Source organism: Schistocerca nitens, chromosome 3 (assembly GCF_023898315.1).
Source record: "Schistocerca nitens isolate TAMUIC-IGC-003100 chromosome 3, iqSchNite1.1, whole genome shotgun sequence".
NCBI classification, from domain to species: Eukaryota; Metazoa; Arthropoda; class Insecta; order Orthoptera; family Acrididae; genus Schistocerca; species Schistocerca nitens.
In genome coordinates, this window is record NC_064616.1 from 758,043,941 (window position 1) to 758,620,656 (window position 576,716).

The 576,716-nt window shown below is 42.2% G+C and overlaps 1 protein-coding gene and 1 pseudogene across 1 annotated transcript; one reads left to right on the forward strand and one right to left on the reverse strand.

Moving 5' to 3' along the window:
* Positions 1-116,424: 116,424 nt before the first annotated feature.
* Positions 116,425-467,888, forward strand: LOC126248757 (homeobox protein engrailed-1-B-like; the record flags this gene model as incomplete). The annotated part of the gene is made up of 2 exons (XM_049950107.1): positions 116,425-116,896; positions 465,474-467,888. Coding segments are annotated over 2 exons (804 nt in total), but the record flags the coding sequence as incomplete, so codon positions are not given.
* LOC126250329 (5S ribosomal RNA) lies at positions 448,030-448,147 on the reverse strand (annotated as a pseudogene).
* Positions 467,889-576,716: the final 108,828 nt, after the last annotated feature.

The following is a 576,716-nucleotide window of genomic DNA, read 5'->3' on the forward strand; positions in this document are numbered from 1 at the left end:
CGAAATAAAAGATGATATTTGCATTTTTGATAAGGTATGACACCCAATGGGTGCCGGAACCTCCAGCAACGTCCAAATTTAAAATACCACATTCACCAGTTTTCCACATAGTCTTCTGTAATGTATCCCGCATAAACACACCGTGGAATCTTGGAATGTTGAATTTTTTTTCCAACAAACATAAGTAGATAAGTATTTGTGAGAGCCCAGTCTGATAGGACTACTAATGGGCTTTTTTTATTTATGAATAGACCAAGCCCTCTCGTGTAGGGTTTCAAGTATAGTCCTTTTCCGATGGCTTCGGCTTCCGTCATCCTGTTCCACTTGGCTCATTCGAACACGACGCATAGACAGACACAGGCTTCAATAAGTCGTTAACCATGTCTCTATGTTACCGGCCAAACCCGATTTTAGGTTGAACTAATTTCGTCTTGCTCAAACTCGTTCATCCTGTTGCTGATAGGATAAAACAGTTCAGCCTAGGTCGAATAGGTTTATCCTAGTTAGAATTAACATGCTTTAGGATTAACTGGTACGTCCTAGTCTGAACTAATTTTGCCTAGTCGGAACGCATGTCGCTGCCTGTACGAACGGGGAATCCCCGAACCATCTCTGGCTCGCCCCTCGCGCCTCTCATCCGCTCTTCGCTCGCACTCTTCTTTTTTTTGACGGTATTTTGCATCGACGAGTGCGCGTGTTCAGTTTCTGGTTGCGTTTAAAAGATTTTATTATAGTCCTAGTAGGTATAATCAATGCAGGGCGTTTCATCATGGATGAGCTTTCGTGTAGTAGACAAACCAATGAAAAGCTGTGGAGACAAAAGTTTCTGGAGGGAATTTTGCAGAGTGAAAAGTCAGTATAATGTCTTATCAGTAGACGAATTTGCGGATTTGGTTAAACAAGTAGAAGACGCGGAAAAGTTGGAAAAAGGAACATCATTACAGAAAAGAAGACTGAAACGATTTGCTGTTTTGAAAATTGGTGATGTGAAAAAACTTACTGCGCGGTGTGAAGGGAATATAAAATACTTTGTTCCAGCTGATGAACTTTACGATGTGATTGACGTAGCTCATGTAGCTGTGGGTCACGGTGGTCGCGATAGGATGTTAGCCGAGACATCAAAAAATATGCCACTATCATAAAGGAAATGATATGCCTCTATTTATCGATGTGTGATGTATGTCAACAAAAGAAGACAAAAAAGAAAAGAGGGCTAGTTTCAAAGCCAATTCTCCATTCGGAAATGAACAGCAGATGCCAAGTCGATTTAATTGATTTCCAAACACAACCAGACAGGAATTTAAAACTCATTCTGGTTTACGAAGACTATCTCACAAAATTTGTTCTCCTTCTTGCTTTAACATCAAATAGGGCTGAATAAGTGGCTTATCATTTGAATGACATATTCCTAACTGTAGGGGCGCCATGCATTCTTCAATCTGATAATGGCAGAGAATTTGTCAATAATGTTATAATCGAACTCGCAAAGCTTTGGTCAGAACTGAAAATTGTGCATGGGAAACCAAGACACAGCCAAAGTCAGGGTTCTGTTGAACGTGCCAACCAAGACATTGAAAATATGATAACTTCTTGGTTAAAGGAAAATAATTCGACGAAGGATTAAGGTATGTCCAATTCATGAAAAATCGAGATTACCACTCTGGTATAAAACAATCACCTCACAGAGCATTTTCGGAATCGAACCTAGAGTTGGACTCTCCACTTCCTCGTTGCCTCAAGAAGTCATAAATGATATTCAGAATGAAGATGACCTAAAGAAGGCACTCGAAGATGACAGCAGTACTGAACAGTACGAAGACAGTGAGGATGGTAACATCGTGAAAACTGACACAAACGACTTTCAAATTGCTAGAAAAATTGCGACAGAATATTTAAAAAAACAAGCTAAAAGGATGAAAGCTTCCTCTGGCAAATCCCATCCACCAGCTGGGAGACAACGTAGCCATACGTATTTCAGACGTAGATAAAGGCAGAGGTGACCTTCGAAACATAATTGGAGCAATGCTTCAAAAGACTGATGAGGGCCTCTACAAAGTGGGCACCAAACATGGCGTACTTCAAAAATATTATTGCAGGTATAATTTTATTAAAATTTTCCATAATTTCTGTAATAAAACATTAACAAATATTTGTTTTAACTTCTTTTTTTTTTTAGAACTGATTTCGACGTCTGCGTTCAGACGTTTTTAGATGTGGGTGATATTAACCAGGATATTGAAATATCTGTAAGGGCTGTAGCCATAAAGCATTCTGTTGGATCAGGGCAAGGCTCCGTGAAATGCAGTAGCATCAAAAACTGTACAACAAACAAATGCAACTGTAAGAAAAACAAAGTACTCTGCAGTTCTAAGTGCCACCAAAGCAAACCTCGCAAAAATAAGTAAATAAGCAAATTGCAGATAAGGTGACTTCTGTGGATGGATATATGTAAGTTGATTTAGTGATAGACGTGACGTTACTGATTAGTTAGTAAATAACTTTAATGAATCATATTGACTATTTTATTTATATTCCTTTATTCAGTTTACTTTGGAGACCTCATAGAAGATATAAACTAGGTGAAATTAGTTCAGACTAGGACGTACCAGTTTATCCTAAAGCATGTAAATTCTAACTAGGATAAACCGATTCGACCTAGGCTAAACTGTTTTATCCTATTGGTAACAGGATAAACGATTTTGACCTAGGTGAAACTATCTCATCCTAAAATGGGTTTTGGCCGGTAACATCTACAGCCCGTGCTCGTACATCCATTATGTGGGCTATATTCCCGTGCAGGGGAGACATTTTACTTAAAAGTCGCTTGCACAGAGCCGGCGGATAAATACAATATTTCAGTGCCTGTGTCATTCCTAATTACGATGCAATGTTCCTTCGGACATGCATGCAGATATTGCATCGTAATTCGGAATAACACAGGCACTGGAATATGGTATCGTACGGATAACAAATTTACAGGTCGCAGCCTTATACAAACGTATCAGTGTTTGCATTTCTCTCTCTTGTCACTCACATAGCAGTCACGTAGCGTACTAATGTGTCCCCTATTCGGTTCACCCTATTTGATCCGCTTTACGCGTTTTACGGTTTTGGATTAAATCATAAGAAAAGTTCCAAGATTTCTTTAGGATATTTTGCGAAAACAGTCTGCCTCTACTGCCCCTGAAACCTTCCGTGGTCTGCACTTAGTATAGATGAACACTTTTCAGCTTATGTATGTCTATAGATAGTCCGTAGATCTTGAACAATACACTTGCCCTTCTGCATTCAGTATCCGCTTCTTTCAGCGCACGACGAAATTCGCGATGTAACTACAAGAAAATCTGTTACCATCTGTTATTTTTCCTACTAATTTTACCACTTAAGATAGGTCCGTAAGTTTTCATTTGTCCAAACTGCTTTATAGTGATTAAAGTTTATCATAAAACTGAGACACAAGTACAGTACATTGTTATGTCGGTCCAAAGTAGTGTTCTGCTACTGGGATAACAGCAGCTGGACTTCTGTGGCCTCTTCAGGCAGAATTAAGAACTACGTCGTCTCAGTTCTCCCAGTCCCCACAAGATGGCACTGGTAGCAGCATTGGTAGCTCACTCGAAGAGTGCTACAAACTTATGTAGGCAGATTTGCGAACTACGTCGTCTTAGTTTTCCCAGTCCCCACAAGATGGCACAGGCAGCAGTATTTGAAATTCACTAGAGCAGTGCCGCAAATGTATGGCAATTTCGAACGCAAACGACAATGTGAACGAAGAAAATAACAGAGGAGGGTCTTTATATTGAAGTTCGTCGTTATAATACATATTCGAATAACTAGTATAATCGGTTGCGGAGTGAAACGGGGTCAATCTTCCTAATGTGGAACGTGGAGTAACGCACGTATGTCAACGTACGTAACTGAAAAATTCCGAGATTCGCCAGATTGGGAACGATTCATAAAACTCGAACTTCTGATCTTGAAAATGGATTTTTGTCTGTGGACAGTGAAACACAAGTGTGATCTATGCGCTCCAGCAATGGCTTACTGCTTTTGCATACGTTCAATTTGTGATCTTTAGTTCACTCTCCATTTGAAGCTGAAGCTCATTGACGATTTACCAGAGCGTTCAACAGGCCTATAGTAAGTTCAGTTAATAACTGGACACGACTTTAATTGGGGTATAAAAATTATAACATAGAGACGCCATAATGTACTTTAATATAACGTGTCGGTGGCAGATACAGACTAATCTGGAAGATTCGAGTTTAGATATTTTTCGTATCACATCCACTAGTACAACGCCAACAAAGAATCACGTTCTTCAGAAAAATTCCGAGATGAGACAGTCGCCAAATTTCCTGTAACTTCCAGTGAAAATTCATCCCTCAAACCAAATCCAAATCTCCACGAAATTTGTCCGTCACTAAAGACTTGTGCGTTAACCGGACGTTGAATACCTCAACAGATGACTGTGTTGTGTGCAGTGTCCAGTGACGGAATAATTGGTGCGATATTCCTTGATGGCACAGTGGCTACCGAACGGTGTTTGAAGGTTTTGGAAAATAATTTCATCCCCATTACCCAAAGTGACCGTGATTTCGACAAAATGTGGCTCATGCAAGACGGAGCTCGACCTCATCGAAGCAGGAGAGAGTTTATGTCCTAGAGGAGATTGGCCGCCATACTCTCCGGACCTGAACACATGCGACTCTTTTTTGTGAGGCTATATTAAAGACAAGGTTTACAGCAATAATCCCGAAACCACTGCTGTGCTGAAAACAGCCATTCAAGAGGTAATCGACAGCATCGATATTCCGTCACATCAGCGGGTCATGCAGAATTTCGCTGTTCGTCTGCGCCACATCATCGCCAACGATGGCAGGCATATCAAACATGTCATAACCTAAATCCGAATACCTGTACTGACGTTTACATGTTGAATAAAAAGTGCGCACGCCATAGTTTGTAACTAATTTACGTTTTTTTCATGTAGTTCAATAACTATAATCCTGTATCTCTTCGTATTGTGGAATTTATAATATCAAACGTGTATCAGTAGCGTACAGTTTAGGTCGTGTTCGAACATTTGAGTTTCAAGAGTCGAACGTACAAATGCAAATCTACCATTGCAGTCTTTCAGTTACCAAAGGAAAGTTTGTATCAGAATAGCTTCTGTCCACAGATCAGCACCGATTTAGCAAGCACCTCTCGTGCGAAACTCAGCTTGCTGTTTTCTCACACCATATCCTGCGATGGATGGAAGACAACAGATAGACTTCATATTCCTAAATTTAGGAAAAGCGTTTGGCTCAGTTCCACACTGCAGGCTGTTAACCAAGGTCTGAGCGTACGGAACAGGCTTTTAGATAGGTGACTGGTTCGAAGACTTTTTAAGTAACAGAAGCCAGTAAGTTATCCGGAACGGCGTGTATTCATCAGAGACAAGGATATCATCTATATACAGTACATAAATAATGTGACGGACAGGGCGAGCAGCAATTTGCTGTGTTTGCTGATGCAGCCGTGATGTACGGGAAGTTGTCATTGACTGACTGTGGGAGGATACTACATAACTTCGACAAAATTTCTAGTTGCCATGATGAATGACAAATAGCTGTAAATGTAGAAAAATGTAAAGTAATACAGATGAGTAGGAAAAACAATCCCGTAGTGTTCGAATATAGCATTAGTAGTTTGATAATTGACACAGTTACGTCGATTGAATATCCAGTCGTAACGTTGCAAAGCGATGTAGAATGAAACGAGCGTATAAGTATGGAAGGGGAGTGGCTGATTTCGGTTTATTGGGAGAGTTTGGGAAGTTGTGGTTCATCTGTAAGGGAGACCGCGTATAGAACGCTGGTACGACCCATTTTCGATTTAAGTGTCCTTTAATTTACGTCTATGGTCACAAACTCTTTGTTAACAGATTACCGGTTTCGGTCTATAATGACCATCATCAGATCTGCAGCAAAAATGAAAAAAAGACCATAAATACACTCACAGATTGTCTACAGCTTAAAAACAATAAATACACCATAATAGCCGGCCGCGGTGGTCTAGCGGTTCTAGGCGCTCAGTCCGGAACCGCAGGACTGCTACGGTCGCAGGTTCGAATCCTGCCTCGGGCATGGATGTGTGTGATGTCCTTAGGTTAGTTAGGTTTAAGTAGTTCTAAGTTCTAGGGGACTGATGACCACAGATGTTAAGTCCCATAGTGCTCAGAGCCATTTGAACCATACACCATAATGAAAAATACTACTGACAAATTATGCATTTTTGTGCGCTTTAAGTATGAAGAGGCAGACCTGTTTATAAAAACAAAGTCCTAATGTACTGCAGCCATAGTGGCATCGTCAAATGTCAAATGCAAAATCAGCACCAGCATCGTCAAATATATATAAATAACATCATATGCACGAGTCATGTTGTCAGTAGCACTACTGTTTAAAACAAGCTGCCGTACAGTAGCCACAACATGTTTGTGTTGTAAGTTCACCAGATGTCGCTATGTCGGCATACACTAGTTTTCAATAATTAATTGTACAGCGTTAAATAAAGAGGGATACAATAGTTGAAGTCTGTAATGAGCTTATAACGTATAAAAGTCACTACAATAATAAAAAGCGATGAAATAGAACACGACAAAAGTCAGATTGTTAAAAAAGAGGAAGAGTTAAGAGACATATGCTCTACCGCTAATATTCTAGATAATGACATAAGTAATCAACACGTTTGATAATATTAAAAACCATAAAACAAAACGCTAAAGAAGCCTCAATGAAAGAAAACATAATGCTGCACAAAATCAGCGCCCTCTGTCATCGCTAACGCCAGAATTTTTTGATTACTTCTTGGGTGTTTGAAATCCCCAGCACGTTGGATTAAAGGAAGACATCGAAGCTGCTAGATTTGTTATCGGTAGGTTCGATCAATACGCATGTGTTACGGAGGTACTCAATTGGAAATTCCTGAAGGAAGACGACGTTCTTTTTGCGAAACACTATTGAGTAAATTTAGAGAATTGCAGAACGATTCCACTGCCACCGACGCACTGCTCTCGTAAGGACTGAGAAGACAAGGTAAGAGAAATGAGGGCTCGTACGTAAGCATATAAACAGTCGTTTTCCCTCGCTCTATTTGCGAGTAGCACAGGAACTCTAAAGACAAGCAGTCGTAAAAGGTACCCTTGAGGAGAATGTCTGAAAAAAAAAAAGTGAAGCATCCAGAAGGGAGGAGAAAATGAAATTAAATTTCAGGTGTTGAGAAGATATAATACACTACTGGCCATTAAAATTGCTACACCTCGAAGATGACGTGCTACAGACGCGAAATTTAACCGACAGGAAGAAGATGCTGTGATACGAAAATGATTAGCTTTTCAGAGCATTCACACAAGGTTGTCTCCGGTGGCGACACGTACAACGTGTTGACATGAGGAAAGTTTACAACCGATTTCTCATGCACAAACAGCAGTTGACCGGCGTTGCCTTTGATAAAGGTCGGATTGTAGCCAATCGCGAATGCGGTTTATCGTATCGCGACATTGCCGCTCGCGTTGGTCGAGATCCAATGACTGTTAGCAGAATATGGAATCGGTGGGTTCAGGAGGGTAATACGGAACGCCGTGCTGGATCCCAACGGCCTCGTATCACTAGCAGTCGAGATGACAGGCATCTTATCCGCATGGCTGTAACGGATCGTGCAGCCACGTCTCGATCCCTGAGTCAACAGATGGGGACGTTTGCAAGACAACAACCATCTGCACGAACAGTTCGACGATGTTTGCAGCAGCATGGACTATCAACTCGGAGACCATGGCAGCGGTTACCCTTGACGCGGCATCACAGACAGGAGCGCCTGCGACGGTGTACTCAACGACGAACCTGGGTGCACGAATGGCAAAACGTCATTTTTTCGGATGAATCCAGGTTCTGTTTACAGCATCATGATGGTCATAACCGTGTTTGGCGACATCTCGGTGAACGCACATTGGAGGCGTGTGTTCGTCGTCGCCATACTAGCGTATCACCCGGCGTGACGGTATGGGGTGCCATTGGTTACACGTCTCGTTCACCTCTTGTTCACATTGACGGCACTTTGAACAGTGGACGTTACCTTTCAGATGTGTTACGACCCGTGGATCTACCCTTCATTCGATCCCTGCGGCCGGCCAGTGTGGCCGAGCGGTTCTAGGCTCTTCAGTCTGGAACCGCGCGACCGCTACGGTCGCAGGTTCGAATCCTGCCTCGGGCATGGATGTGTGTGATGTCCTTAGGTTAGTTAGGCTTAAGTAGTTCTAAGCTCTGCGGGACTGATGACCTCAGATGTTAAGTCCCATAGTGCTCAGAGCCAATTGAACCATTTGAACCGATCCCTGCGAAACCATACATTTCAGCAGGATAATACACGACCACATGTTGCAGCTCCTGTACAGGGCTTTCTGGATACAGAAAATGTTCAACTGCTGCCCTGGCCAGCACATTCTCCAGATCTCACACCAATTGAAAAGGTCTGGTCAATGGTGGCCGAGCAACTGGCTCGTCGCAATACGCCAGTCACTACTCTTGATGAACTGTGGTATCGTGTTGAAGCTGCATGGGCAGCTGTACGTGCACACGCCATCCAAGTTCTGTTTGACTCAATGCCCAGGCGTATCAAGGCCGTTATTACGGCCAGAGGTGGTTGGTCTGGGTACTGATTTCTCAGGATCTATGCACCCAAATTGCGTGAAAATGTTATCAGATGTCAGCTCTAGTATAATATATTTGTCCAATGAATACCCATTTATCATATGCATTTCTTCTTGGTGTAGCAATTTTAATCGCCAGTAGTGTATTTCACTGGTTATAAAATAGGAGTGAAATTTTCAAAGAACATGGCAGTATGACGTTGTACCTCCTCCGGCCTGGACGCATGCACTGATTCATTTGGGAAGGGGTTGCCATACAGCCGTTGTATACTCTCCTGAGACATCTTGTCCACAACTGTTATAAATGATCCTTCATATCATCGATACTGGCACTGGCACTGAGTTGTTGTCCGAGATGTTCCATTAGTAACAGATCTGGTGGTCTTGCTGGCCACGGGAGTGGGTCAACATCACGCAGACGGTTCATAGAAACACATGCTATGGTGGAGGAGCATTGTCCTGATGAAAAATGTCTCCACGATACTGTGGCATGAGTGGTAACACAGGACTCAGTGAGTCCGTGCCGTATCTTTGTGCCTTCGTAGCTCCGTCAGTCACTTCCAGTCGTGACCTGAAGTCATACTCGATAGCACTCCACACCATGACGCCAGCAATAACAGTGGTTGTATAACACTCCCCTGGGGTACGCCCGAAGTTACTTTTACTTCTGACGACTTCTCCCCATTCAAAAGACATGTTGTGTTGTGTTTGTCAGAAAAACTTCAGTCCAGTCACACAGTTAGTTCCTTCAGAACTCTCATAAGTCACAAATGGTAATATAAGCTGACTGTAAACGTTTCTTTTCAGATACATTAGATACATAGCTCCGAAGCCCTTCTTTAGTTTACCAGAAGCACTCCCGGCAATTTTTTCATTTCAGTTGCTGTGCATCTAATTGTTTTCAATTGCCTAGGATACTAAAACATACCAGTCTCATATAACGTGTGACATCAACGTTAATTTGCGCTATTTTCTTTTCTATTTGTTTGTATTGTATTATTTTGCTCTTATTGTAACTGATTTTCACGCATACTTCCAAAATAATTAGTCGTTCTGTTCGTTGTAGAAATTTATATGACTAGAGGCAAACAGCAGGCTACAGTGTCGTCAGCAAAACCTAGTAGCTACAGATATTAGTTTTTTTAATAAGCGACTTTCCTGCTGCACGGAACCAAAATCCACTTGCAGATTCCCTATCTAACGGCTTGCTGGGGCAACAAGAGTTTGATTTTCAACATTCCATAGAAAGACTAGCCGAACTTAAAAATTTAAAATGCTGACGTAATATATCCATTGAGAGTTATAATCTTACGTGGAAGATTAAACACAGTAAGACAAGTATCGCAGTTATGAATTGTGTATATGTCTTGAGGCAGAGCTACTCACGGCGAGAAAACACCCAGGCTACATTCATCCAGTATTTGGGAATGGGGGCACTTGGTGACCTGCGACCATCTTTGCACATAATTTCAAACCTTTCCAAAAGTTTTTCTCGCGCACACCCCCAACGAAACGATGAAAGGAAAAAAGTTTATCGCTTAAACACATTCGTTGTTCATTCAGTAGAACTGCCGCATCAGTCGTTACAATTTAATTTATTACTTCTATAGCACTAACTGTATTCCTAACGCAGTTTGCAGACAGTACCCAGAAATACCACAGAATGTCTGTGCAAAATTACATCACTCTACAACACACAATTTAATAGCATCTCATCCATCCTTGCTAGGAGAGACGTTAGAATGACAGTCGATATAGCCTATATACACTACTGGCCATTAAAATTGCTACACCATGAAGATGACGTGCTACAGACACGAAATTTAAACGACAGGAAGAAGATGCTGTGATAGGCAAATGATTAACTTTTCAGAGCATTCACACAAGATTGGCGCCGGTGGCGACACCTACAATGTCCTGACATGAGGAAAGTTTACAACCGATTTCTCATACACAAACAGCAGTTGACCTGCGTTGACTGGCGAAACGTTATTTTGATGCCTCGTGTAAGGAGGAGAAATGCATACCATCACGTTTCCGACTTTGATAAAGGTCGGATTGTAGCGTATCGTGATTGCGGTTTGCCGTATCGTGACATGGCTGCTCGCGTTGGTCGAGATCCAATGACTGTTAGCAGAATATGGAATCGGTGGGTTCAGGAGGGCAATACGGAACGCCGTGCTGGATCCCAACGGCCTCGTATCACTAGCAGTCGAGATGACAGGCATCTTATCCGCATGGCTGTAACGGATCATGCAGCCACGTCTCGATCCCTGAGTCAACAGATGGGGACGTTTGCAAGACAACAACCATCTGCTCGAACAGTTCGACGATGTTTGCAGCAGCATGGACTATCAACTCGGAGACCATGGCTGCGGTTACCCTTGACGCTGAATCACAGACACGAGCGCTTGCGATTGTGTACTCAACGACGAACCTGGGTGCACGAATGGCAAAACGTCATTTTTTCGGATTAATCCAGGTTCTGTTTACAGCATCATGATGGTCACAACCGTGTTTGGCGACATCTCGGTGAACGCACATTGGAAGCGTGTGTTCGTCGTCGCCATACTGATGCATCACCCGGCGTGATGGTATGGGGTGCCATTGGTTACATGTCTCGTTCACCTCTTGTTCACAGTGACGGCACTTTGAACAGTTGATGTTACGTTTCAGATGTGTTACGACCCGTGGCTCTACCCTTCATTCGATCCCTGCGAAACCCTACATTTCAGCAGGATAACGCACCACCGCATGTTGCAGGTCCTGTACGGGCCTTTCTGGATACAGAAAATGTTCGACTGCTGCTCTGGCCAGCACATTCTCCTAATCTCTCACCAATTGAAAACGTCTGGTCAATGGTGGCCGAGCAACTGGCTCGTCACAAAACGCCAATCACTACTATTGATGAACTGTGGTATCGTGTTGAAGCTGCATGGGCAGCTGTACCTGTACACGCCATCCAAGCTCTGTTTGACTCAATGCCCAGTCGTATCAAGGCCGTTATTGCGGCCAGAGGTGGTTGTTCTGGGTACTGATTTCTCTGGATCTATGCGCCCAAATTGCGTGAAAATGTAATCACATGTCAGTTCTAGTATAATATATTTGTCCAATGAATACCCGTTTATCATCTGCATTTCTTCTTGGTGTAGCAATTTTAATGGCCACTAGCGTACATAAAACCAGCAGCGTCTGCCACCAGATTTGGCTGAGAATCTCAGTGATGCTTTCGTGCTTACTAAATGAATCTGTAACGAAAGTTTCTTATCTTCTTTGGGTATTCTCCATTTTGCTCTATTAATCCTATCTGGTACTGACCTCATACTGTCTAGCAATATCAAATGGTTTATTTATTGCTGCTTATACACATAGTTTAGGAGATATGACGACATTAACACTGAGATGTGTGAAAAACTAGCTTTCATAGTTAGGCACTGACTTGAGGCTAATATCCATACTATGTTAATCCATTATTTGAGAATGAGAGCACTTACTGACTTGCAACAAATTTTAAAAGTAATTTCAAAACTTCACCAAAATTTTCCTCGCTGACATCGCTAACAAACTGATAAAAAGAAAGAAGTTTATCCCATACTACATTTTCGCTGTTCATTCAGTAAAACTGCCGCATGAGGCATAACGTTTTTGTTTATTATTTCTTTACTACTAACTGTATCCATTATACATTTTGCAGAGGTCATACGTAGCACTGTATGTATCTGCAAAATTACGTCTTTGTACGACACATTTTTCATGAAATAAGACGAAATAAATGTTGAGATGCATGAAAAACTAGCTTCTGCTTAAAACGGAGCGTAAAATTATTCAGGGTATACTCACCCAGTGTTTGATAATGAGAACACTTGAAGATTTCCACTAAGCTTTAAACATAATTTCAAACGTTTCCTAAAATTTTTCTCTCTTACTTGCTAAATGTCAATAATTTAACATATTCACTCATTTGTAAAGTAACCTTTAGTATGAAGCTGTTTTGTACATGGAAGTTCGATTCTTTAAAAAATCGGGGGTTTAGTGGTGTTCTACCATCACCTATTACTGCTTCGTTTTTCCAGTTTAAGGATCTGAAAACTTCCCCTGCGACTGTTCAGTATACTTTAAATAATGTGGAATCGACTTGCCGGACTCCTCTTCAAACTTTGTCAAACGGTAGCTGTAACACTGGTGTGTATACACTTCAGTACACTAACATAGGTCGATCTGTGCCTTGTTTCTCGACTACTGTTAGCTTCCTCTGTGAGTCTTTTGGATATTTTATGTCTCATTTTGACTGGTTTCAGTAACACTGAAAGTCTTGTACTCCTATCGGAATTGTTGGTCCTTATTAACGAAATAATAATTAGTACAAAATGTAGACTTTCTCACTCTGTATCTTCTTGTGAACGAATCGAGAATCTTAACTTGGTTCTACATAATGTGGTAAGAAGAAGGCAACACTTCCTTCAGTTTCCAAATTGACGTCATTACGTATTATCGTGTTGGAAATGTTGTAATTGAATGTTACTATTATTTCAGTCCAAATATGCCCGATAGCAAAAAACATAATTACTACTGTTGTTCACTGAAATATGACAGAGTGCATGCTATAATAGTTGAATACTTGCTTGACAGGGCAACACTAGAGCAGAAATGTCACAACACAGTAATACATAACTAATAACATTTATTAAGAGTTATGATACAAAATGGTACTTAGCTTTGGTGCAGTTTGATGCGTGGCGCTTGGTTTCCTGTAGCTAATACAACGGTATCTGAATAACTTTGCTGGCTCTTGGCAGTTTATAATATTGTCACCATGACTGGAAGTAATATTGCAGACACTTGTGACTGCCCTGTCACTCCGTAAATAGCGTCTCTCAACTGAACTCGTGGAACTATACTCCGTGAAATAAGTTTAGGACATATACTGAGCTGGTTGCAGCCACTTATCTGGCTAACTGCTGGTTAGAATTGTCTGCAGACTATCGTGTTTTGAAGCTGTCAGAGGAAGGATTTCCATCTCCGCCAGTACAAGGTAAAGGCAATGTAGTCCACGTTCGGCAGCGTTCCCTTTGGCTTCTGGCAACAGCATTGCAGACAAGTATGATGTGCAGATGGACGTGGCGTGGAAGTAGAAAGTTGTCCCAATTTGTGCAAGTAACCGAGAGGCGCCAGCCGAGTGGTTGTGGCTGTGTGGTAGCAGCCTCTCGTGGTATTTGTTGTGCATCTTAAGCCTGGTACACAACGTAAGTTCCTTGAGGAAGTGGGGAGGGGGGGCAGGAGGGAAAGCTGATGAAGGTGGCTGGCTGCATTAGCCTTTTGCTTCCTTGCTTGCCGAGGTGCGTATTGCGTATTTGGTGGGTGCATGTACGTTTCTCCCCCTGGCATTCGCCCGCGGCACCGTGGTAAATCTATTCAAAACCACAGTGAGAGGGTGCTCGGTCAAACATTTGCCATTTATACGTCTGTAGGCTGGTCTGAAGTGTGAGGTGCGATGTTCACTTCCATCGGTTGTTTACTGACTGGATGCAGCTGGGGTCCCCTGCTGGAGGTGCCGCCAGGGATGGCTGCTGGCTGCACCAGAAGGTCCCTCAGAGAGCTGGCTGCACTGAGGTCTTCTGATTCTGTAAAGGAAAACGGCCTAACAGTTCTGTCTATATGGATGTGAGCACGGTGCGTCACCATTTGATTTTTATGTAGTGCTGCGACTCCATTTGGGCACTTAATTTTAAACTTGAAATTGCCGAGCTGCTCTGCGACTATGACTGGTACTTATGCCTGTTACCACGCTTGTAAACTGAAACGAGTACCGGATCATTCGGTTTGAAAAAAATTGTTTCTACTGTTGACGAAGCTCTGCTTTTGGATGCTCGAGTGCCCTTAAAACTGACGTTAACGTACGATGCAGTCTTCCATGGAGTTTCTCCACTGGAGATTGTGCGTCGTGTGGAGTGGCTCTGTACTGAGAGGGACGATAATTATCACTGTCATTGTCATTGTCTTTACTGTGCTGTAGAACCAGCTTTGTCATGTGCAACATGAAATTTCGTAGGAATCGATCAGTGAGTCCATTGGCCTCCAGAAGAAATAGTGCATTCTTTAAGAGTGAAATGCTCTTGGTTTCACAAAATAGTTTAAATTCCTGGGAAGAAAATTGTGCACCGTGCTCAGTGACAAGAGGTTGCGGCTATCATTAAATAGAGAACACCTTCAACAAAGCCTGAATAGTCTCTGAGGATGATATCGATGACATTTGTATCACAAATGGAAATTTGGAAAAAGCATCGATGGGGATGAGCCATTAGCTTCTGCAAAATAATTATGCAGACGTGTCCAGGTTTCTGATGGCTGTAGCCACGGAATATATTGTCGGGGTGGAGATGACTGGTATTTCGAACGTAAGTGGTATTTATACAATATCATGTCGTTATCTTTGTCAATATTTTTCGGTAGCATTGTTCTCTGGTAGTGTGTATGGTACGAACTGTGTCCCAGTGGCGTTGATGCAGCGTCTGTAGTACCTTAGATAAACACGAGGTCTTGCCTGATTCTGATATCTATTGAAAAACAAACATCAGCTCATCAGTCAAACTTTTTGTCGTGCCCAATTGGGAGACGATGAAAGCAGATCTGCGTTTCCGTGTTGTGCAGTGGACCTGAATATAATTTCATAGCCATAATTCGAAGGAAGTAGCGCCCAGTACTGCAAACGTTGAGCGGTACGTGTAGGAACAGTACTGTTCGGTGTGCAAATATAATTGCGAGAGCCTCCTTCTTTGTCTGATTGTATTTCTATGAGTCACCGTTAGAGTATTTGAAGCGAACGCAATTGGTCTTTCAGAACCATGATGTCCATGGGACAGAATGGGGCCTATTCCATAGTTTGAAGCATCCACAGCACTTATGAGCCTTCTTATCATATCATATGTGTTATGGCATTTGGCATAACATTGTCTCAGTTTGTTAAATACACGTTGACGTTCACTGTTTCAGCCCATTTGAGCCCTTATATAAAAACTTGTGCAGTTGTTCACTGATTGAAGCTGCATGACAAAGAAACTTTCAATAATAATTTATTTTTCCTAATGCAGAACGTAATTGCCTGCCGTCCTTGGGAGCCGGCATGTCTCTAATGGCGTCAGTATGGTGCAGTGTTGGTTTGATGCCGCGTTCAGAGAGAATGTGATCCAAATACACTGATTAGCCAGATCATTATGACCACCGATCTATTATCGATATAAGCCCGTCCAGGCGATGACAGCGTCACCTGGCGTGGAATGACTGCTAGTCAGACTCACGCACGGTGCACTCGTATGTAGTTTCAGTGAGCGTGCTATTTGTGTGTAGAATCGGGAGGGTGCACGATCTATCTGAGTTTCACCGGGGGCAGATTGTGACGGCCCGGAAGCTCGCAACGAGCATTTCGGAAACTGCGCGGCTTGTCGGGTGTTCGAGGAGTGCCGTGGTGAGTGTCTTCAACAAGCGGCGAAACCACGTGAAAACACGTCCACACGTCATGGGGTTGGACGGCCACACTCATTACAGATGTCGGACGACGTAGGCTGGACAGTCACGCAGGCGGTGAACTATGGCGGAGCTAACAGCAGACATTGATGCTGGTCAGAGTACAAGTGTGTCTGAATACACAGTGAACCAAACACTCCTAACGATGGGCTTCCGGTTCTGGCGGAGGTTCGAGTCCTCCCTCGGGCATGGGTGTGGGTGTTATCCTTAGGATAATTTAGGTTAAGTAGTGTGTAAGCTCAGTGTGACCTTAGCAGTTAAGTCCCATAAGATTTCACACACACATTTTGATGGGCTTCCGCAGCCGACGACCTGTGCAGATGCCAATGTTAACCCCACTTCATCGGCAACTACGACTGAAATGGACATGTGACGGTCTTCACTAGACGTTGGCCCAGTGGCAGAACGTTGGTCTGATGAATCCCGATACCTTCTTGGCCATGCCGATGGGAGGGCGCGAATACGTCGGCTCCCAGGTGAACAGCTCTCGACACCTGTACTGCAGGACGGAGACAAGTTGGCGGCGGCTCCATTATGCTCTGGGGAACATCCATGTGGGTATCCATGGATCCAGTGGAGCTCGTGCAAGGCACCAAGACGGCGAAGCAGTATCGTACACTGGTTGCAGACCACGTACACTCCTTCATGACGATCATGTTTCCTGACGGCAGGGGCAGTTTTCGGCAAAATAATGCGCCATGTCGCAAGACCAGGAGTGCGATGGAGTGGTTCGAAGAACACAGTGGCGAGTTCCAGTTGATGTGCTGGACCCCCAACTCACCAGATCTGAATCCGATCGAACACATCTGGGATGTGATTGAATGTGACGTCTGGGCTCATCGCCTCCCCCTCCGAAATTTAGCCGGCCGCTGTGGCCGCGCGGTTCTAGGCGCTTCAGTCTGGAACCGCCCTGCTGCTAAGGTCGCAGGTTTGAACCCTGCCTCGGGCATGGATGTGTGTGATGCCCTTAGGTTAGTTAGGTTTAAGTAGTTCGAAGTCTAGGGGACTGGTGGCCTCAGATGTTAAGTCCCATAGTCCTTAGAGCCATTTGAACCGAGATTTACGGGAATTAGGTGACTTTTATGTGCAGATGTGGTGCCACCTCCCTCCAGCGACCTACCAAGGCCTCAGTGCGTCCATGCCGTGTCGCTTTGCCATTGTTATTCGTGCCAAAGGCGGACATACCGGCTATTAGGTAGGAGGTCGTAATGTTCTGGCTGATCAGTGTAATGCACTATGCGTTGAAAGAAGATGCACTTGTCTTCGTTGCATTTTAAATTTGCTTCCTGTTTAGTTTTGAAAACAGATTCCAAATTCTGTAAGAGTTCCCTAAGATAATTACATCGCGAAGGTGGTTTACAGCATTCGCAGCTTTCCGAATGAATTTCTGTGAATACAGCCGGAACAAACTCGTTGTGCTGCTATTCCGAAGGGTAACCTTTCGTAACGGTACATACCAAATGGAGTATTTATAACCTTCAATCTCTGTATGTCTTCGTCCAAAGGGATATGCAAATATACTTCTTAAGATCCAGATTGGCAAAGTTCTCACACAAGGTAATTCTGACGTCAGTCTTTCCAGCTTTGTAATAGAATATGAATCAGTAATAATTCAGAACTAACAGTCACTTTGAAATCTCCACTACGAAAGGAGCCGTTCGGTTTCTGTATAACTACACTCCTGGAAATTGAAATAAGAACACCGTGAATTCATTGTCCCAGGAAGGGGAAACTTTATTGACACATTCCTGGGGTCAGATACATCACATGATCACACTGACAGAACCACAGGCACATAGACACAGGCAACAGAGCATGCACAATGTCGGCACTAGTACAGTGTATATCCACCTTTCGCAGCAATGCAGGCTGCTATTCTCCCATGGAGACGATCGTAGAGATGCTGGATGTAGTCCTGTGGAACGGCTTGCCATGCCATTTCCACCTGGCGCCTCAGTTGGACCAGCGTTCGTGCTGGACGTGCAGACCGCGTGAGACGACGCTTCATCCAGTCCCAAACATGCTCAATGGGGGACAGATCCGGAGATCTTGCTGGCCAGGGTAGTTGACGTACACCTTCTAGAGCACGTTGGGTGGCACGGGATACATGCGGACGTGCATTGTCCTGTTGGAACAGCAAGTTCCCTTGCCGGTCTAGGAATGGTAGAACGATGGGTTCGATGACGGTTTGGATGTACCGTGCACTATTCAGTGTCCCCTCGACGATCACCAGTGCTGTACGGCCAGTGTAGGAGATCGCTCCCCACACCATGATGCCGGGTGTTGGCCCTGTGTGCCTCGGTCGTATGCAGTCCTGATTGTGGCGCTCACCTGCACGGCGCCAAACACGCATACGACCATCATTGGCACCAAGGCAGAAGCGACTCTCATCGCTGAAGACGACACGTCTCCATTCGTCCCTCCATTCACGCCTGTCGCGACACCACTGGAGGCGGGCTGCACGATGTTGGGGCGTGAGGGGAAGACGGCCTAACGGTGTGCGGGACCGTAGCCCAGCTTCATGGAGACGGTTGCGAATGGTCCTCGCCGATACCCCAGGAGCAACAGTGTCCCTAATTTGCTGGGAAGTGGCGGTGCGGTCCCCTACGGCACTGCGTAGGATCCTACGGTCTTGGCGTGCATCCGTGCGTCGCTGCGGTCCGGTCCCAGGTCGACGGGCACATGCACCTTCCGCCGACCACTGGCGACAACATCGATGTACTGTGGAGACCTCACGCCCCACGTGTTGAGCAATTCGGCGGTACGTCCACCCGGCCTCCCGCATGCCCACTATACGCCCTCGCTCAAAGTCCGTCAACTGCACATACGGTTCACGTCCACGCTGTCGCGGCATGGTACCAGTGTTAAAGACTGCGATGGAGCTCCGTATGCCACGGCAAACTGGCTGACACTGACGGCGGCGGTGCACAAATGCTGCGCAGCTAGCGCCATTCGACGGCCAACACCGCGGTTCCTGGTGTGTCCGCTGTGCCGTGCGTGTGATCATTGCTTGTACAGCCCTCTCGCAGTGTCCGGAGCAAGTATGGTGGGTCTGACACACCGGTGTCAATGTGTTCTTTTTTCCATTTCCAGGAGTGTACTATCGGTATTAACCACTGGCTATAGGTTATGGCTTCAGTAATCTCATTCTGTTCGAGACGGTCAAGTTCCTGCTTCACTTTACATTTTAACTGCAAAAGGAATGTTGCGTGCTTTGCAAAATTTCGGCACCACATTTGGCTTCATCATAATGGTTGCTTTGCAACCTTTGATACTGCTTGCTGTTTCGGAAAAAAATTCATCATAATTTTGTAGCACCAGATTTAAGTCTCCAGTCAGAATATCAGTTTGAATTTGATTCGCTCCCTCATGAATGGTGAAACACAAAGTACTGAAGACATCCAATCCTAGTAAATTCGCTGCTTTATTTCAATTTACAACTGTGAATGTAGTCCGTTACATGAGTTATTTATACGTCACATCCGTTGAAAATTGTCCTTTTTCATGGTAGTGCTATGAAACATTATCGGAGTTGCCAACATATGTTAAGGAAAGACACCAACTCCTCCACCCTGCAGGAATGGATCTGATTACTGTAGTGACCGAAACTGCTATTTAATTAGCACTATCTTACTGCGTACACTGATCACTTTCTTCGCTGACATATAGTTAGAACTTTCACAACCCTGAGCAGCGAGTTCCGCAGCGCACGTGATATATGAATGAGTTGATGTGTGTTAGGCGTTCTTTGTGTCTGGTGAGATGTTTGACTTGTCAAATTTGAAATTTGTGGTAAGTTCCTATGGAACGAAACTGCTGAGGTTGTCGGTCCCTAGTCTTACACATTACTTAATCTAACTTAAACGAACTTACACTAAGGACAAAACACACACACCCATGCCCGAGGGAGGACTCGATACTCCTACGGTGGGAGCTGCGCGAACTGTCGCAAGACGCCCAAGACCGCTCGGCTACCCCGCGCGGCTTTGACTTAGCAGTATATCTTTTCAGTGGAGAAATTAACTTCGTTGACAAACAGATATGAGCGTACGATGAACGATGACAATGTATGAAGGAAACCGATTCTGTAATCTAGGTTTTATCTTACGTAGACACAGGTCTAAGTAGTACAGTTCCGACCTAAAGAAATGGCTTAGTTAAGACGAATGGTTAACAGTGCTGTATAATTTTCGCCTGCTTATTAAAATCGCATGGTAATAAACGTTATAGCCTCAAACTCTCATTCTTCCACAAAATTCAGCGTTCTTTCTATGCAAAAATTGTGCCAGACACGTCTTCTGGTATTTGTCTAATTTCATACAAACTCATAGTCCAGACAAAGATAGATGATGAAAAGAGAATATGCAGACGTGTTTGCCGCGGGTGCTTATTGTACGAAGGGACTTAAAAAAGGAAATTTTACATATTGATAAATTGCCTATTGGCTTCTGTTTCAGATTCTCCGGTCGACGTTTGTTTGGTAATTTTTCTGACATTTCGTCAGCATGAATGATTGGCACTGTCAAAGTTTTATCCTCCAGTCCACCACCAGCACTGAGGGGTGAAGCTTTGGAAATGGCAGCCACTCGTGCGGGCGAAACGTCAGAAAAATTGTCAAACAAACGTCGGCCGAAGAACCCGAGGCACAAGCCAACAGGCCATTTGCCAACAAGTGGGCAGAAAAGCCTTAACAATTCTGAAGTTACACATCATTGTAACAGGCCAAGAAACCTTTATTGAACGCTGCCTAGTGTCACTTAAACATCGATAAACTATCTATTAATCGATAGTATCTGCACCACCATCACCATTGGTAGTCTGGTTTAACTATCGGTAGTCCTATCTTTTACAATGTAATTCATTTTGAATGGAGCGTGAAAAATTGTCGGTTTCTATTACCTCCATGGCGTTTGGCGTGCAGACTGAAAGTAGATTGTGTGCAGGTATTTAATCAACAACAAATATGGTGGCACCTTAGGCAGTCTGTTTATATCTAAGTTGTAAATAGGTTGGTCGCTGTGGAGGAACTGTCGTGAAAGAGGGAATTTTCTTGTTTGTCTTTCAGTGATGACAACTCACGGTGGAGAGCATCTCGTACCAATCAGATGCGTATGGTAAAAAGTAGGCACTTAAATAACATTGATTCGTGAATGTGCATTATACTGATTTTCATCTTCAAATGTGTGAGCTTACTTACTTGTAGCGAGGGATACAAATGTAAATAAGGCTGTTGTAATACAGCGCAGTTAGTTGAGGAAAAATGACATTTGAAAGATTTGTTAAGTGTTTCTGATTGTACTATACAACGCGTTTTAAAATAAATACAATTATTGTCGTTATTAATTAAACACACCTACTACTGTCCTCCTCTGTTTCTGAGTCCTCATTGTACTTACAAGTGTTTTCACATGTGCATGTTAATGTGTAAAGTGATTCAGAAACACAAAACACTGATGCAGTCCTAATGCCCATGCGTCACTTCTGGTTGTGCAGAAGCACAAATATCATTCATATGTTGGTTGTCCATGTTGTGGTCGATTAGTGGAACTTATTCCTTCAAAGATATACCAGCTCCCACAAAACTGAATATAGTAAAAGTACAACACGTCTAGTGTCAAGTATGTTATTTGTATAATGGCTGTACATAATCATTAAAATATACAGCTGTATTTACATACAATCTGTTTTCACAGCATTGGAGTGTATATTCATAAGTAGTTCGGGCGACATGTGAATGTTTCAGTTGATGTGAGACAAAACTGATCTCTTCTGGCCAATAGCTGACTCTGAATGCCCAGGAATGTTTTTGCAAAACTTCAAATCCTGTAGATATTTCTTAAGTTCTTGCCCATTAATGCTGAAACCCCTTGTTTGAAACTTGTGCAGTGAGTGAATAAGCTCACCATATTTTTTCGTTTTTTCGAGTTTGCATCGTTTTGCAATATGATTAATAATTTTTCGAGCATCACGAGGAGGAATTCTGCCTCCAAAGCTTCTAGGTCTACGGGGTATCATAGGAAGTGACCTCAGTGTGCCAGCAATGAATGGCTTATCCTTCACTTATTTCGCTATTTAAACTCCACATAAAAACAGGATTATTCTTCATCACGCAACTATAGTGCCACAACTGTTGAATCGCTGTCGTTAGCAGCAGTGAGGCAAACAGCACAGTAGCGAAGAAGTGTTAAGAATGGTGTCGACATGAAACGATCAGTACTTTTCGCACGCTGGCTGAGGAAATTCCGCGCTTCCAAGATTATTCTGTTTATGGAAGCAGTGCGTAAACAGAGTTTTTTGTTATTGTTTTGAAAATGAACCAAAAAATCAATCATCTGTGTGGGATCTTTTCAAGAAAGTGGAGGATAATAGTCAGTTTGTAAAGTGTACCATATGCATTAAAGATTTTACACATGATCAGGTAATACGACTAACTTAAGAGATCACTAAAAAGAAAGCATGGTGAAAAACTAGAAACCCCAAATTAGTTGAAAGGTGAGGGATCAACTTATGAACTAGATCAAGCGCAAGAGATACAACCAAAAGAATCGAATAGCTCTATAAAAATTATTTTAACAGAATTCAGTTGAACGATGCCAGTTTGAAAGTAAAAAAGAACTTGATTCTTTTCATGCAAAAATGATTGCTATCAGTATGCTACCATACAGAACTTCCGACCATCAAGGTTTGAAAAAAATTGTTTATGCCTTAGACAGCAGATATGAGTTGCCAGATAAAACCACATTGTAATGTTTACTGACTTCAAAACTATAGCGAGAAAAGATAAATTAGAGAAAGCCCTCAACAAATGTAATATTTTTAGTGTTACAGCGGACATGTGGAAAAGCAACGCGAATGAAGGCATACTGATATCGACTTGCCACTTGATTATAGAGGAAAAATTAGCTCCACCCATAATAAAAGTGATAAAAACTGCAGGTCATCACAACGCAGAATCTATGCACATGTAACTAACGATTTTAAAATGTTTCTTTCTTTAACTCGGCAGTGCCATGCTGAGTTCCGTTTTGTTCTTGTGATCGTTACATGTCGGTGTAAGGCAATTCTTGGCAGTTTCACCCGTCCCCTCCCCGGCCTCACTTCCCCTCACCACTCTTGTCGATAGAAATCCGAAGCCTTTGTGTCACTTGTGTTCTGTTTACGACACTACCAGCCGTAATATATCACTGAATATTTGCGTTACAACAGGCTTAATATATTATCTTACTCATTACTACAAACAAGCAACACATTTGAACATAGATGTCTCTATAAGGTGCTTTCTCAAAACATTGTTACTTCCACGCCCAAAGTTTTCACTTGAGATTTTGTGCGATGGGGGACTAACAAGTGAGAAACGAACGCGAACCCCAACACCACCTGAACCTAAGTACAGTATATCAAAATCAGCTGGAAATGGCGTTATAATTACTGTCTTGCTGTCTTCAGAGTGTATAAACAACTTGCTTTTGTGGCGATTTATGCTGAAGTGCTTCCATTATGTTAGCGAATGGGAACAGAATTAAAACGTTCGGTGCGTATAAAACAGCGTCAATATTAAGGCATATATTTGCCAAAAAAGACTAACCATAGTAAGTTGTAAATATAGGCCTTACTAACCGAATCGAACCTTTCCAGTGGAAGTGGAAAACTCTCAGCTATTGTGTAATGGAAGCTGTTGTATCGCCGCTACAGTGAGGCCGACGAAACGCTATCTATCGGATTCCGTAAAGTGTAAACTTTGAGCGGCGCAGGTATATTATAGGAATCGAAATGATGGATGAAGATGCCAGCACTGCTGTCTCTCGCCGCACCTTTCCTTATCCTTTGTTAATACTGTATTGTACTTTTTATACCGCTCTGTGCACATTCCCCGACGAAAGGCGAAACACCCAACAAAACTTCTACAAGCTACACACTTTATGTCGACTGCACTAAGATCACAAGTGCTGCGACGTAGCAGCTGTAGCACTGCAGTAGAGTGATGGCCCTTTTGCTTTGTACTGAGTGTCAACTCAAATGAGAAAAAAATAATGGGTGAAGAAGCCACCCTCGATCTCTTCAACGCAGTTTCAATCTTGTTATTCCCATGTGCAGTTTATACTGTGTCTACTGCAGTTCATCAGCAAGCATGCACACCTAAGGTAGCATCATTGGGTGGCAGACCAATAAACACTTCCCCTCTCGCATCCACATTCCTTACAGTGACCTTCCTCTTCTTCTGCTTCCCCTTTCTCTTGCTGCTTTCCCTGTGCTCCCAAGACGCTGAAGCTCAACATAACATCGACAAGTAATATATTTGACCAATTTTTATGGGAATTATTTTTATGTATAGGAAATTAATTTTTTAGATAACAAGACGCTAAAAAAGAAATTTTTTGATAATATTATGCAAAATTTCGGACATACTGGCAGGTTACTTTAACATTACATTTTTTCAGGTCATCAATCAAATTTTACTAGAATATAATATCCGTGATAAGGCAGTGGTAGTGGTTACACACAACGCTGCAGTTACAAAAATGCTGCCTAAATCTTAAGGATTCGACATTCACCCTGCTTTGCCCACTGCATCAACTTAACAGTGCAAGATTGTTTCAAAGAAAAGACATTTTCCAAAATTTTATTGAAAACAAAGGCTTTTGTGACTTACTTTCGTAACTCTACACTAGCCAGTGATAAACTGCGCAATGCTCAGAAAACAGCAAACAAAAAAGAACTTAGACTGATACAAGAGGTGTTGACTCGATCGAACAGCTCATGCCAACACGCTCAAAAGATTTTTGGAAGTACGAAGTGAGCTTGGGAATGTGATCAATGGAAGTTCAAATGCACTGCCTACCCTCACAGCAGGAAATTACTTAGCTATACAAGAGATCTTCTTGAACCTTTTGAAGTAGCAACAACAACATTACTGCTTCCTTAATTATACCTCTTATATGAGGTATTTCTGCAAAGTTTTCAGACTTGCAAAGCACCATAACAAATAATGAAGTACAAAGTGTCCTGGATTCCTTGATTAAATCAGTCAATGAAAGAGTGAAACCATTTAACACATTGACTATTAATGTGCTTGTGACATTATTAGATCCTAGGTTTAAAAAACTTGGTTTCAGGATATTTCAAAAGGCAGACAATGGTGCACAATTACTTCATCAAGAGTATGCTGCTATCATCACATCAACATCAAGAACAATACCTGAAACAGAAGCATCCATAAACAGTGCTAATATGTCTACTGATAGTCTAACAGTTTCAAATCGGATGATCTACATTTTTTGCCCAATTAGCAAAAGCGAGACGTCGATGTCTTTACAGCAGTTAGTGATTCCATAATGGACCTGCGTCAATATTTTGAAAAATCTGTAATAGACAAGTATGCTTGTGTATTAGTATATTGTGCAAAATCTAACAGTGTGTCACTTGTAATGGTCTGTAAATTTTTGTGATGTCCAGTGACTTCAGTGCCTGCAGAGAGGGTTTTCTCCAAGATAAGATGAATAATTACTTGAAAATGCAACAGACTAAAGGAGAAGAATTTAAACACCTTACATGTATATTTTATTGTTGTATTTTAAACAATAAACTAAAGGACAAGAATTTAAATACTGTACTTTATATAAAACAAAATTTGCACACCTTGTAGTGTTGTATTTCGATCAATAAAACTTGTTATAAAGCTATTTTCCATATGAAATAACTGCCAAAAACAATTGTAGTTAACCAATAGCTTACAAAAGTGCTATCGATAATATTGGATGAGTCAACTAACGATGTTTAAGTAACACTGACGCTGCTCTACACTTGAAACTGATATGGATACATGACACTATTTTTCAACATAGTCACCAAGTCTCTGTGAATAACGACAGAATGTTTTTCAATCGTTTAGCTGCATGATGACAGAAATCCGCAGGTTGATCGCGGAGCCGTTGTGTGGACGTCCTCATTGTTGGAAAATTTCTTCCTCCCAAGATTTTCTTTCAGTTTGCTGAAAAGATGATACTCGCATGGTGCCAGTTCTGTACTTCCATATCGGCATCATACACGTTTGTGTGGCTTCAGTCGAATTTTTGGCACCATTGCACTACTGCTGGATGTGACACTGCATTTGGTCCATATACCACCAGAACTTCACTGTGAATCTGTGTCCAATTTAAACGTTTGCTCTCGAGAATCGTACTGTCCCACCTACTTTAACTCCAGAGTTTTCAGTTGCCGCACCGTTTCAGTCGCATTCTGTGTATTGCAGCAGAACTATGTCTTCAGAAAACATGTACCCTCTTCAGCCACTGTGTCGATCTTGTTGCACAATAAATAACGGATTTAGCCAGGGACGACATGGGAAAATCTCTACATAACAGGACTAATGCACCAGAGATTTCAGACTGAGAAGATTTACAGTTTTTGCTTTTATTACTTTTTCGTATATTGAAAGAAAGAGAAAAGAAAGTATTCAAATGACAATTAAGCATTCACATTCCTACTTGTAATCTAACTGTCTAGTGTGTGACTGTCAACACAACTTCTACGCTTTTTCAGCCAGTGCCTAACTGACTCAGGGAAAACGATCATCTGTACATTTACTGATTGCTCCTATATTATAGATATATTCATCACCTGAAATGTCTGTCTGAAAGTTTCCCAGAATTTTCCTGGTAGCTTTTACTTGAGAAAATGTCGGTTGTTCCACTTGCTCAGTTTTAAAGGATTCTGATTGTAGTATTAGTACTGTGAGTTGAATTTAAGAACCATAATACAAATTTCTTCCTCAAAATTGATTTTTAAGAAAAACTGGATTTTTGCGAAAAACGTTGATCTATTGATGTACAATGAATGTACGTGGAAGTGGGAGGAATTAAATGTTTTTTCACAACTCTATAACAGAACTTTTATTAGCTCATAGAATAATTGGCTCTCACATTGTGGCCAGGATAGAGAGTAAAATGTTGTACCTGGAGGATAGTGTAATTAGGAAAAAAATGATGCTTCCTGGTTGGTGTTTCAATCTATTTATCAGATTTTGAGTTCACCAAGGACCACTTTCTAGAAACCACCTTAAGCAGTTTTGGGGATTTTCTACTGTGTTTGTTGTTCTGAGATATAGAGTTGTATTTTGTACAGAATTTGTAAATGTTACGAGTTTTGTATACTATGTTAAAGATAATTTTAATATGCTTGTAATTCTTCAGTTGCAGAGGTAGATAAAATACTAAAAATTTTAAAAACTAATTACATAATGTGGGGATGGTTAAGCCATACTTTGTCAGTGATGCACCATCTTGTTCCTTCAAATGGGGGTCTTTTTATAACATGGAACCCATGACATTTGGAAAAGAACTGAGTTTCCCACTCGGTGTTAGTTGCCAATAGCTTCTGTTTCGAAATATTTTTAACTTTTAAAACGGCTTTTGATAATGCTTTTGCATTTGATTTCAGTTACTAATTATTGGTATACAGTAGAGTAATAATGTAACACATAGACCATTAAATACAGCACTGTCAAGAGTTTCACAACTGCAGTATTTTTAAATCTCAGCAGAATATTTTTTCCTAGGTACAGGTCTATCTTGTACTTTGGAACAGTTTCCACATTTGGAAAACTATTACATTTGCAGAGTAATTTTGTAATTGCGGATCACATAAAGGAAATGCTACACCCTCAAAATGAAATAAGAAAATTTATTAAATTTATTAAATTTCGATTACAGGGTGGTCAGAGGGGATAGTTTTAAAAGTGTTCTAAGGTACAACACTCTCCAATACTAAAGGTAAATATCTGCATTCAGTGCCACAATATGCTGCTCCATCTGCACTATTTGCCAACACTTCAAAATATAATATAATGCTGTCAGCAACATTACTTTCACAGGAAGATGTTCTTGCCCTCTCCCCTCCCCTCCACACCTCTCAGCCTAACTTATAACAAGTCAAGGGGGCCAAAGATTTTAAATGTGATGTTAATGTAAATAGTATATGTATGCCAATTCTGGAGCAAAGGGCAATTTATTTAGTTAATACTAAATATTGAACAAGCTAAACCGATTCAGCTTGCATCAAGTTAAACATTTAAAAAATACAAAAGTTCTAAAATTTGTTCAAATTCAATAACATGAACTGAATGATTTTCATTTTGTTTTTACCTTTATATATAAAATTAAACCAGACAATTTTCTCTTTCTTATCATCATCTCCTGAAGACATTTTGGCATAATGACCTGGAAGAATAATTTCATATCTATCATTTAAAAGTAATGAAACTTTTTGACCATATTTACTTACCAAAATTTCGGCTTTGAAAATATTGTAAGACTTATTTTTTCAGTTCTGTTAATTTAGTGAACACTTCTACATAGCCATTATTGTAAATGTTAAGTTCAATTAGTAGTTCTTCAAAACTGACATTCATTTTCATTTTGAATTGCTTTTAATTCTTTATATTTAAAAAATAAAATATTTAAGTTTTGAAAATCTAAATTTTTCACTTTTTATTTCCTCTATCTTTCTGTAAACTAGAATTTAACACTTCCATATCTTTTTCTAATTTACTATTCATTTATGTAATAAAAAATTTCAGTAAGTATTGTATGTTGTAAATCATAAGTTTAAATGTTTTTACCATACATAATTATATAGCTAGGAGTAACATTTGATATGTTTTCATTAAAAAGCACACATAATTTCATCATTGTTTTTCCCATACTTAACACATTTGTTATTCTAGACATATTTATTGCATAGATAGGACAATTTTGAATAAAACTGAAATGACTTACATGTACAATGTTATTTTATTGTGTTATTCTTTTAAACTCTTTAAAGGCCTCGTAAGCTTTTAAAAAATTATTCAGTAGATCAAGATTCCATAATCCTTAAGGAAAAATTTCATTTCTTCCATTTTTGCAGATATCTTGTAATTTAAGATAGTTCAGTAAAGAAAAATCATTTTACTTGTTATTTTTTTTGATTAATTTGGAAAACAACGAAAATGAAGGAGTTCATATTAAATTCAGCAGAATTGTGACAATTAGTAGTATCTGATTTCAACTTCTTTTCCATTTAATCTAGATAATTCAGTTGTTTGTAGTTATAAAAAAGGAATTTTTGGATTTTTCAGTCATTTTTGTTCTAGTTGTAGTGAGTATTGTGGTTCATATTTCACAACAGGAGCACGAATTTCCTCACTTTTAACAACAATTTTACATTCCTTTGAAAGCGTACTATTATCATTATTACTAACCCATATAAGAACAGAATCTTCTTAATCTTATCTTGAACTCAAAGTGACAATTACTGCTGAGTCGCCTTTCCAAATTATTTCTTTAAAATCCTCAAAAATCTTCTGAATAATTCTTATGGATAGTGTTCAATTTCGTTTATTTTCAGGTTTTCTTCTGTTAAGAATGACCTTCTATAGTTATTCCATTTGAGAAAGATGAAGTTAATCGAATAATAGTTGATGAAGAAACAAATGGATCCTCCATTCTAGACAAAATATTGTTTCGTATTTTAATTCCAATAATGTTTTTGATTTACTATCATGTGCTGAAAGATCTTTTCCATCTTTGTAAATAACATAAAATGTCATGCAAAACTGTAAATATTAGGATGAATCCAAAGATCACCAATATTAATATTAATTTCTGTTTCATTGTTTGGACTACTTAAATTATTTTTTGTTTTCTCATTAACAGGAAATGAGTAAAATTCCTAACTCTCGATTTTCTTCATGATTCATTATGGAAAAAATTAATAGGAAATTTTTAAATTTTCTTTTGGGTAAGTATTAATTACTCAACTAAATTATCATTTTTATCTGTTTAGTTATGTCTTAATTCTGAATAGTCTCAAAAATTAGAATATATAATCCTAAAACGTGTCCAATGCAGTTTTCTGTATCCATATATAATTTAATATCGCTGTTGGTAACAACTGTATTTAAAATTTTCTCTTCTTTAATGGATACATTAGGTTCTTTGATTGAATAAATTTGTCCTAATTTTTCGAATTATTTTGGCAAACAGGAATTTCTATTGTTTGTCAATCACAGTAAAGTTTATGATTTTTCGATGTAATATTTGAAGTTAAAACACTTGAATGAAAACCAACTAATGAAATATTTTTATACGTTTATCTTATTGCAATAGTTACGTTTTTTTTAGAACAGGTGAATTGTCAATCAGTTAAAATAATCTAGTCATTTATGATAATAAAATTCATGTACATAAAGGACAGATGTGGAAACAAATATGAGAAATCTATAAAAAATTAATAAACAAGTAATAGGAAGAAGCGGTTGTTGACAAAGAACACTAATTATTTATAATTATATTCTAGCTCCTGGATGGTTAAATTCGAAAAAAAATTATCATTTGTACATTTATTCTAAAGGTTTAAGTCAACAAAAATATCACGAATTTATAAAAAAATTATGAAAAATCAAGAGAGAAAATTAATGAAATATTACTACTTTTATGGAAAATAGCGATGGAATTATTCTGTTAAATGAATGTGAAACTAATTCACATGTAGTTTTTGATGATTACATTATTGAAAAACAAGATATAGTAAATGAATATGTTACTAGAGGTCGACACAGAGTAATAGATTGATTTTATTTATCTCAGCTATATTCACAAACACTGACACATATAGTTAGACACAAGTTAAATTTTTTAATATTTTTTGTGCATGTTGATACTGATTTAATTAATATTTATCATGAATTTGTTGGTGTTGATTTAAAATTTGATAATTTTTAGGGTACGTTTAAATGTTGGAATGAACATTAATTTTCTTTTGTTATGGTAGATATGACAAGACTAAATAATACTGGTAAGTAAAGAGAAAATATAAAGAATTTTTTTGACATTGAATGTTAATGATAAACATAAACATTGACTATAAATGATGAATGTAAAATGAAAATGATCATTTTTTTTGTCTTTAGTACAAATTTTCATAACATGGCCCAGAGGTTGTTAAAAATTCTACACAAAATAGAAAAGTATATGTACAATTAAATGAACAAGTGAAAAAAATGGAAAAATCAACCAAGAACAGAATATGAAAAATTTTGAAAAGACGATCGACCAATTATGCAATTGAAGAAGTTAACCAGGAACCAAGGATTAAGTGATAATGTTTTGAGAGTTACAGAAGCAGAAAGAGAAACTGAAAACGAAATAGTTTATTAAAATCAACATAATTAGGAACAATTTATCAATATTCCACCAATTAAACAATTTGATTGTTAGATAATATGATTCAAAAATAAATAATTTGTTAGAAATATTAAAAATGAAAGAAAATATTACAAGACATAAATCTCAAAAGAAATTAATATAAGTGAAAGAAATTTATATTTCATCAAACATAGTAAGGAAACTGTTTTGGATTAATACCTGTTGGTACCTTTAGATATGTTAGTAAATATCCAGTTGACTTCAATAGTGATGAATTAAAATTGGTGAAAATGGATATGGTGGTATTAATGGATTAATAAATCTGCTAATTAAAAGATTGTTATTATGGATGATTTAGGTGTCAAATTAAATTCCATTGATTTATAAAATTATTCTAGAATTTTATTCCACTCTAATGCCATATATAATTAAAGTAATCCAAATAAAACAAAATGAAGGAAAGTAAATATAAGAACTTGATAAAAACTACTTTCCTAGTTTTTCATACAAATCTTAACGATTCATTTCAATAAGTTGTTGAAAGTTCAGCTGCAAAAACTGAATATGTTTGGATCAATGATGTGCTACAATTAATTGATAGATCAGCGGTAATTCATTGAGATGAATTTTTCTGTGAAAACTATCATTATGAAAAAGTAGAATAACTCGAAAGTTAACAAAAGAATTTAGTGATTTTTATTGTTAATAATCGAAAGTAATTCCATATTTAATTAGATTTTTTATTAATTTACCAGACATATTTTGGAAAAGTGATAAATTTAGTAAAGGACTAGAAAATACATTAATTATTAAACTCCCATTTGAAATTGATTTTCCTGGTTATAATTTATGTGGCTCTGGAACAAAATTGGAAAAAGATGAGCTAGAGGACATCGAGGAGCTAATGCACTAGAGTTGCACATAAAGGAAACATGATACTGTTTATAGACATGATAAAGGTTTTGAAAAAAGAAATGAATTTCATAAAGAACATCCATTAATTGCAAAAGAAAGAATGTATGCTAATGAGTTATTTGGTGGAAGCTTAGCAACAACAGCAGTTAGTGAAAAAATATATTGAAACTAAAATTAGGAATGGGGTTAAATGATGATGACTAAGGTAGTGATTCATAAAAAAGTCTGTAATGATATTTAATCTATATTAATGAAAACTTTCAAATGGTTAAGTTAAATGAACCTTTTAACGTTAAATTAAATAATGAACAATTGAATAGTAGTGATAATTTTGTAACTGACGTACAAAAAAGAAAAAGAGTTAAAAACTGGTGGCAATTTGCTTATTAGATTTGGTGTTCCTGCTGTAAACCATATTGTTGAAGATTTAATGAAAAAGAAATAAAACATGAAGGTGGCTTTGTTACCAGTTTTGCTTGCTGCATTAGGTGTAATTGGTTCATTAGCTGCTGCTGCAACATCAATAGCAAAATCAGTTCATGATAAACAAAAAACTGATAATGAATTTGGAGAACAAAAAACAAATAGTTTCTAGTAATGGAAAATTAAGAAAAAAATTAGAAATTGTAAATAAATTTCAAACAAATAATCAAAATATCTAATATATCTTCATCTAGTTTTAAACTAGAAGAATTAGTTAAACAATTCAAACTAAAAATCGTCATATTATTATCAGAATTAATGAATTAACTAATAAACAAAAAATTTGGAATGTGGAATAATACATATAAATATATCTCACCATGTTGGTACTCACAGCGTTTTTTATGATAAGAATAAAGATTGAAAATTTGTTTTTGATTCATTTGCAGGAAATATTTCAAAACAACTACTTAACTATTTGGGAAAAAATATTTATGCTACAATCTTGAAGCATGCTAATTTTGAATGATGTAATACATGGACATTTATGTATATAGGTGTTAAACTATTAACAGACAATCATAAGCATAATAATGTTTTAAAATCAATGAACATTCATTTTTGGAAGTAAGTTATATGCTAAACCCATGGCGATTTAGCAAAAATCTGTAGTTTTCAATCATTAGAACCAAAAGTAAAAAATGAATTAACTTCTAAATTTGACGATGTGCAATCAAAAATTATAGATTTTTAATTAAAAGTAAATTATTTTCAATAACCAGTACCTGGAAACATAAAATCATTGTAGTCACATTAATAATTTTTTAGATATCCAATTTTTTCAGTCCTCAGTAAATCCAAAGACAGTCTAATTAATCATATCAGACAAAAATAGCTAACATTTTTAAGCAAGAAAAGGTTATATTAGTTTTGAAAGCAGAAGACTTATTGATGTAAAAGATGGAACAAGTGGTTATGAGGCATTTACCATAGAATTACTACAACAACAATTAACTAATCTTGTTCCAAAAACTGAATACACAAGTATCCTAACACAGTTGAGTATTATTAACGGTAAAGTATATGAAATCTAAATAATTAATTCATAATTATGACTGGAGATTAACAAAAAATGCGCATTATCGGTGAGTATGATTTCATTCTAAAAATTTGTTGTTGGTAAAACTATAAACAGAGAATTAGCTATTAATAATTATGATGCTGCAATGAGTGTTTTTGACAGATTTTACAAAATAACTAATTCTATCCAAACAATAAAATTAGTACACATCACATGTTCTGACTGTGAGATTACAAGACTCAGTTAAATTTGTTCCTGATGATGTAAACTTAAGTATACTTTCTGAATAGATTAGTATCATATAATTTTTATACAATAACAACAAACGAAGGAAGACAAAGAGCTGAAGGCGTTTCTTCAATTGTTTTGTAAAAGTGGTAAATTTCTTAAAACACTATATAAGTAATTTTTTAGAATCTAACATTCATGAAGAAGTATTTGATGAATTACACATACCAATGGAAAAATTTCTAAAAGGAAAACATTTTTTTGGAAAAGGTTATTTATGGAAAGCTGAATGGATTCAGTGAATTTGATAGGATTATCAAAAATATTTAAATAATAAATTTGCTTGGGCGATTCCAGTTTTAGGTATACAGATAAAAATATACTTTTGAAGTATATATATATATATATATATATATATATATATATATATATATATATATATATATAAATATATTTTTGAAGTGAAATTTGAGTAGAAAAAAACGAATTTTGTAAACAGGTGCAGGTAAGGATTTTCATAGTAAAGAATTTCAAGAACTAGTAAACTATATAATATTAATCATTATTTAACATTTTCTGAATGTTGAATGATTAATACAATACTGTAAAAAATGTGGGAAAAATTTGTCTTACAAGGAAATTATAAACGAATTGATTTAGTTAAAATTTTGTTAATGTCTATTACAACAAAAACCACACAACAATCAGAATGAAATAAAAAATGGAAACAAAGAAAATGAAAAAAATTATTATATAATAATGCTAAATATGAAACAAGTTTCAAATTAAGGATAAGGAAATTAAAAAAAATTGATCAACTGAAATTTTTGAGGTTGAAGATGTTAGTAATTCTAGAAATTTAAATTATAAGATTTAATCAGTGATGGAAGAAATGGAAATAATTATGCACAAAACCATTGAAAACTAAATTTCCAGGATTTCATGTTAATGAAAAAGTTTAGAAGAATTAAAATTGTAAACTGTATGTTCATTGTTTAGAATTTGATAATTTACATAGTAGTTGGATTAGAAGTGTATTAACTTAATAAATTTTTATATGTAAATGGAGGGTCTAACAGCTAGAGCGGAAGAACATGGAATAAAAGGTTGTGCCAGTCTAAAAATGGAAAATTGTAAGTTTGAAAATTAGTGTTTTGATAAACTTCATCAATTACATTCATCATGTAACTGATACATACTGAAATAAAAGCATTAATTATATAAAAAGAATAATCATTTAATATTAAAAATCGGCACTTTAAATCATGTAATCGAAATTTATCTGAAGACTTTATTTGAGGCTCGCAAGAAAAATATTGTTATAATGTATCAAGTTATAAAAAATAATATGGAAATTTTAGCAGATATATCCAAGCTAAATTAGACTGGGAATTATTTCAAACAAGCAAAATTTATCTGAAGATTTTATTTGTAAAATTAAACATCAAGTGGGTTAGGAATGAGTTTCTTATTTTCAAGAATTATCAATATGATTTCTTCGACAATTACTCGTTAAATGAAACTTGAAATTCATTTCCGTAGGTCAAGAGTAATATGAAGATTTTAAGATGGCAATTTCAAGGTAAAGATGATTATTTTGTAATCTACTGTAATGTAAAATTGTGTGAAGATTATATAAGAGGATTAAAGGTTAATTTAGATTGATGAAAATAACATTGTCTTATAAAATGTGTTGTTATAAATTTTTTATATAACAGAGGTAGTTAATGAAAATTTACACCCCTTTACTGCTGAATATTATATACATTTTGCTTATTGTTTTATTAAAGATTGATTTTGTTTTAAAATAAATGTTAATAAGAATGATCTTACATCAGAAATTTTTGTGTGTTTTTATTTTGAATTATTTGAATCAAGCGATTTTTATAATTTTACGTTATTAGATGTATATCAAATTTTGTATGAATGTTATTGGATATTTTATCAAGAAGAAAGTACTTAGTAATTAAGTTCTATTTCCTAAGGAATTTTGACTACATTAATTACATCATCATTCAATTGTTCTCTTGAATAATTATTCAATATATTGAAATAATTTCGAGAACAAACAATATCCGATCGTTCATTCCTTCTTTGGAATAAATTTATTGAATTCGGTTCATAATTTATTATAAAAAAATTCTTCACAATCTAATTGTGACAATATGTTTACTGAATAGTTTTAAATAGTCTTCGAGTAACGTAGTAACCACCATTAGAATAGTTTAATTTCAAAGTAACTAAAGTAGACATAAGGTTTTCATCAATTACTTGATGAATAACAATTGGTAATAAACTACTTATGTGCCCATTTCCTTCATGCAAAATTTCTGTAGTTCTATCATGTATTTCATCTGACCTTCACAGGGCTTTTACATTAAAAATTATTTTATATTCACCATGTTTTCGAATTGATGGTAAAACTCCATAAATCCATTGTCAAAAAATTTCTGCAAAGGCGTTTTGGATCTCATAATTAAAGCATATAATTCTGGTACATTTAAAAAAATTGTACCTGAATGTAAGAATAACTTATGATGAGAGTCCCTAAATTTTTTTCTCTATTTAGTTTTAACATTATTACTGAAAACTGTATATATATATATATATATATATATATATATATATATATATATATATATATATACGAGGTGTTACAAAAAGATATTGCCAAACTTTCAGGAAACATTCTTCACACACAAAGAAAGAAAATATGTTATGTGGACATGTGTCTGGAAACGCTTACTTTCCATGTTAGAGCTCATTTTATTACTTCTCTTCAAATCACATTAATCATGGAATGGAAATACACAGCAACAGAACGTACCAGCCTGAGTTCAAACACTTTAACACAGGAAATGTGCAAAATGTATATATACATTAATTTTTGAAATTATTCATGTGTTTATAATTACAAAGTTATATGGAATTTGATTAATCATTCATATATGTCTAGTACAAGGTTATATAAATTTTATTTTTAATTAAATTAATTGTATATATAAATTTTCACAACAAAGTTTTAAGAATTTTAATTTTAGTTTGTGAAGATTTATTTCAATTATTTTAAAATGTCCATTTTTGTAAAGTATTTATTCCTTCTTGTAATATAGTACATTAAACAGATGAGCACTTGAAACAATTTTTTAACTTCAGCTGTACACAGTAAATGTTCTAATCAAATCACTTTTATATATTGTTGTATTTTGTGGTTAAACCCTGTTTATAGTTATCAAAAGTAATTTCACCTTTTACAACAGATTTTTAAGGTCTAAAGTTTATATATTCATTTTCATCTATCCCTATAACTTACATTTTCGATCATAAACTTATGTCCTCTAAAATAATATTTCCACAATTTTCATCCTCCATTTTTCACAAAACTTTCTTGTTTACTTGGGGAATTTTATAAATTTATCTTTTGAATAATCACTTGTGTCAAATTAGTTTATCATAAAACTTATATCTTCATAAAAAATCTTCATTCTTATATTTTAAATAAATGAATTTGTAGCCATATAATACTAATAAATATTTTCAGAATATTTTCGTTTCATTACATTATAATGAAAATCATTCATAGTCATTTTTGAAATATCTAGAATACTCACTCCAATGTATACTGCTTTCACGAATTTAGTATTTTTCTTCAGATGTACTGGTACTAAATATTCTGAAAACATGGAGGTATGTTCATAATTTACTTTTGAAATATATTTCACATATTCATCTACATCTACATGATTGCTCTTCAATTCACATTTAAGTGCTTGGCAGTGGGTTCATCGAACCACAATCATACTATCTCCCTACCATTCACTCCCGAACAGCGTGAGGGAAAAACGAACACCTAAACCTTTCTGTTCGAGCTCGGATTTCTCTTATTTTATTTTGATGATCATTCCTGCCTATGTAGGTTGGGCTCAACAAAATATTTTCACATTCGGAAGAGAGGGTTGGTGACTGAAATTTCGTAAATAGATCTCGTCGAAAGGAAAAACGTCTTTGCTTTAATGACTTCCATCCCAACTCGCGTATCATATCTGCCACACTCTCTCCCCTATTACGTGATAATACAAAACGAGCTGCCCTTTTTTGCACCCTTTTGATGTCCTCTGTCAATCCCACCTGGTAAGAATCCCACACCGCACAGCAATATTGTATCAGAGGACGAACAAGTCTAGTGTAAGCTGTCTCTTTAGTAGACTTGTAGCATCTTCTAAGGGTCCTGCCAATGAAAAGCAACCTTTGGCTTGCCTTCCCCAGAATATTATCTATGTGGTCTTTCCATCCGAAGTTGTTCGTAATTTTAACACCCAGGTACTTAGTTGAATTGACAGCCTTGAGAATTGTACTATTTATCGAGTAATCGAATTCCAACGGAATTCTTTTGGAACTCATGTGGATCACCTCACACTTTTCGTTATTTATCGTCAACTGCCACCTGCCACACCATACAGCAACCTTTTCTAAATCGCTTTGCATCTGATACTGGTCTTCGGATGACCTTACTAGATGGTAAATTACAGCATCACCTTCGAACAACCTAAGAGAACTGCTCATACTGTCACTCAGGTCATTTATATAGATCAGGAACAGCAGAGGTTTCAGGACGCTTCCCTGGGGAACACCTGATATCACTTCAATTTTACTCGATTATTTGCCGTCTGTTACTACGAACTGTGACCTTCCTGACAGTAAATCACAAATCCAGTTGCACAACTGAGACGAGACCCTATAGGCCCACAGCTTGATTAGAAGTCACTAGTGAGGAACGGTGTCAAAAGCTTTCTGGAAATCTAGAAATACGGAATCAACTTGAGATCTCCTGTCGTCAGCAGCCATTACTTCGTGAGAATAAAGAGCTAGCTGCGTTGCACGAGCATGATGTTTTCTGAAACCATGCTGATTACGTATCAATAGATCGTCCCTTCGAGGTGATTCATAATGTTTGAATACAGTATATGCTCCAAAACCATACTCCAAATCGATGGCAATGATATAGGTCTGTAGTTCGATGGATTACTCCTACTACCCTTCTTAAACAATGGTGCGACCTGCACTGTTTTCCAGTCTACAACTACAGATCTATCGGTGAGCGAGCGGTTGTATATGATTGCTAAGTAGGGAGCCATTGTATCAGTGTAATCTGAAAGGAACCTGATCTGTTATTATTTTGATATTCTGTCTATATCTAATATTTTCCATCATGTTACCAAAACCAGCGTTATACATTAGTTAATGAAAATCTTTTTCAGATTCCTTAGTGGTAATTTTTCTTTTTTCAGTATGAAAATCAATTCTTTTTCAATCAAATTTATTGTTCAAATAATATTATTCTCTGAATTTTCGTTAATTTTACCAGTAAACATTCATTAAGATTTCTATGATTTAATACATATTTTTCTTTATTGTTTAACGTTGTTAATAATTTATTCCTTCCAGCTGGTAATAATGGTTAATCCTTGTGTAAATCATGCAATGTTTTTGGATATTCTAAATCAACTTCTAAAATATAACCATATTAATTGACATATAGTATTTCAATTTTTTTCCAGATAACATATTTTGGAACTAACCATTCAGAATTATAAAATAGTAAAAATTGAGACATAGCCTAACTGTATAAATTATTTTCTTCTAAATATGCCATACAACTTGATATATTTTCTGGTGCAAAATTTTTCATATAGTTATTATTTGAGGTATCATATCTTTTAATACTTTGAGAAATTCCACCTCAAATTTCTATTTCAAGAAATAAAGTCATGTCATAATCATTTAATAAAACAAATCCCATTTTGTCATTTTTCACATACAGCCTAAAGTAATGCTGGGGCAGTAATTGGATTATATTTATAAGATGTCATACATATATTTCTAAAATTTGCAAAGTTATCTGCTAGTGTTCAGATGTCAGATTTATTATATAGTCTTGCATAATCATCTAAATTTTAATGTTGATTTTTTCCAAATTAGTTTTGCACGATTACAATCTTCATCAGAAATATTGGATTTATAAAGACAGTAATAAAAACATTCTTCTTAGGTAATTATGTTCCTTCGTATTTCTGTTTGGAATCATTATATTTGTTAGCAGAAGTCCCTTCTTAATTATCAGATGTAAGTGTTTAAAATATTTTGCTGTATCTCTAAATTGTTCTTTTGTGAGATTAGAAGATAATTAATGGCTACTTGATTCCATAAACTTAAAAATATCCAAAACGTTTTATTGAAAGATATAGATTTCTGTTTATTATTTGGAATGGCATTAATATCTTCCTCATTTACTGTTAATTTGTTAATAACAAGAGAACATTTTAATTGGTTAAATTGAGAATATAAAGTGGAATAAATTTAGGACCTTGATAATTCAAATTACATTCATCATATGCAGCTCCCTGATATTTTCCTGTTAAATAACAATGATCTCTTACTTTTTCCCCCTAAGTAATTTATTTCTCACAAGTAAAATAAGCTTTTGAATTTTAAAAGTTACTTTAATTTCATTTGCCATTTTAATTGTAACATTTCGATTACGTATTTCTTAGGTTTCTCTAGATTTTTGTTTTATCATTTCAACGAATTTTTCTTCTTCATCTTTGTTGGCATATGTTACAGGTTATTTATAATCATCATTGGAATATTTGACATAATAACTTAATGAAATTGGTTATGTTATAGCTATTTATTAATGCAATCTTATCCAAGAGTTGGAGGACAAGTTTTAACATCTCTTAATCGATATTTGGGATCTGCATAAATTACCAAAGATACCATTAATGATTGTTTATAATTCTCTAATTTAATTTTTTCATCTCCTATGTCTATATTTACTTCTTTATTTTCTTTACACTTGTTTTTATGATTGTATAATGTAATTGTAAAAAATATTAATCATCTACTACAAGGATAAATCTGATGTCAATTTTTAGTTGATTTTGATGTAATTAGGGTAGTTGAATTTTTCATTCAACAATAATGAGAATTATTTTCATCGCAAATTAGAAGATTCTCCTTGTTTATTTTCTATATAATATAGTTGATATACAATAAATTTTTCATCATATGTATAAACATTATGGAAAATATTTGATTTCTTTTCAGATTTTGGAATATTTGGTAACTGAACAGGAAACTTGATTTTTGTTCTTCATCTAATGCTAAACCAGTATTTTTATAATTATTAAACCTTTCCACACTTCTATTTTCTGGATAAAATTCTGATTTTTTTGAATGAAGAAAACATTTTTGATCTTTACTTCAAACATTGACTACAGCTTTTTTGTCTTTAATTTCTTTTCCTGAATCGATATACGATGAACTAGAAATTAATTTGTGACTAGTAACATTTTATTCCATATTATTTATAAAAATCAAAAACCAACCAGAGTATTTCCTTTGCATTCCTTCTATTTCATTTAAAAGTTCAGTGATTAATTTTTGATAATAACCTTCTGTAGTAGTTGGAGTTAATGAAACTTTCTTACTTGTTTCAAAATTGGATTAATGTATTTCATATTGTTTTTTAAAATTATAATAAAAATTCGTGTCAGCTTTAATCACTCTTTTAATATCAAAATATTTCCAAATTTAAGGAAAACTTCTCTTTAATTTGATAAAAAGGTTCTTGCAGTTCTACAATAGAAACATATTGTTAATTTCATAAGTTACTATTCTAATTTAAAAGGTAAAGTTTTTCTCTTTTATTGTTTAGGCGTTTTAAAAAAATTCGTTATCATTTATAAAACCGTAACCAGAAAATATTTCTGATAGTTTTATGTTTAATTTCTTGATATGTGTCTACTAGAAGTTTTTGAAAATAATTGTCATTATCAGTATGACTAATATTACCTTCAGATCTTCTGATAAGACCGATTAATTTTTGTTTATTATGATTAGAATAATTTTTCATTTTTTTCGTTATACATGGCCTTGTAAGTATTTTTTACTCTGTTCACTATCATATTAATAATAATAATGCTGTCCTCAGAGTTTTCATAAAATCGATTAAATTTGTGTATTAAATTTAGAATGTTTTTTTTGGTTTTTTCATTTTAGGAATTTCACTAAGTTCTTTTTCAGATTCTTTATTGAATTGACTATCTTTGCGATTAATATTGTCAACAGAATTTAAAATGAGAATGATTTAATTTTTGCTTATTAAGTTTGGAATATTTTTTTTAAAATTTCTCATTTTAAAGATTGTTCGATGTTCTTTTATATTTTTATATCTTAGTACTATCATCTGCTTTTCTTTCATATTAAATTGAATTATGTCTTGTCTACTTATATTTGAATAATTTTTTTCTTTCCAATAATTTTCTAAATCTGTATATCTAAATTCACATATTTCTTTGCAACAATTTTCAAAGTCTTGAAATAGGTCAGCTTTGGAGTACATTTATTTACTTTCTATTTATACAGAAGAAAATTAGATCTTCTAAAAGTTAAAAAGTTAAAGGCTGTAATGTACCTTTGAGTGTTTAAATGAAAATTTCATTTATTTCTATGGATAGACGGGGAGCTGTAAAACTTATTTATAAAGAAAACTTTACTCCATTTGTTATTTTTAAATAAGCTGCTAATATCGTTTGGAGGTGTAGATAAACATAATCTAAGAGAATTTAATTACAGTGAAAATATATTATTATTTTTTTTTGTTTTTTAAATAGAATGGAAATTTCTTTTGTGCATATAGATAAATTTCTAAATGGGGGACACAGTAAAACGAAGATATCAGGCAATTTAAAAAAAAATATTCTCTTTGGTCCAGTATCAGCATACATATACTACTAATATAATATTACTGTTGTTTTGTTAAAATATTTTATACACTTTATAAATTGCTTCAGCATAACTTTCAAGACATTGCATTTTAGATGAATATGTTATCTGAATAGTGTTTACCCAAAAGTTTGAGAATTACCTGTATCATGCAATCGTTTAAAGTAGATTGAGATGTAAAAGTCACAGGATAGCGGTATAAACATATACAGATGGAGGTGGTATTGCATTCAAAAGATATTCGTGCAAAATGGTTTCCGATGTGATTATGGCCGCAAGATGGCTATTAACAGACTTTGAATGCGAGATGGTAGTTGGAGCTAGATACATGGGTGATACTATTTCCGAAGTCTCGTTAGGGGAATCAATATTCCGATATCCACAGTGTCAACAGTGCCCTGAGAATATCAAATCTGATGCAGTACCTCCCATCACAGACAATGCAGTGCCCGACGGTCTTCACTTAACAACCGAGAACAACAGCGTTTGCGTAGAGTTGTCAGTGCTGACATACAGGCAACACTGGGTGAAATAACTTCAGAAATCAATGCAGGACGTACGATGAAGGTATCCGTTCGGATAGTGCAGCGAAATGTGGTGTTCTTGGGTTATATTAGCAGACGACCGACGCACTTTCCTTAGCTAACAGCACGACGTCGCCTGCACCGCCAGTTCTGGGCCCTTGAATATATCGGTTGGACCCTAGCCGAAAGGAAAACTGCGCTGGGTCAGATTAGTCACGATTTCTTGTGGTAAGTGCTGGTGGTAGTGTTCGAATATGGTGCAATCCCTACAAAGCCATGGACTCAAGTTGTCAATGAGGCACTGTGCAAGCTGGTGGCGGCTGCATAATGGTTTGGACTATATTTACATGCAACGGATTGGGTCCTGTTGTCGAACTGAAACCATCAATGACTGGAAATAGTGATGGTCAGCTATTTGGAGACCATTTCAGCCATTTATGGACGTCATTTTCCAAACGACGATGCAATTTTTATGAATGGCGATTGGTTTGGAGGACATTGTGGACAATTCAAGCAGATGATTTAGCCACCCAGATTGCTGACATGAAACCCATCGAACATTTATCAGACATTATCGAGTGGCCAGTTCGTGCACAAAAACCTACACCGGCAATACTTTCGGAATTATGGAAGGCCATAGTGGCAGCATGGCTCACTATTTCTGCTGGAACTTCCAACGACTTGTTAAGTCCATGCCACGTGGAGTTGCTGCACTACACCAGGGAAAGGGTGGTCCAATACGATATTAGGAGGTACCTCATGACTTTTGGGCCTCAGTGTGTACAAGCAGTAAACTTTCGTGGTATGTGTAGGATATAAAACAAAAGTATGCACTCACCATTATCAGTATTTCACTTAGTTTTAAAACTGTGTCTACAAATGGCTCAAATGGCTCTGAGCACTATGGGACTTAACATCTATGGTCATCAATCCCCTAGAACTTAGAACTACTTAAACCTAACTAACCTAAGGACATCACACACATCCATGCCCAAGGCAGGATTCGAACCTGCGACCATAGCAGTCGCGCGGCTCCAGACTGAGCACCTAGAACCGCTAGACCACCGCGGCCGGCACTGTGTCTACAGGTCTGCAGGCTACGGTTGTGCTAGCAAGTGGAATGCTGTATCTTTCTGTCTTTTCTACATAATTTTTCTTTGTGTAGCACCTTTCCCCTTCAGTTTTGCCTCCCCTCAAATTCCTGTATTTTGTCATGTCCACGTCTTTTACAGCCAGGCAAGCCACGTTCCAGTCCACATGGCCTAACTATCAGGAAACCAACTGAAAAGCATCCAGTGATAAACGAAGTTTGTATTTTTTTAATTTATTGCTATTTTCGAGACGCCTGGTTCTCACGTTATTGTGTCTACAAAAGTTAACTGAAAAATTTGGAAATTAATATGAATGTTTTTTGTAAAATATTGTTGGTTGGGGTAGGGCGGCCACAACCCTCATGGCCTTTCCTTGGATCCGCGCCTGCAAGAGACAAGAGAACACAGAAACGACAACATAATGGAAGATAATTAACTGACATTAGAAAATATGCAGTGACGAGACGGTTGCGGACATCTGAAGACTAATGTGTGGAAAAGTGTAGTGGAGGCCTTTATGGAGCTGTGGAAATCAAATAGATGATGATGATGAATAACTGGATGATGATGATAATGTGAAATCAGGAATACATTGATAGGCCGACAGGTTTCTTGATGGGCTACGTGCTATCGAACATATCGCAGGAAGTTGTGGTCTGCAGTTAGCTGGAAATATGAAATGATAAATATATTCTCGACATGTTACTATAGACATGAATAGTAACTGGGTACTAATTCTATCACTATCAGTTCGCCACTTTGAGCTGAGAATGTAAAGCTTCGGGAAGCGTACTAAGAATACGATTGCACAGTAAACTCCTAGTCTATCTAAAGTTTTGACAAATCTTTTCGAAATGAACCGAAAAAACTGCACTGAGCTAAGATTCAAAGCCTTCTCTGTTATATTAGTCAGCTGATATTTAATATACAGAGGAGATAACGATTGGACTTGTAAGACGTGTATATTTCTATTGTTTATTGTCAAATCACAATTTATGAAAGATGTTTATATTTTATTAATAGGATTAAGCAGGAATAAATAATATTTGTCATATTGGAAATAACTGTGGTAGCAGGGAATGTCTGCACCAAAGTATTATTGACAAGAGAGACCGCAAATTGATACAATTTTAAAAAGGCGGGAGAGACCGCGTATGGATACATTTTAAGAAAAGAGCGGGAAAGACCGCGCATTGATACATTTTGTAATGGTAGCAGGGATTGTCTGCACCAGAAAGCATTGTTGGCAGGAGAGACCGCACTTTAGCGTTCGTAGGAAGTCAGTAGTAAGCGAGAAGTGGAGCGAGTCGGTAGCAGGTCTGAAGCGAGAGGTTGAGAGGAGCGGTGTACCTTACAGCCACTAGCTATGATTTACAAGAGATTATAAACGGATGTACAGAGACATCAGGTAACTACTATAATAAGAGGAACTAATATTATTGAATTAATTTTTTTGAGAAACTCAAGACTACTGAAGGTATGTTTGCGCATTGCTAGTTATTATTGTAAAAAGTAAGTCCCATTTGAACGTTTGTAAAATCATTTCATTCAGTATATAATTAACTTTTGCCAGCAATATTGAATTTCTAATATTAATCCATCCCAAAAACAATCAACGTAAAACTTTGCAAAATTTTGTTGTTGGCAAGAAAAAGTTTAACTATGAATTACGTAATTTCAGTCAAATTAATTATAGATTAACGTCAGCTTTGCTATTAAAGAATAACGTCAGCTTTGGTAATAAATACAGCCACTTATTATGAAAGCCCACCAGCAGCTAATAGAGTATAGTAAAACAGAGTAAGTATATTCATGTCGCAGTTCGATGTAGCAGTCAGATGGCGATCCAGTAACAGTAAAAAAGGTAAGGAACAGTTTTGGGTTATTGCAGATAACTAGTGAGGGCCACGTCGACGACACATTCTATGTTTCGTCGAAATAACGAGAAAATAACTTTTAATAAGCAACAATTAAATTTGTATGCGAAGATAGAGAAAGAGAATAAATTTCAAAAGGAAGCTTTCATTTTTTATTATTAAGCAAGAGATAGAAATCCTAAGGAAAGGTTTCATAGTTTATTGTAAAAGGGAAGGTTCTGCACTGAGCTAAGATTCAAAGCCTTCTCTATTATATTAGTCAGCTGATATTTAATATACAGAGGAGATAACGACGTGACTCATGAAGTATTTTTTCTGGATGATCTAACAATTAACTTTCCCTTCCTTCAGAGAAAGTTGATCGTTGTTATCCATATTGTTGAATAAAGCACATTTTTAGGGTGCAAAGCTTCATCTTAAGAGGAAGTGACTCAACATTACGAAGAATCTGGAAGGAATTACTTTTGGCTCGTTTGATGGAATTGTCATGGCACTCACAGGAAGTGTCTCAGAAAAACAGCAGAATGTCTAGACTGCAACGTCCGAGCGGGATTGGAACAGGACTCCTCCAGAATGTGAATGCAGCCATTTCTTTCAATGAAACGAGAATGGCAAAACAAGCTATCAGCTATCCGAAGCAAAATATGCGTGTGCAGAATCTCAAAATAGCAGTTTATGATTACTGCGGTAACTCGACAGCTGAAGGGTAAAATCTTAATGCGAGTGTGCCGTTTAAACTCACTCAAAATTGAAAACATCTGTGTTACGTTTTCTGAGATATTGTAAACAAGTTGGGGTTCCTAATAAAGATACTCTATTTTTACACTAAGGACAAACAGTTTCCGTCACACTGAGCATGGTAGTAGTAGACACGTTATGTCGGAAGACTCGGGTATACATTTTACAGGAGCTTTAGAAATTTTAATCTAATTGTGTCAGTTTACCTAATTCTACCACAGGTACACCACTGACAAGCATACGTAGCACTACGCGGAGAGATTTTGTTTTTCTCTCACTTTAAACAGAAATGTAAATAATAGGCATGAGACCCTTCAAGCAAGTGTGTCATGGCTCATGTAGAAGATGTATAAGCAACATCACAGCGTGTTCTGGAACGCTTTCCGACTTATCTTGTAAGATGCAATACGAAGCAGTAAGGAATAAGCTCGTAATATCCGCATGTGATAACTTGTTCCAGTGTCTCGAATGCTTCCGCTATCTGCCGCTGCGCACTGGTCAAGTGAGTTTGTGGCGCTGCTCAACACTGAGTATTCAATGTGGGTTTAGGGTTCGGTCTATAGCATGTATAGGTACAAGGTGTACAACTTTGCTTCCGCCGTTTGCCCATAGGTGGCGACAAAGGTACGTAGCGGTCGAAAGAAACAGATCGCAGACGTCAGGCAGTTAGCTTGGACCTCGGTCAACATAACCTGATTCAAACATTAGTCGATTTGTGTCTTCATCATAAAGTTATTCTTGATTGAAAATGTCAGTTTACGAGCCTAACTCTCGTCATTTGCGGGAGGTGTTACTGTTTTGTTTCAATATGAAGAAAACAGCGGCTGAGTCTCATCGAATGCTCTCAAGTACGTATGGTAAGGACGCTATTAGTGGAAGACCGTGTCGTGAGTGGTTTCAGCGCTTCAAGAACGGTGATTTTAACGTCGTAGACCGACATAGTGGTGGAAGAGAGAATGTTTTCGAAGATGCAGAATTGGAGACATTGCTGAGTGAAGACTCCCGTCAATCCCAAGAAGAATTTGGACGATTAGCGAGAGTGACACAGCAAGCCACTTCAAAACGTCTCAAGGCTGTGTGCATGATTCAGAAAGAAGGAACTTGAGTCCCGTGTGAGACGTTGAACGGCGTTTGTGTGTTTGTGAACAGTTGCTTCAGAGGCAAAAACGGAAGGGATTTCTGCATCGCATTGTGACTGGGGATGAAAAGTGTTCATTACGATAACCCTAAACGCAAAAAATCATGGGGATATCACGGCCATTCTTCCACGTCGACGGCCAATCCGAATATTCACGGCTCCAAGATCATGCTCAGCATTTGGTGGGGGCAGCTCGGCGTCGTGTACTATGAGGTGTTAAAACCAAGTGAAACAATCACAGGTGTTCGTTATCGAAAGCAATTAATGCGTTTGAGCAGACCATTAAAAGACAAACGGCTGGAATACAGCGAGAGGCACGATAAAGTGATTTTGCGGCACGATAACGCTCGACCCCACGTTGGAAAAGAGGTCAAAACGTACTTGGAAACGTTAAAATGGGAAGTCCTACCCCACCCGCCGTATTATCCAGACATTGCTCCCTCTGACTATCATTTGTTGGGATCAATGGCGCATGGCCTTGCTGACCAACACTTCCGATCTCATGAAGAAGTCACAAACTGGATCGGTTGGTGGATCGTTTCAAAAGATGAACAATTTTTTCGACTCGGGACTCGTACACTGCCCGAAAGATGGGAGAAAGTAGTGGCCAGCAATGGAAAATACTTTGAATGATACATGTGTAACCAATTTGTTTTATTAAAACCTTAAATATTGGGGAAAACGGCGGAAGCAAAGTTGTACACCTTATATATCGATACAAAACATTAAGCTTGGTGTGAATATTACAGTGATTTACGAGACACAAGATAGTATTCTATTGCCACCCCGAAATCTGAGCTCTGGCTCAAACAGTTTATTACTGTGCGACGTCCACTCTAACGTGGAATCCAAACTGTGTTGTATTATTCACAAGCACGAAGAGTTTGCAGAGTTAAAAACAACAGTAAAAGTAAGGAAGAAAGAGACCACCAACTGCATATCGAACGCCAAACCTTTGCTTTTTTTGTCTGACGCTTACCCGTGTAGCCACCGAACTACAGAATTTTCATTAGCACCAAGCCGAAGCATGCTAAACGTTTGGAGGAGATGCTTATTTGGAAAACGCTGAAATGCTATTAACATGAACATTCAGAAGCCCAGAAAGGGTGTGACACTGTTTGAAGGTGTTACTCACAGAACTGAGATGAAAACCTCGCTGTTAGTAAATTTTCTCTGTAGATGGTGATATTCACAGCACTTCACACCAGTAAGACAAATCGTAATGTTAGAATAAACGTTTCATTTTAAAGGTCTTTTGATGTAGTACAACCAAAACTACAGCGCTTTTTAAGACTGAGGTTGGATGTGTTACCAATAAGTACTTTAAATATGAAAGTAATAAAAGAAAATATTCCCAAACTGAGGCCTACTGTTATGCGTAATGAAATTAACGGCGAGAACGCCCCAGCCGTGTACAGCACTGGTTGGCGGAGCATCGAGTGTACCCACCGCAGGCCAAGGGCAAGTTTGAACAGGGCTGCGTCCAGTTCCGAGCAGCTTTTCACTCCGTGGAACGGGAATGTAGGGGACAGACCGGAATGTCGAATGTCTCTACCGCCGCAAGGGAATTCCGTTAATTATCCTCTGTTGTGGTTTCAAGGTGAGGAAGCCGTAACACTGGGGGAAGAGTTGGAGCCTACGACACCGTGGACGTGGTAAGCCTCACAGAGAATAATTCGAAATGTTCGTACGAATAATGTGACGTTGCTCGCATAGTAAAAGTAGCAGTTGTCCGAGGAATTTCAGTCTCTGTCGAGCTATTTGTATGACACATTTCGACGAAGAATTTGGTTCAGTAGCAGCCGCTCACGTTACTTTTACGTACAGACATTTGACTGATGACCATTCGAGCAACAAAAATCGCCTTGAAAGTGATTCTGGTCACTGGCCTTGCATTTATTTCTGCAAATTGATTCCTGTTTCCTTAGATATTCTTACTGTTAGCGAAGCTGCTGCGAAATAGACGGTTTTAACTTTCTTTTCCTAAATAAAGTACTTAAATTATATTATTTCTTTCTTGGACCGTAATCAGCTAAATGAGTAAATCTCAGATAACAAGATCTTGTAATTAAACATGGAATTAGAATTCCTGACCACAGCCATCTTGCATGACGTTGATTTAAGATCTTAATGTTTAGGTACGAGTACCAGCTGGCACAACAGTTTGACATGTATACAGATGCGATTCACATACTATAAATTATCGACCTGTCAGTCCGTGTTTACTATAATCACGCGCAGTATGTACATTTTTGGACATTTCATGGCACTATGCTTCTATGAAGAAGATACTGACATCTGCTAAATCACTCCTAAGGATCTGAAGATGACAAATTAATTTGTCGAAACAGGTAAAGTGAAATAAAAATAAATTTGCAACTGAAGACTGAATTTTATTCTGAAAGAAAAGAAAATAACAACTGAAGACGAAGTCTGTAAATGAGTCTGCTATAATGAGGGGTGGAAGGCACAAGGTTAGCATATTTATGGAAACGACGGCTACTGGCCCTATTATAAATGCGAAATCCTGTCATTCTAAAAAGCATCAGTGGCCATAGTTCAGAGCCCTGATTTAAACTACCACGCATCCCTAACGATAATGTGTAAGAATTAAATGTGATTAAATAAATAGCCAGGGCGAAGGAGTATAAGTATTGTGATGTAATGAACCTTTATTATAAACTTAAGTCAAAAATACGTGACAAGTCGGAGACAGAAGATCAAGAGGGCAAGAAGTTTGTTGCTATGTCACGCAATTGTGCATTTTCTGACACGATTGCACAAGCTTGCAGGAAAACGAAAGTAGGAATTGGATTTCAAACGAATGGTGCAATTGCTTCTAGGCTACACCACAAAGTTGGCAACAACAGCAATAAATATTTAAAATTTGGTTGACTACAAGATCAATTGCCAAGACTGTGAAAAGTTTTGCAGTGGTCAGACGGGAAGGAATTTCAAGGCTCACTCTGGAGAGCATAATATTGCCAACGAAAGAGCGCTTTCGATACGCATTTGGATGAAGAAAAACACGTTGCAGGAAACATAGAGAACAACATGGAAGTGTTGCATAAGGCACCAAAAGGAGAATTACTGAACCTATTCGAAGAAACGAGAATTTACGTACATGGAAAATGGCAACCAAAATTACTGCTGAAGGAAAATAATGAGTTTAACTTGAATGCTTATTCTGATGTATTGAGAAACCTACTAGTTTGAGCAGCGTCGAGCCTCACTCACAGCAGCTGGGCGTGCTGTCGTCTGCTGCGGCCACAGGCGGAGAGCAGATGGTCTCCCTCCGCAAGAGCCGGCCGGTGTGGCCGTGCGTTCTAGGCGCTTCAGTCTGGAACCGCGTGACCACTACGGTCGCAGGTTCGAATCCTGCCTCGGGCATGGATGTGTGTGATGTCCTTAGGTTAGTTAGGTTTAAGTAGTTCTAAGTTCTGGGGGACTGATGAGCACAGATGTTAAGTCCCATAGTGCTCAGAGCCATTTGAACCATTTTTCCCTCCGCAAGCTTCTCTACAGGAAAACGGGAACTTCACACAGAGAAGCCAAAAGGCGCCGCCACTGAGATGCCACTCCGAATGGATCATCGATTATCGTGATTATAATTAATAGTCACAGTTTTGTCCATTACCTTACACTTTGTTGTGTCTATTTCATACAGCATAGACACAATGAGGTAGCTAGGTGCACGCTAAACTAACGCAGACGGGCTTGAAGTTCTGGAACATGAGACTTATTAATGAATAAGAGGAAAAGTACGTAGATGCGTTTAATACTTATCTTTATTCTCTTGTTGGAATACATCTCTCTTGAATATTAGTACGCTATTAGCACTGATACAATTGGCGCCTTGCTAGGTAGTAGCTATGGACTATACTGAAGGCTATTCTATCTGTCTCTCGGCAAATGAGAGGAAAGCTTCGTACGTCTGGTCGCAAGCTATGTCTTCCGTACAACTGGGGCGAGGTCTATTCCGTGTCTTGTGACCTGCCATGTGGTGGCGCTAGGTTTGCGATTACACAGTGGCGACACGCGGGTCCGACATGTACTACAGGACCGCGGCCGATTTAAGTTACCACCTAGCAAGTGTGGTGTCTGGCGGTGACACCACACACTTTCGGTTATGTTTAATGTTTTGTTATGCTGAAAGGATTCGATTTACAGATATGATGTTACTTTTAAACTTTTTAATCTGGCTTTTACACAACCAACTGAGTGTTATTTACTCATCGAGGTTAGGAGATTCCCATTATTACTCTTTACACGTTTTATGTGGATTTAAGTATAGATACAGGCCGGCCAGTGTGGCCGAGCGTTTCTAGGCGCTTCATTCTGGAACCGCGCGACCGCTACGGTCGCAGACTCGAATCCTGCCTCGGTCATGGATGTGTGTGATGTCCTTAGGTTAGTTAGGTTTAAGTAGTTCTAAGTTCTAGGGGACTGATGACCTCAGATGTTAAGTCCCATAGTGCTCAGAGCCATTTGAACAATTTTTTAAGTATAGATATATTCCACGCACTCTATGTCAGTTTATGTTTTATTGTCAAACGCTCATTTTTCCATATGAAGTAATTTTTTATTAATGACTACGTATGCTACATTTTAACTATTAATCCTAGGATACAGGTTACGCATGTAATCTAGCTATAATGCACTCTGCTGGCCTCAGTTATTTATATAAATACTGAACGTTTCCAGGCCATTACCAGTACTTACTGTGTCCCTACAGACATAAGAGTTTTACGTTGATACCTACATCAGAGTATTTTATGGTATGTATGGCTAGTATGCATGACTGTTAAAATTGTAAATACTTTTTTTTTCTTATGTATCATTAGATATATTATAGATTTTGCTTCAGCTACTTGAGCTTAACTGGTTAGACCACTGTTTCTCTATTTGTAACAGATCAGAAGAAAGGCAGTAACCGAGATCGGTAATTGTGAGTTGTAAAATCTGTGTGATCAAGACGGACCTTTACAAATAAGGAAAATACCAAACGAAGCAGAACTGATGACAAAAAGACGTATTTCAACTTTTCGATGCATTGAATGCAGAGATTTGAATCAGCGATCACTTGTTGCTGTAACATCACTGAGCTTTAGTGTTTAAATAAATATTAGTAATGGTTAAATTATATTTTTGCTTAGCAAGGAAAAAAATAAAATGATTAGAAAAGATCTCAGGCGCAAACGGCAAACACAACTCTGGAAAAGAAAATAAGAATGATCCAATGGATAAATTCAGACATATTATAGACCACGTGCTACCCTACTGGCACCAACATTACAATACTAGGAGGACAGCAAGTAACGAAATTTTACTTGTTTTGTGTATAGTTGCAAGAATACTAGATTAAATGTATAAAAATGGCTCTGAGAACTATGGGACTTAACATCCGAGGTCATCAGTCCCCTAGAACTTAGAACTACTTAAACTTAACTAACCTAAGGACATCACACACATCCATGCCCGAGGCAGGATTAGAACCTGCGACCGTAGCAGTCGCGCGGTTCCGGACTGAAGCGCCTAGAACCGCTCGGCCACCACAGCCGGCGATTAAATGTATAGATGACCCGGGGCTGTACAGGATGTGAAATTTAGTACACAGGGCTGCCACCTCTGACAGCAACAATGGCTCTAACCCAGGTGGGCATAGAATCGAGTTGAAAATTGATGATTGATATGGGAGAGTCGTGCAGTATCGGACAGCTTACACTACAGGCCACTGCTGCGATTTCCCTTTCCGCCTCCAAATGGCAGAAGAGTATAATAAGCAGGAGAAAGGTTGTGTACCCATGTGCACTGGAGTCGGACATCTTCTTCCTCTCTTCAGTACTTTATCTTCTCTGAGTGCTTGATGGTGCTGCTGTAACTCTTAGCGCACGGAATATGTTTTGAGACCTGTGGTGCTCGCTTTTAGGGTAAGTGATTAATTTCGTTGCTGTATCTCGGTTATCTATGTTATGTGAGTAATGACATCTAACAAACATTTCATGATAATTTCCGTAAAAGAACGTGTAGTATGACTAGAACCAATTGCGTCTTTGTCGTGCAGTAACAGCCACCCGATTGTCTTTCTGTACCGGATGCAGGTAATTTCAATTTTTAAATTGTATTTCCTTCTTCCTTCATCTTTTCATACTGAAACAGCTGAAAACGAGAAAAAACCAGACGGAAAATGGAATGAAGAGTGCATGAAAATGGCAGTGAGCCAGGTTATGTCTAATAAAATGACGCCGAGGGAGTCAGCTGAAGCGTTTTCAAGAATTAGAAAGGAAAAAGATCACCAACGACGACAGTAGATTAAAAGCAGGAAAAATGAAGTCTGAAAGAGGGTTGAAGAAAGCTGAACTTTTATCCGGAGTTCCAAAATAAACGAAACACACACAGGCTGGCCATGGAAAGCCAATTACAATTCGACGAAGAAAACTGGAATTTACTGGAAATAATGGGTCAGCAGAAGAGACTGAAAAGTGCATTATGTGTTTATAGTCATTTGAAGAAGACTAGGTGCTGTGTGCTAAATGTGGAGGATGGGCACATGGTGGATGTGTGGATCAGGAGAATATTTTATATTTCATTTGTGACGTCTGTAAAACAATGAGCTAATCAATGATGAACTGAGCTGAAATGATAACAATAAGTTCCAATGCCTATTTATTGTATTATTATTCAATAAGTATCATTGCAGTGTATAATTAGCAAACGATATTGTCGCAGAAAAGACAATGGCTGCGACTGCAAGACACTTTCTACAAGCCTTGTAACTGCATCTCTTTTACTTTCGAAGTAATTAAGAACTATAAATAAAACATAAAAATCATTACACTGTGCTATTCATAGAACATGTCTTGAGATAAGAGAGAGGTCTAGTACCGGGTGATCAAAAAGTCAGATTAAATTTGAAAACTTAATAAACCACGGAATAATATAGATAGAGAGGTAAAAATTGACACACATGCTTGGAATGACAAGGGGTTTTATTAGATCAAAAAAAAGTATTGCTAGACGCGTGAAAGATCTCTTTCGCGCGTCGTTTGGTGATGATCGTGTGCTCAGCCGCCACTTTCGTCATGCTTGGCCTCCCAGGTCCCCAGAGCTCAGCCCGTGCGATTATTGGTTTTGGGGTAACCTGAAGTCGCAAGTGTATCGTGATCGACAAACATCTCTAGGAATGCTGAAAGACAACATCCGACGCCAATGCCTCACCATAACTCCGGACATGCTTTACAGTGCTGTTCACAACATTATTCCTCGACTACAGCTATTGTTGAGGAATGATGGTGGACATATTGAGCATTTCCTGTAAAGAACATCATCTTTGCTTTGTCGTACTTTGTTATGCTAATTACTGCTATTCTGATCAGATGAAGCATCATCTGTCGGACATTTTTTGAACGTTTGTACTTTTTTGGTTCTGATAAAACGCCATCTTTGCTTTGTCGTACTTTGTTATGCTAATTACTGCTATTCTGATCAGATGAAGCACCATCTGTCGGACATTTTTTGAACGTTTGTACTTTTTTGGTTCTGATAAAACCCCATGTCATTCCAAGTATGTGTGTCAATTTGTACCTCTGTATCTACATTATTCCGTGATTTATTCAGTTTTCAAATTTATACTGACTTTTTGATCACTCGGTATATTAATATTACGATTAACCACTGACCGATACTGCAGGACTCTCCCACACGTATGTCATAGGCCAGTATGCACTGAAAGGAAGAGAGGAGAAACTAGATCTATATTGTAGCATAGCGACCATATATGCTAACTGAAGAAAGCTTCACAAGCCAAGATCGCTAAACAAGCATTTTATTGGATGACCAGTTTCGACAGAGCTATGCTGTCATCATCGGATAGTGACAGCAATGTTTTAAAATACGTGACTGGTGGTGGCATACATTCATATGAAGTGAGATGCTGCGAACCATAAGTACTGGTCATTTTTGTAATAGAATTATTCTGAGTCTCGCATCCCAGTCAGGATGACGGGACTGTGCCTGACGAGGACACCACATGGATCTACCAGCAGAGGTCCCTGGTTCAAGGCCACGATAGGGCAACCGCTCTGTGCAGTGTGTTCATCCCTGGACCTGGCGTCATGGAGTGGCTGGCCGTACCAAGTTATCTCCAGCAGCATGGCCAACTGCTGCCCAGAAGACAGTGGGTCGCTTTCATGCACACCGGCCACCAACTATGGACGGGCGTCTCAGTGCGGTGGGCATCCCCCGCCGTGACGTCGCTGGACGGGACGAGGCGCTTCAGCAGCCACACAGCAGTATCGAGTTTGCACACTGCTGGCATGGGGTCCGCTCAGCTAGCTCAAGTAACGAGGCTGCCGGTGTCGTGTAGTACCGAGTCAGCAACACAGGATGTGTGGGCAGCCAGCGCAGCAGAAATGGAAATGAGCGTGTGGCATCGTTGGCCGGGAGGCCCCATCCAGGGAAGTCGGCCGCCAAGTGCATGTCTTATTTCAGTCGACGCCACATTGGGCGACTTGTGCGGCGGTTATGAGGATGAAATGGTGAGGAGAACAACACAACACCCAGTCCCCGAGCGGAGGAAATCTCCAACCCAGCCGGGAAACGAACCCGGGTGCACTTGCATGGGAGGCGAGCACGTTACTACCCAGCTAAGCAGGTGGACAGCTTAGCAGAATTCATCGGCTAGCAGGCTACTTACTCAGTGTATCAAGGAGTGCAGAAGCACCAATAAAAGAACATGTTGCATTTGTAATGGCCTTTCTCTGGAGCCACTTGGGCTCCTACTCGCCTCCACCACACCCTTGCACCATCCTTGCTCCTAGCCGCCCCATCCTGTACCAGGTAGCACTATAACATCTACATGTACACTGCCTAACAAAAAGAATGAAGCACTCATGTAGGGAGGAGATAACGTAATGAAACATCATGGGCTGAGAGGGTATGTGACGTTATTTAAATGGTTACAAGCTCGGTTCAAATTTACAAGGAACGTGGCAGTATTAGCCCATTCACCAGTATGACCTTGAAACCTCTCTGGTCTGGATGTATGCACTGGTTGGGCTGGGAAGGGTGTCATGTAGCCATAATATACTCTCCTGTGACAAGCTGGCCCACAACCATGGTCACTGGGATGGAGTTGATGTCTGAGCTAGTCCCATCCATATCCTGTTGGGGACAGATCTGGGGTCCTTGCAGGCCACGGGAGTACCTCAGCACCAAGCAGACAATTCATGTAGACACATGCTACGTGGAGACGAGCATTGTCCTGTTGATAAATGGCACCAAGATACTGTAGCATAAGAGGCCACACCTGAGGATGCAGGAGGTCCATGACGTACCATTGTGCTGTCAGAGTTGCCTACCAGCAGTGACCAGAAGTCATACTCCGTGGGTCCATATGCTCTGATGTGCTGCCATAATAGTTGACAATGGTTATTCGTGGTAGTGCAGCACTGCAATTCATCACTGAACACAATGTGACGCCATTCATCAGCAGTCGACGCTTCCTGGTCATTCCACCTCTCCAGACCCAATCGTTTGTTTTTAAATTTTAATGGCAGCCTACACACAGGTCTCAAGTCTCTAGTCTGGCTGTTGCTGATCTACAAATTATGGTATGTGATGACACAGAATGTTGCAAGTATTCTATTACTTAGTCTCATACAGCAGTCGCATATTTGTGGTGGTTACCATGTGCTTGGTGCGCAATACGGCGAGCCTCCCCCTTGGCAGTCAGACATAATCGAATGGGACAATGAGTAAGCCTGCTCTCACGTTCCCACTGAAAGGTGCAGTTCGTATGATCGTTGCTGTGTGAGCATGACATGCTGGGGCTTGGCAGTGGAAAATGCTATCTGCCTGCCACACTTACGTGCTCATCACACAAATGATGTTCAAATTGGCATAAGCCTTATATTTTCTTAACCCAGAAAATTGCTAATCATAGAAATTGAAAGTGCTCTGTGATTCCAACGAGAGCAATTCTCATCAAACGTCTGTCATGTAAATGTTTCAAATATCCTGTCATACACATATTCCTCCAATATAGAGGCATCTGCTTAACCCACCAGGTTAGCCGAGAGCGCTAATGCGCCACTTCCTGGAGTCGGGTAGGCACGCCGGCCCTGGATCTAATCAGCCTGGCGGATTAACGACGAGGGCCAGTGTGCCGGCCAGCCTGGATGTGGTTTTAGGCGGTTTTCCACATCCCACTAGTTGAATACTGGGCTGGTCCCCACATCCCGCTTCAGTTACACGACTTGCAGACATTTGAAACATGTTTGTACTGTTTTACAATTTACACTAGACACAGACAGCTGATTCTGACCCGGGAGGTACGCGGAGGTGGCAGGAAGGGCATCTGGCCACCCCTTCAAATTAACCTTGCCACATCCGATTGTAACCAGGCCGACCCTGCGAACTGTGGGACAAAGGCATAAGCAAAAGAACAAAGAAGAGTAGATGCAACCGCTTTACAATGGAAAGCCTTAACAATAAGAGCACTGTTCAGTTATGTAGAGTAAATTGTGGGTCGCCTGACCTTATTTGTTATGTCAGTAAGAAAGGAGGAAAAGAAATTAATCCTGTTTTAAATGCAAGATCTATTTTCCCTAAACTGAATATTTTATCGAAAACTAATTTGTGACCAGTTTATTATTTACTACTCAGATGAGACAAACTGTCTCTGCAAAAAATCTAACAAAATCATTTTGCGTGATGGATAAGACGTTAATGTACCGAAAATTACAATAAATGATCGTTGGAGGAAAGCTCACTTGGGGAAGACTGTGCTTCTAGCAAGTGGTGGAAACCTGTAATTGAACAGAAGATTGCTATGGAACCGCGACTGGCTTTCCAAACTCGGTGCAGCTCGCAACTGCACGTTAAAACCGGATACAAAATTCAAACAAGTAAAGACACTGAAAAAGTAACACAAGTTGCGGAATATACCTCTCAAAATGTGAACTACTCAGAGCAAAAGCCGCGCTCGCGCTAAAAAGGCGACACATACCCGATCAATTCAGCGTATACTGCTGGGCTGCGACCAAGCGCCTTCATCTCTCAATGTGACCTCTCGGTCACGCATCCATGTACAGACTCCACGACTGACTAAAGTTCCTCTCTGCTCCCAGAAAAATACCACCTCAAGGGGAGAATTTATAACTTTCGCCACAGTGAACGACCAAAAATTGCCCTCAACACACTGAAACACTGGGAAAGCCTGCACAAGTTTCCTACTATCACTTACAGTACGCCCATTAAGTGCCCAGAGATTGGTAGGCTGTATATTTTCTCAGACATTTGCACTACAGCGCCTATGGCAATGTCCCTTATGATTGGCTGACATTACCCAGATAGTTAGATTCTAGAATTTTTCCACACATAAAAATGTCATAATGTCATTATCACATACTTGCAGCCACCGATAGGAAATGCAGATTCGTCACACCAGAAATGCTCAGTGGATCTGGGGTCTCCTAGCTATCTTCCGAGACCATGCCGCCGTGTGGACACCGGAAATCGGGCAGCATATCGCCACAATATTTCTGCGAACCAGCAGCCCAGCAGGGGAGAACTAAAGCCGTTCTGTTTTCATAGTGTAGCGACCAACCAAGTCCGTCACTGTACCCTCACAGGACTGCCTCAGCGAAGGAGAATTCACAAATCTTACATCATAAGCCACCTGCGATGTATTTCTCTCCAGCACACTCAAGGTTCTTAAGCTGCCGATTTTACTCATTATTGCAAAACGGTATATGTGATAGTACTGTGATATCACCCCATCACCTCCTGTTTTTGAAAGAATAAAGTCCCCTTGATGGCGATCCTGATGGTCATTGATTAATGGTCTCACAAGACAAAAGAATTCCATTCCACATAAGTCACAGGAAATCAAAAAGTCTCTGAACTCCCAGCAAATCTTCCATCCAACGATAAGAAAAAACGTAAAAATTTAAATTACTTGAAACTTTCTCCCTGGAACAACGAAAAGTTAATACAATTACATTTTAAGCCTGGATTTTACATGACAGAATTGTAATGAGGCGTAAAAATAGTTAATAACATTATCTAACTGTATTCGCCAAAATGGTCTTTCACAATTAATTGAATAATTGGACTCCTATAAAAAATGAAATTATCGATGTAGCTGTTAATGTAATAAGCTTGTAGTGGCTGCCTTATTCAGCCAGATACGTGCATGAAATCATAGGTAACATTTAATTGTTAAATTACTTTAGCATGATCAGCTCAAAAAGAATGTTGGTTTGAGCCATACTTATTATTCTAATGTCTCAAAGCGTAATGTCGTGCCTGTCCAGTGGATAATCTAATAATAACAACATGTATGTATGGATAAGTTTTTGTATGGGCTAGTTTTATGTAACTAGGTAGTTCAGTGTGGCTACATCATTCGTCCAAAGTGAGAATGCATGAATAGCATTACAAATGGCGCGAAGTCCTTGTTTATGAAGCGTTCTCAGCTATCCGATGCACACCGAGACAGGAAGCACGCGACCTGCCTTGTTTTGAGGGATTAGTGTCAGGCAAGCGGTGCACTCGTCCCGTCTCTTCATTCTCCTGGACGCCACCGTCCAACTGTTGGCCTCATGACCGGCAGTACCGCCGTCTCTGAAACAGTCGGAGACTCCTGTGAGCACAACAAATCTGGTTTTTCTTGTCCTTTATAACACCGCCAGTCAATCATAGTTTTTAAGCTTAAGTGTAAGCGGAAACGTTGTGTTACTTTTACTATTTGAAATGATCTCTGTTCAAAACAAATAAGCACGGTTTCCACTACCAAAACAAAGTAAAAAAGAAAGGCAATCGATACTCTCATTCTACAATTAGTCCGCGTAATAGACAATTATGAGCTGATGTTTCTGTGTGGTTGGTTCGGAGAAGATTACTACATTTATTTGCTACATTTACGAAACAGTCCGTTACGGTTACGGCGAGAGGCTAAACACACGTTACCTCAACATAAATATCTCAACTGGCTCGCTCAGTGCTCTCGTGGCTTCAACTGGCGCCTGACAAGAAACATTAAACAAATGGTTCAAATGGCTCTGAGCACTATGGGACTCAACTGCTGTGGTCATAAGTCCCCTAGACTTAGAACTACTTAAACCTAACTAACCTAAGGACATCACACACATCCATGCCCGAGGCAGGATTCGAACCTGCGACCGTAGCGGTCGTGCGGTTCCAGACTGTAGCGCCTTTAACCGCTCGGCCACTCTGGCCGGCAAACATTAAACAGACGACTACCTTTCTGAGACCACACTTGCACCTGCCGAAAGCCCAAAAATGCTTTCACAACACCACGTCAAAGAGCCCTCTCCCGTCAATAAATGCATAAAGTTCCTTCCGAACTTTATTAATCAGTGGTAGAGATCAATAGTCTCCCACCAACAGAATACTTCCGAACTATCATAATAACAAAATACTGCGTTTAATAATCGGAACTGACAATCAAACAACAATGAATGAGTCACCGTACAAGATAATGTAGAGGATGTGGCAGAACGATACTCGATATTTTATTGCCTCTCACATTTGAAACTTCTGAAACAAAATACAAGTGACACCTCTCAAAAAAGAATTACCGTCGATACTTGAAGCTCGCCGCTACAGTACTTCATATTTAACAGCCCGAAACATGTATTAGCTTTCAGACAATAAAAGGATCTCCATCAAACGGTCATAAGGATTAAAGCAACAGTGCATGTACACTCCTGGAAATTGCATCCGTGCGTCGCTGCGGTCCGGTCCCAGGTCGACGGGCACGTGCACCTTCCGCCGACCACTGGCGACAACATCGATGTACTGTGGAGACCTCACGCCCCACGTGTTGAGCAATTCGGCGGTACGTCCACCCGGCCTCCCGCATGCCCACTATACGCCCTCGCTCAAAGTCCGTCAACTGCACATACGGTTCACGTCCACGCTGTCGCGGCATGCTACCAGTGTTAAAGACTGATGGAGCTCCGTATGCCACGGCAAACTGGCTGACACTGACGGCGGCGGTGCACAAATGCTGCGCAGCTAGCGCCATTCGACGGCCAACACCGCGGTTCCTGGTGTGTCCGCTGTGCCGTGCGTGTGATCATTGCTTGTACAGCCCTCTCGCAGTGTCTGGAGCAAGTATGGTGGGTCTGACACACAGATGTCAATGTGTTCTTTTTTCCATTTCCAGGAGTGTATACACAGACCTGCACAAACTATCGCAAAACATCAACGAAGCGCGCAAAACATACCCCCAGCAAAGTAACTAAATGCATAGAAAAAAAAGTGCATAGAAGGAAAAAAATGAAAAGAAACGACGTACAGGACATACTACGCTTATTTCTATGTTTGGGTACACCAGCTCTTCATTTCTGATTTCAATATGTTTCGGATACAAACCCGGCACTTGTTTACCTTCTTTATCTGCTCGGCTATAAAATCAGAATTGCGCGGTGCGGCCTGGAAAAGGATCTCGTAATTCTATCATCCCAGTAGCTCCGTTTCCTCGCTCCCTCGGTGGCACTGATATTCCGTGATTTTTAGGCGTCTCTTCCTTAAACTGCCGAGATTTTCAGTTACGCCAATTCAGCTTTGAAGCATGCTTCTATTTCCTTTGCTATGTCCCTCTACGTTCGTGTTCCAACGCTCGCTACTCCAACCGCTTTCGCATTGGCCTGAGTCGTACGGAACACTCTCTCTTCTTATCATGCTTGGAACCACCCAGGTCAACCAGAATTAATCCGAAGACCTCAAATTCGTTACTTTGCAGGGCAATGTGCGTTCGTTTTTACTCTTTTGGCATCGAGTACAACAATAATAACAATAATAATAATTGGGTCTGCTCACCACTGTCATGAGGATGATCCAGTCGTCGATTCTTTGTCAGAATTTTGTCGAAGTAGGCCTATATGTCGCTCTACTGGAAACGCGTCACTGCAGAGTCGGAGGTTTAATAATGCTCAACCGTACCCCGTTCTGCTCCGCCGGCGACTCATACGACTTCATTGTTTCGGACTCAAAGCCCACGCTTCTTGGGCAGTTTTGTATTACTGTTGACACCCGACCAATAACTTCGTCACTCAAGTGGCCACTAATAAATTTTAGTTGCACTCGGATAAGCCTGTAGCTTGTTAGGCCATTTTAAATTTAGGCTGTCCAAGTTTCGAAACGCAGGTTCCCGCCTACAGTGTACAATAAATCATTCGATAAGGAGACGAAGTGTCTTTTGTCAAATGACCTCTCGTATTTAAACACGCCCCCGATGCCGTACTAGCTTCTCTGATACAGCATCTCTCCGTACCGGTTAGTGCCATGTTACTAGACTGTGCATTCTCGTGCACAATATTCACCCTCTGAGATACTTATAAAAGCGGTTCCGCCACTTGCGGTCGCTCAGTTCCTGTCTACAAAATGTTCAAAACTGCATTTCTTTGAAACTACTTCCTCATTTTCAAGCAGGTGCACCGGCTCTGTCGCTTCTGAGACTGGCCGTTCCTTAAGAATTTGCACTCCTTGTGCAAGTTCTTCATTCGTCTCATCAGTTGTTTGCACCCCTTTTGTCTCGGCCTGGCGTAGCCTATCTTGGGGAATCTTGAGACGAGATTCGCTTCTCCTTTCTAACTCTGCAATATTCTCCCACAACTGCTTTCTTTCTTCTTTGCATCGGGTCTTGCTCTATCTGCTTCAGTCGTTGCTCTGTCTGCTTCAGCCTTACACCAATCTGCCTCAGCTCTTGCGTCACTTTCCTCCATTCTCTTTAACCATTTTTTAGCTCATAGTGACATGTCTCCCATACCTCCAGAAATCGAACTGCTCAGTGCAATGTTCGTTTCACTATCGTCAAGCATACCACTTCAACTTTGCTCATAAACCTGTTCGCTTCCCTTGGTTTCAGGTATGGTAACACTTGTCGCTGCCTCCCCCTCAGGAAATTCAACACTAATTTGTCTCGTCGTTACTGGATTTTAGTCTCGCATAGTTTTTCTAGTCTATCTCAAACTAGCGTGATTTGCCCTTTCCATACTCTAGGAGGACACAAATCTAATTTATTGTTCATCGAACAAAAAAAAAAAAAAAAAAAAAAAAAAAAAGGTTCAAATGGCTCTGAGCACTATGCGACTTAACATCTGAGGTCATCAGTCGCCTAGAACTTAGAACTAATTAAACCTAACTAACCTAAGGACATCACACACATCCACGCCCGAGGCAGGATTCGAACCTGCAACCGTAGCGGTCGCTCGGCTCCAGACTGTAGCGCCTAGAACCGCACGGCCACTCCGGCCGGCGTTCATCGAACAGAAAATATAAAAATATAATAAACAAATATGCCCCCTATACACACAAAAATTTTCACTCGCACCGTTATCTGTCTGCACACGCATCATCATTAAGGAAAACAAAAAAAACCACTATACAAATAAAACACACAAATTTCTCGCTAGCAAGACTGCCGCTGCTAAGAAAGAAGGCAAGCGAGCGAACTTACGAGCGCAAAATGGTCGCTAAAACAATAATCTGCACTCTAAATTACGTCTCACCGTTCCGAATCTAACTGAGATTGCCAGACCATTCCAGAGGTAGGAATCCTGGATCAACGTCGGCATGAAATGTGCAGCTCGTATGATCGTTGCTGTGTGAGCGCGATGTGCTGGGGTTCGGCAGTACAAAATGCTATCTGCCTGTCACACTTACGTGCTCCTCACACAAACGATATGCAAACTGGTGTAAGCCTTATATTGCTAATCACAAAAACTGCAAGCGCTCTGTGATTACAGAACTGTTAAACATGAATGAGGGCAATTTTCATCAGTTGTTTGTCATGTAAACTAATCAAATTTCCTACCACACATATATTCTTCCATGCAGAGGCATCTGCTTTACAATGGAACGTCTTCACAATAAGAGCACAATTCAGTTAGGCAGAATAAATTGTGAATCGCATTACCTAATTTGTAATAGCACTAAGGAAAAGGAGGAAAACAAATCAATTCTTTTTTAAATGGAAGACCTACTTTCCATAAATGAGTTCGCAAGTAGAGTGAATATTTTCTTGAAAATGAATCTACGAACAGTTTCTTATTTGAAACTTCCTGGCAGATTAAAACTGTGTGCCGGACCGAGACTCGAACTCGGGACCTTTGCCTTTCGCGGGCAAGTGCTGTGCCAACTGAGCTACCCAAGCACGACTCACAACCCGTCCTCACGGCTTTACTTCTGGCAGTATCTCGTCTCCTACCTTCCAAACTTTACAGAAGCTCTCCTGCGAACCATGCAGAAATAGCACTCCTGAAAGAAAGAAGTTTCATATCAGCGCACACTCCGCTGCAGAGTGAAAATCTCATTCTGGAGTTTCTTATTTAATGATCAGATAAGAGAGAGACTGTCTCTGCAAAAAAAAAAAAAAAAAAAAAAAAAAAAAAAAAAAAAAAAAAAAATCCCCTGTGGAATGTACGACCGGCCGGTAGGCTTCAGTCGGGAACCGCGCGACCGCTACGGTCGCAAGTTCGAATCCTGCCTCAGGCATGGATGTGTGTGGTGTCCTTACGTTAGTTAGGTTTAAGTAGTCCTAAGTTCTAGGGGCCTGATGACCTCAGAAGTTTAGTCCCATAGTGCTCAGAGCCATTTGAATGGATTGGATTGGATTGTTTGGGGGAAGAGACCTAACAGCGAGTCATCGGTCTCATCGGATTAGGGAAGGATGGGGCAAGGAAGTCGGCCGTGCCCTTTCAAAGGAACCATCCCGGCATTTGCCGATTTAGGGAAATCACGGAAAAATTAAATCAGGATGGCCGGACGCGGGATTGAACCGTCGTCCTCCCGAATGCGACATTTGAATGGAATGTACGTTTGTGTGCCCAAAATGACAATAAGATAGTTGGAGCAAAGATCACTTGGGTCAGACTGTTCTGCCAGCAAGTGGTGGGAACCTCTAATTGAAGGCAAGATTGCTATGGAACCGCAATTGGCTTTTCCAACTCAGTGCAGCTCGCAACGGCAAGTTAAAATCGGATCCAAAATCCAAACAACTAAAGACACTTGAAAAACAACGCAACTGGCGGTCATTACGTTGCAAATTGTGAGCTGTTCAGAGCAAAAGTCACGCTAGCGCCGTAAAAGCGACATTTGCTCGATGAATTCAGCGTAAATTCCCAGGTTGCGATCAGGCGCCTCCCTTTCTCGATGTGACCTCTCGGCCACGCATCCTCGCTCAGACTTCACGACTGACGAACGTTCCTCTCCTCTCTCAGAAAACTACAGCCTGGAGGGGAGGATTTACAACTTTCACCACAGTGACGGCCAAGAATTACTCTCAACATGCTGAAACGCCTGGGAAACCGATTTTAGAATTTTCCCTTACTGAACACGGCAAAATGTAGGGGTCGCATATCTGCAACCACCGACAGGAAATGCAGATTCGTCACACCAGAAATGCGCAGGGGATTTGGCGTCGCACAGATATCTTCCAAGACCATGCCGCCTCGCGGACAGCGGAAATCGGCTAGCATGTTGCAACGAAGATCTAGTGCCCCAGCAGGGGAGAACTTAAGCCGTCCTGTATTCATAGCGATGGGACCTTGCAGGTCCGTCCCTGTACCATCACAGTTCTGCCTCAACCAAGGGAAATTAACGAATCTTACACCAGAAGCCACTAACAATGCAATTCCCTCCAGCACAATTACGGATCTTCAGATACCAGTTTTACTCATTATCGCAAAGCGATATACACTCCTGGAAATTGAAATAAGAACACCGTGAATTCATTGTCCCAGGAAGGGGAAACTTTATTGACACATTCCTGGGGTCAGATACATCACATGATCACACTGACAGAACCACAGGCACATAGACACAGGCAACAGAGCATGCACAATGTCGGCACTAGTACAGTGTATATCCACCTTTCGCAGCAATGCAGGCTGCTATTCTCCCATGGAGACGATCGTAGAGATGCTGGATGGAGTCCTGTGGAACGGCTTGCCATGCCATTTCCACCTGGCGCCTCAGTTGGACCAGCGTTCGTGCTGGACGTGCAGACCGCGTGAGACGACGCTTCATCCAGTCCCAAACATACTCAGTGGGGGACAGATCCGGAGATCTTCCTGGCCAGGGTAGTTGACTTACACCTTCTAGAGCACGTTGGGTGGCACGGGATACATGCGGACGTGCATTGTCCTGTTGGAACAGCAAGTTCCCTTGCCGGTCTAGGAATGGTAGAACGATGGGTTAGATGACGGTTTGGATGTACTGTGCACTATTCAGTGTCCCCTCGACGATCACCAGTGGTGTACGGCCAGTGTAGGAGATCGCTCCCCACACCATGATGCCGGGTGTTGGCCCTGTGTGCCTCGGTCGTATGCAGTCCTGATTGTGGCGCTCACCTGCACGGCGCCAAACACGCATACGACCATCATTGGCACCAAGGCAGAAGCGACTCTCATCGCTGAAGACGACACGTCTCCATTCGTCCCTCCATTCACGCCTGTCGCGACACCACTGGAGGCGGGCTGCACGATGTTGGGGCGTGAGCGGAAGACGGCCTAACGGTGTGCGGGACCGTAGCCCAGCTTCATGGAGACGGTTGCGAATGGTCCTCGCCGATACCCCAGGAGCAACAGTGTCCCTAATTTGCTGGGAAGTGGCGGTGCGGTCCCCTACGGCACTGCGTAGAATCCTACGGTCTTGGCGTGCATCCGTGCGTCGCTGCGGTCCGGTCCCAGGTCGACGGGCACGTGCACCTTCCGCCGACCACTGGCGACAACATCGATGTACTGTGGAGACCTCACGCCCCACGTGTTGAGCAATTCGGCGGTACGTCCACCCGGCCTCCCGCATGCCCACTATACGCCCTCGCTCAAAGTCCGTCAACTGCACATACGGTTCACGTCCACGCTGTCGCGGCATGCTACCAGTGTTAAAGACTGCGATGGAGCTCCGTATGCCACGGCAAACTGGCTGACACTGACGGCGGCGGTGCACAAATGCTGCGCAGCTAGCGCCATTCGACGGCCAACACCGCGGTTCCTGGTGTGTCCGCTGTGCCGTGCGTGTGATCATTGCTTGTACAGCCCTCTCGCAGTGTCCGGAGCAAGTATGGTGGGTCTGACACACCGGTGTCAATGTGTTCTTTTTTCCATTTCCAGGAGTGTATTTGATGGTACTATCACACCATGCTGTCCAGCAGCGGGCGGGTCACTGTCGTATCCGAATGAAAATCTGGAGACTGCATAGTTCGACCAGTCGGCCAATTGGAAATCCACAATGATGACCCTTCAAACTCCGCCAGATGCTTATAACGCTGCCTCACACGAGTACGCGGCATCTCCATGTTCTTCATTGTGGTCGTTCAACATTGACATGTTCATGCCCCTTATATACCCTCAAGGCGTGGTATCAACACTTAACACGAACAACAATAATGTACTGTGGTGACAGTTTCACTTGTGATAAAAAATTGCACCTGGCCGTGCGGTTCTAGGCACTACAGTCTGGAACCGAGCGACCACTACGGTCGCAGGTTCGAATCCTGCCTCGGGCATGAATGTGTGTGATGTCCTTAGGTTAGTTAGGTTTAATTAGTTCTAAGTTCTAGGCGACTGATGACCTCAGAAGTTAAGTCACATAGTGCTCAGAGCCATTTGAGCCAAAAATTGCACCGAGCGGTCTAAGGTGCTGCAGTCATGGACTGGGCGGCTGGTCCCGGCGGAGGTTCGAGTCCTCCCTCGGGCGTGGGTGTGTCTGTGTTTGTCCTTAGGATAATTTAGGTTAAGTAGTGTGTAAGCTTAGGGACTGATGACCTTAGCAGTTAAGTCCCATAAGACTTCACACAAAAAAATTGCAACTTTAATCATTTACATACCCGCCGTTGGTGTGTACATATACGAATTTACGCTATCATTCGGCCATGTGTTCTGGATGCATCACCTTTTCTGTCAGGAAGTGTAACTCCACGGACACTTCGAAGAGGGGTATCACCACCGGCCTTAATGTGTCAGGAATGTAATGTCCGCAGTCCAAATTACCGGCCAGGTGATCAGATTGTGTACCCAACGTCCGTCCCGGGCAAGCATGACATGGACGAATGCAATCTGGCAACTATCGTTCTCCCCGTAGCCTCCACACACCGATACATCTATCGGAAACAGGAACACATCTGAAAAAACGACGTGGCTCCAGTTCTGTGTCGATTGTTGTTGGGCGAACTATCGTCCGTACACCTCTTTCAACTGCCGCGTGACGGGAAACCGCAATAATAGTTGCCCTGTTGACAGTTCGTGGTGATCTAGATTAGAATGCCTCAACGCTCTGTATTTGATTTGACGGGTTACGACTCGCCCGCTGAAGGGGTGACAGAGCCACTAGCGACCGGTCCACATGACTCTGTTTGGTTACGTACTCACGCTATGTCTGCTGTCCGAACTCCGGACATGCGAATAACCGAGCATGACCAGTCTCCGCTGACGTCTCACTTGGATTCGCCTCGCTGCACTGCACAAACATAACGCCTCTCTCGCTCTCTCATAATACAAATGCAACGATTCCAACAACGCTTACGTGACTTGGTTAACTTCACACATCAGACGAAAGATAATTTGATGTTTCAGTACAACAACAGAAAAAGATAAAACTTAATTTCAAGCAGAAGCTTTATCCTACTTGTCAGTGATAGGAAACTATGTACACATTAAATGAATACTAGCCCCGAAATTCAGGAGACGACAGTCTTATTTTCAAGAACATAATGTATTTAAAGCTGTATCTTTACGCTTTTTCCTTTACTTGCAAGAGAAGAAAATTTACAGTTACTTTTGATCAACAGTAGATCACTCACGCGTTCTGGATTTAACTGGCTGCGGTAATTTGTTAATAGCTTGACAGCTTTACTAAAGCACCATTCACTAGTTGCACTTGTTGCTAGAATACATAAGAGACGTCTTTCAACTCCAACTAGCCGTGGTAGGTCCTTTAAGGATCTGCTGCACTACTTTAAGATGTCATCATCATCGCCGGTGTCCATTAAATGTATTTACTTAAACTGCTGCGTAGCGTTTTTTCCCAGTTCTTGAAACGATACTTGTTTCTGGGTGGTGGTGAAGACACTGCATTAATTAACAAGAAAGCTAGAAGTAATACAGAACTGACGTGGAAGGCGTAGTAGGAAAAATACACTCCTGGAAATTGAAATAAGAACACCGTGAATTCATTGTCCCAGGAAGGGGAAACTTTATTGACACATTCCTGGGGTCAGATACATCACATGATCACACTGACAGAACCACAGGCACATAGACACAGGCAACAGAGCATGCACAATGTCGGCACTAGTACAGTGTATATCCACCTTTCGCAGCAATGCAGGCTGCTATTTTCCCATGGAGACGATCGTAGAGATGCTGGATGTAGTCCTGTGGAACGGCTTGCCATGCCATTTCCACCTGGCGCCTCAGTTGGACCAGCGTTCGTGCTGGACGTGCAGACCGCGTGAGACGACGCTTCATCCAGTCCCAAACATGCTCAATGGGGGACAGATCCGGAGATCTTGCTGGCCAGGGTAGTTGACTTACACCTTCTAGAGCACGTTGGGTGGCACGGGATACATGCGGACGTGCATTGTCCTGTTGGAACAGCAAGTTCCCTTGCCGGTCTAGGAATGGTAGAACGATGGGTTCGATGACGGTTTGGATGTACCGTGCACTATTCAGTGTCCCCTCGACGATCACCAGTGGTGTACGGCCAGTGTAGGAGATCGCTCCCCACACCATGATGCCAGGTGTTGGCCCTGTGTGCCTCGGTCGTATGCAGTCCTGATTGTGGCGCTCACCTGCACGGCGCCAAACACGCATACGACCATCATTGGCACCAAGGCAGAAGCGACTCTCATCGCTGAAGACGACACGTCTCCATTCGTCCCTCCATTCACGCCTGTCGCGACACCACTGGAGGCGGGCTGCACGATGTTGGGGCGTGAGCGGAAGACGGCCTAACGGTGTGCGGGACCGTAGCCCAGCTTCATGGAGACGGTTGCGAATGGTCCTCGCCGATACCCCAGGAGCAACAGTGTCCCTAATTTGCTGGGAAGTGGCGGTGCGGTCCCCTACGGCACTGCGTAGGATCCTACGGTCTTGGCGTGCATCCGTGCGTCGCTGCGGTCCGGTCCCAGGTCGACGGGCACGTGCACCTCCCGCCGACCACTGGCGACAACATCGATGTACTGTGGAGACCTCACGCCCCACGTGTTGAGCAATTCGGCGGTACGTCCACCCGGCCTCCCGCATGCCCACTATACGCCCTCGCTCAAAGTCCGTCAACTGCACATACGGTTCACGTCCACGCTGTCGCGGCATGCTACCAGTGTTAAAGACTGCGATGGAGCTCCGTATGCCACGGCAAACTGGCTGACACTGACGGCGGCGGTGCACAAATGCTGCGCAGCTAGCGCCATTCGACGGCCAACACCGCGGTTCCTGGTGTGTCCGCTGTACCGTGCGTGTGATCATTGCTTGTACAGCCCTCTCGCAGTGTCCGGAGCAAGTATGGTGGGTCTGACACACCGGTGTCAATGTGTTCTTTTTTCCATTTCCAGGAGTGTATGTGTTACGCGAGGAAATATTGTACGAAATACAATACTTCCGTTTGGCTATAAGACATAAAATGGTTGCTATAAAGATTGCATGTTTTACACGTTTGTCGCACATAGCTGAAAATTCCCTGCTTTTAATTTATGTTAGTCATAGTGAAGTCACGGAAAGAGGATCAAAGGAATTAATTACAACCTTCTCACAAACAAAACTCGGAGCTCGATTTTTAATCCCTTGTACCTCCTGTTAAAGATTCATGTCTGTTAATATAAATCAATTACGCTGGTTACAAATCTATCCTTTCCTGGTATCATAATCAGATAGTACTTGTAACTTCAGTAATTAATTTCACCTCACACTGATTTCGTTGGCATTGCAGATCTGTTGCAGTTTGTAAAACCAAAGAAGGCCTAACTGGATTGCACGGTCTTTTTCGTCTTTCAGTTCACCTGTGGCCTCTTTAAATGGTTTCAGGTTCAAAATGTTCAAGTGTGTGAATTCATAAGGGACCAAACTGCTGAGGTCATCGGTCCCTAGACTTACACACTACTTAAACTTACTTAAACTACCTTACGCTAAGAACAACACACACACTCATGCCCGAGGGAGGACTCGTACCTCCGGCGGGAGAGGCCGCGCAGTCCGTGCATGGCTTCCAAACCACGCGGCCACTACGTGCAGCAATGGTTTCAGGAAATCCACTATTCTTCCTTCAAGCTCATTAACATATTCCTGCAACCTGTAATCGGCATTCCTTTCCGTCAGTAAAGCAGCGAATCCGTTATACTGAGTGTATGAGGACTGTAGCATAGTGTACAAGCTGTCCCGGTGTGTTGTTTCGAAGATGATTTCAAAGATGTGTCTAAGCCACTTTTATTCATGTACAATGCAATACATTTTGCAGTAATTATTGCTGCTGCGGTGATCTGGGGCATGATTTAAAAGAGGCTGTCTTCATAGAAAGTATGGTTAAACGCGGCTTTTATACAATGAGCCGCTCACAGAATCCTATCGGAATGTTCTTAAGCTTTTACGAGAGGCGTTCAGTAAGCAAGGAAATACATTTTTTATTCAGGGTTCCAATACACCATATTACTCCCCACTCTTTTGGCTAAAAATCCTATTTTTGAACGTAATCTCCGTTCAATGTCATGGCCTTACACTACCTTACTGGAAGGGCATATATGCTCACATTGTACCACTCTACAGGTCGACATCGGAGCCAACGTCTTGCCGCATCAGTAACCTCCCTATCATCCACGTACTGCTTTCCGTGGAGTGCATCCTTTATTGGGCTAAACAAATGGATGTCGGAAGGTGCGAGATCCAGGCTGTAGGGTGGATGTGGGAGAACAGTCCAACGAAATTTCATGTACTTCTCTCTGGTGCGCAGACTTGGGTGAGGCCTTGCGTTGTCATGGACAAGAAGTTCGTTTGCATTTTTGTGACGACGAACGTGCTGAAGTCATTTCTTCAGTTTCTTGACGGTAGCACAATACACTTCAGAGCTGATCATTGCACCCTGGAGGAGGATATCAAATATACTAACACCTTCAGGGTCTCAGAAGACCATCACCACGACTTAACGGCTTTGAACTTTTTCTGTGGAGGAGAAATGATGTGGTGCCACTCCACAGCAAGATGTGCTAAAGATCTCAGACCTTTTAATGCTGTTTCTGGTGAAGGTTTCAAAGAACTAGGTCACGAATTAATAAAGCTAGATGCACATTAAGGAAAAGTCAACGTTTCACATGTCATGCCACATCCCTCTACTGTAAGTAGACAAGTCAAAGAAGGGGTCAGTGCAATTGGAATCAACATAATGACTTATTTGATTATGGAAATTATTAATAAATATCCGGTTCGAAGTGATGAACCCACGTTTCGTCACCTGTGACTATGTTCAACAAAAAATTGTCCGCACAGATGGTCTTTACGGTTTTCTGTTAGGCATCGAGGAACCCGGAGGGCACATACCTTCGAGCACCTCAGTTGGTGGACGGGAGTGTCGGCACTACCAACAGACGCGTCCAGTCGTGCCGCTAAGTCTTTGATTGTGATCCGTCGATCACCTCGAATGAGAGTGTCCATACGTCCCAACATTGCTGGAGTCACAGCTGCGTGTGCCCGGCCGACACGCGGGAGGTCGGACAGGTTTACGCGGCCTTGTTGTGACAATGACAGAGGCCTCGCCCAAAGACTCCCCGAGCTTTTGTTCACTGCCAAGTGTCCGTAGATATTCTGCAAGTACCTATGAGTATCTGCGATTCTCTGATATTCCACTAAAAGAAAGACAATGACAGGTTTTTGGTAGGAATGAACCTCCGTTGTAGGCCCCTTTTTGAAGGCTACGTATAGCGCCGCCATCTATCGGAACTTCATGAAACTATAGGGGATGAAGCGGGAATATTCCAAGACGTCTCACGACGATTTCCGCATTTGTTCAAGGGAACTGGCCGAGAAAAAAATGTATTGCATTGCTTACTGAACGCCCTAGTATTATATTGGCACCCTGGTCACAGGCAAAAACAACATTATACAGCATGTCCAGTGAAATGTTTCAATTAACAATAATCTCCTCAGTTTCATTCTTAGCATTCACTCCTGTCTTCTTAACGTCCGGGATTTTAGTTATGGATAAAACGTTATTCATAACAGACCAGTTGGTGTTTATGTAATGTACTGTAAGTGTCAAATAATGTATCCGATTGTGAGAATCAGTCAACATATCAGCTGTCGCAGCATATGTTTTATTAATAATTTCCATAATCAAATAAATCATTATGTTGGTTCCAATTGTACTGACCTTTTCTTTGACTTGTCTACTTACAGTAGAGGGATGTTCAAAATGGTTCAAATGGCTCTGAGCACTATGGGACTTAACATCTGAGGGCATCAGTCCCCTAGAACTTAGAAGTACTTAAACCTAACTAACCCAAGGGCATCACACACATCCATGCCCGAGGCAGGATTCGAACCTGCGACCGTAGCAGTCTCGCGGTTCCGGACTGAAGCGTCTAGAACCGCTCGGGCACCACGGCCGGCAGAGGGATGTGGCATGACATGAGAAACGCTGACTTTTTCTTAATGTGCATCTAGCTTTATTAATTCCTGTCCTAGTTCTTTGAAACCTTCACCGGAAACAGCATTAAAAGGTCATATATTTAGCATTCATTGCAGCCCATCTTGCTGTTACACAGTCTTTTGTATTGCTGGTGTCTCTAAAGGAGCTGTGTTGTGTGGGATTTATTACAACTGAATCTTTAAATGTAAAAATAATAATTTAGACCAGCTTATGCATGATACGTACCGAGTAGACTTGCTGTTTTCTTGCCTTTTAGATTCATCCGGTTCAATCTTCTTACCACACTGGCTTCCTCACTCTGTGTGATTACAGACAGACATACCACGAATGAGAAACCTGCCGGCCGAAGTGGCCGCGCGGTTCTGGCGCTGCAGTCTGGAACCGCGAGACCGCTACGGTCGCAGGTTCGAATCCTGCCTCGGGCATGGATGTGTGTGACGTCCTTAGGTTAGTTAGGTTTACCTAGTTCTAAGTTCTAGGGGACTAATGACCTTAGCAGTTGAGTCCCATAGTGCTCAGAGCCATTTGAACCATTTGAGAAACCTGTGCTGGATGTAATCTCGTACGCATGAAGAAACGTTTAGCTAATACGGAGTCTAACGTTGCCTAAGATTCAGTCATGACTTCTATACTCGGTGATGATAACTGGTGCGCGCAACCTATCCAGTAAGGCTGCGGTCGCCCTTACTTTGCGTTTTGTGCGCGCATAGTCGTTCATGCAGGGCTCTAGTCCAGATGTCGTATCAGTTCTCATTTGATTACTTGTATGTACGTGTCTGTGCGATCCTGCAGAGCGGAGCCAACGATATGACTGTGTTTTGCAACAACCGCGTGAGGCCGTTAAGATCCTGCTTGGCGTTGAGCATAGCCCTCCTGAACCCGTCTATTCCATGCTTGCATGAGTCATGGGATCCTGAAAAACGCGAGCCACAGTGTCACGGAAAGCGGAAAAACTAAATTCTGTTTTCCGAATTAACTTCCCCGAATATCACTCCACAGTTTTTACTATCGAACATCGCGCAGATACGGAAATGACAGATGCTGAGATTGCTAAACTGAATTAAAGTGAAAGACAGTTGACACACAACAGATTTGCGCGCTGGATGTAGTAACCGTGAAAATGTACATTTACATCTATTCTCCGTAAACTACTTTACGGTTTCTGGTAGAGGATACGTCTAAACTGCCCTGCAAAAATTGACGAGGAGATAGATAAATTAATATAACATAGAAACAACTAGGTGGAAATGAATGAAAGTGAGGGACCATGTTGCCAGAGGTCTCACAGTACTGCACAGAAAGCTAAAGGTCAGATGGCGTGAGATCGAACAAAGCGACTATGGCGCAAAATACTGCTGGTCCCGCGACACGAGGCAGTTTATTTATTTATCTATTATCGTGTCAGAAGTACAAAGTATATAATCAAAGAAGGAAATAGATCTTTGACATAGTTTATTCATTGGTTGACCAGAAAATGGCCATTCGTGTCGCCCTCATAATGTCTGTCGTGGTGCATGTGACTGCATGTGACTCGAGATGAAGAACACTGTAGAAAATACTTGTTAGTCTGCACAAAAACACACTCGCAAAAAACCGGCTCCACTGGAAGGTCCCACGGTCCCCACGGTTGGTCTTGCATCTCGTGGTAGTGGTGGCTCTGAGCACGATGGGACCTAACTGCTGAGGTCATCAGTCCCCTAGAACTTAGAACTACTTAAACCTAACTAACCTAATGACATCACACACATCCATGTCCGAGACAGGATTCGAACCTGCGACCGTAGCGGTTGCGCGGTTCCTGACTGTAGCGCCTATAACCGCTCTGTCACCCCGGCCGGCTCGTAGTAGTAGAGTATAGTCTGGTGAGAGCGTTCCTTCCATGCTGTCCACTTCTCTGAATGCCCAGGAGGGAGTTCTTTCATCGGAACCATACATTTCTCCAAATGTTGACATTTCCCCTGCCGCTTTGAGATCCTTGCTTGCTGTGATGTCCCTGTAAGAGCTTCCGTAGTAGCCAAGAAGCTGTTTCTTGATTTCAGCCGAGAATGTGCTGGCTGACGGCCATATAAAGGATGGCCTTCCGCAGTCATAGTCTTGCATTTCAAGCATCTAGTAACTATCTCGCGTCTAATTTCAGGAGGGGCTATGAACCAAGACAGCGGAGGTCTTAAACAGCTCGTGACAATGCAGCAGTTCTCATTAAGCCCCACATCTGTGTGCCTGGCACGAGTGGACTTGTATCATGTGGTATTCGACCCTGGAGTAACACAGCGCTAGCGCATTAGTTCTCACGTTGCGTGGGTGAGCTCCCCATATACACTACTGGTCATTAAAATTGCTACACTAAGAAGAATTGCAAATGATAAACGGGTGTTCATTGTACAAATAAATTATACTAGAAATGACATGTGATTACATTTTCACGCAATTTGCGTGCATAGATCCTGAGAAATTAGTACCCAGAACAACCACCTCTGGCCGTAATAACGGTCTTGATACGCCTAGGCATTGAGTGAAACAGAGCTTGAATGACGTGTACAGGTACAGCTGCCCATGCAGCTTCAACACGATACAACAGCTGGTCAAGAGTAGTGACTGGCGTATTGTGACGAGCCAGTTACTCGGCCACCATTGACCAGGCGTTTTCATTTGGTGAGAGATTAGGAGAATGTGCTGGCCAGGGCAGCAGTCGAACATTTTCTGTATCCAGAAAGGACCATACATGACCTGAAACATGCGGTCGTGCGTTATCCTGCTGAAATGTAGGGTTTCGCAGGGATCGAGTGGAGGGTAGAGCCACGGGTCCTAATACATCTGAAATGTAACGTCCACTGTTCAAAGTGCCGTCAATTCGAACAAGAGGTGACCCTGACGTGTAACCAATGGCACCCCATACCATCACGGCGGGTAATACGCCTGTATGGCGATGACAAATACACGCTTCCAATGTGCGTTCACCGCGATGTCGCCAAATACGGATGCGACCATCATGATGCTGTAAACAGAACCTGGATTCATTCGAAAAAATGACGTTTTGCTATTCGTGCACCCAGGTTCGTCATTGAGTACACCACCGCAGGCGCTCCTGTCTGTGTTGCATAGTCAAGGGTAACCACAGCCATGGTCTCCGAGCTGATAGCCCATGCTGCTGCAAACGTCGTCGAACTGTTCGTGCAGACGCTTGTTGTCTTGCAGACGTCCCCATCTGTTGACTCAGGGATCGAGACGTGGCTGCACGATCCGTTACAGCCATGCGGATAAGATGCCTGTCATCTCGACTGCTAGTGATACGAGGTCGTTGGGATCCAGCACGGCGTTCCGTATTACCCTCCTGAACCCACCGATTCCATATTCTGCTAACAGTCATTGGATCTCGACCAACGCGAGCAGCAATGTCGCGATACGATAAACCGCAATCGTGATAGGCTTCAGTCCGACCTTTATCAAAGTCGGAAACGTGATGGTACGCATTTCTCCTCCTTACACGAGGCATGACAACAACGTTTCACCAGGCAACGCCGGTCAACTGCTGATTGTGTATGAGAAATCGGTTGGAAACTTTCCTCATGTCAGCACGAATAGGTGTCGCTACCGGCGCCAACCTTGTGTGAATGCTCTGAATAGCTAATCATTTGCATATCACAGCATCTTCTTCGTGTCGGTTAAATTTCGCGTCTGTAACACGTCATCTTCGTGGTGTAGCAATTTTAATGGCCAGTAGTGTAGTACCTGTCAGTTTCCGCACTATGTTGTTTCTGACAGACACTTACTGTTTTATGCTTAGGCAGTGTTTCTTGTATGTAAGTGTACGGTCCAGAGTCACCCTCAGATATTTCGGAATCGGACAGTATTCAAGAGCAATGGCTTCCCAGATGAGTTGAAGGGTTTTAGCTACTTGTTTGTTCCTGAGGTGAAATACGGGTCTGAGTTTACGCTGTATTCGGCTTGAGGTGCTTCTCAGTGTGTGGTAGCACTTTCTTCTAATACGACTATTATCCCCCCCCCTTTCCCTTTCCTGTTCCAATCGCGAATGGTGCTGGGGAAGAACGACTGTCGATAATTCTCCGTATGAGCGCCAGTCCTCTGATGTTCTCATCGCGATCATGTCGCAAGACTTGTATCAGAGGAAGTAATTTCTTGGCCATTTTTTCTTGAAACTTACTTCGCCTATAATATATTTGGTAAGCCATTTTCACTTGACTGGCGACTCCTTGGAGTGTTGTGTGTATCACAACCAAATAGTGGATAGAATTAGAATGCTGATTTTCCTTCCATTTTCACTTGTTTTCCTCGCTAGTTAAACTGTTGCATACCATTCCCGATCCTATCGAGGTCAGGGTTCGGAGGAGCAATTATCAGATTCTGATTTTAGTTGGAGAATTAATTTAATGTTTGGTAAACATGATCAGACAGACATTGCCTTGTAACATCATCTTAACTGTCAGCGAAGCAAAAGCCGGTAGCTATCGAAGTTTCCACGTGAGACATTGCCAGGCCGCGCAAATTATTTACCCGCTTTGCAGGCAGGATCTGATGAGTTGTTTGTCGCAATCTGTCTAAAGTGAACTTATGGGCTGATTCACAGTGGTTACTGAGTGGTGTGTTCTGAGACTGCTGTCATGGTGTACGATTTAGAGACTTTCCTATCAAGTCAGGTATTCTGACAGTACCATTAAAACGTAAATAATAATGACTGACATTTGGCGAGGAGGCAGCACTGTCAAGGGAAGTGCTGTTAGTGAGAGAATGCAATGGTAAATGAGAATTGTTCGCATAGGAATCAGAAGTCAACAGTTGTACAGCTAAGACCGGATTGGCTGAATGGGTTGAAGGTGTAAACAGTTTCAAGATTTGCTTGCAGCTCATGAAATGTAGGAGTCTGCCAGAAATCCTATTCGGTTGTAAAAGGCAAGTCCTGGACTGTAATGGGGAAGGGGGCAGAGGTGATGTTTAAAAGTGCTTCATATTTCTGAAATCAGGAACTAGTGATCGATAAAATTATTCTGGCAGAATGGAAAGCTTACAATAATTCGCAAGAGCTTTCCCTTGGATGGCTGTGGGTGTCCCCGTGATTTGCAGGAAGAGACCCTGTAATAGACTATGGAACTGTTAGCTAGTTGGAGGTAGTATTTGATGGAAGAGACGGACTTGCCGTAGTTTACTTAAACCTGGTAAACTACGTTTGTTTCCGTAGAAGCTTGAAGTATTTTGATTTTTTGTGTGACTCTGGATCTACGTGGTTTTGTATCGGTACCCAGTTATATCTTTGTGGTGATTACAGGTAACTAGTTGGAGACAGTGTAGTGAGTATTTACGATGTAGGTTTTCCAATTTAGTGATCGGATCTTCAAATGATTTAAAATGCAGTTAGATTGCTACAGGTATTTATCATCGGTATTGGAACTGTGCCTATTTTAAACCTTGTCTCGTAGGTCAAAGCGAAACTGACGAGCCTTTTTACGTCTGTTTTAAAAATATATCAATGACGAATGGTGCAGTAATTCGGGTAATTTGCATTCCTCATAAAAGGCAAAATCTGGCGGACAGTTTCATCCATGAAAAAGTTTTAAATTCCTATTTATGGGCAATGTAATCGAGCTTATAACTCGACACTCTGCCTTCATTCGCTGAATTAAATACGGCAGCAAATAAATGGCACCTTCTTTCAGTGGAAACTTCAATATTTGTAGAAATGTTGATAGTGTAACATATTTTTTCTCCAAGTATCAAATGGTTCAAATGGCTCTGAGCACTATGGGACTTAACATCTATGGTCATCAGTCCCCTAGAACTTAGAACTACTTAAACATAACTAACCTAAGGACATCACACAACACCCAGCCATCAGGAGGCAGAGAAAATCCCTGACCCCGCCGGGAATCGAACCCGGGAACCCGGGCGTGGGAAGCGAGAACGCTACCGCACGACCACGAGATGCGGGCTTTCTCCAAGTATCCATGAGACTTATGTTGAGATGAAAGTGGTGTTCGCCGTGGCGGGTGAGGAAAACTGGATACAATCCACCCTCGACCTGACTTATACTTCAATGAGAAGGGAGCTTGAACTGACTCATGGTGTAATTCTATTGCCTCAGAACGTTATTGGTTAACGCGAAACTAAGTCCAGGCTGTGTAGCAAAGGTTAAAGAAATTAAAACCTTTTTTTTTTTAAATAGGCTGATTCATCTGCAACATCAAGCTCACATACGTACCTTTCAGTTGCTACCTGCTAGAAAGGAACATTATCTGATATATCGAAGTAGCTTCGTTCGGAATTCGTTCAGTTATTCCACTGCTCTAGTGTAGGATGGCTTCTGTGGAAGGCTGAAGTCAGGAGTCTGTATTCCGATGAAATGCAACGCGTGTGGACTCTTGGTTCCGAGTGGTTTTTCAGCAGACAGAAAGCCATGTAGTCTACAGAAGTGGCAATAACCAGTACACAGTAGGCGGCGATGAGTTCCATGCAGTGTCCTATGAAGTGTCTGGCCGGGATATTGTGCGATGTGTGTGGAGCCAATGCTATGCCTTTTGAGGAGCTCACGACCGCTGATCAGTGACTAGTGTATCATGGCAAACAGACGGTGCACTCCTTGTGGTTCAACTCCTTAACAGTCGTCCAGTGATTAACAGGGATAACACTGTCATACGGCAAGTCATGAACACCGTCACATCGCATCCATTCCACTATGGAAGAATAGCACAAATGTACAGAGAGCATTGAATGTCAAAGCGTGGCACAAGCGATTCAAGGAAGGAGAGACGTCATTGGTCAATTACGCAAGATCTGAAACGCCACACCGCATTACCGATATCACTGACAAGCAGCAGGATGCCCTCATTATTGAAGACCGAAGAGTTATGATGGCAGCCTTTGCCCCAGAGATCGGATTGAGCGGCGGAACTGCAACAGACTTGCAATTCTCTCCGTACACTTGAGCCATTCTTCGCTGTTTTTTCCGTTCCCCGCACTCACTCCGCTGTAAGCAAACGCACTATACCCATTATTTCTTCTTTCGAAGCGTTCATTTCTCTGTTTTCAGCACTGCTGTATGCAGTGGACGGTGGACGTGTGCCCGTCCTTGACCTGTGGTCACTTGTTTGTGAGCACACGTGCCTCTAGCGGCGATTTTGGGATCTCAGCGTTCCTATGGGGATCACACCTTCTTCCGTAGGTAATGGTATTACGATCACTGCCGGAGTTTTCATTTCACCGCCTCTGGCTCGTTTCTTTTGTGATGTCCATTATATGTGCGGTGGCGTTAAAACTGAAGATCGTTATCTCTCGTCTGCTGCAGTGTTCATATCCCTGTCAGTAGTGAAAACGTGAAGAGAAATGAAACATTGGTATTGCAAATCAGCAGAGTGTTGCCAAAGGACACTACTCGTTTCATCATTTTTAGCCTCCCTCTCCAATAGAAGAATTACCAGAAATACACTATCCGATAAAAAGTATTCGGACTGTCCTATGTAATGCAGAATTGATTACTATTTGTCTCGAGAGGTGGACCCGCCAGTATAAAAGGAGGCGGGGAGTGCTGTGTTGTCAACAGAGAATCAGTAACAGCAGAATGGATCTGTCAGGGGAGCACAATGACTTCGAACGTGGAGTAGCCATTGGATTTCACTCGAATAACAAATCCATCAGGGACATTTAAACCCTTCTAAAGCTGCCCAAGTCGATTTAACTTTGAATCGGGAACGCGAAGGAACAACTAAACCAAGACAGGCAGACCTCACGTACTGACATACAGGTATCGTCGTCCATTGCGGAGGGTGGTTGTAAGAAAAAAACTGCATGGAATTAGCGGAAGGAATCACTCGTGAGTTCCAAAGTGGTACCAGCAGTCCAGCTAGTACAATGATTGTACATATGGAATTAAGAACAATGTGGTATAATGGCTGAGCAGCTCCTCATAAGCCACGCATTTCTGTAGTCAATGTTAAGCTACGCTTGAGTGTGAAGAGCTATGCAGCTGGACAGAAAATGACCATAGGCAAGTGATTTTGAATGATGAAGTACGCTTTACCCTGTGGCAATCCAAGGGAAGGGTTTGAGTTTTGGCTAATGTGTGGAGGATGTTACCTGCTATCATGTGCGGTGACAACAGTAAAGTGGAGGGGGGGGGGGGGGGGGAATGGTGTTACCGCATGGAGGTATTTTTTTTTTAATATGTTGTGGACTCCTTACAGCGTTTAAGAAACCGCTAAGTTCTGAAAGATATGGACACATTTTATAGGATTGTTTATTGCTTACAGCAGAGGAACAGTTCAGAGACGATGACTGTTTGTATCAACGTGACAACGCATCCAGTCATAAAGTTTCTTCGAACAGCCCCATAAAATCTTCTGCTACAAGTCATTTCACATTGACACTCGTCATGTATCTGTAACTGGAATAATTCCACTTGACTCCAACATAATAACTAGCGTAGGTTACATAAGAATAAAAGGGGTAATGTAGTAGAAAGCAACAATGTTTTAATTAGAAATCCGTTAACATCATACGCGGTTACACAAGCAAGTACTCACAGACCTATCGTGAACCTCCTCCCATTTTCTCTTCACACACACGCGCGCGCCCACACACACACACACACACACACACACACAGAGAGAGAGAGAGAGAGAGACAGAGAGAGAGAGAGAGAGAGACAGACAGAGAGAGAGAGAGAGAGAACAAATAACTCTCAAACTGCGCAAATCGTATATTAAGTACTTACAGAGGGTGAAGGTTATCGTGCGGTCTGAAACAGCAGTAGCTAGAATGCGGCTTCTGACACAAACAACACCTTATAGATCGCCTTGCCTTCCCAGATGACATAATAAGAACTTCTCGCTCTGAGCTCTGAAAACCCCTAGCGGCGACTGTTTTTACAAACGCAATACCTATGTTTGATCGCCTTGGTTTCTATTGTTGGCTACGAACGGCACCTCATAATGGTATTGTTATTCACCTTTCCAATTCTTCATTATGAAGGGAAACATCTAAAAGAGGCGCATGTCTCAGTAATACTACAGAGGCGTCTCACGACTGTAAGAGGCACGAAGCTGTTCTAGTTCGCGACTGTTTTTTCTTCTGTTTGCGATGCCCGCTCGCTGTATCACCCAGTTAGGTTTTAGATTTTACAGCGATAAAACTACTAATAACTCACGTGTGAATCTGAGAACATAATTAAAATTTTGTTACGTTAGAACTGAGAAACACTTCTGGTACTTGGTTAAGTACCCGCAGGGACGTATACTACTGGCCATTAAAATTGCTACACCAAGAAGAAATGCATATGATAAACGGGTATTCATTGGACAAATATATTATACTAGAACTGACACGTGAATACATTTTCGCGCAATTTGGGTGCATAGATCCTGAGAAATCAGTACCCAGAACAACCACCTCTGGCCGTAATAACGGCCTTGATACGCCTGGGCATTGAGTCAAACGGAGCTTGAATGGCGTGTACAGGTACAGCTGCCCATGCAGCTTCCATACGATACCACAGTTCATCAAGAGTAGTGACTGGCGTATTCTGGCGAGCCAGCTGCTCGGCCACCATTGACCAGACGTTTTCAATTGGTGAGAGATCTCGAGAATGTGCTGGTCAGGGCAGCAGTCGAACATTTTCTGTATCCAGAAAGGCCCGTACAGGACCTGCAACATGCGGTCGTGCGTTATCCTGCTGAAATATAGGGTTTCGCAGGGATCGAATGAAGGGTAGAGCCACGGGTCGTAACATATCTGAAATGTAACGTCCACTGTTCAAAGTGCCGTCAATGTGAACAAGAGGTGACCGAGACGTGTAACCAATGGCACCCCATACCATCACGCCGGGTGATACGCCAGTATGGCGATGACGAATACACGCTTCCAACGTGCGCTCACCGCGATGTCACCAAACACGGATGCGACCATCATGATACTGTAAACAGAACCTGGATTCATTCGAAAAAAAAAGACGATTTGCCATTCGTGCACCCAGGTTCGTCATTGAGTACACCATCGCAGGCGCTCTTGTCTGTGATGCAGCGTCAAGAGTACCCGCAGCCATGGTCTTCGAGCTGACAGTCCATGCTGCTGCAAACGTCGTCGTACTGTTCGTGCAGATGGTTGTTGTCTTGCAAACGTCCCCACCTGTTGACTCAGGGATCGAGACGTGGCTGCACGATCCGTTACAGCCATGCGGATAAGGTGCCTGTCATCTCGACTGCTGGTGATAAGAGGCCGTTGGGATCCAGCACGGCGTTCCGTATTAACCTCCTGAACCCACCGATTCCATATTCTGCTAACAGTCATTGGATGTCGATCAACGCGAACAGCAGTGTGGCGATACAGTAAACCGCAATCGCGATAGGCTACAATCCGATCTTTATCAAAGTCGGAAACGTGACGGTACGCATTTCTCCTCCTTACACGAGGCATCACAACAACGTTTCACCAGGCACGCCGGTCAACTGCTGTTTGTGTATGAGAAATCGTTTGGAAACTTTCCTCATGTCAGCACGTTGTAGGTGTCGCCACCGGCGCCAACGTTGTGTGAATGCTCGGAAAAGCTAATCATCTGCATATCACAGCATCTTCTTCCTGTCTGTAGCACGTCATCTTCGTGGTGTAGCAATTTTAATGGCCAGTAGTGTAACTCTCAACAAATGAACTCAGGACATTTTATTGAAAACAAATCGGTACAAACTCCAAGAAAAGCTTGCTTTACTACCAGTCAATAAAGACGTCGAAATAGAATGGAATAATCTCAAAACCTTGATCAATGAAGCAGCCTTAGCAGCACTTGGCAAAAGGAAGAAAACAGATGGGAAATACGACTCGGAATTTAGAATATAGACATTGAAGGAGCCATTAAAGGAAAACAAACAGCTTTTCTGAAGTTTCTACAGACAAAGACATCAGTGAGTTGGGAAACCTACAAAATAAAAAGGAATGCTGCGAAACAAATTGTGAGCAAAGCACACCAAGAGGCGTGGGACTCTTTCACAAGTGTCTTAGAACACTACGTGTACAGTAGACAGCAATGTGTATACAGGTCGTGAAAGCCCTCAAAAAGGAAGAAAAAGACACTGCCTCACTAAACATTATACCCAATGAACAATGAATAAATCATTATACAGACTTGTGGTATACACAGAAAACCGAAGATGGCACTGGAGAAAGCATGTACCATGACACAGTAGATCTATTTACTATGGAGCACCTACAAGAAGCTTTGAAAGACGTTATGAACAGAAAATCTATTGGAATAAATGGAATAAATGCGGAACTAATTAAATATGGGGGGTTACCACTGGATAAAATACTTTTACAATTAATAAATGAATGTTGGACGAACTGCAAGATGCGAGACCCTTGTTGTACAGCAGAAGTAGTCTCTTTTTTCAAAAAACGGAAACGTTATGTCTGTAAAAACTATCGTAAGATCAGTCTCTGGCTACAAACTATACTCAAAGATAATCAATAACCGCATGAAGAATATCACAAAAGATATTATTTCTGATGAACAAAATGGGTTTAGATCAGGTCGTTCATGCACAGACAATGTATTTGTAATTTAAAACATTACAGAAAAGCACAGAGAATTCAATATAGAAACCCATATGCCCTTTACAGACTTTGAGAAGGTTTTTGATTATGTGGGCCGGGATAGTGTATGGAAGATTATGTCTGAATGTGGATATCATTATCATGTAACAGAGGTAGTGAAAAATGTTTACAAAACTATTTGCATTCTAGTAAATAGAGGTAGTAATCGATTAGAAGAAATAATTACTAAACAAGGGTTAGACAAGAGCGTGGACTATCACCCACCCTTATTAATATTTACTTTGACTTCATCCATCATAAATAGAAATGTAAGCAAACAAAGGAATTAAGATTAGAAATGAGAAATACCTGAATATACCTTTGTTTGCTGATGACATCGATATTATTGAAAAGAATGAATATGACCTGCAAAGACCAGTATACCACCTGAACGAAATTTGCAAGAAGTACAAATTTAAAATTTCCGGTAGAAAAAAAAAGCATTCCGAGGAGATTCTCTATTGAGGTAAAAAATCGTTTTGGATACTTCAGTTTTAGAAGTGTCTCTGTTCTCTTATTTGGGCTGTGCTGCAAGTTTTGATTTTGACTCTGATACTGAAAATAAAATATACAAATTCTAAGCTGCCTCGGGTACCATTCGCAGAACATCGGGCCATAAAGCACAAAAAGAGACCATCATGAAGTTCTGTAAAGTAATGGCGGTTCTTTTGTTATCCTATGGAAGCGAAAACTGGGTTACCACAAAAAAATATCAACAGCAGAGATACTTTTCCTATGATAGACGAAGGGCTGCATAAGAAGATATATGATTAGAAACGAAGATGTTAGAAAGGAATTCAATATTTTCAGCCTGAAAGGAAAAATACAAAAATATCGTGACGATTGGAGACAACAGCTCATGATAATGCCAGGTCACAGAAATGCCCAGAAGACCCTGAACTACAAGCCGAATTGGAAATGAAATATTGCAAGAGCTCGAAAAGATGGTAATGAGTTTGTTTTTGAGTTCGGAACAGGCAACAGTCAAATCCTTGAAAGGAAGTTGATAATGATGATGACGAAACATGAGTGTACCATAACATGTCGAGTAGGAAGATTTCCAGCTATAGGAGAGAAAAGAATAGTTGTACTACTCCCTTTGCTGCTACAGAGCTCGCTCTTTTACATTTATGAAGTTCCATATAAACAAATACTACTTTGTACAAATGTAGCTTTTTCGATTTCTGCATTTGTTCGTGGTAAACTAAAGTTCGCGAGTGAGTTACTGGTTCGATTTTCACAGCAGTGAGCATAGTGACAACAACATCTATAAGCCACGGTGATCTAATAGCAATCTCTATATGTCACATGCACTGACGGCATTTTCATGCGCTTGGTGCCTACTTGTAATATGTTTGTCTTGTCCTTAATCCGATGTACTCTCACTAGCTAGAATTCAATCAGCTGCTATGCCGGGTCTTATAGATTAACGATGAAGTACTACGCCGGCCGCGGTGGCCGTGCGGTTCTAGGCGCTGCAGTCCGGAACAGTGGGACTGCTACGGTCGCAGGTTCGAATCCTGCCTCGGGCATGGATGTGTGTGATGTCCTTAGGTTAGTTAGGTTTGGGTAGTTCTAAGTTCTAGGGGACTGATGACCTAAGATGTTAAGTCCCATAGTGCTCAGAGCCATTTGAACCATTTTTTGAAGTACTACGGAGCAGCTGAAACAAGTTAAATAACCAGACAATTTTAGAACGAAAGTTTAAATCACAAGCATTTTAAAACCAAATATTCGCACTGTTTCAATCGGCAGCGCTGTCCTTACTTAACTAGATAACTGCTTCTGTCGGTGGATTTTGTTTTCAGTTAAAATGTTAAATAGTAGGTATTACATCGTGCCTCTTTTTGCAACCGTAGAGCCATTATAAACCACTCAATAAGGATGTAGCAATTGAATTTAACTACTAGTTCGTAACATAAAATTGTGTCCTTTCTCATCGGTGTTCCTGGATCGGTATTGTCTTGTGTTGTGTTGTGTTGTCTTGTCTTCCCTGCGTGTGTTGTCAGAAGTGTATCTATGCAGTATGCGTTCTGTGATAAATGTACGAGCAGTGTAATTTGTGTTGCTGTTGTTGATATGGAAATGAAAGGGAGAGACAGGGCGGAACCCGGTGACAGCTCGTAGGTTACTCTTTCGAGTACTTCCAAGGAGGCCATCAAACTTTACGCCCCACCTTACTGGCGGACTCACCATCAACAGTGATGCATGCCTACACTACACGAAGCACTGTAGATTATTTCAGAATTTAACTCAGGACGTTGGAGCATAGACAGGTGAGCAGGATTTTCAGTCCAGATGCCAGCCATAGTGATGCTGCTGGGATAGGATACATGGGTCGTCATCTATAACTGAATACATATCCCTGAGTGCAGTCTTTGTCGTATACAGAAGCTTCACAAGATGATATCTTGCGCACTAACGAAGTCTCAAGTTGGGAGACCAGAATTTTCGCCACACGGCTCACGAAGTACCGGTAGTTTAAGAATAGCATCAGATGATATTTGTAACTTAGGATGCGCCTTGGTGTGCTCTAGTTGCATACATTATGTATAGGGTGAATCCCAACTTAAGAGACAAAATTCAGGCTTTTTGCAGGGATAGTTTATGAATATTCTGGAATAAGAAAGGCGTTGTTTATGGTGGATCGCTGCAGAGAAATAATGTAATTTTCATTTATTCGGTTTTTTACCCGAATAACTTTTGTGTCTCAGACTCGTTCAGGTAAATGTTGGGCTGGACACCAAATTCCGCTTCAGAGAATGCGATACACAAAGGGTTAAAATAAAATAACACGCAGAACAAAGTTTACACGACTCCAGAGAAATGGCAAACATTAACTCCGTCCCTTATGTTCCCTTGACAGTGGCGTCAGAAAGGGCATCCGTGCACAGATTCAAACAAATAAAATTTGCCAAATCCTGAAAATACGGACACCGTACTGGACTTAATAAACGCCAGCGGAAAGTCAGTTACCGCAGTAACCTCTGTGTCTACGAACATACTTTCACAACAGTGAATAAGCCTTTGCCCGCATCTCGTGGTCGTGCGGTAGCGTTCTCGCTTCCCACGCCCGGGTTCCCGGGTTCGATTCCCGGCGGGGTCAGGGATTTTCTCTGCCTCGTGATGGCTGGGTGTTGTGTGATGTCCTTAGGTTAGTTAGGTTTAAGTAGTTCTAAGTTCTAGGGGACTGATGACCATAGATGTTAAGTCCCATAGTGCTCAGAGCCATTTGGAGCCAATAAGCCTTTAATACGTATTGACTATAACACCGACGAATCCGGCGTCATAAGCGCCTACATATAGATGAAACAGTACTGTGTTGTGCTTACCGTTATTGCGGGAACAATTCAGCGTAGCGCCGTTGTGAACCCATACACGAGGTCCAACTTGTCGTCAGCAAACCTATGCAAACTGCTGTGTATCATTGTTGACGTACGGAAAATGCTGCTGGAAAAACGAACCTGAGACTGAACCGAGAAGCTTGAGGGGGAAGAGTTATCTGGGCATGGCTGTCTTGAGTGAATGGACCAAGTCTGTTCTAAATCAGAGACGCAGCCCATACCGTCGATATTTGCACTGTTTTGCAGGTATTTTCAACGCTACACAGATACAAAGATAAGTGTGGGAAAGAAACTAAACGAAGTGCAATTATTCTGTAAAGAGTAACGGAGACGCGTGCCTATTACTGAAGAACCTCCGAAATTTTTGTCCATGGATATCGGTTTCGCCCTTTGAACAGGGTTTTCGATAAGAGCGTGAAAAAGTTTAAGAAGACATAGAGGGTGCTCCAGTGAATAATTTGAGGTAGGTAACCTACTGCAAAGAAGCCAGCTTAAGAAGATAATAGGAATAAAATCACATTACTGTGTACCTGTTTTTTCATTAGTTTCAGTTAACTGCAAAAAATGTTCAAATGTGTGTGAAATCTTATGGGACTTAACCGATCAGGTCATCAGTCCCTAAGCTTATACACTACTTAACCTAATTTATCCTAAGGGCAAACACACACACACACCCATGCCCGAGGGAGGACTCGAACCTCCGCAGTTAACTGCAAATACCATCATTGAAACAATGAACTACCATCTGTACTGTATCTTACAAAGTATGCTGAAACTGACGGCCATCAACCTCAATGCAAGCACATCAGCGAACAAGATTCTGATTTACCCTAAAAAATACCCCTGGTGTGTTTCGAATCACATCACAGCAGCTACAATTCTGGCAAGTAATTCCATCTCCGTATTCACCGGGGTCTCATACACAAATGACTTTAGATATCTCCATAGAAAAAAATCGCGCGGATTCAGGTCAGGTGACTTCGCAGGCCATGGAATAGGACCTTTCCTTCCAATCCAGCGACCAGGAAATACAGCGCTGAGATGGTTGGAGACATCCACACTGAAGTGAGGCGGCTCACCGTCATATTGTTGATGCATAGCACGTTCTGTCATGGGACAATGTAAATACGATACAACAGAGCCACCTTATGGACAAGTAAAGTAAACAAAACCTTCATCATGACTTCCTACTAATCAGGCTCGTCCTCCTTGTTTCCTTGCAGGAAGCGAAGAAAAAAATGGTTCAAATGGCTCTGAGCACTATGGGACTTAACTTCTATGGTCATCAGTCCCCTAGAACTTAGAACTACTTAAACCTAACTAACCTAAGGACATCACACACATCCATGCCCGAGGCAGGATTCGAACCTGCGACCGTAGCAGTCCCGCGGTTCCGGACTGCGCGCCTAGAACCACTAGACAACCGCGGCCGGCAGGAAGCGAAGAATGTACATGTAAATGAATAGCACAGTACGTGTAAACTTTTACGCATGTTGTAAATAAGTTGGAAAACAGTTGTGCTTGACAAAGCGATAGACAAGTTTACTTCCGCCGGCCGTTGTGGCCGAGCGGTTCTAGGCACTTCAGTCCGGAACCGCGCTGCTGCTACGGTCGCCGGTTCGAATCCTGCCTCGGCCATGGATGTGTGTGATGTCCTTAGGTTAGTTAGGTTTAAGTAGTTCTAAGTCTAGGTGATGACCTCAGATGTTAAGTCCCATAGTGATTGGAGCCATTTTTTTTCAGTTTACTTACATATTTCCCTAAGCTGGCTTCTCCAATCCCAGATTTCCTACCTCAAATTGATCAGTGGAGCATTCTCTATGTTCTGTTACATTTTTGGTCGCTCTTACGGAAACACACTGTACACTGAAAGTATTCAGCAACATATATTCAGAGCGTCCTCACGTTGTCTCTGTTTATATTGCAGGAGGAAATACATTAATTATTATTAAAACAGACGGCTTTGATTAAAGTATACCGTGGTAGGGAACGTGAAACAGCTTTCATAGACAGTTACTCTGACCCTCTAATACAGGACAACGAACTGCACTATTCGAAGGATTGTAACTCCAAAGACGCAGCAGCATGATCATTGTAAATCTGCGAAAAGTCGCTTAGGACGTTTTGGTCTTTCTTAGACCTTTGCGCATAATTCCCAGAACCGTCTTGCGTCTGCAGTCCGCCTTAATACTACCCACTCAAACATGAATATTTAAAAACTGCATGTGTTTGCTATCAGGGACTCCGCGTGGTGATGAAGACTCGTGCGAACTACATTCAACTCAAATGCCACTGTAGAAGAGTGCGTCAGTGACCTCTGGTATGAAAATCCTTAGCGAAACTCTGTTAAAAAGAATTATGAACATGTTACATAGTTGCAAAAATATTGCAGTTAACAGTAAAAGGCACTGGTCTTGCATATTCAAGAATATTTTTCCAACCCCAGTTTAGTTACTCCTCGAATTATTTCAACGAATTGCAGAATATTTCACGTTTCCTCCGTCAATACTGCCAGTGTTTCTTTCCAACACCCTTTCAAACTGAACAAATAATCTAATGTAACCATTCTGCTAATAGGAGGATGTCAAATCCTATAGAAAAATACTAATTATAAAATGGATCTTTTCCCTCGAATGCCCACGATTAGGAACTACAGAAAAAAAAATCCTGTAAGCAGTAAATATAGCTAGGTTCCTGAGCTTCACCAGTCGCGAAACAATGAACCTATGGATATCACACGAGGAGAAGTACCGACAGGACTGTCGGTCGTCATTTGGATGATTTAGGAATGCCGAACAGGGAAACTATGATGTAACAGCAAAGAATAATGGGGCGCTATTTGAGTTCAGTCATATTTCTCTTTCCAGATAATCAGCAGATATGACAAAGCAGTTGTCCTCTCGTTTCACAAATTCGTTTGTAAGCACACCGATACTTTCCTGTCATTTGATTCCTCATGCGTGACGGATGAGCATATACGTGCCTCTGCGGGAATATTCAAATTTTCTTCGCGAACGAAGCACAATTTCCTGCCAAGCTGAAGCAAAGAAGCCCATTTTATCGTCGAATACCGTGTCGTAAGTAGACAGCGTGTGACGGATGTACGGTATATTCTCTTTACATCCGCTTCGCTAAATTACGTTAAACTAACGCTGTGTGGATCAGATATGTTGCAACGACGCTGCAAAATAAGCCGAGTCATACTTTCATTACCAGGAGCGTTCTTTTGCGGTTAAGCCAAATAAAGCTCTTATGAGGAGTTACCGTTTACGTTATGAATAATGACGCGAGGATCTGACATTCCGACGGTGCCCAATTTTAATGCGCTGTCTTTTTCTCGATCGCACGATTTGGCACGGGTGTGGTCGCCATCCACTTATACGCTACGATTCCTTTTGTCTTTTACTTGGAGGGTCGGTGCTGTCAATGTATAACCCACAGTAATTTTTCCCCTGTTTGTCGCATTTTAGTCTTAAAAATTGAGTGAAGCCTTTTTCACAAAGCGAACCTCGTTTCCGGTGCGCTCAGAATTTTTACGGCGTATTACATCTGCATTACTTAACCTGGTTTACACATTCCTTATTGGCTTGTGCACGCAAATCGTCATTTATATTTTATTTATTGCAGTTCTTCCCTACCTTTTCCTCTCCGAATCACTCGTGCGACATTGAAGTTGGTCGACATTGTAGCAGAGAAGTTATCAGACGAGTTGAAACAGAATTGTTAACGTAATACTCGTGTACTGAGAGTCAGTGGTCGCCGAATGGAAAGAAATGTTAAGTATTGTATTTCGCTTGTAAATGGGAGTAGATAACCATCGATAGTAGGATTAAAGAGCCAAACAGGAAACTAACCATCTCATATCAAGAACTAAAAGCAGCAATACATGAAAGTGTAAAATGAATAGCTTCTTTAACTTATGCCTTGGGTAACGCAAGCGTCGGGAATAGGGTCATTTGTAGTATGCGAGGAAGAATGCGTAAGAAGATAATTATGCTATATGAGCTCGACTATTGCCCGAAGGTGTGACTTCCTTACTGGGCTGAGAGGAAATGTGGACGGTTCACTGGTTTGTTCAAATTGGTTCAAATGGCTCTGAGCACTATGTGACTCAACTGCTGAGATCATTAGTCCCCTAGAACTTAGAACTAGTTAAACCTAACTTACCTAAGGACATCACAAACATCCATGCCCGAGGCAGGATTCGAACCTGCGACCGTAGCGGACTTGCGGTTCCAGACTGCAGCGCCTTTAACCGCACGGCCACTCACTGGTTTGTTGATCATTGCGGCAGTGTTGTAAAGTTACGTATGTACCTACATTGACAACTGCTTTAAAAAATCTCTAGATAAGTAATAAAAACCTCCTTACATGTTAAAAAAATTTTCTCCATACATGTTGCTAAGAAGATAAGGCGATGACAAGAGTAGATTCGTTATCGTAGCTGCCTCGGTAAGTTAGCCAGCACATCCCCGTGCCGACACAATAGATGGGGAAGCCCATCTGGTGGGAAGAATACAATAAGAAGAAAATTCTTCCAACGATATTTTTAAGTTAGATAAGGTAATGAAATTCTTTTTAAAAATGAAAATAGCTTATTCTTGTATTTATAGTGTGCTAAATCCTAATATTGTTATCGTTTTTAGTGTGCTGAATGCTAATATGATAACAAAAAGGATTTAACACTAAACTTATTTTACAACTAACACACAACATTCGAAAAAATTAAAGGTTTTAGAGTTATGTATATTTCAGTTAATAATATGAAATTTAACTTTCACTGGCAGCGGTCGCAGCTGTTTGTATAAATTGTAGCTACTATTAAAAGTTCTTTGGCATTACTACCTTATTTGCAATTGTTCGTTTTGTAACAATATAATTTCACTATTCTAAATTTTAGTGCAAATTGCCAGTACAATGGCTAGGTTGTTGTCGCATTAATGGCGAGGTCGTGATTAAGAAACATCGGAGCAATGTTAAAGATTTTGTGAAGAAAGTATACTTGTCATAGTTTGAAAATAAACCTTGTGATCAGAATATGTAATTGGTTATGTATATGTTGAAGATCGCAGAGAATGAATATAAAAAAAAGCAAATCTTGGATTTGGCGATTTAAAAGTGCCTTATACGCTACTTTGCCAGCAAAGTGGCCTTCCTAAATATCCCTGCTTCTTATGTGGATGGGATAGTAGGGAAACAGATCAGTTTTATCCAGAATAAAGTGGTTTGTAAGAAAATATTAGAGGCCTGGAAATGAGATCTTTATATGCATAAACCTCGTGGTTCCGGAAAAATCTATTAGCACTACTACACATTAAGACAGACCCAATGAAACGGTATAAGAAAGTTTTATGCAAAGATGAAAAATGTTTCAAGTATCACTACGATAAATTTCCTCATCTATAAGAAGCAAAATGGAAAGAAGGGGTGTTTGAGGGACAAGACTTTTGAAAAACGATGTTCGATTTCAACTCTGAATAAAAAATGCCTGTGAATGAGAGGAGGCTTGGAAATCATTTAAGGAATTTATTACTTTTCAGGCGATCCACGCTACTTTCGCTGTTCTATTGTAGCCAATATGCTGGAGAAGTTAAGATGTTAGACTGTTTGATGACTTACAAGTTTCAATTCTTGAATAGTCACCTTGATTTTTTTACCTGAAAATATGGGTGATGCCACTGAGGAAAAACGTGAGCGCTTTCGTCAAAACATCAAAGAGATGGAAAGTTGGTTTCAGGGCCGCTGGAATACCAACAAGAAGGGAGGCTGTTGTTGGTCACCTAACTGAGTCGTGCAGCAGTATTAGATGCTTTGAGGAGAGGGGAAAAAAGGAATAAGCCAATGGAGATATTATTCTTATACAATAAGGAGGTTTCTTAATGTTTAAACTTCAATAAAACATTTGATAATATTGGAAAACTAAATTGATTTTCATTCTAATTATACGTGTTTTACCAATTTTCTAGTTTATAGATAAGGCCACAGTGTAACAAAGCTATCTGGGGTCATATACAGCATCGCTGCCCGAAAAACATGAGATTAAGATATTAAAATACAAAATGTTACACGAGATTAAGATATTAAAATACAAAAAGTTATAAAAAATTCTTTCCTTGCTTTGTGTTATCACTGAAAATGTAGGAAACAAAAACAGCAGCACCAGGAACGAAAGTGAACCTACCAGTAACGAGATACTGAGCTCTGTGACAGCCCCCTAATTTTACAAACAATCGGCTTTCATATTGTATTGAGACGAATATTCATCGTCGTGCCCTAATTTAACGAAATATGGGTTTTATCTGGTCTTTTACACTCTTTCAGATTATGCTGGGCTGGCACATTGCTTCTGGGGGAGTTAGATTCGTCAGTAACATAAGACGACGAGATTCTTGGACACACATGAACAGATCGTTACACAGACGTCAAGTCCATTGCGCTGGAGTATTAGTGTAATATGCAACATCAATAAAGACAATAGCTGCTAATTTACCCTTAAGAAGGAACAATATGTCTTGCTGGACAGGAATCGCTGGTGGGTAGAAATCACCACTTTGACGAATAACGTTGGTTATACGCTGTTACATTATGTACCTTCTTTCAGCGTTCCTCCACAAAATTTTACTTACGAAATATTTTAGTGTCTATAGAAGTAGAGAATGTGAGATGTTAATGTAACACCTTATTTGTTTCTTCGTATGTTCCGCGGGCTTGGTCCCGTGCACATCTAATTCATTGTGGCAGCACCTCTCCCCTTTTGGTCGCGGCCGCACCTCCCTGCAACACTTGTATATTAACATTAATTAAAAAATGCTTTGTCTTCTGTTTAGTTCATATTAATTGCACGGAGACTTGGCTCGTAGCTGGTTTCACGTCTGTATACTGTTCGAAATGAGAAAGCAGGATATAAGCAATAGAACACGACGATTTCTCGTTAATATTGTTGAAAGTAATTATTCATACTTAATTTTTGTCACATTACGTTTGTTATGGTTTTGCCATCACTTTGACGTCCCTTCTAAATGTAAGCACTTTCGCTCATGAAATATCCGGTTGCGCTCTCGGAAATGGTATGATAAGGTCACTCTAAACTAGAAAGCACTTTGTGCTTCCTCATTGCTGATCTAGCTCGTCGGACAACGACCATGAAAAATGTCTAAGCACTTGGACCGTTTCCTAAGGCATTCCAAGAAGAAGTACTTAGGTTCTTTCCAGTGAAGGAAAATTATGTTCTCTTTATCGTCACCTAATTAATCAGTGCTGTGTTTACAGAGAGCAACTCTTCGGTGAACACTCGTGAGAAAGAGACTTAAAACGATCGCTAAAAGATAGGAGGATACAGTCTAAAATTGTTTCAGTTCTTAAATGAAGTGTAAATTAGGAAGGTCTTCAGATCAGTGGGCAAAATACATAAGAGTATGAGATGAGGAGTGATGGTATATTTGAAAGAAAAGAGTTATCATGACAATCTTAATTAGCGCAATAAGCGCAGTATCAGCTGTAGCATCAGCTTGGAAACTGATACAGTCGGGCCATTTAGCAGACACTGTCCAGATACAAGAATGCCCTATGAAGAGCAACGTGTCCTTAGAAAGTGTAGAAATTACCGAAAGTATGCAGACAAGTTTTTATTTTTCTTGAAGACTTAACGAGGAGGACGCTCGCGAGCAGGTTGAAAAGCGCATCCGAAATTATAGCTGGACAGCTCGAGGAAATTAACCATCGTTTACGGCAGTTATAATTTGCTCGAGCTGTGCGACGCTTAGCTCGCGAGACTGGTAGGTAAACCAGATTGCGTCGATTCCATGCGCTCAAGTAAAGACCCTCAATTTGTAACACTGAACGGCTTGTGTGTGCTTTTTAGAAAACTCTCTATATCTGTTTCACGTACAAGTAGCTAAAATATAAACACGCACAGAATCGCGAACTAAAAATAAAGTAGCCCGTCTGTCATGTGTTTTCTACCATTTTTTCTAACTGGATTTGCGTATCGAAGACGAAACTTAAAAAACTAAAAGAGGCATATGCCGAAATTCAAATGAGATAATTGTATTTCTTTGACTGATGATGTACTAAAAGAATGGAATGATACGTGTAAGCTGCTTAGAGATATATCGTAAAAGAAAACAGTTTGTTATATGTAAATTGCTGTGAAATATTACAGACATTTCAATACCAAAGCACTAGATGTTCCTGCTGGTGATGTAGATAAATAACTACGACAGATTTGATCACGAAACGATTTATTTTAAAACGACTACAGATAATAAAATATAAAAAACGATGCAGTAAGAAAAAATGTCTTCGTGTGGAATATGGTCTTTGATGTATGAAACTGGACGCTGCGAAACTGCATCATTACGAGGACGGAGCGGAAGGAAAAATTCAGCCAGACGAAATTAAAGATACGTGTTGTCGAGAATGAATGCAGAAATATAAAAGCTGCTGTATTTTTAGGGACTTTTAGATAGAAAGTAGAAGGAGAAAATCTTATTAAATAAAATAAAGAAGACATAGAAACTATTCCGGGCACAATTTTAATTACAGTACTTTATATCCCAACGATTATCTTATCATTAGAAACAATTTTGATTCCTCAAGTACAACAGCGATAGGAGAGGGAACCAGCTTTAATACTGTGTAAACACTTTGGTCGTTCTTATGCAGAATAGTTTTGGAGAAAATGAAAATATTACCTCAGGCTGATATGTAGTCGTTTGAACAGCATAACCCAACAGAAGGTAAAATATACATACATACTGACGATTCCATTTCCTGCACTATCTTTCGACAACGGTTCTAGGTGTCTTCTTAAGGTGTTGCGAGTCATGATCTTCGCCATCATCGTTTAGGCTGTAACCGATCCTGGCAGAGCTATTCTGCAGAAAAAATGAACAAGTTTTTCAATCTCTCCAGTAAGTTTCAGTAAACACAGTGTTCTGGAATGGCAGTCCAGCATATTTTAGATGCGCTGCTTCGTTCGGTTTCCAAGTTCGATCTTTTAATATGGCTGTGAGAGTAACCAGTGATAACACTTCTTGTCATAATAAACCAACTGTGTGGTGTATATGTACTGTCTCTGAATGATCAGGAAATGCCACAGCAGAAAAGGAAAAAGAATGTCGAAACTGTCTCAAAAGTAGAGCAGCAACAAAGATGTTCGAAAAATACGAAAGCAGCAGTAAGATGAGAAATGTAGATCCAGGGAACTATACTTACGTTACAGCACAAAACCTTCAAGTTAATAACGTTCTTGGTGATTAATTATATACTCACCGACATCAAGTAATTCATTAACCAAGGCAAATGTGAGTACTAAAATAATATATTCCGTTGTTCATCTTTGGTGTTCAGAGGGCTGTCGGAAGATTGAGACCTGTCGACATGGGAATCAGTACAAATGCTGAAGAATGAATGAATAAATTCTCTCCAAGCAACCATCGCAACTCGTCTAAAGTGATCTGGGGGAATCGTTGAATATCTCAGTCAAGAAAGGCGTGTAGGGTTTTTAATACGGCTAATTCGAATTGAGCCACAACGCCATTTTCAGTAACGGGAATCGTCATCCATATGATGGTTGGTTGGTTTGGGGAAGGAGACCAGACAGCGTGGTCATCGGTCTCATCGGATTAGGGAAGGATGGGGAAGGAAGTCGGCCGTGCCCTTTCAGAGGAACCATCCCGGCATTTACCTGGAGTGATTTAGGGAAATCACGGGAAACCTAAATCTGGATGGCCGGACGCGGGATTGAACCGTCGTCCTCCCGAATACGAGTCCAGTGTCTAACCACTGCGCCACCTCGCTCGGTCCATCCACATGAACTCCATACTTAACGAGATGTACATTATACGTGGTAGAAAATATGTTCTTGCGGGACAATACATTTTCCTGGGCCTTCATAAAGCTAAATAAGTACCTAGTAGTTTTCATTTAACAGACATCTCTTCCTTATGAAAAGGAAACATTGCGCCAGATTTTATTGGACATTGATCACATGGACTAATAAATTAACTTCCCGGATTCAATGAGTTAGTGAATTTATTTAGCGAAACATTCATATCGTTATTGTTCTAATTTATTTTTATTTTCATTTTTGCCAGTAAAATAACTCTATTGGTGTGAAACTTAAATCATTTATTAAGAAAGCTATTAGTCAATCTAATTTCCTAATGGCGCTACGATTTACACAAACGAATGTTACCTGTGGTAAGTTATTACTTTTCTACAAGGCGTTTCCGTCACAATAACAAAAACTTTGAAGGATGATCCAGAAAGGAGTAGGTATCAGTTTGAGATAAGGAATCCTAGCTCGGAAACTGATGAGTCGGAAGTTGCGAAGTCAAACTTGTTGTGTGTTAATTCTGTCAGTGGAATATGAAAAACTACTGAGCGTTGTTTATACGATGTAATAAACTGATTTAATGTGTCCTTGACCAGTACCACTTTATGGTACATGAACTCGAACATTTAGGAGTCACTCATGAGGAATGGGGACAAGGAACTCCACTGACGCACTGCAGACTGCTCAAAAACTTTCACATCACTCTTTTCAGCATCTGAGTCGTACGTTTCCTATAAGTGATCTATCCCCATCTGATTCCTTCTTGTAGGGTCATGTAAAAAATGCTTATGCGTGAGATCTGTCGAGACTGAACATATTTTCCTGATAAGAAGGCTCGCTGCCTGTGATGCAGTCCAAACAACTCCGGAATTACGCTAACTTTTTACGGTAAAGCTTCATGAGCAGATTGCAAACCTCCATAGAAACTGGGGGGGGGGGGGAGAGGAGTGGAGGAGGGGGGTGGGGCTTGTGGAAGGCGAAGGAGGGAATCTTTCTAACATCTGTTGTGTCTGTAGCATCTAGTGTAGGTTTTGCAGATAAATAACATTATTAAAAAAGTTACTGCTTTGATTTTCATCATCTGTAGGAGACCAACGGTAAAACTGAAATTTACTCATTTTCACGAATAAATTCCGACAGAGTCGTTTTCTGACAAGTGTTCCGTGTCTCAAATTTACGCGTTTGCCCTTCTCCATCATTCCAGGACGTTCGTGTCATTTTCACGGAAACGCTCTCTTGTGGTACCGTATGTACAAATCAGAACTATCAGCTGAGAAAGCGGTTGTGCTCTGATGACCATATTATTGCTCCTTTTTTACTGCGACAAGAGGTATCGGGGTTCGTTTCCCTGTCTGCAGGATAGAATAGTACTATTTGCTCATTGTATATTGGAACAGTATGGCGATTTTTGGGACAGGTAGAGATTGTGCCCGGTAAATTAAATTACACATAAATTAGCATTGAGCAACTAGTCAATGAAACCAAGGAGAAATTTATAAAGAGAATTAAAGGAGAGGATACAAAAACATTTAGGTCTGCCGATTACATTGAAGTCTGGTAACAAAAGAACCGATGTTGGCTGAAGTAGAGAGGAAATAAAATGCTGACTGCCAACAGCAACAATAGCATTTCTGGAAAAGAGAAGTTTGGTAACATCGAATATAAATTTAAGTGTTAGGAAATCTTTTTCGAAGGTATTGGTGCGGTATGCAACCTCGTACGATGCTGAAACGTGAACGTTAAACAGTCCAGACAAGAAGAGAGCAGAAGGTTTTGAAATATGGTGCCACAGAAGAATGTTATCATTAGATGGTTGCTAAATATAATTAAGGAGAAAAGAAATTTATGGCACGTCTTGACTAAAAGAAGGGGCGGTTGATAGGACACCTCCTGCGGCACCAAGTTAAGCTGTGATGCAGTTCAGAAACCTCGTGTGTTAGCCCAGGTGCCGCCCGTAAACTATTCCCATCTTTCGTCTCTTATTTAGGTCAGACTAAAATGGTTCAAATGGCTCTGAGCACTATGGGACTCAACTGCTGAGGTCATTAGTCCCCTAGAACTTAGAACTAGTTAAACCTAACTAACCTAAGGACATCATAAACATCCATGCCCGAGGCAGGATTCGAACCTGCGACCGTAGCGGTCTTGCGGCTCCAGACTGCAGCGCCTTTAACCGCACGGCCACTTCGGCCGGCTAGGTCAGACTATCTTTTTCTTCTGAGGTAAGGCAAGATTTTGGAAATGAAGGAGTAGCCTGTGCGAAACTCAATTCCAGTTCATGTTAAACAGCCGCTCTTCCCGAGGCGTGCTTTCTGAAAACTATTTTTCAAATAAACATTTAAATCGAATGGACGTACGAAGCAAGGAATAATAACGAGTACTATTCACGATTTATTATTGTTTATTAATGCCAAAGTGAGACTTGCCGTATGTTTACAAAATCATGTATAAGGTATTTACAAATGTAAAAAAAAAAAAAACAGTTGATAGGATACAAAAGAAAGAACAGGAGAAGAAAAGTAAATTATTACACCGCGAGATTAAAATCTGGTTACCTCTAGCGCAAATATCGATACATCCATGAGATTATTGCCCGCACATGTATAAGGACTTTCAGAACGGTTTTAATTTCAGTCCCGTCTCTTCTTCATAACATCGTCGGAAGAACAACGTAGCCTATGTACTGCGGAAATCTTTTTCCTGGCCATGCAAGCTACGGAATGTTTATGTAATTTTGTTTTTCATTGTCATGAACGGTTTCCAACACAGTCACTTTCAGATGGCTTCAAATCAATTACGAACATTGGCTGACACTGTAGGTTGTTTATTGTACGTTTTTAGTGTTGTGGTGTCCTAGAGCGGAAAATTATTTCTTGTACTCACTACCGAAAATGAAAAAAAAACAGCTGCCTATTGTTATTCACAAATGAAATGTTGTCACATAATTTTATGACAGGTGTACTCACATCGAAATCGGTCCATATAATGTGAACCGAGCGTGGCAGCACAGTGATAAGATACTGGACTCGCATCGGAACGACAGCTGTTCAAATCCCCGTTCGATCATCCAGATTTAAGTTCTCTCTTATTTTCCTAAATCGCTTAAGGTACATCCCCATTCTTTTGAAATCCAAACTTGTGCTCAGTTTGCAATGACCCCCTCGCTGAATAACGCTAAATCCCAATCTTCCTTCCGTCTTTCCAATACACTTTGAAACTCCGTATACATACATACTATTATTCCTCCAAAATACTATTATTCCTCCAAAATTCGACATTGATCCATTTTCTATTGCACTTCGCCCTTCAGTAATAAAATCACAATTTTTTCTTCTTAACTGTTAAGTTGAAGACTTTGGGCTTATATCCATGAGACACAAACTATAAGATTTCACACAAAGTGTTTGAATGTAAACAGATAGCTCAAAGGTGTTCCAGAGCAGAGAGGTAACCATGTTTACACGAGGAATCAGGTTCGGATGGGCAGAGGTAATAGCTTAATAACTTTTTTGGAACAAAGCAGCAGATAACAAACTGGTAGAAAACATACTGATTTAACCAGTCTACTGATGTAAACAGTCTACAGAGATGGTAACCTGTTACGACCAGTTAATCGCAACTCAGGTTAGAAACCTTGTAAATAATGAATTAGTTAACAAAACTATATAGGCAACATTGTACCATTACGGATGAAAAAATAAATCCCTGATAGTGTGCACACGCCCTACACGATATGGACTGATGTGTACACTAACGTTCATTAATGTACTGCTCCAGCCTTCTGGCGATAAACATACCTGTTTAAATATTACGCTTGTTTCGTGACTGGTAGTTGATTTATAAATTTCATACGCAGGGTGATACCGTGATAACGTCACAAACGTTCAGGAATAGTGGGGAAGGGTGAACGTATCAATTTGAGGTAATGGACCTTGCTCCGGAAACAACAGAGTCGAAAGTTATAACCGAAAATCTGTCTGATACCTCTGACAACAGAGTACATGTATCGGTACTATTGTTGCTGAGATTGTAAGTATGAAACTTTTAGAGGTGGAAATATAGACTAAAACAAGAAAAAAATGTTTAGCAAATATGGGCTCTGAAGAGCATACCTTAAGAGCTATGGGCGATTGTTCAGTAGAAGGGACGTGTTTCGAAATAGGGAAGATGTACAAGCGACCATAGCTCTTAAGGCACACTTTTAAAGCCTGTGTTTACTGGACTTCCTTTCTTGTTTTGGTCCATACTACATCCTTCAAAAATATGGAAACCAGAGAGCTTGCAATAGAAGAGATGTGTTTCACAGTATCGAAGACAAACAAGTACCCATTGCTCTTAAGGTATGCATTTTAGTGCCCATGTTTACTAGACATCTTTATCTTGTATTGGTCCATACTACCACCTCTGAAAATTGCCTAGCCTACAATCTTAGCAACAGCAGTACCGGTACATGAACGATTTTAGCTTAAAATTTTCTGTGCGGTCGTTTCCGGACCTGGTTCCCTTACCTCAAACTGATACATTTTCCCATCCCCATTATCATTGAAAGCTTGTAACATCATCATGGAATCGCCCTGTATAGTCATACAACCATTCGACAAGTTATACAGTAATAAAATAACTTTAGCACTGAATTATTTTTCAATGCAAATAATTGGACGATGCTGTTAACGAGGAGTAGCAAAAATACAGTAAGGGACATATTACATCTCAGACATGAAGCAAATACAATACAAGAGATTTTACTCTTTAAGAAACAAAATGGAACGTTATAACTGGACAGAGCGAGGTTTGAAAGACAGACTAGTCTGGATACTGAAAAGAGAGATTGAAAGCATTTAAAAAAAAAATTTCATCGAAAAATCTGATATGGAAAATTTGTTCAGAGAACAGTTTTTGACGTTGCTGAGAGACAGTCATACAATAATTTTTAAATGAACACACCGCCATTTAACTGTATTGTGTTTATTTAATCACGACCCAGGTTTCGGTCTTTTATGCCATTTTCAAGAGATCGAGTTTATGTCATTCACATATATTGCACGACATCAAGCTCAAAATTGGTCATAAATTACGAAAAATATTGGCTCCCCACGAAATGTCAGAGGAACACATGTCCTGAGTCGTAATGAAATAAACAACAATACAGGTAAATGGCGGAGTGTTTGTTCTGAGAAGCTGCCGTAAAAAGAGGTGCTATATAGAACCTGACTAGGAAAATGTCGCCAGGAAAATTTCATTAGATGAACAGAAGGTAAGTTTAACATGCCATGAGGCTTCCTGCCTTTGTTGATACGATAGACCTGAGGTGAGAAGATATCATGCGCCTGCCAAGTAACTGAACAGTTAAATATTTTGGATACTTCTCCATAGTTTAACCGCAATAAAATCACAGATATAGTTGAGATAATAAAATCGTATGTACACGCACCAGGATTTATCAAAATAACTTTATCTGGGCAGGTCAACACTGAATCAATTGCGTGCTTTTGTAGAATTATGAGAGGCCCCCCATTTCTCTAGGGAGCGAAACCAACAAATTTAACAAGCCGGAAATAAATAACTGCATTCACTCTTGCAGTGTGAAGGTTCTGACCAAATGCGAGCCTGATGAATAAATTCGAAGGGATGGTTAAGGGGTTTCCTTAAAGAAACTGAATGCCATCTCGCTGCTCGTTAAATACACTTTGATGAAATGCATAATAAAGCATTTTAAAACATTATAAGTCTGTTAAAAGCCATATTTAACGGATTAGAAAACACGAAAAAGATGGAAAGACCATTTTTGAACATGTCGTAGACTTAACAGCCTCCATGCGACTAATATTTTATAATGATGAAATTCTCCTTCCGCTCACTGGTCATAACTGTCTTATACCTTCTAGATGCCAAAGAGTTGGTAATTACTGAACAGATTTGTGACAATTGTGTGTATAATTTTCTGGCGTCCAGTTTCGCCTTCATACGATTGTTTTTGAACCATGTCGGAGATAATTCCCTCCCAACTTCCTGTATATCTAATTATCTCGATTTCCATGGAGCGTTGAGCCCTAACGAAAGAAATTACTGTTCGGTTCAAATGAGCTTCTCTTAGGGCCTCTCGAGGAATCTCATTTCTGAGTTTATTTTCGCGCTGAGTAGAGAGGGGAAGTAGCAGTAATTTCCACCGCATTCATTATAGAAAGCTTGGCACGTCCTTCTGCTCTTCATAATGCCAGTTTTAATCGTCCTCTTTGATGAGCTTTGGAATATTGCGACGCTATATACAATTCTCTTTATTACTCTCCAATCCAAGTCCTCCAGCAGAATATACTTGCACGTGAGCTATGTCTTTCTATTTCCTTTACGTCGTCGCCATTAGTTGTTGGGGAACTTCTCAATTATTGGAATTCAGTTACCTTCGACGGCCCTTCTGTCCTTGTGCTTACATTAAGTTTCACTGTTTGCGGATGCGCGTGTTACAAAATTGACGCAGACAATCAGCTAAGGAAAACACAATCGCTTGGGGCGCAAATTAAGCTGAATCTTTCCCGATACGCAACCATGACATCACTTGCGCAATAAGCATTACTGCAAAAGCACAGTCGTCCACATGTTATTACAAATATGAAGAAGACAGGGCTACTACTTTTGTATATTTACATGTAATGACAGCACTATTGCAGCTAAATTAAATTCAGAAGCATAAGGAGGTGTCGGGTACCAACTAAACCTTCACTTTTCATGACTTACCGCACTTCTTGCGTCGGGAGGGAAGTCTTGTGCTTGAAGGTGTAGCTGACACAAACATGTACGTAAACAGTCGACCGAAATGAGGCATTCAACAATATCGTAAATCTGAAGTAGCTGAGAATTTCGTTTTTGACACGATATGCGTTACCTGCATTGCACACATCAAGAGATAGCTGCTGATGACAGTAAAGTACTAAAATATAAAAAATTTAAGAGTTCGTGAAAGTTCATTATTATCGTTCTAATTGCTGTTTAATGTATTATCAACTATCTAGAGCAGTAAAGAAGTTTTGACAACGGTAAGAAAGGAATCGGTAGTGGAATTCTGTAACAGTCATATACGAATTCGTGATCTGCAAACATAGCAGGAAAAGGTTTATCGCAGTTGAAGCGAACTGCTCGTGGATACGGATCCATTGTATTACACCTGAGTTAGCGTGTTCTGTGAAATTATGTACGGAAATCACTGGTGAAAATTGTTTAGTCATTGAGCTCTTTCTGGTAGATTAAAACGATGTGTCGTAGTGGGACTCGAACCCGGATCTATGGCCGCGAGTGGCAGGTATCCGGTTACGAGACCAGATCCAGCACGCAATTTTAAACCGTCAAGTGGTTAAGTGTTACTGGACACTCCGCTTGGACAAGTGAAAGTTTCAGTCGAGACCATCGTGACTTATTTTACGGGCCAAAAGCATGGTTCGTAGAGATATTGCTTTCTGTATGGCAAAGAAAGACTAAGAAGTACGTGAGAACTCGTCACCGCAATAAACTGGGTGATTATGAAACGCCAGAGCTGTTGTGGTACTAAAGACTGATAGCCCAAACTGCACGTGATATTACCCAGAAGGAAAATGAGTGGCTTCGTAGACGTTTTACTTCTGAAAGCTGTTGCCGCTGGAATGTAAATCGGGATAACAAAAAATGGTTCAAATGGCTCTGAGCACTATGGGACTTAACATCTGAGGTCATCAGTCCCCTAGAACTTAGAACTACTTATACCTAACCAACCTAAGGACATCACACACATCCATGCCCAAATCGGCATAACAGATCTTGCTTAAGATTTGGAATATCTGTTTAAATAATACAAAATCTGTAACGAGAATGCTGTTTTGTACAGAAAAATGAGGGACAGTATGAACTCCTAAGGAGTTATTTGTACAGGCTCGCCCTTTCAGCTGTAACACGTGCGGTATGACACAGACAATGAATTTCTATATTACAGTTGGCTTACACTGTATTTATCAACTGTACTGAATTTACTGTGCATGAACTCTATGAATGTAACAATACTAAAATATTGTCAAAATGAACACACATACTATCGTATGATCAGAGTTAGTTAGTGGCGAAATATGCATGTTGTACAATTAAACAGTTACTCTGATTTTAGAATAGATGCATGTCTCCCTGGTCCCTAGTAACAGAGTGATCGGAGAACATACAAGAGCAGATACACAACAGCGGTCATCAACAGTGGTTATATCAAAATAGGTTCATGCAGAATTTTATAGAGCCGTACGGCAATCTGATGCTGGTAGTTACTTCCCGATGTGCTAGCACTCATAAAAAGTAATTGGTTTACAAATAGCCCGAAAGTACGTTACAGCAAATGAAAACGTATGTGTTTAATATCCTCAACCATGTCAGAGAAGGTCCAGCATTCATTAGTTGCTAAAACGTTTGTATGACGACCACTTTTAACTGATTCATACTACATATGCCTTGTCACGTATAGAGACCTATACTTTCACAAAATAGCGGTGAAAAGTGTTAATAAGGGCATGTGCAACTATTAATAGTGAACAGGAGGCGTTGCGAACGTGGCGTTTATCACATGTTCTACGTTCTGGAAGTTTGTCTTGCACATGCAGCCAAGCGAATAGTGTGTTTGGCTGCGAGGGCATTGTTGTGACGTGTTGTGCTTCAGAGAGAAAGAGAAGCTATTTCTGAACTCGTTCAAACGAAGAATGGAACACGAAGCATAGTGTTTTACAGCTCGCATTGTTCTCATGTGGCAATAATGGTGCAGAAAAAGGAATGAAGTCTCCCTGGGCACATTACACCACAATCAGTTCCGAACAGCACCTTCGCTTCGTCCTTTGAGATGTACTGTAAAACATCTGCCAGTATTATCAACCACGACAGTTTGGTCGTCCTCACTGCGATCAGGCGGACGGAGTGATCTTAGGGTCAAAATTGAGAACTTTTAAATCAACAACTGGTGGTCGTAAATGAGTATTTTATCCTTTTTGGATCTTATTGAAGTATGTGGCCGTTGAGGATTGTTAGTGCAGAACGCAACCATGCACAAATGCTTTTAAGAAGCTTTCTTTTAATGACATTACCTGCTTCGATATATCCCGCCCTCTTCAGATGGTAACAATTTTTTAAATTATGGTAATATATTCGTAAGCAGTATATATCATCCGCTTCTGCACTGCATAAGAATCTTTGAGTAGTTAGTGCTACTTTATATGCTGCTTGGATGACTTGAAAATTACGGAAAAATGTGCACACGTAGGCATGTTAGCAAATTTTGCTGTGTTATTTCAGCCATCCACACAACATATAAAGATTGTCGCAGTTGTGCGACTAGATACGTGATTTCCTGTCAGAAAGGTCACAGTTCGTAGTAATTGACGGAAAGCCTTCGAATGAACAGAAGTTACGTATAGCGTTCCCCAGGCAAGTGTTGTAGGCCCTCTGCTGTTCCTAATCTATTTAAACTATTTAGGAGATACTCTAAAAAATCCTCTTAGATTGTTTGCATATGACGCTGACGTTTTATTCTAGTAAAGTCATCAGAAGATCAAAAACAATTGCAAAATTATTTAAATGAGATATCAGTATAGTGCGAGAAGCGGCAACTGACTAAACAATAAAACGTGTGTAGTCCTATAAATGAGAAGTGAAAGGTATCCGTCAAATTTCGGTTACACGATAAATAACACAAATTAAGAGGCTGTCGATTCAACTGAGTGCCTAGGTATTACAACTACTAACAACACAGATTGGAACTATCACACAGAGCGTGTTGTGGGGAAGGAGAACCAAAGACTGCATTTTATTGACAAAACGCTTAGAAGATGCAACAGATCCGATAAAGAGACTGCCTACACTAAGGTTGTCCGTCATTCGGTGGAGTACTGCTGCACCGTGAGGGATCCTTAGAAGATAGGATTGGCGGAAGACACTGCAAAAGTTCAAAGCAGAGGAGCCCGTTTTGTATTGTGGCGAAGTAAGAGAGTGACTCCTATATAACACGTGAGCTCTGATAGCAATAATTAAAACGGAGGAGTTTTTCGTTGCGGCGAGGGCTTCTCATGAACTTTCTGCTCCGTGTGCCAAAATATTTTGTTGACTCCCACCTCCACGGGGAGAAATGACCATCGTAACAAAATAAGAGAAATCAGTGCTCCCGCAGAAAAAATAAGTAATTCGTTTTTTCCAAGTGTTACTCGGGAGTGGAACTGTAAAAGAATGTTCTGAAAGTGGTTCGATGAACCCTCTTCCAGGCACTAAAGTGTGAGTTGTAGGGTAGCCACTTAGATGTAGATGCAGAACTAATCAAATAGTCTTGCGCAGTGCAGGAGCAGATGCATGCTGCTGACGAATATATTACCGTATTAAATACTTGTAGTCATCTGAAGATGGGTGTAAGTGGCCGAAACCGGTAACAGTGTTAAAATAAAGCTTTTTAAAAGTATTTGTGGCTGGTTGCGTACCATTGAGTACGTAATTTTTTGTTGGAATGAACAAACTTAAACTCACAGCAACAGTTCAAAGTGACGAAGACTAGTCTCAGTGGGTACATTAAAACGATGCATAAAATTTGTCCGCACCCTCTCCACTATCCCCGTTATCTGTTGCACCATCGTCGTCTCGTCAGCGGCTGCTACTCGTCGGATATCTTCTGTATTATCTTTATTGCTTCGCAGTTCAGATGTGGAGATGCCTTTGACAGCTTAGCACACCAATCCTGGTATGAAACATCCTGCCACGTAAATCACACATAATAGGGGGTGAAGGACGTGACTGGACAGGCGAAGTTAGGGTCTGTGACGTTCCTCATTTCACAGTTTCCAACGTTCCAGCTCAAAATGCAAGACAACAGCTGAAGGAGTTGTGAGATAGAGAGTACGATCTTCTGCTGTTCCACTACCACATCAGCTAGAACTTTACCAACCAGTTCCTCTCTAGTTTCTACTGGAATTTCGTACACGCCGACTTCATGTAACCTATAAAATATACGCCATGAGTAATGCGTGTGAGGGAAGTGTCTGTAGAGCACTTATGTACATCCATCTACATCCTACACCGTGTCGGCTGTGATATATGTATATCACACCATTGATGCGCATTGCGTACCATTGGTACGCATTACTCCCGGCATTTTCATGTTTGGGCACTGGTTCAAATGGCTCTAAGCACTATGGGACTTAACATCTGAGGTCATCAGTCCCCTACACTTAGAACTACTTAAACTTAACTAACCTAAGGATATCACACACATTCATGCCCGAGGCAGGATTAAAACCTGCGACCGTAGCAGGCGCGCGGTTCCGAACTGAAGCGCCTAGAACCGCTCGGCCACAGCGACCGGCGTTCAGGATCCTGCGTGAAACTTTGACCCTAGATGTTGGGGACAGTCTGTATATACCGACAACACCAGGAGGGAAATAGGAAACGTCGATAGCATCTATTATCAGATGTACACCTACTTGTTAGTTTAAAAGTAGATATGACGCCTAGGTTACTGAATGTGTGGGCATGTTCTAGTAACAACGCGTAGCGGCTGCTACCTCGGAAATACGTCAGACCGATGTCGATGTTGGTTAAGAATATACGGTATCTACAGTAAGTTTTGTACTGTGTACATTAGGTGATAGTCTTTTGTTTGGTGTGAACGGCAGCCATCCGTAAAACTGGAACAATGAGTGTGTGAAACATGACGACCTCGGACATTCACCATCAAATATGTGAGGTTTACGGCCAAGAAAAAATCCGGGGTTCGCATATGGCTGCTAATGCCCAGTTGAACACGCGGAAATATTTACGATGAAGAGCCATTGGTCGACTGTCAAAAGCAGCTGAGGAACTGGTGGAAATGGCGATTGCAGAGAACAGCCGTATCGCGATGGCATCTCATACGTTCGTTTTTTCAGAAAATTCTGTATTAAATCTATATAAAGGAAATGGAAGATACGTACAATGTACACTAATTATTGCTGTCTGGTGAGTTATCGGATACTTTTTTTGACGACTCCCTTGTTTAAAATGGTATTGTTTGTAATTTTGCGGACGACGATTCAAACTTCTTGCTTCGATTAATACACAATTACATGTACTGCATGACCCGAAAAAGAAAAACACTAAAATGCCACATATTGACACTTTAGTAAAAAGAAAGTCTATTTCTATAAATCGTAACTTTTCGAGAAAAACGAACTTAAGTACTTCTTCTGTGTACTGCAAATAATCCAGATATCATGCATGGCTGGTAACATTTTGTATTACAATATAATTAGCATTAGATAACTGCAGCTGAAAGGAAATTTGCCTTGCACTGGCTGCTATGGTGGAAGGAAACTCTGTTATTGTTGGGCAGCTGGGATTTTGAGGAAAACTGGGCAATGCCAAAATTATAATTTTGCATCGCTAAGAATTTTTTAAGAAAATACCTTGCATGGACCACACCCACAAATATTTACGAAACCACAGCATTTGCTTCGTTTCCAGCACTAGAGCAATGTATCTGTCATCTTCATTACGTTCATGCTCTGATATTAGATTTAGGCAGAAAGCATGGCGCACAGAAACTACCTGTATGTATAGAAGTAATGTAATGAGTTTCTTTATCTTTGCCTTCCACATATGCAGCTCATGGACATTTTCAATGTTTCCCTTCGTCCGTCATTTCAGTCTGGTTATCAGCTTTAAATTTATCTCATATTTGGCCAGTGTTTTTTTTTTCTTATATCAAAATTTATAATATATTTATATAAACATTTCCAGGAGGTCTGTTCCATAATGAGCTGCAACTCGTTTTCCTAGCAAGAACCCTAACTACAGATTATTTCAGTGTGAAGTTATATGCTGAAATTTCCCCCTTTTCTTATATTTCACTACACATAAATTTTGAATCAGAACTTTTTATACGCAAGTATGTAACCAACTTTTGTGTTTTTTCACACTTTTATTGTCTCTGGAGATGTAAACGTGAAACTCCAAATAATATTCAATACTCAATCGACATGGCCCATTATATTGCTGAAGAAAGCGAGCTCACTTCCTAGAAGTACACAGATATATTAACAGATGGCGGGGTGGTATACATTCCTTTTTTCCTGGCAAGTCTCTGTCTTGGCTACAAGAAGCAATGTCTAACTCAAAAATGGCCCACATTTTTACTCAAATGTCCATATGTTCTCAGGTTAAATACGTGGAACAACGACGTAGGGGTAATCAGAGTAAAAGAACTGTTTTTTTTCTAAGACTGATGCAGCTTTAATACAAAGGCAGGATGAAAAACAGAGCTCTGGTGATCAGATCGCAGTTCATATTTTCATTTCCTACTTGTGAAGACGAGTACGGTTGGTTGATGCTCTAGACAACTATACGTAATGTGATTCTCTTGGTGAATTACTGCAGCATCTGTGACTGTTGTGCCGCGCCGCGAGTAGTGGCCGTAGGCTTCTGACTGATGAGAATAATTGTTTTCGGCTGACGTTTGGCTCTCGGGCTACATCTTTGTTCCGGTGCCGAAACTGTTCAGGCCGTCCGATAGCTTCTCATCTGTACGTGTCGCCAGTTAATAGCAAACCCAACAATCCCCTTTAAGAGCGTGGAATTATATAACTACTGCAATACAGTTCTGTACCATCAGCCATTTGTAAAATTGCAGTCATGTACTGCAAGACATCTCAAGAGCTGTTCTTTGAGTTATACACGGTGACAGGGCTAGCTGTTAACACATAATAAATCTATTTGAGACTTATTGCCACATTTTCTTTAAAAATAATGAAATTCTTGAATAAATTCGTAACTATTCGAAGTCTGATGAGTTTGGAGGAGTAAAGGTGTTTGGAGACTTCAGGGGCTGTCGTTCTTCGAAAATTTCTGCTGGTAACTAGTGAACTCTGTCAGGATGGCAAAATTAGTGGAGTGTACATAAGGGAGAAAGTGGGACATGTGCAGCCTTAGTCGTCCAGTAAGAAGAGTAGGTGGTGCAATTATTTTTACGGCATATGAATGGAATTTGAGAACGAGGCGAGAGCCCAGAATTTTCCACTGCCATGAGGGAACAAAGACAAATAACAAAGAACGACGCATGCGTTGCTGTGGAGCACAACCGGTACCAATGGAGTCGCCTGGGCTTTCGTTTGTTGTCATCCGTAACCAAACATGGTTCAAATGGCTCTGAGCACTATGGGACTTAACATCTGAGGTCATCAGTCCCCTAGAACTTAAAACTACTTAAACCTAACTAACCTAAGGACATTACACGCATCCATCCCCGAGGCAGGATTCGAACCTGCGACCGTAGCAGTCGTGCGGTTCCGGACTGAAGCGCCTAGGACCACTCGGCCACAGCGGCCGACTCGTCCGTAACCACTGAAGGAGTATCGTCATAAAGGCTCTCCGATACAAGTGCTTGCCGGATTTGTTTGAAGTCTGGCTTGATTGGGATATCTTGTTGTACTATCTAAAATTTACAATAATGTGCGTATCCCAGATGTCTAACGCTTCATCAAAACTATTGAAAGATGTGGCCCACACGAACTCCACAGATTTTTGGCTAAGCATCTCCGAAACTCGAAATTTGCCAAAACTGCCCATACCGCCAGTACCCCAAATCCGCGACTAGCAGCAGACCTGTGATCTTCTCTTGGCCACCCACCGCAGCACGTTTATAAGCTGTATTGTAGGAGTGTAACGGTGCTATGCTAATCAGTACTATTACATTTTATTACAAAAATTGTAAAGGTGAATTGTTATTTTTTATACTCCAGTTGACGGAAGAATGACGAGAATGTGTTTTAAAAAAGAAATTATCTGATAACAAACTTCAATTGCAAGTATTTTTATTCGGAAGGTATTTTTAAGTTAATAGTAACATTTAAGGTTTGTACGAAACAGTATGTGTAATCTGTCGGTTTCACCATTTTGCAATTGCACGATTTTGTTCTGGATCAATACAGCTTTTATTTGGGTTTCCTGTCAGATTTTGGTATAGAGTCAGAGCCGACAATATTTCACTGAAAGTAAGAGTTTGTCCATAATCTCCCCAACTTAAAAAATGTACGTATTAGGGCGAGAATATTCACGTATTTGTCGTTCTCCAAAGAGCAGAAAATCCGTCTGCCCAAAGGACTGTATGCGTTCTTCTACCTGAAGGGCAAGTTGAGGCATTCGTATACTGAGATCAGTGGTTCCTACCTCGATCTTTTCCGAACTGCGATGTTCGTGTCCGTCCGAAAGGTGTGAGGAACATATTTCTCGATCAGTATTCCTTTTCTTTCACAGAGTGGATCTAAAATGTCGCTACTAAATGGAAAGTATTAATGCAGAAAGTAGTCTATGGACTACTTCCGAATTTGCGACGTTGTAAGACACGTATAGAAGTGATAGTAAATAAGCGAAGGTGTAAGAAAATGATGTAGGGTATACTGGTTAGAGTCCCACAGAGAACGGAAGACAAACCAAGGCACCTGCACTGATATAAGAGAAATAATTACAAAATTGATGCAGACAGTGACCCAAAGATCCAAGCTGTGACACGGAACAGTGCCAAGAGAAGGAAATGCCTTTAGTAGCTGGAGAAATGATAAGAGATTTTAAAAAAAAATAATTTGAAGTAAGATAATTGGTTGTAAATGCAATCTGCAAAGGCAACACGCAAATAATAGCGTTCTCAATGATTGGCAGCATATGGATATACAGTCCCTTAGGAACGAAGTATTTTATCTGTTAGCGTGTTTTAGGACTTAAGGAGAGGACAGAGATCAGTAACACTGCAGTTACCCTGTCTGGGAAAAGGCGTTAGCATCCAAGAAGTAACGAATGTAAAATAAATGGCTCTCAGACGAAGTGTGAGATTTAACGTGTCGGTACCTGGACCGCGGCCACCCTAGCGCCAAGTACTCACATTTCTTTTTGCGCGATCTGCTTCCAGCGGCATCGATTGGACAGCGGAGGGGTCTGTCCGAGGGAGCGAGGGACCGATCGATCAGTCGCGAAAGTCCTCCCCACTGGGAGGAGGTGCGACAAGGATCGCATTTTTGTCGCCGTCCGGGCGACGCAAGAGTACCGGACAATAGCTGCTGCGAAGTGTTCCGCCGGCCGGACATTAGAATCGGGCCCCGTCGATAATCCCGGCGTCGTAGGCGCAGCGACGTAGCCGAGTATTGCTGTCTGCGGCACGTAACTCCCGCTTAATTAGCACATAACTGAAGGAGACCACACAGCGAAAAGTATCTACCTAATTAACCGTCCTCGTCCGTTCGGTGAAATCGTTACTAAAAATGCTACGTCTTTGTTTTCTCCGGAGGAATCACGACATTAACTGAGTCGGACCACACACGTCGACGAGGTAGTAAGGTATGCTCTTATTGGTGGCGGTGGCCACACCCGGCCGGTGGGCGTCACACGACTCCCATTGGCCGGCCGAGGGAGAGGAGTTTTTTTTGCTCCGCCGGCGCTCCCCACCACGCGCCGGCCGGCGGACGCCCCCCTCCACGTGGGCTCTGCCGCAGGTGAGGGGGTAGCTCGCCACCGCCCTCCCGAAAACGGGTCCCAGGCAACGAGGCGTCGTGGCGGCGACCGCGTAGCCCGCACGGGGAGGGAAGCGAGCGAAAAGCGCCGCGCGCTGCCGCCGAATTATTTGAAGCCTTTTGGCGGCGGTCGTTAAAGCACGCCGTAACTCGAGCGCCGGACGCGCCGCGGGAGGGGCGGGGAGGGGTAACCCGGGATCCGCCCCCGGAGACCACGCCTCCTCGGCGAGTGCGCGCCGCGGCGCTGCGCCGGCGTCGCCTCAGACAGCTGAGCAGCGCGACCGCGATGTGACACGGCTGAGATGGCGTCGACGACGGTGATGGTGCGGGACGCCGCGTCGGTCCACAGCGACGACGACGACGCCGACTCGCTGCTGAGCGTGGGCAGCGAGTCGCTGCCGCCGCCGCCTGTAGCCGCCGCCGCCGCCGAATGCAAGACCTGCTCGGCGTCGGCGTGCTCGCCGTCGGCGCCGGCGTCGTCGGGCCCGGCGGCGCCGCTCAGCTTCAGCATCGAGAATATCCTGCGGCCGGAGTTTGGGAAGCGGCCCTCCGTGACGGCCGCCAAAGCGCCGCAGCGGCCGCCGCAGCCGCAGCCGCAGCAGCCCACCGCCGCCACCGCCCCCGGTGCCACCCCCGGCGCCGCCCCCAGCGCCGCCGCGCCCGTCGATCTGTCGCCGGTCGGCGTCTCCGCGTCGTCGCCTCCCATGCTGTGGCCCGCGTGGGTGTACTGCACGCGATACTCGGACCGCCCGTCGTCCGGTGAGTCTGCAGCTGCGCTCCTAAGTATTTCCTCCACCACAACACCTAGTTGGCCTAAAACCACGTTTCCTAACTCTCCCAATTTCCATCTGATCCTTGCCATCGTCTGTCACTGTCGGGCACACTTATAATTTTTGAGTAACTACAGTTCACTTTACCGACACATGACGCACCGATCGGTGCACGAGAGAGTATTAGGGACCAGCAGGAGTGGGGAGTGGCCAGATGACAGTAGAGGACCCCCCGCAGGCTGGCGTAGGCTCGTGGAAAGTGAATGCAATGCGCGCTCTTAGCGGAAGGCGCTGCGCGAAGGTCAGGGCTAACAATGTGCGTAACGGCCCCGCAGGAACAGAAAAGTCATTCGCAGAGCCTGTTCCTGCTGCAGGGACCGATCTAAGGTAGTTATCGTTTGACAATTCGCCTTCCTTGGTAAACCAACTCGCTTTAATCGCTACATCCGCTTGTCACTGTCACTGGCTGTGAGGAAATTCACTCTAAATTTTACACGTACACACACACACACACACTCACACACACATACACACATTTACATATGAACCACTTTTCACCTACACTATCAGTTGTGAACGATGTAATAAAATCGCCAAGTATGTACGTTTTCATCTCGGGAAACAAAATTTTACGAAGTGTGTTGATATTTATTTTTAGGCCTAAATTAACTGGCGACATTCTGCTAGTATTTTTACAGTCGTTAGTAACATGAAACAGGAAGAGCAAGCTGAAACACTGATGCTTGCTACTATAATTTAGAAAAAAAACCACATTAGTTACTGTTGATTATTAGTATCCAATCTAATTTATTCTAGTACTCAACTGTGCGCGGCGAAACAACTTCCAACGTCAGATCTGATATAACATAATAAAGACTGATCTGTGTCGTAATTGCGTTGATTTTTGTCTGCCAATTGTCAGGTATTTTGTCTGTAAATAAAAAATTTATATGAGCCGGGAGCGTGATATCGTACTTGTACACGCTTTAAATGCCACCACAGTGAGAACGATGAACTTTGATAATATTCTCATTATCAGACATCTACAAAAAAAAAAAAAAAATCCATAGACCTATTTCACATTCTTTTCTGTACTACGGCGACACTTAGGGGCCAGAAGACAGGCTTCAGAGAACGGTACTAAGTCGAAAAAATTGGACCAAAAAGCTCTCGCGATATTGTGATTAAGGAATACGTGCCAGGGTCAAACAGTATCTTGATTCTAGCAGAAAAGAAGTTAATAGTGGGCTATGCCTTATCCGTAATCCTTCATTTTTATTGATTAGCAGAATTTTCCTTCAGCGCGTCATTTGTATTCCCGCGAATATTATTCCAATGGCAGTTCATAAGATTCCTCGTTTGCACGTAATAGTTTCTACCTTTGCAAAAGGTATACTTTCTTAGCAAACAGTTGTAAGAGAAAATATGATACGCGGTGTTTCAGTGTGAAGTGAGTAGGTTAATTAGAATGTGTTTGTAGTGGGTAGGCACAACCAGTCTGTGAGCTCATTTTACGGTCCACAGAGGCAATGACAGGAGTTACAACCCACCCCGTGAACTCCAATGTTCCTCCAAACGCCAGAATGCTGGGTAGGTCATCAAGTAGTACCTGTAGTGTCTTCAGATCTCCGTTTGCATGTTAGATCATCCTTGTTTTCTTCGTCTGTAGTACGTTGCACTATTACAAATTTTATTCCTATCTAGCGTCACAAGCTAATGGTACATGACAGAGGTTAATTAATGTCACGAGCGTTTATAGGAACGTATTTTGCGCGTTGCGATGTGTCTGTGGTTATATCTGTAGTATTTGCAGTTGCGCTGAGAACATGAGGTATGCTCTGTCTGCAACTAAAGAGTCAGAATTCTAAAAGTGTAATTTCTTCCGTTACCTACCACCTTCTTTACGTTTAGACTGCTCTATCGCGTGCAGTATTTATCGGATTAATCAGGGAATTTATATGCACAATCACAGTAGTGGGAAGTGTCGCTGGTTTGAATCACTTCATTTATTTTTAGCAACACTGACCGATTTTAAAAATAGACCTTCAAAGAATGTGAACGTTTATTTACATGTAACTGTGTTTCATATTGATTTTTATGTCTTTTCTGTCTGTTAAACTAGGTTTTCTATCGGAATTTTGTTTGTGTATACAAAAATATCGGGTGGAAACGATACATGCAAATTATGTCATATAATTTTTCTGGATATTAATTTGCGACTAGCATAAACAATGCTTTTATTTTTGTGAGTATTGCGAAGAGCGCACTAGCATAACTTTTTAGAACCTGTTCAACCCCAAAATTCGGCTCCACGAGACTATAGTTCCTCAGTAGAAATAGAAGTGACAGTGAATCTTTACATGATTTTTTCGTTCGACGCCCTTTTGCTTTTATAAAAGTTTTTATAAGACGCTTGCCTTGCTATAGTAACCCTAAGTGAGGCATGTTCAGTATTCATGGAAGAATCGCTGTCGTGGTTGTACGTTACTAAGTTCTCTTAAAATTAATTCTGAAAATAAACATGTTTCATTCGCTTGAACCTGATTAAAGTTTCCTTGTGCAACAAGAACGTGGACCAATTTGGTCGACTAGTCTTCTTTACGCATTTTTTATGCCTAAACTCTCCAAAACAATTTTATACCAAACAGAGACTGTTTGATTTCACTTCCAAAGTTAACTATTTCATCCACTATTGAGTATGTTGAGAGGACTGTCAGTCTAAATGAAAATGTTACAATTACTGCGTCAGTTACAAGGTTTTATGTTTCTATTACGTATTTCGACGGTTTCACCCTCATCGCCAGGTGGAAGAGAGTTATGTGAAAGACTCCTTTCGCCTAAGAGCGACGATGGAACGGTAAGAAAGCGTGGCGAATAAAAAAAATCGAGTGAGTAAAGCAGAAATTACAACATTTTAATTTAGTTTTACAACATCCTCTCTTCCCTACCCTTTAATCTTAACATTATTATTGTGGTGTTTTGAAGTGCACTGAGAATGGAACTTAAGTACGGGAATGTCTTTCGCGCTCTTACACACTGCATTTGCGTATACATCACTTAGTTTGTAGTGCACCAAGGCTTGGATCCTCCGGCAGATTTAGCTGCAGTAAACTAACACTTGCTGTCAACTTGTCTCCAACAGAAAGTTTGTACGAGCAGGCTGTTGTCGTCAAATGCTCGACGACGGATGAACTGTGACACAGCTTCAATAAAATTTACTTGTGTCACTGCAGATGCTTCTCTGTCGCGCTCAGTAATAAAACGCTTGTAGCTCCCGTCTGCGGACAACAGCAACGCACATCGCACACCATTCTGTACCGCGTCAGCTCTGACGAACGCATACTGCTGTTTTACTTAGCTTAACAGCTGTATCCTCAGTCTGCCACTTTTCTTCAAGCTTATTATTTTTTTTTCCATTTATTTTTCACACTGACAGATAGTATTTGCCAATTTTTCTTTCTGTACTCTTACCTTTTGACAAGATGAACCCTTTCTATTATATACGAACCAACATTTTGTTTTCTTAGTGTTTATCCTTTCCCAAATTCGAACCTTACAGTAGCTGCTGTAGGTTTTCCGTCATAACAGAGCGTTCAAAGATTTGAAACAATAGAAATATTGGGGAGTTTCAACACTTCGTGCGAACTCGGTGGAAATACTAGAGAAATAGCCTTGCTCAGTCAGCTAATTTAATTGTTTAAGAAATTTCAGCTGTGACCTACCTAATAAAAAATGGTTCAGATGGCTCTGAGCACTATAGGACTTAACATCTGAGGTCATCAGTCCCCTAGAACTTAGAATTACTTAAACCTAACTAACCTAAGGACATCACACACATCCATGCCCGAGGCAGGATTCGAACCTGCGCTCGTAGCAGTCGCACGGTTCCGGACTGAAGCGCCTAGAATCCGAATTCCGTCGACAAAATTTCGGAGGCTGATGTAATCATGGTTCGACGAGCAAAAGTGTCAAACGTTCTAAGTGCTGAACCTCCAATTTGTGAGGAGAATAAAAAACAATGTACCTCTTTTTCTTTATAACTTATTTGTATCGAAAAATTTAAGAAGGTATTCTGATACTACAGAATTATGCTGCTCACTTTACCACTATAAAAATAATGGCAGAAATTAGAAAATAAATAATTTATTAAGAACGTTCTAGGTGACATAGCAGGGAACTGTCTCGTTGCTAGTGCCAATGGGAAAGTTTGTGTTTCAAAAGCCATTAATACTGAGGCATTACGTTTTATTTGTGATAATACAAGTACAGAAACAGAGCAATAATGTTTTAACTAGTAGAGCTATTGTCGAAAAAATCCATTTCTAATTTCTTTCAAATTTTTACAAGAGAATAAGAAAATTAAGTTAAAAAAATATCTTTCAGTACTGACTTCTGTTTCTTACACAGCTCCAATCTTGGGATCAAATGTTGCAAAGTTTACTGCAGTTTTCTGTTTCTTCGAAAATACCATCATAACAATGGAAAAACTTGTAATACACTATCAATAAAATGTGCAAAACAATGACAGAGAGTGATGGATCAAACCTGATATGTATGCAAAAATGTTATGATGTGGATGCCGCCGCTGCCGAAACAGCATAGCGTCGTTGCGCTAGTCTTCCACTGTATTCAGTGAATTCACATCTGCCAACTCTCGAACAGTAAACTTATCTATACTGCTGTGTGTCGCTGTTAACGTGCAACAATCACAGCCGGAGAAACAAACCCGATACGGAACCGAGCAGTACTGAATGCAATCTTGAAGGCGAAGAGTAAAGTGGGCATTACTGTAGTCAACATCGAGTACGTCCAGTCAATGAAACCAGTTTGTTTCCAAACGAGACCCTTATGGCGCATACCGTCGAAATTTGCACTGTTGGGCAGATGTTTTTAGTGCAACGTAGATACATATGTAGATAGTGGTAAGAAATGTAAATACTCTATAAATGTAAATACTCCATAAAGAGCCGCCGGTCACGACGAGTCCCTTATACCAAAATACTCGTAAGATGTCGGTGACCAACCTCCGAAATTTTGTCGGTGGTACTTGGAAGGTCTATAATAAAATAACAGAGCAGCCAAGAGATTAGAAGAAAGGACTGAAAACTCATTAAAAGTAGACCGAGAAGTTCTATTTGTCTATTGCACTGTCGCGGAAATTAAATAATTTGGCCCGATAAATTACAAAAAAGGAAGGAAATATCTCCGGGTTGGAGGAGCTTGCGAGCACTTGCCCCAAGAAGGGCACTGAGGTAAACAGTACCGAAGTCCGGTAGAGAAAAATCTTGCAAAATTAGCTATCTGCTTCGCTGCGTAAACTGCAAGCGACAGTATTAGCAGAATGAGTGATATAATTCCTCTGAGCCACAGTTCAAAATCGTCTTATCGCCTGCCCGTCTCACAGTGCGTCGAAGGATACATGGTTTCGGATAACACGAATTGCAAATTCGAGGAATAAGAACCGCACGGGAAAAAGATCGTTTCCGTGGCAATGGAAGCAGTAACAGACCAAATACGAGGACTTCTGAACTCTTGTTTCTTCAGGGTTCAGACTGTCTGTAACTCTATTCACCAAAGTTTCCGGTTGCACAGTGTTGACATAACTCATGAAATGTAACACATAACTTAAACTACGGTTTTTGTTTCTACCCCTTACTTTCGCTGTGCCAGAGGACTTCCTCGGAAATGGGGATGTCGCCAGATATTATATTTTTACTTACTTCCTATTATGTAATGACCTGTGCGTACAAAGTCCAAATTTGGACTAACGAGCTGCGCCCGAAGATTAAGACAATTTTTCTTACTAACGGACAAGAACAATTGTCATATTTAGCCACTTGAAGCCGGACACGGCGGTCTAGCGGTGAAGCGCGTGGCTGGCAATAGGAAGGTCGTGGGAACGAATCCCGGTCGGATGGTGGATTTTTAAACCTGCCTTTTAACCTAGCATTAACCTCTCAATGATGTGGATATTTGCCAGAAACGACACGTGGTTCGGATTCCATGTTAATCCGTAGGTCTCCTTTTCCCGGGTGGACAACTGGGTGGGTTAGGGACAGGAAAGTCGCCCAAATGGCGGTCCAATTTGGGGACTTGCATTAGGTCATTGAGCCACACGAGATTATTATTTTATAGCGTCTGAAGATAATTTTGTACTGGTGAAATTGACGCCAACATCAGACAGCACATTTGAGATCGCCAATCACGGTAAATCACGATGACCGACAAAATATGAAATAAAATGGGAGCTGTATCCAGGTCGAACACCTGAAATTTTGTTAATTTGTTTATTTTCAGAGAGTCTTAGAAAAACTGAGAGTTTACATCGAATGGTTTGAAATTGTTGCCAATTGATAAACATAAAAAAGTCTTAAAGTACTTTAGTTCGTTGAAGTCGCTGAACGCTACTGCTGTGGCTTAAAAGAAGTTAATTCCTTAAGGAACTGATGGCGGCGAGGCAATTTACTAGGGATATTTATGTATCTATTAAATAGTTCTTAAGCCTTAAGAGGCTCGTCACTAGGTGGTGATATTTCCGGAAATTACAGCACACTTACAGTGAAAATTGCCACCGACGCCGTTCATACGACAATTGCCGGAAATGTAACCGGCTTTTGACCATCGTGTTGAGTCCTGAAATTTACTTAATGGAGCAGTAATAATATAATAAATTCAACTAGCTTCAGTTTGTTCAAGAATTATAACCAGTTTTCAAGTAACGATCATAGAAAATACTGCATAAAACCTCCGAGACAAGTTTTTAAAATCTTCTTACTTTCGCACACCAAGGAAATAACTAACTGACATTACCACGTAACAGAATTTCTACGAGTTAAAATGACTCTAGGGAGCCGGCCGCGGTGGTCTAGCGGTTCTAGGCGCTCAGTCCGGAGCCGCGCGACCGCCTCAGGCATGGATGTGTGTGATGTCCTTAGGTTAGTTAGGTTTAAGTAGCTCTAAGTTATAGGGGACTGATGACCACAGATGTTGAGTCCCATAGTGCTCAGAGCCATTTGAATTTGACTCTAGAGAGCACAACATAACTTTTATGAGATGACACACACACTGGAAAATTATATGTAATACGTGTGAGAATGTGTGCGATGCTAGATAGTACCTTATGAAATAATTGTTATTGCTTTAGTCATTTTTTATTATTATTTATAAGTCATGATTTGTGGTAATAAATGTGACTGAAGCAGTAAAAATTACTTCGTAAATTTATAATACAGTCGGTGAACTCAACCAATTCCATACAACATGGATAAATGTAAGACAGTACTTTGCTGACACAGTTACGGTCTTGGGGAAGAAACCCAAGTGATATTTTCTTGAGGTTTTCTGCGAAGGCCATAGGAAATAATACTTCAGTACGTCAGATCTCTCCAGTGGGACGACACAAAGAAGGGAATCACTGATAGAGAAGATGGATAAGATAGAGATCAGGGATTGTACTGGAAGCTATTTGAGCGGGAGATCCGCGCCAACGCGCTCGTATGCGAACCGCATCGGGGTGTTAGGGGTCGACACTCCTTAATCTCTTTCAATAGGAAGCGTACACAGCATGTGTGACATCAACGCTCCCCACGGGGAAAGAGAGCCGTGGGTTAAATCTGCAGGGCGTGGCTGTGAGGGTGAGCTGGGGTGCTGACGCCCTTACAAATCCACTCTCAAAGGACTGGTCGCTGTGCGTCTCTGAGGCCTGCGTACGCCACCCCTCACCCCCTCCCCTCCCCCTCCCCCAAACACACCCGCTCTCTAGAATGTGCTAAAATGGCGGCAGTGAATTTTGGAACACAGCACATTGGCAAATATGTAACTGAGCAGCCTTTACTCGTTCCGAACATTCAGTTTACATTAATTACCGCCAGAAACTCATGTTGGCTTGTTGTGTTGGATTAGATACACCCACGCTTCGGTGGCGTTCGCAATAATAGCCTAATTGTCACTCTGAAATTAACTATGATAACGTTTAAGCGCGTTCACAGACTGAACAAGTGGTTACGGAACATGTATTCTGGTTGCTGAACGAACGTTTTTAAGGCAAGACCAACACTCCTGAAATCGCTGCCTGTACTGAGCTGTAGTTATTTGAATGCGTGATATGTCTGTTCGAAAGGCGTGTTTTACTTTTCCCCTTCTGAGACTTCTTTTAACTTTTCGTCTGTTGCTTGTTGTCTATTGTTTGCAAAGCAAGATGTGCAGCAAATAAGCAAGTATTATGCTTGTTACCAACTACTCATAATGCTTCGCCACGTAACGTTCATTTATTTTTTCTAAAAAGCAAGGAGCTTTCTGGAACAATTTTACTGTAGGAATTGGCGCACTCTGACACCTCTGCTCTTATTATACAACCGAAAGGAAAATACTGTAAATCATTCACATGTGAGTGAGTTATCTGTAGCATTTGTTTTTGGCGTAAGAGCTTGTCTTATTTCACTTGTAGAGAGTTCATAATGGAGCTATGAAGCTTCGAGATCGGTCTTCTAATAAATTTCATAAAATTTTAGGTGCTTGGTGGAGGTCCGTCCTGTAAACAATGTATTTTACACCTGGGGTCCCATTGCAAGCAGTCACTATGTAGGAATTCATCAAGTTCCTTTATTTGTATCTAGTTTTGTATTTTCAAGCGTTTCGTTATATGAGTTATACTTGTTCAGTGAGCTAAGCCACATCCTTTCTACTAATTTTTCTATTTCATCGCAAGCGGAACCTGATGGTACTGTGTGAACGCCAGACTCTACTTTTGGTGAATCTCTCTCTCGCGATCCTGGGATTTCGTCGATTCACTAAACCAATTACTCCGACGAGTGCTAGAATGTTTCTTGTTGCTGTTCCTCAGCTTATTTCGTGACACATTCTTCTCAGAGGTGAGCTAGCACACCGTCTCTAACGACACTGCCAAATTCTACCAAAATGTTGAAAGTATTTTAAACCTTCTTGCAATACTCTGGAATATATAACTGTCGAAAGACACTGCGCCACAGAGGACGCCTTCCTCCGAAATATCTAGATTTTTTTCAACTGTTAAACATACTTTCCACAGTAAAAAAATCATGTATGAAACGCAAAACTCGTTTGTTAATAGCCAGTATGGTTTGCTCAATCCAAACGTTATAGCTGTTTTAAAATATCCACTTCCCAAGAAAATAATGCGAAAGCAAGAATCTGTAAGTATTTGACATCGCGTTATTAATAGAAGAGATTACTGACATTATGCAGAAAAATTATTTGTATAGTATTCGAACCAATCGACGCGATGATGCCGGCCTGAGTGGCCGAGCGGTTCTAGGCGCTACAGTCTGGAGCCGCGCGACCGCTGCGGTCGCAGGTTCGAATCCTGCCTCGGGAATGGATGTGTGTGATGTCCTTAGGTTAGTTAGGTTTAAGTAGTTCTATGTTCTAGGGGACTGATGACCTCAGAAGTTAAGTCCCATAGTGCTCAGAGCCATTTGAATTTGATGCGATGATATATATATATATATATATATATATATATATATATATATATATATATATATATATATATATATATTAATCCGTAACAAGTCCGTTTTTGAATATCACAAGATATAAACAGTTTTGCATTATAGATTGGGATATAAACTACATCGTATCTCGTTCCTATGAAATACTGACAAAGTGTCAGGACTAAAGTCAGCTCTTGTGGCGGAAGCAAATGAAACGATTCGTCAACACCTTTTCTTCACTTTTCTCGATTGACACAGAAAGAATCGCTTTCCGGGATACAATACCTCTCACAAAGTGATCAAAGATTGCTATTTCAGGATCAAAAAACAAATTTGTACTCATTAACAATATGGATTAGTTTGTTCAGTAAATACAATTTTACAACATACTACTTGAACATCACTTTCCAAAAATTACAGACACAAATGTTTCGAACTGAGCACACCATCGTTAGACGTTAATGTACTCTGTTTAAAGGTTTATGGGCAAGACAGCTCTGTTTCGCGACGTTCATTGTCGTCAATAAAGCTTTTATTAAGTACACCCTATGGGTAACGATCGTTTGAAAACCTGCGAAGAGTACGAAATCATTTTGCAGTTAGCTGGCTACGAGCGCCTCCTATCGCTTACAAGTAATCGTATAAATTTTAACAGCTCCACGGAGTCATTTTCCGATTTACTACGACATAACTGAAGTTTACAGCTAACGGTAAACTCTTGCGCGACATCAAGTGAAAATGCAAACACTTAGGCTAATGCTGAACTGCGCTGGTAATCCTTTCAGCGTTGCGAGTCATAATTTAATGTTAGGGTATTACTCAGGATTACACATGGACAACCGTGGTGATCGTTATCAGAAACTATCTAATAAAAGTATGAACTTCAAAGGTATCTGCATCGACAGGACGTTAAACTCTGTCTCTTAATGAAACGATGCCATGGTTGGCAGTAAATATTATGGTTGACAGTACAGCATTACTGGCTCTGCATTGTCTTGGTGTGACTCACAGGCAGCTTGTGTGCGATTGCTGAACATCTTGTTACGATTCGAAATGGAACTCAGCGCCTTTGCTGGACCGGTGGGTACCGGCTTTTATGTTGACGTTCTATGACATTCCCCTCGTTGCTCGTGCGTGAACAGCGAGCTGGCAAACAAGTTAGTATTTCTGCCAAGACGAGCTTGGCAGACAACATCAGAACTACCACTGTGTTAGTCGACCACAATATTATTACACCTGGAAGTGAGGGAGATTCGGTCGGCTTATCGTGAGTTTTTATCGTGATATTTCATGAGAACACTCTGAAACACTTGATAGTACGTGCACAACTGTCCTGAAATCTTTCACAGTGCGATGCGTTTTTGTTAGTCACACCTGTACTTGTTTACCATAACGTCACCGCGCATTTCCGAAAGCGGCTACGTGAGGTCAAGTGCCATAACATTGTGGTCGAAAGGGACGTATGCGGCTGCGATTTATAATGATAAACATAACCCATGAGCAATTTGTTTATCACTCTTCACGAATTGAAAAGTTCTGATTTGTTCTCATACGATGCAGGTACGTTCCTTGCCTTCCTGCAAGACCTTTCACGATTTCTTTTTCTTGATTTCAGTTTCTTCCCCGTCAGTACACCTATACAGGAGCAGGTTACTCTCACATTAGGTCAACACATCGTGCGTGAAAGAATTGTGCGAAACATAGTACATTTAATCAGCATGTAAGACTGGCAAACGTAATTAGGAGGATTAAAATTTTGAAAACATAGTATAATTTATTTCCATGCTGCACAGTCAATGTTAGAGATATTCCAGTCATAGCGCCTCTCACAAATTAATCATAAAAATTTAGTAATTATCGGTCTTAAGGATCTGTTTCTGCTGAGGCTACCATTGTTAACGGATATATTAATAATGGAAGAGATAGTGCTTACCTTTAGCAATGTAGGATATCAACAGACTAAACTGGCTGAAGCTGAGTATTTGTACCCGGACTATTTATTCGTTGCGTTGAGTTTCTAAATTTAACCGAGCCGTTCAGGTATTAGCAGCCCCTTACACAGTCGGAGTCTACAGAATGTACCCATTTTTTTAGTTTGTTTGCTAGTTGCATTTATTTGGTTCCGGTAAATAAGCCGTATGAAGGACAATTTTTTATTGAATATATGATCCTGTGTTACATTGAATGAAACACTAAGAATCTGTTTTGTTTCCAGAACACTGTTCAGTCCAGTGAATTTGACAAATTTCAAGCAGCGGTATCTCAGTGGCCAACTGGCAATTGTCTTTCTGGAGATGCAGTCATCAATAAAATTCCACCACCACAAATCTATAGGACACGAATCCTAGACAAATAATCCCCACCACAATAAATAAAAACAGAAATTATAACACCGAGTGAGGTGGCGCAGTGGTTAGACACTGGATTCGCATTCGGGAGGACGACGGTTCAATCCCGCGTCCGGCCATCCTGATTTAGGTTTTCCGTGATTTCCCTAATAGGAACTTGTACTAATGCTGCTGCATTAAGAATATGTGTATTATTCAGTCACTATCCACCGGACGCATCGAACACAAATCGCGCAAATGCTGGGATGGTTCCTTTGACAGGTCACGGCCGACTTCCTTCCCTAATCTGATGAGACCGATGACCTCGATGTCTGGTCTCCTTCCCCAAACAACCCATCCCAACCCAGAAATCATAGAACTGAAGCGGTCACTACACCAAAGAGGAGAAATGGGCTTCAGTAGTGCAGTAAACACCCCACAGAAATCCTCGAGTGTGTAAAAATCGTCACTTGATTTACGTCTGAGAATTACAACGTCCTCGTCTTCTGTAACCGCAATTTTTCGACCTGAACATAAATCGAAGTGGACGTAACCGTCAGAAATACACAACAGCTTTAATAGGAACTTGTACTAATGCTGCTGCATTAAGAATATGTGTATTATTCAGTCACTATCCACCGGACGCATCGAACACAAATCGCGCCTGACTCGGTCAGTTCGGTAACAAGCATGGCAGCTGCAGCAGTTAAATCCTTTTACCCCATTCGTTTAAAAAGAGGACAGCCTCGTTAAGCTTTCGATAGATAATCGCCGCACAGGAGAATGTTTTTCAAGTTATGACCCATAATTTATTCTTCTGAAGTGCTTCCGAAAGACAAATGACATTCTGCGCAGCGTTGCAACGCCAGGTCGTCTGATGTGTCCTTAGAGGTCCAACGGCAACCGCTCTGAGCTTCTTAGCAGCTGTTGCTGTATTTCTTTCTTTCTAAGAGAGCTTAACGTTAAAGTCGATAGTTTAAGCATTAAATGTGTGATATGGACTAGTTTAGAAAACAGGCCATCAACATTCATCGCAAATAATTTGGAAAACATCGAAGTCATAAATAATCGTCGTTGTCTGAGATTCGAAATGTAGAACTTCCGACAACCTATTTCGAAGTTTAATGTGTCACTTTGCATGAGTTGCCTCTAGATGCCCATTACAGAGGAACGCTACACGGACAAACAATATCAGTTTTACTAACGAATAGTAAGTGACGTTTATGATACTTAACTACGAGGCTTCGTTTGTCCTCCCAGCTACTGAAAGCATTACTTTTTTCTTTTGTCTGCTGATACAACTACAGATAAACCAACATACACTAAACTTCCTGTTTCTACTCCTCCACTTACTTTTTCTCCTTTTTACCCTTTTCTTTCATCCAAACCTCCAGGAATAGAGTTGCAGGATGTGTTGTTCCCATTGTGAGGCTCGTACGATGTTGCCCGGCAGTTACGAAGTTGGTTCAAATCCCTGTCCGACCATCAGGTTTAAGTTTTCAGCAGTTTCTGTAATAATAATAATAATAATTTGGTATGGCTCATTGGCCTGTCGCAAGTCTTTCAATTGACGCCACTTCGGCGATTTTCGTGTCCCTAACCTACACCAGTTACTCAGCGGTAATCCCAGCAAGTGCACCATCTGTAATGAACTCGTATTCGATGTGATGTTAGATCCTAATCGTCCTTCCTTGCCACTATAACGATTTTTGCGTAACAGACAAACACATTTTTGTTCTTTACATTTCGCTGTTCACGCTCTGTGGCTTAATTCAGACAATAAATATTCGTTTATGCGTTTATATATATGGTTTTTTTATATCTCTGACACGACATACGCTCATAATAACGCTAGCGCATCAGGGGAACCAGCAGCATGTATCACGGAGATTCGGAGCATGAAACAATCTTTTGATAAAACGAACATACTGCAGGCTGATACCCCGATTGAAATGATGGTTTCATCAGTAGAAGTAGATTTGATTTGAGAATTTTACTAGACAATCAGTTTTTATTGCTAAAATTTGTTTTGTTATGTAAGTAATGTAATTTTTCTTCTCTTTTTCTCATTTATATTTCTATAGTAGCAGTTGTGCGGTTTTCGTTTTCTCCTAGGTCGCAAACAATAGGTATGATAGAAAATAAACAGATAATACTCTCATCACTGTAATATCTTCGAAACTATGCTACGTTCGTTAAATTTTATCTTGCACTTAGATAACGCTGTGCAGTGGTTGGTAGACTTCGTAAAATTTGATTTCAGCGCTTCTCTTTCTTTTTTTAGCTACATTTTAGCTAAGGTTTCGCGTATCATGTAATACTGGTTTAGTTCTTGCTGGAAATTTTATGTTGCCACGTCACTGCAAAATTTATTTGTTTCTAAGAGTAAACACAGTGCATAAGACCGTAATTTGCAACCCTGTATAAACCGCGTGAAGCCATACCCATGTTATCCATTATTTCCATGTGTACACTTTGTAAAGGAAGCGATTAAAGAATCATCTCTCACACTTCAGTGACGGACCTCATTTGCCTTGAATTTAAAGTTTTCAGACTCAGTTGTCTGAAATCAGCCGTCTATCTTCCCTACATCTTTCATTTCTATGTTTTCTATTATGCCGGGAGTAAATTTGTGACGGAGTGTTCGTGTGAGCTGTTAACGTTACTCTGTCTGCTGTAATGCGACTGTGACGAGGGCAGCCGTAAGTGTGTCTCTCATCTCGTTGTCGTTGTCAGTATGGGATTCTAATTGAGAGTTATTTTCGTTGCTAAACCTGAATGCAGGTTCCTGGAACCGAAAGGGCTGTCTACGAATCATTAGGACGTAATTCTCCAAATCACTCGCGTCATCATGTCAGTCACTTCCTCGAAGTACCTCAATCTGCGCATCTGTCGGCCATTTTACAGTTGTCTGACAAACCACACTGCCAGTTTATCCTAGTATCTTTGTAACTGCCGTCCAATGGTTACTATTTTGAGCTCTTCTTTGTGCAGTTGTTGGGTGTTATGTCAGTCTAAGTGCTGCAATTGGTAAATAATCTACTGTCAAGACGTAAAAGCTAAATGAGCGGTAATTTATTATTTATATTGAAAACTGTAGCAACACAGTCTTACTGCATTTTCTATGAGTGCCTTAACTGATCTGAGCACTTCACACGTCATACACGCTTACTGCTACGCTAGCTTAAACAGTCTGTCAAATATTGGTATTTCCCACTTATTTCTCTAAATCTTGTCAGCTTCTTCGTCACTGTTTTTCGCGACCGCAGTTCATATAAGAGGAATATGAGGAAATGAAATGTGTTTCAGCCTACTAAATCATTAAGCGCATGAAAGAAAACACACACACACACACACATTTTCCTAATGACTGTGAATACACCTGTCTAGAGTTAGCATTCCCAATGAAATCACGTTTCCAATCTGTAATGACAAACATACCTGAACTATCGCAGTCTCATAACACTATTCTATAGATCCTCTCTTTATTATTGTGGTAAGGCTCAGTGTTCGAATTTCCATTGTCTCAAAATATGCTTCATATTTGTGGATTTCACTTAATGTCCATATGTAAAACACAAATACAATATGAGAATTAGTGTTTTCGATGCCGAATTTTCTTCGCAGAGTTTCAGCTTTTGAAAGTCAAGAATTCCGAGCCTACCCTTACTGTATCATATTTTACTGTCTAAACCTCGCCCTATCATCATATGAGCATATGCAACAGTGGCATGCCTCTACTAGTGAAAGCTTTGTCTTTGATTACTCATACTTTCATAAGATGTAACGAATGGTGTTTCCGATCTCTGTTGTGCTCACAAATTTCCAGGACATGCATCGTTACTAAATGTCTTGCCTAATCAAAAGTTTTCCCCTTTTTTTAGAGTAATTTAAATATTAATTGAGCACAGATGCAGCCAGGTCAACATATGGATGAAAAATAGCGAAGAGCAATTGTGACGGCACGCACTCGAAGGTTAAAATGAACAGGGGAGTTTAAGCTGCCATTACATAGGTGTCCCGAGGTAATCCATGTAATCCATCCGTTGCTGTTCGCTAATGTCCGTGGCTTCACTGCTCAGTTTCGTCCACGAGCTGGAGGCACGACGTTTTTCAGTTTTTTTGAAAGAGAAATTATTTGCCGGGAAATCTTCGCTCGGTGTTTAAACTTAGATGCTGTCAGTTTCTACAGAATTTTAGCGGTTGCAAATGCGGAAACAACTACATTTCTTAGAAGTAATACACATATTAGACTAACTTTTCTCTTTAGTGTCCTTAGTTCGTTATGTTGTTGAGAAGAGTGTTCAGAGGATAGCTCTGTGCACGGAAAACACTCTGAGTAGTGCCCTCTCGGCATGGCCCACACGTTTTTAGGGTTCTATCTGTTTTAAAAGTTATCTATGTCTCTCGTAGTAATGAACTCACGATCACCTGCTACATTTTCCATTAGTCTTTTTGCATTTATCAGGTAACGTCATAGGTGAGGTAAATTTAGTGAGTTCGGTGGCTGAAGACCCTCGAAATTATTTTTCGGCTCTTCAGCCGCCCTGGAAATATCGGTGCAAGGCGATTTACGGCCAGTTGTTATCTAGGAAGATACAGTTAATCACGAAGTCACTTCATGTGACTGGACAAAAACACAGGCGGCCTCCTATTAAAATTAAGACAGCAACCAGACGCTGTTATTATTTAATTTATTATAGGTAAACAAAGTCGTTACAGGTCACTACATCACCGTAAAGCACCGGAAGGTTCGTCTAGTACCATTACGACTTTCACCTTTTCTATTTTATTTGTGAAAGATGCGTGGAAAGAAAAATTGTCGATAAATTTCAGCATGTCCTCTAGTTTCCCTGATGTTGTCGCCGTTGTCATTTCACGAGATATGTCTGGGAGGACGTAATACGATGACCAGTTCTTCTTCGGAAGTACACTCTCGAAATATCAATATTGTCTCTCTATCTCTGTAGTACATGACGACTGTCTTGGAGCTACTGCCACCGGAGTCCGTTGAGCATCTTCGTATCGCTCTTGCGCCGACTAAAGAATCCCGTGACGAAACCCGCCGCTCTTCGTTGGATCTTCTCCGTCTCGTCTACTGATCCACCCTGCAAAGGATCTCACACTGATAGGCAATACTCAAAAATGGTTAGAAAAGGTGTTTTGTAAGCCACTTCTTCCCCGGGTCAATAACGTTTCCTTACACCTATATCTACATCCTGCAAGCCACCTTACGGTGCGTGGCAGAGTGTACTTTGTGTACCAGTGACACACCCCCATTTCGTGCGCTAGACGCGAATGGTTCACGAAAAGAACGAATGCTGGTTAGCCTCTAGGTGGCTTCGGTTCTCACTAATTTTATATTCATTTTCTTTTCACGAGATATATTTAGGAAGGAGCGATATATTTGTTGACTCTTCTAGAAACGTTCGCTCTCGGAAATTTAACAGTAAACCACACCATGATGCAGAACGCCTCTCTTGCGTCGTCTGCCACTGGAGTTGGATGAATATCTCTGTGACGCTTTCGCGTTTGCTAAATGAATCTGTAACGAAATGTGCTGCTCTTCTTTGGATCTTCTCCATAACCTCTATCAATTGTATCTGGTACGGATTCCAGTCTGACGAGTGATATTCAAGCATTGGTCGAAAGAGAAAGCTACCTGCTTAGTGAATGAGCTACACTTCCTAACGATTCCTCCAATAAATCGCAGTCTGGCATCTGCCTTACCTGGTATTAATTTTATGTGGTCGTTTCACTTCATAGCCGGCCGAAGTGGCCGAGCGGTTCTAGGCGCTTCAGTCTGGAACCGCGCGACCGCTACGGTCGCAGGTTCGAATCCTGCCTCGGGCATGGATGTGTGTGATGTCCTTAGGTTAGTTAGGTTTGAGTTGTTCTAAGTTCTAGGGGACTAATGACCTAAGATGTTAAGTCCCATAGTGCTCAGAGCCATTTGAACCATTGTTTTTGTTTCACTTCATATCGCTCCATACGCATACTCATAGATATTTTAGGAAGTAAAGGCTTCCAGCGATTTTTCTGGTATCGTATAATCGTAATATAAAGGGATTTCTGTCTATGTAACCGCAATACGTTACATTTCTTTATGCTGAGGGTCAATAGCCACTTCCTGCACTAAGCGTATATCCTCTACATGTCTACTTGCATTACGCTACAATTTTGTAGCGTTTCCACTTTTCTGTATAAAAAGCATCATCCGCGAAAATCCCCGTGGGACTTCCTACTTTATCTACTAGGTCATTGGCACATATTGTGAAAAGTAATGGTCCTATAACACTCCCTTGGGGCACACCTGGAGTTACTTTTACGTCTGAAGACTTCTCTTCGTTGACAATGACATGCTGTGTTCTGTTTGCAAGAAACTCTTTAACCCAGTCATACAGTTGGTCTGGTATTCCACAAGCTCCTTCGAATTTTTCCGATGAATCTCAGACTGGCAACTGCTTTTTCTACAATTTGATTTACGTTGTTACTCCATAGCGTTACTCCTGTGTTTTTTACGGTACTTACTGTTTCCAGTGGTATTTCAGCAACAGCATAACCAAAAATTAATAGATCAGTTCGTCTAATTATTCGCAGTGTGTTGCAATTATGGGATCGACGATCGACCCAGTCGCCTTCCTCAGGGGCGTGAACCAACAACAGTTTACAAGCTGCTTGGAGTTCAAGCAGAGAGTACGCCTAACATCGTAACTCGCAGTACCTAAAAAAAGACGTCTGGGTCGGTCGTCGAAATATTGTGCAAAAAATGGTTCAAATGGCTCTAAGCACTATGGGACTTAACATCTGAGGTCATCAGCCCCTAGACTTAGAACTACTTAAACCTAAGGACATCACACACATCCATGCCCGAGGCAGGATTCGAACCTGCACCCGTAGCAGCCGCGTGGTTCCTGACTGAAGCGCCTAGAGCCACTCGGCCACCGCGGCCGGCGAAATATTGTGCAGAAAATGGGAACAACAACTCGGCTTTACAACTGGAAGTACCGTAAAGAGGTGTGGCTTTGCGCCAATTTCGAAGGTGTTTTACAAAAAACTCTTTTCTAGAATCTTTCGGTTTTTAACGACTCTCATTTATGTGCCAAATGTTCAAATGTGTGTGAATTCCTAAGGGACCAAACTTCTGAAGTCATTGGTCCCTAGACTTAAACACTACTTAAACTAAGTTAAACTAACTTATGATAAGAACAACACACACACCCAAACCCGAGGGAGGACTCGAACCTCCGGCGGGAGGGACCGTGTAATCCGTGACATGGCGCCTCAAACCACACAGCCACTCCGCGCGGCTAATGTGCTAAAACCATCCGTAAGAGAACATTCACATTGCGGCATTAGACTAATGAATAATATAGCAAAACAGTATTCTAACCGAAGTTTGAAAGTTTCCGACATAAGCCTCGCCCCGAAAATTACTCAGACTGCTGCAGACGTTTTGGTAGGACCATTCGAAGTAAGACGTAAATAATAAATATACTTGCAGAGGGCAGCACTATCCAGTACAGTTTTACGCACTTCGGCGTTTCTGGTGGCGACATTCCGAACTGCTTTGTTCGAAAGAATGTGCAGGTGGCACAAAGTCGTCTACACATCACAAAGTCGCCCAGGTTTACGGTACTCCTTTAATACGCGACACTTATTTACGTCCACGGTCATTTGCCAGTCCCTGTACCAATCACCGACCATCCGCAGGTCTTCCTGCGTTTCATTACAGTCTCCTGGCTTGGCAGCCTTGTTTTAGACAAGAAGATCGTCTGCAAAAAGCCTCACAGAGCCTCCGACAATATCTAGCCGATCATTTATACATATTGTGAACAGTAACGGTCATATAACACTCTCTTGGAGTACTCCAGAAAACATTTTTACAACTGTCGACTTCTGACGGTGTAGACTCATCCTCAAATAATAATACGTGTATTATTCACCCTCTGCTACATTGTGTTTTTGGCGATGAGATGTGTGTTCCTATGAATACTTTTAAGCTGTTCCAATCAAAATGTTTGTGACTGATAGTGCTCTACAGTAAGGAAAGGTATTAGTATGTTGTATACTACCTTGTAATGAGCTGCAGAAACACATAACACTTTTCAAAGAACACATGAATTCTTGTATGCCATTCTTATGTGCAAAATTTTATGGCGTTGCAGAAAGACAGAGGTCACGCATTGACATATTACGTCTCTTCTTAGAAGAAATGAAATGAGTTTCCATGCTTTCGAAAATACAGTCTGTACTCATCCTTTCTTTGGTGAATATGTATCCGCAATATTTGAAAAAACGTAGTGATCCTGTTTTCTTAAGACAGACAGAGTACCTAATGGAAGGGTTATCCTAATTTCAGCAACAAATTATCTGTTATTCATTTATATTTGTAGGGAAATACTACTGAACGGCATGATGTTGCTATAGTTCCTTAATTCTGCCACTGTTTCCAACCAGTTGCAGCTAATTTCTAATTTTAGAAAATCTCGATCAGTAGCTTTATTAAGGAGAACTGACTTCGCGTAACGAATTTTGATAATGTTATTGTCACAGAGAGCTTAAACATAATTAAGGTGTGTTAAGTCACGCATTCATTAAAGGTTTAATATTTATAAAATATTCTTCGGGTTGTGCTCCACAGGTTTTATTAAACACATTTTTATGTACATCACCACGAGCTGCTCAAACGTTTAATGTGCTACGATTAGTATGGATGTAAAATATACTAAGAGCTTTCTGTTTTGGGAACGAAAAGATATAAGGTATACTACTATAATCATGTTATATAATTGAGTACATACTTTAAAATTTTCTAGTAAGTACTTAATGATATAACATGATAGTAGTTTTGTATATATCTTTTCATTCACAATTGTATGCCATTATTGCCGAAGATTTTAGCATTGGAATATTGTGGTTGCGGCCTTCGGCCTGAAGACTAGTTTGATGATGCTCTCTGTGCTAGTCTACACTTGCAATCCCCTCTTCGTCTTTGCAAAACTAATGTAACCTGCATCTATTTGTATTTGAACTTTCTTATTGAAGTCAAGCCTCGGTCTGCCCCCCTCCCCCGTCAGTTAGTAAACTGACGATTCTTCATGCCTTAGTATGTATCTCATCAAGTGATCCCTTCTTCTAATCATCTTCCGCCACCATAATTTATTCGATTCAGTACCTTATCATTAGTGATCTGATCTACCCATCAAATCTTCAGCCTTCTTCTGTAGCACCACATTTCATAGGTCTCCATTCTCTTTTGTCCGAACTGTCTATCGTCCACGTTTCACAACCACGCAAGGCTGCACTCCATACAAATTCCTTCAGAAAAGATTTCCTAACAGTTAAATTTATGGTGTTCAGTGATAACAAATACATCATTTTCATAATTGCTTTTCTTGCTGTTTCTAGTCTGCATTTTTAATCCTCTCTACTTTCATCGTCGTCAGTTACTTTGCTGTTCAAATAGCAAAAGTCGTCTACTGCTTTTAGTGCCTTATTTACTAATCTAATTCTCTCTGCATCGCCTGATTTAATTCTGCTACATTTCATAACAATGTCTTTATTACGTGTGCTTCTCTTCGGTTTCAGCATTTTCTCTCGCAGTGGTAGTACGTTTACTTGCCGAATCCTTGCTCTTCAAGCAGAAGCAACATAATTTATAGCAAATTGTAAGAGCAGCCAATATTCCATGCCATGAGAGGGGCACGGGGGAAAGCGATGTTACATTGCCGCCGTCTGCCTCCAGAGCGAGACCGCCAACCGTCGATTTTTGCGTGACTTTTCTAATCCCTTGTTGTGAGCGGCAAAAGTCTTCTGTATCGGAAGACACGTCCCATTATATGGCCCTAATCCCCCGTAAGGCAACAAAACGCCTCGGCGGTGACTTGGCCGTGGCATAATATACAGGAGCATACAAGCAACGTCCACTCCCGAGAGATTTCCGATGTCCCCAAACATGCGGGGTCGTGTGGCAACGAGCACCTTTTGTCGGTGTGCCTTTGAGGGGTGGCCGACAAAGCCACGGCATGGGGGGCCTCGTACCTGCCTGAAAGCCTGTTGTGACCGGGCGCGTTTTCCCGAAACAAAACATGCCAGGGGCTGAAAGCGAGGGTGAAATAGTGCATCCCGAGTTATGTGGCCCGGCTTTGTGCGAAACCGCAGCGGACACGCGGGCCGACAGCCACAAAGCGGCGCCTCCTCCCACACCTGGCCGCAAACTCCGCTTTCCAAATGCATCACGTTTCCCTAGTCTTGTCGCTTCCATCTCGCTGCCCCGGACGCAACGCACCCAGCGCTCGGTGACGCATTAGAGAGCCAAACGACGGATACCTGTACAAGGGGATACAGATACTCTTCTCTGTTCGGCTCTCACAATTTATTGACGTTTATGTGAATGTTGCTCGAGCGTTCGTTGGTTCAGAGGAAAACCAACGAAAAGGCACTTGATCAGATACATTTAAGAAGAAAAAAAGTGTATGTAGTAATAAAAAAAAGAAAAAAATCAGACAATATTTGTTGACGTTTACATCAATGTTACTCGAGTGTTCGATGGTTGAAAGGTTTCATCAGCGACAAGGAATTTAATCAAAACTATGCCAGCAGGTCAAGAAACTGTAAAAAATTAGTGGATATAGCAGTAACAGAATCAAAAGCCACTCTTTTTCCCCAATGTGAGCACTGACTTGCAGACTCATTGTTACACCAACCAAAATGTTTCCAAGGTTACCGTTTCGTAGAACAGGAAGCTACCGATCAGCCGGTTTAATGTTGACAATAGTGTGCACAGATAACAAAAAAACACAGATAATCCGAAACAGACATGCTCTTACCGGAAAGTGTACACATTCACGAAATTGTCATCAATTTTTATTCTGTTACTGATTTTCATTCACTTGTCTGCTGACGACGGTTCTAATTTCTCGGAGACTGAGAAAATCTATATCGTTAAACTAATTTTGTGCTGCACGCCCTAATAACATATCATCGCATTTCAGTCCCTCGGCGTGCTTGATAACTGGTTCCTCTATCGCCTCGTCTTCACTTCCGTCCTGTACCGAAGGCATTTTGTTCACTATAACTACGTCGGTTGATAGGCACCGCAATTTGATCACTTGCGGACGATTCCCTCATTTACGTCTTCACAGTCAGAAATTTGTATTCCAAGCTAAACTGATCGTTCTAAATATAACATGATATATTAGGTTTCGTTTTCAGTTTGTTTCAAAGACGGCTGGTCCCGGCGGAGGTTCAAGTCCTCCCTCGGGCTTGGGTGTGTGTGTTTGTCCTTAGGATAATTTAAGTTAAGTAATGTGTAAGCTTAGGGACTGACGACCTTAGCAATTAAGTCCCATAAGATTTCACACACATTTGAACATCTTTTTGTTTCAAAAATCGCCGGACTATTCCCGTATAATCTGCAAATCGGATAATCCGCACCCTTATAAGCGGGAACTTGCTGTAACTGCGACCATGGTGTAGCCAAAGACAGCCACTCCTTTAAACACAAATTGTTATTTTCTTGTTCTTATCTATATGTCTGTCATCGCTGGTCCCAAATGAAGCTGAAGGCAAAAATAAACTGAAGTGTGACTGTTTTCAGCTTTTTAATGAATCACAACTCGTTTTAGAACTCTGAGGTGTCCTCGCGTCTCGTAGACGTCACACAGGCCATAAGTATGCCCCCGTCCGCTTTCTTTTCCGCCAACTTAACCCGCCTGCCTTTCATGGGTGGAACAGGTCTGTAAAATCTGTACATCATCTGAAAATGAACCGTAGAATCCATAACGTGCTGTGATTAACAGTAACGGAGGCTGTTTATAATTAATGCTTTCTCTACATTACACTCCCGACGGAAATGTCGCAAGTTTGAACCTTACGAAGGATTTATAAGTTTTTACCCCATTACAGACAATAATAAAAAGCTTTCCATACTTTGTGACAGCCATACTGGCGTTCCTTAGCAACCCAACAGATGTCGTCGACTACTTTTAAAACTAGCGGTTTTTCTTCTCTTCGGTGTATGTTTAGAAGTGCTTCTTAACCACGAATTTACTTATCTTAACCTTCAGAGTATCGAAGAAACATCGCGCCACTCATAGGATCGAATTTCCATTGATTGCATACTTCAATGAATTCCTGAAACATTGTTTATTAAACTATGCCACTGGTTCCAAACGAACAGTTGCTATCGAGACGATGAACCTCGTCATTTCTCATTATATATTTTATACTGATGCTCAAAATTCTGAAGTATCGTAATTCCTGCTGATAGTATCATAGATCTTAAGAGGTGAGTTCAATAGCAGACTAACTGCTGTCGTATGTAGAAATTCGTGATGTCATATGGAACTATGGGAAATTGATCGTTTCCTGTTCGATGTAGCTAAGTAAGACTAATTACAGATTTGAAATAATAGATACAGAGAATACAAAGCTACAGTTCCTCCCTGTCCCCTTCATACCTGTATCGATCGCGGAGTTGTAATACATCGTTTTTCTCGTCCGTCGTGCCATATTTCCTAATTTCGGTATGAAATCATGAACTTCGTGGTTTACAGCTTAGGTGACTCATCCTTAAGTTATATAATTTTCTGTTTATAAATATGGTTGCAGCATCTAGCAAATATTTACTTATCGAACGGAAGTGGAGTTTCATGGAACTTACATTATAAGGGGCAGTCAAATGAAAACGAAACAGATCTAAAAAAGTCAATCAGCTGTTTATTATTTTAAAAGTAGTAGCCCAAACTGCCCATACATTTATCCCACTGTGAGACAAGGCGGTCAATGCCTTCATGGAGAAATATTGTCGGTTACCTACGAGACCATAATTTTGCCCTGCTCTTCGTCCTAAGCAAATCGAAGATTAAGAATATCTCTCTTCAGGGCTCCAAAAATATGGAAATCGTATGGTGAAAGTTCAGCACTGTATGGAGGATGTATAAGGCCTTCCTAGTGGAACTTCTGCATTGTACTCGAAACAACATGTCTACGAAATACCCTACCACATGTTGCTGAGGTTATTTCAATTACGCTGCAGATGTTTCGCTGGGAAGCCCTTACACATCATCCAAATCGACTCTGGACCTTCGAAGTTTTCTAACTGTCTTTACTAGCGTAAAGGAAGGTCGACATTTCGACAGGTACAGTGAGTCTGTCGTAGAGTATTTGTGTACAAAGTTGGTGGTCTGGGTTCGATTACCAACCAATGCAAAATTTTAAATATAGGTGCATATGCTACGAGCATTTATGTGAAGCGTAAAGTACATATATATGGAAAAAATCGTTTGAGCTCGAAATTCGCAATCGCTGCTTTTAGCTCGATTTTGGTCAATATTTCTTCCTTTTTTTTACTCAGCTCAGTTTAGATGTAAAATTCGTCAAATAAATTCTAGTTAACACATATATAATTGCCATTTCTAGGGAAAATGCACGTCTTCTTATTTCTGCTTCCATATGACACAGAAGTCTAATTTTCATTACAAATATAAATTCTTAATTACCGATCTTCTGTAAAGGTTTGTTAATAAAAATTGTTTCAATTAAAGAAAATCTCTTCACGAACATGTTTGTAGAAAGTGGGACTTCCTTTAAAAATTTAGCAGAGCCGAGAACCGAGCGTGGGTCGTCTACGTGGCGACCAAGTAGTCTGCCACAGCGCCATCCTGCCTGTCGAAAAGTCGATTTTACTTTACGGTTTTAAAGTCGCTGGGAAATGGTTCACACTCAGTTATCTATAGAAATTTTGAGAGTTGCTTCTAACTGCTTTATGTGACTTATATTTGAGTTCTGAAATTCAAGAAACCATAAATATAAAAAATCACAAAAATCCGACTGTCCTGTGGTCTTCTTGTTAGTGGTTAGCATCGCTGCCTCTACAGCTGGGGGTTATAGGTTCGATTCCCGGTCGTAGATTTCCTTCGCTCAGTGTGCCACAAATTCCTCTTCTCCCCAATTCCATTCAGTACCTCCTCATTAGTTACGTGATCTATCCATCTAATCTTTAGCATTCTACTGTAGCACCACATTTCGAAAGTCTCTGTTCTCTTCTTGTCTAAATTATTTATCGTCCATGTTTCACTTCCATACATGGCTACACTCCATACAAATATTTTCAGGAAAGGCTTCTTGACGCACAGTGGTATCAAAGAAAAAGACTAGCACTCGGCGGCCAAACAACAACAGACGGTGTCTCCAAGCCAATCACTTAACTGTAATCATTGAAACATATCTGCTACCTTCATATGTCCTACAGCTAGTATGGAATCTGAATTTTAGTAGTAACTACGACAAAAACAGTAAAACCAGTAATACCTATAGAAGAAAAATATATTAGTTCGTGAAAAATAGAATAAGGGAAATAAATAACGGATTTCGTCGGTAGCTATGGCAATAATGAAAGCGACGGGGGTAGAATGGAGAGGGGAAAGATAGAGGTATGCCGCGATGTGGCGGAATACAGTAATGAAGAGAGGAGAGAAAAAATGACGTGAATATTAGAAAAATTAATATAATGAAATCTAACTGGAAGAAGTAGTGAACTTTTGCTTCACAGTTTCAAAGGGAGAAATGATCATTAATGTTAATTTTGGGGGAAAGAATTATGTGAATGGAAAAAGGTACTGTTTTCGCCTTTCCTTCAATGAAACGGACTACCTGAATGCTTCATAGAGCGCAGGGTAGCTTGTTTCAGATGCTGAAGGCAACGATGGAAACGGATTTTTGGACAGTTATTGTTTTTATGGAAGGGTGTAGCTAGGATAATAGACAATCGAGACCATTTGTCGCAATTGTGATGAGATGATAGGTACTTGACCTGTATCGCAAGATAATGTGGGGCGTGCACTCCGAGAAGCGGAAGTAGGGATAACGTATCGCAGTTTCATGGCCACAACTGTCCTAACTGGGCAAATGAGGCACTGCAGGCATAGCGTACACAGGCCTTGATGGTTAGTTCTAAGTACCTAAATTTTTTACTACTCATGCTGTGTTGGATTACAATATTCTAAGTTCAGCCTGACGAATTAACTTCATGTATTTCCATTTCACATGCTGCGCAAATATGTTTCGAAAATTCTGGAGGGCATAGAGACAAATGGAATTCCTCCTTCACATATAGACATTTTTCTCCAAAGTTGATCCACATTCTTCACTGTTCGTTTAATCGATATTGGGCTACTGTAAATAGGGATAGCGGCAAGGGTTACGAGAGTTGAAGACAGGTGATCTTCACATGAGAAACTAAAAATACTTGGCACTCTCGGTGTTCCCGACTACTTGTAACGCTCTCCTCCGTAGTCGAGGTCGCTAACGCACACCTGTACAGGGGCGCTCGGCTCGGAGGTACGCCGGTTCGAATCCTGGAAGTGGATGAAAGTTTCGCTGTGAGCAAGACGAGGAGAGATGGTGGCGTGAAATAACTGATCACTAGACTTTGAAGCAACGTCGTGGATAAAATTCCAAACCTCACAGCATTGTCTCAAAAATGAGGATAGAACACAGTTGACCGAGATACGTCCGTCGGCTGGAGACATTAAGCTCGGTGGTCCACTTGGCGCTTTCCGAGGAGAGTGAGCTTGGTGCCGGCGCGGGGTTTCACCCTCTCCCTTCTGTTATCTTCATACAGCACGAACATAGCACTGCACTGTAAACGCGTCCATTACATTTATCTACACTCCTCAAATACATGTACGACACAGCTCTCATGTATAAGCAAGGGAAGAGGCCAACGTGCGCGGAGGAAGGACACGGTTTCCTCTAGGTGGCTGAACTCAACCCGTGGGATATCCCAGCCAACAATGCCAAACGATATTTATATTTTGTTGCCGCTTGTACGATACACGCCAAATTGTAAATAATCCATTTGGTTTTGGTGTTATATCTTTAGTGAGACCTTAGAGTTACTATAGTTCTGAGAACTTTAATTCTAACGTTTAAGCAAGTCTGGCATTATAAAGTCTCATTCACTGTCGCGCACCCTCCTTGCGCATACTACAAGTGCCCTCTCTGGCCCGAAGCTTTCCTTAGCCCAAGCGTTGCGTACATGACGTTAGTGCACTAGATGTACATTGGTGAGGAAATACCAAATGACAGGGGACTGATGACCTCAGATGTTAAGTCCCATAGTGCTTAGAGCCATTTGAACCATTTTGAACCAAATGACAACAATAATTTTGCGTGTGTTTTAATTGTTAAAGAGGTGAAATTTTACACTTGACTGACGCCTTTCGGACATATTTTAATGTACCTCCCCCGCAACCTGTAATCCAGTTGTCAATTTTTCCTTCTGAAGACGGCGTTTTTATAAACGTTGAAACCATGGTAAAGAGGTTCTAATAAACCTTCCATTTTGCAGCTTATTGACTGTTTACTGTTTCTACAAGAAGATTTTTGGTTCAAATGGCTCTAAGCACTATGGGACTTAACATCTGAGGTCATCAGACCCCTAGAACTTAGAACTACTTAAACCTAACTAACCTAAGGACATCACACACATCCATGCCCGAGGCAGGATTCGAACGTGCGACAGTAGCAGCAGCGTGGTTCCGGACTGAAGCGCCCAGAATCGCTCAGCCACAGCGGCCGGCACAAGATTTTTATCTGTTATTATTCTCATTGCCTTTGAGTTAATCAGTAACTAGAAAAATCGAATTTTAATTAAATCTCCCGTTAACTAGGCACTGTACGGAAACACAGTAAACTTAACCTACATAAACAAAGAATTACGGAACGAGGTAATTTCTTTAATTTAGATTTAGTCGACTTACAAGCTTCCCGAGAAATTTATACCTGTAAAATAATTTCAAAAGCTTTTCAACTAAGGAAAGTCACTGCAGCAGGATAAAATAGCTAACCGTCTACGTGCCTCTATTCCTTTAGAAAATTCTCGTTTATAAGTCTCTGTCTTAGCATTTTGTTTTCAGAAAACGAAACACACTCATGCTAACTGATGTTCTAATAATCGACGGCCAACTTTTTTTTTTTTTTTTTTTTTTTTTTTTGGCGTGTGGTAGTGACGGTGCAATTTGTTTGGTGAGATTAATTATCTGTAGTGCAGTTTGAGACGACTTGGTCTTATGTAGATTCCATAATCGTTGCTGCAATAGAATACCACGACTGCAAAGACCAAGATAAATATTATCTGCAGATATCCATGTAAACGGGGACTTGCAAACTTGGCATTTTGTTTTGCGGGTTTTTTCTAGTGTCGTGAAAAATACAAAAAGGAACTCTGATGCATTTTCACCGGAGACTTCTAGAGCACCTAAAGTTTAATTCTATCATGTAGTTTATAATTTTGCATATTTAAGTCCGAAACATCTATATGGTTTCAAATTTCCTTACAATTGCTTATTTTAAATGAACTATATTTCACTGCATCAGTTTTCTGTCAAATGTGACGCACTCCGGTGTTGTTCTTCACTCGGAGTGACAAAGATGTAAATAAATAATGTTATGAGATGCAGTGCAGTATGAGCAAACGTTTTCAAAGCTAGCTACAATAACAACTTAGCTCAAATGTTTCAGAAAACTACAGACTCGTCTTGCATGGAATATCTGTTTAGCTACGCCATCTTCAAAAAATGATGCAAAATGCTTTTTAGTTCAGAAATTGCAAATAAAGTAACTCTTCAGTATCGAATGAGTGTTAATTAGTTTGTTTTACATGTTTTGTAATTTTGTGTGCACTGCGAATCATTCATAGAAATATTGTTCAGTAGAAAAAAAACCGATATTTCCATAAAATACTAAATAAAGTGAAGAACACAGTCTTTACTATATCCTGCTGCTGAACAAAAATTTACTTTTCTCGTTTAGTTTCGATAATCTCCCAGAATGTTTGCTCTTTTGACGATTCCTGATACTTCAGCAACATTTCTGCTTGGTTAGCTTTCAATAATTACCTAAGATATTGTCACTCAGCCAGCAGTCAAATAGTCATCTACATATATTTCGAAAAATAGATCGTTTTTATGTTATTTTATGACACGATTAGAAGAATATTGAACCGCTGAAGTTACTGAAGTCTGAACGTGTCTCTAACGTCCCTTAAATTCTTTGCAACACTACACCATCTCTTTAAAGTTGCTAATAACGGCACTCTACACATTATCGAACGGCCATTTCTACCTAGTTCCGGCAGTCTATATAACTATGGAGACATACGCCACTTATTTAGCGTTGATAAAGATGATTCGTGTTTCGTTTGTCATGTTCACTTATGAATATTAAATTAATTCTTGCACGAAATGTTAATAGAGGACGAATGAAGATTCGCATGGGTCAGGTGTGAGCTACAATCCGATTTAAAAAACAGTTCTTTCCGTGACGCAACTGTTTCATTAAAGATCGTTTTGTTTGCTTTTGCTAGACACAAATAACAGAAAGCGATCTTAGAAAGCTGCATACTACATGGCGTACCAAATAACCAAACGTTGATTACAGTCCATAATTTGTCAGATGCTCAGATCCTTTCAATTTTAAGTGATAGCTTGTCTGATAGCTAGTTACAAGCTATTAAAGAAGAAGGAATCGAAGAAAATGTCTCATGTATTAAAGTGTTTCTTGCGTAACCGGAGCAGCGCCTCGAATTGCATAATTGTATATATGGACGTAATATTATTCGTTCCACTTGTGAGAAGGAGTTATTCCTGGGCACTGTTTAGCAACTGTGCGAAGCGACTGGGAAGCCGCAGTCTCATTTACATAAGCTCTTTGTTTACCTCGGCTCTCTGACACGTAAATCTCAAAGTGTGTGTTTATAATCTCGCTGATATTCCGTGACTGGCACTCTCATTTATGAGCCCCGCTTGCCCCTTTGCATCCTACATATTTCATCTCATAACTGCTTCATGATAATTCGCTGTTCATTACAGAACTCTCCCTGTGGGTTTGGCGCTTAATGGCGATCGTATTCTCCGTTGAGAACAAACCGGTAATGTCTCAAACCCCTGTTCTGAATATTGCCGCATAAGTTGTTCAGTAGTGCAGCGTTATGCTACCACGGCGTAAGAGTTTCCATAAAATATTCGTGAGAGGAAAACTGAATTTTTTCCCAGCACATGACATCATCCAGTACGTGGAACTATATGGCTGATTCCAGAGCGTAAATAATTACTGAAATCTAGCTTCTTGCCAAAGCACGGTACTTCCGTTTGTTTTACCTTTTGTCTAATCGAAATAAGTTTTAGGACTTTTGCTATTGCCTCAGTAGATGTTTTTATTCTGAAAATACCTCTGCATCAAAATATGCATTTTTAAATTACAATTAAGACAATAAAGTCCGTCATTTGCCTTGTGTGTACATTTGACTGCGTCGTCTAGTAAGCAGGATAGAATTTTTGATCGAAGTGTTCGCTAACTAGACACAGCCAGATACAGCCTAACGTTGCTTTAATCAAGCCGCATGTTCATACGATTTTTCCACTATCAGCAGGAAGAGATTTGTCAGATATGATTCGCGCCTGTCCTGCGAATACACGCATTCCTAAAATGTTTTTACAGAATAGCTTATCAGTGGCACAAATGCCTCAGCCTGTTTCGCGACAGGCTAAGAAAGAAACGTGCGCCAAAGTAAATTAGTTTCTAAATATAACTAGCGGAAAGAGCCAAAGGCTTGAAAATGCGAACACTGTGAATTCTTGTTCAAAGAACACTTCTTCGAGTACCAATAAACGAAACAACTCTAACTTGCTTCAAACTCTTTCACGGGTATTTTCAACAAATATTGTACGTTCCTATTTTTAGACTCTCTGCTTCAGGTATTCGAGAAGAGCTAGAGCATCCATTTCTGAACGTTAGCACTTGGACTATGGTTTGATTTGCCGTACAGTTATTTTTTTAATCTACTTGAACCTTCTGGAGTAGCAGAATACGTAATAAGAGCAGAAATGTCTTTGGAGGTGTCTTAACTGAAATCACAAGAATTTGTGCTTACCCGAATTAACAGAAGGGTCTGTGCAATTATTTTTAAATTAGTGACTAAATTTAGTCGAATAGTATACTACTTGGCAGTCTCTCAGTAAAACAAGAATAGAACTATACATTATTGTCTCTGTAGCTGTTATTGTTTTCCGGGTCTTTCGTTTCTGTGTTACATTTTTCAGAGGCTCATTTTGCTTTAAAATGTTCCATCAGTGTTTGACAGACTGTTTAGATATGACAGCCCTGCCGGTACCATACATAAAGAAATATTCCATGTGTATATACTAACAGTTATGTACAGGAACTCATCAAGTTGATGATAGGGTGTTTTTTCATAGTGCAGGACTGACGCGTACTGCATAGGCCTACCATCTGTAACGCAGATTTTGGTTAAATTCTATATTTTGGTTTCACTAAAGTCAGTATGTATCATTTCGTTTAGAGAAATTCGGTTAACTCACTTTCGGTGGTGAGATTTCATTTGTATAAGAAACGCGTCATTGCTAATCTTGAGTTGATGAACTGATCCATTGCCCAGAGGAAGATATGGCCTCTAACATCATTGTGATACTTTTTAAACACTTCAGCACTGTAACAAACGTTTGCGTTGCTGATTACTTTATTTTAAAAAGTTCATAATTTTTCTCAGTTTTCTTTCCGTTTTAGTAGGTTAGAATAACAGCTTCTCCGTGCTTCCGTTTCTGATGGCCACGTCATAGAAGTAACGTAGATTCCTAGCATTCCCTTCTTCTCTCCTTCTGTTTGCAAATTTTTGTTAATTAAGTAACTTACTAAAAATAAAAGGTAGAGGAGTCTTCGGGAAACTCAGCGGCTGTTACTCTGATGTTGGACGAATTATCTTTTTGTCTGTGTTGACTACTGATTCATACTACTATCTTTGAATTCGAGTTTATATCATCACACTTTCGTCTAATAGTTGTTGACTGCGGTTGTAAGAGTACCACTGGAAATTTGAGATAACATTGTTTTGATTTAAACTGAAATGTAGCTAACCCTGTTATCTAGTATTTTTCAATAACTTACCGTGCATGTAAAGAAATGAGGCCAAATAGAATATAATGCATCATACTTCAGGTTTGCTACTTCTTTCGAAGAAACAGACGGCACTCAAAACCTTTGATATTCTTGTTCAGCTGTTTTCGTATGCGGTTCATACTATCAACAACTAAATACAAATATTAGCTCTGAAAGTTGCTGTACGGTAAATGGAGTAGGGTACTTCTTGCTATCTTTTGTTACTTGCCTTCTCTGTTGATTCACGAATGAAGTGTGAGTAGTATCAATGTCTGTATACGTCCGTGCGTGCTCTAATACCTGCTCTCTTGTTCTTATGGTAATTACATGAGCTATACTAAATATGATCAGTTTACAGACCATTTCAGTTATCGATCTACTAAGATACTCAACAGAATTTCGTGATACAAACGCTGTCTCTCCTCCCACATTCCATACCGAAGCATCTGACTAACCCTTTTGTGTTGACTGATCCGGGCTGTTAAAGCTCTGTAAATTTTCAATATCTTCATTTTATCCAGCCAGAGCAGAAGCTACGAATCTCCAGAACTCCAATGCCTTCAACCCTTGGCTACAATCTCTGGCAGTTCACCTAGTCGAAAGCTCAGGTGTAATCTACAGACGGAACAGAAAGTTTTGCAGTTAATGCACAGCTATTCTCAGCATGTGCCAGAATAACTTTATGTTACCTAAGTATTATGCTCGGTCATTAATCAAATAACGCTTTGATACTTCGTCCACTGTAGAAGGGGAGATACGATTTACAAACATTAGCATTTGAAAGCACAAGGAAACAATAGCACTAGAAAAAGATTTTTACTGATGGGATGAAACATTCCACATAAAAAAGTAGCTATACGAGTACTACAAGAAACATCACATTGAACGTAATGTGGCCATCTGCTTAAATCTGCAATTCATTAACTATCACAGTGCACATTAACAGAGTAAATGGCGTGGCATAGATACAAAATATCACATAGGACCTCATATGGCTCCACGAAGTGCACCGATAAGGCAAATGGTTGGAACAGACGTTATTTCAATAACTGTTTTCTTTCTCCTGGTATTCACTGACAAAGGGTTTTCAACTGGAGTCGATTTATCAACCACGCCACCAAAATTCTTGATTGGGTTGATATCACAGAAACGATTTGCCTTTATAGTGTCTGGAGTTTTCCAGATTGCTCATCATACTATGTTCAGATATTACGTTTCCGTTTGACGTATGTATTAACTTACTAGAATATTGCATAGTTCTGTCATCAAGTAGGCTCGATGGATAGGTAAATAGAATCTCCTAGTTGCCTTTTTCTAGCGCACACTTTCACCTAAACTCTGTTTGGAAGTTTGTCAACCGCTCGTTGAAAACATGCGTTCTGAGCGAGAGAAGATCGCTGTCTACTCCTTCCTACCGAGTTTGTGGTCAGTCTGCAAACACCATGGCGTCGACAAGAAGTTAAATAGAACTCTTCTCGTCCTTGCTTCTCCATCCTCACTCTTCCTCACACAAAGGACCCATGATCTTAGGTGGTTGGGCCATAGTAATCTGACCATCAGCCTGGAAAAACACGCACAGTGTCTCGTATGACCAAGGTACACGGTTCTAGTCATCTGTGCTAAGTAATGGTCTTACGAGCCCAGACGAGATTTTCCTGCTACGATGATGATTTAGACGAAATATCTGTATGGCGCGAAAAGTGGAAATTGACCCTAAATAATGAAATTGAGAGGCCATCCACATGAGTGCTACAAGGAATCCGTTAAATTTCGGTTACACTATAAATAAGTCTAAAGGTTGTCGATTCAGCTAAATACTTAGCGATTATGATTACCAGTAAGTTAAACTGGAACGATCACGTATACAATGTTGTGGGGAAAGCGAACCAAAGACTGCGTTTTGTGGCAGAACACTCAGAAGATGCAACAGGCCTACTAAAGAGACTACACACTCTACGCTTGTCTGTCCTCTGTTAGAGCATTACTTTGGGATATGGGATCCGCATCAGATGGAATGACGGAGCACATCGAGTTCAAAGGAGGGCATTTCATTTTTTACTGTCGCTAAATGGAGGAGAGAATGTCACGGGTATAATACGCGAGTAGAGGTTCCAATCATTAAGACAGAGGCTCGTTGTGATGAGATCTTTCCACTAAATTTCAATCACCAACTTTCTCCTCCGAATGCGAAAATATTTTGTTGATCCTCACCTACATAGGGAGAAATTATCATCGTAATACAATGAGACATCACTGCTTGCAGGGAAAAATTTTAGTATGCTAACAGAATCATTTGTTGGTTCTTGGTAGAACAATATTATAATAAGTTAAAAGCGCCAGTTTGCTTTTGTTCTACAATATTACTTTTATTGTGTTAACCGGTTTTCGGCTTACAAGGCCATCTTCAGACATATACGGAGTATTATCACCAAAAAATTTAGTGGCAGTTTTTCCCGCTCGCTGTTCGAGTGTGGACGGTAGAGAAATAGTTTGAAGGTGTTTCGATGACCCCTCTGCCAGGGATTTAATTGTGAATTGCAGAGTAGTCATGTAGATGCAGAAGGATTCTAGGCACAGATGCTCTGGTGGATTTACTGCTCCTAAGCTCCATAAAAGCTAATACGTACCAAACTAAGCTACTGCGTAAACATTGGGTATCTCTAGGGTTCATTTCTGATCTGAGAGTTGTCTGGCATGCTTTAAAATTCTTGATAGCATCCATTCGTAACCATTACGACCCATTTGTTTCTGAAGCCGATGAGGCTCCATATTGTTCGAGTAGTCGAAGTGTATGTTTGACGAAGAGGATAGCGCCTTATCATCCTCTGCTTTGGAGTGATTGAACTGCATTGATTCGTATGAAAAATTTAAGATATAGCACATTTCATAGAAGGTAAAGAAAATAAGCAGCTGTCCTTCTGGTCATAAAATTCAATTGGCCGGGATGTAAGTTCGCGATGTCTCGTTGTTAGCCGACGGGACTGTCACTGGTTGTAGACAACTATTGAGAGAGATCTTGAAACGTCCCCTTTGAAGAATTATACGTGACTGTGCTTAAACTGACACACAATATTTTTTGGCGCAACGCAATCTGACTTTCAAAAATCCCTACAAAAGAATGGCCCTGACTAACATTAACTTGTACGTTTCACAAATCACTTACCTCACAAAAATCTTGGTTACTCGAACTACTGCAATACAGCGAGCGCCACTACTGCCAGCTAAATAAAAGATTCAAACTACGGAAGGCACTAACTACTGATAGGCATAGTTAGCAAATGAAAGATTTTAATAGAGAACAAACAATGTATTTACCTTAATAGTGTTGAAAAATCATAATATACATAGCAGTTCATGACATCCAGTCTTACAAATTTCAAAACTCCGCCATTTCTCTCCCCACATCCACCACTGCTGGCGGCTCACCTCCAACTGCGCAACGCTACGCGCTGTTCACATCCAGCTGCCGCTGCCCAACACTACAATGGCAGACAACAATGCAAACTAGCCACAGACTGCACACAGCACAGCCAGTGATTTTCATACAGAGCGCTACGTGGCGTTACCAATAAGAAAACCTAAACAGCCTACTTACAATCTGTCTGGTCTTTATACGGCAGCGTCGACCGTGCTCAATAAACTGTGACTGTTGTCCTGTCAGCGTAAATCCCTCAGTATCATAAAACACTACGAAAGTGCGCATAATGTGATCGGAAGCAGCCAGTTTTGATTAAACCTAACACGCGGAACATTTCAATTCAGATTAAGTGCGAAATTTTGCAACTGGTCTCTCTCTCTCTCACTGCCTCTCTCTCTCTGACACACACAAACACAGACATACACTCACGCACGCCCGCCCGCGCACGCATGAGTGCAGTTGGGATTGATCGTTGGCTCCGCCTACACGAACAGTCTTACCAGCGGCACTTACACGCCGCTCACTTATTTATTCTCTTCCTGAGATGGCTGGTATTTACTGAGATTGGAGCGCGTCGGATGTACTACGCCGGTAAACGGCGCGGCCGGTATAGTCCTCGCCCCATTCGCGACAATTTACGCCTGCCGGCGGTAACTGCGAGCGCAATGTTCGTCCCCCACTCTGTTTTAGTTCCTGCCGGCGATAAAGCGCTTGTGAAGATCGCCGAAATGCCCTGTCTTACAACAGGGGGCCGCTTATCAGCGGCGAGATATGCAAACTGCGATAACACGCTCGGTCGCAACAGCCGCAGCCGGCTCTGCTGTAACGCGCTGACTGCGAACTGCGCCACGTTCCTCCGAGCGGCCGCGAAAAAGAGAAAAATACTTGTCTTATGACCTGTACGTGACATCTGGCGCTCTCGCACAGCCGCCCGAGCGACACACTGCGAACAGACACTAGCCACTCTGCTCTGTTTCCTTTGCAAAGAAGTACGACTCCGGCGGCCGTTTTGTGTTCTTAAATTTAGGTCAGACTCGTTGCTCGCAAATTTTTGACACACATACAAGTTTTGAGTTTTGATAAGAGCGCTCCATAACTTCAATTCCAAGCGAATGGCTGCAGCTTTTCATTTTTATTTTATTCTCTTCGGCCTCATGCTATTTTCAAGTATCTGAGCCCATTTGCTAGCACTTTGATCAGAAAAATATCTGCCATTGCCAGTTAAGCGGAAAGTATTGTTAAGAAGTTCTTCCTTAATCTGAAGATCAAAAAGCTAATTAATATGTGAAAGTATTTAAACATGGCGTTAGGCCAAAATTTTACGGTAGTGCGAAATTAAAATAAGAATTAAATGATGCGTGCATCGACGAATCATTAAAAAACTGAAAGCAGCAATAAAGCTAAGCTCAAAGAAAATCAAACCGAAGTATTGTTTTAACAACTACTTCAGGGGGGGGGGGGGGAGGGTAACAAGAAAAACAGTTTCCCTTTGGGTGTTATTGCAGGGTTATTAGTGATAGTTATTTGCATCGAACAACTTTAATAGTACTTGACGTAATTCAACTACGCGTTTCAAGAGAAAATGCTTTCATAATCGGTTTTGTTGACACTCCATTTCTGGCGTTCATCAAATAAAATAGAAGCTCATTGCGTTGTGTGAAGTGGACGATTGGATTTAAGACGAGGATTCGTAGTTCAACGTGTTTCTTATTTCATTTTATTTTATGAACGCCATAAAATGAGTATTAACCACCTGATGATGAGAACATTTTCTCTTGAAACGAGTAACTGAATTGTATGAAGCACTATTAATGTGGCTGAATGCGAATAATTATTACTGAAAAAATATGACAGACGCTATCTCACATCCGAAAAATGGGTTATATTAAAGTCCAGGTTTATTTCTCTTTTTTCTGTGGGGTACTGGATGGATTAAACGAAAGGTTTCGAACGTTAGGCATCTTTTTTGATTTAACTAAGGCGTTTGATTGTGTTGATCACAAAATATTTCTCCAGAAGGTGGACCATTATGGAATGCGGGGAGTGGCTCACAGTTGGTTCACCTCTTACTTTGATAACAGATGGTGAAAGGTCATTATCCACAGTGTTGAGAATGGCTACGATGCGGGATCTGAGTGGGGTACGGTCAAATGGGGGTTGCCGCAGGGATCAGTGCTGGGGCCACTGTTGTTCCTTATTCGTATAAACGATATACCTTCTAGTATTACAAGTGATTCTAAAATATTTCTGTTTGCTGATGACCCTAGCTTGGTAGTAAAAGATATTACGTGCGTGCAACGTTGGCACTGCTTCAAACAGCGCAGCTCAAGACATAAGTTCATGGCTTGTATAAAATAAACTAAAGCTAAATCACAGTAAGACACAGTTTTTACGGTTTTTAACACATAATTAAAAAAAACCGACGTTTTAATTTCTCTGAATGGGCATATGATTAGTGAAACTGAACAGTCCAAATTTCTAGATGTTCAGATTGATAATAAACTGTCGTGCAAAGCCCACGTTCAGAATCTTATTCAAAGACTTAATGCTGGCATTTTTACTATTCGAACGGTATCTGAAGTAAGTGATAGTTCGGTACGTGAAGTAGTATACTTTGCTTATTTTCATTCGCTTATGACATATGCTATTATATTTTGGGGTAACTCTTCCCATTCTCAAAGGACATTTTTGGCTCAGAAACGGGCGGTTCGGTCAATAAGAGGTTTAAGTTCGAGAACCTCTTGTCGACCCCTGGTCGTTAGTCTGGGTATTCTGACATTGGCCTCTCAATATATATATTCTTTACTGTCGTTTCTTGTTAACAATGTCAGATAATTCCCAAGAATTAGCAATTATCACTTAGTTAATACTAGGCAGAAATCCAATCTGCATTTGTATCGCACTTCCTAGACTCCTGTGCAGAAAGATGTGCAGTATACTGCTGCATCCATTTTCATTAAGCTACCACAAGGATTCAAAACTCTTAGCAGTAATCTACGTGCTTTCAAATCGAAACCGAAGAGTTTCCTTATGGGTCACTCCTTCTATTCTGTCGGGGAGTTCCTTGAAATATCTGTTATTACTTTTGTCTTGTATTTTCATGTTTTGACACGTTCCATTACCCCGGGAGATTTGTCTCTCAGTATGGTCCTAAGTAACCAGACTTGAAAAATAAAAGAAAGACACTACTTGGACATTTATATTTGGAGTCGTGCTCTGGCATAAAAGAATATATGCAAGTAATTCGTATTTGTTACGAATATAATACTCATATGTCCCGGACTGCTTCTTGTAATCTCGAACTATACATCAGCTATTGTTTTTGGTGAATTTTCGCTTGGTATTACATTATTAACCAGTCTGCCTCCCCTTACAACGAACTTGTGACATTTTGTGTTCTTCCTTTTGAAGAATCCACATTTTAAACTTGTAATTATCAACAGTGCTACAGGAAGTTGTAACTGCTTTTGCTCTTTAAAAACGGCAAAATCTTTGATACGTGGGAAATGTCACAAAACAGTTTGCTCACTGTATTCCTATCCCTCACACATACGCACACACACCCACACACACCCACCCACACACAGATTGCATGCACGATAACTGATTCAATGTGCTGGAGCGTTTCTTTGACTGGTGTAGGCAGTTCCTGAATTCTCGAAAGCATCTCTATCGTTTCCTGTCCTCCTCTCGCAGATTTTTACATGTTTTAAACTCATTATATTTATATTTATGACATGCAAGACTATCAGGAGAATTGGTGATGTAGTTTCACCTGTATCCAGCAAATATATGGCACAAGAAGAAGGAAGAAAATAAAGTTGATGGGGATACGCTGGAAGAGTGATGTTATTCCTGACCCATCGAGACACTAGAGTTTGAAAACTGGTTTACTGTCGTACATGTAATGATTTTAATAACAATGAGAAACAACAGATTCTTCTAACAGACGTAGAAGAAAGCAGATCTTATTCTCAGTTCTGTTCTAAAATATACCATACGGAAATTCATAGTCCCGGACGAGATATCCATCAGTACACATTAGACAGTGCTCAGAAGGCTAAACACAGAGACAGTTTGTAGGTATTCCTGGATTTCCTAAGCAGCTTTCACAGGTTTGTCACTAAAGGTGGACTTTCCTTTCGTCACCTCTATCTAAATAGCTTCTTGACTCTTACTATCTTGCAATCTGCGTTTTTTGCATTTTCTGCTGATTTTCAATTTACTTTAAACATTGAGAACATTTGGGCAGGGTAATGGCTAGGATTTTACGAGGGTAGGGTAAGAATTAACAGGGTTTTATTTGAGACACCATGCGACACTTTACCTGAGGGGACTGACAGAAATCTATGAGGGATCGACAGCGATTGGAACAACAGTCTTCGTGAATGATACCCCATTTAATTTGCCACACAATCGACCATACGGTTTTCTGACCGACTGAGTGATATTAACTAGAAATAAAATAATGAAATTAAACGAATGTCGGACATGTCCGAACGAATAGGCTCCGTATTTGACCCAGCGGCCACGCGGAACATCACTCAATGGTTTTAATGACGTCAACCGCACTTGGGCATTAGAATGAATCAATGATAACAGGTGAAAATTTGTGTCGAACCAGTACTCGAACCCGTATCTCTCGTTTAACGCACACAGTCGCAGTCGCACGTTGAAACTCCTTCACATCTGCGCCTGCCATCCGATGTCAGGTAATAAACTCTCTGATTGGTCGGAGACTAGCAGCAGCGGAACTAGGGAATTTAAAAAAAAAAATGTTCAAATGGGACTTAACTGCTAAGGTCATCAGCCCCTAAACTTACACACTACTTAACCTAATATATTCTAAGTACAAATATAGACACCCATACCCGAGGGAGGACTCGAACCTCCGCCGGGACCAGCCGCACAGTAGGGAATTACCGTCCCAAGCATAGGTTGCTGTTAATACCACAACACAAACGTCTGCGTCTGGTGTGGTGCAGTGATCGGGATAGATGGACAAATGTTGAATGGCGTCGCGTTGTATTCAGTAATGAATCACTGTTCTGCACTACTCCCAATTGTCAACGCCGGAGAGTATGGTAGCGACCTGTGGAGAGGTTCCATTGTTCCAATTTTTTAGAGAGACACAGTAGTGGAACTCTTTGCGTCATAATGCCATCAGGCTTGACTTTAGGTCACGGCTGGTAGTGACCGAAGGAACTCTGGCTGTATAAGTCACGGGCATCCCGTGTTCCCTCTCATGTGACTGTATCATGGTGGCGTTTTTCAGCAGGACAATGCTTGTCCACACATGGCCCGTGTCTTCATGAATTCCGTGCTTGATGTTAAGGAACTTCCGTCGCTAGCAATATCGCTGAATATGTCTCCGACAGAAAACGTGGAGACCAGCTCAGACATCAACTGCGTCCCATTGCCCGTATCCAGTGTCAACAGCTGTGGGCCAGCTCGCCTCAGGAGAGGATGCAACGGGTTTGTGACACCCTTCCGAACCGAATCATCCGGGCCAGAGGAGGTGCTACATCATACTGATAACTGGCCTCGTACTGTCAAGTTCTTTGTAAATTTGAATCGATATTGTAATCACAGAATTAAAATCATACACCCTCTCAACATGTGAAGTTTCAATCCGTTTACTCCTCCCATTCTGACTGCTTCACATTTTTTTGTCAGGCAGCATATATGTACTGGGTGAACCAGAACGTCACCGATAAACTCCCCAAGGTTGTTCAGGGATACCTTCTGAGTACTTTGGTATAATGAAGTCACGGTCTCCAGTTGTCCACTACAGAACAAGAATGTAATTATGATTCATTCAGTTTATTACCACATTTACCTCCGTTTCTGTGCAAATACCGTCACAACACTGAAAAAGACTGTAACATGTAATCACTAAAACGTACAACACGTCAGATTTCTCATGTAAGCCTATCCAATAGGTCTGTGAAGTGGTTGTCGTCGTTGCAGGAACATCTCAGCTCTTCCACTGCGTCCATTGAAACCGTACAGGAAGTACATATCGGTCAGCTCTTCATCAGGGATCCTACCCATTTCGCTGTGTATCACTGTTTACGTACAGGTAACACTGCTAGAAAAACAAACTCGAGAAAGAACAGTGCAGTACTGAAGGCAAGCGTAAGGGCGAAGAGTGAAGTGGATGTTATTGTAATGGTGTAAGCTGAATAAATGAATTAAAGTTTGTGCCACAGCTGGGACTTGCTCAGCATTCCTGCCTCATAAGCAAGGAGAGCTGTTCTCAAATCCCGGCTGGCACAAATTTTAATTCATTTATTCAGCTTATACCATTATTGAAGATAAAGATAAGGCTTAAATGTCTCGAGGAAAATTTAATTATAAGGATATTATTGTTGTCAACAGCAAATACCGTGAGTAAATGGAACAGGTTTGTTTCCCTACAAGACATACAACGCATACCGTTGACATTTGAACTGTTAAGCACTATTTCCAGTGCAATAAAAACTAACTGGAGTAAGAATCCATATGAAATGCAGTAATTCTATAATGAACCACCAGAAATCATAGGCCTCTTATAGAAAAATATATACATCAATTAACGATCAGCTGAAGGCTTTCTATGTTTGATTATAGGGTTATTTAGTCGCAGTTTTGCCCATACATTTCTCACTTATTCATAAGAAGCAGAGTGTATGCCAATATGGTAGTTGGAAGTTAGACTAGCAAACATTGTTGCTTAACGGTTTCCTACCAATGGGTTAGTGTCACAGAGATCAATACTGCAGTAAACGTTTATATCGTATTACAAGATATGGAAATCAACTAAGAGACAAATGGACAAATGTCATCAGAAAAATTGTTGTCGAGAGTTACGTATTCATAAATGCTTCGCATTCACTGCGAAGCTGAATTGTTTATGTGCCGCTGCGTTTACTCTTTTGTTAAGCTAAAACACGTTTATGGCGTTTTGCGTGCTCTTGTGATTGCTCGTTTCATTTATGGCTCTGCTAGTAATGTGTAAATGCAGCCATACACATTACATAGTAAAGGATAGACAACTTTCTGTTGCCATCTACTAGCTGTAACGATGAACTTTGCAGAAATTTTATAATTTTACAATGGCTATCATCCCCTCTGCTGATATGCATATGTCTTTTTAGCGATGTGAGTATGGTCTATTGTATCTAACTAATTTATTCATTTTGTTGTATAGTCGTGTATGTGATCTGTTATATTTAATTTCATCCCTATTTCTTCATTTATTCTCTTGGTTCTTTCTGTAAGCCCAGATAGTCCTTTCAAAATGTCATTGATGCTCTCTGTAATCTTTCTTCCTCTGTAGTAGAACCTTTACCATGTTTTCACCAATTAAGGTCCAACTAGCCACCTTTTTTATAAATTTCATCGTAGTCTCTCTACTTACTTATCTTTTTTAATTTATAAGTAATGTCCCATTAATGTAATTGAACTTATCTATTTTATTTCCAGTACCCTTTCTTCTTGGAGAGCTGTGAAGTGTCTTAAGAGTTTATTTTCAGTAATCGCCTAATATGTTTTGGTCCTCTAAACACCATGCATTTATTCTTGTCGATCGAAATACTAAGATAGGTTCATGAGCTGAACTTTGTAAGGGTTACATCACACAAAAAATTGGAGAAATTAACGTCGTGGTGTTTCGTGTATTTCAGTTGTGTCTCTCAGCGAAACCGATCAAATAATTTATCGTTTACAGGCAAGAACTGGTCAAGGATACACGTTAGTTTGCTTGTCAGATCAGTACATTGTGCTTTCCATGTCATGAATCGGAACTCATTATGATGTTCCTCATCGAACATAGAAAATATGGGCCTCGGTACAGCAGCTGTATACTAAGCTGATAAAGAAATAGACGCGTATATGCCTGGTGGAAAACGTATAACGAACATTCCTTCATTTCAGTCGGTAAATCGTCCTAGAATAAAACTAGTTTCTGTATCTGAAAACTTCCACTGAGTGGAATGACTGATAGACCTACGTATATTTATGTGGTGCATGTGGCGGCTACATAGCTATTCGTGGTGAATAATAATTAGCACTTACGATTTCAAAAATAAGTTTACTGTTGCTTATCATATCTGTATATACTTACAGAAGAGGAACTATAAATGCAGATTCTTTGAGGTCTGTATAAACCATTTCTGTGGTGAATATCGATTCTTCGGTTAAATTTCAATGCTTTTGTAGTCTCCAAAACTATTAAAAAGTAAGACTATCATCAAATTGAAGGTTAGTTTGAACACAGCAGTGCATAGTCCAATTGGAGGTAGTACACCATTGCCTTCTTCCGACATGTGAAGTGGTTTACCCGGCTAGCTTAAGGGGGATTAACAGTTTTACGTAATCTCCGGACGACGGAGCAAATGTATATTTTTTACACTAACAGGTTACAGCCAGAGGCGGTAAGTGACTGATGGAAGTACTATGACCCGTTGGAAATCTATCTCCAAATCTTTGGAACTGCAGTCCGGCATTTACCCACTTTGCCACAGGATTCCAAAATGAGGGTGACAGAAAGACAGGAATCATCCGGAGTCTATGTACTGGTTGTGTTGACAAATACTACGCAGTATATTCATCTATTTAAATTCATTGCTCATTCTCGTAATTACAGTGACACGGGAGGCAAAAATGTATTGCCCAGTTGGCTAAATCTCGTAGACCAGGTGTTATGTTAAATAAAGTAGTTTTCTGAAGAGGGAATTTTAAACATGAAAATATCTATTGGCATTTAGTTTTGTTTTAAGTTTCACTTTACCGAGTTGTAAAATGAGTTACGATTAATTAGCTGTATCTTTAAGCATCTATTGGATTGCAGCATCGCTTTAAAATAATTGGATAAGAATTACCTAACATGTTGAGTGTGTTAAGATCTTTCATTGAATAAGTAGCCGTTTGTCACAGCTTACTTCAATACGTACCCAGCTCTTTATAACTCAACTCACCTTTTTACGTGCAATGCCTTTTGCAAACGGTATACGGTTCCGATCTTTGCATCCACGACCACCAAGACGGAGCTCCATCTATTCTGGAGAAAGCTTGTCTGAAGTAAAATAATGCCAGCGCCGTCTGTGAATTCTTTATGTTGACATTTTGCGTTTATGAAACCGCCTCCGCAGCAAAGGACGAAAGGGCTATATGATGCAAGCTGGTATACCCTGCCAGCTTGCATCATGCTGTCTCTGCCGGCTCAGGTGACAATCCTATGTGTGCTGCAAGAACTGCACACAGGCGTTTCAGGAATATATCTAATACGTGGTCCATTCAGAGAGCCTCGAAGCCGCACTGAGCCCTGACTCAGGGGCATCGCGGATGCCACAGAGGGTAGTGTGTGGCGGGAGGTGAGGATAGTTTGTCAAATACTGTAAGTTTAACGAATGGAGATAGTGATGCCATCTATAAGTGGGATGGGAGACTGCTACCTTCGAGGTGATCCAAGTTTAACGAGGAGTAGTACTGGAAGGAAGGAACGAAGTTGAGGGCTCACCATCTCGTCGACGATAAAGTCATTAGAGACAGGGTACATGTTTGGACTGGGTAAGGATGGGCAAAGAAATCGGTCGCATTCTTTTCTAAGGAACCATTCCGTTATTTAGGTTCAGAGATATAGGGAACCCATGAAAAAAACTAAATCTGAATGGTCGGACAGGAATCTGAGTCGCCGTCCAGTGTCTCAACCACTACACCACTTGACAGGCTGCAGAACATAACTGTGCTGTTATTACAATGCTTTCACTTAAAAGAAGGCTTTTCTTCTGGTGCAATGAAGGGAGAATTTGCTCCCTCTCTGTCTGAAGCGTGGCGAATAGGTAGCATCGAGTTTCTCGGTGAAATGATGTGGTACTCGTCCAATGCACTCGTTCACCTTAAAAATATGATACAGAATTCACGTTGGGACTTTAAGAAGAACAACCCGGCAAATACAACTGGTTACTGCTTTTCTTCCTCCCACGGTGCGAGGTTCTTGTTTGAATGGACGGAAGTACTATCGTGCTGATATAGAAAAGGAGCTATTATGCTCTGTGCAATATTCTAAAATGATTTCATGAAGACGTCAGTCCAGTCTGCCGGCAAAGGGAGCTAATGGAATAGCTCTTGACCATGATACAACCTCCAAAGAATTTTACGATCGCTACGACATACGGGTACATTGGTAAATATTGTTCGCCAGAGGTCCATTATAGGGTCAACGGCCTTGCCGCAGTGGTAACGCCGGTTCCCATTACTTTACCGAAATTAAGCCCTGTCGGGCTGGGCTAGCACTTGGATGGGTGACCATCCGGTCTGCCGAGCGCTGTTGGCAAGCGGGGTGCACTCAGCATTTTTGAGGCAAACTGAGGAGCTACTTGACTGAGAAGCAGCGGCCCCGGTCTCGTAAACTGACATACGGCCGGGAGAGTTGTGTGCTGACCACATGCCCCTCCATATCCGGATCCAGTGATGCCTGTGAGCAGAGGATGACACGGCGGCCGATCGGTATCGTTGGGCCTTCCAAGGCCTGTTCGGACGGAGTTTACTTCAGTTTTAGAGGTCCATTATGACCATTCCTATCTATGTGCTGCAACATATACTATGATTCATCATTGCGTAATATATTGCTCTACAAACCAGTGACAGCATTGTTTGTATCAGTCTTAACAGCTACGCTCAATAGATCATGCAATCAGCACCTTCTGGACAGAGGCAACATCTTGAAAACCATCTCTCGACGAATCACTATTTCATCGACGTATGGTTCTAAGCCCCAAAGGTGCTCTACCTGCAATGTTTGAAACTTTTATTTATTTATTCATCGGAATAACTCAGACAGCGCAAGCCAAAGCTACTTCATCATGCACCAAGTCTATGGATAATTTACAAAATGCTGATTAGATAAATTTGTATATAAACTGAACTAAAGAATTAATAAAATACGGAAAAAATTGCGAGGAAGTATACAAATAAATAACACAGAGTAAAGTTCTCAACTACTGGAAGGAACTTCTGTTTTGAACAGAAGAATTATGCACAAGGAAAACTTTGAACTTAGATTTGAAGACTTAGGATTTATCATATATTACGCTGTAAGACGACTGGTTCGCCCAGTTTGCTACAAGATTCGGTGCTCAGTGAAAGTGAAAGTCTTAGGCCTGTCATGTCGATTGTTAGACTAGTAATTCAATGTTTTTACAATAACATCACTGTCAGTGCACCAAAGCGTATTTAACTCCTGACATATCTCTTCAAAAATGGTTCAAATGTCTCTAAGCACTATGGACTTAACATCTCAGGTCATCAGTCCCCTAGAACTTAGAACTACTTAAACCTAACTAACCTAAGGACATCACACACATCCATGCCCGAGGCAGGATTCGAACCTGCGACCGTAGCGGTCACGCGGTTCCAGACTGAAGCGCCTAGAACCGCTCGGCCACACCGGCCGGCTACGTATCTCTGACGGAATGCTCAAACTGGTGGGCTCCATTCGAACTCAGTTCTCTCCACTGATTAATTGTGACAGGAAACACGAGATGATGCTATGATCCAGTAGTTACCTACATTCGGATGCATAGTATGACGCATACAGAGTGCATTTAGCGAGGAATCCAATGTGTCTGTAAATCGCATGTCGCTGTACACTGCTGGCGGGATGTACAGGGGGTGGACAAAAGTATGAAAAATCCACGTCAAATGCATACTTCAACATAAATGCAGATGGCACACAAGTATGCACGTTGTGCTACTGTATTTGACTACAAACGCCATCTGTGCAATGTCACCAATACGTTACAATCGTCAGTTGTGGTCAGAATTTTCTGTGTAGTTGTGAGGGCATTATGTCAGAGCTAAGTGAATTTGAACATATGAAAATTGTTGGTGCTCGTATGACAGATGCTTCTTTAACCAAAGGAGCCCAAATATTTGGTGTTTGAAGAGGCATCATATCGAAAATTTATACAATATACAGTGAGAGTGATAAAACATCACTCATTGAGTCACAATGTGGATGAAAGTGTGTGCTGAGTTATTGTGACTGATTCTCATTGAAGAGCATTGACATGAAAAATAAGAGGATGATAGTTGCGGACGTCATTGTAGAACGGAATGTCACACTCGTTAGCCCTGTTAGCACCAAAACAAGATTAAGGGAGCTCCAGAAGCAGCGAATTCCAAGGCGAGCTGGAATTCAAAAACTACACATCAGTCCCGGAAACGCCCATAACAGGAGAAAGTGATTATCGGGGGAAAGAGAGAGTGTTGCAGTCTGCATTGTTGCCAGATTTATACAAGATGGCTAAGAATGACTTCTTGCAGTGTTGCCAAACTTCCTCACTCTCTCTCCAAGGTCAACGTCCCAAGATGGCAGATATAACATCACAAGATGACTACGAAGGTGGTATATTACAGCAGGATGAGGCAAACTATGACATCAGATAGTTGAGTAAAAATCTCTCGGTGTACATGCCGTGTCAATTCAGGATAAAACTCCAAGCTTTCGACCACTACCTCCATGGTCGTCGTCAGGGCTAAAACTGACTGTCGTGAACTAGCGAGGTTCCCACTTTTATATGCAAAGGACGGCTTCTGATTGGCTGGAATACGTCATGGCTGCCATGACGTATTCCAGCCAATCAGAAGCCGTCCTTTGCATATAAAAGTGGGAACCTCGCTAGTTCACGACAGTCAGTTTTAGCCCTGACGACGACCATGGAGGTAGTGGTCGAAAGCTTGGAGTTTTATCCTGAATTGACGCGGCATGTACACCGAGAGATTTTTACTCAAGAAATACGTCGCGAAAGACTTCGTAGCCACATCAGATAGTTGTTGTCACTGCAGTTGCTCACCAACCAATTGAGGGCATAGACATCATTTGTCACTTGTGTATTATTCACCGTACTGGAAGGACCATGAAGCTTCAGCAGGGATCACCCATAGCATAGCAGAATAATAATAATAAGAAGAATACTGTCACATTCAAATGTAAGTATTATTATTGTTATTATTATTATTTTTATTAACATTTGCCTCTCACTGTTCATTATGTGTGTACAAGTAATTATGGTTTTTCTTCTCTTCAACAACATGACAGCTTCCTGATGCAGTAGTAGCTACCAAGTCAGAAACGTGCACATATCTATTTCAATATCTATTGGCTGCACAACTGCCAGTCATTGATACACAGCAGTATACAGACCAGCTGCCAGATATATCTGACCAAAACAGGCAATCATTCATCGAGCTGCAGCTAAGTCGTTCTAGTGTACTAATGTTTTCCACAACATATAATTTGACTCCCAGTGCATCGTATTGTGTAAATACAGGCATACAAGTAGATAATGGATGTGATGTAGTAATAGAAATTGAGAATGTCAAACATGGTGTTAAAGTGAGCTTTAGTCAGATGGATTGGGATGAGCTATGTTGCGCAGTGCCGTTCATCAATACTCAAATAACTACTGAGCATTACCCATCTTGTTCTATGCCAGACATCCGCTGCTTTGGTTTGGAGGTGTGTGTCATAGAGATGTATACGGATGCAGAACTCAAGGTAGCATCTGGAGACAGCTCCATTTATCTACATCATGCAAGTGTTAAGAATTTATGTGACCTAGGGTTGTATTATGGGCTGTATAGGACAATCTGAGTGGGTGGCAGCTGTATGTTAAAGCTGTGTTAAGTGATATGTGTTATCTGCACAAACACAGTGTAAATGTGAATGATTCAGGACACTGCATGAGTTCATGTGTTTGCTCAGTGCCAAAGTGCACTACCATCACCCCATAAGTATTAAATCCACACATATGGAATTTATGTATGGAATGCCAAAGTTATTTTTTGCTCCTATATGTCTGAACAGCATACAAGCTGAATTTAGGGCATGTAAAAAAAATATTTGAGAAATATTGTACCGCTAATGACCTAGTAAAACACGAGTCAGTGAAAGGTGATTTACCACACCCAATATGTGATTCTTGATGTGTAATAAAATAAGTATTCCCTCACAAAAAGTTTTTACTTCACCATACTTTAATAAAAATGTGAATTCAAAGTTTATAAAGATTTGCAGCCATTGTAGCCCAGTGAGTAAGATATCTCAGAAAAAATAGTCACTACCAGACTGGTTAAGCTAAAGTGTCTGCACATTTTTAAAGAAAAACACACACAAATATTATTCATTTCTTTTACACCATTCACAATACATTTTAATAGGAGGAGGTCCACCAATTTGACATCGTGCATTCAAATCATAATGTTGATAACGGGGTTCATACTTTGAAATAAGCACATCCCTCTGAAATACTTGAGGTAGCCATAGACAGCGCTGTGAAATATCACATAACAGTGGCACCAGGGGCTTAGGAAACAAGTAATAGTCAATTTCATTCAATCTTTGATGCTTTTCTGTAAATTTATTAGAAATGTAAAGTTACACTTACATATATTTTTAGATTTTAGCCAGTCAAACAAGGAATAAGCATCGCCACCTTCCTCCTCCTTCACATCGAATCCATAGTCCTCCAGCTACAGCGTTGAGACATATTCAGGAGTAATTAATTCCAGAATCCTTAAGACATTGTGACTTAGCAGATTTCTTGAAAACACCAGAATTCCGCAGTCATCATTCTCCTTTATCAGTGATTTTATGGTTGGCTTCATAGTACAGCCTAATGCTGCAGTGTTCAGAATTTGCGGCATAATTTCACTGCCCTGCTTAAATTACAAACTAACACTATCGCTCTGCCTCTATCAAGTTTAACATCAAAGCTCTATATTTTGTTAACTTTTTCAAGATTGATGTCACAAGCAATAGTGAAGAACTGACTGAAGAGCCCAAGTGGTTCAAATGGTTCAAATGGCTCTAAGCACTATGGGACTTAACATCTGAGGTCATCAGTCCCCTAGACTTAGAACTACTTAAACCTAACTAACCTAAGGACATCACACACATCCATGCCAGAGGCAGGATTCCAACCTGCGATCGTAGCAGCAGCGCGGTTCCGGACTGAAGCGCCTAGAACCTCTCGGCCACAACGGCCGGTGAAGAGCCCAACATATTCTTTCTTATACACTCAAAAGCAAAGATGATATACATTTTTTTCCATTGTAATGTTGCACACACTGTGATACTTATCAGCGCTGGCCGAAAAAAATGCCCGTCCAGTCGAGTAAGAGATCTCAAAGACTGGACATGTCAAATGTGTAGCAGCAGTAATGCAACCTTCATGTAAGTATTATTGATTACTGTGGTAGGATGTGCTGATGGTAAAAATATGTGTAACTCATTTCTCATTTTCATTTCTCCATGCAGGAGAGGCAAAACCATCCATTATCAAAGTAATGTTGCCGCTCAGTAACCAAGCCAGGGCCTACGAATCATCTGTCACGTGTGTTTTGTTCACTGCAGTGAAAGGGCCATGAAGCATCAGCAGAGATCAGCCACCACCCCCCTGGTAGAATACATCTTGGTAGCAGCCATCTTATGATTTTGACTTTGATGGGTAAAGGGGTAAAATTTGTCTTCATTGCATGACGTCATTGTTGGCCATCTTTGACAAAATCTAGCAACAATGCAGAGTGTACTCGCTCTCTCATTTCCCCACTACTAACATGGTGCTGAAGTCTTAAATCCTGGACTATGGAACAGTGCAAGAACGTTATTTGGTCGGATGAGTCTTATTGCACACTGTTTCCAACTACCGGCCGCGTTTGCCTCCCAAGAGTGAAACATGTCAGGGTTTTTTTTATGATCTGGGCAGCCTTATCGTGATATTCCAGGGGCCCTGTGGTTACTCTGAAATATCACATTATTGCAAAGGACTGCGTGACCATTTTGGTTGATCAAGTCCATCCCATGGTACAATGTTTGTTCGCCAATGGTGATCCTGCGTTCCAAGACGACAGGGCCGCTGCTCGCACAGCTCGCATAATCCAAGACAGGTTTTGTGGGCACGAGGATGAAGTGTCGCATTTCCTTTGGCCTGCAGAGTCACCAGTTCTCAATGTTGTGGAGCCATTGTGGTATACTTTCGTTAGAAGAGTGCGCGGTAGCTATTCAGCTCCATCATAGTTGTCACTATTTTGCAGGAAGAATGGTATACGATAAACGTGAAAACCATACAGGATGTGTATTTGTTCATTCTGAGACGACTGGAAGCTTTCCCTGAATGTCGACGGCCCTCCTACACCCTGTTAAGCACGGTAATGTGTTTTTGGAGTTTCCATATTTTTGTACGCCCCTGTATTTTTACACTTTCTCTGACTCCTTTCGGAAGCGCTACTAGTGAAATGAAGACTTACTGTCTATAGTTCTCCACACATACCTAATCTCTCTTGTCTATTTTTTACGACCCTTACAAAAAAATGATGATCCCTTACATGCAGTACATCTCAAGTAATTCTATGGGACATTTCCTTAACACTCCGGTATTGAATCAATAGTTCGTCCCCAGTAGCTGAATGGTCAGCGTGACGTATTCTCAGTCCTCTGGGCCCGGGTTCGATCCCCGGCTGGATCGAGGAATTTTCCCCGCCCAGGGACTGAGTATTGTGCTGTCCTCATCATCATCTCATCATCCTTATCGACTGCAGGTCGCCAAGTGGCATCAAATTGAAAGACCGGCACCCGGCGAACGGTCTGCCCGACGGGGGGCCCTAGCCATACGATTAAATAAAATAAATTCTTTCAAGTTCATACTGCAGACCGACATCGTAATTTATACCGTGGATCATAATTATTTACGATTTTTGATTCCTAAAATAGTCGCAAGAATTACTCAGGATATAGAGCACGTATGTATAGTTGTCTTCATGTATCTAAACATCTGCTGTCATTATCTTGAAGTTAATACTAAAGATAACTTAAAGCTAAATCTTAAAAAGCCCACCCCGGAATTAGGCATGTGTACCCAATGTGTACCCATCTAACTCAGCTTCAACGTATCTCTCTCAGTATTAGCTCTGCAGCTTCCTCTACCATTCGGGACAGATGCCTGCTTTGTGTTGTCGTTTTAATTGTTGCCGCCACTGAAGTCACGGGAGTAACACTGACGTTACTGGCCGCATTTCCCTTCTCTCGATTATATCGTACCTGTTAAATATGGTTCTGATTTCAAAAAATGGTTCAAATGGCTCTGAGCACTATGGGACTTAACTGCTGTGGTCATCAATCCCCTAGAACTTAGAACTACTTAAACCCAACTAACCTAAGGACATCACACACATCCATGCCCGAGGCTGGATTCGGACCTACGACCGTAGCGGTCGCGCGGTTCTAGACTGTAGCGCCTAGAACCGCTCGGCCACCCCGGCCGGCTGTTCTGATTTCCCTGAGTTTCTTATGTCGTAATATTTCGAGGGCTGGCCGGTTCAGAAGGTTTACAAGTGCCGCTGAGTTGCACATTTCATTGTTATCGTTAATCGTATATTCGCCATATTCGCCGGCCGCGGTGGTCGTGCGGTTCTAGGTGCTGCAGTCCGGAACCGCGGGACTGCTACGGTCGCAGGTTCGAATCGTGCCTCTTGCATGGATGTATGTGATGTCCTTAGGTTAGTTAGGTTTAAGTAGTTCTAAGTTCTAGGGGACTGATGACCTAAGATGTTAAGTCCCATAGTACTCAGAGCCATTTGAACCATTTGAGCCATTCGCCATATTCTGTTTATACATGCTGGAATCTATTATCACCTGGCCTACGTATCCAGAACAAATAATATGAATTATGTCAGTCCCCAACCAATAAGTTAACCATGCTTTTTATTTCTATGACATGAATTATTTTTCTCCTTTCTGTCGCAGTTGGCAGTAGTTCATGCAGACGTGTGACTCTTATTAATTTATGTACATTTCCTGCCATTTTGGTGGCTGGCAACATTAGCAGGCTTTTCTGAACTTCTTGTGCTGGGTTTACTGATACATTGGTGAGTAAGGGTAAGGTACAAAAGAAACTTTCGCATTCTGGCCCAAGTTTGCTAAGAGATTTTTGTGGGAAGGCGTTCTATTCCTCCACCACCGCAGGTGACAACTGCTCGATGGTCGTTCGTGCATGTAAACGTGTACATTAAGCTCCACACCACATCTCATATCTGCTATTTAAGTTGGGGGAAGTGTTAGGCCAGTCCATTCGTCGAGTAGACTCCTATTCGAAGAGCTGCTGCACCCCCACTGTTTGATGTGGTCGCGCATTGTCATGCATGAAATTGAAGTCAGTTCCGAATTCAACCCTGAAAAGACGTACATGGGGAAGGAGTACTTTGTCACAATAGCGTTGACTGGTCAGTATAGCGTGTTCAAAGATTTGGAGGTCAGTACCCCCACACAACGTTATGTCTGCGTGTACCATAGCAGCTGAACCATCAAAACGATCATGTTCGACAATGTTCCTGGGTCCATTACGTGTTCCTACTTCTCGTTTTATAAGGCTACGTCCAGAATAACTACTCAGACTGAATCTGCTCTCATCCGAGAAGTCCACGTGACCCCACTTCTCTGCGGTCCAGTCCCTATGCTCTTGGCACCATCGCAAACGATGCCACCGATGTGGCCATGTCAACGGAACACCACCCCTATGCAGTCGACGTGCCAGTGTAGAGCATGAGATTCCGTGCCTTGCAGTTCTGTTAAATGTGGTTGCAATTACACCCGCTGGTTGATGTGGGACCCTTAATGTCGGTTGCACATGTCGGTTGCACAACGTGTCGGTTGCACAACGTACTGGTCATCTGCTGCTATAGGCCGGCCACCTCCTCTCCTTCGGTCAGCAGTGCCTGTGGCCCGATTCGCTCCCCATTTACGTGAAACAATGCTGGGAGCAACAGCAAACTCATAGCCTAAGCTTGTCACACTTCGTCCTTCTTCCAGTTTCCCGATGATTTTTCCCCGTGTGTAGACATCCAGATTTTGTTTTCAAAAAATGGTTCAAATGGCTCTGAGCACTATGGAACTTAACATCTGTGGTCATCAGTCCCCTAGAACTTAGAACTACTTAAACCTAACTAACCTAAGGACATCACACACATCCATGCGCGAGGCAGGATTCGAACCTGCGACCGTAGCAGTCGCGCGGTTCCGGACTGAGCGCCTAGAACCGCGAGACCACCGCGGCCGGCTTTTGTTTTCAGGCCATGTTGTAATGAAGACCACCACCACAGGGCACTGCTCGCTGACACCACACGTATGGTTTCCCGTTCCTTCCAGTGACTTGTGTTGCGGAGACAGCCCCATTTGCTGCTATTGTCACGCTGACCACGCCCCATTCGTCGTCCAACTTTCTGTGCATGACTGGGAGACCTCTAGCAAGAGACTCACATACTTTCATTCATTTCCACCGAGCATTTAATATATTATGTTACTTTATCTATCTTGTCCTTCAGTTTTGCTGAGCGGTGTATGTGTGTTCACTGCATACGTGTACAAGAGGTTCTGCAATGCCTCCACAGGTGTGATACTGAACGAACCAGTGATACATATTATAACCAAATATGTGACCGTATATATGAATATTAGATGCCGAACTGTCCAATTTCAGAGTCAGTATGAATTACGGTGGCTTAGATTTTTCGAAAAAAAAAATTACGCTCACCTGCTTTGTCCTGGTAAATCACAATGCCAGTGTCGAACCAGAGGCCTTCAAGTAAGTGCCCAATCATCAAAAGTGCTAAAGGTTCACAAAAGCAAAATATTTTCGCGTTGTTCCTCCGGGCGCAATCACTTAAGCGTAACATGCAATTACGAGGAAGCGGTGCAGATGCCTGTGTGACGAACGGGTGCCTAAAACACCGCAAAGAAATAAGTACACATTTGAAACGGGACGCGGCCACTTAAAAGTCATCTGAATTCTGCGAGTGTCGCATGTGTGAAGATGAGCAGCTGCTCGTGTTGGGGCGAGCTGGTGTGATTGGCAGTCCGTGGCCCGCGATGATTATACACTGTACCGCTGTTGCCCACGCCCCAGCCGGTTGCATGCAGTCGCTGCCCTCCCGTTGTGGCGACCCGCAAGAGGGGTCTTTTGCAACTTGCTGCCCCAGTATAACTCTTCAGATAGCTCTATTCAAAGCTTTACTGTTTAGCAATTCATTCGGATTTCCTCGACTTCTCGATGGCTTAACGGACGGCAGGACAATGAGTGGTTACAACACAAAAATTTACACTGCTGGCTATTAAAATTGCACGAGGAAGAAAAGTAAATACCGAAATTTTACTTTTTATACTTATACAGTGAATACTTAAATTTGCGGGTGATTACAGTGGTAGAGAAATCTGGAGAATGTTCTAGCCAGGGAAACAATCGAATACTCTCTGCATCGAGATAGGTTATAATAGCACGGGCAACAGACGGTCTTGCGTTATATTGCTGAATATTGACGTCAAGAAGACTTCAATGAAAGGACTCAGCTACTGTCCTTAATACATCAGATGTGTAACGGCTATTGACCAAATTACCGGCTATGCAATGATCGTGTTGTATTCCCAATAGTACAGGACTCATATCAAGACGACGAATGCAACCTTAAAACGTTCTTTCTCGTCGGAACCCCCTCAGACGGATACGTTCCAAGTGAGGCTGTGCTTAAAGCAGGGAATCGTCTTAAGAGACCATGCGGTGTCAATCCTGTGGCCAGCTATATCACTGATCGCGCTACTGTCGACGCTAATGCGCTCAGATTTATGCTAATTAACAGATATATACTTGTCTTTTTATGAAAAATGTACATCTTCTTAGTTCTAATTACATACTGCATACAAAACTGCGATTTTCATTGCAAATATAAATTCTTACTTAGTGATCTTTTAGAAACACGGATTAAATTAAAAAAAACCATATAAATTAATACTTTCATTCTTTCGAGTTTTGCGCTTCTTGGACGAGGCACCAGTGTTTAAAATTTTACAGTGGGTACGACTCATCGAACCCAGGCCACCTACGTGGTAAGCGAGCATTCTGTCACACAGCCACGCACTCCATCAGAAATACGACCTTGTTATTGTGTACTAAGGACGGTCGTAAAACTTCTAAGTCGATTTTCTCGAGAATTTTTGAGAGTTGCATCGAACTGCTTTCGTTAATTGATATTTGAGATTTGAGTTGCGAACTTCACACCACACAACCACACACACACACACACACACACACACATACACGTGAGCAACTGGAGTTTAGATAAAAGTTGTAGAATGTAGAAACAAATGATCTAATCAAGTACAAAGAATTAAAGAGTATCCTAGAATGCTTAGTTACCCTCCGGAAAGAACAGGAAATGGTAGCAGAGGAAATCAACAGCTCCAGAAAATAAACACTATTTAAAGCATGTGCCCTATTTCTTTCCGGAACAATATGACAATAGAAATTTTCAAATTACTGTTCGTATTGAGTAAGTGATAGGTGTATTGACAGACATCCACACTTACTGGGTGACACGAATCCACACTTATTGGCGTGATTACATAAACCTGTATTGTGATGACTATAATTCCACTGAAGGTAATGTTTTTCAAAGCATTCATTTTCTAGATGAAATTAATCAGAAACCTGCGATTGTTATAGAATGCTGTTTACGAAAGAAGTTTCGCAGTACTAAGATGCTTCTTATTAGCACTTTTGTGATACCAAACGTAAGTTTTGAAGCACCGAGGAACTTAAACATAGATGTAATTGTTCATTCGCCTTTACCAGAAGCCGACAAAGCGATAACCTCTTGGTGGGGGGGTCACACGATTCCATAATGTCTGCTGGCTTTTCTGGCTAGCGTCGAACTGCAAGAGTATTACTTTTAAAAGTTGGCAAAAATGGAATGGCTTTATCTGTTCACATGGGATAAACTCTATGCATGTTAGGGGTAAGAACGCAATGCAATGCAATCGAGTGGTGTGCTTGTGTGAGCGTAAATACATTTTCCCATTTTGTTGAAAGGTGTATGTGTGAAAATATGATAATATATTGTTTTCTGTCCCTTGCTAAAATTTCCACTCAACGATCTTCATCATTAACTTAACCAAACATCCATGTGAAGTACGTCGATGTCTAAGCTCCTTCGCCGCTTAATTTAGAATAATTGACATTCCAGAATTCAGGAGGCAAGCATTCCAGAACGCTCTTTGGAGAACGTTTCAACGCGAGTGCTCGGAAGTATTCGGTTTTCTTTTAGTTAATTATCTCCTTAGGCGCGGCTGCGACGCCTGCAGAATTTTTATGAGTGTTTCCCGGTCCCTTCACATCTAACCCCTCGCCGTTGACGGGACTGCTACGTCTCGAACGAGAACTCGTATGCAAAAGAAAGTGATAAACAGAAGAAAATTAAACAGGGGGGCGCTCCCTTTTAATGAGAAGGAAAACTTAATGACGCTGTTCGGGCAGCTTTCTTTTAATGACCTCCGCCCTTGAAATACGTGTCTGGATGTCCACTCGCGTTCTTCTCTATCTGCCATCCCCTCTAATAACTCCCACCGCCGACATGTTCGCACCTTCTGTTAAAATGTTCTGCTAAAATTTTCTACTAATAGGCCACGTTTATAATGACTGGACGTGAAATGAACATTCTAAGCTTTTGCTAATTCTAATCGGAATTTCTACAAAGAATTATGACAGCTTCTTCCCTTATACATTATTATTATTATCATTATTATTATAACTGTTTGATATTCTGTGACTATTCCTCTCGTTTCCGTTACAAATAGTCCATCATGTAGCGATGTTGACGAGCGTCTTCAAGAGACGTGTTAAATCAATTACGCTCCACCTATTCCTCTAACTGCCGGCCTGTGTGACCGTGCGGTTCTATTCGCTTCAGTCTGGAACCGCGTGACCGCTACGGTCGCAGGTTCGAATCCTGCCTCGGGCATGGATGTGTGTGATGTCCTTAGGTTAGTTATGTTTAAGTAGTTCTAAGTTCTAGGGGACTGATGACGACAGATGTTAAGTCCCATAGTGCTCAGAGCCATTTGAACCATTTTTTGTTTGTTCCTCTAACTCTGCTGCTTCTGTAATCATATACACGGTCAACATAATGTATGGTCATTTCAACGCAGAATAAGGCGAGACTTAGAAAACTGTAGGTAAGTGAAATAGGGAGATTGTTTTGTTTGAAAGTTATTTAGGAAGTGTTACCCGTTTTCGTGATGCACCGTTATCTGAACGTTCACAGGCTATAACTAAAACCCTTTAATCATGACAGGAAAATCAGTACAGTAAGACTATGTCACACGGAAGTGAAATACTTATTCTGACGGGATAAAAGCCGCTGATAGAGTTCGGTCAAATCCTGTGACATTGTAATGGTTAAACGAAGTGCTGTACCTATAATACGTCGTCTCTTGTTTTCCAAAGATCCTCTCTTTCTCTGAAATCCCTTAAACGAAGCAGAAAACTGTAATATGCTGAGTCGTATACTCGAAGTGGGGCAGATACTGTATACTTCTTGCTCTATAAGGTATCGTTGGCAAGGAAAGGAGTGCTGTGAAAAACTGCTACGTCTGTAAATCTCGCGCATGAACGATTGTTCATTCTCCATTATGTATGGGATGTTAGACATCACCACTGAATGCAATGGTTTCCACAAATTAGGAAAGAATCACACGAACTACTATAATTCAGGAACATGTTAAGCGATATGGACGGAATTTTAGTATGTGGTTACTACATTAGTACGGCGCGAAAATACCAGAAGCAAACCGACGGCACAAACATACCAGATATCTACGTGTTTGAAAGAAGGACGGCTGTGGTACTGAAAGAGGACAGCTGGGACAGTGAAATTTCCAGAATGGTGTAGAAGCACCATCTACCGGCAGAGCTGCAGTGGAGTGCTATTCGCGCTTTTGGAGGCTGGTCGGACGTTAAGAGAGCGGGTCACATGGCTACATGTTCTGTCTTCTGTGATTTATAGGCCGTGACAACAATTTATGACTACGAGGGTGCATCAGAAGTTAATGTCTCCTATGTCATAAAAATTTAATAATATCATATAACAGCGGAATTAGTACATTTCATAGCCTGAACTGTCCTCCATACAGCATTGTCGTTCAACATAGTCACCAAGTATTTGTACATATTTGGGTCATCGTTGTATCCAGGAATTAAAACCAGTTTTGAAAATTTCAGTGTGTTACTTCTCGACCAACGATTTTAATGTTGTTTCAATCTCATCCACGAAGAAAGTATATGGGGACGATGTAATGTAAATCGTCAATGTGGCGTTCAAGAAAGAAGTTTGGTAATGGAGAAAGAGATATTGCAGATAAACTGCGCAGCGATCGACCAACAACATCTGACACAGGGGCCTATCGAGGACGTGCTGATAAGGTGATTCGAGGAGAAAGGAGCGTTAGAGTTCACAATCAACAGGTTTAAAATCATTATGAGGTAAATGGATCAAGAAGCAAAACCCTGAATTTTTACAACCTGGTTTTGGAGCCTGGCATCAACGATGGCGCAAATGTGTACAAATACCTGGTGCCTATGCTGAACGGTAGTGTTGTGTAGACGACAGTTCAGGCTATGTTCTGTACTGATCCCGCTGTTATATGATCGTTATTAAATTTTTTATGTCGCAGTAGGTATTAATTTTTGATCCACCTTCGTACAAGTTCGTCATCTGTGATTTTCAGGCAAGGGCTGCGAAAGTTTACAGCAATGACGGACATTTTCTGTACTTGAGGACTAGGAATGTGACCGAATTCGAAGAGTCTATCCAGACTGCAGCCACAGGAAGTGAGACTGTGAGAGAAGACCTCATGAAGGAGGTGGCTATTCGAGATGAACTCTCGTTGCGGACGAGAGCCTCTGCAGTGAGCACGTCAGCATGTAGATGAGACTGTAGATCAATGCAAGACCGCTTTATTCCCCAGTAAGTCCCAATTTTGCTTGCAGCGTGACACAAGACGTGTTCTGACTGAGTGAGAAACCGAAACCTGTTATTATCCAGCAATTAGAAAAATATATATTAATAACACTATTCAGCCTTATGAGCCGTTATAACATACAAGTAGGTGGCCCACGTATCGGGCCAGAAAGTGATGGCGTCAGGGGTGAATGGATGGGGTGCTATAATTAGTTGAACATTTTCGCTTGCATCTACACGGATGATCGCGATACGCGAGAACCTGCATTTTCTGTCAAAAACGTCCTTTTCTGCAGAGTAGATGTTAGTGGATCTGGTTTAGAGATAACTTTTATAATTTTCACTTGTCGGTTACTGATCATCGACTATGTACTGACTTCATACTCGATTGTTGAGGTGCGGCTCGTTTAGAGAACACGGCTGTTGCCGTTATCAGTCAAACGCAATCGCAAAACACATTTGTGGATTAGCTGATGCGTAAAGAGATTATTAATAAGCACAGTTTATAGTCTTCTCCTGTGAATTAGCGGCGCTTCTCCGCCTAGTTTCATGCGGAGTCATATCATATGCTACGCGTCAAATGATATGGCGCTCGGCCTACTGGTTTCTGAGAGAGAAACTCCCGCCAGTCTGGTGCCTCAAAGCCACCGAGCAGTAAATACGATCTTAATAATCCAATGTGGAACGAAGTTGCTGAAGTGAAAAATTTTAACACGTACACTCGGATTCTACAGTGTTTCTGCGTGGGAAATTACACTGTGTAACAAACAAATATGCCGACCAGAGTGACCGAGCGGTTCTAGGCGCTGCAGTCTGGAACCGCGCGACCACTACGGTCGCAGGTTCGAATCCTGCCTCGGGCATGGATGTGTGTGTTGTCCTTAGGTTAGTTAGGTTTAAGTAGTTCTAAGTTCTAGGGGACTGATGACCTCAGAAGTTAAGTCCCATAGTGTTCAGAGCCATTTTAACAAACAAAAATGAAGCACCTAGAAGGAGTTTGAGGAAGCGAAATGAAACTTCACTGATTCAGAGGGTGTACGATACTGTTGCAGAGATTCCAATATCGAGTCAAATTTGCAAAGAACTTGGCAACACGAGCCAACTTATCAGTATGACTTTGCAACCACTCTGGCCTGAATGGATACACTGATTTGGTTGGGAAGAGTGTCGGAAGGCCGTTGTATGCTCTCCTGAAACACGTCGATCCTCGGCTGTTGTAATCGGTCCTTGATTTTGATGATACTGGCACCGGGTCGGACTTGAATTTTATTGTGGACAGATCTGGCGATCTTGCTGTCCATGGAAATACCTCGGTATCACTAAGACAGTTCATACGGACACGTGTCATGTGCGGACTGAAGCGCCTAGAACCGCTCGGCCACCGCGGCCGGCCAATGTCACAACCGAAAACTCCACATATCTGCATATTTCAGGGCTCGATCAGCCTGCCAATTGGAGACCCACAACGAGGCCCCGTCGCAGGTTCTGTCAGGTGCTGATATTGCTGTCTCACGGGATTACGCAGCATCTCCGTGTCCTTTACACGAAGCTGCACTGACATCCTACTCAATCTTGTGCTTCTCCTTTCTTGTAAGGCAGTGTATGCAGGGTCTCAGGAGGAAAAATACATGCTCCGAAAGTTGATAGTATTGGTGATTCTGAACAAAATCTTCGAATGAACATAGGTCCTTTCCTTAACTGTATCCGGCCTACGGCTGTCTGAAAGTCTTGGGCGTCAGTAGCATGTCTTTCCTCACCAGCACCCACATGCGAATACGACCAATGCGACATCAGGCTATGTAGTGTTGTCTTTACAGATCATAGGTCAGTTTTCTGAAACTACACTTTTTTTTCCGAAATACACATTAATTTAGTGGGCTCGCTGCTTCCAGCTGGAGGGTTCCAATATGTATTTACGGCAATTTACTTGTACACCAGTTGGGCTGATGCTACTCCAGTTACGGATATTTCGACGGAAACAACAGCCGAGACATTCCTTGCTACATGGAACCTTCCGCTCCTGTTTTACATGCGTGTGCTCAACTGAAGGACCGTAAGAATGATCTCAGATTAGGAACACAGAGCTGAAAAATGCATTGCAATTGACGTGGACTTTTTGAACATCTTCTGTGAGGGAACGTACATAATCAAACAAAGCATTAGATTGCAATGTTTCATTTACTATCATCTGCATTCATGCTGTTTCCCATTGTTTTCATTAGTTTCCTCGAAAACTTTTAAGAAAAAGACATATACTCATATGACGTTTTTTCTTCAGGATCGCCAATAATATCACTCCTCAAAGAATGTACCTTCCTCCTGACTTACCCTGTATGGTTAGGTGGACCTACAGACCTCCTCGTCTTTAAAAAAAAATGGTTCAAATGGCTCTGAGCACTATGGGACTCAACTGCTGTGGTCATTAGTCCCCTAGAACTTAGAACTACTTAAACCTAACTAACCTAAGGACATCACACACATCCATGCCCGAGGCAGGATTCGAACCTCGTCTTTCTATGCGAAGCTGTGACTGCCTATAGAGATTACATCCTTGATTCTTACGAAAGTCCGTACGTCGGTAAAACGTATTACGATGTCATAATGCAAGGTGCTAAGGCTCTCGAATACAGATGTTCCTACTTCAAATTGAATACTACACAGGGACAGTCTCAGGAAGAGTACTGCTGTTCACAATCCTCTCCGCCAAACCTTTGCCACATTTCCTACGGAAACATCATAATTAACCATAACTAATAGCAACCAACATAGCGCTACATCTTACATTGCTATTTCGGGTAACAACAGCCAGTAATGAACCATTCTGTACTTTTTAAAATTATTCTAAGTCCTTTGTTTTGAACCACATATCAGTTTATACTTATATTTTATGATCTACAAGTTAGAAAAATTCTGTGTAAAATCTGAAACTTCATAGTAGTGTCTCATAGAGTGAATGTTTGAGCCATTGTTGATGGTAATCCATCTTCCGGATGTGGGCATTACGTTCGGCTACCCTCTTAGTGCTATTCGAGAGGACTAGGCTATATGCCGGCAGCAGATTTTATCTCGCCCTTTCTCTTTCATCGTCATGAACAACTAAAGTGAGATACTAAACTCCATGCGCACCCATCACACCGCATTCAGTAAACCAGTTAGGTTACGACACCGGACACTTAAGTTGCAGAAGTGGGGTCATCTAGAGAGATTTGCAACAAACCATGAACAACACGAAATAATTAATTGTTCAGGTAGACGCCTGTGAGCTGTTGTGCCGGGAAAGATATTCTTCTCAGAAGCTGTCACTCTAAACCAAAGACTTCCATCGGTTCGGCTAGCGCTAGAGAGATGCAGTCCTCCCACAACGAAGACTAAACGGAAGTTTAAAAAATTTCTGTCCTTATTTCTCCATCTCCATTGTACGGTTAATGACACAGCATTTTTAACTCGAGCTCTGCCCCTCTTAGTGCGAAGAAAATACATAGTACAACAACTTCTAGAATACGTACAGTACAGCATCAAACGCGTAGAGTTTAGGTGCCTGAAATCGGAGGAAGAATTCTATGAATAGCATGAGATAAATTGTTGGATGTGCTAAAACGTGCTGATGTTTCTTTTAAGCTTGAATTGATATAGAAAGTCCTAACACATTAATAATTGTGATACTAAGTACATGGTTTCACTCGCTGAGCTTTGACTATACTTCCGACATTTTACACAAATAGGGACATCTGTATTTCAGTCATAATATTTCCAACTAATGTTTTATTTACTCAAAGGATGAAACTCATTTTATGTCCATAGAAAATTTAACGGAGGAAATGTTGATTACAATATTTACGTGCAGTCATTCCACAATCTGGTGTGTATTTTTCCTTTCTTTGTGAATTTTAATAACATAGGTGATGGCTGACCAAAGGCTAATTTACACTAACTTGAAGCTAGAAATTCTATGTTTGTTGTAGATTTCAGTAAGAGCTGTTTAGGAACGCTACAAATGGCTCTGAGCACTATGGGACTCAACTGCTGAGGTCATTAGTCCCCTAGAACTTAGAACTAGTTAAACCTAACTAACCTAAGGACATCACAAACATCCATGCCCGAGGCAGGATTCGAACCTGCGACCGTAGCGGTCTTGCGGTTCCAGACTGCAGCGCCTTTAACCGCACGGCCACTTCGGCCGGCCTAGGAACGCTACATTTCTTGGTAACTGGCAGCTTTAGATTGAACAGCTGGAAGTAAGTACCATATGCATTACGAGAACCAAAATGTCGCTTTAAAACCACGACAAAACAATGAAACTTACAAATAAAACAGTTAATCATTTACATTTGCGTTATATGAAACCAAAGGAAGATAAAAGTTTCATTTCACTGGATATAAAAGGAAGACATGGAATTACACACCGATTAAAATGGCCTGTAAGACTAGACTCAACTACAAAGGAAATTACGATGTTCATTGCTGTTGAAGAGTTGAAACGGTCTTCACACGTCAACTGAGAAGTATACTGACGAGTATCAACGAGTTTATCTTTCGTATGAGCACACCCCACTTTCAGTGTTGTGATTCTTCCCCGTATCATTTACGCTCTTGACGGTTTCACACGACCAAGTTGCTTACGAACTGCGCATTTATAGCAGCTTTCAGCGCTGTCGTTCGTGCCACATGAACTACGAATGACTGTTCGAGAAAAAAACCTGGGTGATAAGCTGTGTCAGATAAGGATATAGTTCAGTTTCCAAACACAATACTCGAAAACTGAATTCTAAGAGGACAGTAGAAAGTGCAGTTCCTTGTTGGCTGCTTCAAATATTTAGAAAGTACGCAGTTTCTTGCTAATACACCGGTGCATAGTTGTGTGCCCAGAAAGAAAGTAAACTAAGTGGTGTATATCTAGTTTGCAGCGTAACTGCACACATGTAAAGTTACGAAGCCCCAGATGTGAGCGAGCTACTCCTGCCGTTGTTCTCAGGACGTTTGACTACAACGAATTTAATAGGCCTTTATCTGTCTTGTTTTTGTGGCCTTGAATCAGAAGACTGATTGGATGGAGCACTCGATGTTAGTGTATCCTGCCCAACCCCTCTTCATCTCTGCATAACTACTGCAACCTACAGCCATTTGAACCTTCTTATTGTAGTCAAAGTCTTGGTCTCCCTCCACAATTTTTAACCCCCCCCCCTCCCTAAATTTCCACTGCTATACAACTGACGATGCCCTGATGTCTCAGGGTGCGTCATATAAACCATCCTTTCTGGTGGTCAAGTTGTGCCTTAAATCACTTTTCTTCTCAGTTCGATTGAATACTGCTACGGTCGCAGGTTCGAATCCTGCCTCGGGCATGGGTGTGTGTGATGTCCTTAGGTTAGTTAGGTTTAAGTAGTTCTAAGTTCTAGGGGACTTATGACCTAAGATGTTGAGTCCCATAGTGCTCAGAGCCATTTTTTTGATTGAATACTTCTCCTCTGGTTATCTGATATATCCATCTAATCTTCAGCATTGTCCACTTCAGAAGGTTCTATTCTCTTCTTGCCTGATTTGCTTATCGTACACCAAATACCTTCATGAAAAGACTTGCTAACAGTTAAATGAATGTTCGATGTTAACAATTTTGTCTATTCTTGCTACTGTCGATCTGTATTTTATATCTTCTCTAATTCCACCATCGTCAGTTACTTTACCATCCAAATAGTAAAACGCATCCACTACTTTCAGTCTCTTTTTTCCTAATCTAGTTCCTTCAGCATCGCCTGATTTAATTCTATTACCCCCGTTTATGTCCATCTTATATCTTCGTATCAGGGCACTGTTAATTCCGTTCAACTGTTCTTCCAAGATCATTGCCATTTCTGATAGGATTACAGTGTCAATGGCAAACATTTTTTTCATCTTCCTCAACTTTAATTCCCTTACCAGATTTCTCATTGATTTATTTTACTGTTTATTCAATGTATAGACTGAATATCATCAGGGATAGGTCACAATCACGGCTCACTTCCTATCAGTTGTTTGATGCATAAAACAGTTCTTTAGCATCGGCTATTGCCTAGGTGTAGCAAACGCAGAAAAAGTGCTTCATGAAATGCGATGAAGTACAAACGCTGGAAGGATCGCTTAGGATACGTCCTTTCCTTCATTCAAAGACTTTGCTGTAGGTATCGATTATTAAATGGCGCTATTTGCAACGATATTGTAGGTCTGTTTCGATAACAATGTGAGCTAAAACACAAGCAAGTAATTTATAACAAATTGTGAGACTTAGACATGTTCATTAGTAAAGCAGTTTTGAACACGTAAGCCAACAACCGCGCAACGTTCAAAGTATTTAAAGTGAAAATCAGTGCCCATAATGTTTTTGTTTATGAGAATGAAGTAACAGCTTTGTCACTAGATCGATAAATTAATCAGGATAGCACAAAATTACAGCTGGTTTAGTTGAATAACAGCTCAACGGCCAAATTAGTTTCAAAGATGTATATCATTTGTTTGAGAAAGATGCTAACAGATACAACCCAAATTTTATAAACGGAATGTTTCCACTGCGAATCACACAGAGATCGCGGTAGTTTGTAGTAGCTGCGCAAAAATAGGATGTCGATTCCTATATGAGCGACGCGCGACAGCTAAAAGCTCGAATCACAGAGGCATCTTTCAGTTTCGTAAAGCAGTCCTAACCAGACACGAAGGGTCCGGTATGTCTTTTGTAGTAATGTGTAGACGGCAATGGAAGATGATACTTCAAGCCCTCTAACTTATGGTTTCATATCGCTTCATATGTTACACCTGCTGCGCTCTAAATGAATACTGACTATCCACGAGAGGGCCAGTGATGCGCCAAACCAGCCAGCTGTGACTAACAGAAGGGCAGTTGCATTTTTTCAACATTTCATTGCGGAATGTTTATTAGCACTCCACAGACGTCGAAGAAAAGAACCGAAAATGTCATTTGAAACTGACTTCCACAATGAGAATCGGGGAAGAGTACATTACCAAGTTTGGTTATTTGTGGGGTGAACTGAGATTCCAATAGAAATGTTTTACTGAGCGACGGGCCGGAGCCAGCTAACGAGCGGGACGCTTCCAATTGTCTTTCGCTGGTGCGCCTTAATGAGAGGCGCAACACACAAAGGATATTCCTCGCAGCTCAATAGCCGATTCGCGCAGTCCAGACGCAGAAAACATTTTGCTCTTCCTCTGTTCCTTTGGACAGGCATACCAGTCAGACTGAAAAACATACTAACGCAGCAGCTACGTTTTTTCCACGTCAAAACAACTCCAAGCTAGGGCATAGCTTGCTGTAATGAAGTGCTTTCCTACTTGATCCTCTCTATTGATCTTAATATCGACAAAGCTTCAAATTGCTATCTCCCATCTCATTCGTGGATATTGGAGTCAGATAAATTTGTCGCATTCCTCTGTATTAGGCAGCTGCTCGACAGCGTTGTAGAGAGTGAATATTTCTGGTTTCCATTCACATGTGCAAACATACGTGATTGCTCGCCTCAACGGAAATGAGGAGCTCATACTTGATAATTAGTAAACGTTGGACAGATAACGTTCAAGTTAGCGCACAGTAATATTTTGGGTGCATCCTAAAGGACGGGAGAGCAGCTCTTGATGCTACAATTAGTAAAAAACAAAAGTCATGAACCCGAAGATTGCCTTGCGCACAATACTGATTTATTACGCAGTATGGTACTTTAGGTAATACGCACCTATCTTCCCCTGAACTGAGAACCAATTCATCCGATCTGATAATGAGGGACCTCGAGTTTATCTTGGAATCCAAAACACGGTTCAACTTGCAATATTTCACGTGCGACGGGCATTCTCAGTGGTAAAGCACGTGCGAAGTGCTAGACGAGGAAAACCTGGAACCCAGAGAGGAACTGAATCTAAAATGTTTAGATTTATTTAATTGTATTCATTGTGGGAGCACACCGTTGTAAAATTTTATAAATGACTTCATATTCGCCAACTACTGTTCTGTTTCTTACAATATCCATTACTGCAATATCGGCCTTACATTCTTTACAAGTGGATACAGCTTAAGTAGTTTAATCTTGATCCTCTGCTATTGCAACATGTATCCCCAAGCCTGACTTGGAACAGCTTTACACAACTGTCTTTGTTGTGGGATCATAGCCCCGTAGAATTTTTTAAATGGCTTCATATTCGCCACTATCTGTACTATTTATTACAATACCCACTATTGCAATTTTGGTCACACGTCATTTTGAGGTGGTTAGAGCTTAAGTAGTTTAATTTAGATTTATTGTCGGACATTGAATCATTGTCCATCCAAATCAAACTCTGTCTAAATCACTACTAGCCAGTGGGCAACACAGTAATTACCCCATTCATTTAAAGGCACCCGTCCAAACTTTCCATATCTGCATTAAATTGGCGTCAGTAAGCTAGGACTGTTTCGCAGACATGAAAACTAATCAAGACACCTACGGGTAATTTTGCTGTCAGTTGTCACGTCTTAGACGACAAATTTTATGAAAGTGGTCCATGTTGAGTAATAATCGAGTATACACTGGAGCTAATTGGATCTGCGCAGAAGTTTCGTTTATACTACTTTTCAAAATACTCATTTTGTGTGTGCTTCATTCAAGTGAACAAAGTTATGGGTAGAAACCAGTGACCTTGCACCAAAGAAGACAAAGTCAATTTCGTCTGTCGGTAATGCTATGATCAGTGTTTTCTGGGATGCAAAGAACTTTCTTCTTAGTGATTACCTGATAGATAACAATAGCTGGCGTACATTGCAGAAATCTTCTGGACCAACTGAGTGAAAAAAGACCAGAGAAGACTCCTGAGCTTCAAGGAAATAAGTGTCTGGAAAAGTTCTGAGACCGATGTCACTTTGTAACGTGCATGGGAATTACGAAGGACATGTTCATTACATATGTGTTTACAAGTATGTCTCAAGATAACGCAAGTCCTGCTTCGGTCTTTAGTGGCTGTCAGACTAACAGCCAGTGGACCCACGCAATTAGATAGGGCTTCATGCTGATGTTTTGTTCTTTAGGCAGTCTTTCCCATTTCAGTTAAGTGATTCGAAAAGCTTGATGTACGTGGTTTGTTTCATTCGTTACCACTTTCCCGTACCTAAGATGACTTCAAGTCTTTCTTTCAAGCCTTTCTATTTTAAACTTTTATATTTCCGTCCTATGTGTGAACATTACCATGGCTCAGAGTCTGCGCTAGCCTGTAACTCCCCTTATAACTTGGTGGAACGTAAGGACGGACCACCTGCAGTAAGATCGTACCCTGTAAACTGCTGTGCTATGAGGTAATCTTAAGGATGATAGAATTTGGTGGTCACCCAGTATTTGTCTCCAGTAAGGTCTGTTACGCTAATACTTTGTTTCATTCAAGTAGATGTAAAAGTTTTTATTGTCCATTTCTCAAAATTCCACACAGTTGATGTTAAGTTGATTTGTCTAGGCCTAGCAGATAAGGTCATACTTTAAAAACTCAAACCCTCAAAGTACCAAAATAAGCTCACCAGACAAAATCGCTGATCGCTTTAGAACTGGTACAGGCATTTATGAGACCCTGCACCTCAGATGTAAGTCATGGAAATGAAGTGGTGTGTATGTGCCAGTCAGTTTTATGGAATCAGCGCAGTAAGAGGGGCTGACGTGAAGACGCGAAGACGTCACGGAATAGCATAAAGGAGCCATCGTGTTCGGATTTGCCTGTGAGCACACTGCGAATGAAGTTGCTTGATTTGTTGGTGAATCGACGCGGACTGTCCAACGTGTCTACAAGAAAAAGTGTAACACTCGCAGATATGTAGCATGGCATAAGAACAGTGGTTGTAAAATGGTCTTCTGGACTGACAGCGACCGCAGACGAGTGTCACGACTCGTCACTAACAATGGGATTCAAACGGCAGGAACTGTGGTTGTACGCCATTGCAGATCCATGTCGACCAGTTTCTAAGCGAACGTTTCGAAGGGAATTGCATGCTGTGGTCATCTGGACCTCGTAAAAGGTCTAACTCATATAAAGTTGCACGTCTACAAGAGCCAAACAACACAGAAACTAAACAGTATATGACTGGAAGCGTGTAGTATAGGGTGTCGAGTTACAATTATGTCTTTTTACCACGTTTCAATTAGGTCGCACTCTCGTCTGTCTCTCTGTCGTTACAAATTCTGTAATTGATTATAAACTAACTTCCTGATGAGTTAAAGACTTGAAATTTTAAACATAGCTCAGAATTGGATGGCAGAAAGAGGGGATGGGGGAGGTGGACAGAGAGAGGGGGGAGAAGGACATGTGTCCAACATATGTGACATATGGTACAAAGGCAGAGCTGTGGTTATAAAGCTAATACTGAAATAAAAATTTTAGAACAATAATATAAAATTAGTTTTGTCTGTACTATTATTTTTTTTAGGAAAATAACAGTTAAACAGATTCATGTATTATTTGTAACTAGGTATAACACTATTCTGTTTCAGATATTATGAGGCGAAAAGACATAGACGTAAACCTGAAATTTTACACATATACATCTTATGATCATATCAATATGTTCAAAGTCCACTGAAAAAATTCCACACAGCCAGCTGGAGTGGCCGTGCGGTTCTAAGCGCTACAGTCTGGAGCCGAGCGACCGCTACGGTCGCAGGTTCGAATCCTGCCTCGGGCATGGATGTGTGTGATGTCCTTAGGTTAGTTAGGTTTAATTAGTTCTAAGTTCTAGGCGACTGATGACCTCAGAAGTTAAGTCGCATAGTGCTCAGAGCCATTTGAACCATTTTGAACCAAATTCCACACACACAAGACTAAAAAGAAGAAATAATTATTTAAAAAATATTTAATGTACCATGTTTTTAAACTGGACTAGAAAGTATAATATATTTTCTCCTAGACCAATACGGATTCCTATTTCCATACAGATAGTCCTGAAACTGCGTGATTTTGATTTCCTGGTAGTTGTGAAAATACTTGTAAGATATAAAAAAACAAGAAACGTGGGTCGCATGCAGTACATAATTGATGCATGACTAGTTCACATCCTTACTACTACCCGTAACATGTGCCCAACTTTTTCGTTTCAAATCTTGCAACTTTCGTAGCCATTAAAAATTCAAAATTGCTACAGAGTTTCAGGTCCATGTATATGTTGTTAGGAATATGAATGTGGATAGGCGAAATTATTTTATACTTTTTAGTCCGATTCAAAAACGTGGTGTATTAAAATTTACTTTTATTTAAATAATTATTTCAGATGATGGAACTCGTCGAGTGCTTCGACATCCAAATGTGGAGTTCATCACCACAGTGTGTGGAGGTTTAGTTCAGATCAAAGGCACTTCTGTGAGATTTTGGCGGTGATTTATTACCATGAATTAAACCCATGCATTTAGGTCATCGTGATAATGAAGCAGTGTATTTATTTAAAAATTTTCATTGGCCAAGTAGTGTCCTCTCCTCTACTTCTTCATGATGAGTACTCTGTGAACACTACAATCTCCCAAGATGACAACAGCTGAGTTCACAAGACTGCATGCGTACGTTTCTGGCTTGACGAACACTGAGGCACCCTATCCCACATCAAATGGCCCACTAGTCACCCTATATGGATCCAATAGAAAATGTGTCGGCCTATTTGAAACAGCGACGAAAACTGCAGTCAACCTCCTAGCAATCTGATAGCTCTCCAGGATCAGTGAGTGACTTCTTCCTCACCGAATTGAAGCCATTATCATGACTAGAGGCGATATTACACATTATTAACGTGATGTCTCCTGTGGGTGCCTAAGTTTTTATCCGATATGCTTATTTCCGTAGTTTGCTTCGACGAGAATGAAGTCCAAGTTCAGTACTTAACTCTCGATGTTCTGACAGTTGCAACGCTGAAAATTGTGAATCAATGCTGATAAGCTACTGCTGGGGATAGTGGTGTAGAAAATGACGGCCAAAAGTGCTAAGCGAAATGCCACTCTCATAAAAAATGGTGTCAAACCTGGTGAAACCTGTGGTGGTCTGGAATCGCGTGACGAGCGCCGTAATGGGTCGGAGCTACAAAAAGCCAGTAGAAGGAACACCTCAGCAGCGCAGATGTCACCGACGACCACATTATCAAGAATTACACTTCTTAATCAAATTAGTATCGCCAGGTGCCAGCTGCGCCCAACAAACTTCCTTTCCGATCATTTCAGATTCATCTAATAGCTGTTTCGTTATTCTTCCATTTCACCCTCTCTGGAGTACGATGAATCAGTCATTTCTTTGCATGTTGTTCCTTCTTTTGTACTTAAAATTTATTCTCTCCACTTCCGAGATGACAGGTTTCGACTTCATTCAAATTTGTCTTGGAACCATATTTTTTTCGTCTATAATACTTATCTGAGATATTCTATCGGGTAATGACTTTTCTGTAATTTTTAATTCTCTTAGGTCTTTTTGAATTTCCATTAGCCAATTAAATTTCGTTTTGTGACTATGGAACAAAATAAAAATTCGTTTAATTAGCTTTTCTGTAGAGAGTTTGATTCTTGATGTGTCCTATTTTATTTTCCTAAAATTTTGTTCCCATGTTTTTTCTTAAATTTTTTTCCTGTACATGTACATGGATACTCTGCAAACCACAATTAAGTGCCTGGCCGAAGGTTCATCGAACTACCTTCGCCCGCATCTCGTGGTCGTGCGGTAGCGTTCTCGCTTCCCACGCCCGGGTTCCCGGGTTCGATTCCCGGCGGGGTCAGGGATTTTTTCTGCCTCGTGATGGCTGGGTGTTGTGTGCTGTCCTTAGGTTAGTTACGTTTAAGTAGTTCTAAGTTCTAGGGGACTTATGACCACAGCAGTTGAGTCCCATAGTGCTCAGAGCCATTTGAACCATTTTTTGAACTACCTTCAAAATAATTCACTATTATTCTACTCTTGAACAGCACGTGGTAAAAACGAACACCCATATCTTTCCATGCGAGCTCTGATTTCCTTTATTTTATTATGAAGATCGTTTCTCCCTATGTAGGTCGACGTCAACAAAATATTTTCACGTTCTGAGGAGAAAGTCGGTGACTGAAATTGAGTGAGAAGATCCCGCCGCAACAAGAAACGCCTTTATCTTAATAATGTCCAACCCCAAATCCTCTATTACGGCCGTGACGCTCTCTCCCCTATTTCTCGATAGTACAAAACGTGCTGCCCTCCTTTGAACTTTCTCGATGTAGTTCTAATTTTTCTATATGGCCTACGCGATTCATGATTAAGGTTTCTGGTGCATACAATAATTATGGCTTGATCACTGTTTTGCAGTGCTTAATTTTGGACTTCCATGAAAGGGATTTCTTGTTGTATGTATCTTTTGTCCATTTGAATGCTAATTCAAGTTTGCTTTTCCTGGATTCTAGTGCCTTGCATTCTGTTGCATTCCAGCTAACCCATTCCTCCAGATATTTAAATTAATTTACTATTTCTATTCTGTCCTCGGACTGTTAGATGTTTATTTGGAGTTTGTTGTTTGTTATGATTTTAATGTTTTCAAAGAAAATGTCACGACCATTTTAGCTGCTTGTTTCAGCAAACGGGTCAGATCACGTGCAAAGACAGTGCAGTTGATTTTGAGATTCTTTTTGTAACACACTCATATTCCACTCCTTATATTTTTGTGCCCTTCTCTGATCACTTTCTCAAGTGCAAAGTTAAACAATAACGAGGAAAGTCCACCCCCTGGCCTTAGTTCTGCTTTTGTTTGAGATGGATTTGATACTTCACACATGAATTTAACTTTTGAAAACGTATCTGTAATAGAGGCTTTTGTTATGTTAGTTGTTTTCTTATCCAGACCCCGTACTTCTATTACTGATATTAGGGATTCCCTATCAATCGAGTCATACACCTTCTTGAAATCAAAGAAGGAAATTTGTACTCGAAATTTGTACTCGATTTTCTGTATGCCAAAATGTTTTTGAGATGTAGTGTTTGTTCAGAACATGAGTAACCCTTTCTAGCCCTCCCTGATGATCCCTCCAGTTGTAGATCCAATCGTGGTTCTTCTCTATTTAAAAATACGTTTGAAAGAATCTTACAAGTTACGTCCAGCAATGATGTTCCTCTGCAATTATTTGGGTCTGTTTTGAAACCTTTTTTGTGAAGAGGCTGGATGGAAGCTGTGTTCCACTCTACTGTTATTTTCCCTTCTCAAATTTTGTTGAAGACACGTCGAAGAGATTTAATACCATTTTTATAAGCTTTTCCTCCATAGTTCGGCCACTATTAATTATGTTATATAATTCTCATTTAATGATCTTCAGTTATAGCTGTCACTGTGATTACACCCTGTCGGCACCAACTACTGCTTTTTTACCTTATAAGTAATTAACAATTTGTAAATAAGGTCGTTATTTTGAGTAACTGGCCAACGTGCTTTGCTTAGAGGATCTTACTTTTCAAGAAGTTTTGTTAAATGTCTAAACTTTATTGAAATGTGGCATTCACTATATGTAACGTCGAACGCTCCCTCAAAAGTGACGTAGAGAGCGAGTAGTTGGTCAGCTGGAGGAGGTCGGGCGATGGAGGGGTTGTGATGATGTTGAAGAATCTATCCTTACACTAACTTGATTGATTATGAAAAACAGAGGAAAAATCTGAACAAATGTTGCTCGAAAGGGATTTTTTGCTCCGTTGCTCCCTAATATGAATATTTATAAATATTCATAACCAGTATATCACATAGTTGGATGCCATTCTTGGATATTTATTAGGGGAAATAAGAACACCGGAATGTCTCTGCAGATTCGATAATTAAGCTGAATAACCTTGTATCAGTGCCTCTCGTATCCGACCAGCTATCCGTCGTCATCCTAACGATGTAATTAATAGTTACGATGCGTATTTGACGGAAGGTCTTCTACAGTTTCCACCTTCCGGCAAGAATTAGTGACATAGGTAGAATGATTCCACTCAGATCTGACTAGATGGGGAAGAGCTTAATGTTATTTGTGGCTGCGCTGAAAATGGAAATACGCAATTTTTAACTGTATTTGATATGACTTCGTAGGCTTTCCCGACGTAATAACTGATAATATTCTTCTCGGATCTGCAACCGGATCATCAAGCCATCTTGACAAAGTATTTCCACGGTCCACCTGGCCTCCATCTTCTGGTGGGTATGGTGTTGCACAAACTCACCGGAACTGAATACAGACTGCGTGCGGTCGCTCCTATGTATTGTGTGCGCCACGGAACGTCAACAGCGTGTGCGCCAGAAATAGTAACTGTCCTCTAGCGCAAGTAAATCGATTAATCACTGTCAAAAACTATTCTGATGGCTGAATGAAAGTCCCTTTTTTTAATGTCGTTTTTTACCCAGCTACCTCTTGAAGAATTCTTTAGTTAATAGCTGAAGAACTAGACGAGGAAACGAATAAGCTTTGTCGCCATGTGCTGACGTCGACGTACTTTCTATTCAATGACAAATTTTTTGAACAAACTGAAGGAGTGGCTACGTTGTGCCGTAGCTCGTTGTGCCGTATAGTTACCAGTTTATTTATGGAAGATTTTTGAAGACACGGCGCTGAGGATGGCGTTTTTAGAACCTTCTTATTTTTGGAGGTACGTCGACGATACGTTCATGGTATGGCCACATAGGAGAGGCGATCTTAACCGTTTTCTAGACACTATTTGCCTTTATCCCATCATCACGTTCACGGTGGAGCTGGTTGAAACGGACAGAAAGTTTCCGTTTCCAGATGTGTTGGTTTACAGGAAGGATGATGGGACACTAGTACACAGGGTTTATCGACAGCCCACGCACGCGGTTCGTTACTTAAATGCATCGAGTCGTCATCGATCGTTCCGATGCACGTGGGTCAGGGGACTTCAGCAAGAATATCTTATGCCATTTCAGATGCAGAAAGCTTGACACTAGAGCTGGATCAACTTAAAATTTTGTTCAAGCAGAATGATTATACCGACAAACAGACTCGCCAACCATTAGAATATACATGTAAATCTGTGGCTGTGAGAATATCTTCGAAAACAGGAAGAATTTGAAAAAGTTATCATATCAAAAGTGTTATTCGTGCGCCAGCTAAGATTAGAGCACTCCTTGGCTCATTAAAAGATAACTTAAGATTGAGGAAGCCTTGTGTGTATAAAATCCCTTGCCATTGTGGGAAAGCTGATGTTGGTCAAACAATTCGTACCATTCAGGACCGATATATTGAGCACCAGCGCCGTACACGTATGTTTCGGACTGAGAAATCTCAGGTGGCTGTCTTACCGAGGGACATAAAATGTTGTATGAGGAGTCGGCAGCTCGTGGTCGTGCGGTAGCGTTCTCGCTTCCCACGCCCGGGTTCCCGGGTTCAATTCCCGGCGGGGTCAGGGATTTTCTCTGCCTCGTGATGACTGCGTGTTGTGTGATGTCCTTAGGTTAGTTAGGTTTAAGTAGTTCTAAGTTCTAGGGGACTGATGACCATAGATGTAAAGTCCCATAGTGCTCAGAGCCATTTGAACCATTTTTTTGTTGTATGAGGAGACGCAAATGGTTGCTCCTGCGTCTCGCTTTGTGATGGGAAAACCGACTGATTTTAACAACTGCTTGCCCAGTCGATTGTTTTTTCCTTCAGTTAGTTTTTTCAGTCAAATGAAACAACCTAATGAAACTAGTTAGGTCTTTGCGGTCAAGTGCGCTACGTGAATCTTTTTCACGCACTCTCTAGGTTTGAGTGCTTCACTTAATGTGACACAATCTTCTGACACAAGTCTCTACAGTTACACCCGTCGTATGAATGCTTTCACTCGATATCTGGCTTTGAGTGATTTCACATACGTTATAATATAAGTTTTCTTACCGGGAGTGTGGTACCGCCGCGTGCAGACTTCGGGAGCCAGGATGGCATCCGCCGCAAGGAGGTGGCCTAGCCGCCGTACAGCTTGCTACCTTTTGCCACCTCCTCGCGGCTGATTCAACCCTGGCGGCACACGCCATCGTCATCATCGTACCTTTTCAAAAAGCAAAAAAAAATTGCTAAAATTTGGCAATGATCTTTTCTTCTTCACGTAACCCTAACGAAACTTCTATGCTCAGTTTTGTAACCTAACGATGCATCTTGATTAGTTACGCATTGATTACTTAATTGTATCTGTAACACAGCAATATTTTTGATCAGTTTTAAATGATCAAAAGAAGAATTTGTCTATTCAGTACATAATTAAACATAATCCTCATTTTAACGTTCGTGAATCCCTGCGACGTCTTCAAGTAGTCTCGTAGTAGGTCTACCTATTCAGAGGAAGAATGAGTGGATACCTCAGTCCACTGAAATACTAAAGAGTGGTTTCAGTTGAAAGATAGAATAAATTACATTGTTCAACCAATAGAAAAACTACAGAATGGTTTCACACAAACTGGTTTCACTCGCAAGAAACGAGTCAACAATTCAACCTATACGTAAAACTACTGAATCGATAGTTTTCATTCGGTTGCTCAGATAGACTGGTTTCGCTCAAAAGAATGAATAGTTCAACCGACACATAAATCTACAATCGAATGAGTTGATTGTTTTCCACCAACCGACTGAATCTTTCGTTTTCGTTCAGTTGTTCCCGTCACTAGTCTCGCTATTGAGATTAAAAAGAATCCATTTAAATCCGACTGTCTGACAACTTTATAAATAGAGACTAGGGTTACCCTTAAAGTAAGATTTGGAATTCTGTTTTATCAGACACTAGCTGACAAACCTAGTAACGCTCGGGTATTCATTTTGCCAAATTTCTATTAGAAACAGAAACAAAAAATAAACTGTGTTTGTAGTGTAACATCGAAAAAAAATTAATTTTCCAAGTATTCGTGGAAACACCTTTGAAATTATGAACAGTCGTACAAAGAAATATGTATAATGTACAAATGTGTAAGTACTGCTGCTTCGCGTGTCTATAAGGCAATTTTGTAAACGTCTCTATGGCAGCGCCTCTTTATAACTCTATAGACGGCTACTGTTTTCGGCTACAGCCGTTTGCGCTTGGCAGTTGAAAGTTCTCAAAACCGCTACCAGGTGTCGGGGATTTCCTTAAGTTGACTCGACTGTAGAAGTGTCTTACTAGTCAAGAGTAAATGTATACAACGCATCTCAGTTTTTATGGCGTCGTTCCTCTTGAACTGTGTGTCGTACAATGATGAATTTGTGCGGGTACATACATATGTGGATACTGCCTACGAAATATTGCGACTACGGTTAGTAACAAATAAGTAATAAATTTAAACGTCATGCAGGATGCAGCAGTTTTCCAGGCATCTCTCTGTTTATGGCTTCATATCTCCTGAACCATGTTAGGTGCGTGGTCCTTATCCTTCACAGCTACCATTGCCTGATAGTAGGGTTACGTGTACCAAGTTCGGTTGCAATAAGTCCATTCGTTTACGAGCAGATGTAGAACACACACACACACACAGACAAACTTATTTTTATAATATGTATGGACTACCGGCAAATTTCTACAAGAAATTGTTGTATTATTATACTGAACAGCCAAACAAATTGGTACACCTGCCTAATATCGTGTAGGGCCCCCGCGAGCACGCGAAAGTGCCGCAACACAACGTGGCATGGACTCGACTTATTTCTGGAGTAGTGCTGGAGGAAACTGATACCATGGATCGTGCAGGGCTGTCCATAAATCCATAAGAGTACGAGGCTTGGAGACATCCCAGATATGCTCAATAATGTTCTTGTCTGCAGAGTCTGGTGGCCAGCGGAAGTATTTACACTCAGAAGAGTGTTCCTGGAGTCACTCTGGACGTGTGGGGTGTCGTATTGTCCTGTTGGAATCGCCCAAGTCCGTCGGAATGCACAATGGACAAGATGCTTACGAACGTGTCACCTGTCAGAGTCGTATCTAGACGTATCAAGCGTCCCATATCACTCCAACTGCTCACGCCCCACACCATTACAGAGCCTCCACCAACTTGAACACTCCCCTGGTCACATGCAGGGTCCATGGATTCATGAGGTTGTCTCTATGCCCGTACACATCCATTCGCTCTATACAATTTCGAAGGAGACTCTTTCAACCAGTCAACATGTTTCCAGTCATCAACAGTCCAGAGTCGGCGTTGTCGGGTTCAAATGGCTCTGAGCACTATGGGACTTAACATCTGAGGTCATCAGTGCCCTAGGAAGGGTAGCACTTCTGTCACGTTGAACGATTCTCTTCAGTCATCGTTAGTCCCATTCTTGCAGGATCTTTTTCCGGCCGCAGAAGTGTCGGAGATTTGATATTCTGCCGGATTCCTGATATTCACAGTACACTCTTGAAATGGTTGCACGGAAAAATCTTCACTTCATCGCTGCCTCGGAGATGCTGTGTACCATCGCTCGCGCGCCGACTGTAACACCACTTTCAAACGCACTTAAATCTTGATAATCTGTCATTGTGGCAGCAGTAACCGATCTAAGGACTGCGCCAGACACTAGTTGCCTTACATAGGCGTTGCCGACCGCAGCGCCGTATTCTGCCTGTTTACTTATCTCTGTAGTTGAATACGCATGCCTGGCACTTAAATGTATTATAAGTTTTTGTCGCAGTTCTTGATTCTTCAGTCCATTCATTTCGTTGTACTTCAGTTTCTCTGCGTCTCACGGCGCTCATTCTCGTTCGTTGGGAACTTAAACATGTTTCGCGCTCTTCATCTGTTTCATTTTTTCGCTGTTCTTTTTGTTTTCGCTGTTTTGCTTCAGGTCTGGCAAGTTCTCCTCTTTTACATTTGGGCATTGTCTAAAATAAAAATTAAATCAACTTCTTACCAACAAATACACGAGGTACACTTTTCGCACTTAATTTACTCTGTGTATTGTGAGACTGTTTGGGCAACCTTGCTGTGACATATGTGTTCATTTTGTCCGATTTTGTTATCATATGCTCCTACAATGATCAACTACCGGTCACCTCACTTGTCAATAAAATGACCTTGTCCTTGAGGGTGCTCCACTTTGTCCGGTAATTTAGTAAGTGACTTGTGATGTACATTAAACAAGTAGCCAAGCTCCAGCAGTTGCACATGTCGATTATCTTTGTACTCAGTGTAAGCAAGCATATCTCTACACGAGGTGAAACATAATCTGCCTTGCCGGCCGGAGTGTCCGAGCGGTTCTAGGCGGTACAGTCTGGAACCGCGCGACCGCTACGCTCGCAGGTTCGAATCCTGCCTCGGGCATGGATATGTGTCATGTCCTTAGGTTAGGTTTAAGTAGTTCTAAGTTCTAGGGGACTGATGACCACAGCAGTTAAGTCCCATAGTGCTCAGAGCCATAATCTGCCTTGCATCCGGTCTTCTGCTTTGAAAAATCGTCTGTGCTGGACCCTAACACCATGAATTTAGCAACACAGCTCTCGACCTGAAGATGATGATGTGAGCCACCGGTAGATGTAGTGGGAATAAAAAAGTGACCGTCGGAGTAGACTGTTCAAATATTCAAATGTGTGTGAATTTCTATGGGACCAAACTGCTGAGGTGATCGGTCCCTGACTTACACACTACTTAAACTAACTTATGGTAAGAACAACACACACCCATGCCCGAGGGAGAACTCGAACCTCCGGCGGGAGGTGTCGGGCAATCAGTGACATGGCGCCTCTAACCGCGCGGCCACTCCGCGCGGCTGTAGACTGTTTCATTTACACTACTGGCCATTAAAATTGCTACACCAAAAAGAAATGAAGATGATAAACGGGTATTCATTGGACAAATATATTATACTACAACTGACATGTGATTACATTTTCACGCAATTCGGGTGCATAGATCCTGGGAAATCAGCACCCAGAACAACCACCTCTGGCCGTAATAACGGCCTTAATATGCCTGGGCATTGAGTCAAACAGAGCTTGAATGGCGTGTACAGGTACAGCTGCCTATGCAGCTTCAACACGATACCACAGTTCATCAAGAGTAGTGACTGGCGTATTCTGACGAGCCAGTTGCTCGGCCACTATTGAACATACGTTTTCAATTGGTGAGAGATCTGGAGAATGTGCAGGCCAGGGTAGCACTCGAACTTTTTCTGTATCCAGAAAGGCCCGTACAAGACTTGCAACATGCAGTCGTGCATTATCCTGCTGAAATGTAGGGTTTCGCAGGGATCGAATCAAGGGTAGAGCCACGGGTCGTAAAACATCTGAAAGTAACGTCCACTGTTCAAAGTGCCGTCTATGCGAATTAGAGGTGACCGAGACGTGTAACCAATGGCACCCCATACCATCACGCCGGGTGATACGTCAGTATGGCGATGACGAATACACGCTTTCAATGTGCGTTCACCGTGATGTCGCCAAACACGGATGCGACCATCACGATGCTGTAAACAGAACCTGGATTCACCCTAAAAAAATGGTTCAAATGGCTCTGAGCACTATGGGACTTAACTTCTAAGGTCATCAGTCCCCTAGAACTTAGAACTACTTAAACCTAACTAACCTAAGGACATCACACACATCCATGCCCGAGGCAGGATTCGAACCTGCGACCGTAGCAATCGCGCAGTTCCGGACTGAGCGCCTAGAACCGCTAGACCACCGCAGCCGGCGATTCACCCTAAAAAATGACGTTTTGCCATTCGTGCACCCAGGTTCGTCGTTGAGTACACCATCGCAGGCGCTCCTGTCTGTGATGCCGCGTCAAGGGTAACCGCAGCCATGGTCTCCGAGCTGATAGTCCATGCTGCTGCAAACGTCGTCGAACTGTTCGTGCAGATGGTTGATGTCTTGCAAACGTCCCCATCTGTTGTCTCAGGGATCGAGACGTGGCTGCACGATCCGTTACAAGCCATGCGGATAAGATGCCTGTCATCTCGACTGCTAGTGATACGAGGCCGTTGGGATCCAGCACGGCGTTCCGTATTAACCTCCTGAACCCAACGATTCCATATTCTGCTAACAGTCATTGGATCTCGACCAACGCGAGCAGGAATGTCGCGATACGATAAACCGCAATCGCGGTTGGCTACAATCCGACCTTTATCAAAGTCGGAAACGTGATGGTACGCATTTCTCCTCCTTACACGAGGCATGACATCAACGTTTCACCAGGAAACGCCGGTCAACTGCTGTTTGTGTATGAGAAATCGATTGTAAACTTTCCTCATGTCAGCACGTTGTAGGTGTCGCCACCGGAGACAACCTTGTGTGAATGCTCTGAAAAGCTAATCATTTGCATATCACAGCATCTTCTTCCTGTCGGTTAAATTTCGCGTCTGTAGCACGTCATCTTCGTGGTGTAGCAATTTTAATGGCCAGTAGTGTACATTTATCAACAGGTGCAGCCCTCATGATGCCGTCCTTCATGAACGAAATATTCAGTTAAACATTTAATCGTTTCGATTATAACCAAGAATACGTGGAGTACTTACAACAGGTTGGCTGTTAAATCTCTTGAAAAGTGTTGGTGAAGGAGGGTCGTGGTGCTATGTTGAGCAAAGGAAGGCCGTGGCGGCCAGGCGAGGGCAAAGCACCCGGCCCGTACGTGGGCGTCGCGAGCCGCAGCTGATGCGGCCACCGCTGCTGCTGCTCTCTCAATGCAAGAGCCGCCTATCTCACATGCTTTGTTCGTTTTATTCTGTCACCGGCCAGCTAGACATCGTGTGAAATCCTTACATGTTTAACCCTTTTAGGTGGAACATGCAATACATAAAGATGGATGTGGAACGGTCGTGGGAAACGAATATAACGCCAGTTATGCCCGTAACATGTTTAGTGGAGTGGAGGATGTAAATATAACTTACCACTTACAAAACTGGAAAATCTACGCATGGTGAATCACTTGCAATTTGCACCACTTTTTTTCGTGAGCCATTCAAGGCAAAAAATGGGTTTTAGCACTATTGGACTTAACATCTGAGGTCATCAGTCCCCTTGACTTAAAACTACTTAAACCTAACTAACCTAAGGACATCACACACATCCATGCCCGAGGGAGGATTCGAACCTGCGACCGTAGCAGCAGCGCGGTTCCGGACTTAAGCGCCTAGAACCGCTCGCCACAGTGGCCGGCACATTCAAGACATCGAAACGAAATTTCCAGTGCATGAAAGTACGGAAAAAGGAAAAGAAAAAAAAAAAAAAAAGAAACGAGAAATGCTCTGAAATTAAAATTCAAGATGACCGGAATCAGCTACTACGGTGTTAAAACTGCCTAGTGTAATTCTGGTTCAAGACTCCGACATTGTATCAACCCTTTCGACTGTTTCCTTGCTTCGAGAAAAGCTGTTCATTTAAACATAAGTAGGCAAAAAAACTTGAAACAGTTTTTCTAAGTCCCTTCTGATATTCTAGAAGTTAGCATGTTCTTCCAGTTACAAATAATTATTTATATAAAAAGAAAATTTTAATGCACCACGTTTTTAATTCGAACTAAGAAAAATAAAATGGCTACTCCTAGCCCCATACAGATTCCTAACACCTTATAGATAGTCCTGAAAATTTACGACTGTGAATTTTTAATAGCTATGAAAATACTTGTAAGATTTAAAACGAAAATCCTGACGCATGCAACAAATAATAGTAAGGAGGTGAAATATTCATGCATCATTTATATAGTACATTTGCCTCGCATTTTTCGTTTTAAATCTTGTTATCATAATTATAAAAAATTCACAATCACAAAATTTCAGAACTATCTGTATTGGGTTACGAATCTGTATGGGGCTAGGAGAAATTATTTTATACTTTTTAGTCCTATTTAAAAACATGTAAAATCGTAGTTGCGCTTGTTTCTTCGTTAAGTAAAGTGGGGCCAAGAGAAATTACGTTTAATATTTGTAGGATAGGTCTGTCTTCTAGCTGCTTACAGTGGCAACATTAGCGATCCATATATCAGAGCTCGTATTTTCAAGAGTTTTCGAATGCTGTTAAAAAGCATAGCGTTCCATTTAAAAAATCTTGCTACCTTCAGTATCTCTGTTTGATACCAGAATTAAGTGTAATAAACATGCAAGACAGTTACACACCTCTCTTCGCACTATCACAGACAGAAATCTCATTTCGATATATTGAACTGGTCATGAAATAGAAGGCTGACAGATTTAGGCGAGTCAAGCATGCGCATTCTCTATCTCTGTAGGTAAATGGTTAGTGTGTCTGGCTGCTATGCAGAGGATCCTCGTTAGATTTCTGGCACTGCCAAGGACTTTTCCTTGGTGAGAGGACTGAAACGAAGTGCACTCAGCCTCATCAAGCTAATTGAAGAGCTACGTGATTGAGGAGTAGCGACTACTCTTAGGTTAAGAAAGCCGACAACGACTAGGAGAGCAGTGTGCTGACGCCATGCCCCTCCATAATGTATCCAAATGACGCCACTGGCGGAGGATGATACAACGGTTGGTCGGTCCTGATTGGTACATATAGACCAGAACATGGAGCTTTACTTTGCAATTATGGACGTTCCTTAGCACCACGCACATGGTCCATGAAGACATTCCTAGATACACCGGTCTGTGCAGCTAATTAGAGTTTGAGTGACACACGTGTAAAAGGAAATAAGATTAGGGTTTAACGTCCTGTCAGAGATGAGATCATCAGATGCATTAGATACAAGCTCAGCTGAGGAAGGGCGAGGAAGGAAACTGGCCATGTCCTTTTCAAAGGAACCATCAAGACATTTGCTTTAAATGATTTCTGGAAACCATGGTAAACCTAAATCTGAATGGTCGGGTGGGCATTGTCGGGTGGGTATTGGAATAACCATCCCCCTGAATGTGAGTCCAGAGTGTAACAACTGTGCCGCCTCGATCGGTGGCACAATTATGGCTCACAAGTAACCCCTTGAGTGAGAGGTCGTCAGTTCAGTCTTTAGTAATCTTGATTTGAAAGTGTTGTATAACAATTATGATGGGAAAAATATTAGCTGCTAATGATCCACCATGTGCATTAGGAGGGCGACAGAAAATAAGTGTCCAGGAGATGATGACATCAACCTTCTATGGGATGTGTGTAGTACACTTCATAAAACGGATATCATCGGCATTGAAGAAATATTCAAAACAAGCAATTAACATGCACCTTGAACGCTGAATGAAAAATGGCGTACCTCAGCGATCACGAAGTTTCGCACCACCAACATCGAAGGCGAACTCCTGGGAGCTACAAACTATGCAGAACTTACAGCTAGGTGTCCACTCTTACAGAATGCATATAGAATAATATAGGTGTAACGGGACGATGATAACTGATGGAATGTGATGTCATGCAACCGAATGTGAAACAGCCTATTGTGGAGCTTATCGCGAAATTGGCTATCCTTTAAGGCGTAGCTGCAGATAGTGCAATAATATAAATTACAGGGCGAAAAAAAAAACATCTCGAGACTGAATTTGTCCATTGGTTCCAGGTGGTATGAATTGCAATGTCACACACTTTTCACGAGGGATACACAGACCAGGAACCATGCAAAGGCAATTTATTTTGACCAGATATTGTCCAAAAATAGTGCTCATACAATAGTTGTAGTTCCCTTACTCCCATTTTCCCACTCTTCCTTGCTGTGACGTAAATATTCCCTAATGCTGTGCAAGATCATGCACACATAGGGGGCAGGGCACCTCTAGCTTCTCGCAGCAAAATTAAAAACTTTCCAGCCAATTTACCATCCAGATTAACAATCAGCATAAACGAATATGATGCGTTAATGCATTGATGTCAGTTGATCTTGATAGAAGTCTCTTGGTACCTCTAATTTCCGATGTTCCTTTCATATGCATTTCCTCTACAGATTCCGACTGTTTAGAAATGAAAAAAAAATACTTACTGATCGGTGGGATAATTTTGTTTATCTAATCTGCAAAGTTTCCGGCCGAGTCTGCAGTTTGCAGTGCATCATCAGCTGGACGCTTTGCTTGAAATTTCGTTCTCTTACGTCTTCCAATTCTATAGCACTGCTTGAAGTTATGCAACCATTTACAGCTGACTTGAAATCGCTGTAATATATGTTGTGTTCAATTTGATGTGCATAACGTCGTAGGTCACTAACATAGACATCCAGAAAATTGTATCAATCATTCTTGAAATGCGCAAACACCAGTTTTTGGAATAAGTGCGCCTTGTGCTCCCTTGAACATCCATGATTTTTATTATGCACTATAAGGTCATATTGCTGAGGACTTATTCAAAATCTATTCATAATTGTTTGTTTGCTATTCTACAGATGATTTTCCAAGTATTTAATTATGATTAGTATCCACTCTTTCGACAATGATAGTAGTAGGAGAAAGAAGGTATGAAGACAATTTGTTAGTTTGGGTTGCATACATTCAGGGGAAAACTTGATTGATTTATAATCCCACCCACTCCCCTTAACTTTTCGTTCCACTAAGTTGTTTATGACACCTGGGAGTAGATTTGTGACTCCCTGGTGATAAATTGTCCTTCTGATAAATCCCTCACCCCTCCCCTTCCACCTCCTCCTATCCCACTACTCTGGAAAACTCCAAACCCCCCTTCTCCTAGCTGATACAAGTACGCTTTCAGGCCTGAGTTATTCGAATAGCCCGCTCCCACTCTATAAATTTGACTGACTCACTAATAAAATCAACGTCTCGGAAACAAAAAACTTAAAAATTTAATTACTGATTACGTCGAGCATTTATTTTTACTTACTTCATAATACACAAATGTTAAAATGATGGTACGCACATGAGCGGGTATTTTGTACAATGGTTCATACCGCCAGTCGGTAATGATGGCTCAGCTCAATCTGAGCTCCAACTTCACGTTGAAGTCATTTTATAACGGGGTGGAAATTGCACTATACTATACACACCACCGGCCACCGGGGCATCGGCTTCAGCGGCGGAGGCTACGTGTGACGTCGGCGACTGCAGGAACAGCAGACGCGTTAGCAACAATGGCGTTCGCCCTCGGTAGCTGAGTGGTCAGCGCGACGGAATGTCAATCCTAAGTGCCCAGGTTCGATTCCCGACTGGGTCGGAGACTTTCTCCGCTCAGGGACTGGGTGTTGTGTTGTCCTAATCATCATCATTTCATCCCCATAGACGCTCAAGTCGCCGAAGTGGCGTCAAATCGAAAGACTTGCACCCGGCGAACGGTCTAACCGACGGGAGGGCCCTGTCACACGACAGGTAGTGTGAACCAACAACGGCGTCTGTATGTGAGCAGCAACAAGCAAAGTAGCAACAGAGCTGCGAAACGTCATTCGCTCGGCGTGTGAATTTTTTGTGCCCTGTGTTTTCTCTTTCTACGCTGCAGCAAAATAGACTAAAAATGGCTATTTTAGAAAAATAGATGTGATTTTTGCTCCCAACACCTCACACTGTGACAAATTTGGGACGCGCGCTTTATGCCTCTCTGACTGCGATGTCTCCACAGCCACGTGAAAAGTCGATACCGGAGAAAACTGCGTGGCCTCTGCTGGCGGCAGCCGCCGCTAATCCTTATAGCGACAGCGGATCACCAAAAATAGTAATCACGGTTACTTCAGAAGGAAAACAGAATGACGGCACACCGAGCGGCAGAAAAGCACGTGCTATAAAACAAAGTTCCCCTGCTGAAATGGCATCGTCTGTAACACCTTCAAAAATGGTTCAAATGGCTCTGAGCACTATGGGACTCAACTGCTGAGGTCATAAGTCCCCTAGAACTTAGAACTACTTAAACCTAACTAACCTAAGGACAACACACACATCCATGCCCGAGGCAGGATTCGAACCTGCGACCATAGCGGTCGCGCGGTTCCAGACTGTAGCGCCAGAACCGCTCGGCTACCAGCGGCCGGCAACACCTTCAGATGCGTCGATGTGGAGAAGATCGCTGTAGTCGACGATATCTTTACGAAGCTTCAAAACGAAAAGAGGCGTGAAAGAATCCTAACAGTGATACCAACAACAGTGAAAAACAAAATTTGGGCGCTCGTCATCACTCAATCAAAATTAGAAGGGCAGAATGACAAGTGAAGTAAATAAAATGAGCATTTCAGTAATGGTAACGCCAATGCACCAGAGGCGCTGGAACGTATTCGCCATCTGGAATCGGAAATAATCGATCTCAAATCATAAAATCAAAGATTAAGAACAGAAAGTAAGTCAATTCCATTGCCTTTTTCGGCATTTCCGATCGCTGGTTCAGCTTCAAAACCGAAGAGCAAACTAGAAGAATGCATACAGCAAATCAAATCAAAGCAGTAAGACAGTCCAACTAAATGATATTAATTTGAAGAGCCGAGAAAATCCGACCTCTCTTTGCAGTGTATCAGATCGCGACTACTCTAACTGCTCAGGACTTCCTACTATACGAGATCAACTTTATGGAACACATTTCCAGAGAAGAGTTCTACGAGGAAGTCGGAAGTAATTCCAAGGGTTCATTCTCTGTTGCTGCAAAGGGAAAGAGTCTATATCCACTTCCAGTCCTTATAAATCAAAAATTTTGTGGCTGTTCAGAAATGCATCGATTTACAGGGTCTAGGTCATCCGCGGAAAATGTGCGAAGCCAGGTCACTAGAAGTCAGAATGCCGAAAGGAAGCCACAGTTGGATGTACACCAGGCAAATATTGAAACAGGGCATGTGATAAGGCAGGGAGACCTAACTGCCCTACCTACAGGCAATTGTATGAGAGGCAAACAGTGCGCACCGAATATGACGTTACCGACAATGTTCACTAACACGGAGTCCTACTACAACGGTCAGACACTAAAGCCCTCCTTTAAAACAGGTATAGATATGCAAAGAAACAATACATGCAAGCGCAAACATAAGTCTTCATCAACTAAAACGAGAGATTGGTGGCGTGCAGTCACCTGGCGGTAGCATGTTGGTATAGCACAATTAATAGATCTATAAAAGAACAATCGTACATCGTTGCAACCGTGTAACATTATATGGCAAAGATATTTTAACATCACTGATTACGTACACGACATGTCTGTGCATGGAACCATTGATTACCACGTAGGAAGGCAAAGAAAACACGAAATATTCCAGTGGACAATCTTCCAGACCGAACTTCTGCTGCGAGTGCAAGAGCCGGAAGAGGACGCTTTCTACCAATGTAGTGGGAAATGTAACAAAACAATCAGAAAACAAACACAAAAAGATACCCTAGACCACCGTAGTGATACCAAAACATATTTATCTCACAACACCGAGAAACAAGGAACAGATAGACATATTGACACGCCAGTACATGAAACACAACCGTTCACTAGGTCAAAGCACACCTTTAAAATTACATTCCGAATATAAATCTAGTAAATGCAGGCCGTACACAAAGCCCATACGTTTTAGATATGGTGGCAGCACACACAGCACAGACGCACAGAAAAATATCCAGAAAGAAAACTCTCCGTTGCCAAGTAACCTAGAGACAGGCAAACAGTATTCCAGAAACAGAGATACTGAAAGTCCAATGCTAAATACATAAAATCTACCTAATAATACAGTTAAAAATACTTCATTCACACACAATTGTCAGTGTACACAAACAATAGAGGAAGACAAATATTGGGGTGTTTCAAAGGACACACACAGAAACCCCGGACAACACAATAATAACATAATTGCTTATGACAACCTTGAGAGAAACTTACGCAAAAGTAGATTAGAAAATAGGGAATTTTTGCCGACTGCTCTACGTCTGGTGATACGCCTCAGTCATCCGGGAGGGGAAAAAATAATTTTCCCTACAACAGAGCAGACCGACAGAATGATTCTTAGGACAAAGAACATGCCAACCGACCATCGTGAGCTCTGCAGACTACTACACTACTGGCCATTAAAATTGCTACACCAAGAAGAAATGCAGATGATAAACGGGTATTCATTGGACAAATATATTATACTAGAACTGACATGTGATTACGTTTTCACGCAATTTGGGTGCATAGATCCTGAGAAATCATTACCCAGAACGAATACACGCTTCCAATGTTCGTTCATCGCGATGTCGCCAAACACGGATGCGACCATCATGATGCTGTAAACAGAACCTGGATTCATCCGAAAAAATGACGTTTTGCCATTCGTGCACCCAGGTTCGTCGTTGAGTACACCATCGCAGGCGCTCCTGTCTGTGATGCAGCGTCAAGAGTAACCGCAGCCATGGTCTCCGAGCTGATAGTCCATGCTGCTGCAAACGTCGTCGAACTGTTCGTGCAGATGATTGTTGTCTTGCAAACGTCCCCATCTGTTGACTTAGGGATCGAGACGTGGCTGCACGATCCGTTACAGCCATGCGGATAAGATGCCTGTCATCTCGACTGCTAGTGATGCGAGGCAGTTGGTATACAGCACGGCGTTCCATATTACCCTCCTGAACCCACCGATTCCATATTCTGCTAACAGTCATTGGATCTCGACCAACGCGAACAGCAATGTCGCGATACGATGAACCGCAATCGCGATGGGCTACAATCCAACCTTTATCAAAGTCGGAAACGTTATGGTATGCATTTCTCCTCCTTACACGAGGCATCACAACACCGTTTCACCTGGCAACGCCGGTCAACTGCTGTTTGTGTATGAGAAATGTCAAATGTCAAATGTGTGTGAAATCTTATGGGATTTAACAGCTAAGGTCATCAGTCCCTAACCTTACACACTACTTAACCTAAACTATCCTAAGGACAAACACACACACCCATGCCCGAGAGAGGACCCGAACCTCCGCCGGGACCAGCCGCATAGTCCATGACTGCAGCGCCTGAGACCGCTCGGCTAATCCCACGCGGCTATGAGAAATCGGTTGGAAAGTTTCCTCATATCAACACGTTGTAGGTGTCACCACCGGCGCCAACCTTGTGTAAATGCTCTGAAAAGCTAATCATTTGCACATCACAGCATCTTCTTCCTGTCGGATAAATTTCGCGTCTGTAGCACGTCATCTTCGTGATGTAGCAATTTTAATGGCCAGCAGTGTAGTACTAGCGTGCACAAGATGAGGTGAAGGTTTAAACATAGGTAAAGTTTATAAGGTCTTCGTCAGGGACAACACCTGAGTGCCGTGTCTTTACTGCTTCTCCACGCTGTGACGATCTTACAATCGGACTGCAGTAGTCGTAGGAGCACTTTGGTCGGAGTGGAACTGGGTATACTTCTGAACGAAGTACAGGCAGATGTAATCTGTCTCCAAGAGCCATATACGCGTGGCGGGAGACTTCCAGGCCTATCCAAACATGTCATGACAATTACCGGGACCCAAAATGCCAAGGCTGCAACTGTAATAGTGAACATAAATTACACAGTAACAAAAATAACACAACTTTCATGTGAACATGTAGCCACAGCTGAAATTACGCATGGACGAGAATCTTGAATTATCGCAATCATGTATGCACGGTATTCATATGACATAGAGCCTTTTGCTGAGCACATAAGAGATATAGCACAATTTTCTCGGGACAAAAGATTATTTATGCTTAGTGACATCAATGCACGGTCGACTGTATGGCACGCAGACAGAACAAACAATAGGGGACAAATGTAGTTGACACAATAAATGAATGCAGCCTCTTTGTTCTAAAAAAAACACCTACGTACTGCAACAATGCAGGAGGAACCAGTAATATTGATATCTCGCTAGGAAATGCGAAGTCCATAATATCCATACATCAACGAATGGGAAGTACTAGAAAATACCACACACAGTGACCACAACGTCATACTCATCCACACAGACACATCTGCAAACACAAACACAGAAACTTCACATCAGCAAAAACAGCGACTCCTTTTAAATAAGGCTAACTGACAAAAATTAAGGGACGTGGTTGAAGAGTTTTCCCTCCATACAGTCAATGGTAGCAGAGACCATAATGCTCACATTCTGACGGACCTGCTTCAAAAACGCAACAGTTAGCTACCCCAAAGACCGACCGTGCACCGAAAGAAAAACTCCCCTGGTCCACTGAGTTAACAAAGCTAAGGAAAGTTTCTAGAGACAAAAGGAAACATGCTCGAAACGCTTACCGAGACCCTCCCACTTGAAATAGCTAGATAAAGGGACCTCATTCGCTTTCTAAATCTTTGCTTTCGTTTATTATTTTCTTCTTTAGAATATAGTAAAACTGGTTTTTCCTTTCCTTTCCCAAATTTTGCATTATGTATCCTGTGTTTCTTTGTTTCATTTTTCTTCTTTAATTAACAATTTAATTATGTATACTTTTTTTCAGTGTGTGGACGCGTTTACAGAAAATCGTAGGCTGCATAAATGCATAAGGGCCTAACAAAAAGTTTTCGTTTGAGGGCGTTGCTGCAGTGCATATGCAACGTAGCGCGGCTCCGATGCAGGTGTATAAGCACCGACATGTTGACAAGTGTTTAGTGTGGAATTTGTGTCTTTCCGACGTACTTGCGGTAAATACGGAAATATGACTATGGCGACGTTACTACCACATGCGTGCAAATAGTACCAAAGTGCTGTTATCCTTTTATTGGATGTCGAAGCGAAAACACTGGTAGACGTCCATCGGAGAATGAAGAATGTGTATGTCGCATCAAGTCTGTCACACCGTTGTGGAAGGGAGCGCTAATTTCCGTGCTGCTCGCGATTCGACCCAAGGCGGCGGCCGATCTGCGAGTTACGCAGAATGTACGCCAACCCAAGTGGGAGACATTCGAGCACCGCCCTATAGTCCTGATCCCTCCCGATGCGATTAACACTGCTTCAATCCTCTGAAAAAGACCTTGAAGGGTTGACTGTTCCTGTCGACGAGGATATGCAGCAGGCTGTTCCGAACTTATTCACGCAGCAGAGCACGGTGTTTCACCAAAAGGGTATCTTCAACCTGGTGCGCTGGTGGGATGATTGCGTCAATGCTCACGGCAATTCTACCTGTTTGGAATACCAGTTCTGGACTGTATGACCCCTTATACTCTACTGGCCATTAAAATTGCTATACCAAGAAGAAATGCAGATGATAAACGGGTATTCATTGGACAAATACATGATACTAGAACTGACATGTGATTATATTTTCACGCAGTTTGGGTGCATAGATTCAGAGAAATCAGTACCCAGAACAACCACCTCTGACCGTAATAACGGCCTTGATACGCCTGGGCATTGAGTCAAACAGAGCTGTGATGGCTGCCTATGCAGCTTCAACACCATACCACAGCTCATCAAGAGTAGTGACTGGCGTATTGTGACGAGCCAGTTGCTCGGCCACCATTGACCATACGTTTTCAATTGGTGAGAGATCTGGAGAATGTGCTGGCCAGGGCAGCAGTCGAACACTTTCTGTATCCAGAAAGCCGGCCGCCGTGGTCTAGCGGTTCTAGGCGCTCAGTCCGGAACCGCGCGACTACTACGGTCTCAGGTTCGAATCCTGCCTCGGGCATGGATGTGTGTGGTGTCCTTAGGTTAGTTAGGTTTAAGTAGTTCTAAGTTCTAGGGGACTGATGACCACAGACGTTAAGTCCCATAGTGCTCAGAGCCATCTGATCCATTTTTTTGTATCCAGAAAGGCCCGTACAGGACCTGCAACATGCGGTCGTGCATTATCCTGCTGAAATGTAGGGTTTCGCAGGGATCGAATCAAGGGTAGAGCCACGGATCGTAACACATCTGAAATGTAACGTCCACTGTTCAAAGTGCTGTCAGTGCGAACAAGAGGTGACCGAGACGTGTAACCAATGGCACCCAATACCATCACGCCAGGTGATAAGCCAGTATGGCGATGACGAATACACGCTTACAATGTGCGTTCACCGCGATGTCGCCAAACACGGATGCGGCCATGATGATGCTGTAAACAGAACCCGGATTCTTCCGAAAAAATGACGTTTTGCCATTCGTGCACCCAGGTTCATTGTTGAATACACCATCGCGGGCGCTCCTGTCGGTGATGCAGCGTCAAGGGTAACCGCAGCCATGGTCTCCGAGCTGATAGTCCATGCTGCTGCAAAGGTCGTCGAACTGTTCGTGCAGATGGTTGTTGTCTTTCAAACGTCCCCATCTGTTGACTCAGGGATCGAGACGTGGTTGCACGATCCGTTACAAGCCATGCGGATAAGATGCCTGTCATCTCGACTGCTAGTGATACGAGGCCGTTGGGATCCAGCACGGCGTTCCGTATTACCCTCCTGAACCCACCGATTCCATATTCTGTTAACAGTCATTGGATCTCGACCAACGCGAGCAGGAATGTCGGAATACGATAAACCGCAATCGCGATAGGCTACAATTCGACCTTTGTCAAAGTCGGAAACGTGATGGTACGCATTTCTCCTCCTTACACGAGGCATCACAACACCGTTTCATCAGGCAACTCCGGTCAACTGCTGTTTGTGTATGAGAAATCGGTTGGAAACTTTCCTCATGTCAGCCCGTTGTAGGTATCGCCACCGGCGCCAAGCTTGTGTGAATGCTCTGAAAAGCTAATCATTTGTATATCACAGTATCTTCTTCCTGTCAGTTAAATTTCACGTCTGTAGCACATCATCTTCGTGGTGTAGCAATTTTAAAGGCCAGTAGTGTATTTCACATTTTGGTAGTTCCCCACAGTTTACCTTCACGCCTGTTATCCTCATCACTGTTTTTGTATTGTAAAACACATTTCTTTGAATAATTTAGAAACCCTTCTAATAAGCAAAATCAAAAATTCTCTCAAATTTCTCGCTAACGATGTTGTCCCTCAGTTGTGTAAAGAAAATTTATGGTTGATTATGTCAGCTAGCCTTAATAGTAACAAAGGCAAGTTAATGTGGATATACGGGGGATGGGAAAGTCCATTTCTCTTCGATTATTGAATTAGCTATAAGACAGCGATTCAGCCGTGTCGTCCTCGTCCTCTGAGTAACGTGGATGTTGTCTGTGTTTGGGCGGTGCACGTGGCAGCCTGGAGCAGACGTGTTTAGGCACCCGTTCAGCGGCGCGCCGTACCAGGAGTCGTGCGTCATTCCTCGCGTGACTTACGCCGGGACGCCTGACGAGTATGTAGAGCTGAGATGAAGGAGCAGATAAACAAACGGCCCCTGTCGGGCGACAGTTCGAATGTTGTCAGGCGCTGCCACGCGGCACCGAGGTGGGCTAACTGCGCCGGAGCTGACAAGCCGTGTGCTGAATACCAGCATAGCTTTGCCAGTCGAGGACACTTGGATGAAACTTATTAATGCTGAAACACAACTGAAATTGCGTAAAAGCTCCTCGGTTTGATTTTCCGCATCGCAGAGCTCTGTAAGATGGAGGACATTGTCTGTAGACAAGGGCACGTGCAGACACCCAGAAACAGCTTTATGACGATAGGCAACTGTGCTTTGGTTGGACTTCGTGAGTGGTCTCCTTACCATGACAGCCTAGGTAGTTACAAATCTGACTGTTTTTATAGAATCGCAACCTAAGCCCGCAGTTCAGACCGATAGAGTCTGGGATGGGAAACAGGAACAAGCAGAAAACATGTACCATTAAAATAGTGTCACATAATATTATCTGTGGAATGTAGAAAGACTCTCATTGCGTCCTCGACAAACTCCAATACCTGGGCAGATAATTAAAAATCTATATTTCTTCCCAGTGCTGCCAGAAATTTGATATTAGGTCTGCGATTTTGTTGTGATTTAGAAACAAAAGGAAAGTTTTTCCCTTTGTTGGTATCCATAGAAAGCCAGCTTTGAATAAACGCTTCTGTCGCATCAGTAAAATTTTGGCGTTACTTCCTCATAATTTAATACATCCTATAGAAGATCCTTCGGCAGTCTTGTTCTTAGGAAACGTGACTGATAACATTTTCATTGAAAGCCATGATATAAGATTCGATTAAAGTTGGCGAACTTTTTCTAGAGTTTTGTTAAGAACTATCAAACGTAGGAAATAATATTCCGAGACGTTAATACGACTAGTGACAGTACTTTGTGCGACTAGATGTTCCTCATATATTATAAGTTTTTGAGGTGCAATTATTTTTTTAACTCAAGTATTAGACTTCCCAAAACACCTATACATCTTTAATTAAGGATGTACATTTTCCAACAGGTAAATCAGTTTCACGCTCTAGAAAAATGTTAGTTATATGCGCCACTTTTCTAAAGCCGAAACATCACTGCCAATGAAAGAATTAAAAACAAACTATTTCTAATCAGTTTACTGAATCGTAAAAACGAATAACATCGCATCCTGAGTATTGTCACACACGTCGAAAATACTGACAAGATCAAATACAATCGAATGAGCAATAGAATTGGACCAAATTAAGCTGAAGACCAGTTGGCATTTAGACGGAACAGTGGCACAAGGGCCCGCATCTCGTGGTCGTGCGGTAGCGTTCTCGCTTCCCACGCCCGGGTTCCCGGGTTCGATACCCGGCGGGGTCAGGGATTTTCTCTGCCTCGTGATGGCTGGGTGTTGTGTGCTGTCGTTAGGTTTAAGTAGTTCTAAGTTCTATGGGACTTATGACCACAGCAGTTGAGTCCCATAGTGCTCAGAGCCATTTGAACCATTTTTGAAGTGGCACAAGGAAAGCTACCTTGTTACGACAAAATGCTGCATACAAGAAAACAATTTTTATTTGAATTTTAGATCTAGACCTAGCCTTCGATAACGTGAACTGTAAGATGTTAATAAAGGTTATATCTGGTTTTGGTCTAGTTTTCATAGACAGACGAATAGTATATGATCTGTGTAGTAACCAGAGGCATGATACACTTAAACGGCGAAGTATATGAGGTTTAAAAAAATAAAATAAAATAAAATAAAATGGCTCTGAGCACTATGGGACTTAACTTCCGAGGTCATCAGTCCCCTAGAACTTAGAACTACTTAAACCTAGCTAACCTAAGGACATCACACACATCCATGCCCGAGGCAAGATTCGAACCTGCGACCGTAGCGGTCGCGCTGTTCCAGACTGTAGGAAGTTTACGTACAGAAAGGAATACAGCAGGTGTGTAGCTTGTTACCAGTGTTGTTCAACCTGTGTATCGGAGAAGGGAATTGAGGAATGTAATGAGGCTATGGACAGGATAAAAATTAATAGAGTGGAAATCAAAATACGAAGGTCACTCCAAAAGAAATGCACACTATTTTTGTAAAAATACAGTTTTCATTCTGCATGTGTGAAAGTTTTACAGTGTGTAGATACATCCTTTCCGCTTGTTTTCAAACTTAATTCAACCTGTTCCCGTGAGTGGCGCCGTCACAGCATGTCTTCAAGATGGCTGCTACACTTGACGTTCGTCAGAAGCAACGTGTTGTCATAGAATTCCTGTGCTGTGAAAACGAGACAGTGGGAAACATCCACAAGAGGTTGAAAAAGGTGTATGGAGATGCTGCTGTCAATCACAGTACAGTTAGTCAGTGGGCAAGTTGGTTACGTGATGAAAGCGGGCACGGCAGTATTGAGGATAGTCGTCGCAGCGGCAGGCCTCGTGCTGCACACACTCCAGACGATGTACAGAGAGTTAACGAACTGGTGACTGCTGACAGGCGCATTACAGTGAACGAATTGTGACGCTACGTTGAGATAGGGGAAGGAAGAATTTGCAGACTACTGAAAGTGTTGGCGTTAAAAATGGTTTGTGCCAGGTGGGTTCCCGGGATGTTGACAGTGGCTCACAAAGAAAAAAGAAAAACGGTATGCTGCGAACTTTTGGAACAGTACGAGAATGGTGGAGATGAAGTTCTTGGAAGAATTGTGACAGGTGATGAAACATGGCTCCATCACTCTTCACCAGAGACGAAGAGGCAATCAGTGGAATGGTATCATGAATATTCACCCAAGAAAAAAAAAATTCAAAACCACACCTTCTGCTGGAAAAGTTATGGCTACAGTGTTTTTCGATTCCGAAGGACTCTTGCTTGTGGACATCATGCTAAGTGGAATCACCATAAAATCTGAAGAAACTTCAAGCTCGGCTGAATCATGTTCGACCACATCGGCAAAAGCAGGATGTTTTGCTGTTGCACGACAATGCATGACCACATGTCAGTCAAAAAAACATGAAAGCGTTTACAAAACTCGGATGGACAAAACTGAAACACCCGCCTTACAGTCCTGACCTGGCTCCTTGTGACTCATATCTCTTTGAGAAACTGAAAGACTCTCTTCGTGGAACAAGGTTTGAATATGATGACTGCCTTGTCCGCGCTGCCAAACAGTGGCTCCAACAGGTTGGTCCAGAATTTTACCGTACGGGTATACAGGCGCTGGATCCAAGATGGCGTAAGGCAGTTGAGAGGCATGGAAATTATGTGCAGAAATGAAAATATTGTTCCTAAAGGATGTATCTGCACACTGTTAAACTTTCAAACATGTAGAATAAAAGATGGATTTTTTTAAAAAATAGTGTGCATTTCTTTTGCACTGACCCTCGTAATAAGATCTGCTGGCAACAAAGAACAGAGAGAAACGGCGAAAAAAAGGTAGGAAGAATGAATAAGATTTTGAAGAAGTAGTATAACTCGAATATTAATAGAAAGAAGACCAAAAGTATGGTATGCAACCGTAAAATTATGGCAGTAGATCTCAGAGGACTACTTAGGAAGCGAAATTAACTCGGATGATAAAGGTCAGCTGTCATAAACAGCAGAGTTACACAGACAAAGCAGTCTATTACACGAAAAAGATTCGTCTTAAGCAAATATCTAAATGTAGAGAACAAAAAAAGAGTTATTAAAACTTTGTCTGGAATATGGATATTTCGAATATTGATGAAAGGGGAAAGAGACATCTGGAAGCATTTGAAATGCGGTGCTGGAGAGGAGGATGAAAAAGATGTCGAGGACAGCAAAGATCAAAAAATGAGAAATTTCTCAGAAGAACTGATAAAAAGTAGCTCTGCTTCTAACAGTACAGAAATGAAGAGATCAGTGATTGGGCAACTCTACCGACGCAATAGCTTTGTAGTTAACGTAACGGAAGGAATGACTCAAGACGCCAGTACTCGAGGAATATCAGATACAATGTAGGAGCAAGATGATATGAAGAAATGAGGAGGCTAACAGGGAACGGGTAGGAATGGAGAAGAAGAATCGCTGAGAACCTGCGTCACAGTATTTAACGTGGGTTAACTTCACAGGAAGCTACAACCATAATTTTAACACTATGTACTATAACGACGACCGACTTACGATCAGTCACATCAGTGTGTAAAAAAAAGGGTAATATTCAACCATACTGCAGTTCACTCTCAGAAGTAGAGGCAAATGCATTGGTATGCAAAACTTAAGGAAGAAAGTAGCTTTTCTGTGATGTGTCACTGCCAAGTAAAATATCTCGCTGAAACTTTCACAGCAGATAGAAAGAACTGCTACGGTGTGGTACACAGTGATACAAATGGTAACGACACTTTTATTAAAAGACAATGATAACACTGAAATCAACGCGATTTATGATGGTCCCCTGGACATTACAAAAGGTGTGACATGGTTCTTAATAAAGTATGCGATCACCACAGACGGCAGTGCATCCTCTGCAACGTACTTCCATGCTGGCCACAAGGTTGGTGAAAACGTATTGTGGTAGGGCGTTCCATTCTTCCACCAGTGCGGTTGACAACTGCTGGATGTTCTTTGGTACATGTGAACGTGTTGCATTACGTCTCCCAGACGCATCCGACACGTGCTCGATGGGATTTAAGTCGAGGGAACAGGCAGATCAGTCCATTCGCCGAATATCCTCTCGTTCCAAGAGCGTCTCCACCTGCGCTGTTCGGTGCGATCGCGCATTGTCATCAATAAAAATGAAGTCAAGGCTGAATGCAGCACTGAAACATGCTCATGGGGACGGAGTGCTTTGTCACACTAACGTTGACCGGTGAGGGTAACGTGTTCAAAGATTTGGAGGTCAGTACGCCCGCCGGCCGAGGTGGACGAGCGGTTCTAGGCGCTATAGTCTGGAACCACGCGACTACTACGGTCGCAGGTTCGAATCCTGCCTCGGGAATGGATGTGTGTGATGTCCTTAGGTTAGTTAGGTTTAAGTAGTTCTAAGTTCTAGGGGTCTGATGACCTTAGAAGTTAAGTCCCATAGTGCTCAGAGCCATTTGAACCATTTTTTTGACCTGGGTCCCTTCTTACCTACTGCTCAATGTAGCGGTTCGAATCCTGCCTCGGGAATGGATGTGTGTGACGTCCTTAGGTTAGTTAGGTTTAAGTAGTTCTAAGTTCTAGGGGTCTGATGACCTTAGAAGTTAAGTCCCATAGTGCTCAGAGTCATTTGAACCATTTTTTTGACCTGGGTCCCTTCTTACCTACGGCTCAATGTAGCGGTCCTCTGCTGCTGTAAATTCCGCGTTCGACCACCACCTCTCCTTCGGGCAGCAGTGCTTGTACTTCGGAACACTACACATGCACGTGAAACAATGCTCTGAGCAATACTGCACTCCTGGGCTACATCATCACACTTCTTCCCTCTTCCAGGTTCCCGAGGATTCTTCCCCGTGTGAAGTCACCCAAATGTTGTCTCTGCCGGCCGCTGTAGCCGAGCGGATCTATGCGCTTCAGTCTGGAACCGCAAGGCCACTACGGTCGCAGGTTAGAATCCTGCCTCGGGCATGGATGTGTGTGATGTCCTTAGGTCAGTTAGGTTTAAGTAGTTCTAAGTTCTAGGCGACTGATGACCTCAGATATTAAGTCCCATAGTGCTCAGAGCCATTTGAACCATTTGACAAACACACACGCCCATGCCCGAGGGAGGACTCGAACCTCCGCCGGGACCAGCAGTACAGTCCATGACTGTGGCGCCTGAGACCGCTCGGCTAATCCCGCGCGGCTCTTATTCCTTGAACTATCTCATGTTGTGGGGCCAACATGTCACGTTACTTTGTCTACCTCGTCCCCAGTTTCTGCAGAGCAGTGAGGATCAGATCGCTGTATTGAACCCCATGCCGTGTGCAAAACGAATAGCACGACGGCAGCAGCTGTGGTGACGGATGCGGTGGGTGTAACAGGCGCGGCTGTCGCCCGACAGAATCACGACGGCGTAGTCACTGCTTGCTGGTTGGCCGCTGGCGCGCCGTTGCGGACCAGTGCCGCTCGCTCAACCCTCACTGGAGGCGTGGGCAGCCACTGGTGCACGGCAGCAGTTCTCAACAAGAGCGTCACAGTACACGTGCTTAAACAACTTGCGTAAAATATTACCGGCTGATACTACGATAGTCGTACTGAACTACAGCAGGCCGACACTGGCGCACGCATTGCCACAATATTCCGAGTCTTAGCTCACAGCAGACGTACCCTATGTTGGAGAGCACATTAACCATCGAACAATGGAGTAACGTCCTGGGACGGTGTAACATAGCCAGAGAGACCAGCGTAGACAGTACTTTTTAACTTGTGTGTTGGGTTGGGTTGTTTGGGGAAGACCAGACAGCGAGGTCATCGGTCTCATCGGATTAGGGAAGGACGGGGAGGGAAGTCGGCCGTGCCCTTTCAAAGGAACCATCCCGGCATTTGCCTGGAGCGATTTAGGGAAATCACGGAAAACCTAAATCAGGATGGTCGGACGCGGGATTGAACCGTCGTCCTCCCGAATGCGAGTCCAGTGTGCTAGCCACTGCGCCACCTCGCTCGGTAACTTGTGTGTTCCTAACATAGTTAAGTAGCTTTATGGCACCAGTTTGAGAAATCAAAAAGGTTTTGCAGCATTTAAGCCAATGGATTCACATTCGGGAGACTTGTCTAAATGCCCTTCTCTCACTACAGATTAAGCTGTTCCCTATGTTCTTAAATCATTTCAGTCGAATGCCAGGATGGTTTCTTTGAAAAGACCATGGTAGTTACCCATCCTCACAGACGTCGAACTGAGCTAGCGCTCCATACCAAATGATCTTGACACCGAGGGTAAGATGAATTGTTACATTTCCTCTTTGCTTGGTGTGAATAGTCAATGTGAATAATGCAGCCATCCGGAACACATTAGATCAGATGTATACAATTTTCTTAGTGAAAGAATGTTAAAACGTCAAGAGACCAAAAGTAACCAGGCAGATCACAAATCTTGATCTCCAGACACAGCTGCTATAGAACAGATGAAACTTCTGTGGACAGTCAATAAGGCGAAATTATCTTAAATGGTTTAAATGGCTCTGAGCACTATGGGACTCAACTTCTGAGGTCATTAGTCCCCTAGAACTTAGAACTAGTTAAACCTAACTAACCTAAGGACATCACACACATCCATGCCCGAGGCAGGATTCGAACCTGCGACCGTAGTGGTCTCCCGGTTCCAGACTGCAGCGCCTAGAACCGCACGGCCACTTCGTTCGGCGAAATTATCCTAGCACAAATACATTTTCTGTTTAGTATTTACAGAATTAATACTGCAGCTTATTTGGAATGAGTACATGTTTTTCATCACAAATTCTATGGTGAGTATGCGTACGGGATGGTAGAGATAGAATTAAGAAACGTTTGGACAACAGCATGCACGAAATTTATGCTGCTAACACAGTCCGTCATCGCCTGCCTCTTTTGAGCTGCGAACATTCTTTCTAAATCCACAGAGTTAACCCAAAATATAATTTCACAGGATTACAGTTAAAAAGATCTGGCTTTCACTGTTCATTGTCAGTGACAGCGGAGATTATTCTTGTAGTGGAGGTAGCAGCACTTAGTTTCTGTATAAGATTTTGAATGCGGTATTTGCAACAGAACTTTTAATCTACTTTCAATCCAAAGAATTTAAAATGTTCGAATTCATTGATCGTTCATCACTTAATGATAACAAATTTTCGCTTTTCCGAAAGACGTGTGTCAGAACTCGATGCTTAAGTTTCGATGCAGTTAAGAGATAAGAAAGGAGCGGATACTATCTACTGCTCATTTCGATTAATCGCAATGACACTGGCTTCATCTGAAAACAGAAAATATTTTAATTACCTGTCATCTTTAATGTGCTCTCGTTGATACGCTCGAGGAAAGCAGTGGTTCTGGAAGAGAATGCTGTTGCACCGCTCTCCCAATGCCCTTTCACAGCATCCTAGTCTGATCCAAATATGTATCGAAATTTGTCCTTTGCTTGTCGACATCGCAAGATAGCCTTCTGCTTCCTGATAGATGCATACGAAAAGAACAGTTGGTGACCTTTTATCCTTACTCCACAATGATCATATTTACGTAGTATTGAGTATGTGTGTGTATATGCCTACACAGTCGAATGTTTTTAAGTCAAAGAAAATACGTACAACTCTCAACTAATCATTTGGCCTTGCAAGCGCCTGACGCACGCATACAGAAGAATAAACTGCATTTTCTGAAGCCAAACTGTGCGTCTGACAAAAACGCATTGAATAACCGAACATCACCCATTGGGATATTTTGTGATCTCGCAAAGGCTTTTGATTGTGTGATTCATGAAATTCTTCTAGATAAGCTTAAGTATTTTGGTATGAGAGGGACAGTGCACAAATGGTTTAATTCATACTTAACTGGAAGAATGAAGAAGGTCGAAATTAACAGTACAAATAGTCTGGAAAAACCAGCAGAGTCCTCTGAGTGGAGAAGTATCAAGAATGGTGTCCCACAGGGTTCAGTCTTGGGTCCCTTATTGTTCTTAATAAATATTAACGACTTGCCACTCTATATTGATGAAGATGCAAAGCTAGTTCTTTTTGCTGATGATACAAGTATAGTAATCACACCCAAGAGGCAAGAATCAGCTGAGGAAATTGCAGATAATGTCTTTCAGAAAATTATTAAGTGGTTCTCTGCAAATGGACTCTCACTAAATTTTGAGAAAACACAGTTTATACAATTCTGCACAGTAAATGGCATAACACCATTGATAAATATAGACTATGAACGGAAGTCTGTTGCTAAGGCAGAAGACTCAAAATTTCTGGGTGTGTGTATTGATGAGAAATGGAACTGGAAGAAACACATCGACGATCTGCTGAACCGGTTAGGTTCAGCTACTTATGCTATTAGGGTTATTGCAAATTTTGGTGATAAACATGTCAGTAACTTAGCCTACTATGCCTATTTTTATTCACTGCTATAACATGGGGTGTGTAGTGTTTCCATGTCGGTGCATAAGAAACAGAGTGCTGTAACCGAGTTTCGAATTCGAAGAGTTCGTAAACACATGCAGCAGCATTACAACGTCAGACCAAACACGAGCGCTGCGACATCTGCAACAATCCGACGCCTTGGGCTTACTGTCATCGATAATCCTCCATAAGGCCCGACTTGGCCCCATACGGTTTTCATCTGGTTCCAAAACTTAAAAGAACTCCTAAGAGGACTTCACTTTGATAGTGATGAAGCGGTACAAGCAGAGGTGAGGTTTTGGCACCGTAAACAAAGTCAAACATTCTGCAATGATTGTATTAACAAACTGGTCTCTCGCTGGGAGGAACGTGTTCGTTGCCAGGGTGACTATGTTGATAAAGAAATATGTAGACATCAAGCATTAAGTAGTAGAAAGTTAATGACGTTTGTTTTATTGAAAAAACTTAAAAAATTTTCGCAGAAAAAATTCAGAGGCATCACTTTTCAGCACGCCCTCGTATACTGGCCGGCCAGAGTGGCCGTACGGTTCTAGGCCCTTCAGTCAGGAGCCGAGCGACCGCTACGGTCGCAGGTTCGAATCCTGCCTCGGGCATGGATGTGTGTGATGTCCTTAGGTTAGTTAGGTTTAATTAGTTCTAAGTTCTAGGCGACTGATGACCTCAGATGTTAAGTCGCACAGTGCTCAGAACCATTTGAGCCTCGTATACTGCACGGGACCTCATAACCAAATGAGACTCTCCATTGATTTAATAATTTGCTGTGTTCCCTTCATATTTGTTTCTTGCAGCTGTATAACATCAGTGTTTAGTAATAACAGATCATTGAAAGACTGTACACTGGATTAGTGCAATAACATTTTTGGCTTAACGTGCCAGCTATTGACAAACAGTGGCTACTAAGTACTCGTATTTTGTACAACAGTGGTGGATTACCAACAACTTCATTATCCCACGGAAGATACACCGACCGTCCGATACTAATTTTATTCCTGGCGTAAGTGGCCTCAGCGCAATAACTACGTTGACCGCTTGAACTAATTTCTCTGAACAATAGATATATAGAATAGTACTGGACAGTGGTAACCTGCACAGCATGGGATTTGCAGCTCTTTAAAAGAGCCATCCGTCGTTGTTTACAGGTGTGTGTTCTCCCCACACAACTTCCTTAGTGCTCGTTTACACTTAACCTTCAGCATTGTACGGCACCTCACGACGGCTAAATGGAACAGCACGGTTGGATGCAGCAATGACGACACATTGTGTTTATATACGGAAGCTGTATCTCAGTATTATGCCAATGGAAATAAATGAAATACAGAAGGATTGTCCGAAGTGGTTGTTACGGAAGTGAGAAATATAGCGATAAAAGTGAATGGTGGGCTGGAGAAAACAAGAGCCTTTGTATTATCCTTTGATTCGTCCGAATGCGGAAACGTATCAAGGCAGGCTTCCTCCGCGTTAAACTGCTGCCATAGACACCAAATCTCATGCACTGTTATAAATACAGATGCTATGGTCACGCTACCCTTGCATGTAAAGCCGAGATAACATGCAAGAGATATGGACAGCTAGCTCACGAAAAAAAACATGTGTTTGTTACAGTAATTCCGTGTGAATTACTCGGGCACTAGGTTCGTAGAAGAGAATCAGATCCAAGAGCTGAAAGTGTTGAAACGTATTCCCTATCACGAAGCGGTAAAAGCTCACAAAGTATTACAACCATCTACGTTTGTAATATTCGTAGCATCGTTTATGACAAAGCCATTTAAAAACTTTGACGTTTCGACACAAATAGAAGCAAGTAACGGCAGGGCAAATATACGAAAACCAATTCAACACCGAAGATAGCAAGCAGTGGACAAAGGACACCACTGAAGTCACCGTAAAAATAGAAACATCAAATTAGTAATCAGAACAAGGAAAAGAGAGCTTCAAACCATCGGCTGTTGATACCCTACCAGTCTGACGAGAAGGGGCCGGCCGGTGTGGCCGTGCGGTTCTAGGCGCTTCAGTCTGGAACCGCGTGACCGGTACGGCTGCAGGTTCGAATCCTACCTCGGGCATGGATGTATGTGATGTACTTAGGTTAGTTAGGTTTAAGTAGTTCTACGTTCTAGGGGACTGATGACCACAGATGATAAGTCCCATAGTGTTCAGAGGCATTTGAACCATTTTCACCAAGGCCATGTAACTTGAAGTCTCTCTGAGAGAAACCTAAACTCCATAAATTTCCTGAGACTGAAGTAAATTTATCAAATAATCAAGAATTAGGAGGACGAAGATCAACTTCGCTGACAACGTGACTCCGTAATTACAGTGGGACATTAATGGCTTCAGAAAGCACATGGAGGTACTGGGATGCTAAACATGGGAGAGATTCCTGTGCTTGCATCTGCAAGAAGCACACTACAAAGAGTCGATCAGCGACATCCACTTGATAAGGCTTAAAGCTTCGACAGAAACGGCGGCCTCAATGGGAAGAGAGCTAAATACGGCGTGGCGATCTTTATAGACGATGCACTGCACTTCTCACTTCTCCATCTAACTAACGATTTACAACCAGTTGTTGTCGAAGTCTATACGCCACGTACGGTGGCGATATATTACTTGTGCCATCCCTCAGATCACGATTTAGAGGTAGATGCTTCGTACAACCTTATCACACAGCTTCTTCTAACCTACTCTACTGCAACTGGACAAAAATATTTAAAATTGTGTAGCAAACATTTATGGTCAATACCTTGAGAACACGAAAGATTGGTGAATTAGCGTTTGTGGTATAATAATTCACAAAACTTGTAACATTCTTCACTGCTTATGTTGATCACTGTAGTCTTCTCGGTGTTTCTCATTGGCACAGTATGTCTAGGGGTACGTTTCCTGGGCGAGGAGGAGAGATCCAGGATCTTGACTGTGTTTATGCTTCAACCATAGAAATGATTTGTTGCGAAACTTTTTCTCGTGATTATTTTCATCTATTAATACTTCATTTAACAAATCATAGTACACAGAATCCTGAACTACAAAAAATTTTTAAATAATGTCCGCCTTAAGGCCACATAGGCTCACAGCACACACTTCTCAAGAAAGACTTCTGAAAACGCGCCAAAAAGGCAAAGAGATCAACGATGTATTTAACTATGCAAAGATGTTGTTTGAAATCGATCTACACAACCAAAGACTATTTTATATGTAATTTATAATTTTGATAATTGACATTACAAATGTTAAAAGTCATCATAATATTGTAGAGAAAGTAATAATCATTACGGATGCTTTTCCAAATTATAAACTATGTCTGACAAATTTTTTAGTACAAACACTATAATCTTCTATGTGAAACAACTCATTATATATTTTCACATTTGAGTATAAACAAATTATACTTTACCGTCTGATTGAACTTAAATGAAAATAAAAAGTTAGTGTTGTGTAAAATATGTTATTGGATCGGGTCGTGAAATTATGGTACCTATCTCGTTGTTTACTTAAAAGTGTCCAAATGAACAGTTCCATTACGTACTCCAACCATTACTCCTCTGTGGAGATTTTAATGCAAATTATGGTTCAAATGGCTCTGAGCACTATGGGACTTAACATCTATGGTCATCAGTCCCCTAGAACTTAGAACTACTTAAACCTAACTAACCTAAGGACAGCACACAACACCCAGCCATCACGAGGCAGAGAAAATCCTTGACCCCGCCGGGAAGCGAACCCGGGAACCCGGGCAAATTATGTGTCATAGAGCATAATTATCATTGAATGGATGAGGGGGGAGTGGGGGAAGGGAGAGCCGTCGAGGGCATTTTGTTGTGAGAAGATGTTTCGCTCCTGTCAGTGGGCAGACCGTACAGGTCTTTATCCACTGTCGGTCTACACTTACGCTCCTGAGTCTTCTGACTAGTGGGAAGCTGTGACCGGCTGCACAGTGGCCTCACACCGATCTGGATGTATCTAGCCAGTCAAGCAGTGCCCGAAAGAAAGCAGCTCCGCAGCGATGGATGGCTGTCCATCCAACTGACCACTTTTTAACGAAGAGAGAACCATCAAAAATGGATCGGTCACATCACTAGCACGATTCATCAAGCCACGGGTGCATCTATATCTGAGTCTTCAGGACGGCTTAGATGATATCCATATCGCTGTTATGGTCCTTCAGTAGATGAAATCAGCAGATAAAGTTGTCTATAACGCACAGGACTACCTCTTCCTGAAGCAGGTAAAGGAAGTTGTCCTGTGTTGTGTAGTGAGATACATGGAGACAGGGGAAATGATGAAACAGATACAGTAGCGAAGGAGCCCTGTAGTAGTAGTAGTCTCTATGTGTCAGTTCCCTATGTAGTATAATCTCACTGAATCGTCATGAAGCCATGCATCAATGGGAATAAGTGAGACTGGAGGTATGGGACACCAAGCAGCGGACAATGGAATGAACGGTCCGAACGTCATGTTTCTCGTTCCAGTCACAAAGGCAGGATGATGTCACATTGACCAGCCTCCGTATTGGGCACAGTCCACTCACCCTTGCCTTTTTCTTCGACGTGAAGACACGTCTACGGTGCTTGTATTGTACTCGTTCCTTTTTAAATGATAGTACTGCATGTTTTGATGTGAGCGCAACAGCTAAATTTAATTTCATACGTGCCCTTTATTTCAGCTGGTGACGAGACGAGAGCAGTACTCAATTTACAATTAATGTTCATTACTTCCACTCCAACTTTAGATTTTAGGTCGGAGACTTTAGTGTGTCACAACGTGGCTGCTCATGTGTATTTTTGTCTGTGAACAGCCAGCTGCAAGTATCGGCCATTGTATTTCAGTTTGCCTCTATTGAGCATTGTTCCTATTTTATGACAAGTTTTACTAGGTGAAATACGACCCGTTTTTATTATCGGTGTATGTGCGTATATGTATGTACGTACATGTACGTGCGAGTATGTGTTTTATGAAAGTTTGTTGAAAATCTAAACATCTACTTTCCTTAATCGCACGTGTCACTACATATTTCAGTTAGGTCGCTAAAGATCCCGACGTAGTGCGCCGTAAATCCTATCATCAACATCAAAAGCAGTAGCAGCACTGATGTGTACCGCAGGACAGCGTATGTCGTGGATGTACTGCAGCCCAATTTCCGGTTACTTTTCCCTAGTGAACCCCGTGTCTTTATGGAATTTAAAAATACCCTTTCTTATACAGTTTACCGCACACAAGACGTTCTACTTGGCATACACGTTATGTATTCGTTCACCAAGATCTTTGGACTCGTCAGAGATCGAAAATATTTGACATGTAATAGGTCCTTGTTTGCTTCATCGCCAGCCACTGGATCAGACATTAGCGAGTGGGTACATGAGATTACGGGCATAATGATGAAATCGATACGATCAATGGGTAACTGTAATTTCTAACTCGTCGTAATCGCTTTATGCATCGTAAAGGGAGAGGATCGAGCCCCTCAGCGCATTCGTGATTTGCATCTGTTACGCATTGTCTTCATCTGGTTCACGACACAAACTTCCTTGTAAGCACGGTAGTTTCCGCCTTCTGTCACTGCTGTGCTCCAAGTGACAGTACTGTTTGCTACTTTTGGAGCGTTAAATCATGACGTTTTTACTACAGTAACATATGATGTATTTCCATTTTTACTGTTTGACATCAGTAAAATTAACTGCTCATGTAGCACCAAATAGGACGTTTAAGTCACGCTTTCGCCGTTTGTGGCGCATTTACTTTAAACGTTGACAGTGAAGTCTGTCACTGAGAGAAATGTTCCCGTGGCTTGTTAACGAAAGGGACAGGTGGTCTATGTCTCAGCGCTCCCCACGAACATTTAACAGCAAAGCAACTTTATTTTCAGACACAGTCATAAGAATCACATCGCTATGACCTGGTTCGACACTGACGTCATCCTCAGATAGTATGCCCCTATATTAACCTCTTGTAGCTTAATATTCGTCTGAGAACATCATCTTCAGCAAGCTGAAAACGTCGTTGAATATTCAGAAGTTGACCAGCTACGTGGTACGCCAAAGTATTCCATTCGCTATGGCGATAAGAATCCTCTCTCTCGAACACAACAGCTAAGTCTAATTTAACGGCCCATGAGAGTACATGTAACCATGTTTGCGTGCAGACCATGCAATTCATCTACATTAAGAGGACGCAGTGAGTACTGAACTTACCATTGATAACATCCCAGATATGCTCGACCAGGTTGATATCTGACGAATTTGCGGCCCATAACTCCAGATAGAATTCATCATCGTGCTTCTTAAAAGGACTGCAGCACGATCAGGACCAACTGGTCAGCAATAATGTAAACGCACTCTTGAGTCTGCGTGGTAGGCCCTACTCCCTGCCGGCCTTTGTGGCCGAGCGGTTCTAGGCGCTTCAGTCTGGAACCGCGCGACCGCTACGGTTACAGATTCGAATCATGCCTCGGGCATGGATGTGTGTAATGTCCTTAGGTTAGTTAGGTTTAAGTAGTTCTAAGTTCTACGGGACTGATGACCTTAGAAGTTAAGTCCCATAGTGCTCAGAGCCATTCGAACCATTTGAACTAACGTCACCCTTGGGGAGGAATTTTGAAATTTGACTGTGTTTTTACCTAATGGATAGAGGATATCGAACATGAATTTCGTGACAATGGCAATTAATAGAAAGCTGAAAGACTTTAATTTAGGAAATAATGAAAGTAGTGAAAGTTTTCATGAATGAAATAATAAACGGTCGCAAGCCTAATCAGGCATAATAATGTGGGAACATTAAGTTCGAATAATTTAACTGCAATTTAATTAATCAGTTTAGAACAATTCCATGATACAATAGCACCATACTATAGCCGAAATCACATCCGAGGCAATTTCAACATATTACTTTTGAATACATTATGGGAAAGGCAGTGATCAATGTCTTACAAATATTTACTATTAAAAAGAGTTTGATCACGATTTATTTATCAAGATGACCGATTTCGACCACTACAGTGGTCATCTTCAGACCATTGAGTAGGAACGTCTTTCTGTTGGAGAGTGATTCTCCAACAGAAAGAGGTTCCTACTCAATGGTCTGAAGATGACCACAGTAGTGGTCGGAACCGGTTATCTTGGTAAATAAATCGCGATCAAGACTGTTTTTAATAGTAAAAATTTCAACAGAAATCGGCTTCCGAATGTCTCACGTGGCACCTACGGTGCTGACTGTACAACTGCTGGCCCCTGACTGTGTAATGCGCTCTCTCTTGCCGCCCAAACCGACCGCCAAATCCACCTTTTCCCGCGCGTCAAGCCCCTTCCGCAGCGGAGGGGGTTCCCTACACCTTTTCCGTTATATAATCCAACGTCCCTGTATGAATCAGTATTCAAAGTACAATTTCTCTTTTACGATCATACATATTTTATAAAGTTTCATTATGTTTAAACATTGTTAAGTTTTTACAAAATATACATCATAAACTTCCACTTTCCCTCAGACAATTCAAAGATCTTAACTAGCACAGAACAATCACTTCATAGTTACATACAAATAATTAGACTGTATAAACTACTTACAATCGATAATGGTGTTACAAGCTCTCTTCAGGAGGCCACTATATTGACAGGAGCATGGACATGACGCCGTGCGGTTAAAGGCGCTGCAGCCTGGAACCGCAAGACCGCTACGGTCGCAGGTTCGAATCCTGCCTCGGGCATGGATGTTTGTGATGTCCTTAGGTTAGTTAGGTTTAACTAGTTCTAAGTTCTAGGGGACTAATGACCTCAGCAGTTGAGTCCCATAGTGCTCAGAGCCATTTTGAACCATGGACATGACGTTAGACGAAGCTTAGTTCATCTAAGTAAGTTACTCTTTTCTATTTGCCCATAGTCTATTCTCATTGTTCCTATTATGAATGCCGAGGATGCCGATGGACTCGCAGTGACACAATGGTCGCCTGCTGAGGAGGTCCATCTACAATAATACATTGTGAGGACCATGTTTTGAAGCATTTGTGTCCTTCACAGTTTCTTCAAAATGGTTCAAATGGCTCTGAGCACTATGGGACTCAACTGCTGTGGTCATAAGTCCCCTAGAACTTAGAACTACTTAAACCTAACTAACCTAGGGACAGCACACAACACCCAGCCATCACGAGGCAGAGAAAATCCCTGACCCCGCCGGGAATCGAACCCGGGAACCCGGGCGTGGGAAGCGAGAACGCTACCGCACGACCACGTTCACAGTTTCTTATCTTCCCCCCCCCCCCCCTTTGTTTTTTACGCGGTAGCACGTAAACGCGATGCAATGATCTAAATTTCCGGTATATTCTTTGTGTTTTGTGGTGTCAACTCAATTAGTCATTTGGGAAAATTGTACAGAAGAGCTGCGTTCCCTGATTTATGCATTCCGAATCAACATATTTTTTTTGTACCGGTGGTAGGTCGTGTTCTGGCTCATCACTGTAGATGAATTACGCACCAGAACTGAAGTGCTTTATCTCGACTGTTAATGCAAAATAATTTTCTCTGCTTATCCTTGGATGTAACACTCATCCTAACTATGGAACACTTGCTCAACCGTCTATCGTGATTCCAAGGTTAAACTTCACGACTAAAATGCTTCGGTAAGTGTTACAAAACGTAAAAATAACGCTTTGATATGGACACTTAGAAATTATAACTTATATTAAGAAATAGCGCGTTTTTTGCATGGAAAACTGTTACAACATGTGGCATGTGCGACAGTACGGCCTACTTGTCACCGGATTATTTCTTACGGACTGACTTTTCCGTGTTCTAAGTATCTGAGTGTCATTTCTGTCCCTGCGGCGGAGTGACTTGTCTCGTGTATACATGCACGTGTTCACACCAGCGTGTTTCTTATCTTCGGAACGTTTCCGAAATCTCATGTCAGAACATATTTTTAAAACATCAGTGCTCGTGTAAAACGTAAAACAGGGCTATTAGGTACCCCTGTGGCTCCATTCCCACAGTATAATGAGGACACCATTTTAGTGAGACGTTAAAGTAAAGAAAAAAAGGGAAGAGCAGAAGAAGGATGTAGAAAGTAAGCCATTAAATCACTAAAAATATTATCCCGGTTTTGGGTGGTTTTCGGATGCTCGAGGAAGCAGGCGTGGTAAAGCCGCCTCTCTGCTTCGTGGCTTGGCTTCATTCCAACTGCGGACAGCATCTAAGCGACGAGAAGTTGATGAGTTCATTAGTGCAGGTTCCGCATAAGTAGAGAACCAGCTTGTCCTTCGCTTGACTCCGGCCTTCTTAATTGGTTTAATAACGGAGTATTGGTACAGACTATTTGTACGTGAAGGCTGCTAACGAGTTGTAGTCGTTGATCATTCTTTCATAGTTGGAACTGCAGCTTCCGTTACTGTGTGGACAAGCAAATGAGAGGTCAATCAGTGAGTTAGAGTGGCAGTGCATTTCACCTCTTCTGCTATTGCTGATACAAACATTATAAATGAAATTATCTGTTTGTGGCTCTCCAAGTATTCTGAACACCAAAACCTATCATGAGCACAGTTACTATTACACTTATTGCTAATTTTCTTTTACAATCAGTTCGTTTTCCGTATGTCATCCTTATATCCACGAATTAGGAAACACTGATAATTTTTTATTGATTTTATTGCGTATTTGTGTATAATTTAAGATTTTAAGGGAAAGATCACCTTTTGAGAAGTGTTCCTCTACGTTTAATTTATTACTTCACAGCAATAATGGCGCAGTTAAATTGTTACAGACAGCTTATCAAAGCTTGATTCAATATATACTGGAATTTTCGTTACTCTCGTAGCGTTCCAGGTGTTTAATCGTAGCGTTAATTTTATAAAATCGTCTCCATGTAGACTGATTTGCGTTAGAGGATCAGCTGTAATGTTTCATAAAATCTTCAAATACTCTTCTGGCCCATGACTGGAAGAATCAGCACTAGTAACTAAGATTCGAATTTAACTCTAAAAAATGAACATAGAACCGAAAAAAGGAAGCAAGAAGTATGTCACTCACAAACGTTTATTTTAGGCAATACGAGTTTCACGGATATACGTTCAGCCACTCATTGCTGTAGTCCCATTGTATAACTGATCACCTTACACTTCTCTGTAGGATGCTGTCTCCCTATTATGTTACCGTCATTACCACTGCGTGCATTCCTTGGTTGAGATAAATAAACAGAACAATATAAAAGGCGCAATTCATGTTTGCAGGCTGTATACCCCTTAATTTAATCTGGATAAAAATTTTGACCTTACTCGGAACTAACATGTTTATAAATCGTTACGCGCAAGATGTTTGTTAAAGGATAGGTCCTTTGTGTGTTGCCTAATAGACAGTTTAGACAACTTAAAAGCACTTAAAACACACAGCCGAAGGGCGGGCGCCGTTTTTCCCTGAATACAGAAATGTCGTCTACCATCCAGCAAAAGCGAAGTTAGTTAACTTACTGTGCACCATTAAAAGCTTTGTTTACTCACCTTAGAGTGTACCATGAAAAGCTTTATGTTCGACTGCAGAAAACAATGATTCTTTATTTAATATCCACCTAGCAGTTTGCAAATTTAGAATTTTCTTTTCTGGAAAGCTCATACCATCAGCGCAAGAAGAAATGAATCATTTTGCGGCGCACTCTACTTTTTAACAAGCATATATCACTCGTATAGCATGTTGATCGTATGCGTTGCACAGAATATAATACCATAACCGTCACTTTATACGCAACATTGTAACAGAAACCCCGAACACATTCTTTTAACTTTCTAAATGCGTGTGTGTGTGTGTGTGTGTGTGTGTGTGTGTGTGTGAGAGAGAGAGAGAGAGAGAGAGACAGATGGAGAGAGGGGGAGAGAGAGAGAGAGAACTGGTTCCACAATTTCGATAGCAAATTTTGAGACATTATACATTGTACTGCTAACTGTTGTCTGTTCGACAACTATTCGATTAATGTCAAGGAAATGACGGCGTGAATAGGGGCGTGCAGACAATTAAATCTTTCTGTAACTACAACATTACTAGGAGAGGAAAACTGGCAAGCGATTCTAGAATGTACTGGATGTTTCCATTGTGATAATAATAATAATAGTAAAAATAATAACAATAATAATAATACAAACTTTCAGGAAAATGTACAAGTATATAAGTAAGAATCATAAGCCCAAACATTCGCTGACAATAAGAGATTACCTTCACCCGAAATTTTAACGGTGATTTCCACTTGGTGTTCTTATGAAAACACGTAGAAATTCAACCAAACACAGGGAAACGACAGCACTAAAATTTCGCTGAGAAAGGAATCATTCGCGTCCACCCATTCACATTTACTTTTTTCGTGGTTTCCCCAAATAAGTTAAGGCGAATTATAGTATCTTTGAAAACAGCACGGTTGATTCTCTTCCTCATCATTCTTCTTTCCGAACGTTTGCTTCTTTTCTTTCGACTTCGTCGTCAATGGGGGTTAACATAGTCATCTCCAAATTAAATAACGTTATACCTGAAGCATCATTTACCTGACACAGATGGATATCTTCTGATTTACTTGCCTTACATGATAAAGTAGGATATCTGTGCATCAACCGATCTAACTATGCTAATAGTACAAATACAAAGAGTAATATTACGTAAAAATACTAAGGCAGTCTACATTCAGCTGATGACAATATATAGAAACATAAACGCCAATTGAAGAAGATAATAAACGAAGAACACTCACACGAATTTCATATTTCGAATCGGACTACGAGTGGTACAAACAAAAGTAAAATTAGGTTTACGTTTTTGAAGTTAATAATCAAATGCCGTCGAAAGTGAGGTAATTAGAATTGGAGAACTGGCTAGAGTGTATAAGGACGAAGAAAGGATGAGCCTTTGTGTTGCTGTAAGAACCTATGACAAATGATCTGAAGCTGTCTGGGGTAATGAGGTATTATGTAAGTCATGAACTCCGCTCTGACTTTGGAACCACTACTCCCGGGAGGCCTGCTACTTCGCACAATCAATAACCGTTATACCCTCATCTGACAAATTTGTTATTTGAGGAATGTTCTATTTTCCCCGTTACATCAGTATGGCAGAGAACCATGAAGCTGACACTCTTAATCGTTTTCATCTTTTATAATTTCTTGCTGGTTACATGGCCACCTCATCAGATAATAAAATATAGCCTTGGTTCGGAAAGTATAGCGATGGTTCAGAAAGTGTTTCACGGGATCAAATATGGAGGGCGCTTGACAGCAGTTTGACAATATGCAGGATTACATTACACACCGCCACCGTACTATCACTAGTCGATAAAGAGATTCATAATAGACGAAGAAATGAAAGACCGTTGCTAAAAGCAGCCATTTAGCTTCATGTTGTTGTTGTTACGGTCTTCCGTCAGAAGACTGGTTTGATGCAGCTCTCCAAGCTACTCTATCTTGTGCAAGCCTTTACATTTCCGAATAACTGCTGCAACCCACACCGATTTGAACTGCTTGCTGTACTCGTCTCTGGGTATCGCTTTGCTATTTTCACCCGCCATACTCCCCTCCAGTACTGAGCTGATGATACCTTGATATCTCAGGATCTTCCTTATTAGCTGATCTGTCCTTATAGTCAGATTATCCCACAAATTTCTTTTTTCTCCAGTTATATTCAGTACCTCCTCACTAATTACCAGATACACCCATCTAATCTTCAGAATTCCTCTGTAGTATCACATTTCATTGCTTCACATGTCAAACTTTATACCGCTGTATCTTAATCCTTTGAGCCCCACTAATATAAAAAAAGTTAATTCAAAATTTTTTCACAAAGTTGACCTTGATCATCATAGTAAGCAACAAAGACAAGAAGAAACTGCCAAAAAGTAAACAATCATTATTTTAAGGAGGTGGTTTCACTCTGGAATATAATTTTAAAATTTTTCGCAAAATTAACTTTTATTATCGTAGTAAGTAACGAGTATAAGAAGAAACTGTCCAAAAAGTAAATAATCAATAGCGTTAAGAAGGTGGTTTCACTTTGGAACCACTGGTACATAAAGTTTTTAACTATGCATCATTCCGCGTGATATACTGTTTCAAGGCAGTTTCACTTTTTTCCTAGCCACAATCCCACATCTCGAAACTTCCATGAACGTACAACGCTTAAAACAAATTATAGTCCTAAATAACAAACAAAAATAAAGAAACCACATGTTACAATCTCCTACAATCATGTATCACTGTCTCCTGTCGACTGTTGCTTTGAACGCCGTGAGTGGCTGCTACAATGCATTATATGCGTTGAAGTATCTCAGCGCACCCGTAGATGTCTCTAGGTTGCAATAGCATCGGTGGTTTCACTTGAAAGGCACTGGTACTTAAAATAATAACAATAAAAAATTGTGGTTTCAGGCAGAAATAATCGGTACTCAAAGGTTAAGTGAATACACGACGGGATGCAAATAATCAACAGCACAACTCTTGACCAACGACTCTGTTACCAGAGTTCAGTCAGCTACCCACTACATGAGTATGCGGTGGAAATAGCGCCCTACACTGAGAATAACAGCAGTCGCAATGGTAACAGTTCTTATCCCAATGATCCCTCCAAACACACCTCAATCCACTTACCTCCTGGTGAAACCAATGGCTCCTCAAGAATAACCCCTCCAAAACACAGACAATAATTATAGGACGAACCACCTGCTGTAACATACGCCTCCATGACTTCTACCTTACCATTTACGACCGTCCTATCCATTTAGCTAACAAACTAAAATATCTTGGACTAACCCTCGATCGGCAACTAAACGGAAATCTCACCTACAAAGACTAAAACTACCAACAGGCCGAACTTAGGGATTTCACCTCTCCACTATTCTCCGTACCTATAAAATCCTGATCCAACCCATTGTCTGTTGTGCCAATGTTGCATGGTTATCAGCACCATAAAAGTTCTGTAGGTCCATCCATGTCCTTGAACGCCATGCACGCCATCTCGCCTTCCACATCCTCTCCCCCCCCCCTTCCCCCACATTAATCTTCTACCATCTTATGAAATATCCACCCCTCCCCACCAACATCGAACACCTCCACATCCTATGCTATCCGTAAACTAGATTCCGATAAACGCGTTGTCACGCCTCTGATCACCAACCCTGGTATGCAGTCGCGCCTTCATAATCACATCCCTCCATCAGTACACCTACCACAATCCATATCCGATTTCAACGCAACTTCAACCAATTACCTCATCCAGACAATAAGACCCACCCCAATATGTATCTCTCCTTCCAATTTTAACCCTTCCCCACCTATCCCACTCCATATCAGCAGAGCTCTTCTCTCTTTTTCCCTCTACAACTACCCCCTCCCTTTCATCTTCTACCACTACCCTCCCTACACGATATTACTCATCCTCACCCTCCGTCCTTCCCACTGTCTGTATTCCCACTATCTGCTTCACCTTCTACCTACCATCTCCATAATCTCTTCATGAAGAGACCCCTATCTCCCCAACTCCCCCACTCCCCAACCTCTATGGAACATATTCTCTCATCCCACAATAATTTTGTCACCCAGTGCTGATCCTTCAGATGTTAAGTGAAAGTGCAATGCTCCAGTGTTTTTCATAGAAGAATACCACCTCATCGCAACTGTGTTATTAAATTGTATATATTTTTCGAACTTTTAGCTGTACGCAATTAATCTTTTTAAGGTGAAACGTAAGCGGGCCTCACGTTTTATTTTTCTACCATCTTTGTTATCTCTTTATAAATATCCTTGGCTGAAGAGCGGAGTATTGTACGGCTGACAGTGCACCCCCCCCCCCACCCATATTGGGCGTGGGCGATGAAATAACAATTAAGAAAAAAAAAACAGTTCTTCATCTGCATCCATACTCAGCGAATCACTATGAAGTGCGCGGCAGAGGTTCTTTTTATTGTACCATACATTAAGTTTTTTCCGTCCCATTTGTATGGGGAGCATGGTGCGAATGACTGACAGCTAGTACACCATAATGCTAGCTGTTATTTGTCTGATTTTATCTGCAAGATCTCTGCGGGATGACCACGCGGGATTAGCCGAGCGGTCTCAGGCACTGCAGTCATGGACTGAGCGGCTGGTCCCGGCGGAGGTTCGTGTCCTCCTTCGGGCATGGCTGTGTGTGTCTGTCCTTAGGATAATTTAGGTTAAGTAGAGTGTAAGCGTAGGGATTGATCACCTTAGCAGTTAAGTCCCATAAGATTTCACACACATTTGAACATTTTGAACCGCTCTTCCTTGTACAAGCTTGAAAGTCTTCTATTAGTCCGACCATATATGCGTCCCATACACTTCAACGGCATTCGTGACGTGTACTGCTTTGCTTTTCTCTAAATTAAGAGATAGCCGCCAGTCTTATTCTGCCAAGTAACACAGCCTTGATGAAACTAGGACCATACATAGAAATGCTACAGTACAGTATAGTACTGAAGACAACTGAAAGATATATGCAATGAGACGAACGGAAATGATTACACTCAAGTCACCGCGATTTATGATGGTCCCCTGCTTATTGCAAAATATAGTAGTAATGTGTGTGAAATGTTATGCGACTTAACTGCTAAGGTCATCAGTCCCTAAGGACAAACACACACACCCATGCCCGAGGGAGGACTCGAACCTCCGCCGGGACCAGCCGCACAATCCATGACTGCAGCGCCTGAGACCGCTCGGCTAATCCCTCTCGGCGCAAAAGATAGGATATGGTTCTTAATAGGTTGTGTCCTACCTATGGACGGCAGCACATACTCTGCAACATGCTCCAGTGCTGGTCACAAGGTTGATAAGGATTTCGTGGGGTAGCGCCGTTGAAAACTGCTGGATAGTCGCTGGTTCATGTGGGCGTGTTGCTGTTCGTCTCCCCAAAACATTCTACGCGTGATCGATGAGATTTAAGTCATGGAAACAGGCAAACCAGTCCTTTCGTCAAATATCCTCTAGTTACAAGAGTTTCTCCACCTACGCTGCTCGATATGGTTCCGTCTCGCCATCCATGAAAATGAAGTTAGGGCCGAATCCAACCCTGAAAAGACGCTCATGGGGAAGTAGAACATTTTCACAATAAAACTGACCGGATGAGTGTCCGTGTTTAAAGATCTGGAGGTCAGTCCCGCCATGATACATTATGCCTCCCCACACCGTAACGTCTGGACCACCAAAACAATCACGTTCCCACCTCTCGCTATATGTGGGTACATCCTACATTGCTCGTATTAATGGCTAAGCACGCGGATGTCCTTTAAAGGATTTATGCCGCATGCATGTGAAGCTGGCAATAAATATGAAGCCAGAAATAGGTTCGTTTGGTATGGGCCAAAATCGTGATCTTCCAGAAAAGAACAAAGAGTCGTACAGCATTTTTGGCTGGGAGACCCCAAGTGATTGCTTCAGACGCGTAATCAGAAATGCTTTCTTTCTTCGCACACAAAAGCCTCTTTGATTGTGGTATGTAAGACTTAAGTCTTTAGTTTATCTGTTGAGTGTAGGTGACCATAACGTGTGTATTTATAGTGTAGTGTCATGTATGTGTTGTATGATGATGAAAGAAAAGAGAGAGTGGAGCCTGATGCCGACACAAATGGTTGAAATGGCTCTAAGCACTATGGCACTTAACATCTGAAGTCATCAGTCCCCTAGACTTAGAACTACTTAAACCTAACTAACATCACACACATTCATGCCCGAGGCTGGATTCGAACCTGCGGCCGTAGCAGCAGCGCGGTTCCGGACTGAAGCGCCTAGAGCCGCTCGGCCAGATGTCGACACAGCCAGAAGAAAACGAAGGCGGCTGCAGAACTTAACGTCCCCATCCGACGAACAGATCACCATCAACAGCGCCACATACCCCTACACTACGGAGAAAATTGGTATTTAATCCAGGACACTGGCTCAAGGGTTGCTGAACCTTAACATCACGCCGACCAAATACTGGCAGTGAAAATTTTCCACCGCCAGCATTCGAACCGGCTTACCACCGAGTCAATCGTAACAGCAGAGGCGTGCGTTAGTGAATTCGGCTACGGGAGTGGATGCGATAGTAGAAAATTACATGTTACAGAATTGGCAAACACAAAGAACATGTATCTCGGAAATGAAAGAAAGACTAAATTAATGGAACACGATACTTGTTCTCCTCTCGGGATTATTGCTCCATCGTCCCATTTTTTCGGCACAGACTGTAATAAGGTGAGATTTGATACAGCCGCTGAAAAGCTGACAGCTCGTGTTGGGAGTCAGCCAGAACACTGAGAGGCGGGTGGCTGCAGGCGACGCGTGTCGTGAGGCTCAAAACAGTTGCACAGGCGGCTTGCGGCGTGGCGTGACGTGGCGTGACTTCCGATCGACCGGTTTACTCGGACGGGGATTTCTGCGCTCATTCAGCAGTCCGTCTGATCGTAATGCCCAGCTGTTGGCGGTCGCGCCGCAATCGACCGCGTCGTTGAAAACCAGGCACACGCAATTGAAAAGCCCCTTCTGCCAGTCTATATCTCACCTGTCCCCTCTAACATATTCCGGAAGTGTTCGTAATTAATTTGTCAGAGCGGACTGATAGTCAGATAAGAAACATGTTCTTACTTCTTGTTTAAGACTTTGCATTCACAGTGGCGATGAGGTTTCGCGTTTAGTGGTCTCCGCAGCTGACAGACAGAAATCGAGCCGATTTATATTCCTGGTGAGCGTTACCTCTGTCACGCTACCTTTTTATTTCAGAGATCTTCCCTAGTGATCTTACTCTATCTTTCGAAGAATTAATCGTTACACACTATTCGTTTCATGAGACACAAATGATTTAAAAGATCCATAAATATAAGATAGTGAGTTAACTCCGACATTGTATACTTCCACAAGATTTTTTAATCTAGTTATATCGAGTGTGGCGCTAAAGCTCTGGTCACGCATTAGATAAGAAGGGATTCATAAATATAGATATTTCGTGGTTTCCCTAAACAGAACATAGTGAATGCTCGGATTATCGATTTCCTTCCCCACACGTTACTTAACCGAGCTTCCCGTCCACTTCTAACGTTTTCTGTGGGGCATTAAGCTCTACTCGTCCTACCTATCTTAATATATATATCCTGAATGATGTCATTTACGTATTGGTTTTAAGAAAATGCCTCGTCATATAACGGACAGAACATTGAGCTGGCTTTGAACAACATATTTAACATTGGTCACGGAGAAAGCACATATACAGAATGAGTCAAGAGGAAAGATAAATACTTTGAGTGATAGTATTAGTGATTCTGAACAAGAAAACTTCATATGGACGCATACTCTATTCCGAATGCTTTCCGAGATAGAACAAATTTAATAACACTTTTGCATGTGTTTCTCTAATAACTTGAAAACCGCACCTTCCAGCGATAATTTTCCTAGAAGAAAGTTCTGTCTTTTTTTCGTTTGGATTAATTGCCCACGCGAAGAGAGCGCGAAAATATTGAAACTTAGGCAGTTGTAGCAGGCCAATTTCAGGTAGTTTCTCGTCTTGATAGACGACAAGTGTCCCGTACGAAACTCTTCGTCTCGATTTCCTCTACACTACTGTGGTACGACGTAAACAATGACAATGTTTGAGTAACAATCATCTTCTTCTTCCTTTCAAGGATTAGGCTGTTGCCCATTCCGAAATCACAAACAAGGTCATTCCCGTCTTTTTCGAGGCCTTCCAGTATCTCTTTTCCCATTCGGCTCGTTGTTCAGGATCTTCTGCGGAATTCTGTGACCTGGCATTCTCATGAAGTATTGTCTCCAATCTTTACGATCTTTTTTATTCATGTTGAAAATATTTAATTCTGTTCTAACATCTCCATTTCTTATCAAATCTCTTCTTGTGCAGCCTTTCATTTCCTTAAGAACCATATCTTTGGTGTTTGAATTGTATTCTCTCGTTCTTTATTGTGGTAACCCAGCTTTCGCTTCCATGGAATAACAGAGAAACTTCCATCATTTTATGGAATTTCATGATGATCTCTTTTCACACTTTATGGACCAGTGTTCTGCTAATAGTACCACAGACAGCTTAGAAAAATGTTCAAATGTATGTGAAATCTTATGGGACTTAACTGCTGAGGTCATCAGTCCCTAAGCTTACACACTACTTAGCGTAAATTATCCTTAGGACAAACACACACACCCATGCCCGAGGGAGGACTCGAACCTCCGCCGGGACCAGCAGCACGGTCCATGACTGCAGCGCCTCAGACCTCTCGGCTAATCCCGCGCGGCAGACAGCTTAGAATTTGTGTATTTTATTTTCAATATTAGAGTCAAAATCAAAACTTATTTCACAGTCTAAATAAGAGATTTGAGAGACTTGTTCTGAAACTGAGTTAAACAAAACAGTTTTCTCTTTGCCTGGATATTTTCCACGGAATCCCATTACCTTCGTTTTATTACTAGAAGTTTTGAAGTTGTATGTTTGAATAATACAGAAAATAAATAACAACGTACGGTAACTGTGTTCTGTCTCGGAAACCATTCGGAACAGCGCATATGTCCACATGAAGCTTTGTGTTCAGAATCACTAATACCATCACGCGTGAAAACACGTACCTTTTCTCCTGACTCATCCTGCATAATGCTGAAAATCAAGCGAACAGGATATCATACCAAAGCACACTAGCAAGCAACACATTTACCATAAATTCTTGTATGTTGCAGCGTAAAAATGGCCATCGAATTATAATAATAGACAGAGTCGTTGAATTTGGGCGAATAGAGCCATGAAAAGTGCAGGTATCGTCCACTCGATGCGACTGCTCCAGCGGTCGGCTGAAACGCAAGTGTGCTTTTTCTCTCACGTTAGTCCATATGGGCACAGTTCTCAACCATCCTGACGTAGGACTGCACAGCCAGGCACCGCCTCCAAAGTACAGAATATAGATATGCTTTCGCTATGCAGCCAAAGAATTTGGCATCACTACCAGGTGAAACCTGTGCATAGAATGTCTTTTGCATAGTTCACAATTATGCTAAAAAATCACTGTATCACGATTCTGGCCTTGTGACACGGCCAGTTTTCCGAAAGATGCATACGTCATTGGGAAAGACATCAAGCATGAAGGGTCGCAGGTGAACCACAATAATGTTCACGTAGTCCACAGCTGCTATGGTGCCTTCATTACCATCAACGATCTCATGGAAGCCAAAGTGGATGTCCCCTATAGCGTAATACTGCCCCCGATGGCTTGCATCCACGACGCGGTGTATGTTCCGAGGAGTGGTTCGCCTGGGTGACGGCCTATCTGGACACGATCGTCTACAGTGTAACGAGCAACATGACTGCTGCGAGCAGCGACACATTTCCATTGATCCACAGTACACTACTAACCCGTCCATACTGCAACCGTAATTGACGATAACGTTGGATCAACATGCAAACATGTGGGGATCGTCTGCTGCCGAGCCCCATGTTCAAAAATGTACATTGAATGGTGTGCTCCTAAAAACCAGTGCCTATTCCAGCACTGCAATCTGTTGTCAGATTTGCCACAGACACCACCAACCTTGCTCTAAAGAGCGAGCCACCTGTGATCTCCAAGTTCTGTGATGAGACTTGGACATCCTATTCACAGTTTCACTGTCCTTCATCCACTTCATATAGATGCTTGCGACAGTAGCTCACGAACATTCGATCAGCTTCATCGTTTCCAAGATGCTTGTTCCCAGATACTGGGCAGTAACAATCTGTACACTAACGGAAAAAATCGCAAGACCAAGAAGGAGTTGTGCGACATAAACTAAAGTTGGTAGGCGTGTTCGAAAAGCTGGATATTCCTTCTGAGATATTGCAGGTAGACTTGGCAGGGATATAGCCACTGTACTTGACTGCTGGCAGCGATGGTAAAGAAAACTTACGGTCGCTAGAACACTGGGCTCCGGACGACGAATTGCTACTACCGAGAGGGAAGATCATCGTGTCCGGCGTATGGCTCTGGCGAATCGTATTGCATCTGCAGCAGCAATTTAAGCAGCAGTTGGCAGCACAGTGACACAACGATCTGTTACAGATCAGTCACTTCAAGGTCAGCTTTGAGCAAGACGCCTTTTAGAGTGCATTCTACTGATCCCAAACCACCACCATTTGCGACTTCAGTGGTGTCAAGCGAGAGCTCATTGGAGGGCAGGAGTGACGTCTGTTGTGTTTTCTGATGCAATTTGGTTCTTCCTCGGTGCCAGTGATGGCTGTGTGTTTGTTCGAAGGAGGCCAATTGAGGGCCTGCAACCAACCTGTCTGCGTGCTAGATACACTGGACCTTTAACTGGGGTTATGGTGTGGGGTGAGATTTCGTATGACACCAAGAGCGCTCTCGGGTTATCCCACTCACATTAACTGCAGATTTGTACGTCAGTTGGTGATTCGACCTGTTGTGCTGCCATTCATGAACAGCATTCAAATGGCTCTGAGCACTATCGGGCTTAACATCTGAGGTCATCATTCCCCTAGACTTAGAACTAAGTAAACCTAACTAACCTAAGGACATCACACGCATCCATGCCCGAGGCAGGATTCGAACCTGCGACCGTAGCAGCAGCTCGGCTCCGGACTGAAGCGCTTAGAACCGCTCGGCGACAACGGCCGGCATGAACAATATTCTAGCGGGTATTTTCCAGCAGGATAACGCTTGCCCACATACCGTTGTTGTAACCCAACAGGCTTTTCTGAGTGATGACTCAGTTCACGCATCTCTCTGGTCTTCATACGTGGGCCTTCACAAACTCCTATTCTATCACCAGCCCTGTCTCTAGTCGAGCACATATGGTAAGTCATCGGACGACAACTACAGTGTCGTCCACAGAGAGCATTAGCGGTCCCTGTACTGACCGACCAAGTGCAACAGGCATGGAACTCCATCCTACAAACTGACATCCGTCACCGTATAACACATTGCACGCACGTTCATCTACATCTACATCTACATTTATACTCCGCAAGCCACCCAACGGTGTGTGGCGGAGGGCACTTTACGTGCCACTGTCATTACTTCCCTTTTCTGTTCCAGTAGCGTATGGTTCGCGGGAAGAACGACTGACTGAAAGCCTCCGTGCGCGCTCGAATCTCTCTAATTTTACATTCGTGATCTCCTCGGGAGGTATAAGTAGGGGGAAGCAATATATTCGATACCTCATCCAGAAACGCACCCTCTCGAAACCTGGCGAGCAAGCTACACCGCGATGCAAAGCGCCTCTCTTGCAGAATCTGCCACTTCAGTTTGCTAAACATCTCCGTAACGCTATCACGGTTACCAAATAACCCTGTGACGAAACGCGCCGCTCTTCTTTGGATCTTCTCTATCTCCTCCGTCAACCCGATCTGGTACGGATCCCACACTGATGAGCAATACTCAAGTACAGGTCGAACGAGTGTTTTGTAAACCACCTCCTTTGTTGATGGACTACATTTTCTAAGGACTCTCCCAATGAATCTCAACCTGGTACCCGCCTTACCAACAATTAATTTTATATGATCATTCCACTTCAAATCGTTCCGCACGCATACTCCCAGATATTTTACAGAAGTAACTGCTACCAGTGTTTGTTCCGCTATCATGTAATCATACAATAAAGGATCCTTCTTTCTATGTATTCGCAATACATTACATTTGGTGCTTGCCTTCAACATTATGGTGGTTACAGTGATTATTAATGTACCAGCACTTCACATTTACAATGGTTTATCTCGCGCTCACATTAACCCGTGATCTTGCAATATTAGTTACTTAAATATGTTATCTAGACAAATGAATTACTAAAATTTCATTACTCTACATTAATTATTTTTTGGTATTGCTACTTTTTCCTGTCAGTGTATTTCCCCGTTTGCAGCCCGTATCGTTGCAGAAATGATTCCCCATTCGTGTCTGCTTCGCTCTGATGCTTTTGCTATTGGTCAGGTGCCTGTAATACCACCAGTCGGCCTTCATCCTTGTGGTGGAGGGTTGTCGTAATGTTTTGACTCATCAGTGTATATGTGAGGTTGTTTGTGATCCGTCCTTAGGATGAGGAGGCTCTGTCGGTGCTACTTGAGAGGAGCACGCTACGTACACTATGTGATCAGAAGTATCCGGACACCCCCAAAAACATACGTTTTTCATATTAGGTGCATTGTGCTGCCAGCTACTGCCAGGTACTCCATATCAGCGACGTCAGTAGACATTAGACATCGTGAGAGAGCAGAATGGGGCGCTCCACGGAACTCACGGACTTCGAACGTGGTTAGGTGATTGGGTGTCACTTGTGTCATACGTCTGTACGCGAGATTTCCACGCTCCTAAATACCCCTAGGTCCGCTGTTTCCGATGTGATAGTGAAGTGGAAACTTGAAGGGATACGTACAGCACAAAAGCGTAGAGACCGACCTCGTCTATTGACTGACAGAGACCGACAACAATTGAAGCTGGTCGTAATGTGTAACAGGCAGACATCTATCAAGACCATCACACAGGATTTCCAAATTGCATCAGAATTCACTACAAGTACTATGACAGTTAGGCAGGAGGTGAGAAAACTTGGATTTCATGGTCGAGTGGCTGCTCATAAGCCATACATAACGCCGGTAAATGCCAAACGACGCCTCGCTTGGTGTACGGTGCATAAACATTGGACGATTGAACAGTTGTGTGGAGTGACGAATCACGGAACACAATGTGGCGATCCGATGGCAGGGCGTGGGCATGGCGAATGCCGGGTGAACTCCATCGGCAAGCGTGTGTAGTGACAAAAGTAAAATTCGGAGGCGGTGGCGTTATGGTGTGGTCGTGTTTTTCATGGAGGAGGCTTGCACCCCTTGTTATTTTGCGGGTAGACTATCACAGAACAGGCCTACAATGATGTTTTAAGCACCTTCTTGCTTCCCACTGTTGAAGAGCAATTCGGGGCTGGCGATTGCATCTTTCAACACGATCGAACACATGTTCATATTGCACGGCCTGTGGCGGAGTGGTTACACGACAATAATATCCCTGTAATGGACTGGCCTGCACAGAGTCCTGACCTGAATCCTATAGAACACCTTTGGGATGTTTTGGAACGCCATCTTCGCGCCAGGCTTCACCGACCGACATCGATACCTCTCCTCAGTGCAGCACTCCGCGAAGAATGGGCTGCCATTCCCCAAGAAACCTTCCAGAACCAGATTGAAAGTATGCCTGCGAGAGAGGAAGCTGTCATCGAGGCTAAGGGTGGGCCAACACCATACTGAATTCCAGCATTACTAATGGAGGCGCCATGAACTTGTAACTCATTTTCAGCCAGGTGTCCGGATACTTTTGATCACATAGTATACCAGCCTCAGGTTTCACCCTCACGCTTCTTTCATGTACCAACTCATTCCAAACAACTCAAACACAGCACTCTATAGCACGAAAACTCCTCACAGCCGTCACACGACACCGGCACGCACCTGACACAACACAGCACGTCAGGTCGGCCCATGAACGCTAGTGAAGTCCTGTCAGAACGTCCAAATTCGAAATAACTAGTCATAGAAGGAAATCGTAACCAGTTAAGTGTTTTGTTTTATGTTCCATCTGCCATTTGTTTTGCTGGGATGAATGAGAAGTAAAAATGGTTCAAATGGCTCTGAGCGCTATGGGACTTAACATCTGTGGTCATCAGTTCCCTAGAACTTAGAACTACTTAAACCTAACTAACCTAAGGACAGCACACACATCCATGCCCGCGGTAGGATTCGAACCTGCGACCGTAGCGGTCACGCGGTTCCAGACTGAAGCGCCTAGAACCGCACGGCCACACCGGCCGGCTGAATGAGAAGTACCTAGCGACACAATTATGTATGCCACTCCTTCTCCCCCTTCCTCCCTCGCCTTTCCCAGACTTTGTGTTCATTTTCTACATTTGTCATTTACTAAATAAGTTTGCTTTATTAAATTCTTTAGTGTATTGCTATTTTAAAAGGGCTGCAATTCAACATTTCAGTGTTTAATGACAGAGAAAATGCAATATTCCAGTCGAAAAAGCAGGCATAACAAACAGTGCTCAGGTGAGATAAAATTATACATACATTGCCTGAAAAAAATGAAGCACTCAGAGCACATGGTCAGATGTCAATATATCTTGGTACACGTAAAAACCAGTGGCAGATATGTATATTATTAGAGTTGTAATTCTATGTGACAGGTAGTACGGCCACAAGATTGCGTTAGTGTGGTCCATGTTTATTGTTGTTACCTGGTCTAGCAGCTACACGTTGTGATTTTTCCGCCGTGTACAAACTTTGGGGATTGATCGATGAGAGCATACGGAACAAAAAAGGTCTAACGAACTTATGGCCGGAAATGCATAGTTTTCATGATAGAGACCATTTATTTAGTCATACATTGTTAGAGAGACTGTGGTCTAATACGCGCTGAACCATGCAGCCACAGTGACATTATATTTTGAAAATGGTTGCCATATGTCTATATGCATGCGTGTACGCGCCGTAACATGTTCTGTTTCACACGTTCACATCGGCCAGGCTTCATCCGAACAGTGTCAAAGGCAGCATGAATAAAATGCCCCAGTGTCACCTCATCTGGAATTGGCTCTGCATACGCGATACTTTTGAGATGGCTCCGTAACCAGAAATCAAACGGGTTGAAATCCAGTGAACGAGTGGGCCATGCAACTGGACCCACTCCTCCGATCCATGGGCCAGGGCAGACACGATTGAGATGCGTCTGGACGTTAAAGGCAAAGTGGACCGGAGCACCATCATGTAGCAGCCATATAACCCTTCGAATCATCAATGGCACTTCTTCCAGGAGGGGAAGCAAAGTCGCCCGCAAGAAACCCCGATCGTTCAGGCCTGTTGGGCGACGTGGAAGGAAGACTGGTCCCAAAATGTGGTCGCCCACACATTCTGGGTACACCGATGCTGATGATTCGCTGTCACCACGCCATCTGGGTTCTGTATACTATACCATAGATGGCTGCTATTAAAGCTGCAGATACCACTCTACGCAAATGTAGCCTCATCTGCGAATAGGATGGATGACACAAATCCTGGAGTCGTGGCTGTCTGGTGAAGAAACCAGTGACAAAAGTGCTCCCGATGTGTAAAGGATGTTGCTAGTAAGTCCTGCACACGCCGTAAGTCATAAGGGTGGTAACAGTTGTCATGGAGAATGTTCCACACGGTCGTCTGGCTTATTCTGTCCTGGCGTGCCAGCTGCCTGGTACTTACACGGCGGTCGCCTTCCACAATGTTAATCACATTTTCCTCCAAGTGTGACGTCCAAATATTTCGGGCACGTCCTTCATGACTTCCTGTTTCCTGGAACAGCGCTGTCTCACACAAATGGCGAAACACTGTTGTAAACATTGAATGCTGTGGTTGCTGTCGGCGGGGATGGGTCTCCTGATACAACCTTGATGCCCACCGCCTTTCCGTAAATAAACACCATGTCGGAAAGCTCTCGACTCGAAAACGGAACCATAGTGTACGACGCTGTATCACATCCACATCTGCTATGGCAGAAAAGGGCGCTAAGACATGACGTTTGAAGAACAGTATCACCCTTTAGGAGGAAACCATGCATACTGTAACTGTGGCTCCATGGTACAGCGCGTATTTGACTGCAGTCTCTGTAACAAAGTATGACTGAATAAGTGGTCTCTAGCATGGAAACCATGCATTTCCGAACATAACTTCATTAGACCTTTTATGGTCCGTATCCTCTCATCGATCAATCCATAGAGTTTGTACACAGTGAAAAAAATCATCCTGTATAAAGAGCGTGGATAACGTTAGGTGCTGAGTGATAGCTATGAAGAACACGGAGATGTCGCGTACCTGTCTGAGAAAGCGTTATCACCACCTGAGAGAGTTTGAAAGTAGCCTCATTGTGGGTCTTCATTTGGCCAGCTGGTCTAATCATGCAGTGTACATATTTGTAGGGCATTCGTATCTGACGGTGGCCCGATATTGGACTCCATGGGAATGGGTATCAGTTAGTTATATGTCCCATAGGTCATCTGAATGTTTCTTTTATTGAAATGAGGTAGAACCAGTCAAATGAATATATTATTTTTTTAGTCCTACTACAGTTAAGAACAAGTTTTTTTTTCTTTTCATTTTTTATGCGTATTTAAGGTATCTCTTGAACAAGTCTGACCATCGCAAGGTGCTCTGTCGTATTGTGTTCCAAGCATAACCCCTTCACATCTGCCCCTGGCACCCGAGAAGTAGTAATTGACTCCCTGCAACATTTTGAGTTATCCCACCCAACAGTACGGGACTAGCCGCATACGGACTAGGGAGTTGCCGTCCCATGTGTAGCCTGACGCTAGCATCACAACACAAACGATTGCGTCTGTAATGGTGCCGTGACCGGGAAGCATGGACTGCTGATGGATGGGTCGAAATGTGTTCAGTGACGAATTGCGAGATTGCAACACCCCAGTGTACGACGCTGTATCACATCCACATCTGCTATGGCAGAAAAGGGCGCTAGCGAGCAACCAAGAGCGGCACGGCCACCAAAACAAAAAGTGAAAACATTTTTTGAATAAAAAAGGGGGGAGATAAGGAATAGAGATAAGGAAAGGACAGAACACACTTTATTGTCTATAATAAATCATACAGTCACCGTTGATCTTTATTTTACAATTGCCATTGCCGACTTTCGCCCATATAAACAGGTACTCATCAGCATTTAACTTCTTCTTCCTTCTCGTAGTCAAAACAAATGGCATGCTTGGAACAAGCGTACCATAAGGCTGTTTAGCCAACAGTCCTGTAGTCTCAGCAATACTCCACGTCTTCCAAGCCAAAATGTTAACATCTGGAAAAGCTTCAAGGCCACCATAATCTGCTTGGTTGCCCCATACAACAGCCAGCGTGAGCCATGTACTACCTCCAAACACAGCCTGAACATCACAAGTGAAGTTCAGATGCAGTCCACGAAAAACATTTGGACCTCCAATCAATTGCTGTTTATTAAACTGCCCAGCCAAGTCAATATCAATCGCCTTCAAACTGCGATACGCTGGTACACTGCGCCGCCAGCGACGACGCCATGCACGTCGCAGAGGCATTGCTGTGGCACGTTAACTTGTGTTGTGTTGTGGTTCAAAAATGGTTCAAATGGCTCTGAGCACTACGGGACTTAACATCTGTGGTCATCAGTCCCCTAGAACTTAGAACTACTTAAACCTAACTAACCTAAGGACATCACACAACACCCAGTCATCAAGAGGCAGAGAAAGTCCCTGACCCCGCCGGGAACAACAGTTGTGGCCCAGCTTACCTCAGGAGAGGACACAACGATTTTATGACACCCTACCCAACCGACTTAGTTCATTGATCCAGGCTAGATGGGTGCTACATCAAATTTCTAAGCGGACTGATACTGCCAAGTTTTTTTGTAAATTGACTCTATATTGTAATCAATGAAACAACATCACATAGTACGTGTTGGTCACTAAACCAGAGACTTTTTATGTCGTTTCCTCCCCCTCCCGCCCTCTGGGTGCTACCTTTCTTTTTGTCATGCAATATCAATCAGCCTTTTCCTCAAGAGAATGGTGTGACTAATTTAAATTTGTGGTAATATAGTGATACAAGCGTCTAAAGAACGATAACAATTTGTAAATTATTGGGTGATCTTCTGTGACTTTTTTTCTACCCTCTAGCAAAGCATTTGCTGCACTGAACAAATGTGAAAAGCTATTTACGAGCTAGAGCGGAATTCGCACACGGATACCTGCAAATCGTGAGCCGTCGGCTACGACATGTTTCTGACCTGTATCTTAATATTCAAACTACTCAGGCAATACCGAACTACGGGCTGTTCCCAATCAAGCGCATAGCTTAGTTTCTCAGTCACATCTCCCTTACTCTCTCTCTCTCTCTCTCTCCCGGAATGATTCAGAACATCAATAAGCTAGCGACTTTATCCTCTCCACTCTTCCAGTAACAGAAAGTTGGAATATATCTGTCTTCCTCTTTCAGATTCAGACACAAGAGAAATTATATCAACAACGTTTGATTTTTCGCTCGATGTGTTCTGGTCCGTCGAGCCTTTTTTGCTTGTCTTTTAATTTGCTTTATTTTCCAGTGAGAAAAATTTTAGCCTTCTGTCACTGGTTCTGGATAGAGCTTGAAAAACATAAGGCTAGATTAAGCCCCTGTCCGCAAATTAAAATAGTGTCCGTCGATGGTCTATTTTTAGGTCATTTGAAACTTACATTTCAGAAGGAAAGAAACTAAAATTACACGCATTCGGGAGGACGACGGTTCAATCCCGTCGCCAGCCATCCTGATTTAGGTTTTCCGTGATTTCCCTAAATCGTTTCAGGCAAATGCCGGGATGGTTCCTTTGAAAGGGCACGGCCGATTTCCTTCCCAATCCTTCCCTAACCCGAGCTTGCGCTCCGTCTCTAATGACCTCTTTGTCGACGGGACGCTAAACACTAACAACCACCCAACCACTAAAATTACAGTATAGTGGCCGAGCGGTTCTAGGCGCTACAGTCTGGAACCGCGAGACCGCTACGTTCGCAGGTTCGACTCCTGCCTCTGGCATGGATATATGTGATGTCCTTAGGTTAGTTAGGTTTAAGTAGTTCTAAGTTCTAGGGGACTGATGACCTCAGCAGTTAAGTCCCATAGTGCTCAGAGCCATTTGAACCATTTTATAGTGTCCTTTAGACTTGAAGTTTATCAGAGATGAAATTTCGGTACAATTTTAATGGAAACGGTATGTACGGCATTGGAGTAACCGTCTGATTTCTAAGCCAGTGAAGATAAATTCGGTCGCAGGTTCGAATCCTGCCTCGGGCATGGATGTTTGTGATGTCCTTAGGTTAGTTAGGTTTAACTAGTTCTAAGTTCTAGGGGACTAATGACCTCAGCAGTTGAGTCCCATAGTGCTCAGAGCCATTTGAAGATAAATTGTTTCCGTTGCACTGTAATGGTTGTGCCTCTGCTCATGTTTCCTTAGACACTAGGACGACACGCAACAGTAACTGAAATGACAATCAGATATCCCTAACAATAATTTAGATAACTGTCTCTCGAGTAAAGACGTGCATTATGCAGTACAGGCAAGCGCGAGGCACTAATCTTTCATGTAGGTATCAACAACCGTTGCGCTAGCGTAGTCTACAGCCGTCGCAGTCAGAATTTTTTGTACCCGATTACGATTGCCTTTGAGGAATGTTTCTCTCTCATTAAGCGCGTGTCTTACGAAACTGTAAGCGATCGTTCTCAGCCAATGACGTCCTTCGAATGTCTGCAGTCATAAGGAGAGTTATTCCTTTTCCTGAGACCATTAGAGCATTCTTTCACTGGTATTCTCCTTGTACACGCCGTAAATTACAATCGATGCTTCAGCATACGGAATCACAGACGCTTACCGCAGTTGCTCGCATCTCGAACTACGTTGTGTGAATGTCGTAGTTAGGGAGAATTCAAAAGCGTCAAACCCGAAGACATTTTCATGTACAATACATTAATGCCCCCTACCTTCTCGGCAGTTTTCCGATATTAATGTGCTGAACCATTTGGCTGCCTTTTCGGTAACTTTACTACCACAGCTGTTTCTCATTCAGTTATTCTCACTCTCCCCTCCCAGTGATTTCCTCTCGTGTTACCTCCTAGCATTTCTGAATCACTCCAACTTGAGTACTCTTTCTTCTTTTCCTGCCATTAGTCGTCGTTTAGAGTTCACTTTAACCTGTGGTTCCTCCTATAACTGGCTAGGTAAGTCAGTTCAAAGGTCACAGGAATCGTAGTGTACGCTAAACCTACACAAGCACTGTGGTATTCTAACCGGGTTTCATGTTGAAGAAAACTTTACTTTTAGTTATGTTTTCTAGTTCTGGTCTTCCGTCGTATTTCAGACTATGTTTCTTCTTTGACACAGTCTTTTCTACTCATCACTGGGTGGTATCATGCTGGGTCTCGTCTTGACATGCTGCGTTCTGTTATCTAGGAACTCTTCAATCCAATCACACAATTGGTCTGACAGTCCATATGCTCTTACTTTGTTCATTAAACGACTGTGGGGAACTGTATCGAACGCCTTGCGGAAGTCAAGAAACACGGCATCTACCTGTGAACCCGTGTCTATGGCCCTCTGAGTCGCGTGGACGAATAGCGCGAGCTGGGTTTCACACGACCGTCTTTTTCGAAACCCATGCTGATTCCTACAGAGCAGATTTCTAGTCTCCAGAAAAGTCATTATACTCGAACATAATACGTGATCCAAAATTCTACAACTGATCGACGTTAGAGATATAGGTCTAAAGTTCTGCACATCTGTTCGACGTCCCTTCTTGAAAACGGGGATGACCTGTGCCCTTTTCCAATCCTTTGGAACGCTACGCTCTTCTAGAGACCTACGGTACACCGCTGCAAGAAGGGGGGAAGTTCCTTCGCGGGTTCGATTCCCGGCGGGGTCAGGGATTTTCTCTGCCTCGTGATGGCTGGGTGTTGTGTGCTGTCCTTAGGTTAGTTAGGTTTAAGTAGTTCTAAGTTCTAGGGGACTGATGACCATAGATGTTAAGTCCCATAGTGCTCAGAGCCATTTTTTGAAGTTCCTTCGCGTACTCTGTGTAAAATCGAACTGGTATCCCATCAGGTCCAGCGGCCTTTCCTCTTTTGAACTATTTTAATTGTTTCTCTATCCCTCTGTCGTCTATTTCGATATCTACCATTTTGTCATCTGTGCGACAATCTAGAGAAAGAACTACAGTGCAGTCTTCCTCTGTGAAACAGCTTTGGAAAAAGACATTTAGTATTTCGGCCTTTAGTCTGTCATCCTCTGTTTCAGTACCAGTTTGGTCACAGAATGTCTGGACATGTTGTTTTGATCCACCTACCACTTTGACACAAGACCAAAATTTCTTAGGATTTTCTGTCAAGTCAGTACATATAACTTTACTTTCGAATTCATTGAACGCCTCTCGCATAGCCCTCCTCAGACTACATTTCGCTTCGCGTAATTTTTGTTTGTCTGCAAGGCTTTGGCTATTTTTATGTTTGCTGTGAAGTTCCCTTTGCTTCCGCAGTAGTTTTCTAACTTGGTTGTTGTACCACGGTGGCTCTTTTCCATATCTTACGATCTTGCTTGGCACATACTCATCTAACGCATATTGTACGATGGTTTTGAACTTTGTCCACTGATCCTCAACACTATCTGTACTTGAGACAAAACTTTTGTGTTGAGCCGTCAGGTACTCTGGAATCTGCTTTTTGTCACTTTTGCTAAACAGAAAAATCTTCCTATCTTTTTTAATATTTCTATTTACGGATGAAATCATCGATGCAGTAACCGCTTTATGATCGCTGATTCCCTGTTCTGCGTTAACTGTTTCAAATAGTTCGGGTCTGTTTGTCACCAGAAGGTCTAATATGTTATCGCCACAAGTCGGTTCTCTGTTTAACTGCTCAAGGTAGTTTTCAGATAAAGCACTTAAAAAAATTTCACTGGATTCTTTGTCCCTGCCACCCGTTATGAACGTTTGAGTCTAAAAAATGGTTCAAATGGCTCTGAGCACTATGGGACTCAACTGCTGAGGTCATTAGTCCCCTAGAACTTAGAACTAGTTAAACCTAACTAACCTAAGGACATCACAAACATCCATGCCCAAGGCAGGATTCGAACCTGCGACCGTAGCGGTCTTGCGGTTCCAGACTGCAGCGCCTTTAACCGCACGGCCACTTCGGCCGGCCGTTTGAGTCTCCCAGTCTATATCCGGCAAATTAAAATCTCCACCCAAAACTATAACATGGTGGGGAAATCTACTAGAAATATTTTCCAAATTATCCTTCAGGTGCTCAGTCACAACAGCTGCTGAGCCATGGGGCCTATAGAGACATCAATTACCATGTCTGAGCCTGCTTTAACCGTGACCTTCACCCAAATTATTTCACATTTCGGATCTCCGTCAATTTCCTTCGATACTATTGCACTTCTTATCGCTATAAACACGCCTCCCCCTTCACTGTCCAGCCTGTCTCTGCGGTATACATTCCAACCTGAGTTTAGGATTTCATTACCGTTTACGTCTGGTTTCAGCCAATTTTCTGTCCCTAGTAGTATATTGTAGTATATTACCCTAGTACTATAGTACCGCATTTACTTGACGTAGTTTGCTACACTCTTCGTAACGGTATTATCTTCGCTTTCATATACGCTAATATCTTTGATTTTATGACTAAATACCTTATAGAGCGCTATTTGACAATAGAATTTCTCTTCCTTCACCTCAGATTCAGAGGTAAAGAGATGTGACACATTTAACAAGAATTTACTCTTGCTCACGGCCGCTGTTCGCAAGGTTTCAGTGATTACGACAAAAGTGTTTTAGCTAGACAGTACCAGTCGAACACACTTTGAGCGAGTGTGATGATATTACATCAAAGATGTCGATAACTTGCTGCCAAATGATTGAATTCGGAGCATTATCAGGCCATCGATTGCTTGTTTCTCCGTTTGAACTTGTCAGTGGACACTGATTCCGCACAGCCAAAGAAGCAGCATTCATCTTACAAAGTTTCCTCTACGAACGATGTAAAGAGTTCAAATGGCTCTGAGCACTATGGGACTCAACTGCTGAGGTCATTAGTCCCCTAGAACTTAGAACTAGTTAAACCTAACTAACCTAAGGACATCACAAACATCCATGCCCGAGGCAGGATTCGAACCTGCGACCGTAGCGGTCTTGCGGTTCCAGACTGCAGCGCCTTTAACCGCACGGCCACTTCGGCCGGCGATGTAAAGAGTGTCAATGTTTAGAGTATCCTCCATTTAAGTCAAGGAATTTGTCGTGTCGGTCTCAAAGCTTAGTGAGACGGTCTGTATCGAAGAAGGGCATGGGGTGTCGAAAAACTACCTGCAACCACTTGTGAAAAGGATGGGTTATTTGTGATTACTGTAAGTATGAAGAAACGCAGATTGGCTCGCAATCTAAGTTAGTTTTTCAAACATACAGATACGAGACACTGTAACTTAAGTGTGAAATAAATATAATAAAAATGTAATTTTTGTTTATGCAACAATTTTCGTCGCACAGTTACGTTACGTCATTGAGGTTGTAGTGAAAGCGGGAGCTGTTACACACAAGTGAAGGAGCACACAAGAATCGAGCTCTCGGTGTCACAAGCTTGCAAATTACTCTGAAAGGAACGGAAAAAATTGGAAATTTGTGGTAAGTTCCTATGGGACCAAACTGCTGAGGTCATCGGTCCCTAGGCTTACACACTACTTAAACTTACTTACGCTAAGGACAACACATACACCCATGCCCGAGGGAGGAGTCGAACCTCCGACAGGTGAAAGGAACGCTCATAGAAAACAAGTACTGTTGCACGTGAGTCCTGCCTTTAACTTCAGCGATGAAACCGTGACATTCTTCTTTGTCGCTGCATTCCGTGACATGTTGAGAGAACCGCTTGTTTGCGTTGTACTTTAGCAACACAATGCCTGTCAGATAACGAAGTATATTTCGTTTTGTAGTTCTACCAATCACTTGGCAATCCGTTTATTTCTACCACACTGTCAGCATGTCGGATGAAAGGACTGACGCATGCTCCCTTAAGTTAATCATGCACTGTTTGCATTAGAGCAGTGCTATTAGAATAGTACTGACTGGATCTTTAGTTACAGAAGTTACCTGAACGTTAATGGTGAAGAAATGTCAGTAGAAGACTCCAACCGAAAAATGACTTGACTAAACGTTCAGTGAATGACTTCGTTCGTCCTGGGCCTAGAGAAAGGCATGCGAAATAGGTTTTCCTCGTATCAGACAACCGGCATAGTCTCTTAAAGATGTTATGTTTGAAAAAACATTTTCATTCGTATTGGCGAATGGAACAAATGTTCCGTCTGAGAAACAAATTTGATACATAACTACATTGTTCATTAGGTTGTTTTTAGTGGAAATGGCTGTAGTGATAAAACATTAAATGTGCAAGGAAATGCATAGCTATCACACTAATTACATTAAGCAATTAACTGGAATGAAGACGAACTTGCATGGTCAAAGAGTGTAATAATAACTTCACAAACGTAAAAGAAATTTCTGCATATATAGGGTGCCACAGCCGCTGATATCATCATGATTCAGTGAACACCACAGGGAGAGAAAAAAAAATCAAATAGAATTCCAATCATTCCAATGAGATTCATGTGTCTACGTACGTAAGTATGAATCACGGAAAAGAAAGTAAGTCAGCAATGTAGTACAACACGCAAAAAAAATGTACGTTTGAACAGGAGAAACAACAAGTTTGTACCGTGGGATATGTTACCGTTAAATAAGCGTAGGCACGTGACAACGAATAACAAGAGTATGTAGTTAAATAAAGTGGTCATGTATATCCAGACTGGAAGCTTTTCGATCTCTAGCGTGGTACCTAATAATCTAAGCTATCTATGACATCCCCTTTTTTGTTAGTGAAGACGAAAAATAAGAAAAACTCAAAGTTTATTATTAGAAATCTCCAATTAAATCAGGTTTGTAGGGAGATATGGTAATTTAAATTTTTGCTTGATGGCTACTGACTGAACAATAGAGCTCGAGTGTCACGAAGTGGTGACAACCTGGTATTAGAGGAGTCAGTATGGTGACGCACTCTTATTAGATCACGGCGTGTGAGACGGGCGGATGAAGTTACAAAGAAGAATGATGCAGAGGCAACGTTGTGGCATGAATAGGGCCAAATAGACGGTAGGACCGTTTGTCACGACCCGGCGGAGGCGTGCAGCACGTGACGTCAGCACAATCGGGAGCGGAGGGGGGTCCAGAGACGACAGTGAGCGCCTGTCATACCGCATGGCTGCGTCATCGTCATGGGCCAGTCTTCAGTCTGGGACCGGACGGCAGGATTCTGCTTGTACTGAAACAATACTTTCGGACAGCGATAGTAGGGTTCCTGGTGTTGGGCGGAAATGTTCAAATTTATTTATGCACTACGCAGCAATATTTTAAGGTTTCTCAGGAGTGATAGAACATAATGCGACCAGTACAGCACGCTAATTGAAATGGCTTTTTGACACAGTTATTTATGTGGGACAATGAAAAAGGCATTGCCATATACACTACTGGCCATTAAAATTGCTACACCAAGAAGAAATGCAGATGATAAACGATTATTCATTGGACGAATATATTATACTAGAACTGACATATGATTACATTTTCACGCAATTTGCGTGCATAGATCCTGAGAAAACAGTACCCCGAACAACCACCTCTGGCCGTAATAACGGCCTTGATACGCCTGGGCATTGAGTCAAACAGAGCTTGGATGGCGTGTACAGGTACAGCTGCCCATCCAGCTTCAACACGATACCACAGTTCATCAAGAGTAGTGACTGGCGTATTGTGACGAGCCAATTGCTCTTCCACCATTGACTAGACGTTTTCAGTTGGTGAGAGATCTGGAGAATGTGCTGGCCAGGGCAGCAGTCGAACATTTTCTGTATCCAGAAAGGCCCGTACAAGACCTGCAACGTGCGGTCGTGCATTATCCTGCTGAAATGTAGGGTTTCGCAGGGATCGAATGAAGGGTAGAGCCACTGGTCGTAACACATATGAAATGTAACGTCCATTGTTCAAAGTGCCGTCAATGCGAACAAGAGGTGACCGAGACGTGTAACCAATGGCACCCCATACCATCACGCCAGGTGATACGCCAGTATGGCGATGACGAATACACGCTTCCAATGTGCGTTCACCGCGATGTCGCCAAACACGGATGCGACCATCATGATGCTGTAAACAGAACCTGGATTCATCCGAAAAAATGACGTTTTGCCATTCGTGCACTCAGGATCGTCGTTGAGTACACCATCGCAGGCGCTCCTGTCTGTGATGCAGCGTCTAGGGTAACCGCAGCCATGGCCTCCGAGCTGATAGTCCATGCTGCTGCAAAGGTCGTCGAACTGTTCGTGCAGATGGTTGTTGTCTTTCAAACGTCCCCATCTGTTGACTCAGGGATCAAGACGTGGCTGCACGATCCGTTACAGCCATGCAGATAAGATGCTTGTCATCCCGACTGCTAGTGATACGAGGCCGTTGGGATCCAGCACGGCGTTCCGTATTACCCTCGTGAACCCACCGATTCTATATTCTGCTAACAGTCATTGGATCTCGACCAACGCGAGCAGCAATGTCGCGATACGATAAACCGCAATCGCGATAGGCTACAATCCGACCTTTTATCAAAGTCGGAAACGTGATGGTACGCATTTCTCCTCCTTACACGAGGCATCACAACAACGTTTTACCAGGCAACGCCGGTCAACTGCTGTTTGTGTATGATAAATCGGTTGGAAACTTTCCTCATGTCAGCACGTTGTAGGTGTCGTCACCGGCGCCAACGTTGTGTGAATGCTCTGAAAAGCTAATCATTTGCATTTCACAGCATCTTCTTGCTGTCGGTTAAATTTCGCGTCTGTAGCACGTCATCTTCGTGGTGTAGCAATTTTAATGGCGAGGAGCACATTTGTGAGCAGTTCATGTCCGCCATTACAGTCCCTATCTATTGTGAGATTTTAGTCCAACTATGATTTTAATAAGCGTTTGACACAGACTGACTTGCTAAATCTGTCTGGAAACCATTGTCAGAAAATGCGTACACTGTGGTGCTGCTTTTGCACCTTCGGCGCGAGAGCGTTACAGACGTGCTCAACAAACACCAATGGCAGAATATACAAAAGAGGCGTTGTGCATCACGGAGAGGTTTATTACTCAAATTTCGAGAGAGTCCGTTAACATTTGAAAATGTACTAATTCACTGAATAGTGTAGGTAGAGAGGTAAAAATTGATACACATGCCTGTATAAAACGAGCTTAGTGAAAGAGGGAGTCTGATCATCCATAGCCTGGCTGATAAACACTTGCTGGAAGGTACTACTTTTCTGTAGGATAGCGCTCCACCCGTATGCTACGTGCGAAAGCTCTCTTGGACACATAGTTTGGTGAGGATCTTGAGCTGAGTCGCTGCGTCCGTCATGCTAGGCCTCCCAGGACTCCAGTCTTCAATTCGTGTGATTACTGGTTGTGGGGATATGCTGATTCGGCAAGTGTACTGCGATCGTCCGACCTCATTAGGGATGCTGAAAGACAACATCCGACGGCAGTTTATCACCATACATACGGATATCCTGTACAGTGCTGTTCACAGCATTGTCCCTTGACTATAGGTATTGTTGATGAATGACGGCTGATATGTTGAGCATTTGTTATAAAGAACATTGTCTTCGCTAAAAATAAATTGTTATGCTAATTATTGGTTTTGTATCATACGAAGCGCCATCTTTGCTCAGTTTGGGTACTTCTTTTTGTTTCAATAAAACCTCATGTCATTTCAAGCGCGTGTGTTAATTTTTACTTCTCTGCCTACATTATTCTGCGAAGTACTGAAATTTCAACTGTTAATCGACTTTTTGGGTCACTCTGTACATATCGTGAAATGATCACTACAAGAAAATTCGAGAAATTACAGCTAATACAGAGGCTCGCCGACAATCATTCTTCCCACGAGCTATCCGCTAGTGGAACAAGGAAGAGGTACCAGAAGTACCCTCTGCCACAAACCGTTAGTTGGGTTGCGAAGTATGATGTAGACGTAGATGTTAAGACGGTCTGAAAATCCGAAACTGGTTGTAATGATCAGTATACTAACGTTCGAAATATGAGCCCAGCCTTGTGACTGGATTAAAGAGTTCCTAGTAAACAGGAAACAGTTAAACTGGTAACTATAGAAATCTTCAGATGTAAAAATAACTTCGGGTGTACAACAATAAAGTATTACAGCACCGCAACCGGTTGTCATCGGAACTTTATGAGGCTAATCATGGATGACGCTGTTATATACAGAAAAGTCACAACGCTGGAAAGTCCTCCGTCTTCATGCCTCAAGTGGCCCATCGGGACCATCCGACCGCCGTGTTATCCTCAGCTGAGGATGCAGATACAAGGGGCGTATGGTCAGCACACCACTCTCTCGGTCGTTATGACGGTTTTCTTTGACCGGAGCCGCTGCTATTCGGTCGAGTAGCTCCTCAATTGGCGTCACGAAGCTGAGTGCACCCCGAAAAATGGCAACAGCGCATGGCGGCCCGGATGGTTACCCATGCAAGTGCCGACCATGCCCCACAGCGATTAACTTCGGTGATCTGACGGGAACCGGTGAATCCACTGCGACAAGGCCGTGGCCACAACGCTGGAAATTTGTAGTGAAATGTAGGAAGAGCTGCAGAGGATTGACGTTCACACTCAGCGTAAACGAATGTAGTGTATTACGCGTAAATAGGTGGAAAGACTCGTTATTGTATGATTACAAGACTGCTAAACAACCACCGGAAGCAGAAACATCAGGTAAATATAAAGAAGAAGAAAAACGTTTGGAAGAATATATGTTACAAAGAAATAAATGTGAGGAACGATTTAAAGTGGAACGGCCACATAAAACAAATAGACGTAAAGGCAGATGCAAGAGTGGTATTCATTGAAAGAATCTTCGGGTTTCGTCCACCCACGAAATAGCTAGCTGTCAAAACCATCCTTCGACTGAGAATTATTACTCGTCAGTCTGGCTCTATTACCAGATAAGACTGAGAGAGAAAATAATGAAAATCCAAAGAAAAGCAGTGCGTTTCGTCACAGGGTCTTTTAATTAGGGCGAAAGCGTCACGGAGATGTTCATAAAGTTCCAACGGCAGACGCTAACTAAATATGAGCATATGCGAGAGCCATTGGATATTGTGTGTGTGTGTGTGCGTGTGTGTGTGTGTGTGTGTGTGTGTGTGTGTGGGTAGGTCGGTGGGTGGGCGGGGGGCGGGGGGGGGGTCAAAATGGGATTCGGAATCCCGTGCTGGCTTCCCTTATGTATCTGGAACTTCGGCTCATTTTTCACTCTCATTGAAGTGAGTACTTCCTTAATCCTGGATTACTCAACCCTCGTAAAATTTACGATTGCTGTAGGTTTTAAAACAGGACGTTTTGTACTTAATATGATATGTAACGTACCAATGGAGATCTAATAAGCGTAATTAACTAATGCATAACCTATACATTATGACTTTCTTTGAATAAAATGTGGAGTGGTACACTTTATGATGGTGTAATAGCAATGTGACATTTTCCGCCTATAGTTTTCTAGGGTTAATCTGTCTTATCTAATTGGATAATAAGTAGAGTCGCACTCTACTAAAACTATGGTTCGGTAGTTCTGGTACACTACACAAATAACGTAGTAACTGGTAGGATTATCTGTAGTATTGGCAGAATTCGTAGGGAAAGAAACATTTATGAATGTGTAAGAGAGAAAATGGGTGCCGACGAATTCTCTTTGTTTTTTGTTTTGCACATAATTGGAACAGAACATCATTCATTGTTAGTCCATTGTGTGTTTTATATACTTACAGAATATAAGTTGCATTTTGTGAGTAATAAAAATTAGTTGACCGCATAACTTCTGCTCTTTTATGTAACCGAAGTAATTACTTTTGACAAAGCACAGATTACATGGACAAACACAAAAAATTTGTAAAATTATTCTTGTTATTTTGTACTCAGTAGAACGTTCTTCATCATGAGGGAAGGCAAGAGTTTCTTGTTATTATTGATAATGGAAAAGTATTTTATGAATAAGAGAAACATGTTTGCTGTAAGTTCGACGAAATATTGTAATGATGTTTGCATTTTGTAGTGGTGTGTGAAAAATCTGTATAGTTTTCTTTAGTTCTATCACAACATTCCTCAATTTCACGTTACAAATCAGTTTTCGAATAAAACCTGAATTCAACATTGAGAACTTCAGTTTTGCTATAAATACTGTTTATTCATAAGTAACAGACAGGAGAACAACTATATGGAATAAAACATTCCGTAGGTTACACGCCCCTTCATCCAAATTGTAAACGATTCACCGCTACCGGATTTTAGGGTTGGGGGTTGGGTTGTTTGGGGGAAGAGACCAAACTGCGAGGTCATCGGTATCATCGGATTAGGGAAGGAAGTCGGCCGTGCCCTTTCAAAGAAACCTTCCCAGCATTTGCCTGGAGCGATTTAGGGAAATCACGGAAAACCTAAATCAGGATGGCCGGACGCGGGATTGAACCGAATGCGAGTCCTGTGTGCTAACCACTGCGCCACTTCGCTCGGTCGGGATTTTAGGGGATCCTAATAAGACACTGATCGCATATGTAAAGATACCGATCTTTATGAGGTAACGCCCGATAGGTATGCAACATACCCAATGTACAGGTGATGTGGGTACGACCTTAACTGACCAAAGCTACTACGAAAACTAGCGTAGTCTATGCTTACTTATATTAGTCTATTATAGCCTACGGTAGTTTTGCAGCTCTAGTAAAAAGTAACACGTTCTGCTTATGCAGCTCAGCTTCTGCAAACACTTCGTTGCAAGTCCTGGCCCACACTAGGCCATTACGACATAAGGAGCTTCACAGGACCCGTGTCTGTCCCACTCAATTAAAGGTTAAGGACTATGAGAACAGAACATAGGCTATCGTCCTGACGCGAGTTCCTCGTATAGCAGTCCACGTTTCTTGTAACATCTGACCTATTCCAACAGCGCTCGCGTGAAGTAACAGTCTCTGGGAAAACAAACAGCTCGGTTGGCTAAACGAAATGCAGCAGCCGCGACGTGCACAAAGGCTGCCCTCCCCTCCACCCCGGGCCACTTCCCCTCGCACGCCCCCTCCACGGGCGCCGGCACAGCCCTCTGGCGGCTGAGTCCGCGCCTGCCCTCCGCAGGTAAGTGAGCGCAGCGACCGCTGTAAACATTGCACGCGCTTCTTTCGCATGACTACTTCAAACCTGTCTCACTCGTTCTCGGCACTTCTTTCCTTCGAGGTTTGTGTTGTTTTCATCGAGTTGCATGCAAACAAACAGACATACTGATTACGAGAACAGAGTGCACCTGCTGGCTTTCGTCCTTTTAGTAACAAAGAGCTGACTGTCTTCTCGGTCTCTGCGTAGCGTCCGTCGTTGCCTCGTGCAGCTGAGATCGTGGGTTACTGTGCGATGGGGCGATGAGCGTGCCCAGTGATGACCAGATAGTCCCACAGACTTGACGGCTCATACATGTCCCTACATGGCAACGAATCAGTAAATATCGTTCGTTTAGGTCGATTGAAGCATATGTTATACGACGCAGGAATGGGTAGTGGTCGATGACCTCGTTCGCGCCTGGCTAGTGTACTTGGCGCATAAAGGGGCCAAAAGCCACACAAGATTACATATGTTAATTGGCCAATTCTCACGCCAAATGTACATCCTAGATGTGGCCTAAACGATAGTCCATTCGTTCCATCGTCGTTTAAGAGTTGGGATACATAAATTGAACAGTATGTATGGGCAAGTACTTCCACCGGATGGTAGCATCAATATTCCAACCCGTTTCTTTCGTTGTGCCGTCTGTTGCTAAGGCTCTGTGCAGAGTAGCCTACTCATAATGACATAGATGACGAAGTTATGATTTTGAGAACCGTCTACAGCGTGTTTGTATTGTTATGCTCTCAACATTAGGCATGGCCTCTGCTGAGTAACATGGGACATTACGTAAGAAAAGTTGCACAACTTAAAACTGTGTGCTAGACCGGGACTCGAAGCTGGACACGTGGTTTATGAGACCCAGAATGGCAAAGACGTTAATTGCTACATATGTTCAAAGTAATGCATCCCCCAATGAGACTGAGAAGCTGCTTCTCACTCAACGGACGCAGAGATGCAAATCCTACTCACACACGAAGTTGCTACAAATCCTTGATATTTGGGTGCCATAGTCGCGCAATTATACTAACGGTATGCCCGATTCCGTAGATGCTGTCTGCTTGCGAAACAAGAGAATATTTCAGACAGTAGTGCGCCACTCTCGCTTTGAGACGTAAGTAGTTACTAAACGACAGGTGTATGAAAGCAGCGCCAGCAGGAAATGTAGAACGACACGACGCGTTTTTGTATTATTGCTTGCGTAATATAATCAGAGCCAGAAATTATAATTTCAGTTATATAACCACCGTTGCTTTGATTCACAAAACTAAGCAGGCTGTTGACAAAAAAAAAAAAAGTGATATGGTAATAGCAGCCTATGGTTGTTCAATCAACGAATAAAGTTTTTCACTCTGCCTGTACTCAAACGCGTAAGTTTGTAGTTAGAGGATGAAACGTAGTCCGGTACCTCACCTGTTCCTCTCGAACAGGCCCACGCAAGCCGCCGAGCTAGACGTCTTCTTGCTGTGGACTGCTCGCTATCAACATTGTCACAGTCCTGCTGATCAGACAATGCTGAGAGTACAGTCTGTTGAAGAAGACCTTCGTGTTACCTCTTCTGTTCCTCTTGCAGGCCACATATTGCCGAAGAAAATTCCTTCCTGCAGCATACGAGGCGGCAACTTCAGTGTCCAGAATCACCACACAGCGTGTTAACCATCTCGGTTTTGGAGACGAGTATAGTAATTATTTTCTCCGTCTCTATTTCCAAACTGACTGCGCAAAGACTTGGTGCTCAGCATAGTGTCCTCCACTTCGTATTTATTAACAGCTATCAGTGATCTCCTCGCGTGGTTCAACTGTCACATAATCGTCATTCGTTTGTCATGTTTTGCTCTCTCTATCTCCCTCATTCTACCTAAGACTTTCGATATGCTAATATTTTTTGCTGCTATTATCTTAACATTCCCTTAATAGTGATGACTATAACGAAAAAGGCCTAGTATAATTTTCAAATGGACGGAACAAGTATCACTATTTATCTTGGAGAAGGAACGACGCTGCCAATCTTCTACGGTGATATCGAAAAACTATGGAGAATTTAGAATGAGATTTTCACTCTGCAGCGGAGTGTGCGCTGATATGAAACTTCCTGGCAGATTAAAACTGTGTGCCCGACCGAGACTCGAACTCGGGACCTTTGCCTTTCGCGGGCAAGTGCTCTACCAACTGAGCTACCGAAGCCAGCTCAGTTGGTAGAGCACTTGCCCGCGAAAGGCAAAGGTCCCGAGTTCGAGTCTCGGTCGGGCACACAGTTTTAATCTGCCAGGAAGTTTCATATCAGCGCACACTCCGCTGCAGAGTGAAAATCTCATTCTGGAAACATCCCCCAGGCTGTGGCTAAGCCATGTCTCCGCAATATCCTTTCTTTCAGGAGTGCTAGTTCTGCAAGGTTCGCAGGAGAGCTTCTGTAAAGTTTGGAAGGTAGGAGACGAGGTACTGGCAGAAGTAAAGCTGTGAGTACCGGGCGTGAGTCGTGCTTCGGTAGCTCAGTTGGTAGAGCACTTGCCCGCGAAAGGCAAAGGTCCCGAGTTCGAGTCTCGGTCGGGCACACAGTTTTAATATGGAGAATTTAAATTAAAATGACACTGCTTAATCTTAGCCGTTATGGACATGAATACGATCGTGATCGTGTCCGACAATACAGCGACGAAATAATGCACCTACCGTCACAAAATGTTATTATTACTGTGCAGTACATTTCGAATGTCGTAGGTTTTCCTTCGACTGGTGTCCAGAGTTGCAATATTCGACGTAAGAATGTGTTATGACTGTATACAGCAGTCGAAGGTAAGCCCACAGAGCTCTAAATACATTTTGCTTTAGTAAAGAAGCACTTTCTTATCTAACGGCCACTTTTGTCTACACGGGATGAGTTCGACTTCTTGGAGAGAAATTCCATTTTTTTTACCTGAAATGTTTCAGCATTTGGGCTATCTCCTGTGCTATTTATTTACTGTTCTGTCTGAAAATTATTACGATAGGGTAGTAACATTTGACTTTTAGCTTGAAGTTATTTATATACATATGAAGGGCGAGTTTGCTAAATGGGGTCAAATTGCAGAAAACGATCCATAGAGGGTTAAGGGGCAAAGAAAGATCTTATGGACGTATGGTCGGAAATGCGTTCCATGGGACGTATACGTTCTTGAAAGTGGAGATAAAAGATCTTTGAGAATGACCCCGGTATCAACACTACGCAAGTGGATCACCAGCATGGTGTAAGCCAGATAACCGTGTAGAAAATTCTCCACGACAACTGCCGCAATCCGTATCACTTACAACGCGTGCGTGTGCAGGCTTTATCACTTACGGACCTGCCTCTGTGGCGATAGTTTTGATGTTGATTCGTCGCACAGGCTACTACGTGCTGCGGTTTCTGTCATCCGTCCTATTCACAGATGAGGCTGCCTTTACGAGAGACACTATCGTCAACCTTCACAACACCCATTCATGGGTTATGGAGAAACCCCATGGTATGGTGCAGCGAGCCATCAGCACCGTCTCCGGTTGTGCCTCAGTGTGTGGGCGGGGATTATTGGCGACCGCCTCGTGAGACCAGTCTTTCTTCCACAACACCTCACTAGTAAGGTATTTCTGCACTTCCTGCTGGTAACTCTGCCTTCCAGACTGAAGACGTGCCTTTGGTGGTGCGAAGGGTAATGTGGCTACTGTATGATGGTGCTGCAGTTCACGGCTCTCGTGCGTGTGGAGCTAAAACACAAGCACAGACAAAAATTGTTCAAATGGCTCTGAGGACTATGAGACTTAACATCTGAGGTCATCAGTCCCCTAGAACTACTTAAACCTAACTAACCGAAGGACATCATACACATCAATGCCCCAGGCAGGATTCGAACCTGCGACCGTAGCGGTCACGCGGTTCCAGACTGAAGCACCTAGAACCGCTCGGCCACACCGGCCGGCACTAGCACAGACAGAACATCCCAACGTACCTGGTGTGTTCTCATGCGTGCTTTCAATCATTGAAACCTACGCTGTCAAAGATCTTTTATGTCCACCATCAAGTGACTGTACCTCCCTTGGAACGCGTTTCCATCATATGTCCATACGGCCTTTTTCGTTCCTTCTCTCAGGGATCGTTACCTGAAGTTTGTCCCAACTTAGCAAAATCGCCCTATATAATAGAGCGATAATTCGATTTTACTGTACCTTGTAGTGTCTGAAGGCAGCCATCCTCATTTTTCAAATGCAACGTTTTCATTCGGCGCAGTCAGCCAGTTGACATATTTATCACAGAAAATTAGCCTTATACACACAGGAGAGTTAACAGTTATGACGAAGCTGTCTAGTACGCCTCGGTTAATTGTGAGTGAATGCGTGAGTGAGAAGGGGAGAGAGTAACACGCTAATAGGCGCGTTGCCGGTGGCCGAGCATCGGGGGAGGGACAAGAGGTCACGGCAGAAAGGGGAGCTGGCATAATTCCTCCCACTGCCACGAGAATCACTCCACCGAATTAACTTCATTGCCTTAAAGGAGCCTAGTTGCCACAATTACAGCACAGACTCGGCGAAATGTAACTTCTTATTTACATCTAGTAGATAAATCATTCTGCTGGATAAACTAATGATGCAAAGAAGTGCTTTACGACCCGTTACCTCAGTTGACGTTAGATTTTCTGGCCATATGATCGTAGTCCATGACACCTTTTTGCTCCAAACTTTTCGTACAGGCCGGCCGGTGTGGCCGAGTGGTTCTAGGCGCTTCAGTCTGGAACCGCGCGACCGCTAAGGTCGTAGGTTCGAATCCTGCCTCGGGCATGGATGTGTGTGATGTCCTTAGGTTAGTTAGGTTTAAGTAGTTCTAAGTCCTAGGGGACTGATGAACTCAGATGTTAAGTCCCATAAGCCCCATAGTGCTCATAGCCACACTAGACACTAGACTTTTCGTCCAGAGCTACGTTGGATATCGTCAGAGGTGCTCCTAGTTGTGTTGAGTCTTGCCGACCGACGAGTCGGATGTAAGAGAGTGGCATAAATACCGTGAATAGGGGACGTGATCGACAACGATTCATCAGAAAATCGACCTATGAGGGACGGGTAATTCATAAGGCAAAACCAGAGGTTTTTCGTCATTCGCGTTTTTTTGGAACCTTCCTCTGTACCTTCTGTCAAATTGAAAAGAAACATTAGGGTTTAACACCCGGTCGACGAGAAGAGACGGAACACTTAACTTGGCTGGGGCAAGGTTAGGAAAGAAAAACGGCCTTTCCAAGGAGTCATCCTAATCCTAAGCGGTTTCAAGAAGTAAAGGAAAACATAAATGTGGATGGACAAACGAGGACTTCGACCGCTTTCCTTCTTAATACGAGTTCATTGTTTTATCAGTCCACCACGATCGCTTAGACAGTGTGAAGTTATCACTGGCGACAGCATAAGAGTACGTATACAAAGTAACGTGGGATGTTAGGCCTTGCTCACTCTTAGGACGTAAACTCAGCCAGAAGTTGGAAACAGTGTGAAACAAGACTCATCCTACCAACTGATTTCCTTCCATTGCTTCGTATTCCATGTTGTATTGCTTCGGCAACAGGTTTTCCTGATCAGTGGTTTGTATTTGCAGCTCTCGCTGCAATTCTTTGCATCTGGAGCTTCCTTCGTGTTGCTTTGGTGCTGACAGTTCTGCAGTGACATTTGCAGTGACATTTGCAGTCGTCGTCTTATTTTTCGTCACAGTCGTCTTCAGTGACTGTCTGTCCCTGCCGCTTGACACACAACTTCGTCCGAGTTGTGACTTAGCGAACGACGATTTTCCTCTTTCTATGTATGATATATAAATCTTCGATACGATGCCTCTTGAAACTTGAAATCCTTCCTCTACCATGTTTACGGAAGCATCCACCATAAGAGCAGCAACAATTTGCCTTCGTTCGAGTGCATTTGTCTCGGACATAATGCCCTCACAACTACACAGAAGCTTAGGAGCTAGTGAAATATTTACCAACACGACATTTCTGCCATGAGTAGTAGTCCCACCATATAATAGGATACCCTCTGTGGAATTTCAGCATTAGGAGATATACCGCTACATACTGGGGAGAATATTTATTGGGCTTATGGGATAGCGGTATATTGGACAGATATGGATCATTCGCAGCGTGAAATAGGAGTAAATCAAAAAAATGGCTCTGAACACTATGGGACTCAACTTCTGAGGTCATTAGTCCCTAGAACTTAGAACTAGTTAAACCTAACTAACCTAAGGACATCACACACATCCATGCCCGTGGCAGGATTCGAACCTGCGACCGTAGCGGTCTCGCGGTTCCAGACTGTAGCGCCTAGAACCACACGGCCACTTCGGCCGGCGGAGTAAGTCACATCGGAGGGTTGTAAAGTATAATACTCGTCTGAGGACTAGCTTTCTAACTATTTAAGTATTTGAGGGGGGGGGGGTGGTGCAAGAAGAATATCAAGGCTAGGCAGTTCAGTTCGTAAAACGACTCGAAGGTGTCTTCCGAAGTTTTTCTTTATCGTGATATTGACTTTTTTTTCCTTCTTATGGACGCCAATGTTCTCCCGAATAGTGCACATTCTAGCGAAAAATGTTTGAGGAATCATCACTGTAATGACCTGTAGTGATCGATTTAAGGGAATCACGGAATATCCTTAATCAGAATAGCCGGACGTGACTCTTCGTGAACAGGAGTTGTGTCTTAACAACTGAAATATGTGGCACAATAAAACTAATCGGAAAATCGTGCACTGTCATTACATTAAGTGCTGCGTTTTCTTAAAAAAAAACTATACTAAACTAATACTAGGATTTAGATATGAATATTCATACCATCCGAGTTTCCATCCGTATAGTTCTACTTGTCTGTGCACTGGCGTGATGCAAAAGTAATTTTACGGAATGGAAAGTTACAGAGCGATGCGTTACTTAATTTAGTCAGTACCTCTCTTAGATAGGATCTTCACTTACTTGCAGTCCTCATTGAGAAGTACTGCGCTCTTGAATGTTTTGATGGATGGAACGAGTAGACGTTGCGGAAGCGTTCGTTCCGGTAGAAGCTTTTGCCAGGGTAGAGCAAGCGGACAAAATCGTCAATTTCGCGGCAGCGCAGCGGGCGCGAGCACGGGAAAAAGCGCGCGTCCGAGAAGTGGCATTTTGGAAAGGAGTGGGGAGTACAGCAACAGGCACCGCCGTAGCGTGACCGCGTGAAAATGGCGGCAACGCGTACTCGTAAATCAGGCGTCTGCTACCAGCGCGCCACCGCTGCCATTCCGGAGTACAGTCACATCAAGCTTTCTGACAAGTCGTCCACAGCCTGTAGCATATACAATAAATTTAGCCCGCCCCTCTCTTTTTTTAATTTCGTTCCGCGGCCGAGTAGTAATGCCGTAGCCTTCGTAACGTTGCTGTGCGCTTTTGTCTATGACGTATTGGTACTACGTTTAACCGTAATTACAAGTAATGGTACAGCTGTAAAACACAGCCAGCTATTTTCGAGTAGCGAGGCTCGAATCCTGTTTCGCCTGTGCTGGCGACTTGTTCCGTGAATCCCCTTAGCCCGCCCGGGTGAATAGAAGGATGGTTACCTGAATAAGACGGCTGCGGAGACTTTCGCCTCTTCTCGTCGAAACTGGAAGGTCTATAATGTTCTCATTGTCCCCTCTACCCGTTTACCCGGTTTTGGTTACCGAGTGAAGTGGAACAGTGGTCAGCACACTGGACTCGCATTCGGGAGGACGACGATTCAAATCCCTGTCCGGCCTTCCAGGTTCAGCTTTTACGTGATTTCCCTAAATCACTCCAGGCAAATACCGGGATGGTATCTCTGAAAGGGCACGGGTGATTTCCTTCCCCATCGTTGAAACAATCCGATCTAGCTCTCCTTCTCTTATGACTTCGATGTCGACGGGACTTAAATCATCCTTCCTTCCGTCATTTTAGTCGTCGGACGGAAAATTGCTGTTTCAGTGTTGAGCCTATTTGTTTCCGTGCAGGGGTAACTTCCTGCCACCTTAGCATACACTGAGGTGACACAAGTCATGGAATATCCTGCAGTCGTGTCGGATCTCTTTTGCCCGGCGTAGTGCAGCAACTCGACGTGGCATGGATTCAACAAGTCGTTGGAAGTCTCCGCAGAAAAACTGAGCCATGCTGCCTCTGTTGCCGTCCATAACTGCGAAAGTGTTACCGGTGTACGATTTTGTGCACGAACTGACTTCTCGATTATGTCCCATTAATGTTCGATTCATGTCGGGCGACCTGGATGGCCAGATCATTCGCTCGAATTGTCCAGAATGTTCTTCTAACCAGTCGCGAACAATTGTGGCCCTGTGATATGGCGCATTGTCATCCATAATAATTTCATCTTTGTTTGGCTGCAGATGGTCTCCAAGGTGCCGAACATAAAAATTTACAGTCAATGATCGATTCAGTTTGACCAGAGGACCCATTTCGTTCTATGTAAACACAGCCCATACTATTATGGAGCCACCATCAGCTTGCACAGTCCGTTTTTGACAACTTGGGCCCATGGCTTCGTGGGATCTGCGCCACACTCGAACCTACCATCAGCTCTTACCAGCTGAAATCAGGACTCATCTGATTAGGCCACGGTTTTCCAGTCGTCCTGGATCCAACCGAAAAGGTCACGACCCCAGGAGAGGCGCTGCAGGCGATGTCGTGCTCTGAGCAAAGGCACTCACGTCGGTCGTCTGCTGCCATAGCCCATAAACGTCAAATTTCGCTGCACAGTCCTAACGGATACGTTCGTCGTATGACGGTGCCCATCGGGTGTTTTTCCTGCTATTCACTAATCTCCATATGTTTCCGTTGTTTATTACTTTGTGTTAACGCAAGCGCATGACATGTTTCCAGACTTCTAGAAAACCTTCAATATACAGGGCGGGGCGAAAGATAGTTGCCAAGAGAACAGAGTTCCAGGGTACAAAGAATCGCAGAAGAGGGGAGTACTAACGTAACTACAGCAGATGCTCAAAGTGACGACCATTCATCTCTTGGCACTTCTGGACCATGATCAGCAAGTTGCTGAAGGCAGATCGACGCTGGACAGCTGTAATTGCTGCATTCTCTTCCGAAAGGTTCTGTTGCAGTTCTTGAAGAATATGAGAGTTGTTGCGATGCACCTTGGACTTTAGGGCTTCCCACACGAAGTAATCGCACACTAACAGATGAGGTGACTTGGGTGGCCAGCTAGGCCCGGGACTAGACTGCTCTCTGGTAACAACTCTCTCAGGCTTGAAGATTGTGTAAATATGCTCCAAGGGACTGGTGTGGATCACGTGGTGGGCGTAAACGTGGTGTGTGCGTCACGGGGTGTGGTTGTATGCGTACATTCCCGTCTAATCGTATCCACTCTTTTCGGGCCAATTTTTTTCCCCATCCTATAGTTACCCCTCCTCGTAAACGTCATACGTAAATAGATGTAGAGAACAGATATGACTCGACTTGTTTAGAGTCGAAAATAGCCTCCAGTATACCTCAAGGAAGTGTGATAGTACCATTACTATCCACAAGATAAACTTATCAAAAAAAATGTTCCAACATTTGTGTGCCTACAAACGTGTGCGGGCTTAGGTTATAGGGTAGCTGGCAGTGAAAGAATAAGTGTATGAAACTTTTGAAAAATAGCTTTACTGTGAAATTAAAATCTGCTGATGCGTAACATTCGTTATTGTGCTGCTGCACACCATATATTGTAACATAACGGGATCTTCATTGAAATGCTTTCCACATAGAGGTCAAGACGTTGCTGTTCGAGTAGTCTTCTCTCCCTCTGTCTCTCTTTTATTGCGTCGGTCCTCCTGAAGTCATTCACTGTGTGTGTGTGTGTGTGTGTGTGTGTGTGTGTGTGTGTGAGCACGAAGAAAACCAAAAAGGAAAGAAAGAGGGTAACTGAGACGATACACTTCAAGTTTCAGATGGTCCCAAGCATCTACCTACCCACCGAAGGTGTGTACGTGTACAAAGCTACACTGACATGCGATTATATCTTGTAGGTGCTTCACTCTTTTTCTCATGTAGAGTGCATCTTAAATTATTATGGTCCACAATAGTGGTCAAATGTTTGAATGACATCACTGTGGCGCACATCAGTTCTGTGGGCAACTTCCCTTGCTGGCAGCCCTTGTTGCCATAAAGTGATATTGCATGCAGAGACCCAGTTGGAAATGACTCTTCGGGGCGTGTTGACAGAGTGAACAGAGTACCAAGCGACAGATTACCGTTCACAATTGGAGAAAGAGGGCGCTACACCGAGAAACCAGGTTTACTTTTTACTCCATTACATAGGTGGCTGCACCAGCGAAAGTCTATGGTCAAAAGAATATTGAGAAGTGGGATCCCGACTAAATCTACATCTACATCTACCTTTACACACATACACCACAAGCCACCGTACGGCGCATGGCGTACTGTACATTGTACTACTACTAGTCATTTCCTTTCCTGTTCCACTCTCAAATAGAGGGAGGGAAAGACGATTGTGTATAGGCCTCCGCACGAACCATAAGTTCTCTTACCTTAAGTTCGTGTCCCGTACGTGAAATGTACGTTCGCGGCAGTAGGGTCGTTCTACATTCAGGTCCAAATTTTTTCAATAGCATTCCTCAAAAAGAACGTCGCCATCCCTCCAGAGATTGGCATTTGAGTTCCCGAAGCATCTCCGTAATACTTTGCTGTTGATCGAAACTATAGGTAACAAACCTAGCAGTCCGCGTCTTAATTGCTTGGATGTCTTCTTTTAATCTGATCTGGTGAGGATCTCAAACATTCGAACAGTACTTAAGAATTTGTCGAACATTTGTTCTATTTACGGTATTCTTTATAGATGAACCATAGTTTCCTAAAACTCCTCCAATAAACCGAATTCGACCATTCGCCTTCTCCACCGCTGTCCTTACATGTTCTTTCCATTTCATCTTGCTTTGCAGCGTCACGCCTAGATATTTAATCCAACTCACTATGTCAAGTAGCACATTGCTAAAGCTGTATTGCCGGCCGCTGGTGGCCGAGCGGTTCTAGGCGCTTCAGTCTGGAACCACGCAACCGCTACGGTCGCAGGTTTGAATCCTGCCTCGGGCATGAATGTGTGTGATGTCCTTAGGTTAGTTAGGTTTAAGTAGTTCTAAGTTCTAGGGGACTGATGACCTCAGATGTTAAGTCCCATAGTGCTCAGAGCCATTTGAACCATTTTTTGCTGTATTCGAACATCACGGAATTGGTTATCCTATTCAGATGAACTAACTCAATTCTTGTGCATTTAGAGCTGGATGCCATTCACCACACCAACTAGAAATTTGGTCTAAGTCATCTTGTATCCTTACTCAACGGCGACATCTTCCTGTATACCTTATCATCATCAGCAAACAACTGCAGATTGCTGCTCACCCTGCCCGTCTGATGATCTGATGATTAGCCACTACTATGCAAATTATGAGGTCGGCGAGTAACCTGTACAGAGATATGTGGGGGGGGGGGGGGGGGGGGGAGGAGGGGAGGAAAAGGACATTGACAGAACGTGGGTGAGGAGGAAATGGATAATGAAAGAGAAGGGGAGGAGATGGACAGAGACATGGGGGAGGAGAAAGAGATGGATAGAGAGAGGAGATGGGCAGAGTGAGGCGGGACAGGGAGATGGACTTAGAGTGAGTCAGAAGGAGATAGAGGAGGAAGAAGCAGATGGAATTAGAGAACGGAGGAGAAGGTGGACAGAGGGAAACGGAGCAGATGAACAGAGGTGGGAGGAGCGGATGGAATGAGAAAGGAAAGAGGAGGAGATGAACAGAGAGGGGCGAGAGAAGGGGATGAAGAGAGAAGGAAAGAGGAGGAGATAGAAACAGGGGTTAGGAGGGGAGGATTAGAGAGTTATAAAGGAGGAAATGGACTAATGGAAGATTAGAATAAATACATTTACGGGCAACGCCGGATACCCAGTTAGAACAATAAACGCAACTGACTGGAATCAGAAAAGTAAGAGTGGAGCCTTTATCCTCCATAACAAAAATCTAGAAATGCCTTGCATGGTAGATAGCATTTTCGGCCACGAACGTGAGAGTGGCGTAATGAAGTGCACGCTTACCGGGAGGCAGCCCCCGGCTGGGCTCGAAGAGCAGCCGCCGGGCCGCCAGATGACGGATGCGCCGCCGAGCCTCACATTGTATTCAAATACAGCTCATTCTGGGTAGCGCCCCGCTGGTGGAGGCCTTCCAAAACACGCGGCCGCAGCTGCGCTGCCAGCAAATCGTCTCAGGCGCCATAAGCATCCAGAGTAAAACTATACTCAATGTTAGGAATAACATTAACAGTTAATCTTCCCCACATACAGATTATCACCATCCCTATAAAAAGAATTTGTACAGCGCCTTATTTTTTGTCAGATTAATAGACAAGGGTGCATGAATTTGTATTCTGGTGACCTGTTTTTGTATTACTTGGTAATATTTTATGTTTTGAGCCTGTTGGGAAAAATTTTGCACCGCTGTTTTTAACGAACCTTCATGACATGTTGACTGTTACTTGACGCGAATTATTTTACCTGCCTTTACGGCCACTTTCCTCTTATATAGAGCTTGTGGATACTGTGTAACATCAGTGCTTGAGAGTAATAATACACACCTAAAACTGGAAAGGATTGTGAAGATCTATTAACATATGAATCCAGTGGTACCAGACATTTAAGAAATACTTAATGTACTCTTCTTCATTGTCAACTTGTTGAGGATTTCGTAATGAAGTAATAACACTTTATGAATTGATATAATAACCGCTATTTTTGTGGCTGTTGAACAGTGCATAACTAGTGTCGAGTGGGGGTAACGGCTCATCTTTAAATGCTCGGAATACGAGTTTTTACACATTTATGGCCTCGATTTCGTGCTTATAGCCATACACTGCGTGAAAATAGAACTATTGTATGTATTATCAAAAGCTAAATACGTTAATCAAAGGTATTGTTTCCTTCAGCATTACTCAATATAGTGAAATATCCCGGAGAGACTGAGAGTAGAAGTCAAGGTATAAATTTAATTTCTTAGCGATTCCCAGTCTCTAGTTCGGTCGTATTCTTGACTGAATCCTTATCAGCTTGTTCAGCAAGCCGCGCAGTTACAATCGCACGTAATACTCGAGTCTGACACGCATCTGCATCGCGATTTGCATAGGAAAAACAGCTTCTGGTGTACAGGGGAATGAGCGAGAGGCACTATAGACAGAATAACCCGTGTTGTTCTTTAACAAATGTGTTTTCCTTAAGCTTAATTGAAGTCCGCTTTATTTATACAGTACTACGTCATTTTCCGCAGCTACGTATACAAAGAGACATTAATTGGTGTAATGTTAGCCGCTCCTAACGCAGGCTATTAGCTTAAGGATACACCCATTCCTCTCGGTTTAGAACATCGCCTGTGCAACGATCCGAGAGTTTAGCTAGTTTTCAGCACTTATTTAAGGGAGTACAGGATTTTGCTAGTATTTTTGTTGATACTGTAATGCGTTCGTGTGGAACCGATTCAAACTGGAAAAAAATTAGTTACAATTTTGGCCACCAGCTGCAAATCTGGTGCTGTACAGCATGTTATCGACGTCTCCGGTGCTCATACTGAATAAATGGTGTAAGGAGCGGTTAATAATAAAATTAACGTTATGGCTTTCTGACTTGCTTGACCTCTTGTGCTCCAACCCCGTTCCTAATCCATTACCTACAGAAACATTTCTAAACGTCTTTCTTACACTGAAGAGCCAAAGAAACTGGTACACCTGCCTAATGTCGTGTAGCGCTCACGCGAGCACGCAGAAGTGCCGCAACACGACGTGGCTTGGACTCGACTAATGTCTGAAGTAATGCTGGAGGGAACTGACACCATGGATCATGCAGGGCTGTCCATAAATCCGTACGAGGACTCCCTCGTACTCTTCGGAATAGCACTTTGCAAAGCATCCCAGATATGCTCAATAATGTTCACGTCTGGGGAGTTTGTTGGACAGCGGAAGTGTTTAAACTCAAAAGAGTGTTCCTGGAGCCACTCTGTAGCAATTCTGGACGTTTGGCGTGTCGCATTGTCCTGCTGGAATTCCCCAAGTCTTTCGGAATGCACAATGGACATGAACGGATGCAGGTGATCAGGCAGGATGCTTACGTATGTGTCACCTGTCAGAGTCGTATATAGATGTATTAGGGGTCCCATATCACTCCAACTGTACACGCCCCACACCATTACAGAGACCCGTACACGTCCAACCGCTCGATGCAATTTGAAACGAGACTTGTCAGATCAGGCAACATATTTCGAGTCATAAACAGTCCAATATCGGTGCTGACGGGCCCAGGCGAGGCTAAAGCTTTGTGTTATGCAGTCATCAAGCGTACGCGAGTGGGCCTTCGGGTCCGAAAGCCCAAATCGATGAAGTTCCGTTGAATGGTTCACACGCTGACACTTGTTGATGGCCCAGCATCGAAACCTGGAGCAATTCGCGGAAGGGTTGCACTTCTGTCGCGTTGGGCGATTCTCTTCAGTCGTTGTTGGTCCTGTTCTTGCAGGATATTTTTTCGGCCGCAGCGATGTCGGAGATTTGATGTTTCACCTGATTCCTGATATTCACGGTACATTCGTGAAATGGTCGTACGGGAAAATCCCCACTTGATCGCTACCTCGGAGATTCTGTGTCCCATCACTCGTGCGCCGACTATAACACCATGTTCAAACTCCCTTAAATCTTGATAACCTGCCATTGTGGCAGCAGTAACCCATCTAATAACTGCTCCAGACGCTTGTTGTCTTACATAGGTGTTGCCGACGGCAGCGCCGTATTCTGCCTGTTTATGTGTCTCTGTATTTGAATACGCATGCCTATACCAGTTTCTTTGGCGCTTCATTATACATTCACAGGGCCAGATTTGCACAAGGTGGTAAAAACTGGAACTACATTTTTCCAGTTGCAATAGGTCCCGAAATAACGCATTAGAATATCTACCAAGTTTTGCTGCTCTGCGATAATTACAACCCACTATGGTTTTCTGTGAGTAGCTGCACTTTAATTATAACCATCCGGTCTATTTTGTTAATGCACTCCTTCATCATCTAGATTGGTATCTATAAGACTCGAGAATGACTACAAATTCAGCCAAGCCTAATAAACTCATTAAAAAAACCTTGGTGTGCTAGGCACGGTGCATTTGATGGCTGTATGATCTTCCCTCGCCCTACCTGTAAACCAGCTCACCCAACCAGGGAATCGCACAGTTTAGCGTGGAATTTGAATTAGGATGCAACTTAACTTTTTCGCGTGCAAGGAAAAGATCACTTTGCAATTAAGAAAAGGAAACTAAAAGAAATCTGAAGTAGTACTATGATATGGTTGAGAAACGGAAGCAATTGATCTAGAAATGCCTTTTTCTAGATTTAACCGCAATATACTGCTTGGAGAACTGAACAAAATTGGAGTAGATAAAGGAAAAGAACTGTCTCTCAATTTACACAAAACCAGTTTTCATGAGTAGATGTTAATAACATTGACACACAGGGTAGAATAAGAGAAGGCTTCCGATAGGGTTTATTCCTACTCTCCTTGCTCATTTTATATGGTTATGGGGAATGCAATGGCAGCAATGTAAAGTTGAAAAAAATGTATAAATCAATTTAAAAAATGTATTGATTACATTTGTCGATGATATAGGATTATCAACAGATTAGGAAAAGCACATTAATTGACATTTAGAATTTTTACAGACACACTGGTAACAATAAAGATAATCAACCCTAAAATAAGAGATGTAGATGAACTGGATTGGCACGCGAGAGCAAACGTTAAAATAGGAACTATAACTCTAAGACAAGTAAATGAATTCTGCAAATTGTGTGCTACTGCAAGTGAAGACAACAGAAGTATAATGTATATTAACAGAATAACCGAAGTGATCGACCAGGCATTCAGAAACGGGTATGGAGGAGAGTCAGAAGAACATCGTACGTTTAAAGCTGATTCAATAAGGAATTACTAAAAGAAATCAGCAATAAAAGGATGTTGGTTACCTGATTCGTTATAACAACTTCATAATGAACATCCTCGGGAACGGATCCTCATTAAAACGTTCTGGAAAGGAAAAACAAGAGGCAGTCTCAAAAAATGCATTCAGGAATTAACTGCAGCAGCTACAACAGGTACTGAAGGCGTAGATGATTTCATCGATAACTGTTGCCTATAAAGAAAGGTGATGATAAGTATGAAAGTCACGTCACCGTTCGACATTTGCAGAAAGTGCTAGAACGTACTAGGAATCGAACATTCGAGCGGAACCACCAAGCCGCAGTGTTCTTTTAAATGAGAGAAAAGTCTTCCTAATGTTACGAACTAACAAACTCTGCCGAGTACAGGGTAGACTGTTGTATGGAAAAGAATTTCGTTTCGAACAAAACTATATATTTTAATGAGAGGAAGAACAACGCGTAAAAGAAAAAGAATTTCTCACTAACAGACATAAAATGTCTCGACTGGAAGTAAATGACAGAGAAACAAATACTTATCTTGCGCGTTTGTAGCTGAAGCAGTAGGACTGGGCGCATGGGTAGCGGCTTAGAGGTTTACCACCTGCCTTTCAGGCTGCCAGTTGCCCGACCGGGTGGTCCTGCCAGTATAAGCACTGTGAAGCTAGACGGCTAAGGCGGGAGAATTCGTTCCCGGCTACGGCGGAAGAATCCATTGCGGCCCCCTGCGCACAGTACTCTCGTAAAATCTGACAGTGTTACTAGAAAAAATATCTATCGTAAGAATAGCTTGCTGTTGTAGTGGTCTTCGACCTGAAGAATAGTTTTATGCAGTTATTTTCGCTACTCTATCCTGTGCAAACCTCCTCTTATCTGCATTATTACTGCAAACTACATTCATTTTAACTTGCTGTTTGTATTCGAGCCTTGGCCGCCCTCTATAATTTTTAACACCAGACTTCCCTCCATTAGAAAACTGACGATTCCTTCAAGCCTCAAGGCGTTTCGTACCGTGCGGGTGGCGCAGTGGTTAGCACACTCGACTCACATTCGTGTGGACGACGGCTCGAACCCGCGTCCGACCATCCTGATTTTGTTTTTTCGTGATGTCCCTAAGTCGGTTCAGTCAAATGCCGGGATGGTTACTTTGAAAGGGCACGTCCATTTCCTTCCCCATCCTTCCCTAATCCGAGCTTGTGCTCTGTCTCTAATGACCTCGTTGTCGACGGGACATTAAACACTCTTCGAGACGTGTCCCATCAGTCGAACTCTACTTTCAGTCATTTGTGGCATACATTTCTTATTTACCCTGTTAGATTCAGTACTTCGCCGTTAGTTGCTCGGTCTACCCATCTAGTCTCAGCATTCTTCGCTTCTTGAATGTACTATTTATCGTCCACGTTTCACGTTCGTACAAGGCTACGCTCCAGACAAATACCTTCAGGAAACACTTCCTAACACCTAAAATTATACTCGATGATGAGTTTCTTGGTATTTCCAATCTGCATTTTGTATTTTGTCTACTTCAGTCATCGTCAGGTGTTTTGCTACCTAAATAGCGAAACTCACGTGATACTCTGAATGTCCCATTTCTTAATGTAATTCACTCACCATCGCCTGATTTAATTCGACATCATTCCATTACTCTTGTTTTACTTCTGTCGATGTTCATCTCACAGCCTCTACTCAAGATTCTATTCATTGTCTTCAACTGCTTTTCCAAGTTATTTGCTGTGTCTTATACATTTGCAATGTCAGTGGAAAACCTCAAAGTTTTTATTTCTTGTACCTGGATTTTAATTCCAGATCTCTTTCTGGTTTCTTTCACAGCTTCCTCAATGCACAGTTTGAATAACGTCGGGGATAGGTTACAACCCTGTCTTACTCGCTTCTCAACTACTGCTTCCCTTTCACGTCCTTCTTCTCCTATAACTGCTATCTAATCTCATTTAGTCTCATTTATCACAGCTCAAAAATGGTTCAAATGGCTCTGAGCACTATGGGACTTAACATCTATGGTCACCAGTCCCCTAGAACTTAGAACTATTTAAACCTAACTAACCTAAGGACATCACACAACACCCAGTCATCACGAGGCAGAGAAAATCCGTGACCCCGCCGGGAATCGAACCCGGGAACCCGGGCGCGGGAAGCGAGAACGCTACCGCACGACCACGAGCTGCGGACGTATCACAGCTATCTTCAGAATTTTCAAGAGTGTGTTCCAGTCAATATCATCAAAATCATTTTCTACCATACAGTAGCTATAAACACAAGTGTTCCTTTCTTCACCCTATATTCTAACACTCGCCTTAGGGTCAGTATTGCGTCGTGTGATCGTGCTTTTTCCAGAACCCAACTACTCTTCCCCGAGGTCGACTTCTACCACTTTTTATATTCTTCTATGAAAAAATCATGTCACTATTTTCTTATTCAGTAGTCTATTAATTATAATGTTTCCGAATCATCGCCGGCCGTTGTGGCCGAACGGTTCTAGGCGCTACAGTCTGGAACCGCGCGACCGCTACGGTCGCAGGTTCGAATCCTGCCTCGGGCATGGATGTGTGTGATGTCCTTAGGTTAGTTAGGTTTAAGTAGTTCTAAGTTCTAGGGGACTGATGACCTCAGAAGTTAAGTCCCATAGTGCTCAGAGCCATTTTTTTCCGAATCATCCTTCGATGTTCCTGTCACGAATAACAGACACCAAGCGGATGCCGTATTTATTCTTTAAGTCAGACCACATTGATTTTCCTAGCCAATTCCTTGCAGATCTGTATGAATTATTCCTCCTCTTTGTTAGTAAAACTTTAAACAGTAAAACATAACTGAGTAACTGTGGTTGCAAATATGAATTATTATTATTGTGTAGATCCAGTCGTGGATAAAGCAAGTTGCAAGATACTGGAAAACAGCTAATAGTGTGGGAAAGTAATCGCTTGTAAAATGATTGTCCGAGTTATGCAGAGATACAGCTCTAGTGGCCTAGATTCATGTGTGACTGGAATGACAGTGAGTAATGAGTTCATACAAATAAGGACTGTGGAAAATGTCGCGGGATTGCGTGATTGATTGTAGTATTTCGCGAAACACGAGCAAAGTGAGTTGCAAGAGGCTCGAATTAGACTACTGTTATGTAGAGAAAAGTTTCTAGAAAGCTTTTTTAGTGAGACGGTCTGCGGATCGTGAAGACCAGGCTACAATCTTCTTGTGCAAGAGGAAGAGGACCACGTAAGTAGTCATTCTTTTGATGTAACTTGGGAGAAACCCAATACTAATCTTCCCGATTTTAGGCCTATTTACCGATGTTCTAGTCAACGTCGAAATCAAATCAGATTTTTCTTTGGTGATGTTAAAGAAAATTCACAATCGTTTTAATCGTGCAGTGGTATTATTAAACACGCTGGTAACTAAACCAGAAGGAAAACTATAGTCCAAGGACGCCGTAGCCACGTTTTCAGCATATTCAGTTCCTTTTTCGGAAGCAAAAATTGACTTATTTCACTGGAAGGGCGGGGAGCGAAGGAAGCGACTTCCAGTCTTCCACCAGCTGAGTGGAAGAAAGTGAAAGCTGTGCTCCCAGTCACGGCAGCACGTTTCTAGGGACTCCACGTCGCAATACCGCGCTCGTAATAACGTTCAGCGCGTTCCACACACCGAGCAGACAGCGGCGAGTTGCGACTGCTTGAAATACTTGCCGTGGAAACGGGCCAGCTGCTTTATTGTGTCAGTAATGCCTCCAGAATGCGTACTCACGAGCACATCCTTGTTACAGTACACTTTCCCGTAAATGTAGTATTGCGCACAACTCTGAAACAATAAGAAGTTAGCTCACATTCTCGCAGATTCACGTTGTATTTACTGAAGTGATTGTGTATTTTTTTTCCCTAGTAAAGTGTTTTGTTTCAGCATGATCATCCCCCACCGTCTGCTAGGATTGTTTTACTCAGACTCATTTGGATAAAAATATCCTAACCGTGACTACGTAGAGATCATTCACTGACTTACAGAAATATTTCAGCCGCGAGCGTTTAATAGCATCGTCGTCTTACATAAACGTTGCACTTTCTTGGTTTCAGTTTGTGTTGTGCATGGATTACATTATCCAAAGTTGTGCTTACACCAGACGCTAAATTTCGTGAATACAGATAATTATATAAATGCAACGGAGAAGGAATAAAACACTGCTTAAAGCATTCACGTAAGGATATAACCATAAACAATAAAAATGTTTTCAATTGCGAGACAGGGGTTCAATGGAAAAGGAATCCTCTTCCCTGTAATTTTTTAACAGCACAGTGTAGACATTTTTACGTTTGTTCATTCCAGTAATTTGTTTCCTTTTCGATCATTCAGACATGTCCTCTGAAAAAGTTATCTTCTTCTGTGATTGGAATAAAGAAATATATAATTTGATGAATTATGAAACTGTGGACAATTTGATAACCGAATATTTAATGAGCAACTCATTTGTTCTATGCTGCCACAATACTTGCTGTAAATATGAAGCCATTAGCTGGTGTATTAACTTGAAGTATCGCTACGTTAAATCGCTTCGCGATGTATAGTACTGTTGGCAGTATCTCTGACGTTAGAAGAGAACCTAGGAGATTGCAGCAGATTAATAGGCAAGTTAAAATGCTTCGCAACACTCTATTTAAATTATTGTATTACTTTGAGAGTGACTGGGTCGACTTCCTATAGTACGGGGTAACAGAGACCAAAATTGAAAAAAAAGTCTGTTGCAGTTGAGGAGAGGACTTCAAAAGCCATGTGCTATACGTGCCACACAAATAACAGCACAAATTTTGGCAGACCATTCCACTTCACACTAAGGAGCTTTGCCGCACCTCTTTTGCGAGAAATAAAGCAATGAACAGCTGTGTTCTGAACCACGTTCCACTACGCCAAAATAAAATACAGGAAAACAAATCGTATTTGTTTCGAGTTGTCTAGTTTTTGTCATCAGCCTACGGTTATATTTATTATCATAATAGTTGCGTCCTGTTGAGGCAGATATAACTTCGTTCCGGGCAAAGAGGACCGTCTCTATTTGTTCTTCTATTTTAGCATATGACTTCTATTTTCCAAACGGTTCCAGTCTTTTAATTTAACGCAGAAGACTGGTGTGCTGAAAAATATTCGTCTCATTTCCAGCGTCTGCTCTTAACGGACAAAGAATGCTGTAATTTATAAAATGTTTCAAATGACTTTTTTTCGTTGCGTTAAGTATATGAACAAATTTTTTTCCGCAATGAACACTAATAATTAAAAAAATGGAACCACTGGATGACAACTTAGAGTCAGTTTTGTGCCTGTCTACGAAAAAAAATCGAGACAAACATTAAAGCAGTTGTGAGATCGGTGGAGTGTCATGTATCAAATTAAACTGTGTAAATAAAGTTTCAGTTAAAATACAGTCTGTAATTATATTTTTGTTAAATAAAACTAATATTTATGTAACAAATAATATGAGCGAATTACGTTCTTTCCGTTGCGGACCTTACGTAGTCACAGTGAGAGGCATGAGGCCCGCGGTACTAGCAAGTCTGTACATCCCTGGTATACAATATAGCAGGAAGATGGTTCAAATGGTTCAAATGGCTCTGAGCACTATGGGACTTAGCTTCTGAGGTCATCAGTCCCCTAGAACTTAGAACTACTTAAACGTAACTAACCTAAGGACATCACACACATCCATGCCCGAGGCAGGATTCGAACCTGCGACCGTAGCGGTCGCGCGGTTCCAGACTGTAGCGCCTAGAACCTCTCGGCCACCCCGGCCGGCGCTGTAATTTACAGTCATCGAAAATATTACAGGTGTTACATGCGGTTTAAGGTTCTTGCAAATACAGTTTTGCTTTCAATTAAGTTTCCTTGCTTAAGAATAGTTCCACATCTATTTCTTGCAAAACATACAATGACGGCCGCAGCATTTTGTATGTCACATTTCACATTTATCAGACACCAGTCCACGGTGCTTGAGAAAGTTTTACGATGTCTCAATTCCTCCATTTTAACACTATCCCTTGTCTTACACCCTTCGGAGGATTGAAGACTACATTTTTATCCGATGGGTTCAGGAACAAGCCTGCAGTGGTCAGAGGAGAGGAGCACAGCTCGCCAACGGGAGTTCACGACCGTAGTCACGTACGGAGTCGCTCCGTAGTCCACCAACACAGACACAAGTGTTAGCGTGTTTGCACGAAGGCCGGCGAAACCGCTTCCAGTGGCGGTCCTGGTTTTGTGCGCCGTACCAAATGGAGTCACGCCGTCTGACCGGGACGAAGCGACACGGAGAGCTGCTGCCTCCTGAGTCAGCACGTACTGTGGGTAAACGCTGGAGCACTCGTTTCAGATGTCGGCACTGGCTCTCGGGGCCACAGCGAAACACCTGCCCAGGCCGTATGGCGTTTACCCCTAAAGTTGTATGGGGAACACTCAGTCTCCCGTATGAGGAATTGGCTGATTTTTCTAGACTTGTTTCCGAGGTGGTATGAGGAGCTGCCGGTACCAACACAATTGATTATCGACGAACTAATTCACTGCCGATATACAGAAGAATTACTGACTGCACTCCGGGACGAATTAAAGCTAGTACAGCTACGTCACTACTAAAACGAGGTGTCAGAAACAGATTCACGGAAATGAGAAGGATACGCTATCCATAGCACCTGACGGCGAACTATATACTTCATGCACTAAGACACAATTCCTGACGAATCAGAACTGATTGGTTACTTTTAGTCTACCCTGTCTTAGGGTTTCAAGGAAATAATCGACAAAGGCTACATATACACAGTGTATGACAATTACTATTACAAACTTTAGAAATGAATTCTTCACAGTCCGCAACTCGTGGTCGTGCGGTATCGTTCTCGCATCCCACGCCCGGGTTCCCGGGTTCGATTCCCGTCGGGGTCAGGGATTTTATCTGCCTCGTGATGACTGGGTGTTGTGTGATGTCCTTAGGTTAGTTAGGTTTAAGTGGTTCGAGGGGACTGATGACCATAGATGTTAAGTCCCATAGTGCTCAGAGCCATTTGAACCATTTGAATTCTTCACACCAAAACAACAAAAATTTCATGTTAACAAATATCCGAAAATTCTTCATTTCTGACTCGCTAACCAAAGTTTATTTTTAGTTCGTTTCATGGTAAAAGCTAACTACCGAATATAAGAATATACAGCCTACAGTTGCAGGTTAACTTTATCGTTTACCTAGGTTTCAACGATAGTAATAACGTCTTCTTCAAAACCTGCAAAAAGTTAATATTATAATGTGCTAGTAAATTATATTAGATATGGTCATCCTACAGGACGCAACGTGTAGTACTTACATAACATATTATTTAAATGTTTGCCTAAGAGAAGCCATGTCCTAAGTCAACTTTATAAAACTTGGTGCATAACCATAAGATTTTGTATCCTAGTATTACAATTAATGTGTATGGTGGAATTGTAGGTGACTGTCTGGTAGGTCTATACATTGTCACATCACATATTTCAGGTGCTGTCTACAAGGAAATTATTCTGAACATTTTTCCAGACTTGTTACAGGAAATGATCTTTACAACAAGAAGAACTATGTGGGTGGAGCTTCAACACATTTCAGTAACATTGTTCAAGATGAACTGGATGATACCCACGATGATAGAGGGATAGGTAATGAAGGACCAGTTCCATGGACAATACATTCTTCCGACCTCAGTGCTTTGGATTTTTATATGTGAGGCCAGCAGAACCAGCTGGTTTATAGCGAAGATATTCCTAACGCATCATGGATAGCTAGAAAAATCTATTAGATACATAGAAACGAGCAGAGAATATTCTGAAAGGCTGTTATGCGTTCCTGACTGGAGGACGTAATAAAATGTTTTTGAATTTAAAAAGAAAAAGGCAGAACTGCCATCAACCAGAAGGTCAATTTGAGCACCACTAACCTATTGGAGGTTTTACACAGTTCCTCCGATTTTTGAACTGACTTGTCCACCTATTTATCGAGGGAGCTACGGTTAACGTGGACTCCAAACTACGAGGCGACTTCGAGGTGAAAGTCGACAGTAACAATTCAAAAATGCAGAATATTCGAGGATATATTTATAGTTGATTCGATGTGAGGTTCGGGCCCTAACGTTGGTAATAAATGTTCCTGATATACTCAGAAAGGCAATGGACGATGCAGATAATACTTGTGTGAGACATAGCTGAGTCTTCTGGTGTTTATGCTAGATAGTCTTACAGCTTATTACTGGAACTGAATATACGTTTCACTAATCCGTGGAGGAACTGATGGACATTGCTTAGTGTTTAAACTGCCTTCTTCAATGATGGCCGACAATATTGGCACAATCTATGAGTTTTTTGACTGACCTGGATACATTATCGTCATAAAAATCATCATCTTATTCTTATTCTTCTTCACTTGAAGTTATAGGAATGTGTTTGCTACGGTTCCTCCGCTGGCTTGAATTTTAGGTCTAATCCTATCCGTATATTTGGATTTGTGTTATGACTTACTTCATTGTCTGCGATATCTCTTTCATGTTGCTTGAAGGTGGCTTTCGTATTGTTGCAAACTCTTGCTTTATTTCTTTTTTTCTTCATTTCTGACTCGCTAACCAAAGTTTATTTTTAGTTCGTTTCATGGTAAAAGCTAACTACCGAATATAAGAATATACAGCCTACGGTTGCAGGTTAACTTTATCGTTTACCTAGGTTTCAACGATAGTAATAACGTCTTCTTCAGAACCTGCAAAAATCGTTTTACGAAATTAAATCTTCGTTTCTTCCTATATTTCGTTATTTAAGGAAATCTTTTCCTACTTTTGTGTCCTTTTAAGATGGTTATTATATTCGTTTTGAATGTATTACCGAACTTTAAAAGCGATTTATTTATGTTTTCACAATGTTAAGAGATGTTCCACAACAAATAATTTAACTGATAATCTTATTCTAGTGTGTCTTAAATACAAAATAGTTTTTCCTGTTTGGGGTCCTTTCCACTGAAAGCCACGTGCATAAAAGAATCACAGTGGTATAAAAAATACTGTCTAATACCTTTTTCCAGTTACTTGCAGAAAAAATGCATTGAAATCTAAATCAGTGTCTACGTGACCAAGATTACTGCGATATGACGGTATTTCATCTGGAAATTAGGTTGGAGAATGGTTTTCGTACTTAAGTATGTGCCATTTGAAAGAAGCATAAGTACGGTACATGATGGAACTGCACTTGTGAGTTAATCCACTTAATTTTTGTATTAGGTTATTATATGGAAACAGTACTTCATCAGTAATGGGGATTTAAATCTAATCAGGTACGCATGAAGTATTAGATTTCTGACTTTATCAGACATCAAAGATGACAGATCACCACATTAGAAGCAGAATGATTAATGCAGTGAGTCTTGATCATCCGTAGAGGATTGTTTCTGAGGGCACTTTTCCTTTACAAATACAATCTAAATAATAATAATAATAATAAAAATTTAATTTTACACGCGTAACTGTAATTATCACCTGCACGCATTATGAGTTCGGGTATCGTACTTGCAGAGGACATGAGAGCGAGGCATTTTTTTCTCCGACGGGGGCAGCTATGTTGCAAAAAGGCCGGCGTCGGCCTGTAGCGAGGTGGGTGGGATGGCCGCGGGCAGGTATAAGTGCCAGCTATTAAACCGGCGCGGCTACAAAAACACGCGTCCCGCGCCGCGCGCCCACCGCCGCTATGACAAATCGAGCCTAAGTGTCCTCGTTGGCTGCGGCCCGGCGCCTCCAATCGCTGCCGATTAATCCCGCAACCAGGGCGCACGCGCCGTCGCCGTGGGTCGATACCGGCTGCCACTGCGTCCACAGAGGACATCCGCTCTCTGGGAGGCGAGAAACAGTACACAGCGTGCTAGGTAAGTCCGTTTCATCGGGGAAAAGAGATACACCATTTAAGCGACAATAACGTGTAAGATGCAGCATCTACCCATGAAGGTCCCTTAACATGTATATATGCACACTGAAGCGACGAATGAAAATTTTTACCAAGGCCAGGATTCGAACCCGGACTCCTGCTCCCTAGTTAGACGCGCTAACCACTACGCCACCGTGGCACAGTGGCTTTGCACAAATGCACGGACTTAAACACATCTCCCTCCTCAGTTCAAATTTCCATTCGAGCTTCTACCAAGTTGGCATTCCTCCTAAACTCGAATGGCATTGCAGAGACTCTTCAGCTGTTATTGGAATAACACCATAGCATCGAATGAAATGGGGGATTCTCCCTGAAACCAAGCGTAGGTGCTTTAATCAAATGAAACCATACGGCTGCAGAGACCTTTTCAAGTCTCAAACATGTATGATGTATACCTGCAGACTGAAACAACGAATGAGAATTTGTACCAAAGCGGGATTCAGACCAGAGTCTCTTGCTCACAAGGCAGATGCACTAACTGCTGCAACATCTGGCACAGTGGCATGAATGGGAATTTGAACTGATGGGGGAGGCGTGCTAGGGTAGTCCATGCATTTGCGGAAAGCCACTGCACCAGGGTAGCGTAGTGGATAGTGTATTTACCGTATCTACCTAGTGAGTAAGAAACACGGGTTCGAATCCTGGCCTTGGTACAAATTTTCATTCGTCGCTTCAGTCTGTATTCGTACATCACTGATGTTTGGACTAGAAAAGATCTCTCGAACCATATAGTTTCATTTGTGTAAAGATGTGTTCGGTCGTGCCTTAGCTTCTATGTAGAGAGAAGTATCTCGCATTCCTGAACGAAATGCTAGCGGTATTCTTGAAGAATGCCCCGACCCGAAGGACGTTCCAGCACCAGAGTCGATAAAAATTTTGCTGTTGATATCGGTACCTAAAACTGCGTCAATAAATCGAAAATATTGGAAGTAGTATCGATACCACCAGTACTGCGAGGTATTGATTGATTTTTTTAAGTATACTATTGACCACTGAAATTGCAACACCAGAAGGGATAACAAATAACGAAATTTTAGTTATTTTGCGTACATAGAAGAAATGCACAGACCTTGGCCAGCAGGCCGCATGTGGCCCGCGATTGATCCGATAGCGGCCCGATTTTTACCGTTCGTTCTTGTGAAGTTTTTTCCTCATCTTTCATGCCTTCCTTGAAAATGCACTAAAAACAGAACACCTAGAACTCATCGACATGCTAAATGACGTGACACTTCGAATTAATCTCTGTTGATCCACTGTGGATACGGGAAGCGGCCGGTCACATATTTACAAAGAAAATCCGCCAAACAGGCGTATGTTTTGAAAAGTTATTTTATTTAGTCACCCAGTTTCGGCATCTCATTAATTCCATCTTGAGGCCCCTATGCAATCCATCTATAGACAGTCAGATGTATCGATACTTGCATAACTGGGGCCATCAGTATCTGGATTCCGTGAATTTGTTTTTGGAGTGTTTACTTCGAAGACTTGACAACAACGATTGTTATCAAGTCTTCGAAGGAAACACTCCAGATGTATTGATGGCCCCCATTATGCAAGTATTGATACATCTGATTGTCTATACAAGGAGTTCATAGCGACCTGCGGATAGCATTAATGAGAGCCGGCCGAAGTGGCCGTGCGGTTCTAGGCGCTGCAGTCTGGAATCGCGCTACTGCTACGGTCGCAGGTTCGAATCCTGCCTCGGGCATGGATGTGTGTGATGTCCTTAGGTTAGTTACGTTTAAGTAGTTCTAAGTTCTAGGGGACTGCCGGCCGCGGTGGTCTAGCGGTTCTAGGCGCTCAGTCCGGAGCTGGTTTAACTAGTTCTAATTTCTAGTGGACTAATGACCTCAGAAGTTGAGTCCCATAGTGCTCAGAGCCATTTGAACCATTTGAAGCATTAATGAGATGCCGAAATTGTTTGTCCAAATAAAAATGGTTCAAATGGCACTGAGCACTATGGGACTTAACATCTTAGGTCATCAGTCCGCTAGAACGTAGAACTACTTAAACCTAACAAACCTAAGAGCATCACACACATCCATGCCCGAGGCAGGATTCCAACCTGCGACCGTAGCAGTCTCGCGGTTCCGGACTGATGCGCCTAGAACCGCCCGGCCACCGCGGCCGGCTTTTTGTCCAAATAAAATAAATTCTCAAAACATACGACTGTTTGGTAATTTTCCTTGTTAAAAACTGCTGGTTACATTCGGTGAAACAAGTCAGTTGAATTTCTATCGTTTGGTCAACAGAAACAGTTATAAGTTATTAGTGGATAATAAATTAAAATGCGGTAGCTTTTTTTGGTTGCGTTATGTATGTGAGCAAATTTTTTCCGCAATGAGCACTAATAAATAAAAAAATAGGAACCACTGGATGACAACTTAGAGTCAATTTTGCGCCTGTCTACGAAAAAAAATCGAGTCAAACATCAAAGCAGTTGTGAGATCGGTGGAGTGTCATGTATCAAATTAAACTGTGTAAATAATGTTTCTGTTAAAATACAGTCTGTAATTATATTTTTATTAAATAAAACTAATATTTGTGTAACAAATAGTATGAGCGAATTACGTTCTTTCCGTTGCGGCCCTTACGTAGTCACAGTGAGAGGCATGAGGCCCGCGGTACTAGCAAGTCTGTACATCCCTGGTATAGAATATAGCAGGAAGATGGTTCAAATGGTTCAAATGGCTCTGAGCACTATGGGACTTAACATCTGAGGTCATCAGTCCCCTAGAACTTAGAACTACTTAAACGTAACTAACCTACGGACATCACACACATCCATGCCCGAGGCAGGATTCGAACCTGCGACCGGAGCAGTCCCGCGGCTCCGGACTGAGCGCCTAGAACCGCTAGACCACCGCGGCCGGCAGTCCCCTAGAACTTAGAACTACTTAAACGTAACCAACCTAAGGACATCACACACATCCATGCCCGAGGCAGGATTCGAACCTGCGACCGTAGCAGTAGCGCGATTCCAGACTGAAGCCCCTAGAACCGCTCGGCCACACCTCCGGCAAACGCAGTCTGGAAGCGTTCTTTCTCCTCGGTACCTATTAACACAGATACGTTCATCGTGGAGCTGTACGCATGGCCGGGACCTGTCTGAAAGGACGACTTGGTGCCATTCCTGGATCCAGTTCTGTTGTTGGCCGCTCCACTGTCGGCGATTCTCTCTGCTGACGCGGCAAGGGAAGCCGTGCGCAGTTCGTGGTTCTCCTGACGTCGTACTGCCTGTGTTGATATTGTGTTGCTACAAATAAGTCCATTTCTTGCATCAAGGCTGTAGGGTCCTGTATGGCCAAGAGACTAATAAATCTGTGCTCTAGGAAGCTACTCGTGTAGGGCCCGCATTGCGTTGAATATGGACCCCCTGAACCCATCAATTCCATAGTCATACGGCTGTCGTGGGGTCCCGGCAACGTGAGCAACAATATGTCAGAGAGAACAATCGCATTCTCTATAGTCTACTATCCTGTCGAATTCCGGTGCTAGCTGGTAGACGTTTATCCTTCTTACATGAAGCATAACACGATCTTCTCACAAACAGCGATTTCTGTGTGAGAAATCTGCTGCATAATCTTTACTTATACAGGGTGAGGCGGCTAAGACAGGCCACCTCAGACGTATCCAGATGAATAAATATATCATGGTGCTGTTATCACCAAGCTATCTGATTACTATAGCAGGGCCGGCCGAAGTGGCCGTGCGGTTAAAGGCGCTGCAGTCTGGAAACGCAAGACAGCTACGGTCGCAGGTTAGAATCCTGCCTCGGGCATGGATGTTTGTGATGTCCTTAGGTTAGTTAGGTTTAACTAGTTCTAAGTTCGCGGGGACTAATGACCTCAGCAGTTGAGTCCCATAGTGCTCAGAGCCATTTGAACCATTTTTGAACTATAGCAGGAAAATACAGTCTGATGGGTTGCAAGCGCACAGGTAAACACAAGTACTATATATGAGTTACGTGTTTGCTTACATTTGGCATTATAGGGCAACGTTTGTGCAACCTCTTCTCCTGAAGGCATGAGAATAGTTTGCGGCGCTGTTAACTTGATGTTGTTTGATCAAGTACCGTGCAGATTACGTCACTGAAATTTCTTAGGACCTTCTTTCAGATGCTGCACAAAAAATATATAGTTAAAAATTACTTGCGCCATATTGTCGGCGGCAACTTTGGCGACAACCGCACCTCGATATATGTATTCATTCTGGATGTGTATTGTGTCACCTGTCGTAGCTGCCTCAACCTGTACACACAATGCAGACTGCTTTACTCCTACCTACTTTATGCAATTGCTCCGATATACATATAGAAGGATGTTGTACACTTCATACCAATTTGACTTTTGTTGAATGCGACCTTCATGGTACAGCAATTTTAATGGCCACCAGTGTATTTTAAGCCATTTTCTTGGATAGAGGAATATCTGGCGAAATATGGAAATCATACTATTTGTACACGTACTTAATACTACTTATGTATGTTGCTAAATGTGGTATGTTCATTAGAAAGAGTACGTGGTACATAGTTTTTAATACAGCACTTGTGTTTTCGGTATACTGCATTAACGCTGTATACGCTTTATTCTGATTATAGTAGTAGTGAAAAGTTGTTATTGTCCCCCAGCACCATTCGAAGCTTCCAATACCGATGACCCGGTACTTCTTACATTGATACAGTGTCGGTATGCATGCGAAGCATGCCGTATCACTATGTTGCAAAACGCCGCGCCTAAGTGCGGAATTTTTCCGGGGCTCATACTTCGGGTCCTATTGGTGATAGAAAAGAAGAGTCAAGTGTTTTTGATAGCCCTTGGGCTAGGGATCATTTGAATATCCAATAGAAGGATCGTCTTACTGTAACTATCCTACAGTACAGGGGCAAATTTTGAATGTTATACACTTCCCCCAGCTTAGGCAAGTGGAAAAAATCGGTAGGTTCTTTTTGCATTAGATGTGGTCAACGGTGCGTCTCAAGGGGCTTGTGGAGACACCGTTTAGTTCATGGGCGGTTCCTGAGAAAATCCGAAAATAACGTTGCTGTCAGCAGCGGACATGTAAATAACTAACCGCAGAAAATTACTCAAATTTTAACAGTTATCTTCCGGTTTTCAAAAATATTTATTGGTTATCTAGAACGTGGTTTTTGGGTACCAAAACCGAGCCGCGGATTCCAAGACAGCTATGCACCGAAAATTGTTGTAATTTTTGCGACAATTCCTAAGGTCTCGATCTAAGAAACTTGAAAATGTCCTTGATATCTTTATCCGTTTCCGAGATACAGCGGTTTAAATATACCCCCTACCTCTATGCGTAAAATACCCACGTAAAATCCGGTGTGAGGCGAAAACGTAGTTTATAAGCTGACGTAGGACGAAGAAACATGGTGTAAAGTGTCTCTGTTATCATCAGAGGGGTTAAGAGAACCGCATATTGCAATACTGAAGTATGCAAAATTTTTTACTCCTGAACTCCGGTCTGAGGGGTGGAATTAGTTTTACGTTATTTCAATTTCACATAAGTAAACTATCAAAATTTTACTCACCCACGAAGTTCGTCTCATATGAATGACATGCACTACTGTGGCATATAGCAGGAAAAATGGGAAGCAGCGGAGAAATGCTTCTATCGGAGCACAAAAAAGATTAGTGCGCTCCTGTTTAATTAGAAGACTGACTGAAAAGTGCGGTACCGCCTGCCTCCTTTTACCTTCCTCAGTATCTTTAAAAATTTTCCCAAACATTTTGGCATGCGACCATATTCGCGTTTCATTTTTTTTATGCTGAGAGAGGAGGAGGCAGTGACAGTGGGAGACGAGTAAAGAGAAGGAGAGAGTGGAAGTGGGTGAGAACCAGTGATAATAAGAGAAAGAGTTTATGACAGTGGAAACGAGGAAGAGACAGATAGTGACAGTGAGACGAGACAGCAGCAGTGGGAAGGAATGAATGAGATAGTAGTAGTAAGAGAGAGTAAGAGGGAGACAGTGACAATGGGAGGAAACAGTAGTAGTGGCACAGAGCGAAGGAGACTGTGGGTGTGAGAGAGAAGACAGTGGCGCTTAGAGAGGCACAAAGAGATAATGATAATGGGTTGGGCTGAATGAGTAGTGAGATTGGGAAATGGGAGTGTAAGAGAGCGCGAATATGCACTCATGCCAAAATTTTTGGGAACATATTTAAAGATCCGGTGGAAGGTAGAAGAGGTAGTTGATACCCTACTTTTCAGTCAGAGTTTCTTAGTTAAACGGGAGCATATTCGCCTTTTTGTGCTCCGACAGGTGCATTTTTAATGCTGGTTATCGAATACTTGGTATCGATGCCAATGGTATCGAATCGAAAATATCGGTGCTTACTCGTATTAGTAACACAGGAACGTCTCTACCCGTAAGTAGGCATAGAATCATCATTATTCAAATATCGCGACATTTCTACACGTTTTGACGGTGGGCAGAGAGGTAATAAGTATAGAAGGTGAACAAAATGTGGAGAAATAAAAAAAAATACGAGATACAACTTAGAGAGACGGATTATAACGCATCCAGGGTCAGATGTTTTGGCTGTGTAGGTTGCAGTGGATATTGTGATTCGCAAGGGAAGCCATACTCGATTGTAGCAAAGATTTTTGACGATATTGGTTGTAGTAGGTATGCACAGGATACAACGAAATGACGTACGGTGTCAAAAATAGTTGAAGAATATGTAACAATGAAGAAATATTGTACAGGTCATGTTTTCAGGTCCAGTATACAGTAAGTACGTAGATGCAACTTCCGCTGTTCTAGATACTAGATACATGGTAGTTCTTAATGTTAAGTTCTCTACTATGGGTCCTTCGGCGCGAAAAAAAAGGGAGACTGTCACAGCGGAAGGACAGGTTAAAGTGTGCGTTCCGTTAATAAGGAATGGAATGAACCATGTCGTAATGGCGAAAAACTAAGTAGGAATGAAACTTAGTTTCTGTTTAACGCAAGGGGGGTTCCACAATCCACAATTTCTCACATCTACAGCGACAGATGTGGGCCCACTGACTGACTCTGAATAAACGAAGCCACATATGAATATCTCTAGGTTCACATTTTCTCACTACGTGGATCGACTCACTTGAAAGATGACGAAAATTGATGTTGGTTAGAAAACGCCTAAGGTAAACAGGAGAGGAACTTGTTTTCCACCCAAACGGCTTCACAATAAAGTTTTCCCACACTGAAATTTTTCAGAAAGTTGGAAACTACAGAACGTTATGATTCTTGAGTTTCTCCCGGCGTATTTGATAATCAAAATATCCACGGGTGTACTGCCGATCTACAGTGTCCAACGGGCACAATATTTCGGCGATCATACATGTCGCCATCATCAGGTGAACTGACGGACTGAGCTCCTGTTCGTTCACAGGAGTTCAGCCCGTCAGTTCACCTGATGATGGCGACATGTATGATCGCCGAAATATTGTGCCCGTTGGACACTGTAGACCGGCAGTACACCCGTGGATATTTTGATTACAGAACGTTAGATCATAGAATGGACAATTTTTTCGTGCCAGCCTGACATTCAAATGATCTGATGGGAGTTTGAAGTACGCTGCTCCTGATTACTAGTCCAGAGACTTAATCACCTCGTCACCTCGCTCAAGTCACTTTAGATTATCTTCTAGAATTTACCATGTAGCAATCAGTGTACAGAGATTGATATACATGAAGTGCATGCATGTTTGGCAAACAGATAATGCTATAGTTTACGAATGCTGGCATGAGCATACAGATAAATAAAAAAGTAAACTAGTTTTACCCAGCTTTCATTACCTAATTACGATTGCTTTGGATAAAAGCTTCGGTCATGACAGGGCTAAAACGGATTCTGTGACTTTACATTTTAAGAAATCGACACGTGCATAAGAGGGTAGTTGTTGCAAGAGGAGACAGGAAAAGAATTGCTCACTACAACTGTTTCGTTACAGGACTTCAGCAAGCGGCTTTTCCATGGACAAAAAATTATCCTACATGATCAAAAGTTTTTCCAGTCTCAGAGTAAAGTATTCCGCCTAGAAACATGTAGGAGAGTGTCGCTTAATGTCGTCGACAGCGCCGCAGTCACGTAGACGAGCGATTTAATCGGAACTCAGGTTTGTTACTTGCTCTCATTAGCCGACTTAGCTTACGTGCTAGCTTTTTTATTGTGGTTTCGAGATGCATGTCTAACATAGTTGCAGAGCAACGGACTGTGAAAGGACTTGCGTGTACTTACGGTGGAGGTGCTGGCCTTAGGCCATCGCAGTTGAAAGCCACGTTGACTACGATAGAGTAGCTTCATGCTGCTGGTTTGTGATCAGTGACTACGAGGAACCATCTTGTCTCGTTGCACACTTGAACTGTCCCAGAAGTTCACTATTTTTTATACTGTGCAACTTCCATAGCATCAGATTGGACCGTACCATGTTCACAGTTAAATTGGGTTGCCAAAGCACAAGCATAATGTGGAACTTGCTGACCTGGCCACGTTCATGGGCAGGTGCTTGAGCTTTTCGGAAGTTGTCAGAAAGACCGAAATAGTACGAAATTTTTTCCGACTATGGTCTGTCCTTCAACGGAATGCGGACAGAGACACGAGGAAACTTATTCGTTAGCTTTTGAAGCTCCACTATTAGGAAAGCAATGGAACATCTTATGAAAAGATTTTATATGCGACATACACTCATTTTATCTACCGGGTCTCTCATACTAGATGGTGGTGAGTGTTGAGGCTACGGTCACGGTCGGTTGGGAATCTTGGAACAAAAACACCGGTTTTCAGCTATTACTATTTGCTCCTAGTTCTTTACAGAGGTTGGCGGATGTAGTGAAACTCGTTGGCTGAAAGAGAAGATCACTTTTTGTAGTTGCGCTTGGTGCCCTGGAGTTTTGAGGTGTATGGGTAGTCTTGCTGGCGACGGTTTTGCTTGTGTGACGGTCTTGGCTGTGATATACGTGACCAGCAGTACTGTGCGAAGAGCTATATGGACTCTCCTGTTGACGGAAACCATTTGATTCGCTAGCCAAGGACGTTTGCGATGTGCATTGGTTTCATTTTAAAATAGTTGATCCGCTTGCTGATTTCCTCTATAGACTTTTCCAAAAGGGAATTTTGCATCTTAGCGTAGATATACAGCCTGATAAAGAAGAGAAAAAATTCAATTAATGAGTTACCATAAATCGCAAAGTAGCGTTGTGGCATTTACCTCAGTTGTGAGATGGAGGAACATCTACGAAGCATTCGTAGGAAGCTCGTTATTGGCGGAAGTAGATAGATTTGAATATTAGATTCACTTTCAGAGGTGGATTAAAACGGTGCTCAATGGTACTGTCGTTCGCCTTTTTCATGGGATGATTTTCTGGATTACATTAGGTCTCTCACAATATTTTGCAACAGAGTTGTACGAAGAGATATCAGTTTACCATGCACTGACTGAAATAGTTATACCTATTGGGGTAGAATCGTTCATGCATTGCATGCAACATTAGAAGGCACGAGAAGGAAAAGAAAAGGGCATTGTAGACTCAAAACAAGCTTAATCTTACGAAGAAGTAATAGTTAAAAATTATATGTCTTGGACAAAAATATGGAACACCGCAAGAAATGAATGCTTGAACATAAGTGCAGATGTTAGCCAGCCCTGCAGGTAGCGCTGTCGTATTTGACCACGAACGGCACCTTTGCAATGTCTTCAACACGTTACAAGTATCAGTCGTGGTTGGAACAGTGTTCTGTTAGTTGTGAGTGCATTATGTCGGAGCTAAGTGCGTTCGAACGTGGGCAAAATGTTGGTGCTCGTATGGCGGGAGCTTCTGTATTAAACGGAGTCGAATTGTTTGGTGTTCCAAGAGGCGACGTATTTAAGATTTATATTGCATACAGGGCAAGTGAAGAAACATCATTCACTAAGTTACAACACGGACGAAAGTATGTGTTTGGTCATTGCGACAGGTTGTCATTGAAGAAGACTAAGACAAAAAATAAGAGGATGAAAGATGCAAAAGTCACTGCAGAACTGAATGTCCCACTGGCGAACCCTGTTAGCATCAAAACAATACGCAGGGAGCTCCATAAGCAGTTAATTGCAGGGCGAGCTCGAACTCCAAAACTACTAATCAATGACACAAATGCCCGTAAGAGGAAAACATGGTGCCGAAGCCGTAAAACCTGGACTAAGGAGTAATGGAAGAGAGTCATCGGATCGGATGAGTTTTGGTTCATACTGTTTCTAACTTCTGGCCGAGCTAACGTCCCGAGTGAAACGTGTCCGGGGGGGGGGGGGGGTTTGGTTATGATATGGGCAGCCACAGCCATATCACCTTATACTTTGGGCCCAATGGCTAACCTGCAAAGTCCCATTATGGCCAGGGATTATGTGACAATTTTGGGCTGTTAAGTTCCATCTCATTCCACAGTGTCTGTTACCTAATGATGATGCTGCGTTTCAAGAGGACAGGGTCTCTGTTCACACAGCTCAGATCGTCCACGATTGGTTTTGTGAGCACGAGGATGAATTGTCACATCTACTCTGACCGTCACAGTGATCAGTTCCTAATATTGTTGAGTCCTTATGGTGTGCTTTGGAGAGAATGATGCTTGATTGTTATCAACCTCCATTATTCTTACGTGAAATTTCTCCTATTTTGCGGGAAGAATGGTATACGAATTTCTTGGAAACCAAATTTGAACCTTTATTTATCCATTCGAGACGACTGAAAACCGTTTTGAATGCCAACGGGTTTCCTACACCGAATTACGCATGATAATGTGTTTCATTTGTGGTATTTTCATTCTTTTTTCCAACCTCTGTATATCAAAACGACAGCAAGGGAGCCGTTTGGGAAGCTTTTGACCAATTTGAGAGCCCGATTCTATCTATCATCCGGAAAAAGAACAAGAGGTTTTTCTCACATGAAAACTCAGTTTACGGACAAAAAGTATCTGTTTGGTTGTAAATTAACTGCGGCCAAAATGGGTGACAGCAGAACAAAGGCTGAAATTTTGTATTTTACTGAATTTCATCGTAGATAAAGAACATAATTTGTCAGGTTTTCTGGTTCGTCAATAGAAGAGTTGACATAAGACGCAGATAAGCTGAATTCGGTCGAGATAAGCAATTAGCCCCTAGAATTTGCTGGCTCCCCCATTAGAGCGTCTACTAACTACTAACTACTCACTCGAGCAGAGCTGCGCCGTCGCGAGAGCAAAGTAGTCTTACTCAAGCCTTTTAAAATTTATGGGCCGAACTAGAGACGCATTTCACGTTCCTTTTCCGCATGTTTAGGAGAGGATTTTTCTGTTCATATATGATTACTTATTATAGACTAATCGAGTTTTCCGTCGAAATCAGTAAAACTTCGCCGGCCGCGGTGGCCGAGCGGTTCTAGGCGCTTCAGTCCAGAACCGCGCTGCTACTACGGTCGCAGGTTCGAATCCTGCCTCGGGCATGGATATGTGTGATGTTCTTAGGTTAGTTAGGTTTAAGTAGTTATAAGTCTATGGGACTGATGACCTCAGATGTTAAGTCTCATAGTGCTCAGCGCCATTTGAACCATTTGCATCTCATATAGATTACGTGCCAGGTGAACGTACAGACCAGGGAGGACACTTCGAATTCCTTGACACGTATGGCGGGCGTTGCTGTTTTGAGATATGAAACTGCGCATTTGGCCAAAGAGTGACTGCTCATAGAGTACTGAAACTTCCCGAAAGTAGCAGTTGCTGTTCTGATAGTCCACAATACGTTAGTGCAGGACTCGCATTTTATATCCCATAGCATCGCAAACCAGCACAGTTGATCTTTGCCGCTGTGTTGTGCAGAGTGCCAGATCGTAGTTAATGCAGCAGTGTCCAACGCGTGTACAATTGTCTCAGTAAGACAGGTCGAAGCAGGACGCATTCGAAAAGGACACATTTTACCACCCAGCACGCCAGCAGCGGCGATCACGTGACTATTGCAGTCAGAGGGGTTGTCATTAGTGGACAATGGAAATTGACTCACTGACATGCGAGCAACCCTGTCCAGCCTGCAGCGGGCCACATAAACGCAACCATTTGTCGACTAGATTTCAGCTAAAAACGTGTAAATTGAATATTAAATAACTGCAGTGGTTTAAAGTTAGCTGTCACCTCATTTCTGTTTCTAATGCGTTCAGAACGGATGTATTCTCGAGACAGCAAAAATTAGGTGGAGCCGAACTTTTAACTACTCGCTGTATTACGCTAGAGCAATTTAATGAGTGCCCAACAATGCTCCAGCAAGTTAAGAAATCTTGTAATTAAGTATGTGATTGAAGTAATTACTTCTTCACACTCAGCGAGAAGAACACATCCTCTAAAAACACGCAAGAAAACTTAAACCTGTTGATTCGGCTGAAAACCTAAAAAGATACTCGTTTGGTGAGATGGAAATAAGCTGGAATAGTTGCAAGATATATCTTAATGTTGTAGTGGCCAGCTTAGTGTCTTACATTTTAGTTTTGGTCGACACACTGGTAAGAGATTCGAGACACTAGTGCTCGATTCGAATCTCTCATTCAGATATTTTAAGTTCAAATGGCTCTGAGATCTATGGGACTTAACATCTATGGTCATCAGTCCCCTAGAACTTAGAACTACTTAAACCTAACTAACCTAAGGACATCATACAACACCCAGTCATCACGAGGCAGAGAGAGATATTTTAAGTAACTGTGTTCATTTGTTTCATTTGTAGAAAACACGAAGTCATTAGAGCGAAGGGTCACAGGTTTCATTAAAATGGATTGCTTCACAAAAAGGTGCGACACCTGGTTTCTTCGCCATTTTCGCCAAACAAGTTCAGCTTGAAGGGCCCTCTGCCTGTTGTATAATCGCTCGGAACAATCGTTCATTGAAGGAGACGTTGGTTTCTCTGAAAATATTGATTCTGCAGATGAGGTCGGTATTTTCCTATGCGAACACTACTCGAAGTTCATTAATGAGTGTCTCCTAAGGATCCGAACGGTTTGCTCGCAACTCGATTTCCTGGAGCTGGCGCAGAACAGTGTCACGGGAAACGCAAAAACGTGTTTCAATAACACTGTGTTTAAAAAATCTCCCTCCACTAGCGGAATGAGGAGCTACCAAGTAGTCTGTCACCGATGAGTCACATTTCCTTAATATAATCGACCTAGGTGACGCAGTGGTCAAAGCAGTGGAGTCCCATTCGACAGTATCGGAGTTCAAATCCCAGTATAAACATCTAAATGTTTATTTAGCGTGGTATTCTTAAACCACTCAAACGAAAAGCAGGAATGTTTCCTCTGAAAAGGAAACGTCCGTTTCCTTCCCCGCGATGCCACATGGAATCGGAAAAGCATGTACTACTCCGCCGAAGCTTTCTGAGGGAAGCACCGTCGAGAAATAGGGTACTGCAGAGAGTGTCTTTTTCACTGCATCGGGATTGTTGATGAAGTAATATGTTTTACTTCCTTTGAATTATTCGCTGTGGTGTTTAGAAAGGAAGGGAGGAGAAGTAATGGTTGATTGACACTGTGATGGGTCCTTGATGCACGTTCAAGTAGCTCGATTTGCAGAACACTGCCTACATATTCCTCGTGTAGGGGTTCGGGACACGAAACAGCACATTAGTGTTCAAAATGGCAAATACTTTGCTGGAGACAAAAAGTTTCAATCCAAATAGTGTAGTGACTCATCAATCCTTTTGTTAAACAATCGAAATAGGCAACTGAAGTCCAGTTGTGTAATACGAATATGAAGCTTATATTTCATCGAGAATATGTGGACCATTATCTGTTGGTTATTTATACTGCAGTGCCTTAGGTTCCTGAGAAGGCTTGAAGTCCTTACGATAAGATCCGGAGTATCAGCTATGTTTCTAATCTTTTACGAGCGTATACTTTACAGAGGCTATCTTTCCTTAAGCAAGTGCCGCCTTAGATGATGAGGCGAAAGTCTGTAGGAATGCGTAACCCATAATGCGTGTTGCATTCTGCTGCTCATCTCACCCTCTCCATTCATCGCCGCGATGCATTCACTCCGGCGCTTAATTCAAAGACTTTATGGGGCCCAGGATGCCTTTCTGCGCAGAAGGGCAGCATTGAATGTTCATAGGCACCGTGAAAGAAAACAAGTCAGAGAGCAATGTCTGAGAAGTATCCGGTATCTGGCGACGGACTCACAAAGCTGGCGCTGAAATGATGCATGCTTTTATGTAGCTCGTCGTCAGGTGCGTGAGCTCCGCATTCTGCCTTCCAAGAAACACTGCTCGCCCCTACACCGCTACACTTTCAACGACTGGTCGCTTCGGATAGGTTTGTCCAGACGCACATCGTATTTCCGCATTAAGCGCTCTCGCAATTTCGGATTCACACTTGAAACAGATCCGTTATCAGGAGCTATGAAAGACTTAACTTAAAGCTCGAGGAAGTGGCTCATAAAATTCTTGTTTATGTTGCTTATCAGTACGCAATCTCAAAGTTTCATTCGTTTCCATTAATAGCGTGGAGAGTTGTCTCGTTTCGCTCTTCGTTTTCCGTGGTCTGTAACCTTGCCGCGTGAAATGCTGAGTAGTATTTAAGAGAGTGAAGTAGCTCGTATTCGGGGAGGAGCAGGACTCAAATTCTCATTTGGGTGTCGTCATTTAGGTCTTCTTAAATTACGTCAGGCGAATGGTTCCTACAATAAAGCTGAGACTGATTCCCTTAGCCATCCATATCGAATGGAGCACGGGCTCCGTATATACTCATCTCTGCGTCGAGCGAGCTGGTCTCTTCCCTCGAAGTTCCTAATCATTGCACCCAGACGAACGTGTGACGAGAGCCATTCTGGAAAGCGAAGTGCGATTTATCTGCGGAGACTAAATTTCCTCATACGTTTGTGGTCTAGCTTGATGTGACGGAATCCGTAATGAACGTATCCATCTCTCCACCGCAATGTGTGCGGCAAAATCTACCGGACGTTTGACATACAGAATAACTGCTCTGAGGCTCGGATGCACTGCTGGTCGTTAAAATGCATTTCTGAGGCAGCTGTGAGCTCTGTAGATCATCCTCCTAGACGTCGTAGGATTTCAGCATGCTGTTGTAGGTCATGTTGTAGAGCGGTTACTCTCGTTCGACCAAGAACTGGTTTGTGAAAAATATTTCATCTGGCTCGGAAAGGCTGCCAAAGCACGGAAATGACAGTGTGTGCACATTTAGCGTTACTAGCACTACGGGCTGCGTTCGGTCTGCTTCAAGACGTCGGAGGGTTATACCCTGAAAACAAGATTCAGATGCCGTCTCTCTGGTATGGCTTTCGAAGCTTCATCAGGAGACTACACTCTGCTACGAAAATTCAAACACGACAGTATGGGTCTCATATACTTGTTTGGGGTATTCCTGTACAATTTACTTATTTGAAGCATGGATTACACGTCTATACAGACTGCATAGGTCCGATTTGTGGGGAAATCTTGACTAATACGCTGTCCGTCTTTGAGAAACTTTTTGCCATTCACCAGTCTTTCACTGTGACATTTTATAATCATTACTGATCAACAGCTGAAGTGAAACACACTCGGAAGCTCGAATCCTTGGTTTTTGGTACGCAATTCATCTTTGTTAAATCTAATTAGCTCCATTACGTTTGGTGGGACGGCATCTTTCATCCAGAAATTGGCTAAGGAAATCCATTTAATTTATGAGTCAAAAGCCGCAGTAGCTACTACGAAATAATACGTCCATCGTAAATGTTTTCTGTAGCTTGGATATTAACTGGAGTACAGGAACTGATTTTTAATACGTTGACTTCGAGTAAAGGCTCTTTCTGCTTACAGATTTTCCATCGTTGACTTTTTACATTCTTCCTCTTCATAGGTGGCGTGCGGTGATGCTGGGCTTTTATTGGGAGTATTCAGTTTCAGGTATGGCTATTTTGGTTTGCATCGTCGTGGTTTCTCCCAATCTCTGTAGGAGAATTGTGCGACGTTCCTTTCAGAAAGACTGCAGCCTCTTCCTTCTGTGATTCCCTTCCAACTGACTTGTTGCTTCATCTACAGTAATACGTCTGACAGTGATACCTCTTTCGCTTCGTTGTGTTGCTTTTGTGGGAAAAAGTATTTTTGCTACTAGGCGCGAATTCCTACACTTCATTCTTGTTTTTAATACAGTGTTATATACATTGTTTGTCTTACGGATGTACACCGAAAGAAATGCGAACAGAGTAGAGGGTCTTTTGGTTGATCTCTACAATTACTGGTAGCTGTCTAGTCTTTGCATGTGCGGTTTTACGAAGTTTTAATACCGCAAATTGGAGAACAGTGGATGATGACTTAAGATTCAGTGGTCGTTTAATAGGTCAGAAACGTGGTCATTTAAGTTTGTCGGAGTGTCATTTCGTATAACTGGCGCTTTTTTGTATGTTCTTTAAGGAGAATATAACGCAGGTATTTTCGCTCTCCGTCAAAACAGAATCACTTAGGGATTAATTTACATAATCTCAAATAATGCTGCTGGCGTGCCATATGCGGCATTTAGTAATGCAATATTTTTTTGATATTTATACTGCATTGTATTTAGAGGAAGCAACATACCGTAAATCAACGTTACATTCTGCGAGATGAAAACAGGGAAAAAGACTACGAAGCACCGTCCATTTCGTAAGTATAATGAAATTATGAGCCGAAAAAATGTCCAAGACAAGCTGTCCCTCTGTCATCGTCGTTCGACCAGTTTCGAATGGTACTAAGGGCGACATTTTGTGAATTTTCGACGGTCCTCACCCTGCCGTTGACACTCGTTCAGCTGAAAGTTAATCACAGTGTGCATTTTGTTAAAGTTGCCCATCCAGAACTTTTCCACTTTCTCTCAGTAAGATGTCGGCTGAATAGCTTCCCCGAATCCATGGAGTCTGTTAAGCATATTTCGTAGCGTATAACGTGGAGTTAGCGTAATCCAGGAGTATTTCGCAGTAGATGGATAGTCGTACTGTTGTGGCTGATCAAAGTATACTGCAAATAAAGCAGAACTATGACCCAGCCCAGTAGGTATACGAGGAGAGGAGAGAGTTTGTGGGAGAAAAACTCTGATGTCTAGATGAAAACGATTCCTGTTAAATATTTTGATTCCCGTTCTTTTTCTGCACTATTATCGTCTGACTCTTTCTATTCCTAAAAGCACAACAAGAATCCGAGCAAGGTGGGGCTGTGTTAAAACACTATATCCATAATCAGGATAATCACAATTAAAATTCCTGATTTGACTGTCGTGATTTAGGTTTCCTATAATTTCTCTAACTGAATTGCCTTTCCTCGAAATAAAGTATTGCTGCGCTCCAGAAGATCTTAAACAGAATTAATAATAATGAAGAAGTGCTATATCTAATCACGTTACATAGTCTTCAGCTCACAAATTTCACAAATAATTTATCCTCTTTTCCTTTGTTAGACTTTTGCGTCTGTTTTGTATAGGTGTTATCTTTTCGCTCTGCGTACTTTAGTATCATCCAAGGCCTCAAGCGTATCACTTTTGCAATACACAGCTGTGTTTTCAGTCTTGCCGTTTACAATCCGGATATGAAATACTAAACCTACTCATACTTTCCACCTGGAGAAATTTACAACGCATGACTGTAATTTGGAATATCATAAGGTTTCCTACGTTACATGGAATCTCGTTTGGACAGTGCATTAGCACCAACACGTAGGGGTATCACACGTATAAATTAAATCTATACGTTGAGTTTATGACAGCAGCAATACATTATGAATCCAGCCGCAGATGCAAGGTGGTGGTGTACTCTGCTTGCTGAGTAATTTCGTACCTGCAGACGCACTCTGCCACACTGCCGTTGGAAGCGATGTGTCTTAAGCAGACAGCACACCAGATAAAATTCATACACAGCAAACCGGTCCATGGCGCCGATGTTCTTTTGTGGAGTGGGTGACGAGAAACAAGAACAGCTTTTCAACACATTACTATCCAACAGATTCGGCGACGTACGCACACATCTTGAATTGCAGCGACGACGGTAAATTGAATCCAACCACAGATTGTTGTGTCCGTATCACGTGCGACCGTCTCGGCATGATGTGCTGCTGCGGCAGTCCACAAGGAAGCTTCTTGTTCGTTAACTGACAGTTTCAAATAGTGTCTAATATTACTTCTACTCTGAACTTTTACTGTCTGCCTGAACTGTTTACACGTGCTGGCTAGAGAGATATGAGTTCGTATTTTACAAGTTTAACTAATCTTTTCGTAGTACATTCTGTAATTTTAATACAAGAGAATCAGTAATTTTAGTAGTGTCGTCAGTGTGCTGCACAAGATCAAACCCTTCTACTGAATAGAAAGACTGAAGGTTCAGACTTTTTAAGTAACTATCCTATTATTCACCTAACATACGTTGGATGTAATATGAGAAACTCACATCAGAATAATCGGAAGGGGATCTGAATCCAGCTCCTCCCGAATACTATGCCGGCCGCGGTGGTCTAGCGGTTCTAGGCGCGCAGTCCGGAACCGCGCGACTGCTACGGTCGCAGGTTCGAATCCTGCCTCGGGCGTGGATGTGTGTGATGTCCTTCGGTTAGTTAGGTTTAAGTAGTTCTAAGTTCTAGGTGACTGATGACCACAGATGTTAAGTCCCATAGTGCTCAGAACCATTTGAACCATTTTGAACCGAATACTATATCGGTGTCGTAAGTACTGTGCCATCTTCAGTCGCCCCTTATTAAATCTCAGCCGAAATATGACACCACCTAGCGTGTATCACTTGTATCCGTGCTTGTGAAATCCCTGATAGTGTCGGAAGTTCCATGCGACTTTTCGCGGATGATGCTGTAGTATACAGAGAAGTTGCAGCATTATAAAATTGCAGTGAAATGCAGGAAGATCTGCAGCGGATAGGCACTTGGTGCAGGGAGTGGCAACTGACCCTTAACATAGACAAATGTAATGTATTGCGAATACATAGAAAGAAGGATCATTTATTGTATGATTATATGATAGCGGAATAATCACTGGTAGCAGTTACTTCTGTATTATATCTGGGAGTATACGTACGGAACGATTTGAAGTGGAATGATCATATAAAATTAATTATTGGTAAGGCGGGTGCCAGGTTGAGATTCACTGGTACAGTCCTTAGAAAATGTAGTCCATCAACAAAGGAGGTGGCTTACAAAACACTCGGTCGACCTATACTTGAGTATTGCTCATCAGTGTGGGATCCGTACCAGGTCGGGTTGACAGAGAGATAGAGAAGATCCAAAGAAGAGCGTCGCGTTTCGTCACAGGGTTATTTGGTAAGCGTGATAGCGTTACGGAGATGTTTAGCAAACTCAAGTGGCAGACTCTGCAAGAGAGGTGCTCTGCATCGCGGTGTAGCTTGCTGTCCAGGTTTCGAGAGGGTGCGTTTCTGGATGAGGCATCAAATATATTGCTTCCCCCTACTTATACCTCCCGAGGAGATCACGAATGTAAAATTAGAGAGATTCGAGGGTGCACGGAGGCTTTCCGGCAGTCGTTCTTCCCGCGAACCATATGCGACAGGAACAGGAAAGGGAGGTAATGACAGTGGCACGTAAAGTGCACTCCGCCACACACCGTTGGGTGGCTTGCGGAGTATAAATGTAGATGTAGATGTAGATAAAACAGGGTGGGAAACGTTTCACCTTGTTCTTGTGTATTTTACGTGCAAAAGAAATCTAAAAATGGTATCTTGTTACGTTTCAGGTACGGTAAAATTAATTATAACGTACTCTGGTTCCGAGATAATCGTACCAAATAAATGTGTGGCTCGTCTGGTGCACACATTTCGACTAGAGATTTGTCAGGGGACAGTATGTGGGAAAACGGATTACCGCAACCAGGAAGCTACACACAGTGCCAATATGAAGTCAGTATTCCGTTTCATACGGGAGACCAAAGTAACGACCGCGGTTGTGGATAGGAACATAGTATGCGTCCAATAAGAACATGCATATCCGTATAGTTTCGCTTGTCTCGATGAATTGAATTTAAGACTGAGGACAGGTGAATAGCAGCTTTCTTTTTGAAGCGTTTTAGATTCCCCAGAGGCGAATTATGGGCATTTGAAACACACGGTGTATTAATTTCACTGATATAATTTTGTTAGTAGACTAATCGAGACGTGCATCCAAATAATTTGTATTGTTGTGTATTCACACATAGTGATCTAGTTTGCGCATAGAGGGCGTGTTATATAAAAACGTTTTTGAATGTCCCGCTCTTCTGAAGCGAAGGAAATAGTAGGCTTTGGGAACTACAGTTCAACAGAAAAATTTGCTTGCTTACACTTTTTAAGATATTGTAACGACGTTAACCACTTATAAAGCGATACAGATTTATCCTCTTGCGATTTTTGTTGCCACTCGTTCTAATCTTCCTAAATTATTTTACCAAAGAAGGCGAAGTAAATATTCCTGAGCTCGAATCAAGAGTAGCTGCCAACACGAGTAACGTGGAAGTAAATATCATCGGAGTAGTGAAGCAACTTAAATCGCTTAATAAAAGCAAGTAGTCCGGTCCAGCTTGTATACCAATTATGTTCCTTTCAGAGTATGATGATGTAATAGCTCCATACTTAACAATATTATACAACCGCTCGCTCGACGGGAGATACGTACCCAAAGACTGGAAAGCTGCACAGATCATACCAACATTCAAGAAAGGCAGTAGGAGTAATCCACGAAATTACAGGTCCATATCACTAACTTCGATTTGCAGCAGGTTTTTGGCACGCATACTATGTTGGAACATTATGAATTACTTCGAAGTTGACACATAGTCAACACGGATTTAGGAAACACCGTTCTTGTGTAAAACAACTAGCTCCCTGCTCACACGAAGTGTTGAGTGCTATTGACAAGGGATTTCAAATTGATTCCGTATTTCTAGATTTCCAGGTTTTTTACACCGTAACTCACAAGCAGCTTGTAGTGAAATTGCGTACTTGTGGAATTTCGTCCCAGTTATGTGACTGGATTCGTGATTTCCTGTCAGACAAATCACAGGTCGTAGTACCTGACGGAAAGTCATCGATTAAAACAGAAGTGATTTCTGGCGTTCCCCAACCTAGTAATGTTATAGGTCCTCTGCTGTTCCTTACCTATATGAACAATTTAAGAGACAATCTGAACAGCCGTCTTATGTTGTCTGCAGATGATGCTGTCGTTCATCGTCTAGTAAAGAGCCGGGCGGGGTCGCCGAGCGGTTATAGGCGCTACAGTCCGGAACCGCGCGACTACTACGGTCGCAGGTTCGAACCCTGCCTCGGGCATGGATGTGTGTGATGTCCTTAGGTTAGTTAGGTTTAAGTAGTTCTAAGTTCTAGGGGACTGATGACCTCAGAAGTTACTACGCTTGTCAGTCCTTATTTGGAATACTGCTTGGCGGTGTGAGATCCTTACCAGATAGGATTAACGGAGTACATCGAGAAACTTCAAAGAAGAAAAGCATGTTTTGTATTAACGAGAAATAGGGGAGAAAGTGTCACTGCTATGATACAGTATTTGGAGTGGACAACATTAAAACAAAGGCGTTTTTCGTTGCGGCGAAACCTTCTCACGAAAATTCAATCACCATCATTTTTCTCCAAATGCGAAAATGTTTTGTCGACGTCGACCTACATAGAGAGAAACGATCATCATAGTAAAATAAGGGAAATCAGAGCTAGGACGGAAAAAAATAGTGTTCGCTTCTTCCGCGCGCTGTTCGAGATTGTAATAACAGAGAATTATTATGGAGATGGTTCGACCAACCCGCTGCCGGACACTTAAATGTGATTTGCAGAGTATCCATGTAGATGTAGACGTAGACTGTCCTCTGTCAAAGGCGCTATGTTATTAACTAAAGAGTAATGCCAGTAAATTAGCTGTAGTCGCAAATTTCATAATTAGGTGCGATTCTGTTTTCCTCATTTCCTTCGCAATATGACGTAGAAAGAATGTCATAGTTTTTCTGAAACTTGTTATGAAAAGCGGTACTACCCAAAATAAACTTCATTCTTTCTGCATAATAATCTGTTAGTTGCATAGCGCAGTCAAAACCCAAAGCCAATGCAAACTATGGGGCTATCATATTTTCGCAGCTTTTGTGGCGTCACTCAAATGTTCGCGAACTGGTGTCGAGTTTTTGCCTTGAGGCATAAGGTGTCGTGTTAACAACGGGAGCTTACCGTTGGCCTACTAAATAGATGCCCACTTCACGAAGGCTGATGGGAACACGTTTAGTTGACATTTTACGTTCTGTTGCTGCATGCGAGGTTGTCTGTAGTGAATCGCTTCCTGCCACCTGTTCCAGCAGGCCGTGTCCATCGTATATGGATATAAAAAAAAGAAAGTTAATATTTAACGTCCGGTATGCGACAGATTCTTCAGAAACAGACAGGTCAATTTATTAGACTATCTTGACTCATTCCTTAAGCGTTCTGACTTCAGATATTGGTAACACGCACCACCGTTGTTGGTGAAAGGAATTTCAAGGATGTACTTGTTTATATTTTGCGCGCAGACTGTACGTGGATGAAATATAAATATAAAATCCACTAAAAAGCAAGTGTAGTTCCTTCTTGATATGAAACGTATGTCTGTTGAACGCAGTTGTCGTTTGAAAGTAAGTGGAATGGTTCGTCGTTATTACTATATTAAGGGAAGTGTCAGGACTATAGGTAGTTGATAGTCATCTGTTACGTTGTCATTTCTGTATGTGAAGTTGGAATTCACAGCCTATGAAAAATACAGAAAATCGCAACAGATTTTCGATAATGAGACAAATTGCTTAGTACATCTACATCTACATCTATACTCCGCGAGCCACCTTACGGTGTGTGGCGGAGGGTACTTATTGTACCACTATCTGATCCCCCCTTCCCTGTTCCATTCACGAATTGTGCGTGGGAAGAACGACTGCTTGTAAGTCTCCGTATTTGCTCTAATTTCTCGGATCTTTTCGTTGTGATCATTACGCGAGATATATGTGGGCGGTAGTAATATGTTGCCCATCTCTTCCCGGAATGTGCTCTCTCGTAATTTCGATAATAAACCTCTCCGTATTGCGTAACGCCTTTCTTGAAGTGTCTGCCACTGGAGCTTGTTCAGCATCTCCGTAACGCTCTCGCGCTGACTAAATGTCCCCATGACGAATCGCGCTGCTTTTCGCTGGATCATGTCTATCTCTTCTATTAATCCAACCTGGTAAGGGTCCCATACTGATGAGCAATACTCAAGAATCGGACGAACAAGCGTTTTGTAAGCTACTTCTTTCGTCGATGAGTCACATTTTCTTAGAATTCTTCCTATGAATCTCAACCTGGCGCCTGCTTTTCCCACTATTTGTTTTATGTGATCATTCCACTTCAGATCGCTCCGGATAGTAACTCCTAAGTATTTTACGGTCGTTACCGCTTCCAATGATTTACCACCTATGGCATAATCGTACTGGAATGGATTTCTGCCCCTATGTATGCGCATTATATTACATTTATCTACATTTAGGGAAAGCTGCCAGCTGTCGCACCATTCATTAATCCTCTGCAGGTCTTCCTGGAGTACGTACGAATCTTCTGATGTTGCTACTTTCTTGTAGACAACCGTGTCATCTGCAAATAGCCTCACGGAGCTACCGATGTTGTCAACTAAGTCATTTATGTATATTGTAAACAATAAAGGTCCTATCACGCTTCCTTGCGGTACTCCCGAAATTACCTCTACATCTGCAGATTTTGAACCGTTAAGAATGACATGTTGTGTTCTTTCTTCTAGGAAATCCTGAATCCAATCACAAACCTGGTCCGATATTCCGTAAGCACGTATTTTTTTCACTAAACGTAAGTGCGGAACCGTATCAAATGCCTTCCTGAAGTCCAGGAATACGGCATCAATCTGCTCGCCAGTGTCTACGGCACTGTGAATTTCTTGGGCAAATAGGGCGAGCTGGGTTTCACATGATCTCTGTTTGCGGAATCCATGTTGGTTATGATGAAGGAGATTTGTATTATCTAAGAACGTCATAATACGAGAACACAAAACTCATGGTTTTAGTAGTTCTTAGAAGGCAGATCACCGTTCTTACGTGAACGTAAAATTATGAAATTCTGTCAAGCTGCTTTGTTTTTGATCTAAGACCATTTTTATAATCAGAAAATTTTTTCATTTGTATTATTACTGGTAGTTTACAAAACTACCAGTAATCTTAGGGTACTATGGGAGCACCTCACAGAGTGAGAGAGACTATCATCAAATTCACTAATTCCATGAAACTCCAATGACATCTGCTACAGCTGGAGACCAATCGTTGGGTGGAATATGAATTTCTGCCTACGATTACTGTCGAACATACTAAAGCTACCAACTAGGGGTACGGAGAAGCATGGCTAGACAGTCTCTATCGGAAAATTTATAATTATTCGCATAACTTCAGGTCACTGTCTTTATTCACATGCGTAAAAGTAGACCTTAATTAGAATCAGAGCATTGAGAACTTTATTGTTTTCGCGATAAAAATCAGAAATGCTGAGATGACTCGCTCTTTTTCGCCGTCTTTAATGAAAGCGCTGTCGACGGGACGTTAAAGTCTGATTTTCCTTCTTCAAATGGCTCTTAGCACTATGCGACTTAACTTCTGAGGTCATCAGTCGCCTAGAACTTAGAACTAATTAAACCTAACTAACCTAAGGACATCACACACATTCATGCCCGAGGCAGGATTCGAACCTGCGACCGTAGCGGTCGCTCGGCTCCAGACTGTAGCGCCTAGAACCGCACGGCCACTCCGGCCGGCTCCTTCCTTCTTCCTCTTCTTCCCACAGCGTAGTATGTTCAGTGTTGTGTTGCTGACTACGACAATGGTTTGTGAAATATGACGGATAATTATGGAAATGAAAGGAAGGGAGACTTTATAACTTGTGCCGGGACATAGCTTACTCTTCTAGATCACCGAACATGACCCACGGATAACTGTATAAAGTGTCAAACAAGTTCACTAATTGAGGGATTGCAAAGAGACTGAGCTTTAATGTCGCACGTTTGTGCGCAGTGTGATTTGCCGGTATATCTTATCGCTCAGCGCGATAGCTTGCAAAATGAAGAGATGAGCCAGACTTTGATCGAATCTGTGTGGAGGATTAACGACCGTTGGTCTGGTATACCGGCCTACGTGAGAGTGGTCTCTGATGACTTTTCACGCTCATTTAGACAAATGACCTGAATACGCCTCAGAAAATACGATACACTAACAAATGGCTCTGAGCACTATGGAACTTAGCTTCTGAGGTCATCAGTCCACTAGAACTTAGAACTACTTAAACGTAACTAACCTAATGACATCACACACATCCATACCCGAGGCAGGATTCGAAACTGCGACCGTAGCGGTCGCGCGGTTCCAGACTGTAGCGCCTAGAACCGCTCGGCCACTCCGGCCGGCGATACACTAACAATTAAAGTACGGAAACACTCAGAAGAAAGTTTAAACGTTCTACGACTTCCTTCCCTTGGGTTAACTAACGACTGAGGTGACAGGAGAGTCATCCGCGCACACGTTTAGAGTACAAAAAATTTTAAATTGTGGAAACAGCGGACCTCATAGGATGAGATAAACGCCAGAACACATAAGGCTGTGAGAACAATATGAGATCAGTAACTGTGCTACATCACCTGTTCTCCCTTTGATGGTCAGATACGGGTGATGAAAAATTCTTAGACCGATGTGTTACATATAGATTGTCACTTCACTAGCCTGCGTTAGCGAACTAGGTTGCGGAGACTGGTCACTGTTCACGTAGTACCTTACAGTCACACAGAACACTTACGAAGCACAATAGTCGAAAATATGGCCTGAGTATTGAAAGTGCAGTTATCATTGTGTTATCGAAAGTATTGGTAATAAGCTCTGGAGAATGAAAGACTGTTCTTTGTTCACTTAGTACCTTACAGTAACAGAGAACACTTACGAATCACTATGGCCAGGTGCAGTTTATCATTATGTTACCGAAGTATTGCTAATAAGCTCTGGACAAAGAAAGACTGTTCATTGTTCACGTAGTACCCTACAGTCACACAGAACACCTACGAATCACTATAGTCGGAAATATGGCCAAAGTATTGAATGTGCAGTTTATCATTATGTTATCGAAAGTATTGGTAATAAGCTCTGGAGAAAGAACGACTGTTCATTGTTCACGTAGTACCTTACAGTAACACAGAACACTTACGAATCACTATAGTCGGAAATATGGCCAGAGTATTGAATGTGCAGTTTATCATTATGTTATCGAAAGTATTGGTAATAAGCTCTGTAGAAAGAACTACTGTTCATTGTTCACGTAGTACCTTACAGTAACACAGAACACTTACGAATCACTATAGTCGGAAATATGGCCAGAGTATTGAAAGTGCAGTTTATCATTATGTTATCGAAAGTATTGGTAACAAGCTCTGGAGAATGAAAGACTGTTCTTTGTTCACGTAGTACCTTACAGTAACAGAGAACACTTACGAATCACTATGGCCAGGTGCAGTTTATCATTATGTTACCGAAGTATTGGTAATAAGCTCTGGAGAAAGAAAGACTGTTCACTGTTCACGTAGTACCTTACAGTAACACAGAACACTTACGAATCACTATAGTCGGAAATATGGCCAGAGTATTGAATGTGCAGTTTATCATTATCTTATCGAAAGTATTGGTAATAAGCTCTGGAGAAAGAACGACTGTTCATTGTTCACGTAGTACCTTACAGTAACACAGAACACTTACGAATCACTATAGTCGGAAATATGGCCAGAGTATTGAATGTGCAGTTTATCATTATGTTATCGAAAGTATTGGTAATAAGCTCTGTAGAAAGAACTACTGTTCATTGTTCACGTAGTACCTTACAGTAACACAGAACACTTACGAATCACTATAGTCGGAAATATGGCCAGAGTATTGAAAGTGCAGTTATCATTATGTTACCGAAGTATTGGTAATAAGCTCTGGAGAAAGAAAGCGTTGATGGTCGGGTGATGAACATTGTGTTTGATAGCAGCGAACAGTGTCGTCGCTAAGGCACTGAAAAGAGCATTACACTGTCACTGAACGATAAGTGACGCATGAAGATCGAGACTTCGCTGTCGGCTTGATAAAGACGTGAGTGAACAACTGGAAAGAGAAGACGTACTCTCATGAACGATTTGCAGATAAGAGAAGGGACTCCTCGAACTGGCAGACAGCCAGTTCTATGACAGGACCAATTAATGAGAGTTTTAGTTACGCGGCATCTCGGCAAATGAGCGTGAAGGAAATAGAGCTTATACAGCGGTTCCGAGAACAGAATGACCAGTCTTTACTGACTAATACCTCTCAGACAGCGGTTGCGCTTTTAAACACGCCGACCACAGACCGAGATACTGTGTACGTGTTTCCCTCCGTGTATGTACGCGACCCTGTCTGTGTGTGTGTGTGTGTGTGTGTGTGTGTGTGTGTGTGTGTGTGTTTGTGTGCCTGTGTGATATGCTCGCTTGTGTGTGCGCGCGTGTCACAGTGAGCTACAAAAAGCTAGAAGCAGGCCGCGTGCGCTCACACAGGGAGATAAAAGTCGCAAATGTGTGTCCGTTTAACTAGGCGAGATTCTGCTGGTGGGTGGTCCGGACCACACAGCGCGCGGCGCGGGGCGGCCGGCCGGGCAGGCGACGCGCCGACTGCCGCGGCTGTGGCCGCCCGCCCTGGCATAAAGCACGCGCACACACACACACGCAGACGCACCCCTTCCCCCGCACCTCCCACGCCCCTCCCCCTCCTCGCCGAGACTATCTCCCCGGTACGAGCACAGCGGGGGCGCCCACTTTCACACCTCGTTATCGCGAGAATACCTCAAGATCTCGTCGAGTGCGCCTCCCCTCCCTCTCCCCCACCTCACTATTCGAGTGCAAACTCCGCCGCTTGTGTGTGCGAGTTACGCCACTATTGAGTGCGATCGACGGCCGCAGAAGGGGAGTGACAGCCATTTCTCCGGTCTAAATTGCTATAAGACGGAGTAGCCTTCCGATCGTAGCTTTTTTCCATAACAACCGTCATTATCGCTTAATTGAGTACGTTTCTAGGTAATTTACATACAGGTCAATTGCGTGGGCCGGTATAGCGGCTCGATAACTAAGGTTTCTGGCACAGTAGTCTGTGGTGCACCGCTTTCTCATCTAACTACTTCCAGGTACTCTTTAACGAACGAGACAAAAGCGCTTCAGTGCTGTTTTAATCCTGGCTCGTCCCGTTTATTCCACTAGGAAGACACGAGCAGAAGAGAACTCAGACATAAATCAGTGTCTCCAGCGTTATTATCCGTAACTAATTAAGTAACTTCTGTAGGAGATATATTGCTACGTCTATCGCAACTGCGCAGACAATTTCATTCCATAGCACAGGTTAAGATTTCATTTCTGTGAGATGTTGGCAACGGGATGTAAAGCAACTCTTTTATTTCTGTTTCCTCTCCTCGTTCTTAGTCTCCTTTCCTTTATTCTGCTTTTCCTGTATCTTAGAACGAACAATCGTCTCTTCATTAACGTTGGCATTTTGCCCTAATCCTCATTAACCACTTTCTTACGCACCCCTAGATGGTCCTCCCATTCCAACCTACCCTTAGACTTTATTGCTCCTGAGTATGATTACGACTGTGATCGGAAATAATAAAGTTCGAATCTTGATTTGTGAGTCCTACTTCATTTAATAATGGTTTTCAGAAAACATTCAAATGGTTCAAATGGCTCTGAGCACTATGGGACTTAACTTCTGAGGTCATCAGTCCCCTAGAACTTAGAACTTCTTAAACCTAACTAACCTAAGGACATCACACACATCCATGCTCGAGGCAGGATTCGAACCTGCAACCGTAGCGGTCGCGCGGTTCCAGACTGTAGCGCCTAGAACCACTCGGCCACCCCGGCCGGCCAGAAAACATTCCAGCTGAATACGAAATTGACTTCTTTAATAAGGCAACAGCTAGGTTCTCTCCCAGAAGTTTTCGTAATTGAACCTTCTTTAATGACCTCGCTGTCGACCAGGAGCTAAAAAAAAGAAAAAAAAACCTCGTGCCACCATATGTATGCACATCGTAATAGAAAGGAAAAAATTTCTAACACTGTACTTTTGGATCACAGTTTTTGTGAAAGTTAATCATGGACTGAGGTTAAACCGGAAAGGAAGAGAATTTTCTTTTTTTTTTGCGGTTATTAGTCTCAAGATGCTATCTTTGCTCCCTTCGGTGTTTAAAAAGTATAATGGTGTCTGTGATGAAACACGACCGAAAAAAGAGCCTGTGATCACTGGAGACAGTGCCTCAGGTTACCGCAAAGTCGTAGCACAGCACATACTTGTCGTATTAATCCACCTAAATCCACCTGATGAGCGAGGTCTAAACCTCTAAAACGCTTCCTGGAAATAAATAAATTGCAACTCATAAAAGTGAACACGTAGTTTATGCGAAGAAGAATCGTTTGAGATGTGATGCTATAGAAGGATGTTGAAAATGAAGTGGGCTGACAACTTAAGAAATGAGAAGTTCCTCCACAGAATAGATGAAGAGGGGAGTATATGGAAAACATTGTGGAAAACATTGAGAGGAAGAAGAAAAATGACGATAGGAATAATTCCCAAGGTACTTGACGAAGCTGTGGAGGGTAGAAAATTTACGGGAAGACAGGTGGCAGTATTTCCAACAGACAACTGAGAATGTCCAAGTGCTGCTCTGAGATGAAGAGGTTGGCGCAGGAGAGGAATTCATGTTGGGCCCCATCAAATCAGTCAGAAGACTAATAAAAAAATCCCCCAAACCACTATATATATATATATATATATATATATATATATATATATATGCTGGGGTGGCGGGCTAATTTTAGCTTCAACAGATGTCCCCCTCGAAAGTAATCAACTTTGTATTCTACACATTTTTTCGTGTGAAGCTTATTTTTCGAGTTATTCTGGTTTGTCAACTTAAAATTTATATATATATATATATATATATATATATATATATATATATATATATATATATATTCTGTCCAGTCATATTAATATTAATAATATTAATACAGCGCGGACCGCTGCGAGATGTTCAGGAAAAGAGTCAGTGAGGTTCTAATGTCGTGGTCAGCTGCGCCAGGTTTCTCGGTTGAGGAGCCATAGCGCGAACAGCCTGATCGAGGTGATCCCACATATTCTCGGTTGAGTTTAAATCTGGAAGTATGTTCGCCAGGGGAGTACGGTAAACTCATCCTTGTGATCGAACCACGTACTTACACTACGACGCTGTGTGTCACATTGCATTGTTCTGTTGGAAGATGCCATCGTGCAGAGGAGAAGTAAACTGCTTGTACAACAGGACGTGATCCCCAATGATTGATGCATACTTGTGTCTTCCAAAAGGACGAGATCACACAGGGAATGCCACAAAAACATTCTAAAGACCACCACGCTCCCTCCTCCAGCCTGAACCCTTACGACGATTGTTGCCGGTTGTTTGCTTTCAGATGTTCTACGCTGTACACAGCAACGGGCATGTGCCCGATGGAACATAAAACGTGATTCATATGAAAAGACGCTCAGTGAACGCCAAGTTGCAATACTGGCGTGCAAATTCCAGCCTTCGGCGCTGTAGAACAGCAGTCACTATAAGTGCATGAAGCAGGCGCTTGCTGCGGAGGCCCATACGCAGCAACGTAAACTAAATAAAACGTCACAGGTTTCAGTGACTGCAATATCGAGTCAAATTTACAAAGAACTTTGCAGTATGAGTCCACTTATCAGTATGACGTTGCACCCACTCTGGCCAGGATGTATTCAGTGATTCGGTTGGGAGGAGTGTTATAAGGCCGTCGTATCCTCTGCTGAGCCAAGCTGACCCATAACTGCTGTAATTGGTCTTTACACCCGTGCTGGCCCTGGGATGGCGTTGATGTCCTTGTTAGTACCACATATCTTCCATCGGGGAAGTATCTGGGCATCTTTCTGGCGGCTAGAATACCCGAACATGACGTAGAGAGTTCGTATAGACGCGAGCTGCGTATGGACGTGCATTGTCGTCTTGAAAAAGGCACGGCAATATTGACGTATGACATGTAACACATGGGGACACAGGATGTTCGTGACGTGCCATTGTACTGTCTGAGTTCCCTTAGTCACTACCTGCCGTGGCCTCTAGTCATACCCGATGGCTCCCCGCATCATAACGCATGCAGTAACTGTGCCTCTCCAAAACAATTGATGAATGGGACCTCACTCCAAATGATCATCTTATTCATCAGATATGGTCATTCGGGGTTATGCAGAACCGCAGTTCATCGCTGAACACAGTGCGATGCCCTTAATAAGCAGTGTACGCTTCCCAGTCACTACACCACCCCACGCGCAACCATTTCTGTCGTGATAGCGGCTGGCTACCAATGGGAAGGTAATTTCACAGTCCGGCTGCCGCTAGTTTGCGACCAATGGTGCAAGATGACACAGAATGTTATGAGGAGTCCACTACTTGTTGTCGGATGGCAGATGCAAATGTGAAGGAGTTACAATGTTCTCGGTGCACAATACGGCGATTTTCCCTTGTGCTAGTCAGACGTGATTGAGAGGAGCCTTGACGACGACCATGCTTGCCCTCACGTTTCCATGCAGCCCAGCATCGGCTCATTCCAACATCCGAATGACCCATAAATCTGGATACTGCACGATTCGAACAGCCTGCCAAATGGAGACCCACAGTGGGGCCCCCTTAAAAAAAATGTTCAAATGTGTGTGAAATCTTATGGGACTTAACTGCTAAGGTCACTAGTCCCTTAGCTTACACAATACTTAACCTAAACTATCCTAAGGACAAACACACACACCCATGCCCGAGGGAGGACTCGAACCTCTGCCGGGAGCAGCCGCACAGTCCATGACTGCAGGGCCCCTTTCGAACTGTAAGATGCTAATAACGCCGTCTCACAACAATAAGCGGCATTACCGTGTCCTTCACAGTGATCACACGCCTACCAGGCCCGGTAGCAACACGAAACACGAACATCACTCATGTTCTGTGGTGGGCGTTCTACCTGCCGCAGAAAATTGTAACTCTAATCACTTACATACCCGCCGATGGTATGTACATGTACGAATTTACGTAGACATTCTATCATGTCATATGGGTGCTTTTTGTCAAACAATGAACCTCAATTAGATTTTCTATGAGCGTACTGGGTGTTCGGGTGGCTCAGGCTGCCAAGTTGCGGTTACTGATGCTGAATTTCAATGGTGCAACATCTTTATTTTTTGGTGCTTATATTAATTTTTACTTCTGAAACTCCGCGGATTTGTGGCCAGTACCAAGTTGTATTGTAGCTTCGATTCCACTATAAATTTTATGTCTTCGGTAATCTAGTGATTTAGCTAGTCCACTGGAGTGAAGAGGGCATTTACCTTCGCTATTGTACGTAGTAAAGCACTGAATAATAAAGAACTCTTCATTATTTTTGAAACAGTATAAATTTCAATAGTCATTTTTGCGATCTGGGACCACTGGTACATTAGTTCTCATGCTGAAGTCTCATTGAAACTGGACACTAATATTATTCTATGATTTGTGGAGCATCTAAATTACGTCTAGGAGTGTCGTTTCGATTACGCATATCGTGTCGATTACAAAGGGCACAGCCTGTGCTTTGTAATATTGTGTGTTTGCTTGTTATGGGTGATATTGCAATTAAAGCAGGGAGCGACTGGCACATCGTCTAATCCTGCAGGCAACAACAAAAGGTTAAAGTCAGCATTGCAACTGTCGAATCGTCATCAGCAGTGTCTTGTTTCTCAGTGCATGAGTTACTGTGAGAGTACATGGAGCTTACCTCAGCACATTGCCACACTAGTAAGCCCAGTTTAGCAGTCTGTGGAAAGCGATTTCAAAAACATTTAATAAGTCTTTGGTTCGAGTCACACTGCTGTCACGGGTGTAGCCTTAATCTACGTAATTTATAATATTAGAAGTCTATATCGCTTGATGTGAAATAGTTTATTTCATGACCAATTTCGCCAGAAACTAACTGTAATCTTCAGATTCTCAGATGAGATATAATTACACATCAGTCTCGTCGACATACCGCGAACGTGCTCCAGTTATAATAATACAGCTTCCCACTGGTTTGTCAAATACGTAAGACTAGCTAAATAAGAAAGGGCACGGCCGACTTCCTTCCCCGTCCTTCCCTTATCCGATGAGACCGATGACCTCGCTGTCTGATCTCCTTCCCCAAACTACCCAACCCAACTTGCTAAATAAAATATCCATAGCTCCAAGAAGTAGCACAGGAACAAAAACAGAAACATTAGCAAAACTGATCAGTCGACGACAACCCCCAAAGAATTGTAGTCGATGCATCAGCTTTACTGATGTACCTTTTTTTGCTGCTATGGATGATGAGTTATCATCGACGCATTATCTTTACTTATGTATCTAATTTGGTCCTGTGTTCCTTATTGGTGCTACGGATATTTTATTTCTTAAGTTTCATATATTTGACAAACCAGTGTGGAGCTGTGTTATTGTACGAGGTGCATTCAAGTTCTAAGGCCTCCGACTTTTTTTCTAATTAACTACTCACCCGAAATCGATGAAACTGGCGTTACTTCTCGACGTAATCGCCCTGCAGACGTACACATTTTTCACAACGCTCACGCCATGATTCCAGAGTGTCTTTCATTGTTGGAAAAAGCCAAAAGTCACTAGGAGCCAGGTCAGGTGAGTAGGGAGCATGAGGAATCACTTCAAAGTTGTTATCACGAAGAAACTGTTGCGTAACGTTAGCTCGATGTGCGGGTGCGTTGTCTTGGTGAAACAGCACACGCGCAGCCCTTCAATGTTTTTGTTGCAGTGCAGGAAGGAATTTGTTCTTCAAAACATTTTCGTAGGATGCACCTGTTACCGTAGTGCCCTTTGGAACGCAATGGGTAAGGATTACGCCCTCGTTGTCCCCAGAACATGGACGCCATCATTTTTTCAGCCCTGGCGGTTACCCGAAATTTTTTTGGTGGCGGTGAATCTGTGTGCTTCCATTGAGCTGACTGGCGTTTTGTTTCTGGATTGAAAAATGGCATCCACGTCTCATCCATTGTCAAAACCGACGAAAAGAAAGTCCCATTCATGCTGTCGTTGCGCGTCAACATTGCTTGGCAACATGCCACACGGGTAGCCATGTGGTCGTCCGTCAGCATTCGTGGCACCCACCTGGATGACACTTTTCGCATTTTCAGGTCGTCATGCAGGATTGTGTGCACAGAGCCCACAGAAATGCCAACTCTGGAGGCGATCTGTTCAACAGTCATTCGGCGATCCCCCAAAACAATTCTTTCCACTTTCTCGATCATGTCGTCAGACCGGCTTGTGCGAGCCCGAGGTTGTTTCGGTTTGTTGTCACACGATGTTCTGCCTTCATTAAACTGTTGCACCCACGAACGCAAAAATGGTTCAAATGCCTCTGAGCACTATGGGACTCAACATCTGTGGTCATCAGTCCCCTAGAACTTAGAGCTACTTAAAACTAACTAACCTAAGGACATCACACACATCCATGCCCGAGGCAGGATTCGAACCTGCGACCGTAGCAGTCGCGCGGTTCCGGACTGAGCGCCTAGAACCGCGAGACCACCGTGGCGGGCACCCACGAACGCACTTTCGACACATCCATAATTCCATCACCACATGTCTCCTTCAACTGTCGATGAATTTCAATTGGTTTCACACCACGCAAATTCAGAAAATGAATGATTGCACGCTGTTCAAGTAAGGAAAACGTCGCCATTTTAAGTATTTAAAACAGCTCTCATTCACGCCGCTTGCGGTAAAATTCCATCTGCCGTACAGTGCTGCCATCTCTGGGACGTATTGACAATGAACGCGGCCTCATTTTAAAACAATGCGCATGTTTCTATCTCTTTCCAGTCCGGAGAAAAAAAATCGGAGGCCTTAGAACTTGAATGCACCTCGTAATAGGAGCATGTTCTCAGTACGTCGACGAGACTGATGTGTAATTATATATCTGGGGGATCTGAGAATCTGAGGATGACAGCTAGTTACTGTCGAAACTGGTCACGAAATAAACAGTTTCACATAAAGCGATCTTGGCTTCTAATATTATAAATTGAAATATTAGATCTCCTCAACAGCGTGTGTGAATTATATTTAATATACGTGTTCTTTTTTCGTGTAACGCCCGGTAAGTATGTTCCTGCACACATCAGAATCGTGCAGGCCAAGTGGTACGTGCTCTAGCCAGTGGTTAGCAACTTTATGTCACACGCTCTCCAGCCCAATGAGGCTAAAATGCTGAAAATTTCTTATATTATTTTGATTCCTACGGATTAGCTGTCGTCCGCAGCTCGTGGTCGTGCGGTAGCGTTCTCGCTTCCCGCGCCCGGGTTCCCGGGTTCGATTCCGGCGGGGTCAGGGATTTTCTCTGCCTCGTGATGACTGGGTGTTGTGTGATGTCCTTAGGTTAGTTAGGTTTAAGTAGCCCTAAGTTCTAGGGGACTGATGACCATAGATGTTCAGTCCCATAGTGCTCAGAGCCATTTGAAACATTTTTGATTAGCTGTGTGGTTAGGGCTCATAGCGTTGCCGCGATTTAGTCACGGAAACGGTTAAATTAAGATTTATGAAAATCAGGTGTCACAGCTGTCACGGCACTGAACCCTTGCGAAGGAGTGTGGTCTAGATATCCGCTGGACCACGTTGTCCGTTGTTTTTTCAGTCAGTTAAGGCAAATGCGGCAATGGTTCCTTTGGAAAGGGTACATCCAATATCCTGTCACATCGTTGTCCAAACCGAGCTCGAGCACCGTCTGTAATGACCTCGACGTTGATGTGGTGTTAAACCTTAATCTTCATTCTGTGCGTATCTACGAAACGACGTGCAGTAATGACATAACTCCCTCCAAAACTACTGGAAAGGAAACTACTTTAAACTTCAGTAGAGTCGTTGGTAAAAAGCTTAAAACTGTTTGCAGAGGCTTAGTTTGCAATGCAGACTTGTTCCGGGGTGCATCTGCCTGCGTCACCACTATAGAACTGCACCGTTATACTGAAAGGTTTAATCGGTTTAATCGTAGCATATTGTCTCGAGAGCTGGTCAGAGACCGATCTGATGTCGGAGAGATGCATGCAATGCTCTGCCGATGCAGAAAGCGTGTGACGCGGCCGCAGTTGGTGTTCAACAGGGCGCTATAAATCCCCTGGCCGGCGACAAGCCATTTCCTGTTGTCGTACGAAGCTATTCGTACCGCGTTGTACCACTATCAGCAAACGAACCTGCTTGCCCACAGATTTACCTGACAAAGTGTTTTGGTCTTATTTACGGCTCACAACGACTCTCACCAGTCAGACGGTTATGGCCTCCGAGTTCACTACGTGAATCCCATCGCTCGCGAACGAAGTGCTGTATCACTGCACCAGGGGTGCATCGACATCGTTAGAAGTTCATACTGTTTTCGAACGGATCACGAAAGGTGATGGAATTTTTATTGTGATTTAGCTTGATAACAGCTGTTGTTGTGCTCTTCAGTCCGAGGACTGGTTCATCTACATCTACATTTATACTCCGCAAGCCACCCAACGGTGTGTGGCGGAGGGCACTTTACGTGCCACTGTCATTACCTCCTTTTCCTGTTCCACTGGCGTATGGTTCGCGGGAAGAACGACTGCTGGAAAGCCTCCATGCGCGCTCGAATCTCTCTAATTTTACATTTGTGATCTCCTCGTGAGGTATAAGTAGTGGGAAGCAATATATTTGATACCTCATCCAGAAACGCACCCTCTCGAAACCTGGACAGCAAGCTACACCACGATGCAGAGCACCTCTCTTGCAGAGTCTGCCACTTGAGTTTGCTAAACATCTCCGTAACGCTATCACGCTTACCAAATAACCCTGTGACGAAACGCGCCGCTCTTCTTTGGATCTTCTCTATCTCTCTGTCAACCCGACCTGGTACGGATCCCACACTGATGAGCAATACTCAAGTATAGGCCGAACGAGTGTTTTGTAAGCCACCTCCTTTGTTGATGGACTACATTTTCTAAGGACTCTCCCAATGAATCTCAACCTTGCACCCACCTTACCAACAATTAATTTTATATGATCATTCCACTTCAAATCGTTCCGTACGCATACTCCCAGATATTTTACAGAAGTAACTGCTACCAGTGTTTGTTACACTATCATATAATCATACAATAAATGATCCTTCTTTCTATGTATTCGCAATACATTACATTTGTCTATGTTAAGGGTCAGTTGCCACTCCCTGTACCAAGTGCCTATCCGCTGCACATTTTCCTGCATTTCGCTGCAATTTTCTAATACAGCTCTACACGCTAGCACATCCTGTGCAAGCATCTTAATCACTGAATACTGAAATCAACATTCGTTCGATTCTGCTTACTGCATTTATCCTTTGGTCTCCCTCTAGAACTTTTTACCCACGCATACTTCCATCCATTACCAACTTACCGATTACTTCATGCGTCAGGACCTGTACTATTAACCATCCCATTTTTTTTCAGGTTGTGCCATAAAATTCTTTTACTCCTGTTAGATTCAATACCTTTTCGTTAGTTATTCGATGTACCCATGTAATCTTCAATATACTTCTGTAACACTAAACTTCAAAAGCTTTTATTCTCGTCTTGTATGAATTGTTTATCGTCGACGATTCACATCCGTTCAAGGCTACACTCTAGACAAATATTTTCGTGAAAGATTGCCTAAAATTTAAATTTATATTCGATATTAACAAAAGTATCCTTTTTTTAAAATGCGTTTCTAGCCATTTTATGTCCTATCTGCTTCTGTCATAATCAGTTAGTTTGCTTCCAGATAAAAGAAACTTACGTACTAATTTTAGTGTATCATTTCTGGATCTAATTTCTTTTAAATTACCTGATTTAATTCGACTACATTTCATTACTCTTGTTCTGGTTTTGTGAATGTTCATCTTATAACATCTGTTCAAGAGACAATCCACTCCTTTCAACCGCTCTTTCAAGCCTTTTGCTGTCTCTGAAAGAAGTACAATTCCGTCGTTAAACCACGCTTTATTCCTTCACCCTAAACTTTAATCCCCGTTTCGAATTTCTCCTTGATTTCCTCTACTGCTTACTCACTGTACAGATTAAATAGCATCCGTGATAGGCTACGACCCTGTCTCATTCTTTTCTCAACTACGGCTTCCCTTTCATGACCTTTGAGCAGCCTGGTTTCTGTACAAGTTGTATATATCTCTTCGCTCTCGGTATTTTATTTCTGCTACCTTCAGAATTTTGGAGTGTGTATTCCAGTCAAAGGCATTATCTAATGTCGGGTGTATGTTACATCAGCGATGAAGGCAATATGATGGTGACAGATCGTCTCTTAATACAAAGCGTTAGTCTTGTGAATCAGACGATTCTTCTTGAAGCACACTGTTTTTAGCACAGTCGCTTCGATAAATACAAGTAATAAAAACAATGCGAATCTTTTAAAGCTGATTTTGGGAGTTGTTAACTGTATGTGCGCTATAAATGTAGGTTTACTTTTCTTCATTCTGCCTTCTGGGAGAAGTGACAGGGTTAGTATTGCCTCCATTTCTCGGTAATTCAAACTGACCTTTTCCGAGGTTACCTTCTACCATTCTTTCAAAATGTGTGTGAAATCTTATAGGACTTAACTGCTAAGGTCATCAGTCCCTAAACTTACACACTACTTAACCTAAATTGTTCTAAGGACAAACACACGCACCCTGCCCGAGGGAGGACTCGAAACTCCGCCGGCACCAGCCGCACAGTCCATGACTGCAGCGCTGAAGACCGCTCGGCTAATCCCGCGCGGCTCTACCAGTCTTTCCGTTCTTCTGTAAATAATTGGTGTCAGCATCATGCAGTCGTGGCTCGTTAAACTGATAGTTCGTTACTATTCACATCTGTCAAATCCTCCCTTGTTTGGAATTGGAATTATTACATTGTTATTGAACTCTCATGTATTTGCACACCAAGTGAAATACTTTTCTCTCGTCTGGCTCTTCGGAAAACGCCAGTAATGCTTCGGAACTATCGTCTACTTCAGGGGCCTTGTTCCGTCTTAGGTCTGACAGTGCTCTGCCTTAATTAAAAAAAAAAAAAAAAAAAAGTTTGGCTCTAAGTGGAAGCTGTTTCTAATGCCCGAGCGTAAGGATCCGTCACTTTTGCTCCAGGAGATGAGAATTACTGTTAAAACGCGCAAAGGGGGGATAGGCCGAATAAACAGTGCAAGCCGAAGGCCATTAAGGCGTTGGGGCGCCCCAGTGCGGCGGTCCGAACGGCAGGCAGGCACGCGACGCCACCGTGGGGGCTGTAGCCACAGGCTGGCTCGAGGTGTAACGTAGGCGGGCCAGTAATTGAATTACGGCACAGAGGCAGCGTAAACGCATCCTTAGCACGGCCTCCGCGGCACGTGAAGCATTTGCGCAGCTGCCGCGGCCCCAGACACGGCAATTGCCTTCCCTAAAAGAAAAGTCCGGCTCGCCAGTTACGTGACGGCTGTTACGGCCGCATCTCGCAGCCGCATACTTGATTGTCACTGATCGCGCGGCGACCGTCTGTAGTACACTTACAAAGTCGGGTGTATGTCACGCCAGCGGTGAAGGCAATCTGATGTGACAGCTCGTCGCTTAATAGAAGGCGTTAGTCTTTCGATCAGACGAATCTTTTTGAAAAACACTGTTTTTAGCACAGTCGCTCCGATAAACACGAGTGATAAAAATAGTACGAGTCTTTTAAAGCTGAAGCAGAACATATTTCTGATTCTCGGAGTTTGTTAACTTTATTTTAAGAGTCACTACATGGAACCATCCACAGGGAAGTTCCCACAAGCGTTCTAGGCCATTGGAAATGTTGTATACCGGTATCTTGTCGAAAACCGCCACAGAGTACCACTATCGTAAAGATAATTCTTAGAAAAAGTAAAAAGCAAAATCCAGTCACTGTTAATTACGCTGTTTATTAAAAACAAATAACGAAATTACTGTTTTCGAAACGACAGGTTCACCATCAGACTGCTCTTCGCCTTTTATTTTTTCATTTAAATTATGATGCACGCAAAATTTGGTTCGTTTTAACTGTGGTGGATCCCTACAGCAGCAACCGATGTTAGAAAAACGGGCTATTTTACTTTAATCGGATCTACACTACCTGATAAAAAGTGTGTATGTAAAGTGGATTTGTCCATTAGATATTACTAGAGACGGGCCCGCCAGTATAAAGGGAGGCGTGGGGTAAAATAAATTCCCAGTTGGCAGAGAACCCTCCAGCCCACCCCGTCCCCACTATTACTTTAACAATATGCGAACAGTATAATCAAACACAACGGCTGAAATGGCTTGAATATCACCTGAGTCACAAATCCAGCAGGAACATTTCAACCATTCAAATCATGCCTAAGTCGACTGTTGGTGATATAATTGTAAAATGGAAATACGATGGAATAATCACAACTAAATCAAGATCATTCAGATTTTCTGACAGACAGGGACCGTTGAGCATTGCGGAAGGTGACTGTAAAAAGTCGAAAGAAATCAGCAGAGGGAATCACACTGTACTGCCAAAGTTCTACCAGAAATCCAGCTAGCACAGTGAGTGAGCAGGGAGTTAGGAAAGAGTGGGATACAATGTTCGAGCAGCTCCTCATAAGCCACTCATTTCTGTAGTCTGTGGTAAGCGATCCGTGAGATGGTGAAGAGAGCGACGCCACCGGACAGTGGATGACTAGCAACGAGTGATCTGGTGTGATCAATCACGCTACACCTGTGGCAATCGGATAATACAGTCTGGGTTCGGCGAATGCCTGCAGAAGTTACCTGCCATCATTTGCAGTGCCAACAGTGAAGTACAGGGGAGGCGCTGCTGCAGTATGGGGATGTTTTTCGTGCCTAAGGTGAGGTTCCGTTATTGCGCTTAAGAGAACGCTATATGAGGACGGATGCGAACACATTTTACAACGTTGTATACAGAAGAGGAACCGTTCAGATACGATGATTGCATCAGAATGACAATGAACCCTGTCATAAAGTACCATCTGTGGAGAATGGTTTGTGGACAGTAACATTCCTGAAATGGACTGGCCTACCCAGAGTCCTGATCTGAACCCAATGGAACGCCTTTGGAATGAGTTAGAACGTCGATTTCACTCCAGACTCCAGCGTCCAGCATCACTCCCTTCTCTGGTTTCGGGTCTTGAAGAAGAATATGCTGCCATCCCTCCATAAACATTCAGACAACTCACTGAAAGTGTGCCCAGCAGAGTTCAAGCGGCCATAAAGGCGAAGGGGGAGACATACTGCATATTTATGTCCACTAACAGGTCTCCAGATACTTTTAATCAGATATAGTATTGATGAATTAATATAACGTAACTATATATAGAAAAATGCGGGATCACGGCAGAAGAAACTGTGAACAAGCAGATATTTAGTAAAAAGGTTGCGGAGGTGAAGGAATTCTTCGAGGAGAAAACGAGGAAGAACAGAGTATTCTCGGCAGAAGAACGTGCAGTAGTGAGCCAACGGATGAAGGAGTACTGGCGAAAGAGGAAGCAAGAGAACTTTAGAAAGTGGGGGAAATTGTGTAAACGTAGCCCATAGATGGCTGTAACGAAAATAAATAAATAAATAATAGTTAAGTTATATAATATATATATAACACAACTACGTTCTAAGATATCAACGGAGTTCCTTTTGTGCTGCTTACTTTTGAAATACTGAACTATTTTTTAGAATAGCCTTATTTTCAACGGAATAATACGCAACACTGGACACTTTGCTGAAAAGTTGGACGCACAGCAAGCAAAAATAAACGGTAACAGCCATATGATGATGAACTGTCGATTCGAAATCGGTAACAGTGTTATTTGTTTTTAATAAATAGCATTATTTACAGTGGCTTGCTGCTTTTATTTATTTTTGTAAGAATTTACCTGTAATGCAGTCGTCAATGTTGAAGGACGATTTCAACATTATTGTACTTAACTACTTCCTGTTTGTCTGTCTTTTGTCACTATTTATACCGGTTCTTCAAGGTTAAAAATTATTGCACCATGCCATACAAGAAGCCTTTTTCAACTGAAAATTTAAGTTCTTTAACAAACCAATCACAAATCCTTCTGCTCCTTTTTCAATTTCCATATGCCATACGGACCTCACACTGGTCTCAGAAATTAGCAACACTTCTGCAGGCTCTTCCTGTGGTACCCTATAACTAGTTTTGCACAAGATTTACTTGGTTATACCACTTAATATCAATAAGTTTGCTAGTTAATTATTGGCAATGAAATCCGATATTCCAAAGGATTTTTGGGCTCGTATACATATTCCATACAAGTTACGAAAAGATTTTAAAAATACTGCTACCAGTCCCAAAATTTGTTGTCTACTTACATTATTTAATAAGCAAAATGCTTCGAGGTTAGTCCTCATCATCAGGCTACAGTGCCAACACAAAAATAAATGAAAGAACTGCACATATGTATTTTGTATAATCTTGGTATATGCACTGTTGATGTGTTTGTGATATCGTGTTTCAAGATACCTTTAGAAGTGTGTGAACAATGGCTAATAAGAGCAAAAGAGCCATCGAATTTGGGGTACATGTACCTCAACAAATCATAAGAAGACGCCACAAGAACACAGATGACTACAGCACATACCAAGACTGTACAAAGAAACTTTACTATCTACGTGAAGTTGTGTTAAAGCGGTTCCGTCGTTTGATCGTGGGAAACATTTGATGTTGGGTACTTTTACAGTGATAACGCTCGCTCTAGGATTTCATTCTGGATTTTACTAAGATTCGGTAGCGTAACTGATCGAATTTTCTGTATGCACAAATATGACTGATTAACTGATACTGCAGAAATCTGTCATAAGCTTCCTACAAATCAACAAACACTGCATGTACATGATCACCGTTATCTACAGCACATGGACCTCTTGGATAAGCGTGAGTTGGCATTTACTTTATAGCAGCTGACGAAACGTACAGTATATTGATTTGCACATTAGCCTCAAGGAAAGTTATGATATTAAAACATAACATGTTTTGTTCTCTTAAAATTAACTCTAAAAGATACAGCAAAATCACCTTATTGAGTTTACCGTCCAATAAGAAAAATGCCATTCAAGTAAATTTTGGTTTTCACAAAGATGAAGGTAGTGCTTTGTAGAAATATAGTATCCCGACAGTTCAAGCTCCTATGTTCAACTAGAGACTAAGAAGAAATTTCCAAGGAACGTTAAATCTTTATCTGTGATGCCTGTAAAACAACAACCATCCTATGGATGTTCCCACCGTAAGATACAATAATCAGTGTACATAGACTTCATTTTCTCTTTGTTACACATTGCCCAACTCTAACGTGAATCATATCTCGCAGAAAGAAGCTTGGGTGATTCAACCAATTAGCTCCGCAATGTAATGTGTCTAAAAGACTGTATCATTTACTGTATTTCATGAAAGACTCTGCTCGCATTCTGGGCGCAGTACCCACTTTGTACAATGTATTCCTAGAATGAATTAAAATTCAAGTTTCCAGAATAACGCACAAGGAAGTGAAAAAAGACATCAAGCTAAACTCTTTTTAATAAGATTAATGTACTTATTAGCAAACTAGCACAGATTGGTCGCAGGCGATGAAAAGTCAAGCAACCTGTTCGTCCATCTAAATACACTGATACGTCATCCCATGTTCAGGGTTACAGAGGGAGGATGATTCCAATAAGCACCGAATTTGGTTGTACTTACATTTGGGCGGAAAGTTGTGTAAATGAGTCAGCATATAAATCTCGAGACACTAATCTACAATTTAGAGTTCCTGAATGTGTTAATCGAAGGACGACAGGCTGTATCGATAACAAATCGATATCATCTTATAAAAGACAAGGATGCTGAACGAAATAATCAAAAGCAACTACAAGTTAAATTAGCAACTACTTTTCAGTTATAGTGATGTTTTATCACGTTAAACGTAGCTTCACCTCACCAGGAATACGTAAAACTGGTACCAGCAGTGAGCAATATAAAGAATACTACGGCCAGTTTTATACTATTTGCGTTTGTTTGTAGTACTGAGTGTCTGAGCAGCTATCCAGCTACTGTTGTGCATCCGGTTCAAAGACAAGCACAAAATAAGTTTTTCGTCATGTTTAGGAGCTTTCTTTGTGCACTAAATGAACAACCTGAAAGATAATGAGGTGTGATGGGAAATGAGGACCAATAATTCACTTATTCATTGGCAAAGTAAAAACAAAAGAAGGGACAATAGCATTTAATGTCTCGTCAGCGACGGGGTCAGAAGACACGAAGCACAAGCTCAGATGGGGAAGGAAATCTGCTGTACACTTTTCAAAGGAACCGACCTACAATACGGGAAACCTAAAATTGGAACCTCTCTCTCCCAGTACGCGGATCTATTGTGTTAACCAATGTCCTAATTCTCTCGGTTTTACGTAGACATAATATGTTCGGTATTACACAACAGGCTGTTAACTGGCTTTCTGAACAACTAAATTTATGTTGTATGTTGTTTTCACTTTCTATTTAAACCGTACTTTCTAGGTATCAAAGTACCGTAGTTTAATTTTGTCTGATGAAATGTCGATTTAGAAAAAAAGAGAAACGCCGTACCAATGACATTCGCTTTATTCCCAGAAATTAATCATAGTTCATGTGTTGCTGGATCCAGAAATACAAAAAACGGCTACTTTTATAAGTAAACAAAATGTTTTCATTGCTTTGTAAATACGCAAAGTAGAGCCTGCGCCTCGATTTCTCAGTCAATCCGCCTCTAATGATACGCTGTGACGGGACTTTAAGCTCTAATCTTCCTTCCTTCCCATTCCTCAACCACCACCATAGTCTCATATATCGAGAACAAAAGTAGCTGTACATTATTTTGTTGTTTGTATACACTTCGTAGAAAGACATCATTCTCTCTCTATTTGTTTAGGAGACTTTTTCTGTTGTGCACAGGTGTAAATTTCCTACTATATTCTCCCATTCGATGGCATTATGATACTTTCGGCTGCCACGTCCGTGCCACGTACTCATCTATAACTTGGAGATGTAGATGCAAGGACAACGTTCTCGGAAACCACAGTCCTGTGGCTTGTTGGTAACATAGTGGACTCGTTCGGTAAATTATACTGGCTTTAATAGCAATGTAGACAACCTAATCCCGAATTTTAATTACCCGCGTAAAACGCTCCAGGAGAAGGGCGGGATGGTCCCTCATGCAAATCGATGGCCGGTTGCTTGCCTGATCGTTGTCGATACAAGTGGGTGTCCTGTGTCTGGCGGGCAGTACACCGACTGACTCCAAGCACTTCCTGTGACAGTAAACCGGCTTTAATCTATAGCGTTGAATAAGCGGACGCTGTACGATAAAATCAGTTATTGAACGGTGTAGTTCGATGAAGGCGGTCACGTTCGAGCCTTCTAGAAAAATCCCAGTGCAACGTGAAAGTAGTTCGGAAATGCGGCTCCATGAAGAAACAGTTGCCTCAGTAATGGAAAGTTATCTCACTTTTTTTTTTTAAAGAAAAGACACTTCAATGTTTTCGAAAGAATACTGAACATGACGCAGGGGTTTTTGGGAAGAGCTTTCCTGAGACTTTGATGAACGCATGGTTCTGCCATTCTGATTGAGTGATTCATGTTATTCGAAATGGGTAGACCATATGGGACTCCAAAGTCTAATCACTGCGCCACTTCACTCGATAGTATACGTCTCAAACAGCTCAGGAATCTGCAACCTGTGTGTTCTTATATTGCGTAGATGAGCTTTGATCGGGCCTACTGTTAATTGTATCGACTAATGCCTTCTTTGGGAAGAGAAGCACAGAAAGATAGAGGAGCATTTTGTGCTTGAGGAACACTGAGATAGTCGAAGCCGTAAATGAAGATTACCTATATTACGCCTACAAAACAGCAGCTTAATCATGAAATATCTGACTAAGGTCGTGCAGGAGGCACAAATATTTTTTTAATTGACGGAAGGCGCATAACAGCGCCGGCAATTGCCTCTCGCGGCCGACAGCTGGGACGAGTTACGGGGAAAGTGGACGATCCCGTGAGCGGCTCGCGTCCGCTCCAGCTCCGTGTGACCTTCAGGCCAAACGGTAGCTCGCCCCCACGCTCTCCCACGCACCTTATAAACTCTCCCTGGCGTCATTTTCGTCAGCGCCAGCTCCGCTGTCATCGCTATGAATACGATTATTGAAGTCGCCATACCATTGGGAAACGTCTAGAGGAGATTCGGGCATTGTGGAATACCATTTACATTTGTAAGCATAATTTACTGCGGGAATGATTAAAATGCTCTAAACGGAAACGAATAGAGACTGTAAATTATTGGGATAACTCACATCATTTGAAGAAACAATTTTCATAAATTCATCTGATTAAAAAGAACTGAAATAAGAAGAATGTCAGAAGGAAGTCATATGAAATAGTCGGGTAGTTCGGAATATAGGGTTGAAAATAAAGACAATCAACCATATTTGTCAGACAACGAACTATATTAGACGAAAAACAAGATACAATTAGACTTAAGTATTACATCATGTGAACTGTATGCCACAATACAGTTCTGCAGATAAAGAAGCCAACTTAGCTTATTTTATTTGGAGAAATCACAAACGTGACCCTTATCTGCGCCTGCACAGTCGAGAAGATCGCACAGAGAGCGAGCCAAACATTGCATACCGATTTCTCGCTATTTACGTTCGAAAAATGGTCGGGCCCTCAAGAGACAGTCGGCATGGTTTTCTTCCGGTACAGCAGATGGTAAGAAGTCCATTTCAGACGATGCATTAAAGCGACAAGATTCAGCATTGCCACCTGAGCCATTCCTGGACGTAAACTTTAATTTGTTAAAGAGTTTTATTTCTTCTGTTGGTCGGTTTCAGGTTCTTAAACCTTCGAATCTTTGTTGCTGTTGCCTAGCTTCTGGCTCCACCCTAATTGAGTTTTGTATGGAGGACTGGTCAGAAAATTTGATGTCTCGGCTTTAGTACTTCTGTTGGACGCCTTCTTGTTTTGGCGTCGTGGTATCTCCAAGCGTAAGATCAAAGTTTTTGATGAACAAAGACTGGACGCACAAAAACATTTAGGAGAACAAGGGACAGTTGCACCAGAACTCTTAGATAATCCATACGACCCGACAAGCCAGCTTTGGAAAATATTCTTTTACTCGTTAAATAAAAAGCCGTCAGCTAAAAGACGGCCAGTTCATAATAAACTAATACTCCTTGAACTGTATTACACTTAATGACGGCGTCACACCTAGTAGTTGATAAGCTTTGATAAAACTTACCTGTGGAAATTTCACAAAACTCATTTACAAACTTTACTGAACACCGAAGAAAACAATGCTGGCAAGTGGTCGACAATCATCTCAAGGCATCAGTAGAGCCCACAGAAGTAGTGTACGATATTCCCATGGATCAGTAACTCCTCACAGAGCGGGAATGTCAGTACTCTCCACTCTTCCATGAGAACTGAATCTGCTATACTTACCAATTCAGGGGGAGGCACGATTTCCGATTACGTACTTATGTCCCTACAGACAGTGGAAGTCGCTTTGAGTAAACGATTTTCAGAAGAAAGTCACAAATGTGTTTTGATACGAAGAATTCATAGCCACGGATTCACCATTGCAAATTAAACTTATGCTAGATATTTCTTGTTCCCACTTATCGTAATAGATTGATTGTAAACTAATAGTAATCAACATCAACTACGCAGAATCTTTTACCATGCACACTGTAGTGTCATGAGTGGGAAAACGGTAATCGTTTAGTAGATCCTTGTATTCATAGATGTTTGTGGAAATCGGTGTAAGGGATAGGATGAAACCAATTGCCAACACAAACTCTATCCCGATAACAAGCGCAAGTGGGTTGCCGAGGTTAAGGTTCCCATACAATCGATGGATCATTTTCAACGGCGTCACATTGTCTCACTCCATGACGTACTGTGCAGAGGTGTGACATTTGAATAAACTCATCGGTGCAGCGCTTGATCATAAGGAACTATTAACCGTCGTGTCTATTGCATGCGCTGTCTAAATACTGGTGATTAAAATTTCTTCCGCCCTCAGGTTTCGGATAAGATATTTCTGGGTGGAGTATAACGGCGCTAACATGCACTTGAAAATTCAGCTGTCGAAGCACTAAAGTGATAGTGACAGATAAAAAATGTAAGCAATTACAAGAATAACAGGGAAAAAATTTAAAAATTGTACTAGTTTGCGTACTGCTGTTGAATGCATACTTCTTCTATAAAGTGACTCCATAAAATGTCGGGCGCTGTTGGGGTATAACTAGAAACTGCTCAGTCAAGAGCCACAACGATCTCTGAGCGGGTTAACACGCAGCTTCCGGGGTACAGGGAGGCGAACTTGCCACTCATCGAATCCTCTACACTGATAACGACAATGGCTGGTAGGCTGCACTGCCTGGAAGTAGTTTTTGGGCCCTTTCTGACATCGAACTAGGTAAATACCGGGCTGGTGCCCTCGTTCCTCAGCAGATTCACGGTATGCAAACATTTAAAAAAACATTCTCACACTTGAACATGAGACTGCTCCAGACACAGACAGATTGGGTACATAGACTGCGTGGGGACTTCAGGAAAGACATATAATGTTTCAAAACCCATATAACAGTGCCGATCCCTTAGTATAAAGGGAACATGCAAAAGAAGCAGAAGAAGAAGAAACTGATCAGTGAAGCTATGTGGATCGCCGCATTCCATGAGACACACTGGAGATCTCGCGAGAAGGCGGCACCCGTAGCAGTGTGTTAGTCGATCTAAGTCTTGTAAGCTAAATTGACCTTCCAACAGGTTATAATAATAGGTAGCAGGTGTTTGACGAATTTATGCGCTTACGTGTTGCCCCATCCCCCAAAGCTATTGACAATGAGCTAGTTTTTGTCATAGAAGAAAAGTAGTTAATGTCCTAAAAGCAACTATGTTTCATGGAAGCATACACAAAAGTATATAATTTCAAATATATATAAGTCGCTGGATATAATGCATGTCTCGCATCAAAACGTTGGCCTAAAATCCTCGAACAGTTTAAGAAACTTCATGAGCATAGTTAGTTCCTACCTTGATACAGTTTTCACCACAGATTTTACATTTCTTTTGCGATGAACAACTTGCAGTATTCTTTACTCACACAGCAGCAGAAACTAAAACAATATTTTCGGTAGTGATGGAATTCTTGATTTGATCATATGACTTAACAGATTTACTGGCCCATAAAGAAGCTATTTTTGTATAATGAAGTGGAACGTAGGTCAAATAATTTCATTTCCAAAATTATCATCTCAAACGTCTAGTATAATTTCGAAAGCGAATAACTAACAATAATTAAATATCTCTCTTTCGTTAATCGCAGTGATAAACGACTGGTTAGGAAGTAGTTTGGAGGTTCTTTTGTCTTGCATGGAGTTGTTACACATTTCAGGTGTCGAATATACAACAATTCTGTAGTTTATGTATTCATTCGTGCGTCCACGGTGTACGAGATTGTCGCAAGAACTCTCTTTTGTACGCCGGCCAGTGTGGCCGTGCGGTTAAAGGCGCTTCAGTCTGGAACCGCGTGACCGCTACGGTCGCAGGTTCGGATCCTGCTTCGGGCATGGATGTGTGTGATGTCCTTAGGTTAGTTAGGTTTAAGTAGTTCTAAGTTCTAGGGGACTGATGACCACAGAAGTTAAGTCCCATAGTGCTCAGAGCCATTCTCTTTTGTAACGGTGCTGCAAATAGCGAGTTCTTCGTGTATTCAAAAGCTCTGTATTATTTTCTGAGCTAATGTTGTTCCGTATCTTGATTCTAATGCTTTGGATGAAGAGTTGATTCGAAATTAACGCTGTGCATTTACCGAAAAGGAATCGTTAGGTTAACTAATGTTTCCACAACAGGCTCGATCAGTTTGGAAATAACACTGCAGCGCAGTTGTTAATTGAGAATATTGCGAATCAGTTAAACTGTGAAATTCGAATACCAGAACCAAATCAACCAATGTGCTTAGCATGAACTTGGCTGGACTTCGCATTTACTTCTTTCACACATACTGCACTCCAACACGCAGTTATAATATACTCGCTCGTGCAAACATACTGTGTCAGTTTAACATGTTTAAGAACACTCTGTGACCCCATTTAGATGTTCCGTCTAGATTTCTTTTACTTCGACAAAGATCTGTGACTGTAATCTCGTTGTTTTCCCTTAATTATGATTAATCTTCAGCGATTCTAGCGAGTAAATTGCGGTACTTCATGCAAAACCGGTTAACAAATCTTCAGGTTTACGCAACGTCTCGTATGCACATGTTTCTAACAGAACTGCTTCGGATACTACCTTTAAATGGTGAGCAATTTCGCCGCGATTTAGTTTGCTCAATTAAGCGGTTTGGAGGTAGAATCGAGCGTCTCACTTTCGAAAATTAGAGCCTGCCACCGTTGGTAATTGTAGTTTTGAGCGGACCGTCTACCTGTTCTTCGCGCAGTAGGTTTACCTCATTATCTTCCTCCCTTTTGCAATAAAATTAATAAAGGTTTTTTTCACGATTCTTACAAATGACTGTTTGTCGGCTATCCCCTAATGACGAGATGTGCCACTTCGTAGCCACAAAGTATAAACGAATGAAACGATATATCCCTCAAAAGATCGAATCTTTGAAGTTTCGCTGCAGAACCGTATGATGTGTTCCAATACTGAAACTCTTTTGATTAATTGGACCGTTGTCCGAGAATCAAGGTAGAAATCTTGGTATAGCTTCAATATGCTTTCTAAGTCACAGTATGTGAAACTCACGATAGTCCTTGGAAGTTCATAGGTCTTTAATTAAGCTTAGCGTTCTCTAATTTTTTGTGGGTGGTAAATTAAAATCTAAAAGAAGATTAAAACCAAACACGAAAACTGTTCATACAATTACGCTTCCATGCCAAGCAAGCTGAGGATTCGTTGTCCTTTAAAACACTGGACTTTCTTTTTCATTTCGATTCATGAACATGATCTTCACATCGCGGATTCTGCGGTGCATTTAAACTGGATGTAACTAGCACGTTCAGACTGCCACACAGAAGGAATTTTGATTACTGGAATGTGTCTCAGATGGACGAAGTACTACTGAAGTTCAGCATGCAATCAATAGAGTGCTGTAACATCCTCAGTAAAATTTCTAATGTCTCCACCGTTCGTTAAGATGTATAGATGTAAGATGCTATTGTTACTGCTACGTACTGTGCAACTCAGGGGTCCAGGCTGAAGACAAGGATCGTATTTCACCAACCAACGGGATCACAAATTTAGCATTGGAGGGCAGCGTGGAGGGTAAAAATCGTAGAGGGAGACCAAGAGATGAATACACTAAGCAGATCCAGAAGGATGTAGGTTGCAGTAGGTACTGGGAGATGAAGAAGCTTCCACAGGATAGAGTAGCATGGAGAGCTGCATCAAACCAGTCTCAGGACTGAAGACCACAACAACAACGTTCTGTTAATTCCATACTCATCTACTGAAATACAGCACTACACCATGGTTGACACATACCGATAGTCAAGATCTTACTTTTACACGTCTGACAAGTCATGTACAGGTCAGAGACACTAGAAGCCACAGCTATAATTTAGACCATAAGATGATCCCTGTGTAGCTCCGAGCGCGTTGTCTAACTGGGCTCTACTTTCTCTCTCTTCGCTCATTTTACTCATAACTGAGCTAACAGCCGCATGATTAGTGCTAGAATTACAGTTCTGGTCAGAAGATACAACATGGCGGTGCAATTTTCTTCTTAGATCACGCTATGGCCGCAGGCCCATAATATTTTTGGATTCCGCTTTCAATGTACTCGGCGTCGTTTCACGAGGTCTTTTTCCATCAACATTGAGTTACATGACTGAATTTTTCAATTTGCTCCCATCTCTCCCTTATACACTGTCAAGAAACTGAAGGCGTATATTACAATACGAGAAGAAAGACCTTTTAATCCGTTCACTTTTCGATGATGAATGAATTAATTCTTTCTGTCTCACATCGGAAAAAATCTGGAACAAGTTACGATGCACTTTCCTATCGTTTGTCTTGATAATCTAGGTCTCGTAGCCAAACAGGAATACAGAGAACACTAGGAATTCGAATAACTAAACTTTCGTAGTTTTCCTTTATCGTATCATCTTACGTCTGAACTTGGCAACTTAATGTAGAGCAAAAAGTTCCAGTGATCATTGAACCAATACATGAAAAAGATGGCGAGTACACCGAATTTTTGCTTCTTGGAAAGTTACGAGCTCCATTTAAACTCTCGCGAATCTTTTTACACTATGTTTAGGCTTCTGATCTGCTTTTTTCTGCCTTGCCGTACTTCAGTGCAAAGGTCGCACGTGTACTATAACTATAACCGGGTTGTTGTTTTATGCAACTTGGGTTACAGGGGGTCACTTTCCTTTGCCCCTACCTTAGAAATATTAGAGAGAATGCTCACCTCCACACCAGGCGAGCGGCATGTTAACGTTGATAACGAACTGTAGACCTCGGCGGTGTATTGCGGAAATGACTCTTTGTGACAGTATATGGGTAGGGCACGCTTCAAATTTATAAACTGAATTTTTTGAGTGTCGTGTCTGACAAAAAATTGCTATGCCAGTGGGAGCAACGTACAACTGACGAGACATGACGTCTTCAGGATGAAAATCAGTGGAAATGAGAGGGAAAAAAAGCACAAAACGAAGGACCAGATCGAAAAATTTAATTGATTTCTCCTTCAGTAGGTAGAAAAATATGATAGAAAGAACTTTCTTTTTTTTTGTTCGCTAAGTGCAGTTCGATTTCTTAGGTTACCATTATCACCTAAAGAGCCGAAACCCGGTTGATGAACAAATACAACATATTGCAGAACATTAAACAAATGTTTCCAGTTTGTTCTTATTTATTGAGTTATTTTTTTAGGATGGAGTTATTTGTTTGTTTTAAAGGTAAATGTTAGACAGGCATTTTATTAAGAGCAGCATCTCATTTTAGATTTTCACGTTCAATAATGTCGTGAAAGATACGGAGAGAGTTTCTGCTGTATTTTCGATTCATTTTTTATGTGATTAAAATTTCACCACCAGTGGAAATTTGGGAACAATTGGGAAGATTAACGTGAGAGTACAAACGTGTATTTACTGAATATGGTGGCTAAGGTCGCAAACGTAATTTCACTTGAATCAAAATTATACTTTTCGAATCGTTTCGCCGGCCGGAGTGGCCAAGCGGTTCTGGGCGCTACAGTCTGGAACCGCGCGACCGCTACGGTCGCACGTTCGAATCCTGCCTCGGGCATGGATGTGTGTGATGTCCTTAGGTTAGTTAGGTTTAAGTAGTTCTAAGTTCTAGGGGACTGATGACCTCATATGTTAAGTCCGATAGTGCTCAGAGCCATTCGAACCATTCATTCGAATCGTTTCCATGTAATGTTTTTCGATTGCCACTATGTGGACGGCACATATGGGATATAGCGGCATGCACCTCTTAATTACTAAGCTGAGCACTATTTCTCTGTCTAAAATGTCGGAACTCTGTACAGTGTCCTTACATAAGTGAAAAAACAACAAAAAACTGAAGGTTTGGTTGACAGCAACGTCACCAGAGATTGAGCAGCTGCTCAAATAGACAAGGGCGAGTTAGAAACTTGACTCTGATATTCTGGAAGCTTAAGCAACTCAAGGAATCCTCGCGTAAACCTAAATCAATATGGCCAGAAGGTGACATGGACCACGCTCTTCCGGAATGTGAACCCACTGCCTTATACACTCAGCCAAGTCATTCGATTTTATAAATGCCGGCGGAAAAAAAAAAAAAAAGATCGTGAACCGCCCGTTAGATGTCGACATCTCCGATGCTTGCTACGGCTATCGAGTCCTCACCGGAAAAAGTGTGTATGTAGTTGGATGTGTGTGTGTGTGTGTGACGCCCGCATAGCTGGTACTGAAGTTTACGAGCCAAAGTCATTTGCATTTGAGATATCTTCCTTCTTTAAAGATACTCACAGTTTCCTTTTGTTGATTGCTGCATCTTATGCGTTCCGCCACATGTCCGTTACAGGTTTTTATGAGTGGATACTCTTCTCGATCTCAGCATTACATTAATCTATACAGTATGCTGTGTACTGAGTACTGTGTATTTGATACGGCAATGAAGATCCATCACGGTTCATGCTTATACAAATGTGTGAGACTGTCTATAGGAACATAAAGGCTGTCTTCTAGACAGTTGACTGTTAACCCATTGGGAGAATAGAACACTCACTTTAAAACGAATTTAACACTACTCGAGATGTTCATTCGAATTGACGGTATAAAAGGTACAGACATTTTGCAGTTTCAAACAACGGAAATGTGCTACATAGATCTTCTGTAGGCTGTGTACTGGTAGTGATGTTAATTAAGTCTCACATTAGTAAGCCATAGGTTTGGGGCACTATTGCTGATCTGGTACTTAACCACTGACAGTGATTCATGCCTTTGTTTGGAAGATGGGTTGTCACACCATGTTTGGAGTTATACTGTAACTCTAAACTGTAAGTCGCCCGACAGGTGGCTGGATAAGCTGATTAACCAAGGCAATACAGTCATACCATTGGGATCACGGGTAGTTAAATATTGCACCGATCATGAAAAATTCCGAGTTGGGAGATGTCTTTTAATGCGATATGTATGTAGTGTACTTAATCATTTAAGCAGGTACCTTGACATTAACAACTCGCAGTATTCACTCTAATTACTAGATAGGGCCTGTTTTATATTACTGTCATATTTTAGCATGATAAATCATATTTTGTCCCCTGTAGTTGGTTAAACCTGATCCTATTTTTCTCTTTAGTCGATAATCATCTTCATGTACCTTCGTTAAGTGACACTAAATGCAAGTGGCATTTTTTTTTCTTTTTCTCTCTTCTTTTCTTTCTATCGCTCTCCCTTTCACTTTCATGTACACCACGTACGTGTGTATTTTTGTTAATTTTAGTATTTGCCTACTAGCAAGTTAAACGAATGTTTTGCCTTGAGAGCAATAATGAAGCAATGCGTTTTTGAGGTGCAACTCTCAGTTGATTTAAGGAATATCTAAGTCTAAAGCTGAACTTACGGTGTCAAATTTGAGTCCTATACTCGAAACCAAATCATGGTTGCGAAATCGTATCCAAATCAATTATTATTCTAAAAAACCAACGGTTAAAAAATTAATTTACTCGCGTCTACTACTGCGCATAATCTAAATAATTTCTTTGGAAGGCTACAGATTTCCTTTCAATTCAGAAATGAAATCATGTGCAGCTCGCTGCCGCTTTTTTGTTTAGTAAATCCTCCTCGTAACTGGACTGCACCCAAATCATCACGTTGTTAATTACACTCACATAGATTCATGTAGTGAAATCTGGTGTTAAGACGCTAATAATTACGGATACGTCTCGTCTGTGCCCTAATCGTGGCACCATTTATTCTCTACATAGAATCTTTCATGCACTCGGAACAGTTGTGAAATAGTCATCAGTTTTAACATACAGGGTGGTCAGAAACAGTCTGAAAAGCTTGTAAGGGTGTTGCAGAGCAGGCTTTGCTGAGAAATAATATTTAAGACAAAAAGTAATTGTTAAGAAAAGCCGGCTGGGGTGACCGAGCGGTTCTGGGCGCTAGAGTCTGGAACCGCGCGACCGCTACGGTCGCAGGTTCCAATCCTGCCTCGGGCATGGAGGTGTGTGATGTCCTTAGGTTAGTTAGGTTGAAGTAGTTCTAAGTTCTAGGGGACTGATGACCTCAGAAGTTAAGTCCCATAGTGCTCAGAGCCATTTGAACCATTTTTGTTAAGGAAAAAAAAAAAAAAAAAAAAAAAAGAAACTGATGCCTAGTGCCATTTCCGAGTTAATTATCATTCAAGTTAGTCAATTAGGCCGTTGCTATCGCAAATTCAAACGCCGTACAAGACTGCTCAGCCTTTGGCTCGCGTTCAAACCTTACTACCGTTCCATGTCCAATTTTTGTACCGCTCCCTTGTTCGATTTCAGGATACCGAAGGAAAAACACGTTTGGCGACAGCGTCTCTGGCGAGCTGCTTGAATTTAGGTTCGAAACGGCCTGTTGGATAACTTCAATGCTAATTAACTCCGAAACAGCGCAACGTATCGAGTTTTTCCTTAACGATAATTTTTCTCAGCACAATCTACCCTGCAACACACTTACAAGCTTTTCAGAATGTTTCTGACCACTCTGTATACAACTTAACAGGTAACGATGGTAGCAACACCATAGTTTAGGAACGTATTGATTGCAGAGTTGGTCCTCAACTGGTAGAAAGATGGAAAGTTACGTAGTCGGTAGATGGAGGATCTCCATCACATCATTTCCAGCCTTTGTCCCGGGGAATATGTCATATTTTCTTTTGCTGAAATCGCCCTCGAACACCAAGTGTATTTGCGGTGGCCAATATCAGAGAAGACATCGGCTTACTTCTTCACAGGCGACAAATTTAATGGACTGGAAGTTTAAGAGATAGCGTTTTCATATTCTAGTACCTCCATGAAACGGAATAATTGCATTTATATTTCATATAACGAATCTAGGATGCACTGAGATATCATAGTCCACTGTATTAGAAACAAGAAGGCAAAAATTCGATGATCTTAGACTGAATTGTGAAGTGCAAATCACCACGTCCTTCTAAACGGCAATAACCAAATGTACAGCCTATACAAAATTCGTTCGATCAAATACGCTAATTTCAAACTATTAATGTCAAGAATCGCACGAAGGGGAATGTAAACGTTCTTTGTTATGTGATCTATCATGCAATATTTTATGAACTGATTTCATGTAGGGATAGGGAAATGTGACATAATTTTTATTTCTACGGTACAGCTTCAAATGCGGAAAAATTTCGGTTTCATTTGAAAAATTGTAGAGTGGAGGCAGAGGTCTTATTCTCGGGTAGTAATTACCAAAAAAAGATAACATTTTAAGCGTTTACTAAAAATAAGTAATTTTTAGTATAATTGGCTTTCACAACTAATACAAAATATTTTTTCTGAGAGATCGTCTGAAGTGCTGTTCTCATAGTAACTGTACCTGATGCGTGTGCACATAAATTGTATAGCTACCTTCTCCCTTCTTAGTGTTGTCTGTATGGAGAAAAAGGTCTTAGTCTCCGTAATAGCAGTTCAGAAACTTAGCGCTACAAAATTCATGTTTACAACATTCTGGTGCAGCCGAAAGGTTAACGAAAATTTGTCACATGTTAGTGAGGGTGAAGCTCATATGATATTGAAGTATACGGGGTGGTGGTTCGTTCAGTCACCTGAATGGAATGTTTTCTGCAGTCGCACACATTTTCTCACACTTTACGGGTAAAATTGTATCGTAAATATGACCCAGCAGACGTCTAGAATTTAATACCGAATGGTTCCGTAATAAACGTTTATTATGAAATGAATGTCGTCACCTCTCATCTATCGCATACGAATTGCAGCTATTTTCAATTTTCCCATTGGAGGAACTCAGAGCTGCTATCTCCGGAGGTAATGATCAGAGGGAGGAAAATCAGAGTTTAACGTATCGTCGACATGGATACCATTAGAAAAACAGTGGCAGCATACCATGCCATTTCAGCAATTTAATGCGGAATTAGTGAAAGTCGAAGCATGAGATTTTTTTTTGATGCAACCGATTTCTTTTAGGCCTAACCGAGATTGTTATGAATGTCAATTGAAATACATAAGAAAATCATAACCGGCCACTTATCTTGATCTTTCCAGTATACGTTTCGGAGGATCATACTTTCATCTTCAGGTGGACTAGTTTGAATTATCAAGACCTTAGGCGATTTCTACACATATAATATAAACTGATTTAATGAAAGTGCGTTTTGTGTAAATGAGATTCGGAAAAGCAGACTGTGATCACTGAAGGACAATGCCCCAGGCTGCCTAGAGAAATCGTATGTACGAATTTTCTATGTCTTGTTAATTTAAATAAAAATACTTGATGATGATGACATAATCCACTGAAAGAAGTAGTGAAAAGATCAGAAAACATAACTGCTTATTATTATTTGAGTATTTTAAGTGGTCGGTGTGTAAGACAATTGAGAATGGTGTCTGACCGCGCCGATTCACATTTATAGAAAACACGGGAGAGTAAAATTTAAAGTGATATATCGTTAGTGCCTATTACCTCCATCCGCATGTTATAATGACCGGCTTGCTTTTTTCTTTGAAAAATAGATGAGCAGAGGTGAAAGTACTCAGTATTCTTGGGTTTTGGTATAACGTGAGTTTTTACGGGATTAACTATAAATACTAAATAATTAAAAATTCAGTTTAGAGTTATATTTATTGGAGTAAATTTTACTATCTCCCTCGACACTCATCTGATTTCTTTAAAACACTTCAGTCGAATACCGGAATAGTCCTTCAGGAAGGCCCCTGCTTCTCAAGTCCGATCTTGTTTTATTCATACACTAAATGTTGCAAAAAAAAAACAGATGCAGATGAACGACCTGATACCGTCTTCCTTGATTTACTGACCACATTCTAAGCTGTACCAAAACATTGACTGCTGATCAAGATAAGATCATAGGGAGTCTGTTGTACCACAACGTCTACTGCTTGTCAAGATAAGATCAAAGGGACTCTCTTTGCAAATATGCGACTGACCAGTGAAATATTTGACTAATAGAATACAATGCGCTATACTGGACGGCGAACGCACCACAGAAACGGAAACAACATCGGATGTGCCCAAAGCAAACGTAACAGGAGCTCCCATCTTATCAATATACGTAGACGATTTATCAGTTACAAAATTACCACTTGGTACAATACATGGAAGTTACCTTTAAATGTGGCTAAACGTATTATAATGCCTATAACAAAAAAAAACCATATAGTATTAAATTGTAAGATTAGACGTGAACGTCTTGAGCACACCACGTCTTATAAGTATTGAAGGATAATACTAAGAAACGGTATCAAATGAGACGATTACGTAAAATCGGTATTAGGCAAGGCGAATGGAAGTGTTAGATCTATTGGATGGGTTCTGGGAAAATGCAACGCATCTGTTAAATGGTTCAAGTGCCTCTGAGCAACTGCTGTGGTCATCAGTCCCCTAGAACTTAGAACTACTTAAACCTAACTAACCTAAGGACATCACACACATCCATGCCCGATGCAGGATTCGAACCTGCGACCGTAGCGGTCGCGCGGTTCCAGACTGTAGCGCCTAGAACCGCTCGGCCACTCCGGCCGGCAATGCGTCTGTTAAAAAGTCGCATGTAAGACCATATTGTGTCTAGATTTTTAAGGGTGTTGTTCCAGTGTTTGGAGCGCTTATCAAACAGGCGTGACAACAGACGTAGAACGAATTCAGTGGCGTGTTCCTAGGTTCGTTACACGTCCGTATAGCCCATATCAAAGTGTAACAATAATACCCGGAGAAGTTAATTGGGAATCCTTCGAAGAAATACGACACAGTTCTCTCGAAACCCTTTGGGTAAATTTAGAGAATTCTGTGAAGAATGTGGAACATTATGCTGAAACTGCCGTATATTTCGCGTTGAATAAGAGAACTGCGCAAATGGCTCTGAGCACTATGAGACTTAACTTCTGAGGTCATCAGTCCCCTAGAACTTACAAGGAAATCTCCCCATCGCACCCCCCTCAGATTTAGTTATAAGTTGGCACAGTGGATAGGCCTTGAAACACTGAAGACAGATCAATCGAGAAAACAGGAAGAAGTTGTGTGGAACTATGAAAAAAAATAACTAAAATATACAAACTGAGTAGTCCATGCGAAGATAGGCAACATCAAGGACAATGAGATTTGAGGTGCGCCGTGGTCCCGTGGTTAGCGAGAGCAACTACGGAACGAGAGGTTCAACTCCTCCCTCGAGTGAAAATTTTAATTTTTTATTTTCAGCTTATGTGACAAACTCTTATGTTTTCATCACTTTTTTGGGAGTGATTATCACATCCACAAGTAAACCTAAATCCGGCAAGGTAGAAGAATCTTTTTACCCATTCGTTAAGTGTACAAGTTAGGTGGGTCGACAACATATTCCTGTCATGTGACGCACATGCCGTCACCAGTGTCGTATAGAATATATCAGACATGTTTTCCTGTGGAGGAATCGGTTGACGTATGACCTTGCGATCAAATGTTTTCGGTTCCCATTGGAGAGGCATGTCCTTTCGTCTACTAATCGCACGGTTTTGCGGTGCGGTCGCAAAACACAGACACTAAACTTATTACAGTGAACAGAGACGTCAATGAACGAACGGACAGATCATAACTTTGCGAAAATAAAGAAAAGTTTTTCGCTCGAGGGGAGACTTGAACCCAAGTACCTCTCGTTCCGCAGCTGCTCACGCTAACCACGGGACCACGGCGCTCCTAAGTTCAGATTATCCTTGATGTTACCTATGTTTGCGTGGACTACTCAGTTTGTATATTTTGCTTACTTTTTTATAGTTCCACACAACTTCTTCCTGTTTCCTCGATTGATCTGTGTTCAGTTTTTCAAGGCCTATCCACTGTGCCAGCTTATAACTAAATCTGAGGGGGGTGCGATGGGGAGGTTCCCTTGTAAGAACTGTTGTTGTTGTTGTGGTCTTCAGTCCTGAGACTGGTTTGATGCCGCTCTCCATGCTACTCTATCCTGTGCAAGCTCTTCATCTCCCAGTACCTACTGCAACCAACATCCTTCTGAATCTGCTTAGTGTATTCATCTCTTGGTCTCCCTCTACGAATTTTACCCTCCACGCTGCCCTCCAATGCTAAATTTGTGATCCCTTGATGCCTCAAAACATGTCCTACCAACCGGTCCCTTCTTTTTGTCAAGTTGTGCCACAAACTCCTCTTCTCCCCAGTTCTATTCCATACCTCCTCATTAGTTATGTGATCTACCCATCTAATCTTCAGCATTCTTCTGTAGCACCACATTTCGAAAGCTTCTATTCTCTTCTTGTCCAAACTATTTATCGTCCATGTTTCACTTCCATACATGGCTACACTCGGTACAAATATTTTCAGAAACGACTTCCTGACACTTAAATCTATACTCGACGTTAACAAATTTCTCTTCTACAGAAACGCTTTCCTTGCCATTGCCAATCTACATTTTATATCCCCTCTACTTCGACCATCATCAGTTATTTTACTCCCTAAATAGCAAAACTCTTTTACTACTTTAAGTGTCTCATTTCCTAATCTAATTCCCTCAGCATCACCTGATTTAATTTGACTACATTCCATTATCCTTGTTTTGCTTTTGTTGCTGTTCATCTTATATCCTCCTTTCACGACACTGTCCATTCTGTTCAACTGCTCTTCCAAGTCCTTTGCTGTCTCTGACAGAATTATAATGTCATCGGCGAACCTCAAAGTTTTTATTTCTTCTCCGTGAATTTTAGTACCTACTCCGAATTTTTCTTTTGTTTCCTTTACTGCTTGCTCAATATACAGATTGAATAACATCAGGGAAAGGCTACAACCCTGTCTCACTCCCTTCCCAACCACTGCTTCCCTTTCATGTCCCTCAACTCTTATAACTGCCATCTGGTTTCTGTACAAATTGTAAATAGCCTTTCGCTCCCTGTATTTTACCCCTGACACCTTCAGAATTTGAAAGAGAGTATTCCAGTTAACATTGTCAAAAGCTTTCTCTAAGTCTACAAATGCTAGAAACGTAGGTTGGCCTTTTCTTAATCTTTCTTCTAAGATAAGTCGTAAGGTTAGTATTGCCTCACGTGTTCCAACATTTCTACGGAATCCAAACTGATCTTAGAACTACTTAAACCTAACTAACCTAAGCACATCACACACATCCATGCCCGAGGCAGGATTCGAACCTGCGACCGTAGCGGCCGCGTGGTTCCGGACTGTAGCGCCTAGAACCGCTCGACCACCCCGGCCGGCAACTGCGCCCAGTGGCATGTAGAAAGTCAGTTTTCCTTTGATCAGTACGTGAACTGGATGGAAAAACATCGATAATATAGATACGACGTACTCTCCGTCATATATTGTGCTGTGGCTTGCGGCGTATGTGTGTAGATGTAGATTAGCTACTGCTCTGTCTCAATCCAAAGTATCTCACACTCATAAGGAAATTTAAAAAAAAGTAGAAAATAACTAGACAAAAAAAAGATTTTGCATGGAGTAATACGGGTATGTGTACGAAATGAGGTGAGGAGAGAATCCATGACCGAAGGCTGTGGGGCGTAGGAGAGGGAGCAAGGCCGCCGAACGAATACCCGGTCGCCGTCGTCGAGAAATGAATGAATCAGAGAGTGTTTTTTATTCTGTTTGGGGGTTTGGTTGTTTTTTTTTGTGAGTGGGTCCAGTATTCCCAGAACGCACACACAGATGTCTCTATTAGCGGCGCGCCACACCCGGACCACACAAGGCGAGCGCCGGGCCCACCTCCGGCTCGCATGCGGGTAATGCCCGGACCTGCCTCAGCCACGCGCGCCGATCCCACGCATCTACTTGTTTGCCTATCAATGTCCGCCGCTGCTATGCTTCACAATTCCTGCCCTTCAGGACAGCATGCCTTAGCTTCCTGTCTCGCCATGCAGATAATCCGGGTTCTACGTGTCTTTAGTTGCTAACTAAGATAATACAGCAACCTTTCAGCGTAAGTACGATTGCAATAGCAAAATGGCACAGTGCAGTATAACTCTAAAGTTACCAGGTGTACCGGTACGAAATGAGCGTTAAGATACAAATGTGTCGATAGGGAACATTTGTTGTGAACGAGCCTTAATTTTTTTTTGTTTGTGTTGTGTACATAGTTCCGCGTAATTAGCGCGTACACAACTTTCCCACTAGAGCGCGCCCCGCTAAGCACAACAGCGCAGGCGCAGCGCTCGTCCGTCTCCGCACTACGAGATGGCGCTGTCTTAGAGACGGACCAAATTCTGCTTCCGCCGATCCGCGTATTAATTTCTCTCGCAGCCAATGAGGTTGCTGCTAACGTAGAACCTTTTCTCCTCGCGGATCACACTCGCGCAGTGATACCTGAACGCGCGAGGTATTATAACGAGTGTACAGACCTCCGATTAGTCAGTCTGCATTAGTCTGCATTTGTCTTTACCAGTCTATAGTCAAGTTTCAGTCTGCGCCTAATAAGATTACCATATTCCTGTACATAGCCATGAAGATAAATGTATAGACACTTTTGTCAAGTATCAGAGATATGTGAGAATAAGATTAACGTACCAAGACCAAAGGACCTTCAGATTGTCAGTTGTAAACAGCATCCAGAATCAAGTTACGTAATGTCTATGTTATTTATAATTTTAATAAATGTGTATGAAAATTAATCAAGTTCTGTTTAAAGTTGGTCACCGTCAATCTGCTGCTCTAAGCGTGCAAGTGGCATTTCTATCGTCTGACCTAACGGCAGAAGATAAAACACGCCACAATAAGACCACGAGACATATTGCTGACACTCGCCTACTTCGTTAGAGCGTCAAGTCAAATAATCTGATGGTGTGTGTACCGAAGGTCTTACAGTACGCACACCACAGTTTGATTGGTATGACATCTGTCAAAGATATTTAGTATACATCAAGTCATGGAACAAACAACATCATATGTTTTCATCGTGTTAACAATGTCGAATTCTGTACCAGAAAGTGATGATTTGTGGAAAGCATTAATTTTTTGTTTTCATTTGAAAAAAAGTGCTGCAGAGTCGCATCGAATGCTTGTCGATGCATATGGTGATCATGCTCTATCAGAAGCAACATGCAAAAGATGGTTTCAACGGTTCAGAAATAATGATTTTGATGTAAGAAATGAAGAACGTGGAAGATCACCAAAAAAGTTTGGAGACGCCGAATTGCAAGCAATATTGGATGAAGATGATACTTTGAGTCAGAAGCAAATGGCAGCAATGCTAAATGTTGCACAACAAACAATTTCTGACCGTTTGAAAGCTATAGGAAAGATCCAAAAGTGTGGAAAATGGGTGCCACATGAATTGAATGAAAGACAACCGAAAAATAATTTGTCAAACTTTGCTTCAAAGACATGAAAGAAAATGAATTTTGTATCGAATTGTTACTGGCGATGAAAAATGGATTTATTTCAAGAATCCTAAACGGGAAAAATCATGGGTTAATCCGGCACAACCATCAACATCGACTGCAAAACCAGATCGATTCGGCAAGAAGACAATACTCTGTGTTTGGTGGGATCAGAAAGGTGTGGTGTATCATGAGCTTCTAAAACCTGGTGAACCTGTAAATACTAATCGTTACAGACAACAAATGATAAATTTGAACTATGCATTGATCGAAAAAAGACCAGAATGGGCCAGAAGACGTGCCAAAGTAATTTTTTTACACGACAGTGCACCTGCACACAAAGCAAAACTGGCTCAGGATACAATCAAAACATTTGACTTGGAGCTGCTATCCCACCCGCCGTATTCACCAGACTTGGCCCCTTCCGACTACCATTTGTTTTCATCAATGGGGCACGCATTGGCTGAGGAAAGCAATGGTCAGCAATGGTCAGTTTTTTTTACTTTTCAATTCAAAATTAGTGTTTCATTTTCACAAAAAACGCTCATTTCATACCGGTACACCTGGTAGCCACCGATGCGATGTGGCGCAGTGAAAAGACACTGGAATCGTAATCGCGAGCAAGGCGGTTCACATCTCCTTCCCGTCGCCCGTTGGAATTCGATTACTCGATAAATAGTACAATTCTCAAGGCTGTAAATTCAATTAAGTACCTGGGTGTTAAAATTACGAACAACTTCAGTTGGAAAGACCACATAGATAATACTGTGGGGAAGGCGAGCCAAAGGTTGCGTTTCATTGGCAGGACACTTAGAAGATGCAACAAGTCCACTAAAGCGACAGCTTACACTACACTCGTTCGTCCTCTGTTAGAATATTGCTGCGCGGTGTGGGATCCTTACCAGGTGGGATTGACGGAGGACATCGAAAGGGTGCAAAAAAGGGCAGCTCATTTTGTATTATCACGTAATAGGGGAGAGAGTGTGGCAGATATGACGCGCGAGTTGGGATGGAAGTCATTAAAGCAAAGACGTTTTTCGTCGCGGCGAGATCTATTTACGAAATTTAAGTCACCAACTTTCTCTTCCGAATGTGAAAATATTTTGTTGAGCCCAACCTACATAGGTAGGTATGATCATCAAAATAAAATAAGAGAAATCAGAGCTCGAACAGAAAGGTTTAGGTGTTCGTTTTTCCCGCGCGCTGTTCGGGAGTGGAATGGTAGAGAGATAGTACGATTGTGGTTCGATGAACCCTCTGCCAAGCACTTAAATGTGAATTGCAGAGTAATCATGTAGATGTAGATGTAGCTTTTCCGTGATTTCCCTAAATCACTCACTGAGAATTCCGGGAAGGTTTCTGCGAAAGAGCACGACAAATTTTCTTCACCATCCTTTCAAAATACGAACTTGAGCTCCGTCTCCAATTACCTTGCCGTCGAGGGGAAGTAAAATCGTTATCATTGTTCCTTTCCAAGGTTATCCGGTGAAAATTCAAAACGAATTTTTCACTTCTTGGCAAAGTGTACCCTTTGATGGAACTTCCTGAGAGATTAAATATGTGTCATGCACGCCTGTATGCTTCCTGTACTTGCACCGAAGGGAGAGTTGTATGTGTCCGAAATCGAGTGACAGTTTACGGGTATTTTTAACCTTCCAGGATATTTCACTTAAAATCGTGGTTCCAGAACGAATTCTCACTCTGTATCGGAGCGTGCGCTGATTTGAAACTTTCTGGAGTCAAGTCCCGGTCCGGCAGACAGTTTTAATGTTCCATAAAGTTTCAAAATCGCGTCGTTTAACAATTAACGGCCTTTTACATACAGTCATTGTACTTGCCACTGCGCCAGTTTGTCTAGGAAGTGGCTAGTAATCGGCTATGACAACAATCGAGGAAACATGTCGACATTCGCTGAAAGTGATTTCTGTCTCCTCGAGCGATTCTAATTAATTCACAAACATTAACTTCGCACGTTGCACCTGTCGTTCGTTGACCTATTTAATTGCACTACACTTTAATTACATTTGATCAGTCGTTCTCAGACTTTTATGCCGGCATCGCTGTAAAGTATTTTACTTATTCTGCTTTCGAAAGTCTATCACAACGGTTGAGGAATCGACGGACTGCCAGAGAATGAATTACTTGGAGGAAAAGTAGTGGCTTCGATTCTGAATGGTGACACTGGCGACCGAAGCCACATGCAACTACAGTACCTCCTTCCAGTGATGCGTTTAAAACAGGATGAAGCAGTAACCGGAAACGATCGCGCATACACTTGACAGATTTAGCGCTTATTCACGCTCAGCTCAATATAAACAATGAGTGATTTGACGTCATGCCAATTTCTATCATGTTTTACGCTTCCCGCAAGTAGTAAAATGCAAGAACTTGTGTTCAGAGACTTATAAACGACCAAAATTTATTCTTCCGAGTGCGAAATAATTTTTCACGAAATCGATACGATAATATTTACCAATGAGAGCAATAACACAACTCTACAAAAAATTTTATCTTGTTGCCAGGGATATTTGAAAGTATACTGAGTATATTTGGTATGCTGAATCTGAATATGAAAATGGATTTTCCCAGTTGGCTCTAGTTTCTTAGATACAGGCTATCTCTGACAGTGTAGCGTTTAATCGTTAAATTATTATCAGTAAATCTGTTGTGAATTCCATAATTCTGTATGCCTATTCATTTTATATTTCGTGACTGCGTATGTACAAATGTAATATCTCATATGTTACACGTTAGAGAGGAGGAGGTGAGATTATGGGTAGTAACTTGAGACACACTCTTGTGTATCACAATTTCAAGGAGAGTCACGCACCCCCTTGTTTGTGCTCAGAGCGGCAGTCGAGGGACGAATGAGCGTGTGAGAGTACGCGATTTGTGTAATAGCTGTTAAAAGTTTTTGTTAGTGAACAATTTCTCGTTCATTGTATCAAGAAAAAGGTACATCACCATTAGTTATTACATTATAGTTAGTTAAATGCAAGCAATATATCACATTGTAATATATATTATATTATTAGTTCCACCTCATCATATTTATAATAATATATTTTTGCAAATATAATTTTCATTTTATTTTATTCTTTTCATAGATAAACACGAGTTCTACAAGTAGAGGATGTTTCAACTCTCCTGATGTGTTCTGCTATATTTGTGGAGAATATACTCTGTAAGATCAACGGAACAACATCACTGACTTTGTGAATCAGGCCTATCTTGCGTATTTTGGGATTAAACTGGGAGACCAAGATAAACATTGGGCTCCTCATAAAGTTTGCAAAAGCTGTGTCGAGTCTTTACGACTGTGGACTAACGAAGGGGCTTAAACTTTGGAGTGCCAATGGTGTGTGGAGAGCCAAAAACCATAATAATGATTGTTATTTTTGCATTGTCAGTGTAAAAGGTCGATCTGTGCCACATAACGATGACATTTCTGTACCAGTGTTCACCATTCTGCTAAAACCACTCCCTTCAGATGATGATGATCTGCAGGTCTTAAATACTAGTAGTAGTGAATCTGAATACGAAGGAAGTTCCACAAAACATCAACTCTTCACTCAGGAAGAACTTAACGATTTGATAAGATACCTCGGTCCTTCTAAAGAGTCGTCTGAACTCTTGGCATCTAGACTAAATGAGAAGAATTGTCTACAAACAGGAACTAAAGTCACAGCTTACCGGACAAGAGAAGAAGATCTACTTCCATTCTTCAGTCGAGATGACGCACTCGTCTACTACAGTGACACCCTGGTTAACTACTAAAAGTGGGACTGCCAAAATATCAACGTCAAGACTGGAGGATTTTTACCGATTACACAACCAGAAGCCTAAAACTCGTGGTGCTGCATAATGGTAACTGCTATGCATTGCTCACTCGACCAAACTTCATGAGGAATACAAAAATAACAAGATCATTCTCCAGAAACTTCGTTATAGTCAACACCAATTGCCTATCTGTGTTGATTTAAAAATGGTTAATTTTTGCTTGGACAGCAAAGTGGATACACAAAATTCCCTTTCTTTATTTGCATGTGGGACACAACAGCGCAAAGCATGATCACTGGGAAAAAGCTTCATGGCCATCAAGAGATAGCTTTACTGCAGGAGCAGCTAATATTCTAAAAGAACCATTAGTTGACAGGGACAAAACCATTGCCGGCCGGAATGGCCGAGCGGTACTAGGTGCTACAGTCTGGAACCGCGCGACCTCTACGGTCGCAGGTTCGAATCCTGCCTCGGGCATGGATGTGTGTGATATCCTTAGTTTAGTTAGGTTTAAGTAGTTCTAAGTTCTAGGGGACTGATGACCTCAGCAGTTAAGTCCCATAGTGCTCAGAGCCGTTTGAACCATTTTTTGACAAAACCATTCTTCCACCACTTCATATCAAGCTTGGTTTAATGAAGCAATTTGTGAAAGCATTGAACAAAAATAGTGACTGTTTCAAATATATATGCAAATCATTCCCTGGACTCAGTAATGAAAAATTAAAAGCTCGTGTATTTGATGGTCCCCGCTTATACATGATTTGTAATTCATTGAAGTTATGAATTGCATTGACGCATCTGCCTTGAGCAGTTTTGTCTCTGTTGTCAAGAATTTCTTGGATAACCACAAGGCACATAATTCTAAATAACTGGTGCAAAACACGTTCAGAAACTTCAAAAGCTTGGGGACTAATACACTCTTGGAAATGGAAAAAAGAACACATTGACACCGGTGTGTCAGACCCACCATACTTGCTCCGGACACTGCGAGAGGGCTGTACAAGCAATGATCACACGCACAGCACAGCGGACACACCAGGAAACGCGGTGTTGGCCGTCGAATGGCGCTAGCTGCGCAGCATTTGTGCACCGCCGCCGTCAGTGTCAGCCAGTTTGCCGTGGCATACGGAGCTCCATCGCAGTCTTTAACACTGGTAGCATGCCGCGACAGCGTGGACGTGAACCGTATGTGCAGTTGACGGATTTCGAGCGAGGGCGTAGAGTGGGCATGCGGGAGGCCGGGTGGACGTACCGCCGAATTGCTCAACACGTGGCGCGTGAGGTCTCCACAGTACATCGATGTTGTCGCCAGTGGTCGGCGGAAGGTGCACGTGCCCGTCGACCTGGGACCGGATCGCTGCGACGCACGGATGCACGCCAAGACCGTAGGATCCTACGCAGTGCCGTAGGGGACCGCACCGCCACTTCCCAGCAAATTAGGGACACTGTTGCTCCTGGGGTATCGGCGAGGACCATTCGCAACCGTCTCCATGAAGCTGGGCTACGGTCCCGCACACCGTTAGGCCGTCTTCCGCTCACGCCCCAACATCGTGCAGCCCGCCTCCAGTGGTGTCGCGACAGGCGTGAATGGAGGGACGAATGGAGACGTGTCGTCTTCAGCGATGAGAGTCGCTTCTGCCTTGGTGCCAATGATGGTCGTATGCGTGTTTGGCGCCGTGCAGGTGAGCGCCACAATCAGGACTGCATACGACCGAGGCACACAGGGCCAACACCCGGCATCATGGTGTGGGGAGCGATCTCCTACACTGGCCGTACACCACTGGTGATCGTCGAGGGGACACTGAATAGTGCACGGTACATCCAAACCGTCATCGAACCCATCGTTCTACCATTCCTAGACCGGCAAGGGAACTTGCTGTTCCAACAGGACAATGCACGTCCGCATGTATCCCGTGCCACCCAACGTGCTCTAGAAGGTGTAAGTCAACTACCCTGGCCAGCAAGATCTCCGGATCTGTCCCCCATTGAGCATGTTTGGGACTGGATGAAGCGTCGTCTCACGCGGTCTGCACGTCCAGCACGAACGCTGGTCCAACTGAGGCGCCAGGTGGAAATGGCATGGCAAGCCGTTCCACAGGACTACATCCAGCATCTCTACGATCGTCTCCATGGGAGAATAGCAGCTTGCATTGCTGCGAAAGGTGGATATACACTGTACTAGTGCCGACATTGTGCATGCTCTGTTGCCTGTGTCCATGTGCCTGTGGTTCTGTCAGTGTGATCATGTGATGTGTCTGACCCCAGGAATGTGTCAATAAAGTTTCCCCTTCCTGGGACAATGAATTCACGGTGTTCTTATTTCAATTTCCAGGAGTGTATGAGCATTAAGATTCACTACCTCCACAGCCATCTTGATAGATTTCCGAACAATCTTGGTGAGTACAGCGAGGATCAAGGTGAAAGATTCCATCAAGATTTTCAGGTGATGGAAGAACGATAGTAGATGGGGCAAACACATGATGGCAGACTACTGCTGGAATATTCAGGGTGACTGTCCTGATGATCAACAAAAGAGAAAATCGCACAGGCGGAGTTTTTCGATTTGCTAATTGTAATGTTTTTAAAAGACTGGCCCTTTTTTCCTTTCTTCTTCTATTACATGCTAAATCAAGAATGAAACTGCATTTTTGTGATGCTTTTCATATGATTTCCTCATTTTCTTTTGACTGTATACCCAATGTGTCTCAATTAATATTTTGAATTTTTGTTTGTCTGTTTATCTAAATATACGTTACCACAATAAACAGAGCCAATCTAGCAAAACGAGTGACATATTCGAATTCAGGACCATAAAGTTACCCTAGATTCAGTGTCATTTAACTGGCAACAAAATCACTGTTGACCAATGTAATAGAACAAAGATTTTACAGTGGAGCATAGAAATTCTTAATTTTTTCACAGATTTTTCAACGATGATAACAATTATAAAAGAATTGGAGCTCGTTAGGAATTTTACAAAGATTACTTGTTTACCTGAGTTGCGTGCGTACGGATGATGAAATACAAAATGAAGCGTGGGCCGTGTTTAACGTCGCCTCGAGGGAATTGCGTTTGGAACATCGGCTCTATTGAAGGGGGGTTGATATAGGAATAGGCCACGGCATATTTGAAGGCATCTTAAATGGTTTCGGGAAAGAGTGAAAACCTGAATGAGGATTGTGGCCAGATGTTGCAGCCACTGAGCAACCTTACTCACAAGGGAACCTCCACATCGCACCCCGCTCAGATTTAGTTATAAGTTGGCACAGTGGATAGGCCTTGAAAAACTGAACACAGATCAATCGAGAAACCGGGAAGAAGTTGTGTGGAACTATGAAAAAAAAAGCAAAATATACAAACTGAGTAGTCCATGCGCACCATAGGCAACATCAAGGACATTCTGGGCTCAGGAGCGCCGTGGTCCCGTGGTTACCGTGAGCATGTGAGGAGCGTGAGGTTCTTGGTTCAAATCTTCTCTGAAGTGAAAATTTTAAGTTCTTTATTTTCGCAAAGTTATGATCTGTCCGTTCATTCATTGACGTCTCTGTTCACTGTAATAAGTTTATAGTGTCTGTGTTTTGCGACAGCACCGCAATACCGTGCGATTAGTAGACGAAGCGACGTGCCTCTCTAATGGGAACCGAAAGCATTTGATCGCAAGGTCATAGGTCAACCGATTCCTCCACAGGAAAACACGTCTGATATGTTCTATAATACACTGGTGACGGCATGTGCTCCACTTGACAGGAATATGTTGTCGACCCACCTAACTTGTACACTTGGCGAATGGGTAAAAAGATTCTTCTACTTTTCCCGATTTAGGTTTTCTTGTGGATGTGATAATCACTCCCAAAAAAGTGATGAAAACTTAAGAGTTTGTCACATAAACTGCAACAAATGAATGCAACAATTTCAAAGTCGCACAGTTTTCCCTGTGCTCTGTCAAAACATATGTTTTTAACGTTTTCAAATTTTTCCGTGTGTAGACCGTCAAATCCTGCATATGTCCAAGCAAATCTGAACATGTCCTGGAATTTTGGAGAGCGAAGTTGATTATGTGTGAGTGCCTGAACTTTGATAATTGTCTGAAAACAAAAAATTAAACTTTTCACTCGAGGGTAGACTTGAACCAAGGATCTCTCGTTCCGCAGCTGCTCACGCTAACCACGGGACCACGGCGCTCCTGTGCTCAGATATTCCTTGATGTTGGCTATCCTGTGCATGGACTACTCAGTTTCTATATTCTGCTTTTTTTTTTCATAGTTCCACACAACTTCTTCCTGTTTTCACAATTGACCTGTGTTCAGTTTTTCAAGGCCTATCCACTGTGCAAACTTATAACTAAATCTGAGGAGGGTGCGATGGGGAGGTTCCCTTGTCAGTAAAAACAAGGCATTTGATGGTTAATAACACAAATTAAGTTCCGGTGAGTTTTGAGGTCTGCGGGGGTCAAATATTCGGATTTTTGCTATCTATATCGTCAGTTATTATATCTCACATTGAATTCTGAGGATTTACACTCTAGAAACAACGCAGCTGCTTACTGGAACACACAAGGGAAATGTTTTCTCAGCCATCTAGTCGTATTTGCTTTACGTTCGTGCTCTGTAGTGATTAAATAAAGTCCGGAGATTCAATTTATTGCTGTTCAAAATCCACCTCGTAATAAAGATGTTTTAAATATTGCAAAGTGAAAGCGCACAAGCTACATATACTGTATGGATGAAAGGAAAATTCACGACTCTGCTACAATGGAAGAGCGTATATGTCTGTTTTATAGCTATAGGGCAAATTCGCATTAGGTGGTTAAACGTTCGCCTGGTAGTACAAAAATCGTTCAAATGGCTCTGAGCACTATGGGACTTAACATCAGTCCCCTAGAACTTAGAACTACTTAAACCTAACCAACCTAAGGACATCACACACATCCATGCCCGAGGCAGGATTCGAGCCTGCGACCGTAGCAGTCCCGCGGTTCCGGACTGAGCGCCTAGAACCGCTAGACCACCGCGGCCGGCCCTGGTAGTACAAAGTTGCCTGTTGGAGTTAGAGGACACTCTCATTACTTGCCAGATACCTGTTAACATACGAAGTCAAAAGACTTTGGTATAGCCTGGTCTTGTTATATTTCGCTAGCAGAGTGAAACGTAGATTATTCGGAAGAAAGTTGTAAATGAATTCAAGACAACAGTCTCCGTTATGGTGCAGTCAGAAGGCAAAGTAAGCAGACAAGTCCAGCCTAACAACTTTTTTCACGGGCCCACCACGAAAATCTGGTGAAGTATATCTCTAGCTAACGGAGCGCGTCCTCCACAGAATTCAGAACTTTATTTGTGATCCAATAAAGATGTCGCGGGCAAGGCCGGCAGAGGCAAGTTAACAGCGGAGAGGTGCAGCGTTGCCTTTAAGCTTGACTGACGATTCAGTACGCCAAGCAACTTTAACTCAGCTTTCAAGATGAACTGGTGCGCCTGCTCGAAGATTACCATTTACTCGTCACTACGAATGACGCCCAGTTTTACGATCGCCCTTTCGATGCGTAATTCAATTCCTTTCCATACATTAGAGATTTTAAGAATCTAGAACAAGAAACGGTCGATTTTAAAGATGCCCATCCGAGATCTTTATATCTGTTTCTCGAATCACGGCGTAATACGAGTCCAAAGTTACAGACTGAACGTACTGCACATTAGAAAGGTTATTCTGTAAGTAAGGACAGACTCCTTCCAGTAGGCTGACTGACTGCAAATGTAATGTTAATGCTATCTGCTAAGAAGATGGTGTAAAAAGCTTAAAGCCTCTAAACAAGTCGTAATAAACTCAGCTAACAGAATGTGACTTCAAGATGGTTTTAGTAACCTTGGTACCTATGTGACTTTTGTAACTAGGGCTGAGCTAGGTGTGTTTTTAGCAGAACGGAGAGGAAAGGAAGTCATTCCTAAATGCAAGATTCGACCAATGAGTACCGTTATCTGTTGGACAGGGAACTTGCTTCTCTCAGCTAGAAACAATACCACATCAATTTGAAAAATGATTTCGGAAAAAACCTGTCTTAAAAGGCCAAACGGGAGAACAATAATGGGCATATTATATATTATTTAACCATCTTCCCGTTCGTGGCACGGTTCTCTGCTATCCACTGCATTTTAACTATGGCGTAACGTTTTTAGCGCTTAACTATGGCATACCACCTTTAGCGCGTTGTGTGTGTGTGTGTGTGTGTGTGTGCGTGTGTGCGTGTGTGCGTGCGTGCTTGTGTTTATAACTAGACGTGAGTGGTGGGAATGGCTCCAAGGCAGTTTCGTTTCCGCTGCGAGTTGTTAATTAGAATCTCTATCACCTGAGGGTGTGTCTTCAATTGACGTGAAACCGGTCGCGGCTTTAAATAAAAGTATTTTGCAGGCACTGCGGATTATTTCATTCTAAATGGAAAATACCTGAAGAAGTTACACTTAAATACTGAGCTATGTTCTGTCTAAAGTCTTTTGTAGAATGATGTTTAAGACATGAATGTCAATCTCAAGAGTTAACATCGACGAAGCATAGAGAATATCTTCCAATAGTTTGTCATTTTACCAGGTGTCTGAATTTGCCATGAATACGGGCACCCATCAAGTGAGCCACTCATGAATAATAATAGAAATCATGTTCCCTGACAACTAATGTGATATGCTTCGCTAATAAAATTCGCGATACAGCATAAAGAATGATGGACAGCGTAGGCAAATAATAACACTTTACACTTTGCACTAGTATGTGGATACGTATTCCTGAAAGTTATTGTTTTACTAGTAAGATGTGAACTCATTCATATAGTATACTGTCTGTACACCTACGCCCAGAAAATGTTTCAGTGTATGTATTTTTCTTGTAAGTTACACAAACAATAACCGATGTTGCATATCACTTTAGTTTTGGAGCAATCTGACTGTCTCTTCAGCGCAATTCGTTAGACATCGTGTTTCCAGTATTGTGCTTGAATGCTAAAGGAATATGACAATTTTACAGGTTTATTTACACCAAGCTTACACACGTTTCAATGTTACATGATTCATTTATCAAAAAGAAAGTTAATCAAAGGGCTGAAATAAATAAAGCTCGTATTGGTGGTTTTAGGAAAATGTATTAACTATTGTTCTAGTAAAATACTAGAGAATTTAGAAGAAAAATTTGTGGAAAGTTCTTCAGATCATTAATCGTAAAATGAATAATAGGTAGTAATGCCTGTATATGTGTAAAATATGTCTGATTTTTATAAAATATTTATTTCAACTGATATAAGAGCTGCTGTGGCGATTAATATATATGTTTCTCTGTTTTGCTGTAGGAAGAAGTAAGTAGCAGTTTGGAGGAGCGCTGCCTTCTAGACTAGACCTCCATATGCCGTACATCAAACTGTGAGGTGCAACCATTACATTTACCTTTCTGTCAGAAACTTCTTCTTTGTGAGAAACTTTGGAAGGCATCGTGAGCAGCAGTTCTCTCGATGTCGTAACTGTTGTTTCTATACAAAATAGCACGTAATTAATAAGCAATGTACTCCACACTGCGGCACAAAAATGTGAAGGATGTTGTGTCTCTAAAATCGTCGTTTTCTTTCTGTGTTGCTATCTGTGTGCTTAGTTTCCTTTTATTGGTTTAGGGTTTACTGCATTTCTTCTTGAAACACATACAATGACTCGAATGATACGGAAGTTTAGTTGCTTAATGACGCTGGTGTATTATGAAATTGGGGCACTTCAATCGAATTTTGTTACAGTCAAATTCCAGTTTGCTAAGGTGAATAGGACTGCCGTGATAACAGTACACTGATGACTAACTGTAGTGCCGATAGTTACTCTGGTCACCTCGCCGGATCGAACAGTTGGGGTAACACTTGTCGGTGTTGCTAGCAGATCTTGTGCTCGCCGTTGACTGACAGTAGTACAGTGGTCTAAATAAATATTGCATTATTGTCAGTACCGGACATAACAGGAAAAAAAACTCATTTTGTTCTTTCAGTTACAGTCATAACAAAATTAAAATGAAGGAGATAAACACTTTTCCATTTGATAAACATGGAAAAACCGTTACAAAAGATTTCACTGCAAACATTACAGTTCATTTTCACTTCCATCTTGCATAACACATTGTTTATGGATCAATTGGCCCTCCTCGTAATTGGAGAAACTTTCAATTGCGGTTAGGCATACTTCTTACCAAACTGCCCAGGTAAGCCTGTGGGATAATGATCAAGTCATCCACAGCGTCATCTGGTAGGGCAGAACGGTTGCAAACCGCTCGTTTTACCATGTCCCATCCATTTTCAATGCAGTTTGTATCTGGAGAATATGGAGGCCTCCCATACGACTGATCTTGTGCCCCACTAGAACATTATTCGCAAGATTGGCGCCTATCAGCGTGGTCCTGCTCCAATATTGTTCACCAGATGAACCGAAAATGCATGCAAGGATGTCGTCCTGATACTTCACACAAGTCATCTTCCCATGCAATGGTACAAGGGGTGTCCTGCGACCATACATGGTTCCACCCCAAACCATGACTAAATCGCATTTATGAACGTGGCTGTCTACCACACGGTTAGTGTGTAGTGTGTAAACGTTCTTCTCGTTGCCGCAACACATGGATGTCAGTACTGTCAGTGTGGAGACTGATATGGGTGTCGTCAGGAAGAGCGTTAGACCCCCTGCCTAGTCCACAAAGAGTGGTTTCGTGCCCATGCGACACGAACCCCTTTCAGAACCCGATTTAGAGGAGGAGGCATGAGAGATCTTCTGCCTCGTAAATTCCTGCTCATGGAGCCTACTTCGTTTCGTTTGTGACGTATGCTGTTTGGAACTGCCGACGTAGGCGTTTAGTAATGTGTTGAGGATTTCTGTTTGTTGTAATACGTAGATCTCGGCCCTACACACGTGTTGATTTTCTTCCATGGCCACTTCTGTGACGATCCTCAACTGAAGCTATCGCTAGAACCTTGTTCCAGATTCTACAGACATCACATTGACTCACAGCGATATTCGCTGCCACAATCGCCTCTATCATTCTCTGCTCCATTAGAGTGACTAAACGGAGCCTCTGAACGTACGTTATCGTTGTCCGAACCATCCTGAAGCAACACCACTCTCTTAATGACACAGCACAAGTTCTGCAATGTTTACAAGCAACACGGTTTTCATATACTGCACATACCGCTCCCGCACGGTAGAAACATAAACTGTTGCTGCTAGACTTAGATACAAGCAAACCAATGAATTTACGTCATAACATATATCTGCATCACAGCTTTCAATATTAAAGTTTCGTCAATATGCAACATTTATTTTGACCCCTGTATAACGAGAAGGGAGAGAGCGTGATCATCTGGCACTGGTTTGCGGACAGATCATCAGGGCCAAAAGCATGGTGCAAGCCATATTTGAAACCGGGCAGGCACTGGATTTTTCAAGGGTCTATAATCAGTCTCTCGATTCTGCAAAACCTCATTCCAGCGTAGTGAACAGGCATGACCAACAGTGTGTAGATGACAGAGGTTGGTCGTCATTTACCTCAAAAGGTAACATCAGACAGATCCAATAATTTTCAACAGATCACTAACCAGTTCAGTGCCAGTTCAGTGCGCACTAGAATATACGAGCAGCTGTTCGATGCACAATCAATTTGCAATGATGACATAGATTTCAAAATACCACAGGAGTAACTGCGCCATTCTAACATTACCGAGCCTAAAGTAATTGGACTTGGAATACAGCTTTTGAACACATTGTACACGGAAGAAACTCTCCCTGAGTGAGAAATGATGCGACACGTTGGTACAAACTGACGACTGTGCAAGATTATGTGGAAAATCAAGGTACTTCTCAGATTGATGTTGGTGACCTTATAGATGAAGGTTTAAGCTGAGTGAAATCTGATCTTTAGTATGTATGCCAATGCCATCCGTATGGAAAACGTCAGGGAACTGCTGGAAGGGCTTGTGTACTCGTTTTGTCGCCTAAAACGTGTTACGGTATCACTGATTTGAGTGAATCCCCATCAGATGTGTTATCTGTAGCCCTGTGCACGAACTTCGTCGTATCCAGATCCCCCTCACAGTAGAAACGTGGACTACTTCTGCTAGACTTAATTACGAACAAACCAATGTATTTATATCGTAACGTATTTCTGGATCACAACGTCGAGACGTGGTTGCTTTCGGGCCGGTGAAACACCAGCTTGCACGCATGTAGCACCCGGAAAGCGGCAGAGAGGATAATTTAACAATGACATAACATTACACTTGCGACTTAGAATGTCTGATACTTCATTCAAGCGACCGAATGTAGTTTATTCAGCAAGTGATACACAATACAGTTGTTAAACAGCTGCCAATATTGTGTTAAACGGCAAATTTCTAGTATTCTCAATAGCGAAAGGTCAATTGTTAAAGACCGAGTGCCATCAACAAAAGAGAGGAAGCAAATCTCTCAAATGAAAAGTTACGCAGTAAAAGTCCACTTTCCTAGAGAAAGTAACCTTTTTAACAACTCTACATTATAGGTTGCCGCGGTAACATATTTGCTATTAGTAGAAGATATGTCATCCAATGGTAAATGACCCATGTGAGGCGAAGGATTCCTCCCAATCAAACATTAGCTTAATACATGAAAACAATTTATAAACAAATACAGATGTGCTCCATGAGCTTCCTTTCATTACTTTTATTTAGTTTTGAAGAGGAGGAAGGCTAATAATTACTGCAAGGCCCTGCTTGATCCACACACGTGTTCTGTAATGGGAAGCGTGAAAAAGCTTATTAAAAGTGAAATCTAAGCTGAATCGAGAAGCTGAAGTGTTTGGAGACTTGGAGTCCTAATAACATACAGGAACTATCAGTGACGTCAGAAGGTCTCCCATGGAGACCTATACATTCAGTTTAACACCTGGCATTTGTAAAAGAGATTAAATAACATCTTCACAGTCAACAAATAACTTGATTGACCCGTGGGAGAATTTGACAAGAACTGAAACAGAAGCACCTTGAATACTGTTGAGAAGGATATGCATGCCTCAGACCGCGTTCTTATCAAGCTCCGTCAGCAAGCAGTGACGTTACAAGGATTACGGTTTAGTTGGCTCCCTAAAACTTTCGCTGTGTTGTGGAGTAACCACTAAGACTCTGCTCTCACCATAGTGTGTTATTTTAGGGTGGGGTGTCCAACTCAGTTGCTCATCAGTGTGTATTTGTCTTCGAAAAGCTGTTGCATTCTTTACAGAGAGTCATTTGCAAGCAGACGAGTTTACCTAAACGGCATCCTTCACACATCTCCATTCTTGTATAGGATTAAGATGGCACTTATGTTTCTTATTATAGTTCTTTTATCCTTCCGCAATGTGTGTTATAAGAATAAGTCGCTAGTCTTGTTTGCGCCCCTCGTTATCTTGTCATTAGGAAGTAATTTGGTTCTGGGCAACATTGTTTCAGATACGGACCCTAGCAGTATCAAACTTCTGCTGTCATCAATAATTTCCAAGAATCATAACTCGTATTTTCACAGCTGCCTGCTTCCCCTAGACCCCTTTACAAAGCAAATTGGCGGATGTGTTCGTTCTTGCAACGTTTGAAGTTATTTTCGGACTCAAATGAGCTCAGTTATGAATGTCCTAGGAATTTTAACGAGGTTTTCTGTAGGAGAGTATGCTTACATTTATGTCCAGTCTCGCAGCTGATGCCAAGTCGGTTGCTAAATGAGACAAAAGCGGGATCACGGATCTCATTACGATGAATCTATCTGTGATTCAAAGACAATTTGCGTCGAAGATGATGTTATTCGTTTTTGGAACTGTGGTGACAGTGAAAGGAGTTAATGAATGTCCATTATTAGCATGTTTTATATGAATGTTCGTAAAATTTGCAATGTTGAATGCGAAAGACGTGATCTTAGAGTTCATCGTTCGCTCTTACACACTGATTCGCATAATGTCTGATTTTCTGAAACTAAGGTATCATCGAAAATAAGGTATCGGTTAGACTCGCAGATGAATGTAAAGCATATACATTTATGTTTCACAGGAAATCACCCATTAACATCGAGGCACTAAACGAATGATATGAGTGCTAAAGCCACAGAGAGCGTCTAAATCTTAATTCATCTGAATATTAATGTGAAAGTGTGATGTATATTTTCTCGTTGATTTGGCATATCCTCAGTTTCAAAACATGTACTACACTCTTTCGGATTCTCTCTTCATTTCCTTTTTCCGGGTATGAGGGTTCCATTACTCACAGATTTGTGAATGTGAGAAAAACGAGGGGTTTGCTTTACATTTCCCATGTATATTTTTGCTGATAAGGAACATTGTTTGTGACTTTGAAAGCGTCTTTATATACAGACCTATGTGCTGTTCTTGTTTCCCGGCTAGTCTTATTATTACTAAATTCCTATTAGAGAGGTTTCACAGTAATTCAGACTCTTATGAAAATCAAAAGGAAAGTCCGTTTTATGTTTAGGGATGAGTGTTGTACTTTTGGAACACTTTTCAGACTCCCCCCTCTAGCCAGCCTTGTAACTGGAGTTTAATTTACTTCCTTTTTCCATTTTGAAATGATAGTATTCCTTTTATGCGTGCTGCAGTCTTTTTCTGAAATTCAAAAAAGTTGTTCGGGAAAAGTGAGGTATTTTCAAATGTGAAAAACTGTTCCAATATACATCACGTTCATGTACCCAGGAACAAATATTCTACTCAAATTTAAGAGTTACAATTGAGAAAATCATCTCAGTTCTGTGTTTAATAGTCTGTGTGTTCCATTGTTAATCTACTGCACACCTATAATCAGTAAGTGAATTAAGAAGTATTATCAGATACCAGTTACAAGTTAAAAACATTTTGAAATAGAAGTTATTGGCAACTAAAACAACTTAAGATTTTCAAGACGGGGAAAACTGCAGAACACATTAACGAAACTCTAATCAATTGCAAATATCACTGGTTCCGTAGTAGATCTTCCGTTTCAAGGTACAATATGGTGCATGGCTGAAGAAGTATGGCTTAGTCGTACACACGATATGTAACTACTTTTTAAAACATACAGAATTTTACTCATCATAAAACCCTGTAACTGATGAATTAACAATACCATCCACAAAGCTTTATTATATTATTCTACATTCAAAAATATAGAACTCGTAATATTTACAAACCCTGCCCATAACATAACCTCATGTCTCACAACAACAAAAAGATCAGAAAATACCGGAAACTGCTTATGGCGGTCTCCAATACGTGTTCCATAACGTTATTCTGAAGTCGGTCACTTGATTGAAACACTTACTACGAAAGTCGTGTGTTTCTAAGTACACTGTCCTCCAGGTACAACCCTCCCTTCCTATATAATCTTGCACTAGAAAATTCATGTGGGCTCTTCTCGATAACTTCATACCCGTGACTGGTTGAGCACCTGTACATTACTCAGTGGTGGATCATTGGAATAACAGTGGCAACCGGACTGAAGGAAATACTCTTGTCACATGCGCACTAGTAAGGAGATGGTGTAATATTTTAGACAAGAACTGCTGAGAGCCGACATTTATTACATCAATTTAATTCAAGGGATGAATTCTGTTATCGTTCTGAGAACATTGTCTTTTGTATCAGCTATGTGCTCAAACGAATCTGCTTGATATGAAGTTTTAGCACAACTGACTGTGTCGGTAACTCTCACTGCAAGGATAAAATAACTATTGCCTCTGAGTCTGTTGCGAATAAAGATTCCGCACGTTAAACGAATGTCGAGTTAAAGGCTAGATGATAATCAAAGTACACATTATGCTGCTGCTGTGAATTCAAGTTCATCAAAGAAAAATTTACACGCGTGACTTAGTATCGGAAGTACAGAAACAACTTCCTTCCGAAACATGAGTTCGGCTTTCAGTGTGTTACCACTTACGTAGGCTGCAGGGATCGCTGATTGATCAAAGAAATCTGTGGTTGTGCACTTCAGTAAACAAATAAATACGGTACTCCCTGGCTGCAAGATAAAGGAGAAAAGTTACAGCTAGCTACGCTATAAAAAGTCTTGAGCATAATAAAACGTATTTACGTATCATGGACACTGGAATGTGACTACTTCAGTAACGTATAAATCAGGCAGTGAAGCCAAGTGAACTTCGCGACCAACCGTCGAAACATAGCGACGGAGCTAGTCACTTTTTAGATTCGAACGGGCTGGAGAAACGAAAAGTTTCATCGATGTTTCATAAAGTGCGTAACTTTGTTACTAGAATGGTTGGTGTTTTAGTTTAGCAAACTGGCTTATTTCTTGGTTATTTGAGAACTGACGCACTTGAAAGGTGTGCAGATAGGTGGAAAGAATGAACTATCAACTCAACTGTCGAGGGCAGCGAAAGACTGACTCTCCAGACGAGCGCAGGGTTTTCACGACTGGTGTTTGACAAAGGCACAGTAAACTGGAAAAGAGACTGTTATTTATCACCGAAAGCGAATCACATCATTCAGAGATTTTTGTAAGTGAATGGGTGATGCCTAAAATAAGGTCTGTAGATCTTACGACTTCAGGTTTTGCCTCAGTTCGTACTTTCGTATGAATGTTTGGTACCAGCCACATGAGGCCATAGACCTATTTTCAGTGGTGTCCACGGAGCAGGTCGGTGCCTGTGGTAGTTCTTTGTAGGACCTCCCTGTGTTGTAACACCTAACATTTCTTGTCTCGATAGAAGAAAGCATTAATGGTTTTGTATCGATCTCACTTTGCAGACTGAGTACTTCCGAGAGTATTACATTTCTTTTTCAACCGACGACGGCATTGTCCAAGGCCAGAACTTACCGATGTTTTGAGCAAGTTTTATCCAGTAATCCACTGAAGAACACAACTGTGACTTTCACCATCTTCTGTACCCCTTGTAAGCTACACATCTCAAACTTACTGAGTATGAGAAGAACGGCATGCCATGTTACTGAGTGCGTGCACCGTAGTGTCTTTTTCCAGAGCACTAAGATATTTCAGGTGGCTTACAGCTCAGCCACATTGAATAGCTGCTACACAAAAACCCAAAGGAGGGTCTACAATGGATTAAGTATGAGATCATAATACGAAGACCACATTGCATATGCTGACTGGAAATATCACAGAATTACTGATGTGGATAAGATTAGTGGCAGGATACGGCTCATTTTTCACGCTATTGGATCACGATAATGACATGAAAGCATTTCACATACGGAGAGAACAATTTCAGATGTCTTAGATTAACATGTACAAGCTTCAAAAGTGCATTCTACTGCTATATATCAACAGCGACTGTTTTAGGAACATCCATACGTGTAGGTAATGAACATTATGTGTGCAGTGTACAAAATCTTTGACATGCAACAAATTACGAAGGTAATCGCTTGAAACTGGAGTAGAAAGAAAAACACCAGGCATGCGCTGTTACATTTAGGCCACGGTACTGAATTCGCTTTGAATGTCCGTCTGCGAGAATTAAAATGGGAAGATTTGGCAAGTCAGGTAATGGGGCTACACATTCAGCCTCTCTGTCCCGATATGTGTAGAACAAAACGTACAAAACACAGGGCTGTCCGTTTATGCAAGGAGAAAAGCAGAGAAGGCTTTGTACAGCCCTGGGAGACGCGCCTTCGGTCGGTCGCAACTTAAGCTGCAACACTTCTCAAATTAATGAGTTAAGGAGAGCAGTCATTTATCACGGCGGGCGAAGACGCCGCAGCCAAGAAGAGCCGGCGCGCCTGCCCCTCGCTGGCGCCTGCGAATTCCTCCGCCGGGACGCGTCCAGCGCCTCTAACGAGCGCCACACGCGACCGTGCCTTATTAACTTCACCCATTACGTAGCTTCAGTTGGTGACACATGAGGGAGCCCCTCTCCTGTATCTGCTTTTCACGACGGTTTACGTGAAACGACAAGTGTTGTCGCCTTGTCACTTCTTTATTTATGCCGGAGTAGCTTCTCGGACGGAAGCGTCTATTTTTGAACGATTACTTGTGTCAAGAGGGAGAGGCGCGCGCGTGTGCAGGTGGTCCCGTTAGTGTGCGGCTGCGGTGACAGATTTATGTGTGAAATCTTTCTACAACTGCAAGAGTCTTTACGTTACCACTTTGTTCAACGGCGCGGTAAAGCGGAAGTTTGTAGCCTGGCTTTGCAATTCGTCATGGCTCATGTGCAGTGTGGTGATGATGGAACGAGAAATACCGAACTGCGAGGCGGTAGCGTTTTAAATGAACCCTCGGAGGGTCCAGTGTAACTTGCTGTGATCGTGTAATGTTGTACACTGCCTTAAAAAAAAGTGAAGCACTCGGAAGGGGTGGAGAAAACGAAATGAAACTTAACTGATTGTGACAGTATGTCACGTTATCTCATTGAATACAATATCGAATCAAATTCTCAAGGAACGAATGCACAAAATAGATTCGGAAGGGTGTCATAAAACCTTTGTAGCCTCTCCTAAGGTAAGCTGCCCCCTGTACTGTTGTAAGTGGCCATTGATATCCTCGATACTAACCGTGGCACGGGGCTGACATCCGAGTATGTCACGCGCCTTTGCTAGCGAGAACAGATCTGAACATCTTGCTGGCCAAGGGAGTACCTCAAAATCACGCAGACAGTGCCATGTGTGGACGTGCATTGTCCTGTTGAAAAATTACACCACGACACCGTCGTATGAGAGATAACACATGAGGATGCAGGGTGTGTGTGACGTATCGTTGTGCTATCAGCGTTCATTCAATCACCACCAGCCTGACCTGAAGTCATGCCCAACGGCTCCCAACACTATGTCGCCCGGAGTTCAAATGTTCAAATGTGTTTGAAATCTTATGGGACTTAACTGCTAAGGTCATCAGTCGCTAAGATTACACACTACTTAACCTAAATTATCCTAAGGGAAAACACACATCCATGCCCAAGGGAGGACTCGAACCTCTGCCGAGACCAGCCGCACAGTCCATGACTGTAGCGCCCCAGACCGCTCGGTTAATCCCGCGCGGCTACGCCCGGAGTAACATCACTTCGTGCCTCCGAAAAGTTCGAAGAATAGGACCTCTCCTCACGTGGCCGCTATACTCGCCGACGATGGTCACCGGGGTTAGAGCAGAACCGCGATTCATCGTTTAACACAGTGCGACGCCAATCATCATAAGCCATTCTTCCCGTTCACAGCACCACTAGAAAGGCAGCCATTTGTGTTGCGCTAGCTGCAGCCTACACATAAATGGTTCAAATGGCTCTGAGCACTATGGGACTTAACATCTGAGGTCATCAGTCCCCTAGAACTTAGAACTACTTAAACCTAACGAACCTAAGGACATCACACACACCTATGCCCGAGGCAGGATTCGAAACTGCGACCGTAGCAGTCGCTCGGTTCCGGACTGAAGCACCTAGAACCGCTCGGCCACAACGGCCGGTGCCTACACATAGAATGGTAATTCCGTAGTCTAGCTGCTGCTGGTCTCCGACCAGAGGTGTGGGGTGACACAGAATGTTGCAAGGAGTTCGTTGCTCGTTGTCGGATGGCAAGCGCAGATATGAAGGGGTTACGATGGTGCCTGGTCCACAATACGGCGATCCTTCCTTGTCGTGTTCAGATTTCGTCGACTGGAACATTCACGACGAGCATTCTGTCATCATGCAGTCCGACATCGAACCTCTGCCAGATTTGAATGCCCCACAAATCTGGATTTTACACGATTTGACTAGCCACGAAATGGAGACCTGCAATGAGACCCCCTTTAGAATCCTGTCAGGTGCTGAAAACGCTGTCTCACACGTTTACGTGGTATCACAGTGTGGTTTACAGTAATCACTCAACATCTCGCGCTTTGCGTCCCTTACGTACCTTACCAGGCCTGGTAACAACACTAAAGACGAACGACACTACTGGACTCCGGTCGCTGTTCTACCTATCACAGAGAAATGCAACTCTATAATCATTTACATTCCCGTTGATGGCGTGTACGTGCATGGAGTTACATTGACATTCAACAAGATATTCTGGGTGCTTCACTTTTTTTGGCAGGTGGTGTGTTATGACCATTTGGGGATTTGGGTGGCGGCTGGGGGCGGGGGGGGGGGGGGAGGGGGGCGGCAATACAGTACCTGAAAAGAAACAAATTATTTAACGTGACCAAGGTCGCTGATGGTGGATGCAACAGACTTCGTAGTGTGAGGAATTCTACAGAAATTGTGATTCGTGATGCTGACGATTTTCTGTCTCGTTGAGAATATAAGATGACGTGTTATCGGCCTGGGAGGTTAAAAACTGCACTTGCTTTTAGTCATAGTGCCCATTTGGTTCAGCGCACAACGCTCATCGTTGTTACCGTAAATAGATGATATCTCTGAAATGCCAGGAAAATACACAGTCCCAACCTCCGCATTGTTTTAAAATACTATCTAGCCATATGGGAAGATCTGGAAGTCGTAGAATTCTAAATGTGGTAAATAGTATGGACGGTCCAACATTTCTTACTTCGTATCGTTCACATTCCACCAGCGACAAAGCCTCTTGCAGACGCAGCGTCCTGAACAGAAATCATTTATTTCTTTCGCACCCCAGTCTTCTTCTTGAGGATTTTATGATGTAATAGACAGTTCTTATAAGTTGTTGTTGTACCCAGTACTGGGTGTTAAAGAAGAAGAATCGCTTTTCAATTGCAGAAGACACAGACTATGACCTTTCAGGCGGACTGTACAAGAATTCGCTTTATCCGGCGCAGGGACTCAATATTCCAGCCAGTGCTTTGTTTGCCGTTTCGTTTCTGGTTGACCCACGTCTCTTCCTAGGAAACATATCGGAACAGGAAATCTGTTGGAGACTTTTAAAAGGGTGCAAACAACGTTGATAATTCGCTTTTACATTGGCTTTCGCCGGATGAAAACATAATTATGGTGGTACTGTATTTCAGTTAATCCATTTGAGTAAAACGCACTAAACATGATTTCCTGATGGATCCTTACAAACAAAACTATTCCACGGATCAAACTGAACAATTTCTACTAACCTATACTTGATAAAAATCATTAGTATAAATGCCATCCATTTTGTAGGAGATTTGTCATCGTACCCTATTAAGGCATGTCAGGCTGATGTTTGTGATAATTACATAAATAATCCAACAACCCAGAATGAATTTTCACTCTACAGCAAAGTGTGCGCTGATATGAAAAGCCGGCCGTTGTGACCGAGCGGTTCTAGGCGCTTCAGTCGGGAACCGCGCTGCTGCTACGGTCGCTGGTTTGAATCCTGCGTCGGGCATGGATGTGTGTGATGTCCTTAGGTTAGTTAGGTTTAAGTAGTCCTAAGTCTCGGGGACTGATGACCTCAGATGTTAAGTGCTATAGTGCTTAGAGCCACTTGAACCATTTGATATGAAATTTCCTGGCAGATTAAGACTGTATGCCGGAACGAAACTCGAACTCGGTATCTTTTCTTCCGCGGCAAAGTGTTGTGTCATGTCTTCGCAATATTCATTCTTCCAAGGCTGCTAGTCTCGTATGTTCCACGGGAGAACTTCTGTGAAGTGTGGAACGTGTGACAAGAGGAACTGGCGGAAGTAAATCTGTGAGGACGGGTCGTGAATCGTGCTTGGGTAGCTCAGCTGGTAGAACTGCCTGCGAAAGGCGAAGGTCCCGATTTCCTGTCTCGGATCGGCACACGGTTTTAATCTGCCAGGAAGTTTCAGTCGAACAGTGTCCGTCAGTCATTACCTGATTAAGCTAGTGTGCACTGTTACAGATGACTTCACCATCGACAGTACGTGAGTCATTTAGAAAAATAGTAGGTTTTCAATTTAAGAGCCCCGTGTTTCCTCCTGACGTCGGAAAGCGTGCTCAATATGAAGGCCGATTTCAACAATATGGTGCTTTGCCAAGCAGTGTCCTATATGATATGGCAAGCCCTTGCCCTCTTCCGAATTGCTTACTGTCTCTCCCAGTTTGGTGTCTAACATAAAATGCAGAACGTATACTGGAACTGTATTATTGTTATTCTTACTGTTATCATTATTTGTGAATTAACCGATTAGCACTAGGCAAAGTACTTGGTGGTAGGCATTTGCCCTCCTTTGTACCCATATTTCTTTCATTCTCTTCTTGTGAGCTTCCTTTCTCTCTTCAGACCATGTTGTTCCAATCTTCTTCTTTGGCTTCTCTTCTTGGTCGGCTTGCCATTTGTGAACTTTGGGCCTGAAAATGTAGCGGGTTTGGATATCTTGTGTAATTCCTGCCAATTTCAGATCAGTTTTGATTTCCCCAGTACAATTAATTGCGTTCGTTTTCAATCTATTCCTATTGTTGAAGAATTCGACTATTTGTTCTGTAAATCTGTCTGAGTTCATCCTTTTAATGTGTCCGTAGAATCCTAACCTGCGTTTCTCTTGCTCTTCTTCGTCTACAAGTTTAGAGCCTAGTATTTTTCTTACGATTTTGAGTTCATTTTTCTCACTGTTTTCAATGTCTATTTTCCTGTACAGAATTAGTGTTTCTGATCCATAGTGGCATTCTGGTTTAAATACTGTACTGTAACTTCTTAATTTTGTGTGTTTTGAAATACATTTCTTGCTGTACATATTTTGGGAGAGTCGATACGTAGTTTCCATCTTTTGGCGTCTAATTTAGTTTGCTTTCGTTTCGATTCCATTTTCAATGGTTTCACAGACATATTTAAATTGTCAAACTCATTTAATTTTATCATTTTTCGTCTCCATCAATTCTGGTGCTTGTTTGTTGCAGGCCTTTTCAAAAGATATCTGAAGACCGACTTTTCATTTCAAGAGTCCAGTCTGACGTTGAATTAAGATTGCTAAATAGTATGCAAATTCTAAGCAATCAATGACTGGTTGATCAATTTTGAGGATTGATTTCTGTTTGCGCGAGTCTTGTATCACGTTCTCAATGACGCATTTGAAAAATAATGGGGACAGCCTATCTCTTTGTATTACTTCCGTTTTGATTTCGAAAGATCTGTGATTTCCCCTGTAAATTTAGTCTTGGACACTGTGTCTGTCAATGTCTGTTTTATAATTTCAAGTGTATTCAGATCAAGACATCGTTTATGTATATATTTCGTTTCGACCTCCAAGGAGCGCGTGGAACCAGTACTTAGCATTAGCTTTCTTGTTCTTCTTATCTCGCCAAAACTTTTCAACTTTTCATTTTGGGCCTGTCTTCTTTCCTGCGTATTTGCAGTTTTAGGCTTCAAATTCCTTCCTGTTGGATTCTTGGGTATGAAGTTACGTGTATTGATTTTCTGATACAATGGGTGTCCCTTTGGATGTCTACCATCCAACGTATTTTGGGTTATCGGATTCCGTTGATGATGTGACAGATTTTCTTGGTCAAACGAGAGTCATCCATTTGTGCTGTATGACCGCAGAATTCCATACGCCTTTTCCATGTTACTGAGGTGAACCATTCAGTTACCGAATACAGTTCTTCTGAGCTTTTGTGCATCTAGATACCATCTCAAATTTTGGTCAAAGTAATTTTCACAGTGTTGGTTGTTCTATTTTCTCGATGTCTTTGACGTTCGTAGTTAATGATGACGTCTCCTTTATGTAGATTGCTTCTGTAAGAACGTCTGTGTGTTAGTGACAAAGTTTGGCTTGGATGGACAGCGCATTCTTGTTGTACATATTCCAGGTAATTGTGTAGGATGTGCGCAGTTTCTTCGCAGGTGTTTCGTTGGCTACTTGGCTACTCTTTTGTTGCTAGTGTTTCCAGTAATTTCACCTAGGTACTTGAAGTGTTTAACTTGTGTGATGTTGCCGTACTTGATGTCCTTAGATTTCTTAGGTTTAAGTAGTTCTGAGTCTATGACCTCAGATGTCAAGTCCCATAGTGCTTAGAGCCATTTGACCATTCAGTTTTCAGTTGCTCCGATGACCTGGGCCGTGTACTTCAGTTTATTCTGAAACGCTGTATCATCTGTGTCCGCTTTACGTGGGACTTATAAATCAGTCTTTTTATGCTTGTTGCAGAATATCATTCGACTTGCTAGCTGGCAGTGTTATTCGCAACGTTTATCACTTCCGTGATATTCGGGTTCTGAAAACAGTTTATTTGTCTTCTTAGATATTCGTTCTTTGCAAATAATGGGCAACCTGATGTTTTATGTTCGGTAGTGTTGTAGTGTATCTCGAAAGATCATGATGAATCATTCTCATAATAACTTTTTTGCTGCTTTCCGTCCGTGAAGACTGATATTGCGTTTCTGTTATGAGAGCTTCAGAATCAGCTCTCATTCTTCCTCTCGTGCGCTATACGTAACTGCTCTCTATAGATATTTACATTTTCTGGGCGACTCCGGATTCTTCTGCTCAGGACTGTTTGGGTTTGTTTTTAACCCTCATTCTCGATAGCTTCCATTGTATATTCTGCGAGAAATTTCCTTCGATCCTTCTGAATTACTTTTCCATGTCAGACTGCGTTATTTGCTACAGGAGGAGGCCATTCACACACTTAGTCACACACCTGCAGGGTTTATCTGTGGTGTTGTAATATGATGTTTATATGTGTTTCACACCTCACCCTTCTCCTAAGGGACACCTATTCGACAGTAACTAAATTTAGATTTATTACCGGCCACCTTGTTTGAGATTTTCTGTATTATCCTTGAATTCCTTTAGAAGAATACTTTTATCGCTCATTCAGCTTAGCGGCAACTGATTTCTCCTCCATCCCTGGCTTTACCAATTGTGATAGCGCACTTTAATGACACCGATGTCAACGGAGCATCAATTACAATTATCTTCTGCTCCAGCATTATTATTATACTACTGTAATATTTTATTCACAAAAATTACGTTCGTCATATGAAATGGGGATAGAGCAAGTTACTTAGATTCGACAAAGAAGTCCAATATCCTGTTTCAAAACAGGATTTCAGGCATCTTACTTACTAACGCACTGTTGGTAGGTAACCTGTGAAGCAGACATCACGGCGAGAATTCCTGTGTGGAACGTTTCCGCAATATAACGTGAATCACGCTCTACCGCCAAAGCGCCCGGGTCGGCAGCTTTCTTTTGCGACAGCAGTTAGTGTCACGTAAAGTGTCTGTGGCGTTACGTCACACAATAGTCACCGTTGTGAGAAATGTGACGCGTTTCATTCCACTAGAGAAAGAACGCATGTCCGGTTCGCTGCCAAACGGCTGTCTGGTGTCTTATGTCTATGAGGTTTCATTGTTTCACAGCATGCTGATTACCTGCAGTAGGATTTAGAAAGTACTGGGAACTGATCTCTTCATGACAATTTTGTCACTTAATTGAACGTCGGCTAGACAGGATCTTTGCCTAAGCAACTAACGAACGACATTCTTTAGTTTGAGTAACAGTGGAGCAGTAACACATCGTAGTGGTAGTAATAAATGGACTAGATTTCCCGACAAATGTCAAAGCGTTACGGTGAGGAATGAAACATTGTGAGCTGGCCTATTGTGCATTGTGTCGTCCTGCAAGTACAGTCACCGCAGTACTTCAGTAGAGTATAGGTTGACTCTTACACCGAAGATTACAGCAACCCGCGACTTTTCGCAGTGCTATTTATTTAAACAGCGCCGTTACTGATTTCGATCCGATAGGTTCATCTTCAGACGGCTAGTTCACGTTTTACATTATATTTCGTGTTTTGTTTCCCCACCTGAAGAAACTTCCTTGGGGTGGTGATGCCCTACAACCACAACAAGATGTGAGACAACGTCTTTTTAATTGTAATTATGTCTCACGACGATTTTAAGTGATGTGGCATAATTACAATTAAAAAGACGTTGTCTCACATCTTGTTTTGGTTGTAGGGCATCGCCACCCCAAGGAAGTTTCGCCAGGTGAGGAAACAAAACACTAAATATAATGTAAAACGTGAACTAGCCGTCTGAAGATGAACCTATCGGTTCGAAACCGGTAACCGCGCTGTTTAAATAAATAAATAGCATTGTGAAAAGTCTCTGGTTGCTGTAATCTTCTATGTAAGAGTCAACTTATATTTTGTACGCAGCCACGGGCTCAATATGTCAGTTTTTGACAACATAGCACTGCAGCAGAGTGCAATGAATACTTTGTTATTCAAAATGTACATTACTACTGCGACTACTGCGACTCACAGAGTGAAGATAGTGCTGAATCCATGTATGGACACTGCAATTAATACGCAGGTATATTACCAGAAATTAATTTGTAAGATGAGTTATGAATGTGTAGTACTCGATGGATTCACTATGGCTGATGTTCCTTAATTCTTGATGGGATATGGGAAGGTAGGAAGATTAGGGTTTAGTCACCCGTCTATGAAGAGTTATTGGAAACTAAGTACAAGCTCGGCTAGGACAAGGATGGATTGGAAACCGGTTGTTATCTTTTCAGCCATAGCTTTAAGGAGGAAATATGAAGAGAAAGATGGAAATGACAAAGTGAAGAGTGAACTGTTTTGCGTACTCATGAAATTCCAGCGAGATCATGTGGTTGGATGCCAATGATGCAACTAGAAGGCGCAGAGTCATGCTAAGCATTACCGAGTCAATGGCTTCTGATTTTGTAGTGAAAAGAAACGAAACTTGACGTCCATGGATAAAAATCACCAAACCGATCACACATTTTGACCTCCAAAATGAGTCAAGGACTGGAAAAGTTGTTCTGTCACATTGTCCTTGTGAAAAGTCTCTGGTTGCTGTAATCTTCTATGTAAGAGTCAACCTGTATTTTGTATACAGCCACTGGCTCAATATATCAGTTTTTGACAACATAACACTTAAGTGGAGTGTAATGAATCCTTTGTTATTCAAAATGTACATTACTATTAACGATCGGTCTCAGGCGCCTTGCCACGGTTCGCGCGGCTTCCCTCGTCGGAGGTTCGAAAAAATGTTCAAATGTGTGTGAAATCTTATGGGACTTAATTGTTAAGGTCATCAGTCCCTAAGCTTACATACTACTTAACCCAAATTATCCTAAGGACAAACACACACACCCATGCCCGAGGGAGGACTCGAACCTCCGCCGGGACCAGCCGCACAGTCCATGACTGCAGCGCCTGAGATCGCTCGGTTAAACCCCCGCGCGGCTTGGAGGTTCGAGTCCTCTCTCGGGCATGGGTGTGTCCTTAGCGTAAGTTAGTTTAAGTTAGATTAAGTAGTGTGTAAACCTAGGGACCGATGACCTCTGCAGTTTGGTCTCATAGGAATTTACCATAAACATTGTCCTTCCGTCGCCGCCATCACCAAACAACTCTGAACTGTGCCAGTATCTATTTCTAGCGCCTTAACCGTCAGCTAGGATGGGTTGTAGCGTTCCCAAGTTAGAGTAAAGGCATTATGGCTGATCGTTTATTGATTCTGTTATGTTACTTTCACAAGGAGATGCTACTGTACGAGCTGTTACTGTCTGTTCGTTTCTTGGGAAGTTATGTGCATACAGCAGAGGAAGATACCCGAAAAGAAGAATAAAGTCAGCTAATATGCGTTTAAAAGTGCCAGCGGTACAGATTAAATGATTTTAGTATTGAAATACGGAAGGCCTTCCTGCGTTATCGCAGAACAGAGTGCATTTTGAAGAAAATTTCCAAAGGAAAGGTGTGGTGGTGGTATCGCAATTACAAGGGAGAGCTGTTTGTGCAAACGGAAGAGTACGAGGTATCAAACAGTGTTTAATGACAAAATGTAGAGTATTAGCCGGAATTTCTTTCGAATTCCGCAAAATTAAGCGGTCAACATAAGCTGCGTCCAAAGCGGTACACAGAGACTTTGCAGTATGCTACATGAAAAATTCACGAACCATTTGTAGTGACAATAAGAGAATAGTATTGTCGGCAGATTTTCATACGCCTCAGTTGTCCCATAGGTAGCAATGGTTCACATTCAGCGATGAAGTCATCTAGCCACTATTAGTACGGAAGAACAAGAAAGAAAAATATCGTCGCGCTTGAAACTTCGGGTGGGAGGCTGTGAGTGAACGCCAGCGATGAGGCCTGGGCAGCTGTAACTGGAGTGTATGCTCCATTAAAATGTTAATGAAAACGATTTTTAGTCCCTCCGTTTATGGTAGCTGCTGAATGATGCCGACTAATTAGAAACTTGCCTCGGACAGCTAACCATGTTTGACGTCTGCCATTACCAGAACGGGCTTCTTTCGCGCAAGAGACTGCTCATTTTCTCGCTCTATACTTCTAGGCTGTTTGCGATTGTAGTAAACGCGAATGTGTAATAAAGGTGATCCACGCCTTACAGAGACAGGTTCCTTACACGAAGGAAGGCTCTCAGGAGGACTCCATGTAAAGTGTACACCGTAAATACAGTAAAAACCGAGTACTGGCAGTGAGCAAAAACGTGGAAAGGAATAATAGATCTGTTAAAGGCTCTTTGTACACAACGCAGAATATCTTAGGGGTGAATGGACTATCTTGACGCAGTGAGCTCCATTTAATGGATCTACACTGGATTAAGCTGGTAAGCTCCCAAGGCGTACTGCCGGTGTTGGATGGTTTTCCACATTGCCCCGTATTGACCCTTCACAGGTGCAGTGTCTCATTTAACTTAATTACGTATACACTACGTGGGACACGGTTTTAACTGTCGCTGCCCCTCTAGTTCCTTGTCATAGAATTCGGAAGTGCGGGAAAGCGTATTGAGCAGAGATACGTCAGGGGATACTTGAGCTGTAGACGTTTCTGTCTAATCTAGCCCAGTATAAATGTTTTTAAGTATTAATTTTATGATCTTGAGATGTGTATTAGAGACTAGTGCATTATCTGAATTACTGCTGCAAAATTCTGTTTTAATTTTTCAGAACTACATTTGTTACTTACTTTTATAGACGAATGCGTCATATTCCTTTGTGTTATCTTGCTGTCTTTTTAATATTTTCAGTTCATTAGCAAAAAGCATAAATTATGTAATTTTTGATAAATTAATTGCTACAAATAATAATTTCATGTGCGAATGACATGAGGCGATATGTGTTTGGGACAACGAATAGCTTGATCAGCTATCTGCGTCTGTTTGCTGATGTGTACGTGAAATTTTACGGACAGTGCAGTCTCTGAATGACTATAGGAGGATACAAGGTGGCTTGGATAGAATTTCTATCTGGTTTAATGAATGGTAACTTGCTCTGAATATGGGAAAATATAAGTTAATGAAGATGAGTAGGAAAGACAACCGTACAATGCTCCGACACAGTACTAGTGATGTAACGTTTATTAAGTATCTAGGCGTAGCGTTGCAAAGCGACATGAAGCTGTACGAACACGAAAGGTTGGTTGTAGGGAAGTCGACAGGTCGACTTCGATTTATTGGGAGAATTCTTGAAAAGTGTAGTTCATCTATAGAGGAGACCACATACAAAAGACTCATCCGACCCATTCTTAAGTACTGTTCGAGTGTTTGGGATCTCCAATAGGTCGGATTATAGAAACATATAGAAGAAATTCAGAGGCGCACTGCTATTTAAAAATGTTACCGACGTGTTCGGCCAACACGCAAGTATTATGGATATACTCAGTGAACTCAGATGGGAATTTCTGGAGGAAATAAGACGTTTCTTTTCTCGGAACACTATTGAGGAAGTTTAGAGAAACGTAAATTGCGACAGACTGACGAACGATCCTACTGCCTCCAACATACAATATAAGACAAATAAGGGCCTCTGCGAAAGCATATAGACAGCCGTTTTCTTTCGCACCATTTGCGAATGAAACAAGAAAGGGTATGACTAACAGTGGTACAAGGTACCCTCCGCTATGTATCGTATTGTGGCTTGCGGAGTCTGTATGTAGATGTAGATGATTGTGTATTCTTGTCTTCTGTCTATTCACGTTATGGAAAGTTACTTAAGCCTAAGTAGCTAAGTTACTTGAAAACCATGTTAGTTTACCAAAGCTCAAGATTTGAGTCCCCATTTCAGAAACTTAAAGGTGACTATCCGCTCTGTCAACGTATCGTGTATGTTAAAAATTTCATGTTGCGGCATCGCTTCGATTCTACATTAAAATGCGTATGTGGCTGGCTGAGCCTGTTATCAAGTCGGATGAAATTACTATGTCAACCCGAATACGATAGTGACTAGTAAAATTCTGTCATTTTTAGACCAAACTTTGGTTTCGTTACTGCTTTGCTTCATCAACATTCTAAAACTTAAACAATAAGTTGAATAAACTTCTATAGTCTAATCACTGAGAATGGAGCGTTTCTTTTCACTGCATTAATGGATGGTAATGGAATGCTCCTCATTTTTCGGAGAATGTTAATTTGTATCTGGCATTTGAACAATATGTTGTTGTCAGAACAGCGTATATTCCCTGAGATGTAGCTTGTAACCACAGAATAATGGGTACTCTGGGAAAGCTGCTCCTACTGATAATGTCACTTCTTGCGCAGAGGCGCGCAGATGTGGTCGCCACATTGTCACTGGCCAAGTGGAAAGCCATTAGAGCGCATTCCGGCGACTGCGACTAAGGTTTATTTCTAACTGCACGCTGACATTAGCCGCCTTCTGCAGTTGATACACTGCAGTCGAGCTACAGATGCTGAGATCCGCCGGGATATAATGGCCGCCGTCGACTGCTTACTAATGAATCGCTTCCGATAGCAAGTTGCTGTTGCACTAACATGTTAGTCCTACCCCACACAACACATTTCTGCAGACCGAAACCGATATCAAACGTACTACGAGAAATGTCCTGCGGGTAACACTGACGGCTGAAGCACTCAAACCGATAAGAGTCAAGAAAAACTGCTTTTAATGCGATAACCGAATTGACAACTGCCGTAGACGCTCTAGTCATGTGTAAAACGCACTTATGCGAGACAAGGCTCGAGCAAATGATTTCCATCTGTTTCATTCAAGCACGTTTGTCGATTAGATGAAAAGTGTTGGTAGGACCACCGGCATGAAAAATAAAAATGGAATGTTATCTCTGTCGTTAACATTCCTTTCGTGTCTTCTGTGAATATTTGATTCACTTTACCTGCGGCAAAGAAAAAAAAAAGGGGTTTACTTGGAAAATTAGAAAGAGAGGGAGAGGACTGAAGCTCAGATAAGGACTCTGGAAGGGCCTGTCCCTTTCCATCCATCGCACATTCCGAAGGGTCTGGTCCGGCTGCCCCAACTCGGGTCGATTGTATCAAAGTTGCGGAACAATGGGTGAAAATAATCAAATGCGCTGATAGGGCGCCATTAGCAGCAGAAACGTGACTTTGTGAAGACTTGGTAGCGTGGCTCTCCTGAATAGGGACACTTACCCTCTGAGGAAAAAAGTAACAATATGAAACGCAATAGGGAGCTCTAGAAGAGCGTGCGTCTCGTACAGCAAGGATACTCGCAGTGTGCGGATTTCGGATTACCGAACACTTCGTTCCAAAGCAAGATACGCAGAAAGAAACGGAAATTTATTGTTGCAGATAAATTGTCATTTGATTGAGATTTACTTCCAATCATATCGAATGAGATTTAGCAGGCTGTCAATGTCGGAGTTATTGGAGACGGAGCACAAGTTCTGATTCGGAAAGGAATGCGAAGGGAATATTGTCTCAGAATCAGTTTCAAGTGATTCAGGGAAACCACGGAAAGCCTAAAGCAGAATGGCCAGTTTAGGGTTCTGGCAACGGGATGTCATTTAAGGATAAGGAAATAAGTATATACGCTTATTGATTGTTAGATGTCGACTGACCTGAGAGGACTAACGCAGTAACCTCCAAAGGAGTTTCAGTAATGCTAATAGAGGACGGTACGGTGGATTATCCCCTACCGTAGCGGTGTGGATATTCATTGAACAACTTGTATTATGTTTGTACTTTTCCTCCCGTGGTATTGTTAAGGCACTTCATAAAACGATTTTTACTCGGGCAACGGTCGCAATTTGATGCCTGATCTTTTCACTTCATGTTTCTCCTAGGTGAAAATGGTCCTAGAATAAAGAACGTCAGCTAAAAATAAAAGTTGTATGCAGAGATTCGAAGGGCTTATAGTTTGTGCAACCGAAAGGAAATGAATTAGGGAGCACATATTTCGGTACGAAAATGTCTAGGGAACTGTAGGTACTGTATATTGCACTCCTATGCAGCGGGAATAAGTGATTTTTGCCGCGCGGGATTAGCCGAGCGGTCTATGGTGCTGCAGTCACGGACTGTGCGGCTGATCCCGCGGGACGTTCGAGTCCTCCGTCGGGCATGGGTGTGTGTGTGTGTTTGTCGTTAGGATAATTTAGGTTAAGTAGTGTGTAAGCTTAGGGACTGATGACCTTAGCAGTTAAGTCCCATAAGATTTCACACACATTTGAAAAGTTTATTTCCTTACGTATAGGTAATATTCCACGTGGTTAGGGAAACGTTATTTATTAGTTTTACACATAACGGCACAGAATTTCACTTTTTCTGTATCGCCTCGTCATTGTCTTGTCATAATTTGGAACAGCCTGGCAACTGATTCGTCGTCTTTCCACATCTACATTTAGCCAGTATCATATTCCGCAAGACACCTAACGGTCTGTGGCAGAGGGAACTTTCGGTAGCACTAACCTAACTGATCCCCTCTACCCTTTTACCCTCACGAATTGCTCATGGAAAGAATTCTCTGCATTAGGAGGAAGTAATATGTGTTCCGAATCTTCCTGGAAAGCACTCTCTCGAAACTTCAATAGGAAATCTCTCCGTGATGTACAACACCTCTTTTATAACGTCTGTCATTCGAGTTCGTATAGCATTTCCGTAATGCTCTCGCGCCGATTAAACGATCCCGTGATGAAACACGTCGTTCTTTATTGGATCTTCTCTACATCGTCTATCAGTCCTACGTGGCAAGGATCCTACACTGATAAACAAAATATACGAATTGGTCGAACAATCACCTTGTAAGCCACTTCTTTCGTCGACGAGTTGCATTTCCATAACTTCTTCCTATGAATCTCAGCCTACCATTTACTTTTCCTTCTATTTGTTTTATGTGGTAGTTCCACGTAAGGCTGCACTGGATAGTTACTCCTCGATATTTTACAGTGGGTTCTGTTTCCAGCAATTTTTCTTCAATAATGTAGTTGTACAGTAGTCTATTTTTTTCCCATATATGTACATTATGTTGCATTTTTTTAAGTTCAGGGTCAATTGCCAGAGCCTGCACCATTCATCAATCCTCTGCAGGTCATCCTATCTTCTGGCGTTGCTACATTCTTATAGACAACCGCATCATTTGCTGCGTTTGAGGATGGCACCATCTATCTGCAAATCATTGTGCGTGCGTGATTTCCGCGCCTGCGCATTCTTTGTGTGCGTCTTCTAGAAACCGGGCGTCGACGGATACTGCCAGTCGTGCCTAGCCACCAGCAAGGTTGAACCACCTGAAGATGTCGGACAGTTGCTCCAAGGAAATATTGTGGAATCTGCACAACGTAATACGGCGGCAAACCCGTGAAGACTATTTACAAAATTATCTTTGGCCAAATCAATGTTCCATCTATTTATCTTTGTATAGACTTGTTTCATCGCTCTCCTTTGGCTCGTTATTTATGAATGTGTACCTCAGATCCTATAACAAATTAGTACCTATGGAATTAGGTTCTTTTATATAATAAAATATTTTGAAAACTAAGTATGGCAACTTCATGGAAACAGATTACTGTAAATATCTGGGTGAAAGTATAAAAACAAAAAGAGAAAAAGAAGCAATTAAACTCAGAAATGAAAAACTGAAAAGAACGTACCTGAAAATGACAAATCTGTACAATAGAAAATGTTTTTAAAGACGTTAAATTAAGGCATAAAACGGACGAGATCAAGAAAAGACGTATTACACTCCATGGACATCTCGAGAGAATGAAGGAAGACTGGTTAACCAAGAAGATACACACAGTCTGCCAAAACAGGAAAGCAGACAAAGAAAATGGGTAGGAAGGCAATACAAAAAAGGACTTAGAAGAAACGCGGATTGAATAGGACGTCTTACTGAACCGAGACAAATTCAGACTAGAAGTCAAGAAATCCAAAGGTTATCCGGAAGATAAAACAGACAGAAAAGCAACTGGTGTCAAATGGTCAGATGAGAGGAAAAGAGCGCATGCTTAGCAAATGAAAGAATATTCGGGGAAGATGAAGGAAAAGAGAAATAAATAGTTATCTTGACGTAGTCCTTAGTAGGTCCGTAACGAAATAAAAAAAACCCTATCGTGTTTTACAATCATGAAGTGTTAGATAGCAACAACGATATCGATATATTATCACTTTCTAACTGTAATCATTTGTAACTGTCGCTGATTCCGAATACATATCGAAACTTCACTTAATAACTGCTCTTTGTTTTCCTAGAACAATGCTGATTCTTTTACGTTAATAAAATTGTTTTCATTTATTTGTCTTGACCGTGATCAAGATAGTTAAATAAAAATTATGTACATCTTGCTCACTCTCCAGATTGTCATTTAATGCCGAATTCTGTTTAATGAAATTGTATTCGGTTAAGCAGTCGTAACGTGTGATATTGAATGATTCGGTATTCCCGTTCAGATGTGTTACGTTATACAGTAGTAATCGAACAGGAAACTGCAGTCGAGTGTTGGGAGAGGCGCCGCTTAAGGACTAGACGAGTAAGTTAGTTGCGTCTACAAGCGTACAGGCAGAACGTATGTGAAGTATTTTACTCTGGTGAAGTGACTTCTGATTAAGTCTGACATTACGCTGGTGCCGCTGAAATAAGAACATCTGTCAGGGTAACTGGCGGTAAGAGTGCCCTCACCTTGGTTGCAAAATTACGGAAGGACGACATGGAGACAACCTGCTAGACGTCCCTGAGGTTGACGGGCGTGCTGTGCTCGAGCACGTGGGCGGTATGGTACAGTGAAGCTTTACATGACTCTCGTGCAGTCAATGTAAAAACGTTACCCATCATTCTGGTGAATTTGTCAATCCGTTCACGGTAGACTGACATTCTCTTAACAAGAAGATACCCTGTATAGAAATTGCGAGGAGGTTCTATCCTGCATGCATATGAGCGCTAATTAAAAGAAGTTTTCACTAAATGACGATCAGTTCTTCGTCTGGTCATCTGACTTATTTTAGGTTTTCTGTGGTCTCCCTAAATCCCTTCAAACGAATCTGGGAATGGGTTCTGTAACTGACAATGACGTCATCCGTATCCACCTGAATTTGTGCTCCACCAACGAAACGTTAAGCGTAAGCCTTCATTTCTCTCTTCCTTCTTTCGGCCTTACTGTTTTTTCATTAAATACCTCCAGACAAATGTCGGGATTGCTCCTGAAAATGGTCACGGTAGTTCCTTCCTCTGCCCACTCCCCCCTTCCCAACTTTTCCCAACCAGCTGCCAACGACGTTACTGTCGTCTATAATAACCACAGTGGTGCCGGTTATGAAGCTCTAATTTTCTCTGGTCCTTCTTGGTGCCATAGATACGTGGCAGAAGGATATAAAGGTAGAAAACTGAAACCATGCTTGCAGAAATCTTTCCTTGTTTACAACCACAGACTCGCTTCTATACTGTACTTATTACTTCCATAATACAACAATCCTCCAACTATAAACGTTTTTGAAGTTATTATCCGAAGCAAAGGGAAGAACTCCGTGTTGCAGCAACTTTTCTGAAACCGAGCGGTATTTTACACCGTTCAGGTAATTTCATAGCACGGATATCGATAGAAATGTAGTCGTGTATGATTACGTAGCCTGCTCACGTTCATTCACTGGCGGAAAAGAGCAAACGATACTACGGAAACGACAGACACAGAGATTAATCTGTCAATACACCCTTGATGACACTCGAACCCATGAGTCAATCACTTTAGTAAGCACTATAGTCTTTTTTATGTGTCAGTCTACATAAATTGTGTATTAGACAAAGTAAATCATCTTCCTACGTAGTCTGCTCTTTTATTTTCAAATACATGTCTGATTTAATTTTTTAGGAGTTACGTAATTTGTAAATTTGGACATTATTCCACTGAAGCGTGGATTATAGCATGCTCCAAGGATAACAATTTTATTTTGATATAACTTGATAATGCCTGTTGTTGTGGTCTTCAGTCCAAAGACTAGTTTGATACAGCCATACACGCCAGCGCATCCTGCCCAAGCCTCTTCATGACCGAATAACTATTGCAATCAACATTCATTTGAATCTGTTTACTGTATTCAATACTTGGTCACCATCAACAATTTTAGCCCCATATACTTCCCTTCATTACCGAACTGAAGATTCCTTCATGCCTCAGGATGTGTCCAAACAGCTGATACCTCCTTTTTCTCAGGTTGTGCCATAAATTTGTTTCTTCCCCAATTCGATTCAGTACCTCCTCATTACCTATTCGATCTATCCATTTAATCATCAGCATTCTTCTGTATAAGTAAACTTCAAAACCTGCTATTATCTTCTTGTCTGAACTGCTTATCTTCCATGTTCACTACCATACAAGCTGCACTCCATACAAATAAATACCTTCCGAAAAGACTAACAGTTAAATTTATATTCGATGTTAAAATGTTTCTCTTTTCAGAAATACTTTTTTTTGTTAATGTGTGTCTTCATTTTATATCCCCTCTACTTCGGATATCAACCGTTATTTTACTGCTCAAATAGCAAAACTCACCTAATATCTTTAATGTCTCATTTCATAATTTAATTACTTTAGAATAATCTGATTTAATTCGGCTACATTCCATGTCCCATGTTTTACTTTTGTTGATGTTCTTCTTATAATCTCTTTTTGAGGAACTGTCCATTCCATTCAACAGCTCTTCCAAGTCCTTTACTGTCTCTGACGGAATAACAATGTTATGCGCAAACCTCAACGTTTTTACTTCTCCTCCAAGAACTCTATGTCCATTTTTAAATTTATTCTGAGTTTCCTTTACTGCTTATTCAGTCCACAGATTGATTATCATCGAGGATAGGCGACAACCCTGTCTCACACCTTTTTCAACCACTGCTTGCTTTTCACGCCTTTTGTCTCTTATAACTGCAGGCTGGTTTCTGTACTAATTGTAAATAATCTTTCACTCCTGGTATTTTATACCCGCTATCTCCAGAATTTCAAATTCACGAATGTTATAAACGTAGGTATTCCCTCGCGTGTTCCTACATTTCTCCAAGAGGGTGAAATTCGCTGTTTAGTAAATAATGTTTATATCAGCTGAAGTACAACCTACACAGAAAAATGACTGCCTTTAAGAAAATTACCATTAACTGTGCGTGCTGTTTTATAATATTTATTTCAATATATATAAATTAATATACCACGTTTTTAAATCGGGTAAAAAGTATAATATAATCTCCCGTAGTCCAACACAGATTCCTAACCCGATATAGACAGTCCTGAAAATGGATTTTCTGACTTTTTAATAGTTATTGTGAAAGTATTTGTAAGACATAAAACGAAGAACGTGAAACGCATGCGTTTTGATGAGATTACAGCGGAAACATGTGGTCAATTTCTGGTTCATTTCAGGGGGTTCAACCAATATATTGCTTCCTCTTACGTAATGTCCCGAAAAGACCCTGAAGGTAAAAATTAGGGATGCTCGATCTCACTCGAAGGCTTACCAGCAATCGTTCTTCCCGTGAACCATTTTCGGCAGGGATGGAGGCATGGAAACAAGGAAATGGCAGTGGTACGCAAAGTAGCCTCCGCCATTCATCAGACAAGGAAGTTAGTTAATATTGCACTGACATTCAGTTCTGAATCATGTTGAAAGTTTCATGTCTTAATGTCATCGGGAAACGATAGTGGTAAACACAGTGCCGTCCGCCACACACAGACAAGAAAGCGAGTTGATATCGCATTGTCATCAAGTCCTGAGCTATGTTTAAAATTTGAAGTCTCTAACTCATTCGGCAGTTAGTTTAAAGTCAGTTGCAGAATTTGTATCGAAGGGACAGATGGGCAAGAAAGCGACCTAATATAACGTGCTACAAAGAATGGAAAAATGGACTTTAATGGAAAATGGATTATCTTCGTAGGTTAACCGGTACATGTTGAGTATCCGTTGATGTAGGTGATTTATGACCGTCGCGCTGAACTAGATACGCGGCGCATGCTGGAGAGGGCTGTTCGGCCTGCGTCAAGTCAATTGCGGTGAGACGTATGGAGACATTAGGACCGCTACATCCGGCGATTAGGGCAATGAGAGCAACTGCGCGGGCCGCCGGCCTCCGCGTAAGCGGCCTGGCCTGTTGCGTTCAGCACTCGCATTAGGGGCACATTCCATTCCAAAGGCAGTCCACCAGTTTACGTACTGACGGAGCCAACGGCTTTAAATGTGAAGCTCCGCCTCTCAGAAACTGAGCTCGGCAGTCGCTCTCTGCGGTACAAATTCATAGATACATACCAATTGCACTGCACGTCACTGTACATTTCTACCATTCTGAGGAACGATGTTTATTTCGAATCGTCCGCAGCTCGTGGTCTTGCGGTAGCGTTCTCGCTTCCCGCGCACGGGGTCCCGGGTTCGATTCCCGGCGGGGTCAGGGATTTTCTCTGCCTCGTGATGACTGGGTGTTGTATGTTCTTCATCATCATTTCATCCCCATCGACGCGCAAGTCGCCGAAGTGGCGTCAAATCGAAAGACTTGCACCAGGCTAACGGTCTACCCGACGGGAGGCCCTAGTCACACGGCATTTACATTTATTTCGAATCATGGATGATTTTTTTCCCAAGCGCGCCTTATTAGTGTCAAAACTTAGATGAATATTGACTGTGGTCGCTACAAAAGTTTACTGTTATCTCATCGGTCTTCCATTGCCGAAAATCTTTCTATTCATGCCGGGTAAATACAAGGGCCTGCTGAAGAGTAATACCTCTGAAATATATTATGTAAAAACTCTTAAAGCGTTTTAAATAACAGCAAACATTACTAACATTCTATATCTTTATTCTTCGTGTCTACATATTTGCAGCCCTCTGTCGCAAGAGGACTTTGAATTGTAGCCTGTAACGTGGCGGTGTGTTACGTAATTATTTCGATGCGTGAGGAAAAAGCATGCATCTGCAACAGTCCTGCATTCGGGAGGACAACGGTTCAAATCCCCATCCGCCCATCCAGATTTAGGCCGGCCGGGGTGGCCGATCGTTTCTAGGCGCTACAGTCTTGAACCGTGCGACCGCTACGGACGCAGGTTCGAATCCTGCCTCGGGCATGGATGTGTATGATGTCCTTAGGTTAGTTAGGATTAAGTAGTTCTAAGTTCTAGGGTACTGATGACCTCAGAAGTTAAGTCCCATAGTGCTTAGAGCCCTTTTAACCATTTTGAACCATCCACATTTAGGTTTTCCCAGATATCCCTAAATCGTTCCAGGCAAATGCCGACATAGTTCCTTCGAAAGGCCATGACCGACAACGTTGAGAAATGAATTAGTAGACATGAGGATATAAGTGTAGAATATTAATAACTTTTTTTATTTAAAAATCTTTAAGAATTTTCATACAAAATTTCGGAGGCATTAATTTCCAACGCGCTCTCGTAGCCCTTTCATAAAAACTCTCATTGATGATGATTTCAATGTAAGTTCGTTGGTTAAAGCGCTGTTAGATTATTATCAGTGTAGGTACGAGGCTAGGCTCCAAATAGTAAGGAAGCCGATGCACCCAATGAAGAAGAGAGCCAAGAAAACGGGCCTGAGACACAGAGAGAGAGAGAGAGACAGATGGCGGAGCAGAAATGAATATTTTTTATAAAAAGGCACCTAATTGAAATAAATTCACGGTTTCTTCCTGGTGATGTGCATCTTTCTCCACAGCTAACCCTTAAAAGTGACGATTATTCCTAGTCGTATGCGCTGCATGAAATTATTTTCATACCAAAGGTTTAATAGTTTTCTGTGAAATAGAAGGCAAACTAGCAACAAACTTGTTCATAGTACTCAATTCAAGTTACAGGAGTAACACTAGTTGGTATAATTGAAGTATGGAAGTCGCTGAGTTACAGTGCTTACGTAATAATTGGGAGATAAGAGAACACTTGTGCAGCTGCAGGGGTGAAGTGCTGGACTCAAATTTATATCTCGCAATCCTAGTTATGTTTCATGTTGCTTACATTTAAAGATTGCTGAAATGGCGCTTTCGCGAAAAACCCAATCAATCGTCCTCTTTTGGTTGTCAAATTGAGGTGGTGGTCCATTTCTAATACCGTTACTATCAAAGTGCGTTGTATTATATCAGAAAAGATAAGAAATAAGGCCACGCCCGTGTTCCCGGGTTCGATTCCCGGCGGGGTCAGGGATTTTCTCTGCCTCGTGATGACTGGGTGTTGTGTGATGTCCTTAGGTTAGTTAGGTTTAAGTAGTTCTAAGTTCTAGGGGACTGATGACCATAGATGTTAAGTCCCATAGTGCTCAGAGCCATTTTTAAGAAATAAGGAGAAAACGGTATTATAGCAAAGTTCATTTAAAGCTATGAGTGAATTCGCTTAGGACCAGTACATTAAGCTGAACAGTCAACATGATCTTGCTGACACGTACTACGTCCAGGATCTCCCAGTCGACAATAGCACAAATTTTATTTTTTATTTTTTTAACCGCCGCATCCAGATATCGAAGTAAAGGGTGGTTATAATTAAACTTTGGTTACTTGTGGAGACCCCAGTGAAAAACGTGTGATCGTAGAACAGTTAAACTTCGTGTAAGAATTAGTAAGGGTATGTGGAAGAGAAATAATGGATAAACCATTGAAAGAAACACATTTTGATTTCCACATGAGACGGTAACATATGTTAATTGCGTACCATGTTTACGTTCCAGGTTACAAATATTGCTCAGTGTGACGACCATCTGCATTCATGGCAGCCTGGAACCGTACTGGAGATACCATTTCACAACTGTTCGCAGCATTTTTCGAACGGCGGGCCCTGGAATGTTCAGCTGTCGTGACACAGCTCGTACACTGCTTGAAGCTCGCACGTTGCGTCCAGCATTCTTAGCCATGGCAACAGTAACTTTTTCAGCCTTTTGTGGCACAACTGGTCGTCGATCTCTCCAAGAAGCAGTCCCCCGACCTCCAATTAATTCGAGTTTCCGAATCATGTTCATCAATCCCGGTGTGCGGGAAGATGACCTCTCCATATCCCTTTACTGCGTCGATACTAGCGAAGAGCAGCAACACATGACTAGTAAAGCCCTGCTCACTTTGTCGAAAGCCATGTTGACCGTTGGTAACTGTAATGCAGACGGATGTTTTTTTTCAGCTCTATGTCGCCGTACCAGTACCGGAGGCTGACGGCAGGTCATGACAGTGACACTGCTAACAACGAAGATTCTGCAGCGCAGTTTCTCTAAAGCTGTGTATCCGTATGGTAAATGCAGCATGTCATCCTCAATGGAGAGAAGTCTTCCGAAGTAAGAGTGATTTCAGGTGTGCCGCAGGGGAGTGTCGTAGGACCGTTGCTATTCACAATATACATAAATGACCTTGTGGATGACATCGGAAGTTCACTGAGGCTTTTTGCGGATGATGCTGTGGTATATCGAGAGGTTGTAACAATGGAAAATTGTACTGAAATGCAGGAGGATCTGCAGCGAATTGACGCATGGTACAGGAAATGGCAATTGAATCTCAATGTAGACAAGTGTAATGTGCTGCGAATACATAGAAAGACAGATCCCTTATCATTTAGCTAAAATATAGCAGGTTAGCAACTGGAAGCAGTTAATTCCATAAATTATCTGGGAGTACGCATTAGGAGTGATTTAAAATGGAATGATCATATAAAGTTGATCGTCGGTAAAGCAGATGCCAGACTGAGATTCACTGGAAGAATCCTAAGGAAATGCAATCCGAAAACAAAGTAAGTAGGTTACAGTACGCTTGTTCGCCCACTGCTTGAATACTGCTCAGCAGTGTGGGATTCGTACCGGATAGGGTTGATAGAAGAGGTAGAGAAGATCCAACAGAGAGCAGCGCGCTTCGTTACAGGATCATTTAGTAATCGCGAAAGCGTTACGGAGATGATAGATAAACTCCAGTGGAAGACTCTTCAGGAGAGACGCTCAGTTGCTCGGTACGGGCTTTTGTTGAAGTTTCGAGAACATACCTTCACCGAAGAGTCAAGCAGTATATTGCTCCCTCCTACGTATATCTCGCGAAGAGACCATGGGGATAAAACCAGAGATATTAGAGCCCACACAGAAGCATACCGACAATCCTTCTTTCCACGAACAATACGAGACTGGAATAGAAGGGAGAACCGATAGAGGTACTCAAGGTACCCTCCGCCACACACCGTCAGGTGGCTTGCGGAGTATGGATGTAGATGTAGATGTAAATAGTTTTCCGTCTGCACTGGTTCAAGTAGCGAGAGTTTAATTGTAAACACCCGGTATTTCATTTTCCCCGCTGTTCGAAAACGCTAACAAGGCTGTGTGGCACCACGCATTCCACAGATCTGATAACATTCCAAGACGACAGCGCTAATTGTCATGGGGTAAAATAACAGTTGTGATGTAGTGTAAACTGTCCAAATAACGTGTTTCTTCCATTTACTTCAAATTTGGTAACAAAAGGAACGTAAATGAAACGCACAGGTTACTTTCCTGGCGGTGTTTAAGGGAATCAGCATTGGTTCTGAGCGGTTGGCAGAACAGTCGCAAGATTCTTTTGGACACAAGCTACTGTCCGCGCCAGAGTTAGAGACGAGTCTTTCGCGCATTGCCGGCGGTCACCCTAATTCGAGCGAGCGGGATCCCGCGGCCGGGCCCGCCTGCGAGGCCGATAAGATACTCGTAAGTAGCGGCGGGACTTCGCGCCCGCGGCCGAGTGACGCATGCTGGACGCGGGACACGGCGCGCACCATTGGCCGGCGAACGCCGCCGAGCGGCTCCGAGCGGCTCCGAGCGGCTCCGAGCGGCGACCACCCGCGTCGTGTACACTCGCTGCTCGCCCACCTGGCCCCGGCGCGACTTCCTCCCGCGCGCGGCCACAGCTGTCGCCTCGCTTTGCCTCACCTTGTTCTTTATTACACGGATACTCCCAGCGAAAAAACATACCGCACACTTTGCAACAGCCTTTCTACCTGATTAGCGATTACTATTCTATTTATGTAATTTTTTTTCGATTTTGGCGAGCGGAAGGCTGTACGGAACAGCATCCGAATAACCTATAAAATATTTAATTTTATCCGTATTATAATTGAACGGGTTGTGGTCTGTGGATGTTTTACGAAATTTTCAAACCTTTGCGCGTTTTCAGCTTCCGTTACAGTTTTACTACCAGAAATAGCTTCAACAGCGTGCTGGGTGTCTTCAGATACCAGTATGTTCTCAGTCCATAAATTTTTTTGTAGTTCACAGTTATTCGAACTGCGATGATATTGCACGATGTATTATTCAGATTATGTAGGGAAATTTTCTCAGCCTGCCGGAGTGGCCGTGCGGTTCTAGGCGCTACAGTCTGGAACCGCGAGATCGCTGCGGTCGCAGGTGCGAATCCTGCCTCGGGCATGGATGTGTGTGGTGTCCTTAGGTTAGTCAGGTTTAAGTAGTTATAAGTTCTAGGGGACTCATGACCTCAGAAATTAAGTCCCATAGTGCTCAGAGCCATTTTTTTGAAATTCTCTTGTCTATGTGGCGACAGTAGCATATGTAATTTATTTCTGGTAGGCTGAATACTAAGAACTAAACCAAAAAACAGCGCTTCACGCCTTTTCTCAAATCACTGTGTGAGAAGGAAATATAAAACGAAGTTTTTGTTTTTGTGTATTCTGTATCAGAAACACCACACAAACAAAATTCAGATACGATAAGACAGTCCCAGCCAGGCTCACGACTAGTTCAGGGAGGTGTTCATTTTCCCAGTCAAACAATACGTGATTTGTGATGGCACCAACTGAGTGCTCTGATTGACTTAATATTGCAATGGCAAAACAGTTAGGTGTGTCAGTTATGCAGCTGGAAAATACTTGAAGACATGATGAATCTATCAGAAATCTATGCTTCGGGCAGTACATGCGCTGACGCACAGATATAACATTATTGCATGGTTTCTTAAAAGACATCATAGTCGCCGTTGACTGTATAAAATATTTATTGTTACTATTGCAATTTCGGCCTTATGGCCATTTTGAAGTAACACTGCAAAGTTACATTCTGTCAGAATATAAAACTATTTGACATGAGTACATGTCGTCAAAATGCAGCCTTTGACGATGACATGTACTCATGTCAAATAGTTTTATATTCTGACAGAATGTAACTTTGCAGTGTTACTTGAAAATGACCATAAGGCCGAAATTGCAACAGTAACAATAAATATTTTATACAGTCAACGGCGACTTTGATGTCTTTTAAGAAATATTATATGACTGTGAATCCCAACCGTGAGAAGTTAATTATTGCATAGGATTCATCATACCTATCTCTCCTCTTGTGCCTTAATTTCACCAGACTGATATCTATATCTACATATACATACATACCCCGCAAGCTACCGTTCGGTGCAATGCGGAGGATACCTCACCCGTATCACTACTCGTCATTTCCTTCCTGTTCCAGTAGAATCGTTCTGCAGTTTATCTCAATGCCGGTTGTCTACATTTTCGCAATAGTGCCTTGTGAAGAGAGCATCGTCTCTCCTCCAGGGATTTCCATCTGAGTTCACGAAGCGTTTCCGTAATACTTGTGTGCTGGTCGAACTTCGCGGTAACAAATGTAGCAGTGCACTACTGAACTGCTTCGATAAATTCCTTTAATCCGAGATGGTGGTTATCCCAAACACTCGAACAATACTGAGGACTGCGCCAACTAGCGTTCTATGCACCGTCTCTTTTATAGATGAGGTAAAATTCCCAAAATTCTCCCAATAAAACGAAGTCGAACATTCGCCTTCTCTAGTACCAACCTGATATGCACCTTCCATTTCATATTGCTTTGCAACATCACAACTAGAAATTCGATAGACGTGACTGTGTCAAGCAGTACCCTACTAATGCTGTATTCAGAAATTATTGGATTGGTTTTCCTGCTCATCCGGATTAACTTACATTTTTCTACATTTAGAGCAATCTGCCATTCATCAGACCAACTAGAAATTCTAAGTCATCTTATATACCCCTACAGTCACTCAACGACGACACCTTCTTGCACACCACAGCGTCATTCAGCCAACAGTAGTAAAGTACTGCTCACCTTGTCCGTCAGATCATTTACCTATATAGAGACAGTAATGAGCAGGTAATAATTTTGTGATAAAAACTGGATTAATTAATTTTAGCTCTTGCAATGATTTGAGGTCCGCAACTGTAAGAGATTTCCAGCGCGCACTGTCACGGTAGCTCTATACCTTCACTTACGCGGTTCGAGTTACGTTGCGGAAGAAATTTCACCACCGGAATGTGGCCAGAATGAAGAGGAAAGTTGGTGGGATAAGCTTGCTGATTACCAGACTGTGTTCTGATGTCCTGGGTAAAATAACAAACCTCTTGATAACATCTCATAAAGCACGTGTATTTTATATTGTTGGTAGTGTTCCATACGTTGGATGCAGAAGCTATGTTCATCCCCCTCCCCCACGAACTGCGCCCCCCTCCCTTCCTATTACAGTCCATAGGTAATCCACAAGTTAACGAACACAAACATTCCCTACACAAGAACAGTCCACAGCCACCCACTTGACGCAGATACCAAAGTCCATAGAAAGGTCTAAGAGTGGCACCTACAAAGCACTTCAACATATGCACCAACGTAAGTACTGTCGCAAGCCACTGTACAATGCATGGAGGAGGGTACATCGTACCATCATTTTCAGATTTATTTCCTATTCCATTCGCATATTGAACGAGAGGAAAATAATTGTCTATATGCGTCTTCACGTACCCTAATCCCTCTTCTCGAATTCTCATGGTTCCTACGCGATATACCTATTCGAATACAGGTTCTGTAAATGAATCTGTAGGATTTCGCTAGAACTACGCCATATTTCGTCCAAGGATTCCCATTTGCGATCCCCGATCATTTCTGAGGCTATACCGACTTATTACGACGCTAGAAGCGCAGCTCTGAATTCGATCGATATCTGTTCTCAGGGTTACTTGAAAAGGACTCCAAATACTCGAACAATATTCCAAAATTGGTCGCACTGCGACCTTAACAAGAAAGCAATGTGGAATACCTGTCTTGCACGCTGGATAGAGGACTTTCTTCTACTGTTTTAACCATTTCAGAAACAGCTACAGAACTCTCACACAAACTAATCCTTGTTGAGAGTTTTTCAGTCTCACTTCTTTTCTGGAACGTGATCTGTTGAGAACAGCACAAACCAGACCATACAGGTAGAGTAATACTGTGCGTTGTACTTGCGTATGCGTGCCACTTTTCACTGGGAGCTTATGGCTCACAGACGGCTGGGCCCTTTCCTACCTCCAGCACAGTGCGTAATTACGGGGCGCCTGGCGCTGCTAGCTTTACGAGCGACGTCTCCAGAAGTCATTTCTTGGGCGCCACTTCTGCAGGGCACGCCCCACCTAGACGGGCCCCTTCCTACAGCGCAGCTCTCGTCTGTCAGTGTCAGAGCGATAGCCCGACAAATAAACAAATCTCTGGTGAGCAACTCCTTCCGTGACTTGACGTTTCCTCGAGTTACACCGTGTCAAACGGTTTGGAAGACCTGCCGCTCCCATTAATTCAGCTGACAACTACGACCACTCATTCTATCCGAGAAGGAATATTTCGAAGGTAGTGAGAAGACTGCCCGATCTTCACTGTCGCTTGGGAGGGAAGCTGAAGCACTTTTTCTCAAGCAGTAGGATGAAGAATTAAATATTCCTTATAAACATAATGTTGTGAGATTTCGGTGGCATATACTATGAAACGTCCCCTTAGAAAAATTATCAATGACTGTGCTTAAACTGACACACAATATTTTTAGCGCAACGCAATCTGACTTTCAATAATCCCTACAAGAGAATGGCCCTGACTAACATTAACCTATACGTTTCACAAATCGCTTACCTCACAAAAATCTTCGTTACTCGAACTACTGCTATACAGCGAGCGCCACTACTGCCAGCTAAATAAAAGATTCAAACTACTGAAGGCACTAACTACTGATAGGGATAGTTAGCAAATGAAAGATTTTGATAGAGAACAAACAATGTATTTACCTTAATAGTGTTCAAAAGTCATAATATATATATATCAGTCCAAGATATCCAATATTACAAATTTACTCTTTCTGATGGACACACGTCCAGATCGTCCGCTCTCAACATTCCGCCATCTCTCTCCCCACATCCACCACTGCTGGCGGCTCACCTCCAACTGCGCAACGCTACGCGCTGTTAACAGCCAACTGCCCAACTCTACAATAGCAAATTCCAACAATGCCACCCAGCCACCGACTGCACACAGCACAGCCAGTGATTGTCATACAGAGCGCTACGTGGCGTTACCAATATAAAACCTAAACAGCCTACTTACAACTATATTAGCTAACTATACCTCCCTCTTGCTGTAATATCTTTACACATCTGTAACTGCAGACACTGAATGAGATGAAACAGTGAAATTGACAATGAGAATGCGGTATTGCTGACAAAATTCTAGGATCGAATGTTCACAAAAAGTGACTAAGATTGAAAAAAAATTTGTTATGGATACTCATATTGATGAAGAACTTAACAAAAAACCAGATAATAGTTGATGAACGTTTACATTTGTATACTTTAACCCGAGATCCCGTATATCCCTCAAGATTCGCTGCACCCAACCAAGTGATTTCAGTCTTGGTAGAGGTTCTATAAAACGCAATTGACGATGCATAATCACCACCAAACAGAATTAAAAACTGGGTAAATTATTTCTTTTATTGCTTCACTACTGACGAATTAATGAGTTTTATGGAAAAATGTTCATATTTGATGCTATGGATTCCAGGAACCGCACTCAACATCATAATTACTGTTTCGAGCTACTAATCACGTGGTACACGTGGATCGAGATTTTCGTTGTATGGAAAGTGGAAATGTCAAACGTTATAAATGAAAAATGTCACATTTGTCAGCGGAATCAAAAAACAATGTAGCTCTTTCTGTACATAACTTATTTTTATCAAACAATTTCGAAGGTATTCTGATACCACAGAATTATGCTGCTCCCCATATCAGTGTAAAGAAAGGGATGAGACGAATAATAAATAACTTAATAAGAACGTACTAGGTGTCATGCCAGGGAACTGATTGGCTCTAACTGCCAACAAGAAAGTTTTTGTTTCAAGTGGTACAAATACTGAGGCACTACGTTTAATTTGTGATAATGCATGCACAGAAATACAGTAGTAATGTTTTAACTGGAGGAACTGTAGACACGAAAAACCATTTCTCATAACCTTTACATATTTTACGAAAGAATAACAAACTTAAATTCAAGGAAAGAATCTCTCAGTATTGACTTTTGTTTCTTGTACAACTCCCTTCTTGGGATCAGATGTTGCTAAGTTAACTGTGGAACTCCATGTGCTATCGAAGGAAGAAATGGCAACATCGTGAACAGTTCCGTCTGCTTTGCAGCTGATAAGCATGGCTAGTCTTTCACATGAAGTACGGCATGGAATACATCAACCATGATCTTTTCTCTTTTGAACACATTAATATTTTCCCATTCTTCTGCTTCAGAGTCAGACTTTTTAATAGCGATTTGAGATGGACGAGTTAAGACGTTTTGATTGTACTGCATTTGGAGATCTTACGTGCCTGCATTGACTACCATTTTTCAGCAGCATCTTTAAAATAAAAGAAGTCAGTTGTATAAATTAAAATTACATGGCATGGGGCTATAGCCTTAGATGGCTAACAGTCTGGTGCAACAAAGGTCTTGCTTACGTTTCTTCGTTCTCTACTATTGCAAAGTATGTGTCGCGAAAAGCTGTGCCCACACACCAAAAACTTGCATGTTATCTCTTCAAAATGGAGGAGGTCTAAACGTATGGCACTTGGAACTCCTGAGCGAAGCACTACTTGGCATAATGACTGTGTAACATCTAGAACGGAATGTTTGAAAAAAATTTTTTGTATTATTTGAGCCATGTAACGAGTCTAGGGACATGAAACTGAATACCGAGAACACAACAGCACTGGAAACACGTCTTGTGAGAAAACGTATGAAATTCCCACTCTTCATGTGACTTCCGATGTAAAGGGAAAACACCGCAATACATCGTCTTTGCTTCTCATATAGCCCATCTGAAGTGTAAAACATTAACTGAGTCAGTATTAATTTTATGGCAACTTTAGGATAACATTTTACGGCTGGGGGAGGGGGGGGAGGGGTGTGGAGGTGGGACGGGTAAGATATTAAATCTTAGTCGATAGAAGTTAGGTCAGAGTCATAACAGTTGCCCAGTTTCGAAAACTATGGAGGAGGAACTCAACTATAACAGTGTGATGTATCTCATAAGACCTGATTCTTAGTCATAATCAGGGATCAGCCGGTATATGTTCGATCTCCATCTACAGTTAAACATAGAAAGTAATTTGTGAGAATAGTTCAGTAAATAACTTTTAACAGGGACCTATTCAATTTAGATATTTGAAACATTTGGTCTCCGAAATTTTCTCCCAAAAGCGGGCCTATTTAGAGACCAAATAGGTGAAACTATGGCTGCGGTGTTTTTGTTTCGATTCGTTTGGTCTATCACTTAACGTCAAGAGTCAGTTGCTCGGTTGCAGTAAAAAGTAATTATTTACTGCATTCAAGAATAAAATGGCTTCCATTCACCATGCTATTTTTGTTTCCCACAAATAGTATATGAAGCGTAAGGTAGTCACATTGGGTGTCACTGGAGCGTGGCAGTAAATCCCTCCATCGCGTAAAAAGAACTATAGGTTTCACTCCGCGTTTGAAGGCAGTAAAAATAAATTGAGTTGGGTTAGATTAATGGAGTTAATTTATTTATATTATTTTCATCCGCATCACGAGAAAAAGAAAAATCAGTTTGCGAGTTAATGACCGACAACGCTGTAGCAGCATAAACCTGGTGGTCATTTCAGAACAGAGGCTAAACATTTAACATCAAGAGCCTGTTTTACTGTAACAGTTGCTAGAGACCGGAGTGGGAATTCCATTACCTGTCTTGGATGAGTTTGAAGTGGAGGGGACATTTCGTTGCGTTTGTTACACTTTGCCTGTAAATGTGCCGTGTCCTTGATTATATTGTCAACACCAGTAAATTCTACTCATACTAGAATGTTTATATGCCTCTAATACACATTCGTGGTCGATAGAGTATCGGAATTTGAGAAAAAATTCTGTATCAGTTTCAGAGATAAAAAACTCTCCATTGCTTGAAGAAAGAAACATATTGGGAAAACGAAAGGATGTCATTGGGTGCTGTACAATGCCATCTGCATCGCCTATACAAGACAGAAAAATAGAGAAAGACAAAGGCATGTATTATTTTAATTAGCACTGAAGTAGCCACTCTGGAAGATACGATCAGCTACAACGGTTCTTTGCTTAAGTAAGCAATTACTTTTAGAATGTTTATTGTTTATAGGAAATATACCCTCATCTATGCACACGGTGTTTGTCGTAACAACTACTCAAAGCACTGCATAGAATACGACAAACGAATATAATTAATATGTACTGTTAAGTTAACATTTCACATGGTTTGCGTGACTTATTGTCGCCAGATAAAAATGCCGTATTGTGTCAAGTCTATATTTAATCTTGTCCTCTATGTGATTCAGCAATATTATTTCACATATAAAAAGTTGAAAACATTGAAATGAACTGGATAAATACGCGTTTCCTTGCGCAGGGCATGCGTACTGGCAGGGTAAGCGGGAGGGAGGAGTCCTACTTTCATCATTGAGACATGTGAATCAGTTTTGGAGGACTTTATTGTATGATTATATGATAGCGGAACAAACACAGGTAGCAGTTACTTCTGTAAAATATCTGGGAGTATGCGTGCGGAACGATTTGAAGTGGAATGATCATATAAAATTAATTGTTGGTAAGGCGGGTGCCAGGTTGAGATTCATTGGGAGAGTCCTTAGAAAATGTAGTCCATCAACAAAAGAGGTGGCTTACAGAACACTCGTTCGATCTATACTTGAGTATTGCTCAACAGTGTGGGATCCGTACCAGGTCGGGTTGACAGAGGAGATAGAGAAGATCCAAAAAAGAGCGGCGCGTTTCGTCACAGGGTTAGTTGGTAAGCGTGATAGCGTTACGGAGATGTTTAGCAAACTCAAGTGGCAGACTCTGCAAGACAGGTGCTCTGCATCGCGGTGTAGCTTGCTGTCCAGGTTTCGAGAGGGTGCGTTTCTGGATGAGGTATCGAATATATATTGCTTCCCCCTACTTATACCTCCCGAGGAGATTACGAACGTAAAATTAGAGAGATTCGGGCGTGCACGGAGGCTTTCCGGCAGTCGTTCTTCACGCGAACCATACGCGACTGGAACAGGAAAGGGAGGTAATGGCAGTGGCACGTAAAGTGCCCTCCGCCCCACACCGTTGGGTGGCTTGCGAAGTATAAATGTAGATGTAGACATTAATCAGCTGCAATAAAAAAATTTTCACGTGTAAAAAGTAAATTACACTAAAATAATAACATTATAAATCGCCATCACAATTTATGTAGCTACTGGATTAATTTAAAATTACTGTTAAATAAATGGTTTACACGTTTTACCTAGTGAGTATTGTACGGGATGTGAAAATAATGTGGTACTGGGAGTCACTCGTAGTTTTTAGTACTTGGCTCCCAGCCTTTTAGTAGAGTTTTGTTCGAACCTCTTTAAGTGCTATACATGGGAAACGCGGTTGTTTGGTGGTTGTGGGGCTAAGTCCGAAGTCTATCTTTTTCAGATAATTAAGGTTGCTTTCACCGTGACAGTGCGTTGTGTAACTAATCAAATGAAAGAAATCAATTACACCATGATTATCTTCCTGCGTTAAAATACACGTTACGCTATAGGCCACTATTGAGCTAGTTTACATGCCGAAGGAAGGCAAGGGCTTTCCACATTTCCTAGTCATGTACTATAGTGTTCAAATCAACCCGCAGGGTGGCGACTGAACTGGCTTTCTGTAAGGAAAAACATTAATAAAAAAGCGTATGATTCAGTGTACAGTAACTCTTTGCCATAAGTTTTTGCCAGCGTGTGTACTACGTCGTCACCACAATGAGGTGTTCATTAAGCACAGCGGTTTGGTTTATTGTTACATTATCATAATTCTGTCCCTCGGAGCTGACCATTAGTAAGTTGCTGATGTAGGTGGAAGGTTTTCCAGGCGAAGAACGGCGCTAGCGGCGTGTGCGCGTTTTTCCTGGCGGAGGAAGCACCTGCCGGGTGCGGGAGCGGGCACGCGAACACGTACACAGCCGCGCCGCCACCTGCTGCAGTCATTTCATTACGCGCTTCACGCTCTGCCTTTCTGAAACAGCTAACCAACTCCACAATGTGATCAAGTCCGTCGCAGGAACCTAACTGCTTGCAATCAAGCCAGACTGTGATTTTGTTTCCCTCCTCCCTTCTCTTCTGTTCAGTTACGTCTTCGAAAGCATGTGCGTTTTTACTGCATATGTTTTGAAATCACAGCTAAATCCCCGTTATACGGGTGCCGAATATCCGTGCTTAGTTAGGCGGTTTCTTAAAAAAATGAAAATCGAAACCTTAATTATTCTTCTCTAATTGGAACCAATATTAAAACAAATTTTTGATTGTGAAGATTCGGATGGCAAAAATATTACGGGATGTAGAAAACAAAGTACGTAGGGGTAGACAGCGAAAACGAGACGATAGATAAACACGTTGTAACGTAAACCGAGCAACTGAAATGTGTTTTTCTGTTATTAAAGTATGTCCATCTCCGTAGCTGAGTGGACAACGCGGTTGATTGCCATGCGGAGGACCCTGGTTCGATTCATGGCACTGAAAGGGATTTTTCCTCGGTGAGAGGACTGGAATGGGTTGCATTCAACCTCGTGATGCGAGCTGAAGACTTACTTGACCGAGCAGCATCGGCTTCGGGTCCCGATAGCTGACAACGGCTGGGAGTGCGGTTTGCTGACCCCACACTCCTCCATACCGTATCACGTGACGTCATTGGTGGAAGATGACACGGCGGTCGGTTGGTCCGTTAGGCCCGCCGGGTCCTGTGGACGGAGTTTATTTTTATGTTACTAGAGTATGCAGAAAAAAAATTCATTTAACCACACCTTTGTTTCGACTTCACAGAAAATGAGAACCACTGTCAGTAAAAAAAAAAAAAAAAAAACCAGAAACAAAAAAATGGACGACTATTTCCCCTTCCGTAAGTGAAGTGAACGCCAGTGATACGGAAATTTAGTGCTTTCTAAGTGCCAGTTTGTGAATAATTTGTCAGCTTCTGGCGAGTATTGCGTAAGTAGTGGAGCGAACTTTCAAATGTGAAAGGTACGAGCATAAATGGTAGGTTCCCAGATAAATGAGTGGCTTCTTAAGCAATAGGACGCAGTACATTGTCCTCGACGGCAAGTGTTCATCAGAGGCAAGGGTATAGTCAGGAGCAACCCAGGAAGCATGATAGGACAGTTAGTATCGTTTATATAAGCCCGCCCGGTTAGCCGTGCTGTCTGACGCACGGCTTTCCGAATTGGGAAGGAGCACCTGGTCCCCGGCACGAATCCGCCCGGCGAATATGTGTCAAGTTCCGGTGAGCCGACCAGTCTGTGGATGGTTTTTAGGCGGTTTTCCATCTGCCTCGGCGAATGCGGGCTGGTTCCCCTTATTCTGCCTCAGCTGTACTATGTCGGCGATTGCTGCGCAAAGAAGTTCTCCACGTACGCGTACACCACCATTGCTCTACCACGCAAACATAAGGGTTACCCACGTCTGGTATGAGACGTTCCCTGGGGGAGGGGTGGGGGGTGGTAGAGGGGTGGTGTCCACCGGGGGCCGAACCGCACAGTAACCCTGAAAGAGTGTTTCGGTGTGGGGCGGCGGAGGGGCGAAGTGGCCTGCGGTAGTCGTCGTGGGGTTGTGGACCACTGCGGCTGCGGCGGGGACGGAGCCTCTCCGTCGTTTCACGGTCCCCGGTTAACATACAGTACAATACAAAACAATCGTCTATATACACAAATGATCTGACGGGCAGGTGAGCAGCAATCTGCGGCTGTTTGCTGATGATGCTGTGATTTACAGGGAAGTGTCGTCGTTGAGAGACTGTGGAAGGATAAGAGACGACTGAGGAAAAATTTTTGGTTCTTGCGATGAATGGTAGCTAGCTGTAAATGTAGAAAAATGTAATTTAATTCAGATGAGTAAATCCCGTAATGTTCGAATACAGAATTATTAGTGTGCTGCTCGACACAGTCAAGTCACGTCGTTTAAATATCTATGCATGACGTTGGAAAGCCACATGAAATGGAACGAGCACGTAATAGAGGAAAGCGAATTGTCGACTTCAGTTTATGGGAGAATTTTAGGAAAGTGTGGTTCGTCTGTGAAGGAGACCGCGTATAGAACACTAGTTCGCCCCATTCTGAAGTACTGCTCGAGTGCTTGGGATCCCCACCAGGTCGGACTAAAGGAAGACAGCGAAGCAGTTCAGAGGCAGGTCGCTGGATTTGTTACTGGGAGGTTCGGTCAACTCGCACTCACAACGGAGATACTTCGCGAACTCAAATGAGAATCCCTGGAGGGAAGGCAACATTATTTTCGAGGAACGTATTGAGAAAATGAAAAGCAATTCAGCAACCAGCCCCGAGTCCAATCAATATTTTTATAGCGTATCTAGATTTCAGCTGTTGAATAGCTATCTCCAGTGCATTTATATCGAATCATTTAGTATCGTCAAGCTTGTCAGAGCTCATGTTACTATACGACTTTAAGACATATGCGACCAAAGTCTGGAAATTGGAATCTGGCTATGTACGTCTTACAGTCGTATAGTAACATGCGTTTTCACAAGCTTGACGAGTCTACACGACTCGATTTAAACACATTATTCAACAGCTGAAATCTAGATCTACAATAAAGGCACAAATCGGATTTGCGACTGACTGCTGAATTCCTCTTTCTTTTTTGAAATACACTATAGTCGCTGTGAAGGATTATTCCAGTGGAATCAAACTTTGTTGCTATTCTGAAAATTTACAGAACCTGCGTTTGTAGCTGACTACGATACTACTTTCACAAACGTACATTTCGCGGAAGCACCACGAAAATAAGATAAGATAAATCAGGACTCATACGGAGGCATGTATCGACAGTCGTTTTTCCCTCGTAATGTTTGCGAATGGAACAGGAATGGAAGTAACTAGTAGTGGTACATGGTACCCTCCGCCACGCACCATACTGTACTGCGGCTTGCAGAATATGCATGTAGATGCAAATGTAGCATTCCTTGTCAATTCGGTAAATAGCAATTCCCGGTAAAACATGTATATTTTGGATTATGCGTGTTTTTGGTTATCCTTGCAGCCTCGAATCCGCATTAATCCAGGTAATCGGGAGGTTGCTGAAATTTGCTTGTGTATCCTCTCATACGTTTAGCCCAAACTTCGTAACCAACAGTTTGAAGAACAGTTCGAAGAGTTCGTCCACACCTACATATACACACAAATTCCGCAAGCCACCGGACAATGCGTGGCGGAGAGTACCCTGTAGCACAACTACTCGTTTCCTTTCCTGTTTCACTCGCAGACCGAGCGAGGGAAAAATGAATGTCTATATGTCTCCGTATTAGCCCTAATTTCTTGAATCTTATCTTCGTGTCCCTACGCGACATATACAGGGTGTTTCAAAAATGACCGGTATATTTGAAACGGCAATACAAACTAAACGAGCAGCGATAGAAATACACCGTTTGTTGCAATATGCTTGGGACAACAGTACATTTTCAGGCAGACAAACTTTCGAAATTACAGTAGTTACAATTTTCAACAACAGATGGCGCTGCGGTCTGGGAAACTCTATAGTACGATATTTTCCACATATCCACCATGCGTAGCAATAATATGGCGTAGTCTCTGAATGAAATTACCCGAAACCTTTGACAACGAGTCTGGCGGAATGGCTTCACATGCAGATGAGATGTACTGCTTCAGCTGTTCAATTGTTTCTGGATTCTGGTGGCACACCTGGTCTTTCAAGTGTCCCCACAGAAAGAAGTCACAGGGGTTCATGTCTGGCGAATAGGGAGGAATCACACGATCATCGAAATATTCATTCAGGAAATTAAAGACGTCGGCCGTGCGATGTGGCCGGGCACCATCTTGCATAAACCACGAGGTGTTCGCAGTGTCGTCTAAGGCAGTTTGTACCGCCACAAATTCACGAAGAATGTCCAGATAGCGTGATGCAGTAATCGTTTCGGATCTGAAAAATGGGCCAATGATTCCTTTGGAAGAAATGGCGGCCCAGACCAGTACTTTTTGAGGATGCAGGGACTATGGGACTGCAACATGAGGCTTTTCGGTTCCCCATATGCGCCAGTTCTGTTTATTGACGAAGCCGTCCAGGTAAAAATAAGCTTCGTCAGTAAACCAAATGCTGCCCACATGCATATCGCCGTCATCAATCCTGTGCACTATATCGTTAGCGAATGTCTCTCGTGCAGCAATGGTAGCGGCGCTGAGGGGTTGCCGCGTTTGAGTTTTGTATGGATAGAGGTGTAAACTCTGGCGCATGAGACGATACGTGGACGTTGGCGTCATTTGGACCGCAGCTGCAACACGGCGAACGGAAACCCGAGGCCGCTGTTGGATCACCTGCTGCACTAGCTGCGCGTTGCCCTCTGTGGTTGCCGTACGCGGTCGCCCTACCTTTCCAGCACGTTCATCCGTCACGTTCCCAGTCCGTTGAAATTTTTCAAACAGATCCTTTATTGTATCGCTTTTCGGTCCTTTGGTTCATTAAACCTCCGTTGAAAACTTCGTCTTGTTGCAACAACACTGTGTTCTAGGCAGTGGAATTCCAACACCAGAAAAATCCTCTGTTCTAAGGAATAAACCATGTTGTCCACAGCACACTTGCACGCTGTGAACAGCACACGCTTACAGCAGAACGACGACGTACAGAATGGCGCACCCACAGACTGCGTTGTCGTCTATATCTTTCACATCACTTGCAGCGCCATCTGTTGTTGAAAATTGTAACTACTTTAATTTCGAAAGTTTGTCCGCCTGAAAATGTACTGTTGTCCCAAGCATATTGCAACAAACGGTGTATTTCTATCGCTGCTCGTTTAGTTTTTATTGCCGTTTTAAATATACCGGTCATTTTTGAAACACCCTGTATATTGGCGTCAGTAGGATCGTTCTGCACTCAACTTCAAATACTGGTTCCTTAACTTTCTCAATAGTTTTCTTCGAAATGAATGTCTTCTTCCCTCCAGGGATTCCTCCCTGAACTTCCGAAGCGTATCCGTAACTCTTGCATGCTGATCGAACCTACCGGCAAAAAATCTAGCAGCTCGCCTGTACCTGGTGCGAATTCCTAACACTCGATCAGTACTCAAGAATAGGCCGCATTAACGTTCTATATACTGTCTCCTTCACAGATAAACTACACTTTCCCAAATTATCCCAATAAACCGAAGTCGACCATTCGCCTTCCCCACCACAATCTTCACATACTTGTTTCATTTCATATCGCTTCGCAACGTTACGCCCTGATCTACGCAGATGTACTGCCCTTATGAGAGAATTCCACAAGATCTCCAGGAATTCTAACCTACCCGTGCATTGCGACCTGCCACTTTTAAATCGCAAGAGACTGAAATCACGTCATCCAACTCTGTGCGATGCTGCTGACATGGTTGCTAAGAATTTCAAACCACTTGAAGAATGGAAAGGTCGGTGGGAAGCAGTGACAGATGTGCACCTACATAACATCTTCTCAGGTGCTAAACTTCCAAGTGGATTCGACTTACCACGTGGTCTACTCTCAACAGAATCCGTACCAGCCACGGGCGATGCAGGGATGCTCTCTTTAAGTGGAAGAAGCTCCCTGATCCAGCTTGTGACTGCGGGGCTCCATACCAGACTGTTCACCACATTGTCAGTGAATGCAGGATTCGAGCCTATCACGGCGCCAAAGAGGACTTCCTGCTAGCAACTCCAGATGCAGTGCGCTGGATTGAAGGACTGGATATTCAGTTGTAAAGACAAACTTAAGTTTCTTGTGTGTCAATATGTACATATGTATATGTAATTTCATGATATGTCTGTATTTGCCATACGCTAAATAAATTTAAACGACGGGACTGTGTAAAGCAGGACACTACTAATGCTGTATCCGAACATTTCAGGTTTGTTTTTCCTACTCATCCGCATTAACATACATTTTTCTATGTTAAGATTCATCACACCAACTAGAAATTATGTCTAGGTCATCTTGTACCAACCTGCAGTCACTTATCTTCGACACCTTCCTGCACACCACAGCATCATCAGCGAATGACCGCAGATTGCTGCCCGCCCTGTCTGCGGATCATTCATACATATATAGGAAATAGCAACGATCCTATCACACTTCCCTGGGCAACTGCCGATGTTACCTCTGTCTCCGATGAACACTCGCCATCGAGGACAACATAGTGGGTTCTATTCCTTCAGAAGTCCTCGAGCCACCCACATATCTGGGAGCCTATTACGCATGCACGTACCTTCGTTAACAGTCTGCAGTGGGCCACCGTATCGAATGCTTTTCGAAAATCTAGAGACATGAAATCTGCCTGTTACCCTTCATGCATAGTTCGCAGTATATCGTGTCAGAAAAGAGCGAGCTGTGTTTGGCACAAGCGATGCTTTCTAAAATCGTGCTGGTTCGTGGACATGAGATATTCAGTATGTAAGACATTTATTATATTCGAACTCAGAATATGCTGTAGCATTCTGCAGCAAACCGATATTAAGGATATTGCTCTGCAAGTTTGCTGGTCCGTTCTTTTACCCTTATTATGTACAGGAGTCACGTCCGTTTCCTTCCAGTCACTGGGCACTTTGTGCTGGTCGAGAGTTTCACGATAAACCAAACTAAATAAGTGACCAATGACGTGGTTACTCTTTGTGAAACAGAACTGGGATTTCATCCGAACTTGGCGACTTATTTGATTTCAACTCTTTCAGTTGGTTTTCTACGCCAGGGATGCTTATTACTATGTCATCCATACGGGACTCTGTGCGATGATCACATGACGGTACGTTTATACGGTTCTTCTGCGTAAACGATTTATTAAACATGGAATTTAAAACTTCGGCAAAAGACAGTCTTCTTGTACGATAATGCTGCTACTCGGAGCAGCGAGCAGTGCACGCGCACTGAGCGACTGACATTCGGAATGCAGGAGTGTTGTGGGTGAGTAAACGTGTTGCCTCCGCAACCGCAGTTTACTTAAATCATTTCAGGTGAATGACTTTTCAAAATTTCGTGACCCATTTTCTTCCGTATCTTTGTGCTGTACATCTGTGCTTAGGCCTATGTCTGCCTTTAATGATCATGATGTGGACTGAAGGCTAAACTCTATTCTTCTAACTTGGAAAGAAGTCTGTATAAGACGTTTAATTGAAGTCAGGGTTGAAATGCACAGATACAGACTGAAGACGTTTCAGTCAGTTTTAAATATGTCATATCGACGATTTCGTTTCGCTTTCAATATCCATATCGTGCACTACTCCTCAATATCTTCAAAAGGGAAAATTTCATTGCAAGATTGTTCCAGTTTAGGATCTTCCATAAGGTTATTAATATATGTTTACTTTTCGAATATGCTCTACTTAGATTAATAAAAATTCGGCATCTGTAATTCGCTGTTTTCAGTTGTCACTTCGTTATAGTATCCTCTTAACTTAAAATTAAAAAGAGAAAAAATAATGAACTAATCCTTTACAATTTTTATGGTCCCGTAGTTTTTGCCTGCTTGTAAGCAACGTTATTGTGTTATGATATCTCACTTGAATTAACAGTGTTTAGTTATTATGTATCACTGTTGTCGCTGTCGATTATATGAATGGACGCTAATACAAGAGTACCGTTTTCCTAAACATTTCTGCTACATGCGATATTTTATCTCGAAACACGCCACAAGTGTAGCTTTATCAGTAAATAACACAGCTGTAGTGATTATTAATCTGTTACAACAGAGCATAACTTTTTGTCTGTCAAAGAAAAGAATATCTAGTTCCATACACTATTCTTAACGGCTTATAAGCTGCATCTCTTTTGATTTTGGAGGTAGAAGCTTCAATGCCTCTGATACTTCTAGAGTCATTTTCATTTTAAGATGTTACTTATTTCAACGAATTTCTTGCAGCCCACTCATTCTTATTACAACATCATGTTTTCATCGCTGTTAGTACATTACTATTTCAACAGATAATTGTTGTTGTGGTTGTTGTTGTTGTTGTGGTCTTCAGTCCAGAGACTGGTCTGATGCAGCTCTCCACGCTACTCTATCCTGTGCAAGCCTCTTCATCTCCCAGTACCTACTGCAACCGGCATCCCTCTGAATCTGCTTAGTGTATTCATCTCTTGGTCTCCATCTACGATTTTACTCACCAAGCTGCCCGCCAATACCAAATTCGTGATCCCTTGATGCCACAGAACATATCCTATCAACCGGTCCCCTCTTCTAGTTAAGTTATGCCACAAATTCCTCTTCTCCCCAGTTCTGTTCAGTACCTCCTCATTAGTTACGTGATCTACCCATCTAATCTTCAGCATTCTTCTGTAGCACCACATTTCGAAAGCTTCTATTCTCTTCTTGCGTAAACTATTTATCGTCCATATTTCACTTCCATACATGGCTACACTCCATACAAGTACTTCCAGAAAAGACTTTCTGACACTTAAATCTATACTCGATGTTAACAAACTTCTGTTCTTCAGAAACGCTTTGCTTGCCATTGCCAGTCTACATTTTATATCCTCTCTACTTCGACCATCATCAGTTATTTTACTCCCCAAATAGCAAAACTCATTTACTACTTTAAGTGCCTCATTTTATAATTTAATTCCCTCAACATCACCTGATTTAATTCGACTACATTCCATTATCCTCGTTTGGCCTTTGTTGATGTTCATCTTATATTCTCCTTTCAAGACACACTCCATTTCGTTCAACTGCTCTTCCAAATCCTTTGCTGTCTCTGACAGAATTACAATGTCATCGGCAAACCTCACATTTATTATTTATTCTCCATGAATTTTAATTCTTACTTCAAATGTTTCTGTTGTTTCCTTTACTGCTTGCTCAGTGTATAGACTGAATAACATCGGGGATATGCTACAACACTCTCTCACTCCCTTCCCCACCACCGCTTCCCTTTCATGCCACTCGACTCTTATAACTGCCATCTGGTTTCTGTACAGATTGTAAATAGCCTTTCGCACTCTGTATTTGACACCTGCCACCTTCACAATTTGAAAGAGAGTATTCCAGTCAACATTGTAAAAAAGCTTTCTCTAAGTCTATCAATAATAGAAGCGTAGGTTTACCTTGCCTTAATCTATCTTCTAAGATAAGTCGTAGGGTCAGTATTGCCTCACGTGTTCCAACATTTCTACGGTATCCAAACTGATCTTCCCCAAGGTCGGCTTCTACCAGTTTTTCCATTCGTCTGTAAAGAATTCGTGTTATTATTTTGCAGCTGTGACTTATAAAACTGATAGTTCGGTAATTTTCACACCTGTAAACTCCTGCATTCTTTGGGAAAGGAATTATTACATTCTTCTTGAAGCCTGAGGGTATTTTGCCTGTCTCATACATCTTGCTCATCAGATGATAGAGTTTTGTCATGACTGGCTCTCCCAAGGCAATCAGTATTTCTAATAGAATGTTGTCTACTCCCGGGGCCTTGTTTCGACTTAGGCCTTTCAGTGCTCTGTCAAACTCTTCACGCAGTATCATATCTCCCATTTCATCTTCATTTACGTCCTCTTTCATCTACACAATATTGCCATCAATTACATCGCCCTTGTATAGATCCTCTGTATACTCCTGCCACCTTTTTGCTTGCCCTTCTTTGCTTAGAACTGGTTTTCTATCTGAGCTCTTGATATTCAAGCAAGTGGTTCTCTTTTCTTCAAAGGTTTCTTTAATTTTCCTGTAGGCAGTATCTATCTCTACCACTAGTTATATATGCCTTTACATCCTTACATTTATCCTGTAGCAATCCCTGCTTAGCGATTTTGCACTTCCTGTCGATCTCATTTTTGAGACGTTTGTATTCTTGTTCGCCTGCTTCATTTACTGCATTTTTATATTTTCTCCTTTCATCAACTAAATTCAATATCTCTTCTGTTATCCAAGGATTTGTACTAGCCCTCGTCTTTTTACCCACTTGATCTTCTGTTGCCTTCACTATTTCATGTCTCAAAGCTACCCATTCTTCATCTACTGTATTTCTTTCCCCTGTTCTTGTCAATCGTTCCCTAATCCTCTCTCTCTGAAACTCTATACAACCTCCGGTTCTTGTAGTTTATCCAGGTACCATCTTCTTAAATTCCTACATTTTTGCAGTTTCTTCAGTTTTAATCTACAGTTCATAACAAAAAGATTGTGGTCAGAGTCCACATCGGCCCCTGAAAATGTCTTACAGTCTAAAACCTGATTCCTAAATCTCTGTCTTACCATTATGTAATCTATCTGAAACCTTCCAGTGTTTTCAGGCCTCTTCGACGTATACAGCCGTCTTTCATGATTCTTAAACCAAGTGTTAGCTATGATTAAGTTATGCTCTGCATAATTCTACCGGGCGGCTTCCTCTTTCATTCCTTACCGCCATTCCATATTCACCTATTACTTTTCCTTCTGTTCCTTTTCCTACTATCGAATTCCAGTCCCCCATGACTATTAAATTTTCGTCTCCCTTCACTATCTGAATAATTTCTTTTATCATTGTTACCAGAATTAAAGTCTTGGTGGTATTAAGCTTTTATCCTTCCTGTTTGTACTTTTATCCACAGAATTGTTTTTAGCACACCTGTACTTCTACAACTGTCTTAACAGCCAGACAACGAGATACCTCGAAAACCCAAAACAAGTTTGACCGAATGCATATTAATCTTGAAGATGTTATTACCTAGGTTTTTGAACCACCAACCTGCTATCACTGGTATGTTTCTTTTTTGAAGGTCAGGGAATTAGTGGCATTAAGTGCAAGCAGATGTTCCAAGACGAAGTAGAAGCTAAGCGCAGGGCAGCAGCAGCAGCAGCCGTGGTCATACACAATGGCGCTCCCTTTGTGTCGAGTGAGACGGATAGCGTGGGCGCGGCCCTGCTGCCTTCACTCAGCGCCTGCCTTTCAGAGCCGCCGCATTGTCTCGCTCCTGTCCATTAGTTATGGAATGCGATTATCTCTTAAACCCGGCCAGACCGAGCCCTGAATCCATAAGCAATTCGTCGTGGGAGCAGTTTCAGAGGATATGATATATTGCCGATTTTAGTGTACGCTTTAGAAAACGCATAAATTCTTTATTGTTTGAACATTCTATAATAGGCGATAGCTCAGTATATCTGATTCCTCAGAATAATTCAAACAAATTTACCAATTTTTCACAGTATAAAATGCAAATCAGATCGCTGGTTATCAATGCACAGAGTGTTATGGCTGTAAGCGCAGATATTGTGATCATTCGTACCTTAAAATGTACCCACTTCAATGTCGTATTTGTTTCTTCTCTGTGTCTAATAGTTCGTCCACGCAAACGTCACATAATTCACTAACTGATGTTTCCTTCACAGTTGTAATTGCACCAGGAAGTGGACTATGACTGTCAGTATATATTTTCCGTTTTGCATCCATGCATCTACACTTCAGTACCTGACCTGTTGCTCAGGGGAAAATTAATATTAATGCCTAGCTTGTGTCATTAGTACGTGGAGGTTCTAACAAACCTAAAAACGTACTACTCGTAATAGCTATAATAATTAGTCTGCAGGTGATATAAATAAAACTGGTGTAATGTTGTTCAGTAAAATGTTCTCTGTTATAAATTGAATTATTTGCAATTATACCCCAGACTATTTCTATAAAAAATTATACCCATCCATGTCTTGATACATACTCACTTCTAAACCAGTGTCAGCGTACGACAGAGAGTGCTTAGGATTGTAGACATGTTAGATTTCTCTCCTTTCTTGTAGGTAAGGAGCTCAGGAACAATGACTGCTTAAATGCCACTGTGCAGTTCGTAATTAGTCTAATCTTGTCTCGGTCCCTATGGGAGCGATACCTAGGGGGCTGAAGTTGATTTCTATATTTTTCGCTTAATACTTGTTCTTCGAACTTTGTAAATTGGCAGTAATTTGTATTTTTCTTCTAATAATCAAATTTATTTATTTTACGTTTAATTTAATGTAGTGTAATTTGATTCAAGCATGTTTTACTCATCATTATGGGTTTTGTGTACAGATATATGTTACTTTAAGATAAATTCTGTTACTCTAAATACTCGACTGGATAGCCTCGCGTTTTAACGGGAACACTTGCGCAACGGGAACATATACCAGCTCCGGATGAAACTACCTGGTGGATTGACGATGAGAGGTCAGTGTGCTGGCCAATCTGGATGTGGGTTTTAGGCGGTTTCCCGCATACCACTAGGTGTGTACAGGGCTGGTGCCCACGTTCGGCCTCAGATACACGCTAAGTAAAAATTTAAAACACTTTCTCACAATTGCATACAGAATCTATCTACATGCCGACGAATTGGGTACACTGCTTCTGCTCTGGATGGTGAATAGGAGGCTGATGTCGTTCGCTGTTTCGTCTCCTTAAAAATTTATCAGCACTTAATCTAAATCAGAACTTAATCTAAATTAACTAGAATGTTGTTTTGTTCACTACACTGCTGCTGAGTGGATGTTGCGGTATCTGCGGGTAGCGTAGGGGCTGGGGGAGGTGGGCAGACGTCGTCAGTGGGTGGCTAGTAATCGATGTTCAGCGGTGTCTTCTGCAATGCCTCGTTGCTTGTTTGGTTATAAATCACATACTGTGTGGGACGCAGAAAGTTTTGCGTCAGTTGTTATGGTGCGATAATCGTATGATACACTCTGAATATGTCAGTTGTTCACGTACGATTTTGGCGTCCAAAGCTCCATTCATTATTACATTGATGGAGCTGTTATGTAACATTACACTATTCCACTGGTCAGTCTGACGCTGACTTGGACGTATTTCCCTGCACACAACATTTCTACATACATATAAACAGAATACACTTCATAAAATATGGTGGCATTCCAGTGAGTGTTTGAATATTGACAGTCGCTTCATTACAGCGATACTGCGATATTGGCAGTTTGGTGTCATTTGTTTCACATGCAAATATTATATCCATTGCATTAAAACTGGTTTAAGGCTACTGAAAAATTTTGAGTTTTTGAATTCAGTTATCTGATTAGGAGTGTTATCCCCATTTTTTGTATTTTGAATGAATACTTCTATTTCTTCCATAATAGCCATTACTTTACTTTTCCCTGTTTTGTACTAAATTTCAACGCTGTCTTTGATTTTTAAAGGCTGGAATGAGTCTTTAACGTGTTTTGCTGCTGCTGCTTTGTTACATTTCTCAAGTCTGTAGCAGTCTAATGTTCTTTAAACCGAGTTCTGAAATTTCAAAGTCTGTCCTATTTAATATGTATGTTGCATATGAGAAAAATATCCTTGAAACGAGTTGCAGTATGTGAAACATAAAATAAGTAAATACGACTGGCAGCAGAAAAATGTAAATAATTATTTTATGCAGTCACGATTCCTTAATTTAGCCAGCATGGTCATAATTAATACGTAAATATTGACAGGGCAGTTGGCGTCTATCTTCAGTCGTTCTTCAAATCGGTTTTTTCAGGAATTCTATGTCGCTCTTCTGTGACTCAAGCAAACCTGTGACCATTAGTGCTGCCGTTCTTTCTATACTTTCTACATCCCACGTAACTCACATGTTGTATGGGTGCCACATACTGAGCAACAAGCAGTCAAAAGTAGGCAGTCTCCTTCGTAGACTGACTGTATTTAGACAGTAACCTGCGAATGGGACGAAGTCTGCTACTTGCTTTAGCTGTGATTGAGCCTACGCTAGTTATGTAAGAAATGTGCCAATAACTGAGATACTAAATGGTAGGCTAGAGTAGCTTTTAGGACACTGGACTCATATTCAGGGGAGTAGGTTTCCAGTCCAAGTGTACAATCTTGATGTAGATCCCTTAAACTAGTTCGAGTGAATACCGGGAAGTTCATTCATATGGTAACGTCAGATCTTCCTTCTGATCTTCGCTCAGTTAAGCCGCTACCCCATGCATAATGATCTCAACGAACTCTAAACGTTAAAATATAATCGTCTTTACTTCGATAGAGAAATCCTCTCAGCAAATACAACTCATACTGCTTGTCTTTGTTATAGCTGAGATAGTTGTCATACGTTTTTCCGTAACATCCGTACTGTCTTCATGGAAGTACTACATATTACATACGAAATTCAGGAAAAGATCAGTAGCGACGCTAAAAATCATATTGCATTATGGCAGATACCGTACTTTTGTGATGTATTAACAGCTAGGGCGCTAGGTCGATGTTGATTTGAACAGACGTCGGAATTTTCCAAACGGCACGTCCACGAGGGGGGAGACTTTATGGTAGCGGGGCATGTCAGCACGTTAGGTTGATCTCATTTCCCGGAATTATCTCTCAGATGTTGAAAATACTCACATGTGCTTTCTGCAAACATATATCTATTTAATGCAAAGTTATTTTTGTTGTTCGGTAAGCAAAATAATATAAACTGGGTTTGATATGTTCTCTGCACTTCCGTTTTAATGAGGTACCTGAAACCAAGTTACAGTTCCGTCTATTTACATTGTAACAGCGGGATGTGAATATTTCCATTAAATGACCCCAAGTTCAGCATCAAAACCTGACCTACGAGCAACAAAGGAAACAAAGTGAACGATGATGAAAATGATCGACGATGAAAAAAATAAATCACTAAAGCCTATCACAGAAATATCTCTCCTCTACCACTCCTCTAACCCAAATCCGTCAGCATATCATCCCACACTACTTAAGCTACTGTGATTATACTAGATGTAAAGCGTGTGCTAAATTGCCGGAAGTGTGAAATTGTATTGTCCATGACTTGCAACGTGCAAATAAGAAGCAATGTTCGATATCGGTGTTGGTCCCTTACGCGAAATCGTATTATCGGTTGCGGTAGTTTATCTGCGAAATGTTATAGCAGTGAAATGCACATTCACCGAATGCACATCTTTGTCGTGAATGGATAATGTATGTAAGAAATTTTAAGTATCCTGCAGCTAAGTAAAGTAAACTAAATTCCATCCGTACAGACCTTGGAAGGCCCAACGGTACCGACCGTTCGCCGTGTCATCCTCACCCCACAGGCGTCACTGGATGCGGATATGGACGGCGTGTGGTCAGCACACCGCTCTCCCGTCCGTATGTCAGTTTACCAGATGGGAGCCGCTACTTCTCAATCAAGTAGCTCCTCAGTTTGCCTCACAATGGCTTGAGTGCACCCCGCTTGCCAACAGCTCTCGACAGACCGGATGGTCACCCATCCAAGTGCTAGCCCAGCCCGACAGCCCTTAACTTCGGTGATCTGACGGGAGCCGGTGTTACCACTGCGTTATTTCCATATATTAACTGAACTTTTCCTGTAAATCATTTACATCCATATCGTCTCTGTAAGGCCGTCATAGTGCTATGTGCTAAAAAAATCTCTTGCCAAAGACAGTCGTATATTCTGCACCCCGATGCTTTAAACGCATTTAGCTACTTAGAACAGAGCATCGTTTACTAGTTGATATTTCATCGGTAATAATTCAGTCAGTGACGTGTAACTTACTGACAGCTGAGGCAATACTCACTACATTACTTGGCAAAGAGCACTGTTAAGAAGTACAAATCAACCAAATGTAGCTTCTGTCTATGAAGCAGTAATTATACAGCAGCAGAATTGCGGCGATCGAACGTACAGAGGAATCTTAAAACGCAACGTGCACGCAAAACTACAGCTATGAAACTCATCCTCGTTGCACCAGAGACGCATTGCTGGAGGCCTTCGCAGTGTTGCAAAACAAATCGGATGCAACATGTATTAAAACACACTGCAAATCAAGAGAAAACAGACGATTTTGGATGGAAAAAGACGCTTATTCCCGAAGTTCTTTGGAGATCGTTATATTAACTTGAAACGTCCCCTTAGAAAAATTTATGAATGACTGTGCTGATAAACCTCTTACATTATTTGATTTTCAAACAGCTGAGCAGAACTCAACGTACTCAGACATTTCGCTCTTTACCTATTCTGATCAACACTAAACTGACACACAATATTTTCAGCGCTACGCAATCTGACTTTCAATAATCCCTACAAAAGAATGGCCCTGACTAACAATAACCTATACCTTTCATGAATCACTTACCTCACAAAAATCTTCGTTACTCGAACTACTTCAAACCAGCTAGCGCCAATACTGCCAGCAAAATAAAAGATTCTAACTACTGAAGGCACTAACTACTGATAGGAATAGTTAGCAAATAAAAGATTTTGATAGAGAACAAACAATGTATTTACCTTAATAGTGTTCAAAAGTCATAATATATATATCAGTTCATGACATCCAGTCTTACAAATTTACTGTGTCTGTCCAGATAATCCGCTCTCAAAACTCCACCATCTCTCTCCCCACATCCACCACTGCAGGCGGCTCACCTCCAACTGCGCAACGCTATGCGCTGTTAACAGCCAACTGCCCAACACTACAATAGCAAATTGCAACAATGCAAACTAGCCACAGACTGCACATAGCACAGTCAGTGATTTTCATACAGAGCGCTACGTGGCGTTACCAACATACAAACCTAAACAGCCAAAACATTTGCCCACTACCCACTGCCCACCACGACGTTGGATGACGCCTGGTGGCGTCGCGGACACTCGACGCGGTAGCAGAAGTATGTAAGGGGAGCAGCCACGGACGGGGGATAAACCTAGCGAAGATATAGGCTGCAAATAGAGAAATCCACCAAGATAAGCGACTTTGTCAAAGGGCAGATTATTATAGTTACGCAGAGCCTGTGAACGAGTATCTTGAAGACGGCGAATCTGCTCCTGTTGTCTTCTACGGAAAGAGATAGAACGACTATGAAACCGCCACTAGGCGCTAAATGGTTGGACTTGCACGACTCTTCACTGAACGTAGGCTTCGGAGGCTTGTCTGCTAAGCGAAATAAGATAGATGGAGATCTCTAGCATCTATGCCGAAAAAGCTCAATTCTGGTGCACGCACACCGTTCATCGTACATTGTGGAACATGGAGATCGGCAGCTGACCACCCCTACGTGTTCACATGCTGACCCGTCCGCCCCGATAGCTGAGTGGTCAGCGTGACGGATTACCGTTCTACGGGCCCGGCTGCGTCGGTGATTTTCTCCGCTCAGGGACTGGGTGTCGTGGTGTCTTCATCATCATTTCATCCCCATCCGGCGCGCAGGTCGCCCAATGTGGCGTCGAATGTAATAAGACCTGCACCAAGGCGGCCGGACCTGTCCCGTAAAGGGCCTCCCGGCCACCGACGCCAAACGCTCATTTCCATTTCCACGTGCTGACCCACCGACATCGTCAGTGACCGTTGCACTGGGCACGGGGTCATCGGTATTCGACGGTCGATCAATGGAAACGTGTCGGCCCTTCGGTTGAATCACATTTTTGCTACACTAGGTTAATGATCGTCTTAACAAATGCCATCATCGACGTGAACGGTGACTCGAAATGTGCAGCGCGCCACGGATGCAGGCTGGTGGGAGCAGTATTATGCTGTGGGAGACATTCTAATGTGTTTGCATGGAATCTGTGGTAGTAATCAAAGACACGCTGATACCTGCGAATCACGTGCATCCCTTCATGCTTGAAGTCTGCCCCGACGGCAATGTCATCTTTCAACAGTATAATTGTCCGTGTCTCGGAGCCAGAACCGTGCTACAATGTTTGAGGAGCATTATTGTGAGCTGTCGTTGATGTCTCGGCGACCAAATTCGCCTGATGTAAATCGTATTGACTCCATCTGGATTGCTATCGGGCGCTATAACCGCGTACGCAAGTCAGCTGTCCATTATTTACGCGAATTACATGACCTGTGCGTAGACATCTAATGCCACCTACCTCCACAAATCTACCAACAAACTGTTGGATCCCTGACACGTAGAATCAGTGATGTGTTTCGTTCCAAAGACGGACAAACAAGGTATTGACCTGGTGGTCATAATGTTTTGGCACATCAGCTAAGTGCTAAGTTGTTTTATGGTTGCATAAGAAAGTATGATGCGCAAGAATGCATTTAGACAGATCCTTGCGGTATTGTTAGGGAGTACCAGAGCACAGAAATTAACTAAAGAATTCAAGGGTTTACAACTGTTTACGTACAAATCCCGATTCGTATGAGAGGAACGGCAGGACTGGTGTAATTTCGTTTATCTTCGTGGAAGGGCATTGTGAAGTGCAAGTTTCTGTCGCCATTCTCGAATGATGATGTCTAATCTATTTTAGTTCTTCAAAATTTCTCCTGAAGTTGTCTCCTAAATTAACATTTTTACCTTAAAGAGTTTTAATAGAGTAGAGATTAAAATATTATTTATTCAGATGGCTAGCGCTTTCGCTTTGCGGACGTTCATCAGGTAACAACACCAACTTGATGGAAATCCTATGCAACATTGTAGTTCTGAAAAACTACTTTAACATATAAAGTTAGTGGTATGACTATTGGCTTACGTAAAGGGGGCTGATTATCGAATGAATGACTTTAGTACGACACAGGCTACAGATGTGTAAGATAATCCCGACTCTACAATATTTAACTGTCATAGATAGAATGCATTTCGTGATTTTTATAAACATTCTTGGAGTAGAAAGTAATAAAGATGATAATTATGCAGAATCAGCTGGAAGTAATCTTTAGATCTCTAGCTCCTACGTGCTTTATGTAATTCAGTTCATTAAATGACGAAGTGTTTTGCTCCTTTGCGCTTCAGTAACTATTGAAGTACGCGTATGAATCGACTCGCGGTCTCGGTACAGTTTTCAAGTAATGGGCCATTTTGCGCGGCGCTAACTTTTATAGGAGACGTACTATATTTCTGAATTCAGTTAAGCGCGACCCGTACAGAAATGTATTTACCGTTTCATTTACATATAAAAAGTGGTGTTAAATTTTTTAAAAAAGTGCTCTCGTTTGCGGAAAATATCTTCCATGTAACAGCTACATGCGTGACCCTGCTTTTATTAACGAGAATCGACCACATGAAGTAATAACTATGTGCCAGCTTCATAAACTTTGGTTTTCTGTGTCCTGCATATCATATTACAACTGCGACTCGTTGAAATAATATTACTAGTTAAATGTGCCAAAACGAGAAGTTACGTTTACAGACCATGTTAAAGTCTGCGAGATTATGGATAATGGTGGTGAGGGCTATCAATTGAAACGACGCGAGTTTTGCGTACGGCCAAACATTATTGTCCTTGGTATAAACACAGCTTTCTGTCTTGAAACTCATTCTGCTGGAATTAATATAAATAGAGTTTATGCCACATACAAATCACAGTACTTGATAAGGACTTATAAAAGCAAACAGGACTAACCTTGCACTTTTTCGGCGTTACAGTAAGCTTCAGCTATGTTCTAAATTTCTTACAAGGTAAAATTCATCATAACGTTTTGTGTAAAGCGGTATTCATCTCTGAACTTCTAAGACCTTCCTACACTGTAGAAATGAACGACAATGTACCCTTTAATAAGAGTGGATGGAATGAAACTAAAAAAACATCGAAGCTCGACTTTGCTTCTCAGTGTTAGGACTGTGTGGTAGCGAATGAAGTCAAAAGTGTGACTGTTTTGTAATGATTTCCTGGATCTAGATGAAAATGTGCTGTTCTTTGCGTGTAACTGTAATTTTAGACTTGATTAGTAAATTTACTACTCGGAGGGTAGGTTTATAATTAAAGCTTAGTTTTATATTTCGAAAACTCAAATAAAAACGAAAATGCAAGTGAAGAATTTAATATCACGTCGACACCGAATTATGAGAGCTGAAACAGTAGCTCAGTTACAGAAGGGTTTGGGAAGAAAATGGCCCGTAGCCTTACCTGAATGAGCCGTTAATATGTTTACATAGATTAATATAGGGCGGTCCGCTGGGAACAGAAATGTAGAGGGCTAGACGGAGATTTGAACCTGAGTACATGTGACAACGAATTCAGGCAACACCACCTCGCTCGTACAAAACGTATTATGTTATGAAATTAGGTACTATTTGTCTAAAATACTCTTCTTTCTTCTCCACTGCAATGAACTCCCGCTATATCGTGATCGTTTGTTTGTTACGTTCTCTCACTTTGGAGAACACGAACATGCAAAAAATGTAGGAATGATAATTACTTTACAGATCTCAGAGTTCCGGTAGGTAGTTATTACGATTGGCTAGTACTTCAGTGTCATTCGTCTGGTAAACCTAAGGATCATTTGCCATAGAGCGTGTAGAGACAACTTTGGTAAAAACCTACAATAGAATCGGCTTGCGAATAATTTTCTAACTAACTTGTCTTTCCTAAGTACGACTGCACGTTGTTCGATAGAATCTCTGGCAAACCAAACGAGATGACACAGTATGAAAGAGTGGATTCGTATTTGGAAAGAAATGGATTCGAATTCCACTCCGATCATTATCGTTTCAATTTATGTGAATTCCATAGTCGCAGCAACTCCTAATTCTTTCCTCTGTTCCTGTCCATCTCTCTCTCACCGCGCTGTCGAAGAGACTCCAGAGCTAAAGCGGGAAAAACACTCGCAGTGGCAACTAAGCACTTAAAATAAGAATATGAAGCACTTGGTTCACTGGTTTAGATTCTCTAGTACGTTCTGATATAGTGCTTGAATCAGAATGAGTTACAAGTGGAATTAATAAAATCATCTACTCAAGGGAGCTCTCTGTAAGGTGGGCCTTGTAATACAGTGGTGTGCAAAACTTAAGAAGGAAAGTAGCTTTCGCATGATCTGGCACTGCCAAATAACACAGCTCGATGAAACTTTTACCATATATAGACAGAACTGCTACAGTTTAGGACAGATGGTAACTGAAAGAAATACACAATAAGACTAAAGAAAATGACACTTTTACTCAGTCAATAATTACACTGAAGTCATCACGGTTCATGATGGTCTTCTGGACAGATTAAAAGGTGGGACTCAGTTATTAATAGTGTGATCATAACGATCCGCAGCGCATACCCTAAAACGTGCTCCCATGCTGGCTGTAAGATTAGTAAGGAGTTGTGGTAGCGCGGGTGACAGCTGGTGTATGTTCGTGGTGCATGTGGATGCGCTGCAGTACGTCTGCCCAAAGCATCGCACATTTTCTCGGTGGAATTTAAGTCGGGGGAACGGGCAAGCTTGTCTATTAGCCGAATCTCCTCTTATTCCAACAGCTCCCCCACCTGGGCAGTTCGATGCGCGCCCTGTCATCCATAAAAATGATGTCAGGGTCGAATGCACACCTCAAAATACGCTCTTCTGGGAGTGCGGTGTCACAATAGCTATGACCAGTGAGTGTACCGTGTTCAAAGATTTGGAAGTCAGTATGCCCATGAAACATTATGTCTCCCCACACCATAATAACACCTGGCCCACCAGAACAGCCATGTTTGACAATGTTCCTGGGTGCATCCCGTGTACCCTTGTCTCGTCCTATGAGGGTAAATTCGCTGAGAGTCCTTCTACGAGAATAATAACCGGGAACAAGGGTTATCCAGAGAGTAATGCACCACATTTTCTTTCTCAGCCGGAAACAATGCTTCGACTGCGAAGCGTTACGTGTGTATTATTTGAAGTCTGATGAGTGAGGGCACCAAATTTCCGTCACTTCCGACAGGAAAAAGAATCCCGTAATGTTTGAGTACTCTACTAGTAGTGTAGCGCTTGACACAGCACGTCGATTAAATATTTGGGCGTAACATTGCAGAGCGATATGAAGTGGGACAAGCACGTAATGACAGTTGTGGGGAAGGCGGATAGTCGTCTTCGGTTCATTGGTAGAATTTTGGGAAGATGTGGTTCATTTGTAAATGAGACCGCTTATAAAACACTAATACGACCTATTCTTGAGTACTGCTCGAGCGTTTGGGATCCCTATCAGGTCGGATTGAGGGAGGACATAGAAGCGATTCAGAGGCCGGCTGCTAGATATGTTACTGGTTGGTTTGATCATCACGCGAGTGTTACGGAAATGCTTCAGGAACTCGGGTGGGAGTCTCTGGAGGAAAGTAGGCGTTCTTTTCGTGAATCGCTACTGAGGAAATTTAGAGAACCAGCATTTGAGGCTGACTGCAGTACAATTTTACTGCCGCCAACTTATATTTCGCGGAAACACCACAAAGATAATACAGGAGATATTAGGGCTCGTACCGAGGCATATAGGCAGTCATTTATCTCTCGTGGAACAGGGAGAGAAGATGCTAGTTGTGGAACGAGGTACCCTCCGCCACGCACCGTATGGTGGATTGCGGAGTATATATGTAGATGTAGATGTAGATAACATAGCTGCAGGACAGTTACAAAATGGTCTCTGTAGATGTATGTTACAAGCAACGTGCTGTCATTGAATTTCTCACTACGGAGAAAGAAACTATGGGGAATATTCACAAATGCTTGTGCAAAGTTTATGGAGCATCTGCTGTCGACAGAAATACAGTTAGTCGCTGGGAAGGGAGGGTAGGTCATGAGAAGGCGGTTCGGCGGAGCTCCACGATTTGCAGCGGTGCGGGAGACCATCCACGGCTGTCACATCTGACGATCCTGACCTAGCACCCTCGGACTTCCACTTGTTTGGGCCATTAATGGATACCATTCGTGGAAGATATTTTGAGGACGATGAGGAGGTGATTCACACAGTGAAGCACTGGTTCCTCCACCAGGACAAGGATCGGCACCGAAAGTGCTTACATGCCCTTGTTACGCGCTGGAGGAAGGTCATGGAACGGGATGGAGGTTACGTGGAAAAATAGGTTTTGTAAATAAAACACCATTCTTTCGTGTGTGTAATTCTCATACTGTTCAATAAAGAATTGCGGAACAAAAAAATGCGATGCATTACTTTCTGGGCAACCGTCGTATATCTGGCAATGTCATCAGACATATCTGAATATGTCTGGTGTAGGCCGGGCAGTCAACTAGCCCTGAATCACAGACTTGGAAACCATGGCGCCGGAGCCCGTCCCTGAGCTAGGTTCCTTTAATGTTTCCAGCAGCATCATACCTAGAGTTCTGTGGCAACAACTCCAGCAAACGGCTACAGAAAAGTAATAATAGAGAGAGAATGTAGAAGAATTGTGTCCATGAGAAGCCTAATAGAATAGCAGAAGGAGCGCACCGCGCAGCTGCACGCGTTCTCAGTGCTGCTGCCGATCAATACACGCGCCCCGCTGCCGTTTTTCTTCCCTCATTGGCTGAATTCCGCACAAATCACTGCAAGACTTTCACTCGCACCATCGCGCCGCGTATCCCGAGCTATTACTGGGTAAGAGTCGCCATATTCCAACAGCGTGGCCGCTCTAAAAACCGTTAAGAGTCCCTCATCGGTTAGTTACGTCCCTGGTGCGGCGACAACCAAAACTGACGCTGATAAACTGTATTGGAACTCTCGCTCAACTTCTGATAAGCACTTGCGCGCCTCGTCGTTGTGTATACAATAGACTGCAATGGTCTCTAAATCTGCAAGAAACATTGATATGCGGAGAATTTGTAGTAGTCGGTGGCTAAATCGTTGGATTATCAGCATTTGCCTGGAAATGGACAGCGCTTCTTGTGCACCGACGACATGTTGGCCTACTGCTCCAGCCTCTGGGTTCTTCAGTGTACTAATTTCAGGGAGCTGCTTCAGGAAGGCGTATAGAATCAGTTCTGTTTCAACCGTGTGCCATTTAACATTGATTATAATCTCATATCTTCCATCAGTAACATATTTGCATGGTAAAGAGTTACTGATAGAAACTGCAGGAATAAGCTGTTGTCATAGACTGTGCGGCTGGTCCCGGCGGAGGTTCGAGTCCTCCCTCGGGCATGGATGTGTGTGTTTTTCCTTAGGATAATTTAGGTTAAGTAGTGTGTAAGCTTAGGGACTAATGACCGTAGCAGTTAAGTCCCATAAGATTTCACACACATTTGAACAAGCGGTTCGTCATTAACAAGGTATCTGGTGAACAGACGGTCAACTGGTTGCTAATATTGGAAATACTACTTTGTACTCTTCGACAAGTGTACAAATGTGTAAGATAGCCCATAAAATATCTGAGAGTTTCAATGCTTGGTGTGGAACAAATTCAGTACAGGTTAAATGTCGTGGTAGATTTCCTTTAATAGATTTGAGTCTGAAACATCATACCCGAAGCAAACTAGCTGCTTTCAAAATGATTATAAGAGGGTCTTTAGCATACATCCAGCGTTTGTTTCCCCATCAGTGTGAACTGACTGTACAGAGAACGGAAGTATGCTTGGTAAAATGTTTGTTCGACTTACAGGAAAGTGCCAAATAAATGCTGAAAATGTAGGTTAGATTATGAGTGTTGTCTCATGAATGTAAATAGTTTCAGCCATCGGTCTCGAATAAACATTTAACAAGATGGTATGGTTTCTACTTGTTTCTCGACAGGAGTCATAACTATAAGAGAAAATGGATTTCTCCTCTGCGGGTAACAAATACCCTACATGTACGTGAACCAGGGACAGCTCTTAACTGTCCCTCCAATGAATAGTACAATAGGTTGTGTACCTTACAGTTGTTGCTAGCTTGTGTTCATAGGTATAAAACTGATTACTGCCTAGTCTTTCTATGTATCTGACGTTTGAATTCTTTAATTTTCTCTTTTTGCGTTCGAGTAAAGGGGGATCTATTGGTAGAATGCGTCTGTTATAAGTTCTTCATGATAATAAAGTTAACTGATATTTTTTCAGCCGGCCGCTGGTGGCCGAGCGGTTCTAGGCGCTTCAGTCTGGAACCGCGCGACCGCTACGGTCGCAGGTTCGAATCCTGCCTCGGGCATGGATGTGTGTGATGTCCTTAGGTTAGTTAGGTTTAAGTAGTTCTCAGTTCTAGGGGACTGATGACCTGAGATGTTAAGTCCCATAGCGCTCAGAGCCATTTTTTTATTTTTTCAGAATTTAGACGAAAAATATCTATTTAGAGGAAAGAAAATAGATAGACCGTAAATGTCTAGTAGGCCTAATTCTTTTATATCCGTATGTTACGACTTTAAATTCTTGCGTTGTAATAATATGAAAATGGTAAACTACTCAGAATCTACAACTTCAGTGATCGGAGATATTCAGACTGCTACAATAAATCAATTAATTATGTCCTATGTTTTACAGTTTTTACTGTTACAGACGAAATATGCATCGCCAAAGAAGCATGGCTGTGTGCTAGACATACAATCTGTCTCCTGATATGAAGTAAAGCAAAAGGAAAGAAACAATCAAAGTTTACAGATTCTCTGCAATGAAACCTAACACTCATAACTATTAAGTTTACAGTATTGTCGGCCTAGCCCAATTCCCGCCCATCACTTGCTTACAGTATGGACCTAAATAATAAGGAAAGATTTGTTAACAGAGGGAATCTAATTTTTAATGCCGAATACGAAAAACAAATATTCAAAATTACCTGGAGTATCTTCAGCATCCTTCAAAACACCTAAATAGGCGTGCCGTATCCTGAGTGACGAGTCCATACTATTTCTTCCTTTTTTGATATCGTCGAAGATACGGAGGCCACGAAAGTTAGATGTAAGTTGCTTCACCCAATAACATGGCATACTGAGCTAACGACAGCTGTAACACGCGGCTCTTATCCAGGACAACGGGTTGTGTCATTACTATCAGTTTGTCTTCATAAATTATTCTGAGTGAACGCTATGATAGCTCCAGTCATAATGCGAAAGTTATCCCGACTCTGTAGTTCCTGTCTGATGCAAATACATTTCAGACGAACACTCGAACATCACTGTGAAACCGAAGAGCTCAATTCGGTTAGAGGCACGCTTACTGAGCCAAGAACGAACGGTACAGTGAAGATATAATTCAGTGAAGGTACAAACTATTGACGGGTAGGTAAACAATTAGAGCTGATATGCCCTGAAGTGTCTAGAACAGCCTCCCGATGTAACTACTTCTGATAATGTTGGTATGGCATGTGACAGAATACCAAAGTAAGGCCGAGAATGCAAAGCAGGCCCTTTCCATTAGAAGTACAGGCAGAAACTGGAAAGTAAACGTAGTGAGAGTGCGTACGAGGACGAATGGACGGATCGTGCGATTGCCACGCTCATCGGGTATTTCGAATTCATAATTATCTGTGTCAGACAAATTTGGTACCTCGAATACCGATACATGTGATGAAAACTTATAAATATAACAAGCTAGTAAATCTGATATATGAGTGAATTTCTCACAGCAGTAAAACTAATACATCAGTAAATACTTAATAGTAAGTAAGAAATGATATTTTACATACATTTTATAGATCTTATCACTGCGCTATTCATTAAAATGATGCACCAATATTATCGCTGGAGTTTTCCTGTCATAAAGTAGACTCTTAATCTGCTCTTATCGTAGAGATTTCAGTAACGATGTATAACAGTAATATACACAATAAACATCAAGTTAAATAATAGAGGAAAATGACTGATTGGTTCTATTTCGACTCGCTGTAAGAGAAAGGTAGAGCAGCCATTAACCTGAAGATTGCTGTGAATCACAGTACTTTACTAGGCATGATACTATTGGAAGTAGTATGCCCTGTCTTCCTCCAAACTTTGAATTGGTTCAAATGGTTCAAATGGCTCTGAGCACTATGGGACTCAACTTCTGAGGTCATTAGTCCCCTAGAACTTAGAACTAGTTAAACCTAACTAACCTATGGACATACACACATCCATGCCCGAGGCAGGATTCGAACCTGCGACCGTAGCGGTCTCGCGGTTCCAGACTGCAGCGCCTAGAACCGCACGGCCACTTCGGCCCGCGAACTTTGAATTGACTTGGACTCCGAACCACGGTACAGCGCGGTATTTTTCACATTAAAAAGCATTGTCAGAGGGAATAGAAGTGACAAGTAACAGAGAAAAATCATAGCACCTACCGGGGATCGAACTCCATACCTTTGCATTCCCAATTCGTCACTTTACCAGTGAGTCATCGATTCTCTCTTCAGACAATTTTTTATTTTCTCATTAAAAAATTTAAAAGACGTCCTTTCTTGCCTTCATCCTTGCGTTTCTTTCACAATTACCTCCTTCTTTGGTATCCTGGTCGATCCGGAAACAAATTGTCTTTTCCAGAGTTTTTCTTTTGCAGCTGAAGAGGAAGTCTTTTTCTATGGCAAGGGCAATATACGTTACTCTGAAAACATGCGCTGATGGGTTTCCCCGTAGGTCCTCTTCGTTCTGGATAAATGCATGTAAAGATAATTAGCAGATCTGGATACCAACGCTAAAGAAAATGAGGATGATAAATAACATGATATAAATAAAAATTTTATTTTCGGCTCCTCTACTTTAATGTCAGTCTTTATCTTTCATCAGCCATCACTATTCGCAAATAATTTTAAAAGATGACGCTGTATTTCTTTAGAAATTTACGTTTCAGTATCTAATGTTGCTCAAGATATAGTCTTGATCTTCCTGTGTACTAGGGTGTATTGTCTTCAACACAGTAGGTGCACTGTCCGACCAGCCAAATATTTTCCAGTTTGGTAGTAGCAGAATCATGATGCCAATCTGTTGAAGTGTCGTTCTTGTTCTCAGTGTCAACTTTTTCTTTGTCTAACTCCAAATGCATATAGATTCGTTGCAAAGAAAGTCGTGGGCAGTGTTGATTACCTGATTACATAAATGGCAAAATGGACTCGGTAACGGTTTTAGTTCCGCCCGCTGTGGCCGAGCGGTTCTTGGCGCTTCAGTTTGGAACCGCGCGACCACTACGGGCATGGATGTGTGTGATGTCGTTTGGTTAGTTAGGTTTAAGTAGTTCTAAGTTGTAGGGGATTGATGATCACAGATGTTAAGTCCCATAGTGCTCAGAGCCATTTGAACCATTTTTTGAACAGTTTTTGTTTAAATTTATTTTCAGATGTTGCGCTTTTGCGTTACTATGTGTTATCCTGTGGCTCTCTCCGATGTTCTTAGCCAGTACCGAAGCATGAATCTTACTCCAGACTTGCGTCCATGATGCCCGTGAACATATGACAGATACGGAGTATCTGGGAGTGCTCATTACTATGGCTTGGTAATTTAAGTCTAGAGATGGTTGGAGAATTTGCTTACCGACATACCTCTTCTCTAGATAATATTTGTCGATGTATTCTCGTCTTTCTCTTGCAACTCCGTATCTACACACACGTCTGTATCTTCTGTACTACTATATTAAGTACTTGTTTAACGTTGTTACCAAAAATCGTGAAAAGAACTTGATTAGTTTACTTCGAATTTTTAAACGATAAGCTAATGAACATACGGGCGGACATAATATGTAAATTTATCTGTAATATATAAAGTGGACTTGTTGTTATAAAAAATCTCGAAAAGTTCTTGAACAATTTGCTACAAATTTTGACATGATAATGTAACGAACATTCATATGAGAAACGTTGTTACCAGAAATCTCGAAAAGTTGTTGACAAATTTAGATAAAATTATTAGACGACACTCCAATGAATATTTGTACGGACAAAGGCTATATATTTTTTAAATACATGTAATATGTAATTACATATGTAAGATATAAAGGAGAAATGTTGTTAGCGAAAATCTCAACATGTTGTTAATCAATTTACTTCAGATTTTTATACAATACACTAATAAACAATCAGGTGAGCATAGGCTGTATGTTTTTTTAAACGACAATGCACAGATCTTCTTTAGAAACCTACTGCAAGAAAGAAAGTTGTGTGCTGTACTGTGAAAATGTGCTGTTTCAAAAACTGGCTCCAAGCACTATGGGATTTAACATCTGAGGCCATCAGTCCCCTTGACTTAGAACTACTTAAACCTAACTAACCTAAGGCCATCACACACATCCATGCCCGAGGCAGGGTTCGAACCTGCGACCGTAGCAGCAGCGACCGGCGGTGCTGTTTCGATTTCTTTCTCGCAGCTCATTTCAACAACGATAGGAGGGCGTGTAAAATACACAGAAAACTGCTGTTTTGTTTTCTTCCTCGCCTTCGGTTGGAGAAAAAAGGAAAGCTTTAATTATGGCTTATCGGTTTGTGCTTAGAGTACTAATACGGAATCTGAATCGTTGTAAACTTTGTAATCCTACACATTCACAGATTAAAACTACGCGAAATACGGTCATTGAATCCTCACATATCCATAGGCTGGTGAGGCCTCTTTCATACCATGTATACTAATGATCCCAACCGATTTACCGGTTCATTTTAAGCGACTTCAGTTCCCACTCAAAGATTAGTTTTTAATATCAATAAACAATGCTCAAGGTCAGAGAGAATGAGAGGAAAGAGAGGTGGGAAGGAGGAAATGGACATAAAGGAGAGGGTGGTGCGTGTAGAGGGGGGGAAGCTTAGATGGAGGAGAAAGGGGGAGGGGGAGATTAGGATGTATATACAACTCCCATACATATTTAGCAATTGCGAAGCGTTACCGAGTTCGCTAGTCACATTTAAAGCATCGAGAAGTAGTGGAGGTGCCGCATACTTTTTGCTATACATCTGTTCTACTGAAAGCACTCAGGACGTCCTTGTGAAAGTTTCCACCCCCTACGTTTCGTTCAGGCACTTGACTGTCAGTTGCATGTCCTTTGCTACGGTACATAACAATTACTACTACAGACCTTCCCAGACTTGCGACGCACAGCTATTCATAAGATAACCCTCACTTGAGTGTGAACTGCCGTGGTGGGGGCGCCGTTTGGAGCGGAACGGAGTGTACCGAGCGTTGCGAGTTTGCTCTGCTCCCCAGCGGCCGCTCTAACAACTAGTGGCGCCCATCAGCGCTAACTGACGTTTAATTAATTTGCGATTCGCACCCTCTTACAATTTAATTGCCGCAGCGGCAGAAATAATGGAGATTACTGCGGCTGTGGGGCTTTATCACTGCGCCACAAACGAGCGCTGCTCTGCGCTGAAGACCGATTTGTTTCCGGCGCTTCGCGTCATTCCTGCTGCAGGCCTTCCCTCTCGTTTTCTCCGCACTGAGGACGGCAGTATCTTCCCGGCAGTTATTCAGCCTGGGCGGTAAATTTCTAAATCTTCGTTAAGTCGCGTATTCTTTCGCAGTTAAGTTTAACTTATTGGCTTTTGAAAATGATTTAAATCATCTGACAAGCTAGCCTCCGCTTTCTGTTGAAATATTGATGGTATGAGGGTATTTAAGCATTTCCATAAATCACTTGCCGCCACTAAGACAAAAAATATGTCGAGGTAGTGTGACAGTGAAATTTTCACCTCCTTAAATCGTGATTTTGGAAGAGTCTTGAACTCCGATTTTTTTCTTTCACTGAGTAATTATTTCTTCTAGTCCAATTGAAGAATCTAAGTAAAAATATATCCTCACTTACTTTATTACTGAACACATATTGAAAGTTAATTTGTCTTCTGTTTATTATGAAACATCTTACGCACGAATTAAACGTTTTTGATTTATAATTAATTTACTAGATTTTCCGAATTTAGGTTGTGTTTTTATCGTAGCACTCACCCCAAAGTGTGTTGTAACTCAGGGCCGTTGGCAAGGGTAAACACAATATTATTTCTTGTGATCCCTAAAAATTACCTCTGTGCAATCTAATGAAGGTTAATGTTGTGTACTGAGCGAGCTCGTGCCACTCAAGAAACCGAACTGGTGTTCTGAAGAAACTGTATTTAAATCTTGCTCTGGCAATTACGATTCTGAGCTTCCCGAGCTTCCCAAAATATTTTATATCCAAACACCCATTCTGCCCACTGATCATGCCAAAAGAGAGCTTAAATTCTGCCCACATAACAGTTCAGTGCTAATTTATTGGTGCACCAATCATTAAAAATATCCTAATACTAAATAATGAGCTTCATGTGTAGTTTTATGCAGATGTCAACAGTTGAACGTGCTAAACAAAGAAAACATTTTTCTAGAATAAGATACCGAGCGGGATAGCGCACTGGATCACATTCGGGAGGACGACGGTTCAAACCCGCGTCCGGCAACCCTGATTTAGGTTTTCCGTGATTTCCCTAAATCGCTTCAAGATAATGCCGGGCAGCGTGGAGTGGCCGTGCGGTTTGAGGCTCCCAGTCACGGATTGCGCGGCCCCTCCCGCCAGAGGTTCGAGTCCTCCCTCGGGCATGGCTGTGTGTGTTGTTCTTAGCATAAGTTAGTTTAAGTAGTGTGTAAGTCTACGGACCGATGACCTCTGCAGGTTTTTCCCTTAGGAATTCACACACATTTGCACATTTTGAAAATGCCGGGATGGTTCCCTCTAAACGGCATGGCCGCTTTCTTCTCCTTCCTTCGCTAACTGGTGCTTGTGCTCCGTCTCTAATGACCTCTTTGACGACTGGACGTTAAACACTGATCTCCCCCTCCGTCTAGAATAAGATCGATGTTCTACAGGTTAATGAAGACACATTTCACTGGTTTCCACTACGATTCAAACTTGTTGTTGATTCTCTCTAGAATACGACTGGTATTGTAGTATTGTATTCATGTACAAACATTTAAATTCATTGCCACATTTGGGTGAATTTTCGTGGTAAGAGCTTCATGTTGGTTGGTTGGTATGGGGAAGGAGACCAGACAGCGAGGTCATCGGTCTCATCGGATTAGGGAAGGACGGGGAAGAAGGTCGGCCGTGCCCTTTGAAAGGAACCATCCCGGCATTTGCCTGGAGCGATATAGGGAAATCACGGAAAACCTAAATCAGGATGGCCGGACGCGGGATTGAACCGTCGTCCTCCCGAATGCGAGTGCAGTGTCTAACCACTGCGCCACCTCGCTCTGTCGAGCTTCATGTATAAGTGAATACTTTGGCGCAAAAAGTAATCACATTGTAAATACTATTAAAAATTGACTCCACCGCTGATTTTGAAACGATGTAAGTATGACGTGACCACCTTTTTATTCCTCTAGGAATATACTTTAATTGTACGCGAAATTACAGATTCGTAATCAAATATGCTTTACTGCTAGCACGTCTCGTGTTAGCGCTACGTTTCAGTTGCTTTAAAAGTTATGGCTTTCAGTCAGAACAGAATATACTCGTACACATAATTAATTCTGCAACTGTCCGCAGCTCGTGGTCGTGAGGTAGCGTTCTCGCTTTCCACGCACGGGTTGCCGGGTTCGATTCCCGGCGGGGTCAGGGATTTTCTCTGCCTCGTGATGACTGGGTGTTGTGGGACGTCCTTAGGTTAGTTAGGTTCAAAATGGTTCAAATGGCTCTGAGCACTATGGGACTCAACTGCTGAGGTCATTAGTCCCCTAGAACTTAGAACTAGTTAAACCTAACTAACCTAAGGACATCACAAACATCCATGCCCGAGGCAGGATTCGAACCTGCGACCGTAGCGGTCTTGCGGTTCCAGACTGCAGCGCCTTTAACCGCACGGCCACTTCGGCCGGCAGTTAGGTTTAAGTAGTTCTAAGTTCTAGGGGACTGATGACCACAGATGTTAAGTCCCATAGTGCTCAGAGCCATTTGAACCATTTTTTTTGAATTCTGCAACTTTTCCACATTTGTTATGTTTATTTGTCACCAGGAAGCATTAGATATCTGCAGGCTACAATTACAATTAGCAAGATCTTTTGAATTTTGCCGGCCGGAGTGGCCGAGCGGTTCTAGGCGCTACAGTCTAGAACCACGCGACCGCTACGTTCGCAGGTTCGAATCCTGCCTCGGGCATGGATGTGTGTGATGTCCTTAGGTTAGTTAGGTTTAAGTAGTTCTAAGTTCTAGGGGCTGATGACCTCAGAAGTTAAGTCCCATAGTGCTCAGAGCCATTTTTGAATTTTACGTTCTGTTAAATACTGTATTTACCAGTGAGATAGTTGGTAGCCTTTATAATTTTCTTACTCTTTTATTGGTTGCTATCTCATTCACTAAACCTGTTAGAATCACGTATAAAATTTATGCATGTGAGTCTTTTAAGTTTTGTAACGAAAATAAAAAGATTTTCCTACATAGTGATAGTCAATAACTTGATCATCAGTGACATGGTTGTATGCAAAATATCTTTTTTTTTTATAGAAACTTGGGCGTTTTAAGATTTTCTGTTGTGAATCTGAATTTGATATCAGTGAAAGATTTTCCGCAAAGCTCTTCTTATCGTTGTCCAACTCGGGCCACGGATTCTAATACAGATGTGCACTATGAGTAAACTTACACGTAACTGTAGCTGAGAAACAGAGGTGGTTATTTAAACGCAGTGCTACGTCACTGGTATCTGATGAGAGTCTAACCACAGAACGAATGCTGTTTGTAATTCTGCACGTCATTTCAGAGGATCTATCTTAAGAATCGTACTTTATTTAAATCTACTAAAAAATGGTTCAAATGGCTCTGAGCACTATGGGACTTAACTTCTGAGGTCATCAGTCCCCTAGAACTTAGAACTACTTAAACCTAACTAACCTAAGGACATCACACACATCCATGCACGAGGCAGGATTCGAACCTGCGACCGCAGCGGTAGCGCAGTCCCACACTGTAGTGCCTAGAACCGCTCGGCCGCTCCGGCCGGCCTTAAATCTACAGATATAAGTTGGTGCGTACTTTCTACATTAGAATAATTGCTTCGTAAGTATTCTTCGGAGTGTTCTGAAAATTATTTAGTGGCTAAACAAAATTCATTTTCACCTGTTGCACTGGTAAACTTTAAATTCTCTGTTAGCACTAAATTGAAGCTACCTGGTTTCGTACACTAATGTCTTAGTAAAGGTGTAACATTGTAAACTAAATTATTATGTTTGTCAGTGTCTCAGAGCCATAAATATTTTCCGAAGAGTTTCGCAAAGATTAACAGCCACTCAAGAAGTCTTTGTGCAAGCTATATTTAGATACGATATTTCAACTGCATTGTCTTACAGCGGTGGCGAAAGAATTATGTAAATCCTTACCAAAGGAACGAAATTTTTATTTTGCGTGGTACAGGAATACTAGAGACATTGAAAAAGGCTTGGATTCAAGTGGGAATGATATTTACATGTTCTGGATGACAGAAAATGTTCAAATGGCTCTGAGCACTATGGGACTTAACTTCTGAGGTCATCAGTCCCCTAGAACTTAGAACTACTTAAACCTAACTAACCTAAGGACATCACACACATCCATGCCCGAGGAAGGATTCGAACCTGCGACCGTAGCGGCACGCGGTTCCAAACTGTAGCGCCTAGAACCGCTCGGCAACTCCGGCCGGCACAGAAAATGTAATTGCACACCATTTCTCATGCAAAAAAGGTGTACAGTTTCAATTATGTTGAGATATTGTGATTTTAGTAGACAGATAAGATGGGAAATCTGTTTAGCGTACTCAGTAAACTACAGCTGGACAACAGAAACCGTACAGGCCAATGCATTATCATCTTACTAAAAGGCATCTCTCGAAGGGAGTTCAGTCGCACCAGAGAAGGGACGTGATTACACTACTTCAGTAAGTAACTACTCTACACCTATACTTATTTTATTTATTCACAACTAATTTCAAGCGGGAAGCATCATTATCAGCTGCTCATGCTCATTGAAGCCAGACACAAACCGCATCAGGCAAACCAGAACACATGTAACATGTGCTTCCTCAATGGCCGTTTAGCAGTGAGGAAACAAGTGTTAGAAGTGATCTTTTCATGCAAGATAATACGATGACAGCTAAATTTTGACTTGCTTGATTCGTATTCAGGAGGAGTGGGATTCAATTCATCACCCAGATATCCAAAATTTAATTTTCTTTGATTTCATTAAATCATTTTAGATGCACAAGATGGTTCCTTCAGCAAAGTAACGACCGATTTCCTTTCTCATCCTGGCCCCCTGGCTCTAGCGTCCTAAGTATAGATAGGACGTTATACTCGATACTTCAGTACTGTTTTTCTTTTATTTCTTTTCCATCTCATGCACATCTTCTTCAGTGATGCTGAAAATCTGAAGATCGATAAAAAATTATCTGTCAAGTCTATAACCGCATTGTGAAGAAATGGGTACGAAGTTGGTCTAGTAAAACGTTTTTCATTGAAGATAAGGCTGCAAATAAATCAAATTATGACAGTGTTTCTGTGTTCGCTTCCAGATACTAGACTGGTTAAGTGGATATTCTTTATGAGTGATTGTTAACGATATTCTGATATCTTGAGTGCCATCTGCTAAGTGAGACAGCATCAATAGTGACGAGAGTGCCAGAACCGAAGAGGTCTGGATACGATGGCGGCCGCTCATCAGATATTGTATGCCAAACAACTGACAATATAGGTTAGGATCAAGATTCTATGGCCACGTTGACCAGCACAGAAAATGAGGACACATGTGTTCATCTTCGTCAACGGGCATTACGTGGCTGTCAAGAACAATTGAGACTGTGATAAATAAATGAAAGAAAATGAAAGTTTAAGGAAACATCATTAAGGAGAATTATTGTTCGTAAATAATCTCTATTGCTGAAAATACACGATACCAAAACAATATCAATACAGAATGAGCCGGATAATGTAAGATACAATGAAGGTAAACTGGTAATTGAAACAACCTAATACAGTATACTGTGCTTGAAGTAGAGCCATTGGGCACTTAAACAAATGGAAAAGTTACTTGATACAGATAAAGTGTGAAACGTGTACTTATGATTGTAACAGTTGCTTGAACAAGGTTTACCTGCGGCTGTGTTGTGCACAATTGTACGGCATCTTTTACCTACGTTGTGTAATTCACAAGGAGGAAGATGAGTAGAGGAACATTTTAGTTTTGACGGAGATGGAGCAATGAGTAAGTTGGGGCCTTTTTTAACGAACCATCATAGCCTCTCCACAAATTAATTAGGGAAAACATAGAAAACGTAAATCAGGCTGCTAAAGATTTCTTAGTAACTTGTTTGGGAAGAAAATATTCTCGCCATAATTTCCTATCAGATAAAGGCAAGGATATTCATATTTTCTTCAATAAAAGTTGGGTGCATCGTGGGAAACCCGTATTTCTATCTATCTGAGTGTGTATCGTGTGGATGACTTCTTGAATACTAACGAAGTATACTGTGTTTCCGTCATTCAGAAATACTCATGACGTGGTTTATATTCACTTCATTATTGAGTCCTGTATTACATGTGGGCGCTGTAACTGTAGATTAATGTTTTGTGTTGTAGGTAAATCAGATTAAAATTGTGAGCAGTGTTTTATACATTACTTCATTTATCATGCATGATACGTTTGAAGACTTCGATCTTCATCGTTAGATGACAGTTTTCATTCAGTTTAAATACGACGCACTGTGGTATCCGAGTGTAGTATTTTCTATCTAGGTGAAAGACTATAACTCAAATACAAACGAGCTGTTCGTAGCTACGTAAGGAAGTGAATAATGAAATAAACCGTGTTTTAGACAATTGTGCACAACACAGCCACAGGTAAACCTTGTTCAAGCAACTGTTACAATCATAAGTACACGTTTCCCACTTTATCTGAGGAGGACGACGGCAGATCAACTTCCGTCTCTAATGACCTAGACGTCGACGTGACAATAAACACTGATCTTCCTTCCTTGCTTCGGCTGTCCAATTTCAACAGAGCCTCGCTCGACAGGAATGCTGGATTGCTGCATTGCCCCCACGTTTGCTGACGGATTGACTTTGCCTTAAACTGACTGGAACCGGTGGCATGAACTTTCTTTTTCGCAAAAAGCAGTAACGATCTATCTTATTAAAGTACACGGAAATGTTTTACATATTTTCACGAATGAGGTGTGACATAATGCATCTTGTACCCACAAAAAATTGTTTATGATAAATTTCAGATATAAATTTATGATTTTCCATTTTTTGAGTGGCACCTGGATTTATGAATTTTTGGAGCAGATTTGAGTGGATGGTTTTTGTTCTGTATCTTTTTGGAATTGTTCGAGAACTTTTTCCTAAGATGGTTACAGATGTTTCTTTCTTTTGGGGGGAGGGAGAGATACATATAAATGTCTCATTTATCATATAAATTAATTTTCTTTGTGTTGTACCTGTAGTTCTGCTTTAGTATCAGTGAAAATATGCTCTTTTCCCCACGACGAATCCTAGACAGGCAAAAACTTATCGCTGGCTTATGTTATTATATGTTTATCGTATATTTTGTAAGGTTTCCTTCCAGTTTGCCCTAAGTAAGAAACATGAAATCTAATATATACGATTTGGTATTAATCTCGCTAGTGATAACAAGTGTGCATTTTCTTTATTTCTTCCTAGTGAGCAATTGGGAACGCGTCACGGCTTCCTCTCAGTTCCACTGTTTATGCTTCAGATTTCTGTAGTCTTCTTCCATCTTCTGTGCATGTCATATTTTTTGTACATATTCTTCACAGCAGCTTATTGTATCGCCTTGGTAGTGTTCTATGTAAAGTAATTTATTTTTAAAAGGTTTCTTTCATATACACGATTTCTGATATTGTTTTCTTTCTCCATGTCACTTTCTGCTTCATGAATCAGGCTGTTGCTGACTCTTTCTCCAAGAAACAGAGCAATATTTCTTTTTTTAAAGTGTTGTCATTCATTTGGTAGGCATGTCAAAAACGAAACAAAAACTTCAGCTTTTATTACTACCTCTCATATTTCTCGTAAGTCTGCATGTTGGAAGATCGCCTAGTAACTTCTCATTTCTCAATCTACTTTTGTTTTTACTCCATCCGTTATTTTTCTTGCAATTTCTTTCGACGACGCGAATTTTACACTGTGCTACTTGAACAATTTTGTGACCTTCTACTGGACCTCCTTCATCATTTCAAAGGAAAGTAATACCCACATCTACTTCTCTATTGCGCAGGATACCTTACAGTGTGTGGCGGAGAATTAGTTCTGGTACCACTGTCGTTTCTCCCCTTTTCTTCCTCCATGCAAGAATAGCGCGCGTGAAGAATGACTGTCGGTAAAGCTCCGTATCAGCTCTAATTTCTTTAATTTACTTGTCGTGATCATGTTGCGAGACTTTTAGGGGAGGAATAAATACTTTCGCCGAACCTTCTTGGGAACTACGCTCTCGAAAATTCACCAATAAACTTCTCATTGACACATTACACATCTCCCCAAAGCTCACGTGCCGAGTAAATGATCTCGCGACGAAACACGAAACAGATCGAACGACTATTTTTTAAGCCATCTATTTCGTGAATGAATTACGTTTCCTTAATATTCTCCCATCTGATTTTCCTACTATTCGTTTTGTACGATCTTTCCGCTGTAGGTCGCTTCACATCGTTACTCCTAGGTATTTTTGGATAGTTGCTATTTCCAGTGATTTGATGCCAATAGCATAATCGAGCAGTAATGAATCTCTTTGCCTATTTATGTGCAGTGCGATACAGGAGTGGACAAAAATATGGACACACCAATGACATAACACATTACCTTGTCTAATACACCGTCTCGGAATGGATAAATACAGGACCTGTGTAGGCAGGGAATCTTGTACCATTCTTCCTGCAAAATTGTGGCAATTTCATGTAACGATGATGGAGGCGAATAGCTATCACGTAGCATTCTCCCTAAAATAGACCGCAAAGGCTTAATAATGTTGAGATCTGGTGATTGTGGTGGCCGGGGGAGATGCGGAAATTCATCCCCGTGTTAAAAAAAACCAGCCCTGGGCGATGCGAGCTGTGTAAGTTGGGGCAATGTCGTCTTGGAAAACAGCATCGCCATTCGAGAACAAACATCATACCATGGGATGGACCTGATCAGCCAAAATGGTCACATAATCCTTGGAAGTAATGTGATCTTACAGAGTAACTATGGGGTCCATGGAAAACAACGATATGGCTCCCCAAATCATCACTGAACTCCTGCCAGGTTTCACTTTTGGGACGTTAAACGCGGGCAGAAGTCTGAAATTGTGTGAAACAAGACTCCATCGACCAAATGACTTTCTTCCATTACTCCACAGTCCACGTTTTGTTGCTTCCGCACCACTTTTTCCTGTTACAGGCATTTGCATTACAGAAGAGTTGTTCTGGAATTTCAGTTCGCCCCGCAGTTCCCTGCTTCTGGAGATGTCTTCGCGTTGTTTTAGTACTGGCAGCGTTCGTGAGTGCGACATTCAGTTCTGCAGTGACTTTTGCAACTGTCCTACCCTCAGTTTTCGTCACAATCCTCTTCAACGACCGTCTGTCACGACCACTCGACAGATACTTTCGTCCGCGTTGTGATTTACTAGGTGATGTTTTTCCGGTTTCCCTGTATGCGATATAAATATTCGATACGGTGCCACTTCAGACAATAAACACTTCGGCTCCCTTGGCTTCGGAAGCACCCATCATACGAGTACCATCAATTTTCCCACTTTCAAAATGGCTTAGTTCCGACATAATGAACTTCTGACTACGATTGTCACTGGCAGCGTATTGAGGACATATGATAGGTGGCGTCCGTGGTCAAATACAGCAGCGAAACTTGCAGGTTTGCCGGCCACTGTGAGCGATAGGTTCTAGGCGCTTCAGTCCGGAGCCGCGTGACTGCTACGGTGGCAGATTCGAATCCTGCCTTGGGCATGAATGTGTGTGGTGTCCTTAGGTTAGTTAGGTTTAAATAGTTCTATTTTCTAGGGGACTGATGACCTCGGATGTTAAGTCCCATAGTGCTCAGAGGTATTTGAACCATTTGAACCTGCAGGTTTGGGTAATATATACATTTATGTTCAACCGTGCATTTCTCGTGGTGTTTCCATATCCCTGTCCAATCCCCGTACATATATTTACCTTCAGAGTCAACTGGCAGTCCCTGCACCAATTTTTCATCTGTTGCGGGTCTTCTTGCATTTCGCAAGAGCCTTCCGGCGTTATAACCTTCCTGTAGACAACAGCATCATCCGCTAATAGCCTCACGGAGCCCCCAGCGTTATCGACTAGATCGGGCATGGGCTACCTTTGGTGACACCTGGGCGTGATTCAATCTTGGGGGCCGCCTCGTTACATGATGCGACGCGAGAGCAGTGCGCCCAGCGCATAAAATCAAAACAATAGTGCCCATGACGTTAATGTTTATGGGATAACGCACCGATATGAATGGCACCCATTTCCCGACACACTAAGCCAACAAATTATGCCTCAAAACACGCGATTTTGAGAGTACTTTCATTTCGTATTCTCCCCGTCTTCGGATGTCTGCATTTATTTATGCCCCGTGAACATTGTTTTTTTGGTTACAACGTATCACAATAGCTGTCTTAAAAATTAAAAAAAAGCACTCCGTCTTCAGGGCACGAGTGGCCTACCGGGACTATCCGACCGCCGTGTCATCCTCAGTGGAGGATGCGGATAGGAGGGGCGTGGGGTCAGCACACCGCTCTCCCGGTCGTTATGATGGTATTCTTGACCGAAGCCGCTACTATTCGGTCGAGTAGCTCCTCAATTGGCATCACGAGCCTGAGTGCACCCCGAAAAATGGCAACAGCGCATGGCGGCCTGGATGGTCACCCATCCAAGTGCCGACCACGCCCGACAGCTCTTAACTTCGGTGATCTCACGGGAACCGGTGTATCCACTGCGGCAAGGCCGTTGCCTATCTTAAAAACTTGCGATGAAAAATTCTGCAACGCCATCAGTATAGATACAATGTTGACGACACTTAAGTAATTGTAAACATCTGAAGATGTGATGTCAAAATACTTGAAATATCATCATGAAAAAACAAATTTCTATAAAAGTAACTGGTTGCAGCTAATTCAATGTAAATTACCTCCAGTTTCAAAAGTTGTGGTTTCTAATACGTCCACAACGTACAAGAATTGTAAGGGAGGATCAAACCGTTTCCGTTTGAGGGCGTTGCTGCAGCGTATATGCAATTTAGCGCGACTCCGATGCGAGTATACAGTATAAGCGCCGACATTTAGCCAAGGCATTAGTGTGGTATTCGTGTCTTTCCGACGTGCGTACATTTAATTTGGAAACGTGAGGTATGTCGACGCTATTACCAAATGCATGAAAACAGGACCAACGTTCTGTTGTTCTTTTTTTGGCTGCCGAAGAACAAACACCGGAAGACATTCTACAATGAATTAAGAATGTATATAGGACAGCATGTCTTTCGAAAACCACTGTTGGGGAATGGCGCGCCTTGATAAAGTTACGCCACCTCAACCGCGAGACACTCGGGCACTCTCACAGGATTGCTGATCCCTCCCCATGTGATTATCGCGCCTGGGGTCCCTTGAAAAAGGCGTTGAAGGGTCGACGATTACCGCAGGACGATGATGTGCAGCAGGCAGTTACGAACTTCTTCACGCAGGAGTACACACTGTTTCACCAAACGGGTATTTTCATCCCAGTGCGTCGTTAGAATGATTACCTCAATGTTCACGGCAATTTCTCCTGATTAGCATACCGATTCTGGATTGTACGGCCTTCGAACGGAAACTATTTGATTGCCCCTCGTATTTACTAATGCTCTGTGATTATTGGTAACACTGAGAATATTTTTGTCGGTATGGGAACTGACGTCAATATTTCCGATATTGACAGTACGACAATACTAGCCTTCTGACGGTTGTTACATTGATGTATTGGCAATAATACTGAATATGACAGGAGTCCTTAACTTACGAGTAACATCTGTGTCACTGCAAATGATGCGCGCGAATCGTATGTTAGCACTGCACGAAATGGCCGGAAGTGCTCAAACACGTGACAGTAGAGTTCACTAAAACCTTTACAGACAATACGGCAAATAAGAAAGCAATACTAGTGCGACGCGATAGCAGTACCCCTAGCGCGTATGTTGGAAGATATAGAATTCGCGAAGAGAATGTTTATGGGTAATATATTGTAATTGGGCGCTAAGCTCTCCGACATGCCATTGTAATAAATTATAGTTCAAAATACGCCTATTCAAGAGAATATGGCTATTATCATACAGAGAAACACCCAAAACTAAACGCAAGATCAATGGACAGTAAAATGTCTCTCTCTCACGATTTGTTTCCGCGGTTCAGGTTGAAACCAATCGCGGGCCATGTCCGGCCCGCGGGACGCCGGTTGCTCAACCATGCGCTAGATCATTAATATGCGGCCCTGTAACACTCCCTTGGAGTACTCCCGAAATTACCTTTACACGAAGGGCGTTCAATAAGAAGTGTAACATATTTTTTTCTGAAAGCAGATTGGGGTTATTCAAGACTCTAATACCCCATATTATTCCGCACTCTCTGGTCTACGTTGGAGCCATCGTCTTGCTGCATCAGTAAGCTCCCTATTATTCACGTACTGCTTCTCGCAGATTGCGTCTTTCTTCTACTTTTCAACATAATCTCCGTTCAGTATGACGGCCAAGCAACCTCACTGAGATGGCCAGGATACCCGCATAGTACGACTCTGGTCTACGTTGGAGCCATCGTCTTGCTGCATCAGTAAGCTCCCTATTATTCACGTACTGCTTCTCGCAGATTGCGTCTTTCATTGGGCCAGGCAGGTGGAACTCAGAAAGTGTGAGATCCGGGCTGTAGGCTGGATGAGGCAGAACAGTCCAATGAAGGTTTGAGAGCTCCACTCGGGTACGTAGACTTGTGTGAGGCCTTGCGTTGTCGCAGAGGTCCGTTTGCATTTTTGTGACGATTAACCTGCTGCAGTCGTTTCTTCAGTTTCCTGAGGTTAGCACAATGCACTTCAGAGTTGATCGTTGCACCAAAACGTTAGCGCCACCTTGGCGATAATGGCATACGCCATGCCAAACGACTCACCGTGCTGTTTTTCACTGCCAGGTCTCCGTTGATATTCTGTTTGCGCTATGAATATCTGCATTGCCGTGGTTTTCAGCCAAAAGAAATTCAATGACAGTTCTCGGCTAGCAACGTACCTCTGTTACAGACACCACTTCGAAGGATAAGTATAGCGCCACTACGTAATGGAACTTCATGAAGCTATAGGGGTCGAAACGGGAGTATCTCACGATGTTCCACAGTAAATTCCGTATTTCTTCAACCGAAACTGGCTGAGATAAAAAAGTGTTGCCTTACTTATTGAAGGCTCCACGAAGTTGTCGATTTTATTTATTTTTATTTACACGACTGATTCCGTAGGACTGAACTGAGGAGCAAATCTCCAAGGTCATAGAACGTGTCAGTACATGAAATTACAACGTAAAAGCAATAACAGATAAAATAAAATATTTGTGAGCCCAAAAAAGACAAGCCATGAGTTTATGTAAATGCAATCAGTAACATAACACAGGAATCAGCTTAATTTTTCAAGGAACTCCTCGACAGAGTAGTAGGAGTCACCCGTGAGGAAACCATTCAGTTTCGATTTGAAAGCGCGTGGATGACTGCTAAAATCTTTCAATTCTTGTGGTAGCTTATTGAAAATGGGTGCAGCATTATACTGCACCTCTTTATGTACAAGAGTCAAAGAGCTACGACCCAAATGCAGATTGGATTTTTGCTTAGTAGTAACCGAGTGAAAGCTGATAATTCTTAGGAACAAGCTGATATTGTTAGCAAGAAACGACAGTAGGTCGACAAGAAGATCGCGAATTTACACTACTTATTGCCCGAACCGCCCGTTTCTGAGCCGAAAATATCCTTTGAGAATGGGAATAGTTAACCCAAAATATAATACCACACGTCATGAGTGAATGAAAACAAGCAACGTAGCCTGCTTCTCTTGTCGAACTATCATTTACTTCAGATATCGGCCGAATAGTAAAAATGACAGCATTAAGTCTTTGAACGAGATGCTAAACGTGGGCTTTCCACGACAGTTTACTGTGTATCTGAACATCTAGAAATTCGAACTGTTTAGTTTCACTAATTATATGTAGATTCTGTGAAGTTAGAACGTCGATTTTCGTTGAACTGTGTGTTAGAAGCTGTAAAAACCGAGTCTTACTATGATTTAGTGTTAGTTTATGTTCTACAAGCTATGAACTTATGTCATGAACTGCGCTATCTGCAACAGTGACAGTGTTCCACACAACCCCTTTACTAATAAGCTAGTGTCATCAGCAAACAGACATATTTTAGAATCGCCTGTAATACTACAGGGCATATCATTTATATAAATAAGGAACAGGAATGGCCCCAGCACTGACCCCTGGGGCATCCCCATTTAACCGTGCCCCACTCAGACCCCACATCATAGCCATTCTGGAAACTGTGAATAATGACCTTTTGCTATCTATTGTTAAAGTAAGAAGTGAACCAGCTGTGAGCTACTGCCCGTATTCCACAACTGTTCAACTTCTGATATAGTATTTTCTGATCAACACAATCAAACGCCTTGTTGTTGTTGTGGTCTTCAGTCCCGAGACTGGTTTGATGCACCTCTCCATGCTACTCTATCCTGTGAAAGCTTCTTCGTCTCCCAGTACCTACTGCAGCCTACATCCTTCTGAATCTGTTTAGTGTATTCATCTCTTGGTCTCCCCCTACGATTTTTACCCTCCACGCTGCCCTCCAATACTAAATTGGTGATCCCTCGATGTCTCAGAACATGTCCTACGAACCGATCCCTTCTTCTAGTCAAGTTGTGCCACAAATTTGTCTTCTCCCCAATTCTATTCAATACCTCCTCATTAGTTATGTGATCTACCCATCTAATCTTCAGCATTCTTCTGTAGCACCACATTTCGAGAGCTTCTATTCTCTTCTTGTCTAAACTATTTATCGTCCACGTTTCACTTCCATACATGGCTACACTCCATACAAATACTTTAAGAAACGACTTCCTGACATATAAATCTATAATCGATGTTAACAAATTTTTCTTCTTCAGAAACGCTTTCCTTGCCATTGCCAGTCTACATTTTTATCCTCTCTACTTCGACCATCATCAGTTATTTAGCTCCCCAAATAGCAAAACTCCTTTACTGCTTTAAGTGTCTCATTTCCTAATGTAATTTCCTCAGCAACACCCGACTTAATTCGACTACATTCCATTATCCTCGTTTTGCTTTTGTTGATGTTCATCTTATACCCTCCTTTCAAGACACTGTCCATTCAGTTCAACTGCTCTTCCAAGTCCCTTGCTGTCTCTGGCAGAATTACAATGTCATTAGCGAACCTCAAAGTTTTTGTTTCTTCTCCATGGATTTTAATACCTACTCCGAACTTTTCTTTTGTTTCCTTTATTGCTTGATCAATTTACAGATTGAATAACATCGGGGATCAAACGCCTTAGTTAAATCAAAAAAGATGTAATCCCGAATAGTGTAGGTACTTTGCGCACAGTTTTATGAACTTTTGTTCGGTTGAGAATGACCTATTGAATTCTGTTTGCTAGGAAGTACTGTACTCAGTCAGAACTCTGGTTCCGTGCTCGGTAAGCTCGTATTTTGTTCAGTAAACGAAAGATTTTGGATATTTGAGAAAAGCTACGAACATGTTCTTAGGAGACACGTGCGTGTTTGTAATATCGGAGGAGGGATGTCTCCCGTTTCCGAAAGCAGTACAGCCAGAAGTAGGTGGGACTGCGAAGGAGAACCACAAATGCACCAGAGGCATGTCAACGTGTTCACCGCGATGGAGGGAGTAATAATCTCCAGTCGTGCTGTGAGGCGCGGAGGGAGCGCGAGCAACAGCTGAGGGCAGGGGCGGCGCAGGAATTCGCGGATTACACGCGCGTAAGTGGCTGCTGCACAAACCAATTTCACGCCTCCGGGGAGGGGCCGCGCTCGGCCGGGGTGATTCATACCGCGCCACTAATACCGCGCCCTTCAATTAAACATTTCAGCGGCGCGGGGCTGGCCAACAAAGACCCCCACCTTGAGCGCCTCGTTAATTGGAGCAGCCGATCAGTTTCACTCGTTATTCCGGCGCTCTTCTCGCGTTGCTTTAATTTAATTGCACAAGTGTTTTCCCGTGCGCGCACTATCTCGGCGCCGACGCACGACGACCCCGATCTGAGGGTGATAGGGGAACTATGACACCGACAGTGAGCCGGAGAATTGCGTTATTGTGTTTCCCCCAGGGGTCAGAGCCAGTACAGCCCCTGGTGTCAATTTAAAGCTTTTAGACACGCTCGAGCAATATTAGTTACTTGTCTAGTCTCTGAATGAGGTGCCTAGAGCGCTGTCATGACATGCAGAACCTTAGACTACTTTACCGTTGCATTAATCCGTTGTATGATGACGTAGAAAAAGAATCCATTCAAAATTCAATAACTGTAAATTAGTAATAGATTGATAACGATTCACTCGATATACACCGTCCTTCCGAAACGTTCTGACACGTACTGTATTCCTGGCGTATAAGAAATGCCTGCCTGCCCTGTGGCAGCTTGAAGTAAAAACTGTAAACAGCAGGTGTATATTTGGCCAGTCAGTTGTTAACAGATTTACGACTGGATTCGTGACTTCCTTGCAAATAGAACTCAACAAGTTGCTCTTAATGGAACAAAATCGACAGATGTAATGGTAATTTCCAGAGTATCCGAAGGAAGTGTCGTAAGACCCTTTCGGTATACAGTGTCTATAAATGATCTAATAGAATGCATCGGAAGCTCTTTAAAACTGTCCGCAGATGATGCTGTTGTCGGTAAGACTGTAGCTACGCCGGAAGACAGTATCGACTTGCAGAATAGCCTACAGGGAATTCATGAATAGTGCAGGCTCTGGGCCGGCCGAGGTGGCCGTGCGGTTCTGGCGCTGCAGTCCGGAACCGCGGGACTGCTACGGTCGCAGGTTCGAATCCTGCCGCGGGCATGGGTTTGTGTGATGTCCTTAGGTTAGTTAGGTTTAAGTAGTTCTAAGTTCTAGGGGACTTATGACCTAAGATGTTGAGTCCCATAGTGCTCAGAGCCATTTGAACCATTTTTTTGCAGGCTCTGGCAGTTGACTCTGGACGTGAATAAATGTCACATACTGCGCATGCATACGAGAAGAAATCCATTGCTGTGCTAATATACTATTGATGAAAAATTACTGGAAACAGTATCTACCTTAAAATATTTAGGACTAACTATCGAGAGCGACCTTAAGCAGAGTGAGCACGTAAAACAAACAGTAGGAAAAGCATATGCCAGTCTGAGATTAATAGGTTAAAATCCTAAGGAAGTTTAACTCGTCCACGAAGGAAGTGGCTTACAATGCGCTTGTTCATCAGTATGGGATCCTCAGCACATAGGACTGGTAGAAGAAGCGGACAAGATCCAACGAAGAGCTGCGCGTTTCTTGACGGGGTCGCTTGGTCGGCGCGAGAGAATTTCAGAGATGCTTAACAAAATCCAGTGTCAGACGCTACATGAGAAGTTCTGTGTATCACGGAGAGGCTTACAAGGGAACCTCCCCATCGCACCCCCCTCAGATTTAGTTATAAGTTGCCACAGTGGATAGACCTTGAAAACCTGAACACAGATCAATCGAGAAAACAGGAAGAAGTTGTGTGGAACTATGAGAAAATAAGCAAAATATACAAACTGAGTAGCCCATGCGTAACATAGGCAACATCAAGGAGTGACAGAATTCAGGAGCGCCGTGGTCCCGTGGTTAGCGTGAGCAGCTGTGGCACAAGAGGTCCTTGGTTCAAGTCTTCCTTCGAGCGAGAAGTTTTATTTTTATTTTCAGACAATTATGAAAGTTCAGGCACTCACACATAATCAGCTTCGCTCTCCAAAATTCCAGGACAAGTTCAGATTTGCTTCGACATATGCAGGATTTGACGGTCTACACACGGAAAAATTTGAAAATGTTAAAAACATATGTTTTGACAGAGCACAGGGAAAAGTGTGCGACTGCGAGACTTTTGGATTCATTTGTTGCAGTTTATGTGACAAACTCTTATGTTTTCATCACTGTTTTGGGAGTATTTATCACATCCACAAGAAAACCAAAATGGGGCAACGTAGAAGAATCTTTTTACCCATTCGCCAAGTATACAAGTTAGGTGGGTCGACAACATATTCCTGTATTGTGACGCACATGCCGTCACCAGTGTCGTATAGAATATAACAGACGTGTTTTCCTGTGGAGGAATCGGTTGGCCTATGACCTTGCGATCAAATGTTTTCGGTTCCCATTGGAGAGGCACGTCCTTTCGTCTACTAATCGCACGGTTTTTCTGTGCGGTCGCAAAACACAGACACTAAACTTATTATAGTGAACAGAGACGTCAATGAACGAATGGAAAGATCATAACTTTGCGAAAATAAAGAAAAATTTTTAGCTCGAGGGGAGACTTGAACCCAAGTACCTCTCGTTCCGCAGCTGCACACGCTAAACACTGGACCACGGCGCTCCTAAGTTCAGATTATCCTTGATGTTACCTATGTTTGCGTGGACTACTCAGTTTGTATATTTTGCTTATTTTTTTATAGTTCCACACAACGTCTTCCTGTTTTCTCGATTGATCTGTGTTCAGTTTTTCAAGGCCTATCCACTGTGCCAACTTATAACTAAATCTGAGGGGGGGGGGGGTGCGATGGGGATGTTCCCTTGTTAGTACTGAAAATTTGAGAGGTACTTTCGTAGAAGAGTCAGGCAAAACATTACTTTCAACCATCTCTCGAAGTGACCATGGCGAGAAAATTCGAGAAATTGGAGCTTATCGACAATCACTCTTCCCAAGAGCTATTTGCTATTTGTAAGTGGATCAGGGAAGAGGAGATCAGTTAGCGGTACCAGAAGTACACCCTACCGCAAACCGTTTTTTTTCTTTTTTTTTGCATTCTGTTCATTATTGTTCGTTGTATTTGGCCGCAGCGGACGTCACATGAAATTCGTTGTTGGTCCCTTCACTCAGTTTTATTTTTTTAATTTTTTTATTGCAGAGAGCAGCCATCTCTCTGAACGAACACGCCGAGCTACCCTGCTGGCACCGTTAGGTGGTTTGCAGAGTGTTAATGTAGATGTAGCAGGCAGTGTTAAGTAGTGGACGTACGGCTGCAGTCTGTTAACACTGCTCTGTCGTAAATTGCAGCATCTGCAAATTAAGTGCCCAAGACATTCTTCAGAATGTTTCGAAGTACAGAAAAGTGTGTGTAAAGTTGTCACGCACACCTTTACACCTGGAAAAAAAGAACGACGGGTGGACACCTGCCACAGATCGATTTAAAATTCTGGTAAAAATGCTGACGGGACTTGGTGTTATCAATACGAACCTACAACAAACTAATAAAATGGTGAAATTCAGATGAAGAGTGAACACACTGACGACGTACCCAACATTTAAGCCAATACGACGCGCGAACAACGTCCCAAAGGAGGACTTGCCTGGCAGTTTCACATGGTTGTTCGAAAGCTCTGTTATGTACTCGATTCAGCGGAGACTGTGTAGGCTAGAACACCTAAAGCATTAAAACTGTCATCTTTTTCTCTATTTTATTACTAATCTAGTCAGGAAAATCTTCGGACGGACCAGGTATGTGCCACTATATCAGCAATCTCACAGATATGCGCCCAATAAACAAAACACACGAATAATTAAAACATAAAAACATACACAACAGAAATTCTCAGATTAACCTGCAAATAGTATACACGACACTGTTCAGCGTAGGCTAATATCATGACGGATGGAAGTCTGCCTGCAGAAACACTGAGAGAAGACTCATAAGGTCCATAGCCTGCATGACCTGGACAATACCAAGAAAAAGAAGACATATGTGTTTCACAAAATGGACTGTGCGAAAAATAGTCAACAGTCATCCCTGTACCTGTTTTTCTATTATATCTTCTTTTGATCAGCCAAATTATTCGTGGCGTACTTTCCGGTTTCAGCGGACACGTAAGTGAAAATCATTATTAGGTGTTTATCATCAGTCTCAGTTCAATTGTTGAATAAATGCTCTTAGAAGTTGCCGTCAACAGTGCCGTCATATTATACAGAGTGTTACAAAAAGGTACGGCCAAACTTTCAGGAAACATTCCTCACACACAAATAAAGAAAAGATGTTATGTGGACATGTGTCCGGAAACGCTTAATTTCCATGTTAGAGCTCATTTTAGTTTCTTCCACCTACGCTCAATGGAGCACGTCATCATGATTTCATACGGGATACTCTACCTGTGCTGCTAGAACATGTGACTTTACAAGTACGACACAACATGTGGTTCATGCACGATGGAGCTCCTGCACATTTCAGTCGAAGTGTTCGTACGCTTCTCAACAACAGATTCGGTGACCGATGGATTGGTAGAGGCGGACCAATTCCATGGCCTCCACGCTCTCCTGACCTCAACCCTCTTGACTTACATTTATGGGGGCATTTGAAAGCTCTTGTCTACGCAACCCTGGTACCAAACGTAGAGACTCTTCGTGCTCGTATTGTGGACGGCTGTGATACAATACGCCATTCTCCAGGGCTGCATTAGCGCATCAGGGATTCCATGCGACGGAGGGTGGATGCATGTATCCTCGCTAACGGAGGACATTTTGAACATTTCCTGTAACAAAGTGTTTGAAGTCACGCTGGTACGTTCTGTTGCTGTGTGTTTCCATTCCATGATTAATGTAATTTGAAGAGAAGTAATAAAATGAGCTGTAACATGGAAAGTAAGCGTTTCCGGACACATGTCCACATAACATATTTTCTTTCTTTGTGTGTGAGGAATGTTTCCTGAAAGTTTGGCCGTACCTTTTTGTAACACCCTGTATAAAATATGTAAATTCTTCATGTTTATTAAAATTTTCTGGTTACGGATTAGTAATCAGGTATATTAGAGAAATATATTCCAATTTAATTATTTAATGGTGCTCTCTAGCATTTCAGAGTGCCTCATATGAAGTGACTTGGACTTAAATTGGACTTCCAAGTATCAACAACATGTGAAAGCATTGAGTTATATTTCTATCTTTCAGTGTTGTAAGCTATGATTCGCATTCGGGATGAGCGGGCATCAAACGTCTCCTACGGTGTGTGGTGGAGGCTACTTTGCATACCAGTGTCTTTTCCCCCTTTTCCTTTTCCTGTCGCGTGTTGTTCGCGGGAAGAACGATTGCTGATAAGCCTCGTTGTGGGCTCGAATCTCTCTAATTTTATCTTGATGTTCTTTTTGCGACATGTACGTAGGAGGAAGCAATACACTGGTTGACTCTTCTAGGAACGTACGCTCTCGGGACTTTAACAGTAGACCATACCGTGTTGCAGAACGCCTCTCTTGCTGTCTCTGCCACTGGAGTGGGCTAAGCATTTCCGCAATGATTTCGCACCTGCTAAATGAAGCTGTAAAGAAGCTTGCTGCTCTTCTTTGGATTTTCTCTATTTTCTCCATTAGTCTTAACCACGAGACGAGAGAGCGGATAGGTGGAAAGAATATACTGAAAGCCTCTATGAGGGGGAAGATTTGTCTGATGTGAAGAAGAAACAGGAGTCGATTTAGAAGAGATAGGGGATCTAGTATTAGAATCAGGATTTAAAAGAGCTTTGGAGGACTTAAGACCAAATAAGGGAGAAGGGATGGATAACATTCCACCAGAATTTCTAAAATCGTTGGGTGAAGTGGCAACAAAACGACTATTCACGCTGTTGTGTACAATGTATGAGTCTGGCGACATAACATCTGGCTTCGGAAAAACATCATGCACGCAATTCCGAAGACGGCAAGAGTTGACAAGTGCGAGAATTATCGCACAATCAGCTTAACAGCTCATGCGTCCAAGTTGCTGACAAGAATAAATTACAGAAGAATGGAAAAAGAAATTGAGGATGCGCTACATGACGATCAATTTGGTTTTAGGAAACGAAAAGGCACGAGAGAGGCAATTCTGACGTTGCGGTTAATAATGGAACAAGACTAAAGAAAAATCAAGACACGTTCATAGGATTTGTCGACCTGGAAAAAGCATTCGACAGTGTAAAATGGTGCAAGATGTTCGAAATTCTCAGACACATAGGGGTATGCTATAGGGACAGACGGGTCATATATAACATGTACAACGGCCAAGAGGGAATGATAAGAATCGACGACCAAGAACGAAGTGCTCGTATTAAAAAGGGTGTAAGACAAGGATGTAGTCTTCCGCCCCTACTGTTCAGTCTGAAGCAATGATGGAAATAAAAGAAAAGTTCAGGAGTGGAATTAAAACTCAAAGTGAAAGCATATCAATGATACGATTCGCTGATGACATTGCCATCCTGAGTGAAAGTGAAGAAGAATTACATGATCTGCTGAATGGAATGACAGTCTAATGAGTACAGGATATGGATTGAGAGTAAATCGAAGAAAGACGAAGTAGACGAAGCAGTAGAAATGAGAACAGCGAGAAGCTTAATATCAGGATCGATGGTCACGAAGTAGATAAAGTTAAGGAATTCAGTGGCCTTTTCTATTTTAAGCGACTGCAGTTGGCTTTCTGCCCCTTGGTCACTTACTTCGATATCTGTCATTTTGTCATTCGTGTGACGATTTAAAGGAGGAACTACAATGAGTGCAGAATATCTAATAACTTCGTTGTAGACGGAACGCTCAACTCTAATCTGCGAAAAGCGGGGAATAACTTTCTTTCTGCTGCTCTTCGTGTCATTACGTAACTTACTGACATGCAACCTGGCGTGACATAGTCGTTATTCGTAATGACAGAAATCTTACCACCGCGTGAAAGAGTCAAATAACAAAATCATAAACCATCACTGTATCACATTATATCGGAGTTATGTCTTGTGCAGTTTGTACACAAAATGTTTAGAGTTCCCAGAATGAAGTTTTGAAGTTAGGAGATGTGGCACTGATGGAAATAAAGCTGAGAGGGGAGCGGCCCGAGTTAGGATGGTTAGTACATTCGGTAAAGCAGTTATCCGAGAAAAGCAGACGTCGCAGTTCCGGGTCCGGCACACAATTTTAATCTTCCAGCAAGATTCCCGTGTACAGTTCAGAATTTCGGATTACCACGTTTCAATGAATTCCTTCACAGTTGACTTCCCATTCAAATAATTACACTTATAAATGCGCATTGTCCCTGTCCTCAATTGAATAATTAATATTCCGAAGAGAATATTCCATAATATCACTGAACGTTTTAAATTAACTATAAAGTTACGGATTTCCTAAATGGCACAATGCTGTCATCAGACTTATCGATAACACACGAGTGTTTAATAGCTAAAAAACGGTAGATTTTAAAAGCGGCCAGGCTCAAGGAGTGATACAATTGTTACAGAGCGTTTAATTTATGTTCCTAACGCTTTGGTCTCTCGAAATTTCGCGGTGTGGGAATGTATCTAGATAGTGGAGGGAGACATTTTTATAATGTTTGGAACTGTCTGTGTTTGATAAACCAAAAATCCTACGAAACATTAAAACTGGAAAAGTTCCCTACTTTCTAGTAACATACTATTTGACAGAGGAGGAGATAAAGCATTATGCATCGTGGCACGAGGAAATAAAAAAAAATCGAAAGTCGCGCATCTGTCTGCGCTGAACAACTTTATTACTGGTGATAACACAAACTTATTGTATCTCCTACGATGTTCCAAGTAATTCTAAACCGAATAGTGGTTGTTTGAGTGGTAAAAGGGCATATGTTGCAGTATGGGAATTCTTTCCTGTGATGAATATATATTTTTTTTGCCGCATAATGAGTGTTGAAACGTATTACGTTCTCCTTTAGTTGCACTCTGTGTGTGTGCTAAATGTATAAAAACTGACATACGCAGAACAATATTTCTCGCAAGAGATAGCTGTATAGACAGGAAGCTTGCAGTAATATTATGCTGGTGCTTATGTCGTTATCTTGTCAAACTATAAAATGGAAATAAGAGACATAACAGAGTATGCCAACTCATGTCACTAGTCTCCTCCCCCGCGTCATCATGGGGCACTGCTCTATCGTGTTTAGTGCAATGGACAATATTTGCTAGTTCGTATCATAACGGTAGTTATATAAGCTCACAGACAAAAACGCTATCTTTTTCTAATTCCATGCAAAGTTTCGGACATGAAATATATAAGAAAATGATATAAGGAGGGTTGTTAGTGATATAAAACAAACAGAAATATAAACTGGAATTCCAGTCGCAGATTTTGGAAGAAATATGAGTAATTCTGTAATTTTTCTACTCAAAGTGGTAAATTTGTCAATTTTTTTTGCTGCGTTATTATTTTTCCACTGCAGTAAAAGATTTACTGTATGTCAAGTGTTTGTGCCTCTGTTGACATGTGATCTGCGAAAGCCCAAGTGCAAAAAATGTTGCAGAAACAATTCCTCTCATCTTGTAAATATTAGAAAAAAAACTTAGTGTATCGCGTGCCTTCCTCGATGAGGTCGTTGAAGATGGATCTCACACTCGAGATGAAGACGGATCCTTTTTCAGAGGATCCATCTCTGCATTTGTCTTAATCGCTCCTGATGAATGAAAGAACAGTGTTCTAATTACTGCACCACTTCTCTTTGGTTATCAATCAGAGAAACACAGTATAAAGTTCGTCTAACTTACACACTTATACCCGCATCTCGTGGTCGTGCGGTAGCGTTCTCGCTTCCCACGCCCGGGTTCCTGGGTTCGATTCCCGGCGGGGTCAGGGATTTTCTCTGCCTCGTGATGGCTGGGTGTTGTGTGCTGTCCTTAGGTTAGTTAGGTTTAAGTAGTTCTAAGTTCTAGGGGACTTATGGCCACAGCAGTTGCGTCCCATAGTGCTCAGAGCCATTTAAACCATTTTTTTACACGCTTATAATTCGTACGGAGCAGCTTTCGCTGAAAGGAAACAACATATGACAGTCGAAGAAACACAAGTTAGCCGTTCACATTAATTATATGACTTTTGATTAATAGTGTCTCCTCAATTGTGAGAATTGACTAGAGCGTCGTCTCTAATGACGTCAGGGTCATCAGAACCTGGAACTCTAGACATCAGTCTTTTCTACTTTTCTAACCACTTGTTTAGCAATGGTTACTGGGTGAAACTACCTATTTATGATTTGATACTTAGCTTATAACTGGTGTGATAGCAGAAACATGAAGTTTATCGTTCTAAACAAGATAATGATTTGCGCTTTCATTCTGTAACCACTGTCAAGTAAGTGTCGAACGATGTCCTCTTCTCAGCAAGAGAATCTGCTGCTGCCTCGACTGGTGAAAGTCTGTATCAGTTTCTGGATAAATTATCAAGGGATCAAAGTCGGTAATTTCTGAGAGTGAGAATCAAAGTGAAATGGTGGTGCCGCATAATGAGGTACTTTTTGATGTCGCTGAAGTCAATGAAAGTTCATTTTATAAGCTGAACCGGTAAATGAAGCAGCAGTATTTATGCCTGCGAAGGTTCACCTAGGAGGTTTGCACTGCGTAGCACAGACACCCCCGTCGTACAAAATGCATGTGCCAGTCATGTGCTGTTAGAATCTGCACGAGCAATAATAAGAACTCTTTTGCGAAGTATCACTAAACGTCAGCAATCCCTGCCTTACCAGTGGTTTCGCAGTGAAACCACATACAATAAAATAACTTTTTTGTGAAAATACTTGTATATATTTTAATTAGATGTGGACTTGTTATTTTAAGGAAATAATAGTTCTAACAAAGATTTTATTTGGAACTTCCCGGCAGATTAAAACTATATAATGTACTGGAACTTCTGAATTTACCACACAAGTATTCCACGGATTGAAGTACTAAGAACGACTCACGACTAACCCTTACATTTCATTTCAACTAGTACCTCTTGCTGTACATTTTAAGTCTGCATGGTAGGACAAGAGGTACTGGCGGAAGTGAAGCTGTGACGGTAGATGATGATTTGTGCTTGGATAGTTCACTCGGTAGAGCATTGATAAGCGAAAGCTAAAGATCCCCGGTTGGTTTCTCGGTCCCCTAAACAATTCTAAACAATTTTAATAAGCCAGGAAGTTTCAAATCAGCGCATACGCTGCAGTGGAGCCAAAATTCGTAGTGGAACTATTTTATTGCTGTTAGGCAAAAGGTTAACATGCAAACTACTCCACAGACCTAAGAAAGACCCTAAGAGGGAATGTTATAAATTTTTAACTATCACCTCGAGAAAATAAATTTACGTAATTAGTTTTTAGATTTTTTTTTGAAGGTACGTATTTGCTGCCCTGATACACGTCGAAATCCTCGCGCCACAGTGCCCAGCTCATTTAAGTTTCCGTTGCAATATTTTGTGTTGGCGACTCTAACGGTGTGCTATGGCACTATGGCATGAGGATTTCGTTGTATAGGACGACCACAAACATATAAGACTTTTTAAGTAACCCTCGAAGGCGGTGGACAAAAGTATGGAAACACCAAAATCGCAACACATTACCACGCCCAGTACGTTGTAGAAAAGCTGTTCACATTCAAAACAGCTTCCAGTCATCTCCGAATGGATAAATACAGTAGCTGTATGGCCCTCAAGGGAGTATTACGCCATTGTTATTGCAAAAAAGTGGAAATTTTAGGAAACGATGATGTAGGTGGATAGCGATCACGCATTCAATTTAGACCACAACGGCTCAATTTATTGAGATCTTGTGACTGTGTTGGCCATGAGAGATGCGAAAATTCATACCCCTGCTCATAAATTAATCCTGGACGATGCGATCTGTGTGAACAGGGGCCCAACTCTCTTGGAACAAAGTATCGCCATTGGGAGGAAAACATCTTGCCATGGGATGGGATGATGGTCCAAAATGATCACAGGATCTTTGACAATAATGCATCTATGTAGAGCATCCATGGGACGCATGGAGCGCATGGAGTGCCATGATGTGGCCGCACAAATTACCAACAAACCCTCACCATGTTCCATTCTTGGGACGTAAACTCGACCAGCCGCGCGGGATTAGCCGAGCGGTCTGGGGCGCTGCAGTCATGGACTGTGCGGCTGGTCCCGGCGGAGGTTCGAGTTCTCCCTCGGGCATGGGTGTGTGTGTTTGTCCTTCGGATAATTTAGGTTAAGTAGTGTGTAAGATTAGGGACTCATGACCTTAGCAGTTAAGTCCCATAAGATTTCACACGCATTTTTTTAAACTCGACCAGACGTTTGAAATAGAGTGAAGCAAGACTCATCCGACCAAATAACTTTCTTCCATTGCTCCATTGTCCAAGTTTTATTGCTTCAGCATTACGTATTTCTGTTACATGCATATGCATCACAGGCTGATTTCGGAACTCCCGTCCGCTCTGCTATTCCTTGCTTCTGGTGCTTACTTCGCGTTGTTTTGGTGCTGACAGGGTTCGCGAGTGCGGCGTTCAGTTCTGCAGTGATCTTCGCAACCGTCTTCACAATCCTCTTCAATGGCCGTCTGTCATGACCACTCAGTAAACCCTTTCGTCCGCGTTGTGACTTAGTGGATGATGTTTTTCACCTTCCCCGAATGCTGTTCAAGTCCTACATGCGGTGGCTCTTGAAACATCGAACGTGTCGGCTACGGTGGTTACGGAAGGCTGGCTCTGAGCACTATGGGACTCAACTGCTGAGGTAATTAGTCCCCTAGAACTTAGAACTAGTTAAACCTAACTAACCTGAGGACATCACAAACATCCATGCCCGAGGCAGGATTCGAACCTGCGACCGTAGCGGTCTTGCGGTTCCAGACTGCAGCGCCTTTAACCGCACGGCCACTTCGGCCGGCTGGTTACGGAAGCACCTACCATACATGCACCAACAATTTTCCCTCGTTCGAAATCTCTTAGCTCCGAGATAATGAAGTCGCAAATACACTGTTCAGGCCACGACTAACACTTGCAACATATTGAGGACATTGTGCAGGTGGCGCTCTTGGTCAAATACAACAGTGCAACCTCCATTTGTGTTGAAGCACGAATTTCTGTGTTTTCATATTTTTGTCCAACGCCTGTATATACCGAACATTGCTGCTTGTTCACGATAGCTTTCTTTGCCTTGCTTCTTTTAATTTCCTTTACAGAAACAGAAACCAACAACGCATTTTTCTGTCGGCTGCTGTGGCCTCCTTGCGAGGACCCTCGAGTTCGGTGTCTAACGCGCTGTGTTTGTGGTTGCAGGTCCGCGGTCGCGCCGACTGAAGCGCAACAAGAAGCCGGAGGAGAAGCGGCCGCGCACGGCGTTCAGCGGCGAGCAGCTGGCGCGGCTGAAGCACGAGTTCACCGAGAACAGATACCTGACTGAGCGCCGCCGCCAGGAGCTGGCCAGGGAGCTGGGCCTCAACGAGGCGCAGATCAAGATCTGGTTCCAGAACAAGCGCGCCAAGATCAAGAAGGCCAGCGGCCAGAAGAACCCGCTGGCGCTGCAGCTGATGGCACAGGGCCTCTACAACCACAGCACCGTGCCCATGACGCGCGAGGAGGAAGAGCAGGCCATCGCGTCCGACAAGTGAATCGCTGCGTCTCTCTTCCTTCACTGATCTTACGGAATTCCGCTGCCGCGACTACTGGGTGCACATTGCACAAAATGAAATTCGGCAAGCGAATAGTGAGTGCTCGCGCCTACGGTTCCATTGTGTGCACTGACGGATAATTTGGCCAGTTCCTTACCAGGACTTCTTAGCGCTCGAACTGAAGTGAGCTATTCGTTGCTATTCAATGGACAGAAGAAATGAACTCGAAATGTTTCAGATAGGTTTACGTCTCTATTTCTGATGAAGTGCCACGGGTACCAGATTTCTTTCAAAAGACGTCCTAAGCGTATTAAGGAAAGAAACAACAGTAGAGGCTGGAAATTGTAAAGAATGCGACAGACAGCTCTAGTAACTGAATAATACCTGTTGTGTTCAATGGTGAAGGAATGCATGTAAGAAATTCTGTCTACAACATATCAGTTTACAGTGTAGCAGAGTGCTTAAAATGACACTAGAATCCACAACCGACTAATAACATGGAGTGTCGGTGTCACTAAAGTGTGGAAAACATATGTAGACATTTTGAAACTATGTACCTCACTGTGAAATCAGTGTCTGAAGTTTGTAAGGGAGAGGAGTTTCCTGAATCCACCGCAAGTCTTTCTTGGCAATCGCCACCTGCATTCTGCCAACCTTTAAACTGAAAGTTGTACGCAGTCGACTGTATTATGTGTAGAGGAGCAACCTCGCATTGTGTTTTATCTGTGTCTCTTAACTGACAGAATGACTGTGCAATAATTTAGTACCCATTTTTTTCACATAACAATGAGCATTTCCTCCAGACGATCTACCGACATTAGTTTTATACATGTATCAGTCAACTGCGAACAGCAAGTGTAAAACAAGTATTTAATCGGATGTAGAACCAAAGGAGCTTTTAAACATCCTGCAAATAAGCTAAAGCACAAACAAATTGTTTTAAACAAAATATGCGTGTGTACAAATGTGTAACAATGTAAATGTGACTGATTTTTCATTATTATTATTATTATTTTATTATTATTTGCAGATGATGATAGATCTATAGCGATTCAAACGTGTTGAAAGTATATATTTATACTGTAGGATCAGATCAAACATATGGTGCAACATTTACTACTTATATCTTTGAACCAAATATGACGTCACATCAAGGCCTTGTACATTTTCCAGTACATAACAATTTTTTCTCACTCGAGAACTCTTGTTAGCAAGATAATGCTCAATAAGAAAGTTATTAGTCTTATTCATCATTGCTTAGAAATGTCGCTTGAGGAATTGATAAGTGTTTTTTGCTTTTATTTTCTCTCTGTTAAGAAGCAGCAGAGGAACCCGTTACCATATATCTTCTTTTATTGATTCTACTGAGAAACTTGAACATTTTCACATTACAGTAGTGAACTTTTTTTTAAATAATTCATTTCGGTTGCCCTGTTGTACTCTGAAAGAGAAAGATATAGCAATAACTTTTTACTTCGGATGTGCGATAATTAAATAAATAATTAATTGTGCAGTCTGCCAAGTTTAACGTCTCATTTATCATGGAAATAAGAAGATATTACATCAAAGTCTGATTAATTTATTCTCCATGTGTTAGAAGGAACTGGAAAGCATTGCTTGATTTGATGACTGCCAGATACTGTTAGCAGGATGACGTACTTCCACAGCTGTCTCTCTCTTCAGTAACAAAAATTGAAAAAAACTGAGAATATTTAGTGTATAAGGAAGACAAAAATGTACATATAATTCAGAAATGCTCTATACTCGTTTAAACGTGTAGAATGTACAGAAAATATCTAGATATAATTTAATACGATATAAAATGTATATACATTGTACCTACATATTCCTACATGTTCTCTTGTAGCATTGGTAGAGACTAATTACTGCATTTACGCATGAGACAAGATTTCTTGCTGAAAACAGCAATTCCAATAAGCGAATTATGCCCATTTGATTGTGACTGTAAAAAGTAGTGAATGGTAACATTAAAATAACTGCAGTATTTTTCCTCATTTTCATGCAAAGATATGTACTTAAAATATTTATTGAAGTCAGAATAAAGCTTACTTCATTTACTTAATTGGTATACCGACATTTATTGTAGAATGCGTGCTTTATTTCCCTCATCACAAATATTTTGTGTATTCTATTTTCAGAAAAGAGAAGAAACAAGTACTGTGTCTTCCAGTTATGGTCCTCTGACTGTTCTTCTCTGTGGCATTTAGACCGTCAGGGCCGTTTTTGGAGAAAGGAAACAAGTTATTTACCTGTTGAATATAGCCCAGTTGACTGTCATCGTCGCTGTCAATACGTTTTCAAAATAATTTTATTTTCCATCTTTTGGCCAACTGGAAAAAATTGTGTGAAATGATCAGAATGGAAAAGAAAACTGAAATGAAAAACTTCATTTTAAAGTTATTAAATGGAAGAAGATTAGGTAAACATTTTTGTTTTGGCACAATTCGTGTATTTATCACGGGAAGTAGTTATGTTTTTATAATGAGAGCATTCCTAGACTACTCGAATATTGCATGTATAGGAGTGGTTAAATAGCATGCCAAGAATGTGTTATACAACTATATGTACTACAGATCTCAAAAGTAAAATTATTCAGTCTTGTCAGACGCCTGCAGCTGTAGATCAACGCGGCAGAACAGAGGTACTAGAGGTTAAGTTACTGTGACATGTCTTTGTCATGCAGGGTAAGGTACTGCTTTTGTGAAGTACAAAAGTACAATCATAGGACAGCTGCCTTTCTTAAACAGTCAGGTAGATACAATAGCTATAAAACATCTTTTCGTTATGGGTTGGAGAACGGAAGCTAACCGCACTGTGACACTGTGCATTTCGATGAGCAAGATATCTTTTTTTTATTTTTGAAAACCTTGAGAACACCGGTGTCACTTATTTTCGAAAATTCCCTTTCCAATTGGACAGCCAGGTAGGTGGACAAAGGTAGGAATCATATCATTAGCGTCTAAAAAAAAAAAAAAAAAAAAAAAAAAAACAGATGACGATCTTTATTCAAGATAATTGTTAAATACCTTATGAAATGCCAGTAAAATCTTGCAGTGACCAAGGCAGTGGGCCCGTGTTCTACAGAAGTAGAGTTCAGATCTCCTCTGGCTATCTACATAATCGCATAAGGTCTCAGAGAACTCTATATTACTAGGAAGAGAATGCCTTGACAGCCTCTCTAGATAGGCTGCGGATGATTTCTTCCTCCATCCGGCTGAACTACTGCTGCATTTGTAATGATTACGAAGTTATGAAACATTAAAACTTCTTTCCTTGCTCAATTCACAAACTTAGAGGGGCTGCTTGATGTTGTTAATTGACGATTTTCATATAAATAAAGCAGAGTCTCGAACATGGTCAGCAATGAATGTGTTACAATTTCAACAATTAATCAAATATTTGCGCTTCACGTTGGTTGTCCGAACGGTCATATATAGTGATCTCGAAGGATTCTACAGCGACGTATACACTACTGGCCATTAAAATTGCTACATCAAGAAGAAATGCAGACGATAAACGGGTATTCATTGGACAAATACAGTATACTAGAAATGACATGTGATTACATTTTCACGCAATTTGGGTGCATAGATCCTGAGAAATTATTACCCAGAACAACCACCTCTGGCCATAACAACGGCCTTGATACGCCTGGGCACTGAGTCAAACAGAGCTTGGATGGCATGTAACACATCTCAAATGTAACGTCCACTGTTCAAAGTTCCGTCAATGCGAACAAGAGGTGACCGAGACGTGTAACCAATGGCACCCCACACCATCACGCCGGGTGATACGCCAGTATGGCGATGACGAATACACGCTTCCAATGTGCGTTCACCGCGATGTCGCCAAACACGGACGCGGCCGTCATGATGCTGCAAACAGAACCTGAATTCATCCGAAAAAATTGCGTTTTGCCATTCGTGCACCCAGGTTCGTCGTTGAGTACACTATCGCAGGCGCTCCTGTCTGTGATGCAGCGTCAAGGGTAACCGCAGCCATGGTCTCCGAGCTGATAGTCCATGCTGCTGCAAACGTCGTCGAACTGTTCGTGCAGATGGTTGTTGTCCTGCAAACGTCCCCATCTGTTGACTCAGGGATCGAGACGTGGCTGCACTATCCGTTACAGTCAATGGATAAGATGCCTGTCATCTCGACTGCTGGTGATACGAGGCCGTTGGGATCCATCACGGCGTTCCGTATTACCCTCCTGGACCCACCGATTCCCTATTCTGCAATCAGTCACTGGATCTCGACCAATGCTGGCAGCAATGTAGCGATACGATAAAGCGCAATCGCGATAGGCTACAATCCGACCTTTATCAAAGTCGGAATCATGATGGTACGCATTTCTCCTCCTTACACGAGGCATCACAATAACGTTTCACCAGGAAACGCCGGTCAACTGCTGTTTGTGTATGAGAAATCGGTTGGTAACTTTCCTCATGACTGCACGTTGTAGGTGTCGCCACCGGCGCCAACCTTGTTTGAATGCTCTGAAAAGCTAATCATTTGCATATCACAGCATCTTCTTGCTTTCGGTTAAAGTTCGCGTCTGTAGCACTTCATCTTCGTGGTGTGGCAATTTTAATGGCCAGTAGTGTAATAAACTGTCGCAAACCGAATAGCTTTCTAAATCTTAGACAACCCTTTATAATCTTTCATAGTCATAGCGGATGACGTTCTGAACAGTCAACGTTGGTATGAAATGGAGGCCACAAATTTTTTTTTAGAAATGAAAGTACTTAGCAAAATACAGATAATTTCGTATCTAGAAGGTAACAAATAATCAAATGTATAAAGAGCATTTAAATGGAAACCGAACAACCACCATAATGGTACCATGGAATGGTTCCATTCAAAAGTAATCACCACACGTGTTAAGACGTTTATCTCACTGGGAGACGAGACGATCGATTCCCGTATCGTAGAACGCGATCGGTTGCTGATGGATCCGCAACGGCACCCTGAGTGCACTTGCTCGTCCGACTGAAACCGACGTCCACGCCCGTCTCTCTCCAGGTAGCCAAAGATGTGAAAATCGCACGGTGCAGGATCCGGGCTGTACGGAGGATGTAGAAGTGTTTCCCAACCAAATCGCTGAAGCGTAGCTTTCGTCCGATTGGCAGTGTGGAGGCAGACGTTATCGTGCAACAGGATGACTCCGTCCGGCAGCGTGCCTGATAGGTATGACTTCATGGCACGTCGCAGTTTCTGCAAAGCGTCTTCATAGCGCTGCGCATCGATTGTGGTTCCACGCACGAGGAACTCGACGAACTGTGGGCCCCTGCAGTCGAAGAAGAAATTTATCATGACTTTACCCGAACTTGCGTGAACGGCTTTGGATTTAAATGGCTCTAATCACTATGGGACATAACGCCTGAGGTCATTAGTCCAATAGACTTAGAACTACTTAAACCTAACGAACCTAAGGACATCACACACATCCATGCCCGAGGCAGGATTCGAACCTGAGACCGTAGCAGCAGCGCGGTTCCGGACTGAAGCGCCTAGAACCGCCCACCTTGAATTTATTTGAAGAGGGTAATGTATGATGTTTCCATTGCTGGCTTTGCCGTTTTTCCTCTGGTTGACGGAATTCTGTCGGGCGTAATTACCCTTTTGCTCGAAAACGCCCGCCCCCACACTGCCAATCGGGCTACCCTTTAGCGATTTGGTGGAGAAACACTGCAACACCCCTGTACAGACTGGATCTTTCATGTGTGATTTTCACATCATTAGCGACCTAAAGAAAGACATGCGTGACTGTCGGTTTCAGTCGGACGAGGAAGGGCAAGAGTGGGTGCAGTAGTGGAGTCGTCAGCAGCCGACCGCGTTCTACGCAACAGGAATTTTAATCGCTTCCTCTTCTAGCGAGAAAAATGTCTGAACGCCTGTGGTGATTACTTTTGAATGGAACCATTCTGTGATCCCATTGTGGCGGGTGTTCGGTTTTCATTTGACTGCCCCTTATACTTTGTCCCTCACAGTTGATGTAATACAAACACAAATGCTTTAGGTGGCTTTCAGTACATCCTTAATACAAACCAGCTTTAATGGTATCAAAATTTACTATAGTACCCATCTGATAGACATATAAAGTAGCATCTCCCCTGTTTATACGAAAACGAAAAAAAATTACAAGAATTAAAAATTGGAAAAAAGACGGTAAAGCAATATTAGGCACCTTCTTCCATAATAATCGTAGTCAAAAGATATCGTACAAATTAATTAGCGAACTCTAACAGTATACTTACTTATTTATTTCCCGTGAGAAGAAATATACCTTATAAAATTCAAGATGTGATTGTTCTTAATTCACCAGAAATATCAGTTTTACATTCACAAACATTAGGAAATTTTTATGAACAGATTAAATTTTCGTACAGTGATATTCTGCCTGGTTACTGCCTTCTTTGTCGCTAGCAATTATAATAGACTTTATAAAATCCAAGAAACAACTGAATTTTATTCATTTGAGCAGCTACTTTTACGTTCAAAATCATTTAGAAATTTTTAACGAGAGGTTAAATTTTTTGACAGTAGAATTCAATAAGTGATACTGCATGTTTCGTTGCTAACAGTGAGTTCAAAATGTCAAAGTGTACCAGTTTTTAAAGGCGGAATAAGATACTAATTGAGTTTTTCTACATCTTTTGGTATAACTCCCGTAACTAAATCGTCTTTGTGTCTGTCCTCTTCACTCCTCAATATGCTAAGGATTCTTGAGACAGCCCACCTATGTTGATGTCCTGGAGCAGCTTCTTCAGCAGATTTCTTCCAATCATTCGTATTCCTCAAAGTAATTTTCAGATGGTGCAACACAGATGTCTCTGATGATTGTGCAAGGTATTCTGCATAAAGTTGTTCCTTGGCCGAAGCCGTGATTTGCGGTAAGGGTATGCATGCAAGCGATGCCTACTTTCTTTCAGGAACTTTGCGGGTTCCAAATGAACGCAGTCCTTTCTTCTGGTGCAGTAAGGTTAATTTTTTCGAATGACATTGGGTTAGCGCATTAAGCAGCAGGGTAGCGCAGCCCAATTTATCAAGTTAATGTTGTTGCAGATCTTGCTCCTTGACAAGTTAATGCAGGAAAGTATTTCTCGTTTCGACCTTGTACTTCAATTTCTTGCAGTAATTATTGAAGGTGAAGGATCTATAAAGGTTTATAACTAGGTAGGTAGCAGTGTAGATAGAATTTAGGTTGATGCTTGAATTCTTTCCAGTTTATTTATATCGTAAGTGGAGCAACATCATTTGCGTGTTTGATGCGTTGAGTGTCAGATGATAGACTTTGTTTGCCCTGGAGACTTTAAGTGACGTCTTTACCTCTTCAGATTTGTCGAACTGTTCCGCCAGAGCATGAATGCTAGGATCTTTAGACTTGTCTTGTGAGGAGGTCATTGGTATATATACAGGGTGTCCGTAATTAAAGTTTCAGTTTCAAAACACTATAGAAAGTGACCCGTTGCTCAGAATGACGTCAAAATTGAACTGCTTGTTATTGACCCAGGGAGAAACGTTTGAAAAAAAAAAAACAATAAATGGCGTTGTTAGCGTCTTAACGTAAATGGGATCGACCGCTATGGTTTGAGTTGCATATTACACCATCTGTACTGTTCAATAGGCATGACTGCGAAAGTTCGGCACTCAACAGTTGTGGCACTGTTAGTTAGGTAAGCCACCACGGTAAGGGGTATCACATTGGATGGGAAAAATTGGTTTTTAACTGTCCTGAAGCCAAAAACTGCACAAGAATCAAAATTACATCGGTTTTTAATTGTCCTGGGGCAAAAAACCGCATAAAAATGAAAATAACATAGGCTTATTATTGTTGTGAGAATGGCGTAAGACATATTCAGTATGCTATCCGTTGTTTTTTGCCACAAGCTGAAATCCAGAAACAGCATGCTCGACAATAGATCGGAGTGTCCAGGGGTCACGTTCAGAATCCGGTGCCCGGTACGTGCCTTCAGTTCAGCTATGTTCGTAATTGGAGCACTGAACACAACATATTTCAGATAATCCTATAGTCGAAAGTCACACGGATAAAGATCAGGTGATCTGGACGGCCAGACCTTAGGCAAATGACGGCTGACAATTCTAGCGTTTCCGAAATGCCTCTGCAGTAGCCGTTTCATTGGCCGTGCAATGTGTGGAAAAGCGCCATCTTGCATAAAAGTGACGATACTCAGATATCCGCGTTGTTGAAGGTTTGGAATGAAATTGGTGAGCAAAACACTCTCAAAGCCTTTAGCAGTGACGGTACAGATAACAAAACACACAGGACTCATCTCCTCGAAAAAATACTGCCCTACGATAAACGATGCCATCAACCCGCACCACACAGTCACCTTTGCAGAATGATATGGTACAGCTTGATGCTCATGTGGATTTTCCGATGTTCATATTCTGCAGTTCTGTGTATTGACTTGTCCTTGGAGACAGAAATGGGTTTGGTCTGTCCACAGAATGTTCCATGGGCATTCATTGTCAATTTCCAAGCTAGGAAAAAATTCCAGAGCGATAGTTTGTCTTGCTGACAGATCAGCAGGACTCCTGAACGTGGATGATTTTGTATGGATAGCAATGTGTGGGGTCTTGCCCACTCGTCTCTTATAGGGTGCCTAAAGGCTGCTGCTTTCTCGGATACCTAGACAACATCCGGCCGCTGGTGGCCGAGCGGTTCTGGCGCTACAGTCTGGAACCGCGCGACCGCTACGGTCGCAGGTTCGAGTCCTGCCTCGGGCATGGATGTGTGTGTTGTCCTTAGGTTAGTTAGGTTTAAGTAGTTCTAAGTTCTAGGGGACTTATGACCTCAGCAGTTGAGTCCCATAGTGCTCAGAGCCATTTGAACCATTTTGAACCTAGACAACAATTCAAGCAATCACGTTAATGGTTTTTATTACAGTAAAGAAGATTGACAATAATTAATTTTGTATTTACAAGGACGTGTCGCAAGTGATGGGCGACATGCAAACAATTAATGATCTTCGCTATTTACAATGTTCATGTAAGCAATTGGATATGGATCGCTAATAACTGCTCATCTGGGCCTATCTGCTAGTGCCGGTCTAGTACTGCGCGGCCGAGGCTGGAAGAAGTGGCGCTTATATTCTCTTTTTCTGGAGGCCGCTCCTGTCGTGGTGCGGTCCTAGTCAGCGGGCTATTGGCTGATGTCTGACAGCCTTCTCTGCTCTTGCGTTCTGCGTCTTCGTGCCGGCGCTTGTGGTTACACCGGAACACAGTGCATGATGTTTCGCAGGCATGTGCAACATTCGGGCAATTCCCCGTGCATGGCCTGTGGCACACCACCACTCGACCACTTCTGCACGCACTACTGTGGCCACATCTTCACAGACCTCGGATCAACTACACTACTGGCCACTAAAAATGCTACACCACGAAGATGACGTGCTACAGACGCGAAATTTAACCGACAGGAAGAAGATGCTGTGATACGCAAATGATTAGCTTTTCAGAGCATTCACACAACGTTGGCGCCGGTGGCGACACCTACAACGTGCTGACATGAGGAAAGTTTCCAACCGATTTTTCATGCCTCGTGTAAGGAGGAGAAATGTGTACCATCACGTTTCCGACTTTGATAAAGGTCTGATTGTAGCCTATCGCGATTTCGGTTTATCGTATCGCGACACTGCTGCTCGCATTGGTCGAGATCCAATGAGTGTTGGCAGAATATGGAATCGGTGGGTCCAGGAGGGTAATACGGAACACCGTGCTGGATCCCAACGGCCTCGGATCACTTAGCAGTCGAGATTACAGGCATCTTATTCGCATGGCTGTAACGGATCGTGCAGCCACGTCTCGATCCCTGAGTCAACAGATGGGGACGTTTGCAATACAACAACCATCTGCACGAACAGTTCGACGACGTTCGCAGCAGCATGGACATTCAGCTCGGAGACCGTAGCTGCGGTTACCCTTGACGGTGCATCACAGACAGGAGCACCTGCGATGGTGTACTCAACGACGAAGCTGGGTGCACGAATGGCAAAACGTCATTTTTTCGGTTGAATCCAGGTTCTGTTTACAGCATCATGATGGTCGCATCCGTGTTTGGCGACATCGCGGTGAACGCACATTGGAAGCGTGTATTCGTCATCGCCATACTGGCGTATAACCCAGCGTGATGATATGGGGTGCCATTGGTTACACGTCTCGGTCACCTCTTGTTCGCAGTGACGGCACTTTGAACAGTGGACGTTACATTTCAGATGTGTTACGACCCGTGCCTCTACCCTTTATTCGATCCCTGCGAAACCCTACATTTCAGCAGGATAATGCACGACCGCATGTTGCAGGTGCTGTACGGGCCTTTCTGGATACAGAAAATGTTCGACTGCTGCCCTGGCCAGCATATTCTCCAGATCTCTCACCAATTGAAAACGTCTTGTCAATGGTGGCCGAGCAACTGGCTCGTCACAATACGCCAGTCACTACTCTTGATGAACTGTGGTATCGTGTTGAAGCTGTATGGAGAGCTGTACCTGTACACGCCATCCAAGCTCTGTTTGACTCAGTGCCCAGGCGTATCAAGGCCTTTATTATGGCCAGAGGTGGTTGTTCTGGGTATTGATTTCTCAAGATCTATGCACCCAAATGGCGTGAAAATGTAATCACATGTCAGTTCTAGTATAATATATTTGTCCAATGAACACCCGTTTATCAACTGCATTTCTTCTTGGTGTAGCAATTTTAATGGCCAGTAGTGTACTTTCCTCCCTCTGCAACACGGCATTCGCACTTCAAAAGAATATGTCGTTTCGAATTTTATAATCATTTTCCTATCATACATCGGACCAATACCCGTGAGTGCCCGAATCGTCTGCAGGGCTACTGGCGCACAGTCACTATTCTTGTAAAAGAGCTTTACCAGCAGCGCGCGATGCTTCTTGGAGACAGTGACTGTCTCCGATGCAAACAGAGGAACAGCCCTGTCCCACGCGTCTTGGCGTGCATATTCTGGCGTCTACAGCTTCATCTATTGTCGTTTAATTTTTTGTTCCATGACATTTCCTCCTGCGTCAATAATATGCTGTTCAAATTTGACGTCATTCTGCGCACTGGTTCTCTTTATACAGCGTTTTGAAACTGGAACTTTAACTTTGGACACAATGTACATTAAAAATTCGGGAGTAAGTTAACTTCCTTAAGGTAAACCCTTTTCCTTTTTAATTCGGTTGGTATCTTTGTTCTGAAGGTCTACATGAAACATCTGGTTGCGTAGCCTGTTAACCTCATATATAATGGTATTTGGAAGCCTGCCTGCCTCTTTGTTATCTTGAACAGTTTACTAAGTAGGATTCCATGGCTTATAAGGGTCGTAAGCAGTTACATGAAACAACGGTACACCTATTACTTTCTGCAACTCAAACCTGTCCTCTGTGTACTGGTCAAGATTAGGTATATGTAGTGTAAATGATATATTAACCCAAGTTTGATCTTCGGTCGAAAATGTAGTATCTAGTTCTTCAGTAAGTCGTCAGTGCCAACGGTTTTATTGTCTTTTTTTGCCGTCATTGTTTTCCCAGGTCTTAAATAACCATCTCTACTTTTTAGTGGTCTTTATTTTCTTACTCAGGAGAAGTTGCCAAGTAATTTCTATTGCTGTGATAACTGAGATGTTCGTAGATTTCGTTAATTCATTTTTAGGTTCTCAAGCACGCTCCACGACCTTTGACTGTTTGGAAAAACCATTTTTGTACCAACAGGTATACAGTTTTATATATTCTATAACGACTTCGGTACTGGCTACCATCTTCACAGGAGACAGCACTAGGTACTAGAAAAAAACAACACAAGCATGTAATTTCCTACAAATTTATAACACGAAGATAGGTACAACAATTTTTTAAGCATCGTAATAATTATAGACTCAAGAGCCAAATAAACTGGTACATCTGCCTAATATCTTGCAGGGCCCCCACGAGCAGGCAGAAGTGCCTCAACACGACATGGCATGGATTCGACTAATATCTGGAGTAGTGCTCGAGGGAATTAACACCATGAATCCTGCAGGGCTATCCACAAATCCGTATGAGTACGAGGGGGTGGAGATCTCTTCTGAACAGCACGTTGCCAGGCATCCCAGATATGCTCAATAATGTTCATGTCTGGAGAGTTTGGTGGCCAGCGGAAGTGTTTAAACTCAGAAGAGTGTTCCTGAAGCCACTCTACAGCGATTCTGGACGTGTGGGGTGTCGCATTGTCCTGCTGGATTGCCCAGGTTTGTCGGAATGCACAATGGACATGAATGGATGCAGGTGAACAGACAGGATGCTTACGTACGTGTCACCTGTCAGAGTTGTATCTAGACATATCAGGGGTCCCATATCACTCCAACTGCACACGCCCCACACCATTACAGAGCCTCCACCAGCTTGAACAATTCTCTGCTGACATACAGGGTCCATGGAATCATGAGGTTGTCTCCATATCCGTACACGTCCATCCCCTCGATACAATTTGAAACGAGACTCGTCTGACCAGGCAATATGTATCCAGTCATCAACAGTCCAATGTCGGTATTGACTGGCTCAGGCGAGGAGGGGCCGGCCGCGGTGGCCGAGCGCTTCTAGGTGCTTCAGTCCAGAACCGCGCGACTGCTACGGTCGCAGGTTCAAATCCTGCCTCGGGCATGGATGTGTGTGATGTCCTTAGGTTAGTTAGGTTTAAGTAGTTCTAAGTTCTAGGGGACTGATGACTTCCGATGTTAAGTCCCATAGTGCTCAGAGCCATTTTCAGGCGAGGCTTAAAGTTTTGTGTCGTGCAGTCATCAAGGCTACACGAGTGTGCCTTCAGCTTCGATATAGCCCATATCGATGATGTTTCGTTGAATGGTTCGCACGCTGACACTTGTTGATGGCCCAGCACTAAAATCTGCAGCAATTTGCGGGAGGGTTGCACTTCTGCCACTTTGAATGATTTTCTTCAGTCGTCGTTGGTCTTGATCATGCAGGATCTTTTTCCGGCCGCAACAATGTCGGAGATTTGATGTTTTACTGGATTTCTGATGTTCACGGTACACTCGTGAAATGGTAGTTCGGGAAAATGCCCACTTCATCGGAGATGCTGTGACCCACCGCTCCTACGCCGACTATAACATCACGTTCAATCTCACGTAAATCTTGATAACCTGCCATTATAGGAGCAGTAACCGATCTAACAACTGCACCAGACACTTGTTGTCTTACACAAGCGTTGCCGGCCGCAGCGCCGTATTGTGTCTGATAATGTACCTTTGTATTTGAATACGCATGCCTATACCAGTTTCAAAAAATTGGCTCTGAGCACTATGGGACTTAACTTCTTAGGTCATCAGTCCCCTAGAACTTAGAACTACTTAAACCTAACTAACCTAAGGACATCACACACATACATGCCCGAGGCAGGATTCGAACCTGCGACCGTAGCGGTCGCGCAGTTCCAGACTATAGCTTCTAGAACCACTCGGCCACCCCGGCTGGCCCTATACCAGTTTCTTGGGCGCTTTAGTGTATGACACACATCAGTTGGTGAAAAATACTCTTTGTCGAATACGGCAACATCAAGTATAAAATGTGACTAATTATCACGACAATTATTACAGTGAATTTCTACCGCAGTAGATTTATTCAGTATAAGTGTGGTAATATGGGCACAATCTCAACATCAAGCAACTAATACAAGCTCACTCAGGACAAGATCTATATAAAGAGACACTACTTCATCGCTAAATAGTACACAGGTCATAATGCAGCTCAAATATGACATTACAGTACTGAAGAAAATAGGTATTATGTGTTCGTCAAAGAAGATCGGACTATTGTTATACACACCTGGAAATTGAAATAAGAACACCGTGAATTCATTGTCCCAGGAAGAGGAAACTTTATTGACACATTCCTGGGGTCAGATACATCACATGATCACACTGACAGAACCACAGGCACACAGACACAGGCAACAGAGCATGCACAATGTCAGCACTAGTACAGTGTATATCCACCTTTCGCAGCAATGCAGGCTGCTATTCTCCCATGGAGACGATCGTAGAGATGCTGGATGTAGTCCTGTGGAACGGCTTGCCATGCCATTTCCACCTGGCGCCTCAGTTGGACCAGCGTTCGTGCTGGACGTGCAGACCGCGTGAGACGACGCTTCATCCAGTCCCAAACATGCTCAATGGGGGACAGATCCGGAGATCTTGCTGGCCAGGGTAGTTGACTTACACCTTCTAGAGCACGTTGGGTGGCACGGGATACATGCGGACGTGCATTGTCCTGTTGGAACAGCAAGTTCCCTTGCCGGTCTAGGAATGGTAGAACGATGGGTTCGATGACGGTTTGGATGTACCGTGCACTATTCAGTGTCCCCTCGACGATCACCAGTGGTGTACAGCCAGTGTAGGAGATCGCTCCCCACACCATGATGCCGGGTGTTGGCCCTGTGTGCCTCGGTCGTATGCAGTCCTGATTGTGGCGCTCACCTGCACGGCGCCAAATACGCATACGACCATCATTGGCACCAAGGCAGAAGCGACTCTCATCGCTGAAGACGACACGTCTCCATTCGTCCCTCCATTCACGCCTGTCGCGACACCACTGGAGGCGGGCTGCACGATGTTGGGGCGTGAGCGGAAGACGGCCTAACGGTGTGCGGGACCGTAGCCCAGCTTCATGGAGACGGTTGCGAATGGTCCTCGCCGATACCCCAGGAGCAACAGTGTCCCTAATTTGCTGGGAAGTGGCGGTGCGGTCCCCTACGGCACTGCGTAGGATCCTACGGTCTTGGCGTGCATCCGTGCGTCGCTGCGGTCCGGTCCCAGGTCGACGGGCACGTGCACCTTCCGCCGACCACTGGCGACAACATCGATGTACTGTGGAGACCTCACGCCCCACGTGTTGAGCAATTCGGCGGTACGTCCACCCGGCCTCCCGCATGCCCACTATACGCCCTCGCTCAAAGTCCGTCAACTGCACATACGGTTCACGTCCACGCTGTCGCGGCATGCTACCAGTGTTAAAGACTGCGATGGAGCTCCGTATGCCACGGCAAACTGGCTGACACTGACGGCGGCGGTGCACAAATGCTGCGCAGCTAGCGCCATTCGACGGCCAACACCGCGGTTCCTGGTGTGTCCGCTGTGCCGTGCGTGTGATCATTGCTTGTACAGCCCTCTCGCAGTTTCCGGAGCAAGTATGGTGGGTCTGACACACCGGTGTCAATATGTTCTTTTTTCCATTTCCAGGAGTGTATGCTGCGGGTATACCTACTGTGTTATTCTTTGATCAAAGATGAAGTGAATAAACATTCAAGTTACGATGAGATCTGTTAGTGATGGTGATGACAGGGGTCCATTACCCAAAAACGTACCCCGTAACTGCATACCAAACTAAACAATCCCTCAACACAGGTATATTTCGCTCATTGACTGGAGGAATCTACAGCAGTCAAACACTTTGTACGTATTACGTGGTTCTATGTTACACAGTAGCGCGTAATAAAAAGTTTTTAATATCCCATTTCGAAGAATATTTAGAAATGTGATTAAATTAAAGGTAGCAGGTTGTATTGAAGATTGCACTATATGAGGATACCTAACTGTCATAAAAAGTAATATACAATTATCTCCCAGCGTGCCGGAGTACATCGTGATAGTAACAAATGTTATGTGTAATCTAAATAGCAGTAAAATTGTTAGCGAGTATCATATTCGTCAATAATATCTATGTAGGTCATCCACTGACTATCTTCTACAACCGTATTCCACTTTTGTATACTTTTTCTTACTATTTCCTTTATCAGTTCTCCTTGTGTAATGTTGTGTGCGGCACATTTCACATGTCAGCCTAAGTAGGTCTGCAGGTACTATTACAGGCGAGGCTAGTTAACGTAGGGGTCGTGTAAGGTTAGCTTCTCAGCCACCCAGTTGAAAAATTTCGGTAGGTTGTTGTCCAGTGGCAACATCAGATTAATGCCACAAGGGAGTTAGATGCCGGCAGACAGAGCCCATAAGCAGTCTAAAAACACTTGGATGACTTCACCTAGCCGGCCGCTGTGGCCGAGCGGTTCTAGGCACTTCAGTCCGGAACCGCGCTGCTGCTACGGTCGCAGGTTCGAATCCTGCCTTCTCGGGCATGGATGTGTGTGATGTCCTTAGGTTAGTTAGGTTTAAATAGTTCTAAGTTCTAGGGTACTGATGACCTTTGAAGTCAAGTCCCATAGTGCTCAGAGCCATTTTTTGACTTCACTTAAAAAGTTTACTACACATATTCCCAAAAGGTGTTAGAGTTAAATTTCCTACCGAGTTGAATTCAGGTACTCATTATCCAGTGCTCTTAGTTAGTGGCAGCAGAGGAGTGGTCGCCAGTGATGGAGTTGCTATAGTACCTGCCTGACCAGGATTTGCGCTTGGGTCGCGCTAGCACTCTGTGAGTGCAGCCGAGTCTGCTCAACGCTACGGCTTTCCCTATCACTTCGCTATCCGAGCAGTTGTGTGAGTGAGACGGCTGTATGCTGTAGGCTGTACACGCAGGAGACTTAAGAATACGTTTCTGCAACACACAGCGACTACTTCTAAGAGGTGAATATTGCAGTACTCTTTTATAAACAAAATTTTATCTCTGGTATTTATTTTCAATATTTTATTTTTCTACCAAAGCAATAACTCTACTACTTAATTTAATAACTACATTAGACAGTGTTAATATAGCGATCAGATCTACAGAAAGCCTGACATGTAAGCATTTAATATTAGGTTGTGACGTTTATAAATTTATACACATTTCGATTTCAGAATATGTAATACGTGGGACTTGCCAGTTTCATTAAAGAAAAAAACCAATGACACACATACATTGAGCCAAACATTGAAATAACTTTAGCAACCTGTCAGTGCTGTTGAGGACATTGCTCTTGGAGTTATATTTTAGACAAGTCTTGAAAATTCCTGAACATGACAAACATGTCATTGAGCTGGGTGCTACACTTACGCCTATCATGTCGAATTGGAGTTAATTATAAGGTACATCAACAGCCAAAAGCATGAACGGTCTGACAAACAAAACGAAATCAGTCATCAACGTTAAGAGTCTAGCAGTCTGTTTGAAAACTCATGATGAAATGTTTCAATTACTGAAACGTAGTCAGTCACGTCTGGCCCACAAATGGCTACCTTGCTCTCCATGAAATGTCCTATGTGGTGAATCAGATGCTGATATTTCCATAGGGTTATTTTTTTGGTAGCATCAATCTTGTTCACCATATCTGCTACCAAATGAGTTTCCCCTCGCGTTAAAAGACTTAATGAATTCAAATAATTGGTGATCTCGACCATAGCGGATTTTTTCACTGCTTTATTCAACCATAACTCAGTTTTCTCCTTAATGGTCGCCTTAAATTTAGCTAGCATTCCCCCTCGTTCGTCAGAAAACAAGTACAGCACATCGTGTTTGTGACTGGTGTTGTAATAATGCTTCAATGCAGGTTTTTCGCAGCTCATAATAGTGCGCTGGCGTCTTAAGCTCTTTGCATGGCCTCCAAACTACACTACTGGCCGTTAAAATTGCTACACCAAAAAGAAATGCAGATGATAAACGGGTATTCATTGGAAACATATATTCTACTAGAACTGACATGTGATTACATTTTCACGCCATTTGGGGGCATAGATCCTGAGAAATCAGTACCCAGAACAACCACCTCTGGCCGTAATAACGGTCTTGATACGCCTGGGCATTGAGTCAAACAGAGCTTGGATGGCGTGTACATGTACAGCTGCCCATGCAGCTTCAACACGATACAACAGTTCATCAAGAGTAGTGACTGGCGTATTGTGACGAGCCAGTTGCTCGGCCACCATTGACCAGACATTTTAAATTGGTGAGAGATCTGGGGAATGGGCTGGCCAGGGCAGCAGTCGAACATTTTCTGTATCCAGAAAGGCCCGTACAGCACTTGCAACATGCGGTCGTGCATTATCCTGCTGAAATGTAGGGTTTCGCAGGGATCGAATGAAGGGTAGAGCCACGGGTCGTAACACATCTCAAATGTAACGTCCACTGTTCAAAGTGCCGTCACTGCGAACAAGAGGTGACCGAGACGTGTAACCAATGGCACCCCATATCATCACGCCGGGTGATACGCCAGTATGGCGATGACGAATACACGCTTCCAATGTGCGTTCATCCGAAAAAATGACGTTTTGCCATTCGTGGACCCAGGTTCATCGTTGAGTACACCACCGCAGGCGCTCGGTTCGCCGTTGAGTACACCATCGCAGGTGCTCCTGTCTGTGATGCAGCGTCAAGGGTAACCGCAGCCATGGTCTCCGAGCTGATAATCCATGCTGCTGCAAACGTCGTCGAACTATTCGTGCAGATGGTTGTTGTCTTGCAAACGTCCCCATCTGTTGACTCAGGGATCGAGACGTGGCTGCACGATCCGTTACAGCCATGCGGGTAAGATGCCTGTCATCTCGTCTGCTAGTGATACGAGACCGTTTGGATCCACCACGGCGTTTCGTATTACCCTCCTGAACCCACTGATTCCGTATTCTGCTAACAGTCATTGGATCTCGACCAACGCGAGCAGCAATGTCGCGATACGATAAACCGCAAACGCGATAGGCTACAATCCGACCTTTATCAAAGTCGGAAACGTGATGGTGCGCATTTCTCCTTCTTACACGAGACATCACAACAACGTCTCACCACGCAACACCGGTCAACTGCTGTTTGTGTGTGAGAAATTGGTTGGAAACTTTCGTCATGTCATCACGTGATAGTTGTCGCCACCTGCGCCAACGTTGTGTGAATGCTCTGAGAAGCTAATTATTTGCATATCTCAGCATCTTCTTCCTGTCGGTTAAATTTCGCGTCTGTAGCACGTCATCTTCGTGGTGTAGCAATTTTAGTGGCCAGTAGTGTATAAGAAAAGTAAAGGAATTCAAATTAAGTGTTGAATGATGTGGCTTCACCTTTTTTTTTTTTTTTTTTTTTTTTTTTTTTTTTTTTTTTTTGCCGGCCGCGGTGGCCGTGCGGTTCTGGCGCTGCAGTCCGGAACCGCGGGGCTGCTACGGTCGCAGGTTCGAATCCTGCCTCGGGCATGGGTGTGTGTGATGTCCTTAGGTTAGTTAGGTTTAAGTAGTTCTAAGTTCTAGGGGACTAATGACCTAAGATGTTGAGTCCCATAGTGCTCAGAGCCATTTGAACCATTTTTTTGTTTTTTGGGCAAGTGCATAGGTGCCATGGTATTTCTAACATAGAACATAAATCTAATGTAACACACAGTTTGTATTGTTAACAAATTGTGACAAGCTGACTATCTTGCTCAAGCGGCGTCCAGCTGCAGCCCTCTCCTGTTGCTCCTCACTCCTCAGCCCAACTAGCCTCTGCGCTCCGGAGTTCAGGAAGGAGCGCTCATAATAGCTGAGCGTTGTATGGCCAGGCCAATCGTAGTAGTTTATCCATGCAGCGTGGCCTGTTGGCCGTTGCAGGTCCGGCAGAGATAGATGGACCTAGAAGCTGTGTTCCCCTCGATGCCTCATCGAGAGACGCTTAACAGGACAATGGCTAGCGTTTGTTTCTTCTTTACTTGGCGTCGGCACAAGGACGAGTTAGCTAACGTTGACGTGACGTCCTACGAGTTTTGCGACGTCACTTCCCGCTATTTCACGTTGAGGAGCCATTTCGTAACGTGAAACACCAAGTAAGTTGAGCGATATTTTGGCAATGTGTCACGTAAAGTAGAACCAGTAGGAAGCAAGAACTCCCTTCATCAAAATCTGAAAGCAGGAGCCTTACTGTATTTGTCGTGTTCTGTAGAAGCCCATATTCGGTGAGGTTTATGTTGTATGCATATACGAGGGTGAGTCAAATGAAAACCTTAAATTTTTTATTAAATATTATTTGTTGTGCAGAAGTAGTACAAAGCTTTATCACGTTTAAACATAATCTCCCCCACGCTCAATGCAAGTCCTCCACCGCTTACAAAGTGCGTAAACTCCTGTAGAAAAACATTCTTTTGGAAGTCCGCGCAACCACTCATGCACCGCGTGGCTTACCTCTTCATCAGAACGGAACTTCTTTCCTCCCGTTGCGTCTTTGAGTGGTCCAAACATATGGAAATTACTTGGGGCAAGGTCTGGCGAGTATAAGGATGAGGAAGACACTCAAAAGTGGAAGTGGAAGTGAAGCCAGGTTTTGTCCCCCGTAACGATTCTTGCAAGGAAGCCATGACCTTCTCGTTCAAAGCGCCGAAGAAGTTCTTCACAAGCATCAACACGTCGCTCTCTCATTTCGGGAGTCAGCTGCCGTGGCACCCATCTTACAGACACTTTGTGAAACTGGAGCAAATCATGCATAATGTGGTGTGCTGACTCATGACTAATCTGTAAACATGCTGCAATGTCATTCAGTGTCACTCGGCGGTTTTCCTTCACTATACGGCTTCAACCGCTCAATGTTCTGTGGAGTCACAACTCGTTGTGCCTGACCTGGACGAGGAGCATCTTCCACTGAAGTCACACCATCTGCGAACTTCCTACTTCATTCGTAGACTCGTTGATGTGACAAACATGCATCACCGTACTGAACCTTCATTGGTCGATGAATTTCAATAGGGTTCACTACGCAAAAACCGAATAACAGAATGCTGTTCTTTCCTGGTGCAAGTGGCAAGTGGGGCGGCTATCTTTATACTGATACTGCGACGGTATGTGTGCATCTGTACTATGCTGCCACCTACAGGTCATTCTGCACGCTGTTTGTAGCACGCTTACCAACATACAGGATAATGGCGCGAAATTTCGATTTGTTATTACAAATTTAAGGTTTTCATTTGACTCACCCTCGTATGAATATACGCTGCTTCTAAGCATCAGCACAGTGAATGTGTCGAGAACGAATCATTATTGGTACGATTTGTTGTAATAATGTGACGAGATATGTCGTATTGTCTGTTGAAGAATTTTGGTATTTAGTTATCTCCGCTTTATAACTTGTGAGTTATGAGAGAAGCTGTTTTAAGGAACTCCCATGGAAGATTCATGAAAACGTGTCGTTCCTGTTAAGATTTGTTATAATTAAATGTCATTTAATACGGTTTCGGCGATTAAATCTTTTAAAAGACAGTAACATAAAATGTGAGGGCTCTAATAGCAGAATTTCAGCACAGTGTAGTTGGTTGACGCACGATATTACGACACTGATGGATAATCGTTAGAGGGTTCGCATTCTGCTGCATACATTTTAACCTCCACTTTTTCTAAGAGATTGTCGAGCTTCCCTATGAACTTATTAAAAATAATTTCTATAATGTTTGATTTTATGTAAATATGAGGGTGTTCTCTGTCAGCAGTGAGTTAGTTTGAATTGGTGAACTTTTCTAAGCTGATATCCTTACTGTGTGGACATGTATCTTCCTTTTTTGTCTTATTCACATTCATGAATATTGAAGTTTTTTTTTTATGTATACCACAGACAGAACAACATGACTAGCATATTGTGAAGAGAAGAAATGTATGTTTTAATACAGCTAAACTAGGAATTCCACTGGGGCCCATTTTAGTGAATAAACTGTATGGTTTGCACTCGAAATGAAGCCGATAACTGCCGCTGGAGAACACTAAGAGCACAAAATCGCATTAAGCAGCTCGTGCTATGTGCCGACAGCGCTGTATCTTGTGACGTTGGATATTCTGTTTGCGTGGCCGAGCGGTTCTAGGCGCTTCAGTCCGGAACCGCGCGACTGCTACGGTCGCAGGTTCGGGTCCTGCCACGGGCATGGATGTGTGTGATGTCCTTAGGTTAGTTAGGTTTAAGTAATTCTAAGTTCTAGGGGACTGATGACCTCAGCTGTTAAGTTCCATACTGCTCAGAGCCATTTTTTGGAATGGTTACATAAGACCAAGAGAAATGTAAATTTAAAAAAATGGTTCAAATGGCTGAGCACTATGCGACTTAACTTCTGAGGCCATCAGTCGCCTAGAACTTAGAACTAATTAAACCTAGCTAACCTAAGGACATCACACACATCCATGTCCGAGGCAGGATTCGAACCTGCGACCGTAGCGGTCACTCGGCTCCAGAGTGTAGCGCCTAGAACCGCACGGCCACTCTGGCCGGCCATACAGAAGGGACTTTGGCTGTTTATTGTTCCAGGGAGCCTTTGAAAAGAGCAGGAGCTGAAGCACTTGCGAATGGTAATCTTTTTAGTTGGAACAATTCCAGGTGAGTATTCATTGCATTGCATTGCATTGCATTGTTTTTCCTACGATAACTGCAAATATTCTTCACATAGATCAGTCTTCGAAAACGATATGCCCTATCCAAATTCGACCATTAATTCTTCGTCAAGGCAGAGGAAATGAATCCATGACAGTTTGTGGGTCCACGGTGGCTTTGAAATCAACACACAGATGTCAACATCCTGAAGGTTTTTTAAGCATGACCAGGCGGATACACACTGGTTTGCAGAAACGGGTTGTATCGCCCCATTCTACCTCCACTGTTGCAGTTCCTGAAGAGCGTGGGTGACAGGCCTAGCATTATAAAATCATGAATGCGCATTGTCTACAACGGTAATGTGCGCCTAAAAATCCTTAGCCCTTCCTAATCCTGTTTCAAAAATTTACTTACTTGCTGCACAAGTCAGCAACATTAATATGAGGCACTGAAACATTGATTTGTATCACCTTGTCTCGTATGCACTAGTTGAAGAAATCGAAAATGTCTAAACCAAATATCTTTGCACAGTTTCTAGATCATAGTGCATGTAATGAAACACGTTTTGTTACATCACGAAAAGTTCTGGCAAACTGCACACACCAAGTACTGAAAATTCGTGTCTGTTATAACAGAAGTAAGCTTCTATAGCTGTGGGCTATTGATGGTATCACATGCGTCTTTACTGATGAGGAAAATAGACGCACCTGTGTCAGAAAGAAATTTTACTATCTTATCGGCCACTCTTGACTGGACAAAAAGTTTGTTCTTCTATCTGAGGACTACGGCAGAGGGTTTCCACGAAGCAGGAAAGCAAGCCTTTGTTGGTGCCGGCCGTATTAGCTGGCCGTCACAATATGCACTCGTTGAGAGCTACCCGGTAGCCATGCTGTAGACTGGTGCTGTGAATGGCAGCGTTGTAAACAGATGGTCTGGATATCACATTGTTCACCACTCTGCAAACACTGTGATTCACGAAAAGGACAATTTTTTCTACCATGATTAGTTAAACACTGAAGACAACGCTTCCTCACCTTCCTCTGAAGTATACCTCAGGTACAACGTGACCGAAACGTTGTGCCGTTACTTTTGCTGTTAATCTGCGCCCTGTTGCTATTCACTTTAACATTAATTGCATGCTAAGCGTCTTGTGCACTGTGAACAACAGAAATAGACTGAGCCTCAAAATCAACTTCAGGTGTTTCCACTATACTTTGAGACACTATAACTGACAGAAACCTGGCAATTTTAGGACAGCAGCGCGTATGCGTGCATCTGAGACGTTTTGCGTTATTGCATCACGTAGCATAACGTCACTGTTACTTTGTCTGCAAGAATACTTGAACTTACAATGTCTTATTAGTCCACTAAGTTCAGAAATCCACTGTTTCAACGACTGTTTATGGTGCATCTAAGACGAAAAAATTTAAATCTCGCCGCAGTGACATGAATCTGTGCCTCGTAATGCTCGTCGAGTTTTCGAACGAGTTCTTTATAATCCTTGCTTTTGTCTTTTTTTCATTTTTTTCATTTGTATTTCTTTATAATCAACATCTTCCAGACGAGAGTCGGGATACAGCTTGCTTGATACACAGGCGATGACGTCGGCTCTGACAGTGGACAGAAAGAATGCAATGTCCGCCATATCTTTAACGCTGTATGTAGTGCAGTGGGTTTCTAGTGGAGCGCGATATTCCCACCAGTCCTGTTCGTTGCAGTTAAACTGGCGAAACTTGGGTTCAGCAACGAGCTGTGATGCTGCTTGTTGCGACAGTGAGTTTGTCATCTGCCGCACAACGAGCACAAGTCATTCAATCTGCTGCACCTGAAACTGAAAAACTTCGTTTATGTTAGACACTGGACTCGCATTCGGGAGGACGACGGTTCAATCCCGCGTCCGGCCATCCTGATTTAGGTTTTCCGTGATTTCCCTAAATCGCTCCAGGCAAATGCCGGGATGGTTCCTTTCAAAGGGCACGGCCGCCTTCCTTCCCCGTCCTTCCCTAATCCGATGAGACCGATGACCTCGCTGTCTGGTCTCCTTCCCCAAACCAACCAACCAACTAACCAACTTCGTTTATAGAATAAAAATCCGCTTCAGTTAGCTCAAATTTTATAATTAATTCCACGACAGGTTTCGGAGCTTAAAGTTTCATCTTCAGGTGCCACCAACCGCGAACATGATGAGGGACCACTACTGTTCAAGTAATATGGGGCTGTGTACTAATATGAAAGCTACAGTTGTGGAAAGTGATGTATTCACATCATTATGGGAGCATAAATGTGTGGCAGTCAGTCTTGCAGGACCACACCCAAGTCAAACGAACGCATGGGACAGGAACAAAAACGCTAACTTTGGGGAAGGTTCCGGACAGAAATGAACTGAATAATAATGTAAGTAAATAAATAACTGAACTCAAGCGTACGACTAGTAACCTCAGCGCACGCCAGGACAGCACCACACGTAAGTGGCTAGGGCAGATGGCCTAGAAGCCAGCTGACGGCGTCGGGGGAAGCGACTCACGTAAGGGTTAATGATGGAATGAGGGGGGAAACCGAAGTAAACTGCCCCAAAAGAGCGAGAAGCGGGGACTCACTAGTCCGTCGGCTTACATAAGTGTGGTCCAGAAGATCATTGCAAAACAGAAGTACAAACATAAGAATAAAGGTAATAACATGCTAGATTGGGTTTCGGAAAAAAATCCCGAAAACAAAGTGACAGAGTACATGCAATTAAAGAGACATAACATAGAACTACGACTAGAACAGTGGGTACGGGTGATATATAAAAATATATCTAAAAATTAAGCAATAAGACAACGAGAAGTGAGCTGTGATAGGAGAATGATGTCAACTGTCATTATTGGTTCTTATGTATAGGCTCGTGTTACAGTGCAAAAACATCTTAGTATAAAAAGCTTAGCTAGGGTCAAAATGATAAACGCAACAAGAATAACAATGTACCCATATAAGACAACACTTTGGATCCACACAGTATCAGCTGTAACAAAAATAAGCGAGGAGTAGAAGGGGCTACAAACTAGGACTAGGGAAAACGAGTAAAGAAATTAAGTCTACGTGCAGTGGATGGGATCCTTGTAGTTGGGGTACAATAGTATTAATGCAACGACAGAGTAGTTGAACTCGTAAAATTACTGGCAACTGAGAGGATTTTTATTCTATTAATACGTTCCTGAGTTGCGGATATTCACCCGATCAAATACTTTGAATATCTTCGTTTAGAGACAGTTCGTGTGAGGGGTCACATAGTTAAACACTTCAAATTCGACACAAAAATACAGAAACATTGCCGCTGTGTCTTGTTAGACCATTAAGTTCAGCAATCCATTGTTTCAATCACTGTTCAGGTTGTTCCTTAAGAGGAACAAACTTAAATCTCGCCGCAGTGACATGAATCTAGTATTGTGGCGAGTACACAAAGCACTTCGACATAAACAGACTAGCCAGAAGCCTATTCGAACTTGAAGATACGCGGGAACATCATTGTCGCCATTTGGTATAGAGGATAAGGGCAGAGCACTGCATTACAAAAGAAAACATCCTCATCGCCATTTTAATCTACACTGGTGTCCAAAATTAAAGCAACAAACCGCTGTTTTCCCGTCCTGTGTTTAATTCACTATATAACCACACAAACTGTCAACAGATGTCTGTAATATCGTGTTCTGCACGGAAGATGGCATTTCGAGCCATAGAAAGGGTGGGAGCAGGACAGTCGCAAACTCGTGTGGCCCGATGGCTTAACGTCAATCGTTCTGCTGTTTCTCGGTTGTGGCGACAGTTTATAGAGACCGAAACTGTACCACGAAAACCAGAGCAGGGCCGACCACATGTGATACCAGAAAGAGAGGACCGTTATTTGGCTGTAAGTGCACGATGGTACCGCCTTAGTACTGCGTGGCAACTGGAATCTGTCCTCGCAGCATCCACTGGACGTGTTGTATCGAGGCAGACGGTGTAGAGAAGGTTTCGACAGAGTGACTTTTACTGTCGGAGACTTGCTGTATGTGTGCCTCTGACGCGTCTTTAAGGGAACGTCTAGAGAGGAGTCGCCAACATGCCACCTGGACAGTCGAAGAGAGGGCCAATGTTCTTTAAGCAGATGACTCCCGATTTGGTCTGGAGAGTGATTCTTGACGGATTCGCATCTGAAGGGAATGTTGAACACGATTTCGACACCCAAACAATGTGGAAAGAGACCCATATCGAGGTGGAATGATGTGGGCAAGGATTATGTTGACCACTCGAACACCTCCTCATGAAATTGCACAGGTGAATCGGAAATGTTTAACTGTTGTCAGGTACCGCGACGAGGACTTCGGACCTCTTTTACGGTTGTTGAGAGGTTCTACGCGCCCAGACTTCGTATTGATGGACGATAGAGCTCGGTCTCACAGAGAACGAGTGGATGATGTTTTATTCGAAAAGCAAGATACAGCACGAATGGCGTGGCCTGCTCGCTCTCCCAATTTGGATCCCATAGAGCATGTCTGGGATACACTAGGGAGACGGGTTTTCTTACTACAACATCCACCAACCACTCTCCAGGTCTTGCAAACAGCTCCGCAGGAAGAAAGGGCGTTATTGCCTCAACATGACACTGATGGCGTTATTCACAGCATGCTGTGTTGTTGTTAGGCCTTTATTGGTGCCAGAGATGGTCACACCGCATAGTGAGCACATTAACCAGTTGTCGCAGTGTGTGTGCAAATCTGTTAAGTTGGAAAAAAACGAAGAACATTTTCGTCTGCTGTTATGCATGTTGTAGTGGTTTACGTTCTGTATTCTTTACATTGTTCCTACTTTGATATCACCTGTTCGTAATGTTTTGTGGCAAAATGAACGCAGTCTTGCAACATTTTCGCTTGTTGCTTTAATTTTGGACACCAGTGTTTGTCGTAGTAAGCCAAGATGAAAGTACTATAGTTTTCCTGCTGGAGGAGGCTTAAAGAGAGCTACAAAACAAATATTATTTCACTCTAGTAAAAAGCTTTAACAACAAATTCTTAACTTGAATGAAATACGTGTCCACCTGAATGACGATTATACTGTATTTAACGTTCTGTTACAGAACACAATAACTGCTTAGCACTTGAACAGTACTGTATGACATTGAAATATCGCATTCAATTAGCTATAACTCTGGTAAACAACTCTGACTAATAATTCTAGCTCGCTGCCGCATATGATCTACAATGTAATTGCTACCATAGCTGGTTATCACAGAGTGGGTGAGCGGCGCTGCGCTATGACGTAAGTAGACTTCCAGCATCGGCGGTGTATGGAACCTCTTGAGTGTGTTTCTCTTTGATATATCTCATTCATGACTGCGTCTGGCAGTGACTGTCATTAGCTTGTGGTTCCATCGTGAGGTCCAGATACGTCAGTGATGCAGATATATCTATAATAACATTTATTTACCATGTAGTATGTACAGAGACATAATCGTCTTCAGAGCTGCAGTCGTTGGTAAGGTGCAAAGCGCAAGTGCCACGAAGGAGTGCTGATACCTTGTCAGTGAGTCATGACTTCGCCGCCGCAAGTCAGTGCCACAGCCACGTGCAGTGCTGGCAGTGGCATGAGGAAGGCGCTGCACGCGTAGGCATTCTGTGGTGACGTAGTACGGCTCCCACCCCAGTACTCTCGAAGACAGTCCATCCTACCCGCAGGTGGAGCCTGCCGACTGTGGTCTGGGATGTTGGTTGTCGTGAAGACTAGACCCTGGTCAACCACCATGGGTCGACTGAGACAGGATTAGATGCTCAGGAGTCGGACAGGAGGCCGCACGGACGTGTCTCTTCTCGTTGGCGCAAAGACGGCAGCTTTCAGATCAACCACGACGACCCAGTAGTGGAGGAGGGTTGGTCGCCCACCAGTGTCCCATGAGGCAGCACGAGTAGATAGTGGCTGTGGTGTGCATCAGGTCGGCTGCCTCTTTGTGTTGAAGTCAGTAAGCAGGTGGAAGTCTGGCCATCATCAGTCAGCATGTTCTGGTTTCACAGAAACTCAATATACTGTCATTCTCTCTGGTTCTAGTGATGTTGACTGAATGACGTCATCGCGGAATGTGTTCTTGAGCTCCAATAGCCTCTTTATTTAATCGGACATGCTCGCGCCTATGACACGGTGGCTCTTGGTGTATGATTTCATTTGTTGTCATTTATCGGACCTGTCAGCGATCCTTACCTCGCTGTGGTAATTAACTAATTATTCTGGGTTGCTGTGCTTGGTTATTTTCTGTTTACATTTAATTTTGTGTTACCTCACAGTGCCTTGTTACGCAGCACAGAAGTGCTTGCGTTTCTGTCTGCGCCATTCTGTGGTCTGATGCATTGGTGGTACGCTTTGTTGACATATGAACTATCACACCAGCCCAATACTAACCTACTCTGTTCTGAGGTCACGTGGTAGAACTTTAACAAAATGTTTAGCCAGTACAATAAAATTATTATGTGCCTCAACGTTCCTCGCCTGTTTCAAGAAATTCGTACCGAACTTTGCCTTTGAGTATCCTCTCATAAATCGAATTACGTAATGTTTGTATATGGTGGGAAACGTTGTTGCTCGTGGGAGCTGACTTACATAGATCGATGCAATTTTGTCATATGATGACACGTTGGAGACCGTGGCTGTTTTTGAAGACAAATGTTGATGCTTTTAGGGCAGCAACCAGCCACAACTTTACTTTGAGTTCCTTTATTCAAAGGAAACCGTTACCGGTTTCGAATCGTTGCGATTCATCATCAGACGGATTTACACGCTTTCTTTGTTTTATTTATATTTTAGGACAATTTATCTATAAAAGCACACCAAATGTAGAAAGAAAGCGTGTAAATCCGTCTGATGATGAATCGCAACGATTCGAAACCGGTAACGGTTTCCTTTGAATAAAGGAACTCAAAGTAAATTTGTGGCTGGTTGCTGCCCTAAAAACATCAGCATTTACATAGATCGTTACCGAATTCCGTACTATCATCCCAAAATATTTGCTTTCTGGGACCTTTCATAGTTACGTCCCATTATTTCCATTTCGTACAAGTTGAGCTAAATTTACAGTCTATCAGATTGTTTCTTGACCCACTTCTTTGGGACATCATCTAGAACTTTGCCTTTCAAGCAAAAGTTTCTCCTATATTTCCTCAAAACACACATTCTTCTAACTACGCGCACCCAACAACTATTTGCGATATTATCTCGTACAAAACACTGGCTGGTAGCTCCAGTTACATGTCTTATTCTACAAATGATTGCAGTTCTGTGCTTTCTTATACCTTGAAACGTCCCCTTTGAAAAATTATACAAGACTGTCCTTAAACTGACACACAGTATTTTTAGCGCAACGCAATCTGACTTTCAATAATCTCTACAAGAGAACGGCCCTGACTAACATTAACCTGTACTTTTTACAAATCACTTACCTCACAAAAATCTTGGTTACTCCCCCTACTGCAATACAGCAAGCGCCACTACTGCCAGCTAAATAAAAGATTCAAACTATGGAAGGCACTAACTACTGATAGGGATAGTTAGCAAATGAAAGATATTAATAGAGAACAAACAATGTATTTACCCTGATATCATTATATATATATATATATATATATATATATATATATATATATATATATATATATAGCAATTTCAAAACTCCGCCATCTCTCTCCCCACATCCATCACTGCTGGCGGCTCACCTCCAAATGCCCAACGCTACACGCTGTTCACTGCCAGCTGCCTAACACTACAATGGCGAGTATTACAACAATGCAAAGCAGCCACAGACTGCACACAGCACAGCCAGTGATTTTCATACAGAGGTGGCGTTACCAATAAAAAAACCTAAACAGCCTACTTACGTAGCCCCCATGCTCCCCACAAAAAATTTTACAAATTGTGTTGGACAGTGGCCAATACAGATTTGAAGAAATTTTTCATAATTACAATAACAAAGAAATCAAATGCACACACTTATTGATACAATGTTGGTCAAAAGCTAAAATTTTCTCACAGTCCATAAAGACAGTCCTGATCATTCATCACATTGCAGTGTTTTTCTCAAAGTCTGAGCAGTAAAAGAAAATGCACACGAAAGTAGTGGATTTCCATGCAATCTTGAAGAAGTAGTGTTATCCTTCCAACGGAAAGACAGTGCTGACTCTCGACATGCAGACAGGTCATGGGCCACAACAGAGCAACCCACAGCGGAGTCAGTCGAAGTTGTGAAGAGTATTGGTGGGTAGGTCATCACAGAGCAGACCCACTGTAGTCCTGGTAGAGATTACGGTATTGGTGGGCCACCAGAGGCGCAGATCCACTGCAGTCCTTGTAGAAATAATGGTACTGGTGAGTCAGCAAAGACGCAGACCCACTGTAGTCCTTGTAGAGATAATGGTACTGGTGGGCCATCAAAGATGCAGACCCACTGTAGTCCTTGTAGAGATGCCAGCAGCCATCTGTTGTGACTGTGCAGGTGCACAATCACCATTGAAGAGTCTTGCGGCTAATATAGCAAGTCCATAACCACCACTTGTGCACTCACAAAGTTTTTGGAATTGTACTTAGAACCAACAATGCTGTTATCCAGTCCCTTGCTGAATCATTAACACACGTGCAATCACTAACAGTCCCTACTTCTCACATATTGTCCATATACTATGACCAACAGAAACGTGTGCAGTGAAATGTAACTTACAAGTTACTTAATTTGATGAACTGGTGTCAATTACAATTTTATAACATAAGAATACAATTACAAAGGTACAAAATACATCATTAAAAACATAACAATACAGATAACTCTGTAGTAGTACAAGCTTTACAAAAGAATCGAAATAACATATACATCAGTGTTACAGGAATTATGACATAAGTGAATATATAAAATAATGAGAGTAGTTTTCGAAACATTAACTTCACCCATGAGCATTAAAACAGAACATAAATAATGTCTAAACATCTTTACAAAGAAAGTAACACATTATTAATGCAAATTATATTTGAGGATAACAGTATTCCTTATCATAGTTCATGTAGCTGAGTATTAGAAAAATTCTACAACATAAGTCTTATCAGATAAACATATAAATACAGGAAAAACATAAATACCCAAGGGTACACAAACATATAGCGGAATAATACAAGGAACCTGAATTGCATCAGAACTGGCGGGATTTAAACAGGGCAGGGCCCTCTCGTCACGGTGAATTTGTAGAAGTTAGGTCTCCAAATCCCAATAACGACGCGCGCCAACAAAGAGACAATAGGCAATGACTCATACCGCAGGCAGCCACAAAACGCATGTATGAAACGTCCCCTTTGAAAAATTAGACAAGACTGTCCTTAAACTGACACACATTATTTTTAGCGCAACGCAATCTGACTTTCAATAATCTCTACAAGAGAACGGCCCTGACTAACATTAACCTGTACTTTTCACAAATCACTTACCTCACAAAAATCTTGGTTACTCCCCCTACTGCAATACAGCAAGCGCCACTACTGCCAGCTAAATAAAAGATTCAAACTATGGAAGGCACTAACTACTGATAGGGATAGTTAGCAAATGAAAGATATTAATAGAGAACAAACAATGTATTTACCCTGATATAGCAGTTCAAGACAAATTTCAAAACTCCGCCATCTCTCTTCCCACATCCATCACTGCTGGCGGCTCACCTTCAACTGCCCAACGCTACGCGCTGTTCACTGCCAGCTGCCTAACACTACAATGGCGAGTATTACAACAATGCAAAGCAGCCACAGACTGCACACAGCACAGCCAGTGATTTTCATACAGAGGTGGCGTTACCAATAAAAAAACCTAAACAGCCTACTTACAACCTTTGATGTTCAAAACCAACTTCCTGGCGATCTTCAGCACTTTACCATGTGCAGTGACTCTTAGTGATGCCGTATGAAGTTTAGGTACTTCTATTTTTATGATAACAGGTCCTTGCGACGTTGCCTCTCTTGCGTCTGTTTCCTTGGACTGAAATAAGTCTCCCCGACTCTGACTGTGCTTTTAAGAAGAATTACATGAAGTTTCCTCTTACGCTGGTTTCATATAACATTGCAAGTATCGTCAAATTTATCCTGACCGCCTGAGCCATATTAATGAATGAATTCAGCCTGGTTGGTTCGATTTTTAGCTTATAAATATTTTTCCCGCCTCTGCTTTTCCTCCGCACCCCCCCCCCCCCGCCCCCTCCATGCAGAAATTGGTACCACCCCAAGTGATGGCGAATCTGCATTGTTCTGAAATAAACGTGTCTGTACTACTTCATTATCGACAACATTCGCAACACAACTAACATCATCAACAGCTTCATGTGCATTCTCCGAAGTATCTTCCTTAAAATCCCTGTCTGCATTTCCATACTGCACGACCCAAAAATCCGTGGCACATGTACTTCCCTGTACTACTGGCCCAGGCGCTACAGCCTCAAAACAACAACTATTTTGACCCAATGGCATAGATACTATGTCATCTAAATCAGTATCACCCATGTTGCTACTCATACACTGTTTTATTTCCGTACAGCATTTCAGATACTTTAGACTCTGCATTTTCACAAGATATTGGAGCTGATAGCATTACATTACTCTCTGTTATTTCCATGACGCTAATACATTGAGTTATAGTAAACTTACAGAAACTCCTATAACTGTTGCTTCTTGACACATGTTTGCATTGTCTTGTCTTATACGATACTTTGTAGCAATAATTCCTCCCGCTTCTTCCTCTCTGCGTCCTCTCACTCCCTTCTTCTCACTCTCTCTGTAATAATATATTCCTCACTTCTTGAGGACCTTTGCAATCAACCGATCCTCACGTCATCTCTGCAACCCCTCTGCAAACTCTTTATTTCCTCCTCGACCGCTGCGCAATCTGCACCTATAGTTCCCACTTTGTTAAGCATATCCCTAGTGATCGCGAGGTCCTTTGCACTGCTCTACTGTAAATGAGCCACTGCTGCTGGTAATTCTCAGTGAGTCATCCAGGGTAGCAACTTGTGGTATCGACAACGTATTGGCTGACTCTATAAAAATTATACAATACCCAACAAAAGAGAAAAACCTAAAACGATGATACAAACACTACAAGGAATCCCGTAAGTGCGAGGTTGCAAAAGGCCAATGATGTTTGCAGCATTCGACGCCCCACATGCTGCCGCAATATTGGCTGCTAATGGCAACAGAATGTGGGACTGGAGTTACGCTGAGCGACCGCTACGGTCGCAGGTTCGAATCCTGCCTCGGGCATGGATGTGTGTGATGTCCTTAGGTTAGTTAGGGTTAATTAGTTCTAAGTTCTAGGCGACTGATGACCTCAGAAGGAAAGTCACGTAGTGCTCAGAGCCATTTTAACCATTTTTGAACTGGAGTTACGCAATTTGTGAGCGTAGCATGAGGCTACGGAGTGTAGTTGAACTGCTTACTCGACGAGTAACTCACAACAGTGCTACAGTGCTAGTGGTGTTGATACAAAACTGAACAATGGCAACGATAAGCAAAGCAAACATTGTATATCTGAAATTACAGTGAAATGAATACCCCTAGCTGCATACATGCGTTGATATAAGTCAACGGGGACAGTTGAAAATGTGTGCCCCGACCGGTACTCGAACCCGGGATCTCCTGCTTACATGGCAGACGCTTTATCCATCTCTCTCTTTTTTTCTTTTTACGTTGCGTTTGGTCTGGGCGGACGTCTCAAGACATCCGTTCAAGTTGATCGTTGATTTCTTTACTCAGTTTATTTTTTTATTACAGAGGGCCACCGCCTCTCTGGCCGAACACGCTGAGCTACCGTGCCGGCGTCCATCTGAGCCCCCTAGGACAGAGGATTGTGCGACTGCAGGGACTTATCTCTGGCACGCCTTCCGTGAGACCCACATTCCCAACTCATTGTCCCGCACTATATTCATAGTGCCCCTGCCCATTATACTCATTACTCGAGGCTTTTTGCCGATTCCCGTAATAGTTCGGGCACTGTTTGTACGTCTGCACAGAAGAAGATGGTCAAATGGCCGGAGAACCTAAACTATATATATGTGACATAACAGTTGCCGAGCCCGCATCTCGTGGTCGTGCGGTAGCGTTCTCGCTTCCCACGCCCGGGTTCCCGGGTTCGATTCCCGGCGGGGTCAGGGATTTTCTCTGCCTCGTGATGGCTGGGTGTTGTGTGCTGTCCTTAGGTTAGTTAGGTTTAAGTAGTTCTAAGTTCTAGGGGACTTATGACCACAGCAGTTGAGTCCCATAGTGCTCAGAGCCATTTGAACAGTGTCCGAAATTGGTTCAAAATGGTTCAAATGGCTCTGAGCACTATGCGACTTAACTTCTGAGGTCATCAGTCGCCTAGAAATTGAACTAATTAAACCTGACTAACCTAAGGACATCACACACATCCATGCCCGAGGCAGGATTCGAACCTGCGACCGTAGCGGTCGCTCGGTTCCAGACTGTAGCGCCTATAACCGCACGGCCACTCCGACCGGCGCCGAAGTTGGAATTTCGTTAGAAAAGAAACATTGCCGATTGAAAAAGAAGTAGCAGATGAAATATTAACATTTCTGTAAGATGGCTCAGTGAAATGTGTGGTGTCGTATACACTCGACTGCAAGCACAGTGTACATGAGGAGTACGATGATGATGATAAGTGTTTAAGTTATCATCATCATTGTACTCCTCAGTAGCAATATGACCACGCAGTGCATAAGAATAACTACGGATATTCAACGGACGACGAGGCGCACTTGTTACAAAAACTGGTGTTTGCGCATTTGAAGGACGTTCGGTACAATGTACAGGTTGTGCATGATAGTGACCTGCGTCGTACACGTCAAATTGCACACGACATTGATTAGAGTGATTTCAAGGGAGCAGTGGATGGTTGTGTGAATTCAAACAGTGCTGCAGAATTTGAAGACGTGAGATAACGAAATTTCAAGCTAAGTGTCAACTTGACGATGTACAACAAACTGCGGAATCGACCGTAAAATTTGTAGATGAGATAAACGAACGTATCCCATCTTCAGTAAGGAATAGGTTTTCAACTCCGACCAGTAGGGATCTGAAGAGGAAATGCATATGAAAAGAACCCTGAAAATTAAAGTTATCGACAGAATTATGTCAACACAGATGGCTTAAACGCATTCGTATACAATTGCGCAAATTGTTAATCTTGATGGTAAACTGGATGAAAAGTTGTTTATTGTGCTGCAAGAAGTTAGAGGTGATGTGCCCTCTATGACTATTTCTCATTTGCTTGATCTTGCAAGGACAGTAGGGAATATTTACGTCATAGCAAGCAAGAGGGGGAAAATAGGCGTAAGAGAACTAGAACTATGGAAAAGCACTGCTTTTAGCCAATAGATGGTCAAAATAACTTGCTTTTGCTTGATTCCTGATCTGCGTATACAAATCACACGCCTTTAGAGCCGACTATTCCTCCTGAAAAGTGTGTGACATTGCAATTGATTCAAATGGTTGAAATGGCTCTGAGCACTATGGGGCTTAACATCGGAGGTCATCAGTCCCCTAGAACTTAGAACTACGTAAACCTAACTAACCTAGGGACATCACACACATCCATGCCCGAGGCAGGATTCGAACCTGCGACCGTAGCAGTCACGCGGTTCCGGACTGAAGCGCCTAGAACCGCTCGGCCACCGCGACCGACGACATTGCAATTCGTGCCACTCAGAACCTCTGGTCAAATTCAGCCTCGGGATGTTTGTTTTTTCGATGTCATACAATTGCACTATCTGTAGATACGCCCTAAAAGCTAGTCAGTTACACGATAATCTCCAGGACAGACTGTTTCACATTCGATTGGGTGCCATTGCATTCCCTCAGTTCTCATCACACCGTTACACCAGCATGAGTCTATATGCATTCCTTAGGAATGGATAACTAGCTAAGCGTCCTGCACGGTTTGTAACTTCCAAGGAGTTCGCCTTCTATCTTGGTGGTGCGAACCTTTGTGATCACTGTTGGTCACCATCTTTCACTCTGTGTTGAAGGTGCAAGTTAATGTTTTGTTTTGGACGTTTGTTGAATGTCGACGATGTCAATTTTGTGATGTGTAATACATACATTCCATAGAAGGTTGATCTTTGCACCTCTCGGACACTCATTTTCTGTCGTCATCCTGATGGACATGGTGGGTCATAAGCAGCTAATATTTTTCCTATCATAATCGGTAACCCAACACTTCCAAATGAGCTTTACTAAAGACTGAAATTGCATCCTCGTACTCAAGGATTTACTTGTTAAATACGCCCTAATCATACACTAATTACAATCTACTTTCCAACAAAATGGCTATTCCTTAGTATCACCACCCAATACTTAAAGACAATGAGCACGATAGGCTCACACGAAAGTACAGTACCTCTTGAAAACGTTAGAAATTGATACATAAATCTTTGATCATTAACTGCGCTCATCTTATAGATATCAATGCAGCTTGACACTTTGCAAAACCTCATCAGTTCCACATGAACCTAGCGGTCAAACAAAAATACAAAACAATTGGGCTGGTGCCGCTCGACGGCGCTGTGGACGTTGTTTCACCGCCACCGAAATCTTGAGATGACAACCAATTCTTTTGCGGTGTCAGGACATCAGAGGACCTCTTGTGCTGTGCTGGGGTCATCTTGCGATCATACTCGTAGTGTGAGGGCGAGTGGTCCATTGCACGCCCTGAGGTGTCAGTGATACAACGGTATCTGTAATAATATTTATTTATGATACAGAGCGTACAAAGCTGTTAGAGTCTTCAAAGCTGCAGGCAGCAGCCGGGTGCGAGCGCACATGCCACGAGGGGGTACTGACGCCTCGTCAGTGAGTCATGAAATCGCGGCCGCTGTGCTGGCGCCAGCATCGAAATAAGGAAGGCGCTGCCTGCGCAAACGTTCTGTGGAGACCTAACGCGCCTCCACCTCAGTGCTCTCGAAAACAGCACGTCGTGCGCTTAGGTGGAGATTGCCGACTTTGGTTTGGGATGTTGGTTGTTGTGAAGTCTGTGCCCTGGTCAACCACCATGGACCAACTAAGACTGCAGGAGGTGCACGGAGTGAGCCAGAAGGCTGTGCGGATGCACCTCGCATGGTCGGTGCAAAGATGGCAGCTTGCAAGGTCAACAGTGATGACCCAGTAGTGGTGGAGGTCTGGCTGCTCACCAGTCTTCTCATCTACGAAGACCTAGTGGGCAGTATCGGCAGACAATAGGTGCGGTGTGCATCGTGTTGGCTGCCTATCGGTGCTGAAGTCAGCAAGCGCTTATAGCAAGCTGGCTATCATAGATCAGAGTGTCATGGTTTCACAGGATTTCAGTAGACTGCCATACTCTCTCGTTCTAGCAATGTTGACTGAATAGCATATTGACAAAATACTATATGTACTTGAGCTCCAAAAGCCTGTGTATTTAATGGGACAGGCCCGCACCAACGACACGGTTGCTCTTGCTGTGTGATTACACTTGTTCTCATTTATCGGATCTGTCACTGCTCCTTGCCTCGCTGTGGTAGATCAATAATTATTCTGTGTCGCAGAGGTCTGCCTAAGTTCGATTTTGTAGTGGCGCTCGGGCGGTGAAGTTACAGTATTACCTCACATTGCTTTGTAAGGTAGCACAGAGCACTTGAATTTCTGTCTGCTCTGTTCTGTTGTCTGTTGCATGGGCTGTGTGCCTTGTTTACATATAAATTGGCACACCAGCCCAGCGCTAGCCTACTCTGTTCTGATCTCGCCTGATAGACTTTTAACAAAATCTGAAGCCTCCAAAATAAAATTATTCTGATGCACAACACTATTACAGATTTAACGCGCCTATTTATGGGACAGTTTGGCTCGTTTATAAGTCGCTGTAGTCTACATAAGTTACTTCTTGGTGTCTACTGATTTGGGAACTGTTAGCCATCAATCTGTCATCTGATGGTGTACCTGCGTCGCTCATTAATTACAGCCGGCCGCGGTGGTCTAGCGGTTCTAGGCGCGCAGTCCGGAACCGCGCGATTGCTACGGTCGCAGGTTCGAATCCTGCCTCGGGCATGGATGTGTGTGATGTCCTTAGGTTAGTTAGGTTTAAGTAGTTCTAAGTTCTAGGGGACTGATGACCACAGCAGTTGAGTCCCATAGTGCTCAGAGCCATTTGAACCATTTTGAACCATTAATTACAAATCGTCATGTCAGAGTTTGTACTTTCACTCTAGTCTCTGTCAAATGCTTCACGTGGGTCAGGTTGATCTCAGGTTACTGCCTATCAGGTTCGTCTGTACAGTCTTGTTTCTACGTATTAGGCGTTTAGAGTTATATTATAGTGTCACCGGCTCTGTTCAAGTTTTTTCATTTGTGTGAGTCTCTTACAGATTCATAGATGTCATCAAGTGTGAAATATGTTTGTCTGGTCCCCAAATGTAGTGTGCACTGTAGAAGCATATGCTCAAGGATTCCTTGTCTCCGAGAGAAACACACTGTTCCTCGATCGAGACTCATTCGATGAAGATGCTGTGGGTAGTGGCCTGTTCCGCCTTGACTCGGGTCTGTATGACGGATTTTCAAGCGCTCCCGGATGTCTGGGAAAAGGAGAAAATTCCGAAGCCCACAACACTAGTTTCCCACTCAAGCTGCCACGTATTCACTCGATAATGTTTTAGCAGAGTGCCCTTAACTGTTTCTCTGTAATTTCCATTACTTTGTCTAGTTTTCCCGTCTTCATTTAGTAGGTCGCAGCTCGCTGACGGACTGTTAGGTGAACCAGATATATTGCGAGCACCACCCACAGTACTTCAATCGTCTTGGTGCTGAAAGACCCTGAATCTCAGCTTCTTGGACCACGCCTAACAACGGACCTGATGGTTTTGAAACAGCGTATGTGAATCCATGTTCTCGCTGCAAAACATAATATTGATTCAAATAAGGTCCAGAACTTGTGGTGGACGTCTATACGTAATGGTGTTAATGCGTGCGAGTTTGTGTACAAGCATTTCTGTTTTATCAGTGTCTTGTTTTATGTATTGGTTAAACATCAGTCGAATGTCAGTCTGTACCCACTAAGTATCTGGTAATGCGATCCCTGTGAATATTTACATTTTGCTGTTTTGTGCTTGGGTCTTTCCGCACCTTTCCTTTTAGCAAAATGTAGACTGTTTTGTCTGGGGCCACAGTGATCTTATTTTTCAGGCATCACCTGGCCATCCCGTGTGCGATACTACCGGCTATGGTTTCCAATTAACTTCTTGCGTTAGTTAACACCACAACCAACAGATCATCATCGTATGCAGCAATCCCATCGTTATGTGTATGAGGAACTCAGTGGAAAGATCTCGAAATTTAGACACACAGATTGAGCCCAGCAGGTAATCCATTTGCAGTTTTCATGATCACTTTCAGTTTACTCATCCACCATTCAGCTACGTATCATTGCGGTAGTCTTGCAGACTACAGTATAGGATTGCTGGTACCTGCAGTTCCCGGAACTCGCGAACATCGTGGGACACCATAAGTTATCAAATGCCCCGGCGATGCCTATGATTATGGGCATTATGTACTTGCGGTTACCATTATATGCTAATTCGACTGCCCGGCTAATTGCATCGTCAACTGACTTATTTCCACGGAACCCGTAGTGACGCGTGCTGAGCCCCAGGACCCGCCCGTGAGCCTGTAACCGGTTACACAGAAGCCGCTCCTGCACCTTAGCCAAGGTGTTGATCAGACAAATTAGCCTTCGCGACTTAGCATTGGCCAGTTTTTTGTCTTCCGATTTCTTGATGAATTCTGTATTTGCTAACTTCCAGGCTAAATTATCCGTTCCCAGTCTTGCAAAGACAGATCACTAACCAGACCTCATAATTTTTAGGAAAAAAGTACATTTGTAAGATATCAGCCCCAGAAATCGACCTCGCGCGAAAACTTGCGCGATATTTCTGATAGTACGCAGCTATGGCTACGTGAAAGTACGGCTTTTAAACTTTCTCTCGTACCGGTTGTTTGGCAACCACTCCACCCCACAACAGCCGCCTAACGCCCGAGCGCGAAGTGCTGTACAGTGGTGTGAGAAAGAGGTTTGCGAAATAATGTTTTGACGTTGATGATATGGTTTGTTCATTGTGTCCGCAGCTCGTGGTCGTGCGGTAGCGTTCTCGCTTCCCGCGCCCGGGTTCCCGGGTTCGATTCCCGGCGGGGTCAGGGATTTTCCTTGCATCGTGATGACTGGGTGTTGTGTGATGTCCTTAGGTTAGTTAGGTTTAAGTAGTTCTACGTTCTAGGGGACTGATGACCATAGACGTTAAGTCCCATAGTGCTCACAAGGGAACCTCCCCATCGCACCCACCTCAGATTAAGTTATAAGTTGGCACAGTGGATAGACCTTGAAAAACTGAACACAGATCAATCGAGAAAACAGGAGGAAGTTGTGTGGAACTATGAAAAAATAAGCAAAATGTACAAACTGAGTAGTCCATGCGCGTCATAGGCAAACAAGAATGAGATGAGCACCGGAGAGCCCTGGTCCCGTGGTTAGCGTGAGCAGCTCTGGCACCAGAGGTCCTTGGTTCAAATCTTCCCTCGTGTGAAGATTTTAATTTTTTATTTTCAGTTTATGTGACAAACTCTTATGTTTTCATTACTTTTTTGGGAGTGATTATCACATCCACAAGAAAATCTAAATCGGGCAGAGTAGAAGAATCTTTTTACCCATTCGCGAAGTGTACAAGTTAGGTGGGTGGACAACATATTCCTGTCATGTGACGCACTGCCGTCACCAGTGTCGTATAGAATATATCAGACGTGTTTTCCTGTGGAGGAAACGGTTGACCTATGACCTTGCGATCAAATGTTTTCGGTTCCCATTGGAGAGGTACGTCCTTTCGTCTACTAATCGCACGGTTTTGCGGTGCGGTCGCAAAACACAGACACTAAACTTATTACAGTGAACAGAGACGTCAATGCACGAACGGACAGATCATAACTTTGCGAAAATAAAGAAAGTAAAATTTTCGCTGCAAGGGAGATTTGAACCACGGGCCTCTCTTTCCGCAGCTGCTCACGCTAACCACGGGACCACGGCGATCTTGATCTAACGTTAGCATTGGTGTTGCCTATCATACGCATGGACTACTCAGTTTGTATATTTTGCTTATTTTTTCATAGTTCCACACAACTTCTTCCTGTTTTCTCGATTGATCTGTGTTCAGTTTTTCAAGGCCTATCCACAGTGCCAACTTATAACTAAATCTGAGGGGGGTGCGATGGGGAGGTTCCCTTGTCAGAGCCATTTGAACCATTTTTTTTGTTCATTGTGTGAAAATGCGTGGTTTCTAACCTGTAGCTGGTGGCAGAGATATCTTTGCTTTGAACATTTTAATACTGCAAGCCACAAATCCAGTGTAAATGAAAGAATCAAATTAGAGTAATTAAAAATATAGTGTACTGTTATTTAATTATTAACATCGCTGTTATGTGTTATTTTCTTTGTATTTTAAAGGTGACACTATTAGTATTAAGTAAGTTTGTAGGAGATGCGCTGTTCTTCAGCGTGACATAATTAACCTGTTAATCGAATATCATTAACATCATTTCATAATAATTCTTCGACTGTTTAGGTTTATTCATTTTGATTAAGAGGCGTGTGCAGGGTGATTTTTCCACCGTGTACAAACGTTAGGGATTGATCGATGAGAGGATGCGGAAAAAAAAGGTCTAATAAACTGATGTCCGGAGATGCATGGGTTCCATGCTAGAGACCATTTTTTCAGTTATACTTAGTTACAGAAACTGTAGTCTAATACGCGCTGTACCATGCAGCCACAGTTACAGCATGCAAGGGTTTTTCCTAGAGGATAGCACTGTTCCTCATGCGTCATGCCCTAGCACCCTTTCCTGCCATAGTAACTGGTGATGTTGTGTCCGATTCACTTCTCTCGGTGGCTCACCTTTTAGTGGGTGTGATAACAGCGTTGCACACAACGGTTCCGTATTCGAATCAAGAGCTTGCCGACATGGTGTTTTCTCACGGAAAGGCAAATGGCAACGGCAACGGGTGGAGGGCAGCAAGGTTATATCAGGAGACCTATCCCCCCCGACAACAACTTCAGCATTCAATATTTGCAGCAGTGTTTCGCCGTTTGAAGAAAAGTTCTGACACCAGCCTTGGAGGAAAATGTGATTAACATTGCGAAAGGCGACCGCCGTGTCAGTACCAGGTAGTTGGCCCAGCAGTACAGAGTAAGCCAGACGACCGTGTGGAACATTCTCCAAGACAACTGTTACTATCCTGGAATGAAATTTGCACTCTACAGCGGAGTGTGCGCTGATATGAAACTTCTTGGCAGATTAAAACGTTGTGCCGGACCGAGATTTGAACTCTGCCAGGAAATTTCATACCGGCGCACACTCCGCTGTAGAGTGAAAATTTCGTTCTAGAAACAACCCCCAGGCTGTGGCTAAGCCATGTCTCCCCAATATCCTTTCTTCCAGGAGTGCTTGTTCTGCAAGGTTCGCAGGAGAGCTTCTGTGAAGTTTGGAAGGTAGGAGACGAGGTAGTGGCGGAATTAAAGTTGTAAGGACGGGGCGTGAGTCGTGCTTGGGTAGCTGAGTTGGTAGAGCACTTGCCCGCGATAGCAAAGGTCCCGAGTTCGAGTCTCGGGTCCGGCACACCGTTTCAACCGGCCAGGAAGTTTCTGTTACTATCCTGATCACTTGCAGCGTGTGCAGGGATTACTAGCGACAGACTTTCCACGTCGGGAGCAGTTTTGTCACTGGTTTCTTCATCAGGAAACCACGATTCCGGGATTTGCGTCATCAAACCTATTCACATATGAGGTCACCTTTACGCGGAGTGGTATCTTCCGTAACAGTCATTGGTGGGATAGTATGCAGAACCCCCATAAATCATCAGCATCGGTGCAGCCGGAATGTGTGGGCCGGGATAACTGGCGACCCTATTTTGGGACCAGTCTTCTTTCCACGTCGTCTAACAGGCCAGAACTGTTGACGTTTCTAGCTGGTGACTTTGCCTCCCCTGCTGGAAGAAGTGTTTTGTGGCTGCTACATGATGGTGCTTCAGCCACTTCGCCGTTAACGTCCGGACGCATCTCAATCGTGTCTTCCCTGGTCAATGGATCGGACGAATGGATCCAGTTGCATGGCCTGCTCGTTCACTGGATCTCAACCCGTACGATTTCTGGTTATGAATACATCTCAAAAGTATCGTGTATGCGGAGCCTATTGCAAATGTAGAGACACTGGAGCAGCGTGTTCATGCTACCTTTGACAATGTCCGGATGCAGCTTGGCCGATGTGAAGGTGTGAGACGGAACATGCTACTGGGAGTACACCATGGGTTGAGGCACATGGAAATCATTTTCAACACATACTGTAACTGTGACTGCATGGTACAGCGAACCGCAGTCTGCAACAATGTATGACTGAATAAAAGGTCACTAGCATGAAAACCATGCATTTCCGGACATAAGTTCATTAGACCTTTTTTGTTCCGTATCCTCTCATTGATCAATCTCTAGCGTTTATACACGGTGGAAAAAATCACTCTGTATATGTACCTGCAGAATATCAAAACAAGAATATTGTTGAAATAATATTGATCATATAGGTGCGTGGGGTTGACATATTACACACATATATTACTTACTATTTTTCACGTAGAATAACATGTGTTCTCGAACAAAGCTTCACAACACTTCGGGTAGATGTGTACACCCACCAGTCCTCTTCCCTCACGATGATCATCCCGCGAGTAGTAGGACTCTGGTTGTTACTCTGCTGTACAGTACTGGGCGCTCGAGCATTAGGCGGCTGCAGTGGGGCGGAGCGAGTGACAAATAACTGCTGCGTGCGGAAGTTTAAGAGCTGTACATTCAAAAAGTCATAACTGCGTACAGTCAGAATTACGTCCAATATTTTCGCACGGGTCGACTGGTAGTACAGATACCTTGCAAGTGTGCTTTTCTCCCCTCAAAATATGAGGTTAGCTGGTTATTCTCCGTTGTTAGGGCATCGTTTACTGCCTCATTTATAAGTGGGTTAAACTGTGGCACTACTTGATTAAAAGTCTTGGAGTTAATGGTAATGGGCCTGGTGCTTTTTTTAACTTGTAATTTAGCTATGGCTAGCGCCACTTCTTCCTGTAGGACAGGGCAAGTGACGGACTCTGTTGTGTATTCTGTCTCTGTTAGAGCTCTTAAATTGGTGTAGTGTGGGTCGTCTGTGTTGCGGTTGTCACTGGTAAGGCTCTTAAACTAAAAACTAAACTCCTCCCGAACAGGCCATGAAGGTCCAACCGTACCGACCTGCCGTGTCATCCTCAGCCCACAGGCGTCACTGGATGCGGATATGGAGGAGCATGTGGTCAGCACACCGTTCTCCCGGCCGTATGTCAGTTTCCGAGACCGGAGCCGCTACTTCTCAATCAAGTAACTCCTCAGTTTACCTCACAAGGGCAGAGTGCTACCTGCTTGCCTATAGTGCTCAGCAGATCGGATGGTCACCCATCCTAGTGCTAGCCCATCCCGACAGCGCTTAACTTCGGTGATCTGACGGGAACCGGTGTAACCACTGCAGCAAGGCCGTTGGCATTAGTAAGGCGCTTGTAAAGCAGAAATTCCGTACTTCTCCACCCCTCCGTCATACTGCCTAAGCGTGGCTAGCATAAACGGCATTTTTACCCTTTAGTTAATCAGCTAGTGCGGCGCTCCGCCTATGTTGTCGCTTAATGATGTTTGAACGAACTTGTCCCAATGTCGTCTCTTCGTTTTCAGTGCCAGGTCCTTGCATTGTCGATTCGCCTCCCTAAACTGTTCTAGTCCTATTTGTCTCTCTCTAGCATTTACTGCCCTCTGTTAGTATCTGATTTCGTTTCTCAAATCCCTTTTGGGTCTGCTAAGTTCGTTCGACCAAGGTATTTTCCTTTTACTCTTATCCATGACTGTTGGCATTGCTTTATCTTTATCTTGTGTATCTTGCAACGTATCTATCACCCTGTGTATCTTATAGTAAATGCTGCTTTCACTCTGGGACAAGTCGTGCATCGTTACAAGGTCCTGTAGTTCCTGCCAATCTGCTTTACTGAACAGCAACCCATTTTTGTGTGTTTTTTGCGTGGTGTGTGTGGCAATGTTTGTGATTATGGTCGCTTTCGAGTAGTCCCGTCGCTTACTCCCATGATGTGACGAGCCCGATAGATATTATAGTTACTATTACAATGTCAATGTTTGATTTATTCTCACCCTGTTGCTATATACGTGGATTGGCTTTCCCTATTAATTATGTATAGGTTGTTCGTGTGTATTTTGTCATTAATGTAGCGTCCCTGTGTTCCTTTCGTGATGAGTGCCAATGTTGAATATGCGTTGGTACATGCAATGGTGATTAACTTTTTATGTCGTGCGCAGTTCTCTCTAGCCAGTCTCCATACAAATGGATCTCTTAGGAGATCCGCGCAAAACTGACGAAATTAACGCATTCCTCTGTAACTTCGTGGTCATTGCATAGGTACGACATCTTTGTCACATCCACTATCTGTTGATTAATATGATCGCATCTTTTGGATCAGTAGCCCCTATGATACAGTACTGCGTTGTTTTAAGAGCAGTCAGCCATCCGTTCCTTGTTTATGGCAGCTGTAAGCACACAACGTCCGTGCATTCACTGACCACGACTTTTTCCAGCTATGCATCCACAAAAGTACTCTGTACGGTGTTTAGATGGAACACCTTCTAGGGTACTTGTTAAAAACATAGCTTTCATGTGCATCCTGGTCAGGTCCAAGGCTACGCGGGCGTGTGCTCTGTCTCTGTAGACGTAGTCCAGTTTGAATCCTTCCATTCTCAGCGAACACTCTCTCCCTTCGAGTTCAAGCAGCGAACACTCTCTTCCTTCGAGTTCAAGCATCCGCGGTGATCAGTAGGGAGATTTTCAACCTTTACGATCGTTCGGTCTCATTGATCGCTCGGGCGAAAGAATACTGTGCTCCCTTTGGGGTACTTTTGGATTTTTTTTTTAAATGCTACGCGGTTTGAAAGATATCTCGCTGTTCCAATCTGCTCACGCCCATGCTCTCCTCTAATGACAAATGAACATTTTTAAAAATTTTTTGAGTGTCTTGTTTTTTCTGTTTTCGCGTTTTGTCATTTTTGATCAGTTTCTTCTTTGTTTGTGTTTGGTAAATGTTTGGTTTGTGTGTTGTTTCGTTTGTGGTCTGTGGCTTGGTGTATCAATTTGTGTGCTGCTATCGTTGCCAACTGGCGGCTAACGACATGTTTTGTTGGCTGCTGTTTTGATTTTGGTGCTGCAGTCATTGCTATGTTGTGGGAACTGATGTCCTACGTAAGGCTTCTGATGAGAGCATCTGTGTGACGCTGTGGTACGAATCCTAGTGGCTTGACATATCGACTAATTTTCACCGCGTCGTATTCCTTTTTTCTAGTGTGTCTGTCATTATTTTTGCAGTCTAGTCTTACTCTTTGTCTGACCATCTGAACAAAATGTGTCTCCAGCAGAAGGGATTGTTTTGCGTCAATCTGTTGATGTTCTCCTGTGTCCTATGTTGTAACGTATGATGTGTTTGGTTGTGCACTTTGCACTGGTCCTTTCCGTAAGTTACGCTCTTACATTTACTTTTCACCTCATATTCTAATTTCTCAATGTGTAAAGCTAACACTATTACATTAACTGTACACTGGTTTAGTTCAAGTCTCATTTGCATAGTTACGTTGTAGTCCATTAGGCCCTGCCTTACAATGTAGCCTGTCATAACAAGGTACCTATTACGCAGTTCATTCGACAGTATAGGAGGCAGAGAGCGTGTTTGCGGGTCGACTTCAGCTAAGAAGCATCTTTGTCGCCACCGTGCAACAGTGCAACCTCAGGCACGTGTTCTGGAGGAGGGAGATTTGTAATTCTTCCTCACTGTATTGGAATCGGGGCCCACGACGTGGACGAAGCAGATATATTGTCGTTCAATGCATATATGTTCAGTGGCATGCTTATGTGAACATCTACGTGGTCATATCCAGTGCGTGCTAGCTGTCTGCCGTATAGCTGTTTGTTGGGAGTTAACCTATCATCTAAAAGTAATTTAGTTTGCGCGATATTCCCAACAACATTTCTCATCAACATCGTTAGATTGAGGATGACAAGGTACCTTTAATAAATAAATCATGCACACCAAGTGTAAAGGTATTAACAAAAAGAAACAAATTATTGTTTGAAATAAATATCCACATAATTTTGTAATCATTTAGTAAAAATGTTCACATTACAGATTAAGTAAATCGGAAACCCACTGATGATGGCACAGTGGTAAGGAAACATGTTTGGGAAGTTGGAAAAAACGGTGTTTTGCATAACTGGCGGACCTCACATCCTACAATTTTAACTGCAAACACAGTAAACACAAGGAGCTGCAAATCCAAATGATGAGATAGTTACATATTAATTAACAGCCTTGTGTCTCATTCCCTTCTAATAAACTTGAGATATGTACTCCTCGAGTTACTGTATCAGTGCTCCCTCATTGTACATCGACACGTGATACACATCAACATATTTTGTACATCGTATTTTTGAAAAACTTAACCAGACTTCCCTAAAATGCGGATATGAAGAATTTTATCTTTTCTTTGACAGTTTAGTTTTTCTTATGGAGATAGTTCTTGACTAAGTGAAAGCTGTAGAGAATGCAGACGGTATTCTGACAAGAATCACAGTTGCCTGCGTTTCTTGTCTAAATGATGTTGAGGACGTTAGAACGAGTGCAACAGGATCTATTGGAAAACATAACTATCTCTAGCTGGCTGTTAGGAACAGTTCAGCATCTAGCGAAGGAATGGTATGCTCTAGGACCGATGTGGGTTTAAGCGTCTGCAATATCACAGCAAACGATAGATATGTTTGGAAACTTTTTCACGTGTAGTGCGACTTAGTGGTCAGTTTAGACGTTTTTCATTGGAAGCAGAATATCTTCTGGGCATAGACTTCCTGGGCAGTATGTTCGTTTATTTTGCTGGAGATATTAATATTATTTTGTTATAGATCCTGCTCACCAATAGGTAGTTGCAGATGTTTTTCATGCTATTAGCATACATGCTCCACAGGCTAAAAGTAGGGTGCTCTGAGAGGGCATGGAAGTGTGGCAATATCTTATATGCATTTCTGTAGCCCCCTTATTGTGTGTGGCGGCAAAACTAACCTGCTAATAACCCTGCTATGAGGTGCAGCTCAAGTGACATCAGACTATCCTGCTCACCGTCCTAGTCTGCTACCGACCTCCGTAACAGTACGAGGGTACCCCTGTGTCACCTGCGAGAGGCAGACTAGCTCACCAGTTGTTGGGTCGGTGTACCGCACTGCAGCAGATGAAGGTGTCTCACCACCATGGCACGAGGCACACACACAGATTTCGTCTGTTCCCAGAGAGAATCTAGAATCATAACTAAAAAGAAAGTCTTTCCAACCAACTATGGTGCCATTGTTCAATCCACTACAGAATTTCAAACTCATTCACAGCGGTCATTCTTAATGTTAGGGCACACAATGAGCACTAAGACACCATCTACATCTACATCCATACTCCGCGAGCCACCTGACAATGTGTGGCGGAGGGTACCTTGAGTACCTCTATCGGTTCTCCCTTCTATTCACGTCTCGTATTGTTCGTGGAAAGAAGGATTGTCGGTATGTCTCTGTGTGGGCTCTAATCTCTCTGATTTTATTCTCATGGTCTCTTCGCGAGATATACGTAGGAGGGAGCAATATACTGCTTGACTCCTCGATGAAGGTATGTTCTCGAAACTTCAACAAAAGCCCGTACCGAGCTACTGAGCGTCTCTCCTGCAGAGTCTTCCACTGGAGTTTATCTATCATCTCCGTATCGCTTTCGCGACTACTAAATGATCCTGTAACGAAGCGCACTGCTCTCCGTTGGATCTTCTCTATCTCTTCTATCAACCCTATCTGGTACGGATTCCACACTGGTGAGCAGTATTCAAGCAGTGGGCAAACAAGTGTACTGTAACCTACTTACTTTGTATTCGGATTGCATTGCCTTAGGATTCTTCCAATGAATCTCAGTCCGGCATCTGCTTTACTGACGATCAACTTTATATGATCATTCCATTTTAAATCACCCCTAATGCCTACTCCCAGATAATTTATGGAATTAACTGCTTCCTGTTGCTGACGTGCTACTTTCTTTCTATGTATTCACAGCACATTACACTTGTCTACATTAAGATTCAATTGGCATTCCCTGCACCATGCGTCAATTCGCTGCAGATCCTCCTGCATTTCAGTACAATTTTCCATTGTTACAACCTCACGATATACCACAGCATCATCCGCAAAAAGCCTGAAATCACTCTTACTTCGGAAGACTCCTCTCCATTGAGAATGACATGCTGCGTTCTGTTATCTAGGAACTCTTCAATCCAATCACACAATTGATCTGATAGTCCATATGCTCTTACTTTGTTCATTAAACGACTGTGGGGAACTGTATCGAACGCCTTGCGGAAGTCAGGAAACACGGCATCTACCTGGGAACCCGTGTCTATGGCCCTCTGAGTCTCGTGGACGAATAGCGCGAGCTGGGTTTCCCACGACCGTCTTTTTCGAAACCCATGCTGATTCCTACAGAGTAGATTTCTAGTCCCCAGAAAAGTCATTATACTCGAACATAATACGTGTTCCAAAATTCTACAATTGATCGACATTAGAGATAGGTCTATAGTTCTGCACATCTGTTCGATGTCCCTTCTTAAAAACGGGGATGACCTGTGCCCTTTTACAATCTTTTGGAACGCTACGCTCTTTTAGAGACCTATGGTACACCACTGCAAGAAGGGGGGCAAGTTCCTTTGCGTACTCTGTGTAAAATCGAACTGGTATTCCATCAGGTCCAGCGGTCTTTCCTCTTTTGAGCGATTTTAGTTGTTTCTCTATCCCTCTGTCATTTATTTCGATATCTACCATTTTGTCATCTGTGCGACAATCTAGAGAAGGAACTGCAGTGCAGTCTTCCTCTGTGAAACAGCTTTGGAAAAAGACATTTAGTATTTCGGCCTTTTGTCTGTCATCCTCTGTTTCAGTACCATTTTGGTCACAGAGTGTCTGGACATTTTGTTTTGATCCACCTACCGCTTTGACATAAGACCAAAATTTCTTAGGATTTTCTGCCAAGTCAGTACATAGAGCTTAAGGACTGATGCAAAATAAGTAGCAAAAAACAGTGGTTGCGTAGCTTTGAAAGCTTTTTTAGTTTCACAATGGGGTATGCATCGCTTTACTTTCAACTCCTGAATTTTCCTTTCCTCGTTGTAGACCCCACAGAATCCTCGGAGCAGTTTACACATTTCGGAGGAAGTGTACAAGAAGTGCCTGACTCGTCAGCGGAGCCTCCACAATTTCCACACATAGCCTTCCCGTTACACCCCATAGTGGTATGGCCAAATCTGTGACACTTGTAACATCGCATGGGGTTAGGAACAAACAATGAAAGTGTTACGGCACACTAATGCCCAGTTACTATAATTTGGAGACTGACCAACCAAGTTCTTTGAGGAGTGGGTGTAGGTGCTGCCTGACGGTACACCCCTCCCGTCAGTAGTAGTAGTTTCATGAGACAGTTCCATAGGGATCCCACGAGATGCTAGGGAAACAACCGTCAACCCAGGCAGAGCCCTGCGTGCCTGAGCCAGGGGGGGGGGGGGGGGGAGGTGGCGGCAGGTGCCCCAGAGGTTGCCCGCTAAAGACCGTTTTACCTCTACAGCCATTCACCTCCTCAGCACATAGCACACCTTGAGGTTGAGGCATTTTTTTATAGAGGTGTGTAGCTTCGTTGCAGTCCAGGTGGTGAAGCCAAGATCCCTGTTCTCCGAAACACACAACATTCCACCGGTGCACCGCACAGTGCTCGCTGAAGTATGACCAGAGCTTACGGTGACAGAGGACTGGTGGCTCAGGAAGCCCGGGGTCGCGAAGTCTGTACTCAGCAAATGAATGCTGAACCCAAGGGGGCTGGTGCCATAACAAACATGACTGAGGGCGATCACCACAAATTCTGCAATAAATACACTGCACCCATTCAACAGCGAGTGTTGTTCACTAAACCTTGCATGGGTGCAGGCAAAACCAGTTCATCCACCGTCCCTAGAGCAATCAGTGTATACCACTTCCGAACATGGAAATGTATCAAGGATGGCCAGGAACAGGTGGTTAAAAACCATGGAGTCAACAGTCTTTCAGTCCAAAGGAGAGGTTGAGACAGATCTGAGGATGGCGTACACACCATGCAGGCATGCGTAATTGCTCCCTGGAAAGAGGCGACAGTGTGGCAATTTGGAGTTCAGAGCAGAGACACTGTATGTCAACTACGATTGTGACTCCAGTCCTGGGCGTCTGTTCCAGGATGCGGGTCTCCCTACAGGGAGAAAGGACACAATAGTACGAATGTACCGGGTATACATAAAGTCCGGAAACACCTTCAATTATTTATCGCGCAGTCGCAAACTTGGTGAGTTCAGGTGCGGAGCAAGCTTTTTGTGTGCTAGAGTTCTACAAAAACAAGTGTGCTGCAGTTGTTCAACGGATGTTTAGAACCAAGTACGGTAAGAAGCCACCAACAAGGAAGGACATTTACCACTGGCACAACAAATTCGTTACGATGGGTCTGGCAATGACTAGCAAATGTCCCAGTGTGAGTGAAGTGAATGTGGAGCGCATACGAGGGACATTCATAAGGAGTCTTGTAAGGGCCTGGCAATAATATCACTTGACTCTATACCCTGTAACAGAGATGTCACTTGTGCCTAGAAGATGGAAGAAAAAGCAGTTGAATCTGCTTAATGTTTTTGATATAGACGATTTTAGCTTTGAGAGTTCAGGCAAAGGCGTCTGTAGAGTTGTCAACGATTATGCAATATCTCATGCAAAGCTTGGTCCCAATGAAGCGGAAAATCTTTGTCTGAACACTCAAGGTGATCCGGGTTGCAGCGATACGATCCCTCCCCCTTTCCCTCCAGTTTCGTGGTGTTTATTGTATACAGTTCACTGGGCGCATGCGCCTGCATTGCGATGCTGAGGACATTCTGTGCATCCAAACATTCTTGATAAGCGCAAACAGAACTTCTCATCATACCAGTCGTAAATGCGCGCATTCTTTTCGGGTGGTAACACTTACGTCTTTACAGGCAAGACCGCACAGCATAGCATCTTTCAAACGAGTGAAATGTGTCTGCAACATAACAGGTATCATCTTCTTTGTGTATGACTAATAGCGAAGTGAAATTTCCTAAATTCTCTCTGTAACGTGGCATTTCTAAATTGACAGTTAGTTAGAATGGTGTAATGAAGTAAAGTAGGTTATTAGAGAACTACACGAGACCCCCAAAAATAAATATTTGTCACTGAAACACTACTTATAACAAAAGAAGACCATCTGGGCGCTGCACACGTGACAATTGCTGTAATTTTGAGCAAGTCTTGACTACAACATTGCAATATGTAGCGCATAACGCAAAGAAATGAATTGCATTTGGATCACAACAAAAAATTCTGCCTTTAGTGAGAGTCATTTAAGACAGTAACTTCCCTCGTTGGCTGCACAGATAGTCATCGGAATTAAATTTTGTGTCTCTCCATAACATTGTTGGTTTTTCGGTAGGAGGTGGCCCAGTCCTCGGTCCAAGCATCGACGTTTCGGTGTCCGGTGGTTTCCCTAGATAAACTGGGGCCAGTGCCAGGACAGTTCCTTTCACTGGTACCCAGCCTAAGATTATTATATTCCATCTCTAAAAACCACGTTGTTAATGGGACTTTAAACCACAAAATACATTATTGTTTCTGGAGACTGTCACGAACCTTAAACGTAAGCTACTCTCTGGTTTATCAGCGGTCGTTAATACCTTCTTGTATTTTTTTCCTTTCTACTCTAAAGCGGAAGGAAACTGGTATAGGCACGCGTATTCAGATACAGAGATACGTAAACAGGCAGAATACGGCGCTACAGTCGGCAACGCCTGTATAAGACAAGTGCCAGGGGCAGTTGTTAGATCGGTTACTGCAGCTACAATGGCGGGTTATCGAGATTTAAGTGAGTTTGAACGCGATGTTACAGTCGCCGCACGAGCGATGGGACACAGTATCTCCAAGGTAGCAATGAAGTAGAGATTTTCCCGTACGACTATTTCACGAGTGACCGTGAATATCAGGAATACGGTACAACATCAAATCTCCGACAACGCTCCGGCCGGAACAAGATCCTGCAAGAACGGGACCAACGACGACTGAAGAGAATCGTTCAACGTGACAGAAGTGCAGCCCTTCCGCAAATTGCTGCAGACTTCAGTGCTGGGCTATCAACAAGTGGCAGCGTGCGAACTATTCAACGAAACATCATTGATATAGGCTTTCGAAGTTGAAGGCTCACACGTGTATCCTTGATGACTGCATGACACAAAACTTTAACCCTCGCCTGGGCCCGTCAACACTGACATTGGAGTATTGGTTCAAATGGCTCCGAGCACTATGGGACTTAACATCTCAGATTATCAGTCCCCTAGAACTTAGAACTACTTAAACTTAACTAACCTAAGGACATTACACACATCCATGCCCCAGACAGGATTCGAACCTGCGACCGTAACGGTCGCGCGGTTCCAGACTGTAGCGCCTAGAACCGCTCGGCCACACAGGCTGGCGGACTGTTTGTGACTGGAAACATGTTGCCTTGTAGGATTAGTCTCGTTTCTCGTTCTGCCTGTTTGTATCGAGCGGATGGACATGTCCGGGTATGGAGAACCCGTGGATCGTGCATGTCAGCAGGGGACTGTTCAAGCTGGTGGAGACAACATTAACGGTGTGGGGCGTGTGCAGTTGGAGTGATATGGGACCCCGATAAATCTAGATACGAGTCTGACAGGTGACACGTGCTTAAGCATCCTGTCTGATCACCTGCATCCTTCACGTCCATTCTGCATTCCGATGGACTTGGGCAATTACAGTAGGACAATACGACACCCCATACGTCCAGAAACGTCCAGAATTGCTGCAGAGTGTCTCCAGGAATACTCTTCTGAGTTTAAACACTTCCGCTGGCCACCAAACACCCCAGACGTGAACATTATTGAGCATATCATGGATGCCTTTCAACGTGCTGTTCGGAAGAGATCTCCACCCCCTCGTACTCTTACGGATCTGTGGACAGCCCTGCAGGATTCATGGTGTCAGTTCCCTCCAGCACCACTTCAGACATTAGTCGAATCCACGCCACGTCGTAATGCGGCACTTCTGCGTGCTTGCGGGGGCCTTGCACGATATAAGGCAGGTGTGCCAGTTTCTTTGGCTCTTCAGTGGATGTGGAGATGAAAGTGCCATCAGTGACAATACTTCACATTTGTATTCACTTGGCGCATTTTCTCACGTTACTATAATTTCTTTGGATTTAAAAAGCATTTCATACATCGCACACATCTGTGGCAACTCGCAATATTCTGAACAGCCCCTTAAACACTTTATATTAAAGTTAAAATTGATATTTACTTTATTTTCGTTTAATGTTCCCTTACATTTATAGCATGATGCACTATTAGTTCTGTTTACGTACCTGTAGCGTATGCTCATAATTAACCTTCTAATGCGCATTTCAGTGTCTTGAAAAAAAGTGCACAGTTCAAATTTCGCCTCACCTTCGGCTATCCTGCTCGATCAAGGAATCAGTTTTTTTTATTTCATGCTCATTCAGTCTTGTTGAGTGACTGGGTGGGGCAATTTTACTCAGTTCTACGAGCAGCACTAATTCTCAGCCGATGGCCGTGCTGCCCTTCACAGTGAATTGGCACTTAACTTGCGGCCGATGCGTGTTGTTAAATAGATTTCAAGGTTAGATCCATCCACTGCGTGTTTCAGTACCGTTTTTGTTTGTTTTTCACCTAGTGTAGTTATAGTTATTCAGTTTTCATGACAGATATTCGACTACTGCGTTACAGTTTTCTTGTCAACAGGTTTGTTAGTAAGTATCTTTCTGATTTTATAATTTAAAACGTGAAAAATACAACAGATATGACAAGAAAAGGATAGCGTAGTGTCCGAAAGTTAAAAATAATCAATAAATGAGAACACACACTAGATACTGAACAGTATGGTGGATGGACTGCAAAGCAAATTCCAGTTTAATCACAAGGTATTTGGCACGCTACTGTACCCAATACATGTTATAAGAAAAGTTCCAGAATCAGAGACAAATAACTTTTAAAAAGTACTGAAACGACTATCCACAAGAGCCCTTGTTGGAGTATCATGGCATTCACTTCGTCTTTCCGACTCTGTTGGATTTGATTGGTTGGATCGGATTGGTAAGGCATCTAGTTCATATGTTTTTCCGCGAAAAAATGATCCACCAGATAATCTTGAACCGGAAGGTCATTATCATCCCTGAATCGGTCTAACTGTTACTTTGATAAGTGACACATGTGGTTGCAGCGCCTCATCTCGGTGACTGTGTCTACAATATTCCTCTGGTCGTGAACCAAGTCGTAACGCTACGGCTGCTCACTTTGTATCATACGTTTTAACACCAGGCATTTCACCCTTACTACCAAACTGGTCCCTTCCTCAGGTGTTTCTGCTATTATAGCAGCCACTTTGCCACCAGGCGTGTTATTAAACAAGAATAATTTTGTTCAAAAATGGTTCAAATGGCTCTGAGCACAATCGGACTTAACATCTGAGGTCATCAGTCCCCTAGACTTAGAACTACTTAAGCCCAACTAACCTAAGGACAGCACACACAGCCATGCCCGAGGCAGGATTCGAACCTGCGATCGCAGCGGTCGCGCGGTTCCAGACCGAAGCGCCTAGAACCGCTCGGCCACAACAGTCGGCAATAATTTTGTAATCTGGCTCGCGGATACTCTTTGAAGAGCACATACCTCCGTTTCTTCGTGGTCCAAACTCGATATTGCAGACTCAACTACAAAAAAAGCCCGTCTGAAGCGCTTTGATTCGGAAACATACTGTTAGACATCTAGTACATAGGCCAGTTGCTCTGACTCTCCGGCACACAGTTTATCGGTGCATTGCAACTGGTGTGGCAACTGTAACAATGGAGACAACTTTCTTGCACACAACACTGAATACCATCGTGCATGCAAAGTATGAAGTCGGTTATATTCTGGAATGATTACTTTCAGCTGACTTTGTACCGGTCTAATACGAATATTTTTTGTATTTCGGAACTGTTGCCAAAGTGCTGAAATTATACTTTGTGGTCCAGTCAACGCTACCGGCTCCTCTTTCTGAGTCTGACCTGTCTCGGGGCGTTCGAGAATTCTTTCCTGCATAAAAGGGTCAGATGGTGAATTGGTGAATTGGTGGCATTTAACTGTAATCCCGTCCAAGAGACTAAATTCTGCTCACAAATACAATGCAAACAAGATACATTAGGGTCCAATCAACTGTTTTTCGTAATCTTCCATTCCCGTTCCTATTCGAAGCAGGCAGTGCTTGAGTGGCTGGGAAGTCTTGATGATCATTTACAACTACTGATCGTTTTGTTCTTTGGATACTTGTTTAGTTTTGGACGGTGATGTCCATTATTCTACGGAGAATTTCTGTGAGTATAGCACATACCCTTAAGTGTTCCACATAGCTGCCATTTGTGACGTAAACAACGTCAGTACAGTGTTATAACCATCACTCTACATCTCCCAGCATTTCATAGTCAGTATACCTTATTGAATTACTCACAGCTATCATATTGCATCTAGCGCGGTGCTTCAGGCACGAACTGAAAGTTTCTGATTAATTTCATAAGACAAAAACCACATGGATTTAAGTGAAGCACCTGTGTAAACCATTTTTAAGAAGAGGAGCGTTCTGCTGACAGTCCATGCATGACAGCATGCCTCATTTTGAAGGGCACTTGTAGCCATTGCCACTTGCGATAGTATTGGAAATGTGTTAGAAATTCGTTTGAAACTGTCATTGTCATATGAAAAATACAACACAAATTACTAATGTAACTGAAGCCTTATATGTTGTGCAGGTACAAGGATTGTGTTTAGATTGACCTATATTTCTGTGTCTCATACTCTACAGAGGGTGGACAAAATAATATGAAGATGTGACATACAATGAGGTGGCAAAAGTCATGGGATAGCGATATGAACATATACAGATGGCGGTAGTGTCACTTACACAAGGTATAAAAAGGCACTGCATTGGCGGAGTTGTTATTTCGCAGTATCCAACAAGACAGCCATCAAAGCCAAGCGTATTTTTAAATAATGTATTACTAATAGCGAAAACGTAGCCACAAGGCTTGGACTTCTTTATTACACATGGAGCAAACAAGATTCCCATACATTTACTGCGGAGTCCCGAGCTGTCATTCGTACACAGGTATTCATGTGAAAAGGTTTCCGATGTGATTACGGCCGCCCGACGGGAATTAAAGGACTTCGAAAGCGGAATGATAGTTGGAACCAAACGCATGGGACAGTCCATTTGGCAAATCGTTAGGGAACTCAGCATTCCTAGATCCACAGTGTCAAGAGTGTGCCGAAAATACCAAATTTCAGGCAGTACCTCTCACCACGGACTATACATTGGCCCACGGCCTTCACGTAACGACCGTGAGCAGCCAGCGGCGTTCCAGGAGAGTTGCCAGTGCTGGCAGCCAAGCAGCACAGCGTGAAATAACTACAGAAATCAATGTGAAATGTACGACAAATGTATCCGTTAGGACAGTGCGGCGAAATTTGGCGTTAATGGGCTATGGCAGCAGACGACCGACGCTAATGACCTTATTACCCTCACGACATCGCCTGCAGTGCCTCCCATAGGTCCGTGACCATATCGGTTGGACCCTAGGCGATAGGAAAACTGCAGCCTCATCACATGAGTCCCGATTTCAGTCAGTAAGAAGAGATGATAAAGTTCAAGAGTGGCATAGACACCACGAAGTCATAGACCCAAGTTGTCAGCAAGACACTGTGCAAGCTGGTGGTGGCTCCATAATGGTGTGGGCTGTGTGTAAATGGAATGAACTAGGTCATCTGGTCCAGCTGAGCTGATCATTGACAATTTTCAGCCATTCATGGACTTCATGTTTCCAAACAACGATAGAATTTTTATGGATGACAGTGCGCCAAGTCACCAGGCCATAACTGTTCGTGATTGGTTTGAAGAACATTTCGCAATATTTGAGCGAATGATTTTCCCACCCAGATCGACCGATGTGAGTCCCATCGGAAAATTTATGGGACATAATCGAGAGCTCAGTTTATGCACCGGCAACACCTTCGCTATTGTGGACTGCTATAGAGGCAGTGAGAGGTGGCATGAGCCCCCTCTCATATTTCTATCTTACGATTTTCCTCTCTAATCGCATGCAGTGAAAAGTTGCTATTCCTTCACACGCGGACTTCCCACGCAGCGTCTCTCGTCACCCAAGTGGTCCGGTGACAGGCGGGCACTGCGGATCTCGAGAGGGTTAAGCCGACGGGTGTGAGGCAGTCGAGAGAATGCTTTCCAGACGCCGACATTGTCAAAAGACACGCCCGGAGGGGCCTGAAGTAGCGGCTGGGCTAGAGGTTCCGTTACTTTGCAGAAACTTAGCGAAAACACTTTCTGGCGGGCTACCAGCGAGGCGTGGGAATGACTTGTGTACCCAGGCAGTTGTGGTGGGAAAATTCCCGCGCTTTCTGCAAAATAGTAACTGTGATTGGCTTGCTCAGGGCATAGCTCCGTGACGTAGCAAAATCAGCTCAGAAATTGGCGCCAAGAATCTCCATTGGTGGAATGGTAGTGCTCCGGCAATGGAGTGGAATTTTCCGCCGTTTTTCGAGTTGCTGATTGGAACGTTTAACCACGGCCACTGTCGTGGGGGCGGGAATGTGCGGTGTTCGGCATGTACGGGTGCTCTAGGGTAGTCGGCTCTCGCCTTTCGGTCGAGGACGTCGAAGCAACCAGCCATCACCTCCAGTACGCCAGATCGTGTTCTGGCAGTTAAGAAGACAGTTTGGTAATGTATGTCCGCAGCACCGGCAGATAGGGATTTTCCTAGGTGATAATCAGAGCTCAGCAGAGCGCGCCTGTTCGTCTTTTTCTAACTTTGTTTTGTCTTGAGTAGCAGCAATTAATGTTGGGTTAGCTGTGTGTCTCTCTTAAGATTTGAGTGGCAAGGAATTGGCTCCACATACCACTTCGTCTTAAACCTCACAATCTAGTTTAGGGACAACTTCACCTTTACAGTGTTTGTATGAGTATCCAATTTGAGCCAATTTGATGTATTGTAAATGTTTCATGTGTTTTTGTTTATTATTTTGTGTTTAGTATTAATAAATCATATTGTTATTTTGAACAGAACTTTCATTCTGTTAATCGGTAGAGCAACCCTATCATTCCTCACTATGTTAATGAAACCTTCGTTTATTTAACTTATTTATCAAATTAAATTATTGCAGGTGCCAAACTCACTTCTACTCCACTGGCAGGGTTGATTAGAGTCAGTTCGCGTATTTTTTTTAATCCCTGTGCAACAGCAAAAGTCGGAGTTAGAATAGGGGGGGCTTAGAGCATCATTTACATATGTAGATTCTAGAAGAATTTAGTGTTAAATACACTGCTAGCCCCGGCACCTCGCAGCAGCATGGCTCAATATTTCTGCACGGGGCTTCCAGCGACATGCTAAGTCCGTGCCACGTCGAGTTGCTGCACTACCTCAGGCGAAAGTAGATCCGACACGATGTTAAGAGGTATCCCATGACTTTTGTCACCTCAGTATACACACAGTATTTATTCATTAATAAGGAGCTGGACCACCATCGGTTTTGGGAAAAGCTGCAGTTCTTCGCTGATTAGATTGGTAGAGCGTCTGAATAGTTCCAACGGAATTTTCTCCCATTCTTGTGCCAAAACATCAGCTAGTTGCTTCAACGATGTTGGACCTCTAAATGTGCTTCTCCCACTCTGCTCCAAACTCCTCAGAACGGTTCAATTGAGGTTTGGTGATTGTATTGGTCAGGGTAGATGTTTGATGATATCCTGGCGCTCCACAAATCATGCCTGAACGTTTTTGGATGTGTGTCCGGGCACATCATAATCTTGGAATAGGGCAGTGTTTAATAGCAATATGCTAGTCACGGTAAGCACTTCATTGCCGAAAATGTCGGGATATTCATCCGCAGTAATCGAGTCAGTGAGAGTAATGACAGGACCAGATGAATACCACAATATAGCCGCCCAAATCATAGCGGAACCTTACACACACAGTGGACTGTAGGAAGCAGGCAGGCCGGATCGTAGGCTTGTTTTCGGATTATCCATACACAAACCCTGCCGTTTGTAGGCAACAATGTAAAAGATGATTCATCGAATCACACCACATTGTTTGAGTCACCAAATGTTCAGGATCTATGATCGAGGCACCACTTCTTTCGCTACTTTACATTGACTTCCGTTATTAAGGGTTTCGAAATTGCAGCTTTCCATGAATGTTAGCCTTGTGAACCCACGCCGACTAGTTGTGTTGACACAGTATTACTCAAGTGAGTGTTGAGTTCTGCCGTCACATCTGCCACGACAGTTTTATGTTGTCTGGCCACAATAACTTTTGCTGCTCGTCGGTCTCTGTCAGGTAACTTCGGATTTCGCCCACTATTCCACTTCGCCGATGATATTTTACCATGTTTTGTATATGCTATCATTACCGTCGATACTGTTGCTCGTGGATGGTTAGGCCGACCATGGTGGCCGAGCGGTTCTATGCGCTTCAGTCCGGAACCGCGCGACTGCTACGGTCGCAGGTTCGAATCCTGCCTCGGGCATGGATGTGTGTGATCTCCTTAGATTAATTAGGTTTAAGTAGTTCTAAGTTCTAGGCGACGGATGACCTCAGATGTTAAGTCCCATAGTGCTCAGAGCCATTTGAACCATTTTTTTTTTTTTTTTTTTTTTTTGTGAAACGTTAAACAGGTCAGTTCTTCCGTCAAAGATACTCCCTCTAACGTTACACCAAAGAGTTGCCCTTTTTGGAAGTCTGAGAGAATACAGATTTCACCTATCGCTTGTATTAACCGTCACAGAATAAAACGTATAACGCCCTGAAAGGCAACCAGCAAGATCTGGCACATCAACTGTTCACTGCAGCCGCGTCGCAGTATTTACACTATGCAGTAGTGCCACAAGATGCACTATATTGCATGGTGTACATTTATTTTGTCCACCCCCTATGCATATCACTGACCCACGGTCTTGCCGTAGTGGTAACACCGGTTCCCATCAGATCACCGAAGCTAAGCGCTGTCGGGCTTGGCTAGCACTTAGATGGGTCACAGTCCAGCTCTGTCGAGCGCTGTTGGCAAGCGGGCTGCACTCAGCTCTTGTGAGGCCAAGTGAGGAGCCACTTGACTGAGAAGTAGCGGCACCGGTCACGAAAACTGACAACGGCCGGGAGAGCGGTGCGCTAACCACATGCCCCTCCGAATCTTCATCCGGTGACACCGAAGGGCTGCGGATGACACGGCGGCCGGTCGGTACCGTTGAGCCTCCAAGGCCAGCTCGAAGCGCGATTTTTCTATACATATCATCCAAACTCGTACTAGAGAAGACTGATAGAGAATTTGTTAAAACTGGTGCTAAAGGTATCAAGCTGTATGATGCTACCATAACTAAATTTGCTTCGCGGATGACGTCACACTGATAAGTAACTCCAGGAAACAAGAACAGCACAAAAGAAATTCAAATTGTTTCGGAAACAGGACCTCGTGTTAATGTGGAAAAGGCAGAATACCTGGTGGTAAGTCAGAAAATCCTAATTGACGAACCATTCGCTGTAGAGAAATTAACCTTCCAGATAGTTCGATGGGTTCAAGCAGCTAGGGAATCTCTTCAGTAAGGTTACAGAACAGGTAGAGAAATATACGTACGCCTGGCAGCTGGTAACATAACACTCTACAGTTAGGCCAAAGTTATCAGAAAAAAAAAAATTTTGGGGCGTGTAAGGCGGAAGACATAAGAGAATCGAGGATTAGAAAAAACTGAAGAACTATAGGAGCAGTACAAATACTGTAACGCTGCTACAACGCTTAAGAAGAGAAGGTTGAGCTGGAATGGTTGTATACCGTAGTAAGATAATGGGAGGACAGTCTACCAAATATTTAATCGCCTTGGAAACTGGAGGATCGCGAGGAAGAGGAAACCTGGTAATATATGATGGGACAAAATCTGAAAATATCCCTTATGTCTCTGAGGTCCGGTGCCTTATCATACTTTCACAAAGCTGCGAGACCCATCCACATACTGACAGAGCGCCACACAATGCCAGCCTCCAGAGGGGCACAACATAGTTATTGTCAGACGCCATTACGCTTTCTCGTAACTCAGGGCCTCTCAGGGTGTTTGCACCAGCGCACCGCACAGTGCAGAGTGCAGAAGACGACTTTATTATGTTAACGACGGTGCGTAATTTGACGATGGTGCAAAATCCCACTCCTCGACTTTGCGCAATAGCTCGCTCTCTCTTTTTCCTTGCTCTTGTTTCCCTTGCTCCGCCTGTCTCGATCTTTTTCCAAACTTCGCCTCTGTTTTCTTCGTCTTAGTCAAATGTTTATGAGCAGTGGGCGAAGAACTTAGTTTGATGGGACAAGGTTATCGGCGCCAAAGAGATTTAAATAATAATAATAATAATAATAATAATAACTGTAAATTTGGTTTCAACAGAAAATTATTTATTCTATTTTCTCCTTTTTTGTTTGCAATTATGCTGCTAAGATCTAGAACAAGGGATCGGCTGACAGTAACTCTTAGAGCATTTTTAAAATTACAATCAGAAATACTTGCAGGAAATCTGTTAAAAAAAAAGAACAATACTTTCACATACACTTATGGAATCAAACATAGAAATAACCTTCGCTGTTTCCCTATGAAGTTTAGGAAATTCTTCCTTCGACAAATTCTGATAGAATTAGAGCAAACCTTTGGTATTGTAAAATAAGTCCTTTGGGTGATGATCGGTTTGCAAATCGATCGATTAGCACGAAATGTAAATCGGGAGGCGCAGTTTCAATTGTTATCGAAAAGGGTTTTATAAACACATCAAGTATTAGCTGAAGTTAGTAATTTTCTATAAACAAAGAAATCCAAATATTAGTAAATTAAAGTAAAGTATAAAGACGATTTGAAGAACTAAAAAGTGATATGTTTTAATAAACAGGTACTGTGGATTGTTGTTTTTAATGAAATGTTGCATTTGTACACTTAACAAAATCGACTTTATTTTGCTGTTAGTGATATACCTGGATCAGTCGCTAAACTCATATTCAAGGGATTGTAGCACCTCGATGTATTTTTCAGAGCATGCTCCTTTCTACACAGATGCTGTCAAACGAAACCATAATGCTATTCTGAGTAATGTACTTCTAGAAATGCGGGTGCCTAATTAAAGGTAAAATTTATATATCTCTTACCTAGCTCAGGAAAGTGTTGCGTACTTTTCTCTGAGAGGTTGTTTTTGAGGAGCTGAAGTTTACGTTGGAAAGCTTTTAATTTACCAACAATATCGTTGATGAGATTATTTTCTTTTTGTAATTTCAGACTTAAGTAATTTAGGAGAGCCATAATATCTGCTGAAAATCCTAATCAGCTACCCATTCAGGATCAGACAAAAGTGGCTCCTTACGTCCTGTATCCTTCAAAAACTGAGCGACGGCTTGGGGTAGTCGAAAAACTCGCGAAATCACTTTTCCTTCGCTCAGTCAGCGTACCTCAGCGTGATAGGGGATATCTGGATACTCCTCTTCCAAAGAACTTAAAAGATTCTTTCAACTGACGATGAATTGGTCAGTGAGAATGAATATAGTTCAAATGGTTCAAATGGCTCTGAGCACTATGGGACTCAACTGCTGAGGTCATTAGTCCCCTAGAACTTAGAACTAGTTAAACCTAACTAACCTAAGGACATCACACACATCCATGCCCGAGGCAGGATTCGAACCTGCGACCGTAGCGGTCTCGCGGTTCCAGACTGCAGCGCCAGAACCGCGCGGCCACTTCGGCCGGCATGAATATAGTTCACGATAAACACCATTACATTCATAACGTCTTGAAGGTCGATAACTTCTACACGGAGAGCCTCTTGGTGTGTAAAACAATGAAAGGAAGGTAAATTCAGCATGTTAAGCTTTCTCCGCAGTAGGCCAATAAACCCTTTTATTTCACCGCATAATGCTGGCGCCTCGTCTGTGGTTACAGAAAACAACTTTCCCCAAGTGAGCCCTATTACTTCGGATTCTATTTCGAACGCTTCTAAAATATCTGCCCTTCTGGCAGTGTCCTACATCGAAATCATATCCAGGAACTCTTCCGTTACATGGCTAACTGAACCGTGTCCCTAATATCCGTGGACTTATCAAGTGCGATGGAGTATTTTCAATTTTGGCTGCCAATTGTTCATGCAGATTCCCGGCAATGTCGCTGATTCGCCGAGATATTGTCATAGAGATATTGTATTCTGCTGTACGCGCTAGCTAATGTGGGATTCATTGCGTCTACTACAGCCAAAGAATTATTCTTTATTAATGGACCTTCCATAAACGGATTCCCAGCTCCTCCTAAACGTAGAGCAACTTTATAATTAGCTTTAATTGTCCTTTCGCAGTACCCTGCATCTTCTTCGCCCTATATTAGGAATAATACAAGCGAAAACGAAAACTAATATACATTTGAGAGGAATGTAAATAAACTTCAGTTAGTTTGGACCTTTAACTAAAATAAACATGCTAAAGTGCTGCTACAAACCTCATTTGTGCATACAGAATTCTCTTCCGCAAAAGCTTGCAACATCCTTAATTCTTCCCCTCTGACGCCCCCTACGATTTCACTATGCTTTTATGAATGAAATTTTCTGTAGTATCTTCCAATAGTCTAATTTTTTTACATTCATAATTACTGTACTGCAGGTTAGACATTTGGATTTATAGGGAACTAACAAAAAAAAAATAATAAAGTTCCCTCTCCGGTTTAAATAGCCCTTCGGAAATCTTTGATTTTTTCGGAGCTAGTTGTTCCATTATTCTAGTGAGTGTCTTGTGCTTATCTGTTTATATGTTTCGGTGTTGAATAATCCGTCTATCAACGCCGACATGAGGCGAATTAAGCCGAGTTAAACCGATACTCCGTCCAAACGCACTCTGCACTTGGCTTTGCGTGCGCGCAATTTTCCGTGTGTTAGAAACCCTGCCTCAAGGTCATCCAAATAGTTCCCAAGTGAACATCGATCCGCCAACGTGAAGATAACCGGACGCACGGCTCCACTCAGAGTGTATCATCAGTTAGTTTGACAGTATCAACAGCGATCCTCAAGACAGCAATCACTGCAGCTAAAAGCATCCTGCGCGTTTAGCAACCATCAACAGAACATGGGAGTTTCTATGAAGGATATAATTGGACTTGGGGAGGATTCCGGTGTTCATAGAATGCTCGTGGAAGCGTTTATGACCCATCCTAAACGTCAGAGGGGTTGCATTAAGAAATGGAAAGCTTTCATGACTTAGAGTGGAAATAACCGGAAATGTCCTGACAAGGGGATAATCACTAACTAGAGTAGTGCAGATATATTTAGTTGCCGGCCGGGGTGGCCGAGCGGTTCTAGGCGCTACAGTCAGGAACCGCGCGACCGCTACGGTCGCAGGTTCGAATCCTGCCTCGGGCATGGATGTGTGTGATGTCCTTACGTTAGTTAGGTTTAAGTAGTTCTAAGTTCTAGGGTATTGATTACCTCAGAAGTTAAGTCCCATAGTGCTCAGAGCCATTTGAACCACTTTTATATTTAGTTCACTGGGCGCCGAGCTAAACCCGTCCACTCGTTACTTCCGTCATTCATAGTGCCCCATCTCTGTATAACATCTGTTTATAGCCCTTCACAACAAGATGATACTTATTTTTTCACTAGTCAAACTACGTCGCTCTCTCGTTCTTTAATAAATTGCCTCAGGACATCAGCACGACCGTGAAAACCGAGCTCAGTTGACCCTCGACCTAAGGTTCTGTCATGAACGGAATACCCGAGGTTTTAAGTCTCTTTAGATACGCCCTAGAGTAACTTATTCGGTTCCCTCCATTGACTCGTTCTGCGAGAAACACCTCTATGTACTTACAAACCCTTCTCTGCACAACCTTGCCTCACACACAGAACTCATTTAGTGAAACGTCTCGATACTTTTTGCGTTTATAAATTGGTCTATGTAAATCACAGTGTTAAATAAAATTTATTATTTCAGTTACTCCTTTGGTATTGAAGAGTATTTCAGCTAAGACTTTCTCATATGTAATTCTAAGCTTCGTTTCGTTTATGTCGTACAAGTGGTGCTATTTTCCACCAGGAAGCTTCCTAACATTATTTGTCCACCATAAGGTGTCTTTCTTTTTTTCAAGCATGGACTATTTTGATATTAAATACTTGTCTCAAACCCTGAGTAACACTTCGTCTTCAACTCTACATGTTCCTTGCTGGAAATTATTATTTCTAAATGTATACACGGGGTTCTCCGAGGAATGGTCAGTATCCGGGAATACGACGGGATCTCTCATTTGAAGCAAAAAGCTTCTTACTGGCGCATGCTCTTTTCCGAATGGTTTCCGAGATATGGAATATTTAATGTAATTTGTTTTTGGGCTTGAGGTGCGCACGTATGTGTATTACCCATACAACCTCTCTGACGTTTTATTCTAGCCCAATGTACCTAGTTACTTTCAACCTTATTACCCGGGATGTCTTTCTGTCATTAAATTAGCCAGTTGTGCACGCAGTTGTCCATGGTGTGTTGAAAGTGAAGTAGTGCGAGGGAATGAGAGTGTATCAAAGAGAAGTGTCGGTTATCTGTGTTTGAATAAGTGCTGGCTACAATGTCACACATCCACACTAATGAACGATATGCAGATATGATTACAGCTTCTGCGATGGTAGCTCTGGTAGGGTGTTCACCAGAGTTTTCAGCACATTGCGCGAAACATGTATTCTTCCAGGTTCCCATTTTTCAGCTGAACGTGTAGTTCAACAACTTGTGCAGCAATAGCAACACATTGTCGAAAAGGCGCAGCGGAGTCCCACTACTAGCACGCGGCGACTTTCTACAAGAATAAGTGTCCCACGTTCAAGAATATGACGAACATTACAAACGGAAAACTTACTCCTATTTCACAAGCGCATTGTTTACTATTTATAACTGTTGTACGTGTGTTAACTCGATAATGTATTGTATAATACAAAAAATAAATAACAGTGTACACGGTCCAGTCACATTAATGTTACCACCACTTATGATCGACATCAACGTGTAATAACCACTCACAGACGGCAGATGGCAGCACTAGCAGAGGAGGGTGTATAAAGCGTGTCGTGGGGACGCGGAGAAGAGTGCAGTTGTCGCCGTATTGCGAAAACGAAGCGAATCATGTAACGTCAAAAAAGACATGATGATTGCCTTTCGGAATAAGGGTGGAAGCGTTACCGAAACGGATAAGTTCGTAAACTGTTCGCGTGCCACCGTGTTGAAAGTATTCAGTGCGTGGCAAATGGCTCCATCCAAAATCGGTGCTGAGGCAACTGTGGTGCATAGATGACTGGGGTGAACGACGGCTGCGTGTATGTGTACGGCTGAATAGACGTGCAACTGTTGAACAACTGACCGCTCAAATGAACAAAGGGGCTATCAGCCATGTCTCCTCAACGAATGTTCAGCGAACGAACGTGCTTATGGACATCCGCAGCAGGTGCCTGATTTATGCACTCATGCTGACTGCTGTTCATCGGCGATGAAGGTTGGAATTTGCAAGCTAATTCCGCAACTGGACGCCCACTGAATAGCGAGAAATTGCCTTTTGAGACGAATCACATTTTATGCTCCATCGAACCGACAGAAAACACCCTGAAACAATCGGCGGAAGAGTCCAGTACGGAGGAGGGAAGATTATGGTCTGGGGAATGTTTTCGTGGCCTTCCCTGGGTGATCTCGTCATTCTGGAAGGCACAATGGATGAATGCAAGTATGCAACAGTCCTTGGGGACCATGCACAACCCTAAATTTAGTTTGTTTTTCCTCGGTACGATGTCATCTACCAGCAGGACAATGCAGCGTGTCACACAGCTCGCAGTGTACATGCGTTGCTCGAAGAGCCCCGGATTTAAACCCAACCGAGAACCTGTGCGAACACCTCTGTCGGGGTGTTTGCGCTTTGGATCCTCAACTGAGAAACCTTGCTCAGCTAACCACGGCACTGGAGTTAGCAAGGCTCCACGTACCTGTCACTACCTTCCACAACCTCACAGACTCTCTCCCTGGACGTCTTGTAGCGATCCGTGTTGCAAAAGGTGGTTATTCGGATTTTTGAGAGGTGGTCACATCAGTTTGTCTGGACAGTGTACAATGAATGTGTTCAATTTCCAGAACTATTCGGAATAGGGTATTTGCTTCAAATCATTGTTCCCATCATATCTGTGAATACTGACCATTCCTTCTGGGATACCCTATAAATCAGGGGTGGCCAAGGAGTGCCAAACTTCATACGAGCCGAGAGTGAGGACTGTGTTCAGGCCACAACTTGGTCTGTCTCGGTTTTGTTCTTTCCTTTCTAGAAGTACTGGGTACAGCATGAGATTTCGTTTAGTATTGCTGTGTAGCATTTTTCGGTCGGTGAAACTCTCTTCTGTTCGACAGAATCGTGGTGTCAGCTCTGTTTACCCCTCACTACTTGGTCGTGGTGTAGACATTCACAGGTCCAGTGGATGTTGGCACAGGAAGAGGCTGTCTAGCGATCTATCGTAACAAGCCTCTAAAAATGAATGAGAATGATGGAAGAGAGGGAGGAGTACTCTCAACATCTGTATACAGTCGCATAAGCGAAGGCTATTGCAAATTTACTATGAACGATATTACAATACCATGCAGAAGCAGTTTAAATATTTAGTTAATAATGAAAGGACCAAAAATTAAAACGACTAACAGACGGGATTCATTATTTTGTACATCAAAAAGCACTTGGTGGTAAATTTGCAGGCATGCAGCACGTGAATAAATTAGAGGTACGAATAATAAAAGTTCTGAAGTTGCACGCATTATTCCACTGTCAGTTGCAACAGTTTTCGATGGAACTGAACAAGAAGAGTATGGAAACTTTACATATTACTGCAAAGTACGTTGGTCAAGTCAAGGGGCATGCTGGAAATATTTTTCGATTTAAAACTCGCTATTGTTGAATTTATGAAGGAAACGGGAGTGCAGGAAGGAAAAATAAAACATGCGGAATGGATTGCAGAACTCTCATTTTAAGTGTGCTTGACCGTACATTGTCTGCAGTGTAGAAGGTGAGAAACAGCTTCTTTCCGATTTGATGGGGAAGCATTTAAAAACAAAATCATGTTGTAGAAGCGCCACATTCCGACAAACACAAGCTTGGTCCCTAAGCTCACTGCCGTCAAAGGAAACTTGGGAGGGGGTGGGGGAGGGGGTGATGAATTCCTTGTGACCTTGAAATAATTACATGGACAGTTTCCTAAAAGTTTTGAGGACACTGTCAATCTTACATTTGTTTTCGAGACCATTGACGTTTGAGTTGAGAGTGCCCCTGTCCATGTGGAGATGTTACTCATTGACGTGCAAGGTAATTCCCGTTTTAATGACAAATCCTTTTTCGGTAAAACTACCCAGGACGTTTACATAACTTTCCTCAGGTAGAGTTTCCACGTCTCAATAATGACGTTGCAAAAGTACTACAAGATTTCGATCGACTTATTTGTGCGAAAGACTTTTTTTTAGATTACGAAAGTAAATAAGTCATGATTACGGGGCAACTTGAGCGTGAAAATCTGTTAAATATTCTGCGACCGTCCTTATGCCGGCTTCTTCAGCACGCCAAAAATAATCAAATAACACTGAAAATTTATTTTTTGTGATATATGTGCTATTGAGAAAAGCGAAATATGAAACCAAGTCTCATGCAATGCTACTGCGTTGGCATTTAAATGTCGCACATTCGTAGTTTCCCCCTCTCCCCCTTCCAAGCGTTCAAGCAGCATGTCGTGGCAGTGGGGAAAATGTGCAGTAGGGCTGAGTGCTATGACCCTCGTGCCAGGACACGGCCTGCGAGCCGAAATTTTGGCAGGTCCTGCAATAAATGATTCTGTAAGGTGTCGCTTGAGCATTTACCGTACGAGATCTGAACCTGGTGACCTTTACAGTGAATTGATCGCTCTTCATGAGGCCATGAGGAAATTAAAAATCAAATTCGTGCCATGGATAACTAAATAAATATCTGAATCAAACAGGAGTGGCCAAATTAAATATGAAATAGTACCACACTGATATTTTGCTGAGGGTTTCCACCAAGCAATTAAATGAATCTAATGGTCACTATAAAGATGTGATGCATAGATAGTCGCATTATTGTGATCCTAGCCATTGAATAAACAATACAAATAATTACAAAAGGATACAAGTGTGCAAAAACATATACAAGTAACTTTGGCACAGGTGAGTGGATTTGAGATAGAAATGATACAAAAACTGTGTCAAAGAAAATCGCCAAGGAGTGCTGAATATGTTGATAACCTAGAGGAAAGACCCAGAAAAGTATGGATTGCAAATTTCAGTGTGTGTTGGACGTAAAAGTCTGAATCAGAAAATTAATTACTAGACAAACACACTCCCGTAAGACTCAAGCTAAATTACTGTACGCAAACGGATTAATAAATGTGGTGAAATGTTGCCAGAAACCGAATGTGAACACGACCTCTTTGCTCATCAAGTGCTCCATGTACTAGCAGATCAGACTGATGCTAAATCTATCATCCCACATCATATAAAATGACAGATTACCCCCATGAAGGTAATAGTCTATTTGAAAAATTAACTGCCGTGCACAGCGGAAAATGTTATTTTAGAAGTTCCTGAACTCGTCGTGGGACTCGCCAGTTGCTTATAGTTGGAGGACCTGGCCATTTCATTTGAATAATTTACTTTAATAGTTGCTGAATGATAGAGTTTGACGCGGTATAATAATATTTATTCAAACAATGTGTCAAATTACGCAGAACACATAAATGTCGAAGTTACAAATCAATTTCTAACTGAATTTACGTGAATAAAACATAACAATGAGAAGAAAATGAATGGTTGTTAGGGTCGCAAATTACAACTGAGATGATGCCCAGACACACATATGACACAAATTACGTTTTTAACCACGATTCAAAAGCTAGATAATTTCACGAAAAAGGAGGTAGAACCAGAATAGAGCACACAAAAGATCAATGAATATATGGAGAATGAGAAAGAAACATCACCAGGTGGGTGAGCTCCAATCAGTTAACTCGATAAAGAAACAAAACATGAGTGGTTACTGAAAAGATTCATTTTGAAGCAAAAATTAGACTGCTGAAAAACTTGCATACCAATGCGTGAAGCTCATAGATCAAGTTTGGAAGCCGTAAATGTATCGCAATTTCCGAAGTCGAGAATGCTGAAATAAAACAGCCATTTTTGTTTTACATTTCTGTTTTGAAAGATCTGTAATTCCAGTGGTATCTAATAAGTGATTTCGTGTAATATATTATATCTCATAAAATTTATGATTCCATTTGAGTACTGGTAGGTCAAGCTTGTCCAATATATGTTCGCAATATTTTGCATTTACAAATAAAGCCATAATTAAGAAAATTTAGGTTAGCATTGTTATCTTTCAGCATTTTATGTTATATGATGTATATCCTATGTAAAAGTCTTTTTTTTATTGTATACGCCAGTGTCAGCATAAAATAAGCAAGGTTTTGTGGATAGTTACTCATACAATTGTTAAACTTTTAATTATTAATTTAATAAATTTGCACTGTACCTTTGTTGACTTGATTGTTAAGAAACATATAAATATCAGGAGCACAAGGCTCAAGAGGAGTCAGCTGGACACAGTTTTGAGACGCAACCACTGTATTCTACGTCTGTGCAATAATTTAATTGTTGTAATACAGTATTGTGACTATGTAGTCTGTTATGTAGAGTGGGTTCCCGCTAAGAAGAAATGGTGCAGCTTGTCATAAATAAACCACTATAAAACGACTTGGTACCTGGATTATTTCATGGAATTCACACAACTTGATCCAGTTAGCAGATGAAATGGACCGAGGCAACGACAATTTCAACAGCAACAACAGCAGCGGCGGAAGGAAGCAGATTACTCCGAGTTACACCGAACTAAGATACGTATAAGAATTCAACTGAACTATATATGGGTCACTGCAGAACTAATTACTAAAGTGTAATGTTTTGGAAACTGTTCTAGCAGTAAACATTTACATTTGTCTCAAAGTAAGTCTTTGAGTGGTGGAGGCCAATGTGATCAGTAACAAACACCCCCATGATCACATGTTTCTTGAATGTCTATGTAACACAAGAATAATTTTTGAGGTTTTTGTGGTTAAATCTAATAATCTCTTTTCGATGTTAAAAATTTCACTCCAGCAAAATTTAACTGCCTCCCCACGCAACGTAACAAAGAAGTTTGGTTACAATGCGTATTGCAAATGCGGTCTTACTGTGATTGCCGTCGACGGGGCTGCGGACAGATTATGATGCACCGAACTGCGGCAGCTGCTAATTGTTGTTATGTTGAGCCGATGTGATGTGATTGAGAATAGTAGGACCTCGTAATCCTCCTGATTACTGCTCATGGATGCGAGTAAGTCCCAAAGTGAAACTCTCGATGACACGGCAGGAGACCGAAATCAAGAAAAAGACGTGCGAGAGAGGAGTCTAGAGTACAAACACCAAGTATAAGTTCGAATCAGAATGCCTCTTTAAATTTAGGTAGTTTTCCTTCAGACCTAGGAAAGCACCTGGCATAGACTCTTCCAGCCAGTCCCTGAAGGGGCCTCAGTGCTCTTCCAATTAGGGATCTGGAAGTCCATTCAATAGCTTCCACCAGATATTCAGAGATATATCCGCCAATGAGATACATGTATATTGAAACGGGAAAGGAGTGTCACCTCGTTCTAACGTCTAAACTTGTTTGTGGAAAAGTCTAGAAATTTTCTTGCGCTTCGCACAGCGTTCGCATGGGAAGGGCACAGTATGAAAATTTGCAAACGCATGAGTGGCTATATATTTTGATCGAGAGAAGGTGTCTGGAGACCACACACAGCAGGATAACGGCAAGTGGACAGCTGAGGATTCCACCCATCGTTTACTAACAAGCAGAGTCCTCACCCCTTCCACCAGTGACACTAGCCTTCCATCCCACCACTCACTGTCCGTGGAAACTGAGCCTCGAGGATAATCCCTGAAAGGCTCACCCTACTGTCCATGTGGCCCACTAACGTGAAACTCTGCACTCTAAGTGACCGGCAGCTCTTCCAGATAGCAAATATTAGATAAGGTACAGAGACATGGAGGAGGAGGAGGAGATTAGTGTTAAACATCCCGTTGACAACGAGGTCATTAGAGACGGAGCACAAGCTCGGATTAGGGAAGAATGGGAAAGGAAATCGGCCATGCCCATTCACAGGAACCATCCCGGCGTTTGCCTGAAGCGATTTAGGGAAATCGCGGAAAACCTAAATCAGGATAGCAGGACGTGGGTTTGAACCGTCGTCCTCCCGAATGCTAGTACAGTGTGTTAACCACTGCGCCATCTCGTTAGGTAGATATGGATAACCTACGTTGCTGTAAGCTACCTTCTAACCACTCATATAATCATTGCGCAATATAGATGAAAGTCCACAAGTAAAAACTGAGTCGGAAAGTAATTTGATTTTATTTTGTGGTAAGGACTATGGGACCAAACTGCTGAGGTCATCGGTCCCTAGGCTTACGCACTATTTAAACTAACTTACGCTACGGACAACAGACACACACCCATGCCCGAGGGAGGGCTCGAAACTCTGACGGGGGAGGGGGAAGGGGGGAGCCGCGAAACGTGACAAGACGCCCCCCAAAAAAACAATGGCTCTGAGCACTATGGGACTCAACTGCTGTGGTCATCAGTCCCCTAGAACTTAGAACTACTTAAACCTAACTAACCTAAGGACATCACACACACCCATGCCCGAGGCAGGATTCGAACCTGCGACCGTAGCAGCAGCGCGGCTCCGGACTGGAGCGCCTAGAACCGCACGGCCACCGCGGCCGGCAAGACGCCCCAGACCGCACGGCTACCTTGCGCGGCTCGGGAAGTAAATGAAGCAAGAGAGTCTCATATGCAAAATCAGTACAGAAATAGGAGAAAATACGGGGAGAAAGGCCTGAAACAGACCACCGCCTCACAATGTTAAGTCCCTAGCTGAATATCGGGAAGGGACGAATTGTCTGGTATCAAACCAAAATACTGAAGGAGTTAATAAAAACACGATTTGAACGAACATATGAATTTATTCAGACAAACCACAAATATGGAAATGCATCTGAATATCTGACAGTAAAAACATTAAAATATAAAATGTAAGAAGAACTTCAAAATGAATCTTTCTATCGGAAAAGATGTATTCATAGACCAATGCTCTGATGGATGTAGAGCAGTTAACAGCAATGCTAGAACGGAATTCCGATCAGGGATTCTCCTAACGTGCTGACACTGCTATTCTTCTCACCATAAATTATTAGCAGAAGACGCACACCGCAGAGTTTTGGCTCTGTGTCTGGCTCTGAAGTGCGACCCTAGGTTTGCGCTTCTGCAGACTCAAACCTGGAACACCCAGTTGGTTGCTGCAGTGGAGACCAGACCTCGGTCTGCAGAGATGCATTCTGCCCCAAAATACACGTTGAAGACCTCCCTTGTCTATCAGAACTGAGCAGTCTGCTCTTTCCTTCCTGTCAAAACAACGTGACCACCAGTCACTTTACAAGCCCTCTTTATCCACCAATAGCATACTTGCTTCTTCAGCAGAAATGCCAAGAATGTACAACAAATAAAAACTCTGATGACTTCTCTTCTCTAAACAACTTCCCTCTATACTTACATGGATATGGTGTCCGTTCTTCCGGACATGTCCGAAAGAACAGACACCATTGATGACCTGCAGCCGTCTAGAACGAAATTAGAATGATATATTAATACCTGCAGCTCTTACGGGACTTGGTAAGAATGTCTTTCACGAGTAATGAGTGTGTTTGGGTGGGACACTAATAATGTAGGGTGTGGACATACAAGGTAAGAATGTGGGTCTCGCGGGAGGCGTGCGCGAGATAGTCCCTGCAGTCGCGCTATCCTCTGTGCCCTCGGTGGCTCAGATGGATGCCGGCACGATAGCTCAGCTTGTTCGGTCAGAGGGTTTAGCTACCCTTTGTAATAAAAAAAAATGAGTGAACGGATTAACGAACAACCTGAACAAGTGTCATCGGACGTCCGCCACTAACAAACTGAAGGACAAATATAGAAGAAAATGAGATAAAAAAAAGATGGATAGAGCATCTGCCATGTAAGCAAGAGATCCCGGGTTCGAGTCCCGGTCGGGGCACACATTTTCACCCGTCTCCGTTCATATATATCAACGCCCGTTAGCAGCTGAAGGTATTAATATAATTCTAACTTCCCTCTATGGTGATCTGCCCTCATGACGTCTCATGTATTTTCACCAGTCAGCGATTTTGTGCCCAGCGGCTAGCCTCACTTCCCAGGTCATACGAAAGTTAAAAAAACTGCTTCCAAGGCTAGCTGCTAATTATGTGGCCTTCTCATGTTTTTTGGAAAGCTATAGATTCTTATCTGCTGAAGTCACTATTCAGAACATGGCAGAGCCCCGGCGTTCTACTGCTACGAGTTTTTTCTCTCATACCATAGCTCTGCTCGCCCGAACAGAGTGGAAAAATATGCTACAAAGTTATAAGAAGTCGGCACATAGAACCACTGCAGTCACATTCACTCTTAACAGCTATTATTGTTAGATCCTGTTTCCTCATTGTCTAAAGTCATCTCTTCCTGAAGATATAGTATGAAGTGATGTACTGTACCATGCCATGAGAGAAGTTTCTCTCTTCTCTCCCCCACAAAATCTAACTTGTTCTGCCAGCACCAGAATCCCGATAGCCAGTAGCAGTATACTTTCGAGTTCAGATCAACGAAAAGTTTGTAAAAATTTCAACAATTTCCCTTTTCCGTTGTTAACCAGTATTACTCAATTCTCTCATAGAGTGAGGCAGCACACAGAAATTCTCTTCCACGATATGTCTGTTTTCACATTTTGTCCAATAGAAATGGCTGTTTGCCTGCTCTCGTGAGCAATTGACACCTCTACAAAATGTATTATCAAGAGCCAACAATAGACGTCCTTGCAGAATGAAAAGTCTACACCTGCGACCTTCTCTGTTCCCAAACTGCTATGTCCCATGCTAAGTGCATCGTGTTTTCATCTTCCATTCACAATCTTATCTTTTCTAAACGGCGTTGGTTAAGCTCATTGCACACTAGAAGTTTGAATTGTGTTGGACACTCTTGGTCTTCTGCTCAATGGCTACCACCTGGTAAGCTCGCATCTGTCGAAAAACAGTGCTCGGTTCCCAGAGCGTATCTGACTGAATCCAGGGTTTCAGCGGAAACATTGTTATGATATGCACACTGTGCTCCCATCAGAGCTCTTACGTGTCCTCACAGCACACTAGCCATCCCAAGGTGCAAAAAAACACTACAAGGACCCGTCACAGTACAGAATTAAAGGAAACAGTACTACTTAGACTTCCAATCCCTAGTGTTAGATTTAACTGCATGATTACTTTCATGCAATGTTAATAATTGAAATGAATTGGGTTTCGTAGTTGAAAAATAGTTTATTAATAAGGTTCAAATGGTTCAAATGGCTCTAGGCACTATGGAACTTAACATCTGAGGTCATCAGCCTCCTAGACTTATACCTACTTAAACCTAACAAACCTAAGGACATCACACACAGCCATGCCCGAGGCAGGATTCAAACCTGCGTCCATAGCAGCAGCGCGGTTCCGGACTGAAGTGCCTAGAACCACTCGGCCCAGGCGGCCGGCTAGGAGGGTTAAGGAGCAGTTTTGGGAATACAGTCCCATAACAGTACAATCTTCTGCTTGTTCAATTCACTAAACACTTTTGTGTCTACTTTTAGAGATATATGAAGGGGTGGATAACAGAACATTGATTTATGGAATGGCTTGGAAAGAAAGGAAGTGTAGTTGAAAGGATGGTACCTTTCTGTTCAGTATTACACTGGAGAAGGCTGAAGAAAGTGTGGAGGTAAAGATATGGACACATTTGTTGATGGTAGTGAGAACGTCCTAACGACAAGGAGGTCATTGGGGGTGAAGCACAAGCTTCCATTGGACAAAGGTGGAGTAGGAGATCGACTATGATCTTTCCAAAGAAATCATTACTGGATGTGTCTTAAGTGCTTTAGGGAAATAACGATAATCTAAATATGAATCGACATAGAGACATATGAACCCTGCCCTTCTCAGATGCAAGTACAGTGCCTTAACTACTGTGGCAGCTGCTTGACAGAAAATTAAATTCTGTCAGATGAAGTTTATGTATATATTCAGAACTTAATACATACACCCCCATGTGTACTGTTTCTTATTCACGTAATGGAATTTATGATATCACTTATTATTCGAATACTACTCGCTAACACATGAACGTCTGCAATAATTACGGGGGCATGCTGAAAAGTAATGCCTCGGAACTTTTTGTGTGAAAACGGTTAAACCTTTTAAAATAAAACAAACTTTGTTAACATTCTAAATCTTTATTCTTCATGCATACGTATTTGCAGCCCTCTGCCGCTACATGCCGCTACATGGCTCCGAATTATAGCGTGCAACATGGCGGTGTGTAACGCATCTATGTCGGTGCGTGAGAAACGGCGTGCTATAATCGAGTTTCCAATTCGAAGAGTTAATCCCCACAAGGTGCACCCTCTCCTTCAGCATGAAAACTCCAGAGCACACACAAGCGGTGCGACATCTGCAAGGTTCACTGTCATCGATCATCATTCAAACAGTCCCGATTTGGCCACTCCGATTTTCATCTGCTTCCAAAACTTAAAGAACTTCTTCGAGGACTCCACTTTGATAGTGATGAAGCGGAGCAAGCGCAGGTGAGGTTGTGGCACCATCAACAACGTCAAGCAGTCTACAGTGACGGTTTCACAAACTGGTCTCTTGTGTTCTTCGCCGGGGTGACTATGTCGATTAATAAATGTATAGACATGAAAAATGATGTAGAATGTTAATATCGTCTGTATTATTTAAAAAGCAATAATAGTTCTCGCATAAAAAATTCGGAGGTATTACTTTTCAGCGCGCCCTCGTATCTTGCTCAGTCCTATACCTAGAGATTTTTGATATCCAGTCAATATCGTTTCCGTATTTCACTAATACGTTGGTGTAACTGAAAGCTTGAACATTCTAGTAGATTGATCCGGTCTAGGCTGGTCACTGTCCGACACTCGAAGTACAAGAGTAGAAAGTTGCACTGGAAAATGAAGCTCACAATCAGACATACAACAGTTTCTAGCATACGATTTGCGTGTGAATAAAGTGTAGGGACCATTTTTCGGATAAAGTTGATCATTACAGTGCTGTGCAGTCCGTGCATACGTGCACAGAAATTATCCTGCTGCACGCCACGAAATCACTGTCACAAAAATCTGACCGTATTTTATCCCAGCGCTGCAGATTATGGACTTCAATTTGTTGTCGTTTCAGAAAAGCTTCTTGCCTGTACGTACAGTGACTTTACCGGAGGAGCTTTTGTTTAGTTATTTAGTGATCGTATTTGCTTGCCAGCCTATAGCTTCTTTGCAATCTTATTGTGCTCCCGGAAAGGAAACTGCTCCCGCATGCACACCGGCTCATCTAAGGAATGCGGTTGTATCCATATTCGGATAGTACATGCGCAGCGTAGTCACGCAATACTGTTTTCTTTCTGGACACTTTTATTAGCTTCACGTATCATCGCATAATGTGGCATAATTAACATCATAACAACATAGTTGTCAGAATGGATTATCTTGATACACCATTTTATCGTGGTTGTGTTCGTAGTATGTCACGGAAGTAGAAGTCACATTTCTAAGTTCACAAAAAGTGTCTGACGGACGCAGATAAAACGTGAATGAGATCTGTCAGAAGAAAAGTTTCCGGGATATATAATAGTGTATCAGCTTTTTTTTCATGTTTCATTCATGTGGAAGTTGTTGGTTCAAATGGTTCAAATGGCTCTGAGCACTATGCGACTTAACTTCTGAGGTCATCAGTCGCCTAGAACTTAGAACTACGGCCACTCCGGCCGGCGGGAAGTTGTTGAAATTCGAATAATTGGATATAACGAATGTAATACTAGTTGGATCGCTATGCTAAGACGTAGTGTGGGTAGTGCAGGTATCATCCCTCAGATGAGCCCGCATTGTTTTATCTACGTAAATGTAGTTAGGTGCTGACAGTAACTAGGAGTCTCTTTTATTTGTCCATATATAATGGCACAGCAGAGGCACTCGCGACGCAGTTGATTATTAATCTCCGAAGGAAACTGTCTGCTCACCATAAAGCAACAGCGGATTCCGCTATTAGCTTTCCAGTAGAAATGAACTCTAGTCCGCTGGGGCAGTAACACTTTGCATCAAAAGTGGACAATCATTGGTTTCTGATGCGTAACATTAGCTAAACTGCTCCGCATGTTTTGACCGACGTATTTTTATTAACAAAGAAACATTTAATATCGGTTTAATCCAATCTAAAGTCACATCTAAATCTATATCTATACACTGGAAACTATTTTGAAGTGCATAACAGAGGGTACTTGACAAGGGGTTTTCTTCCCATGCATTCATATACAGAACGCCAGAAAAAAATTTCTTAAACCCCTCAGTGCGCGCTGTAACTCGTCTAATCTTATCTTCGCGATTCCTACGGGGTCGATATGCAAGCGAGGGTTGTTGTATATTCCCAGATTCTTCACGTAAAGGTGGTTGTTAAATGTTTGCAAGTAGGCTTTCATGTCATAGTTTGCGTCTGTCTTTAAGTGTCTGTCAGTTTAGTTTCTCTAGCGTTTCGCGGCGCTTTCACACATCTCAAAGAAACCTGTTATAATTCGTATGGCCCTTCTTCGTGTATGTTTAATATTCCTTGGTAGTCCTATTTGACACGGGTCCCACACACAACATGATGTCGTAGACGATTCCAAGCTTCTCTTCAAGTGTTTTTCCCGTCTCTAACAACTACGATGCCGACTTTACCTTAAGAAAAATGAAAAAGGGAATTGAACTCTAACAACAATAGCACACGAACACTTACACTTCATGAGGTGCTGTTAAGGATCTGTATGCCTTGCTGGTCTGAACTGCTTACTTATCTGTAAGGTACTTGACCTAATCCACATGGACAAGGTCTGGGCGTTGCACTGCAATATGAGTAACGTTTGCGGATGCTAGTTGAAGGTAGCTAGAAGCATATTAAATAGCTGCAACATCAAACAGGAAATACTCTACGCTTATATTTATTATACAATTTGGAAGTTTAATGTGAGGTTCACATGGCACCAATAGCCACAAAATGTCACGAAAATGACATATAAGAAAGATCAATATCGGTACGTTGAACACACAAGTGCAAATCATTAAGCTTACAAAAGCGAGTCCTGCCTAAATCTCAGATGAACCTTGAATAAGGGAGTCATTAACCCCAGAACACTTCGATGCGCATGGACTTTTCCCTCTCTTACACTATTGGCCCTGATCAGTCCCCAGTCAACGTGCATCGAAATCATAGATGATGATGATGAAGTCCCATAGTCCGTGACAGAGCGTAGGGGAACGATGTGGGAGACCCGCACCGCCGTACTAAGAAGGTCCTAGTGGAGGTGGTTTGCCATTGCCTTCCTCCGACCGTAATGGTGATGAATGATGATGATGAAGACGACACAACACCCAGTCATTTCGAGGCAGGAAAAATCCCTGACCCCGCCGGGAATCGAACCCGGGCTCCCGTGCTCTGGAAGCGAGAACGCTACCGCGAGACCACGAGCAGCGGACGAAATCATAGAAAATTTCGTTGAATAAAAATTTCATTACAATACGATAGGTACGAAATTAAAAAAAATGAATAAACTTGCTGTGCGATACGGGCCAGTCGATAATACTTGGCGACTCTACGTGCTCTCTGACGGGGACCCCACCGAACTTCGGAAACGAAATGATCGCACGCCACGTTACCCTAGGTGCTTATGGCCGGAAGAAACGGCCAAAGATCACTTTACATGTGCGACTGCTCTCAAATCTAAGAATTTAGTCTATCAGTATGCCAATGATGTAGCTGGCACAAGCTTGGAGGGATATAAATTCCTGGAGCTTCAATTTGTGCATAATGGAGGGACATGGTCCATAATGAAAGGGGGAAAGATAGACACCATCCAGCTGCTCATGATACGATGAAACATGGTTTATAGTCAGATTTTCATAGAGAAAATGCATGTAATGTGGTCAAGATAAATAGTATCTCTCCTTTAATTACCGGGTGAAGTGGAGCATTGGTTAGCACACTGGATTCGCATTTGGCAGGACGACGGTTCAAATCCGCGTCCGGTCATCCTGATATAAGTTTCGCGTGATTTCCATAAATCGCTTTAGGTAAGTGCTGGGATGGTTCCTTTGACTCGGAAAGACAATTGGCCTTGCGAAGAAGTTGGTACGAATGTCTTATCGTGGACTAATCATTTATTGTCGCCAATGGTTACAACACTTGTCCACAATGTGTATAATTTACTCATATGGTTTCAAATTTTCGGACTTTCCTCGCGAATAAAAATATAAAATGGTAGACAGATGAAAATTGTCTTCCAACTGACAGCGAAAAAGGCTCAGTATGTGCTTTAATCGTAGTCAGAGACAATCTGTACTTGTTACAGCATTCAGATAGCCATAGAAGTACTGACATGCGTCATAAGCTCTGTTAGGGTTTTTCATAATGATTATACATGAAATCGGCACACCCACGACGTACATACACTGACGGAAAAAAATTAGTACACCTGGAAAAATGACGTTGATTTTGATCCGCTGACGGTATATTCCTCCTGAGGGATACTAGACGTAATGATAATGGTTTCAGCGTCGTCCGACAGCAGGTAGAGTAGTGAAATAAGTACCAGAGTGCCATCTGTATCTACTCTTTACTAGGAATTGCTCACAACCAGAACGCTCAGTATGGCGCAGCCGTGTGAAGCAAGTAGGCAACCATGACACGGAGACGCACCCATGCTTCCTACGGCTAACTGAGCGAGTTTGAAAGGGGTCAAATTGTGGCCTTCCGAGTGACGGGATGGTCCTGTCGGAGAACTGACGCACAAGCTGAACTTTCTGCGTCAGCTGTGCAACGATGCTGGTATCAGTGGTTACGTGAACATTCTCACACACGTAGACGAAGTTCTGGACGTCCACGTAGCACAGACGCCCGCCAGGATCGTCGTATTGTAAGGGCAGCAGTGGCAGATCGTACAGCTACCCCAGCACAGACAGGAGAGCTCGTGAGCCCAGACGTGTCAACGTGCAGTGGGCCTACGGGCACACCCACTCTAGCCCGTCTTCCACTCAAGCCACAGCATTGATGTGCACGGCTCGACTAGTGGCGTTAGAGGATCACGTGGAAGATGGAATGGCGGGCCTTGGTCTTCAGCGATGAAACCAGACTCTGCCTGTACCCAAGAGACGGTCGTCTGCACGTACGACGTAGACCTGGTGAGCGCTCTCTTGTAGAGTGCATTCGTCCAAGACACACTGATCCCACCCCAGGCCTTATGGTCTGAGGTGCGATAAGTTATAGCTCTCGTTAACCTTTGGTGTTTCTGGATGGGACGCTAACCAGCGCTAGGTACGTGCAGAATGTTTGTTGTTGTTGTTGTCTTCAGTCCTGAGACTGGTTTGATGCAGCTCTCCATGCTACTCTATCCTGTGCAAGCTTCTTCATCTCCCAGTACTTACTGCAACCTACATCCTTCTGAATCTGCTCAGTGTATTCATCTGTTGGTCTCCCTCTACGATTTTTTACCCTCCACGCTGCCCTCCAATGCTAAATTTGTGACCACTTGGTGCAGAATGTTATTAGACTCATTCTTTTACCTGCCGGCCGCGGTGGTCTCGCGGTTAAGGCGCTCAGTCCGGAACCGCGAGACCGCTACGGTCGCAGGTTCGAATCCTGCCTCGGGCATGGATGTGTGTGATGTCCTTAGGTTAGGTAGGTTTAATTAGTTCTAAGTTCTAGGCGACTGATGACCTCAGAAGCTAAGTCGCATAGTGCTCAGAGCCATTTGAACCATTTTTACCGTTCTTGCAACAGATGGGTGATGTGTTGTTACAACAGGATGATGATTGCCCACACACAGCCCGTGAAGGTCAACGCGCTCTGCAAGACTTACAGCAATTACATGGCCAACACGATCTCCTCACTTACTTGAATAACGATAGCAAAACCAACGTCGTTTATTTATCTGGTAATCCATCAAGGAAAGTGGGACAGCAGCGGGACATGAAGCACTGGAATAATGATAAGAAAACCAACAGTTGTATTGGAAGCCAACGTCGTTATTTAATACATGCTACCAGTTTCGACGCCAGTTTCCAGACTTGGACCCAATCAAGCATTTGTGGGACATGATGTGACGAGAAGAGACTCGTGCGATTCAGCAACCAACAACTCTTACAGAACTTCGTGAACAGGTCCAGCAGGCGTGGCATATCGTATGCCTGGACAGTATTTTAGTTCTGTACGATCGACTGAATGCCAGAGTCAGTGCCTTCGTTGCTGAACGTCGAGGCTACACCAAGCACTAATATGAGTGTTTCAGCGTGGGTCGATACCTGGTACCACAGAATCACTTGTGATATTGATCTGTAAATGTAACCATTTCATGTACTCCATATGCTCTGTTGGAACAATAAGTCTTTATTGAACTGAAAACCTCTAAAAGGGTGTACTATTTTTTTCCGACAATGTATAACAGTGACAGCTTACACTTCTTAATTAAGATAAATAGCCACTGCAGTCATACACACTACCGTCACTTTCGGCATGCCCTGTTCAAGTTGTACAATTCCATATCCCTAACCTGTGGCAATTTGTCTACCTCATAAACTACTCTGTGTTTCACCAGTGATAATCACAGTGGTAGCAAAATGCATCCTGAATTATGTACAAAGACTTACCGGCAGCACCACCATTCAGGTGTCAAGTAAAGCAAGAGTAGCGTAGGATTAAGTCTGTAGTGAACAAACGAGACGAATGTGCCAAAATTTGAGGTTCAAATGATTCAAATGGCTCTGAGCACTATGGGACTTAACATCTATGGTCATCAGTCCCCTAGAACTTAGAACTACTTAAACCTAACTAACCTAAGGACATCACACAACACCCAGTCATCACGAGGCAGAGAAAAAATTTGAGGCAAAACAGAATTGTGTGCTTTAATGATAAACGAACTCGGTTCACTGTCTTCAGTGCGTAGGGTGCTACCAATTGACCTACCCGTACACGCTGCAAGTAAAACATTAAAGTTTCAACTTTTGACTTTTGCTCAGTCGAGTATACTGATACGACGAAACATTATGACCACTGCCCACCGTGACGTTGGATGCCGCCTCGTGCGTTGCGCTCAAGTGAAGCGGTAACAAAAGTAGGTAAGCGGAGCAGAAACGGACGGGGGATCACCCTAGCGAAAATATATGGGCTCAAAATGGGGATATCCATTGATTATGACGAAAGACAGAGTATTATTATGCAGAGCCTGTGAACGAGTATCTCAGAAAAGGTTGAATTTTCACAAAATAGCATCTTCGAAAAGAGATAGAAAGACAGTGAAACTACCACTAGGTGCTAAATCATTGGACGTCCACGACTCTTCACAGAACGTGGGGTTCGGAGGCTTGTCTGCTCCGCAAAGTAGGGTACATGGTGATCTGTGGTATCTCTGTCGAAAGAGCATGATACTGGTGCACGCAGAAGTGTTTCGGAGCACACCATTCATCGCAATTTGTTGAACAAGTAGCTCCGCAGCAGACCACCTCTACGCGTTCACATGTTGACCCAGCGACATCGTCAATTACGGTTTCAGTGGGCGCGGGACCATCGATATTCGACCGTCGACCAATGGAAACGTGTCGGCTCTTCGAGTGAGTCACGTTTTTGCTACACTAGGTCAATGGTCGTCTCCACAAACGCCGTCATCAAGATGAACAGCGGCTCGAAATGTGCAGGGCGCCAGGGACGCAGGCTGGTGACAGCAGCATTATGTAATGAGAGACATTCTCCAGCGCTTGCATGGGACCTGTGGTAGTAACCGAAGACACACTGACAGCTGCGAAGCACCACCACACCTTCATACTTGATGTCTTTCCCGACGGCGATGCCAACTTTCGGCGGTATAATTGTCCGTGTCTCGGACCCAGAACCGTGCTACCGTGGTTTGAGGACATTCTCCAGCGCTTGCATTGGACCTGTGGTAGTAACCGAAGACACATTGACAGCTGCGAAGCACCACCATACCTTCATACTTGATGTCTTCCCCGACGGCGATGCCAACTTTCGGCGGTATAACTGTCCGTGTCTCGGACCCAGAACCGTGCTACAGTGGTTTGAGGAGCTTTATAGTGAACTCACGTTGATGTCTCGGTGACCAAATTCGCCTGATGTAAATTCTATTGGACCCATCTGAGTCGTTATTGAGCGCCATCGCAGCGTACGCAAATCAGCGGCCCGTTATTTAAGCAAATTACATGACCTGTGCATACACATCTAATGCCACATACCTCCACAAACCTACCAAAAAACTGTCGGATCCCTGATACACAGAATCAGTGATACATTTCGTTCCAAAGACGGACAAACAAGATATCAGGCAGTTGGTCATAATATTTTGGCTCATCAGTGTATAAAATGTGACAAATTGTGACTGATAGTGGTTCCGTCAAGTATACGCGAACATAATATTTGGTAACGCGCTACCTGCGATACTGAAGTATCCGTGTTCGTGTCCATTTCCGGCACAAAATTTTAACTGGTCGCAATTGTTCTTCGCAGAGTGTACTCCTCTAAAGAATAGCAAAACCTCATCTCAGTGTTTCAATTATCTCTGCCGTCACGAAATGGCATACATATTTGCCTGTGGAATTCCGAATTCATGCCATGCAATATGCCTGCTGCAAATCGTGTGTGTTCGTTACTAAGCAATGAATATTCTACGAGACTCGAAGTAACGATTCGGTGTTTCCAAAACCTTTTAATTCCTCGTATGTCACCTTACCAAACGTGAATTTGTGCCCGACTCGTTCGTATTCCAACAGTTCGTCTCAGTGGAGCAAGCGGATAACGAATAAGCACACAGCACACGGCTTGATGTCCGACACGCGTGGAGTCGGTAAGGGTATGGAGTAACAAATTTGATGCGTTTCCTTACTTTTGCGAATTCGCTCTCGGCATGCGCATGCCAGGCCTCAAAATGTAGGTAAACGTGAGCATTTCATACGGCAAGAATTGCATCCAGTAAGTAGAAAAAAGTGTGGCATTGATTGACTGTTTCGTCGGTTGTTGGTAGAATATTTTGCGCCTTATGAATGAAAAACAAACAGCAGTGGTGTAATTTTCTGCAATATTTATTATTTGTTTCACGTACCGGTTTTAGTCCGCAGCTCGTGGTCATGCGGTAGCGTTCTCGCTTCCCACGCCCGGGTTCCCGGGTTCGATTCCCGGCGGGGTCAGGGATTTTCTCTGCCTCGTGATGACTGGGTGTTGTGTGCTGTCCTTAGGTTAGTTAGGTTTAAGTAGTTCTAAGTTCTAGGGGACTGATGACCATAGATGTTAAGTCCCATAGTGCTCAGAGCCATTTTGAACGTACCGGTTTTCGGGTGTTACGTCATCATCAGGTACAAAGATAAGTATGTGGTGCAGTGAAATTTTCTTGGATCAAAGATTTTAAACTAGTGCATGCACAGAGTATCTCCATTTCCAGAGATGAAAATGTTAATGTTAGAATAGGAATAAAACAGACGAGGTTATTTCAGTGTAAATGCGGTGTAAGATTATTTAACTAACATAAAATATGTGACACATTAACTAATAAGTTACAGAAAAATTACAAAAGTTGTGCATAGGAGAACATAGTTGAACAATAAGCTTTGGGGTCATATTCCAAAGATATGGCTGAACAAAATAATCTTATCTTTAATAGATAATAAATTACAAACAGATGATTTGTAATAGTGATATTAAGCAAGTGAATGATGTGGCTGTGATTATACAAAGCAAGTTTTTTTTTAACACGACAAAAGAGATTATAGTAACTGAAATAAAGGAAATGGAGCAAGTGAGTAAGAGGGGTAATTTACAACATGGCCTGGATGGGATTATGAGTAGTATTTGCAGTTAGAAGTGGTGAGTAAGGGAACTGTGTCTAGTAATTCGGTACTAGGTTAGGGTTGATTGACATAAGTTTTCAGTTTTTGTGGTGTTCCCTCAAGCGGGCATATACTGCCGTGCCAGACTGAACTATACAGAATTTTCCACAGTTACAGATAATTTTATATATTCCACTCTTTTCCAAAGCTGGAGTACAGTATTTCCCATTGGATAAAAGGTGTCCAACAGTGTTGTTCACATAAAATGATGTTTTTATATTCCTGGCTACATCCAGTGAGACTTTACCTAACTACGGAATTGTGCCCCATTTATTGCATTCTTGAGGTGGTGAGTTAAGCGCAGTTAATTTCATTCGGAGGTTGGCTTCACTCATGAGGATGGATATTAGGCGATTATCATAGAATGAAAGACGGCATGTTTATGGGTCACTGGGTGATGATGATTGGCTCGTATTACTCTATCTGTGGTGGTAGGTTTCCCATAAATCTTGAAAGTATGAATACGGTCTCTGATGTCTATGCTTAGATCTAAATAATTTATACACTTACCCCCAAACTCTATGTCGTGTCAGAATGTCTGTAGGGGAATAACTGTCCATTCTTCCTCAAGAGCCGAAACTATAGAAGGTAGTGATGTTGGGCGCTGGGGTCTGAAGCGAAGTCGTCTGTTATCCCACAGGTGTTTCATTGGGCTCAGGTTAGGCCTCTGGGCAGTACAGTCCATTTCAGGATTATTATTGTCCACAAACCATTGCCTCAAAAATGGTTCAAATGGCTCTGAGCACTATGGGACTTAACATCTGAGGTCATCAGTTCCCTAGAACTTAGAACTACTTAAACCTAACTAACATAAGGACATCACACACATCCATGCCCGAAGCAGGATTCGAACCTGCAACCGTAGCGGTCACGCGGTTCCAGACTGAAGTGCCTAGAACCGCTGGGCCATTTCCTCAAAGATGCTGTTTTGTGACAGGATGCACTGTCATGCTGCTATGAACAATCGTCGTCTCCGAACTCTTCCTCTATTGTTTGCAGTACACAGTGCTGCAAAATGTGTTCATATGTTTCCGCATTTAGCGTTTTCTTAAGCGCAGTAAGGAGACCACACCCAAACCGTGGAAAACACCCTCATACTGTAACATCGCCTCCTCCGTACTTCGGTGTTGGCATTAAACTAAACATGATGGCTTGTAATGTCCTCCAGGCATCCGCTAAATCCAGACCCTTCCATAGGATTGCCACAGGATATAGCATCATTCATCGCTCCAAATCACTGGTTTCCAGTCATCCACTGTCCAGCAGCGTCGCTCTTTATTCCACATCAAACGTCATTAATCACTAAAAAGTGTGGCTTATGAGGATCTTCTCGACCACTGTAGCGCGTAATTTTATCTCCCTATTTATAGTCATCGTACAATATTGACTACTGTGGGCACTTTGAAACTCGCAAGTGATTCCTTCAGCTGATATCATGTGATTCTCTACGACCACCCTACATGAGGTCTGCCTGGTCTTGCTTTAACTGTGGAATTCCTTTGCGTTTCTACCTCACAATCACATCACCAACACTCAAATTTGGCGCTTTAGAAGGGCTAAAATGTCCCTAACAGATTTGTTACTCCCATGACACCCAATAAATAGTCCACGCTCGAAGTCACTGAGCTGTCCTGACGACTCCCTTCTGCTGTTGCTGGTTCTCTACTGATAACACAGTGCTCCCTGTCTGCTTTTATATTGGTGTGTACGCCTCTCGCGACATCTAGTGGTCAGTTCCGCAATACATAGGAGTGACCGGATGCTTTTGATCAGATAGTGTGTATTCCTCCCATTTATTAATACCAACAGTGTTATACTGACGTATTAATTTCAGTTGGTTACTACTTAGAATTTTTTTTGTCTGTTTCTTCGTCTTTATGTCGTTAGTGGTTCATTGAGGAACTCACATCATATCTACCAAATTACATTTATGAGAACTTCGCTTACATTGTTATTAAAGACGGCGGCCAGTCCTCTGACCGAAGTCGCTGAGCTGCCGTGACGGCTCCTAGTGAGCTACTACATAATGCCAAAGCGGGGTTACCACATTTGTCAATACAGCTATACTCGTGGTTCAACCTGTAAGACATCACAATGGAACATTTTATATACTGCCATTTTATTTAACAAATCGTAGAAAAAAAGACACGTTTTCAATGCTTCTTTAATGCGAAGATAGCTACCAACAGCATTTTTTATGCAAACAAGCTTTAATGTAAAAACCACCAAATACGTCACTTTACTGAAAGAACTGTGAAATCAATATAAGACTTGTTCCCACCTGTTCTGCAGCAGCCGATCACTACGCAGCAATAATGGCGTGTCTGCGGGTGGACGTAGTTAGTAAATAAAGTAACGAATGTTATGTAATGGGTGCAACGGTCTTGCTGCAGTGGATACACCGGTTCCCGTCAGATCACCGAAGTTAAGCGCTGTCGGGCGTGGCCGGCACTTGGACGGGTGAGCATCAGGGCCGCCATGCGCTGTTGTCATTTTTCGGGGTTCCCTCAGCCTCGTGATGCCAATTTAGGAGCTACTCGACCGAATAGTAGCGGCTCCGGTCGAAAAAAACCATCGCAACGACCGGGAGAGCGGTGTGCTGACCACACGCCCCTCCTATCCGCATCTTTATCTGGGGATGACACGGCGGTCGGATGGTCCCGATGGGCCACTCGTGGCCTGAAGACGGAGTGCCATGTAATGGGTAGACTGTTCAACAGTACTGAATACATGTGGTTTAAGTTTAAGTAGTTACGCTTACAGGTACCATGCTGTAACTGTCCATCCCTGTTGGCTTCACAGAGCATCCTCCTTACACTCCCCACGGTTTAATCAGCTACTCTTTGCCATTCCATGCTTTTCTATCTATCTAACTCACAAGTGATATTATTCTTCATCACAGAAAAAAAAAACTGTGTGCTGCATATATCCTCTAACCCCGACCCCTGCCTTGGAAAATAGGAGCGAGCTGCATGCAGATTTAAACTCTAAAGACGTGGAGGCATGTGTGATTAACTAAGTAGGCAAGAACGCTCGTTAGGAACAAAACTACCAGCAAAGGTCTCGGTCTGTAATTTATTTTCTATGTCAGGAACTTTCATGTCGAAGCTACTATCCACAGCAGTGTAAAATGTTATTCTTTGGAAACAATAGTATTACACTAACAATATCTTCGGCGTGTGGTCCGTTAAACTGCCACGTCTTTTCGACAGTCTATTCTCTCTGAAGTAACAATTGAACATCTGTCGCATTCCAACAGACTACTATGGTCTGTGGTGCCATCCAGAATGTTAACTGAAAATTTGAGCAGTTTCCAATTTTTCCCATTTGTCAGTCATGTATAATACTTAGAAATACAGGGTGTTTTGAAATAACGCTGGATCATTTATGCAACTCCTATACGAAGTGAGAGGGAGAGGCCTGTGTCTTGCGAATCGGCTTCTTAAGGTCAAACCGGGTGAGGTGACTAAATGCTTAAAGCACTTGACTCTTATGCGGGATGAGTAGGATTCCAATTATAGTCCTACTATTCTCATTTAGGTAGGCCTACTCCATGATTTTTCTACAGTGCATCGCAATGATTTGTTGTCTAAATTATATTGATGACAGAGGATCCTAAACTGAGTGCTTTGAGATCAGGAACTAATGGTCGTAAACGAGTACTCTCCACTCCGTATTTTTGGTAGTGTGCAATCCACGGGGATGCAGACGAGTAGATGAATCTTCTCTCATACGGTCAATCACCATATCTTCATTGCAGCAAGCAATTTTTTATCGAGGACTTTGAGTAGTCCTTGTCTTAGCTTGGACTATAAGTTCTTCGTAAGTTTCAACCAATGGTTATAAATTTATTAGAAGTGAGATGACACCTGTCGTAAGATATTTCTTTGAACATTTGACCCTCTTTTTGGGCACCGCGTCTTCCTACACCACACATTAAGTGCATATCTACAAGCCCTTGTAACGAATAATACTCAATTTTCGACAACCTGTCATGAACTATTAATAGTGGTATACTCAACCATGGACAAGTCGCAGATAATCTTTTGTTCTTAAGGTAGTGCTACCAGCATCAGAACGTCATGCCGTTATCGGTTACGGAGCAAGTGCCTCACACGCGTTGCTCCTTCGAGAAACATAGTGGTCAAGGGTTCGAGTTCCATCACGAGAATAAGTAGATTACTGCCTGTTCGCCGGCCGGTGTGGCCGAGCGGTTCTAGGCGCTACAGTCTGGAACAGCGCGACCGCTACGGTCGCAAGTTCGAATCCTGCCTTGAGCATGGATGTGTATGGTGTCCTTAGGTTAGTTAGGTTTAAGTAGTTCTAAGTTCTAGGGGACTGATGACCTCAGATGTTAAGTCCCATAGTGGTCAGAGCCATTTGAACTGCGTGTTCTCGTGTGACTTTTATAGACAGAATTAAAATAGAAATGACGCTAACAAGTTAAGCTGACCGAATAACAGAGCACTCGAATTCGAATTTTCAAAACTTCCTCAAATTCTCAGTTCGATCGCATATGTAAGGCTCAAGGATTTTTGAAGTTGGATTTCGACTGTTTTGTCATTCTGCCAGATTAACTTGTCTCTACTCTCATTTCTAAGTGTTTTAATTCTGTCACTAAGGTCTTCTGGAACGTCATTTGCATTTCAGCACATCTTATATTTCTTGATATCGAATATTATTAACGTGATTTAGGTATGCTGCGTGTGTGTAAGATTAATCCAACTATAGAATTTAGTGGCGGTGAGACATTAGATACGTAATAGCATTTATTGTCCCTGATAATCTTTGACACATTATCCTAACAAATGTTAAGGAATGATATCATATACACAGTATTTTTTCAGCCTCTAACGGTGTTTATTTTCTCGCCAGCTTAAAAACGATACGAAGTAATCTGCTTTGAGGCCTTATTTTATTTTTAATAAGATTGCACGATATTTTACGGGAAACGAGCAGTAAGATACATGAACAAGTCACAGTAAACATATACACCCTAAAACACACCATTAATGTCACCCGAAAGTAGCGAATAAATTAGATACTTTATAATAAAGTTCCTGGTTCCCACAATAAAAATTTTACGAGGTAATAACGACAAAAACTCAATACATTAATGTAATAAGGGAAATGTACCTTTGTTACTTTCATGTTTTTCTAAGTCAAATGTTCCTTGTAACTTTTTCAATAAACGAAGATAGCGACCTAATTGGATCCGTAAATATTTAGACTGTTTTAAGGGCTATGGAAGAAATGCGCCTTCACGGCACTGAGAGATCATAAATTATTGTGGCACCTGTAGTGATGCAGAAACTGCAGGCAATCTGAATAAAACTATCAAAGTGACGCGTCCACCCCCTTAGGTGAGAGGTCAGCTGGTGTGACTGCCACGCAGCGGGCCCGGGTTCGATTCCTGACTGTGTCGGAGATTTTCTCCGCTGGGGGACTGGGTGTTGTCATCATTTCATCATCGTCGTCACGTAAGTCGCCCAGTGTGGCGTCAACTGAAAGGACTTGCAACGCGGTGGCTGAAACTCCCCAGCTGAAGACTCCCTGCCACCAATGCCATACGATCATTTCATTTCAGAATGAGGAATAAAGTCAAACGGATGAGCCATGTGTGAATAATGACAGCAGGATTGATGATCGTATCCTGATGATGTCAGCAACTGAAAAAATTAAACTATAGGCAAGCAGAGTAACATCTTATCGCCACACCAAGGCAAGCATGCCCTCTGATTGGCAACGGTGCACTTCGGAACTGCTGGAGATGCTATAAAGTGAAGGCCTCTTTGTTAGTACTCTTCTGTGCTATTTCTCCATAAAGGAAAATCGTACGAACTGTAAAACGTTATACTTCGTGTTCGATGTTTCGTTAGCCTTGAGTACACTAATAGCTTCTGCTGTTTCACTTTTCGGTAGAACTCAAGTCCTGTCATCTGCCACACACCCGCTTTGTCAGACAAATGGTATCCATCAATAAATAGGTATACGTAAAGAACCACGTAGTGTTATTGGTCTTAGAGCGAAAAGATGATCACGTTCTTATGCCCATAGCGGTACTAAACAACTGTATCAGAGAGAGTGTTACCGTTTGTCCACTCAGGATCGTTCAGAATGAACAGGTATATGTAGGTTCTTTAGATAGGGATGGATCGTAAAACATCGATATCGTGCTTTTATGCCTACTGCTAGAAATTGTATGGTGGTGTATAAATTAGCTGGTATCGGTTTGTGGATCACATTTTTGTGGTTTGGCCATGTGGTAAAAATGCTTTGGGCAGATTCTTGGGTTTTCTAAATAATAAAAACGGCTCTGAGCACTATAGGACTTAACTGCTGAGGTCAACAGTTCACTAGAACTTAGAACTACTTAAACCTACCTAACCTAAGGACATCACACACACCCATGCCCGAGGCAGGATTCGAACCTGCGACCGTAGCGGTCACGCGGTTCCAGACTGTAGCGCCTAGAACCGCTCGACCACTCCGGCCGGCTCTAAATAATATAAAACTAAAATCCTGTTCACCATGTAAATATAAAATGACAACAGAATACCTTTTCTGGATGTTTTAGTTGTGAGACAGACCGAGTGAAGTTTGGAACGTAAGATTTTTCGAAAAGTAACGCACACAGACATATTTACATAAGAACTCCAATTACCAACCACAACAAAAGAGAGGTGCCATTAAAAGCTTTGTCGGTAGAGCCAAAAGGATTTGCACGCTGCGATACCTGGACGCCGAATTAAAACATCTGAAGCAGGTTTTCGAGAAAGATGGCTACTCAGGTAATGAAGTAAATACAGTTCAATGATCTGTAAAGCATAAACGCCCTCCTCTATCAGCATGTGGTGCATATAAAATTCCGTGTACGTGTGGTAAAATTTGTATTTGAACAACCAAGAGAAGCGTGAATACACGGCTAAAGGCACACAAACGTCTTTGCCGACTAGGGAAAATACACATCAGCTATAGCAGAGCATGGTTTTCAGTCATGAGGTCACGAAGTGAAGTTTTCTGAAACAAAAATTTTATCTACGACGGCGAACTTTTATCCACGGCTATGTAGGGAAGCTGCTGGAATGTATAAACATAGAGATAATTTTAGTAGAAAAAAAGAGACCATGAAACTTAGCGATATATAGACAGTAGCTCTACTGAATCGTTAAACAGTTTTGTTTTATCTTTGACAAGACGATAATTAAAAGTTAAGTTTTATCTTCAGCAAGAATCATCTCTGCTTATCACGTGTAACTCCGGCCACGCCCCCTTTTCTATAGTATGTATGTCGCTCTGACGTCCGACCCGTCAGTTGGCAGGAAAATTGGGTGATTTATTCTAGAGAAAGAGCTTCACAAATTGAGCAATACTCCAAGCGTTCTCAATTGGGGAGAGATCCGGCGACCTTTCTGGCCAATGTAGGTTTTGGCAAGCACGAAGGCAAGCAGTAGAAACTCTCGTAGTGTGCGGGCAGGCATTATCTTGCTGGAACGTGAACCCAGGATGGCTTACCATGAAGGGCCACGTAGAATGTCAACGACGTACCGCTGTACTGTAGGGGTACCAGACTTTCACTTCTGGTTGTTGGGCTGTATTGAAACGCGTATGTATTCAGTACAGCGATGGCGAGGCATGACAGAATCTCTGACCAGAGAGTTATTTATCGTTGCTAGTCTGCGCTTGACCGCGCGAGAGTTCAGTGCTGTTCGAGAGCTGTAGCGCGAGAGTTCAGTTGCATGTATGGAGTCGGTAGTTCAGTGCTAGTAGCGCGCGAGAGACAGTCGCAGTTGTGTGTGAGGAGTCGGCGGGCGTCGACATGGCGCTCTGGTCAAGATTCACGACGAGGTATATTTTTTAAATAAGGTAATGAAGCAGCATTGCGCACATCTGAGAATGTAATGTATCTTAATTGTAATTAATTTGTTCAAGAATCGCCCCAATAATAATTTTGTTTTCAAACCAAGCATTTTAACAAAACAAACATTTTATTGAAAGAAAATTTCCCATGCATTTCCTTAAAGAAAAAATTTACTTAAGTTCAAAGAATTTTTGCGATGCATTTCCTCCAAGCTATGGCAAAAATAAGAGCAGATGCAGTTTTACTGAGGTAAGAATTTGAGTTTAATTAGGGCCTAAGATCGACATTTCGGTCTATTTGCGTTTTCATTGTCACTGAGATTTCATTATCATTGAATTGACTTACATTTTTGTGGGAGCTCAACAACATTTGGGTCATTATTATTCAGTAATCTTGTGGGGAAATAACTTTTGGTACGTTTTCATTATCATAGGCTTTTCTTTTATTTTTGGTGGGAGGTTGCGTTGAACACTGTTTCCATTCACATTTAAATTATTGATTTTTCATTTATTTTTGCTGGGAGATTACACTTAGCACGATGAGCATTCACATTTAAGTATTGTCATTGCAAAATTCTCCGGTGAAAATACACTAATGTCTTTTCAAAATTCTCCGGGGAGGTAACACTTGGCACTATGTCCATTAACATTAGAATAAATTTTCTTTAACAATATTTTCCGGGGAGGTTACACTTGGCGACATCCAGTCCAGGATCGTATTTCGTTGAGAATCTTCTGAAACGTAGCCAGATATCTGCTGTTATTTACTAAAATATAATTAGCATTTGGCGCAACGCTTTTACTAATTTTATGACTTTCTTTCCTCAGATCATCGGCAATTCGTATTCTGTTGTATTTGTGTTTGTTGCTTTTTGCATTGTGCTTATTTCATTTGTGAATAATTGTGACTACTGTAAAAATGCCGCGAAAGACTGTGAATAGTGTATCGCGAAGTATAATGAATGCAATTACCGACTTAAACAACTTGACCGATAGTAATTGTGACACGCAGTGTAATGATGACAATCCTGCGTTCACTGACAATCAGTGCGTTCCAATCACTAATGATGATTTTTATCTCACTAATGAACAAAAGAGCTCAATTGTCTCCTCTGTCGATTTGACGACAATTGATGACGCGGGGCGTTCTATTGCAATGAGCGCTGCCCAGCTTAACACAACCGGTTTACTAAATTCACGTGACGAACAGACAAATTTGTCTAATGAAAATGAACAGGATACACAAAGTAGGACGGATTTATTTAATTCCGAAATAGTGACCGACAGTGTACATTTGACTGGCAAACAATTTTGTAAATTACAGAATGACCAAATGGTCACACAGAACGTGACAATTGTAGGTACGCCATCTCACAGCACAGAGAATAGAGTAGGTAATGTTACTGTGGATCATATTATAGCATATTTACAACAAATGATCAAAAAACTTGATGAACAGAACAAACAACTTGGAGAACAGAACAAACAATTTAGAGAACGGAACAAACAATTTTCTGAAAGTATTAAACAGCCGAAAGAAAAACACGTCAACCTTAACGAACAGGACAAACAAGTTAGTGAACAGATTACAGCGGTTACCGTGCAATGTCAGGACACTAAAGAACAATTACGTGTGGATACTAAGGCTTGTGCTAATAACAGTAATGAAGAAGTTGGCACTGTTGCACAAGAATTAAGTAGCACACGTGTAGGCACAACAGAATCACATAAAGATGAAATTAATGCAGTCACTGAACAATGCCCTAAAAACGCAGTACAGATACGCGACGAGTTTAATTTAGAGTCACTGGAAGTTTCACACACTCTGAATACGAAAGTCAATCATAAAAGTGAACGACAGAACAACCAAATTGACGAAAGTATTAAAGTAACAGAATTGAAAACTATTGCCGTCACCAATACGTCACAGAATCCGCCACGTTGCGAGCATTTGTCAGAGTCACGCATCGTGTATAATTTGAGCAATTTACAGAGACTACGCGACTTAAAATCCGAAAAGTCACGCGACTTAAAATCTGAAAAGCTACGCAACTTGAAATCCGAAATGACACAGACAAACAGATTCTCACAGAAACCGGAACGTGTTCTCAAATTCAGTGATAAGAACGTTGAGTATAAGCAATTTGTATGTGTAAAAAAATCGAAAGAGCTTAATAATGACAGAACACAGGTACACGATTTGGACCGTATACGACAATTTATTTTTGTACTTTCAATAGCATTGCCTGTAATGAAGAAACAACAATTAGCATGGATACAGAAATTTATTTTTGAAATTTTACCACCATTGCCTGTAACGCAAAAGCTAAAACTTATTTGCAGTGCGTAATTGACCTCAGGGGATTCATTACGCTTTAATGAATATGTGCCGTAGCGTGCATAGGACCCCGAGCTGTAGTAGTGCTGTTTCATCTTTAGTTTTCTGCACTGCTGCCTTCTCTTCTACTATCCTTTATATCTATCAAAACAGCTCTTTAACTATTGCTCTATCTAGAATTAAGAAACATGTGTAGTGGAAACCGGATATGAGAAATTTCTACCGAAAGTGACAATTTTTCATTAGACGCTCCAGAAATGACAACTATAAGGACTTTAATATCAGAAAAAATTTTAATCATCAGTATGTGTAAAATTAACAGCAAACGCATTTTTTGGTAACAATAGACGTTTTTTCACCACAACAGCATGAAAGTCAGCCGCTTAGCATACCTAACCAACAATGCAGTCTACAAGGTCAACCAAGCTATAATGTTTCGCCGCGTGCACGTATAGTCTCAGCTCCAACAAATAGTAACGCACGGCAGCAAAGAATTAACTACGTACAGACAACACACTATTTCAACTCGTATCGCAATGCGCCGTATAGAAATTACTATCATGACAGACGTAAAAATGATGAGCACAATTTTCAGCGTACATTTAATAATAGTCGATCTTAAGAGCAGCAACAACATCAGCAACAACATATTATCATGAATGAACCAGACAATAGGTGTCATCCATAGCGTAATACGTCAGGAAGAAATAATACTACAGTTCAAATAGTTGAAATGCCGCAGAATCCTGCTGAAAATAACACGTACGATAGAATTTAAACAGATACAGCACAGATTGCATATTCCAGTAACGTAAACACTACTTTTGACACGCAGAATTTTGTTCACGTGAATGTTATTTGAAACATGCTCTGTTGAATGCACTACTTTTATCGCACACAGATCTTAGCAGAAATTTTTCCATTGCCACCGACAGTTCTAACACCGCTTTAGGCGTACACATTTTTCAGGAAATTGAAGAAGATGGCTGTACAATAATTAAAAACATCGCATTTGCAAGCCGGATTCTGTCACCTGCTGAACGAAATTATTCCGTTACAGAACTGGAAACATTATGTGTTGTATGGGCTTTTACGAGATTTCGGCACTTTCTTTATGGCAGACATACCACCGTTTACACAGATCACAGAGCGATACAATGTTTACTTTCGGCTAAATTCACTCACGACAGATTAAGCAGATGGAGGCTATATTTACAGGAATTTAATTTTACAATAGTTCACATTCCCGGCACACAAAATGTTATAGCAGACGCACTTTCTCGTCCTCTCAGCAACAATCAGCATGACATCGCAACCAACTTCTGCAAAGCAAATTTCAGCGTTATGTACATTCAACAAGTTGCATTTGAAAATTTTATTTCGTCGTCATTACAGGACATAGCAAAAGAGCAAAGTAAAGACAATGTGTGGAAAGAAATTAAACACCTCTGGCAAGATAAGAATAATGTTACGATTAGAAACCATTACACTGTACGCAATGACATTCTGTTTCGCCGCTCTCATCCTGACAGCAACAACTGTTTATTATGCATTCCTGACGAACTGATTAACAAATTAATCTGGTACACTCATTTAAGTTATGCACATTACGGAGCCAGAAAATGTTTTCTTATACTGAGACAGAACTGTTATTTTACCAACATGGAAAAACGTATACGACGAGTTTTAGCGTCATGTAAAATTTGCCAGAAAGCTAAGTCAGACACAACTTCACATATTCCTCCATTATATCCCATTGTACCTGTTAAATTAAGACATATGGCCGCTGTAGACATTTTTGGTCCAATTCCGAGAACTAACAGAGGTTTTTGCTACATCTTTGTCGCTGTTGAACTCACTTCAAAATTTGTTACTTTCACTCCATTACGCAAAGCTACTGCTAAAACTGTTTCAAGAGCATTTGTAAAACATTTTCTATTTCATGTAGGGCATGTGATGAAAGTAATTTCTGACAATGGATCGCAATTTCGTTCTGCTACATGGACACGTATGTTACGAGCTAGAAACATTTCTCCGATCTATATATCCAAGTACCATGCTTCTTCGAACCCTTGTGAACGATTAATGAAAGAAATTGGTAAACTGTGTAAAATATACTGCCACAAAAGACATATTGATTGGGACACACACATATTTTCATTCCAAGATGTAATTAATTCCATACCAAATGAATCCACTATGCTCTCTCCGTCTGTTATACTGAAAAATCTTGAACCACCAAACAAAATTACAGAATTAGTAAACTTTCCTACACCTCGTCGATTACGACACCACGAAATAATTAACATTGCGCTGAACAACATCAAACGTGCCGCAGAGCGCCGAAGAAGACAGCAAAAACAGGTTTGTACATGCCGTGACTTTCACATTGGACAGAAGATATTAGTACGTACACACTATTTATCCAGCAGAATAAAAGGTAAGTGCAGTAACTTTGAACTTCTATACGCAGGTCCATATCGGATTCGCAGCATTCCTCACCCCAATGTTGTACACGTCGAAACTTTGAGAACCAGGAAAAGTAAGGGCAACCACCATGTGTCGAACATTAAACCCTTTATTGAATGAAACCACTTTATGATTTAACATGCTATGATGCCATTTACTAATTTTTATGACCACTTATGCAATTATAATTATGTGACTACTTATTGATGACTATCGTATTTTTTCTTGGCAAGTGCCCGGCAAGGTAAGGTTAGCAGGTCGCTCTTCTTGTCGTTACACATCAGACCGTGCACATTTTCCATTTTTTTATGTATGTACGTTTTCATGTTTTGTTTGTATGCACTGTGAAATAGTTAAGATATAACAAACACCAGTTGACTTTAACATTTTTGCCTTATGATATCTCAACATCGTGACTGTTTTACATTTTTTTTTTTTTTTGCTGGTTCATTGTGATATTCTCTGTACATTTTTGCCTTTGAACACTGTCTATGCTTTTGACATATTACGTTTTCTGTCATGTTATGCTGTATGCTTAATTATGTCACCATAAACCAGTCATTATTTAGTGAGTATATGATGTAAATGCAAGAAATTAATCTTTGTTCATCATTTTCAGAAAGAAATAACGTGTAAAGGAAATAAATTAAACAGAAATGGGAATTTCAACTACGGAATAGACGAAAGAAGATACAAAAACCTTATGAGGAAGAGTAAATGGATCAGAATTAACAAGCATTAACAAGAATATACTATACACATCGTAGAATAGCAGTCTTAACTAATTTTTTCTTTCAGAATACAAGGCGATTGATGCAGGCTGTCAGACAGAACTACACATCTTAGTTTTAGTGATGAAATATGCTAGAGATAAGGAATAGTTGTGTAATGAGTAATGAAGTGATTTTTTTTGCAGATGATAATGAATGCTGATGAATAATGATGAAGAATATGCTACTATGAATAATGAAGTTTTTCTTTACAGGTGATGATAATAATGAAGTTATGATAATATGGATAATGAAGTGATGGATAAGAAGTTTTTTCTTTACAGATGAGGATGACGTTGAAGTTTATGTATTTATGCTATGTAGTTATTTAAGTATTTGTTGCAGTTTGTTTTGACAGTATGTTTTATATCGTATGGTATGATGACTGAAGGTTTTGGAAAGGACAGCTATGGAACACATTTTTTATACACATTTCACTACCTGTTAATTCGAAGTTCACTACTTTTCAGCATAGTATGCGTTTCTTCTTTCAGCTCAATAATCCATTTTGTATTTTTTTTTCAGGAGAAGCTTTTCATTATACTTACTAAACCTGTTACTTATTAAACCTGTACTAGTACTTGCATTTTTTTTACCCAGTTGTGCCTATCATTTATAAATGTGATTACATATACTTCCTTGTTTCATAACCTTGCTACAGCTGACTCATGACGAATGACGTTACACATTTTTCATTTACAGGAACAACCCAGAAGCAATTTTTTTTTCTTTTTCTCTTCTTGCTTTCCCTTATAATTACCCAAAGCAATGCATTGCTAACAAAAAAAAATGTATCACCAGTTCCAAATAATGCTACCTATTTAAGAGAGTTCTGAATAATACTGAATGATGAACAATGTTTTGTACTATTCAATACTTGCTGGCCAATGAGTGCCAATAATTACTATAACTAAATGAATTATGTTAATACTATGCCATTCATTAGCTCCTGTTTTCAATGATGACTTTTGATGTTTTGTAACTGGCCAATGACTGTCAATAATTAAACATGTTGTACTATTCAATACTTGCTGGCCAATGAGTGCCAATAATTAGTGTAACTAAATGAATTATGTTAATACTATTCCATTCATTAGCTCCTGTTTTCAATGATGACTTTTGATGTTTTGTAACTGTCCAATGAGTGCCAATAATTAGTAACTAAATGAAATATGTTAATACTATGCCATTCATTAGCTCCTGTTTTCAGTGATGACTTTTGATGTTTTGTAAGTGGCGAATGAGTGCCAATAATTAGTATAACTAAATGAATTATATTAATACTATGCCATTCATTAGCTCCTGTTTTCAATGATGACTTTTGATGTTTTGTAACTGGCCAATGAGTGCCAATAATTAGTATAACTAAATGAATTATGTTAATACTATACCATTCATTAGCTCCTGTTTTCAATGATGACTTTTGATGTTTTGTAACTGGCCAATGAGTGCCAATAATTAGTAACTAAATGAATTATGTTAATACTATGCCATTCATTAGCTCCTGTTTTCAATGATGACTTTTGATGTTTTGTAGCTGGCCAATGAGTGCCAATAATTAGTATAACTAAATGAATTATGTTAATGCTATGCCAATAATTGACTCTCATTTTCAAAGATGACTTCTGATGGTTTATAACCGGCCAATAAGTGCCAATGTTCACTATAATCAGTTAATTTTATGAACATTATTCTGTCATACTAAATATGCTTTGTAACTGGCCAAGAACTGCCACTGTTTATTGTAATACGATTACCCATGATGCCAATAATTGCTATATTCAGTTAATTTTATGAACATTATTCTGTAATACTAAATACATGGTACAGAAATGTTCAATAACTGGGTTATGAATGCCGCAAACTACTAAGTAATTCTCAATGAAGACTACTATGTGACTTAATGTCCTTCACCTTCTGACCTAACTACCTGGAATTACTGTGATATCCATTTGTCCTGTCTATCCTCATGATCATGGAGCACTATATTTGGTTTTTGCAATAATTCTACGTTGGTGTGCCTTGTAAGAGCGTGGTGTTGACACGACATGCTGTCCACCACCGTGAGCGATGGAGACACTATTATGGTCCCACTGTTTGGTGTACCTGATTTACTGCCAAAATGATAACATGGAATATTACTACGACATTTCAGTGTCTTGGCTACGCTGATAAATACTTCTGGGAAAAGAACTTCAGAATGTCTCACTTGGTGTTGTACTTTTGTGGAAAGATATGGACTTTCAGTGCAGCTGCGTGCAACCTAAGTGCTACAACCATGACGCAATCCTTCCTATTCCTTACCTAATTCTTGTAAAATGAAAAAGTCATATACAGTGCGTGTGCACTTCCTTTCATTTGTTAATAAGATCAGTTATCCTGAAATTACTAAAGACTTCTATAGTGCATGTGCACTTTATTACACTCCTTGATTTGTTTGTTTGTTGTAGAAAAATACTAGAGAGTATTACAGTGCGTGTGCACTCTATACCACTTGTTAATATGATTTGTACTCATTTTGTGATTTGCTGATATGTTCTGAACTACAGTGCGTGTGCACTTTTGTCATTTATTAATACATTTTGTGATTTTATGATATATTCTGTACTACAGTGCGTGTGCACTTTTGTCATTTATCAATATGATTTGTATTCATTGTATATACATTTTGTAATTTGATGATATATTCTGAACTACAGTGCATGTCCATTTTTGTCATTTTGTTAACATGATTTTTACTCATTGTATATATATTTTGTCATTACCTGATATGTTCTGTACTACTGTGCGTGTGTACTTTTGCCAATTGTGATGATGTTTTGTATATATTTTGTCTTTTCCTGATATGTTCTGTACTCGGTGCATGTGCACCACATTTAATTCATGTTCTAATTAATTAATTAAGAAAAAATTTGTTGCTCATGGCAAGTCCAAATGACTCACCATCGCTGCCAAATTTGTGCCCCCCCAGTGGAGGGTTATGAAACGCGTATGTATTCAGTACAGCGATGGCGAGGCATGACAGAATCTCTGACCAGAGAGTTATTTATCGTTGCTAGTCTGCGCTTGACCGCGCGAGAGTTCAGTGCTGTTCGAGAGCTGTAGCGCGAGAGTTCAGTTGCATGTATGGAGTCAGTAGTTCAGTGCTAGTAGCGCGCGAGAGACAGTCGCAGTTGTGTGTGAGGAGTCGACGGGCGTCGACATGGCGCTCTGGTCAAGATTCACGACGAGGTATATTTTTTAAATAAGGTAATGAAGCAGCATTGCGCACATCTGAGAATGTAATGTACCTTAATTGTAATTAATTTGTTCAAGAATCGCCCCAATAATAATTTTGTTTTCAAACCAAGCATTTTAACAAAACAAACATTTTATTGAAAGAAAATTTCCCATGCATTTCCTTAAAGAAAAAGTTTACTTAAGTTCAAAGAATTTTTGCGATGCATTTCCTCCAAGCTATGGCAAAAATAAGAGCAGATGCAGTTTTACTGAGGTAAGAATTTGAGTTTAATTAGGGCCTAAGATCGACATTTCGGTCTATTTGCGTTTTCATTGTCACTGAGACTTCATTTTTTTTATTGAATTGACTTTCATTTTTGTGGGGAGCTTACACATGGCTCAGATTGCTAGTTCTCACATCTATTGTCATTAACTTATACATTTTTGTGGGGAGGTTACAGTATGCAAGGTGAAAGTCAGGTTGTATCCCACCTGAATTTCATAGACTAGAATGTAATTGTTATGAGTGATAAGTCCCACTTCGAAATGAGCCCCGACAACCAGCCGACCAGCGAAGACGTGTCTGTAGACGCTCCAGACAGCGGTGGTATACCAACCTGACTGTTGTCCACAATACAGGCCGACAACCAGGAGTGATGGCCTGGGATGCCATTTCTTTCCATAGAAGGACCGCTTTGGTTGTCACCCTTGCAGCACATCGGTATGTCGATGATATTCTACGCCCCGTTTTGTTGCCCTTCATGGCAAGCCACCTGGGATCACATTTCAGCAACATAATGCCGGCCTACAGACGGCGAGAGTTTCTACTGCGTGTCTTTGTGCTTGCGAAACGATACTTGGCCAGGAAGGTTACCAGATCTTTTCCCCGTTGAGAACGTTTGGAGCAATGTGGGAAGGGCCCTCCAATCATCCTGGGATTCTGACGACCTAACTCGCCATTTGGACAGAATTTGGCACTATATCCCTCAACAGGACATTCAAAAACTCTATCACTTAGTGCCAAGTCGTATATCTGTTCGCATAAGGGCCACAGGTAGACCAACACGTTATCGGTTTACTCAATTGGTGAATCCCTTTCTCTTGAATAAATCATCCAGTTTTTCTGAAACTGTAATCATTTGTTCGTCTACATCTACATCTTCGTGGATACTCTGCGAAACACATTTAAGCGCCTGGTAGAGCGTTCATCGAACCACCTTCACAATTCTCTATTATTCAAATCACGTATAGCGCGCGGAAAAAACGAACACCTATATCTTTCCGTGCGAACTCTGTTTTCCCTTGCTTTTTTATGGTGATAGTTTCTCCCTATGTAGATCGGCGTCAGTAAAATATTTTCACATATTGAGGAGAAAGTTGGTGACAGAAATTTCGTGAGAAGATTCCGCCGCAACGAAAAACGCCATTGTTTTAATGATGTCCACCCAAAATCCTGTATCATTTCAGTGACACTCTCTCCCCTATTTCGCGATAATACAGAACGTGCTGCCCTTCTTTGAACTTTTTCGATGTACTCCGTCAATTCTATCTGGTAAGGATCCCACACCGCGCAGCAGTATTCTAAAAGAGGACGGACAAGCGTAGTGTAGGCAGTCTCTTTAGTAGATCTGTTACATTTTCTAAGTGTCCTGCCAATAAAACGCAGTATTTGGTTAGCCTTCCCCACAACATTTTCTATGCGTTCTTTCTAATCTGAGTTGTTCGAAATTGTAATTCCTAGGTATTTAATTGAATTTAAGGCCTTTAGATTTGACCGAAGTTTAACAGATTTGTTTTAGCACTCAAGGGGGTAACCTCACCCTTTTCGTCATTTAGGGTCAACTGCCAATTTTCGCACCATACAGATTTTCTAAATCGTTTTGCAATTTGTTTTCATCTTATGATGACTCTACTAGTCGATATACTACAGTGTCACCTGCAAACAACCTAAGACGACTGCTCATATTATCCCCCAATCGTTTATATAGATAAGGAACTGCAAAGGGCCTATAACACTGCATTGGAGAACGCCAGAAATCACTCCTGTTTTACTTGATGACTTTCCGTCAGTTACTACGAACTGTTACCTCTCTGACAGGAAATCACAGATCCAGTTACACAACTGTGACGATATTCCATAAGCACGCAATTTCACTACAAGCCTCTTGTGTGGTAGAGTCTCAAAACCCTTCCGGAAATCCAAAGATACGGAATCAATTTGAAAATCCTTGTCAGTAGCACTCAACACTTCGTGCGAATAAAGAGCTAGTTATGTTTCACAAGAACGATGTTTTCTAAACCCGTGTTGATTGTGTGTCAATAGACTGTTTTCTTCGAGGTAATTCATAATGTTCGAAGACAATATATGTTTCAAAGTCCTGCTGCATATCGACATTAATGATAAGGGCCTGTAATTTAGTCGGTTACTCCTACTACCTTTCCTGAATATTGGTATGACCTGTGCAACTTTCCAGTCTTTCGGTACGGATCTTTCGTCAAGCGGATGGTTGTATATGATTGTAAAGTATATAGCTATTGTATCAGCATACTCTGAAATGACTGTAACTGGTATACGATCTGGACCGGAAGACTTGCTTTTATTAAGGGATTTAAGTTACTTTACTACTTCTAGGATATCAGCTTCTACGTTACTCATGTTGGCAGCTGTCCTTGATTCGAAGTCTGGAATATTTACTTCGTCGTCTTTGGTGAAGGTATTTCGGAAGGCTGTGTTTAGTAACTCTGCTTTAGCAGCACTGTCTTCGATAGTGTCTCCGTTGCTATAGCGCAGAGAGGCATTTATTGTGTCTTTCCGCTAACATACTTCACATACGACCAGAATCTCTATGGATTTTCTGCCAGGTTTCGCGACGGAGTTTCGTTGTGGAAACTATTATATGCATCTCGCATTGAAGTCCGCGCTAAGTTTCGAGCTTCTGTAAAATATCACCAGTCTTGGAGATTTTGCGTCCCTTTAAATTTGGCATGTTTTTTCGTTGCTTCTGCAATAGTGTTCTGACCCGTTTTGTGTACCAAAGAGGATAAGCTCTGTCGTTTGTTAATTTATTTGGTATAAATCTCTCAATTGCTGCCGGTACTGTTTCTCTGAATTCAAGCCACATCTGCTCTACACTTACATTACTAATTTGGAAGGAGTGGAGATTGCCTCTCAGGAAACCATCAAGTGAATTTCTATCTGCTTCTTTGAGTAGGTACATTTTTCGTTTATTTTTGGAGGATTTGAGGATTACAATATTCAATCTCACTATGACAACTCTGTGTTCACTAATTCCTGTATCCATTTTGATGCTCGATATTATCTAAGGATTATTTGTTGCTTAGAAGTCAAGTGTGTTATCATAACCGTTTACTATTTGGTTGGGCTCATGTACTAACTGCTCGAAATAATTTTCAGAGATTGCGTTTGCCACAATTTCAGATGATGTTTTATGCGTACCGCCAGAATTAAACATGTGTTTTCACCAACACATCGAGGATAAATTAAAGTCACCGCCAACTATAACTTATAAGTCGAGTCCATGTTTGAAATCGAACTCAAGTTTTCTTTGAACCTTTCAGCAATTGAGGGTCGGTAAAAGGATCCAATTATTATTTTATACCGGTTGCCAAGAATGACCTCTGCCCATATTAACTCACAGGAACTAACTACTTCAATTTCTCGACAAGGTAAACTACTACTAACAGCAAAATACACACCACCGCCAACTAAGTTTAGCCCATCCTTTCGGAACATCGTTAGGTCCTTCGCAAAATTTCGGCTGAACTTCTCTCTGGATTTAGTCAGCTTTCAGTGCCTATAACGATTTGAGCATAAGTGTTTTCTATTAGTCTGTACATGTACGTTTACCGCTTTCCGTCCCATTCGGATCCTTCCTTCGTGATGCGTCTTTTCTTGTCTCATAATTTATGTTTTTCACTCATGAGTTACACTTTTTTGTGGTAATATACTGACGGAAACGGACCGTTACGCCACCAATACCTTGGTCCAACGCTATCAAATTGATAATTTAGAATGTCCATGCCTGTGCGATATGGTAATTAAAATCTCATTCTCATGCGAGCTTTTCCATATTTATGATTATACACTCCTGGAAATGGAAAAAAGAACACATTGACACCGGTGTGTCAGACCCACCATACTTGCTCCGGACACTGCGAGAGGGCTGTACAAGCAATGATCACACGCACGGCACAGCGGACACACCAGGACCCGCGGTGTTGGCCGTCGAATGGCGCTAGCTGCGCAGCATTTGTGCACCGCCGCCGTCAGGTGTCAGCCAGTTTGCCGTGGCATACGGAGCTCCATCGCAGTCTTTAACACTGGTAGCATTCCGCGACAGCGTGGACGTGAACCGTATGTGCAGTTGACGGACTTTGAGCGAGGGCGTATAGTGGGCATGCGGGAGGCCGGGTGGACGTACCACCGAATTGCTCAACACGTGGGGCGTGAGGTCTCCACAGTACATCGATGTTGTCACCAGTGGTCGGCGGAAGGTGCACGTGCCCGTCGACCTGGGACCGGACCGCAGCGACGCACGGATGCACGCCAAGACCGTAGGATCCTACGCAGTGCCGTAGGGGACCGCACCGCCACTTCCCAGCAAATTAGGGACACTGTTGCTCCTGGGGTATCGGCGAGGACCATTCGCAACCGTCTCCATGAAGCTGGGCTACGGTCCCGCACACCGTTAGGCCGTCTTCCGCTCACGCCCCAACATCGTGCAGCCCGCCTCCAGTGGTGTCGCGACAGGCGTGAATGGAGGGACGAATGGAGACGTGTCGTCTTCAGCGATGAGAGTCGCTTCTGCCTTGGTGCCAATGATGGTCGTATGCGTGTTTGGCGCCGTGCAGGTGAGCGCCCCAATCAGGACTGCATACGACCGAGGCACACAGGGCCAACACCCGGCATCATGGTGTGGGGAGCGATCTCCTACACTGGCCGTACACCACTGGTGATCGTCGAGGGGACACTGAATAGAGCACGGTACATCCAAACCGTCATCGAACCCATCGTTCTACCATTCCTAGACCGGCAAGGGAACTTGCTGTTCCAACAGGACAATGCACGTCCGCATGTGTCCCGTGCCACCCAACGTGCTCTAGAAGGTGTAAGTCAACTACCCTAGCCAGCAAGATCTCCGGATCAGTCCCCCATTGAGCATGTTTGGGACTGGATGAAGCGTCGTCTCACGCGGTCTGCACGTCCAGCACGAACGCTGGTCCAACTGAGGCGCCAGGTGGAAATGGCATGGCAAGCCGTTCCACAGGACTACATCCAGCATCTCTACGATCGTCTCCATGGGAGAATAGCAGCCTGCATTGCTGCGAAAGGTGGATATACACTGTACTAGTGCCGACATTGTGCATGCTCTGTTGCCTGTGTCTATGTGCCTGTGGTTCTGTCAGTGTGATCATGTGATGTATCTGACCTCAGGAATGTGTCAATAAAGTTTCCCCTTCCTGGGACAATGAATTCACGGTGTTCTTATTTCAATTTCCAGGAGTGTATTAAATGGCGTAAGCACATGATGACTGTTGGATGTAAGTAATGATACCGGAACTCTTCAGGTAGACTCAGTACAACAGAGTGGTAAAAACCGCAGATGCGGGTCCTTCCAGTAGGACTACACTACGAGAAAAAATGGTTCAAATGGCTCTGAGCAGTATGGGACTTAACTTCTAGAGGTCATCAGTCGCCTAGAACTTAGAACTATTTAAACCTAACTAACCTAACGACATCACACACATCCATGCCCGAGGCAGGATTCGAACCAGCGACCGTGGCAGTCGCGCGGTTCCAGACTGAAGCGCCTAGAACTGCTCGGCCACCGTGGCCGGCACACCACGAGACGACAGGATTGTTCGACAGGCTACGACGAATAGATGGATGACAACAGCTGATATCCGGGCAGAACTTAAAAGCAGTGTGTCATCACGAACTGTCGGAAACAGATTATTGAGAGTTGGGTTGAAATATGTATATTCGTTGCATCGTTTACCGCTGATATCATGCCACAGGCAACAGAGACTTGCATGGAGGAGAACTGGAGTCAAGTTTGTTGGTGTGAGACCGAAGCCGACGTGTCCAGAGACGACCTGGTGGAAGTTCAGAGGGAAAAGCGACTCTCGTAACCCACTTCTCACCAACTTGTGAAATTATGGTGTGGGGAGCTACTGGACATCTCAATAAAGCTCATTTGGTAATTTTTGAAGGGAGGCTGATAGCTGGCTAGTATGTGGCGTTCCCTACGAGACATTCCATCGCATATTACCAGACTCCTCATTGCAGTACATTCCACAGCTACCTTCAGGAACTTCAAGATTCTAGCCTTGCCTGACAAGTCCCCTGGCTTGTCAACTATGTCTGGGATGCGATGGTGACATGTTAATTAGTTAATTTCATGTTTCATTTAGCATTTTGCACGATAAATCGTAATGATGTGGAACGGGTCATTTTACATTCACGTCGCAAATTAATTTGTACATATTGCTTGTTATA